A 576,716-nucleotide genomic window follows, 5' to 3' on the forward strand; every position below is an offset into this window, starting at 1 on the left:
TTACAGGGCTAATTTGCCTCTACCGCCATAACTACTGCTGCCTTGCTCCTCTGCCTGTGTCTAATTACAGGGCCAATTTGCCTCTACCGCCATAACTACTGCTGCATTGCTCCTCTGCTGGTGTCTAATTACAGGGCCAATTTGCCAATACCGCCATAACTACTGCTGCCTTGCTCCTCTGCCGGTGTCTAATTACAGGGCCAATTTGCCTCTACTGCCATAAGTACTGCTGCCTTGCTCCTCTGACTGTTCACTGCCTGTGTCTAATTACAGGGTCAATTTGCCTCTACCGCCATAACTACTGCTGCCTTGCTCCTCTGCCGGTGTCTAATTACAGGGCCAATTTGCCTCTACCGCCATAACTACTGCTGCCTTGCTCCTCTGCCGGTGTCTAACTACAGGGCCAATTTGCCACTACCACTTCATAACTACTGCTGGGCAATTACAGGGTCAATTAGTATCTGTTTACTCTACAATACTCCAGGACGCCTTCTTCACTGCCAGATAACTGCCAAATAGACTCCTTTACCTGTGCCAACATGAGTCATAACAAAAAGTATGCCAATGCCAGTGAAAGGAAAGCAGCTTTAGCACTACGACAAAAACAACGCCGTGCTAATGAGACTCCTGAGGAAAAACACCATCGCCTTGAGAAGATTAAGGCTTATAAACGCCGTCGCCTCACACACGAATCCCCTAACTCTAAATCCATAAGATTGGCTGAAGAAGCCTATGCACGCCGTCACCGCCGACAACAGATGGCCTCTTCCTCATCATTATTATTAGACTCACAACAGGATGCTTCCACATCAGCATGTGGAACAATTTACTGCTACACTTCATCCCATATGCCGTTCACTGACATAACTAATCAGCAATCTGTTTCTGCCCTATCAATACCACCATTCAATACCGATGCACAGTATGCCAATGCCAGTGAAAGGAAAGCAGCTTTAGCACTACGACAAAAACAACGCCGTGCTAATGAGACTCCTGAGGAAAAGCAGCATCGACTTGACAAGATTAAGGCTTATAAACGCCGTCGTCTCACACACGAATCCCCTAACTCTAGATCTATTACATTGACTGAAGAAGCCTCTACACGCCATCACCGCCAACAACAGATGGCTTCTTCCTCATCATTATTAGTAGACTCACAACAGGATGCTTCCACATCAGCATGTGGAACAAGTTACTACCACACTTCATCCTATATGCCGTTCACTGACATAACTAATCAGCAATCTGTTTCTGCCCTATCAATACCACCATTCAATACCAACGCACAGTTTCTTCACATACAAGCTGCAGTTAGCCCGCAGAAAGTGCAACCAAGACAAATATATGTTGGTCTCAAAACTAGGCGCACCCCATCGGTTGGACATGCACTTCTACTACAACCTCACATTTTCACTAATGATGAAAATAGTATTACCGAACACAGCTGTGGTGACATGACCCATGTATGTGAGCATTGCGAAGCTTTGCATTTTGTAGCAGAGATACCTTCTGATATCAACTTTACGCTCTGCTGTCAGAAGGGTAAAGTCCATGTACCCATACTACCATATCCTGATGTCTTTACACGTTTGCTGAAAGGGCAAAGTGAATTTAGCAAAAATTTCATGGATAATATTCGAAGTATTAACAGTTCCTTTGCTTTTGCCTCCATGGGTGCAAATTTTTCACCACCTCCTGGATATGGCCCATACTGTTTCCGCATACATGGCCAGATCTATCATAGAACTGGAACACTACATCCCTCAGATGACCAGCAACGCGCATTTGCCCAACTTTACATTCTCGATACCACTACTGCAAACGAACAACGCTTACGATGTAAAGAAAATCAAAAATGTCATCCTACATTGATGAACATTATTGCCCTTCAAATCCAAACTATTAATCCTTTTGTGGAAGCTTATCAAATGTTACGTGATGTGGAAGAACAAGAAAAAATTAAATCTCTACAAAACGGAACTGTCATGCCAAACATCACTATGGCTATTAAACAAGATCGTACTCAAGACCCTCGACGCTACAATAATCCCACTGTCAGTGAAGTAGCAGTCGTGTTTCAAAATGACAATGGTGAGCCACCTTTCAATAGAGACATATTAATTCATTTAAAACCTGATCCCCATAACCCTTTAGCTCCAAAAACACAACAAATTAGTATTCTCCATAGCAATTTGGATGCCCTCCTCTATCCAATATTTTTCCCTTATGGAGACCAAGGATGGCATGATGCACTCAAACAACAAGGCAAAAGTTCGAGGAGGATCACTCAACTCCAATACTATTGCTATATGTTATCTGTCAGAAATTACTTTAATCCACTCCTCAATGGTGGTAAGCTAACACAGCAATATTTAGTAGATGCTTATGTCAAAATCGAAGCTAATCGCCTACATTACATCCGCAAACACCAAAAAGATTTAAAAGTGGAGGATTACTGCCTCCTTCAAGAACATCTACTCAAAAAATCGGTTCAAAAGGGCATCCCTATTGGGAAAACCGTCATTTTACCATCTTCTTTTGAAGGCAGTCCAAGAAACATGCAGCAGCGCTACCAGGATGCTATGGCTATTGTTACAAAGTATGGTCGACCAGATCTATTTATCACCATGACATGTAATCCTAAGTGGAATGAGATTACTACACATTTAGAACCGTGGCAGCGTGTTGAACACAGACCAGACTTGGTTGCACGTGTCTTTAAAATTAAACTGGAATCCCTCTTAAAAGACATTAGCAGTGGATTATTTGGAAACGTCACTGCAATGGTCCATGTCATTGAATTTCAGAAGCGTGGTCTCCCACACGCTCATATTTTAATTATTCTTGACAGCCTGTCTAAATTACGGACTGAGGCGGACATAGACAATATAGTCTGGGCTGAAATACCTGATGAAACAATCTACCCTCAGCTCCATAACATTGTTCTTCAACACATGATTCATGGTCCCTGTGGAGAACACAATCCTAATTCTCCCTGTATGGATCTTGGAAAGTGTAGCAAAGGTTTCCCAAAACAAAACCAACCATATACCTTCAAAGAAAAGGATGGCTATCCCACTTACCGCAGACCCATTGGCAAAACATATGAACACCATTCTAAGACGATTGACAATTCATGGGTAGTTCCATATAACCCATTTTTACTCACCAAATACAAGTGCCATATTAATGTAGAAATATGTGCTTCCATTCAAAGTGTAAAATATTTATTTAAATACGTTTACAAAGGACATGACAAAGCCAACCTTGAAATTTCCCAAAATAACATCCAACATGATGAAACACACCAATTTACGGATACCAGATATGTTAGTGCACCTGAGGCTGCATGGCGGATATTTGCTTTTCCTATGCATAAACAATCTCATGCCATCATTCGCCTAGCCGTACATCTGCCTAATTATCAACCACTCTATTTTCATGAGAATGACTCTGCAGACAACATCCATCAAAACCTCAATTCCAATTCTACACTTATGGCGTATTTCAACCTTAATAAGATCGACCACAATGCACATAACTATTTCTACCGCGAAATTCCAGAACACTACGTTTGGAAGCAAGGCACATGGGAACAAAGAAAATGAGGGGGTCTCACAGTTATTGGAAGAATGTATACTGTTAGTGTGAAAGACCAAGAACGCTATTATTTACGTTTGTTGTTACTGCATGTAAAAGCTGCTACCAGTTTTGACAGCATTAAAACCGTCAATGGAGTTATGCATGAAACCTTTAAGGATGCTGCGTTAGCACTTGGATTATTATTCGATGATAGCATCTGGAGACATACTTTAACAGATGCTTGCATTCTTAACATGCCTTCCCAACTTAGAGACATGTTTGCTTATATCTGTATTTTTGGCCCCCCCAGTAATCCACTTGAATTGTGGAATGAATTTAAGGACCATTTTTTACAAGACTATTGTCATACATACCACAGCAACACTGAAGAGTGTATCGATTGTGAAGGATATGCTATGAAAGATGTCCAAGATGTCCTCATAGTCCATGGAAAAACTTTTGCTGATTATAATTTACCACGCCCAGCAAAAAATATTAAACAACTCCTTAAACAATATGATAAGGATTATGAGTTAAAAAAAGCTGCAGAGATGAAAGAAACTATTAATAAGGAGCAACTTTTTGCCTATGATGTCATTACTGAAGCTTTACAAAATAGCAGTTTAATACCAAAGTGCTTTTTTCTCGATGGACCTGGTGGCAGTGGAAAGACCTACCTATACCATCTACTTACACATCATTTAAGAGGACAAGGAGAAATTGTGTCACCTGCAGCAACTACAGGAATAGCATCTAACTTGATACAAGGAGGCCGAACAATCCACTCTCTATATGGCATACCTATTCTGATCAACGAAACATCTGTTTCCAGGATTAAAAACGATACAAATGCAGGAAAACATTTACAGAGTACAAAACTTTTTATTATTGATGAGTGCACTATGGTCCAAAAACATGCATTGAATGTGATAGATAGACTTCTACGTGACATCATGACAACAAATGTTGCTGAAAAAAATAAAACACCATTTGGAGGTAAAGTTATTGTTCTTGGAGGAGACTTCAGACAATGTCTTCCCGTCATTGCTCATGGAACAAGAATAGACATTGTAGATTCCTGCATTAAATATTTAGAACATTGGCAACATTTTACCAGACTACCGCTAATTAACAACATGCGCTCCACTGATCCTGAATACAGCAATTGGTTGCTTAAACTTGGAAATGGTGAGCTGTCTAATGAACATAACCTTGGAGAGGTTGTCATTGAAATTCCTCCAGACATGCTTTGCACTGGCTCTATAGTAACCGAGATCTTTGGAGACCATATTTGCATTGATGTTAATGACCAACAAAGCCTCAACACTGCTGCATCACATGCTATACTATGTCCGAAAAATGATGACGTTGATTTTCTGAACTGTAAAGTAATGGATCGCATTAGTGGTGATTATACTGTATATACAAGTGATGATTCTGTCGATGCTGATGAGGCAGAGGAATGTGAAAACTACCCAGTTGAATTTTTAAACTCTCTGACACCATCAGGAATGCCATCACATCTCTTAAAACTTAAAATTGGCACCATTGTGATGCTATTAAGAAACCTAAACACCAAGAAAGGTCTCTGCAATGGCACTCGCCTCATTGTCATTGCCTTACTCCGCAACATCATACAGGCTAAAGTGATTACTGGCTCAGCTGAAGGAGACATTGTGTTTATTCCACGCATCGATTTGTGTCCTTCAGAAACAGGGTTACCTTTTAAATTAAAACGTCGACAGTTTCCTCTAAAACCTGCTTTTGCTATGACCATTAACAAATCCCAAGGACAGACCCTCAAGCGAGTTGGAATTTTTTTGCCCGAACCTGTATTTGCCCATGGACAATTGTATGTTGCATTCTCCCGAGTAAAGCAACGCAGCAACGTTAGGGTCAAAGTGGTGGATACACCACTTCAAGGACAATTGCTACCTAATAGCCCAAAAATCTTCGCTAGAAATGTCGTTTACAAAAATATCTTACTTTAAAATATTTAAGTTGGTCCTGGAATTGATAGATATATAGATATATAAATAATAGTTACATTCTAAATAGATATAGATAATAGACTTCTAAGACTTCTATACATAGCTTGATATATGTTATATATATAAATATTTTAAGCAGATAGATATATCTTACACTAATTATCTCTTTCACATATATGTCATAGACATATTTAAATCCATAAAAATATACATAGGTATAGGTATATATAGATTAAAAAAAAAAAGGCAAAAACAAAAAAAATTTAGGCAAACATACGTAGATTTCAACTACATAGCTAACACATACCTACATAACTTAGGTAATAATAATTAATTTTTTATTTATTAATAGAGTACTATTATTTCAATAGCACTTTACATACATCAGTAATACTGTCCTTCTTGAGGCTCACTATGTAAATATCTTATCCACATAAAAACATAGGTGTGATACATCTACAGTATCTACTATAATAAATGCGCTAAGCAGCTTCCGGGTTGTAACAACTTCCGTCCAGTTGTAACTGGTGATGTCACAGCACACCTCTTGCCATGTTAACCCTCAACACACCACTCCTCCTCAACACACACTCCTGTCACCTTTCACTATCTCCACTAACGTCCAGTCGCAGGATTTTAGAATACTCAAGATGGCGTGGCCGCAAGAACATGTCGCCGGCGTGGACAACGTCGGGATTTAGGATGGCGCCGGTGGAAGAAGATGTCGGGGATCGTGGAGCAGCGATGATGACGGTGTGAGTATGAGAGACGGAGTGAGAGAAAGGGTCGTATGTGGAGTGAAAGAGTGAGTGGAGATGGTGAAAGGTGAGAGGAGTGTGTGTTGAGGCGGTGTGGTGTGTTCAGGAGGAGTGTGTGTTGAGGGTTCACATGGCAAGAGATGTGTCACTATCCTCCCGATGCGATAGCATCGGGCCTTTATCTACTATAATAAATGCGCTAAGCAGCTTCCAGGTTGTAACAACTTCCGTCCAGTTGTAACTGGTGACGTCACAGCACACCTCTTGCCATGTTAACCCTCAACACACCACTCCTCAACACACACTCCTCTCACCTTTCACTATCTCCACTAATGTCCACTCGCAGGATTTGAGAATACTCAAGATGGCGTGGCCGCAAGAACATGTCGCCGGCGTGGACAACGTCGGGATCAAGGATGGCGCCGGTGGAAGAAGATGTCAGGGAACGTGGAGCAGCGATGATGACGGTGTGAGTATGAGACACGGAGTGAGAGAAAGGGTCGTATGTGGAGTGAAAGAGTGAGTGGACGTGAGTGGAGATGGTGAAAGGTGAGAGGAGTGTGTGTTGAGGCGGTGTGGTGTGTTCAGGAGGAGTGTGTGTTGAGGGTTAACATGGCAAGAGGTGTGTCACTATCCTCTCGATGCGATAGCATCGGGCCTTAATCTACTATAATAAATGCGCTAAGCAGCTTCCGGGTTGTAACAACTTCCGTCCAGTTGTAACTGGTGACGTCACAGCACACCTCTTGCCATGTTAACCCTCAACACACCACTCCTCAACACACACTCCTCTCACCTTTCACTATCTCCACTAATGTCCACTCGCAGGATTTCAGAATACTCAAGATGGCATGGCCGCAAGAACATGTCGCCGGCGTGGACAATGTCGGGATCCAGGATGGCGCCGGCGGAAGAAGATGTCGGGGATCGTGGAGCAGCGACGATGACAGTGTGAGTATGAGAGACGGAGTGAGAGAAAGGGTCGTATGTGGAGTGAAAGAGTGAGTGGACGTGAGTGGAGATGGTGAAAGGTGAGAGGAGTGTGTGTTGAGGCGGTGTGGTGTGTTGAGGAGGACTGTGTGTTGAGGGTTCACATGGCAAGAGGTGTGTCACTATCCTCCTGATGCGATAGCATCGGGCCTTAATCTACTATAATAAATGCGCTAAGCAGCTTCCGGGTTGTAACAACTTCCGTCCAGTTGTAAACGGTGACGTCACAGCACACCTCTTGCCATGTTAACCCTCAACACACCACTCCTCAACACACACTCCTCTCACCTTTCACTATCTCCACTAATGTCCACTCGCAGGATTTCAGAATACTCAAGATGGCATGGCCGCAAGAACATGTCGCTGGCGTAGACAATGTCGGGATCCAGGATGGCGCCGGCGGAAGAAGATGTCGGGGATCGTGGAGCAGCGACGATGACGGTGTGAGTATGAGAGACGGAGTGAGAGAAAGGGTCGTATGTGGAGTGAAAGAGTGAGTGGACGTGAGTGGAGATGGTGAAAGGTGAGAGGAGTGTGTGTTGAGGCGGTGTGGTGTGTTGAGGACGTGTGTGTGTATTGAGGGTTAACATGGCAAGAGGTGTGTCACTATCCTCTCGATGCGATAGCATCGGGCCTTAATCTACTATAATAAATGCGCTAAGCAGCTTCCGGGTTGTAACAACTTCCGTCCAGTTGTAACTGGTGACGTCACAGCACACCTCTTGCCATGTTAACCCTCAACACACCACTCCTCAACACACACTCCTCTCACCTTTCACTATCTCCACTAATGTCCACTCGCAGGATTTCAGAATACTCAAGATGGCATGGCCGCAAGAACATGTCGCCGGCGTGGACAATGTCGGGATCCAGGATGGCGCCGGCGGAAGAAGATGTCGGGGATCATGGAGCAGCGACGATGACAGTGTGAGTATGAGAGACGGAGTGAGAGAAAGGGTCGTATGTGGAGTGAAAGAGTGAGTGGATGTGAGTGGAGATGGTGAAAGGTGAGAGGAGTGTATGTTGAGGAGGTGTGTGTGTATTGAGGGTTATCATGGCAAGAGGTGTGTCACTATCCTCTCGATGCGATAGCATCGGGCCTTAATCTAGTATTTTATAATTGTATTGGAAGAGGCAGGATGCATTAATTCACCTACAATGTCTAAATAAAATAATACAGTTTACAGAAATTGTAATGAAAAAGAAGTGCAAACAAAATATTTATCAAGTAGGAAGAGATGTCAACAGCTAAGATATATACAAGACAATACAAAACATGCAGTAAATCAACAGAATCATCATACAAGACAATAATAAAATTGTGTTATGGGGCTTTACAGATCACGATATCGCTAGCAATATCGCTAAAGCGTCACCGATTTTGTAACGCAGCAGCGATATTGCTAGCGATATTGCTACATGTGTTACTTACCTCCGACCGGCTCCCCCGCTGGTTATCGCTGATCGAGCGAGATCGGCCTGGTCCATTTCTCATCGTCGGCTTCCTGCTGGCGCCGACGAGCGAGCCATGGATGCGGGCGGAAGACGGACACCCTCGCCGCATCTGAAAGGTAAGAGCGACCGCCGAGCATCGCTGCGTCGCTAGTGAGATCTGCCTGTGTGAAAGCTCACTAGCGACCATTTAGCGATGCACCAGCAATCCTGACTGGGTCGTATCATGGTCGGGATCGCTGGTGCATCGCTAAATGTAAAGGGGCCTTTACACTCATATATAGTCTTCACATTTTCGGGAGCTTTTACCTGCCTACACCCAGATAGACATGAAAGTAGACTTTTTTTATGCAGTAAAATTTGTGCGCCACTCTTTCTTTGCATAACACAAACTCTTATTTCACACCACACAATCCCAATCCTCCCCCCGACATCTATTGGCAGAAAGCCATTATAATCGATTTATCTAGAATTAATAAATGTCTGTGTAGTGAACATGTCCTTAAGTAATCATTCAGGACTGTTGTCCAGTATCTGTCAGAAACTAGCATCGACATTCTCAAAAACTAATTTAAGGCAAAGGGTATAGTCACATGATTGTTTTTTCAACATACTGTCTGATTTTACAGATCATGCTGTGATTAGAGTGGCATCAGTTTTTCCAAGATGTTGAAAAAAAAGTTTTCCACCCTTTCCATTCTTTCAGTCCATGAAAACTGGACTACACTCAGATGTCATCCAATTGCAGCCGTTTTTTTCCATGGACCTATAGACAGGTCCGGGACAAGAGGTAGGCACTCGCCTAGGGTGCTGCATCCTGCTTCCCCAAAGGGGCGCACTTTAGGAAGAAAGACGCTGACATGATTGAATGCCTGCGGCTGCTCAGCTTCTGCAGCCGCAGATATTCAGCACAGTGATGGACAGGGTGCAGGCACACAGGGGAGCAGTGTCAGTCACTGACACTGCTCATCCCCTCTCTCCCCCTGTACTCTTGCTGTCACTCCCTCCCTGCACTCAATTGTATTTGCGTATGTCAAAGCCACGGCATTCAGAGAAGGGGCATAGGAGCTGTAATGATCTTGTCGGAGACTCCAGCAGAATGCCACTTCTGGCAGAAAGAATGAGGGACATATGAGGGTCTGGCTATGGGGGACATATGAGGGTCTGGCTATGGGGGACATATGAGAGTCTGGCTATAGGGGACATATGATGGGCTGTCTGTGCAGTAGGTGACATATGAGTAGCAGGCTGTGGGACATATGAGGAGCTGCTTATGGGGGTATATGAGGAGCTGGCTATGAAGGACATAGAAGGGCTGGTTATGGGGGGATATCAGAGCTGGCTATGGAGAACAAATGAGGAGCTGAGTATAGGGGACAAATGAAGGGCTGGCTATGAGTGACATATGATGGCCTGGCTATGGGGACATATGACAGGCCGACTACATGGTACACATGAGGGGTTGGTAATGAGGGACATAAGAGGGGCTGGCTATATGGGACATATGAGAGGCTGATATTAGTGGCATATGAGATACTGGCTATAAAGGACATATAAGAGGCTGGCTTTTGGGACATATGACAAGCTAGCAATGGGGGATATATGAGGGGCTGGCTATTGGGAACATATGAGAGGCTGGCTTTTGGAGACATATGAGAGCCTGGTTATGGGGGACATATGAGAAGCTGGCTGTGGTAAACATATGAGGGGTTGGCCATAGGGGACATATGACAGGTTATCTATTGGGGACATATGACAGCTGGCTATGGGTGACATATGAGGGGCTGGTTATGGCAGACATACAAGGGGCTGGCTATGGTGGACATATGAGGGGCTGCCTACAGGAGACATATGAAAGACTGGCTTTGAGGGACATGTGAAGAGTTGTCTATTGAGGACATAAGAATGCCTTGAAAGGATTGCTAAGAGAAGGTGATTCAAAAATTTGGAGGATATTCACAAGGAGTGGACTGCTGCTGGAGCCATTGCTTCGAGAGCCACCACACACAGACGTATCCAGGACATAGGCTGCAAGTGTCACATTCCTTGTGTCAAGCCACTCATGACCAATAGACAACACCAGAAGCATCGTATCTCAGCCAAGAAGAAAAAGAACTGGACTGTTGCTCAGTGATCTAAGGTGTTGTTTTCAGATGAAAGTAAATGTTGCATTTCATTTGGAAATCAAGGTCCCAGAGTCTGCAGGAAGAGTGGAGAGACACACAATCCAAGCTGCTTGAGGTCTAGTGTGAAGTTTTCCTCAATCAGTGATTGTTTGGGGAGTCATGTCAGCTGCTGGTGTAGGTCAGCGCAGCCGTCTACCAGGACATTTTAGAGCACTTCATGCTTCCCTCTGCCGACAAGCTTTTTGGAGATGGAAATTTCATTTTCCAACAGGACTTGGCACCTGTCCACACTGCCAAAAGTACCAATACCTGGTTTAAAGACAACAGTATCACTGTGCTTGATTGGCCAGCAAACTTGCCTGACCTAAACTCAATAGATAAGCTATGGGGTATTGTCAAAAGGAAGATGAAAGTCACCAGACCCAACAATGCAGACGTGCTGAAGGCTGCTATTAAAGCATCCTGGGCTTCCATAACACCTCAGCTGTTGCACAGGCTGATCACCTACAAGCCATGCTGAATTGATGCAGTAATTGATGCAAAAGGAGCCCCGAACCAGTATTCAGCGCAGTTACTGATCATACATTTCATTAGGCCAACATTTCTGATTTTAAAATCATTTTTAAAGCTAGTGTTATAAAGTATTCTAATTTACTGAGATTTACTGAGATAATGACTTATCATTGATTGTAAGCCATAATCATTAACATTAACATAAATAAACACTTGAACTAGATCACTCTGTTTGTAATGACTCTACAGTCATGGCCAAAAGTTTTGAGAATGGCACAAATATTAATTTTTTACAAAGTCTACTGCTTCATTTTTCTAATGGCAATTTGCATATACTCCAGAATGTTATAAAGAGTGATCAGCTTAACAGCAATTACTTGCAAAGTCAATATTTGCCTAGAAAATGAACTTTATCCCCCAAAACACATTTCAACATCATTGCAGCCCTGCCTTAAAAGGACCAGCTAACATCGTTTCAGTGATTGCTCCATTAACACAGGTGTGGGTGTTGATGAGGACAGGGCTGGAGATCAATCTGTCATTATTAAGTAAGAATGACACCACTGGACACTTTAAAAGGAGGCTGGTGCTTGGCATCATTGTTTCTCTTCTGTTAACCATGGTTATCTCTAAAGAAACACGTGCAGTCATCATTGCACTGCACAAAAATGGCCTAACAGGGAAGAGTATCGCAGCTAGAAAGATTGCACCTCAGTCAACAATCTATCGCATCATCAAGAACTTCAAGGAGAGAGGTTCCCTTGTTGCCAAAAAGGCTCCAGGGCGCCCAAGAAAGACCAGCAAGCGCCAGGACCGTCTCTTAAAAGTGTTTCAGCAGCGGGATCGGGCTACCAGCAGTGCAGAGCTTGCTCAGGAATGGCAGCAGGCAGGTGTGAGTGCATCTGCACGCACTGTGAGGCGGAGACTCTTGGAGCAAGGCCTGGCCTCAAGGAGGGCAGCAAAGAAGCCACTTCTCTCCAGGAAAAACATCATGGACAGACTGATATTCTGCAAGAGGTACAGGGAGTGGACTGCTGAGGACTGGGGTAAAATCATTTTCTCTGATGAATCCCCTTTTTGATTGTTTGGGACATCTGGAAAACGGCTTATTCGGAGAAGACCAGGTGAGCGCTACCACCAGTCTTGTCTCATGCCAACTGTCAAGCATCCTGAAACCATTCATGTGTGGGGTTGCTTCTCTGCCAAGGGAATGGGCTCTCTCTCAGTCTTGCCTAAAAACACAGCCATGAATAAAGAATGGTACCAGAATGTCCTCCAAGAGCAACTTCTCCCAACCGTCCAAGAGCAGTTTGGCGATCAACAATGCCTTTTTCAACATGATGGAGCACCTTGCCATAAAGCAAAGGTGATAATTAAATGGCTCAGGGAACAAAACATAGAGATTTTGGGACCATGGCCTGGAAACTCCCCAGATCTTAATCCCATTGAGAACTTGTGGTCAATCATCAAGAGACGGGTGGACAAACAAAAATCTTCAAATTCAGACAAATTGATTTTGCAAGAATGGACTGCTATCAGTCAGGATTTGATCCAGAAGTTGATTGAGAGCATGCCAGGGAGAATTGCTGAGGTCCTGAAGAAGAAGGGTCAACACTGCAAATATTGACGTGCTGCATTAACTCATTCTAACTGTCAATATAACCTTTTGCTACTCATAATATGATTGCGAGGTAGCAAATTGGTATATCATAAACTATAAAACATAACCTTTAATGATTCCTTAAAAACCATGCATCAAATCTAGACAAACATGTGCCAAAGTGCAATTGTGTAGTGCTCTATTTAAAACCAAACCGTTATGTACTTTATGAGGTACCATATGGCCCTAGACATTATCGTATTTCTTGTCCAAATATTTATGAACCTGGACTCTCCGACCATATGGGCCTTATACATATATATTCATATGCCAAAGGGCCTTTATGTCATCAGAATTATTACTTGTTAGACATATACTCAGCCCGTATACAAATAGCATAGCGTGTGTACAGCACCGGTCAAATGCATAAACATAAAATCACCTCATCAGCAATTTATATCTATTTATGATACCACTGTAGAAACTGAGACCGCTGTACTTATCTTTGGACGCTTCTATAAATAACGGATGATCAGGTAAGGTCCATCTGAAAACCCCAGAATCATGACCCGATCTCCAGAATTGTCACCCAACGCGTTTCATCAATGTCTGACTCATCAGGGGTATTGTGACATCTTTTTCTGGCGCATAGCTCGCCCATTGTGAGATAGCTGCCTTTTATAAATCGCGGCATACCGCGGCTTATTGCCGTTTCCGGTTGCCCCGTTCAGTACTTCCGGTTTGCGCATGACGCCGGCATCTGCTCAGGCACCTTGCCCCACTTCCTGGGTTTTCCTAAACAGGCGCCGCGCGTCATGTTGGGACAGGAACCGACCCTACCCTGCCCCACTTCCTGGGCGTAACCGGGCCTGTCGGTCTGCATATCAAAATATTGCGTGATTGGTCTAAGCAGTCACCTGACCATCACGTACCATTAGGAGCCGCTCACTTTGTTTTACTACATCAATCTAATAGTGCGGCTTCATTTACTCAATCACAAAATGTTGATTGCGTCCCCCTATCATTATTTATACGGGATCTGAATTATTGAGTCATTTTATGATTGCATAGGCGTTATGAATCAGTACAAAACGCCAACACCCATATTATGGACATTGTCAAGGATTATCTTGTGAATAAAAACAAATTCTTTACACCCCATCGTAGGGAAAGAAACAGAAAAAAGAAAATGAAAAATAATCAGGGTACCATCTGCAAATTATGTATAATGTGGATTTTGTTCAATTATTTTGTTGCATGCATAATAGGGGATACCACCAACCTCCATGTATCTGTAGGAATTATAGAAAGGGTGCCCACTAAATCTGGCCCTAAATGTCCCTAACTGACTGTTCCCTACCTCACGCGGAGGTTGGCACCCTAAATTCCTGCGCAATGGCGCCCCCACTCCTCGTCGGCTCTCCCTGAGCTAAAAAGCCCTATTAAAACTCCCTACAAGAAGGAAGAAAAGGATAGTGTCTCATTAAGTCCTTTGGGATATACAGATTGTAATGAGAAAATCCAATATGCTTCTCTTTGGAGTATACGTTTATCCCAATCACCTCCTCTTGGATTTTGGGGGACCTTTTCTATGCCCATGAAACTGACCGCCTTCACATCACCCTTATGTCTTTGATTGACATGAGTGGCTACCGGTGTATCACGTTTAAGAATTATATCTCTATGGTGTTCACCTACCCTCACCCTCAACTCCCTCTTGGTCTTGCCGATGTATTCAAGGCCACAACTACAGGTGATTTTATATACCACTCCTATTGATCTGCAATTAATGAATTGACCAATACGATAGATCTTTCCTGTGACATTGCTCTGAAATTCTTTACTTTGGTGAATAGAGGTACAATATTTACAGCTACCACATCTGTAACAGCCTTTCGGCTGTGTACCTAACCATGTTGGGCTGTATGAGGTTCTCTGGGTATAATGGCTGCGGACCAACCTATCCCTCAAGGAGCGGCCCCTCCTAAATGTAATTTGTGGATTATCCGAGATCAAGCCTCCAAGATCTTTGTCCATACATAGAATTGGCCAATGTCGGTTCATAATGGTTCTCAGCTCATTTGCCCCATTGGAAAAAGTGGTGATGAACCTTATGATATTGTCTTCATTGGTTTGCTGTTTGGGTATAAGTAGTTCTTTTCTTTCCTTCTCTACCGTAGATTTATAAGCCCCTTTAAGAATGTCATCTGGGTATCCTCGTTCATGAAAACGAGATCTAAGGTCATCTGCTTGTCTCTTAAAGTCTCTCTGATCAGTACAGTTCCTTTTCATGCGTAGGTACTGGCCTTTAGGAATACCTTTTTTCAAGGGGACTGGATGGCTGGATTCCCATCTTAGAAGGGAGTTCGTAGAGGTAGGTTTCCTGTATGTTTCTGTAACTATACGGCCATTTTCTCCCCTCTTAATGACTATGTCCAGGAAGGGTAGTCTATTCACACTAACCTCACATGTGAAGCTAAGACCAATATCATTTATATTAAGATCTTTCACAAAGGTTCTAAAACTGTTCTCATCACCTCTCCAAATAACAAATACGTCGTCGATGTAGCGGAGCCATAGCACTATTTTGTCCTCCGCCACATCAACCTGCTCACCAAAAACGACATTTTCCTCCCACCAGCCCAGGAGCAAATTAGCGTACGATGGCGCACAGGGATTGCCCATCGCAGTGCCCCTGAGCTGATGGAAGAACCTGCCATCAAAAAGAAAAAAATTTTTTTTGAGACAGAATTCCAAGGCTTGCATAACAAACAGGTTATGTCTCTTACATTGGACGCCCCTTGTCTTTAGGAAATAGTCCGCAGCCATCAGACCTTTATCATGGGGAATGGATGAGTACAAGGCTTCTACATCTATTGAACCCAATATCATATCGGTGTCCAATTCGATGTGGTCGAGTTTCAATAAAAGGTCGGTGGTATCCCTTGTATAGGAACTAAGTGATGTAACAAATGGTCTTAGAATTTTGTCTACATATATACCCAGATTTTGGGTTAGACTTCCTATACCCGATATAATCGGTCGGCCTTTCAAGGGCGAAAGGCCTTTATGAATCTTAGGCAGAGCATAGAATGTTGCCACAGTCGGGTGTTGTGGAATCAAAAATTCTCTCTCATTTTTATCAATGAGTTTTTCTTGGAGGGCCCCATTCACCAACTTCTTAAGATCATTCAAGAAAGTGTTAGTGGGGTTATGTTCCATTCTTTCATATCCCATAGATCTATCTAACAATGAGTAGCACATGGTTTTATATTGTGCTACATCCATCAATACTATATTTCCCCCTTTATCTGCGGGCTTCACTATTATAGTATCGTCTCTCTCTAGCTCCAGAAGCCCATCCATCTCAGACTTGGTAAGGTTATGGAATCGTCTTTTTTTCCCATTATCCAATTCCTTGATATCTCTAGATACCAGGTTGGCAAATATGTCAAGGGCCCCTATATCGTTGCTAATAGGTGGCATTTGTTTGCTCTTATTTTTTAATTGTGTGAATGGTCCCTCACCCAAATCGTTGGGATTCATATCCTCCAAATTGAACAAAAATCTCACATCATTAAGTAGGTCTCCCTCTATACCCAATTCAGTGCAGCTTTTTTTATCCATATTAATGAAATGTTTTTTCCACTTAAGTTTACGAATGAAGAGCTGTAAATCCTTAATCGTTTCAAAACATTCAAGATCTGATGTTGGGACAAAAGACATCCCCTTACTGAGAACCGCCATCTGTTCTTTACTTAGGGATTTCGAGGAAAGGTTAATTATATGATTGTCTATACGGGGTTCCTGCCGTTGAACCTGTTTCTTAATGGGTAGCTTGTGTCTAAAAAATGATCCCTCTGTGGGGAACCTCGACCAGATCCTCTCCCCGCACGTAGACTCCCCCTTCCCCTTACTCTCCCTCTTCCAGGTTTGTACCTCGTTTCTGAATCAGAAAACTCAGCCTCTGAAGATGATATATCTGTCTCCTGCGATCTGTTGGTTTTTCCGTAATACACTGAATATGCTTTATTATCCCTGAATTCTTGTAAATCCCGGATAAAATATTTATGCTTCCTTTCTTTCAGATGATATTGAAATTTTTCTATAATGTTTTGTAGACTAGATTCTTTCACCGTAAACTCGGCCTCTGCAGAAAATTTCTTCGTAACCTCTATCTGCTCTCTCAAACGTTCATTAATGTTATTTAACATACACTTCTCCTCCTCAAGGAGTATTTTCATAAGTTTCAATGAGCTATCAGTTGCTTCTTTCTCTAATTTGGCCAATAGTGTTGTATTCTTATATCTATAACCAAAGTTAATTGATATTCTAAGATGGCGGGGAACTATTCCTGCTTTTATATAACTTTCCAAGCTCTGTACCTCCCACCACGAAGTGACCTGTTCTTTATAAACCTTGGTCAACTCTTTAAAAGCAGCACTGAAAGAGGGTATGTACTTTTTCTGTGTAAAGGTACCATCTGAAAATACATCTTTCGCTTCATTGATCCACTGATTGGTGTCTATTCCTGTAACAAGAAATCCTGCCATGTCCAACTATTACAAATATATAGCAGGGGTATCTCAAACCAATGTCAGATATTTAGAGGTAGCAAATTGGTATATCATAAACTATAAAACATAACCTTTAATGATTCCTTAAAAACCATGCATCAAATCTAGACAAACATGTGCCAAAGTGCAATTGTGTAGTGCTCTATTTAAAACCAAACCGTTATGTACTTTATGAGGTACCATATGGCCCTAGACATTATCGTATTTCTTGTCCAAATATTTATGAACCTGGACTCTCCGACCATATGGGCCTTATACATATATATTCATATGCCAAAGGGCCTTTATGTCATCAGAATTATTACTTGTTAGACATATACTCAGCCCGTATACAAATAGCATAGCGTGTGTACAGCACCGGTCAAATGCATAAACATAAAATCACCTCATCAGCAATTTATATCTATTTATGATACCACTGTAGAAACTGAGACCGCTGTACTTATCTTTGGACGCTTCTATAAATAACGGATGATCAGGTAAGGTCCATCTGAAAACCCCAGAATCATGACCCGATCTCCAGAATTGTCACCCAACGCGTTTCATCAATGTCTGACTCATCAGGGGTATTGTGACATCTTTTTCTGGCGCATAGCTCGCCCATTGTGAGATAGCTGCCTTTTATAAATCGCGGCATACCGCGGCTTATTGCCGTTTCCGGTTGCCCCGTTCAGTACTTCCGGTTTGCGCATGACGCCGGCATCTGCTCAGGCACCTTGCCCCACTTCCTGGGTTTTCCTAAACAGGCGCCGCGCGTCATGTTGGGACAGGAACCGACCCTACCCTGCCCCACTTCCTGGGCGTAACCGGGCCTGTCGGTCTGCATATCAAAATATTGCGTGATTGGTCTAAGCAGTCACCTGACCATCACGTACCATTAGGAGCCGCTCACTTTGTTTTACTACATCAATCTAATAGTGCGGCTTCATTTACTCAATCACAAAATGTTGATTGCGTCCCCCTATCATTATTTATACGGGATCTGAATTATTGAGTCATTTTATGATTGCATAGGCGTTATGAATCAGTACAAAACGCCAACACCCATATTATGGACATTGTCAAGGATTATCTTGTGAATAAAAATTTACTCACAAGATAATCCTTGACAATGTCCATAATATGGGTGTTGGCGTTTTGTACTGATTCATAACGCCTATGCAATCATAAAATGACTCAATAATTCAGATCCCGTATAAATAATGATAGGGGGACGCAATCAACATTTTGTGATTGAGTAAATGAAGCCGCACTATTAGATTGATGTAGTAAAACAAAGTGAGCGGCTCCTAATGGTACGTGATGGTCAGGTGACTGCTTAGACCAATCACGCAATATTTTGATATGCAGACCGACAGGCCCGGTTACGCCCAGGAAGTGGGGCAGGGTAGGGTCGGTTCCTGTCCCAACATGACGCGCGGCGCCTGTTTAGGAAAACCCAGGAAGTGGGGCAAGGTGCCTGAGCAGATGCCGGCGTCATGCGCAAACCGGAAGTACTGAACGGGGCAACCGGAAACGGCAATAAGCCGCGGTATGCCGCGATTTATAAAAGGCAGCTATCTCACAATGGGCGAGCTATGCGCCAGAAAAAGATGTCACAATACCCCTGATGAGTCAGACATTGATGAAACGCGTTGGGTGACAATTCTGGAGATCGGGTCATGATTCTGGGGTTTTCAGATGGACCTTACCTGATCATCCGTTATTTATAGAAGCGTCCAAAGATAAGTACAGCGGTCTCAGTTTCTACAGTGGTATCATAAATAGATATAAATTGCTGATGAGGTGATTTTATGTTTATGCATTTGACCGGTGCTGTACACACGCTATGCTATTTGTATACGGGCTGAGTATATGTCTAACAAGTAATAATTCTGATGACATAAAGGCCCTTTGGCATATGAATATATATGTATAAGGCCCATATGGTCGGAGAGTCCAGGTTCATAAATATTTGGACAAGAAATACGATAATGTCTAGGGCCATATGGTACCTCATAAAGTACATAACGGTTTGGTTTTAAATAGAGCACTACACAATTGCACTTTGGCACATGTTTGTCTAGATTTGATGCATGGTTTTTAAGGAATCATTAAAGGTTATGTTTTATAGTTTATGATATACCAATTTGCTACCTCTAAATATCTGACATTGGTTTGAGATACCCCTGCTATATACTCATAATATGATTGCAATTATATTTCTGTATGTGATAAAAACATCTGACAAACACACATAAAAACCAGAGGCCAGCAGATCATGTGAAAATATAATATTTGTGTCATTCTCAAAACTTTTGGCCATGACTGTATGTAATACTAGCTGAAGAGCACGGCGTTGCCTGGGCATAGTAACCAACTGTGGTTAGTTATAACAAATTATAATGATTATATTGCACATAAAAACATTTCACATCATATATTCAACACTACAGATTTGCAACACAAATTAACTAAACGATTACCCAAGTATTGATAGTATTTCATTTTCAACTCATTCAAGAGCCTTTTGATAAACAACATGTTTGGTTTTTCCTTTCGGTGCAAAGATGAACAGATTTTTGGCAGTTCCGACTCTTGAACAGATCACGTAAAGTTGACCATGAGAAAAGCATGGAGATTGCAAATCTATCCCTACTACTTAAATCGATCCCTACTACTTTCAAGGACTGTCCCTGAGCATTGTTAATGGACATTGCAAATAGCAGTTGAACTGGAAACTGGAGGCGTTTAAAATCAAAAACAAATCAGATGGAATGAGTGGAATTCTTGGAATGAAAATGTCCTCTCCTTTGGCACATCCTGTTTCTGAGCTGTGTATCTAACCCTATCCTGTGTGATAATGTCTGCTGAGCTGTGTACCTAATCCTCTCCTGTGTGATACCTTCTGCTGAGCTGTGTATCTAATCCTATTGTGTGTTACTGACTGCTCAGCTGTGTATCTAATCCTATCCTGTGTGATACTGACTGCTGAGCTGTGTATCTAATCCTATCCTGTGTGATACTGACTGCTGAGCCGTGTATCTAATCCTATCCTGTGTGATACTGACTGATGAGCCGTGTATCTAATACTATTCTGTATGTTACTGTGTGCTGAGCTGTGTATCTAATCCTATCCTGTGTGATACTGACTGCTGAGCCGTGTATCTAATCCTATCCTGTGTGATACTGTCTGCTGAGCCATGTATCTATTCCTAGCCTGTGTGATACTGACTGCTGAGCTGTGTATCTAATCCTCTCCTGTGTGATAATGTCTGCTGAGCTATGTACCTAATCCTCTCCTGTGTGATACTTTCTGCTGAGCTGTGTATCTAATCCTATCGTGTGCTACTGACTGCTCATCCATGTATCTAATCCTATCCTGTGTGATACTGACTGCTGAGCAGTGTATCTAATCCTATCCTGTGTGATACCATCTGCTGAGCCATGTATCTAATCCTATCCTGTGTGATACTGACTGCTGAGCTGTATATCTAATCCTATCCTGTGTGATACTGACTGCTGAACTGTGCATCTAATCCTATCCTGTGTGATACTGACTGCTGAGCCATGTATCTAATCCTATCCTGTGTGATACTGACTGCTGAGCTGTATATCTAATCCTATCCTGTGTGATACTGACTGCTGAGCTGTGCATCTAATCCTATTCTGTGTGATACTGTCTGCTGAGCCATGTATCTAATACTATTCTGTGTGATACTGACTGCTGAGCTGTGTATCTAATCCTATCCTGTGTGATACTGTCTGCTGAGCCATGTATCTATTCCTATCCTGTGTGATACTGACTGCTGAGCTGTGTATCTAATCCTCTCCTGTGTGATACTGACTGCTCAGCTGTGTATCTAATCCTATCCTGTGTGATACTGACTGCTGAGCCGTGTATCTAATCCTATCCTGTGTGATACTGTCTGCTGAGCCATGTATCTATTCCTATCCTGTGTGATACTGACTGCTGAGCTGTGTATCTAATCCTCTCCTGTGTGATACTGACTGCTGAGCTGTGTATCTAATCCTCTCCTGTGTGATACTGACTGCTGAGCTGTGTATCTAATCCTATCCTGTGTGATACTGACTGCTGAGCCGTGTATCTAATCCTATCCTGTGTGATACTGTCTGCTGAGCCATGTATCTATTCCTATCCTGTGTGATACTGACTGCTGAGCTGTGTATCTAATCCTCTCCTGTGTGATACTGACTGCTGAGCTGTGTATCTAATCCTCTCCTGTGTGATACTGACTGCTGAGCTGTGTATCTAATCCTATCCTGTGTGATACTGACTGCTGAGCCGTGTATCTAATCCTATCCTGTGTGATACTGTCTGCTGAGCCATGTATCTATTCCTATCCTGTGTGATATTGACTGCTGAGCTGTGTATCTAATCCTCTCCTGTGTGATACTGACTGCTGAGCTGTGTATCTAATCCTCTCCTGTGTGATACTGACTGCTGAGCCGTGTATCTAATCCTATCCTGTGTGATACTGTCTGCTGAGCCATGTATCTATTCCTATCCTGTGTGATACTGACTGCTGAGCCGTGTATCTAATCCTATCCTGTGTGATACTGTCTGCTGAGCCATGTATCTATTCCTATCCTGTGTGATATTGACTGCTGAGCTGTGTATCTAATCCTCTCCTGTGTGATACTGACTGCTGAGCTGTGTATCTAATCCTATCCTGTGTGATACTGACTGCTGAGCCGTGTATCTAATCCTATCCTGTGTGATACTGTCTGCTGAGCCATGTATCTATTCCTAGCCTGTGTGATACTGACTGCTGAGCTGTGTATCTAATCCTCTCCTGTGTGATAATGTCTGCTGAGCTATGTACCTAATCCTCTCCTGTGTGATACTTTCTGCTGAGCTGTGTATCTAATCCTATCGTGTGCTACTGACTGCTCATCCATGTATCTAATCCTATCCTGTGTGATACTGACTGCTGAGCAGTGTATCTAATCCTATCCTGTGTGATACCATCTGCTGAGCCGTGTATCTAACCCTATCCTGTGTGATACTGACTGCTGAGCCGTGTACCTAATCCTATCATGTGTGTATTACTGACTGCTCAGCCGTGTATCTTTTCCTATCCTGTGTGATACTGACTGCTGAGCCGTGTATCTAATCCTCTCCTGTGTGATACTGACTGCTGAGCTGTGTATCTAATCATATCCTGTGTGATACTGACTGCTGAGCCGTGCATCTAATCCTATCCTGTGTGAGGCTGAGTTCACACGTCGCGTTTTTTTCGCGTTTTCATGGCGGTTTTAAAAGCGCGATTTTGCTGTGAAAACGCGAAAAATAAGCATCCCGTGCATTCCTATGGGATTCCGCAATGCTATGCTAATGCTGCGGTTTTCTCCACGGCGGAATCGCTTCGCGGTAAAAAATGCACCATGCTCATAATTTAGCGGAATCGCGGCGATCCCGCACCCATAGGATTGCATTGTTCTGCTTACTTCCCGCTTGTTGCTATGCCCACCATGCGAAAAGTAAGCAAAACATTTGCAGATGGTACCCACTGTCCGGAGGAGAGGAGACTGTCCTCCCGGCTGTGGGTACCATATCCCTGTAAAAAATAGAACTAAAATAAAAAATATTGTTATTCTCACCTTCCGGCGTCCCGTGCAGCCTTCCCGCCTCTCTCCACGCTCCCGGTCCCAGTAATCCTTTGCGAGAATGACCGTGATGACGTCGAGATCTCGCGGGAGCGCGACGTCTTGAGGTCATTCACGCAAAGGATTACTGCGACCGGGAGCGTGGAGAGAGGCGGGAAGGCTGCGCGGGACGCTGGAAGGTGAGAATAACAATACTTTTTATTTTTTAATTATTTTTTACATCCTATCTTTTACTACTGATGCTGCATAGGTAGCCTCAATAGTAAAAAGTTGGTCACACTCGTCAAACACTATGTTTGAAGAATGTGACCAACTTGTCAATCAGTTCTCCAAGCGATGCTCCAGGTTGCTTGGAAAACGCTAGCATTCTGCAAGCTAATTACACTTGCAAATTGCTAGTTTCTCCACAGGAAAATAGTGGGAATTTAAAATGTGATTTTTCTGCGGAATGGAATTCCAGAATTCTCGCGGTAATTTCCGCGAGAGTTCCGCTGCGTGTGCACAGAGCCTGATACTGGTCTCCCCCTGCAGTCTGTGTCAGAGTGTGGTCTGTGTTGGCATGGTAATAAATTGTGTTATTTCCAGCTTTATAGAAGGAACCCCCTATAAATAGAACACCACAACGCAGACGGCGACAACCCTGGCACACGGTGCAAACACGTTTCCTGCAGCGGTGCTCCAGGTGCGCCGAACGTCTGTGGAGAAAATCCAATCTACCCGAAGATTTCATCCATTTTAAGTTTATGCTTAGAACATACAACACTGCCCTTCACCTCTCCAAACAAACCTATTTCAACACCCTCATCACCTCACTGTCCAATAACCCGAAACGTCTCTTTGACACTTTTCATTCTCTACTCAATCCAAGAGTACAGGCCCCAACCACGGAGCTCCGAGCTGACGATCTGGCCAATTACTTCAAAGAAAAAATTGACCAGATCCGACAGGAAATTATCTCCCAATCACCTCATACCATGCACTGTCCTCCCTCCCCCACTGCATCTAACTCACTCTCTGATTTTGAACCAGTCACAGAAGAAGAAGTAAGCAGGCTCCTTGCATCTTCTCGCCCAACTACTTGCACCAGTGACCCATTTCCGTCACAGCTCCTCCAGTCCCTTTCCCCTGCTGTCACCCCTCACCTAACTAAAATATTTAACCTCTCTCTCTCTTCTGGTATTTTTCCCTCCTCATTTAAGCATGCCATCATACATCCACTACTTAAAAAACCATCCCTCGACCAAAACTGTGCCGCTAACTATAGACCTGTCTCTAATCTTCCCTTCATCTCTAAACTCCTGGAACGCCTGGTCCACTCCCGTCTTATCCACTATCTCTCAGAAAACTCTCTTCTTGACCCTCTCCAATCCGGTTTCCGCTCTTTACACTCCACTGAAACTGCCCTCACTAAAGTCTCTAATGATCTGCTAACAGCTAAATCAAATGGTCACTACTCCATGCTAATTCTCTTGGATCTCTCTGCAGCATTCGACACTGTGGATCATCAGCTCCTCCTCACTATGCTCCGTTCCATTGGCCTCAAGGATACCGTTCTCTCCTGGTTCTCCTCCTATCTCTCCGACCGCTCCTTTACTGTATCTTTTGCCAGTTCCTCCTCCTCTCATCTTCCCCTTACTGTTGGGGTCCCCCAAGGATCGGTTCTAGGCCCCCTCCTCTTCTCCTTGTACACTGCCCCTATTGGTCAAACAATCAGTAGATTTGGTTTCCAGTACCATCTCTATGCTGATGACACCCAATTATACGCTTCTTCTCCTGACATCACGCCAGCCTTTCTAGAAAACACCGGCGATTGTCTAAACGCTGTGTCTAATATCATGTCCTCACTATATCTGAAACTGAACCTGTCAAAGACTGAACTCCTGGTGTTTCCTCCCTCTACTAATGTACCTATACCCGACATTGCCATTTCTGTGTGTGGTTCCACTATTACTCCGCAGCAACAGGCCCACTGTCTTGGGGTCATACTTGATTCCGAGCTTTCCTTTGCCCCCCACATTCGATCACTGGCTCGCTCTTGTCATCTGCACCTCAAAAATATTTCTAGAATTCGACCTTTTCTTACCTTTGACTCTGCAAAAACTCTTACTGTTTCTCTTATTCATTCTCGTCTCGACTATTGTAACTCTCTTCTAATCGGTCTCCCTCTTACCAAACTCTCCCCTCTCCAATCTGTCTTGAATGCTGCAGCCAGGATCATATTCCTCACCAATCGTTACACCGATGCCTCTACCTTGTGCCAGTCATTACAGTGGCTACCCATCCACTCCAGAATTCAGTATAAACTTATTACCCTCACTCACAAAGCCCTCCATGGCTCAGCACCACCCTACATCTCCTCCCTTGTTTCAGTATACCACCCTACCCGCGCCCTCCGTTCTGCTGATGACCTGAGGTTAGCATCCTCAATAGTCAGAACCTCCCACTCCCGTCTCCAAGACTTTACACGTGCCGCGCCAATTCTTTGGAATGCACTTCCCAGGTCAATACGATTAGTCCCCAATCCCCACAATTTTAAGCGTGTCCTGAAAACGCATTTATTCAGACTGGCCTACCACCTCAACACATTAACCTAATCTATCCCTGTGTGGCAGAGCCAAAAGTTTTACCATAACCAGGTTCCCCGCATCATTCTCCCACATGCTTTATGCATCCAGTAGCCCTCTGTGTCCGTACTGTCACACACCTAACATTATGGCTGGTCCATACAATCAGGGCAACTGTTACCACCCACCTTTCGTGTCTACCTCTTTCCTCATAGACTGTAAGCTTGCGAACAGGGCCCTCTTTCCTCTTGGTATTTGTTATAATCTACTGTATGTGATTATTGTTATGCTGTAATGTCTATTGTCTGTACAAATCCCCTCTGAAATGTAAAGTGCTGCGGAATATGTCGGCGCTATAAAAATAAAATTTATTATTATTATTATAAGGACGATAACACCATAGAGATAAGAATAATAGACCTCAGTTACCACAACTGTCTACAAAGAAACTGTTGCGGATAGCAACCAATCACAGCTCATTTTTCATCTTTTAAACAGCTCTGGGACAGCGTGGCGAGTTTTGAGTGGCGACTTTTGTGTTTCGACTTTTATGTGGCGAGGTTGGCTTATGTGTGGTGAAATGTGTGCTGAGGGTGGTATATGTGTTGAAACACGTGGTAGTGTGTGACGCATTTTGTGTGTGTTCATATCCCCGTGTGTGGTGAGTATCCCATGTCAGGGTCCCACCTTAGGCCTGTTTCACACTTCAGTTTTTTTGCGTCAGTCAAAATCCGCCAATTTGGGAAAAAAAACGATCCACCAAAAAAGGGGCGGATCTGTTTTTTTCCCCCATAGACTTACATTAGTGGCGAATCTTGGGATCTTGACTGACGGTCATCCGTCACATCCGTTTTTTGACGGATCCGCCAAAATTTTACCCTCTCCCGGGCGGATGAGACGGACTCTGCAACGTTTTTTTTTGTTGACGGTCCGATATTTTTAACTGCGCATGCCAGGAAGCTCTGCTCCGGGAACATTTTTAACCCTGAATGCCGTTCCGGAACGTGAAAAAATCTGACTCTCTCATTCCGCCGTCAAATCAATGGTCCGGTGGCACACGTTGCTATGACAATGGAGCCGGATCCGTTTTCCGCCATTTTCGCGGATTGCAACTGATCTGAAAAATGTAAGTGTGAAACAGGCCTTAGCAACTGTGTGGTATACACTCTTTGGCGCCATCGCTCTCATTCTTTAAGTCCCCCTTGTTCACATCTGACAGCTGTCAATTTGCCTCCAACACTTTTCCTTTCACTTTTTCCCTATTATGTACAAATGACAGTCAGTCTAATTAAAGTCATCACCGGTTAGAGTATGCATCGAATTTTATTGAAGAAACCTCCCAATGATAACAGTATAATCTCCAAAATGAATAAAAACTAAAATTGCACTGTTCCATATTATTAGGCACAGTAGAATTTCTAAACATTTGATCTGTTTTAAAGAACTGAAAATGTTCATTTGTGGAATTTGCAGCATTAGGAGGTCACATTCACCGAGCAAAAATGCTATTTAACTCCAAAACATCCTAACAGGCCAAGTTACATGTTAACATAGGAACCCTTCTTTGATATCACCTTCACAATTCTTGCATCCATTGTGAGTTTTTGGAGAGTTTCTGCTTGTATTTCTTTGCATGAAGTCAGAATAGCCTCCCAGAGCTGCTGTCTTGATGTGAACTGCCTTCCACCCTCATAGATCTTTCGCTTGATGATACTCCAAAGGTTCTCTATAGGGTTGAGGTCAGGGAAAGATGGTGGCCATGCTATGAGTTTATCTCCTTTTATGCCCATAGCAGTCAATGACTCAGAGGTATTCTTTGCAGCATGACATGGTGCAGTGTCATGCATGAAGAAGATTTTGCTCCTGAAGGCACATTTCTGCTTTTTATACCATGGAAGACAGCTGTCAGTCAGAAACTCTATATACTTTGCAGAGGTCATTTTCACACCTTCAGAAACCTTAAAGGGCCCTACCAGCTGTTTCCCCATGATTCCGGCCCAAAACATGACTCCTCCACCTCCTTGCTGACGTCGCAGCCTTGTTGGGACATAGTGGCCATCCACCAACCATCCACTACTCCATCCATCTGGACCATTCAGGGTTGCTCAACACTCATCAGTAAACAAGACTGTTTGAAAATTAGTCTTCATGTATGTCTGGGCCCACTGCAACCATTTCTGCTTGTGAACACTGTTTAGGAGTGGCCGAATAGTAGATTTATGCACCACAGCAAGCCTTTGAAGGATCCTACACCTTGAGGTTCGAGGGACTCCAGAGGCACCAGCAGCTTTAAATATCTGTTTGCTGGTTTGTAATGGCTTTTTAGCAGCTGCTCTCTTAATCCGATGAACTTGCCTGGCCGAAACCTTCCTCATTCTGCCTTTATCAGCACAAACATGTCTGTGCTCAGAATCAACCACAAATCTCTTAACAGTACAGTGATCACGTTTAAGCTTTTGGGAAATATCTAATGTTTTCATCTCATTACCAAGGCATTGCACTATTTGATGCTTTTCAGCAGCAGAGAGATCCGTTATCTTTCCTAAATTCCTTGAAACCTGTGCCCTGCTTAATAATGTGGAACATCATTCTTAAGTAGTTTTCCTTTAATTGGGTTCACCTGGTAAACTAATTATCAAAGGCGTTTGAGATTTATTTCAGTGATCCAAAGAGCCCTGATACACAATACCATCTATGAGTTTATTTGAAAAACAAAAAATTACATCTTCATGACACTTAAATCCAATTTGCATAATAATTTGGAACGCAGTGTATATATATTAGTGTAATGACAAAAAAATTTTTTATGAAACCATGTGCAATGGAGGAACTTTTATGGGTTATTTAAGAATAAGTATTGCTTTTTTTTGTTTTTTAAAAAAAGTTCCCCCTTTCATTCAAATGAAATAAGGCAAAAATTGTTTTTTCCCCCAAAAAAAGGACACGCAATTTTTAATTATTGAAATGATAATAGTAATAACTAAGCAACTTTTATTATTCGTTTGTTAACAAATACGGTATAAAACAGTTAATTATAAGTACAATATGTACAAAAGAAGTGTTTAAAAATTATTTTTTCCTATGAATTTTAGATTCAAAAATTCAATTTTTTTCGATTTCGCATGTAGTTCCTCCATCAGTTTTACAGCACGTTCAGCATTTTGGTTAGATCTGGGAATGTCAATTAATGACTCCTCTACCAACCAGTGCGCCTTCAAACATTTAATTGCCTTCTTGCACTTTGTCTTGGTGAGTGAGGTTAACAGCTCATTGAAGGATGCTTCGTTGTAGTGTTGCGACTGGAACCAGGCATTTGCCCATTCATAGCCGATGAAGTTGCATGCTATACCGAGGACGCGGCGCCACTCTGGTATCAGAAAAAATGCTATAACAGCATATACGGCTCGTGAGTTCCATCTTACCTTGTGCAGGTTTGGGAGTTTCACCCAACTGATTCAAGGCCAACGTGATGTTGTTTTGTAATGACGATATTCCTGACATAGTTCATATAAGAGCTTGAAATCATCTCGCCATCCAGGATTCTCGCCTGTGTTGACATCATCTGTTGCAACTTGGTGGTAATCAATCTGAAGTGAGGCATAGTTTTCTGTTAATTTGTCAATGAAGAAATAACTGCGTTCTGGTTTCTTTGTTGACTCTGGAATAAGGAAATTCATGACGTGCTTCAGTAGGAGGTCGAGTACATGGTGTTGACAGCCAATGTATTGTGGCTTCTGAAAGCCCTTTCTCAAGACATCATCCTGTATCAGCGTTACAATCCCGTTCAAACGGCCAGTATTTACTGCTGCCGTGTCACAGATTATCATGCGAATATTTTCCCAAGCGTCGTATTCATCAATTAGCTGATGTAGTTCCTTGTGAATAGCTGTGGCAGAACCATTCTGACATTTCAGAATACCGAGCTTGATTTCGGTTGTGGTATTGTTCAGCAGAACTACTTGATACTCTTCCCCTTGGATTCTTTTACCATCGAAGTGGAGACAATAGGGATCTTTGCTTTGAAGTTTTTCAAAAATTTTGGTTTTCATTTTCTGTCCTTTTGAGATTGTTCGTCTCCAGACACCCGACTGACTTGGAACCGGTACATCATGACCTTGTTCAGCAATGGTTGCAAGCACTTTATTTGCTTTATGTGTAGAAACGTTGTTTTTCAGTACCAGTAAACTCGCTGTTGTAGTGCTTGCTCTTTTGTATTTCGGTGTGCGTCCTGGAGAAGATGACGCGAAAGAAGAGGTTGGCTTTGGAGTCTCGGGTAAAGATTCAGAGACAGTATCATGTGTGCGTTGCGATTGCGAAGTGCTGGCTTGAGCTTGAAATATTGATAGTCGGATTCGTTTTCTTGGATGAATTGATTCCAAAGGAGCTATTTTGAGCGTCGAAAAACCAACCTTGCCTCCACTCTCAACTTGCCTCAGGTAGAGCTCTTTATCCTCCGAGTTTTTCCATTCTCCATTAACGTTGGTGACATCAAATAACTGAAAAAGTGTTGCAGTGAATTTATCAGAAGGTTTCTTTTTGTTTTTGTCATTTAGATCAATCAGACGATTGAGTTTCTTTCTGATGAGTGCACTGGATAAAAGTGGGAAGTCTAGAGTTTCCCTCCAGAGCAATTCTATATCCATTATCATATTTTTTATTCGATCCAGTCGCCGTTTCTCGCTGTTGAACAGAAAACTGAAGTTTCCAAGAATTTGGCAGTTCGTTGGCATCCGCGAGAGATTGGAGAGCTTTTCAACATATGGAATGCTTGGATCCCTTTTATGTTGAGAATAGGAGGGCAGATTCCTCGTCCAGATAGACCTGTTTGCCTTTACACTGTTGCTGGAATTTCTAGAAGACATGTCTGAATGACCTGTCCTGCACTTCTTGATCGTAAAACTTGAAGCTTTGCACTGAAAATGAAAAGATAATACTAAATTACAAAATATTTTAAAATATTCCAGAATGTTCTAGATGTGAATAAAATACCACTTTTTGTTACAACTTAGAAAGATATTTTCTTTATAGATTAAAATTAAAACACGAAAAATCTTTTTTTTTTAAATTTTGAAATGAAAAAGAGGGGGAACTTTTTTGAATATTTTACAAATCTGATGATACTAATGTCATTTGAATGCAATTGTTCCTCCAATGTAAGGGGTTTCATTTTCGTTTTGCAAAATTTTTAAAATAGTCATCACCCTAATATATATATACAGTGAGGCAAAAAAGTATTTAGTCAGTCAGCAATAGTGCAAGTTCCACCACTTAAAAAGATGAGAGGCGTCTGTAATTTACATCATAGGTAGACCTCAACTATGGGAGACAAACTGAGAAAAAAAAATCCAGAAAATCACATTGTCTGTTTTTTTTCATTTTATTTGCATATTATGGTGGAAAATAAGTATTTGGTCAGAAACAAGCAATCAAGATTTCTGGCTCTCACAGACCTGTAACTTCTTCTTTAAGAGTCTCCTCTTTCCTCCACTCATTACCTGTAGTAATGGCACCTGTTTAAACTTGTTATCAGTATAAAAAGACACCTGTGCACACCCTCAAACAGTCTGACTCCAAACTCCACTATGGTGAAGACCAAAGAGCTGTCAAAGGACACCAGAAACAAAATTGTAGCCCTGCACCAGGCTGGGAAGACTGAATCTGCAATAGCCAACCAGCTTGGAGTGAAGAAATCAACTGTGGGAGCAATAATTAGAAAATGGAAGACATACAAGACCACTGATAATCTCCCTCGATCTGGTGCTCCACGCAAAATCCCACCCCGTGGGGTCAGAATGATCACAAGAACGGTGAGCAAAAATCCCAGAACCACGCGGGGGGACCTAGTGAATGAACTGCAGAGAGCTGGGACCAATGTAACAAGGCCTACCATAAGTAACACACTATGCCACCATGGACTCAGATCCTGCAGTGCCAGACGTGTCCCACTGCTTAAGCCTGTACATGTCCGGGCCCGTCTGAAGTTTGCTAGAGAGCATTTGGATGATCCAGAGGAGTTTTGGGAGAATGTCCTATGGTCTGATGAAACCAAACTGGACCTGTTTGGTAGAAACACAACTTGTCGTGTTTGGAGGAAAAAGAATACTGAGTTGCATCCATCAAACACCATACCTACTGTAAAGCATGGTGGTGGAAACATCATGCTTTGGGGCTGTTTCTCTGCAAAGGGGCCAGGACGACTGATCCGGGTACATGAAAGAATGAATGGGGCCATGTATCGTGAGATTTTGAGTGCAAACCTCCTTCCATCAGCAAGGGCATTGAATATGAAACGTGGCTGGGTCTTTCAACATGACAATGATCCAAAGCACACCGCCAGGGCAACGAAGGAGTGGCTTCGTAAGAAGCATTTCAAGGTCCTGGAGTGGCCTAGCCAGTCTACAGATCTCAACCCTATAGAAAACCTTTGGAGGGAGTTGAAAGTCCGTGTTGCCAAGCGAAAAGCCAAAAACATCACTGCTCTAGAGGAGATCTGCATGGAGGAATGGGCCAACATACCAACAACAGTGTGTGGCAACCTTGTGAAGACTTACAGAAAACGTTTGACCTCTGTCATTGCCAGCAAAGGATATATCACAAAGTATTGAGATGAAATTTTGTTTCTGACCAAATACTTATTTTCCACCATAATATGCAAATAAAATGAAAAAAAACAGACAATGTGATTTTCTGGATTTTTTTTTCTCAGTTTGTCTCCCATAGTTGAGGTCTACCTATGATGTAAATTACAGACACCTCTCATCTTTTTAAGTGGTGGAACTTGCACTATTGCTGACTGACTAAATACTTTTTTGCCCCACTGTATATATATATATATATATATATATATATATATATATATATATACACTCACTGGCCACTTTATTAGGTACACCATGCTAGTAAGGGGTTGGACCCCCTTTTGCCTTCAGAACTGCCTCAATTCTTCGTGGCAGAGATTCAACAAGGTGCTGGAAGCATTCCTCAGAGATTTTGGACCATATTGACATGATGGCATCACACAGTTGGCGCAGATTTGTCGGCTGCACATCCCTGATGCGAATCTCCCGTTCCACCACATCCCAAAGATGCTCTATTGGATTGAGATCTGGTGACTGAGGAGGCCATTTGAGTACAGTAAACTCATTGTCATGTTCAAGAAACCAATCTGAGATGATTCGAGCTTTATGACATGGCGCATTATCCTGCTGAAAGTAGCCATCAGATGTTGGGTACATTGTGGTCATAAAGGGATGGACATGGTCAGCAACAATACTCAGGTAGGCTGTGGCGTTGCAACGATGCTCAATTGGTACCAAGGGGCCCAAAGAGTGCCCAGAAAAAATTCCCCACACCATGACACCACCACCACCAGCCTGAACCGTTGATACAAGGCAGGATGGATCCATGCTTTCATGTTGTTTACGCCAAATTCTGACCCTACCATCCAAATGTCGCAGCAGAAATCGAGACTCATCAGACCAGGCAACGTTTTTCCAATCTTCTACTGTCCAATTTCGATGAGCTTGTGCAAATTGTAGCCTCAGTTTCCTGTTCTTAGCTGAGAGGAGTGGTACCCAGTGTGGTCTTCTGCTGCTGTAGCCCATCTGCCTCAAAGTTCGACGCACTGTGCGTTCAGAGATGCTCTTCTGCCTACCTTGGTTGTAACGGGTGGCAATTTGAGTCACTGTTGCCTTTCTATTAGCTCGAACCAGTCTGCCCATTCTCCTCTGACCTCTGGCATCAACATGGCATTTCCGGCCACAGAACTGCCGCTCACTGGATTTTTTTTCTTTTTCGGACCATTCTCTGTAAACCCTAGAGATGGTTGTGCGTGAAAATCCCAGTAGATCAGCAGTTTCTGAAATTCTCAGACCAGCCCTTCTGGCACCAACAATCATGCCACGTTCAAAGGCACTCAAATCACCTTTCTTCCCCATACTGATGCTCGGTTTGAACTGCAGGAGATTGTCTTGACCATGTCTACATGCCTAAATGCACTGAGTTGCCGCCATGTGATTGGCTGATTAGAAATTAAGTCTTAACACACAGTTGGACAGGTGTACCTAATAAAGTGGCCAGTGAGTGTATATATATATACAGTATATATATATATATATATATATTAAGATGCATTAACGCAGATTCTTGTAATGTCTAGGATAATTTCCACCGCAACTCAAAACACAATGGCCTCCCCAGTAGAAACATCCGAAAGGTTCCAGCATGGACAAAAGACCGGAGCCTCCCAAATGACAGGTCACACGATGGTAAGCACTAATAAATAAATAGATAGATACTAGTGATGAGTTAATACAATTGACACTATTTGTTACTTGCACGAATAATACTGTATTCGGGCTTCGTTACTCGACGAGTAATTTGGTATTCGCCTCAGTATATTCGAGTGACCCGCCCAGCTTAATTGCAGCCAATGAACATGCTGGGCTTACTTGCCAATCACAGTAATGCTGGAACCATCTTTGCTGTGGCATTACTGTGTTTGACTGGCCTTACAGCATCAGAGGGGATATTTAATCGCTGACGGCACCATCTTGCTCACATTACAGCCAGAAACAGCGCAGTGTGAGAGTAGGGAGAGTGAAATCAGCGTATAGGGAGAGTTTTTGATTACAAAAAGCTCTTGTAAGAGCTACTGAGAGTGAAGATTACTTCACTGTTAGGTGTAAATAGTGGAGAGATTTAATATGAGGGAAAGGCAGGCACTTGGGTGTTATCACTACAAGTACATGCTGCAGATCTCTGCTAGTTTGCATTGTGTTGAACAGTGTAGGAACAGACTGTAAGATTAAGCAGAGGTAGGCAGGGTTTCATGCACTACCATAATATCCAAAGCAGCTCTTTTTAGTGCCAAGTAATATTACTTAGTACCAGCATATAATAACCAACTTTTTTTGGAGCTACATAATATTCCTGCGTAACAGCATATATAAAAAAAACTTTTTTACAGCTAAATAATGTTGCTCTGTGCCAGCATATAGTAAACATCATTTTTGGAAGCTAATAGCTAAATGATATTTCTTGCCTATTGCTGAAATAACTAACATTTATCTAGCAGTTGTGCGACTGGTGCAAAACCTGCTGAAGTGCGCAATCCTCATTATTTACCAGTATTTTCCTCGAGTCTACTGTTGGCATGCGTCATAAAGGCGATATAAAAAAACAAAAAAAAATTATATTGGTTAAATAAATAGTGTATCTTTCCTAGCAGTTAAGGGGCCACAAGGGTGGCTGGTGTGGTCAGGACCTTAGATGGGTAAGAAGCTGGATAAGATTTATGAACTGTGATTATGTTGATGACTATCCATGCAAAAAGAAGAGGTCGCACTCATCGAGATTGAAGTTTCACTGATTTATTGACATATCATAAACATGTCAAGTCGGGGGAGTGACATAAGGAGTGCGAAGTAGGCTGACAACGGCCGTTTCGCGCTACTCGAGCGCTTCAACTGGACCCGTTGAAGCGCTCGAGTAGCGCGAAACGGCCGTTGTCAGCCTACCTCGCACTCCTTATGTCACTCCCCCGACTTGACATGTTTATGATATGTCAATAAATCAGTGAAACTTCAATCTCGATGAGTGCGACCTCTTCTTTTTGCATGGATTTCCAGGATTGACTGTTTCCAGGTCTGGCACCCGAGATTCCCAGCTGCTGGGCTTCTGCATACCGCACATCATTTGAAGTCATACGGTAACAGCGGTGCCGTCCGCTTTTTATCTTGAGTTTTGTGATTTAATATTGATGACTAGACATACTCTGTAATTTCAGCCTACTAGAGCATCATTTCATGTTTGTACATGTGACACTCATTTACCCAGCTTTCCCAGGTTACAGTGTTGACCCCCAAACCCATCCCTTGCTTATTTTCATGTCTCCTCCACGTCTATGTATTATGTCTATACATACCATGTCTAATTTGATTTTATGGCAATTTTTCTAATAAACATTATAGGTAAGTTTACTGCATGTGGCTTGCTGCTACTCCTTTTCCTTTGTTGCAAGATATTATTTTTGGAGTACTCCATTTTCTTATTATGATTTTGATTATAGTTTGGGAGAGCTTAACGTGAATATGCTCTTGGCCATATTATGTATATTGTGTTTTTTTATTACAGTTTTAGCCTTTATCTAGCAGTTGTGCGATCTCTGCAAAGCCTGAAGAGATACGCAAACATCACAATTTACCAGTGCCAGCAATGTTCCTTACTATGCTATTGGTGTGTGTTGTATCTATTTTCGCTCTAACTCAAAGTCAGATATGCCAAATCACCAGTGAGGCCGAATTAAGAGATTTCATCCCAGATAACAAGCTCAAAGTAAAGCATGCACACTGGTTGTAAGCAAGTCACTTTTTTGGTTTATTTAAGCAAGAAGCAGAATTTTATACCATTTACAGCAATGTAACTCTATGTCATTCATGTAGCCCCCCTGTTACCCAGGTCATGATGACCTTTATTTACCATGTACCCATAACATGTTCTTGCTGACTCTTGATAACATGGCATATGAGATAAGAAGTATAAAATCCTTGAATCGGAGACTATAAGGCTATAACATTATAAGAACAAATTCTAGCAATAAAAGGAAAAACATTACCCATTCTATATCATGTGTCATAAAGGCGATATAAAAATACTAATTTTCCATTGGTTAAATAAATGGTGTATTTTTATCTAGCAGTTGTGAAACTGATGCAAAGCCTGCAGAGATACGCAAATGTCACAATTTTCCAGTGACAATAACTTCCCTTCAGGTCCCTTTACTTTTAGCGATGCACCAGCGATCCCAACCACGATATGACCCAGTCAGGATCACTGGTGCATCACTAAATGGTCGCTAGTGAGCTGCCAAACAGGCGGTCGCTCTTACCTTTCAGATGCGGTGAGGATGTCCGTCTTCCGCCTGCATCCATGGCTTGCTCGTCGGCACCAGCAGGAAGCCGATGATGAGAAATGAACCAGGCCAATCTCGCGCTATCAGCGATAGCCAGCGGGGGAGCCGGTTGGAGGTAAGTGTCACATGTAGCGATATCACTGCTGCGTCACAAAATCGGTGACGCTTTAGCGATATTGCTCATGATATCGCTATGTGTAAAGCTCCCTTTACTCTGCTGTTCCCCTGTCACAAAGGCAATATATAAAAAACACTAATTTTCAATTGGTAAAATAAATAGCGTATATTTATCTAGCAGTTGTGTTACTGGCACAAAACTTGCAGAGATACGCAAGCATCACAATTTACCAGAGCCAATAATTTTCCTTAATATGCTGTTGGTGTGTGTCATAAAGGTGATATAAAAATACCAATTTTCTATTGGTTAAACAAATACCATATATTTATCCAACAGTTGTGCGACTTCTGCAAAACCTGCATAGATACGCAAAGGTCACAAATTGCCAGTGCCAATAATTTTCCTCACTCTGCTACTGGCATGTGTCATAACGGTGATATAAAAAATTGCAAATTTTCTATTGGTTAATTAAATAGCGTATCTTTATCAAGCAGTTGTGCAACTTCTGCAAAGCCTGTAGAAATAAGCAAACGTTAAAAATTACCAGTGCAAATAATTTTCCTATCTCTGCTGTTGGCATGTGCCATAAAGGCAATATAAAAAATACTAATTTTCTATTCGTTATATAAATATTGTATATTTATCTAGCAGTGGTGCAACTGGCGCAAAACCTGCAGAGGTATGCAAATGTCACAATTTACCAGTGGCAATAATTCTCCTTACTCTGCTTTTGTTGTTTGTCAGAAAGGCGGTACATAAAAATACTAATTTTCTATTGGTTAAATAAATAGCGTATATTTATCTAGCAGTTGAGAAACTGGAGCAAAGCCTGCAGAGATACACAAATGTCACAATTTACCAGTGCCAATAACTCTCTTTACTCTTCTGTTGCTGTGTGTCAGAAAGGTGATATAAAAACACTAATTTTCTATTGTTAAAAAAATAAAGTATATTTATTTAGCAGTTGTGCGACTGGCGCAAAACCTGCAAAGATACACAAACATCACTATTTACCAGTAATTTTCCTTACTCTGCTGTTTCCATGTGTCATAAAGGCGATATAAAAATACTTATTTTCTATTTGGTTAAATAAATAACGTATTTTTATCTAGCAGTTGTGCGACAGGTGCAAAGCCTGCAGAGATACCAAATGTGACTATTTACCTGTAATTTTCATAAGTCTGCTGTTGCCGTGAATAATAAAGCTGATATCTGAAAAAAAATACCCACACGTTGCTAGATATAGGTAATTTATACATAACACCTCTGTGAGCTTAATCCTGAAAAATAAAGCCAGGATTTTTTTTCACAACGCATTCAATATCGGAAATGTTGACATTAACGAACGTGGACATGGATGTGGTGATGCCTAGCAAGCACATCAGTGCAGAGAGGGATGGATCTGTAACAGGAAAACAGGCAAGAATAGGTAGTGGTTTGACCAGAAGGAGAACTCTGTCAACTAGTCCATAGAGGCCCCCACTTGACTGGATAACAGGCCAAGCGTGCGTTGATCCCCTTTATGGCAGTTGTGCTTCAGACAAAACAACTGTAATTTGCAGCATTTGCCATACCAAGCTGAGAAGGGGCAAGAACACTGCCAACCTGAGCCCCACCACCATGCAGAAGCACATGGCAGCCAAACAGCCAAGCACTACAGTAGGTGGGCAGAATGAGGTGGGCAGAATGCCTGGGTACAAAATCTGTGTTACACCGCTCCGCCATACTCACCCGGCCTCCGCTCCCACGCCGCAGCCTCTCTCCATCCGAAGACTGCAGCGGTCACCTGAGATGGGCTTGCGACCGATGCCTTCCCTGCATGCTATGCGCATGCGCCATAGGCCGCGGCCGTGCCTCCCTCCTGCTTTTTATGCTCCGGCTGTGCCCTGACCCGGAAGCACCTTTGGACCAATGGCTGACCAGACGGGGCCATATCAGGCCGCTTCCCCCTGAGGGAGGCGCCTGATCGTTGTGTTTCCTAGCACTCTGGCCTCGCTCCATCGTGTGTACTCTGCTCTTGCAGTTTCGTTCTCGGCTGCTCCCCGCAGCAGCTTCTCAGTCCTGCTACCCGTGTTCCTTGTTGTCTTCCACAGTCCTGCCTCCAGTACTCCTGCCATCCTGCTCCAGTCCAGCCTCCAGTGTTCCTGCCGTCCTACTCCAGTCCTGTCTCCAGTGTTCCTGCCATCCTACTCCAGTCCTACCTCCAGTGCTCCTGCGGTCCTGCTCCAGTCCAGCCTCTAGTGTCCCTGCCGTCCTACTCCAGTCCTGTCTCCAGTGTTCCTGCTGTCCTACTCCAGTCCTGCCTCCAGTACTCCTGCCGTCCTACTCCAGTCCAGCCTCCAGTGTTCCTGCCGTCCTACTCCAGTCCTGCTTTCAGTGTTCCTGCCATCCTACTCCACTCCTGTCTCTAGTGTTCCTACTCCTGTCACTCTTTACTCCAGTCTCAGTCTTACTCCAGTCCATCCTGAGCTGCCCCTCTCGGTACCGGCTACCGTGGTACTCGAACCCCTGGGCCTGCTCCTAACGGTCCCTGTATAGGGGTCGGCTCCACCTGGCAGCTCGCCCGGGGTCCCTTGGTGCCACGGTCCAGAGGGTCCACTCCTGGAGTCTCCTGCTCCAGACAACCCACGCTAACAGTCTGTGTCTGAGGGTGAAACAACTGCCCCTGTCACTATGTTACGGCCTCCCCAATCTGTTGTACAGGAAGCATGCACTGATGCGTGCTGCCCACAAACTGCGGTTACACAGACACAACAGTCAGCAACAACATCCAGTTCTTTGTCCCAGTGAAGCGTTCAGTTTTCCCTGCCTGAGATGTTTCATAGGATGCTGAAATATCCACCCACCCATTGACAGACTCAACCACTAAACACCCACATTGCCAGATTGCTAGCCCTGGAACTGTCACTGTTTTTACTTGTGGGAGTTGAATCTTTCTATGATCTCTTGGCAGTGGCAGTCCCACGGTATTCGATTGCCATCCAACGCTATTTTTCCCAGTGTGCTGTCAATGTGTTACATAAGCAGTCATGTTACACAATATCAGCCATGCTCTGGCCAATGCAGTCACAGGGAAGGTATACTTTACCAGATATAAATTCTTGTGGACAGGGATGCTACATTTCCCTTATGGCACACTGGGTGAACCTGGTGGAATGTGGGACAGAGTCAGAGGCTTGGACATCACGTCTTACCCACACCAAGAATTGCAGTCCCAAATTCCATCAGGGTTTCAGTCTCCTCGTATTATAGTTCCTGTCTCTCCTCCTCACTGAAAGTATCTCCCCCACACTCCCCAGCTGGGAGGTCTGCAGCACTGCTTTGAAAAGCAACAGCACACTCCGCTGAATTTCATCTGTTTAGGTGATAAAGCTCACAAAGCATCCGAGCTGTTGAAGGTGATAAAGGAACACATCGATCTGTGGCTTTCCCTGCTGCACCTCCAACCAGGTCTGATTGTATGCGATAATGGTTGTAACTTGGTGGTGGCTTTAAAGCTCGGGAAGCTGGTAAAAACGTTCCATGCATGGCCCACGTGCTGAACTTGGTTTTACAGCATTTTTTAAAAACATACCATAACTTGCTGGACCTACTTGCCAAAGTAAGGTGTGTCAGCTAGGGATGAGCGAGTAGTGAAGTATTCAGACTCGCTGTACTTGTTACGAGTACCTCCTAATACTCGGGTACTCGTAACGAGTAGCAAGTCCAATGTATGTCTATGGGAAATGCGAGTAATGGGCTGTGTGTGTGTGCTGGGCTGAGCGGGGACTGTGCGAAGACTGTGCTGGGCTGTGTGGGACTGTGCTGGCCTGTGTGAAGACTGTGCCAGGCTGTGCAGGACTGTGCTGGCCTATGCGAAGACTGCGCTGGGCTGTGCGGGACTGTGCTGGCCTGTGCGGGACTGTGCCAGGCTGTGCAGGACTGTGCTGGGCTTTACTGGTACTGTGCGAGGACTATGCGACTATGCTGGGCTGTGTGGGACTGTGCTGGCCTGTGCGGGACTGTGCTGGGCTGTGCATGTACTGTGCAGGACTGTGCTGGGCTTTGCAGGTACTGTGCGGGAACTATGCCGGGCTGTGCGGGACTGTGCTGGCCTGTGCGGGACTGTGCTGTGCTTTGCAGGTACTGTGAGGGGACTATGTCGGGCTGTGTGGGAATGTGCTGGTCTGTGCGGGACTGTGCTGGGCTGTGCAGGTACTGTGTGGTTCTGTGCTGGGCTTTGGAGGTACTGTGCGGAGACTATGCCGGGCTGTGTGGGATTGTGCTGGTCTGTGCGGGGACTGTGTTTGGCTGTGCGGGACTGTGCTGAGCTGTGCAGGTAGTGTGCGGGGACTGTGCTGGGCTGTGTACTTACTGTTTGGGGACTGTGCTGGGCTGTGCGGGGACTGTGCTGGGCTGTGCGGGGACTGTGGGGGCTGTGCCGAATATTGCGAACCGAGTACCACATTACTCGCCGAGTATCGAATCCTAACGGGTATATTCGCTCATCCTTAGTGTCAGCGCATATTTCTGAAAGTCATCTCTGGCTTTCGGTGGACTATCTTTACTTCAGCAGCGCTTTCATTTGCCTAGTCACTGACTGATTTGTGACCTGCCCACACGCTGGAATTTTACCTTTTATAATAATTATAAATAATAATAGATTTATTTCTATAGCGTCATCATATTTTGCAGTTCTTTACATTATAGATGGGACTTGTACAGACAGCACATTACAGAATAGCAAAAAACACATGAAAAACAGATAGCCAGAGGAATGAGGACCCTGCTCGTAAGCTTACAATCTATGACGAAATAGGGAAGACATGAAAGGTAGATGGCAACAATTGCTTTCAATGTTCTGACCAGCCATAATGTAAGAAATCACATGTTCATGTAATGCTGTATGAACTGGTTACCAACGGGTATGCTTTAAAGTACAGTCACAGAGGGCTATTAAATTAATAAAGCGTGTGAGAACAAAATACAAGGATAGTTAGATAAATGTTTTGAGGTGGTAGGCAGTTCATATATTGGCAAGGCTCATTGAGCAGCAGAGAGCAGTGTTTGAATTCCAGTTTCTCAATGCCCGTCAGAGTAACACTCTGCCCTCACACATACAGTCATATGTAAAAGTTTGGGCACCCCTATTAATGTTAACCTTTTTTCTTTATAACAATTTTAGTTTTTGCAACAGGTATTTCAGTTTCATATATCTAATAACTGATGGACTCAGTTATATTTCTGCATTCAAATGAGGTTTATTGTACTAACAGAAAATGTGCAATCTGCATTTAAACAAAATTTGACCGGTGCAAAAGTATGGGCACCCTTATCATTTTCTTGATTTGAACACTCCTAACTACTTTTTACTGACTTCCTGAAGCACTAAATTGGTTTTATAACCTCATTGAGCTTTGAACTTCATAGCCAGGTGTATCAAATCATGAGAAAAGGTATTTAAAGTGGCCACTTGCAAGTAGTTCTCCTATTTGATTCTCCTATGAAGAGTGGCATCATGGGCTCCTCAAAACAACTCTCAAATGATCTGAAAACAAAGATTATTCAACATAGCTTTTCAGGGGAAGGATACAAAAAGTTGTCTCAGAGATTTAACCTGTCAGTTTCCACTGTGAGGAACATAATAAGGAAATGGAAGAACACAGGTACAGTTCTTGTTAAGCCCAGAAGTGGCAGGCCAAGAAAAATATCAGAAAGGCAGAGAAGAAGAATGGTGAGAACAGTCAAGGACAATCCACAGACCACCTCCAAAGACCTGCAGCATCATCTTGCTGCAGATGGTGTCACTGTGCATCGGTCAACAATACAGCGCACTTTGCATAAGGAGAAGCTGTATGAGAGAGTGATGCGAAAGAAGCCGTTTCTGCAAGCACGCCACAAACAGAGGCGCCTGAGGTCTGCAAAAGCACATTTGGACAAGCCAGTTACATTTTGGAAGAAGGTCCTGTGGACTGATGAAACAAAGATTGAGTTGTTTGGTCATACAAAAAGGCATTATGCATGCGCTGTATTGTTGACCGATGCACAGTGACACCATCTGCAGCAAGATGATGCTGCCGGTCTTTGGAGGTGGTCTGTGGATTGTCCTTGACTGTTCTCACCATTCTTCTTCTCTGCCTTTCTGATATTTTTCTTGGCCTGCCACTTCTGGGCTTAACAAGAACTGAACCTGTGTTCTTCCATTTCCTTACTATGTTCCTCACAGTGGAAACTGACAGGTTAAATCTCTGAGACAACTTTTTGTATCCTTCCCCTGAAAAGCTATGTTGAATAATCTTTGTTTTCAGATCATTTGAGAGTTGTTTTGAGGAGCCCATGATGCCACTCTTCATAGGAGAATCAAATAGGAGAACTACTTGCAAGTGGCCACTTTAAATACCTTTTCTCATGATTTGATACACCTGGCTATGAAGTTCAAAGCTCAATGAGGGTACAAAACCAATTTAGTGCTTCAGGAAGTCAGTAAAAAGTAGTTAGGAGTGTTCAAATCAAGAAAATGATAAGGGTGCCCATACTTTTGCACCGGTCAAATTTTGTTTAAATGCAGATTGCACATTTTCTGTTAGTACAATAAACCTCATTTGAATCCAGAAATATAACTGAGTCCATCAGTTATTAGATATATGAAACTGAAATAGCTGTTGCAAAAACCAAAATTGTTATAAAGAAAAAAGGTTAACATTAATAGGGGTGCCCAAACTTTTACATATGACTGTAACAACTATCGAGTGGCTGTGGTCAATGACATTTCTGAGGTTTTTCAAAACTTTGAGTACTGCACCAAGATAGTGAGCGCTGATGATGCTATTGTCAGCGTAACCATCCCACTGCTCTGTCTATTAAAACCTTCGCTGCAGAATCTCAAAGAGAAAGCTTTGAATGCAAAGCTAGTGGCTATGGAGCAAGATTTTACAGTGGCTGATAGTACACAGCCCAGCCCCACACAATATTCTCAAGTCTCATTGAGTGATGATGAGGAACAAGGGGATGAGGTAGAGGATGAGGGGGGAAAGAAGACTTTGGTCTGCGCTACCAAGGGGTCTCTCAATCCCAGCTTCATGCCTGTCCATCATAAATGTCCTGAAGAGTAGGAGGAGGAGGCTATGTGTTGTGAGGAGGAGAGGATAGTTAGTGTTCTTCCTGGTGAGTACACTGAACGTTTAACTATTTGTAGTCTGCCACACATGGCAGAGTTTATGTCCAGATGCCATTCCCAAGACCCTTGCGTGAAACACATTTTGTCCATCATGAAATACTGGCTGTGCACCTTTCTTGACCCATGGTACAAGGTGAAATTTGCTTCTGTGATGTCAAAGTCAGACATGCCTTTTTCAGTGCTTGTATGCCAGAGGGCCTTTGTGGAAAACTTGCTAAAAAGATTACTCTCAGACAATGCTGCTGGCAGAGGTACCCACAAGGATTACAGGGGAGGGCCATGCACACCAGGTGCAACTCTGGGCTGAGGAAATATTCACCAATTGACACATTTTCATGAAACTGTCACATCAGCAAGGGCTATCTCTGGGTGTAACTATGATGAGTAGGGAGAAGTTGACCAAGATAGTGAAGGACTACTTAAATGACCATTTCAGCATCCTTCCTTATTCTTCAGTGCCCTTTAACTATTGGCTGTCCAAGCTCAAATTTGGCCAGACCTCTCCTTCTACACCTTGGAGGTGATGTCATGCCCTGCTGCAAGTGTGTTGTCTGTGCAGGTTTTTATTTTGGCTAGTGCAATCATAGTGGATAGGCGCACATGCCTGTCAACTGAAAATGCAGACAGGCTGACTCTTCTAAAATTGATCAAGGGCTGGATATATGATGACTTTGTAAGCCCTACGGATGACAGCAACGTGATGTAAAAGCAGCCCAAATGTTTTGTTTGGGAAGCTGTCTTACATCCATCTCTTACCATCCAAACACATTTTGTTCATGAAATCACCACCTCCTCCCTCCGCATCCTGTTTCTACAACAAGTACTTAATGGTCATTTATGTATACCCCACGTGGCTAATGTTTTGTTCTTTGTGAAAGCTTGGTATATTGTGTAATGGAAAAACTTGTACTCCCTATCGATTCCCTTGCTGACACTCCAACAGCAGAGTAATGAAGATTATTGCCCCTGCTAAATTGTCATATAAGATTATCTGTACCCGGATTGCGCCAGTTGCACAACTGCAGAATATAGAAACACTATTTTTTAAATCAATAGAAAATTAAGATTTTTTTCAATCACCTTGCTGACATACTCCAAATGCAGAGTAATGAAGATTATTGCCCCTGCTAAATTGTCATGTACGATTCTCTCTACCCAGTTTGCACCAGTCGCACAGCTGTTAGAAAAGTATTAGGTGTTTTAAGTGGAAAATAGCAAAGAACTTCAGCATGTACTTGCAATGATGAGAACACCCAGATGCCTGCCTTTCACCCACCCTCCCTCCCTCCTATTAAATCTCTCTCTACTAAGTCCCCATATAACAAACAGCTAATCTTGAAAATGTTCAGCTTTTAAAAGACTCTTCAGAGAAAAAGAGGACTTGAACTCTATAGCGCCACCTGTTGGTAGTAGCGATCCTACAAGTCACAATCAACCCTTTAAAGAGTCCTGTAATATGACTTAGGATAAAAGCCAAATCAGAATCTCAATTTTCAGACACGGTGTTTCGAGCTATTGGCTCTCGTCAGTGCAAAGTATGAGAACTGATTTGGCTAGGTGAGAGGCTCTGGACTGAGGTCTAAAGGGTCAGGTTTCTCCTTGTGGAGAGTGACATGCCAGCTCTGGCTTGTCAAGGTAAGAAGGCTTATTCACCATGCAATGAGATTCTGATTTGGCTGAGTACGTTGGGTTAAACTACTGTTTGGGCACATGTCGGGGCTTGGAAGGGAGGGACCACTTTTTGATTTTTTGAACACAAAACTTGCTGGAATCAATGGTGGTGCCATGTCGCGTTTGGAGACCCCCTGATGTGCCTACATAGTGGAAACCGCTCAATTCTATCACAACCCTAACCCCAACACACTTCTAACCCTAACCACAACCCTAACCACAACCCTAGCCCCAACACACCCCTAAATCCCAACCCTAACCATAACCCTAACCACAAGCCTAATCCTAATCCCAAAACTAACCCCAACACACCCCTAATGCTAATCTTAACCATAATTCCAACCCTAACCCTAATTCCAACCCCAACCCTAATCCCAACCCTAACCCTAACTCCAACCCTAACCCTAATTCCAACCCTAACCCTTACCCTAATTCTAACCCTAACCCTAATCATAATGGAAAAATAAAAATATATTTTCTTTATTTCATTATTTTTCCCTACCTATGGGGGTGATAAAGGGGGATTTATTTCCTTTTTTATTTTGATCACTGTGATAGGGTTTATCACAGTGATCAAAATGTACCTGGAATGAATGAATCTGCCGGCCGGCAGATTCGCCGGGTGCACTGCTCATGGGCCCGCCTTTTTGGAAGATGGCGGCACCTATAGGGGAAGACGGGGGGACACCGGGAGGTACCGGGGGGACACCGGGAGGTACCGGGACTCGGGAGGTACTGGGGGAGGGGCGGAATCGGAAGGCGGGGGAGCAGAGAGGTGAAGAGGGGAAGAGGGGAGGGGAGCAAATACTGATGGCGGCAGATTGCCGCTGTCAGTCGGTGGTGGGGGCAGATCGCCCCATCAGTCAGTGGGGGGTCAGATTGCAGTCTCCAGCCATAGCCGATGATAGTTCAGCATCAGCCATGGCTGGATTGTAATATTTCACCAAGTTTCATTAGTAAAATATTACAATTGCTCTGATTTGCTGTTTCACTTTCAACAGCCAATCAGAGTGGTCGTAGCCATGGGGGGCAAAGCCACCCCCTCGGGGTTATGTACAAGTCTTCCTGTACCTGCGGGTCGGGTGACCTTTCATTGACCCCGGTCACCCAACCTGCAGGAACGCGATCTCCTCATGACGCCACATAGGCGTCACAGGTCAGATTGGCACCAACTTTCATGATGCCTGCGTGGCGTCAAAGGTCGGGAAGGGGTTAAAGGGATCTCCAGTATGGAAGTTAGGGTAAATCCCTCAGCGCTCTGATTCTCACCCCAGGCTTCTATTAAAGGGATCTCGGGTATGGAAGTCAGGGCAAATCCACTCAGTGCTCTGGTTCTGAAGCCAGGACTCTCTTAAAGGGATCCCTGGTATGGAAGTTAGGACTGTTCCACTCAGCACTCTGGTTCTGATCCCAGGCTGACGGGAAGATGTGGGATATTGGGGGTAGTAGTCCGGTAGCTCTGGCTGATGGGATGATGTGGGATGCGGGCAGCACGGTGGTTCAGTAGATAGTACTACAGTCTTGCAGCGCTGGAGTCCAGGGTTCAAATCCCACCAAGGACAACATCTGCAAGGAGTTTGTATGCTGTCCCTGTGTTTGCGTGGGTTTCCTCCCACATTCCAAAGGCATACTGATAGGGAATTTAGATTGTGAGCCCCATCAGGGACAGCGATGATAATGTGTGCAAACTGTAAAGTGCTGCGGAATATGTTAGCGCTATATAAAGATTACTATTATTATTAGGAATAGTAGTTAGATGGGATATTAGGGGTAGTAGTCCGGTGGTTCTGATGGATGATGAGGGATATTAGTGGTAGTAGTCTGGCGGCTGTGACAGGATGATGTGGGATGTTAGTGGTAGTGTTCTGGTGGCTCTGACTGACGGGATGATGTGGGATATTAGGGGTATTAGTCCGGTGGCCTTGACGGGATGATGTGGTATATTAGGGGTAGTAGTCCGGTGGCTCTGATGGGATGATGTGGAATTATAGTGGAAGTAGTCCAGTAGCTCTGGCTGACATGATGATGTGGGATATTAGGGGTAGTAGTCCAGTAGCTCTGGCTGACAGGATGATGTGGGATATTATAGTGAATGTGGGTATGCGGAGTGGGCGGGGCTATACACTCAGCTTTATATATATATAATCATTATAATTTGTTATAACTAACCGTAGTTATAACAAATTATAATTTGCCGGGCTCTTCAGCTAGTATATTATATTTATAATAAAATATATTTTTTAACATTACATCTTAGACTTTTGCATTCGGTGTTTTTCCTCTGTTTTCCTATCATTTTTTCCGATATTGTCAAAACATTTTAGTCCATTTCTACACATATGGCTGTGACTTAATACCTTTCATTTACAGTTCTTTTGGCCATATAGTGTATGTGTACGGTACCTTTGAGGTATTTTTGTAAACTTCCTCATAGACTGTAAGCTTGTGAGTAGAGCCCTTTCTCCTCATGGTATCTGAGTTGTGTATTCCTCTGTAATGTCTTTTATAGTTTGTATAAGCATCTTCTTTAATGTAAAGTTCTGTGGAATTTGTTGGTGCTATAGAAATAAAAATTATTACTATTATTATTGGTTAGCATACCTAAAGTATATTTTTTTCAGTTGCTCACCATATGTATTTTAGGGAGACTTAAGTTCAAGAGAAGTACCTATAAAATTAAAAAGACATGCACATCTTTGAAAATCAAATGGTTAATTTAAAGTTGGAATATAATTTAAACTACATAGAAACATTTGGCTATGTAAGGAAATGTGAGACTTACATACTGCCAGTGTATGAATGAGAGAGGATGACAAAAGGGTTATAAAGACCATATAGCCCAAATATTTTTTATAGATTTTTTCCCTGAAGTTTGCAAATTTTATGTATTTGCCAGTGAAATGAAGCTTTATGCATACTAACATATTCTGCTATACTGTTATCCATTGCTCCTTCCAAACCTCAGTGACACATTAAACTCTGTGTATGCCGATGCTACTCTGAATTAAACAGATTTACTGAGTTCTTGCTGGTGTCAAAGTTAATGCATTACACTCTTTCTTTATCTTTAAATTATCTGGTCCATTAGCTAAAGAATGTCTGGACTATTAGGAAAGCTATCATTACTAGCCTACTGCTCTTTAGAAAATAATTAAAATCGCCATCTTAACGTCAGGTTTTATTTTGCAACTTCGGACATTGCTTCATTATGTCAGTGAATTAAAACTGGTTACATCCTTTTAGAAATATAGGGCTGTTAAGTTAAATTGGGTAACAAAATAGCTAATAAGATAAAATAATGTAGGCTCACATGGAATAACAATATATCAACTAAGATAAAATAATGTAAACTTGATTACTAATCTGCAGTGTAATTGTGGGAGTTTAGACCATGGGATGCCTCAGGCTCTGCGTAACAGAGTGGCTGTGATGCTACTGAAGTGTTTATTGGTTTTCCACACACAGTGGCTCATCTACAGTTGTGGCCAAAAGTATTAACACCCCTGCAATTCTGTCAGATAATACTCAGTTTCTTCCTGAAAATGATTGCCAACACAAATTCTTTGGTATTATTATCTTCATTTTATTTGTCTTAAATGAAAAAACACAAAAAGAATTGTCCTAAAGCCAAATTGGATATAATTCCACACCAAACATAAAAAAGAGGGTGGACAAAAGTATTGGCACTGTTCGAAAAATCATGTGATGCTTCTCTAATTTGTGTAATTAACAACACCTGTAACTTACCTTTGGCACCTAACAGGTGTTGGCAATAACTAAATCACACTTGCAGCCAGTTGACATGGATTAAAGTTGACTCAACCTCTGTCCTGTGTCCTTGTGTATACCACATTGAGCATGGAGAAAAGAAAGAAGACCAAAGAACTGTCTGAGGACTTGAGAAACCAAATTGTGAGGAAGCATGAGCAATCTCAAGGCTACAAGTCCATCTCCAAAGACCTGAATGTTCCTGTGTCTACCGTGCGCAGTGTCATCAAGAAGCCCATGGCACTGTGGCTAACCTCCCTAGATGTGGACGGAAAAGAAAAATTGACAAGAGATTTCAATGCAAGATTGTGCGGATGTTGGATAAAGAACCTCAAATAACATTCAAACAAGTTCAAGCTGCCCTGCAGTCCAAGGGTACAACAGTGTCAACCCGTACTATCCATCAGCGTCTGAATGAAAAGGGACTGTATGGTGGGAGACCCAGGAAGACCCCACTTCTTACCCTGAGACATAAAAAAGCCAGGCTGGAGTTTGCCAAAACTTACCTGAAAAAGCCTAAAACGTTTTGGAAGAATGTTCTCTGGTCAGATAAGACAAAAATAGAGCTTTTTGGGCAAAGGCATCAACATAGAGCTTACAGGAGAAAAAGAGAGGCATTCAAAGAAAAAAAAACACGGTCCCTACAGTCAAACATGGCAGAGGTTCCCTGATGTTTTGAGGTTGCTTTGCTGCCTCTGGCACTGGACTGCTTGACCGTGTGCATGGCATTATGAAGTCAGAGGACTACCAACAAATTTTGCAGCATAACGTAGGGCCCAGTGTGAGAAAGCTGGGTCTCCCTCAGAGGTCATGGGTCTTCCAGCAGGACAATGACCCAAAACACACTTCAAAAAGCACTAGAAAATGGTTTGAGAGAAAGCACTGGAGACTTCTAAGGTGGCCAGCAATGAGGCCAGACATGAATCCCATAGAACACCTGTGGAGAGATCTAAAAATGGCAGTTTGGAGAAGGCTCCCTTCAAATATCAGGGACCTGGAGCAGTTTACCAAAGAAGAATGGTCTAAAATTCCAGCAGAGCATTGTAAGAAACTCATTGATGGTTACCGGAAGCAGTTGGTCGCAGTTATTTTGGCTAAAGGTTGTGCAACCAAGTATTAGGCTGAGGGTGCCTATACTTTTGCCTGGCCCATTTTTGGAGTTTTGTGTGAAATGATCAATGTTTTGCTTTTTGCTTCATTCTCTTTTGTGTTTTTTCATTTAAGACAAATTAAATGAAGATAATAATACCAAAGAATTTGTGTTTGCAATCATTTTCAGGAAGAAACTGAGTATTATCTGACCGAATTGCAGGGGTGTCAATTAGTGTTGAGCATTCCGATACCGCAAGTATCGGGCATCGGCCGATATTCACTGTATCGGAATTCCGATACTGAGTTCCGATACATTTAGCATATCGAATACCGGAATCGGAAGTTCCCATAATGCTATGAGCCAGTTTGATTTGATTCAGCCAATGACAAAACTCAGAAGTGTGGGCACATCCTGTTAGGCATGTAGGCATGTTAACTAATGGCATGGCTGTGATTGGCTGCTGAAATGATGTCATGATGCACTATAAAAGCCGCCGCAGCCGCTATTTCTGGTTCACTCTGCTTTGAATTCAGTTAGGGACAGGCTGCTGTTCAAGACTGTGAGGGACAGTTAGAGATCATAGTGTGCTTTACCCAGGCTACATAATCCACCACTGTAGCTTTCTTTTGCCTTGCAGCAGTGTTCACAGCTGTCTGCAAGGGCTGTGTGAGTGCAGCTCATGCTGAGTAGTGTGTCCTGCAGCCACGTCTGGTTGTAGAACGCTCAGCGTGTCACTGCCTCATACATATTTTTATTTTTTTGCTGCTCATTTTTCATTCTCCTAATAGTGTGCACTGTGCATCCATCCGTATCCATATACTTTGGTTGCAAACACTATAGGAGTAGACAGCGGAGCCTCTCTGCAGTCTTTCAGTGCTAGTGCCCAGTTTGCTGCACTGTTCACGGCTGTCTGAGAGGTCTCTGTGTGTGAGTGCAGCTCACGCTGAGTAGTGTGTCCTTCAGCTACGTCTGGTTGTAGGCCGCTCAGCGTGCGTCACTGCCTCACACATATTTTTCTTTCATTGCAGCTCATTTTTTATTCTCCTATTAGTGTGCATCCATCCATATCCATATACGGTGGTTGCAAACACTATGGGAGTAGACAGCGGAGCCTCTCTGCAGCCTTTCAGTGCTAGTGCCCACTTAGCTGCACTGTTCACGGCTGTTGGTGAGAGGTCTCTGACTGTGTGTGAGTGCAGCTCACGCTGAGTAGTGAGTCCTGCAGCTACGTCTGGTTGTAGGCCGCTCATTGTGCATCACTGCCTCACACATATTTTTCTTTTATTGCAGCTCATTTTTTATTCTCCTTTTAGTGTGCATCCATCCGTATCCATCTACATTGGTTGGTTGCAAACACTATATAGGAGTAGATAGTGGAGCCTTTTTTCTGGCTTGTGCCCTTCAACTGCAGCCAGATGAGTGTTACCCTATTTTTTGGAGCCTCATCTTTTGCATTGTAGGTTACCTTCCTGTATTGTAATAGCTCCAAAAAGTAAGTGATACTATCGCTTTCAAATCTTTGGTCACATCCTTTTAGTTTTTAAAAAAAAAAACAAAACAAAATAAAGTTCACCAAACACTCCATTTGACAGTTGTGAAGGCCACATTTGCTCCTATTAAAGTGTAGTCCACACACACACTTCATAAAATTAGTGTTTCTTATACCTGTTACCAGCTGTTCAGGAATAAGCACACTAAAGCCCCCCTTTGTACTTTTCTGCCTATCTTTATCAGTCTACCAAGATGAAGAAGGCAGGGTGTAAGACATGTGGGCGTGGGCGTGAAGTTTCAGCAGGGAGAGGACGTGGGGATTCTGCAGGGAGAGGAGGTGGGGATTCTGCAGGGAGAGGACGTGGGGATTCTGTGCCTGCTGCGGGCACCAGTGTGTCAGCATCCCCCAGTTTTAGCAGGCAACAGTCCTTTATGCGCAGCTTTGTAGGACCTTGCCGTACCCCACTGCTGCGGGAGGACCAAATTGAAGGCGTTGTCGGATGGATGGCAGCTAACGCATCGACTTCAATGACTTCCACGTTCTCTCAGGGCCAGAGCACTGAAGAGCAACCATCTGTCTCTTCACCACCTGCCAAAGTGCCCAGGCAGTCAGAGAGCCCATCACAGTCTCTACTTCTGTTCTCTGAATCTGTTAGCTTGGAAAGAGGGGGACAGCCAAGCAGCATTCAAGAATGTGAAGAAGAGGGAGTATGCAGTGATGTGCAACTTCTTTGTCCCTCTGAATCTGAAGAGGCGGGTGGGCCAGTGCCTGTGGTCAGCACACCTCAGTAAGCATCAGATGATGAAGAGACTCAGGTGCCACTTTCTGTTGCGTACGGTGCTGGCGACACAACCCAGGAGAAGCAGATGTTTGAAGAGGGGAGTGTAGATGATGAGGTCCTTGACCCATCAAGGCGTGAGCAACAGGAAGGTGGTGGGAGCAGCTCTGAGGAAGAGATTCCCCGAACGGCCAAAACAGGAGGGAGAGGGAGGGGGAAGACTTGGTTGCCTGTAGCCTCCACTTCGGCACCCGTTAGGAGCATTCCTCTTTCAAAAGCCAAAACGGGCGCTCCCAAGACTTGCAGTGCGTGGTCCTTTTTTGACACAGTTGCAGATGACATTTGCTTTGTCAAATGCAAGCTGTGTCATCAGAAAGTCAAAAGAGGTAAAAATGTCAGCAACCTCAATACCACAAATATGTGGAAACATGTGCGGACCAAGCACGAGGTGGAGTTACACAGACACACTGAAAACGTAGGCCAACGTACAGCACCACCTACCACCTCTTCAGCTCGTGTTGGGGCCTCTTCCTCCAGCTCACACTCAGCTGGTTCGACTTCCTCACAGGATTGCCAAGGAGGAACCTCTGGCACTGTTGTCTGAAGACCACGTGACATTCCACCCACAGCACCATGTTCCCAGTCATCCTCACACTCCCAGGCCACTCTACAGCCATCGGTAGCACAGGCATGGGATAAAAGGCGGCCATACTCGGCAAACCATCCCCGAGCACAGGCTCTGAATGCTGGCATTGACAAACTAATGGCCCTTGAAATGCTCTCATTCACGCTGGTGGAGACTGACACCTTCCGGAACTTCATGGCATTGGCAGTCCCACAATACACCGTGCCCAGCCACTTTTATTTCAGCAGGCAAGCCGTCCCTGCCCTTCAAAAACATGTGGAGGGAAAAATAAAACATGCGCTACTAAAGACCGTCAGTAGCAAGGTACACCTGACCACCGATGCGTGGACCAGTAACCATGGACAGGGACGATACCTTTCCCTCACTGCCCATTGGGTCAATGTTGTGGAGCCGGGTACAGATCTGGAGAGTGGCACTGTACGTGTTCTGCCAACTCCACGGATTGCAGGAATCCAGTCTGTACACATTGACTCCTCTTCCTACTCAAGTTCCTCAGAAACAGCGCTGCAGGATCCTGTTACGACCGATATGAGCACAGCCATGGCCAAACATCAACAGGCCATACTCAAATTAATTTCTTTGGGGAATCGAAGCCACACAGCGCAGGAGCTCTGGAATGCCATCAAGCAGGAGAGCGACATGTGGTTTGTGCCAGCGAATCTCCAGCCGGGCTTGGTAGTGTGTGACAATAGCCGAAATCTGGTGGCAGCTCTGGGCCTAGGCAACCTCACTCACATCCCATGTCTGGCACATGTGCTTAACTTGGTCATGCAGAGCTTTCTGAGGGACTATCCGGATCTTGATGCACTGCTGCACAAGGTCCGCATAGAGTGCGCTCACATGCGGCGTTCCAGCATGGCAAGATCGTGCCTTGCTGCTCTGCAGCGCCGATTACGCCTTCCGGAACATCGCATCATATGTGACCTACCCACCAGGTGGAATTCAACATTACATATGTTGGAGTGGTTGTGTGAGCAGCAGGCAGCAGTCATGGAGTAGCAGCTGCATCAGGCGCAAACAAGTTGCACTGTGCGCCGGTCACACTTCAGCACCACTGAGTGGGCCTCTATGAAGGACATCTGCCTCGTTTTGCGTGCCTTTGATGATTCCACGCGGATGGCGAGTGCAGATGATGCACTAGTCAGCATGATTGTCCCCCTTATCTGCCTGCTTCAAGAAACACTGCAAGCACTAAGGGAGGAGGTTTTGGAAGAGGTGGAGGATGAGGAGTCACAAATGCCATCTGCTTCTGGACAGTCTGCGCTACGTGGTTCCTCACAAAGGCCTAGGCAGGGGATACTTTGTGAGCAGGATGAGGAGGAGTCAATGGAGGAGGAAGACATCTCTCCAGAGGAGGGAGGTACACAATGCTCTAGTCAGTATGTACAGCGAGGGTGGGGTGATGCAGAGCAGGCAGAGATGACGACTCAAGCAGGGGACAGCGTTTCTTTGGTAGTTGGGAGTCTGCAGCACATGGTTGATTTCATGCTGCAGTGCCTGAGAAACGACCGCCGCATCGCCCACATTCTCAACACGACTGATTATTGGGTGTACATCTTCCTAGATCCTCGCTACCAGGACAACTTACAAAGCCTCATATCACCGTTGAACCTGGAGCGTAAACTGCGGGAGTGCCAAAACACACTGGTGCAGTCCATCATGTTCTCCATTCCACCCGACAGCAGTGCTGCTAGTGCTTTACAAAGCAGCTCTGTGCGTCGAGGCAGTGGAGGAAGCTCGGCACAAAGAGGGAGCAGAGGCAGCACCTCAGCACAAGACAAGACCTCTATGGCCCAAATGTGGCAAAGTTTTGTGTGTCCGTCACAAATGTCTACACCATCACAGACGGCTCCAGTCAGCAGGAGGCAACGTTTCCGTCAGATGGTGACAGACTACATGTCTTGCCCTGTCAGTGTACTCCCAGATGGCTCTTCCCCCTTCAAGTTTTGGGTCTCAAAGCTGGATACATGGCCAGAGCTTAGCCAGTATGCATTGGAGGTGCTGGCTTCCCCTGCTGCCAGTGTATTATCGGAACGCGTCTTTAGTGCCGCAGGTGGTATACTAACAGACCGTCGCAAGCGACTATCCTCCGATAACGTTGACTGGCTTACTTTTCTGAAAATGAACAAGGCCTGGATCTCGCCAGAATTTGCCAGTCCTCTACCAGAATAAATAATTGGTTGGCAACAGTATCCAGGTCTCCTGTTGTGTTCATGTTTCTACCACCTGAACTGTAATCCCTGGGCTTCAACACAGCCAGTTGTCGCTCAGAAGTGCCATCTGCACAGAGAAAATCTCTAGCTCTTGTGTTAGTGGTGTTCAGTAACGTCATCTGTTCCCCTGCTGTGTGAACGGCAAAGTCTTCTGCTCCCTCCACAATCGAACTACTACTGATTTTTAACCGTGCTCCACTATGGCCTCTGTGTTATGATGAGTCACCGAAGGAGGAAAAAACAAAATACTAGCTAAGTCCAGAAAAACCAGAGAGGCTGGCAGCTATCGGATTGCAGACGCCTGAACCTATCCACAACAACTAGCAGTAGCCGTGGGGGTTTCCTACGGTGCCCTAGACCCCTCGATCACAGCCGGAGAACTACATAGCCTAAAGACAGAAAGCGGAAAAACTAAACTGCCCCAGAGCAGACCCCAAAGCAATAGGCAGCCCCCAACATATAATGACGGTGAAGCAAGATGAAAACACTAACACAGATAGAAAGATAGGTTGAGCAAATCATGGGGTCCAAGCTAACTAAAATAGGACAGGATAGGAAAGCTGCTGTCTGCCATCCGCAAAAACCCTATCCAAAATGTGCCAACCGACTGATAGGAAAAACTGGCCCTGAAGTCGCTAGGCTTCAAAAGACTAAATCAGCACTCAGGTATATTCTGAAGACAGAGCAAAAGATCAACAGATCAGAGACAAAAATGGAATTCAGCTCACCCCTGGCCGGGGATGGCAGAACTCCCAAAAAACAAGGCAAAACAAAAACAAAACTGAAGTGTACAAAGCAGAGCAGAAAAACTTAACTTTGAGACGCAGGAATCAGACTGGTCTCCAAGAATCCAGCAGGATCACCAGCAAGGCAGAAGGGCGTCAGCTGCCTTATATCCAGTCCTCAATTCCAGCCACCCAGTCATCATCTAGCTGCCCAGGTGTTTGGCAATCAGCCTCACTACCTTCCTTCACCAGAGGAGGGAGTTCATCAGACCTCAAAGGTGAAGGGAAAAATGAACTCACAACACCTCTGGCTCCACTTAACCGTGCTCCACTATGGCCTCTGGCTCCACTGTCTCTAGTATTTCCCCTGGCCTCCAACCCCGCCAGTTGCTGCTGTGAAGTGGTGTCTGCACAATGCATACTTGTTCCTGTGTTACTGGGGCTCAGTAACGTCAGTTGATCCCCAGATGTGTGTCCGGCAAGGTCTCCTGCTCTGTCCACAATCCCATTACCAGTAGTGGGTACTGCTGTTCCCCTGCTGTGTGGACGACAAAGTCTTAGTGCTGCACAAGGTGGCTCTTTTAGTTAAAAACACCTGGGGGGGACAGGTTCCTTTTAAAAAAATGACTCAAGTCTCCAAACATTAATTGCATTGTTGGAAAAAGTGTGCATGATGAAAGAAAATAATGTACCTGCAAAAAAAATCAAGTATAGAAACATTAAAAACATTAGCTGCTTATCGACCATCGAAAAAAAAATGATTGTGAAAATGTATTTTGCTTATCATATATTAGCTGCACATAGAGATTTCCAAATTATCTGACTTTTAGTGTTTGAACTGCTAATAGCTAAAATAGTAATCAACTATGCAGAATTAATTTTTTCATCATGTCATGTACAGCCATAGAGAGCAAGTATTTTAAAGACAAATACTATATAAGTTCACAGACATGAAAATCTAATTCGCCATTTAAATGACCCTGGAAGTAAGGAAAGAATGTTTTTGACAGTACAAGTATTTACATTTTCAATCAATAATAAAAATGAAAAGAGATAAGAGATTAGATGTCCTCCATGCATCTATCAATTTGAATCTAGCTCAGATTATTACAAATGCACAAAAAATTGCTGAACTAGAGAATAGGGTGAATGATTATGAAACTACCATTACATCTTTGGCTCAGCCATTCACCAGTAGTGCCAAGTTTGAGGACCTAGAAAAGTGAGTGAGGAAAAATAATTTTAAATTCATAGGTATACCAGAAAATATTTTTAGAGATAATCTAACAACCTTTCTCATTACTGATCTAATTTAAGTTTTGAACTTCCAATCACTCTGGACTTACTGATGGTTGAGAGAGCCCATCACATAGGTCCTCCTAAGGAACAAGAAGGAGGTTGTCCATGTCATTGCTAGATTCTTAAAACTTGTTAATTAAAGAACAAATCTTGAGAGTGTACCATCAGATGAACTCACTAACAGTTAAAAACAACCATATCCTCAACTTTTTAGACTTTTTTCTTTTGTCACTCAAAAATGTAAAGGCTTTTTATCCATTTGTTGGTACCCTCATGACAACTCTATTAGGCTCCAGCTGTTATATCCAGCCAAACTAAAAATCCAAGACAACAGCCAGACCAACATCTTTGATGATCCATTAGATGCCAGCCACCATTTCAGGTTTTCAAAATGAAGGATGGCTATTATCATTTTAGTGGGAGAGCAGAACTAACTTTCATGACTTTACACTGTTAAGAACTACATAGTCTGATATATTAATCATAGTTACTGGTTATTCTTTATCTAGTCACATGTGATGTTTTTCTGCATTAATTTAATTATGCCCATTCTTCTTTTTCTTAGGTTCTCTATTGTGTGTGGCTCTCCTTCTTTGCAGACTTTAAATAAAGCCCAGGTTTTCTTTGCTCCCTGGGATGAAGTGTATTACCCTTTGCATATTAAACCTTTGCAAAAAAAATAAAAGATGAGTATATCAAACCCCAATACAGCACCACATTATACAACCTCCACTGATCTTAAGTTTAAATTGTGGAATACAGTAGGCCTTAATTCCCCTTTTAAAATGCAGAAAGGTCCTCAAACATGTAACCATATAACATGTATGACCCCTAAACCTTAAGCGTATGACCCCCTAGCATCATCTACCTACAACAGATACACTGGGTGAAAGGGAAAAATTCCACACTGAAAGCCACTTGGTTTGATACTTGGCAAATTATTCCTCAAAAGCTAGCGTTGCTATTAGAGATGAGAAAACGTGTTCGGAAAACATTCGTCAATCTCAAATTCTGGATGAATGTAGCACATTCGTATTCAAGCTTGCTTTCATGGGAATTTTTTCTCAAAGTCGTCAAAAGTAGGTCACAGTTCGATAAATCATTGCAATTCCACTAATGCTTTTGTTATTACTTGAATGAGATAGTGGTGCTGTATGATGAGCACGGAAGGCAGGGGGACAAGTTTCATGAGGGAAGAGGGTGTGTCGAGGTCAGAGGAGCATGTGGAGAGGTTACAGCAGTGGCATGTTTTTTTTCTTCCCTTAATTTTGTGTTGATTCTGCAATCAGGATGCAAAAAACCATCCACAACGTCATGACAAAGGTCTTCTGTGATTGGTTGCTGAAGTTACATGTCCCTGGTCATATAAAAAGCAGACATCTTGTTTTGCTAGTGTCAATTGCTCAGTGTCATAGTGCAGAAAGGTCGCTCCTGCAGGACTAGTGCTTGTGCTGAAAGTTAACTTATCCTGTGTGAAATCGATCTTTCAGCATTGAAGTAAATGCTGCAAAAATTGTGTACCAGTCTACAGAAGCCCCATTAGTAGTGTTGAGCATTCCGATACCGCAAGTATCGGGTATCGGCCGATATTAGCGGTATCGGAATTCCGATACTTAGTTCCGATACTTTTGTCATATCGGATTCCGGAATCGGAATCGGAAGTTCCCATCATGCTATGAGCCTGCTTGCTTTGATTAAGCCAATGGGAATCCTCCGAAGTGTGGGCACATCCTGTTAGGCATGTAGGCATGTTAACTATTGGCATGGCTGTGATTGGCTGCCGAAATGATGTCATGATGCACTATAAAAGCCACCGCAGCCGCCATTTCTGGTCACTCTGCTGTGAATTCAGTTAGGGACAGGCTGCTGTAGAAGACTGTGAGGGACAGTTAGAAATAGCGATTCCACCAAACATCTAGTGCTTTACCCAGGCTACATAAACCACCACTGTAGCCTTCTTTGCCCTAGCAGCAGTGTTCACAGCTGTCTGCAAGGGCTGTGTGAGTGCAGCTCACGCTGTGGAGTGGGTCCTGCAGCCACGTCAGGCTGTAGGCCACCCAGTGTGATCACTGCTGCCTCATACATCTTTTATTTTTTGAGCTGCATTTTTTACATAATTTCAATCTAGTGTGCTTCCATCCGTATCCATATACGTTGGTTGCAAACACTAGTAGTAGACAGCGGAGCCTTTCTGCAGCCTTTCAGTGCTAGTGTCCACTTTGCTGCACTGTTCACGGCTGTCTGAGAGGTCTCTGACTGTGTGTGAGTGCAGCTCACGCTGAGTAGTGTGTCCTGCAGCTACGTCTGGCTGTAGGACGCTCAGCGTGCGTCAGTGCCTCACACATATTTTTATTTGAGTGCAGCTCATTTTTTCTTCTATTAGTGTGCATCCATCCGTCTCCATCTACGGTGGTTGCAAACACTATATAGGAGTACACAGCGGAGCCTTTCTGCAGCCTGTCAGTGCCAGTGCCCACTTAGCTGCACTGTTGACGGCTGTCTGAGAGGCCTCTGACTGTGTGTGAGTGCAGCTCACGCTGAGTAGAGTGTCCTGCAGCTACGTCTGGTTGTAGGACGCTCAACGTGCGTCACTGCCTCACACATATTTGTCTTTGAGTGCAGCTCATTTTTTCTTCTCCTATTAGTGTGCATCCATCCGTATCAATCAACATTGGTTGGTTGCAAACACTATATAGGAGTAGATAGAGGAGCCTTTTTTTCTGGCTTGTGCCCTGCCGGCGCAGCCAGATTAGTATTACCCAATTTTTTTGGAGCCTCATCTTTTGCATTGTAGGTTACCTGCCTGCATTGTAATAGCTCCAAAAAGTTGGTGATACTATCAGTTTCAATTCTTTGTTCACATACTTTGAGTTTGTTTCCAACAAAGAAACCACAAAAAAGTTCACCAAACACTACATTTGGAACTTGTGTAGGCCACATCAGCTCCTATTAAAGTCTTGTCCACACACACACACTTCATAAAATTAGTGTTTCTTGTACCTGTAACCAGCTGTTCAGGAATAAGCACATTAAGGCCCCCCTTTGTACTTTTTTGCCTATCTTAAGCAGTCTTGCAAGATGAAGAAGGCAGGGAGTAAGGCGCGTGGGCGTGGGCGTGGGCGTGGAGTTTCAGCAGGGAGAGGACGTGGGGATTCTGCAGGGAGAGGACGTGGGGATTCTACAGGTAGAGGACGTGGGGATTCTGGGCCTGCTGCGGGCACCAGTGGATCAGCATCCCCCAGTTTTAGCAGGCAACAGTCCTTTATGCGCAGCTTTGTAGGACCTCAACATACCCCACTGCTGCGGGAGGAACAAATTGAAGCCGTTGTCGGATGGATGGCAGCTAACGCATCGACTTCAATTACTTCCACATCCTCTCAGGGTCAGAGCACCGAAGAGCAACCATCTGTCTCTTCACCACCTGCCAAAGTGCCCAGGCAGTCAGAGAGACATGGACAGGAGCCATCACAGTCTCTACTTCTGTTCTCGGAATCTGTTGGCTTGGAAAGAGGGGGCCAGCCAAGCAGCATTCCTGAATGTGAAGAAGAGGGAGTATGCAGTGATGCGCGACTTCTTTGTCCCTCTGAATCTGAAGAGGCGAGTGGGCCAGTGCCTGTGGTCAGCACACCTCAGTACGCATCAGATGATGACGAGACTCAGTTGCCACTTTCTGGTGCGTACGGTGCTGGCGAGACAACCCCGGAGAAGCAGCTGTTTGAAGAGGGGAGGGAAGATGATGAGGTCCTTGACCCATCATGGCGTGAGCAACAGGAAGGTGGTGGGAGCAGCTCGGAGGAAGAGATTCCCCTACCGGCCAAAACAGGAGGCAGAGGGAGGGGGAAGACTTGGTTGCCTGTACCCTCCACTTCGGCACCCGTTAGGAGCATTCCTCCTTCCAAAGGCAAACCGGGCGCTCACAAGAGTTGCAGTGCGTGGTCCTTTTTTGACACAGTTGCAGATGACATTTGCTTTGTCAAATGCAAGCTGTGTCATCAGAGAGTCAAAAGAGGGAGAAATGTCAGCAACCTCAATACCACAAATATGTGGAAACATGTGCGCACCAAGCACGAGTTGGAGTTGCAGAGACACCCTGAAGATGTAGGCCAACGTACAGCACCACCTACCACCTCTTCAGTTCGTGTTGGGCCCTCTTCCTCCAGCTCACACACTGCTGGTTCGGCTTCCTCACAGGATCGCCAAGGAAGAACCTCTGCCACTGTTGTCCGGAGACCCTGTCAGATTACACCCATAGCAGCACGTTCCCATCCATCACAGCCATCGGTAGCACAGGCATGGGATAAAAGGCGCCCTTACTCGGCAAACCATCCCCGAGCACAGTCTCTGAATGCTGGCATTGCCAAACTTCTGGCAGTTGAAATGCTGTCATTCAGGCTGGTGGACACTGACACCTTCCGGGACTTAATGGCATTGGCAGTCCCCCAATACAACGTGCCCAGCCGCTTTTATTTCAGCAGGCGAGCCGTCCCTGCCCTGCAGAAACATGTTGAGGGCAAAATAAAACATGCGCTACTAAACGCCGTTAGTAGCAAGGTCCACCTGACCACCGATGCGTGGACCAGTAACCATGGACAGGGACGATACCTTTCCCTCACTGCCCACTGGGTCAATGTTGTGGAGCCGGGTACGGATCTGGAGAGTGGCGCTGTACGTGTTCTTCCAACGCCACGGATTGCAGGACTCCAGTCTGTACACATAGACTCCTCCTCCTACTCAAGTTCCTCAGAAACAGCAGAGCAGGAGCCTGTTACGACCGATATGAGCACAGCCGTGGCCAAACGTCAACAGGCTGTACTCAAATTAATTTCTTTGGGGAATCGAAGCCACACAGCGCAGGAGCTCTGGAATGCTATCAAGCTGGAGAGCGATGTGTGGTTTGGGCCAGCGAATCTCCAGCCGGGCTTGGTAGTGTGTGACAATGGTCGAAATCTGGTGGCAGCTCTTGGCCTAGGCAACCTCACACACATCCCAGGTCTGGCACATGTTCTTAACTTGGTCGTGCAGAGCTTTCTGAGGGACTATCCGGATCTTGCTGCACTGTTGCACAAGGTCCGCATAGAGTGCGCTCACTTGCGACGTTCCAGCACGGCAAGATCGCGCCTCGCTGCTCTGCAGCGACGATTTGGCCTTCCGGAACATCGCATCATATGTGACCTACCCACCCGGTGGAATTCAACGTTACATATGTTGGAGCGGTTGTGTGAGCAGCAGGCAGCAGTCATGGAGTACCAGCTGCATCAGGCGCAAACAAGTCGCACTGTGCACCGTTCACACTTCAGCACCATTGAGTGAGCCTCTATGAAGGACATCTGCCTCGTTTTGCGTGCCTTCGATGAATCCACGCGGATGGCGAGTGCAGATGATGCACTAGTCAGCATGACTGTCCCCCTTATCTGCCTGCTTCAACAAACACTGCAAGCACTAAGGGATGAGGTTTCAGAAGAGGTGGAGGATGAGGAGTCCCAAATGCCATCTGCTTCTGGACAGTCTGCGCTACGTGTTTCCTCACAAAGGCCTAGGCAGGGGACACTTTGTGAGGAGGATGAGGAGGAGTCGATGGAGGAGGAAGACATCTCTCCAGAGGAGGGAGGTACACAAACCTCTACTCAGTATGTACAGCGAGGGTGGGGTGATGCAGAGCAGGCCGAGGTCACGCCTCAAACAGGGGACAGCGGTTCTTTGGCAGTTGGGAGTCTGCAGCACATGGTTGATTTCATGCTGCAGTGCCTGAGAAACGACCGCCGCATCGCCCACATTCTCGTCTCGGCTGATTATTGGGTGTACACCCTCCTAGATCCTCGCTACCGGGACAGCGTACAAAGGCTCATACCAACGTTGAACCGGGAGCGTAAAATGCGGGAGTACGAAGAGTCACTGGTGCAGTCCATAATGTTTTCCATTCCACCCGACAGCATTGTTGCTAGTGCTTTACAAAGCAGGTCTGTGCGTCGAGGCAGTGGAGGAAACTCTGCACAAAGAGGGAGCAGAGGCAGCGCCGCAGCACAAGGCAAGACCACTATGGCCCAAATGTGGCAAAGTTTTGTGTGTCCACCACAATTGTCTACACCATCAGCGAGGCGTCGAGTCAGCAGGAGGCAACGCTTCCGTCAGATGGTGTCAGACTACATGTCTTGCCCTGTCGCTGTACTCCCAGATGGCTCTTCCCCCTTCAAGTTTTGGGTCTCTAAGCTGGATACATGGCCAGAGCTTAGCCAGTATGCATTGGAGGTGCTGGCTTGCCCTGCTTCCAGTGTATTATCGGAACGTGTCTTTAGTGCCGCAGGTGGTGTACTAACAGACCGTCGCACGCGACTATCTTCCGATAATGTTGACCGGCTGACTTTTCTAAAAATGAACAAGGCCTGGATCTCCAAAGACTTTGCCATTCCTCTTACAGACTAAATTAGTGGTTGGCAACTGTATCCAGGTCTGCTGGTGTGTTCATTTTTCTACCACCTGAACTATAATCCCTGTGCTTCAACACAGCCAGTTGTCGCTCAGATGTGTCGTCTGCACAGAGAAACACACTAGCTCCTGTGTTAGTGGGGTTCAGTAATGCCAGCTGATCCCCTGCTGTGTGGACGGCAAAGTCACCAGCTCCATCAACATTCAAACCACTACTGATTTTTAACCGTGCCCAACTTAGGTCTCTGGCTCCACTGTCTCTACTATTTCCCCTGACCTCCAACCCCGCCATCTACATCTCTGAAGTGGCGTCAGCACAATCTACACTTGTTCCTGTGTTCCTGTGGCTCAGTCCCATCAGTTTATCCCCTGATGTGTGTCCGGCAAGGTCTCCTGCTCTGTCCACATTCCCATAACCAGTAGTGGGAATGAGGACAGAGCTGGCGAACTTGCCGGACAAACATCAGGGGATCAACTGACGGGACTGAGCACCAGTAACACAGGAACAAGTGTAGATTGTGCTGACGCCACTTCAGAGATGTAGCTGGTGGGGTTGGAGGCCAGGGTAAATAGTAGAGACAGTGGAGCCAGAGGCCTAAGTGGAGCATGGTTAGAATCAGTAGTAGTCCACAACCTCCATAAAAACCGCTGCCCATTGGCCTCTGCATGCGGCATGCGTAATCCTGGGCTCCAACAGCGTCAGTTGGTGTTCAGAAGTGTCGTCTCCACAGAGCCAAACACATTCGTTAGAGTGTTAGTGGGTTTCAGCACTGCCAGCTGTTCCCCTGCTGTGGAGATGGCAAGTCTCCTGCTGCCTTCACCTGCCAAAATCCAGTAGGCCCCAGCCTGCTCCTCGCCTAATCCTGGGCTCCAACAGCGTCAGTTGGTGTTCAGAAGTGTCGTCTCCACAGAGCCAAACACATTCGTTAGAGTGTTAGTGGGTTTCAGCACTGCCAGCTGTTCCCCTGCTGTGGAGATGGCAAGTCTCCTGCTGCCTTCACCTGCCAAAATCCAGTAGGCCCCAGCCTGCTCCTCGCCTAATCCTGGGCTCCAACAGCGTCAGTTGGTGTTCAGAAGTGTCGTCTCCACAGAGCCAAACACATTCGTTAGAGTGTTAGTGGGTTTCAGCACTGCCAGCTGTTCCCCTGCTGTGGAGATGGCAAGTCTCCTGCTGCCTTCACCTGCCAAAATCCAGTAGGCCCCAGCCTGCTCCTCGCCTAATCCTGGGCTCCAACAGCGTCAGTTGGTGTTCAGAAGTGTCGTCTCCACAGAGCCAAACACATTCGTTAGAGTGTTAGTGGGGTTCAGCACTGCCAGCTGTTCCCCTGCTGTGGAGATGGCAAGTCTCCTGCTGCCTTCACCTGCCAAAATCCAGTAGGCCCCAGCCTGCTCCTCGCCTAATCCTGGGCTCCAACAGCGTCAGTTGGTGTTCAGAAGTGTCGTCTCCACAGAGCCAAACACATTCGTTAGAGTGTTAGTGGGTTTCAGCACTGCCAGCTGTTCCCCTGCTGTGGAGATGGCAAGTCTCCTGCTGCCTTCACCTGCCAAAATCCAGTAGGCCCCAGCCTGCTCCTGGCCTAATCCTGGGCTCCAACAGCGTCAGTTGGTGTTCAGAAGTGTCGTCTCCACAGAGCCAAACACATTCGTTAGAGTGTTAGTGGGGTTCATCACTGCCAGCTGTTCCCCTGCTGTGGAGATGGCAAGTCTCCTGCTGCCTTCACCTGCCAAAATCCAGTAGGCCCCAGCCTGCTCCTGGCCTAATCCTGGGCTCCAACAGCATCAGTTGGTGTTCAGAAGTGTCGTCTCCACAGAGCCAAACACATTCGTTAGAGTGTTAGTGGGTTTCAGCACTGCCAGCTGTTCCCCTGCTGTGGAGATGGCAAGTCTCCTGCTGCCTTCACCTGCCAAAATCCAGTAGGCCCCAGCCTGCTCCTGGCCTAATCCTGGGCTCCAACAGCGTCAGTTGGTGTTCAGAAGTGTCGTCTCCACAGAGCCAAACACATTCGTTAGAGTGTTAGTGGGGTTCAGCACTGCCAGCTGTTCCCCTGCTGTGGAGATGGCAAGTCTCCTGCTGCCTTCACCTGCCAAAATCCAGTAGGCCCCAGCCTGCTCCTGGCCTAATCCTGGGCTCCAACAGCGTCAGTTGGTGTTCAGAAGTGTCGTCTCCACAGAGCCAAACACATTCGTTAGAGTGTTAGTGGGTTTCAGCACTGCCAGCTGTTCCCCTGCTGTGGAGATGGCAAGTCTCCTGCTGCCTTCACCTGCCAAAATCCAGTAGGCCCCAGCCTGCTCCTCGCCTAATCCTGGGCTCCAACAGCGTCAGTTGGTGTTCAGAAGTGTCGTCTCCACAGAGCCAAACACATTCGTTAAAGTGTTAGTGGGGTTCCGCACTGCCAGCTGTTCCCCTGCTGTGGAGATGGCAAGTCTCCTGCTGCCTTCACCTGCCAAAATCCAGTAGGCCCCAGTCTGCTCCTCGCCTAATCCTGGGCTCCAACAGCGTCAGTTGGTGTTCAGAAGTGTCGTCTCCACAGAGCCAAACACATTCGTTAGAGTGTTAGTGGGGTTCAGCACTGCCAGCTGTTCCCCTGCTGTGGAGATGGCAAGTCTCCTGCTGCCTTCACCTGCCAAAATCCAGTAGGCCCCAGCCTGCTCCTCGCCTAATCCTGGGCTCCAACAGCGTCAGTTGGTGTTCAGAAGTGTCGTCTCCACAGAGCCAAACACATTCGTTAGAGTGTTAGTGGGTTTCAGCACTGCCAGCTGTTCCCCTGCTGTGGAGATGGCAAGTCTCCTGCTGCCTTCACCTGCCAAAATCCAGTAGGCCCCAGCCTGCTCCTCGCCTAATCCTGGGCTCCAACAGCGTCAGTTGGTGTTCAGAAGTGTCGTCTCCACAGAGCCAAACACATTCGTTCAAGTGTTAGTGGGGTTCATCATTGCCAGCTGATCCCCTGCTGTGGAGATGGCAGTCTCTCCTGCTGTCTCCGCATTCCAAAGACAGTAGGCCTCTGCCTACACCCTCCTATTTCCTGGGCTTCAACACAGCCAGTTGTAGTTCGGAAGTGCCATCCACACGGAAAGAGATACTTGCTCCCGTGTCTCTGTGGGGTTCAGTAACGTCAGCTGATCCCCTGCTGTGTGGATGGCAGTCTCTCCTGCTGTCACCTCATTCAAAATACAGTAGGCCTCTGCCTACACCCTCCTATTTCCTGGGCTTCAACACAGCCAGTTTTAGTTCGGAAGTGCCGTCCACACGGAAAGAGATACTTGCTCCCGTGTCTCAGTGGGGTTCAGTAACGTCAGCTGATCCCCTGCTGTGTGGATGGCAGTCTCTCCTGCTGTCACCTCATTCAAAATACAGTAGGCCTCTGCCTACACCCTCCTATTTCCTGGGCTTCAACACAGCCAGTTGTAGTTCGGAAGTGCCGTCCACACGGAAAGAGATACTTGCTCCCGTGTCTCTGTGGGGTTCAGTAACGTCAGCTGATCCCCTGCTGTGTGGATGGCAGTCTCTCCTTCTGTCACCTCATTCAAAATACAGTAGGCCTCTGCCTACACCCTCCTATTTCCTGGGCTTCAACACAGCCAGTTGTAGTTCGGAAGTGCCGTCCACACGGAAAGAGATACTTGCTCCCGTGTCTCTGTGGGGTTCAGTAACGTCAGCTGATCCCCTGCTGTGTGGATGGCAGTCTCTCCTGCTGTCACCTCATTCAAAATACAGTAGGCCTCTGCCTACACCCTCCTATTTCCTGGGCTTCAACACAGCCAGTTGTAGTTCGGAAGTGCCATCCACACGGAAAGAGACACTTGCTCCCGTGTCTCAGTGGGGTTCAGTAACGTCAGCTGATCCCCTGCTGTGTAGATGGCAAAGTCTCCTGCTGCCTACACAGTCGTACCACTACTGATTTTTAACCGTGCTCCAATTAGGCCTGTGGCTCCACTGTCTCTCGTATTTCCCCTGTCCTCCAACCCTGCCAGTTACAGCTCCGAAGTGGCGTCTGCACAATCCACACTTGTTCCTGTGTTACAGGTGTTCAGTCCGGTCAGTTAATCCCCTGATGTGTGTCCGGCAATGTCGCCTGCTCTGTCCACATTCCCATTATGGGAATGTGGACAGAGCAGGCGACATTGCCGGACACACATCAGGGGATTAACTGACCGGACTGAACACCCGTAACACAGGAACAAGTGTGGATTGTGCAGACGCCACTTCGGAGCTGTAACTGGCGGGGTTGGAGGACAGGGGAAATACGAAAATCAGTGAAGCCACAGGCCTAAGTGGAGCTTGGTTCAAATTAGTAGTCTACAACCGATCTTAAAATTTCTTCAATGCAGCCTCAGCCTGCTCCGTGCTTGTCCCTGGGCTTCAACACAGCCAGTTGTTGCTCGGAAGTGCCGTCTTCACAGAGTAAAACACTAGCTCCTGTGTTTGTGGGGTTCGGTAACGTCAGCTGTTCCCCTGCTGTTTCGATGGCAATCTGTCCTGCTGCCTCCCAATTGACAGCACATCAGGCCTCAGCCTGCTAAGTGCTTGTCCTGGGCTCCAACATCGCCAGTTGCTGCTCATAACTGACTTTGGCACGGGTACTCCCTCCTGCCCAGCTTGGTTCCAGCCCTGCCTGCTGTTTCCGGGAAGTGTCAATGTCAGTTTGCCACCCCAAGTTGCCATGTCGTGTTGCGGTTGGGTTAGCCGAGGCTAGGGTGCCAGCAGTTTAGGTGCTTCCTATGTGGACTGCGGGTTCTGGTAAGAAAGGCTTGTTCCATAGTGCCAGTAGGACAAGCACCCCCTGTAGGACTGTGTGATTCGGTAACTGCGGCCAGCTTGCGGCATGCCAACTTTGCTTTTCAGGGGTAACTTCTGATACCCCTCCGGGTTCCAGCACCGTCAGCTGGTTCTCGTCAGAGCCTTTGGCCTAGGTTCCTCCATCTCAGTATCCGAGTTCCGGCAACGTCTGCTGGTCCTTGGTAGTGCTTTGTAGCACAGGTACCTCCTGCTTAGTAACCGGGTTCCAGCACCGTCAGCTGGTCCTCGGTTGTGCCATTGGCTCTTATTCCTTCTGCTGCCCCTCCGGGTGCCAGCACTGTCAGCTGGTCCTCGCTATTTCCATTTGCTCTTGCAGCTTATGCTACCCCTCCAGGTTCCAGCACCGTCAGCTGGTTCTCGTCAGAGCCTTGGCCTAGGTGCCTCCATCTCGGTATCCGAGTTCCGGCAACGTCTGCTGGTCCTTGGTAGTGCTTTGTAGCACAGGGACCTCCTGCTTAGTAACCGGGTTCCAGCACCCGTAAGCTGGTCCTCGGTTGTGCCATTGGCTCTTATTCCTTCTGCTGCCCCTCCGGGTGCCAGCACTGTCAGCTGGTTCAAGAGGACAAAGAACAGGAAGACAACCACCAAGATGCAGAACAACAAGAGAGAGAAGACAAAGAAGCATAAAAAAAACAAAGCAGAACAACATTAAGCATAAGACTAATACTCTGAGCAAATGATATTATCTTATTTATAAGCAGAAGAAGACTAAGCAGTGTATGGGGGTGAGTCCGTTCCTCCTCGTGGTGCCCCTGGAAAAGGCCTGCTGCTGCAGGCCAAACTGAACGCGGACAAATCCTGTTGTAAATCTTTTGTGACAGGCAGAACGGAAGGTGTAAACTTCTAACTTTTCTAGATAACAACTACAGGAATGCCTGACACAAACAAGAATATGATGAAGAAGAATAGGAAGAAGATGAAGAAGTTGAATATGTAGAATAATAATTGTTGAATAAGAAGAATATGAAGAATGTAAGAAAAGGAAGAAGAAGAAGAAGAATGTAAAAAAAGGAAGTAGAAGAATTTAAAAAAGGAAGAAGAAGAAGAATGTAAAAAAAGGAATAAGAAGAAGAATGTAAAAAAAGGAAGAAGAAGAAGAATGTAAAAAAAGGAAGTAGAAGAATGTAAAAAAAGGAAGAAGAAGAAGAAGAATGTAAAAAAAGGAATAAGAAGAAGAAGAAGAAGGTAAAAAAAGGAAGAAGAATAAGAAAGAAGAAGAAAGAAGAAAGAAGAAGAAGACATACATGTCTGGCAAAATATAAATGAGGCTAACATAGTCAATATCTTTGTAACTCCTAACATCTTTAAAAAAAAAAGTTTAATTCCTGCTATTCCATTTGATTGGGCTAAACCTCTATGGCTTTAATGTCTCCTCCACCTCCCACAATACATTCTACATTATTCTTAGTTGTTTTTGTTCATGTAGAATTAACCTACAAGGAAAGAAAGGGTTTTTTTTAATTCCGATATTTTGGCCCCATTGACTTGCATTGGTTCCCGGTATCGGAATCGGCGATACCGATACTTTTTTTTAAGATCAGCCGATCCATTCCGATCCGATATTTTCAAGTATCGGCTGGTATCGCTCAACTCTACCCATTAGCTACTCCAAATCTTTTATGCTAACACTGTGTTTTAGTGGAAAATCAGAAGGCCAGATATTCACGTAAAATTCATTAGGGCTAATATAATGTTGCAGCCTTGAATTCAAATTGTTTGTGCTAAAACTGTGTTTCAGTGGCAAATCAGAAGGCCAGATTTCCACTTAAAAATGGTTAGGTCTAATATAATGTTGCAGCCGCGATTCCCAATTAGCCACTCCAAACCGTTTATGCTAAAACTGTGTTTCAGTGGCAAATCAGAAGGCCAGATTTCCAATTAAAAATTGTTAGGTCTCATATAGTCATGCAGCCACTAGGCGCAATTAGCTACTACAAATCGTTTGTGCTAAAATTGTGTTTCAGTGGCAAATCAGATGGCCAGATTTCCATGTAAAATTTGTTAGGCCTAATATAGTGGTGCAGCTACGAGGCCCAATTAGCGGCTACAAATTGTGCTAAAACTATGTTTCAGTGGCAATTCAGAAGGCCAGATTTCTACTTAAAAATTGTTTTGCCTAATATAGGGGTGCAGCCACTAGGTGCAATAAGCTAATCAAAATAGTTTGTGCTGAAACTGTGTTTCAGTGGCGAATCAAATAGCCAGTGTTCGGTCTCCGACATAATCAATGACTCTTAAGGCCCTTTTACATTTAGCGATGCACCAGCGATCCGACCAGCGATCCGACCCGGTCAGGATCGCTGGTGCATCGCTAAATGATCGCTAGTGAGCTTTCATACAGAAAGATCTCACAGCGATGCAGCAGCGACGCAGCGCACGATACTTACCATTCACACACAGCGATGAAGACGTCCTCCCGCCCGCCTCCACGCGTCGCTCGTCGGCACAGCAGGAAGTCTCAGCAGGAAGCGCCCGACGAGAAATGGAGCCGGACATTCTCGCGCGATCAGCGATGGACAGCGGGGGAGCCGGTCGCTGGTAAGTATCACACATAGCGATATCGCTAGCAATATTGCTATAACGTCACAAAACCAGTGACGTTTTAGCGATATTGCTAGCGATATCGCTTAGTGTAAAACCCCCTTTAACTACCTGTTCTGATAACATATAATGATTGCTGTATGTATATAATGCTCAGTTTACCACACATTTTAATGTTTATTGTTTCCAGCTCCACCTAGTGGCCAAAAGTTATAACTGCATGACATTATGCATTGTATTTCCTGTATTATTTCCCTCCAATTTCTAATGTATCCTGGGTAACTTTGCAAGGTACCATGATCTATCCCAGCCCCCTTTCTCTCTTCAGTCGACCATTTCTTTCTATTCTGCATATTGGAAGCACCTCATCGCTTTACTCCCCTTTTGTCAGCATTGGTGGTATGTAATCACCCTCTCTATATATGATTTCTGTCTTATATTAGCTAGCTTAGTTACACCCCCCCGCTCAGCTAGTAGTTCAGATTGTATGTTATCTATATTGTATGTTTCCATGAACCTAGTACTGATCCTATGTATCTGTTCCTGTTGTAGTTTTACCACATCTATATACCTACGTTCAATAAACCACAGATTCAACTACAGTCTCCCTTATTGGACCCCGGTATAGCAGTTTAGCTGCTTGTTAAGCTATATGAATCCTGTTTACTTAGTGAGGACATGACAGCCAGATTTCCATGTATTAATCATTAGGCTTGCTATAGTGGTGCAGACATGAAGCCCATATTTCCACTTAAAAATCTTTAGGCATACCAATGTTGTTCAGGCACACTAGCTAGGAAAATAAATAGTGATTGTTCATTTAGTGACAGGTGACTGACAGCTGTGGACCTAAGGTTGTGAAACAACTGGATACAAGATGGGAAGGCTAGTTACAACATGAATGGGAAAAAGTGAGGTTGTGGTGGAAGGGGGAATAGGCTTGGTGTTCGATGTGTACATGGTTTAGATATTAATGTGAAAGAGAGCTCAACTGAACAAACGCCATCTCATCCTATCCAAAGACCACTGACAACATCTGTTACTAGCTGGCCTACTCGATTACCTTTCTTTGGCAGCCGCACAGCAGTACACCCTGCAGATGAGGCTCAGAAACAGAATGTGCTCCAGTGGATGGCATGCGCTGCATCAAGTGGCCTCTCCTCTTCCTCCACCTTAACATCACACACAGTACAATCCTCAGAGATGACACCTCAATCACCCTTGTTTCCCTCAGTGACAAATATTTACAAACGCCAAACTGACTGTGGGGAACCTTAGATGGGCCATTCTGAAGAGGTGTTCACACATTGTATTCCATGGGCATCAGAGGTCTGCTCCAAAGAATCACAGAATTCAGAAAGAGCATCTGCACCAATGTTAAAAATGTTTTCATGTGGGATCTGGGGCCGGACAAAGTAGGGTCCAAGTACAATCCAGACCCTTGTCACCAGACGTTAGCCACCAAGGGTGGAGGTGATCCTGATGAGACTCATATACCAGAGGTGCACGCAGACTGTACTTTGGCATCACGGCAGGAAGAGGGGGAGGCTGAATCTCAGGGTGAGGAGTGTGAGAACAAAGAGGAAGATGATGAAGTTGTAGATCCCACTTGGGATGAACCCAGAGGTATGCAGCAGAGTAGCACAGCAGATAAAGTGGAGGAGGATGATGAGGAGGTTACGCTGTGCCTTCCCACACAGACAAGAAGTGACACAACCACGTCAAGCACTGCATCCTCAGCCACAACTCTGGCTCTGACCAGCACTGGTTGCGAGTGCAGTTCACAGGGGCTGCAAGGATTCCCTAGCCTGAATAGTTTTTGAGACCACAAAGGATGACCCAACACATGTTATCTGTCAAATTTACCCAATAAAACTCAGTAGAGGCAAAAATTGCAATAATTTGACAACTACTGCCACCTGAGGAAGACAGATGATTCTGGTGAAATGCATTGTGGATCATGCACTAATAAAAAGAAGATTTTAATTCACCCTCTCCCTTCCTTGCGCTCCGTTTGTGACCAGGTTACAACCCAAAAATTTACCAAAAAAACTCAGTAGAGGCAAAAATTGCAATAATTTGACAACTACTTCCATGAACCGACACATGCGTGATTAACATGCCTTAGTGTGGGAATCTCACTGTGCTAAAATGTGGACTATCATGCCTCACCAACCCCCAGATGTCTTATCAACTTCATTTGCTGCTTCTTCCCCCTCAATCACCATCCCAAGTGTTTATACACAGGTCTCTGACTGCAGTAACTGTAATTGTTTACCCATCATAGTCGGAGAGGGTGAGAGCTGGTCAGTTGTTATGGAAGTAGACATGACTGCTGCTTTTGTGTCGCCTAGCACAACACATCTTTCTCAATCCACCAATACATCTCACCTGTGTTAGGCATCAGATTCCTGACACAGCACAGCAGGAATCCAGAGCCAGATATCCAGCGGTCTCCCATTCTCCGACCGCTCCGGGTGCGGCTCAGACTTGCTCTGACAGCCTGGATGTTGCTGCGACCTCTTGTGCAGCAATGGTAGCGCAACCTGCTCTGCAGGGAACTGCTCCAGAGGCTAAAGGTACTGTCACACTTAGCGATGTACCAGCGATCCCGACCAGCGATATGACGCGGTCAGGATCGCTGGTACATCGCTAAGTGGTCGCTAGTGAGCTGCCGCACAGGCAGATCTCACTAGCGACATCGTTGGGGACGAGGGTCGCTACTTACCTGTCACACCAGGCGATCCTGCGTCCTCCCGCCCGGCTCCACGCGTCGCTCGTCGTCACAGCAGGAAGCGCCGCAGGAAGCAGACGACGAGAAAGAGTCCAGGACGTTCTCGCGCGATCAGCGATTACCAGCGGGGGAGCCGGTCGTAGGTAAGTATCATACACAGCGATATCGCTAGCAATATCACTATAACGTCACTAGTTATAGCGATATTGCTAGCGATATCTCTTAGTGTGACAGGCCCTTAAGTCCTCGTGCCGTGCTACTGGGCATGCCCGCAAGGTGACCTTTCACTGTAGAGCAGGGGTCACATGCTCAGGTCCTGCGTCGGATCTGATTGGTCCTTCCAGGGTACTGGAAGGTCCCGGAAGCGCATGGCTATAAAAAGCCCGCATGGCGGCTCGGCCATGTGCTACTGTAGCATATTATGTTGTGTGTATATGGTGATGGATGCATGGACTGTTTACTGACTTATTAAGAAACCCCTTCCCTCTGATAATACGAATGGTGACAGAGTGTTGGTTAGTGAGCGCCAGATTGTGGCAAGCTACACGCCACTGTGCCTCCTGCACTGCACACTAGCGTCCAATGGTGTCCGGCCTTCTGGCGCCATCGTGCAGCAGCTATAGTTACTGCCGCGCTGCGGTAGCAGCATCCATTGGCGGTTGCGGCTGCAATGCCACTCGCTGGTCATCCTGTGAGGCTAACAGGGCCAGCGTCCTTACATTCTTTATTGCAAGGCAACTCTGTGTCTTAACAGAGCCGCTCTTAGCGTTCGGGTGACGTTAACCCGAGCGCAGTACTTTACCTTTTGGTGCATCTGCCATTGTCCAGCAGCTGTTTTGCCATCTACCACACGGTGGACCCCGGGCGGCGAACGCACCTCCTATTATTTATATCTGGTGTGTTTTGCCGACCCTAACATTTCACTAGTGCCAGGGTCTGGCTGGTAATGACAGACGTGCAGCAGTTGCAGTGCTATATTCGGCAGCTGGAGAGCAGGTTGGCAGCTATTGAGAGCGCCAACTCAGCTGCGAATACTGCACTAGCTGCTGCTCAGACAGTTGCTGAGGCTGTCACACGTGTGCCCGCACTTTTGCCCACGCCGACAATTACTCGCCTCCCGCTTCCCGACAAGTTTTCGGGTGATAGCGCCACCTGTAGGGGATTTGTGAGCCAGTGCTCAATTCAGCTCGAGTTACTGGCCACACGGTTTCCTACAGAGCAGGCTAAGGTGGGCTTTATTGTGTCACTCTTGTCTGGCCGGGCATTACAGTGGGCTTCACCGTTGTGGGAACGTGATGATCCTGTGGTTCAGGGTGCTGCTCAGTTCCTCGCGGCCCTGAAGCAGGTCTTTTTGGGACCACGGATCACACACGGCACCCCTCTTCAACTTCTGTCCCTAACACAGGGGTCACTCTCGGTCAGCCATTTTGCCGTCCGGTTCCGGACAATGGCTTCCAAATTAGAGTGGCCGGACAAAGCATTAGTCCCGGTGTTTTGGAGAGGGTTGGCTGGGCATGTAAAAGATGCTCTAGTTATTAGAGAAGTTCCCACAAGTCTGGAGGAATTGATTGCAGTTTCCACCCGCATTGACCTCCGGTTTACGGAGCGCGGGCTGCAACGTGCACAATCCAAACGAAGGGTTAATTTGGCTCCCACTTTCACCGTGCCGCTGAGATATCCTGCACAGGAGCTCGTACCCTCTGAACCTATGGAGGTGTCTCGCACTGACTCCAAGCCACCACCGGTGCGAAGCTATGTACGTAGCTATCAGTGCCAACAATTTGGTCACTCGGCTAGCACGTGTCCTTTGCGGGCGAAAAAAGGCCTACATCCTGTGGTCATAGGAGGTGGTCAGTCCAACATGAAACCCTTCTCACCCAAACCGGTATTCCGGGGTACCTTAGACAGTGGACCCTTCACCTGGGAGGCAGAGGTTATCGTGGATTCCGGGGCCAAAGGGAATTTTATGTCCTCAACCTTTGCCCAGAAACACGCTATCCCTCAGGTGTTGCTGCCTCAACCACTGACCATCATGGTGGTTAATGGGGCGCATTTGCCCACTCAGGTAACCCATCAGACAGTTCCACTCGGGCTTTCTATCTCTCCCTCCCATCGAGAGATCTTGTCCCATCTCATTTTGCCTGATGGTATTGACCAGGTGCTACTTGGTCTTCCCTGGCTCCGTTGCCACTCTCCTCATATCGAGTGGGCAACAGGGAAAGTACTGGCTTGGAGCAAGGATTGTGTGGGAAGGTGTCTGAAGGGCAGTCTTCAGGTGGCTTCCACTGAAGTGCCTGTGGATCTCTCCGCGCTTCCTAAATCCTACCATCAGTATGCGGACGTCTTCTCCAAAAAATCTGCGGAGACGCTCCTGCCACACCGCCCATATGATTGCCCAATAGACCTCATGCCAGGCACAGAACCTCCTAGGGGTTGTGTGTATCCCCTATCACTCCCCGAAACAGAAGCTATGTCACAATATATCCGGGAGAACCTGGCTAGAGGTTTTATCAGGAAGTCGGTGTCGCCGGCTGGTGCAGGGTTCTTTTTCGTTCAGAAGAAGAGCGGAGAGTTACGTCCCTGCATTGATTACAGAGGTCTCAATGCCATAACAGTAATGAACAAATACCCTCTTCCGCTGATCTCTGAACTGTTTGACAGGTTGCGAGGGGCCCGGATCTTTATGAAACTAGATCTACGGGGGGCATACAACCTGATCTACATTCGCGAGGGAGACAAGTGGAAGACAGCCTTTAATACCAGGGATGGCCACTATAAATATCTGGTTATGCCCTTCGGCCTGTGTAATGCGCCAGCTGTCTTCCAAGATTTCGTCAACATCTTCCGCGACATGCTCTCTACTTCAGTGGTGGTCTATCTGGATGACATACTCATCTTCTCGCCAGAATTGACCACTCACCGGAGAGACGAATGCAGGATCTTCGACCGTCTACGGGCGAACTCTCTATACGCCAAGCTGGAGAAATGTCAGTTTGAGCAGGAGTCCTTGCCATTCCTGGGCTACATCTACAAGCGGTGATGGACTGGCAGGAACCCCATTCACTCAAAGCGGTGCAGCGCTTCTTAGGGTTTGTAACTTATTACCACCAGTTTATACCGCACTTCTCCACATTGGTGGCTCCTTTGGTTGCTCTCACCAAGAAAGGAGCTAATCCTAATGCTTGGTCTGAACAGGTCTCCAAGGCCTTCTTGTCTATCAAATGCCACTTTGCTGGCGCTCCCATCCTACATCGTCCCGATGTGAACAAGCCATTTATACTGGAGGTAGATGCCTCTTCCGTCGGTGCAGGAGCAGTCCTCTTCCAGAAGGATGCTCAAGGTCGGAAGCATCCATGCTTCTTCTTCTCAAAGACCTTCTCACCGGCAGAGAAGAATTACTCCATCGGTGACAGGGAGCTGCTGGCCATGAAGTTGGCCTTTTCTGAGTGGAGACATCTCCTGGAGGGGGCTCGGTTTCCCTTCCAGGTATACATGGACCACAAAAATCTGGTCTATTTGCAGATGGCCCAGCGCCTGAACTCCCGTTAGGCTAGGTGGTCCCTCTTCTTTTCCCGCTTCCGCTTCACCTTGCATTATCTCTCCGGAGAGAAGAACGTCCGTGCGGATGCTCTTTCATGCTCGGTGGTTTCGGCGGAGAGTTTTACGACCATGGCTCCAGTTTCACTCGAGTCAGTGCCACCGGGCAAGACCTTGGTGCCTCCTCAGCTACGGCTGGAGGTCCTCGCCTGGGCACACGCCTCCAGGGTGGGTGGTCATTTTGGTAATAAACGGACCACCGAACTCCTGGCAAGGTCATATTGGTGGCCGCATATGGCTTAAGATGTCAGGGAATATGTGCAAGCATGCGTCTCGTGTGCTCGGAACAGACCCTCTAGACAGAGGCCGGCGGGGCTGTTATATCACTTGCCAGTGGCGGATAGACCATGGGAGATGGTTGGCATGGATTTCATAGTTGGCCTGCCCATGTCTGGTGGCAGTACGGTCATCTGGGTGGTCACCGACCATTTTTCAAAAATGGTGCATCTGGTGCCACTCGCATGCTTGCCTTCTGCTCGTGGTCTTGCCACTTTGTTCATTAAGCACGTATTCCGTTTGCATGGCATGCCGGACAAAATCGTGAGTGACCGAGGGCCCCACTTTGCGTCTCCGTTTTGGAGGAAGCTCTGCAGCTTACTCAGCATCAAGCTAAATTTGTCCTCCGCTTATCATCCCGAGACGAATGACTTGGTTGAGAGAGCCAATCAGACCTTGGTCACCTACTTATGGCATTTTGTCTCTGCCAGGCAGGATGACTGGGCATCCTTGCTACCTTGGGCTGAATTTGCCCTAAATAATGTGGTGGCTGACTCCACTGGTCAGATGCCCTTCCTCCTAAACTACGGCCAACATCCACACGTCCCTGTCCCGATGCCAATGTCCTCCACTGATTCCAGGGTGGAAGACTGGGCAGTGGAGGCTCGGGACATTTGGGATCGCACTCAGGATGCTATCTGTGCGTCTAAGGAAAGGATGAGGGCGTTAGCCGACACGTATCGGTGACCCGCTCTTAGCTTCTCCCCTGGCGACATGGTATGGCTCTCCACCCGAAATATTAAACTACGGGTCGAGTCCCCTAAGTTCGCGCGGTGATATATTGGACCTTTCAAGGTTCTCAAGCGAATTAGCTCGGTGGTCTACCGCCTGGCTCTTCCTTCACATTTAGCCATTTCGGACGTGTTTCATGTGTTCCTCCTCAAACCAGTTCACATGGTCCGGCTTTCTGAGTCATCGGCCGGGTCGTCAGACTTGTCGTCTGACGAGTTTGAGGTTAATGCCATCGTAGGGCGCAGGTTTGTCCGTGGCAAAAAATTTTATTTGGTGGACTGGAAGGGTCATGGGCCCAAGGCTCGGACCTGGGAGCCGGTGGAAAACATCCACGCACCGCTCCTGATTGCGGCTTTTGAGCACAGTGCAGCGGGGGCCTTAGGAGGGGGGTAATGTTAGGCGTCGGATTACTGACACTGCACAGCAGGAATCCAGAGCCAGACATCCAGCGGTCTCCCATTCTCCTCCGATCGCTCCGGGTGCTGCTCAGCAATCACGGCGAGCCAGGCGTGCTGCTCAGACTTGCTCTGACAGACTGGATGTTGCTGCCACCACTGGTGCAGCAATGGTAGCGCAACATGCTCTGCAGGGAACCACTCCAGAGGCTAAGTCCTCGTGCCGTGCTACTGGGCATGCCCGCAAGGTGACCTCTCACTGGAGAGCAGGGGTCACATGCTCAGGTCCTGCGTCAGATCTGATTGGTCCTTCCAGGGTACTGGAAGGTCCCGGAAGCGCATGGCTATAAAAAGCCCGCATGGCGGCTCGGCCATGCGCTAGTGTAGCATATTATGCTGTGTGTGTATGGTGATGGATGCGTGGACTGGTGACTGACTTATTAAGAAACCCCTTCCCTCTGATAATACGAATGGTGACAGAGTGTTGGTTAGTCAGCGCCAGATTGTGGCAAGCTACACGCCACTGTGCCTCCTGCACTGCACACTAGCATCTGATGGTGTCTGACCTTCTGGTGCCATCGTGCAGCAGCTATAGTTACTGCCGCGCTGCGGTAGCAGCATCCATTGGCGGTTGCGGCTGCAACGCCACTCGCTGGTCATCCTGTGAGGCTAACAGGGCCAGCGTCCTTACATTCTTTATTGTAAGGCGAATCTGTGTCTTAACAGAGCCGCTCTTAGCGTTCGGGTGAGCGCAGTGGTGCATCTGCCATTGTCCAGAAGCGGTCTTACCATCTACCGCATGGTGGACCCCGGACGGCGAACGCACCTCCTATTATTTATATCTGGTGCGTTCCGCCGACCCTAACAACCTGCACCTCACTCACAGTCCAACAGTTTTTCCTGTTCTCGTTCTCCACTCTCTCTTAGCACAGCAGGCAGCTCTCAGTCCCGCACTTGTGGTCACGTAAAAGAATGCTTCCTCCTACACATGGCAAAGCTAAGAGCTTGAACTCCACCATCTCCAATCTGTTTGCTATGGAAATGCTATCTTTCCGCCTGGTGGATACAGATGGTTTCCGAAAGTTGATGGCCATCACAGTCCCCCAGTACCAGTTGCCCACTCGCCATTACTTCTCAAAGAAAGCTGAGCAAGAGCTACACCAGCATGTTGCCGACAACATCACCTGTTCCCTGAAAAAAAATCTATATCTGCCAGGGAGCATTTCACCACTGACACCTGGATTATTAAACATGGGCAGGGCGTTACATCTTGCTGAATGGGCACTGGGTGACTTTTGTGGCTGTATGGGCATGCGGTCAAGAGGCTGCTCCACAAGTCTTTGAATATCAAGGTTTGCGTGACAAACTTATGTATCTAACAGTGCCTCAACTGCTTCTTCCTCCTCCACCTACTCTAGGGCCTTCACCTGTGCTCTCAACCACTCCCTTAATCAGACACGCATTCCAACAGTGCAGAGAGAAACTTCCTCACCTCTGTATTGCGCAGCCATAGTTCACCACAATCAGGCAATGTTTTAAATTAATATGCCTTGGAGATCGCAGTCACACAGCTCAAGAGTTGTGGACAGGTATCCAAGCCAAATTAGAGCAATGGCTCTCTCCACTAAACCTGGAGCCAGTAAAGGCCGTGTGTGATAATGATGTGAACATGGTGGCGGCCCTACGCCATGGCAACCTCATAGACGTGCATTGCATGGCTCACGTCCTCAACCTGGTGATACAGTAATTTCTCAGCCACTATTCCAGCCTGGAATGTGCTGCTGCAGAAAGCATGGTTGCTGTGTTCTCACTTCCATCGATTGCACCCCGCAGGGCATTGACTTGCATCGCTACAGAGGTCTTTCAGCCTACCGGTTAATCCTTTAATTAACAATGTAATACAGTAGAATTCCACATTGCACATTTTGCAGCATCGACGAGCCTTAGTGCAGCATGTCCTTTTGCATAGTCTGGGCCAACGCAGTCCGGACATAGTGCAAATCACACTTGCGGAATTGGCACAGATGAAGGACCTCTGCACCCTTCTGCACAGTTTTGATATGGCTACTAAGATGGTTAGTGCTGACAATGCCATCACCAGCATCACTATTTTGGTTATCTACATGCTGGAGCAAACTTTGAATAGTCTGCGTGAGACGGTGATGGTTCCACAGGAAGAGTTGGAAGCAGAAGAGGATGCAAAAGGGATAATAATGTCTCAAATTTCTGGACTATCATCTCACAGGCGGGTGCCATGGGAGGGTGGTTTACAGCGATCATGCGGGGTTCATGGTACCAGACAAACTGTTAGTAAAGATGCAGGAGCTGAGAACAACTTGAGAAGGATGAGGTGATGAATGCGCAACAGTCAGGAGATGAAAAGAATAATGATATGCTCTCTGTTGTCAGTGGTTGGTGGGACGGGACGGAGGAAACAACACTGAATGTTACCCCGCCAACAACACAGCATGAACTTGGACTTCATGGAAGTGCCCGACACATGAGTGCCTTCTTTCTGCACTATCTTCAATATGGTGCTCATAATCTTAGGGTTGGAAATAGAGTGGACTACTGGGTTGCCACTCTGTTAGATCCACGGCACAAGAGTACATTTTGCCAAATGTTTCCTCCCCAGAAGCGGATGTGTGCATGCTGGAGTATCAAAATACACTTGTAGACAATCTTAAGAGTGGTTTTCCCCAAGACAGTAGTGAGGCACACAGTGTTGTAGACGTCCAACCCCGGGAACATCAAGGCGTCATCGCCAAAACATTAGCAGCAGGAGCAGCAGCAGTGTAAGTGGCATAAGCAATTTCTGTGTGTCATTTAACACAGTTTTCAGATCAGCCCGTGCACCAGCAAAAGAGAGTACAAGTCTGTCACATTGTGAACAACTGGAGAGGATTATGCAGGAGTAGCAAATTAATGTCATTAGGGGCGTTTGGACCCGTTTAAATTTTGGTCTTCAAAAATGGAAAAGTAGGCTGAGCTTGCCTGTTGTGCCTTGGAGGGTTTTTCATGCCTGGCAGCCAGTGTTCTCTGAAAACGTGTCTTAATCACTCCTGGTGGTGTCCTGCTGGAAAAGCGCATCCGGATGTCCCCTCAAAGTGTAGACCTCCTAACTTTCATTAAAATGAGCAAGTCATGGATCTCTGATGACTTTTGCACCTCAGTCGCAGATTGGGCAGACTAGGCAATGGTGTAATTTTTAGTGTAATTTATTGATTTACTGTTATTGCAGTCTGTGCCATCATCGTGGTGTCTTCTGTGCCTGCTGTTGCTACTTTTGAAGATATTACAAACGATTTTTTGAAATGTGGAGATTCTAAGTTGAGTCTCCATCTGGTGGGTTGAATGTAGTGGGAGGTGTGTCAGAGGCATTATACTGTTTGTATTCTGTGGAAATTGATGTCACTTTTGTGCTGTGTGACAATTTTTTTTTTAAATTTGGAGACTCCAGTTTGGGTCTCCATCAGGTGGGTTGCCTGTGGTGGAAGGAGTGTCAGATGACATTCATCCACTCAATGCCAACTTTTATTCCCCATTGACTTGCATTGGGGTAGGGTTTCGGGCGAAACTCCGACTTTTTTTGCCCTAGTCGGACCAGTTTCATCTGAAACAAGTTTTGGTTCATCAAACCCGATCCGACCAAAGTCCCTCAACTCTAATGCCACTTTTTCTGATGTGTGCCCCTAATTTTAGCTGTTTATGAAGCTTTTTGTCACCCCTAAAAGTGTTGTCTATGCATTTGGTTTTGTTTTCCATTGAATCTAATGGGATTTGGGTACATTCAGCGAACTGTTCAGCAAATTATCCGGCGAATGGAGGTCTGTTCAGTGAATCCGAACTGAGCTGAACCTTGAAAGTTTCGCTCATCTCTGATTGCTATCTGATTTTGAAAGGGTCTTCCATACAGTTGTGGCCAAAAGTATTGACACCCCTGCAATTCTGTCAGATAATACTCAGTTTCTTCCTGAAAATGATTGCAAACACAAATTCTTTGGTATTATTATCTTCATTTAACCTTCGTCCGGCTGAGTAGGTACAATTGTACCTATTCCGTTTTAAAATTGCAATAACTTTTTTTTGAAAAGCCGTAGAGGGCTGAAATTTCGTGACATCTCTGCAGTTTTGGTCCAGAATATATTGGCCAAATTTCAATAAAATATCTCCACCCGCTTCCGAGATAAGGGGTCGAGATATTTTTGCATCCATAACAAGCTGCATAGGTACAAATGTACCCTCATATATTTTGAATGAAGATAATGCAAGGAAAAAAGAATAATATTTTTTTTAATCATAATGATATTTTATTATTATAAACAAGTAAAAAAAAGTGTTCATTTACATTATAAAAGAAAATGTAAGAAACTTTTTTTATTGATTTTTTTCGCAAGTAATGCATGTTGTCTTTGCTACCGAGTGTTCATCGCAAATGGGTTTCACACAAACCACACAAGACTTTCTAGTCTTACGTTGTTTTTGCCGCAGGTCTCGGCAGACATAGCAACTACCAACAACAGGGGAGGGTCCACGACTACCAAGAGGTATTTGAGGGCCAGCTGCTGCTTGCGATGCTACCAGAATGCATCGTCCAAGAACCATTTCTACTGCACCTTGAAGAAAATGGTTTCTCATCATCATTCAGTTTGTACTACGATCTTCAATTGCAGGCATACACAGCTGATTTGCGAGATCTTTCAGAAACTTTCTTCGTTGATCCTTTGTCCTGAAGCTTGGATTGTGTTCTCTGTAGATGATGTAGGATGCAAACCCAGTGACGTCAATCATATTGTAGAAAAATGCCAGAGGCCAACGTAATGTTCGTCATTTCACAGTGTACTCTCCCAACATTTTATCCATAACATCAACTCCGCCTTTTGTTTTGTTGTAGTATTTTATTATCTCTGGCTTGGCTGCTAGTGTCTCTTCAACTTCTCCCATCATGTGCATAGATGATAGAAGCACGACTGATTTGTTCTTCTTTGGTACATATGAACAGACTGTTGCATCATGATTGTAGGCAAAATTTGTCAAGTTTACAGGCCTTTCTTTGGCAGGCTGCATGTTGCTAGGTAGGAACCTTTTGTTTTTTCTCACTGTACCAACTAGTGTCACATGTTCCAGGAGTTCAATACCTTAGCTAGTTCCATGGCTGTAAAGAAGTTATCGGTGGTGGTGACATTTCTTCCAGAGCCTTTATACGAGCTCACTAGGTCCAATACTGTTCGTTTACTTGTCGAGGACCATCAGTTGGTTTCCCAGTGTAGAGCTGACCTTGTAATGGGTAGGTGTTTGACGAGTCACAAGCCCAGAAAATCTTTATGCCATATTTAGCTGGTTTTGAAGGTATATACTGGGTAAATTTAGTATGGCCTCTAAATGGAAATAATTGCTTGTCGATGGTGATACAATTATATGGCTTGTAGGCTCTCTTCAGATTTCTGTTCAGCATTGTCCAGATGTCCCATATTGGTGCAGCTTTATCTGTTTGCACACGGTCTGCACGTGTATTTTCGTTGTCAAATCTGATAAATCTGAGCATCATCTTGAAGCGGTCATGAGACATGGCTGCACGTATAAGAGGCAGAGCATCAACATTCCACATTTCCTCCAGATTCTCTTTGTTGTCTCTGTGCACACCAGCAGCAATCAGTATGCCCAAAAATGCATGGAGTTCAGTTTCAGTAAATTGCTTGAATGTTTTTTGTGGTGGCCGTTCAGAAGAATCAGGAAAATGTTGTACCAGTTCGTTGTTGTAAGCATCACAAACTCTCTTGGCCTTTCAATTCGTTTCTCGTAATATGATGTCACACATCTCGGGAGTCATGATTGACTTGAATATCTCTTTTGCTGTATACAGGTTGCTGATTGCTGCAGGGCCACCTCTTTGTCGTAGGACATTATGAGATTTTGTTTGTGCATATGGCAGTGGATCACTACACCATTGAGTTTTATCCTTAGCAGTCCAAATGTCGCCTGCACTTTGAGGCACAGACTCATCCTCAACACTTTCGTCTGAGTCGTATTCTTTTTCCTGCTCTATGACCATTTCTTGTTCAATGTTTGAATCGTCTTCAGTAACATCCACTTGTGGTACATAGTTTTCATCATCAGATGCAACATATGGTTCTTCCTCATGCTCAGAATCAGATTCTTCTAGCATTCGCATTATTTCGTCAGACGTAAATCTGTAAATATGAAAAAATGAAAAATAAATAATTTTCCAAAATACTACACAATACTACATTATTGGCTTTTCACAAAATGATACTAACCTGCAAACACGTTTTCTTGGATTATGGCAGAAACTAGATCCAGCATCACTATGACTCATGATGACTTGGTAGATGAATTTTGGCTTCGTAATTTAGTTCAGTAACACGTGGCAAGTAGAATGAAACTCGATTCTAAAGTGCAGATAAAAAAGTAAATTATTTCTAGTGATAATTATTTATAAATGTCATTTATATATTATGTAAACTGTATACGGTTTCAGAATTTTCATTCCATCTTCGACTGTTTTTTCGACCAATAGGAAAATTGTAACAGAGCCACCATCTTTATTTTGTGCTGAATATAAGTAAAACATCGTAAAACAATATGTAGATACTAATTATTATCCATTTTTCGTATAAAAATCATACCTATAGTGATAAGTTTCATACAAAATATATGTAAGCCAAGTCCAGGCTCAAAGACAATTTCTGACTGTTCTGTCCCCACATAAGGCGAATGAAGGTATAACTGGCTGTTAGATGCTGTGAGACTTTCCTACCTCGGTATCCAAGAAATTGAAGACTTCACAAGCCTAGAAATGTGTGTGCTCACAGCAATGAGATGAACAGCAAAATGGCTACTGAGAGGAGGGAGTCAGTAAGAGAAGTAGAAGCCACTCCCAGTTTGAATCAACTTAATTGACAGCAACATAAGTGAGCAGTAACAACACTGGCCAATAGATATCAGCATAACATTTGCAGCTGAATGAACTTTAGTTTCTGAAACCAAGTAAAGGAGAAAGTCTTCCCACAGTGGAGGTATATATGAAGGTACAATTGTACCTCTTCAGCCTGTTAACGTTGTAAAATTATGCAGCCTGACGAAGGTTAATTTGTCTTAAATGAAAAAACACAAAAAGAATTGTCCTAAAGCCAAATTGGATATAATTCCACACCAAACATAAAAAAGAGGGTGAACAAAAGTATTGGCACTGTTCAAAAAAAATCATGTGATGCTTCTCTAATTTGTGTAATTAACAGCACATGTAACTTACCTGTGGCACCTAACAGGTGTTGGCAATTACTAAATCACACTTGCAGCCAGTTGACATGGATTAAAGTTGACTCAACCTCTGTCCTGTGTCCTTGTATGTACCACATTGAGCATGGAGAAAAGAAAGAAGACCAAAGAACTGTCTGAGGACTTGAGAAACCAAATTGTGAGGAAGCATGAGCAATCTCAAGGTTACAAGTCCATCTCCAAAGACCTGAATATTCCTGTGTCTATCATGCACAGTGTCATCAAGATGTTTAAAGCCCATGGCACTGTGGTTAACCTCCCTAGATGTGGACGGAAAAGAAAAATTGACAAGAGATTTCAATGCGAGATTGTGCGGATATTGGATAAAGAACCTCGACTAACATCCAAACAAGTTCAAGCTGCCCTGCAGTCCGAGGGTACAACACTGTCAACCCGTACTATCCGTCAGCATCTGAATGAAAAGGGACTGTATGGTAGGAGACCCAGGAAGACCCCACTTCTTACCCCGAGACATAAAAAAGCCAGGCTGGAGTTTGCCAAAACTTACCTGAAAAAGCCTAAAACGTTTTGGAAGAATGTTCTCTGGTCAGATGAGACAAAAGTAGAGCTTTTTGAACAAAGGCATCAACATAGAGTTTACAGGAGAAAAAAAGAGGCATTCAAAGAAAAGAACACGGTCCCTACAGTCAAACATGGCAGAGGTTCCCTGATGTTTTGGGGTTGCTTTGCTGCCTCTGGCACTGGACTGCTTGACTGTGTGCATGGCATTATGAAGTCAGAAGACTACCAACAAATTTTGCAGCATAATATAGGGCCCAGTGTGAGAAAGCTGGGTCTCCCTCAGAGGTCATGGGTCTTCCAGCAGGACAATGACCCAAAACACACTTCAAAAAGCACTAGAAAATGGTTTGAGAGAAAGCGCTGGAAACTTCTAAGGTGGCCAGCAATGAGCCCAGACCTGAATCCCATAGAACACCTGTGGAGAGATCTAAAAATGGCAGTTTGGAGAAGGCACCCTTCAAATATCATGGACCTGGAGCAGTTTGCCAAAGAAGAATGGTCTAAAATTCCAGCAGAGCATTGTAAGAAACTCATTGATGGTTACCGGAAGCGGTTGGTCGCAGTTATTTTGGCTAAAGGTTGTGCAACCAAGTATTAGGCTGAGGGTGCCAATACTTTTGTCTGGCCCATTTTTGGAGTTTTGTGTGAAATTATCAATTTTTTGCTTTTTGCTTCATTCTCTTTTGTGTTTTTTCATTTAAGACAAATTAAATGAAGATAATAATACCAAAGAATTTGTGTTTGCAATCATTTTCAGGAAGAAGCTGAGTATTATCTGTCAATACTTTTCGCCACAACTGTATGCAATTGAGAACAAATTAGTTGATCCAAATTTTAGATTTATTATATTACCTATGGACTTTGCTGACAACAATTACATGCTATTAAATGCATCTGCCCCTAATCAGCCTGATTCTTCCTTTCTCCCTAATCTTCTATCCATTTTACAACAAAGAAACCCTCAAAACATAATTCTAGGAGATGATTTAAACTCTGTCATTGATCTACAAATAGACAGATTAAATCGTGGTACTCAATCCATGTTGACTACTTTGAAGTTGAATGTATTGTCCCTTTATGATACCTTGTGACTCCGATATAGTGCTACTAGAGAATACACATTTTACTGTGCAGCACATGATTATCTCTTTATCTTGGAAAGTCTATTTGAGTAGTCAGCCAGCACAGAAATACACCACCATTACAATCTCAGACCATGCCCCAATCTCTATCTCTCTCCAATCTCTTCCACGTCCATTAGGATTTAAATTTAAATGTGGCACCAATATACCTTTTCTTATTTAGGTAGAGCAAATTTACTTAAAATGGTAGAATTTCCCAAGCTGCTTTACCTATACCAATCCCTACAAACATTCCTAAAGCCAAAAGAAGTAAAATAAATCAATTATTTGTACTGACCCTCTATTTGGGGGGAGGCAGGGGGAACGTCCTCAAATCACTTTTCAAATGCCAGCTCAGTGGTGACAAACTTTTTAGAGACCAAGTGCCCAAACTGCAACTCAAAACCCACTTATTTATGGCAAAGTTTAAACACAGCAATTTAACCTGAATGCTGAGGTTTTAGTTTAGAAAAAAGAACTCATACAGAAAGCAAGCGGGACAGCAGATAGCAAGAGGGAGCAGCAGAGAGTAGTTGGGGGCAGCAGAGAGCAGTGGGGGGCAACAGATAGCAAGCGGGAGCAGCAGAGAGCAGTTGGGGCAGCAGAGAGAAAGCACAGACAGGAGCTGGGGTAACCGACTGCAAATATAAATTTGCTCCCTATTCTGATATATGATCCCCCCATCCTGGTATATGTCCCTCATCCTGGTATATGCCTTCACTATCTGGTATATGCACCCCATACTTATATAAGTCCCCCATCCTGGTATATGTCCCTCATCCTGGTATATGCCTTCACTATCTGGTATATGCACCCCATACTGATATAAGTCCCCCATCCTGGTATATGCACCCCCTTTGTTGTGGTATATGCTCCCCCATTCCTGTGGTATATGCTCCCCAATACTTTTGGTATATGCTTCCCCCATTCTTGTAGTATATGCTCCCCCTATCCTGTGGTATTTGCTTCCCCCCATCCTTAGGGTATATGCTTTCCCCCATCCTTAGGGTATATGCTCCCCATCCTTGAGGTATATGCTCCCCCAGCCTTGGGATATATGCTCCCCATTCTTGTGGTATATGCTCACACATTCTTGTGGTCTATGCTCTCCCATCCTTGTATATGCTTCCCCATTCCATGTGTATGGCCCACTCCATATATATGTTTCCACATCCTTGTATATGCCACCATTCTTGTATATGCCCATCCTTGTTTATGCGTCAATTATCCTTGAACATGCTCCCTCAATACATATTTATGCCCCATCTTAGTATACGCTCCCCATCTATGTATATGTTCCCCCATCCTTATTTATGCTCCCAAATCCCTATATATGCTCCCATCCTTGTATATGTTCCCCCATCCATGTATATGCTCTACAATTCTTGTATTTGCTCCCCCATTTCCATGTATATGCCCCCCATCCTTGTATATACTCCCCCAATACATGTATATGCCAACCATCCTTGTATATGCTCCCCCAATCCATGTATATGCCCCTATCCTTATATATTCATTCCAATCCTCATATAAAGGCCTTATCCATCTTAATGCCGCCATCCCGGTAACATATGTCCCCATCCTGGTGGTGCCGCTGTTGTTAAACTCACAGAAACAAACACAATAAGCACTCCTACTCCCTTTACTTCCTTTCCCCGGTCACATAGTTTTCTAAAGCCAGCAGCAGACTTCAGGAGATCCAGCTGAAGTAGAGTCTTTTGTTGCATGAGCAAAGGTAGGGTTTTGCGTGCCCTCTCTGGTACACGTGCCAAAGGTTCACCACCTCTATGCTAGCTCAATCTAGGTAGGCTAAATGGTGTCATAAATTTCCCCAACATAAAACTATATAATTTGGTCTCTCTCTTTAGAGTAAATGGAGACTGGCTGCATGTTTTATCTATATTTATAGATCATTCTATTGATAAAAACAGTTTGTCTCTCATACAGTGGCATGTAAAAGTTTGAGATTACTGTTATTTTGAACATTTCTAAAATGCTTAAATTTAAAGATGACACATTTTCTTTGTATTTTACGCAAAAATATATTTATATTTTCATCTTTTACATTTTAAAAAATTACAAAAGGGAAAATGGGCCAATGAAAAAGTTTTGGCACCCTGTATGGTTAGTACCTAGAAGCAATCTCTTTAGAAAGTATTACAGCTTGTAATCACTTTTTGTAGCCAGCCAACAGTCTTTCAGATCTTGTTTAAGGGAATTTCATACATTCTTCCTTGGAAAATTCTTCCAATTTTGTGAGATTCCTGGATCGTCTTGTATGCACTGTTATTTTGAGGTTTAGCCACAGATTTTCAATGATGTTCAGATCAGAGGACTGTGAGGTCCATTGTAAAATCTCCAGCTTGCGCCTTTTGAGATAGTCTGTTGTGGATTTTGGCGTGTTTAGGATTATTATCCATTTGTAGTAGCCATCCTCTTTTTAATTTCAGCTTTTTTTTACAAATGGTGTTTTGATTTCATCAAGAATTTGTTGAAATTTCATTGAATCTATTCTACCCTCTAACTGTGAAATGTTCTCTGTGCTATTGGTTGTAACACCACCCCAAAGAGTGATTTATTTACCCACATGCTTAACCCCTTCCTGACATCCGATGTACTATCCCGTCCACGGTACCCGGCCCCGTATGACCGTGGACGGGATAGTTCGTCTACCGCGATCAGTGGCGCCCACGTGGTGAGCGCCACTGATCGCAGCCGGGTGTCAGCTGATTATCACAGCTGACACCCGGCACAATGTGTCAGGGGCGGTCACGGACTGCCCCCGACACGTTAACTCCTTGCACACCGCGATCAAACATGATCGCGGTGTACCGGGAGTTAAAGGGAAGCATCGGCAGGGAGGGGGCTCCCTCCGTGCTTCCCTGAACCCCCCACGGCAGCGCAATGTGCAGCGCTGCTGTGGGGGGCTCCTTTCCTCCATGCCCCCGGATCCAAGATGGCGACGGGGGCCTTCGGGGGCCTGCAGGAAGCTGGCTTCCTCAGTGCCTGCAAAGCGCAGGCATGAGATCGCTGATCTGTCACAGTGATCTGTGATGTGACAGATCAGCGATCTGTCACAGGACAGTGATGTCCCACCTGGGACTATGTAATAAAGTAAAAAAAAAAATTAAAAAAAGTGTAAAAATAATTTTAAAAAAATCGCCAAATAAATTAGTAAAAAAAAAAAAATATTCCCCAATAAATTCATTTTTTGAAAAAAAAAAAAAACAAACAATAAAAGTACACATATTGGGTATCGCCGCGTCCGTAACGACCCGCCCTATAAAACGGTCCCATTAGTTAACCCCTTTAGCGAACGCCTTAAAAAATTAAAATAAAAAACTAAGCAAAAATAATGATTTATTATCATACCGCCAAACAAAAAGTGTAATAACGCGCGATCAAAAAGACGCATATGAATAACAATGGTACCACTGAAAACGTCATCTTGTCCCACAAAAACGAGCCACCACACAGCATCATCAGCAAAAAAATTAAAAAGTTATAGCTCGCAGAATAAAGCGATGCAAAAATAACTATTTTTTATATAAAATAGTTTTCATTGCATAAAACCGACGAAACATAAAAAAACGACCTAAATGAGGTATCGCTGTAACCGTACTGACCCGAAGAATAAAACCGCTTTATCAATTTTACCGCACACTGAAACGGTGTAAACGCACTCCCCCAAAAGAAATTCATGAAACGCTGGTTTTTGTTCATTCTGCGTCCCAAAAATCGGAATAAAAAGCGATCAAAAAATGTCACGCGCCCGAAAATGGTACCGATAAAAATGTCAACTCGTCCCGCAAAAAATAAGACCTCACATGACTCAGTGGGTCAAAATACGGAAAAATTATAGCTCTCAATATGTGGTGATGCAAAAACTATTTTTACAATAAAAAGTGTCTTTTAGCGTGCGACAGCTGCCAAACATAAAAACCGCCATAAATAGTAAATCAAACCCCCCGTTATCACCCCCTTAGTTAGGTAAAAATAATAAAATAAAAAAAAATGTATTTATTTCCATTTTTCCATTAGGGTTAGGGTTAGGGTTAGGGCTAGGGTTAGGGTTAGGGTTAGGGCTAGGGTTAGGGCTAGGGTTAGGGCTTGGGTTAGGGTTAGGGTTAGGGCTTGGGTTAGGGCTAGGGTTAGGGTTAGGGCTGAGATTAGGGTTAGGGGTGTGTTGGGGTTCGGATTGGAGTTAGAATTGGGGGTTTCCACTGTTTGGGCACATCAGGGGCTCTCCAAATGCAACATTGCGTCTGATCTCAATTCCAGCCAATTCTGAGTTGAAAAAGTCATATGGTGCTCCTTCCCTTCCAAGCTCTGCCATGTGCCCAAACAGTGTTTTACCCCCACATGTAGGGTATCAGCCTACTCAGGACAAATTGCAATACAATTTTTGGGGTCCAATTTCTCCTGTTACCCTTAGGAAAATAACAAAATTGGGGGCAAAAATATCATTTTTGTGGAAAAAAATGATTTTTTTATTTTCACGCCCGAGCGTAATAAACTTCTGTGAAGCACTTGGGGGGGTTCAAAGTGCTCACCACACATCTAGTTAAGTTCTGTGGGGGGTCTAGTGTCCAAAATGGGGTCACTTGTGGGGCGTTTCAATAGTTTAGGTACATCAGGGGCTCTCCAAGTGCACATGACACCCGCAGACTATTCCATCAAAGTCTACATTCCAAAACGTCACTGCTTCCCTTCCGAGCCCCGACATGTGTCCATACAGTAGTTTTCTCCCACATATCGGGTGTCAGCGTACTCATGACAAATTGGACAACAACTTTTGGGGTCCAATTTCTCCTGTTACCCTTGGGAAAATAAAATAATTGGGGACTAATTGATCATGTTTGTGGAAAAAATGCGATTTTTTTATTTTCATGCCCGGGCATTATAAACTTCTGTGAAGCCCTTGGGGGTTCAAAGTGCTCACCACACATCTAGATAAGTTCCTTAGGGGTTCTCGTTTCCAAAATGGGGTCATTTGTGGGTGTTTCCACTGTTTAGGTACATTAGGGGCTCTCCAAAGGCAACATGACACCCGCAGACCATTCCATCAAAGTCTGCATTCCAAAATGTCACTACTTCCCTTCCGAGCCCTGACGTGTGTCCATACAGTAGTTTTCTCCCACATATGTGGTGTCAGCGTACTCAGTACAAATTGGACAACAACTTTTGGGGTCCAATTTCTCCTGTTACCCTTGGGAAAATAAAACAAATGGTGACTAAAAGATCATGTACGAATACGAATTTTTTATTTTTACGCCCGGGCGTTATAAACTTTTGTGAAGCACTGGGGGGTTCAAAGTGCTCACCACACATCTAGATAAGTTCCTTGGGGGTCTAGTTTACAAAATGGTGTCATTTGTGGGGGTTTCCACTGTTTAGGTACATCAGGGGTTTTCCAATCGCGACATGGTGTCCGATCTCAATTCCAGCCAAAAACGTCAAATGGCGCTGCTTCCCTTCCGAGCTCTGCCATGCGCCCAAATAGTGGTTTACCCCAACATGTGGGGTATCAGCGTACTCAGGACAAATTGCACAATAACTTTTAGGGTGCTGTTACCCTTGGAAAAATAAGAATTGAGGGTGAAAAGATCATTTTTGTGGAAAAAAATATGATTTTTTTAATTGTACGGCTTTATGTTATAAACTTCTGTGAAGCCCTTGGGGGTTCAAAGTTCTCACCACACATCTAGATAAGTTCCTTAGGGGGTCTAGTTTCCAAAATGGTGTCATTTGTGGGGGGTTTCCACTGTTTTGGTACATCAGGGGTTTTCCAATCGCGACAAGATGTCCGATCTCAATTCCAGCTAAAAACGTCAAATGGCGCTGCTTCCCTTCCGAGCTCTGCCATGCGCCCAAATAGTGGTTTACCCCCACATGTGGGGTATCAGCGTACTCAGGACAAATTGCACAATAACTTTTAGGGTCCTGTTACCCTTGGGAAAATAAAAATTGGGGTGAAAAGATCATTTTTGTGGAAAAAATATGATTTTTTAATTGTACGGCTTTATGTTATAAACTTCTGTGAAGCCCTTGGGGGTTCAAAGTTCTCACCACACATCTAGATAAGTTCCTTAGGGGGTCTAGTTTCCAAAATGGTGTCATTTGTGGGGGGTTTCCACTGTTTTGGTACATCAGGGGTTTTCCAATCGCGACAAGATGTCCGATCTCAATTCCAGCTAAAAACGTCAAATGGCGTTGCTTCCCTTCCGAGCTCTGCCATGCGCCCAAATAGTGGTTTACCCCAACATGTGGGGTATCAGCTACTCAGGACAAATTGCACAATAACTTTTAGGGTCCTGTTACCCTTGGAAAAATAAAAATTGGGGTGAAAAGATCATTTTTGTGGAAAAAATATGATTTTTTAATTGTACCGCTGTACGTTATAAACTTCTGTAAAGCCCTTGTGGGTTCAAAGTTCTCACCACATATCTAGATAAGTTCCTTGGGGGGTCTAGTTTCCAAAATGGGGTCACTTGTAGGGGGTTTCCACTGTTTAGGTACATCAGGGACTCTCCAAACGTGACATGGCGTCCGATCTGAATTCCAGCCAATTTTGCATTGAAAAAGTCAAATGGCGCTCCTTCCATTCTGAGCTCTGCCATGCGCCGAAACAGTCGTTCCCCCCCACAAATCAGGTATCAGCGTACTCAGGACAAATTGCACAATAACTTTTGCAGTCCAATTTCTCCTGTTACCCTTGGTAAAATAAAAAAAATTGAACCTGAAGTATTTTTTTTGCGAAAAAAAGTTAGATGTTCATTTCTTTTTAAATATTCAAAAAAATTCCTGTGACGCACCTAATGGGTTAATAAACTTCTTGAATGTGGTTTTGAGCACCTTAAGGGGTGCAGTTTTTAGAATGGTGTCACTTTTGGGTATTTTCTGTCATATAGACCCCTCAAAGTGGCTTCAAATGTGATGTGGTCCTAAAAATAAAATGGTGTTGTAAAAATGAGAAATCACTGGTCAACTTTTAACCCTTATAACTTCCTAACAAAAAAAAATTTTGGTTCCAAAATTGTGCTGATGTAAAGTAAACATGTGGGAAATGTTACTTATCAAGTTTTTTGTGTGCCGTATCTCTGTGATTTAAGGGCATAAAAATTCAAAGTTGGAAAATTGCGAAATTTTCAAAATTTTTGCCAAATTTCCGTTTTTTTCACAAATAAACGCAAGTTATTTGAATGAAATTTTACCACTATCATGAAGTGCAATATGTCACGAGAAAACAATGTCAGAATCACCGGGATCCATGGAAGCGTTCCAGAGTTATGACCTCATAAAGGTACAGTGGTCAGAATTGTAAAAATTGGCCTGGTCATGAATGTGCAAACCACCCTTGGGGGTGAAGGGGTTAATAGTTAGTGACTCAGTGAGAAGTTCTTTTCCTGAAATTCTGTTCATTTTTTCTTTCAACATACCTTTCATCATTGTGGCCAAAGACTTCTATTTTAACCTCATCAGTCCACAGGAATTGTTTTCAAAGTCCATTAAACTTGTTTAGATGTTCTTTTGCATACTTCTGACTCTGATTTTTTTGGTGAGTACACAGGAGAAGTCATCTGATGACTCTTTAATGAAGTCCATATTTGTGCAGGTGTCTATGAACAGTAGAACAATGTACCACAACTCCAGAGTCTGCTAAATTTTCAGAAGGTCTTTTGCAGTCAAGCAAGGGCTCTTATTTGCCACTCTAGCAATCCTACAAGTAACTCTCACTGAAATTTTGCTTTGTCTTCCAAATCATATTTTCACCTCCACTGTCCCTGTTAACTGCCATTTATTAATTTAATTTTGAACTGTGGAAAGAGCAACTTGAAAATGCTTTGCTACCTTCTAATAGCCTTCTGCTGCTTTGTAGGCCTTCAACATTTTCATTTTCAGAGTGCTATGAAACTACTTAGAATAACCCATGGTTGCTGTTTTTTGGCACAAGGTTACAGGGGGCTGGGTTTTTATAAATTTTGGAAAATTGCATCACCTGGACTTTCCTAGAGATGATAATAAAGAAGCCATAAGTATAAGGCTGGTTTCACATTTGCGTCTGTGTGCGCAGCGTTTCATCGCAGCAATCAAATGCGTCATGTGTACCTATCTTTAACATGGTGTATGCAACGGCAAGCGTTTGCATCAGTTCGCATGCGTCAGTGTACGCATGTGTCATTTTTCAGTGTGCGGCGTGGTCCGGCGAACGCAACATGTTGCATTTTTGGAAGCGGCAAAAATCTGTCAAATATGCACAGTCATGCGCATGCCGATGAGTGCGTAAAAAACGCATTACTCTCTATAGGAACGCATGTGTACGCAAGGACATATGTAAGCACATGCGTTAAATAAGCCTGCGTGATTTTAATGAGTTGGTCCAGGAAGTGATTCAACCACCTGCAAATTGATAGCTCTATAAAAGGAAGAGTGGACACTGCAAGGCCATAACTCTCTGGACTCTTTGCGATACCACAACACTGGCTATGTAAGTATAGAACCTTTGAAAATGTCTGTCTCTCTCACTGCTGTTTGGACTTTGTACAATTTTTTTTTCTGTTACTTTTAGACATGTCGACTGTCCTGGTGCAGTGGTTGGCTCCTGGTTAGCTCATGGTGCAGTGCTTTTCTCCTGGTTGTCTTCTAGTGCTGCTTTCTGTCATGGTGAGGACAACACTGTCTATGTAAGTATAAAAGTTTTGAAAATCTCTGTCTCTCTCAATGCTTTTTCTGTTCCTTGTAGACTGACCGACTCTCTGGTGTGGTGGGTGTCTCCTGGTGCTGTAGTTGTCTCCTGGTGCTGCTGTCTGTCCCTGGCCTGTGCCAACTGCTGTGCTGATAGACTACTGCCTGTAACGTAAGTATTGGTGTCCATGTTTTTATTGTCTACATTGTTTTTGGATCTTTACAAGTTAAATTTTTCTTCTCTGTTCTTTTCTTTAGTGTTTCACTTGACTGCTGCCTGCTCTTCGAAATGTCCTCAAGTGAAGAACTGACTTCTTCCCAGGGTGGACCCGACAAAGATTATGTAATCACATTTGCTATACTGATTGGTATTTATTGACTGGTAATACTACATATGTGTTAAATAATGTAATTTATTTACAGGTACCTTCCAGTGATGAAGAGCAGGAGCAGTTGAGTGGAAATAATTCTTCCCAGGGTCGTCGGGCTCATGTGTCTCAGGAGGAAAGACGGGGTGTAAGTAGTATTTTCATCAGAGTTGTAATACAATTTTTTTCAGTTTTACTTAAAATTATTTTTTCTATTTTATCTATAGGTTTCACAACGGGAAGAAGCCACACTCGATATAGACAACGAGCAAATTATTCACCTTGTGCAAGAGTGAGTACTGTTGTGGGATACCTGTGACCATCAGCACTCCGACAATGTGGTGATTTGACGTCTCTGGGAAGAAGTGGCAACATCGCTGCTGGCTGATTGGAACCGTGCCATGCCACGTGCCAGAACTGATTTTGGTAAGTATTGTGTGGCGCCCCAGACGGTTCAGTCGCCACAGAGGTATTGCATCTCCTCCTGAGGTGTGGTACCGCACCATCCAGGTAAGGTGGAGACACCTAACCACACTCCAACACCTGCATCCCACACAACACAGCAGTGTAGCAAAGCACCCTTTGGTGGCTCCCTGCTTGGAACACGAAGAGTGCTGGGAGGTGGGTGGAGTTTAGTTGGCACCAAAAGAGCGGGAAGAAGGATTAGTACGGAACGTAAGGAGAGGAGAACTAAGGATTAGGGTTAGAGTTGAACCCTTCCCAAGTTCACAGCGCAAGGCCGGGGTCCGGTCTCCGAAGTTGTATGGATACTAATGGTCCTGCAGCAGACACCGGAGGAATAGAAGTTGTCACCACTTTATTCCCACACAAGACTTGGGGGCACAACAGCAACGTGAGTGAGCCAGGACTAGGTAGCAAGGAGTCCCCGAAGCAGGCTACAGCTGTCTGCCATACAAATAGAGTTCATAGGAACATCTGACAGGAGGAGGAACTGCAGTGTAACTCAGTACTGTGAGTACTTCACTATAGGCGCAAGAAGGGAGACGTTCAGAAAAAGCATATGTTGGCGGAGTGTTGGAAAGGAGTACTTCATCTTGCCTGGAAGTTGGCTGAGCTCCTGACCTGGAGGACACAACACGGATGTGGGCACCTGTACGCACAACAGACTGTGAGTAAAGCTTTGGAACTACATGCCCTGGTGTCCTCCGCTTATTGCTGCGCCAACACACTCAGCACTCCTACATATTCGTGCCGAACACTGCACCATCCACGTTTCTCCCCTATGTCTTCATCTACACTGCCCTGGGACTACTGCCTTACCTGTGGAGGGCCACAGCATCATTTCTGCACCACACCATCTGTCCCAGAGGATCTGTCTGCAGCGTCGGCTTAACATCTTCATTGCCGAACACCACAGGTGGTGTCACAAATCATTTATTCACAAACTTTAATCATCACCCACAAGCTCAACATTCCGATTTTACAATGGACGCCCAGGGCCACAGACCCGGTCACTGCCACTGTGACAACTCCCATTGAAACTAACAGGCCCGGCTCCGAGTACCCCACCAGCCCTGGGAGGGCGATCCAACTTGGCATCACGAACAGGATGACGAAGCCCGGTGCCACCGGGTTCTGTGTGCCTGAGATTTATTGGACTTAAACATTGCTGAGAATGTGCAGAATAACCAAATTAATAGACTGTAAAACGGACTCTCAAAATGGCCACCGGCACGGTGAAGAAGGGCGTGACAACATGGGTGGTCCAAAGAAAAGACCGCGAGCTGTCATTGGCCTCCCCTGCCTGAACTTCTATGCAACTGCAACATGGCCCACCCCCCCGAGGGGTTCAGATACTGGCTTGGTATGGAGGAGTAGGAAGAAGACGCCGCCCTCAGAAGGAGGAGCAAGAGCCAGTAGCAGGAAAAGAGGCCAGGAAGGAGGGAGAATGCCAGAATGCCATGATGGAAGAAGGTGGGAGGCCCGAACAGCGCAAGGAGGTTGAGCTGAACCTCCCCGGCGCATTGGCTGAAGGCTCCGATCCGACTTCCAAAATGGACCGCCAGCAGCAGGAGAACGAGATTGCTCAGCTGACCCACCGTCTGTGGTTGAGACAGGAGGCGCTCTGGATCATGAACTGGCAGCATGCCCAGGAGGGGCCTACACCATCGGTACCTCCATCACCGGTACCCTCGCCATTGGTACCCACCGCTGCTATATCACCAATACCTTCACCCGCGGTACCTGTCGCTGCTGCCCAAGATCTCCCCCAAGCAGCAACTGTGGAACCTACAGCCGCTGCCCTGTCACCAGCGGCGCCTGTCTCCACCTCCATGCTGCAATCACCGCTGAGCGCGGCCTGTCATGAGGAGTCCTCTGGGGGCCTGGAGGCGGAAGCGGAGGAAGTTGAACTTCTGCCTGGACCTGACGCGGCTGCGCAGGTCCCACTGGAGACCCCTGTGGACCAGGAGCCGCCATCTGCTCCACCGCCGCCTCCGACAGCTGGCTGGACTATTCCGGTGGACGCTCCAGCTATAAACCGCCATCCCAAACCTGCACCGGAGCACGAGCATCGCCAAGAGGCCCCAGGTATGTCTGCTGCCTCTGTACCTGGGAAGGCCTTGGGGTGTACAGCTGCTGCAGCGTCCGGACAGGTCGTGCTGGACACAGTCTGGGACCGGGATTCTAAACCCTGGGGGGAAACATCTGAGCCCCTAGCGGTAGTGCCCTTGTCCATGGTGGGTAGAGGTCAGCCCCAAGAGGTGGAGGGGGAAGAGGAGTCCTATTGCCAGCAGATCCTCCTCCAGCTGGCAGCGGACAGAGAGAACGGGAGCAGCAGAGACTGGCAGTGCTAGGCACTGATCTGGACCAGAAGGAGAAGGTCCGTGCTGGTCACTAAGGTCCCCGGGACTCAGCAGGATGGGGTCAGGTCCTGAATGTTAACCACGAGCGGGGGTTTGGCTTCATCGCAGACCCCAAGCGGATCTCTGACCTCTTCTTTAGCAGGAGGGATGTTGAATCTCACCTCCGGAGGGGACACCCTGCTCGAGACCTGCAACTGGGAGAATATATTACTTTCACCCAGTATGAGGGGCTAGGTGGCTGGTACGCCATGAATGTGCGCCGTATACCAGAAGATTTTATTACGGCCTACGAAAAGGAACATGCCTACGTTCCCCCGGCAGGAATACCTCCCACAGTAGTGATTACATCTGCCAAGGTTAGGCAGACAACATCTACTCAAGTCCCACACCATATGGTACAATTTGCTAAACCTGCTGTACCTCAGGCAGCAATTGCCACCACCTCTTATGTCAATCCACAAGCAGGAAGAGGATGTCCTTCAGTTCTCCCCTGGAAGCAGCCCAAGTGACCCGCTTCCACCACTCCAGGAGGGGACCATCACTAAGCAATAGTAACTAACTGTTACCCAGGAGGGTATAGGCACCGTTATGCCTTTTTCATTTTTCTTTTTTTTTTGTTCATCATGTTGTTTTTTTTTCTTTTGATTCAAGTTTGCCCAGTTTCTTTGGCAGCCCTTTATATTTGAACTGTGGAGATCATGGACAATGAGTGATCCAGAACTGTCCTGTAACTAGTTGCACCTCTTAAGGTGCTTCCTCTTGGTTTTACATAGACCTGCTTTAATAGGGACATTTCAAGACATCTTCGCTGGATCAGTGTCTACTTTACATAATTGCACTTAATAATAATGTTTAGCATTTTGATAGAAAAAGTAGATAGTGATAGTGTTCAATAAAGACATTAATGGTAATAGAACAGATTTTATATAGGATATAGTTAGTAGTGAGACCTAGGAATTGGACTAATAGTGAATGTTTTATAGAATTTAGACTCATGCTAATGTTTGAATAAAGATGAAAAATTTGAATAAAGATTTGAAACTGCAGGTGACGAACCAGGCATCAGCGGTTGTCGCCTAGGGTCTAGAAGTAATATTAAAAATGTAAAAGAAATGTGTTAATGATAATACTTGAATTGGTAGTGAGTTTACTGCCAATAGCACTTTAAATTAGGTACTATATTTCGACATAGATAGTTAGATAAATTGTTTGCAACATTCAAGGATCAGCGCCTCCCATATTGGGAAGTTTAGGTTAAGAATTGTTTATTAAGCATTCAAAAAATTTTTGTATGTTCCTATTGTTTTGTCTAACTTTGTTTCACTTGCAGCCCGCGGATGTGCTGTGTTTAACGGGGAGTATGTGGCGCCCCTGAGGGTTCAGTCGCCACAGAGGTACTGCACCTCCTTTTGAGGTGTGGTACCGCACCATCCAGGTAAGGTGGAGACACCTGACCACACTCCAACACCTGCATCCCACACAACACAGAAGTGTACCAAAGCACCCTTTGGTGGCTCCCTGCTTGGAACACGAAGCGTGCTGGGAGGCGGGTGGAGTTTAGTTGGCACCAAAAGAGCGAGAAAAGTTTAGGATTGGGTCAGTCTGACAGAGTCAGAGGAAGAGAGAAGATCCCCTGAGTGGGATGGATATAGGAAGTGCTGCAGCCGACCGCAGTGACCTGGGTCCGCTGGCACAGGAAAGGGACATTGATGGAAAGCCTGACTCTCCGTAAGAAAGAAGGATTAGTACAGAACGTAAGGAGAGGAGGACTAAGGATTAGGGTTAGAGTAGAACCCTTCCCAAGTTCACAGCGCAAGGCCGGTGTCCAGTCCCAAGGTTGTATGGATACTAATGGTCCTGCAGCAGACACCGGAGGAATAGAAATTGTCACCACTTTATTCCCACACATGACTTGGGGGCATAACAGCAATGTGAGTGAGCCGGGACTAGGTAGCAAAGAGTTCCCGAAACAGGCTACAGCTGTCTGCCATAAAAATAGAGTTCATAGGAACATCTGACAGGAGGAACTCCAGTGTAACTCAGTACTGTGAGTACTTCACTATAGACGCAAGAAGGTAGATGTTCAGAAAAGGCATATGTTGGCGGAGTGTTGGAAAAGAGTACTTCATCTTGCCTGGAAGTTGGCTGAGCTCCTGACCTGGAGGACACGACACGGATATGGGTACCTGTGCGCACAACAGACTGTGAGTAAAGCTTTGGAACTACATGCCCTGGTGTCCTCCGCTTATTCCTGCTCCAACACACTCAGCACTGCTACATCTTCGTGCCGAACATTGCACTATCCACGTCTTTCCCCTGTCTCTTCATCTACACTGCCCTGGGACTACTGCCTGACCTGTGGAGTGCCACAACATCATTGCTGCACCACACCATCTGTCCCAGAGGATCTGTCTGCAGCATCGGCTTAACATCTTCATTGCCGAACACCACAGGTGGCGTCACGAATCATTTATTCACAAACTTTAATCATCACCCACAAGCTCGACATTCCGATTTTACAATGGATGCCCAGGGCCACGGACCGGCTCACTGCCACTGTGACAACTCCCATTGAAACCAACGGGCCCGGCTCCGAGTACCCGACCAGTCCTGGGAGGGCGATCCAATTGCAATGTGGTCTGATGCAGCAGTGAACCTGTTAATGTATGTGCATTGTTTTCCAATTAATTTTTTCCCCCTTCACAGTGAAGCAAATCAAAATCCATTGGCGCTTGATGAACGACCGCTTCAACAAGGACATGAGAAATGAGATTTGGGTTCGAAGTGGTTCTGCTCAAAAGTTCCGGAAACACAAGTACCACTGGAATCTTGCCTTTCTTAGGTCTCCTCTTGCTCAGCGAACGTAAGTATATATATTGTGAGGCAGCGATCGGATTCATATGTGTTGCTGTGTGTCCCCCAGGATGCACTCAGAAGTGTATTAGATCTGCTGGAGTGCCTTATGGTCACAGCAGTGTGCCTGTGACTCACAAGGCGGAATAAAAGTAAGTTGAACCTGGTCAAGTTATTTTTGACCAAGGAGCTTATTCAGGAAAACCCTGTATGGGCTTTTATTTTTTGAAACGGGCTGCAGGAAGGTCCGTCCGTTTCCTCCAGCCCAGGTCTTATAAGTAGCCTGTGGCCACAGATTGGAAAAAGGAAAAAAAACCCTGCAGGAAGAGCTTTGGGTGTATCAGTTCTGGCTTGCACAGACACAGAGCAGTGTTCTGCAGAGCGTTCCCTGTGTGAGGCAACCCAGGGCCAAACTGAGCCAAAAGTTCTGGCACCCCTTACATACCTGGGCAGCGCAGTCACTCACGGCAACTGGCCATGGACTGTTTTGTTGCTACCCGGCTGCGATCCAGAGTATACAGCGTGTTGTGCACTGTGTGAGCTTTTTTGGACATTAAACACACTTTTGCTTTTGAACTTGCATAGCGTGCACACCACTGCTTTACATTTGGTTGGAGAATGCGGGCAGTGTGAACTGAGGCATACCCAAAGTGTGCTGCATGTCGTATATTAGGCCTGCAATGCTGCAGCTTAAGTCGACTGATAAGATGGAGGAAATACTGAGGCAGTTGGTCGCCTCGCAGGTGCGACAGCAGAAGCTGCAAGAGGAACAGCAGCAGCAGTTACAGGAGCAGCAGCAGACCAACAATTTAATTCTGCAGCAGATTACGGCTCTACAAGAGGCAGGTTCCCCAGCCACCACATATGGATCAGAAGCCCTCTACAAGGTCCGCTCAGAGCTGAGGAAGATGGCACCTGAGGACGACATGGAGGTTTTCTCACCATTTTTGAATGCACTGCAGAGCTAGAGAGCTTGCCTGTGGCTCAGTGGGCTGAGGTGGTGGCCAACTTATCGACGGGAGATGCACAAAAGGCCTACCTGGACCTCAGTCGGGACGATGGCCTGGATTATTGGAAGCTGAAAGGTGAGATCCTTGACCAACTGGAGGTTAATAGATATGTGAGGGCCCAACGGCATTCCAGTGGTCCTTTTCTGAGACTCGCCCTGCCCGGTCTCAAGCCTATGACTTACTGCAACTGGTTAAAAAATGGCTACAGCCTGAGACTTTATCCCCGATCCAGATGGTAGAGAGGGTGGAGGTCGACCGGCTGGTGAGGGCCCTGCCAGCCGCCATACAGCGTTGGGTGGGGCAAGAGGACCCGTGCACTCTGGACCTGGTGGTAGGACTGGTTGAGCGGTATACAGTCACTCAAGACTATATACGAGACACTGACCCATTTCGGCTGTCACGTAAGGCCCTGTGAGCTCAGGAGCCTGGGAAAAATCTACAACCCTCCACCAAGGCCAATATGGATCAAGCCCGTACTGAGGGGATATCTTGGAAGAAGAGTGTCAACCGCCCCGTGTCCCCTAACGTGGCCCCAAGGTTCCCTCGTGCCCCAGTTCTTAAATGCTGGCGATGCCAAGAGCCTGGACGTGTGATTGCTAACTGCCCCCTAACAACCGAACCCATGGACTGCGGGTATACCCGCTGGGTGTCTATGTATGCCCAGCCAGTCTGCACTGCTACTACAGACCCTGCCAGTACAGAACCTCAGCAGTGCGAGGTACTCATTAATGGGTACCAAGCAGACGCCCTCCTGGACTCCGGGAGTTTGGTGACCCTGGTACATAGGTCTCTGGTTGCCGGGAATAGACCTATTGGATGGAAGGTGGGGCTAGTGTGCATACATGGGGACCTCCAAGAGTACCCGACTGAGGAAGTCATGTTCACCACCCCGTGTGGGGAGATAAAACTTTAAGGTGGTGGGAGTGGTAAAGACTCTTCCATATGGGACTGTATTAGGAAAAGACTTTCCCCTGTTTTGGTTCCTCTGGGAGACAAGGGTTAACCCTCTCAGGGTAAATAGTGTTCCAGATGCAGAACCTGAAGATCCCGAGTCAGGGATACCTGCCATAGGGGTAACCAACATAGGGACAGAGTGTAACCCTGATAGGTTTCACCTAGAGGTATTGGCAGGAGAAGTTGAGGAGAACCCACCGATTCCTGAGCTGGAGGTATCACCTGGTAAGTTCGGGACTGCCCAGCTCCTTGACCCCACTTTGACCCGGGCCAGGGAAAGATAATCGTGGTGAATGGGGTGGCTCAACAAACAGGTGCAGAGAGGGAGTTTCCCCGTATGGAGATCAACCAGGAGTTACTATACAGGGGTGATAAAATCAGGGATGAGGTGGTAGAACAGCTGGTGGTGCCTCAATCCTATCATCGGGAGGTGCTCGACATGGCTCATTCTCACATGCTGGGAGGGCATTTGGGGGCCAAAAAGACACTAGAAAACATATTACAGTGTTTTTTCTGGCCTGGTATCTATGTTGAGGTCAAAAGGTATTGCGACACATGTCCGGAGTGCCAACTAACCTCACCCACCACGAACTACTGGAGTCCATTGGTGCCTCTGCCCATTATAGAGGTACCTTTTGAGCAGATTGTGATGGATCTGATAGAACCATTAGTAAAATCCGCCCAGGGCCACCAGCATATATTAGTAGTCGTAGATTACACTACCCGGTACCCAGAGGCGATTCCCCTCTGCCACACTTCGGCTAAACTAATAGTCCGTGAACGATTCACCATGTTCTGTTGCCTAGGGCTACCCAAGGAGATCCTTACTGATCAAGGTACTCCATTTATGTCTAAGGTGACCAGGGAGCTGTGTAAGCTGCTCCAAATTAAACAGCTATGTAAGTCGGTGTACCATCCACAAACTGACGGGTTGGTGGAGAGGTTTAATAAGACCTTCAAAGCCATGCTAATAAAGGTAGGCGCCAAGGATTGGAGGGATTTGGACATGTTACTGCCCTATCTAATGTTCGCCATTCGTGAGGTACCACAGGCGTCCACGGGGTTCTCCCCATTTGAGCTATTGTATGGCAGGCACCCAAGGAGACTGCTGGATGTAGCCAAAGAGACATGGGAAGAGGAGCCCACTCCACATAAGAGTGTCATCAAGTATGTGACAAATATGCAGGATCGGATAGCGGTCGTGCGGCCCATAGTAAAGGAGCATCTGTTGGCTGCCCAGGCCGCTCAGAGCTGCACGTATAATAAAAGGGCCACGGTCAGGACCTTTAAAGAAGAAGCGGGTGTTGGTACTATTACCCACCCCAGAGAGTAAACTCATTGGCAAGTGACAAGGGCCTTATGAGATATGGGGGAAAGTGGGGGAAGTGAATTATAAGGTGTACCAACCTGGGAAAAGGAACACAACCAACCAGAGAAAGAAGTGTGTATAATGGACGCGATCAACCCCATGGTCATAACCACAATATAACACAAAAATATATAAACAAATGAATAAATTTTATTAACACAAAAAATTCCACACAAAGAGTGACATTGATAAGAATAAAAACAATTAAAAAAGGCCAGGACAAATTGGCCGTGTGTAACACTCCAAAAAAGGTTCTAAAATAAGAACCTAATGCTCCACGCCTCCATGAAGCTAAGGCAAAGGGTTTGTATAGGAAAAAATATACAGTACTCTATACAGCAAAGATATAAAAATAATACACAAGACAATAATTCAATAAAGATGTCAAATATAATAATGATGTTTATCATGTCAAGGCATTATGTCAAGTATAAAATGTCTAATATAATAATATGCATCATGACAAGGCATTATGTGCAAAATCAGCAAATAAAGTGCAGGTCACTAAAAGTGAAAAAATAATTGCTGCAAGTTGAAAGAGATCTGAGAAATATCAATACCATATATGACCCATTGGTCAAGATTTAAAGGGATCAGGGCAGAATGTAAATCCATATATATGGAAGACAGACCAATAAAGGAACATTGAATAATGCTGGTGAATATCCAAATAGAAGCAAAATAACACAATAGATGCCTATCTGCCACAAACCCATAGGAAAAGGAAACCCGAGCAGCTGCACCATGTAAACCTGCTAAAGGCCTGGAAGGACCTAGAATGTTTGGTTACAGAGGCGTCTCCTGTCATAAAAACGGGGTCCCTCTGGCTCTGGCCAAACAGCTGGGTGTGAGGTAAAAGCAAATGACACCCTCACAAAACAGCAGCGACGGGAGGCTCAAGCTTTGGTGCAGCAGAATACGGATGTATTCTTAGAGCTGCCGGGCAAATCTTGGTGATATAGCATGACATTGTCACCGAACCCCAGGTAAGGGTACGGATGAAACCATACCGAGTGCCAGAAGCCAGGAGGCAAGTGATAGCGACTGAAGTGAAGCAAATGCTTCAATTGGGAGTCATTTAAGAGTCCTGGAGTGAGTGGGCTAGCCCCATTGTGTTAATAACTAAACCGGATGGGTCGTTACGCTTCTGTAATGACTTTAGGAAGTTAAATGAGGTGTCAAAATTTGACCTCTACCCAATGCCTCGGGTGGACGAGCTAATTGAAAGACTGGGAAAGGCCCAGTACTTCACCACGCTCGACCTCACCAAAGGGTACTGGCAGGTTCCCCTGACAGAATTGGCTAAAGAAAAGACTGCATTTATCATGCCAGAGGGTCTGTTTCACTATGTTGTCTTACCCTTTTGGTGAGATGGGGCTCCGGCCACAGTCCAGAGGCTGATGGACATAGTGTTAGAACCGCATCGGGAATATGCATCAGCCTATTTAGATGACATAATCATCTTTAGTACCAACTGGGAGACCCACCTGTCACAGGTGCATGCCGTGTTAGAGTTGCTTCGAATCACGGGGTTAACAGCAAACCCAAAGAAATGTGCAATAGGGCTCACGGAAGCTCAGTACTTGGGTGACGTGATCGGTCTCGGAGTGATCAAACCCCAAGTAAACAAGATCAAGGCCATCCATAATTGGCCCAAGCCCTTAAGTACTAAGCAGGTGAGGGCATTCCTTGGCATCATTGGTTACTACCGCTGGTTTATACCCAATTTTGCAGGGGAATCAGCACCCCTAATGGACCTCTTAAAAGGTAAAAGGACAGTGGTGGAATCCTCAGGCAGAGAAAGCATTCCAGTCCCTGAAGTCGGCATTGTGTTGACAGCCGGTCCTCATCAGCCCTGACTTCAAGAAGACCTTTATTGTACAAACCGATGCCTCGAAGGTAGGTCTAGGAGCAGTGCTGTTGCAAGAGGTGAACGGGGATGAGCATCCAGTCACCTACTTCAGCAGGAAACTGACCCCGGCAGAGAAAAATTATAGCATAGTGGAGAAGGAGTGCTTGGCGATTAAATGGGCCTTGAAGTCCCTACTCTATTATTTGCTTGGGCGTCAGTTTCGTTTGGTAACAGACCATTCCCCCCTCATCTGGATGGGAAATGCAAAAGAAAGAAATGCCTGAGTCACCAGATGATTCCTGTCCCTAGAAAACTTCAGTTTTTCAGTGGAACAGTGGAACATAGGGCGAGGAAATCACAGGGAAATGCGGATGTCCTGTCACGGGTCCCCTGTAAGGTGACAAATGTTCAACCCCACAAGTTTGAACAGAAGGAGGGTATGTGAGGCAGTGACTGGAGTAATATGTGAGGGTCGCTATGTGTCCCCCAGGATGCACTCAGAAGCGTATTAGATCTGCTGGAGTGCCTTATGGTCACAGCAGTGTGCCTGTGACTCACAAGGCGGAATAAAAGTAAGTTGAACCTGGTCAAGTTATTTTTGACCAAGGAGTTTATTCAGGAAAACCCTGTATGGGTTTTTATTTTTGAAACGGACTGCAGGAAGGTAGGGGGGTCTGGTCCGTTTCCTCCAGCCCAGGTCCTATAAGTGGCCTGTGGCCACAGATTGAAAAAAGGAAAAAACCCTGCAGGAAGAGCTTTGGATGTGTCACTTCTGGCTTGCACAGACACAGAGCAGTAATCTGCTGAGCGTGCCCTGTGTGAGGCAACACAAGGCCAAACTGAGCCAAAAGCCACCTGCAGGAAGCTGTTAATAAATTTCCTGTAGAAGTTGGCAAAGCCCAAAAATCGCTGCAACCCTTTCAAGTCATGAGGCTGCACCCAATCTGTAACAGCCTGGACCTTCTTAGGATCCATGCGGAACCCCTCCCCTGACACAATCAAACCCAGAAAGAATAATTCTTGCATGAAAAATGAACATTTTTCCAACTTGGCATACAAATGATTCTCCCTCAGTCTCATGAGAACCATCCGCAAATGGTGCAAGTGAGATTGACTGTCCACCGAGTACACTAAAATGTCATCCAAATAGATAACCACATAATGACCAATCAAATCAGAGAAAATTACATTAATAAAATTCTGAAAAACAGCAGGAGCGTTGGTGAGACCAAAGGGCATAACCAAGTTTTCAAACAGCCCTTCTGTCGTCAGGAATGCTGTTTTCCATTCATCCCCTTCCCGGACTCTTATAAGGTTATAAGCCCCACGTAGATCCAGTTTAGAGAACCACTTGGCCCTGGTCAGTTGGTTACATAGCTCAGGAATTAGGGGGAGAGGGTATGTATTTTTCACAGTAATTTTGTTTAATTCCTGAAATTCGAGGCACGGCCGCAAGCCACCATCTTTTTTCTTAACAAAAAAGAAGCCCGCCGCCACAGGTAAAACAGAAGGCCTAATATGACCTTTGCGGAGACTCTCGGTAATGTACTCCTTCATGGCTAGACGTTCGGGCCCGGACAAATTGAACAGGTGAGCCTTGGGTAACTTGGCTCCAGGGACTAGATTAATGGCACAATCAAAGGATCTATGTGGTGGTAGCTCCTCAGCCTCACTTTCAGAAAATACGCCTTCAAAATCTTTCAGGTACTCCGGAATACCTTCCAGACTGACAGACGACACTGACACAGATTTTACTGGGGTGACAAGAGTTGTCAAGTTACAACATAGACCGTTAGCCATACAACCCCACTGAATGACCTCCCCCGTGACCCAGTCAATAGTAGGATTGTGGCGTTGAAGCCAAGGCATACCCAGTACCAGTTCAGCTGGCAGATTATTTAGAACAAAACACCTTCATTTTTCCACGTGCGTGGAACCCACTTTCAGAGAAAAGGTATCAGTCATGAAACAACTTCCCTCCCGGGTGATCGGAGAAGAATCAATTGCCACAATTTTAACAGGCTCTTTTAACCTGACTGTCCCTATCTTATGAAAAGTCACAACTTTGGCATCGATGAGATTAATAGAAGAACCACAGTCAACAAAGGCGGTAGTCACAACCTGACCGCCTGCAAGTTCTAGTTCCACCGGAAGCAGAATTTTAGTAAGCGAGGAAAAAGGTACCTGGGAGTCTGGGCAACTTCATCGATTGTTACCCAGACTCAGTCATTTTCCTGACGGCTTCACTGAAGAAGGGCAAGAAGGACAGTTCCTTCTCCATTGTCCAGAGGATCCACAGTAAAAGCACAGTTGGTTGTTTCTACGGCGTCTCCTCTCTTTTTCCTTCAAGGATGTGGCACCAACCTCCATGGGCTCGGGACTAGATGCAGAGTCTCTCAGGTTGGAGAATAAAGGGGTCTCCTGCAGCATGACCCCCTCTCGCCCGCAGCCTACGGTCCATGCGGACAGCCTGGATCATAGCGTCCTCCAAAGAATCCGGTGGAGGATGAAGGGCCAGGGCATCTTTCAAACATTCGGACAGGCCTCTACAGAACAAACCCCAGAGGGCAGCATCATCCCAGGAGATCTCCGCTGCCCAGCGTCTGAACTCAGAGCAGAACCACTCGGCCGAGTGTTTCCCCTGGCACACACTCATCACCATATCCTCAGCTAGCCTCACACGATCGGGTTCATCATAGATGTGCCCGAGTGCCTCGAAGAATGCATTCACAGACATTCTCTCAGGGGAGGTAGGGGGAAGGGAAAAAGCCCAAGCCGAGGGGAACCCCTTAACAAAAACATAATGACCCCAACCCCCTTACTCTCATCCCCTGAGGAGCGTGGCCTTAGCGAGAAGAAGAGTTTGCACCCCTCCTTAAAAACCTTAAATTTTTTTTATCCTCAGAGAAAAAGTCAGGCAATTTAACAGGTGATTCAGGGGAAGTTAAGGAAACATCTGTGGTACCCTCACCCCGGGCCCCAGAAGGAAAAGAACCCTGCATGGCATCAGCAACCTCCCTCTGAACCTGTTGCTGCAACTGAGCCAGGGTTTGCTGCTCCACAGACAGGTTTTGCATCATTTGAGTGAGGCTATTCACTTGCTCAGAGAGAGCATGCAGCAGATCCATGATTCAAGAAAAAAAGTGCAAATCTCGTTTAAATGTTTGGGTCAGCTATAATGTCAGGAACACCGCACTGCACCTGCTCACTGAGCAAGTACGCGTGTCCTGAGTAAAAAACTGTGCACAAAGATACCTGTGGAATGGGGCAGCAGTGGTGAAGATGCATGCTTCAGGCTCACAGGACCTGAAGCATGTGACTGCTGAGGGCGTGGTCTAAACTCCAGAGAGCTAGGAGATGAGGAAAACTCCTAGAAAGGTAACTACAGGACAATGTTACCAAGGGGCATAGACAGAGACAGAAACCAGATCAAGCCAGGGTCAAAGCACAAGATAGCATGACAGTACCAAAGGGTTAGGCAGAATGGATAGTCAGGACGTAGCAATAGATCAGAAAATCAGAACGGGCAATAGACGGTACAATAGGGACAAACTGTAACGGAGTAACGATAGCCAAGCCAGGAGGTCAGAACCAGGAAAGACAATAATACCAAAACGAGAGACGGAGTACAGAGTGAGGGGACAGACCGGGCCATACACGGGAAGCAAACAAGCAATGCAGAGCACACGCATACCAGGGGGGTCAGACACACAATCAGAGCAACAGTATAGCTGACAGAGAGCCCTGGTAAAGAGTGAGTATAAATACCCATCCCAGATCCAGAAAGAGGCCACGTACACTTAACCCTGTGAGTGCAGGGCAAGAACACTGTCCAAACCATGACACATACAATGTAACAGGTTCCAGTTGTGCAGAACAACACACGCTTTCACAACCTCATCAACCTCATCAATAGTGTCAATTTTTAGATTAATGGATGTGCACAAAATGCACCATTTTGATACAGCATTCCAAATGCACACTCCACAGTTCTTCGAGCCCTTGTCAGTCGGTAGCTGAAAATGACTTGAGTATGGTTTAATGAGTTTGGCACATATTTGGAATGCCTCATCCCCAACAACAACAAAAGGCATTGGCGGTCTATCAGTGTTGGGAAGAGATCGTGGCGGCAGAAAATTAAAATCATTCCCATAAAGTCATTGGCCAATGTCAGAGTTTTTGAAAGTCTGCAAATCATTTCCTCGTCCAAATGAGCCAATGTCCACGGCAACAAATCTACACTTGGCATCCATCCATTAGAACAATGGAAAAGTATTTTTTATAATTGAAGTACTCAGTTCCACTTCCAGCTGATTTCATACTCTTAATGTGTTTGCCGTCCACAGCCCCCACATATTTAGGAAAATTACAAATTTCCTGGAATTTGGAAGCATTTTCAAGCCACAGTTCAGTTATGGGTTGGGGGAGGAATTCTTGCCACAGAATGTCAACTAAAGCATGACAAGTGTCTACAATAATCCCAGAAAGGGTGGATACTCCAATCCACAATTGAAAATGGAGTGATGATAAAGTCTCTCCGGTAGCCAGGAATCTGTAGAACAGAAAATGTGAAAAATGAAATCAGTACATGGCTGTTATAGCAATCTTATTACTGACAGGTGTTTCTTTTTCCAAATTATGTACCTTAGGGTAACCAAAAGACGTTCTTCAGCAGGAATTGATCAACAGAGCTGTGTGTCCTGCTTGGCGATGAATCCTTGGACACATAGCAGCAAGTCATGGAAGCTCTGTTGCGACATCCTCGTGTAGTTAAAAAACTTCTCCAGGTTTTGCTGCAGCTCTGTGTACAAAGAGTGGTAGGCTCCATGGCTCTCTCGGAGTTCAATGATGGGGTGTTGCCAATAGCGTCTACGACGTCTTCTCCATCTTTCTCTTCTTCTTTGATCTTGACAAGCAAAAGCAAAGTCAGCAGACAATTCCAGTTGTAAATCCAGATCTTCTAGGAAGCTGTCCAGGTCAAGATCCATCTTGCAACTAGATACAGCAGCCAAAGACGAGGTTTTCATCAGTGCAGTGTGTCTATGTATATTGAAATACCATGAGACACGCCTACTGGGTGTCTGATGTCAATGAAAAGCTACTGCAAAACATTGGAAATTTATAACACATGCGCAAAAACAATGCAAAAACACATACAAATGCAGCGTTTTTTGGCGTCATGCGTAAGATGATGCGTATAAAAAATCATAGAATCATAGAATAGAATCGTAGAGTTGGAACGGACCTCCTGGGCCATCTGGTCCAACCCCCTGCTCAAAGCAGGATTCGCTAAATCATCCCAATCAGATGTCTGTCCAGCCTCTGTTTGAAGACATCCATTGAAGGAGAACTCACCACTTCTCGTGGCAGCTTGTTCCACTCATTGATCACTCTAACTGTCAAAAAGTTTTTTCTAATATCTAATCTGTGTCTCCTCCCATTCAGTTTCATCCCATTGCTTCTAGTCTTTCCTTGTGCAAATGAGAATAAAGTTGATCCTTCTACAATGTGACAGCCCTTTAGATATTTGTAGACAGCTATTAAGTCTCCTCTCAGTCTTCTCTTTTGCAAACTAAACATTCCCAAATCCTGCAACCTTTCCTCATAAGACAGGGTTTGCAGACCGGTCACCATTCTGGTCGCTCTTTTCTGAACTTGCTCCATTTTGTTGATGTCCTTTTTAAAATGTGGTGCCCAAAACTGGACACAATATTCCAGATGAGGTCTGACCAAAGAGGAGTAGAGGGAAATAATGACTTCACGTGATCTAGACTGTATGCTTCTGTTAATACATCCTAGAATTGCATTTGCCTTTTTTGCTGCTGCATCACACTGTTGACTCATATTCAGTCTGTGGTCTATTAGTATACCCAAGTCTTTTTCACATGTGCTGTTGCTTAGCCCTATTCCTCCCATTCTGTATAGGCTTTTTTCATTTTTATTGCCCAGATGTAGTACTTTGCATTTTTCCCTGTTAAAAACCATTCTGTTAGTTGCTGCCCACTTCTCCAGTTTATTTATATCTTTTTGAATCCTCTCTCTCTCTTCTCTAGTATTAGCTATCCCTCCTAGCTTTGTGTCATCAGCAAATTTAATCAGTTTACCCTCAATTCCTTCATCTAAATCGTTGATAAAGATGTTGAACAATACAGGGCCCAGGACAGAGCCCTGTGGTACCCCACTTGAGACATTCTTCCAACTGGATGTGCAGCCATTTACGACCACTCTTTGGGTCCGATCACTAAGCCAGTTATGAATCCACCTAACAGTTGCCTTGTCCATTCCATTCTTAGTCATTTTTTCAATAAGGATTGTATGAGATACTTTGTCAAATGCTTTGCTGAAGTCAAGATATACTATATCTACAGCATTTCCTTGATCCACCCAATCAGTGATTCCGTCAGAGAAGGAAATTAAGTTAGTCTGACATGACTTATTAGCTACAAACCCATGCTGACTCTGTTTAATCACTTCATTCTTATCCAGGTACTGACATACATGTTGTTTAATAATTTGCTCAAAGATCTTTCCTGGTATAGAAGTCAGACTCACCGGCCTATAGTTGCCTGGGTCCACCTTCTTCCCCTTTTTGAAGATAGGAACAACATTTGCTCTTCTCCAGTCTTCTGGGACTTCTCCTGTTCTCCAAGAATTTTCAAAGATTATGGAGAGGGGTTCAAAAATTTCTTCTGCTATCTCCTTCAGTACTCTGGGGTGTAATTCATCTGGACCTGGATAAACATGCATTTACATGCATTTTTGCATGCGTTTGTAGATGCGGATGAAATGCTGCGGACTCAAACGCTAATGTGAACCTAGCCTTACAGGTTAATTAAGGTCTGAACCCTTGGTCAACATTATCTGAGCACACAAATCCCCAAGGGTGCCCAAACTTAATAATTTTTTAAAATGAAAAAAATGACAATATATATTGTGTGCCTGAAATACAAATGACGTGTCATCTTTAACTGTAGGTCTTTTAGAGATCATTTCATCTTCAACTTGCTTAATTGTTCACAATAATAGTAACTTTGACCAGGGGTACCCAAACTTTTACATGGCATTGTATACATCTCATAATGGCACTTCATATGCCATTTTCTCAACTGCCTTATAATCTCTGAATTAATCCTTTGTTAATCCTGAAGAGCATGGTAGAATACCTGGCAATTTTTGTCCTTACACTCTAACTATTCCACCAACCTCCCCCTAATTGAAAGCCCTAAGATCCAACATGGACAATCTCATTGTACTTTTTACCTATAGTATAAAATGGAATAATTTTCTTGATCATTCTTATTGATGTTTACTTTTTAAGAGCTTAATTCTAAATACCCCAAAATCTCTATTGCATTCTTCCTTAATCTGCAAGCTAAATCATATACATCAACAATTCTAGCCCACCTGAAAAACACTGAATGGAACACACAATTAAGGATATTCTTTTCACAATCTCAGCCCTTAAGGGCCTGTCACACTAAGCGATATCGCTAGCAATATCCCTATAACTTGTGACGTTATAGCAATATTGCTAGCGATATCGCTGTGTGTGATACTTACCTACGACCGCTCCCCCGCTGGTTATCGCTGATCGCGCGAAAACAGGCTGGACTGTTTCTCGTCATCAGCTTCCTGCGGCGCTTCCTGTGGAGAGATGAGCGACAAGCGTGGAGCCGGGCGGGAGGACGCAGGATCGCCTCGTCTGACAGGTAAGTAGCGATCCCCGTCCCCTGCGATGTCGCTGGTGAGATCTGCCTGTGTGGCAGCTCACTAGTGACCACTTAGCGATGTACCAGCGATCCTGACCGCATCATATCACTGGTCGGGATCGCTGGTACATCGCTAAGTGTGACAGTACCTTTAAAAAGCCAAATTTCATAGTATTATCAGCTCTTTAACAAACAAATAGACCATGTCGCCCAGTCTAAATCACAAACCAAATGTTAGAGGGATATACCAGAACTCACTACACCAACAGCAATTGGTTATAGCCATAAGTTTCTTCCTTCAGCGCAACATAAAGAAATACTTCTTAATCTCTCTCATTGGGCTTATATTAACCCCTTACATGGTTACGAATAGGGATTTTCCCTATATCAAATTGCTTCAAGTGTAATGCCTCCTCCCTTTAGGCTGTCCTGTACCTAAAAGAAATGCAGCCTTTTAGGACAAAGATCCATGCTTTTGTATCTAATCACCTTGCTCACATTGCCCCCTTTGGTCCTCTATAGGCCATTTTTGGATATCTGGATGCTGAAACATATCATTGCAATCTTGGTGCAAGGACACTTTTACACATGGTAGAAAGAGCAGGATCCAAAAATTTTACACGTGGTATAACAAATATCACATATTTGACCCACAGAAGCTGCTATTGAAAATCAATATACGTGCTAGCGTATGTACATTTTGCTGTGCTTTACTTATTAAAAAATGACTTCTTAAAATGCTTTCCATTTCCAAAGAAGCCTTCTTTCAGATGTTGAAGGAGATATTTTCATAATTTTCAAGCCATTTATAAAACTTTTTTTGTTTTTGCAAAGCTTGATTAAGGGAATCATTGCTACCTAGAACGTGTATTTGGTGTTATATTCCATCTGTACATAGGTTTGGCTGTGTCTCATTAGTTCCATCTGACAAAAGCTATATATTTCCACTGTTCTGCAGATGCTAGCTTTGGATATCACACGTTGTAACTTGGAAAGCATATTTTAAGTAGGCATAAAGCCAATTGCTGCCTTACTCATGAAACATTTCATGGTGTATCTACCATAGTTAGTCTGACGTTCATAAGCTGCAAGGAAATAGTATATAATTAATACCTGGAATTGCTTTTGGCCTCTGTAATTCTTAAATGAGCTACTTTTTAATGTTACACATGAATAACTAGGACTACAGGGAATTTACTATGCTAGCACTTCTTGATTTTCATAACTAAACCTGTAAGGATGATGTAATGAGAAAACTTCTAATTAGGCTTAAGACTGACATAATTAAACAAGAAGTCTGTGTACTAAAGTTATGTTGAGACTCCTTAAAGTTTGTGTAATATAATTCTTTGTAAACATAATCTCTTTTTACAGGTATTTGCTAAATGTCAATTGTTGCTTTCTTTGTCACTGCTTTTGTCGTCTCCCTAAGGAGCCACTTTCACAGATTTTTACACATTTAATGGAAAAATAGTATTTTTCTGTTAACCCCTTTCTGCCATCAGACGTACTATCCCGTCCATGTGCCCTGGGACTTAATTCCCAGGGACGGGATAGTACGTCATAGCGATCAGCGGCGTCCAAGTGGTGAGCGCCGCTGATCGCGGCCGGGTGTCAGCTGATTATCACAGCTGACACCCGGCACAATGTGTCAGGGGCGGTCATGGACTGCCCCCGACACGTTAACCCCTTGTACACCGCGATCAAACACGATCGCGGTGTACCAGGGGTTAAAGGGAAGCATCGGCAGGTAGGGGGCTCCCTCCGTGCTTCCCTGAGTCCCCCAGGGCAGCGCAATGTGCAGTGCTGCTGCGGGGGGCTCTTTCCCTACAGGCCCCCAGATCCAAGATGGCGACGGGGACCTTTGGGGGCCTGTAGGGAGCTGACTTCCTCACTGCCTGCAAAGCCCAGGCATGATCAAGTCTGCAGCAGTGCCTGTGACAGATCGCTGATCTGTCACAGTGATCTGTGATGTGACAGATCAGCGATCTGTCACAGGACAGTGATGTCCCACCTGGGACAATGTAATAAAGTTAAAAAAAAAATGTGTAAAAATAATTTTTAAAAAATCGCTAAATAAATTAGTAAAAAAAAAAAAATATTCCCCAATAAATTCATTTTTTGAAAATAAAAAAAAAACAGTAAAAGTACACATATTTGGTATCACCGCATCCGTAATGACCCGCCCTATAAAACTGTCCCATTAGTTAAACCCTTTAATGAATCCCTTAAAAAATAAAAATAAAAAACGAAGCAAAAAATAGTGATTTATTATCATACCAACGAACAAAAAGTGCAATAATGCGCGATTGAAAAGACGCACATAAATATCCATGGTACCGCTGAAAACGTCAGTTTGTCCCGCAAAAAACGAGCCACCATACAGCATCATCCGCAAAAAAATTAAAAAGTTATAGCTCGCAGAATAAAGCAATGCAAAAATAATTGTTTTTTATATAAAATAGTTTTCATTGCATAAAACCGACAATACATAAAAAAATGACTTAAATGAGGTATCGCTGTAACCGTACTTACCCGAAGAATAAAACCGCTTTATTAATTTTACCACACGCAGAACGGTGTAAACGCACCCCCCCAAAAGAAATTCATGAAACGCTGGTTTTTGTTCATTCTGCAGAATAAAAAGCGATCAAAAAATGTCACGCGCCCGAAAATGATACCAATAAAAACGTCAACTCGTTCCGCAAAAAATAAGACCTCACATGACTCGGTGGGTCAAAATACGGAAAAATTATAGCTCTCAAAATGTGGTGATGCAAAAACTATTTTTACAATAAAAAGCGTCTTTTAGCGTGTGACAGCTGCCAAACATAAAACCCGCCATAAATAGTAAATCAAACCCCCCGTTATCACCCCCTTAGTTAGGGAAAAATAATAAAACTAAAAGAAAATGTATTTATTTTCATTTTCCCATTAGGGTTAGGGTTAGGGCTAGGGCTAGGGTTAGGGTTAGGGCTAGGGTTAGGGCTAGGGTTAGGGCTGAGATTAGGGTTAGGGGTGTGTTGGGGTTAGGGTTGGAGTTATAATTGGGGGTTTCCACTGTTTGGACACATCAGGTGCTCTCCAAATGCAACATGGCGTCTGATCTCAATTCCAGCCAATTCTGCGTTGAAAAAGTCAAATGGCGCTCCTTCCCTTCCAGTAGTTTTCTCCCACATATGAGGTATCAGTGTACTCAGGATAAATTGCACAACAACTTTTGGGGTCCAATTTCTCCTGTTACTCTTGGGAAAATAAAAAAATTGGGGACTAATTGATCATGTTTGTGGAAAAAATACGATTTTTTTATTTTCATGCCTGGGCATTATAAACTTCTGTGAAGCCCTTTGGGGTTCAAAGTGCTCACCACACATCTAGATAAGTTCCTTAGGGGGTCTAGTTTCCAAAATGGGGTCATTTGTGGGGGGTTTCCACTGTTTAGGTACATTAGGGGAACTCCACACGCACATGACACCCGCAGACCAATCCATCAAAGTCTGTATTCCAAAACGTCACTACTTCCCTTCCGAGCCCCGACGTGTGCCCATACAGTAGTTTTCTCCCACATGTGGGGTATCAGCGTACTCAGGACAAATTGGACAACAACTTTTGGGGTCCAATTTCTCCTTGTACCCTTGGGAAAATAAAAAATTGGTGACTAAAAGATCATGTTTGTGGAAAAAATACGATTTTTTTATTTTCACGCCCGGGCGTTATAAACTTCTGTGAAGCACTGGGGGGTTCAAAGTGCTCACCACACATCTAGATAAATTCCTTGCGGGGTCTAGTTTCCAAAATGGTGTCATTTGTGCGGGGTTTCTACTGTTTTGGTACATCAGGGGCTTTCCAAACGCGACATGGTGTCCGATCTCAATTCCAGACAAAAACGTCAAATGGCGCTGCTTCCCTTCCAAGCTCTGCCATGCGCCCAAATAGTGGTTTACCCCCACATGTGGGGCATCAGCGAACTCAGGACAAATTGCACAATATCTTTTAGGGTCCTGTTACCTTTGGAAAAATAAGAATTGAGGGTGAAAAGATCATTTTTGTGGAAAAAATATGATTTTTTAATTGTACCGCTGTACGTTATAAACTTCTGTGAAGTCCTTGTGGGTTCAAAGTTCTCTCCACATATCTAGATAAGTTCCTTGGGGGGTCTAGTTTCCAAAATGGGGTCACTTGTGGGAGGTTTCCACTGTTTAGGTACATCAGGGGCTCTCCAAGCGTGACATGGTGTCCGATCTGAATTCCAGCCAATTTTGCATTGAAAAAGTGAAACGGCGCTCCTTCCCTTCTGAGGTCTGCCATGCGCCGAAACAGTGGTTCCCCCCACATATCAGGCATCAGCGTACTCAGGACAAATTGCACAATAAATTTTTCAGTCCAATTTCTCCTGTTATCCTTGGTAAAATAAAAAAAATTGAACCTGAAGTATTTTTTTTTGTGAAAAAAGTTAAATGTTCATTTTTTTTAAATATTCAAAAAATTCCTGTGACACACCTAAAGGATTAATAAACTTCTTGAATGTGGTTTTGAGCACCTTAAGGGGTGCAGTTTTAGAATGGTGTCACTTTTGGGTATTTTCTATCCTATAGAACCCTCAAAGTGGCTTCAAATGTGATGTGGTCTGTAAAAATAAAATGGTGTTGCAAAAATGAGAAGTCGCTGGTCTATTTTTAACCCTTATAACTTCCTAACAAAAAAAAATTTTGGTTCCAAAATTGTGCTGATGTAAAGTAAACATGTGGGAAATGTTATTTATTTAGTTTTTTGTGTGCCGTATCTCTGTGATTTAAGGGCATAAAAATTCAAATTTGAAAAATTGCAACATTTTCAAAATGTTTGCCAAATTTCCATTTTTTTCACAAATAAACGCAAGTTATTTGAATGAAATTTTACCACTATCATGAAGTACAATATGTCACGAGAAAACAATGTCAGAATCACAGGGATGCATGGAAGTGTTTCAGAATTCTAACCTCATAAAGGGACAGTGGTCAGAATTGTAAAAATTGGCCCGGTCATGAACGTGCAAACCACCCTTGGGGCTTAAGGGGTTAAAATTGGGGCATCATAACAGTATCTATGTCCATTAAGTCAGTTGGTGCTATTGTAGTCTGTCACATGATGGATCCCTTACAGGTATATTTCAGTTTTTTTCACCTCCAGTGACATACAGAATTATGGACTTTTAGCATGCAGATGTGAATTCAGCCTTGTTTCATAGACTGGTCAATTACTGTTATTTGCATTTCTTTTTAATATTTGTGATTGTACAAAAAGAAATCTTACACATTGTTTCCCAAATTAAAAGTTAATTTAGATTTGCCATTTTATTTATATGTTTCCTGAAGAATCCATTTAAAAATAATGTAACAAATAGAATTTCTCACTGTGATGTGCAGTGATTTGGTGAAGTCATTGACTTTTTCCCATGGTGCTGTGGTCACGCCATTTCAGCCCTGTGGGGACACAACCTCTGTGACCGGAGGTATCCTCGATGATGTCACTGCTAGTCACTGAGGCTGCTCTCGCAGCAGTTCATTCACCAGTGGTTCTCAGCCTGGACAATTGCATCTTGGCACCGCCCAGGTTGAAATCTATTAAATAAAAAATACGGGGTAACTCTGACCAATGTTATTCTATGGGTTACATCTCATATGCGATTTTTTTCTCAGTTGAAATCGTACTGAGAAAAAAATCACAGCATGCTGCGATTTGCTGCGTATCTCGGACGAAACTCGCCAATGCCATTCAATGGATGCGAAAAACAATCGCACAGTACTCGGATCATGCGAATGCTGTCTGATTTTTATGCACCGGTGTCCTTTGAAAAACTGGCAATTCATGTGCTGAATACAGTAAAATCATAGTGAAAGGTTTAGAATAGAATAAATAGAATATATACTGTATATACATAGAATACATAGATATATAGATGTCAGTGAAACACGCACACACACACACATATATATATATATATATATATACAGTACAGACCAAAAGTTTGGACACACCTTCTCATTCAAAGAGTTTTCTTTATTTTCATGACTATGAAAATTGAAGATTCACTCTGAAGGCATCAAAAGTATGAATTAACACATGTGGAATTATATAATTAACAAAAAAGTGTGAAACAACTGAAAATATGTCTTACATTCTAGGTTCTTCAAAGTAGCCACCTTTTGCTTTGATAACTACTTCGCACACTGAATGAGAAGGTGTGTTCAAACTTTTCGTCTGTACTGTATATATATATATATCCAGCCATAGAAAAAAGAAATATCCGGCACTGTCCCTTGGAAAGAAATAACCGCATAGCTACTTGTGACCGCTGACAGTGTAGCACCTGTAACCCTTATGGAACGGATGCTCTATCCATGTAAAGAAAGACATGAAAAATGTGATAAAAAAGCAGCAGGATGGCACTCACCGTTCTCTGAAATAATTCACTTTATTTCATGCTAACAAAGCATAGGCGTGGGCACGGGAAGAATGTAAGAAGACGGACAACAGCCGTTTCGTGCACAATGCACTTCAACGGGTCCTATGCACAGGCTCAAGGAAACACAAATTTATACCACATGTGTAAACAAAAGAAACTCCACCCTTTACCTGAATGTGTCTTCAAATCCCTAAATCAAGACCAAACAAAAAAGGGAAACATCTTAAAAACAAGCATAATTTACATACACCATATAAAATAAAACTGACAGTCATAGCCACTTCAGAGAAATACGGACATATCCACTTTTTCATTTAGACCCAAAGGACCTGTGGCTTTTGTACACAGGATCCATTTAGCCTCTATTTGTAAAAGAAGTTTGCAAGTAAATGGATTTACTTGTTCTCTTACAGAGCCCCTATCCCAATACATAGATTGGCTTCTGCGTCCCCTCCTTAAAGAGATTCCTTCATAACCCTCCGTCAAGAACAATGGATCTGACAGGCGCAGCTCTTCTACTTTCATTTCTCCCTTCTCACCAGATTTTCAGGAAACCCCCTCCCTCTAGATAGTCTCCTGGCTCTAGCTGCTGTGTGAAACCTGATACCACAGTTGGTCTGCAGAGCTTCAGGAAGGAAGCTATAGCTGTGCTGGCTTCTCAGGCTCATTGGTCCCGAACACATCACACTTTATAAGGTTGGTATGTAATGTTTTTAGACATTACTGTTTATTTAGCTTGTTTTATGAATGGATAGAGAAAGGTTTGTGGATATTTCATATAAATAAGGAAGATTTTCGTACAAATGGAAGTGTACTTCTCAGGAGTTTTGAAATTTGTGTATATCAAAGTTATTACTTTTATGTTGAGTAAATGGGTTTGTTTTGCACCTGATAATGTGTAGTCTCTTTTATTACATCCCTATGAAGGTCTCTGATCACTTTTAGATCACTGAAATTGAGAAAATTAGATATTCTAGGCATTTTTCTAGCCTGCGCTTGACAGGCACATTGTTCCATTACGAGTTAGTGCGAATATTGTTCCTGATGGAGGGTTAAAGATTCGAGGGATTTTTTTGACAATCCTAAAAGAAATTGATTGGCAGGATAATTTCCAGATGGCATGTATAGATGTGGAAAATTTATATACCAGAATTCCTCCTGAAGGCAGATTAGACGCAGTCAGACAAGTATTGTTGAGCTCCGATAGGGACCTAGGAACCATCAATTTCATCATAGATGGTCTTGATTTCATTCTTGCTCACAATGCATTCCAATTTGATAAAGTTTGATTTAGGCAAATAGAGGGTACAGCGATGGGTACTCCCGTCGCGTGTACCCTCGCTAACCTTTTTTTGGCAGTTTTGGAGGAGAAGATAGTTTATTCTGTCATCAACCCTTTTTTGAAATACATAAAATTGTTTATTCATTACGTGGATGATATTTTTATCGTGTGGGATGGGTCAAAGGAGGATTTAATTTTATTTGTGGAATTCCTTAACTCTCACAATAATATGAACATGAAGTTTACCTCGCAATTTTGAGGCTCAGATATAGATTTTTTGGATGGTAGACTAAAATTGGTCAATGGAGTAATGCATACAGAAATTTTCCGTAAATCTTCATCCACTAATTCCCTTTTAAATTACAATAGTGCACCCCCCCATTATGTAAAGAACTCTTTGCCTTATGGCCAATTTTTGAGATTAAAGAAATTCAATAGTCATAATGAAGGTTTCCACAGACAAGCGAATGAGTTGCGCAGTAGATTTAAAACAAGAGGGTACCCTGACTCTGTTTTAGATTCCACCCTTCAAAGAGTTAATTGTGAATCAGTCACCACCAGGCAGATCAAAAAAGAAAAAGAGAAACAGTTTGTTTTTAGTTTTACATACATATCTATGGATAGACATATTACGTCAGTCATCAGACAGAATTGGCATCTACTGGAAAGTGACAGGGATCTCACAGATGTGGTTATTAGGGGTCCACTATTCACAAGTAAAAGGGGTACCAATCTTCGAGATTTATTAGTGAGGAATAGATTTCAGAGTGAACAAAATAACTGGTTAGAATCCAGTGCCCCAAAGGGAAATTATAAATGTAAAAACTGTTCTTGGTGTCCATTTAAATTAAGTGGCAAAACTATCAAAATGGGATCTATATTGCATGAGGTCACGGAATTCATTACCTGTAAAACCACTTTTGTAGTATACGCGTTGTTTTGCCCATGTGGTTTTTTCTACATTGGGAAAACAATCCGACCCCTCTGTGTAAGATTCAGGGAGCATTTTAATTCCATTAGCACAGGAAAGGGTGTTCCCAGACTTATAGAACACATAAGAAAAGTGCATGGAGGGAATGCGGAGGTATTACAGTTTACCGGCATTAAAAGTGTGTCTGCACCGCAGCATGGAAGGGACCATAAAAAACTTCTTTTACAAATAGAGGCTAAATGGTTCCTGTGTACAAAAGCCACAGGTTTCCTTTTTTAGTTTGGTCTTGATTTAGGGGTTTGAAGACACATTCAGGTAAAGGGTAGAGTTTCTTTTGTTTACACATGTGGTATAAATTTGTGTTTCCTTGAGCCTGTGCATAGGACCTGTTGAAGTGCATTGTGCACGAAACGGCTGTTGTCCGTCTTCTTACATTCTTCCCGTGCCGACGCCTATGCTTTGTTAACATGAAAAAAAGTGAATTATTTCAGAGAATGGTGAGTGCCATCCTGCTGCTTATTTATCACATATATATATGTATATATAGACTAGCTGAAGAGCCTGGCGCTGCCCAGGCATAGTAACTAGCTACAGTTGTTATAACAAATTATAATGATTATATCGATATATATAAAGCTGAGTGTAGAGCTCCGCCCACTCTGCATAGCCTCATTCACTATAGTATCCCACATCATCCCATCAGCCAGAGCCACCGGACTACTACCCCTAATATTTCACATCATCCCATTAGAGCCACCAGACTACTACCCCTAATATCCAAAAATATCCAACATCATACTGTCAGCCAGGGCCACCAGACAACTGCCACTAATATCCCACATGATCCCGTCACAGATGCTGGACTACTCCCCCTAATATCCCACATCATCCCATCAGCCAGAGCCACCAGACTACTACCACTAATATCCCACATCATCCCGTCAGCCAGAGCCACTGGACTACTCCCACTAATATCCCACATCATCCTGTCAGCCAAAGCTACCGGACTACTACCACTAATATCCCACATCATTCCATCAGCCAGAGCCACCGGACTACTACCCCTAATATCCCACATGATCCCATCAGCCCGAGCCACCGGACTACTACCCCTAATATCCCACATCATCCCTTCAGCCTGGGGTCAGAACCAGAGCGATGAGGGGAATGATCCTAACTTCCATACCGGGGATCCCTTTAAGAGAGCCCTGGGGCCAGAACCAGAGCGCTGAGTGGATTTGTCCTGACTTCCATGCCAATGATCCCTTTAATAGAAGCCTGGGGTGAGAATCAGAGTGCTGAGGGATTTACCCCAACTACCATACCGGGGATATGGACAGGGAGGGGGGGGATTCATTTCTGTCATGTGCTCTCTGCTCCTTTCAGGGGGGCAGACAATGGCTGGGAGGTTATGTTCCTTAAGATGCTAGATTTCTCCCACCATGTCAGTGTCTGCTGAGGTGTTGTCAAGTGGGAAAACTTGCTAATAGCAACCAATCACAGCTCAGCTACTTTTAACCAGCTCTGGTGAAATGAGAGATGCTTAGCGATTGTCTGCAAGGAAAACTGTTGCTCATAGCAACTAATCACAGCTCAGCTTTTTTTGAACAGCTCTGGTAAAATGAAAGATGCTTTGTAATTGGTTGGTGATACACACACACATACATACATACATTCACTTTTATATATAGAGATATTTATATTACATAGATATATAGATAGAAGAAAAGCTGGCAATTCATCTGCCGTATTCTGTAAAATCACTGCAGGAACCAACAGGATAGCAGAGATGGATTACAAACAGTAAATACAAATAAAATATAGATGTCAGTGACAAAAACAATTAGAGCAGTGTGTGTGCAAACTACTAAACATGTATTTAATTAATAAAAGATTATTTTTTCAAAAAGAATGGTGTGGGCTCCAGTGCAATTTCCGTAACCAGCAGGGAAAGCCGACGGCTGGGGGCAGATGCTTATAGCCTGGGAAGGGGGTAATACCTATGGAGCTTCCCAGGCTATTAATATCAGCTCACAGCAGTATAATTATTCTTTACTAGTTATTAAAATGGGGACCCTAAAAAAATGACGTAGGGTTCCACTATAATTAGTAACCTGCAAAGGCAATGCAGACAGCTGTGGACTGATATTAATGGCCTATTAAGGGGCCATGGATACTGCACTCTCCAGGCTAAAAACATCAGCTCTCAGCCACTCCAGAAAATACGCATCACTAAGATGCACTAATTCTGGCACTTAGCCTCGCTCTTCCCATTTGCCCTGTAATGGTGGCAAGTGGGGTGATAGTCGTGGGGGTTGATGTCACCTTTGTATTGTCAGGTGACATCAAGCCCAGAGGTTAGTAATGGAGAGGTGTCAGTAAATTGCCCCCATTATTATGCCCATAGTCACAATGTATGAAAGCACAGACACCCAGAAAAAAAGTCCTTTAATTGAAAGAAAGACATAGACTCCTTTAATAATCTTTATTAAACCATACTTTCGACCTCACCTATTCCCCGATGCCATCATCATCTGCAAAAGAGGTAAAAAAACAAAGAACAATATTCCTCACCTTTTCACAGAGATGATGATAATTATTTTGTCCCACAACGGGTCTAGCTCTGCTACATCATGATTCAACCATGCAGTCTGTCATCCAGTAGACACTGCTAGTCCCTGTCTCAGGGCACCATGAGCATGAGAAAATTCCCCTGCTCGCGGTGCCATCTGAGAGGTCCTGTGAGTTCATGGCCAGGGATGTCACTTCACCTTTCTGACGTCAATGCGCACTCCATGGGAAAATTTCCCATGGTGCTCACACTGATGTCACATAGGTGAAATGAGTTCATTGGCCGTGAGCTCACAAGACCTATCAGATGGCACCTTCCCATGCTATAAACATCTGCCCCAAGCCGTCGGCTTTCCCTCTGCTAGTTAAGAAAATTACACGGGAGACCACACCATTTTTTATGAAAACTAATCTTTTAATAATTAAATACATGTACAGTAAGCTGCAAACACTGTACTAATTTCATTTTTCACTGACATCTATATAGCTTCCTATTCTATTTGTATTTACAATACATGGCAGATGAATTGTCGGCTTTTCTTCTATCCCTAAATTTCAGAAACTTGAACTTGAACTTCTGTGGATTGATCTGCTAATTTATAAAATTGCTTTTTGTTTACAATACCTTGAAAAAGTGTTTGTACACTGTACTTTTCCACAGTTTTTTCTTTTACATCCACAGACTTAAATTGATATTACTGTGATTTATGTGATTACCAACACAAAGCAGCAACTATTTGTTGAGTCTAAATGTAATAATTACAGATGAGCGAATATGTTTGGAAAATTATCACTAAACATAAAATAGACACAAATATGACACATTCAGATTTGTGACCGGTAACATGAGCATTTTTCTTAAAATCGGAAAAAGTCAGTAATATTCAGTAAAAGTGCAGGAAAATAATTGCGTTGCCACTAAAATATTTTAAAGCAGATGATAGATAAATAGAATAAAAACCATCAATTAATATGCCACGTATGGTAAAATCATAGAGTGACAGGTTAGAATAGAATAGATAGAATAGATAAATACACATAGGATAGATAGACATATAGATGTCAGTGACACACATCTATATATATATGTACAGTATGTATTTATATTACATAGATAGATACAAGAAAAGCCATCAATTTTGCAGCCGCGTAGTGTAAAATCACAGCAGAAGCTGAGAGGAGAGAAGAGATGGATTACGTACAGTAAATGCACAAAGAATAAGTAGATACATAGATGACAGTGACAAATACAACTGGTACAGTGTGTGTGAAAATTACTGTACATGTATTTAATTATTTAAAATTTTTCTGAAAAAAAATGGTGTGGGCTCCCACGTAATTTTCATGACCAGCAGAGGGAAAGGCAATGGCTGGGGGCAGATATTTATAGCCTAGAAAGTGGTTAATACCCACGGAGCTGCCCAGGTTATTAATATCAGCTCCCAACTGTATACTCATCCTTTATTGGCTATTAAAATGGGGACCCTAAAAAATGACGTAGGGTCCTCCTATAATTAATAAGCAGCAAAGGCTATGCAGACAGCTATGGGCTGAAATTAATAGCCTAGGAAGGGGCTATGGATACTGCCACAAAGCTAAAGACATCAGCTCTAAGCCCCCCATAAAAGGCGCATCTTTAAGATGAGCCAATTCTTGCTTCTCACTCTTCTCACTTGCCCTGTAGAGTTGGCAAGTCTGGTGATAGTCAGGGGGGTTGATGTCACCTTTGTATAATCAGGTGACATCAACCCTGAGGTTAGTAAGATGACCCCATTACTAACCCCATAGTCACATTGTATGAAAACACAGATACTCAGAAAAAAGTCCTTTAATTGAAAGAATAACAGACTCCTTTAATAATCTTAATTAAACCATACTTACAACCTCACGCATTCCCCCAATGCCCTCATCATCTGTAAAAGTTTTAAAAAAGCAACAATATTCCTCACCTTTCCACAGAGATGCTGCTAATCCATTTGTCCCATGACAGATCTATCTCTGCTACATCTAGGTGTCAGGCTGCATGGTTGCATGATGCGACCATACAGCCTGTCATCTAGCAGAGACACTGAGCAGCTTCTGCTACCGCTGCACAGTATCTTGTGAACTGGTAGGACCTATTTGATGTTACCACGTGTTAGGGCTGGCGGAACGCACCAAATAATAAAATAATAGTAAGGTGCGTTCACAGCCCGGGGTCTACCGTGCAGAGGTGGTAAACTGCTTCTTAGTAATGGCGGATGGATATAGCGGTATCCAAAAGGGCACACACGGGTTAACGTCACCCAGTGTGAACAGAGCGGACTCTGTTATGTCACAGAGCCGCAGTACCGGGGAACATAAATGTCTGAGCCTGTTAAGAGACACAGCACTCGGCAAGAGAGTGCTCAGTAAATGGTCACAGAACTCAGCCCCAATGACACGAGGTCTGAGTCCCTATCAAAAAGCTCCGATATCAGAGGCAAAGGGTACTTGTTCTTAACGGTGATGGCATTAAGTCCCCTGTAATCTATGCATGGATGTAATTCTCCATTCTTCTTCTGCACAAAGAAAATCCCCGCCCCTGCAGGTGACACTGACTTCCTAATAAAGCCACTTGCCAGATTCTCCCTGATGTACTGAGAAATTGCCTCCATCTCCGGGAGAGAGAGTGGATAAACTCGACCCCGAGGAGGCTCAGCACCAGGCAAGAGGTCGATAGGACAGTCATAGGGGCAATGAGGTGGAAGGGTTTCCGCCGCCTTCTTGGAGAACACGTCCGCATAGGGCCAATAGGGTTTGGTGAGGAAGGAGAATTCTGTGGGTACCTCAGTAGTAGCAACCTGAACACACTCCCTTTGACATCTACCAACACAGGATTTACTCCATCCCAGAATTCTCCCTGAGGACCACTCTATAAGATGGGAATGATACCGTAGCCACGGCATCCCTAAGAGGACCTCGTCAATTCAATCGGGAATGACTAGCAGGGAGATGATCTCCTGATGGGAAGGAGACATGGATAAAGTAAAAGAGATGGTCTGATGGGTTATCTGCGATGGTAGTGTCGATCCATTTTTCACCCATAAGGTCACTGGCTTGGCAAGCATAACAATCGGAATTGCGTGCCGTCGGGCGAAGACAGAAGACATAAAGCTGCCCTCTGCCCCGGAATCTATGCAAAGCTCTACCACATGGGTGGATGGACCAATAGAAATTGTCCCTTTAATGGTCAGCTTGGAAGAAGGCGCTATGGCGTTTAGTGAACCAGCTCCCAAGGTCACCAAACACGGATGCTCTCCCAGTCACTGAGGACATCTAGAGGCAAGATGTCCTGACTGCCAGCAGACATGACAGACCATGTGTGCATGAGCGGTCTGGGACTTGGATCCCACTCAAGGCGTCTCCATGGCCTCATGTGGCTCGGACGCCTGGACCGCGGGTCACTCTGTACCACATGATCGTTGCACTCCCAGAGTGGCGTGGCCCACACCAACGCCCTGTCTGACAGGAGGGATATTATGAACCCCACCTTAGCCCGCTCTGAGGGAAAATGTGCAGCCAGGAGCTCCAGGTGTATAGCACACTGGCTCACAAATCCTCTACAAGACTTAGAATGACCAGAAAATTTATCTGGCAGCGGGAGGCAGGATAATGTCGGAACAGATGTGGCACTGGACAACCTAGTCGCCGCCAGGCTAGTGGCCTGAACAGCTACTGCGGTAGCATCCACAGCTGAGGTTGTGCACTCCAGAGCCGCCAAACTGCCCTCCAGCTGCTGGATGTACCACTGCAGTCGCTGTTCATCCGCCATTGCTAGCCAGACCCTGGCGCCAATATAATGTTAGGGCTGGCGGAACGCACCAAGTAATAAAATAATAGTAAGGTGCGTTCGCAGCCCGGGGTCCTCCATGCAGAGGTGGTAAACTGCTGCTTAGTAATGGCGGATGGATATAGCGGTATACCAAAGGGAACATGAGGGTTAACGTCACCCGGTGTGAACAGGAGCGGACTCTGTTATGTCACAGAGCCGCAGTACTGCGGAACATACATGCCTGAGCCTGTTAAAACACTCAGCACTCGGCAAGAGAGTGCTCAGTAAATGGTCACCGAACTCAGCCCCAATAACACGAGGTCTGAATCCCTCTAGACCTACCGAGCGTGCAGCGTCGCACCTGCGGACACCTCTAATGAAGCCTGACCACAATGGAGTGCAGACTATGTGCACCGTGGTGTACAGACAAAGCCTCCGGTGGATGCTGATGCCAGTCTCTGACTCTGCCTCTACCTGGACCTCAACCTGGGCACTAGCTGGCTAGGCTACACAACACATGCGTACCAAGGGTAGGGCTTTCATAATGAGTTATTCACCAGAGACATTAATACATGCATACAACACTTACTCCACATGGTCTAATCTTTTTCTATATTAGCGCATGGCCGAGCGGCCATTCGAACCTTTTATAGCCGCGTCCTTCCGAGACCTTCCTGACCTTCCTGATGGTCCAATCCGACCTGGAGAAGGACCTGAGCATGTGACCTCTGATCTCCAATGAGAGATCGCCCCACGGGCATGCTCAGTGGACCGAAAGGAGGACTTAGTCCCTGGAGTAACTCGCTGCTGACCAGCATGCGTTGCTATAGCTGGACCAGAGGTGGCAGCAGCAACCAAACCTTCAGAGCTGGTCTGAACGGAGCACCTGGATCGACGAGTCTGCTGAACAGCCTCCTCTGTGGCTGGAGAGGAATGGAGACTGCTGAATGCAAGGCTCGGGATTCCTGCTGTGCAGCGACAGGAACCCGATGCCTAACACCACGAGCTTGAGAAAGTTCTCATGCTTCAGGTGCCTTCAGAAAAGTCCTGGGAGTTCACAGCCAATGAACTCCCTTCACCTATCTAATACTAACGCGAGCACCGTTAGAAATCTTCCCACAGCGCTAGCGCTAATGTCAAAACGGTACCGGAGAAGTCAGTGTCTGTGTGTAATACTTGCTGTACACATGTGCCACTTGTGTGCCGTATCAGTGCCACACAGATGGGCGTAAGGGAAAAAGCACAATAGTAAGTGCTGTTCCCCTGCACCGGTTGCTGGAGATGACTCTAATCATTGTCCCCTGCTCTGCCGCTGATCAGGGGAGAATGATGAGAGCTATATTCAAGTGAGAACAACGGCAGGTGGAGGCTTTTGGGACTATTATTCCCATCAGCCTACATCTGTTGGCACTAATAACAGCGAGAGCAGGAATGGCTGAAGGGAGTTTGCGCTATGAAAAAATAAATGAAAAAAAAGGCATGGGTTCCCCTGTATTTTTGTTAACCATCCAGGCAAAACTCACAGCTGGGGGCTAAAACCATCAGCTGTCAGCTTCAGCAAAGTTGGTTATCAAGAATAGAAGGGTTCGCACACCTTATTTTTAATTATTTAATTAAATAATTAAAAAAAATTATGGGCTCCTCCCATTTTTGACAACCAACCTTGTTAAAGCAGACAGCTGAGGGCTGGTATTCTCAGGCTGGTAAGGGGCCAAGGATGTTGTCCCACCCAGCCTAAAAATAGCAGCTCACAGCTGACCATAAAAGGTGCATCTATTAGATGTGCAAATTCTGGTGCTTTGCCTGGCTCTTCCCACTTGCCCTATAGCGGTGGCAAGTGGGGTTCATATTTGTGGGGTTGATTTCACCTTTGTATTGTCAGGCGACATCAAACCCTTGTCTTGGTAATGGAGAAGCTTCTGTAAGACACCTATCCATTACTAATCCTATAGTTATATGGTATAGACACAGCCAGAATAAAAGCCCTTTATTAGAAAAAAGACAACACAGTTTTCCTTTTTTATTTAAAAATAACAAACACAGTCATACTCACCTAACGCCTAATTCCTCTGAAGCCCTCGTTCTTCTGTAAAAAAAATTAAAATAAAAAAAACAATATCCCTCACATGTTTGTAGTTCTGTCCCACGTGGTAATCCATGTCTGGTGGATTAATAGTTTTCATCCTGGACGGTGCCAAGATGTGACCATCTAGGCTGAGAACCACTGGTGACTGAACTGCTGCGAGCGCAGCGTCAATGACCAGAGGAGCCTCAATGACGTCACCGCTAGTCACTGAGGCTGCACTTGCAGCAGTTCAGTCACCAGTGGTTCTCAGCCTGGACGGTCGCATCTTGGCACCATCCAGGTTGAAAACTATTAATCAAGTTTGGCTATATTTTGAGATTAAATCAATAAATAAATCAGTGAATATTGCGAATTTGGCGATCGTGAGCTGAATCGAATATTGAAATATTCACTCATCTCTAGTAATGATACATGGTTTTCTAAAAGTTTTAAAACTATAAATCTGAAAATTGTGATGTTCATTTGTAATCAACTTCCCTGAGCCAGTATTTTGTAGGACCACCTTTTGCTGTAAGGCTGTTGCAAGCTTTTGGGGTGTGTCTCTAGCAGATTTGCACATGTAGAGCCTGAAATTTGTACCCATTTTTCTTTGCAAACTAGCTCAAACTCGGTGAGATTGGATGGAGAGCACCTGTGAACAGCAATTTTCAAATCTTGCCATAGATTCTCAATGGGATTTAGGTCTGAACTGTGACTGGGTCATTCAAACACATGAATATGCTTTGATCAAAACCATATCATTGTATTTAGCTCCATCCATCACTCTATCAAATCTTACCACCTTCCTTGCCCCTGCTGAAGAAAAGTATCCCCACAGCATGATGTTGCCACCACCGTATTTAATGGGGGGATGGTGTTTTCAGAGTGAGTGATGTGCAATATTTTTTTGGCACACACAGTGTTTTGCATTTAACCCAAAAGTTCTGCATTGGTCTCATATTATCTGCACCTTCATCCACATGCTAGCTGTGTCCCCTATATGGCTTTTTGAAAACTGCAAACAGGACTTCTTACAGCTTCCATTAAAAAAAATTGCTTTTTTCTTGCAACTCTTCTATAAAGCTAAATTAGTGGAGTATTTGATTAATATTGTCCTCTGGACAGATTCTGTCACCTGAGCTTGGGATTTCTGCGTCTCCTTCAGAGAGACCATTCATCTTTTGGATGTTTCTATAATTAGTGCTCTCCTTAATTGTAATGTCAGTTTGGGTGGATGAACATGTTTTGGTAGGCTTGCAGTTGTGCCATACTCAATGCATTAGCATTAGATGTTCAATGCCTTAACCCTTCTTTACTCTTCTGTACAACTTTATCCCTGACCTATCTGGTGTGTTCCTTGATTTTCATGATGTTGTTTGATCCTTTAATGTTCTCAAACAAACCTTACAGCCATTCACAGAAAATCTATAGCTATATTAAGAATAAATTACAAACATCTGGACTAAACTTACTTACTTTGTGACTTCTGGTGGCAATTGGTTTCTTAGGATTGTATTTAGAGGTATCAGACTACAAGTGGATGAAACAAATGCACATCACAGTTTTCAGATTTTCATTTTTTTTTAATATTTAGAAAATCATAAATTATTTCCTTTACACTTCACAAACAGTTGATATGTTGTGTTGGTTTGTCATATAAAATCTAATAAAATAAATTTAAGTTTGTTGGTGAAACAAAAAAAACTGTGGAAAAGTTCACGGATATGAAAATCATTTGAAGGCACTGTATGAATAGTTGACAGCCCTGACCAGCAAACTCTGCAGTGGTAAAAGGTTACCATAACAATAAAATATCCTCAAATTCATAAGTTAGTTTTTGTTATAACTAGATATATTTCAATTAATTTTTTGTTGAAAAATAAGCTATTTTTACTCTCCCTTTCATCACAACCATTGAGAATTTAAAGAATTTTTAAAGGCATTGCCTCACTTTCAATTTCAAAGAGCGTATCGCTCCCCTGCCTCCAAGCTTTTTACTTTCAGGGACGTAGAGTCCCCATAATGATTGACAGTTCAGACCGGTAGTATCTGAGTTTCGCTGACCCAATCTGTGCACTCTTCAATGTTACTTGCAGTGGCAGCTTTGCCATTGTTTTATTAGGGGAGCATTGATACTGAAAGTGGTTAAATCCATTCATTTGGCCACCTACAAAGCACTTGCTAGCTCTACAGGAAAGAGCTGGCAAGTGATTTGCTCTATGCCTTTAAGACTGGCCAAGCTTGATAGAATGAAGCAGTGGCCATTTCGTTAGGAAACAAACTGTACATAATAGAACTTAAAATCTCTCTGTTCCTGGGACCAGATGCATTTTTAATAAAATATAAATTGCTTTTTTTTACAAGCACTTTGCAATTTTATCAATTTAAAAAGCTGAGACCACACCTTTAAGCACATTCTTCCCTTTCCCCTGTATAACAAACTACTTTAACATAATTAAGAAAAGCTAAACTAAGGAAATATATGTTTCCATTTGTTACATCATTAAATAGACACCTGCAGATGTAAGTGCACACACTTGGAGTGCAATGATATCAAATCTACAAGTTTATTATCTTGGGTAAATTGTAGCAGATTATTAGAGCTCCAACTGTGTTTCACACTGAAAGCAGATAATTTGTTAAGATGATTTTGCACTAAGTAGTTTTAGAAGACTTCTGTAGGACCTATGGACAATAAATAGATGTGACATTTTCTTCGAGTAACCTACAGAAACTCTGATAGGAAGTTAAGAATGCATACCTTTTACACACAGGCAGCATTTCGCACACTGTTTAAAAAGGAGAACTTGCTCTGTACAAAATATTTACTTTTTTCCTTGAATGTAATGCTTGAACAGTTAAGTATAGAAAATCGAACATCAAGTGCAATATTTAAAAGGTTTTAAGGTCTAATGGGATACAAACAGTAAATGATTACCGTGTTTTTCGCTTTATAAGATGCACCTGATTATAAGACGCACCCAAAAATTTGGTGAAGAAAAAGAGAAAAACATTTTTTGTTATGTTAATTGGAGGTGTGTATTATAATGCGAGTGTCCGTCTTTCAGATCATAGAACATATATGTCCCTCATCCTGGTATCTATATAACCCCCATCCTGGCACATTGCCCCCTTGTGCTGGTACATAGCCCCCCCATCAATAGGACCTGCGGTCACGTGACTCGCAGTGCACACTGGGAGTCACGTGACCACAGGTCCTATTGGTCACATCATGGAAGGTCCTGTAGCTACAAGCTACAATGAACTGCCTCAATGAGCAGCTGCTGCTGCACCCTGCAGGAGAATGATGTCAGCAGACTCAGCACAGACACAGGAAAGCCACGGGGGAGCTGGGAGCAGGAGCAATCATTGGAAGGTGACTATAGTGAAGGGGGGAGAGTGCAGGCACATGTAATATGCACTGCTCCCGTCTACCAACTCGGTGCAGCTTCAGCACCGAGGTGATGGACAGCGGGTGCAATGAATATTACATGAGCCTAATGAGCGGGAGCACAGGACCTCCCGCTATCTCTGCAGCCCACAGCCAGCCCCCCCAGCCCCCTGACACCATGCCAGAGCCGCCCCCCTCCTCTACAGAACACAGATTCGGATTATAAGACACACACCCCACTTTCCCACAAAATTTTGGGGAACAAAAGTGTGTCTTATTATCCGAAAAATACGGTATGTTCTCCCAAATCAACCATTTTAGAAGTGTTCCATTTGTATTGTTCATTGTCAAGGGTATACAGTATTTAAATTTATGGGATACTGTAAGTATTCAAGCATATTTTGTGGTTGCTTCTTACTTCAAATGGATTCTCTAAATTTGATATGGTCATACTTAAATTGTACAACAAGTATTTACAACACAGATCAGAAGGTGACTTGATTTCGTTCTAGCTTCCTGTCAAAATGTGGTCAGCGTGCTACACCACTGATGAACCCAGACAATTGAGAGGATGTTATGGGTTGGATGGCAGACAAAAGCTTCAGTGTGTTGACAAGCAACACCACGAAGTCTTCCACACCATCCAGTCTCAGTAGAAAAAAAAATGTGATCTAGCTCGAGACGGAGGTGGCTGCAACTTTACAAGGCTTTACTGGACAACTTAAAACTTTATTAGTTCTTTAAAAATGTGTCCATAGCAAACACTGAGCACACCAGTGAGGAGGGTCAAGGCGTTTCAACTAATGAGTCTTAGTCATGATCAAGAACTAATATATTTTTAAGTTGTCCAATAAAGCTTTGTAATGTTGCAGCCGCCTCCGTCTCAAGCTGGATCACATTTTTTTTTCTCCTGTTCCTAATTGATGTGGATGCTCACCACAATCCGTGCTGGACGTTGGCAGGCTTGGGGATTTCTTTGCAGACCGGTAAGCTGACTACACTTTTTTTACTTAACCAGTCTCAGTAGCCAAGATGCTGGACCTCTGAATCCTCAACCTGGTCCTCCTTCCCCCCACGATCAAGAGTCACAGGAGACATATGACCCCAAAGCCGGCTACTCTGAGAAACTGTTTACATTCCCTTGTAATTTGTCAGGCCTCTCAATGTGAACCATTAAAGAGGGTTATGAGGAGGTGGAGTGCAGTGATGCCCAAACATTTCAGCACACACAGGCAGGAGAAAGCCACGATAGTGAAAGTCAATTCATATCTGAAGAGGCGGAAAATAGTCATGACCCACAGTTGCCATCAGGTCAGCCTAAAATCGCAACTCAGAAGGAGGATCAGATTGAGGAACTGGAAGTCACGTGGTCGATGATGAGGCCAATTATCCAACCTAGCACAGTGGCACGCCTAGCAAGCACAGCCATGCAGACAAGGATTGGTCCATAGCAGAAAAACAGGCAAAAAGAGGTAATGATTTGACCAGATGAGAACTCGGTCAACTGTTCCACAGAGCCCCTCGCACTTGGCAAGATTACAGGTAAAGGGTGCATTGTTCCACTGTATGTCAATTTTTTTCTGAAATTCCTTCAGACAGCACTGTAATTTGCATCATCTGCTAAACCAAGTTAAGAAGAGGCAATAACATTGCCAACCTGAACAGCACCAGCATACAAAAGCACATGGTAGCCAAGCACCCTAGTAGGTGGGTGGAATGACTGGGTACAAAATCTTTGTCTGATGGTGAAACTACTGACATGTCCCCTGTGTTACGGCCTTCCCAATCGGTTGTCCATGAAGCAGGCACTGATGTCTCCTGCCCACAACTGGCTGTTGCACAGACACAACCGTCAGTAACCACGTCCAGTTCATTGCCCCAGCGCAGTGTTCACTTGTCCCTGCCCCAAACTTTTAACAAAAAGTAGAAATATCAACCCATCCATCCACAGGCCAAAATACTAAACACCCACATAGTCAGATTGGTAGCTCTGGAAATGTTGCCTTTTCAACTTGTGGGAACTGAGTCTTTCTGAGATCTCCTTGGGTGGCAGCCCCATGGTGCTCGATAACCATCCAACAATATTTTTACCTATGTGCCATCAACGCAAATCCTTATGCACTTGTTACACAATATACAATATCAGCCATGCTCTGGCCAACGCAGTCACAGGGAAGGTCTACTTTACCACAGACATGTGGACAAATTCTTGTGGAAAGGGACGCTACATTTCCCTTATGGTACACTGGCTGAACCTGGGGGAGTGTTGGACAGAGTCAGAGGCTGGGACATTACACACGTTACCCACACCCAGAATGGCAGGACCAACTTCCATCAGGGTTTCAGTCTCCTCGTATTACAGTTCCTGTCGCTCCTATGCCTTCTCCTCCTTCTCACTGAAAGTAGCCCACCCATTACTTCCCAGCTTGGAGGTCTGCAGCACTGCCTTGGCAAAGTGGCAGCATGCTTTGCTGAAGCTCATGTGTTTAGGTGATAAAGCTCACAATGTAGTCAAGCTATTGAAGATGATAAAAGAACAGATCAATTAGGGGCTCTCCCTGCTGAACCTCCAGCCAGGTCTGTGTGTGATAATGGGTGTAACTTGGTGGCATCTTTAAAGCTCTACAACTTGGTAAACACATTCTATGCATGGGTCACATGCTGAACTTGGTTGTACATCGTCTTTAAAAAGCATTTCCTGACTTGCCGGACCAACTTACCAAGGTACGTCATGTCAGCACAAATTTCCAAAAGTCATCTCAGGCCTTCGGCGGACTAGATTTGCTGCAGCAGTGCTGTAATTTTCCTCATCACAGACTGATTTGTAACCTGTCCACACGCTATAATTCGACCTTTAATAATAATATTAAAAAATATTAAATTCATTTTTATAGCACCAACATATTCCGCAGCACTTTAGATTTTAGAGGGGACTTGTACAGACAATATAAGACATTACAGAATAGCAATAATCACATAAACAACAGTTACCAAGAGGAATGAGGGCCCTTCTTGCAAGCTTACAATCTATGAGGAAATATGGAAGACACTAAAAGTAGATGGCAACAATTGCTGTCATTGTTCTGACGAGCCATAATGTAAGAAATCGGCTATTCATGTAATGCTGCATGAACCGGTTACCAACCAGTATGTGTAAAAGTACAGTCACAGAGGGCTATTAAATGCATAAAGCATTTGAGAACAAAATACAAGGATTCTGGTTATGAAGAAAATTTTGAATGGACAACACGGATAATTAGATAATTGTGTTGAGGCGGTAGGCGGTTCATATGTTGGCTAGCCTTATTGAGCAGCAGAGAGCAGTGTCTGAATTCCATCTTCTCAATGCCCGTCAGAGTAACAATCAGCCCCCACACATAACAACTGCCGAGTAGGTGTGGATTGATGACATTTCTGAGGTTCTTCAAAACTTTGAGTGCTGCACCAAGATGATGAGCGCTAATGATGCTATTGTGAGTGTAACCATCCCACTGCTCTATTAAAACTATAAATAACAATAGACTATCTATTGTCTATAAAAACGTTCACTGCAGAATCCCAAAGAGGAAGCTTTGAATGCTGAGCAGGTGTCTATGGAACAAGATTTTACAGTGGCTGATACCACACAGACCAGCTGCGCACAATATTCTCAAGCCACATTGGGTGATGACGAGATACAGGAGGAGGAGGAGGCAGAACAGGCATTTTTGATCTGCACTATAGAATGGACTCCCAATCCCAGCTTCATGGCTATCCAGCATAGATGGCCTGAAGAGAAGAAAGAGGAGGAGGCTATGCATCTTGAGGAGAAGATGATGGTTAGTGTTCTTCCTGGTGAGGACACTGAACATTTGACTCTTTGCAGCCTGCCACACATGGCAGAATTCATGTCCAGATGCCTTTCCCAAGACCCTCGCATGAAACACATTTTGTCCAACATGAAATACTGGCTGCACACCTTTCTTGACCCATGGTAAAAGGAGAAATTTGCTTCTCTCATGTCGGAGGCAGAGGTGCCATTTTCATTGGATGAATGCCAGAGGGCTGTTGTGGAACACTTGCTAATAACAGACAACGCTGCTGGCAGAGATACTGGCTTTTTTCACCCACAAGGATTACAGGGGAGGGCCACGCACACCAGGTGCAACTCGGAGGGGGGAATTGTCCACCAACTGAAACATTTTCATGAGACAGTCACAACAGCAAGGGCTATCTGTGGGTATAACAATGACAAGGAGGGAGAAGTCGACCAATATGGTGAAGGGTTACTTAAGTGACCATACCAGTAACAATTTTTATTCTTCACTCCTGTTTAACTATTAGTTGTCTAAGCTGCACATTTGGCCTGTTACTGGAAAATGCAGACAAGCTGACTCTTCTAAAATTGAACAAGGGCTTGATTTCCAGCAACTTTGTAAACCCTATGGATGACAGCAATGTAATTTAAAAGCAGCTCAAATGGTTTGTTTGGGAAGTTGTCTTAACATCCATCCCTTACAATCCAAACCCATTTTCTTCATGAAATCACCTCCTCCTCCTCCTGGTTCTGCAACAATACTTAGGCTAGTTTCACACTTTCTTTTTTTTGCAGCGCGTTTTTCCCGCAAAAAAACGCATTGAAAAAACGCATACAAAAGCATACAACTGCTGCGTTTTTTTCAAGCATTTTTATGAGCATGCATGAAAAAAACGCAGCGTTTTTATGCGTTTGTATGCGTTTTTAGTGCGTTTTTACCGCGTTTGCGTTTTTTCCAACATTAGGTGGCCCCTCACACTAACCCAAACCATGACTTTACTAACCCTAACCCTGACCCTAACCCTAACCCTAACCCTAACCCTGACCCTAACCCTAACCCTAACCCTGACCCTAACCCTTAACCAAACCATACTTAACCCTAACCCAAACCCTAAACCCTAACTAACCCTAACCCTAACCCTAACCCTAACCCTGACCCTAACCCTAACCCTAACCCTGACCCTAACCCTAACCCTAACCCTGACCCTAACCCTTAACCAAACCATACTTAACCCTAACCCAAACCCTAACTAACCCTAACCCTAACCCTAACCCTAACCCTGACCCTAACCCTTAACCAAACCATACTTAACCCTAACCCTGACCCTAACCCTAACCCTGACCCTAACCCTTAACCAAACCATACTTAACCCTAACCCTGACCCTAACCCTAACCCTAACCCTAACCCTGACCCTAACCCTTAACCAAACCATACTTAACCCTAACCCTGACCCTAACCCCAACCCTAACCCTGACCCTGACCCTTAACCAAACCATACTTAACCCTAACCCTGACCCTAACCCCAACCCTAACCCTGACCCTAACCCTAACCCTAAACCCCCTTAACTAACCCTAACTCTAACCCAAACCCCTAAATTCCATGGTTAACAAAAAAAAACGCATGTGCAAAAAAACGCATACATGAGCATGCCAGTGCGCATGTATGCGCATCCATAGGCTATAATGGCCATTTTTAGCACAAAACGTGCGCATATGTGCGCATGCGCTTTTTTGCAGGGCCAAAAAATGCAACATGCTGCGTCTGGAAAATACAAACGCACACCCCAAAAAAACGCAGTGCATGAAAATCGCATACATGCGCTTACCAGCGCGCAGGTATGCGCACCCATGTTAAATATAGGGGAAAAAACGCATGCGCACGTATGCGTTTTTTTCCAGCGCTAAAAAATGCAAATGTGAAACCAGCCTTAGTGGTCATTTATGTATACCCCACGTGGTTAATATTTTGTACTTTGTGAAAACTAGGCACATTTTCCAATGGTGAAACTTGTACTCCCTATCGATTCCCTTGCTGACACATTGCAAAGGAGGAGTAATGAAGATTATCGCCCCTGATAAATTGTCACGTACTATTATCTGCACCCTTATGGTGCCATGCATTTTAAATGGAAAAAAAGCAGAGAGATACAGCATGTAATTACAATGATCTGAACACCCAGGTGCCTGCCTTTCATCTACCCTCCCTCCTATTAAATCTCTCACTACTCAATCCCCACCTAACAAACAAAAACAAGTAATCTTGACAATCTTCAGCCCTTAAAAGAGCTTTTTGGAATGATTAAATGCTCAGTGTACTCTCCTATCACTCTCACTACACTACTTTCACTTTCCCTATGCTCAAACTATGCTTTCCCTATGCTGTTTCCTGCTGCAATATGCGCAAGATGGTGCCAGCAGTCTTTAAATATCCTCTATGATGCTGGAAGGCCAGCCAATCACAGTAATGCCACACCAAAGATGGTGCAGGCATTACTGTGATTGGCAAACCAGCCCAGCATGTTCATTGGCTGCAAATAAAGGGCCAAATATGTTGGATGAGTCACTTGAATATACCAATGTGAATACCTAAATACTCGCCGAGTAACAAATAGCTCGAATACCGTATTGGTGCGAGTAATGAATAGTGCTGAATGTATTCGCTTATCACAATAACATCCTTCTCCAGCTCCATATTTTGAAGGGGTTGATTCTTCTGTCTTTTTTCTTTATTGTCCAGCTTTTCCATCCTTATGTTATCACAGAAGAGATCAAACTATGTATAAGCCATGTCTTTGTCGCCAGTTAATTGTTCCTCAATATCCATTTGAAGATCTTGTCCAGTATCATCTTGTCTGTCATTTGTTTTCATCATTTAAATGATTTTTTTAGTTTTTAAAAGATATAGTCAGATGGGGCCATCAAGTGTTTGCAGGGTAATACCAGACTTGAGGGTAGGTGTATTATGATGCAAAAACAAGACACCTTTGGAAGGCTTCGGTGAAGTTCCAATCTTCATCTGACAAGGTTAATGTTTCTTAACTTAAAAATGGCATCACCTTTTTCACTTAAACTTACCATGAGCCCTTTTGAAAGTTAATAATTGTTTCCATTGCAATAGGATTTATTGTTGTATGCTGGATATAATCAAAGGTCAACTATTTATGAATAACTCCTTGTATTAAGGAACATTTGATTGTCCATGGTTTTTTTCATATCATTTGGGGGAAAGCTATAGATAAAGTTTGAAAAATATAGTTTTGTCCTAAATAATTTAGTGTCTTATATACAGTATAATACAGCATGTAAAAGTTTGGCACCCCTGGTCAAAATTACTGTTATTATAAACAGTTAATCAAGTTGAAGTTTAAATGATATCTAAAAGGACTAAAGATAAAGATGACACATTTCCTTTTTTAACATTTTAAAAATTATAAAAAGGAACAAGGGATGATGCATAAGTTTGTGCATCCTTCGAGATTTGTGTGCTCAGCTATATTTGACAATAGGTTTCAGACCTTAATTAACCTGTTAGGGATATGGTTTGTTCCCTATCATTGTTAGGAAATTCCAGGTGATGCAAATTTCCCATCTTTATAAAAGCCCAACCTCCTCTAGTCTTGTACCAAAAACAACTGTCATGGATTGTTCTAAACAGCTGCCTAGCAATCTGAAAATGAAAATGGAAAAGGCCCACAAAGCAGGAGAAGGCTAAATTAAGTTAGCAAAGCGCTTTCAAGCTGCTGTTTGAAATGTAATTAAGAAATGTCAGCATTAAGAGTGGAGGTAAATAAATGGTCTGGAAGACAAAGCAAAATTTCAGTGAGAGCTCCTTTTAGGATTGATAGAGAGGCAAATCAGAACCCTGCTTGACTGCAAAAGACTTTCAGAAAGATTTAGCAGACTCTGGAGTTGTGGTACACTGTTCTAATGTCCAGAAACCCCTGCACAAATATGGCCTTCATAGAAGAGTCATCAGCTTTGTCCTCAGCATAAAATTCAGCATAATATGTATGCAAAAGAACATGTAAACAACCATGATGTTTTTTGGAAACAAGTCCTGTGGACTAATCAGGTTAAAATAGAACTATTTGGCTACAATGATCAAAGGTTTATGTAGGGAAAAAGGGCACAGAATTTCAGGAAAAGAACATCTCATCAACCAGTAAGCATTGGTCTCGCCTACCATTAATCATGCTTTGGGGTTGTATCACAGCCAACGGCATGGGAAACATTTCACAGGTAGAGGAAAGAATGGATTCAATGAAATTTCAACATTTTCTTGATGCAAGCATAATACCATCTTTAAAAAAAAGCTGAAGTCGAAAATAGGATGGCTTGTTCAAATGGATAATGATTCAAAACACATGTCAAAATCCACAATAGATTGGGGCATGTCCAGATGTTGGCCTGAGCGGTCACATACTTACAGAGCTCCCGCAAGGCTTCCTGCTCTTTTGGCTTGCCGAGCCTGTACCGGCATTTTCTCCACTCTCTTGAAAAGGGAAACGAGGACCTTGGCGGCTACAGGAGCCACTTCAGCCAGCTTTGGATGCTTTCCTCGTACGGGAGCAGAGTGGTGTGTTGTCTCGGGCGCCATCTTACTCAGAGGGAGAGGGGTCTAGATGACATATGGAGGCTGCAGTTCCTGGCACCTTGGATGAAAGGGACTCACAGCCATGCTCGATGGACATGGTCTTCGGAGATGGTAAGGAAGATAATGATGGGGTGATGTCCCATGGCAGCAGCAGGCTAGAGGGGATCAGGGGAAGTTGATGTCCTCTGGACAGTTAACTGCTGAAAATGGCGGTAAGCCACAGGCTGAGGAAGGAGGACATCCCTCCTCCCCTCCCAGCAGAGCCAATCCTTGGTCCCCTTGCTTCCCTCCAGATCCACAAAGACCCTCATGGATCAATGCAGTATTCATGGAGAGGCAGGGGATTGCTTCTTAAAAGGATTCCTCTAAGTTAATAGCTAAAGCCACTCAGGAGGAGGAGTGGAGTGAATATACAGGGGAGACCACTGAGAAAGATGAGGCCCGTATGGGAGATCATTCTCCGCTACCATGGATGAAATTTATTTCACATTTTCTCTCAAAAGACGATTTTAAATAATTGATAGCAAAAGTTAAAGCCGCATGCAGATCTGAAATTGTTTGTATACGTCGTGACCTGCAGCTTTTGTCTGGTCAGATTGATTCTTTGGAGAAAGAACACGACATCACCAGATCTCACTTGGCTGAACAACACAAGAGGTCTAATCTTCAGCAAAAAAACTGTTAAAGAACTTCTGGTTCAATTGGAGGGTCTGGATAACCGGGGCAGGAGATGTGACATCAGACTGAGAGGCATTCCAAAAGCAAAGGAACAAGATAATATCAAAATAATTCTGTAGGATTTATTTAATTCCATCTTTGATGTCCCTACATCAACACCTATTAAATATGATTGCGCTCATAGGGCTTGCAGCCCAAAGGATTGTCACCTTTCCCCTTACTGACAAAACTAAAGGATCTTCGGATTCTGTACTGATCGGGTTTTCCTCTTTGCTTTAACGGCCTGGAGAGAGGGAATATTGGCAACCCTGCGCTCCTTGGAGGATCTCCCAGCTTTTTGTGACTCATTGGGGCTTCAGATCCCTAAGATCGTTGATTGGGATGCTCCTGTTCCTGGAGATCCGCCACATCCACTGACCAGACTTAACCTAATCTGTTGTTAATTATTCTCTTAAATACAGGAGTCAACATATTGAAGTTGCATTTGTCTCCCTAGCAGTTTTAGCCAGTGCAGGCTTATTTTTATAATGTTTTGAAATTGAAAGCTGTTCAAGTTTTTATGTGGATATCACTGCAGAATAGGTTTGTTATTTGCCTGGGGGAGCCCTGGTCTGTCTCGCTGCAAGGACTCTCTTTTTCTTTCCTTCTTTTCGCAGCAGGTTACATTCTGGGCTCTGCCACCCTAGTAATTTTTCCTGGGGCATTGCTGTTTTATGGCATTTGATCTCTTGCTGGGCAAATTTTGATTAACAGAAGTAGCCTTGGGCGAGGTAACTTGTACCTGGAAAATATGATTCTTTTTTTTCTCTTTTCCTTTCAATTGAGTGCAATTGTTAAATTTTTCTTTTGTCTTGTCTTGTTCTTGTGGTTCCTTTGCCCTCATGTCTTCTTCTTACGCATTTGTTTTGATGCAGCTTCTTGTTCAAATAACATGAGACATCCTGAAAAGTATGGCCTGTCACTGCATGCTGGTGGTTGTGGGAGAGGTGGTGGATTCTGGGTCCTCTGAAGTTGTGTGTATCTCATACACACACTATGGCTCATATAATATCACTGAAAGTTAGGGGTCTCAATTCACCCAGAAAAAGGAGGCTCGCTCTTCAGGAAATGAAATCTCGGAGGGCTGATATAGTCTTTTACTAGAGCCTCATTTTGATAAATCCAGTACCTTGAACTTTGCCTTTAATTCCTTCCCTGTGTCCTATTCTGCCTTCAACAATTGCAAGCAGGGTGGAGTGGCAAAATTGATATCTTCGGGCTGCCCATTGCTGGTGAATAAAACACACATTGAGCTGGGGGCAGGTTAGTGGTGTTAGAAGCTTCACTGAGGGGTAGACATGTCATTTTATGTAACCTATACGCTCCAAATACTGGTCGGATCAGATTCTTGCATAGGGTGCTTTAACTGATCCAAAAACTTACTTCACCTGCCTTACTAATTGGAGGTGATCCTAACCCCTTTACTCCCAAGGGTGGTTTGCATGTTAATGCCCGGGCCAATTTTTACAATTCTGACCTCTCTCCCTTTATGAGGTAATTACTCCAGAACGCTTCCATGGATCCCGGTGATTTCTCGTGACATTTTGTACTTCATGTTACTAGTAAAATTTCATTCATATAATTTGCATTTATTTGTGAAAAAACCGGAAATTTTGCAAAAATTTTGAAAATTTCACAATTTTCCAACTTTGAATTTTAATGCCCTTAATCACAGAGATATGGCACACAAAAAACTTAATAAGTAACATATCTCACGTGTTTACTTTACATCAGCACAAATTTGGAACCAATATTTTTTTGTTAGGAAGTTCTAAGGGTTAAAATTTGACCAGCAATATTTCATTTTTATAGCACCATTTTATTTTTAGGGACCACATCACATTTGAAGTCACTTTGAGGGATCTATATGATAGAAAATACCCAAAAGTGACACCATTCTACAAACTGCACCCCTCAAGGTGCTCAATACCACATTCAATAAGTTTATTAACCCTTCAGGTGCTTCACAGGAATTTTTTGAATGTTTTAAAAAAATGAACATTTAACTTTTTTCACAAAAAAAATTACTTCAGGTCCATTTTTTTATTTTATCAAGGGTAACAGGAGATATTGGACGGCAAAAGTTATTGTGCGATCTGTCCTGAGTATACCTGATATGTGGGAGTGGACCACTGTTACGGTGCATGGCAGGGCTCAGAAGGGAATGAGCGCAGTTTGACTTTTTCAACGCAAAATTGGCTGGAATTGAGATCTGGCACCATGTCATGTTTGGAGAGCCCCTGATGTGCCTAAACAGTGGAAACTCCCCACAAGTGACCCAATTTTGGAAACTAGACCCCCCCAAGGAACTTATCTAGATGTGTGGTGAGAACTTTGGCTGGAGTTGAGATCAGACGCCATGTTGCGTTTGGAGAGCCCCTGATGTGCCCAAACAGTGGAAACCCCCCAATTCTAACTCCAACCCTAACCCCAACACACCCCTAACCCTAATCTCAGCCCTAGACGTAAACCTTACCCTAGCCCTAACCCTAGCCCTAACCCTATCCCTAATGGGAAAATGGAAATAAATACATTTTTTATTATATTTCCCTAACTAAGGGGTGATAAAGGGGGATTTGATTTACTATTTATGGCAGGTTTTCATTTTTGGTAGCTGTCGCACGCTAAAAGACGCTTTTTATTGTAAAAATATTTTTTGCATCACCACATTTTGAGAGCTATAATTTTTCAGTATTTTGACCCACAGTTATGTGAGGTCTTATTTTTTGTGGGACGAGTTGATGTTTTTATTGGTACCATTTTCGGGCACGTGAGTTTTTTGATCACTTTTTATTCTGATTTTTGGGATGCAGAATGAACAAAAACCAGCATTTCATGAATTTCTTTTGGGGGGCGCTTACACCGTTCTGCGTGTGGTAAAATTGATAAAGCGGTTTTATTCTTCAGGTCAGTACGATTACAGCGATACCTCATTTATGTCATTTTTTTATGTTTTGGAGCTTTTATACAATAAAACCAATTTTATATAAAAATTAATTATTTTTGCATCGCTTTATTCTGCGAGCGATAACTTTTTTATTTTTTCATTGATGACGCCGCTATGTGGCAGCTTGTTTTTTGCAGGACAACATGATGTTTTTAGCGGTATCATCGTTATTTATATACGTCTTTTTTATTTATTTTGGGATTTTTTAAAATTATTTTTACAAGTGTTTTTTTTTACTTTATTATATTGTCCCAGGGGGGACATCACTGTCTTGTGTCAGATTGTTGATCTGACACTTAGAACAGTGCTGTGTAAGATCAGCGATCTGACAGGCACTGCTGCAGGCTTCCTCATGCCTGCTTTAAGCAGGCAGTGAGGAAGTCGCCTCCCTGCAGGACCCCAAAGGCCCCCGCAGCTATATTGGATCCGGGGACCTGCAGGGAGGAGGACTCTCGGAGCGACGCAGCACATAGCGTTGCTCTGGGGGTCACAGGGAAGCATGGAGGGAGCCCCCTCCCTGCGCGCTTCTCTCCTATGTCCCCGGTGCACTGCAATCATGTTTGATCACAGTGTGCCAGGTGTTAATGTGCCATGGGTGGTTCATGACCACCCTTGACACATAGTGCCGGGTGTCAGGTGTGATAATCAGCTGACACCCAGCCGCGATCAGCTGCGATCCCCCGTGAGCGCCGCTAATCGCGTGTGACGTAATATTCCATCCTTGAGACTTAGGTCCCAGGTCACATGGATCGAATATTACGTCCAATGTAGGAAAGGGGTTAATGTCTCTTTCTCTGAGGTATTCGATAGACAGTCTGTCACCAATAATCCTGTATAAAAAAATGTATTTAGGATGGCGAGGGATTTTAGGAAATTAATCAGGGCTAATTCCCTGTTTGATTTGTGGAGAATTGAACACCCTAACGATTGGGATTTTTCTTTTTACTCTCCCTCTCATCATACCCACACCAGAATTGATTTCTTTTTTGCTAGCATAATAACCCTTAGGATGAAGAAGGTTGAGATGGGTCAAATCACCTGTTCTGATCATGCCCCGGTTGTACTGGACCTCAAATACACTCAACTGTTCATAAGGGCTTGTCATTGGAGGTAGAATGAGTTTCTAATTAAGGGCCCATCTATCTGGAAGACCCTACTTGACCATCTCACCGACTTCTTTCGACTCAATGTGGGCTTAGTTTCCTGTCCTTCAGTTCTGTGGAAAGTCCATAAGTCCATTATGAGGGGTTGTTGCATCAAGGCGGGTTCTAGACTAAAAAGGAATGTTAAAGTTGAATTCATCAAGCTAACCTCTCAACTGGCCAAAAAAGATAGTAAGTTGGCTATTTCGCCCTCATTGAGGGTACTTAGGAAGCTAGTAGGAATAAGAAATAACCTAAAAGATCTTTCTATGTGTAAAGTCAAAAAATTACTTCTGCATACTAAACAAAAGTTTTACAAAAAAGGTAATAAGGCCCACTCACTATTGGCTAGTTTCCTGAAGGAGAGGGCTTTGTCCTCTCATCCCCAGGCATTTAGAGGCGCTGATGGCATGATCCATTACAATCCAACTGAAATCTCAAATTTATTTTTTAATTTCTATTGCAAAATGTATAACCTTCAGGATACTACCCCTTTAAATAGGGCTGAGGTAGCTATTGAGTGGAAAAATTTTCTTTCAAATTTAAACCTTCCAGTTTTACCCCCTGAGGCTTTGTTGTCTCTTGGTCAACCAATATCTCAAGAGGAGTGTCATGATATAGGACATGGTTAATGTCCTGCTCTTTCAGGGTTAACTTTTGCTGGCCTCCCTTTGGATCCAGGAGGGGTATTTATACTCACTCCAGACTAGGATTCCCTGTCAGCTATACTGTTGTTCTGTCTGTGTGTCTGACCCCCTGGTGTGTGTGTATACTGCATTGCTTGATTGCCTCCCGTGTATGACCTGGTCTTGCCACTCACTCTGTTCTCTCTCTCACATTTTGGTACTATTGTCTTTTCTGATTCTGACCTCCTGGCTTGGCTATTGTTACTCCGTTACAGTTTGTCCCTATTGTACCGCACTGCTCGTTCTGGTTTACTGATCCCTTGCTACGTCCTGACTATCCGTTCTGTCTAATCCTTTGGAACTGTCATGCTGCCTTGTGCTATGACCCCGGTCTGATCTGGTTTACATCTCTGTCTATGCCGCTTGGTAACCTTGTCCCGTAGTTACCCTTCTAGGAGTTTTCCTACAGCTCCTGGATCTCTGGAGCTTAGGTCACGCCCCCAGCAGTCACGTGCTTCAGGTCCTGTTGGTCTAAAGCACGCATCTTCATCGCTGCTGCCCTGCTCCACAGGTATCATTGGGCACAGTTTGTTTACCTCAGGGCACGCGCACTGGCTCAGTGAGCAAGTGCAGTGCAGTGTTCCTGACAAGGAGATTGTGGGCATCTTGAAGGATCTTCCATTGGGCAAATCTCCTGGACCGGATGGGTTGACATACTTTTATTACAAAACTTTCCTAGAGGAGCTTTCCCCTTACATCATTAAACTACTTAATTTGTTCCTGGAGGACTCTCCCATACCAGATACGTTATCACACTCTTATTTAGTTCTTATTCCAAAAACTGGTAGAGATCCCTTAGATTGCTCAAATTATTGACCAACTGTATTACTTAATGCCGATCTAAAAATTTTCACACGCATATTGGCCAATAGGCTTAATTACTGGTTACCCCAACTTATCAATGAGGATCAGGTGGAGTTCATCCCTAATCGACAGGGAGGAGATTACACTAGATGGGCAGTAGATTTAATTGAGGCTTCTAATAGAAATAATTCACAGTCGCTCCTTTTGAGTTTAAATGCGGAAAAAGCATTTAACTGCTTAAATTGGTCCTTTATGTTTGAGACTTTAAAGAATTTTGGGTCCCTTCATGACAGCCATTAGTGCATTGTATAGCTCCCCCTCAGCCTCAATTAAATTGCCTTTCCACACTTCTCCTTCACTTATTATCTCAGATGGCACTCGGCAGGGCTGCCCTTTATCGCCCCTACTGTACGTCCTGTGCATAGAAACCCTTGGGGAAATGATACGACAAAACCCTTATTTATTGAGAGTTGAGGTAGAGAATAAAGTATTTCAGATTTCTTTATTTGCAGATAATGTTCTTTTAGCTCTAGCTAAACTACATGTTACACTATCTAATCTTATGAAAGATCTTAAGAAATATGGGGACCTGTTGGGTTATAAATTGAGCACCTCTAAAATGGAAGCTCTGCCACTAAATATCCTTCCTGATGTATTGGACCATTTAAAGTAAAATTTTAAATTTAAATGGAAGTCTGAGGCTATTAGGTATTTAAGGGTTAACCTGTCTTCCTCTTACAGCAATATACATGCATGCAATTTCCATCACTTCTGGGTGAGCTGAGGAGGCTGATGGTTAGGTGGATGGCACTCTCGCTCTCATTAATAAGCCGTATAGCTTCAGTCAAAATGTCTCTTCTTCCTAAGCTGCTTTATTACTTTGAAACTCCACCGGTTAAGGTTCCCATGAGTGAACTTAAGGCCCTTCAAGTGTCCATAATGAGGTTCATTTGTCTCCCATAAGTTGCAAGGGGGTCTTTCAGTCCCGGATTATATATTATTGGATGGCTCTTTTGTGTAGGATCCTTTCATGGACTTCATTGTGAGCTTAAAACAAATGGAAAGAGAAAAATTATGGATGGCTACTATCCATCCGAACTTGTTACTGTGGTCAAATTCATCAACTAAAATAAGTTTCTTTGTTGGGCCTTATGCTGTTCACGAGGGAGGTTTGGACTTCATGTGTGAAAAAGTATACCCTGACTTCCCCTAATTCACCTATGATTTCTTTCATATATCAACCTTTGACACCGAATAGTGTGGACACTGTAATGGTCCACCAGTGAATTTCTGTGGGATTACTCAGGTTTGCGGATTTGATGAACAGGGACATGCTGGAGCTTCTTTAGTGTGATACCATCAAGTCTAAATTTGCGATTTCTAAAAAAGAGTTCTTCATGTACCTGCAAATCAGACATTTTGCGTTTTTGCTTTTTGGTGGTTTGAGGGTGTCTATGCCTACTGATTTTGAGAGAATCTACAAAAGGGGCACGTCAGCCAGAGAATTGATTTCAGATATATACGTGATGCTAAATTATCCTCAGGAAGGCCAACAACTTAAACACCCTTACATGAGTAGATGGGAATCTATCCTAGGGAGAAGTATATCCCCCAGTGTTGGAAGGCCATATGGGTAAAAGCATTCAAGTCCTCTATTTGTACCCTCTACAAGGAAAATCATTATAAAATATTAATGTTCTGGTATCATACCCCTGACTTCCTCCACAGATTCAAACCCCAACTCTCAAATTTGTGTTGGCATTGTGAGTCTGAGGTGAGCATCCAATACCACCATTTTTTGGTCTTGTCCCGAGATAGTGGGTTTTTGGGATGAAGTGAGAATCTTGATATATAGGGTTCTCTATGTGGAGGTGGGGTTTGACCCAACTATCTATTTACTATAACATTTCCCCTAAAAGGAAGGGAAAAAATTCAGCCATATTGTTACTTCATATTCTTACTGCAGCTAGGTATCTGATTGCCCTTAAATGGAATCAATCTCCCCCTTTATCTCAGCAGCCCTTATTGAATAGAATAGCTAACATTTGCAGGATGGAGTATATGATGGGTTTGATGGGAGGGAGAGTGGACAGTTTCGACTCTGTTTCGGCCCCTTGGGATTACTAATGGGCTCAGATAAATGGTTAAGTTTTACCCTGCCTCTTCTTTTATCTTCTGGAATCTGCATCTTTACCCCTTCTTTATCCTTGTTGTGTATGTCTTGTCTTGAGTACTTGTGGGATTCATTCAATATTTTTATTATTGGAAGATTTGTGGTGCTACTTGTCAACACATTGGATCCTTTGTCTGCCATCCAACCCTCAACATCCTCCCACTTGTCTGGGTTCTTTAATAGTGTAGCTCGCTGACCAAATTTTTATAGGAAGCTATAACGAGATATAGTCACCTTCACATCTATCACACGGCCTTGGTGGTCTCCACCACATCCACGTCCCTTAGCATCACCTTTTCTCATTTTGAATGAGTTATGCTTGTAAAAATTGCTGGCTTTATTTTTCACACACACCCTCACAAAGATCTTTCACAAATTCACTGTATCGAGCAATGTGTGGCTATTTTTTTCAGAACTCATCTTTATTATACACGGCAACAGCAGACTGACGTAATTTACAGGAAAAAAGAGGGGGAGAAGCCAGCACTGCTTGTGGTCAGAACGTAATACATAAAGTGTGAAAACACACATTGGTTTTTATCTGTATTCAAAAATGAGACATTTAGCAAAAAATTGTTCAATTGTTTGAGCTACCCCGCCACGTCAAGGCAGTCTCGTATGGGGAGTCCTACTCTACGTTTTTTATGTTCGCTGTGCCATGACGTAATTTACAGGTAGATAGTCACGTTTGCGTATCTCTGCAGGCTTTGCGCAAGTTGCACAACTGCTAGAAAATTATGATTTTTTTTATATTGCCTTTCTGACACACTGCAACAGTTGGGTAATGAAAAATATTGCCACTGGTAAATTGTGACGTTTGCCTATCTCTACTTGCAATGGGCCAGTCGCACAACTGATTGATAAAGACATGATATTTTTTAACCAATAGAAATTTGCTGGGATTTTTTTACATTGCTTTTATGAGACATGCCAACAGCAGACTCAGGGAAATTACTAGTAAATAGTGATGTTTCCGTAGATCGCACAAATGCTAGAGAAATATTAGGTATTTAAGCAATAGATGAGGAATATTATTTAACAATTAGCTATTAAAATGGATGTTACTATATGCTGGTATTAAAGGAATATTATTTTGTGGGAAAAAAATATAGGTTTCTACACAGATATATTATGTAGCTAAAAAAATGGTTTTGTATATGTTGGTACTATCTAAAATTACTTGCCTCTACAAATGGCTGATTTGGATATTTTGGCAGTGGATGAAACCCTCCCTATTTCACCCTAATCCCACAGTCTGTTCCTAATATTAAACTATACAACACAATGGAAAATAGCAGAGATATGCAGCATGTACTTGCAATGATGAGACCACCCAGGTGCCTGCCTTTTACTCTCCCTCCTATTAAATCTCCTCCTATGCTATCAGTTCTTAAAAGAGCTTTTTGGAATGAAGAACACTCCCTATACGCTTCTATCACTCTCCCTACGCTCACACTACACTCTCCCTACGCTTTTTCTGGCTACAATGTGTGCAAGATGGCGTCGTCAGCCTTTAAATATCCCCTATGATGCTGTAAGGCCAGCCAATCACAATAATGCCACGTCAAAGATGACACATGCATTACTGTGATTGGCAAGCCAGCCCAGCATGTTCATTGGCTGCAAATAAAGTGCCAAAAATGCTGGGCGGGTCACTCAAATATACTGAGGTGAATATCTAATTATTTGCAGAGTATCGAATAGCAAGAATAATGTACTATTTGTGTGAGTAATGAATAGTGGCAAATGTATTCGCTCATCACCAATAGATTTATTTTCTTTATCAAGAAAGCTAAGCATAGGCTAATGGAATTTTTAATATTTTACTAAAATAATTTAAAAGTTAATATTCTTATTTTTAAAACAGTAATATGTATTTATAAAATTAGCAAACATCACCCTTATACAGTGCTAGCTGAAGAGTCCGGCGTTGTCTGAGCATAGTAACCAACTGTGGTTAGTTATAAAAAATTATAATGATTATATTGCACATAAAAACATTTCACAACATATATTCAACACTACAGATTTGCAACACAAATTAACTACATGATTACCCAAATATTGATAGTATTTCATTTTCAACTCATTCAAGATTTTTGTTTTTTCCTTTCGGTGCAAAGATGAACAGATTTTTGGCAGTTCCAACTCTTGAACAGACCACGTAAAGTTGACCATGAGAAAAGCATGGTTATTGCAAATCGATCCCTACTACTTTCAAGGGCTGTCCCTGTGCATTGTTAATGGACATTGCAAATAGCAGTTGAACTGGAAACTGGAGGCATTTAAATTCAAAACACAAATCAGATGGAATGAGTGGAATTCTTGGAATGAAAATGTCCTCTCCTTTGGTACATCTTGTTTCTGAGCTGTGTATCTAACCCTATCATGTATGATAATGTCTGCTGAGCTATGTACCTAATCCTCTCCTGTGTGATACTTTCTGCTGAGCTGTGTATCTAATCCTATCGTGTGTTACTGACTGCTCATCCATGTATCTAATCCTATCCTGTGTGATACTGACTGCTGAGCAGTGTATCTAATCCTATTCTGTGTGATACCATCTGCTGAGCCGTGTATCTAATCCTATCCTGTGTGATACTGACTGCTGAGCCGTGTACCTAATCCTATCATGTGTGTATTACTGACTGCTCAGCCGTGTATCTAATCCTATCCTGTGTGATACTAACTGCTGAGCCTTGTATCTAATCCTATCTAGTGTGATACTGACTGCAGAGCCGTGTATCTAATACTATTCTGTGTGATACTGTCTGCTGAGCTGTGTATCTATTCCTATCCTGTGTGATGCTGACTGCTGAGCTGTGTATCTAATCCTAGCCTGTGTGATACTGACTGCTGAGCCATGTGTCTAATCCTCTCCTGTGTGATACTGACTGGTGAGCTGTGTATCTAACCTTATCCTGTGTAGTACTGACTGCTGAGCCATGTATCTAATCCTATCCTGTGTAGTGTTGAGCATTCCGATACTGCAAATATCGGGTATTGGCCGATATTCGCTGTATCGGAATTCCGATACCGAGTACCGATATTTTTTCAATATCGGATACCGGAATCGGAAGTTCCCATAATGCAATGAGCCACTGTTGTGGCTGTGATTGGCTGCTGAAATTATGTCATCATGATGCACGGTCTGTGCGCATCATGATGCACGGTCTGTGCGGGCCTGCCAGGGTCTGTGCTGGCTGCCGGGGATCTGTGCCGGCTGCCGGCGGTCTGTACGGGCCTGCCGGGGATCTGTGCCAGCTGCCGGCGGTCTGTACGGGCCTGCCGGGGGTCTGTGTCGGCTGCCGGGGGGTTTGTGCCGGCTGCCGGTGGTCTGTACGGGCCTGCCGGGGGTCTGTGTGTGTGCAAGCATAGTCCGATGGGACTACAAGTCCCATCGGGCGATGCCTGCTACAATGACAGTGATTGACACATTAGCCAATGATGGGACAGTAGTAGCTAATGTGTTGAATGTAATAAAAAAACATACATACTACATACTACATACATACTTCATATATACTACATTCATATAACATACATACATGCTACATATATACTACATTCATACAGCATACATACATACTACATACATATTTCATATATACTACATTCATATAACATACATACATACTACATACATACTACATATATACTACATTCATACAGCATACATATATACCACATACTACATATATACTACATATATACTACATTCATACAGCATACATACATACATACTACATACATACTACATACATGTAGGACGATGCCTGCACACACACACAGACCCCCGGCAGGCCGATACAGACCCCCGGCAGCCGGTACAGACCTCCGGCAGGCCCGTACAGACTCCCGGCAGCTGGCACAGACCCTCGGGATGCCTCTACAGAATGCCGGCAACCGGCACAGACCCCCCCGGCAGCCGGCACAGACCCCCGGCAGGCCCGTACAGACCCCCGGCAGCCGGCACAGACCCCCGGCAGGCCCGAACAGACCACCGGCAGCCAGCACAGACCCCCGGCAGGCCCGTACAAACTACCGGCAGCCAGTACAGACCCCTGCAGGCCTGTACAGACCCCCTGCAGCTGGCACTGACCCCTGGCAGGCCCGTACAGACCGCCAGCAGCCGGCACAGACCCCCGTTAGGCCCGTACAGACCCCGACAGGCCCGCACAGAGCCCGCACACACACACACGTACAGTGTCTGCCCACGCACCGCCCACACTCTTCCCCCCACCCGAACTTGATGTACAAGGAAAGAAAGGGTTTTTTTAAATCCGATATTTCTGTCCCATTGACTTGAATGGGACTTCCGGTATCGGAATCGGCGATACCTGATACTTTTTGTGTATCGGGCCGATCCAATCCGATCCGATATTTCTGGATATCGGATGGTATCGCTCAACACTAAACCTGTGTGATACTGGGCTCCCCCTGCAGTCTGTATTAGAGGTTGGTCTGTGTTGGCACAGTAATAAATTGTGTTATTTCCAGCTTTACAGAACGACGATAACACCATAGAAATGATAAGAATAATAGGCCAAATTGTTTGGTGAATTGGAACACGCGGGGTTAAAATTTCACCTCACAACATAGCCTATGACGCTTTCGGGGTCCAGACATGTGACTGTGCAAAATTTTGTGGCTGTAGCGGCAACGGTGCAGTTGCCATTCCCGGACATACACACATACAGGGCTGTCACTAGGAATTTCATGACCCCATAATGGCAAAATTTTCGGGGCCCCCTTGAGACTCCACCCAGGCTCCACCCAGCCCCACCTCCACCCCTCAAACTGTCCATAGTCCCACTGCTCTCTCTTGGAAAAACTCCACTTCTCACCTATCACACATTAACAGTTCCCATCACCAGATCTCACGTATAGCCGGCAGCTTTTGCTTTGGACAAAAGATTTTTTTAAGCCACCACCATAACAGGGTTGTGACATCGGCGGCCGTGACCGCCGATTCCCCTTCAGCGGCGGCACCCACCGCAGCGTCTCCTCACCTGCATGGCCACGTGCACACCCGCTCTGCCTTCCGCCCTGCTGCGGTCACACACGCCGGCCTTAGGTCGCGGGCGCGCACCCTCCCGCTCTCTTCCTCTGGTGGTGGGCATCACAGAGGGGCGGGGCTGGAGGACGTACTTCCTGCCTCTAGGATATTTCAGGCGTCCTCTCTATGTGGAGGGCGCCTGGTGATCGTGTGGTAACCCTGCACCTTTCTGGCAGCTACAATTCTCTGTAGTTTACACTTTCCGTTCATTCCTGTCTTCCGTTGGTTCTGCCTCTGTCCCTGTTCCGGTGCCTCCTCTCCCCTGCCTTGCCCTGCTCTGTCCGTGCGTCCCCCAGTGTGCTCCCAGTCTGTCAGCTGTGTTTGTTCCTCTCCGCAAGTCTCTCTGTACCTTCCCTGCTGTTGTTATTGCTTCTCCTTCCCTGCCCAGGTACTACTGCTCTGGTTCCTTAAGTTCTGTCTGTCTCCCTCAGCCTTGCTGTCCTGAGCCGCCCCTCTTGGTCCCGGCTATCACGCCTCTGCCCCCTGTGGTCCTGCCCCTAACGATCCCTGTATAGGGGTCGGTCTTCACCTGGCGTGCTCGCCCCAGGGGCTCCAGATCCACGATCCAGAGGGTCCACTTTCGGACATAACCTGCACCTAATTGTCACAAGGGTAGACACTTTTGGCCGAGCTCTACTCTACTGTAACCTATTAAATATTTGTTAAAATATGCAATACACTTTAGGTATATTTTTACTTATTTTTCAATTTTTAAAATGACCAATAATATCACATACAAGGAACAAATACCGCTACACCATGTCCAGACCACATATTACCACCACATAGTGACCTATAATACCACATACAAGGAACAAATACTGCCCCACCATGACCAGACAACATATTACTACCATAGTGACCAAATAATATCACATACAAGGAACAAATACCACCGCACCATGCCCAGACCACATATTACCACCTCATGGTGACTGAATACTACAATACTGATCATTAATAAAAAAATAATACTATCACCATAAGTGGCATTATACACAGGAGTTCTGTATTTAGTATGCAGTGTCTGTGTACAGGTAATATATTGATCAATGACATTATACACAGGAGCTCTGTATATAATGTACAGGTAGCGCAGTGATCACTAGTGACATTATACATAGGACCTCTGTATATAGTATACAATGTATAGTGTCAGTGTACAGGTAACACACTAACTCACCAGTGACATCTCTAGGTGAAATCCTTCATCCTTGCTTTTCATTCATCCAGCACAGATCGCCATCACATCTTCCAGTCAGGGCTCGTCTCTGCAAGAAATAACACGGTTATCTAGTTCTCCGCTTGCAAAACACATTACTTATTTTTTCCGAACTTCTACATTACACCACATGACGAAAAAAAGGCGACATAGTGTCGCTTGCACAGTAACAGAACCGCCCCCCCATTTAAAACAGTATCCTCAAAAAATTAAATACATCACTGCAATAATAATATCCCTTAATTAGCCCCATGGTAATAATATCCCCCATCCTGACCCCCGTGTGTCTCATTCCTGGCTTTAGCCATATGTTCTCCCATCCCGCCCTCATGAGTATTCATTCTGCACCATATGATCTCCATCATATCCATCCTGCCCCTTGATCCTGTGCGATCTGTCTCCAACCCTGCCCCATTTATCTCCATTCTGCCCAGTGTCTCGCATTCTGCCCCCATGTACAGCATTCTGCCCCCATGTCCAGCATTCTGCCATAGTCTCCAGCATTCTGCCCCAGTCTCCAGCATTCTGCCCCATGTCCAGCATTCTGCCCCAGTCTACAGCATTCTGCCCCAGTCTACATTATTCTGCCCCAGTCTCCAGCATTCTGCCCCATGTCCAGCATTCTGTCCCATGTCCAGCATTCTGCCCCAGTCCAGCATTCTGCCCCATGTTCAGCATTCTGCCCCAGTCCAGCATTCTGCCCCATGTTCAGCATTCTGCCCCAGTCCAGCATTCTGCCCCATGTTCAGCATTCTACCCCAGTCCAGCATTCTGCCCCATGTTCAGCATTCTGCCCCAGTCCAGCATTCTGCTCCAGTCCAGCATTCTGCTCCATGTCCAGCATTCTGCCCCATTCCAGGATTCTGCCCCAGTCCAGCATTCTGCCCCAGTCCAGCATTCTGCCCCCATGTCCAGCATTCTGCCATAGTCTCCAGCATTCTGCCCCAGTCTCCAGCATTCTGCCCCATGTCCAGCATTCTGCCCCAGTCTCCAGCATTCTGCCCCAGTCTACATTATTCTGCCCCAGTCTCCAGCATTCTGCCCCATGTCCAGCATTCTGTCCCATGTCCAGCATTCTGCCCCAGTCCAGCATTCTGCCCCATGTTCAGCATTCTGCCCCAGTCCAGCATTCTGCCCCATGTTCAGCATTCTGCCCCAGTCCAGCATTCTGCCCCATGTTCAGCATTCTACCCCAGTCCAGCATTCTGCCCCATGTTCAGCATTCTGCCCCAGTCCAGCATTCTGCTCCAGTCCAGCATTCTGCTCCATGTCCAGCATTCTGCCCCATTCCAGGATTCTGCCCCAGTCCAGCATTCTGCCCCTGGGCACCCCGGATCGCCGCTGTCAAAAAAAAAGTTCTCCTTACCTGGCCGCACTCCAGCGGCGGGCAAAGCTCCGTCCCTCCACGCGCAGGGTTAAAATTTCACCTCACAACATAGCCTATGACGCTCTCGGGGTCCAGACATGTGACTGTGCAAAATGTTGTGGCTGTAGCTGCGACGATGCAGATGCCAATCCCGGACATACACACATACATACATACACATTCATCTTTATATATTAGATTGCAAGTAAGTTATACACGACAGATGCTGAAGCTACATACATGGAACCTCTGGCATGAGGAAACATATTGTAGTCTGCTAATGATACATATTTCCATTTTGCTAAATTCACTTGTGGTGCCAGCAATGACAGCAGATTTTTAATGTTTTGGCTCATTTCATTTTCTTTTGCAAGTGGTGGGAAGTGTTTGTTGTTTCATGAGTGCGATGAAAGTTCTTGATTTAGTTTTTTTTATTGATTTGCTAGTTCATTTTTGCTAGCTCTTTCATATCACTGAAAACAAGAAAATAAATTGATTTCTAAGATTATTTTTTATTTGACACGTTAGTTGAGAAAAATGACCTGTATTTGCAATATGGCAGAAATGTTATAAATGACCAGAAATCCTATAAAAATATCTTATTACCCCCTTCCCTTTACCCATAATTGTAATCTATTATGCTGATATTGGAGAGTTGAATTGTAAGCATATTGGCTATATGCATTCATTTCCAACTATAGAGCTATAATTTAATAACATGGTTTCAGCTAAATTCCTGTATACTTTATTGGATAGCACAAATTTGGACAGGCTAGAAATTGCCAATGACTGCAATTGAATCATTTTATGTACAACTTGCGCATATAGATTTAAGATCCTATTTTCTGATAAAAGGATATGAACCATTCAAGGGCATAAAATTCATTTTGAACTATGTTTCATTCAGAAATTACATAAAGTGTAACAATGTGTAGTAAAGTGCAAAAGGACCAAGTATCCTGGTAAAGCATCCAAATTCTCGAAAATAAAATAGACTGACTGTGAAATGTTGGACTGTAAACAAGTGAAGGTTTTAACTTTTCTGAATTACCAGTTTCTGGAGTGAAAAAGTAGAGAAAAAAGTTACTATTTTGATATGCATTTTAAGAATATAAATAATATAATGTGAGACCAAACTAGTTTCCTTTATGATAGATTTATATGCATACTCAAATACATTTACATTTCCTAATACAGAGCAATTCTTTTTTTAATTGGCACTTGGCTATAAAGCTCACAGTCTGTCTGCGTTCATTTGCATTGTCTTATTCATTAAACCTGAGACCAATTAGTCTGAACACACTCCCAGCAAAATAAAAATGTTTAGGGCCAATAATAATAAAAAATGTAACTTTACTTTGATCTTCATTAACCCCTTCACAACCACTGGCGTATAGGTACATCAAAGGTCGCTTCTCTCCCTTTGATGCGAGCTTGTACACTGAGCATGCATCTTTTCCCATACATGACAGCTGATCAGATGAGCTGTCATGTGCCCCTAACAATGGCTAGCATATACCGCAGCTGTTAGGCTAATTTCACACTTGCGCCATTTTGCGCAGCGTTTTGAGCGCACATAAAACGCATGCAAAAAACGCTTGTAAACGTTGAGATTTTTCGTCGCATCATCGTGCGCATTACGACAAAAATGTAGTGTTTGTATGCGTTTTCAAGCGTTTTTCCATGCGTTTGCGTTTTTTATGCACATGGGTTGTCTAGGTGTCAAATTTCACAGGAGGAAAATCCTTGAAAAATTCTTGCAACATACTCCACCAATGGGACATCAGTGGGTGTGTGTTATGGGAATTCTTTATATACACCCTGTTTACAGCCGAATTCTTCACATTTGCTTGCGTTTTCTCTTGTCAACATGGATCTGCGCTGGAAGAGTTTTCACTTCAACTTGGATCTGGACATCAGGATGGCTCAGGCTTATGCAGTTGCTTGCCATCATCAAAGGGAGAGAGAGACAGTGAAGACGGCAGTGGCGGGGTTTGTGGATACATCCCATTATTGAACTCCGGAAGAGCCGTGGAGCGTACCACACACTCTACAGTGAGCTCCAGGCAAACCCGGAGAAATGTACTGATTATACCCGGATATCCGAACAAAGCTTCAGTGATTTGCTTGGTCGTGTCCAAGAAGCCATCCGGAGACAGGACACACAGCTCCATCGTGCGATTCCTCCTGAGGAATGGCTCCTGGTCACATTACCGTACGTAATATTGCAAAACCAATGCCTGCATATTTTTCTTTGTTGTGACATCTACTATTCCAAAGCTGGCAGAATTATTGTTCTGCCATGTAGTAAACAAAAGACTGCTGTACTATTTTTATGCCATGTAGTAAAAAAAAGGCTGCAGAATTATTTTTATGCTATGTATTTTTTTTTTTGTGTTTTAAAAATCCATATACAAATATTAATTTTTGTTCTTTCTCGGTTTCCCAGATTCCTGGCTACTGGAGAGAGCCTCTCTTCACTCCACTTCCAGTACTGGATTGGAATATCCACCTTATTGGAAATTGTTGCGGACACCTGCCAGGCTTTGTGGAACGTTCTCTGTCCTGAATTTTTGCCCCTGCCCACTGCCGAAAAGTTGATGGAAATAGCAGAAAAATTTTGGACAGTCTGCAATTTCCCCTACTGTTTGGGAGCAGTTGATGGGAAACACATCCGGATTATCAAACCAAAAAGAACTGGCTCTGAGTACTATAACTATAAAAAGTACTTTTCTACAGTACTCATGGCCATTGTAGATGCAGATTGTATGTTTGTTGTAATTGACATTGGGGCATTTGGCCGTGGGAATGACTCCCAGGCTTTTCAGAACTTTGACATGGGCCGGAGGTTGTATGGCAACCATTTCAATTTCCCCATGCCACGGCCTCTTCCCAACACCGAAGGTCCGCCACAGCCATTTGTAATGGTTGGGGATGAGGCATTCCAGATGTGCCAAAACCTGCTCAAACCCTACTCCAGCCAGGACTTGGACCACACCAAAAAATATTTTAATTACAGGCTGACCAGGGCCAGAAGAACTGTCGAGTGTGCCTTTGGTATACTTGTCTCCAGATGGCGCATTCTCGGCACAGCCATTAATCTGAAACTGGAAAGTGGATGAGGTGGTGAAGGCCTGTGTGGTTCTACATAATTTTGTGATGGCTAAAGAGCACCCGAACTTTGAACTCGATGATGCAGCTCCTAACTAGTGTTGAGCGATACCATCCGATATGGAGAAATATCGGATCAGATTGGATCGGCCGATATCCAAAAAGTATCGGGTATCGCCGATTCCGATCCCGAAATTCCCATTCAAGTCAATGGGACTGAAATATCGGAATTAAAAAAAACCCTTTCTTTCCTTGTAGGTTAAGACTACATGAAGAAAAACAACTAAGAATAATGTAGAATGTATTGGGGGAGGTGGAGGAGACATTAAAGGCATAGAGGTTTAGCCCAATCAAATGGAATAGCAGGAATAATTTTTTTTTTAAGACGTTCAGAGTTACAAAGATATTGACTATGTTAACCTCTTTTATATTTTGTCAGATATGTATGTTTCACTACTTCCATGCTCTTTACCTTCTTTTTTACTTCTCCCACACTTTCTCCTTCCTGTTCCTCAGCAGCAGCAGCATCTTTTTCATCAACTTCTTCTTCACCTTATTCATCTTCTTCTTCTTCACCTTCTTCCTATTATTCTTTTTTTTACATTCTTCATATTCTTCTTATTCAACTATTATTCTTCTTCATATTCTACTTCTTCATCTTCTTCCTATTCTTCTTCATCATATTCTTATTTGTGACAGTCATTCCTGTAGTTGTTATCTATAAAACTTTGAAGATTACACCTTCCGTTCTCCCTGTCACAAAAGTTTTACAACAGGATTTGTCCGCATTCAGTTTGGCCTGCAGCAGCAGGCATTTTCCAGGGGCACCACGAGGAGGAACGGACTCACCCCCATACACTGCTTAGTCTTCTTCTGCTTATAATTTAGATAATATCATTTGCTCTAATTTTTAGTCTTATGCTTAATGTTCTTCTGCTTTTGGTTTTTCTGCTTCTTGGTCTCCTGTCTCTTGTTGTTCTGCATCTTGGTGGTTGTCTTCATGTTCTTTGTCCTCTTGGTCATCTTCTTCAGGGTCATCTTTTTGGTCTTCTTCGGTGTGGTCTTCAGGGTCGTCGTCTTCAGGGTCGTCGTCAGGGAGATCCAGAGAGAGAACCAAAAACCATTTCCACAAGCTTGAACTTGGAAAACTAGCAGAAGGTACAAGAAGGCTGAGGAACTGCTGAGAACCAGCTGACGGTACTGGAACCCGGATGGTTAGCAGAAGGAACAAGAGCAAATGGAACTAGTGAGGACCAGCTGACGGTGCTGGAACCCAGAGGGGCAGCATAAGGAACAAGAGCCAATGGCACAACCGTGGACCAGCTGACGGTGCTGGAACATGGTTACTAAGCAGGAGGTACCTGTGCTAGAAAGCACTACCAAGGACCAGCAGACGTTGCTGGAACTCGGATACCGAGAAGGAGGCACCTAGGCCAAAGGCACTGCCAAGAACCAGCTGACGGTGCTGGAACCCGGATGGGTAGCAGAAGCTGCAAGAGCAAATGGAACTAGCGAGGACCAGGTGATGGTGCTGGAACCCGGAGGGGCAGCAGAAGGAACAAGAGCCAATGGCACAACCGTGGACCAGCAGACGTTGCTGGAACTCGGATACCGAGAAGGAGGCACCTAGGCCAAAGGCACTGCCGAAAACCAGCTGACGGTGCTGGAACCCGGATGGGTAGCAGAGGCTGCAAGAGCAAATGGAACTAGCGAGGACCAGCTGACGGAGCTGGAACCTGGAGGGGCAGCATAAGGAACAAGAGCCAATGGCCCAACCGTGGACCAGCTGACGGTGCTGGAACATGGTTACTAAGCAGGAGGTACCTGTGCTAGAAAACACTACCAAGGACCAGCAGACATTGCTGGAACTCAGATACCGAGAAGGAGGCAGCTAGGCCAAAGACACTGCCGAGAACCTGCTGACGGTGCTGGAACCTGGATGGGTAGAAGAAGGTACCCATGATAAACAAAGTTGCAAGGCCGCGAGTCAGCCGCAGTTACCAAAAACCCACAGTCTTACAGGGGGTGCTTGTCCTATTGACACTACGGAACCAGCCTTTATTACCAGAACCCGCAGCCCACATAGGAAGCACCTAAACTGCAGGCACCATAGGCTCGGCTAACCCGACCGCAACACGACAGGACAACGTATTGGTGGCAAAATGACGTTGACACTCCCCGGAAACAGTAGGCGTGCTGGAACCAGGATGGGCAGGAGGGAGTACCCATGCCACAGACACTTCTGAGCAGCAACTGGCGATGTTAGAGCCTAGGGTCAATCAGGGTGTAGGCTGAGGCCTAATTTCATCAAGTTTAATATCTGTGGTAGACTAATACCGATTTCAAACGTGCTCCAACTAGGCCTCTGGCTCCACTCTGTCTCTAGTATTTCCACTACTATTAGTGGGAATGTGGACAGAGCAGGAGACTTTGCCGGACACACATCAGGGGTTCAACTGATGTAACTGAACCCCAGTAACACAGGAACAAGTGTTGATTGTGCAGACGCCACTTCTGAGCAGCAACTGGCAGGGTTGGAGTGGAGCCAGAGGCCTAGTTAGATCAAGTTTGAAATCAGTAGTAGTGTGAATGTGGAGGCAGCAGAAGACATTGCCGCCCACACAGCAGGGGAGCAGCTGGCGTTACTGAACCCCACTAACACAGGAGCTAGTGTTTTTCTCTGTGCAGACGGCACTTCTGAGCAACAACTGGCTATGTTGAAGCCCAGGGATTACAGTTCAGGTGGTAGAAACATGAACACAACAGGAGACCTGGACACTGTTGCCAACCAATTATTTATTCTGGAAGAGGACTGGCAAATTCTGGCGAGATCCAGGCCTTGTTCATTTTCAGAAAAGTAAGCCGGTCAACGTTATCAGAAGATAGTCGCGTGCGACAGTCTGTTAGTACACCACCTGCGGCACTAAAGACGTTTTCCGATAATACACTGGCAGCAGGGCAAGCCAGCACCTGCAATGCATACTGGCTAAGCTCTGGCCATGTATCCAGCTCAGAGACCCAAAACTTGAAGGGGGAAGAGCCGTCTGGGAGTACACTGACAGGGCAAGACATGTAGTTTGTCACCATCTGACGGAAACGTTGCCTCCTGCTGACTGGAGCCGTCTGTGATGGTGTAGACATTTGTGGCGGGCACACAAAACTTTGCCACATTTGGGCCATACTGGTCTTGCCTTGTGCTGAGGCGCTGCCTCTGCTCTCTCTTTGTGCAGAGCTTCCTCCACTGCCTCGATGCACAGAGCTGCTTTGTAAAGCACTAGCAGCACTGCTCTCGGGTGGAATGGAGAACATGATGGACTGCACCAATGTGTCTTGGTACTCCCGCATTTTACGCTCCCGGTTCAACGGTGTTATGAGGCTTTGTAAGTTGTCCCGGTAGCGAGGATCTAGGAGGGTGTACACCCAATAATCAGCCGTGTTGAGAATGTGGGCGATGCGGCGGTCATTTCTCAGGCACTGCAGCACGAAATCAAGCATGTGCTGCAGACTCCCAACTGCCCAAGAAACGTTGTCCCCTGCTTGAGGCGTCATCTCTGCCTGCTCTGCATCACCCCATCCTCGCTGTACATACTGACTAGAGCATTGTGTACCTCCCTCCTCACAAAGTGTCCCATGCCTAGGCCTTTGTGAGGAACCACGTAGCCCAGGCTGTCAGCAGATGGCATTTGTGACTCCTCATCCTCCACCTGTTCCAAAACCTCCTCCCTTAGTGCTTGCAGTGTTTTTTGAAGCAGGCAGATAAGGGGGACAGTCATGCTGACTAGTGCATCATCTGCACTCGCCATCCACGTGGAATCATCGAAGGCAAAACGAGGCAGATGTCCTTCATAGAGGCCCACTCAGTGGTGCTGAAGTGTGACCAGCGCAAAGTGCGACTTGTTTGCGCCTGATGCAGCTGGTACTCCATTACTGCTGCCTGAAGCTCACGCAACCGCTCCAACATTTGTAATGTTGAATTCCACCTGGTGGGTAGGTCACATATGATGCTATGTTCCGGAAGGCGTAATTGGCGCTGCAGAGCTGCAATGCGCAATCTTGCCGTGCTGGAACGCCACAAGTGAGCGCACTCTATGCGGACCTTGTGCAGCAGTGCATCAAGATCCGGATAGTCCCTCAGAAAGCTGTGCATGACCAAGTTGAGCACATGTGCCAGACATGGGATGTGAGTGAGGTTGCCTAGGCCCAGAGCTGCCACCAGATTTTGGCCATTGTCACACACTACCAAGCCTGGCTGGAGATTCGCTGGCACAAACCACACGTCGCTCTCCTGCTTGATGGCATTCCAGAGCTCCTGCACTGTGTGGCTTCGATTCCCCAAAGAAATTAATTTTAGTACGGCCTGTTGACGTTTGGCCACGGCTGTGCTCATATCGGTCGTAACAGGCTCCTGCAGTGCTGATACTGAGGAACTGGAGTATGAGGAGGAGTCAATGTGTACAGACTGGATTCCTGCAATCCTTGGAGTTGGCAGAACATGTACAGCGCCACTCTCAAGATCTGTATCCGGCTCCACAACATTGACCCTATGGGCAGTAAGGGAAAGGTATCGTCCCTGACCATGGTTACTGGTCCACGCATCGGTGGTCAGGTGGACCTTGCTACTGATGGAGTTTAGTAGAGCATGTATAATTTTTCCCTCCACATGCTTTTGCAGGGCAGGGACGGCTTGCCTGCTGAAATAAAAGCGACTGGGCACGGTGTATTGTGGGACTGCCAAGGCCATGAATTTCTGGAAGGTGTTAGTCTCCACCAGCCTGAATGAGAGCATTTCAAGGGCCAGTAATTTGGCAATGCCAGCATTCAGAGCCTGTGCTCGGGGATGGTTTGCCGAGTATGGCCGCCTTTTCTCCAATGCCTGTGCTACCGATGGCTGTAGAGTGGCCTGGGAGTGTGAGAATGAACGGGAACATGGTGTTGTGGGTGGAATGTCACTGGGTCTCTGGACAACAGTGCCAGAGGTTCTTCCATGGCGATCCTGTGAGGAAGCCGAACCAGCTGTGTGTGAGCTGGAGGAAGAAGCTACAACACGAGCTGAAGAGGTGGTAGGTGGTGCTGTAGGTTGGCCTACGTCTTCAGTGTGTCTCTGTAACTCCACCACGTGCTTGGTCCGCACATGTTTTCACATATTTGTGGTATTGAGGTTGCTGACATTTTTCCTTCATTTGACTTTCTGATGACACAGCTTGCATTTGACAAAGCAAATGTCATCTGCAACTGTGTAAAAAAATGACCAAGCACTGTAAGTTTTGGGAGCGCCCGTTTTGGCTTTTGGAAGAGGAATGCTCCTAACCGGTGCCGAAGTGTAGGCTACAGGCAACCAAGTCTGCCCGCTCCCTCTCCCTCCTGTTTTGGCCGTTCAGGGAATCTCTTCCTCAGAGCTGCTCCCACCACCTTCCTGTTCCTCACGCCATGATGGGTCAAGGACCTCATCATCTACACTCCCCTCTTCAAACACCTGCTTCTCCTGGGTAGTCTCGCCAGCACCGTACGCACCAGAAAGTGGCACCTGAGTCTCGTCATCATCTGATGCGTACTGAGGTGTTCTGACCATAGGCACTGGCCCACCCGCCTCTTCAGATTCAGAGTCACAAAGCAGCTGCGCATCACTGCATACTCCCTCTTCTTCACATTCTTGAATGCTGCTTGGCTGGCCCCCTCTTTCCAAGCCAACAGATTCAGAGAACAGAAGTAGAGACTGTGATGGCTCCTGTCCATGGCTCTCTGACTGCCTGGGCACTTTGGCAGGTGGTGAAGAGACAGATGATTGCGCTTCAGTGCTCTGGCCCTGAGAAGACGTGGAAGTCATTGAAGTCGATGCGCTAGCTGCCATCCATCCGACAACGGCTTCAATTTGTTCCTCCCACAGCAGTGGGGTACGGCGACGTCCTGCAAAGCTGCGCATAAAGGACTATTGCCTGCTAAAACGGGGGATGCTGACTCACTGGTGCCCGCAGCAGGCACAGAATCCCCACGTCCTCTCCCTGCTGAAACTCCACGCCCACGTGCCTTACTCCCTGCCTTCTTCATCTTGGTAGACTGATAAAGATAGGCAGAAAAGTACAAAGGGGGGGCTTAGTGTGCTTATTCCTGAACTGCTGCTAACAGGTATAAAAAACACTAATTTTATAAAGTGTGTGTGGACTACACTTTAATATGAGCTAATGTGGCCTTCACAACTGTCAAATGGAGTGTTTGGTGAACTTTATTTTGCTTTGTTTTTTCAAAAAAACAAAAAGGATGTTACCAAAGATTTGAAAGCGATAGTATCACAAACTTTTTGGAGCTATTACAATGCAGGAAGGTAACCTACAATGCAAATGATGAGGCTCCAAAAAATAGGGTAATACTAATCTGGCTGCAGCTGAAGGGCACAAGCCAGAAAAAAGGCTCCTCTATCTACTCCTATATAGTGTTTGCAACCAACCAACGTATATGGATACGGATGGATGCACACTAATAGGAGAATGAAAAATGAGCTGCAATAAAAGAAAAATGTGTGTGAGGCAGTGACGCATGCTGAGCGGCCTACAACCAGACATAGCTGCAGGACACACTACAGCGTGAGCTGCACTTACACACAGAGACCTCTCAGACAGCCGTGAACAGTGAGAAAACAGGTCACTAGCACTGAGAGGCTGCAGAGAGGCTCCGCTGATCAGCCTACAACCAGACGTGGCTGCAGGACACACTACACAGCCTGAGCTGCACTCACACAGACCTTGCAGACAGCTGTGAACACTGCTGCAAGGCAAAAGAAAGCTACAGTGGTTTATTATGTAACCTGGGTAAAGCACAATATGATTTTGAAAATCGCTATCTCTAACTGTCCCTTAGAGTCTTGAACAGCAGCCTGTCCCTAACTGAATTCACAGCAGAGTGAACCCGAAATGGCGGTGGCTTTTATAGTGCATCATGACATAATTTCAGCAGCCAATCACAGCCATGCCATTAGTTAACATGCCTACATGCCTAACAAGATGTGCCCACACTTCTGAGGATTGTCATTGGCTGAATCAAATCAAACTGGCTCATAGCATTATGGGAACTTCCGATTTCGGTATTGGAACTAAAAGTATTGGAACTCAGTATCGGAATTCCGATACCGTGAATGTCGGCCGATACCTGATACTTGCGGTATTGTAATGCTCAACACTACTCCTAACCCATTGCCTGAATTCACTCAGCACCCTCTCAGGTCATCTGTTGAAGTTCGCCAAATGAGCGACCAATTTGCGGCCTACTTCATCTCAGATGTAGGACGGGTGGAATGGCAAGATCAAATGGTGTAAAAATGTTTTCTTGTGTGTATGTTCATAAAAACCTGTTTTGATACCTGTACCGAGTGCACTCTGTCTTTTCACACTCCAATACAATAATCAAATGGCCAGGTCTACCAGTGACTTCATGATGCTGTGTTTTGTGCATCATGAATTTACTAGCACTCCTGACCAGGTGACTATACACACACAAGTTGTATTTTTCTAAACAAGCATTTCTCACCTACTGTGTCCCCCCATTTCCTTGTAGATTGTAAGCTCGCGAGCAGGGACCTCACTCCTAATGTCACTGTTTGAATTGTCTTAACTTGTATTGAATTTATTGTCTGTACATGTCCCCGCTTAAGTGTAAAGTGCTGCGGAATATGTTGGCGCTATATAAATAAAAATTATTATTATTATTATTATTATTATGACCTTTATCATCTCTACAGTTTGTGGTGAATTTGCAGTGACTGTGGAGATAATACAACTAATATTTGTTTCACCTGGCCTGATGTTCCAAATAGTGATTTGGGGATGCAGTAGCATCCTTCACTCTTTATGACACCTGACCTTATGACTATAAATATTATTTGTAGGCTCACCACTGTGGCTTGAGTTTGAACACAGACTGGAGAGATAATAAAGGTTATGCAACTTCTACAATCCACAGGCCTGGTGTCATGCTGAAGTGAGGATGCCCAAACTAACGCATCCTGAATTCATGATGTTATCACACATGGGCAGGAGAATACACATATGAGATAACCTGCAGCATCGCTACAGTCTGCCTGAAATATATGCAGACTGAAGCGACGCTGCAGGTTAAAACTCATATGGGTATTCACCTGGCCAGGTGTGATAAATAATTATAATATGAGGCCAGGGTTTTGTAGATATGACATGTATTTTCCCCATCATCTCCTCAGTTTATTCAACACACACTGAATAGAGGATGTGGTTAATTGCAAGGTATATCTAGAATCCCCTGGCCTTGTCTCACATTAAGTTAGTTGATGATGGTAAAAACACACCACCCTCAATTAACTTTTTAGGATACCTGACAAGGGAACAATCGATGTGCCTTGCACTCAACACCATCCTCTATTCTGTCTGTGCAATATTAGCATAGTAAAGAGACTGCTGGGGAAAATACAAGTCATATATTAGTGTTTTTGATTACACATATCTCCAAGACTGACACAAGAAACTTGTGTCAGTATTGGAGCTATGTGGTGTCAAAACCGCAAAGTATACAGCGCAGTGTGTGCACGGCGCAGTGTGTATAGGCGGCGAAAGACACATTGATCAAACCTTATTAGGTGAAAGCAGAATTGCACATTTATTTAAAAAAATATATATTTTTTATTGTGAAGGACGTTTGGGGGAAGATTGGGATACTTTGGGGGTGTGGAGAGACGAGGGATGGCTGGAAGCTGAGGAAGGGGTTCTAGAGGAAGGGGCGACAAAAGTAGTGGGGGAAGGGAGATCAGGGATGGAACTGGAGGCAGGGTGAGACACATAGGAGGAGAGGGAGATGGACAAACAAAGTCTTTTGTTTTTTTTGGCTTCTTTGGGGCAGGAGTCTCCTGCCTGGATCGACTTCCATCATGTGACCGCCTTACATTGCTTGACCGCCTTGAGCTGGTGGATCGTGGCCTTGATGAGTAAAAGAGGGAATGTGGGTCACCCCTCTGATGCTCGGTGGTGGTGGTGGCGGTGCTCCTAGAAGGAAAAGAAGTGGTGGCGGTGCTCCTAGAAGGAGAAGTTGTGGCGGTGCTCCTAGAAGGAGGAGAAGTCATGTCGGTGCTCCTAGAAGGAGAAATGGTGGTGGTGCTCCTAGGAGGAGAAGTGGTGGCGGTGCTCTTAGGAAGAGAAGTGGTGCAGGTGCTACTATGAGGAGAAGTGGTGGCGGTGCTCCTACAATGATGAAGAGTGGTGGCGGTGCTCCTAAAATAGTGAGGAGTGGTGGCGGTGCTCCTAGAAGGAGAAGTGGTGGCGGTGCTCCTACAATGATGAGGAGTGGTGGCGGTGCTCCTAGAATGATGAGGAGTGATGTTGGTGCGCCTATATGGAGAAGTGGTCTCGGTGCTCCTAGAATGATGCTGAGTGGTGGTAGTGCTCCTAGATGGAGAAGTGGTGGCGGTGCTCCTAGAATGATGATGAGTGGTGGCGGTGCTCCTAGACGGAGAAGTCGTGGCGATGCTCCGAACAAGAGAATAGGTGGCGGTGGTCCAAGCAGGTTCTGTGGTAGTGATGCTCCAAGATGGTGGACCGGTGGTGGTGGTGGTGCTCCAGACAGGAGCAGCGCTAGCCATGGTGGTGGCAGGGGTGGATTCTCCAGCAGCACTCAGCATTGGTGGGGTGTAGTGGTGTCCGGCTTGGCTTGGAATGCAGGCGGCCGTGCAGTGGTATGCAGCAGAAGTCGGTAGTGAGGTGTAGTGAGTCATTGGTGGCACAGTTGGAAATGACACCACTGACTGCTGCACTTACCGATTCTGCTGCATAGCCTGCAAGTAAGCAGTGTTGCAGGCCTGCAACACATTCAGCTGTTGCTCAGGACTAAGGTGTTCCGCCATGCCCCATTCAATTTTACTGAAAAAATGGTGGGCTGGTCTGTTGAGGTCGGCCTCCAGCCGGTCAAGGCGACTGTCGTCAGAGTGGAAGCAGTGTTCCATGTAGGTAAAACTGCGTTCTATGAGTAAAAAAACGCTTTCCACTCTGTCTGACAGCGCCTTGAGGCTGGCATGAAAGGCCTTGCTCAAGTGCATGAACTCGGGCAAGACAGGCCTGTCCAAGGCCCTCTGCTGCTGTCGGGAAGTACCCACATAACCAATGGCAGAGACCTGGGACAGGGGAACACCTGATTGACCAGCTTCCTGGTCACCAGCTGTCCGTGTTGCTGACCTGCAAGTTGCTTCCTGGCTGTCGGATGGCTGGAACGGGTCCGAGCTCGTCCGATGAAGGACCGATCCAGGGACAGGTTGCAGGGTGCTGCTCCAGGTGCTGTGGAAAGAAAAGAAAAACATTGCTATTATGCATTTAAAAGAAGCATCAGCTGTGGAATAGAAAAGCACAGATTAAAAAAAACAAAAAAAAAATAAAATACTTACGGTCTGGTGGCAAGGACCAATCTTAGGAATGCCAACTTGCGATGGCAACAGTATTTTTTTCTGGTTTTTGCCACTGAACCACTGCGAACCTGTCCCTCAGCACGAACATCAGTGTTGAAGCAGTCCTTCATCGAGTGCCAACATGTGCGCACTTTGTTCACTGTTGGAAAAACAAAGAAAAAACTTTACATAATGCACTGATGGCAACATCTGTATCATCACACACACCTGAGTGAACTTGGCAAACAGTCAATGTGACATCACAAAAGAATAGACAATGCAGTCACTGTTGATCCTGATGACACTCTTGTATTTCCTGCTAGAATATATTCTAGCAGGAAACACAACAGTATCATCAGGAACAAGAGTCAAAGCAGGAACAATACAGCAGTACAATGCACAATGCAGTCACTGTTGATCCTGATGACACTGTTGTGTTTCCTGCTAGAATCTATTCTAGCAGGAAACACAACAGTATCATCAGGAACAAGAGTCAAAGCAGTAACAATACAGCAATACAATACACAATGCAGTCACTGTTGATCCTGATGACACTGTTGTGTTTCCTGCTAGAATATATCTAGCAGGAAACACAACAGTGCCATCAGGAACAAGAGTCAATGCGGCACAATACAGCAATACAATACACAATGCAGTCACTGTTGATACTGATAACACTGTTGTGTTTCCTGCTAGAATATATCTAGCAGGAAACACAACAGTGCCATCAGGAACAAGAGTCAAAGCAGTAACAATACAGCAATACAATACACAATGCAGTCACTGTTGATACTGATAACACTGTTGTGTTTCCTGCTAGAATATATCTAGCAGGAAACACAACAGTGCCATCAGGAACAAGATTCAATGCAGCACAGTACAGCAATACAATACACAATGCAGTCACTGTTGATACTGATAACACTGTTGTGTTTCCTGCTAGAATATATCTAGCAGGAAACACAACAGTGCCATCAGGAACAAGAGTCAAAGCAGTAGCAATACAGCAATACAATACACAATGCAGTCACTGTTGATACTGATAACACTGCTGTTTTTCCTGCTAGAATATATCTAGCAGGAAACACAACAGTGCCATGATTTAGCGAATCCTGCTTTGAGCAGGGGGTTGGACCAGATGGCCCAGGAGGTCCCTTCCAACTCTACGATTCTATGATTCTATGATTCTATGATTCTATGATCAGGAACAAGATTCAATGCGGCACAATACAGCAATACAATACACAATGCAGTCACTGTTGATACTGATAACACTGTTGTGTTTCCTGCTAGAATATATCTAGCAGGAAACACAACATTGCCATCAGGAACACGAGTCAAAGCAGGAACAATACAGCAGTACAATACACAATGCAGTCACTGTTGATCCTGATGACACTGTTGTGTTTCCTGCTAGAACATATCTAGCAGGAAACACAACAGTACCATCAGGAACAAGAGTCAATGCGGCATCACAAAGCATGGAAATACTTACTAAATGCCTTTTTGGAAGTTGGAGAGGCGCTGTCCAAGCCATCCATCAATGCTGCGTCCACCTCATTCCAGAGCTTCCGGGTCACCACAGTGTCCTTGTACTGCTGGTCACGGCTGTCCTACAATGGACCAGGCAGATCAGGTGCTCATTGTCCAGATAGACGTCTTCATCCCATTGTGGAACATAGAAAAAATTATAATCTTGGAAATTTTTTTGAAGGAAAAAGATAGAAAAATAGAAATAAAAGAAGCAAGATAGAAGATGAAAAACAGGACAGAAAAAAAGGAAGAGAAAAAATATTTTTTTTAAAAAAAGGACATTCAAAGACTTTATACTTACATTCCGTCTCCTCGCCGGGACTTAGCTAGGCTGCTCCAGCTGTTCGGCCTCACTTGCCAGGTCCGATGATGATGCCTGTAAAAGAACAAAAATTATTACACATTTGTAGAGGCAGCAGTTATACTTACCCAAAGGCAGCAAGATACTAACCTCACGCTCTGTTTGGGCCAGTTCCTGCTGCGATGGAGAGTATTCTGATCCAGAAGACATGCTGCAATGTAAAAAAATAAACATTAGTACATAATACATTTGAAAGGACAAGCAGACATTAGGTTTAAGAATACTCACATTTTGGCTGCTGCAGCTTGGATCCAAAGTTGGAAGGCTGTCTTGTCTCTTCAAGGCTGTCTGTAGAGTAGTGGTCTGACAGTGCACACACCTTCTTTTATCTAGACTCCTCTCAAACAATGCTGCTTGTGTAGGGGGTGGTTTAAACAAGTGTCTAGACATTGTTTACTCTAAAATCACGTGCGCGCAAAAAGTGCTGACGTGCGAACGTCCATGCGCACGCATACGACCCCATAGACGGTAATGTTATTTTTTTGCGCATTCCTTGTGCACACGTGCGCATGCATTTTTTTAACGAGGTTGGGCGGAACAAGAAATGCAACATGTAGCATCTAGCGCGTCTGGGCGCACAAGTGCAAGATGCGCAGCACACGAAAATGCTGATGAATGCATGCAAGCGCTAGACCCTGCGCCCGCCATGTTAAATATAGGGGACCATTGCGCATGCGCCCAATAGCGCACAATGTGCTGCGTGATAAAACGCTAGTGTGAAACCAGCCTTAACCAGTTAAATGCCTCTGTCAATCACTGACAGCAGCACTTAACACACATCAGCCAGAAGTGCTTCACAAGTCCCGCCCATCCCTGTCACGTGATTGCGAGATGCCTATGGCTGGTCATGACAGCCGGGGGTCTGCAGAAGACCCCTATGTCTGCTATTACGATACTCCTGTGTCATAGTAAGTAGTGATTATGCTTTATGGTAAAATCAGTGGTGTCATTCAAAAGTACAAATAGTCCCACACAAAAGCAATCCCTGGTATGGCTATATTGACAGAAAACTAAAAAAAAGTTATGGCTCTGGAAAGCTGGGGAGTAAAAAACGAAAGAGCAAAAACATAAAATTATGATGTTGTGAAGTGGTTAATATTCACATAAAAATCATCCAAGGGGTAACGTTTCTCCTTGCGGAGACTTACATGTCAAGTCTGCTATGTCAAGGTGAAGAGACTTTTAAATCTTGCATCGCTCCTTTTGGAAATTAAATATGCCAATTTGCATCAAAAGCATGGAACTCAAATCAAGTGGGGGAATTAAATGTTTTTCACACCTAATCATGGCCATCTTTAACATTCGGTCGTACAATAAAGTAAAGAGATACAGTAGATTACATACAATACACCTTGATAGTTTATCGTGGAATCTTTAGTGGAAGGTTGGCAGGAATTAAAGTTACCTTGTCCGGTCCGATAACGCTATTAAACTGCAGTTATAAAGTTCATTTGACATTTATTAGCAAAATGATGGTGACTGGTAGCTGTACTGAAAGTGAGGAGAAAATGAACGTTATTCCTCCATGAAAACCAACGGCTTTCAGTCATACAGTTATGCCCTGGACTATTACAGCCACCGCTCACAGCACTGAGAGCGGCAGCTGTAAGCACATCCAGAAACTGCCTGACAACCAACTCTCCAGTGCATCAGTGTAGAACAGGCTGTTAGTCAGTGCCATGGCATGCTAGCAGACGCTGTGAGTGGTGACTGTTTTTGCTCTGGCAATGCCGGTATGATTGAAAGACAGCAGCTCCTTGGTGGTATTAAGTTAATTTTCTCCCACGTGCTGCACTTTCAGTCATCCAACTTTAAAATGCTCTTAAATGGAATCAGTCAGCAAGTTTTTGCTATGGAATTTAAGACCAGCATAGTGTAGGGGAAAAAGAGCCTGATTCCAGTGATTCATCACTTATTGGGCTTCTTGGTGCAGTTTTGATAGATTCCTTGTTTTCTCTGATGTAACATGTGATGTAACACTGGTCAGGATGCTGAGCTCTGTATAATCCCATTTACATAGCTTATTAGCAGTTTCCATTGAACACTGTACATTATCAGCAAGCTGCCAATCAGAGGTAGGAGCAGAGTTACCCATATAATCTGGACTGCCTGGTACATGAGACCTAGTCCTTTAGGTATAATCTCTTGCTGATAAAACCCTAATTGCATTGAAACTACAGCAAGATACTGAGCAAGTGACACATTCCTGGAATCAGGGTCTCTTTCCCTCATTATGTTGCTCTTATACTACATACCAAAAACCTACTGACAGATTCCCTTTAACCTGCATACAAATCCTATATCTGCAGGTTAACAGAATTGGACATGACAGATTCTCAGTAAAGAGGCTGTCACAAGGTGACTGTCACGGTGTGACACAACCCAACAAATGGTCGGTCAGCTAACGGAACAACACATACAACGGGGGTGGAATAGGAGTGAGAAAGGCCCTACCAATATGGAATGAGGGATGGTCACCACTTGAGCTCCAACCTGAGCCTGTCCCTGAACTCATCTAACGGCCTATGCGGGTTTTTCCCCCACCGCCATCAGGATACCTTATCCTTCGCAGTCATCTAACACAGCCCTGGCTAGTGGTGTAGGGCGCTAGCCTAGCCACTACAGATAATACACACAGGGGATAGTGACAGACAAGTAATGGACGAGGAAAATAAACACTCAACTTTCTTTGCTGCAAAGAACCGCACAGCAGAATAAAGGCACCAGGAAAACGAAATCTGCAGAAGCACAACTGCACCCAGAGAGCTCCTTACTCTGGCTTGGTCACTGTAGATTTCTCTATCACAGTGCATCAGGTGACCTTTTAAAGGCCAATGCGAGTGGTCACCGCCCACATCAGCTGACCCAGCAGCACTGCAAAAAACACCAGATTGCCAGCAGGGAAAAACTGACATGACATTAACCCCCGATGGCCTGAAAGGAAAAACATTTTAACTGAGTGGAACCAGAGCTGCCACAAATCCAAAAATGGATTGTGACAGAGGCTTTTACAGACTATTTTGTTCTAGCCATCTAGAATACCCTAGTACAGTGATGGTGAACCTTTTAGATACCGAATGCTGAAACGGCAACTCATAACCCACTTATTCATCAGAAAGTGCCAATACGGAAATTTAACATCACATCACAGAAGACCTGCAAAATACTCCGCCTTACACAGACACACACACACACTACCCCTCTGCAAAATACATACACATAGCCCCTCTGCAAAATATGTATATATGCAGTGTATATAAACACACACACTGTCCCTCTGTAAAACATATACACACACACTGACCCTCTGCAAAATATGTATACATATACACACACTAACTCTGCAAAATATACACACACACACTGCCCCTCTTTCAAAATATATACAAATTATCACATACACACACACCCCCTCTGAATAAAGCAGCCCCCCATTCCCACCCACAGCCTCTCTCAAAGATAATCTTAATACATTTAATGTCCAGTTCCTGCTAGAGCTCTTACCAGTGCCCACCTGCCTGTTCTGTCTTTGCTCCTCTTCAGCCCCGGCAGCATTGTGATGAGACCAGTAGCATGATGAGTCATCAATCACACTTTTGCACGTTGTACCTGGAGCAAACACCAGCTCCTCTGCGTCGGTCCCTGCACAGCACTGTTTAAATGTATTAACGTCTAAAAGGTGTAAATGCATTTGACCAGTGGAAGGGAGTGGAGTGTGTGCGGTGGCAGGCCTGGCATGCGTGCCCACAGAGAAGGCTCTGCATGCTCCCTGTGTCATGTGTGCCTTAGGTTTGTCATCACTGCCCTAGTGGAACCCTGGTCTTCATTCTTCAACCCCTATACAGGGATGTGGAGCTCTGCAGGGGTCCTTGGAGAGAGAGGCTATTGGAATGGCTGCTGGTTGCTAGAGTTGGCAGGAAATGGTTATAAAGACGGGAGTGTACCAAGAGGCCAAGATCAGGCAGTAGAATAGTCAAAACATTTGCCAAGGTCAGAAACAAGAATCAAGAATAGCTAAGCAGAATCAAAGAAATGGGAATGAGCCATGGAAAAAATAACTTATAACTTGCAATGGAAGCCAGTAAGCTAGGGGTTTATATAAAGTGTAGCCTCACACAATGGAGATAATTGGAAAGCCATCTTCAAGTATGAAACCCAAGCTCCCTGCCTGGATGGCACAATAAGGCCCAGAAAAATAAACAAAGCTGCTGTTTGCCACTCTGCATCGCCCACAATATACAGTAGGTGCAATATATTGGTGACAGAAGCAAAGGGAGAAAGTACTAACATGGATGTTACATATCCGTACATGTACTAATATTACCAATGCAATTACAGTTTAGCATGTGCCATTGCCTCTAAAGGTACTGTCACACTTAGCGATGTACCAGCGATCCCGACCAGCGATATGAAGCGGTCAGGATCGCTGGTACATCGCTAAGTGGTTGCTAGTGAGCTGCCACACAGGCAGATCTCACCAGCGACATAGCAGGGGTCGGAAGTCGCTACTTACCTGTCAGATGAGGCGATCCTGACGTCCTCCCGCCCGCGTCCACGCGTCGCTCGTCATCACTGCAGCAAGCCCAGCAGGAAGCTGACGACGAGAAACAGCCCAGGACGTTCTCGCGCGATCAGCGATAACCAGCGGGGGAGCGGTCGGAGGTAAGTATCACACATAGCAATATCGCTATAACGTCACAAAAACCATTGACGTTATAGCGATATTGCTAGCGATACCAGGCCCTTAAGGCAGCAAATTCGGAATGAAAATATTAGATAGTGGACAATCAGAGGACAATAAAACTCTCCATTACTATATCTACAAACTGTGCCAATATTTACTGTCACAGCAGACTCTCCCTGTCCCACATTGATAGTTCTGCTTCACGTTACTTACCTTATTACTGTATTATTATATGACCTGTTGTGTATAAATATGCGACTTTTCAGATTTTACATACATTCTACAAAACCACGGAGATATGGTCCGAAATATATATAAAAAATAGGTTTTATTAATATAATATGAATAAAGTCACATATAGTTCAGACAAAAGACAAAGCATTTATACAAAGCTCATGAATGGTGGCCAAAGCAACACAATTTGTAGCAGAATGAGAATAGACTGCAATACCCTGAATGAGATAATCCATAACAATCTATCACAAATAGTCCTGGAAAGTGAATAGTGCATAATAGAAAACCATAGTAGGAAAATCAAACGCAATTATTCAGGGAACCACAGTGACATATAAGAAATGTATATATCAGAACCTTGTCATGAGTGTAAAGTTACTGTCGTAGGGATGCTTGTCTTACCCATAAGTTTTTGTAGGATGTATGTCATATTGGAGTGTCCGTAGTTATGTTATGTCCAGTGGAGTGGTTTATTGACCTGTACAGTTAATGGATATGTATCAGTGGATTTTGTTTTTTGGACTCTTCAGATTTTGTCTCATTCTATGCCCAATAAAGAGACCGGAGTAGTCTCGAAAACTTGTTGTTTGCTATAATTTTTTCAGTTAACTATTAAAAGCTACGAACCACCAAGGATTCCCAAATTTGATTATTCTAGAGCATTAGAATGATTAAGGAGTTAAAACTGCTCGCCTTTATTCTTATAGCCTTCATTCTGAACATGACCAATACAACTAATCTCTTTCCATACTGCAGTAAAAATACAGTGGGGGAAATAAGTATTTGATCCCTTGCTGATTTTGTAATTTTCCCACTGACAAAGACATGAACAGTCTATAATTTTAAGGGTAGATTAATTTTAACATTGAGAGATAGAATATCAAAACTAAAATCCAGAAAATAACATTATATAAATTTATTTGCATTTTTCTGTGAGAAATAAGTATTTGATCCCCTACCAACCATTAAGAATTCTGGCTCCTACATACCATTTAGACGCTTCAAATCAACTTGTTACCTGCATTAAAGAAAGCTGTCTTACATAGTCAACTTTATAAAAGACTCCTGTCCACAGACTCAATTAATCAGTTAGACTCTAACCTCTCTACAACATGGGCAAGACCAAAGAGCTTTCTAAGGATGTCAGGGACAAGATTATAGACCGGCACAAAGCTGGAATGGGCTACAAAACCATAAGTAAGATGCTGGGTGAGAAGGAGACAACTGTTGGTGCAATCGTAAGAAAATGAAAGAAATTCAAAATGACTGTCAATCGACATTGATCTGGGGCAAAAAACAAAATCTCACCTTGTGGGGTATTCTTGATCATGAAGAATGTGAGAGATCAACCTAAAACTGCACGGTTGAACTTTAATCTCAAAGCAGCTGGGACCACAATCACTAAGAAAACCATTGGTAACACATTACGCTGTAAAAGTTTAAAATCCTCATTGCCCGTAAGGTCCCCTTCTCAAGAAGGCACATGTGCAGGCCCGTCTGAAGCTTGACAATGAACACCTGGATGATTCTGTGAGCGATTGGGAGAAGGTGCTGTGGCCAGATAAGTCAAAAATTGAGGTCTTTGGCATTAACTCAACTTGCTTTGTTTGGAGGAAGAGAAATGCTGCCTATGACCGAAAGAAAACCATCTCCACTGTCAAGCATGGAGATGGAAACATTATGTTTTGGGATTGTTTCTCTTCTAAGGGCACAGGACTACTTTACTACAACAATGAGAGAATGGATGGACCCATGTACCGTAACATTTTGAGTGACAACCTCCTTCCCTCTTCCAGGACATTAAAAATGAGTCATGGCTGGGTCTTCCAGCAAGATAATGACCCAAAACATACAGCCAAGGCAAAAAAGGAGTGGCTCAAAAGGAAGCACATTAAGGTCAAGGAGTTGCATAGCCAGTCTCCAGACCTTAATCCCATAGAAAACTTATAGAGGGAGTTGAAGCTCCGAATTGCCAAGCGACAGCCTCAAAATCTTAATGATTTAGAGATGATCTATAAAGAGGAGTGGGCCAAAATTCCTCTTGACATGTGCGCAAACCTCATCATCAACTAAAAAAAATTGTCTGACTGCTGTGCTTGCCAACAAGGGGTTTGCCACCAAGTATTAAATCTTGTTTGCCAGAGGGATCAAAAACTTATTTCTCACTGCAAAATGCAAATACATTTATATAATGTATACAATGTGATTTTCTGGATTTTATTTTTGATATTCTATCTCTCAATATTAAAATTAACTTACCCTTAAAATTATAGACTATTCATGCCTTTGTCAGTGGACAAACTTACAAAATCAGCAAAGAATCAAATACTTATTTCCCCCACTGTAATTAACATTTTCACACAAGTCACAATATATGTGACACTTGGTTGGACAGCTAGAAAAAAAACCTTAATATTTTTAGGGATGAAAAACATTTTCCTGGTTAATGACTGGATGATTTGAGGAGGAACCATTCTTTTTTAACTAATTTGCATTAGGTTTTGACTTTTGGTTGCTATGAAAACTCACTAGAAATAAAAGTGCATGCTGCAGTGTGAGAACAGGGTACTTGATGATTTAGAGAGTCCTTGATTAATGATTATAAAAAGTAAATATAACATGCATTTTGGGAGTGAAAGTTAAATCTTTGATCTTTCGTATTTCATTCAAAATAATTACGAATACTCCTCTCACCTTGGTTAGCACTATCCCTATATGGGATTCATAGTCATTACTATTTGTATTATATGTTGTTACTTAATCTGGATGGTGATTGCCACGGTCTACTTATTATTATATTAGTACTTTAGGCATCTGTTTTTCAGATACTAGGGATGTGTGCAACACTGTTGTAATTGTGAGTTGTGATCCTGGGGTTTCTGTCTGATTCCTGGAATGTGTCGTGTTACATGATTCTTTAAACCTTTCACTGTTTTCTAATAAAAATTGATTTTTATTTTATCCACCTGAGTACTCCTTGTCCTCCTTTCCTCACTCTTTATTGAAAATAAGCAGCAATGTGTTATTTAGCTACTTTTTATGTATTGAGATGTACAGTAGGTGTATTGTGAAAATAATGCTGTTTTAATTATGTTATCTCTCTTGGCTTTCTTTACAAGATATTACTACAGAATTGAGTCAATCAATTTAAAGAGTACATTGTTGAGAAATCTCTCTCTGGCTTTACTGAAGGTAGTGGACCTGGTCAGATTGATAGAGGGGTTGCGCGTTCTCTTTCTGGGCTCCCTCTGGTGGTTAATGGAGGTAGTGGAGCTGATCTGATTGACAGAGGCTTGCCACCTGATAATGAGGAAGACGATTGGAGATCTGGAGTTTCTGATTGGGATTTTAGACAGCTGACTCACTTTATCCCTGCTGGTGATTTTCTTCCTGTTCCTTCTGAGGTCTGATGTCTCCTGCTCTTTCCCTGCATGGTTCAGCTAAGTGGTTAATTTGCTATTCTGTTTTCATTTGATCTGGTTTTGTTTATCTCAGCTTTGTGCGGATCAGCCAGCTCCGGCTGGGGCTGTGCTGAATCACTGCCCATATGTTACTGCTTGTGTTTGGAACGGCAGAACGCACTTCATAAAATTAATAATAAAGTGCGTTCGCCGCTCGGGGTCCACCATGCAGTAGGTGATATAACTGTTGCTAAGTGGTGGCAGGAGCAATATGGCGGTAATGCGCACAAGGTTAAACTTCACCCAGGTGCGCAGAGCAATCTCAGTTAAGTCACAAATATGCAAAAATAAACACAAATACAACGACTGAGCCTGTTGAGGTCACAGTACTCAGTAAAAATACACACATGGTATCCGGTCACAGGAGTAGCCTAAGACGGCGGCACTACTTCCATCTAGACCTACCGTGTGTGCGGCGTCGCAGCTGCGGACGCTAAGGAGAGCTGCTACTGCAGCGCGGCATGGACACTGCCGCTGAACGACAAAGCTATGACGCAAGCGCAATGTCAGATGCTAGAAGCTGTGGATGTTGCAGCAGAGGAGTGCTGGCGCTGATTCTAACTCAGTCCCTGACCACATACGTAATATCAGAGGGAAGGGGTTTCATAATGAGTCATTCACCAGAATCATACATCCGTCCTTATACGCACAGCAGCAAGTAAGTCTATATTAGAGCATAGCGGAACAGCCATGAGCGCCTTTTATAGCAGCCGGGACCTTCTGCAAGCCTCCAGATCTCTGAGAAGGACCAATGAGATCTGGAGCGGGACCTGAGCACATGACTCCCGATCTTCAATGGGAGATCATCCCATGAGCATGCTCATTAGGAGGACAGAAAGACTTAGCCTCAGGAGAGATTTGCTGCAAGGCAATCTCCTCTGCAATCTTTTCTGCAGTAGATAAAGGAGACTGCAGAATGTGAGGATCTGGATCCCTGTGGAGTAAATGCAGAAATCCGACTCCTTACAGCTTGTGCCAGTTTGTTTTGTCCCCTGTTATATTGGTCTCTTTTTGCTTTGCTTTCAGAATATACCAGAGTGCTGATATAGTGAGGGCGAAGTTGTGCGACTTCAGTGTTTTTTGTGCATCAGACGTGTTGGGCTTTTTGCATGGTTTTTTGCGTGATTGCAGACAGTGTCTTTCCTTTCCTTTCATGTCTAGTCAGTGTGGGCTCCATCGTTTGCTCAGTCTATTTCTCTGCCTGTGTTTGTGTTTTCATCTTGTCTCACCAACAATATATGTTTGGGGGCTATCTATTCCTTTGGGGTCTGCTCGGGGCAGTTTAGATTTCCCCTTTCTTGCTTTAGGCTTAGTTAGCTCTCCGACTGAGCCGAGGCGTCTAGGATCATCGTAGGTACGCTCCACGGCTACTGCTAGTTGTGTGGACAGGATCAGGGGTCTGCAATCCGCTTAGTTTCCAACTTCTCTGGTTTCCTGTGGCTTAGCCTGGGCCTGCTATCCTCCTCGGTGACCCATTCATAACAGTACCTGTCATATCTCTAAACACTGTTCATCTGGAGATACTGGGTTAATCTGCAGGTAATACCGTGACAATATTTTTTGGCCTATGAAAGTACGGCTCCTGGGAGAAAATTAGCTTTGTTTCAGTCATTATGAGATTCTTTCAAGGCAGAATGACTGCTCAAACCAAGTACAGGCGCTCGGTACATCTTGGCGCGGTCAATCATTTAAATGCAATTTCCCACCTGCTTGCTTACCATCTATATCCACCTTCTCTGGCTCTATGAACCCAGAGCTATCAATAAAAGAAAAGATGGGTGCAGAGAGAAGGAAAACAAGTAGGTGGGAAAATGCACATAAATGATTGGCCCCCGCCATGATGTACCGAGCGCCTGTACCTGGTTTGAATAGTCATTCTGTGCTGACAGAGGCCCTTTAAGGTGTGCACCAAAGTGGCTACAGTCACTAATCTCAGAAATATTAGCTGCTGCTGTGAGCACACCCTGCCACTTTGACAGCTCAACCTGCACAGATACCATGCAGAGCAATCTGTGAATCAAAGAGCCAAGATGTTCTTACAGTCAATGCTCACCATGTAATTAGCAATGCTGTAGCTGCTTCATGCAATCACGTACGACTAAAGGCTGATGGCTCCTGGGAGGAGTAAAGTTCATTTTCTCCCAGTAGTTGTACTCTTGATTTTCAGGAAAGTAGACAGACATCATTATAACACGATTGACCTGCAGATTAGTCCTATATCTGCATGTTAATAGTGTTTGAGGGCATGACAAATTCCCTTTAAGAAGACACTTGAGTCTCCAGTGTGCTTGTTTTTCTCATAAATAAAATGTACACAAAGATATTTTTTTCCTACAGTAAAACACACTCCTTTTCACAGCAGTGCTCACTTGAGAGCAAATTGCTCAAGTTTTTTTTTAGTTTTTAATGCCTTAAACACTCTGTTGCTGGGTATGCTGGAGATGCGAAGACTGGTTGCAGGTTTTCTTGTCTCATGGAGGAGCAGATTGTAAACCAAAATATTGAGGCTTCTAGAACATAGGTAGAAACCTTACCTAGGCAACAGATCAGAACCTTTCACAAGTTCCACGCAAAGCTACTAAAAGTTATGACCCATGTCAGGAAAAGGGGACCTTTGGCCGGCACATGGCTATCACATGTGCAGGGGGGCTTATCTTAGTTATCGCACCACTGCCAAAAATGTGATGAAAAACAGCAAACAAGGCTATTGACCTATCAATTTACCGCAGGGGATTATTTTAGTTATCCCACTGCTCTGCCAACAATATGTCACGAACTGCAGGGATTTATGTACAGTATATCCCACTTTTTGGTTCCACTTTGGAACTGGCAGCTCTCCGGTGCCCCCCTTACCCTCAGGTCAGTCAGGGAACTGCATCTCGGCTATTTGGTCACCGAATGTCACTGTGGACTGGCTATCAGGCACGTTGCAGCGAGGGAATTATAAATGCTCTGGCTGCAGCCAAACAATAGCTTATAAAACCCATTCCGTCACCACCAGCTTACCCACCTTGCCCAGAACACACTTCGCTGCCACCAGCTCCGATTTCTCTATTAATTTCTAAATTAATAAAGGCCGAAGCCAACCCAAATTAGTAGCGGAATTAACTTCAGGCATGTGTAAATTTGTTATAGAGCATGGAATGACAAAACTAATAATTGTATATTTTACTCCAAAAAGGTAGGCAGTGATTACAGAAGGTATAAAAAGATTTCACAATATGAGATTATTAAAGTATGTACAAGGCAATTGCAAAAAAAACAGGGATTAACGGAAAAAAACACTCACATGTTGCTTAGATCATCTCAGGCAGACCAGGCTGGTGGCAGGAGCCAAACATTGCAATGCATTACAGAGTGGCTCTGTATCTGTTTCCCCAGGCAGACTGAGACTGCTGACTGAGTGACAGTAACTTATAGTTCTGGGTCATGACATCACTAAATGGGCTGAGATATCAGTGTCCTCCCCTTTTCTCTGAGTTGCAGTTTTGGCTCTGAAAACTTCTTGGCTCCTTAACTGGCCTGGAGAACCTAGCAGAATAACGCCAGAACCATCACTCATCTTGTCTTGAAATTAGCTTCCTATTGACTTTAAACATGGACTGTCTATTCACCCCGGTTCAGGAGAAATCCATTTCATGGATTCTGCTGGTGCTGGAGTCTGGAAAAACCCAGGCTAAGAAGCTCCGTCAAAGCATGTCCCAGATATGTAATTTTCCGCTTCCTAACATAAACTGGCGTTGCATTATGTCCAAATTGTTAGATTCTAACTTTATGCTATGGGAAATCCACAGCACATGTGGAAAACAAAGAACATTCCTTAGGTAGGGGTGATCACACACTAGAGTATTGGATTACAGGTAGACAGAGGAGAAGAATGTTGTGAGGGAAGGGGGGGTTGACAAAGACCCCAGCATGTCGTTGTGCTGCTCTGATGGATGCAGCTGCTGGCAAGAGGGGGATGGAGGGGGGTTGCTTGTCTCTGTGCAGCTATGAATGCAGCAGAGTTCAGTGTGTGTGGAACGTTCTGGAAAGGTGTGTTAATAAGGGAAACCATAGATCATATTCACATTATCGTGACAACCCAATTATGCTATTTCTATCCAGGTTAAAGGATCACATTGACTTTTATGTTATAAAATATCTAATAGTAAATCTATATAAAAAAATGTTTTTAATCATTTGCATTTTGAGGTTTAGCTAAGAAGATTCATTTTCACACAGCTCACTTAGCCAATTCTTCTAAAGTTATAGTCATACTTTTTCACCTTTTTAAAATACCATAATACATGTAAGTCCATGTAGTGCTTATTGTGAGCCATTACTGTGCCCCTAATTCATAACTTTAAAATAATTTTCTCTCTCTAAGTGCATAGCTTTACACTTAGTAACATTAAATTACAGCTTTCATTGTATTGACCTTCTCTTTGGTCATTAATTGAGTACTCCTTTGAAAAATATAGAAGAATTTTATCTAAAAGTTTCATATATAAATTTTCAATTCAAGTTTACATATACAATTTCATACTTTGTTAACTTATTTTTTTCACATACTTGTATGCATAGGCAGCATTTTATGTAAGAATATTTTATGTGCAGTGATATGATGCAATTTACTTTATTTCTTCCTTAATCTGGAGGATTACTGGCAAAAATATTTTTTTTTACTTTACATAGAAAATTATGTAATTTTGAAACAAATATAGCACGTTATTCATTTTGGTGACAGGGTAAAATTCTTATTGCATTTCCTGAAAATTAATTTGTATAATTCTTTAAAGCACCACTCAACATTTTTTTTCATCTCAGCCCTGGAGTAATACTACTAATTTAAGTTCCCTGTGCCTACTCTTATACTTACCAGCTGTTACCTTTAGGTATTCCCAATGCCAATCCGGTCCCAATACTCCATTTTATTACCGTAAAGTGTGACTGACCGGAAGTCAGTAGTAATGGTCGCAAGCGCTCAATGTAAGTATATGAGAGCCTTGTTCTGGGTTTCATAGACTTACATTGAGTCGTGACAAGCAAACCACTCCAGCAAACTCCTGGTAAAATCTGGCAGGTCATAGATTGCTGGAGACAGATAGGAGAGGTGCTGGGAACAGCTAAAGATGGCGGGTGGGAATTATGAGACAAAGTTCAAGAAACTTTTGGCTGTGTGCTCACAATGAGTTTTTGTTAAGTTTTTGATGCTGTGAATTTGTGCTTTGTCAAAAATGCAGCACCTTCAGATCCAGAAAAGTGGATGGGATTTATAGAAATTTCCTGTCCACTGTGCTTTGTTTTTACTCAGCTTAAACTGAACTGAGGTGCGTTCTTCTAATCTGCAATATGTCAATTTAGTAGTGGAAATTCCACAGGTAAAAAACACACATGCGTTTTTAGGGGTGGAAACGCAACAAAAATGCATGTGATCCACATATGATTAAATGACTATATCAATAGAGTTTTGTAAAAGCCAAATACCAGGAAGTATTAAAAATGCAAAAGCTTCATATCTAACATGATATACATAACAAAAAGAGACAAAAAAACGGAGAGTCAAAAATACAATAAAAATGCATGTAAAACACACTAAAAAACTCAATGAAAAAACTTAAGTAGCCTAAATTAGCTAATAGGTGCAGAAATAGTGCATAAAATATCTTACATTAAAAACTCATCAAATGCTCATTATTATACAGTAAACTTAGAACACCACTCCAGTGCAGCAATACAAAAAAATGCAGGAGTGATACATAAAATTGGCAGTAATCTTGTTTTGCCCAATTTATACAGTTTAACCAGTTTCGATCATTGCGTTATCTTTTCTACTAGTAAAAGTGCCAGTTTCCATTAGGTCTGAGAAATAAGCTCCCTCTGTCAAACACTACTTGCTCCCATGTGCTACGGCAGACACAGCAGCAGCGATCAAAAGCTGTTAACATTCTGTACCAGCTAAATTAACCCTATTATATACAATGGTTAAAAGCAATGTAAGGAGTTTGACAAAGGGAGAGTACACCCTGTATCTACCGGAACCACATCACAAAGTGATTGCTTAAAGCTATTGGTCACTTTAGTAACCAAATGCCTTAATCTTGGGGTCTGCTAGAGATTAAACCTATAAGGCTGCCAATAATACTAGCAGGCTGGATAATGCACTGAACTTCATAAGTAGTGCAGTGTATTATGCAGACACAAGACTGAATGTCAAGTTCTCTTTCAAGATTTATAAATAATGTATAAAGCTATGACATTTAGCAGATTGTCATGCCTTTTACATTTATGACTAGTTTCTGGGCCATCACAGATCAGTGGTACCCAGTGGAGCAGAATTAAAAAGGCAAAGTAATTCTCCATCTCCAAAGTCACTAAGTCTCTCTCTACAGTCGAGCGTAAGCTCTTATGGTCAACAGGTTATTTTTCTTTCTTTCCCACTTTCTCCTGTAGAATGTAAGCTTGTGCATATTTATTTACCGTAAATCAAATCCCTTGGGAAAATGCAGCGAAGCCGGTGAACTTGAATTTCAAAAGATACGCTAATCTCTAGTATTAGGTGTCTAAAAAATACAAACTAATTAAATTAAAGGATTCAATAAAAATTAATAAAAAGTATTTTAGCCTAATTAAAAAAATCCAAAAAGGCACATACAGTGGGAAAAAAAGTATTTAGTCAGTAACCAAATATGAAAATTATCCCACTTAAAAAGAAGAGAGAGGCCTGTAATTGACATCATAGGTAGACCACAACTATGAGAGTCAAAATGAGAAAACAAATCCAGAAAATCACCTTGTCTGATTTGACAAGATTTATTTTTCAAATTATGGTGGAAAATAAGTATTTGGCCATTAACAAACTTCATCTCAATATTTTGTTATATATTCTTTGTTGGCAGTGACCAAGGTCAAACATTTTCTGTAAGTCTTCACAAGGTTGGCACACACTGTTGGTTATATGTTGGCCCATTCCTCCATGCAGATCTCCTCTAGAGCAGTGATGTTTTAGGCCTGTCGCTGGGCAACATGGACTTTCAAATCCCTCCAAATGTTTTCTATGAGTTTGAGATCTGGACACTGCCTAGGCCACTTCATGACCTTCATATGCTTCTTACGAATTCACTCCTTCATTGCCCTGGTGGTGTGCTTGGGATCATTATCATGCTGAAAGACCCATCCATGTTTCATCCTCAATGCCCTTGCTGGTGTAAGGAAATTTGCACTCAAAATCTCATAATAATAATAATAAATTTTATTTTTATAGCGCCGACATATTCCGCAGCACTTTACATTTCAGAGGGGATTTGTACAGACAATAGACATTACAGCATAACAATAATCACATACAGTAGATTATAACAAATACCAAGAGGAAAGAGGACCCTGCTCGCAAGCTTACAGTCTATGAGGAAAGAGGGAGACACGAAAGGTGGGTGGTAACAGTTACCCTGATTGTATGGACCAGTCATAATGTTAAGTGTGTAACAGTACAGACACAGAGGGCTAATGGAGGCATAAAGCATGTGGGAACATGATGCGGGGAACCTGGTTATGGTAAAACTTTTGGCTCTGCCACACAGGGATAGATTAGGTTAATGTGTTGGGGTGGTAGGCCAGTCTGAATAAATGCGTTTTCAGGACACGCTTAAAATTGTGGGGATTGGGGACTAATCGTATTGACCTGGGAAGTGCATTCCAAAGAATCGGCGCGGCACGTGTAAAGTCTTGGAGACGGGAGTGGGAGGTTCTGACTATTGAGGATGCTAATCTCAGGTCATCAGCAGAACGGAGGGCGCGGGTAGGGTGGTATACTGAAACAAGGGAGGAGATGTAGGGTGGTGCTGAGCCATGGAGGGCTTTGTGAGTGAGGGTAATAAGTTTATACTGAATTCTGGAGTGGATGGGTAGCCAGTGTAATGACTGGCACAAGGTAGAGGCATTGGTGTAACGATTGGTGAGGAATATGATCCTGGCTGCAGCATTCAAGACAGATTGGAGGGGGGAGAGTTTGGTAGGAGGGAGACCGATTAGAAGAGAGTTACAATAGTCGAGACGAGAATGAATAAGAGAAACAGTAAGAGTTTTTGCAGAGTCAAAGGTAAGAAAAGGTCGAATTCTAGAAATGTTTTTGAGGTGCAGATGACAAGAGCGAGCCAGTGATCGAATGTGGGGGGCAAAGGAAAGCTCGGAATCAAGTATGACCCCAAGACAGCGGGCCTGTTGCTGGGGAGTAATAGTGGAACCACACACAGAAATGGCAATGTCGGGTATAGGTACATTAGTAGAGGGAGGAAACACCAGGAGTTCAGTCTTTGACAGGTTCAGTTTCAGATATAGTGAGGACATGATATTAGACACAGCAATTAGACAATCGCCGGTGTTTTCTAGAAAGGCTGGCGTGATGTCAGGAAAAGAAGCGTATAATTGGGTGTCATCAGCATAGAGATGGTACTGGAAATCAAATCTACTGATTGTTTGACCAATAGGGGCAGTGTACAAGGAGAAGAGGAGGGGACCTAGAACCGATCCTTGGGGGACCCCAACAGTAAGGGGAAGATGAGAGGAGGAGGAACTGGCAACAGATACAGTAAAGGAGCGGTCGGAGAGATAGGAGGAGAACCAGGAGAGAACGGTATCCTTGAGGCCAATGGAACGGAGCATAGTGAGGAGGAGCTGATGATCCACAGTGTCGAATGCTGCAGAGAGATCCAAGAGAATTAGCATGGAGTAGTGACCATTTGATTTAGCTGTTAGCAGATCATTAGAGACTTTAGTGAGGGCAGTTTCAGTGGAGTGTAAAGAGCGGAAACCGGATTGGAGAGGGTCGAGAAGAGAGTTTTCTGAGAGATAGCGGATAAGACGGGAGTGGACCAGGCGTTCCAGGAGTTTAGAGATGAAGGGAAGATTAGAGACAGGTCTATAGTTAGCGGCACAGTTTTGGTCGAGGGATGGTTTTTTAAGTAGTGGATGTATGATGGCATGCTTAAATGAGAAGGGAAAAATACCAGAAGAGAGAGAGAGGTTAAATATTTTAGTTAGGTGAGGGGTGACAGCAGGGGAAAGGGACTGAAGGAGCTGTGACGGAAATGGGTCACTGGTGCAAGTAGTTGGGCGAGAAGATGCAAGGAGCCTGCTTACTGCTTCTTCTGTGACTGGTTCAAAATCAGAGAGTGAGTTCGATGCAGTGGGGGAGGGAGGACAGTGCATGGTATGAGGTGATTGGGAGATAATTTCCTGTCGGATCTGGTCAATTTTTTCTTTGAAGTAATTGGCCAGATCGTCAGCTCGGAGCTCCGTGGTTGGGGCCTGTACTCTTGGATTGAGTAGAGAATGAAAAGTGTCAAAGAGACGTTTCGGGTTATTGGACAGTGAGGTGATGAGGGTGTTGAAATAGGTTTGTTTGGAGAGGTGAAGGGCAGTGTTGTATGCTCTAAGCATAAACTTAAAATGGATGAAATCTTCGGGTAGATTGGATTTTCTCCACAGACGTTCGGCGCACCTGGAGCACCGCTGCAGGAAACGTGTTTGCACCGTGTGCCAGGGTTGTCGCCGTCTGCGTTGTGGTGTTCTATTTATAGGGGGTGCAAATTCATCCAGGGCACTTTGAAGTGTTTCATTGTAATGCTTCAATGCAGAATCAGGACAGGAGAGGGAGGAGATAGGGGCCAATGAAGACTGCAAGTTCTTCATAAGTTTCTGGGTGTTAATGGCCTGTATGTTTCTATAAATATGGACAGTGGGGGTGACCTGAGCAGCATGGCAGTTCTTGATAGAGAATGAAAGAAGATTGTGGTCAGAGAGCGGGAGAGGGGAGTTTGCAAAATCATCCACTGCACAAAGCCGAGAGAAGACCAAGTCGAGGGAGTTTCCGTCTTCATGCGTTGGAGAATTAGTAAGCTGCGAAAGGCCAAATGAGGAGGTTAGAGATAAAAGGTGAGTAGCAGATGGTGAGAGGGGAAGAGCAATGGGGATGTTGAAATCACCCATGATGAGGGTAGGGATGTCACAGGAGAGAAAATGTGGAAGCCAAGTGGCAAAATGATCCAGGAACTGATGGGAGGGGCCGGGAGGACGATACACCACCGCCACTCGCATGGAGAAGGGGGTGTAGAGTCTGACGGCATGGACCTCAAAAGAAGGGAAGACAAGTGAGGGTACTTGAGGGATAACCTGAAAGGTACATTTTGGTGATTGGAGCAGACCAACGCCTCCACCAGCTCTATTGTCTGATCTTGGGGTATGAGAGAAGTGAAGCCCCCCGTATGAAAGAGCAGCAGCAGCGGTAGTGTCTGACTGCTGGATCCAGGTTTCAGTAAGAGCCAGGAGGTTAAGAGAATTAGAAAGGAAAAAGTCATGAATGAAGGAGAGTTTGTTACACACTGAGCGAGAATTCCAAAGTGCACAATTAAGAGAGACAGATGGCATGCAGGGAATATTAATAAGATTAGAGAGGTTTCTGAGTGTAGCAGTCGGGAGGTTTGACTTTCTATAACATGGGGGACCAGGGTTGGGAGCAATGTCTCCTGCGACTAGGAGAAGGAGGATAGAAAGAGTGAGCAGATGGTTAAGTGATTTGTGAGAGCGTCTCTGATGTTGAATGGTGGGACTGACTGGATCTGTGCAGTTTAACAACGTGAAAAGAGCATGAGTGCTATACATAGGAGAGGAAAGAAGCGAGGGGCCAATGTGGATGGAGTGTAGAGAGTTAATGCCAGGGCGGTGGATGTGTGTGAATGCAGCGGCCAGGATTAAAATTACACAAATGCATATGGTATATATTTGTTGTACTCCAAATGTACAGGGAGTAGATGTATATAAATGTCTTACCTGTCTCCTGCCCTGTCTAACTGCCATGTTATAACTGCCAGTACTTTGATAAACTGTACTTGGATAAAGTGTGCATAAATGCCCCCTGCATAAATGCTATCCCCAAGCTATGTCTGAATATATAGGAGGATAAGACTTAGAACTTTTTTTTTTTTTTTTTTGGGCTCTCTCTTTTCTCGTTAATCAATCACACTAAATTGAGACACCAGGACCCAATAAAATGTTGTGGTCAAATAAACACATGTCCAGCACTATATGGATCATAAAGCACTTTGAAAAGTTTCTTGACCTCACAACATAAGGGGACAAGCAGAGTAAGTTGAAAAAACTATATACCATATAGAATCTATATGTATCTCATGATACATGGCCCCATTCATTCTTTCATGTAAACGGATCAGTCGTCCTGGTCTTTTTGCAGAGAAACAGCCCCAAAGCATGATGTTGCCACCCCCATGTTTTACAGTATGTATAGTGTTCTTTGGATGCAACTTAGCATTCTATCTTCTCCAAATTCAACGAGTTTTGTTTCTACTTTGGTTTCATCATACCATATGAAATTCTCCCAGTACTCTTCTGGATAATCCAAATGCTCTCTATCAAATTTCAGATGGGCCTGGACATGTACTGGTTTAAGCAGGGGGACATGTCTGGCACTGCAGGATCTGAGTCCCTGGTGGCATAGTATGTTACTGATGGTAGCCTTTGTTACGGAGGTCCCAGTTCTACGCAGGTCATTTACTAGGTCCCCCAAAGTGGTTCTGGGATATTTGTTCACCGTTCTTGTGATCATCACAGGGTGAGATCTTGCGTGGAGCCACAGATCGATGGAGATTATCAGTGGTCTTGTTTGTCTTCCATTTTCTTATTATTGCTCCAACAGTTGAATTCATCACACCAAGCTGCTTGCCTATTGCAGATACAGTCTTCTCAGCCTGGTTCAGGGCTACAATTTTGTTTCTGGTGTCCTTCAACAGCTCTTTGGTCTTCACCATAGTAGAATTTGGAGTGTGACTGTTTGAGGTTGTGGACAGGTGTCTTTTATACTGATAACAAGTTCAAACAGGTGACATTACTACAGGTAATGAGTGGAGGACAGAAAAGCCTCTTAAAGAAGTTAAGTTACAGGTCTATGAGAGCCAGAAATCTTGCATGTTTTTAGGTGACATATTACTTATTTTCCACCATAATTTGCAAAATAAATCTTGCCAAATCAGACAAGGTGATTTTCCGGATTTGTATTCTCATTTTCACTCTCATAGTTGTGGTCTACCTATGATGTCAATTACAGGCCTCTCTCTTTTTTTAAATGGGAGAACTTGCACAATTGGTGGCTGACTAAATACTTTTTCCCCACTGTTTCTGGTATCACAGCATCTGTAATGACCAGTAGACTTAAACTTCCCCCATTTATTTATCTTGAAGAGTAAGCAATGATTAAATAAATATGAGAAGATATACAAGAATTGCCTTTTTGTTTATACAATCACACATAAAATGAAATAACAAAAGTTTCATCTAGACCAAAATGGCACCAACTAATTACTCTCACCCACAAAGCTCTCCACAGTTCTGCTCCAACCTACATATCCTCCCTCATTTCTGTCTATCACTGTACCTGTGCCCTCAGTTCTAATATCTTCAACTATCCGAACTTCCCACTTCCATCTCCAAGACTTCTCGCGAACTGTGCCAGTTCTCTGGAATACAATACCTAAGACAGTTTGATTAATTCCCAATACCTACACTTTTAAGCATGCCTTAAAAATGCACTTCTTTAATCACACCACTTATGTAACTATTTCTGTTTTAGCCTTCCAAAATTTTCATGTAAATCTGGTCCCTCATCAGTTTACACAGCCTCCATGCACTTAAGAGCACATTAATAGCCTATTTATTATTTTGATGACAAGATCATACAATTCAAGCACTCTTTGCCATTTACCCTTTGTGTCTCATATTTCCTCATAGATTGTAAGTTTGCAAGCAGGGCCCTCATTCCTCTATTTATTGAATTATGAGTTTACTCTGTTTTGTCATTATTGTCTGCACAAGTACCCTCTGTATTGTAAAGTGCTGTGGAACATGTTGGCATTACAGAAATTATTATTATTATTAGCTTATGGCTCTCAAAATGTGATAGCACAAAAACATTTTTTTTCCAGAATATTTTTCTCTGATGATTTTTTTCATTTTAATTGGGATTGGGATTATTAACTTTCATTGATATTTTACTAAAATAAGTACTACCACACTGTGTGGGATTATACATGTGCATTAATGGACTATAGGATATATTTTCACAATTGGCCTACCATTTGCTGTCTAGCATGGGTCTGATTCGATTTTCTTATTCTCTGAGAGAGTGACTAAGATTGACTATTATGGTCTGGTAGATTATCCAGCACGACCAATCTACTTTCTGTTACATGTAGATCTGTGATTTGATCCTGTACTATGTGTGCCCTTAAATTTTAATGTACACTGCTCAAAAAATAAAGGGAACATTTAAACAATATAATGTAGCTCCAAGTTAATTACACTTCTGTGAAATCAACCTGTCCAGTTATAATGCAACACTGATTGTGAATCAATTTCTCCTGCTAAGAAATTAACAAGGCAACCCCCATAAAGAATGATTCTGCAGGTGATGGCCACAGACCATTTCTCTGTTGTCATCTTTATTGGCTGTTGTTTTGGTCACTTTTGCATTTTGTCATTGGTCTCCCCCCTCACAATCCACAGAAGTATCTCAGGTAGTGCAGCTCATCCAGGATGGCACATAAATGCGAGCTGTAGCAAGAAAGGTAGATGTGTCTGTCAGCACAGTGTCCAGTGCATAGAGCAGATTCCAGGAGAAAGGCCAGTACACCAGGAAACATGGAAACATGGAGGGGGCCGTAGAAGGGCAAAATCCAGCAGCAGAACCACTACCTCCTCCTTTGTGCAAGGAGGAACAGGAGAAGCAGTGAAAGAGCCCTGCAAAATGATCTCCAGCAGGCCTAAAACATCCATGTGTCTGCTCAAACTGTCAGAAACAGATTCCATGAGGGAGGTATGAGGGCCCAATGTCCACAAGTGGGTGTTGTGCTTATAACCCAACACCGTGCAGGGCAATTTTCATTTGTCAGAGAACACTAAGATTGGCAGATTGGACATTGGCGCCCTGTGCTCTTCACAGATGAGAGCAGGTTCACACTGAGCACATGTGACAGACATGACAGAGTCTGGAGACACCTTAGAGAACATTTTGCTGCCTGCAACATCCTCCAGCATGACCAGTTTGACAGTGGGTCAGTAATATTGTGTGAGGCATTTCTTTGGAGGGTGGTACAATTCTCATTTGCAAGCCAGAGGTACATGTGTTGTGGAAAAAAGACGTAGACAAGATCTTGTGCACTGTCTGTACTGTTTTCTCTGTGGACATTTTCTCAAGAATTGCCCAACTTGTCCTCGTGTTAGCAAACCGTCGGGAGACTGCCAGGTGTAGTTTTCTTCCTCTGATAAAATACTGATAAATATTGTGTTATCCTTCAAGATGCAAGCCTGTTCAACATTGGTGTTCATTAACTTTAGGTCTGCTGCTAACCTTTTCGAATCGGGACTGGTTCTGAAGTTAGAGACAGTTAGTTTAGAAAGACCCATTCAAATCTTCACCCTCGACAAGACATCATTAACCTGGAATTTAGTCAAAAGGCTATTGAGTATTTTCTGCAATATAGACCCCTCAAAAATCACTTCAAATATAAAGTGGTCACTAAAAAAATGAGTTTGTAAATTTTGTTTTTTTAAAAAAAAGAAGTCGCTGGTCAATTTTTAATTCTTCTAAGTTCCTAACAAAAAAATATGCTTCAATAGTTATGCTAATGTAAAGTAGACACGTGGAAAATGTTATTTTTGAACTATTCTGTGTGACATAACTGTCCGACTGTTTGACAAATAAGCGCAAGTCATATTGATCAAATGTTAACACTATCATGAAGTAATGTATGTCGCAAAAAAAAAAAATTCAGAATCAGTAGGATCCGCTGAAGTGATTTAGAGTTGTTACCACATAAAGTGTCACTGATCAGAATTGTAAATTTTGGCATGGTCATGAAGGTGAAAACAGATATGGGGATGAAGAGGTTAATAGGTACTGTTACATATAAGAAACATAAAAGCATTTTTACTGTATATCCCAGCGACACAATACTTTTATAAATTAATTTATAAAAACAGAAATATGAAATGAGAGTGGAATGCTGTTTTTTATGTTTACAACTTTTGTTCTTTCCGTTGAATAAGTACTCAATAAAAGCAAACAGGAATAGGGACACTTGGAAAGTATTTCTGTATCTTCCTGAAAATGGATCTTATAAGAATATACACTTCTGTATAACGTATTATACTTAATCACTTTTCAGTCGCTGCTTATCCATTTGCATTTCCCTTGCATTGACTTGTGCATTGTAGGTTATGCATGAGTTCTCTAATGAGTTCCCAGTGGTCCATTACTTAGTATCAGTGTTTCCTATAAGCTCAGCTTTTTGGAAAGGAAAGAGTTAAAACAACATACTAATGAGATCCACATAAGTCAAATTAGAAATATATCTGTCTGCAGAATGTGATGTTTTCATTTTAAGGAAACCAGTCAAATCAGGGATCCATATTTAAGTAAGGTTATGAGTCAAAATTAGCATCCGGATCATGCCAGTGTAATAGCTAGCACATAGTGGTGAATGGAGAAATCATTATAATCACACTATGCCCTGCTCTGCTTTAGACATTGTTCCATGGTTTAGCAGTGAGTAGTCGTAGCTGTTTTACATTCATCACCACTGTTCAGATGATTGCCTTTCTACATAGCACGTTTAAAGACAGAGAAGGACATCAATCAGTGGGCATGATTGGAGAACAACCATGACTGCTCAATGCTGAATCCTCCACCTGATCAACGATACACTCAACCCTCAATCCTGTTCCCCACCCAAATTATTAGGATACAGTATTAGGACTCGCTCACACTAGCGTAAAACTCTGAGTCCTATGCAACATTTTATCAGATAGACATCAGTCCGATGTTATACTATGGGGCAGTGCAGATCTGAGATTTTTTTCTTATCCCTATTCAGCATGAGAAAACAATTGCAGCATGCTGCTGTTGCATGCGATAATAACGGACCATGCACTCCCATAGAAGTCTGTGGGTACATTTAAAATACCAGACTGTACTCAGATGTCATCTGAATGAAGTCTGGCATCCTTGGACACAAACAATGGAGAAAATTGAGAAATTAAATTCGCAATTTTCTGCCACCTGTGCTCCAAGTTTCTCATGTGAGAGAATTGGTTCACAATAAGATGACACTTGGCTCAAATTCTGATTCTTGCAGAGAATAATTGGCTGTGTGAGTGAACCCTAATTGCAATGTTTTCCCCTTTTGCTGCTGAGTGCTGCCTATTGCACTGACATGTTCTTAAAGCTAATTAAAGCCTAGCTTGCTCTTACTTCAAATCCAAGAGAAAAATATATGAGTAAATTTCCCTCTAGTAAATAAATGAATAGCAACAGTGCATGAAAATAATATAAGGTACTTGGTTAACTTATTTTGATAAAAAAGTAAAAATAGTCCCACCATGTCATGGTGACCCTATTCGGGATGCTCCTAACGAATAGTATTGAAAAATTACCATGTGTCTAATGACATTTGTGTGAATAAGGGCTGAGAAGGATTGTGGCCCAAACTAATGGATACCCAGCAGTGGGGAGCTTATTAAACATAATGTCCATCTCAAAGAAAAGGAAGGCCATGCCCCTATCTGCACAGTATGCAGAGACTGAAACAGAAAGTGAAGGCAATGGACTGGAATGTAAGTTGGTGTGCATGCAGCATGTAAGTGCATGTTCAAACTTGCCAGTAAACAGACAAAACCCAAGATAAAAATGAAATGAGCAAATACCCTGCAGTGATTTATTAAATAGCAAATGTGCATGACTTTTTCAGTCTCAGAATCCTGTGCCGATATGGGGTGGCCTCACTTTTCTTTGAGCTGGAGACTCCTTTTGAAAAGCTCCTCAATTCCTTGGTGTCCATTAGTCGGGGCCTAGGTCCTTCTTAGTCCTTATTCATACAAACATCATTAATGTAGACACATGGTAAGGTTTTAATATTTGAGGCTAGGACCGTCCCGAGTAGGGTCACCTTGATGTGGTGGGATGACTTTTACACTTTTTAAAATCAAAAATATGTTAAACAAGTACCTTTTATTATCTTCATGCACTGCTGCTATGTATTTATTTACTGAAGTTACTAGCCCATTTGGTTTTTCTCCTGGGTTTTGCCTGTTAAGTGGTCAGTGTGAACATGGAATTACGTGTTGCAAAGACACCAACTTACATTCCAGTTCATTGCTTTCGCTTCCTGCTCTGATTTTAAAGGGAAACTGTCAGGGTCCCCATGCCCTCCAACGCAGCAGCATTCACCTATGTATGAGTAAATTCCCTGCCTAATCTACCTAAGCTACCTAATGAAGTTTATGGAGAAGGAGGGGAGGATGGTAGAGGAGAAGAATAGGATTGAAAAAGAAAGAGGCAGAGAGATGCGGCTGCAGCTTTCTAATAAGTAGTTGATTCCAGTATAGTTCTCAGTAGAGCAGTATAAAGTCATATAGTCTGGCTTCTGCTTCTGAAAATGTGTAACATACAGACAGAAGAACAGGAATCCCCCATGTCTTTGTGCACTATATATTGGAAAAATCATCTAGTCTCCTCAATATATTCAACGACAACTGAAAATTAGAAAAGTGGTATGCAAAGGGTAAAAAAAATAAAATGGACAAAAAATGTTTTATTCCTCAGTTAAACAAACATCACTAGTTAGTTTGAATTTACAGATATTCTATAAATTGAAGTGTGTTTTAGACTCCTGTATAAGGAGAAATGCAAATAAAATAAGCCTTTAAATACAAGTCAATATTTAAAATATTCTGAATTTGGTTATTAAGGGAAAATGTAGGACAATTACATTTAATGAGTTTGATAAAAAGGATAAAATTCATAGGAATATCACACATTTTAAAAACAATTAGTTAGAATAAGGCATGAAAAGTTTGAAAATCTGTCTAAATTAATGAATAACCAATTAATTAGCTTCAGTGTGAGGGAGTAACAAGATAATTATGAAAAGACTGAAAAAAGTGACAAAAAGTTACCTCCTATTTATGTTCTGATTAGTGTGTAATAACAGGACCTCAAATCAGTGGTCAAAAGAGATTGGTGGACACCTGGATGTTCGGGTCCGACGGGTTCGGCCGAACAGTTGCAAAAAGTACGGGTTCAGGTATTAGAACAGTACCCAGACCCAAAACCGAAACCAGACCCCATTCTCTTGAATGGGGGGCCCGAACATCCATTGTTTGCTACACTGTAATGTGCATGCAAACACCGCTTCTGATCGGTGGTGAAATCATCTCCACCGATCAGAGAGTGGTGGATCCCATTCTATCAAAAGACAACAAGAGCGCTCAGCTCAGCAGTGATCAGAGGTATAAAGTTTACCTCCGGTCACTGGTGTCAGCTGATGTGACTACTGATCCCATCATTCGACACCTGCTACTGCTAATAACAGTGAGAGCAGGAGTGGCAGATGGGAGTATTTATCAGCTGCTGCTGCACTGTAAATAAAAAATTTAAAAAAAACTGGTGTGGGTTCCCCTGTATTTTTGCTAACCAGCCAGACACAACTCACAGCTGAGACTGCAACCAGCAGCTGTCAGCTTCAGCAAGGCTAGCTATCAAGAATAGAGGGGTCCCCACACTCTTTTTTTAATTATTTGAATAAATCATTTTAAAAACGGCCACCAGCTGTCAGCTTCAGCAAGGCTAGCTATCAAGAATTGAGGTGTCCCCACGCTCTTTTTTTAATTATTTAAATATATCATTTTAAAAACGGCATGGGGTCCACCACATTTTTGACAACCAACCTTGCTAAAGCTCACAGCTGGGGGCTAGTATTCTCAGGCTGTTAAGGGGCCATGGATATTGACCTCCCAGCCCACAGCTGCCCAGAAAAGACACATCTAATACTTGCGCCAATTATGTTGCTTTGTCCGGCTCTTCCCACTTGCCTTGTAGCAGTGGAAAGTGGGGTTCATATTTTTGGGGTTGATGTCACCTTTGTGTGGTCTGGTGACATCAAGCCCATGGCTAATTAATGAAGAGGCATCTGTAAGACACCTATCCATTACTAATCAGACAGTGGCATGGTAAGACACAGCAAGAATAAAGTCCTTTATTTGAAATAAGACTAAATAGTTTTCCATGTTTATTTAAATGCCTAATTCCACCGAAGCCCTCGATCTCCTCCATTTTTAATGGATTGCACTCAGCCTGAAGATACAGTTGTGTGAACGAGACCTAAGGGAGAGAGACTTACCCGGTGACTCTGGAGATGGAAAACAACTATTCTGTACAAGCTGTGTTCTACTGGGAACTGCTAATCTATGATGGCTCAGAAACTGTCACTACAGTACAAGTAATCTATAAGGTGTCATAGCTGCTGGGCATTAAGAGGAAGCTCATGCAGCAACTAATAATGATGTTGGCCCTATCTCTGATGCTTTAACATCTCGGGAAATGGTGTCTGTCCAGTTTATTTTTATTTTTTAAACCACTAATCGAGTCCCTCAACCTTCAAATTTGCATTAAACCATTTTATAATATTTGACTCAAACTTGATACTCTGCAGATTGATCCACTCATCTCTAGCTCTCTAGCAGGTTGCATTATATATACCGTATATGATATATATTTATAAATACATGTATATGAGTGTATATATATATATATGTATATGTATTATATATATATATATATATATGTAAAACAGTGGCATGTAAAAGTTTGGGCACCCCTGGTCAAAATTATTATTAATCTCTGAAAGGCTTAAAGTTAAATATGACACATTTCCTTTGTATTTTAGGCAACAAAAATATATTGTTATTTTTTTACATTTTAAAAATTATAAAAAAGTAACTGGGCCAATGCAAATGTTTGGACACACATGGAGAGTTTTTGTGCTCAGGTAATTTTGACCAAGGTTTCAGACCTTAATTAGCCTGTTAGGTTAATAGTTTGTTAAGTATCATTGTTAGGAACAGATGTTGAAAATTTCCTAGCTATATAAAAAAACCCTGCCTCCTCTAACCTTTTGTAAAAAAAAACAGTAGCCATGGGTTCTTCCAAACAGCCACCTAACACTCTGAAAAAGAAAATGGTGGAGGCCCACATACCAGGAGAAGGCTATGAGAAGATAGTAAGGTTGCCCTTACCTCAGTTTGAAATGTAATTGAGAAATGGCAGTTAAAAGGAACAGTGGAGGTCAAGAAAAGGTCTGGAATTTCAGTGAGAGCTGCTCGTAGGATTGCTAGAGAGGCAAATCAGAACCTCCGCTTGACTGGAAAAGACCTTCAGAAAGATTTAGCAGACTCTGGAGTTATGATATATTGTTCTATTGTTCATAGACACTTTCACAAATATGGTCTTGATGGAAGAGTCATCAGAAATAAACTCCTCCTACGTCCTCATCATAAAATTCAGCGTCAGAAGTATGCAAAAGAACATCTAAACAAGCCTGATACATTTTGAAAACAAGTCCTGTGGAAAGATGAGGTTAAAATAGAATCTTTTGGCAACATTGATCAAAGGTATGTAAGGAGAAAAAAGGCATATAATTTTAGGAAAAGAATATCATATCAACCATTAACCCCTTTCTGACATCGGATGCAATAATCTATCCATGCGCCCTGGGCCTATTTGACCAGGGAGGGATTATTACATCTGAGCGATCGCCCGCGCACATGGGGGGTGTACGGGCTATCGCCAGTGGGAGTCAGCTGTTTCTGAAACTTTAACCCCCGAAATGCTCAAACACGGTCGCAGCATTCAAGAAGACAGCAGAGGGCTGATAGCCCCTCTGCCTTTGGATCTGAGAACCCGCAGAGTGACGCGCGGTTCTGATCATTGTCATGGTGACCCAATGTCATCATGTCGACATCCGGATCAACAGACCTAGTAAACTTGCTCATATGCGTATAGCATGATGAGCAAGTTTGTCTGTCAATGCACAGCTGAAAGTTTCCACAGTGTGGGGATGCTGCTTCATCTCAAGTAAAAGTACTACAAAAGACATATATCTATAGAAATGTGCAATTGTGGACAAAAACAGATAGTATCCGCATACAGTATCCCAAACCTCCAAATAGATGGAAAAATTCCCGGACCATGTCCCAAGGAAGTACAAAAAATTCCCACAATAAGAAATTGTGGCCCCCAAGCACAGTGGCCTAAGCTAGACATTAGTAAGGGGCATCGTTATAGTAGAACAGGCCGCAATGAGTAAGCGGCAAAAAACAATGGGGAAGAAAAAGACCCCCAAGGGGCACTTACCAGGAATGGAGGAGAGGGAAAGGGCTGTACCACCCCCGACGCACGTTTCGCGGCGTCTCAGGCCGCTTTCTCAAGAGGGATATGGTAAAAGGTCCATTTAGGACCTTAATATAGCCCCTGACCTCAGTCATGTGACCAAAACTGGCAAATAGAAAGAGCGCAACCAGCGCATGCGCCTGCAGTGATGCAAAGTCCAGAATAGGACCTTAGAATAGCCCCTGACCTCAGTCATGTGATCCTCAACAGGCCAATAGTAAGGGCACAGTCGGCGCATGCGCCCCAGTCACCGCAAGTCCCGCAGAGCGCCACAAGCATCATGCACCGGCGCACACAGACCCAGAGAAAATCCCCGGGGATGTGTGCACCACACATAGAGATGCCGAGCGCAGAGCGGGACCACAGAGAACTGGAGGCGATGCGCACGGCCAAATACCATGAGGCCAAAGCACAAGTTGAAAAGTTCAATGGGGCAAAACAATAATATAAGAGCTTACATGGAAAAATGTATATATATATATATGTCTACACGGATCCTATTATTCCAGCCACCAATTATAGATAGCCCATTATGAGATCCATCTCTAACTATACATATATTGCAATATAAAACGCCACATAAATATGTATATCAAAATACAACCAGATAACATGTACACGATATAAGTATAATATACATGCAATAAATTACATAGTATAGTGTATTGAAATACAGAAACATATCACAAATAAAGATAAATATACATTAAACATTATCAAAAAAAGGGCATCCAATATTGCAATGTAAGCACTGCAGGCACTTGAAGGTGAAAGTCCAGTAATATAAACGGTCACATCACAGATCCACGGACAAGGGAGATAATGTGTGCAGAAAAGTAAGTCTATATGAAAAAAAGGAGAAATTATGTTAAAAACAAAAAATTAAAAACAAAGTTAAAACAAAAAGGCAGCCACAAAAAACCATAAGAAGATATGGAATGTGTAGACAAACAAAAAAGGAGGAAAAAGGAATAAAACTACCGCAATAATGGGACAAGACAATTGCCAATACTATATGGACAAATAGTGGAGGGAGGCAGCAAGAGAAATTTAATATATTGCCAATATTATAAAAAAGAGGCAAAACTAAGATGTTCATTAAGTCCCTTTGGGGTCATGGTATCCAGTTCCACAATCCACCTTGCTTCCATTTGTGCAAGTATTCTCTTGTTGTCACCACCCCTAATGCCCATGTGCAATACATCAATCCCCCTCACCTTCAACATACCAGCATCGCTGTTATGATATAATCAAAAGTGTCGGGGGATAGTTTTTAAGTCAGCCGGATCAGACGCCGAGTTAGCCGCGCCAATGTCCCGCACATGCTCCCGAACTCGTATCCTCAATTCCCTAGTGGTCAAACCAACATAAATTTTCGGACACGGACATGTGGCATAATATATCACGTTAGATGTGCCACATGAAATCCGATTTTTGATTTTAAACTGTCTGATACCACTAGAGGAGGAAAAGGTAGAGCAGCGCAGGACATTGGCGCAGGAAATACAATGTCCACAAGAAAAAGATCCAGTGGTCGGACCACTAGAGCCGAAAAAATTCTTTAGGGTGGGGACATAATGACTCCGCACCAGAATGTCATTGAGATTTTTAGATCGGCGAGGTGTCATAGAAGGAAAATTCCCCAGAGCAGCCCCCAGGGAAGGATCTGTCTCTAAGATGGACCAATGTTTGGGCAAAATATTGCGCATGTTTTGCCACTCATGGTTATATGTTGAGATAAATCTAACGGGCCCATCACCAACACTGCCTCCACCCTTCTGAGCTGAATGTAAAAGACTACTGCGTGTGGTATATCTAGCCCTATTATAGCCGGCTTTAATACATCTCCGGCTATATCCTCTATTGAGAAAACGATTCGTCAGATCACTGGCTTGTTTCTCAAATCGGTCATCGGTGGAACAGATGCGTCGCATACGGAGAAACTGTCCGACCGGGATGGCTCTCACCGTGGCATAATCATGGGCTGACGTGGCGTGTAACAGAGAATTCACAGAAGTGGGCTTCCTGAATACGTCCGTCTGGATGCGCCGGCCAGCATCGACCTCCAGACGGACGTCCAGGAAGTCCAAGCACGCCTCATCACATGAATATGTAAGATGAATATTTTTGGTATTATCATTTAATGTCCTCATGAAATCCCCGAGCTGGTCGACCGTTCCATCCCACAAAAACAGTACATCATCTATATAGCGGTACCAGCACAGCACATGGGACGCGCCCCGTGGGCCCCCGTCGCCAAACACCTCCCTCTCCCAGGCGCCAAGGAAGAGATTGGCGTACGAAGGCGCACAAGCCGCGCCCATGGCCGTGCCCCGCTTCTGCAAATAAAACTGATCCTTGAAAACAAAGAAATTGTGGGTAAGGATGAAGTCGACCAGCTCGAGGATTAGCCCACACAGAGGGCCATCCAGGTCGGAGGTCCCCAAAAACCAGCGAACCGCATCTAATCCCACCGTATGGTCGATACAAGTATAGAGGCTTTCCACGTCAGCAGTCACTAGAAGAGTGGATGGTTCCAAAAGGACGCCGTCAACCCGTGCCAGGACGTCCGTCGTATCTCTGATATAGGATGGCAGTGATTCAACAAGTGATTTCAAATAAAAGTCAATAAATTGACATATAGGTTCACACATGCCACCAATACCCGACATGATAGGGCGCCCTGGGGGGTTGAGGGCGTCCTTGTGGACTTTGGGCAAAAGATAAAATGTGGGGTTCCTGGGAGACCTGACAGTCAAACCATCAAAAACCCGCTTGGTTATGATACCACTCCTAAATGCCCGATCAAGAATAACCTGAAGTTCATGTGAGAAGGTGGCCCTAGGGTCGAATGAAAGTTTCAAATAAGTATCCGCATCTCTCAGTTGACGGAAAGCCTCCCGCTCGTATTTCTGGTTTGGCCAGACCACTATATTCCCCCCCTTGTCAGCCGGTTTAGACTTACTTTTCTGCACACATTATCTCCCTTGTCCGTGGATCTGTGATGTGACCGTTTATATTACTGGACTTTCACCTTCAAGTGCCTGCAGTGCTTACATTGCAATATTGGATGCCCTTTTTTTGATAATGTTTAATGTATATTTATCTTTATTTGTGATATGTTTCTGTATTTCAATACACTATACTATGTAATTTATTGCATGTATATTATACTTATATCGTGTACATGTTATCTGGTTGTATTTTGATATACATATTTATGTGGCGTTTTATATTGCAATATATGTATAGTTAGAGATGGATCTCATAATGGGCTATCTATAATTGGTGGCTGGAATAATAGGATCCGTGTAGACATATATATATATATACATTTTTCCATGTAAGCTCTTATATTATTGTTTTGCCCCATTGAACTTTTCAACTTGTGCTTTGGCCTCATGGTATTTGGCCGTGCGCATCGCCTCCAGTTCTCTGTGGTCCCGCTCTGCGCTCGGCATCTCTATGTGCGGTGCACACATCCCCGGGGATTTTCTCTGGGTCTGTGTGCGCCGGTGCATGATGCTTGTGGCGCTCTGCGGGACTTGCGGTGACTGGGGCGCATGCGCCGACTGTGCCCTTACTATTGGCCTGTGGAGGATCACATGACTGAGGTCAGGGGCTATTCTAAGGTCCTATTCTGGACTTTGCATCACTGCAGGCGCATGCGCTGGTTGCGCTCTTTCTATTTGCCAGTTTTGGTCACATGACTGAGGTCAGGGGCTATATTAAGGTCCTAAATGGACCTTTTACCATATCCCTCTTGAGAAAGCGGCCTGAGACGCCGCGAAACGCGCGTCGGGGGTGGTACAGCCCTTTCCCTCTCCTCCATTCCTGGTAAGTGCCCCTTGGGGGTCTTTTTCTTCCCCATTGTTTTTTGCCGCTTACTCATTGCGGCCTGTTCTACTATAACGATGCCCCTTACTAATGTCTAGCTTAGGCCACTGTGCTTGGGGGCCACAATTTCTTATTGTGGGAATTTTTTGTACTTCCTTGGGACATGGTCCGGGAATTTTTCCATCTATTTGGAGGTTTGGGATACTGTATGCGGATACTATCTGTTTTTGTCCACAATTGCACATTTCTATAGATATATGTCTTTTGTAGTACTTTACTTGAATAAAATTGAATATAATTTTTTATATTGCTTGCTCTATGTTTTCTCCTGATATTCATTCCATTGTTTGAGTTTATGCATCATTTTGGCCTTGGAGGATAGTTCTTTCTTCCCTCCATACGCCATATAACGACTAAAGGGTTTTTGCTTTCATTAATTATTTCTGTGTTTTTCACAGTTATCCCTATTTCCACTATGGATTTTCGTGCTCGTGATCTCACGTGGCGCACGCAACTTAATGACGTGTTTCAGGACAAATCAGATGGGGAATGTGTTGGCTTCAATAAGGATATACAGGAGGTTGCATTGAAATTTAAGGAATTGTTACGTAAGAGAACCCGCATTTGGTGGAACCATGAGTTCCTAGACCAATACATACGAAAAGATCTGATCCCAAGAGGACTCCGGATTCAGGTTTTCCCCTCATTCCCAGTACTGGACGAAACTTTTAAAAACAAATGGGAGAGCCTTACCAATGAATGCTCTAAAGGTTTCATGGTTCTGTTAAAGCAATTGAACCACGATTCCCTTGTCGCCATTGAGGCTGAGATTGATGAATTGCAATCTATTTTACAAAAGGAGATGTCTAACGATGCCTTAAAGAAATTAAATGATCAGATCGATGCTGATCTACAGAAATGGGCGCAGGAGATTCAAACTAATAAGGCAAAGAAATTTAAGAGGGATATACAGGATAAAACCCTATCCAGAGTCTATCGTTGGCAGGATCCCTCTGGACGTTCACGTCCTAAGTTTAGGAACATGTCTCACTCCCGCTCGAGGTCTACATCACAGAGATCTAATACTTCGAACTATGATGATGAGACGGGAAAGAGAGGCTCTGATCAGAACACTACTAATCATATGGCTCTCCCTAAGAGAATTGAGACTCGCCAATCGTTTAAAAATAAGTCAGCCGGATCAAAGGTTCCCCAGACCAGCTCCCGGGGGGATCTACAGGTATTAAGTTTGTCCGCTCATGTACTTACTAGAACACAGTTGGAAGTTCTTGGGAAAGGCCTGACCTTCTCACCCACCAACTCGTTTGATTATTTTACAGCCTTGAAAGACCTCCAACTCTTTTCAAGAAAACTTATTTTGAAAAAACTCCATGCCCGAAGTCACACTCTTGAGGCTCTGAGTGATGTGGAAAGGGCGGCGCTTTCCGATTTGGAGGATTTGCTCTCGGAACAGGGCGGCCCTTGTACAAGTAAGTTTCCCCCTCTGGTTCGGCCCAAGTCCACTAAGTTCCCCCCCTTATCTATTTGTCCTTCTGTTGAGATTTTTACAAAGCTGGTTAGTGATGATTTTAAGAAGTTATCATCGAGACGGAGATTTGACAATCTCACTTATAAGCAACGTGAGGCAATTTCCCAATTACAGTCTTTGGGTGATGTAGTATTCAAACCGGCTGACAAGGGGGGGAATATAGTGGTCTGGCCAAACCAGAAATACGAGCGGGAGGCTTTCCGTCAACTGAGAGATGCGGATACTTATTTGAAACTTTCATTCGACCCTAGGGCCACCTTCTCACATGAACTTCAGGTTATTCTTGATCGGGCATTTAGGAGTGGTATCATAACCAAGCGGGTTTTTGATGGTTTGACTGTCAGGTCTCCCAGGAACCCCACATTTTATCTTTTGCCCAAAGTCCACAAGGACGCCCTCAACCCCCCAGGGCGCCCTATCGTGTCGGGTATTGGTGGCATGTGTGAACCTATATGTCAATTTATTGACTTTTATTTGAAATCACTTGTTGAATCACTGCCATCCTATATCAGAGATACGACGGACGTCCTGGCACGGGTTGACGGCGTCCTTTTGGAACCATCCACTCTTCTAGTGACTGCTGACGTGGAAAGCCTCTATACTTGTATCGACCATACGGTGGGATTAGATGCGGTTCGCTGGTTTTTGGGGACCTCCGACCTGGATGGCCCTCTGTGTGGGCTAATCCTCGAGCTGGTCGACTTCATCCTTACCCACAATTTCTTTGTTTTCAAGGATCAGTTTTATTTGCAGAAGCGGGGCACGGCCATGGGCGCGGCTTGTGCGCCTTCGTACGCCAATCTCTTCCTTGGCGCCTGGGAGAGGGAGGTGTTTGGCGACGGGGGCCCACGGGGCGCGTCCCATGTGCTGTGCTGGTACCGCTATATAGATGATGTACTGTTTTTGTGGGATGGAACGGTCGACCAGCTCGGGGATTTCATGAGGACATTAAATGATAATACCAAAAATATTCATCTTACATATTCATGTGATGAGGCGTGCTTGGACTTCCTGGACGTCCGTCTGGAGGTCGATGCTGGCCGGCGCATCCAGACGGACGTATTCAGGAAGCCCACTTCTGTGAATTCTCTGTTACACGCCACGTCAGCCCATGATTATGCCACGGTGAGAGCCATCCCGGTCGGACAGTTTCTCCGTATGCGACGCATCTGTTCCACCGATGACCGATTTGAGAAACAAGCCAGTGATCTGACGAATCGTTTTCTCAATAGAGGATATAGCCGGAGATGTATTAAAGCCGGCTATAATAGGGCTAGATATACCACACGCAGTAGTCTTTTACATTCAGCTCAGAAGGGTGGAGGCAGTGTTGGTGATGGGCCCGTTAGATTTATCTCAACATATAACCATGAGTGGCAAAACATGCGCAATATTTTGCGCAAACATTGGTCCATCTTAGAGACAGATCCTTCCCTGGGGGCTGCTCTGGGGAATTTTCCTTCTATGACACCTCGCCGATCTAAAAATCTCAATGACATTCTGGTGCGGAGTCATTATGTTCCCACCCTAAAGAATTTTTTCGGCTCTAGTGGTCCGACCACTGGATCTTTTTCTTGTGGACATTGTATTTCCTGCGCCAATGTCCTGCGCTGCTCTACCTTTTCCTCCTCTAGTGGTATCAGACAGTTTAAAATCAAAAATCGGATTTCATGTGGCACATCTAACGTGATATATTATGCCACATGTCCGTGTCCGAAAATTTATGTTGGTTTGACCACTAGGGAATTGAGGATACGAGTTCGGGAGCATGTGCGGGACATTGGCGCGGCTAACTCGGCGTCTGATCCGGCTGACTTAAAAACTATCCCCCGACACTTTTGATTATATCATAACAGCGATGCTGGTATGTTGAAGGTGAGGGGGATTGATGTATTGCACATGGGCATTAGGGGTGGTGACAACAAGAGAATACTTGCACAAATGGAAGCAAGGTGGATTGTGGAACTGGATACCATGACCCCAAAGGGACTTAATGAACATCTTAGTTTTGCCTCTTTTTTATAATATTGGCAATATATTAAATTTCTCTTGCTGCCTCCCTCCACTATTTGTCCATATAGTATTGGCAATTGTCTTGTCCCATTATTGCGGTAGTTTTATTCCTTTTTCCTCCTTTTTTGTTTGTCTACACATTCCATATCTTCTTATGGTTTTTTGTGGCTGCCTTTTTGTTTTAACTTTGTTTTTAATTTTTTGTTTTTAACATAATTTCTCCTTTTTTTCATATAGACTTACTTTTCTGCACACATTATCTCCCTTGTCCGTGGATCTGTGATGTGACCGTTTATATTACTGGACTTTCACCTTCAAGTGCCTGCAGTGCTTACATTGCAATATTGGATGCCCTTTTTTTGATAATGTTTAATGTATATTTATCTTTATTTGTGATATGTTTCTGTATTTCAATACACTATACTATGTAATTTATTGCATGTATATTATACTTATATCGTGTACATGTTATCTGGTTGTATTTTGATATACATATTTATGTGGCGTTTTATATTGCAATATATGTATAGTTAGAGATGGATCTCATAATGGGCTATCTATAATTGGTGGCTGGAATAATAGGATCCGTGTAGACATATATATATATATACATTTTTCCATGTAAGCTCTTATATTATTGTTTTGCCCCATTGAACTTTTCAACTTGTGCTTTGGCCTCATGGTATTTGGCCGTGCGCATCGCCTCCAGTTCTCTGTGGTCCCGCTCTGCGCTCGGCATCTCTATGTGCGGTGCACACATCCCCGGGGATTTTCTCTGGGTCTGTGTGCGCCGGTGCATGATGCTTGTGGCGCTCTGCGGGACTTGCGGTGACTGGGGCGCATGCGCCGACTGTGCCCTTACTATTGGCCTGTTGAGGATCACATGACTGAGGTCAGGGGCTATTCTAAGGTCCTATTCTGGACTTTGCATCACTGCAGGCGCATGCGCTGGTTGCGCTCTTTCTATTTGCCAGTTTTGGTCACATGACTGAGGTCAGGGGCTATATTAAGGTCCTAAATGGACCTTTTACCATATCCCTCTTGAGAAAGCGGCCTGAGACGCCGCGAAACGCGCGTCGGGGGTGGTACAGCCCTTTCCCTCTCCTCCATTCCTGGTAAGTGCCCCTTGGGGGTCTTTTTCTTCCCCATTGTTTTTTGCCGCTTACTCATTGTGGCCTGTTCTACTATAACGATGCCCCTTACTAATGTCTAGCTTAGGCCACTGTGCTTGGGGGCCACAATTTCTTATTGTGGGAATTTTTTGTACTTCCTTGGGACATGGTCCGGGAATTTTTCCATCTATTTGGAGGTTTGGGATACTGTATGCGGATACTATCTGTTTTTGTCCACAATTGCACATTTCTATAGATATATGTCTTTTGTAGTACTTTACTTGAATAAAATTGAATATAATTTTTTATATTGCTTGCTCTATGTTTTCTCCTGATATTCATTCCATTGTTTGAGTTTATGCATCATTTTGGCCTTGGAGGATAGTTCTTTCTTCCCTCCATACGCCATATAATGACTAAAGGGTTTTTGCTTTCATTCATCTCCATGCTGTAGAAGCAATCAGCATGCATAATATGATAGTGCCATGGTGGGACAAAGTAAAAAAGTTAGAAATGATTTTTTTAAAATAATTGTAAAAAAAATAAAAAATAAATGATATTGTATCTCTAAATAAATATTTGAATGAAAAAAATACAAACAATAAAACTATACATATTTGCTATAGCCAAATCCGCAACAACCCGACCTATAAAACTGTCCAACTACTTAACCCCTTTAGTGAAAACCATCAATTTTACCACATCCAGAATGGCCTAAACCCCCCATAAGAAATTCCTAAATTGCTGTTTCTTGTTTTATCTGTCTCACAAAAATCGGAATAAATAGGTACCAATAAAAACGTCAACTCATCCCGCAAAAAACAAGAATTCATATTACTCTGTCAGACGAAATATGGAAAAATTATAGCTCTCAAAATGTGGTGATGAAAAAACTATTTTTTGCGATAAAAAACATCTTCTAGTGTTTGACAGCAGCCAAACATAAAACCCGATAAAAATCTGGTATCGCTGCAATCGCGCCAACCCGAAGAAAAAAGTTGCCTAATCACTTATACCGCTTGAGGAATGACGTTAAAAAAATGAAACCAATTCTTCAACTGCTGTAGATTTTTTCATTCACCCTTCCAAAAATCGCAGTAAGGCTCAGCACACATTTATCCTGTGTTCTGCGTAGAGATCTTACACCGCGGTTTCCATGTAAATCTCTGAAATACATGATTCACATGGAATCTCAGTCGGAAGATTCCCTATAATGAGGCAGATTTAGGCACTGTGGATGCCATCTGACCTGTGATCCGGCGGTGTATTTTTTGGATCTACAAGAATGCGGAGGGCACCATCAAATAATAAGACTAATTAACAGGGATCCAACCACAGTATGTCCAAGTTACATATATATCACAAAAAAGAGCCAAGAAGACATACACCAAAAGCAGGGATCACCATAGAAAAATTATCAATTTTAATACATAGGATACACAAAACACCAGAAAATTGATTAAAAACATTTAAAATAGACAACGGTTATTAAACATAACCTATAAGCCTGGGAGCAGTAGCAAGCCCTACATGGCATCACCCAATTGTATACATATAATGTGTGCACAAGTTCACATAGTAGATATAATATGTATAATACACTCAGCCCTATACAAAAATCTAGATATATAGTATTGTTATATGTATCAATTTAAATACACCAAAAACCAAGTCCTGAGTGCAAGATATTTACGAGTATACATGGGGGGAAAAACAAAGGTGTACGAAACACACAGTGTGTGTAATATGCTCAGCCCTATACAGAAAAAATCTAAATGTATAATATTGATAAATACATCAATTTAGGTACATCAAAAATAATGTCCTGAGTGCAGATGTTTAAGAATGTATGTAGGGGGAGCAGAGATGTAAGAAACACACAGGGAATTGTGGTAGAACACCTCAAGGTAAAGTATTGTGGCATCAAATATTAGTCCAGTATGATAAACTGTAATATGGACCACTAAATTGACCAATGTTCAGTAGATAAAAGTACACTATAAAAGAACACTATAGGTTAAGAAGGCCAAAACGCTTGTCAAACAAGCCAACAATGAATCTCCCTTCCCATATACTTTACCACCCCAGACAGCAGGCTGATGAGATAATGACGGACATGCTCACTGAATACAAATGACCATTATACATGAATAGGTGCGAGATGAGCAATACCTGGTCCTCTCGCACCTATTCATGTATAATGGTCTTTATCCCTCATGATCTCATCACCCTGCTGTCTTTGGTGGTAAAGTATATGGGAAGGGAGATTCACTGTTGGCTTGTTTGACAAGCGTTTTGGCCTTCTTAACCCTATAGTGTTCTTTTATCTACTGAACATTGGCCAATTTAGTGGTCCATATTACAGTTTATCATACTGGACTAATATTTGATGCCACAATACTTTACCTTGAGCTGTTCTACCACAATTCCACTGGCTTTTTAGGATTGCACATAAGTGCCGTCGGCCACAGTTTTGTGCACTTCTGAAAAGAAAGACACCACTGATCAGAGCCCAGATGGATTCCAGAGTAACTCTGCTGCCTCAGTCTAGTGAATAGATTCATCTGGGGTTTCATTTGAATCACGTCACTCGGAGATTTAGATGGAAACCCTAAAGTGCGGATAAATGTGATCCCAAACGCTATTTAAAGTGTTCACAATAAAAGCTTCAACTCAATCCACAATAAAAGCAAGCCCTTATTCAGGTCCATCACCAACAGAAATATAGGAGGCTTCCACGTTACTGGTAGCACAAAGTCTCTGGAAAAGCAAAATGGCTCCTCTACTGCTAAAAGAAATTAAGCAAATTCTCCACTCCCAAATCCAGATGTCCCCTCCCTTCTGAGCCCCACAGTTTACCTAAACTACATATTGCATCCACGTTTGGCATTTCTCACGCGATGAGAGCCTGCCTAACTTGTGGGTGCTTGCCTCCAGAAGCACGGGCTAGCCATAACATACTGGTGACTGCAACGTACTGGTTACTACAGCATACTGGTCACTATAACGGTAGTTTACAATTTTCACTCAGTGAAATTCATTACTGCTTATTTCTGGAAAATACCCATGAAGTCAAATCGTCACTAAACCTGTAAATAAATTCCCGAAGGGGTACATTTTCCCAAATGCGGTCACTTGAGGGGTGATTCTGCTCTTCTAGCAATTAGGGGCTCTGTATATGAAGTCCACAAACTGTTCTAGGAAAATCTGCACTTCAGGAGTTTCTCCAATTCTCTCTGTATGGCAAAGTACTAGAACATACAGTGCAGCCACATATGGGTTATTGCCATGTTCAGTAGAAATTATGTGACAAATTCTGGTGCCATTTTTACCAACTTCTTTTGTGAAAATGTAAAATCTGGGGCTAAAACAAAATTTTGGTGGTAAAAATGTAGTTATTTGCCCAATGGTAGAAAATTCTGTGACACACCCATGGTATCAATATGATCACTGCACCCGTAGATGAATTAATTGAGAGGTATAGTTTGTAAAACGGGGTCAGTAATGGGGTGTTCTGCTGTTCTGGCACCTCATGGGCTCTCCCAGTGGGTCATGACATCTGCAAACTATAACAGTAAAATCTGGCACTCCTTGCCGTCAGAGCTATGCACTGTGCCTGAAAAATATTTTCCAATTAGATTATTATTAGGCTATTGACACACTCTGGAAAAAAATGGACCTCCATTTGTTGTAAAAAAAATTCCTATTAGCCCTTAGAAAAATTAAAGGCTTGGGGCTAAAGCAACATTGTAGTGGTAAAAATATAATTTATTCTTCCTTCACCGCTCAGTAGTATAAAATTCTGTGAGGCACATGTGGTGTCAATATGATCACTGCCCCCAGAGGTGAAATGATTGGGGAGTGTAGTTTGTAAAATAAGTTTACATATAGGGGGTTTCTATTGTTCTGGCACCTCAAACTGGCTCTGCCAATGTGACATGGCACCCTCAAACCATTCCAGCAAAATCTGAACTTCAATATGGCACCTCTTCCCTTCTGTGCCTCAAAATTAGTATTTCCCACACATATGGCGTATCAGCTTACTCAGGAGAAATTGCACAACACATTGTATGGTGCAATTTCTCCCTTTACCCCTCTGAAAATGTAACATTTTGTGCTAAAAACATATTTGTGGGGAAAATTTGAATTGAACATAAATTTCTGTGAAGCACCTGAGGGTTCACTATGCTCACCACACATCTAGATCAGTTCACTGAGGGGTCTAGTTTCCAGCATAGTGTCACTTGTGGGGGATTTTGACTGTTTAGGAACATCAGAGACTCTTCAAACGTGACATGGCATCCGCCAATTGTTCAAGCAAAAGTATTCAAAATGTCAAATGGCGCTTCTTCCCTTCAGAGCTCTGCCGTGCACCCAGTGGTTTTCTCCCTCATATAGGGCATCAGGAGAAATTGCAGAACAAATTTTGGGGTCCATTTTTTGCTGTTACCCTGTCAAAATAAAAAAAATTGGAAATAAAGTTTTTTGCAAAAAAGTTAAATGTTCATGTATTTTTCCATGTTCTAAAAGTTCCTGTGAAGCACATGAAGGGTTAATAAACTTCTTGAATATGGTTTTGAGCACCTTGAGGGATGCAGTGTTTAGAATGGTGTCTCTTTGGGGTATCTTCTTTCATATAGACCCCTCAAAGTGACTTCAAATGTGATGTTGTCCCTAAAAAAACATGAGAAATTGCTGGTCAAATTTTAACCCTTACAACTTCCTAACAAAAAAATTTGGTTCCAGAATTGTGCTGATATAAAGTAGACATTTGGGAAATGTTACTTATTAAGTTTTTTGTGTGACATATCTCTGTGATTTAAGGGCATGAAAATTCAAAGTTGGAAAATTGCAAAATTTTCAAAAATTTTGCCAAATTTCCTTTTTTTGTTTACAAATAAATACAAGTCATATCAAAGAAATTTTATCATTGTCATAGAGTACCATATGTCACAAAAAAACTTCTCAGAATAACCAGGATCCATTGAAGCGTTCCAGAGTTCTTACCTCATAAAGGGACATTGTTCGGAATTGTAAAAATTAGCCTGGTTAACATGCAAACCACCCTCAGGGGTAAAGGGGTTAAGCATGGTGGTGGATCAATCATGCTATGGGATTATGTTGCAGCCAATAGCATTGGGAACTTTTCAGGGAAGAATGGATTCAATGAAATTTCAACAAAGTTTTGATGCAGACATAAAACTATATGTAAAAATAGCTGAATTTGAAAAGAGGATGGCTTCTACAAATGGATAATGATCCTAAACGCATGTCAAAATCCACAATAGACTACCTCAAAAGGTGCAAGATGAAGGTTTTACAATGGCCCTCACAGTCTCCTGACCTGAAAATCATTGAAAATCTGTGGCTAGATTTTAGAATAGCAGTGCATGCAAGATGAACCAGGAATCTTACAGAACTGGAATAATTTTCCATGGAAAAGTGGATAAAAATTCCTCATCCAAGAATTGAAAGACTCTTGGCTGGCTACAAAAAGCATTTACAAGCTGTGAAACTTTCAAAAGGGGGTGCTTCTAGATACTAACCATACAGGGTGCCCAAACATTTGCATCGGCCAATTTTCCTTTTTTGTAATTTTTAAGATGTAAAGATGAATATATCTATCTATTTATCTATCTATCTATCTATCTATCTATCTTGATCTTTTACATCTTAAAAATTATAAAAAAGGAAAATATATACAGTATATATATTTTTGGCCCCAAATACAAAGGATATTTGTCATCTTTAATTTTATGGCTTTTAGAGAACATTTCTTCAACTTGCTTTACTGTTCACAATTAGGGATGAGCGAATAGCTTTGGATAAGTCCTTATCTGAATAGCTATAATGCTTACTGAATAGCTGCATTGAGAACCCAGATACCTGGAGTGCTCCTGATGATCAGCTCTTTGGCGCTGCAGCTGCATGTGTCGCGGCAGTGTGACATTCACAACACATGCATGGACAGCCTGTTTGTAGGGCTGAAGATGAATTTGATGTGACTGTCACACAGCCTCGACACATGCAGCTGCGGTGCCAAACAGCTGATTATTAGCTCCAAGTATTCAGATTACCAATGCAGCTATTCAGGAAACGCTGTATCTATTCGGATAAGGACAGCAGGCATCCACAAATAAAGACAAGGGGCAGCACAGGTGCAAACTACTGATAAAACCAACCACTCCACACCTACCAGAGCATGGAGGGGTTGTTTGCCTAGTAGAAAAAATGCTGCTCCTTGCCTTTATTAGTGGAGGCTTGTTGCATCCTGCTATATGTGCATTTGTCATCAGACAGGGTTTTGGGAAGGCCATATGTTGTGGTATGAGTTTTTTGAATTTTTTCTATGTTAGCTGTTTTGAGGTTAATAAGTGGCTCAAGAATTGGTGTAGGAAGGAGGGGTTTGGGTTCCTGGAGAACTGGGCCGACTTCTCAGTTGGCTACATGTTTTACACTAGGGACGGGCTGCACCTCAATGGGGAGGGTGCAGCTGTGCAGGGGAAGAAAATGGCTAGAAGGTTGGAGGAGTGTTTAAACTAGGGATTGGGGGAGGGTATTCCTTCTATAGGAGGGGAAGAAAGTGCAGATAGAGACCTGGGCACAAATAATGAAATTGGGGGTGAGGGTGGCTTGAGGGTGTTGTTACAAAAGTTAATAATTTAAGAAAGAATAGAGGTACAGAGAGATACATAAAGTGCATGTATACTAATGCCAGAAGCCTCGCCAACAAAATGAAGGAATTAGAATTAATTTTGTTGGAGCATAATTATGACATGGTGGGGATATCTGAGACATGGCTGGATGAGAGCCATGACTGGGCTGTTAATTTACAGAGCTATAGTCTGTTCAGAAATTACTGTATAAATAATCGAGGGGTGGGTGTGTGTCTATATGTAAAACCATCCTTGAAACCCATCCTGCATGATAATATATGTGAATCTAATGAAAATGTAGCGTCCCTGTGGGTAGAGATAAGGGGAGGGGGAAAGAATAAAAAAATATTGATAAGAGTTTGTTATAAGTCTCCAAAATAATGAAAAGAACAGAGAATATCCTCATCAAGCAAATAGATGAAGCAGCAACTCAAGGAGAAGTCATTATTATGGGGGACTTCAACTAGTCTGAAATACATTGAGGAACCGAAATCTGCAGTTCCTGCAAAGGTAATAGGTTTTTAACAACTATGAGAGACAATTACCTTTCACAACTGGTTCAGGACTCAACGAGAGGGGGGCACTGGAAGACCGAATATTATCCAACAGGCCAGACCGCATATCAAATATAAGGGTTGGGGTCACTTGGGTAATAGTGATTACAAAATAATAAGTATTCATGTATCCTTTAATAAGATGTGTAGTAGAGAGGTTACAAGGACACTAAACTTCAGGAAGGCAAATTTCCAACAGATGAGAGATGATATTGGTGCAATTAACTGGGACGATATCCTGAGACATAAAAATACACAAAGAAAATGGGAGACGTTTATTAGCATCCTGAATAGGACCTGTGCACAGTATATACCCTATGGGAATAAAAATGCTAGAAGTAGCAGGAAACCACTACGGCTAAATAGGGGTGCAATAAGTGACAAATAGAAAGCATTTAGAGAATTAAAGTAAGTAGGTAATGATGAGGCATTAAATAAATACAGAAAATTAAATAAATTCTGTAAAAAGCAAATCAAGGCAGCAAAGATTAAGACAGAGAGACTTATTGCCAGTGTAAGTAAAATTTACTCAAAATATTCTCTAGCTACATAAATAGTAAGAAACTAAAAAATGATAGTGTTGGTCCCCTTAAAAAGAGTCTGGGTGAAATGGCAGATGAGGATGAGGAAAAAGCCAATATGCTAAATGACTTTTTTTCAACAGTATTTACACAAAAAATCCCATGACGGATAACATGATCAGTGATAAAATATTTCTCCATTAAATGTCACCTGCTTAACCCAGCAGGAAGTACGGTGGCATCTAAAAATCACTAAAATTTCAAATCCCAGGGCCCGGATGGGATACACCCCCAGGTACTGCAGGAATTAAGTACAGTCATGGATAGACCATTATTTTTAATCTTTAAAGATTCCATAATAACAGGGTCTGTACCACAGGACTGGCATATAGCAAATGTGGAGCCAGTATTAAAAAACGGGACAAAAACTGAACTTGGAAATTATAGGTCAGTAAGCGTAACCTCTACTGTGGGTAAAATCCTGTTTTTTTTTCTAAGAGATAGTATACTAGAGTATTTGATGAAGAATAACCTCATGACCCAATATCAACATGGGTTTACAAGGGATCGTTCCAGTCAGACTAATCTGATAAGCTTTTATGAAGAGGTAAGTTCCAGACTGGACCAAGGAAATGCAGTGGACATGGTGTATATAGACTTTTCAAAAGCTTTTGATACGGTGCCACACGAAAGGTTGATACATGCGAGAGAACAATGAGGATGGGGGAAAATATGTGTAAGCTGGCTCAGGGATAGGAAACAAAGGGTGGTTACTAATGGAGCGCACTCGGACTGGGTCACAGTTCACAGTGGGTTACCACAGGGGTCAGTATTGAGCCCGCTTCTTTTTAACATATTTATTAATGACCTTGTAACGGGCATAGAGAGTAGAATTTCAGTATTTGCAGATTACACTAAACTCTGCAGGGTAATCAATACAGAGCAAGACAATTTTATATTACAGGAGGATTTATGTAAACTAGAAGCTTGGGCTGATAAATGGCAAACGAGCTTTAATGGAGATAAAAGTAAGGTCATGCACTTGGGTAGAACAAACTAGATGTATAATTAGGTGCTTAATTGTAAAACACTGGGAAAAACTGTCTCTGAAAAAGACCTGGGTGTATGGGTGGATGACAAACGCACATTTAGTGGTCAGTGTCAGGCAGCTGCTGCAAAGGCAAATAAAATAATGGGATGCATTAAAAGTGGCATAGATGCTCATGAGGATAACATAATTACTAGTGTGACCACACTTAGAATACTGCGTACAGTTCTGGTCTCCGATGCATAAGAAAGACATAGCTGAACTAGAGCGGGTGCATAGAAGAGCTACCAAGGTTATTAGAGAACTGGGGGGTCTACAATACCAAGACAGGTTATTACACTTGGGGTTATTTAGATTGGAAAAACAAAGGTTAAGGGGTGATCTTATTTTTAATGTATAAATATATGAAGGGACAGTACAAAGACCTTTCTAATGATCTTTTTACTCATAGACCTGAGACAGGGACAAGGTGGCATCCTCTATGTCTGGAGGAAAGATGGTTAAAGCATTATCACAGACACGGATTCTTTACTGCAAGAGCAGAGAGACTATGGAACTCTCTGCCATATGTTGTTGTAATGAGTGATTCCCTACTAAAATATAAGAGGGGACTGGATGCCTTTCTTGAAAAGTATAATGTTACAGGTTATATACACTAGTTTCCTTGATATTGTGTTGATCAAGGGAACTAGTCTGATTGCCGTATGTGGAGTAGGAAAGGAATTTTTTCTCCAGTGTGAAACTTACTGTTTGCCATATGGTTTTTTTTTGCCTTCCTCTTGATTAACATGTTAGGGCATGTTAGGTTAGGATATGGGTTGAACTAGATGGACTTAAAGTCTTCCTTCAACCTTAATAACTATGTTACTGTGTATGTATGTTGACCCATTCCTCCATTCATATCTCCTCTAAAGCAGTGATATTTTGGGACTGTCGATGGGCAACACGGACTTTCAAATCCCTCCCAAGGTTTTCTATGGGGTTGAGATCTGGCTAGGCCACTGGAAGGAGGTTTGCACACAAAAACTCACGATACATCGCCCCATTCATTCTTTCATGCCATGGATCAGTGGTCCTGGTCCCTTTGCAGACAAACAGCTCCAAAGCATGATGTTGCAATCCCCCAGTAGGTGTGGTGTTCTTTGGATGCAACGCAGCATTTTGTCTCCTCCAAACATGACAAATTTTGTTTCTACCAAACAGTTCTACTTTGGTTTCATCAGACCATATGACATTCTCCCAATACTCTTCTGGATAATCAAAAAGCTCTCTAGCAAATTTCAGATGGGCCCAGGCATGTACTGGCTTAAGCAGGGGGACACATCTGGCACTACAGGATCTGAGTCCCTGGTGGCACAGTGTGTTACTGATGGTAGCCTTTGCTACGGTGGTCCCAGCTGTTTTCTCATTCTGACTCTCATAGTTGTGGTCTACCTATGATGTCAATTACAAGCCTCTCTCATCTTTTTAAGTGGGAGAACTTGGGAAATTGGTGGCTGACTAAATACTTTTTCCCCACTGTCTATCTATCTATCTATCTATCTATCTATCTATCTGCTATATATATATATATATATATATATATATACACACACATATATAAACACACAAACGCTACTAGTTACTAGGATCACAGATGTCCGTACTACATGGTCCTGTTTGACAATGGCTTCCTTCTCCTTCTGAAGGTTGCTGACTGTTCTCTATTCCACAATTGTGTTTAGAAGTATGCAGATATATTGAAAATTATGACAGCGTACATGGGGAGCCCCCTGGCTTATTGGTCCCATAGTGACCATATGCTCTTATGCTATTAGGGGTACCCAGTTGGTAGACATTCTGATGATTATTTCTTGTGTGACATATAGATACTTTAAGCACCACAGCTGTTTATTAGTAACTCTACACTTATGTCCATGTCCCTTACTAGAATGTACAGATAGGGCTTTTGTAATAGAGCCAGCTCTCTTTTTTTTTCTTTCAGTAAAAACTTTACATGTACTTATTATTAGCTGTCATAATTTTTAACAATCTTCCTGAATAAAGATATAGCATCAATATATTAAAATGCTTTGTCCATTTGTTCAACCAATTTAATAAAAACAAAGATTAAAATGAAACCTAATTGTACAACCTTTCTACAAATGTCAATGACAATGTATATTTCCCTCAATGATTTAATTACATTTTTTATAATAGGTTTCTGAATGTAAAGGTGAAATAATTAGCATTAAACTGAGAAATTGTAGAAATTTCATCTTCTGGCATATACTTTGATGTTATAGTCTACACTTTTCTATTCAAGTCAGAAAAGGGTGAAGAGAGAACTGAACACATGTCTACGATCAAAAACAAGAAATTCCATCACCTGTCATGATCCAAAATAAATTAGACTTTTCAAAGAGTAGGATAAGATCTTTTATGAATAATTTCAAATATATTACAAATCAGGATACATTAAAGAGTTACAACCTGTGGAAGAATGATCACTTGTCACATATGTTTTATCAAGCAATTTATCTATTAGATGTTTCAAATATTGCAGGACAATAAATGATAAATTAATAGCTATCGATAGACTACTATTGTGCAATCTGTAAATTATGTGATTTGCAATCTATTTTAATATTTAAACAGAACAATTTTTAAATTAATTGAGATCAGTTTAAAGGAAATCTGTCACCTCCAAAAAATGCTAATTACTTGAGATATAATGGTAATCTGTGGATAAATCGCATTTAAATAATGCATTGCAGTTTTATTAGCAGCATTGCTAGAGGGAGAATATAAAACTTTATTCTCCCCGCAGTCACTTGGTTTCAGTCATGGAAGCTGTGTAGGAAACAGTTGTAGCCAACGTTTCCTTATCAATGAGTATGCTGTGCTCCGATTAATCCACTGTCCCTTCACTGAAATCCAGCCCTGAACACACACCCTGCAGCGCAGGCTGTCAATCAATATGCGGGGGATTGATCACAGCGAGCTCACAGTATAGTGAGCGGTGACTAAAGGTACTGTCACACTTAGCGATGTACCAGTGATCCCGACCAGCGATATGACACAGTCAGGATCGCTGGTACATCGCTAAGTGGTCGCTAGTGAGCTGCCACACAGGAAGATCTCACCAGTGACATCGCTGGGGATGGGGGTCGCTACTTACCTGTCACACTAGGCGATCCTGCGTCCTCCCGCCCGGCTCCACGCTCGTCGCTCATCTCTCCACAGGAAGCGCCGCAGGAAGCTGACGACGAGAAACAGTCCTGGACATTCTCGCGCGATCAGCGATAACCAGCGGGGGAGCCGGTCGTAGGTAAGTATCACACACAGCGATATCGCTAGCAATATCGCTATAACGTCACAAGTTATAGCGATATTGCTAGTGATATCGCTTAGTGTGACAGTACCTTAACTGCTCGTGCACCACCCCAATGACTGTAAGCAAGCAACTGCAGGGAGAATCTAGCTTCAGTTTCTCAATGTAGCCATTCTTCAAAAAATCCTGCCAGTCATGGTTCAAATGCTATCTACTTGCATATTACCACTATTTTGATTATGAGTCTATCCATTCAGTCGTGTCTGACTCTTGGATACTCTGAAAAGCAGTTTTCACTATGCTTCAGTGTTTTTCATGGCATCTCCTTTCAATTATCAGATGTTCATTCCCATGTCTTTCTTGATGGCATCCAGCCAATGCTTCTTTGGTCTTTTGATAAAGAAAATAGTAAGTAAAGCTTTGTAATCCATAATTTGCCAATATGTTATATTAATTGGGATATTTCCAGTGTCTAACAGCTTTATAAAATGATGTTTTATTTCAGCTAAAAGAAACCAAGGCTGAGCCTGCAGATATTGTTAAAATATTCTTTAAAACATTGTAATAGAGATAAGTTATTCTAATAGAAATGAGGCACCTCCAAGTCTCAAAAAATTATCTTGCCAGTGATAGAAAAATTGCCCTCATCCCCTATGCCAGCAAAGTGCTTCCAAAGATGATTCAGAAGTGATTGGGCAAAATCCTTGATACACTAATTTTTCTGACTTTCTGTAAGAGCAGAGGAATACATGCTCTCAACACAAATATGCAGTGGATCGTAGAAATGATGAGGGAGTAACAGAAGAAGCTTTTCCTGTTCTTTATTGATTACCACTATACTTGCAGGTAAATAGCATTTTTAGAGATGATAGGAATCATTTAAAACTTTTCAATGGAGCCAATCAAAATCATCATACTGGGTACACACGGTACGTATGTGGTATGGTAGTTTCCTAATATACAGTAGACATGGAAAGTAATCAGACCCCTTTAATTTTTTCACTCTTTGTTTCATTGCAGCCATTTGGTAAATTTAAAAAAAAAAATAATTTTTTTGTCATTAATGCACACTCTGCACCCCATCTTGACTGAAAAAAAAACAGAAATGTATAAATATTTGCAAATTTATTAAAAAAGAAAAACTGAAATATCACATGGTCATAAGTATTCAGATCCTTTGCTCAGTATTGAGTAGAAGCAGCCTTTTGAGCTAGTACAGCCATGAGTCTTCTTGAGAATGATGCAACAAGTTTTTCACACCTGTATTTGGGGATCCTCTGCCATTCTTCCTTGTAGATCCTCTTCAGTTCCGTTAGGTTGGATGGTGAACGTTGGTGGACAGCCATTTTCAAGTCTCTCCAGAGATGCTCAATTGAGTTTAGGACAGGGCTCTGGCTGGGTCAGTCAAGTATGGTCACAGAGTTGTCCTGAAGCCACTCCTTTGGTATTTAAGCTGTGTGATTAGGGTCATTTTCTTGTTGAAAGGTGAACCTTCATCCAAGTCTGAGGTCCAGAGCACTATGGAAGAGGTTTTCATCCAGAATATCTCTGTACTTGGCCACATTCATGTTTCCTTCAATTGCAACCAGTCAACCTGTCCTTGCAGCTGAAAAACACCCCCTTAGCATGATACTTCCACCACCTTGTTTCGCTGTTGGGATTGTATTGGGCAGGTAATGAGCAGTAAAAAAAATAAAGCAAAAAAGGCAGGGATGCTTACCTGCCCAGATCTCCAAACAAATGCACTAACAGGATGCAGTGGACCCATATAGTTAAGATGGCGGCAATACAGGTGCAAGAATACCGATGAGACAACTGCTCACATCATACCAATCCATGGAGGGGGTGATTGCTTGGTATATTATTGCACAATGGAGACTTGTATGCGGCGCTGTTCACACTATGGCAATGCACAGCATCCTGGTTAACAGCCTATTAGTTATGCCCTTCTATTAGATCAGTCAGGCTCCCCAGTGCTATCAAAATGCATCCCATGTGAACAGACACCACAGTTTACAAGACCAAATGGGCCCAACTACACCCCGAAAAATAAAGTTAAAAAAACACATAAAAAATGTGAGGTATTAGTTGATAGGTATTAGTATTGTGAGGTATTAGTTGACATTTTGGCCAAAATACATAAGCTTGTAATCCTCGTCATGGATCCCCATGTTTACGAGACCTAACACTTAACAGCAATAGCACAAAAAGAGGACTTGAAAATCCTCCAAAAATTCAAAAATACAGCAAAAAAGGCAGAGATGCTTTCCTGCCCAGGCCTCTAAACAAAGGCACTTACAGGAGGCAATGGACCCACATAGTTAAGATGCCGGCAACACAGGTGCAAGAATACCGATGAGACAACCGCTCACATCCTACCAAACCATGGGGGGTAGCACAAAAAGAGGACTTGAATATCCTCTGCTGCACCTTCAGTGGTCTTATTGATATAAAACTTCCATTTTGTTGATAAATAGTTAAAAAATATAAAAAAGCACAATTACATGCAGTCAGATCAAACCAATGGACATCTGGAACAACATGTTTCAGCCTAAAAGGCCATAGTCATGGTGAACAATGCAACCGACATTGTGAGAACCACCGGAGCGGGTGCCCTGGAAGCTGCTTTCACCGGCAGGGACAGCGCTCCTTTCTATCAGCCTATCCAGACTGCTACATTTGCTTGAGAAGTCCCTGACCAGGATCATATTATAATTACCTTGGGGACAGTTTTTGCCTGAATATTTACGCACTAGACTACAGATACTGTTCCCCTAATATATTTTCAATTAATTTCATTGACTTCCATGTTTGGAATTGCATTATTACCCACTACTCCATTGCTAAGCAATACAGCGTATTTTGAAGCAGGCACAAGTGCACTTCAAAGGTGGTCTCTCTACACCAAATACAATTAATCTCATTGACTTCTACGTTTGCTATTGCATTATTGCCCACTACTCCATTGCTACGCAAAAACAGCATATATCGAAGCAGACACAAGTGCAATTTAAAGGTGGACTCTCTACATCAACAACCTTTCGGATTGCATTATTTCCCACTACTTCATTGCTAAGCACTACAGCTTGTTTTTAAGAAGGCACAATTGCACTTTAAAGGTGGACTCTCTACACTCACAACCTTATATAGACATGAAAGGGAACTAATAATATTTCTACCTTCAATGAATGATTGTTACTAACCTATGCATTAATAGCTTGACATTGTCATCTGCCTTGTGGAATCTTGACAATAGAACTTATACTGATCCTCATTTTTTGGCTGTATCTTCTAGTTCTTTTTCTCAGTATTGGGATTCCCATGAAACACATCACACCCCACTAGGACTAGAGTTCTAAGCGCAAATATACATTTTTATTTCTTATTTTGTGATAGTGACAAGTGTGTGGCTATTGTCTTTATTCTGTTACTAAGACCCTTGTGCACATTAGGGCTACTGTATATAGTTTCATACCAATTTAATTAAGTATACTTTATATGACTGTCCACAAATTGAGAAAATAGATATCCGGCACTGTTGTGTGGAAAAATACCCTGGATGTCTGCACATATATTTTTCACATTATTAAAAAAAACACCTTAATCCCACGTGGAACGGGTGCTCAATCCCATGTTGAAAAAATAGAACATTTCATTGTCCTATGATAGGACCTGTTGAAGCGTATTGAGCGCGAAACGGCTGTTGTCCGTCTTCCAGCACATTGCTCCCGTGCCTATACCAATGCCTTGTGTATGTGAAATAGAGTGATTTGATTCACATGAACGGTGAGTGCCATCCTATTTTTTCTTTCTCTTTACAATATACTTTATATGAGTTCACCTGTTTGTTTTTAAGGGAGAGGACTAGAAATACACTTCTCACTATTCCTTATCCTGTGCTTGCCAAATAGCAAAAAAAGGGCAAGGACCGCGATGGCCAGCAGGCAACTGAAGAAAGTCCATAAGAAGCATTGATTTTCTAAAGCACACAACCCAGCACCTCTGAATGCAAAAAAAAAATATTTAAAGCATGTCCAAAGAAAGCAAACTACAGGTGCATGATACAGTAGCATGGAAGTTTTTGCCATAGAGAGAACCAAATGGCTTCTCAGGGGAGGCAAATGGACCATGTGCGTCCTTAATAGAAAGGCATTTTGTATTTTACCACTAGATACCAGAATACCACTAGGCATGAATTATAAGAATTACTTTACATTTATTTTTGTTTTTCTTCTCTTTTTTCATAAATTTACATTCATGCATTCTTTTTCTGTTTCTATGCTATTGCTATTATGTTATTAGTACCTTGTTAATGTTTTCTTTACACAATGGATATTGTGTTCCATTCAGCATGTAATCAGTTAACTGTTTGTGGTTTTATATAAGCATGCTACATATGGAGACAGATAGCCCTTGCCACAATTAAGAGCAAGACTGTTCAATACGTCACTTGTTCATTCTACTGTAACCTGTTTATCATTAGAAATGCTTTTACATAATTCTTAAGGGCATGTCACACTAAGAGATATCGCTAGCAATATCGCTATAACTAGTGATGTTATAGCGATATTGCTAGCGATATCGCTGTGTCTGATACTTACCTACGACCGGCTCCCCCGCTGGTTATCGCTGATCGCGCGAGAACGTCCTGGACTGTTTCTCGTCGTCAGCTTCCTGCGGCGCTTCCTGCTGTGAGGACGAGCGACGCGTGGAGCCGGGCGGGAGGACGCAGGATCGCCTGGTGTGACAGGTAAGTAGCGACCCCCGTCCCCAGCGATGTCGCTAGTGAGATCTGCCTGTGTGGCAGCTCACTAGCGACCACTTAGCGATGTACCAGCGATCCTGACCGCTTCATATCGCTGGTCGGGATCGCTGGTACATCGCTAAGTGTGACAGTACCTTTAAATGAAAAAGATTTTTACATTCAGAAGTGCTGGATTACATGCTTAAGGAGATCAGTAGTGTTTATTTTTTTTTTTTAAGTTCACCATTGAGAATAGGGATTGAGGATTTGGGGTTTCCAAATGTTTTCGGCTGATTCATCAAGTGCGACTTTCTAAAAAGTCACAACATTTTTGGGGAAATGTGATTTTATTGAAAGCCTTTAGTTTTAGCAGAACATGTGAATTTTTGCTTTAAAAAGATGCAAAATGCGTAAAAGAGTATGTTTGCTTTTGTTTAAAATTCATGGCATACATATTAAAGAATTTAATGTAAAATTATGCCAATAAATATCTTAAGACAATGAAGAACAAAAAGTGACCCAAAAAATACAATTAGTGAATTGGGCATTATGACTTTACTCCAGGCATGCCATGGTTGCCGTTCTGGTTCACTTCTTGCATGAGCTTGTTATGCTAGCATATGGTATTACGAATGTACAGTTTGAAGTGAAATCACATTTTTTTTCACAATTATAAATAATGCTAGGTTTTGAGATGGCGGAGTGGAAGTATTTTAATTAATGAGTGTTCATTCAACAGTTATGTGGAATTTTGAGGATCAAACAGGGATGTATTCTTAAATTCCCTGATGCTCAGTCTCTTCTCTAATTGTTTCCTGAGTTTAAAGCTTGCAGAAAAGCACATTTTATGCAGTTATTAGTTTTCTGGATGCATTGTATTACTATGCAAAATCAATTTGAAAATTGGATTGTAAATATATTCTCATAAATGTATTTAGGTAAGTAGACAGAGCTTTATTTTCAGTATAACATTCATTTACAGAGACAGTAATTATGATATATTTAGCATTGTCTACGTCTACTAGCGTACAAAACAATTGCTGGCAGACAAGCATTCATTTAGAAATTGCTGTGTTCATGCAAGAATAAAAATCACCACGTAAAGAATATAATAATAACTGTAAACTCTGGATTGCAGTAATAAATTTGTGCAGGAAAAATGCCATGTGTGCTAGCAAGAAGCCAAACTCCAAATAATTGAGAAGCATGTACTTTTCAGTGAAGCAAAATAAATCCTAATTTTTGCTTTTGTCACCTGATATACTCCATATGGCAGCAATTATATATTATACTAGCTTGCTCATTTAGAGAATCAGCTGTTTTTTTTATAATTTTTACCCTCCGGAGATAGACAGACATATGGCTAAATAAGAAAAGTGGACATAATAACATTGGTTAAGTACTATGTGCTTCACTTAACACTGTAATGTCTAGAGTTTATGATATATCTTGGTTTTATAATAGTTTGTTAATACTTCTATGCCAAATAAAGATCTGCTTATTTTCATAGTAACAATGTTAGTTTTCAATAGGAATGCACTGGAACAGATTTTCAATAGTATCTCAAGATTATAATTATTATTTATTATTGTTTATATAGCGCCATTGTATTCCACAGCGCTTTACAGACATTATCATCACTGTCCCTATTGGGACTCACAGTGAAAATTTGCTATCTGTATGTCTTTGGAGCGATTATCATACATATTTCAAAGTACATGAGAAACTGGGTCTGAGCTAAAAAAGTAAATTAATGTGTATGCAAAATGTAAATGCATATGAACATATGACCTTTACACAAAGAAAAACAAAACACAAAACACAAAACAAATATCCTAAAATAAAAAAGTAAAAAATAAATTGCAAAAATTACATAGAGGTAGTAATAATAATAATAAGTGCATTTAGTTAACATAATTTTGATCAAAATAATGTACAAGCCATCCCGCCACGTCACGGCAACCCTTGTGGGACAGTCCTAACTCTTCTATTTAAAACCTTTCCACTTGTCAAGTGACTTAAATGTGAACAAGGACTGAGGGACTGAGCCACCAACCAGTAAAGCATAGGCCCGACAGGATGGCCTATGCCATTACTTGAGGCTCAGTTCCTCTGTCCTTGTTCACATTTACGGATCCGTTAAAGCGTTCCAGAGTTATAACCTCATAAAGTGACAGTGGTAAGAATTGTAAAAATTGGCTTGGTCATTAATTAGCAAATTGGCTCTTTCACCAAGGAGTTAAATGTAACATTAAAGTTGTCCTATGTAGAACTACAGGCAAACGATACTTAAAAAGTTAGGCCAATCTTCAGATGTTATCTTGTATCTAGGATAGCTAATAACTTAGTGATGAGTGGGCATCCAACCACTGTGACTCCCACCGGTCCAGATAATAGGATTCTGAAATGTCTACCTGAATTGAGCAATGTCTAAAGGGATCTTTTGTGTTCGGTTATCTCCAGCAGTCCCATAGAAAATAAACTGTGTCCGAGATCAAGTTGAGGGCCCCAGTGGTTAAGCTCCCATCAATTAGCAGATTTTCACTTATCTTAAGAACAGGAGATAACTTTTAATGTGTAAACAGGATGTACAGAGCTGTTTTACTTTATGGCTTTGACCTTATTAGCTAAATAATTTTATTGTATATTTTGATTTAAATCATGAAATAATTTTACATTTTGATACATTGGACTTTTGCAGATGCGACAATACTGTGAATAAGTTTATTTTATACCAGGTTGCTTACTTAAAAGCAGAATGGCAGTTTATCAGTCAAAATAACTTCCCATGAAAAGCAATCAATAGCATTATATGTTTACCAAATTCTGCCAATGAAAACAGCAACTCATCTAATAAGAAATAAGTCCTAGAGGTCAATGTTGTGAATTCTCTTTCTGGGCTCCCTCTGGTGGTTACTGAAGGTAGTGGAGCTGGTCAGATTGACAGAGGTGTTGCAAGTTCTCTTTCTGGGCTCCCTCTGGTGGCTACTGGAGGTAGTGGAGCTGGTCAGATTGATAGAGGCTTGCCACCTGATAATGATGATGATGATTGGAGATCTGGGATTTCTGACTGGTGTATTTAAGACAACTGCCTTCCTTCAATCCCTGCTGGTGACTTTTTTCCTGTGCCTTCTGAGGTGTGATGTCTCCTGCTCTGTTCCTGCATGGTTCAGCTAAGTGGTTCATTTGCTAATCTTTTTGCATCTGATCTGGTTTTGTCTATCTCTGCTTTGTGCGGGTCAGCTTGCTCCTCCTGGGGCTGTGCTGGATCACCGCCCATATGTTACTGCTTGTGTCAGTTTGTTCTGTCCCCTGTTATATTGGTCTCTTTTTGCTTTGCTTTCAGTATAAACCAGAGTGCTGATATAGTGGGGGAAAAGTCGCGTGACTTAAGTGTTTTTTTGTGCATCAGATGTGTTGGTTTTTTCAGGTTTTTTTGTGTGATTGCAGACAGTGTCTTTCCTTTCCTGTCCTGTCTAGTCAGTTTGGGCCCCATAATTTGCTCAGTCTATTTTTCTGGCTGCGTTTGTGCTTTAATCTTGTCTCACCGACAATATATGTTTGAGGGCTATCTATTCCTTTGGGGTCTGCTCCGGGGCAGTTTAGATTTCACCTTTCTTGTTTTAGGCTGAGTTAGCTCTCCAGCTGTGCCAAGGCATCTAGGGCTTTGTAGGTACGCTCCACGGCTACTGCTAGTTGTGTGGATAGGATCAGAGGTCTGAAATCTGCTTAGTTACCAACCTCTCTGGTTTTCTGTGGCTTAGCCTGCTCCTGCTATCCTCCTCGGTGACCCATTCATAACAGGTCAATAATGGAAAAATAAACACTAAAGTGTCTCCTAAAGCATGACCCAAGTCACATTTTTCAATGGTAATGTGAAATAAGAAAGAAATTGATTTGGTTTATGGAAGAAGGATAGGAAAATGAAAATTTAAAAATGAGACTTGGCTCTGAAGGGATTAAATGATACATAGTTACAAAACTAGTAAGGCTGCTTGTAAGCCTACAACTTATTTATTAGAAACACGGTTAACAAGAGAGAATGAGGTGTTGCATTTTAAGTTAGGAAAACGTATATATCTACAGAGATCCAAGCTTTAGAGAATGGTAGCTCTGCAGACACTGTTTGGGAAAGAATGCAATGAGAGAATAACAGAAAGGACATTATTGTAGGAGTTTACTTTAGGCCATCTTGCCAGAGTGAAGATATGGATGAACTCTTTTTACTTCAAATGTCTCTATTTTCAAAAAAGTACAACATACTGCTCATAGGACATTTTAACTACCCAGATATTTGTTGGGAATCTCAACAGCTATTTTATGGTGCTTACTGAATACATAGTGTTTTTTGCACAAATTACTTTGTGAATTTTGCAGATTTTTCTGAGTTTTCTTTATTGTACATTTACCATAATGATGTCTTTTTGCTCATGTTACATTCATTGCTATCTTATCAGTTTGGGCTCCCTCTGTTGGTTGCTGCTGGTAATGGAGCTGGTCTGGCTGACAGAAGTCAATCACCTGATGAGGATGATTGGAGGTCAGGTGTTACAGACCGGAGAGATTTAAGTGAGCAACCTTCCCTCAGTTGTTGCCCATGATTTGGTTTTCTTCCTGAGCATTTTGGAAGTCTGCTTGCCTCCTGCTTTGTCCTGCATCTTTCAGATTAATATGTGTCTGCTTGAATCTTTTTGCATTTGATCCATTTTTTGCTTTTCTCTGATTTCTGCTTTGCTGGTGTGAGTTCAGCCTTGTTCCCTGCTGGGACCTGTGCTGGACTCTGTTCCATATGCCACAGCTCATGTCAGTCTTTTCAGCATTTCTAATCCCCTGTTACTGTATATCAGTATCTTTTGATTTGTGTCCAGTTCACACCAGAGTTCGGATTTAGTGGGGGAGAGGTCGTGTGGCCTCAGTATTTTTGCATATCAGACGTGTTGGATTTTTTCTTAGGGTTTTTGCATGATTGCAGACAGTATCCTTTCCTGTCCTGTTCTATCTAGACAGTTTGGGCCCCATCATTTGCTTACTCTATTTTCTGCCTGTGTTTTGTGCTTCATCTTGTCTCACCGGCAATATATTCGGGGCTATCTATTCCTTTGGGGTTCTACTCCGGGGTAGAGATGAGTGATTTTCCCTTTTTTAGGGTTGAGTCGGGTTTCATGAAACCCGACTTTCGCAAAAGCCGGGTCGAACGAAATCGGCAGACTAGAGGGAAAAGTCAGAGGCAGACTGAAACACAGAACCCAATGCAAGTCAATGGGGAAGCAAAGTCGGCAGGGAGTGGAGGACAGTAAACACACCTACAGTGCCCATTTCAATGCCAAAAACATCAATTCTTATTACTGAAGCTTGTCAACCTTAATTTACTTCATAATAATAGTTACTAGAGTTGAGCGACTTTGGTCGGATCGGGTTTCGTGAAACCCGAATGAAACAAAATAAGTTTCAGATGAAACTCGTCCGACTAGAGCAAAAAAAGTCGGAGTTTCGTCCGACTTTTATTTCCCATTGACTTGCATTGGGGTCGGGTTTCGGACGAAACTCCGACTTTGTTTTGCTCTAGTCGGATGAGTTTCATCTGAAACTTATTTTGTTTCATTCGGGTTTCACGAAACCCGATCCGACCAAAGTCGCTCAACTCTAATAGTTACGCATTGAAAACTGGGGGTTATTTGGCTAAAGTTGTCGGGGGGTAGGGCTGGCTCCAGGTTTTCGTGTGCCCTGGGCCAAAGAGTGTCAGTGCTCCCCTTTAACACATACCGCAACTCATGATGCTCCGATATGGCACAGAAATATAGGTATAGTACAATGACAAATACTTCACTGCTTACATGACATGACTGATCTATTTTAAATTGTACAATAGCTCAAAAAAAGGACAGTATATTACTCCATACAGTATTATGGCCACCACATTGTGCGCCATACAGAATAATGAGCCCCATATATTTTTCCATACAGAATAATTGGTCACATATAATGTTCCATTCAGTATATGATGGTCCCTATGGACGATGCTCCAGTGTGTTATGGGCCCAAATAATGCTCCATATATAATGGGCCCCATTTCTAATTCTCCAGTGTATAATGTGCCCCATAGATGCTGCTCCAGTGTCTGATCTGCCCCACTTAGAATGCTCCAGTATATGATGGGCCTCATGGATGATGCTCTAGTGTATGATGGGCCCTAATAATGCTCCATATATAATGGGCTCCATTTCTAATTCTCCAGTGTGTAATGGGCCCCATAAATGCTGCTCCAGTGTCTGATGTCCCCCATTTGGAATGCTCCAGTATATGATGGGCCCCATTTTTAATGGACCCAGGCATGGTATGTGAAAAGAGCTCCATGGAGTAATCTGAAGTGTGTGTTGCCGCATCCTTCACTTTTGGTGTGGGTGAAGGACACAAGGACAGGGGTTGCTCCTGACCAGAAGCCTGCACTGACGACTCAGTGCTTGCATTTTTTGAAACTTCAGAAGAGAAGGCGATAGAGCTGGAGGCTGTTTCAGCAATGTAAGCCAAAAACAGTTCCTGTTGCTCCGGCTTTAAAAGCAGTCTACCTACTCCCAGAAAAGGGAGCCTTACAGGCCTTCCGGAGCTACACCATGATGCAGGCTCAACACCTCCTGCCTTAGCTGCTATTGTGTTTTTGGCACTACCAGCAGATGCACCACCACCACCATCAGTACAAGGTGGCTCCCCCATGCCCATGTCCACATCCTCTTCCACCATACTTCCTCATGCTTTGGAAAATGGACCCAAAACACCAGCAGATATATAGTACTGTATCAGAAGTGTACAGCTCTATACAGTCTAGGGATAACAGTAAATCTCTATATATATCATGAGTCATACACAGACGCTCACAGGCTCAGTATGGATTACATAATAAAATAAAAAGTTGAAAAAGGGTACAGTATCACCAGATACAAGGTATATATAGTATAGTATAAACATTCTGAATCTCTGTATACATTTCAGGAGGCAGACACAAACGCTCTCAGGCCCAGTATGGATTACACAAGAATATGAAAAGCTGTAAATGGGTAATGTAACACAAGCGTACAGATGTATACAGTGTTGGGGTAATCTTAAATCTCCAAATATATTTCTGGAGTAACATACACACGTTCACAGGCTCATTATGGATTACACAAGAATCTAAATAGCAAAAATGGTTGCTGTATCAGAAGTGTACAGCTGTATACAGTATTGGCCAAATTTGAAATCTCGGTATATATTTCCAGAGTCACCCTCAGATGCTCACTCAGTCTGGGTTTGACCATAAAAAAAAATGTTGTAAAAAAGGTACTGGATAACAAGATAGCAAGTATATTTATTATAGGGTACAATTGAAATCTCCGTATACATAGTCCCGTAGTCACTCTCAGACGCTTACTCAGTATGGATTTGACCGTAATACTAAATGTCGAACAAAGGTACTGTATAACAAGATACAAGGTGTATCGAGTATAGGGTAAAATTTGGTATCTCCGATTCACCGTATATATAGAAGGCGAAACACACACGCTCATTCACTTTGGATGATACCGTAATAAAAAATTTTGAACAAAGGTATTGTATCAGCACATACCAGGTGTATCCAGTCTAGGGGTAATTGTAAATTTTTGTCTATACTTCCTGAGTCAGACACAGACACTCACTGGCTCAGTATGTATTACACCAGAATTTAAAAACTAGAAAAAGGGAAAGGTATTCGAAGCGTACACCAGTATACAGTGTTGTTGTACTTTTAAACCTTCGTATATATTTCAATCTCAGTAAGCCAGTCCAGACTCACCGCTACTGGAAACTACATGGATACAATTACACACGGAAAGTAGAGTGTTTGCAGAAATTTGGGTATTACTCATTGCGGGAAAACCTCCCAGTAGATGTTGCAGAGGCGATGCAGACCCTAAATTACTGTGTCTGTGGAGACAGCAAAAACGGTTCTTTGTGAAGAAAGGATTGCTTTATCGCAGTAGCGTGGATCACATCACCGTTACTCGTCTCCCTCAATTTGTGATCACAGGGAGAGATGTAGATATGGTCCTCACTGCCTATCATGATGTGTCTGGTCATTTTGGAGTGCAAAAGACAGAAGCCACAGGCCATAGGCAATTCTATTGGATTGGCATGAGAGGAGACATTGAAAAATGGTGGCAGGAATGTCACACGTCTGTGACTATCACAACTGAGAAAGGTGATAATAAAGCACCACTGCATCTGCTTGTAAGTTGACGTCCATTACAAATGGTAGCCATTGATCATCTGAAGGTAGACGCCAGCAGGACAGGCCATAGTTACATCTTAACCATCATAGATCAATACACCAAATTTCTAGTGGCTGTCCCTGTGAAGGATTTAACTTCCCAGACTACACAGTGGTGGAGCACAGAGAGGTAAGTATTGCAACTTGCAAGTGCTATGGCCATACCCAAGCAGGAGGGGCACACTCTTGGGTGACGGTATGGGCACAGGGCCCCTCATAGTACGCTGGTGGGTCTGACGGCGAGTGGACCCCCCACCATCAGAGACACTGTATTGTACTTTGAGGGGCCCTGTGCCAGTGCCGTCAACCATCAGTGGGCCCATCCACCTGTTCAGAGCAATGGCACCTGCCTGGGTGTGCCAGGTGAATGACCCCAGCCCTTTGGGGGGGTAGGCAGCCCAGTTAGGGAGGTTTAAAAAATGGCATATGTTGATGTGTAGGCTGGACATTCAGCAGCTGCAAAGGGCGGAATTGGGCAAGTCTGAGCAAGAGGAGGACAAAGGCGAGACAGATTTCTGGCAACCTACATGTCAGCAGGGGAAGGTGGGACAAAATCCTTTGAAACCCATGCATGGTTCATTTTAATGAAGGTTAGATCATCAACATTTTGGGTAGACAGACGGGTCCTTTTTTCTGTCAGGATTGATCCAGCAGCACTGAAGACTCTTTCAGATAACACACTAGCAGCTGGGCAAGCGAGCTCCTGTAACGCATATTGTGCCAATTCAGGCCAGGTGTCCAGTTTAAAGCCCAATAGTCAAAGGGGAATGACCTGTGAGGGAGAACATTGATATGGGAGGAGAAGTAGTTTGTAACCATAGTTGACAACTGCTGTCTCCTGTCACTTGTAATCGATGCAGTATTAGCAGTCGTGTGAGCGGTACTTAGAAATCATTCCACAACATGGTGATTAAACCTCTGTCTCCAACGCCACTTCTGCTTTGTGCACCTCGAACACCTCTTCCATTGTGCCCACTACGGCTCGTGGGAGAACCAGCACCGCTGCTGTGTGCTGGGAAAGCCTCAAACAAACGGTTTACCAGAGTTGCTTGTTTGTTAGCCAATACTATCTCTAGGTTCTCCTGTGACATGATGTTGTGTAATTTGCCTTTGTAGTGTGGATCGAGGATGCTGTCCAGTCAGTAGTCATCATCCTTCATCATTTTGGCAATGGGGGGTCCCTTTTTAGGATCCACAAGGCATAATCGCACATGTGGGCCAATGTTCCAGGTGTCAATAATGCACTGCCACTGCTGGGTGGAGGAGCACTTTCTGGAAAATCCACATCCCTACAGTCACACACACAGCCTGTATCTGACCTTGGAGTGCCAACATTTTCTCTTGCCCCCTGAGAAGCATCCTCCTGCCCAAAATAATCATCTCCCTCATCCTCCTCCCTCTCCTCTTCCTCTACTTCCTCCACCTCATCCAGGACAGTTCCTTGACCAGACTATGGCTGACTGTCAGCAAGGCTTCCCTCCTCCTCCTCCTGTTCCTCCTCCTCTGCTGCAGATGTCAGATCCTTAATGTGCATCAATCTTTGCATGAGCAGACGCATAAGTGGGATGCTCATGCTTATGATGGCGTCATCTGCGCTTACCAGCCGTGTGCATTCCTCAAAACACTGAAGGACTTTACAGAGGTCTTTCAGCTTTGACCACTGCACACCCGACAATTCCATGTCTTCCCTCAAACTGCCTGCCTGTGTATCCTCCCACAAATGCATTACAGCCTGTCTCTGTTCTCACAGTCTCTAAACCATGTGCAGGGTGGAGTTCCACCTTGTTGCAACGTCTATGATTAGGCGGTGCTTGGGGAGGTGGAGCAATCGCTGCAGCTTCTGCACACGACTGGAGTGTACGGCCGAGCGAAGGATGTGCGAGCACAGTCTTCGCATCTTATGGAGCAGGGATGTTAACTCAGGATAATTATTAAGGAAGCACTGCACCACCAGGTTCAAAGTGTGAGCCAGGCAAGGTATGTGTGTGTGTTTTGCCATGGCTATGGCTGCCACAAAATTATGGCCGTTATCACTGACTACCTTGCCTGGTTCAAGATGTAGACTTCCCAGCCATGACTCAGTTTGTCGCTGCAAGTAGTCGGCCAGTACCTCCGCGGTGTGTCTGTTGTCGCCCAAAGACAGCATCTTTAACACAGCCTGCTGACGCTTACCACTAGCTGTTCGATAGTGGGACACCTCGTGATCAACACTGCCAGCTGCGGATGGAGTGCTCGTGCGACTGCGCTCTTCGGGCGAGCTTTCGCTTATGGAGGAGGAGGGTCGAAAGCCTACAGCCGACTGTTTCATATACCGTGGGCTAAGCAGCACTCTTCCACCGCCGCCGGTCCCCAGTGGAGCCTGCATCCACCACATTAACCCAGTGTCCAGTGATGGACACGTAACGGCCCTGGGCATGCCTACTGGACCATGCATCTGTTGTGAGGAGAACTTTTCCACTCACTGATTGCTTTAGTGCATGGACAATGCAGTCTTTCACATGCAGGTGGAGGGCTGGGATGGCTTTTCGAGAAAATAAGTGTCGACTGGGTAGGTCATAGCGTGGGAATGCATAGGCCATGAGCTTGTGGAAAGCTTCGCTTTCAACCAAACGGTAGAGCATCATCTCTAATGAGATTAGTTTGGCAATGTAGGTGTTCAAACACAGTGTATGCGGATGAGAGGATGAATACTTTCTTGTCCTACTCAGAGTGTCTGGTAGGGTGAGCTGGACTGGAGAGCTGCATATGGGGGAAGTAGTGGTGGACCGGACGGAGTGAGAGGGGGTTGGTGATGGTATTGGTGGTGATGGCCTAGATTCAGTGTTGTGTTGCAAAACCATTGTGATTCCCTGAGTGCTTTGGCCTTGCGACGACACCTCCACATTTAGTGTTGGTGGTGTGCTTAACGGTGGCGGTGGTCTTACAGTGGGGGAAGCGATGGAGCGTTGCTGGCTACCTTCCGTCGGAGAAGGTGCACATGTGCTACCTAAGGTTTTGTAGTCCGTCCACGCTTGCAAGTGCATGTTGGTTAAATGTCTAAGCATGCAACTGGTAATCAAATTTCTGAGTTGTTTACCTCGGCTATTTTTGGACAGCTACGGGCCTGCCAGGTAACCGCTGCTGCGATGTCAATGCCTGCTGTGGATCCTTCTCCTTATCTGAACTATTGCCAGCGCCACCCTCCTCCCCCAATGGATGCCAATCCGGGTCAAGAACTGGGTCATCCATCACCTCTTCTTCAAAGTCATCCGCACCTTCCTCTTTACCTTCCTCTGTGTCACCGTGTAAGGTGGTATAGTATGCGGGAAGGGGCACCTGAGTTTCATCAGGGTGAGATTCTGGCTCAGTAAACTGCAAGGGCAATGTAGTGCTCCTGGTCAATGTACCAGCAGAAACATCTAGCAGTGGCTGTGCATCAGTGCACTCTGTGTCAGATTCATCTTGGACTGGGGAATTCAGGATTTAACTGGATAACCCAGGTATGGTATGTGAAAAGAGCTCCATAGAGTAATCTGAAGTGTGGGTTGCCGCATCCTTAACTTTTGGTGTGGGTGAAGGACATAAGGAAAAGTGTTTTTCCTGACCAGAGCCCTACAGTGACGACTCCGTGCTTGCAGGTTTCGAACATTTAGAAGAGGAGGCAATAGAGCTCATGACTGTTTAGGCAATGTACGCCAAAACCTGTTCCTGATGCTCCGGCTTTTAAAGCGGTTTTCCTTCTGCAAGAAAAGGGAACCTTACAGGCATTCTTGGGCCAGATGATGACGCAGGCTCAACACCTCCTGCCTTAGCTGCTATTGAGCTTTTGCCAGAACCAGCCGATGCACCACCACCATCAGTACCAGCCACTCCCCCTGCCCACGTCCGCGGCCTCTTCCACCATACTTCCTCATGTTTGGGAAAATGTACCAAAAATACCATCAGAGACATGGTACTGTATGAGGAGCGTCCAGCTGTGTAAGGTGTATTAAAAAAATTAAATCTACGTATATATTTTGTTTGTCACAGACACTCTCCCAGTATGTATTTGACTGTAATCCAACAAGCAGATATACGGTACTGTATCAGAAGTGTACAGCTATATAAGTTTTTTGTGTAACTAGCAATCTCCGTATATGCATTTACGGAGTGTCACACACACACGCTGACTCTGTATAGATGTGACTGTAATGCAAACAGCAGATATTCAATACTGTTTGAGAATCAGACAGCTCAATACGGTGTATGCAGAAATGAAAATGTCTGTATATGTATTTACGGAGTGTCACACACACACACGCTGACTCTGTATAGATGTGACTGTAATGCGAACAGCAGATATACAATACTGTTTGAGAATCGGAAAGCTCAATACAGAGTATGGAGAAATGGAAATGTCCGTATATGTATTTACGGAGTGTCACACACACACACGCTGACTCTGTATAGATGTGACTGTAATGCGAACATCAGATATACTATACTGTTTCAGAATCGAACAGCTCAATACGGTGTATGGAGAAATGGAAATGTCCATATATGTATTTACGGAGGGTCACACACACACGCTGACTTTGTATAGATGTGACCGTAATGCGAACGGCAGATATACAATACTTTTTGAGAATCGGAAAATTTTAAATCTCCGTCTATTTTTATACGGAGTGATACATGCTGTCTCTGTATAGTTTTGACCGTAATCAAACAGCAGATATAAAAAACTGTTTGAAAGGCGGACAGCTCTATACGGTGTAGGTCTGGAAAAGTGGAAAATCTCCTCAGTTTGTTTTTCCAGAGTCACACACAGATAGCTTGTATTTGTCCGTGATACCATCTGGTACAAGGTAGTGTGTGAGGAGTGTACACTGCTATACGGTGTGTGAAAAAATGAACGCTCGGTAACTGACCAGAACAAAATAATAAAATTTGGAGTTCTTTGAAAAAAGCAGTTTGAACAGCAGTGTGCACACAGCAATGCAGCTATCAGGTAGCCTTAAAAGGCAGCCTAATCACCACCAGCGCTGCTGCACACAACAAAAATCCTTACCTTTCACTGCACACTAACTGTACAGTGAAAAGCGCTATCAGCAGAAGCTATTTTCTTTCTTCTTCCCTGCCTAACGCTCTCCCTATTCAGAATCTGCAGCAGCACCTCTCCTTATTCTAAGATCGGCAGAAGTAAGATGGCAGTTGGCGGTCACGGCCTTTTATAGCCACTGTGACGCCACACAAAGCCAGCCAATCACTTCAATGCCCTTCTCTAAGATGGTGGTGGCCACTGCCTATGTCATCGCATTGCCCACAGTGTGCGTCCTCCATCATTGGCTGAGAAAAGTCGCTTGAAGCATTCTTTGAAACGCGACTTTTGCGCTCGGGTTGGTGACCTCATGGCCGACCTCACGCTTTCTCTTTCTCTCTTTAGGCTTAGTTAATTCTTTGGCTGTGCCGAGGCATCTAGGGCATCGTAGGTATGTCCCACGGCTAATTCTAGTCGTGTGGTCAGTTTAGGGGTCTGCAATCCGCTAAGTTACCAACCTCTCTGGTTATCTGGATTCCTAGCTTATTCCCCTGCTATCCTCCTCGGTTACCTAATCATAACAGGTGAGGTGGTCAAAATTGATGGTGAGAAAGCTGAACTTTTAAATTCCTAATTTGCCTCTGTGTTCTCTAAGAAGGCAATTATAACATCAATTGATCTTCAGGGTGCTATAGAAGGAGTACAAGTATCCATACTATATATAAACAGAGAGATGGTGAGGGAACACTTAGCTAATTTTAATTAATTTAAATATCCTGGTACAGATGAATTACATCCTAGTGTATTGAAAGAGATGGCGGAGGAAATTGCAGAACCACTAACTGGAATCTTTTTAAAATCCTGGATAACAAAAGATGTCACAGCAAGATCTGAGAAGGGCACATGTCCCTATCTTCAAAAAATGAAAGAAGATGGAGCCAGGAAATGACACGCCAGTGAGCATTACTTCTCTACAATGAAAGATCTTTGAGCAAATTATCACAGCATGTATGTTTGTACTTGGATAAGAATACAGTAATTAACCAGAGCCAGCTTGGGTTTACAGCAAACAAGTCATACCAGACAAATCTAATTTCCTTCTATGATGGAATCACTGACTGGGTGGATCAGAGGAATGCGGTAGATATAGTATTTCTTGACAACATCAAAACATTTGATAAAGAGTCTCATATTATCCTTATTGAAAAAATGACCAAGTATGGGATTGATAAGGCTGCGGTTAGGTGGATTCATAACAGGCTCAGTGATCGTACTAAAACAGTGGTGATAAATGGTTGCACATCCAATTGAAAGAGTGTTTCAATTGGAGTTCCACAAGGCTTTGTCATGGCACCAGTGTTGTTCAACATTTTTAGAAATGACCTAGATAAGGGAACTGAAGGTAAACTAATCAATTTTGCTGACGATGCAAAGTTAGAAGGGATAGCTAACACTAGAAAAGACAAAGGAAAGATTCAGAAGGATCTATAAAACCTTGAAAAATGACAGTGACTAATAGAATGGTATTTAACAGGGAGAAATGCAAGATTCTACATCTGGGCAAGAAAAGCAAATATTGCATCTGTAGAATAGGAAGAATAGAACAAAGCAATAGCACATGTGAAACAGAATTGGGTATACTAATAGATCACAGATGGCACATGAGTGTAATGCAGCAGCAAAATAGGCAGCACAGTTCTAGGATTTATAAAGAGAACCATCTAGGTCACGTGAAGTAATTGTCCCTCTCTACTCCTCCTTGGTCAGGTCTCATCTGGAATACAGTGTCCAGTTCTGGGCACCATATTTTAAAAAAGATATTGAAAAACTGGAGAAAGCTCAGTGAAGAGCTACAGGATGTTAAGCGGACTGCAAAGTACTGTATGTCCTTTGAGAAATGGCTAAAGGATGTGGGAACGTTTAGCTTGCAAAAAAGAAGACTAAGAGGAGACTTAATAGCTGTCTACAAATCTGAAGGAATGTCACAGTGTAAAGGCATCATCCTTATTCTCATTTGCACATGGAAACATGAGAAGCAATGGAATGAAACTGAAAAGGAGAAGGTACAGATTAGATATTAGAAAAAATGTTTTTCAAGTGAGGGAGATCAATGAGGTGGTGAGTTCTCCTCCAATGGAAGTCTTCAAGCAGAGGCTGAACAGTCATCTGTCTGAGATGATTTAGTGAATCCTGCATTTAACTTGGGGATGAACTGGATGACCCTTCCAACTCTAACATTCTATGATTCTTTGATTCAGTGCATACCTGTGTGGAATAAGACTTATTTCCTCCCTCAGAGATAGTTATTATAATTTTACGTAATGTATGATTAAACGTACAAGATATCTGTGCAAAGGAAATGCATAACATTGGCATACAGACAAGAGATTTATTTTATCATAGAATTGTTTACTCAGGGAAGAAAAAATAATTTTTAGTCAAGCTGGAAATTGTTTTGAGAAGCTTGGCAAGTCTGACTTTCTATTTTTGTGACAAATAAATAATAACTACAAGTAAAATTACACATTAAAAAGCATATTATATATCTATTCAAGAAAATGAGTATTGAGGTTTTGTCACTTCTGTAATTTTGCATGCAAGAACATGTGAAAAGAAATAGAAAATTGACAAAAACAAGGATTGTTAATGCCAAATAGCAATAGAGAAAATATAATTTGTTTGTTGCTATTATAAACATTGTAATAAACATTGCTATAAACATGGGTTTTCTTTACTTAAAGGGGTTTTTCTATGTGACTCCAGATCTTTAAAGCCTCACAGCTTGTGCACCACACGTTGTCATGTGTCAGGGCTGCTGCAATGCAGATAGGTACAGGCTCCACTAGATGACAGTAGAGTGGATGCAAAACTGCACCCAAACAGAACAGGCTTGCAATCAATGCAGCAGCCAGGCTACCACAGGTGACAGCAGATAAGTCAGACACGATGAGTCAAGCAACACACTGCAGCGTGGTACCAGCGGAATAAACAAACTCAGGGTCAGAGGCAAGCCGAGAAGGTCAGTAGCAGTCAGGAGCGGATAAGACAAAAGACAGAAGCAGGTCAGGATACAAGCCAAGTCAGAACCGTGAGGTTAATACACTAAAGGGAAACACTGAGTCAAAATGGTAATGGGGGAAAACAGAGACATGGGTTCAGAGAGCAACTGCAGCAGGGCGAATCAGAGCAATCAGAATCACCTACAGCAGTTCTAGGCAAAACTATAACCGACATAGACTGCAAGAAGCAGCGGCAATAAATAGCAAACCGGAACCCAGACTGAACTGATCGCAATGGGACCCAGGATTGATCCTCAGGACCGTAGCCCCTCCAATGGACCAAATACTGCAGGGAATTGTGGACCATGTGCAAATCCACAATCCATTGCTCCTCATACTCCATCTGCCCATCCACAGAAACTGGAGGTAGAGGGGATGGAGACCCAGCAGAGGAAGGTACAAATGACTTCAGGAGAGATTTATGGAACACATTGTGGATCCGCAACAACGGAGGTAGATGTAGATGAAAGGCAACTGGATTGACAACCTCAATAACCTCATAAGTACCTGTAAACCTTGGACCCAGCTGAGCAGAAGGAACTTTCAGCTGAATGTTCTTGGTAGACAACCACACCTTATCTCCCACCAGGAGCATGGGTCTTGTAGATCGCTGCTTACCTGCAAACTTTTTATGTTTGCCCTTAACTTCCCCAATGTTCCTCTGGACCTCCCTCCATACCTCCCTCAGCTGCTGAATTGCCGAATCAGCCCCAGGGCACCTTGATTCCATTCTGGGAAACTCACCAAAATGGGGATGAAAGCCATAATTACAGAAGAACGGAGAGGTGCCCGTGGACTGATTAAAATGATTATTAAAGGCAAACTCAGCCACTGGTAACGAAGAACACCAACCATCCTGGTGGCACGAGTCAAGGCACCGCAAAATTTGTTCAAGAGACTGATTGGTCCTCTCCATCTGACCATTGGTTTCTGGATGATAGGCCAAGGAGAAGGCCAAAGTGATACCTAACCTTTTACAAAAAACCCTCCAGAAATTGGACACAAATTGTACCCCCTATCTGAAACCACATTGAAAGGCACACCATGCAATCGCATAACGTGCTCAACAAACAACCCAGAAAGAGTTTCAGCATTAGGCAGTCCTGCCAAAGGTACAAAATGCGCCTGTTTATTGAATCTATCCACCACCACCCAGACCACAGGTTTGCCATTGGAAGGAGGGTGATCAGTGATAAAGTCTATGGACAAATGAGTCCAAGGTCTATCCGGAATTGGCAATGGCACCAATTCCCTGGCCATCTGGTTATTGAAGCTCTTAGCACGGGCAGAAGTATCACAAGCAAACACAACCATGGCGACATCAGAGGCCATAAAAGATCACCAAAACAGCCGATTAATAGCTTTTTGAGTGACTGAGATCCCAGGATGCCCACTAAGAGCAGAATCGTGGAACTCCTGGAGCACCCTCAATCGGTACTGAAACGGGACAAAGAGCTCGTTGTCGAGCAATGACGGAGGAGCAAGAGACTGTGCCTCATGAATCTCTTGCACCAATTCTGAGGACACAACTGCCATGACCACCCAGTGCTGAAGAATGGAGGAAGGAAGTTCAGGAGGTGATATTAGATCGAAGCTGCAAGAAAAGGCATTCGCCTTGACATTCTTGGAACCAGGCCAAAAGGTGATAGAAAAATTAAAGCATGAAAAAAAGCGACCACCTCACCTGTCTGGGAGTCAAACGCTTGGCCGACTCAATATAAGACAGATTCTTGTGGTCTGTAATCACTGTGATCCGATGAACAGCCCCTTCCAAAAAGTGCCTCCATTCTTCAAAGGCCAACTTGATAGCTAAAAGCTCCTGATTCCCAACATTGTAACTTTTTTCAGCAGGAAGAGAATTTTTTCGGGAAGAAGGCACAGAGCCTCAGGATAGTCAAAGTGGCGGGCCCTTGGGACAACACCGCCCCCACCCCCACCTCCGATGCGTCCACCTCAATGATGAATGGTTTAGATGGATCAGGCTGGACCAAAACAGGTGCAGAAATAAAGCATTTCTTTAATAAAGCAAACACCTCCACCGCCGGAGCTGACCAGTTTTTGATGTCAGCCTCCTTACAAGTCAGATCAGTGATGGGCTTGACCACCTATGAAAATCCCTTAATAAATTTCCTATAATAGTTTGCAAACCCTAGAAAACATTGAAGACTCTTTAAGTCTCTAGATTGCACCCAATTCACAATGGCCTGTACCTTCCCAGGGTCCATACAAAACCCTTTGTCACCCCAGAAAGAACAATATGTAACCTCTGGAGAACCACCAGTAGACCAAGCATGTGAAACTCCAAATACTCCACCATAAAGAGCCCAATAAAATCAGAAAATACATGGTTAATGAAATTTTGAAAAACAGCTGGCGCAAATAACCCTTCAGAAGTGAGAAATGCCATTTTTCACTCATCCCCCTCCTGAATACGGATAAGATTGTATGCCCCCTGAGGTCCAATTTAGAAAACCATTTGGCCTCCTTTAGTTGGTTGTATAAATCTGGGATGAGAGGGAGGGGGTAGGTATTTCACACTGTAATCTTATTCAATTCTCGAAAATCGAGGCACAGGCGAAAACCACCATCTTTCTTTTTTTCAAAAAAGAATCCAGCTGCCACAGGAGAGACAGAGGGACAGATGTGGCCTTTACGTAGGCTTTAGAAATATACTCTATCATAGCGGTTCTCTCTGTGCCAGAGAGATTGCCTTGGGCAATTTAACCCCCCAAAATCAGATTTTTAGTACAATCAAAAGAGAGGTGTGATGGTAAGACCTCAGCCTCCTTTTCTGAAAAAACATCCTCAAAATCCTTCAGGTACTCCGGAATACCTTCCAGATATGGATCACACAAGGAAGGTAGTAAGGCAGCTTTTCCTAAAATTAGGACCCCATTTAACAATGTCCCAAGATTCACAGTCTATCACAGGATTATGTAGCTGTAACCAGGGAAATCACAACACCAGTCCCGCAACAACATGAATAGGAGTCTCCAGCCTGTCTCTAACTTACACTTGGCCACCAAGTTAGAGTCAATAAAGTTCAGGGATGACCCACAGTCCATGAAAGAGGGTGTGAAGCAACTTCCACAAACTATGTTCCACTTCCAATAGTACTTTTGAAAATGAGGATAAAGGTACCTGAGAGTCTGGGTGACCTCCATGACAATCACCCACACTTAGCCACTTGTCGGTCAGTGGGCAGGAGGGGCAGTCCTTTTTCCAATGTCCAGGATCTCCGCAGTAAAAATGCAGCTTTCCTTCACATCGCCATCTCCTCTCCTTCTCCTTGAGGTTGGTGACCCCCACCTCCATAGGTTCAGAGAGTGGCAAAAGAACAGGATTATCAGGGAGTAAGGAAACCTCTTGCTGTATAACACCTCTCTCCCTTAGTCTCCGATCTATACGGATAGTCTCAGTCATAGCCTCCTCCAATGAGCTGGGTGGTGGATGGAGAGCCAGAGCACCCTTCAGGTGATCCGACCGTCCACTCCTGAACTGGCATCTCAGCGCAGAGTCTTCCCAGAACACCTCAGTGGACCATCGACGGAACTCGGAGCAATACCATTCAGCCAAGAGCTTCCCTTGAAAGAGACTCATGATTGTGTCCATTGCCACGCTGACCCAGTCAGGCTGGTCAAAAATAAGTCCTAAGGCCTCAAAGAACTTATCCACAGACATACATTCAGGGGCAGAAGTAGGTATAGAGAAAGCCCACGATTGAGGTCCCCTCCGCAGTTAGGAAATGATTATCCCCACCCACTGACTCTCATCTCCAGAGGATCGGGGTCTAAGAGAAAAAAATAGCTTGCAACTCTCCTTAAATGTACGGAACCTCTCCTTTTCCCCGTAGAAGGTATCTGGGAGCCTGACTGTAAGTTCAGGAGAGAGCAATGATACATTAGTGTTAGAGTACTTACAGACAGACTGGGAATAATATCCCTACAAAGATTTTACCAAGTCAAAAAGTTCCCTTTGCAGGTGGTTATGAGATGAGGCTAAGGCCCTATGTTACACAGACAGATACTGTATCATTTCTGTCTCTAATGTTCTATCAGGAACGTGGGATGCAGCCACGCCCGGGGAGGCAATACAAGGGTTAAACAGTTTTATTTATAGGGGAATGTACTCCACGCAGGGAGTGAGGGATTGTATGGTGATGATAAGGAATGGGGCAGAACTGGGAGAGTGGCAGGGTAGGTCAGGGATGAACGAAAGTCTGTATCAGCCTGTAGTTATCTGGGGTGCAGCTCCTCATGGTTCCATTGGTAGCACTGACAATAGCGGCACATGACGTCTCGGTGAGGTCTGCAACAGGCGGGGATCCAACGGTGGCAAAAGCGGCGTGGAATGTCTCGGTGAAGTCTCTGGGAGGCAAGAAGATTTCCCATGCTCAAATATATCTAGCAAGGTACTGAGTATAGTGTGAGGAACCGCCGGAATGGGGCTTCACTCCGTGGTGTACACAAGTCCTTAGTAGCGAGGATCTGTCCTAGCTGACTGTTTCTCTCTGTGTGTTGCACTCACAGTGCAGTCCCTGCCTTCATTATGGTCATCTCCTAGCGTGGAAAGTAGGAGGGAGCCGACAGTCGGTCATCCACAAATGTTGGACGTGTATGCAGGGGTCTGTCCAGTATGCGGTCACTCTAGGGCAGAGCGTGTACGGTACTCACTATCATGCCGGGTGAGCAAGAAGCTCCATCTCTCTCCTCCTTCCCTCCTGGAGCAGGGGAAGGTCCGCCTCTCTCAGCCTTTCCCCCGGGAAGAGATGATGCAGCCTTTTTAGTTCCAGACCCGGCATACAGGTACCCGCGGTCCGGTAAACCTCCTTACATGTCAAACTATCCATTGATCCACCAAGGTATGGAGATGATCCATAGAAAGCAGAGAAGAGAAAAAAAATACTAGCTGTTTCTGGTCGGTGATAATGTCAAGGCTGCTGCAATGCAGATAGGTGCAGGCTCCAATAGATGAAAGTAGAGTGCACGCAGAACTGCACCCAAACAGAGGAGGCTTGCAATGCAGCATACAAGCTACCACAGGTGGAAGCAGATTAGTCAGACAGGCTGAGTCAAGCAGCACACTGCAGCACGGTACCAAGCAAAATAAAAAAACTCAGAGTCAGGGGCAAGTTGAGAAGGGCAGTAGCGGTCAGGAGCGGATAAGACAAAAGACAGAAGCAGATCAGGATACAAGCCAAGTCAGAACCAGTAGGTCAATACAATAAAGGGGAACACTGAGTCAAAAAGGGAATGGAGGAAAACAGAAACACGGGTTCAGGTGGCAAATGCAGAAGGACAAATCAGAGCAATCAGAGTCAGCTACAGCAGCTCTAGGCAAAACTATAACCGACATAGCTTGCAGGAAGCAGCGGCAATAAATAGCAAACCTGAACCCAGACTGAGAAAGGTTAACCCCTTCATGACCAGACTGGTAGCATTTCAGAGAAAAGAGGGAGACACAAAAGCGCAAATAGCGTCTTATCAAACGTTGCACAGAGTTGCCCACCAAGAGAACTACTCACCTGATGAGAGTGAAGGAAAGACATATATTAATGGCGGCTGCTGCAGATCCACAGGTCAATGCAGGACCTGGTTGAAGCATACACTTAGGTAGGAAGGAAGGATCATTGATGCCCTGCAGCAAGAAGAATGCCAAAAATTGTAGAGATTTCAACGTGGTTTATTCTATGCGTTTCAGGGTTCAGGTGACCCCTTCATCAGGACTAACCACAAATATTGTACAAGAGTCATAGGCATACAGGGTTTAAGTACACATCAGCATTCGAAAACGATGCCGTATGGATCAGATGACACCCGGTGTCAAAGGTCAGGCTCATCAAAAGTTCACATGACAACATCATCAGAGAAAACATCATCAGAGAAATACAAATTAATATCTTACACATTTAACCTTATTTTTGTTTGTAGGATAACGAAATTGAAAAAGAGATAGCATGGAAAGAAAATAAATGGCGAGAAACATGGTCTCACTGAGAAAAAAGGTGGAATTGAACTCACATAGGAGAAATGGAATAAATTCAGAGGTCAATGGGAGCGAGAAAAACATCGCACAGCACTCGCACCATGCCAGTAGCATGAGATGGACTCTACAACCCACACAAGTGGCTCAGGTAGTGCAGCTCATCCAGGATAGCACATCAATGCGAGCTGTGGCAAGAAGTTTTGCTGTGTCTGTCAGCGCAGTGTCCAGAAGCTGGAGGCACTACCAGGAGAAAGGCCAGTACACCAGGAGACGTGCAGGGGGTCGTAGGATATCAACAACCCAGCAGCAGAATGACTAGCACCGCCTTTGTGCAAGGAGGAACAGGAGGAGCACTGCCAGAGCCCCGCAAAATGACCTCCAGCAGGCCACAAATGTGCATGTGTCTGCACAAACGGTTAGAAACTGAGTCCATGAGGATGGTCTGAGGGCCTGACGTCCACAGATGGGGGTTGTGCTCACAGCCCAGCACCGTGCTTGGCATTTTCCACAGAACACCAGGATTGGCAAATTTGTCACTGGCGCCCTGTGCTCTTCACAGATCAAAGCAGGCTCACACTGAGCACATGTGACAGGCGTGACAGAGTCTGGAGATGCCATGGAGAGCGATCTGCCACCTGCCACATCCTTCAGCAAGACCGGTTTGGAAGTGGGTCAGTAATAGTGTGGGGTGGCATTTCTTTGGAGGGCCGCACAGCCCTCCATGTGCTCGCCAGAGGTAGCCTGACTGCCATTAGGTACCAAAATGAGATCAACAGACGTCTTGTGAGACCATATGCTGGTGCGGTTGGCCCTGGGTTCCGCGTAATGCAGGACAATGTCGCCTCATGTGGATGGAGTGTGTCAGCAGTTCCTGCAAGATGAAGGCATTGAAGCTATGGACTGGTCCGCCCATTCCCCAGACCTGAATCCGTTTGAGCACATCTGGAAAATCATGTCTCCCTCCATCCACCAATGTCACGTAACACCACAGACTGTCCAGGAGTTGGCGGATGCTTTAGTCAAGGTTTGGGATGAGATCCTTCAGGAGACCATCCGCTGCCTCATCAGGAGCATGCCCAGGTGTTGTACAGTAGGGAGGTCATACAGGCACGTGGAAGCCACACACAGTACTGAGCCTCATTTTGACTTGTTTTAAGGACATTACATTCCACTTTAATTTTGTGTGTGACTCCAAATCCAGGCCTCCATTGGTTACTAAATTTGATTTCCATTGATGAATTTTGTGTGATTTTGTTGTCAGCACATTCAACTCTGTACAGAACAAAGTATTCAATGAGAATATTTCAGTCATTGAGATCTAGGATGTGTTTTTTGAGTGTTCCCCTTAATTTTTTGAGCAGTGTATATATATATATATATATATATATATATATATATATATATGTTTAGAGGATTGTTTGGTTTTAAAACAATGTGTACAGTTTTGTTTTACAATGCTACTTTAACATGAGTTTTTACATGGAGAAAACTGCTGTATGTAAAAGCTCATGTTAAAATCGCATTGCATATGGATAGCATACACATGTTATATGCATGTCATATGGCTGTTCTGTGGAAAAATCGCATGGAAATCACATTACACTGGCATGACACTTGCATAACAATCATCCGTTTTTTCGGTCCGGAAATCAGACTGTTTTTTTCCTCGCAAATGTGTATGAGCCCTAACTGACACATCTGCAGCTTGCATCACACAGGCAACAAGTGGTGCAATATTGTTTCAATTCATCAGATCTGCAGCTGTTAATGTGTACACAAGGACGCAAAGTTCAGTTTTGCTGTTCTGTGTTAGAATTCCACATCTGTCTCTGGTCCAGACTCTGGTCCCCTTGCCCGGATCAGCTCAACTATGTTATGATCAATGTTGAACTTTGTAAGTGGCCCCACGTACTCCTATGTGATCGCCTGCCTAGACCTATATAAGGCCCACCAAGACATACACTTGTGTCTTGGTATTAATACTCTTAGATTCATCTGTGTCCTGTGTCTGTATCCATCTGCTTTCCAGTGTCCCATCTGCCTGTTGTCCCAAGTGCTTCCAGTACCTGCTCCATATCAATGACTGCCTGCTGGTGTCCAGTTTGCCTGCGGTCCCCCATGTTTCCAGTCCTTGTATCTCGTGTGCCTTATCTTTTCATGTGCCCACCCGGACCAGGGGCTTGGATGATCCACCTCAGCAGAAGAGCTGAAGCAGGATACGAAGACTGTGGATAACAAAGGAGCAGTGATAATAACACCAATGCCGTGAGATACGGATAATGTGCCTGGAGTTCTGGTACAACTGACTGTCAGCCAGCATGAACTTGTCCATGCTGTACAAAACCTCTCAGCCCATATGGATGCATTGCTTCAGACCTTTGCAGTCTCTCTACCAGCACCTCAATACCTGTCACTCCCTAGTTTTCAACACTCTGCTTGGGAAACAACTTCACATTTGCCTATGGTTGCACATTTTAAAGGTGATCTTAAAGCCTGCTAAGGTTTTATTAATCAATGCACCATACATTTTGCATTGTGTCCTCAGAATTTTTGTGACTGGTTTAAAATGGCATACAGTTTAAAGTGGCGTGGCTGAGCCATTGTGGGAATTGGAAGACCCAATGATGCATTCTCTGCTCTCCTTTCTAACTGCATTTTGATGAGTGTTTGATGAACCAGGTCGTGTTCACTCAGGTGTTGAGTCCATGACAAACTGTCTGCTGAATTGGCCTGGAACTACGACACACTCCTGGCTGCGTTTTACGCTGGACTATCTAGTCATGTCAAAGATGATCTTTTATGTAGAAATCTGTTGTCTTCACTTGATGACTTAATGTCCTTTGCTACTCATGTTGACTTACATTTTAAAAAACTATCTAAAGAAAATAATCTGGATTATCGTGTCTCTCCTCCAAAAGCATATTAAAATTTCCTTTCCATGCCGGCCTCACCAGAACCTATGCAAATCGGTCGACTGAGATTGTCACTGGCTGAAAGATCCAATTGACCTTCACAAGGACTACATTTACATGTCTGTTCCAAACAAAAGGCCAAACTTCAGCCCCTAGGCAATGAGGGAGTTACATTTTGGAGTTACATTTTTTTGGTACTGATATGTTATCAGGAAATGTAGAAGACCCAATAAGGACACTGTGTTTACTTTGACATTCCATGTCAGAGTGGCTGTACGATTTTTATGAAAGTTTTAACACAATCTCCACCTACCTATTGCAACACCTCAGTATCTCTCCCGCTGCTGAGATCTCACACTGCTCAGGACAAGTTGCAGCTGTCAGTTAGGCTGGATGGATATGGAATACATTTGAAGTCAAGAGTAGATATGAGCGGATTGTTTAAAACTGGAATTTACTAGATTTCCTCAAAATTTAAATTTGTGATGAATACATTCTTGTAGTCCTCAATATTGGAAAAGTGAATAGAGAAAGACTGAAAGAAAAATACACATCATTTCAATAAGTTCTGTCAGTTAATCTGGAGAAATAAGCTACAGCTCTGTTGTATATATCATCATTACTGCATCCGACTGTACTAGCAACCACTGATCTTCAATGTCTAAGTGGTGTACTAACCATCTCTGTAAGGCTGTTTCACATTAGTGTCTGTTTGAGGAGCGTTTTATCCGCAGCAATCAGCATGTGTCATGTTTCCCTATCTTTAACATGGTGTAAGCTGATGCCTGCGTTTTCATCAGTTCGCATGCATCAGCGTATGCATGCGTTGTTTTTCGGTGTGCGGCGGGGTCCGGCGAATGCATCATGTTGTATTTTTGGAAGCGGCAAAAATCCGGCAAATATGCACAGTCATGAACATGCGGATGATTGTGTCAAATAAATGCATTACTGTCTATGGAAACGCATGCGTACACAAGGACATGCGTACGCTTATGCGTTCTATACGCATGCGTTTCTTTAATGAGTTTGTCAAGGAAGAGATTCATCTATCTGATAATTGAGAGCTCTATAAAAGGAAGTGTGGACACAGCAAGGCCATAACTCTCTGGACTCTGGATGATACCACAACACTGGCTATGTAAGTATACAACCTTAGAAAATGTCTGTCAATCTTACTGCTTTTTTACTTTCTATTCATTTTTTTTCTGTTTAATTTTAGACATGGCCTGGAACAGTGGTTGGCTCATGGTTGGCTCACGGTTGGGTCCTGGTACAGCGGGTTTCTCCAGTTTGTCTCTTGGTGTTGCTTTCTGTCGTGGTGAGGACAACATTGTCTATGTAAGTATAGAAGCTTTGGAAATGTCTGTATCTCTGAATGCTTTTTCTGTTCCTTGTAGACTGGCCAATTCTCTGTGGTGCAGTGGGTGTGTCTCCTGATTCAGTGGTTTTCCTGTGGCTGTCTCCTGGTGCTGTGGTTGGGTTCTGTTGCTGCCATCTGTCCCTGGCCTGTGCTGACTGCTGTGGTGTTGGACTACTGCCTGTAATGTAAATATTGTTGTCCTTTTTTTGGGGGGGTCTACATTGTTTTTTGATCCTTACAAGTTTAATTTTTCTTTTTTTTTTCTGTAGTGTTTCACTTGGCTGCTGCCTACTCTTCAACCATGTCCTCAACTGAAGAACAGACTTCTTCCCAGGGTGGACCAGACAAAGATTATGTAATCACATTCGCTTTACTGATTGGTATGTATTGACTGGCAATACTCCACATGTGTTAAATCATTTAATTTCTTTACAGGTATCTTGCAGTGAGGAAGAGCAGGAGCAATCCAGTGGAGAGGAATCTTCCCAGTGTCATCAAGCTCATGTGTCTCAGGAGGAAAGATGGAGTGTAATTATTTGTTTCATCAGAGTTGTAGTACAATATTTTTAGTTTTACTTAAAATTCTTTTTTTCTATTTTATCTATAGGATTCACAACGGGAAGAAGCCACACTAGACATAGATAATGAACAACTCATCCATCTAGTGGAAGAACGAGAACCGTTGTGGAACACCCGTAACCGTCAGCACTCCGACAATGTGGTCATTCGAGGGCTCTGGAGACAAGTGACAACATCACTGCTGCCTGGTTGGGACTGTGCCATGCCATTTGCCAGAACAGATTTTGGTAAGTATTGCAATGTGGTCTTAAAATGCAGTGAACCTGTGAATGGATGTGCATTCTTTACTAATTATTTTTTTTTCCCCTTCACAGTGAAGCAAATCAAAATCTGTTGGTGCTCGATGAAGGATTGCTTCAACAAGGACAGGAGAGAGCAGATACGGGTTCGAAGTGGTTCTGCTGCATGGTTCAGAAAATACAAATACCATCGGGACCTTGCCTTTCTGAGGCCTGCGTTTGCTCAGCGAACATAAGTATAGATTTTTTTTCTTTTGACTAATGTTTAATTTTTTCCCCCACACAGAACCTAGAGCAGCACAACACAAACTTTATTTTTTTGCTAATGTTTTTCTCTTTTTTTCACAGAACCTGGTGCAGCACCACACAACCTGGAGCCTCCTCGGTTGAAGCGGCCCCTCACCTACCAGCCATTGAACGGATGCAGTCCCAGTCATCCACCAGCGATGGAGCAACCTTGCAGGCTTCACAGGCTGGGGAGGAGGCAGCTGGTCCATCAGGTTTTCCCCACTCCCAGCCCTCTGTCTCTGCTTTTGCTGGGTCTTCTCATCAGTGGTAGAGGACCTGGGAGATGTCTGGCATGCCCGAGTTTCTTCAATTAAGCTCGGTCTTCTAGGATGGGGTTGGGTTGATTGCTGACAGAGTGAAGAGTGGGTTCAAGGAAGTCAACAATCGCCTAGACCACCTGGAAGCCGACCTTAATTGACCGGCACAACATTTTTTTTCTGCAATTGAGCAGAGCGTGTCGGAAAACCTTATGCCTCAACTCAAGCTGTCCGTCATGCAGGCCTGCCAGGTTGCTTTCAGCCACGCATTACAGCAGGAGCAGGCCCAGCAGCAGTCACAATCCTACACTCAACAGGCCAGAGGATACTACCAGCAGCAAATGTACTATCCAGGTCCCAGAGCACCGAACTATCTGCCACCACCACCACCTCCAGGTCACTAAGTGACCACACTGCCAAGTCCTTCAACCCTGCAGCAGGCACCATCCACCATGCTCCAGAGTACAGCACCCCTGCAGGCATCAGGATCTACGATGCTGCCCGATCCACCACCCCTACCCAGTACAGCACCCCTGCCCAGTCCAGCACCCCTGCCCACTTCAGCACTCCTGCCCTGTCCAGCACCCTTGCCCATTACAGCACCCCTAATGTGGCCCAGTCCAGCACCATGCCAAAGCACTGCTACAGAGCCCAGCACTCCCACTCGGCCAAGAAAATCAAATTCCAAAGTCCCATCCTCACCTACCAATTTGTCACTACCCTCCCTTGTGTCTCTGTCTGTTCCTTATGATTCCCATGATTCCACTTTGTCATCTATTCCCAATGTCTCCACTGCCATCCCTGATTCAATCCTTCAATTGGTTGCACCTTCCCCTATAGACCCTTCCCCTGTAACCCCATCCTCATCAACTATCACCCAATCTTCACAGAGCCACACCCCTAAGGTCTTACCCATTACACCCTCATGTAAACCCTGAAGAAAAAATAAATCACCCCAACCATAACCTTTTATTTTTGTTAACAATGTTGGAAATAAAAGTTGTATTTTGTTACCACTATATCGTGTTTTTATTTTTATCTTTCTGCGCTGCCACCGACACAAACACACTTGTTTTTTTAGGTAAAATACAACACAAACACACTTTTTTAGGGAGAGAAAGTAGTTTATATTTAAATCAGGAATCATTAGGGGTAAATTATTACATGTACATGTTAACATCACGGGTACATTAAAACATAAAGGTATGTAATATTTAACCTTACAGGTACATAACAGGTACAAAACATAACAGTTACATTTAACTTAGCGGCTTAAATCATTTCGTCTTGCCAGGCCACACGTCCATTTTCTGAAACAAAGTAAGCTGCAACTTATCCCTCGTCTGGGAAACTTCAACAGAGGATCTCAGAAGGTGAAATTGGTAGTCATGCAATGTAATAGGTTCCTCAGGTTGTAAGCTTGGTTGATCTTTTACCATTATGTAGTTGTGTAGAAGAACATATGCTTTCACAACCTCATCAATAGTGTAAATTTTTAGGTTAATGGATATACACAAAAAAGCAACATTTTGAAACCAGCAATCCAAATGCGCTCTCCATGGTTCTTCGTGCCCTTGTCAGTCTGTAGTTGAAAATTTTTTTGGTGTGATTTAAGTTTCTACTAGAGTATGGTTTAATGAGGTTGGCACACATTTGGAAGGCCTCATCACCAACAACAAAATGCATTGGTGGTCCATCAGTGTTTAGCAGAGGCTGTGGCAGCGGAAAATTAAAATCATTCCCATACAGACGTTGGCCCATGCCTGAGTTTTTGAATGTCTGCAAGTCATTGCCTCGTTCAAAAGAGCCAATGTCCACGGCAACAAATTTACAACTGTAATCTGCAATAGAACTATGGAAAAATATTTTTTTATAATTGAAGTACTCTGTTCCACTTCCAGCTGGTTTCATAATCCTAATGTGTTTGCCGTCCACAGCCCCCACAATTAGGAAAATTGCAAATTTCGAATTTAGCATTTTCAATCTAGAGTTCACTTGTGGGTAGGGGGGAGGAATTATTGCCACAGAATGCCAGCTAAAGGACGACAAGTGTCTGCAATAAACCCAGAAAGGGTGGATACCCCAATCCGGAATTGGAAATGAAATGACAACAATGTCTCTCCAGTAGCCAGGAATCTGCAGAAAAGAAAATGAAAAACAAAAATCAGTACACTACTTAGGGTTAGTGATAGGGAAAGGGTTAGGGATAGGGTTAGGGATAGGGTAGGGTTAGGGTTCAACACTACATACCTCAGGGTGACCAAAAGACGTTCCTCAGCTGGAATTGCTGGCTGGAGATCTGTGTTCTGCCTGGCAATGGATCCTTGTACACGTAGCAGCAACTCATGGTAGCTCTGTTTTGACATCCTCATGTAGTCAAAAAACTTCTCCGGGTTTTGCTGCAGCTCGGTGAACAAGTGGTAGGCTCCACGGCTCTCTCAGAGTTCAAGGATGGGGTGTTGCCAATAGCGACAATGACGTCATCTCATTCTTTCTCTTCTTCTTTGTTCTTGACAAGCAAAGGCAACAGCCAACTTCAATTGTAAATCCAGATCTTCTAAGAAGTTGTCGAGGTCAGGATCCATCTTGCAGGTAGATACAGCAGCCAATCCTCTGTGCAGTGTGTGTATATATATATGCATATATATATATATATATATATATATATATATATATATAAATCTCATGAGACATGCCTACTGGGTGTCTGATGTCAAGGAAAAGCTACTGGAAAAAATTTGAAATTTCTAACGCATGCGCATAAAAAATGCAAACGCATGCAAAAACGCATACACACGCATGTAAACACTGCTTTTTTATGTCATGCGTAAGATAATGCAGATAAAAAATGCTGCGTAGACATGCGTTTTTGCATGCGTTTTGGGATGCGGATGATACGCTGCGGACTCATCCGCAAAAGTGAACCTAGCCTAAAAGGTGTAATAATCCACTTGAAAAATTAAGTTTAATGTCACAGCTGCAGATCATTTTTGGGACGCTTAGAAGCTTGCTAGGCTGTACAAAATGACAGTCAACTTTCTTATGTGGAAGATTGTAGAGGACAAGTTTCTCTTTCTGAAGTGCAAATCGAATTTAAAAGAAATTTCAGGAAATTTTTCTGAAATTTTATAGTCTGCAGATTGTTCCACTTATTTCTAGTCATGAGCAATTTCTTTCTATAGCTGGACTCATAAATTGATCATCTTAATAACAGGATTATATAGCCATTGAGATATTTAAAGTAATTACACCAGACTTATTTGATCCAATATGTGATTAAATAATAATGTATTTGTATTATGAAATCTGGTGACTAATACAGTATGTATTAAGCAATGATTTTCTGATGTTAAATTTCCTTTAAGGCACAAATCACGCCTCAATAGCACAAATTGTTTAAAATTAAACCTCCTGCACAAATGTGATAACAAGAAGGTAACATGTCGTTATTGCAAGGGTTTGTTTCTTAATAGATGAACTATTGTGCAAGTTGCTGAATGTGCTCTATTCAAATGCATCTCCAGAATAAGGGATATTGTGATAGGACAAGACAAGGTGATGAATAGCAAGGAAAGGAAAATGTGTATTTCAGTTTACAAAGTTTTGTCATAGCCCTAAAATAATTGCCTGGATGTAAATTATACAGGTTTATGATGACTTATTTCCTCTTTGTGGTGCACCAAATTTCAAATACAGATAAGTAATAAAATAATGTACTCTCTTTATATTGACTAGCTTTCATTATGCTCTAAAATCATGGTCCCTAAAATTTTACACCTATTTATGGATTGATTTGCCCATTGTACACATAACTTACTATGCAATATTGATAAAGTGATGTATATTTTAGATGCATTGTCACAATCATGTTTTACAGAAATGAAAGTCCCCCTTACTAGAGATGAGCATATCGATCCACAGAGGATTAAGTTCAAGACAAATCTCATGAAATTTGCAGTTTCAAGAGAAAGATGAATTTGAACATATTGAGAATTGACTCATGGTTTGGAAAAAAAGAAAAAATTGGCCAGTACCATTTTGCACACTTCTGAAACATCAGAGAGCAGGTTAATGTCATGTTGCTTTGCCACGTGGTCTACCAATAAAGTCCTGCAGCTATGATATCTTACACATTATCATACCTAATACAGTGGTGGTCAATACCTAGTCCATCAGAGATCAGTGGTTGTCAGTGGAGCACAGTTTATGTGTCAGAGTCAATTATTTCCATCTCTAGAGTCACCGGAAAGTGTAAAATCTTATGGTCAGCAGGGTCCTCTATCTTGCTTGTAAAGTGTAGGCTCTTAAGGTCAGTGGGGTCTTCTCTCTCTCCACAGTAGACTGTAAGCTCTTATCATCAGCAAGGTATTCTATCTTTTCTGTACCCTACATGTAGTTTCTGAGCAATTACAAGCTATTCCTTTTGCTGCATATACATTAAATGGGCGTTTACTTGGGACTAGAAAACAGAAGGGCTTGGGTATTCGGGTTACAAGTAAGCTGAGCAGTAGTACTCAATGTCAAGCAGCAGCTACAAAAGCATTTTAGGGTGTACAACAAGAGAGATAGAATCATGTGATCCCAACTCCATTACCCCTATATAAATCAGTTGTGAGGCCACATCTAGAATATGGGATCCAGTTTTTCTTTACAAACGACTGACACATGACTTATTCTTTCCAAAGACCTGGGGCACTCATTAAGGGTGGAAGACAGGTGATTTCAGCAGCTTAATAGTAAAGGGTTCTTTACAGTTAGAGCAGTCAGACTGTGGAAAACCCTAGCCCATAGGTAGTAATGGCAGACATTATAAATGTGACACCCCAGAGTCTGGTTGTCACAGTGACATTGCCTCCCTCTATGAGGTGAAGTCATGCTTGGAGGCAGAAAGGGACCCCATGCCAGGCAGCATAGATTTAATCACAATTTCCTGCTGCAGGTCAGAAAAGGGAGATGCCTTGTAAATTCTGGCCAGCAGAGGGGGTTGGTGAGTCAGCTAGAAGTCAGCTGAGGGGGTTGTCATGGAAACGAAGCAGCTGTGAGCTGTGAGGAAAAATGACAGTTAAACGTGAGGACGTGAGGTAAAGAGATCTTTCTGGAAAATCCTGTGAGATGAAGACAGGGAGCTGATCTGTGAAGAGGGAAAGGACAAGAGGAGAGACTGAGAGACTCTAGGGAAGCTAAAATACTGCATATAGCAGACCCCTGAGTGAAGCGCTAATAAAGAGAAAAGGGACATCAGAGTCCTAGGCTGACAGGAGCTGTACGCCCTGATAGCCGAATCTGAAAGTACAGGGGATTGTAAATTCCTGTGCACATTGAACACCTGAGGGCACATCAGCGGATAAGGAGCCCGGGGCTAATGGTGAAAAGGACGGTACCCATGGAAAAGACTCACGCTGACAGCCATACAGGTTAGTGAAACCATCACAAATAGAGGGTCACAGCATAGCTATATACAGCGGAGACCCACACACAAAGCGCAGAAAGGAAGGTCCTAAATCCCCAACTGGCAAGGTGGATCCCCTGAATGCCTCCAGGCATGATCATTCCATCACCTGTATGTGGTACTCCGGACTGCAACCTATTACCAGTAAAAGGTAAAGAAACTGCACCTCTCTGTGTCTTTCTCCCATTTATCTGCACCCCAACGTTTACAGCCATTTTTACTATTTATTTAATATCTTTGCCCTGGGACTACAGCACTACCTGTGGAGGGCTACAACATCATAGCTGCGCCCAACATCCATCCCAGAGGAACAACACCGCAGCGCTGGTCACCTCTGACCAGAATACCACAGGTGGCGTCACGTATTTCACCATCTAATAACTTTATTTTCATTTTTACCACATAAATACCACACTACTTTCCCCTATTTTATTACTGGATGCCTCTGGGCCACTGACCGGGTTGCCGCCACCGTGACACCGTCCCCCATTGAAGTCGACAGGCCCAGTACCGAGTACCCCCAGGCCCCGCGGGGCGCTCCAACTGGCATCACGAACATGATTTAGCGAGCCTAGCAAAGTTGGGTACAAGGAGCCTGGCAAAGCTGGGTACTGTGCGCCATAGACTTTGCTAAATTGAGTGCTAAAAACTTTACTGAGCTTTCAAATAGCCGCCATAACTGCGTCACACAGTGCGTGCGAGCAGAGAGGGGCGTGAAGCTAGAGTTTCATTCTATTGTGAGCAAGTGAAAAGCAGGAAGAAAAATGCCCAGCGCGGGTGAAGATTCAGCGGTGGTCGCAGCCGCAGTCCCCATAATGCCACTATCAATGCCATATATACCAGGAGAAGCCTGGTTACCTCAGTACTCAGGGTAGTCGCACACCCTGAGCTATTTTAAAGAAAGACTATGTAGTTTGTTCAAAGTGTACCCCCTGTCAGAGAGCCAAAAGTCAATATCCTCATTGGCCAGTTAATTGGTGCGGCTCAGAGGGAAGTAAAGTCCTGGCCGGACACTGATAAAAGAACTGTCAAAAAATCTTAGCCAGACTGAAAGACACTTTTGATACCCGTACTGCAATACAGATAAAAATGAGATGTTTTGGGTGCAAACAGAGAGTGCAGGACAGTATACAGGACTATGCCCTAAATCTTCAGGAGGCACTACGGGCTGTAAAGCAGGTTGATCCTGAGAGCATGCAAGATGAAGATAGATTATTAACAGAGCAGTTTATAGAGGGACTCCAGTCTAACAACCAAAGGACACAGCTGCGCATAATGGCCCTACAAAATCCTGAATTGGACCTTGCACACTTTAAGGATAGAGCCATCAGAGTGCTGCATGAACCAAACCCTAGCAGACAGAGCCCTCTAAGCATCCTGCAATTACATACCAGCAGGAGACAGCATCCTTTCCAAAGACCTCTATTGAGACTGACAAGCCGTCCCAAGATGATGATTCTGCTGCAGATTTACGTCTCCAAGTCAAGGAACTAACTAAAAGTGTGGCTAAAATTCTTAATAAATATAATTCTGGATTAATTATTCAACGGCTCATATACAAAAAAATCTATCCTTAAAAGACACTTTATTAACCAATCATTAAAAAGTTTTCAAAACTTCAAAAAACAGGCAAACAAAAATAGGCTTATTGCTGATTTTCAAAATCCAGCCACAAACACTAGAGAGTCGTTCCAATGTCAGGTAGAGGGTCACAAACCTATTTGTCCCTATAGGGCCCTATATCTCTCTCCTACCTGACAGCGGAGGTTGGCACCCTCTTGATACGCAAATGGCGCCCCCGCTCCTCGGCGGCTCTCCCTAATCACCCTGTTGACTCCTATCTAAATGACATCAGCTTGGAGTACAACAGATGGCCGGGGACAAAAATATAATAGATAATAACCCCATGCCACAAACCACCAAGACAAAAATATAAGGAATAGTAACTGGAAAAAACTCTAATTTTTGGCAGATTTGTAAACATTTGCTTTGGGAGGAAAAGGGGTCTAAATAACCCTATTTAGGTGTCTCCCTGCCTCACAGCGGAGCTTTTACACCCTACGTTACTCTGGTGCCCCCGCTCCACGTGGGCTGACCCTTACTGACCCCTACACTTCTCACCCGGAAAGAGGAAAGAGGGTGTCAGAACATATGGCCAAGGGAGACAGGGGTAATAACTTAGAATTATCCCTGAAAAAATCCCCCACAAAGACAAAAAATGTTTTAATAATAATAATAGAAAAAAACAAACAAACAAATAAATAAATAAATGTATCTGCAAACTGATGTATACAGTGCAACCAGGCATGACATCTGATGCTCGGAGGGAGCATTCATAATACATCATGGGCCTCCTGATGAACTCCTTTTACGGGAGGGAAACGCGTCGAGGCGATTTTTCATTGGCCATGAGCTAAGTTCTTACATATTTGTCAATTTTGTTGAATTAATACTTGGGGATAGTGCAATTTGAGCCGGGTGATCAATGGCTTATTGTTTTTGGGCATGAAGCAATATGAAAATATGCTGTTATGGGGGATTAGAGGTAATAGCAGCGGTTGGTGATTTGAGAAATGTTTATTAATGCTGTTTAAGAATACTCAGATGGTTGTATATCTGTTTTGATTGATACCTTACCCCCGTTATTTGAAACTGCCTTTGTCAAAGTACTATCACCCCGCCTACTATATACAGTGGGGCAAAAAAGTATTTAGTCAGTCAGCAATAGTGCAAGTTCCACCACTTAAAAAGATGAGAGGCGTCTGTAATTTACATCATAGGTAGACCTCAACTATGGGAGACAAACTGAGAAAAAAAAATCCAGAAAATCACATTGTCTGTTTTTTTTTCATTTTATTTGCATATTATGGTGGAAAATAAGTATTTGGTCAGAAACAAGCAAACAAGATTTCTGGCTCTCACAGACCTGTAACTTCTTCTTTAAGAGTCTCCTCTTTCCTCCACTCATTACCTGTAGTAATGGCACCTGTTTAAACTTGTTATCAGTATAAAAAGACACCTGTGCACACCCTCAAACAGTCTGACTCCAAACTCCACTATGGTGAAGACAAAAGAGCTGTCAAAGGACACCAGAAACAAAATTGTAGCCATGCACCAGGCTGGGAAGACTGAATCTGCAATAGCCAACCAGCTTGGAGTGAAGAAATCAACTGTGGGAGCAATAATTAGAAAATGGAATACATACAAGACCACTGATAATCTCCCTCGATCTGGTGCTCCACGCAAAATCCCACCCCGTGGGGTCAGAATGATCACAAGAACGGTGAGCAAAAATCCCAGAACCACGCGGGGGGACCTAGTGAATGAACTGCAGAGAGCTGGGACCATTGTAACAAGGCCTACCATAAGTAACACACTATGCCACCATGGACTCAGATCCTGCAGTGCCTGACGTGTCCCACTGCTTAAGCCTGTACATGTCCGAGCCAGTCTGAAGTTTGCTAGAGAGCATTTGGATGATCCAGAGGAGTTTTGGGAGAATGTTCTATGGTCTGATGAAACCAAACTGGACCTGTTTGGTAGAAACACAACGTGTCGTGTTTGGAGGAAAAAGAATACTGAGTTGCATCCATCAAACACCATACCTACTGTAAAGCATGGTGGTGGAAACATCATGCTTTGGGGCTGTTTCTCTGCAAAGGGGCCAGGACGACTGATCCGGGTACATGAAAGAATGAATGGGGCCATGTATCGTGAGATTTTGAGTGCAAACCTCCTTCCATCAGCAAGGGCATTGAAGATGAAACGTGGCTGGGTCTTTCAACATGACAATGATCCAAAGCACACCGCCAGGGCAACGAAGGAGTGGCTTCGTAAGAAGCATTTCAAGGTCCTGGAGTGGCCTAGCCAGTCTCCAGATCTCAACCCTATAGAAAACCTTTGGAGGGAGTTGAAAGTCCGTGTTGCCAAGCGAAAAGCCAAAAACATCACTGCTCTAGAGGAGATCTGCATGAGGAATGGGCCAACATACCAACAACAGTGTGTGGCAACCTTGTGAAGACTTACAGAAAACGTTTGACCTCTGTCATTGCCAACAAAGGATATTTCACAAAGTATTGAGATGAAATTTTGTTTCTGACCAAATACTTATTTTCCACCATAATATGCAAATAAAATGAAAACAAAACAGAAAATGTGATTTTCTGGATTTTTTTTTCTCAGTTTGTCTCCCATAGTTGAGGTCTACCTATGATGTAAATTACAGACGCCTCTCATCTTTTTAAGTGGTGGAACTTGCACTATTGCTGACTGACTAAATACTTTTTTGCCCCACTGTATATTGAGGTGATTTTTCAGTGGCCATGAGCTAAGTTCTTACATATTTGTTAATTTGCTGATTTTTTTTTTTTTATTTTTTTTTTGGGACATTGCAATTTTGAGCCTGAGCGATCAATGGCTCATTGTTTTGGGCATGATGCAATATGAAAAATGTGTTGTTGGGGATTAGAGGCAATAGCAGCGTTTTGTGATGTGAGAAATGTACATTAATGCTGCTTAAGAACATTTAAATGATTGTGTATCTGTTCTGATTGATATCTTACCCCCTTTACTTGCAACTGCCTTTGCTAATGCACTATTATCCCATACACTGTATACATCAGTTTGCAGATACATTTATTTATTTATTTATTTATTTATTTTTTCTATTATTATTATTAAAACATTTTTTGTCTTTGTGGGGGATTTTTTCAGGGATAATTCTAAGTTATTACCCCTGTCTCCCTTGGCCATATGTTCTGACACCCTCTTTCCTCTTTCTGGGTGAGAAGTGTAGGGGTCAGTAAGGGTCAGCCCACGTGGAGCGGGGGCACCAGAGTAACGTAGGGTGTAAAAGCTCCGCTGTCAGGCAGGGAGACACCTAAATAGGGTTATTTAGACCCCTTTTCCTCCCAAAGCAAATGTTTACAAATCTGCCAAAAATTAGAGTTTTTTCCAGTTACTATTCCTTATATTTTTGTCTTGGTGGTTTGTGGCATGGGGTTATTATCTATTATATTTTTGTCCCCGGCCATCTGTTGTACTCCAAGCTGATGTCATTTAGATAGGAGTCAACAGGGTGATTAGGGAGAGCCGCCGAGGAGCGGGGGCGCCATTTGCGTATCAAGAGGGTGCCAACCTCCGCTGTCAGGTAGGAGAGAGATATAGGGCCCTATAGGGACAAATAGGTTTGTGACCCTCTACCTGACATTGGAACGACTCTCTAGTGTTTGTGGCTGGATTTTGAAAATCAGCAATAAGCCTATTTTTGTTTGCCTGTTTTTTGAAGTTTTGAAAACTTTTTAATGATTGGTTAATAAAGTATCTTTTAAGGATTGATTTTTTTGTATAAAAGTGTGGCTACGCTCACAAAAACTGTGCAGTCCCTGCAAGTGATTCCAAAGAAGAAGATCCAGCTGGCCTCCAGTCCAGAAGATGTCCCATGCTGACAGCAGAAGAGGATCCCGCCAACCAGAGGGAGAGACAGCGATCGTTATGACGAGGACGGACAGCCTATCTGTCACCGCAGCAACAAGGCAGGACACCTAGCAAATACTGTCATTTAAACAAGCAACGCCTGGGACAAAGGGCCAACCCTCAGGAGTAGTGTTGAGCGTTCCGATACCGCAAGTATCGGGTATCGGCCGATATTCACTGTATCGGAATTCCGATACTGAGTTCCGATACCTTTAGCATATCGAATACCGGAATCGGAAGTTCCCATAATGCTATGAGCCAGTTTGATTTGATTCAGCCAATGACAATCCTCAGAAGTGTGGGCACATCCTGTTAGGCATGTAGGCATGTTAACTAATGGCATGGCTGTGATTGGCTGCTGAAATGAAGTCATGGTGCACTATAAAAGCCGCCGCCATTTCGGGTTCACTCTGCTGTGAATTCAGTTAGGAACAGGCTGCTGTTCAAGACTGTGAGGGACAGTTAGAGATAGCGATTTTCACAATCATCGTGTGCTTTACCCAGGCTACATAATCCACCACTGTAGCTTTCTTTTGCCTTGCAGCAGTGTTCACAGCTGTCTGCAAGGTCTGTGTGAGTGCAGCTCACGCTGAGTAGTGTGTCCTGCAGCCACGTCTGGTTGTAGGCCGCTCAGCGTGTGTCACTGCCTCATACATATTTTTCTTTTTTTGCTGCTCATTTTTCATTCTCCTATTAGTGTGCATCCATCCGTATCCATATACGTTGGTTGGTTGTAAACACTATAGGAGTAGACAGCGGAGCCTCTCTGCAGCCTTTCAGTGCTAGTGCCCAGTTTGCTGCACTGTTCATGGCTGTCGGCGAGGTCTCTGTGTGTGAGTGCAGCTCACGCTGAGTAGTGTGTCCTGCAGCTATATCTGGTTGTAGGCCGCTCAGCGTGTGTCACTGCCTCCCACATATTTTTCTTTTATTGTAGCTCATTTTTCACTCTCCTATTAGCGTACATCCATCCGTAGCCATCTGCATTGGTTGGTTGCAAACACTATATAGGAGTAGATAGAGGAGCCTTTTTTCTGGCTTGTGCCCTTCAGCTGCAGACAGATTAGTTTTACCCTATTTTTTGGAGCCTCATTTTTTGCATTGCAGGTTACCTTCCTGCATTGTAATAGCTCCAAAAAGTTTGTGATACTATCTCTTTCAAATCTTTGGTCACATCACATCCTTTTAGTTTTTTTGAAAAAAACAAAAAACAAAATAAAGTTCACCAAACACTCCATTTGACAGTTGTGTAGGCCACATTAGCTCATATTAAAGTGTAGGCCACACACACAATTCATAAAATTATTGTTTCTTATACCAGTTATCAGCTGTTCAGCAATAAGCACACTAAGCCCCCTTTGTACTTTTCTGCCTATCTTTATCAGTCTACCAAGATGAAGAAGGCAGGGAGTAAGGCACGTGGGCGTGGAGTTTCAGCAGGGAGAGGACGTGGGGATTCTGCAGGGAGAGGACGTGGGGATTCTGTGCCTGCTGCGGGCACCAGTGAGTCAGCATCCCCCAGTTTTAGCAGGCAACAGTCCTTTATGCGCAGCTTTGTAGGACCTCGCCGTACCCCACTGCTGCGGGAGGAACAAATTGAAGCCGTTGTCAGATGGATGGCAGCTAACGCATCGACTTCAATGACTTCCACGTCCTCTCAGGGCCAGAGCACCGAAGAGCAACCATCTGTCTCTTCACCACCTGCCAAAGTGCTCAGGCAGTCAGAGAGCCCTGGACAGGAGCCATCACAGTCTCTACTTCTGTTCTCTGAATCTGTTGGCTTGGAAAGAGGGGGCCAGCCAAGCAGCATTCAAGAATGTGAAGAAGAGGGAGTATGCAGTGATGCACAACTTCTTTGTCCCTCTGAATCTGAAGAGGTGGGTGGGCCAGTGCCTATGGTCAGCACACCTCAGTACGCATCAGATGATGACGAGACTCAGGTGCCACTTTCTGGTGCGTACGGTGCTGGCGAGACTACCCAGGAGAAGCAGGTGTTTGAAGAGGGGAGTGTAGATGATGAGGTCCTTGACCCATCATGGCGTGAGGAACAGGAAGGTGGTGGGAGCAGCTCTGAGGAAGAGATTCCCCGAATGGCCAAAACAGGAAGGAGAGGGAGGGGGCAGAATTGGTTGCCTGTAGCCTCCACTTCGGCACCCGTTAGTAGCATTCCTCTTCCAAAAGCCAAAACGGGCGCTCCCAAGACTTGCAGTGCATGGTCCTTTTTTGACACAGTTGCAGATGACATTTGCTTTGTCAAATGCAAGCTGTGTCATCAGAAAGTCAAAAGAGGGAAAAATGTCAGCAACCTCAATACCACAAATATGTGGAAACATGTGCGGACCAAGCACAAACTGGACTTACACAGACACACTGAAGACGTAGGCCAACGTACAGCACCACCTACCACCTCTTCAGCTCATGTTGGGGCCTCTTCCTCCAGCTCACACACAGCTGGTTCGGCTTCCTCACAGGATCGCCAAGGAAGAACCTCTGGCACTGTTGTCCGGAGACCCAGTGACATTCCACCCACAGCACCATGTTCCCAGTCATCCTCACACTCCCAGGCCACTCTACAGCCATCGGTAGCACAGGCATGGGATAAAAGGCGGCCATACTCGGCAAACCATCCCCGAGCACAGGCTCTGAATGCTGGCATTGCCAAACTACTGGCCCTTGAAATGCTCTCATTCAGGCTGGTGGAGACTGACACCTTCCGGAACTTCATGGCATTGGCAGTCCCACAATACACCGTGCCCAGCCGCTTTTATTTCAGCAGGCAAGCCGTCCCTGCCCTGCAAAAGCATGTGGAGGGAAAAATAAAACATGCGCTACTAAACGCCGTCAGTAGCAAGGTCCACCTGACCACCGATGCGTGGACCAGTAACCATGGACAGGGACGATACCTTTCCCTCACTGCCCATTGGGTCAATGTTGTGGAGCCGGGTACAGATCTGGAGAGTGGCGCTGTACGTGTTCTGCCAACTCCATGGATTGCCGGAATCCAGTCTGTACACATTGACTCCTCCTCCTACTCAAGTTCCTTAGAAACAGCAATGCAGGAGCCTGTTACGACCGATATGAGCACAGCCGTGGCCAAACTTCAACAGGCCGTACTGAAATTAATTTCTTTGGGGAATTGAAGCCACACAGCGCAGGAGCTCTGGAATGCCATCAAGCAGGAGAGCAACGTGTGGTTTCTGCCAGTGAATTTCCAGCCAGGCTTGGTAGTGTGTGACAATGGCCGAAATCTGGTGGCAGCTCTGGGCCTAGGCAACCTCACTCACATCCCATATCTGGCACATGTGCTGAACTTGGTCGTGCAGAGCTTTCTGAGGGACTATCCGGATCTTGATGCACTGCTGCACAAGGTCCGCATAGAGTGCGCTCACTTGCGGCGTTCCAGCATGGCAACATCGCGCCTTGCAGCTCTGCAGTGCCGATTACGCCTTCCGGAACATGGCATCATATGTGACCTACCCACCAGGTGGAATTCAACGCTACATATGTTGGAGCGGTTGTGTGAGCAGCAGGCAGCAGTAATGGAGTACCAGCTGCATCAGGCGCAAACAAGTCACACTGTGCGCCGGTCACACTTCAGCACCACTGACTGGGCCTCTATGAAGGACATCTGCCTCGTTTTGCGTGCCTTCGATGATTCCACGCGGATGGCGAGTAAAGATTATGCACTAGTCAGCATGACTGTTCCCCTTATCTGCCTGCTTCAAACAACACTGCAAGCACTAAGGGAGGAAGTTTTGGAAGAGGTGGAGGATGAGGAGTCACAAATGCCATCGGCTTCTGGACAGTCTGCGCTACGTAGTTCCTCACAAAGGCCTAGGCAGGGGACACTTTGTGAGGAGGAGGATTAGGAGGATTCAATGGTGGAGGAAGACATCTCTCCAGAGGAGGGAGGCACACAATGCTCTAGTCAGTATCTACAGCGAGGGTGGGGTGATGCAGAGCAGGCAGAGATGATGCCTCAAGAAGGGGACAGCATTTCTTTGGCAGTTGGGAGTCTGCAGCACATGGTTGATTTCATGCTGCGATGTTGTGAGTTCATTTTCCCCTTCACCATTGAGGTCTGATGAACTCCCTCTTCTGGTGAAGGAAGATAGTGAGGCTGATTACCAAGCACATGGGCAGGATGATGATGACTGGGTGACGGGAATTACTGACCGGATATAAGGCAGCCGACGCCCTTCTGCTTGCTGGTGATCTCTCTGAGGGATTCTAGGAGACCAGTCTGATTCCTGCTCCTCAAAAGCTAAGTTTTCTGCTCTACTCTTTGCATTTGTGTTTTGGTTTTGTTTTGCACTGTGTTCCTTGATTTCTGCCATTCCCTGCTGGGGTGAGCTGAATTCCTTTTTGCTCTGTCTTCAGAAAATACCTGAGTACTGATATAGTCTTTTTGAAGCCTAGCGTCTTCAGGGCTTTTTTCCCTATCAGCTGTTGGCTCTTGTTTAGATAGGGTTTTGGCGGATTACAGACAGCAGCTTTTCTATCCTGTCCTGTCTAGTTAGCTTGGGCCCCATCATTTGCTCAGCCTATCTTTCTGTCTGTGTGAGTGTTTTTTCATCTTGCTTCACCGTCATTATATGTTGGGGGCTGCCTATTGCTTTGGGGTCTGCTCTGGGGCAGTTTAGATTTCCCTTTCTGTCTTTAGGCTATGTAGTTCTCCGGCTGTGATTGAGGGGTCTAGGGCACCGTAGGAACCCCCCACGGCTACTGCTAGTTGTTGTTGATAGGTTCAGGGGTCAGCAATCCGATAGCTGTCAACTTCTCTGGTTTTCTGGACTTAGCTAGTATTTCTGTTTTTGCCTCGTACGGTGACTCCTTCATAACAGAATCTCCAGCCATACCGCAGATCCTAGGGTACTCAATAGCAGGAAAGAATTGCAAAAAAAAAAAAGTGTGTATATTTTTTCCTCTATATCTCTGAGGTCGTAGGGGGAATTTTTTTTTTCTCTCAATGGAGATAAAGAAATTGTCTGATCGTGAGGAGCAGCTCGCTGCAGAAGTGCGGGGAATTTCCGCCTACCTTGCTCATTCACATGCTGCTGAACCAAAGATCCCTACTCCTGATGTGTTTTTTGGGGATCGGTCTAAATTTTTGAATTTCAAAAATAATTGTAAACTATTTTTTGCCTTGAAGCCTAACTCGTCAGGGAGCTCCGCGCAGCAGGTTAAAATTGTCATCTCTTTGCTGCGTGGCGATCCCCAGGATTGGGCGTTTTCTTTGAAACCAGATGATCCTATTCTGACTAATGTGAACGCATTTTTTCAAGCCTTGGGGTTGTTGTATGACAAACCTAATGCTATTGATCAGGCTGAGAAGACCCTGTTGGCACTGAGCCAGGGTCGAGATTCTGCAGAGTTATACTGTCAAAAATTCCAAAAGTGGGCGGTCCTTACTACCTGGAATGATAATGCCTTGGCAGCTCTCTTTCGGAAGGGTTTGTCAGAAGCCGTAAAAGATACTGTGGTGGGATTTCCTGTTCCCTCTGGTCTTGACTAGAGTTGAGCGATACCAGCCGATACTTGAAAATATCGGATCGGAATGGATCGGCCGATCTTAAAAAAAAGTATCGGTATCGCCGATTCCGATACCGGGAACCAATGCAAGTCAATGGGGCCAAAATATCGGAATTAAAAAAAACCTTTTTTTCCTTGTAGGTTAATTCTACATGAAGAAAAACAACTAAGAATAATGTAGAATATATTGTGGGAGGTGGAGGAGACATTAAAGCCATAGAGGTTTAGCCCAATCAAATGGAATAGCAGGAATTAAACTTTTTTTTTTAAAGACGTTAGGAGTTACAAAGATATTGACTATGTTAGCCTCATTTATATTTTGCCAGACATGTATGTCTTCTTCTTCTTTCTTCTTTCTTCTTCTTATTCCTTTTTTTACCTTCTTCTTCTTCTTCTTATTCCTTTTTTTACATTCTTCTTCTTCTTCTTCCTTTTTTTACATTCTTCTACTTCCTTTTTTTACATTCTTCTTCTTATTCCTTTTTTTACATTCTTCTTCTTCTTCCTTTTTTTAAATTCTTCTACTTCCTTTTTTTACATTCTTCTTCTTCTTCCTTTTCTTACATTCTTCATATTCTTCTTATTCAACAATTATTATTCTACATATTCAACTTCTTCATCTTCTTCCTATTCTTCTTCATCATATTCTTGTTTGTGTCAGGCATTCCTGTAGTTGTTATCTAGAAAAGTTAGAAGTTTACACCTTCCGTTCTGCCTGTCACAAAAGATTTACAACAGGATTTGTCCGCGTTCAGTTTGGCCTGCAGCAGCAGGCCTTTTCCAGGGGCACCACGAGGAGGAACGGACTCACCCCCATACACTGCTTAGTCTTCTTCTGCTTATAAATAAGATAATATCATTTGCTCAGAGTATTAGTCTTATGCTTAATGTTCTTCTGCTTTGTTTTTTTATGCTTCTTTGTCTTCTCTCTCTTGTTGTTCTGCATCTTGGTGGTTGTCTTCCTGTTCTTTGTCCTCTTGAACCAGCTGACGGTACTGGCACCCGTAGGGGCAGCAGAAGGAACAAGAGCCAATGGCACTACCGAGGACCAGCTGACGGTCCTGGAACCCGGTTACTAAGCAGGAGGTACCTGTGCTACAAAGCACTACCAAGGACCAGCAGACGTTACCGGAACTCGGATACCGAGATGGAGGCACCTAGGCCAAAGGCTCTGACGAGAACCAGCTGACGGTGCTGGAACCCGGAGGGGTAGCATAAGCTGCAAGAGCAAATGGAAATAGCGAGGACCAGCTGACAGTGCTGGCACCCGGAGGGGCAGCAGAAGGAATAAGAGCCAATGGCACAACCGAGGACCAGCTGACGGTGCTGGAACCCGGTTACTAAGCAGGAGGTACCTGTGCTACAAAACACTACCAAGGACCAGCAGACGTTGCCGGAACTCGGATACCGAGATGGAGGCACCTAGGCCAAAGGCTCTGACGAGAACCAGCTGATGGTGCTGGAACCCGGAGGGGTAGCAGAAGTTACCCCTGAAAAGCAAAGTTGGCATGCTGCAAGCTGGCCGCAGTTACCGAATCACACAGTCCTACAGGGGGTGCTTGTCCTACTGGCACTACGGAACAAGCCTTTCTTACCAGAACCTGCAGTCCACATAGGAAGCACCTAAACTGCTGGCACCCTAGCCTCGGCTAACCCAACCACAACACGACATGGCAACTTGGGGTGGCAAACTAACATTGACACTTCCCGGAAACAGCAGGCAGGGCTGGAACCAAGCTGGGCAGGAGGGAGTACCCGTGCCAAAGTCAGTTATGAGCAGCAACTGGCGATGTTGGAGCCCAGGGACAAGCACTTAGCAGGCTGAGGCCTGATGTGCTGTCAATTGGGAGGCAGCAGGACAGATTGCCATCAAAACAGCAGGGGAACAGCTGACGTTACTGAACCCCACAAACACAGGAGCTAGTGTTTTACTCTGTGAAGACGGCACTTCCGAGCAACAACTGGCTGTGTTGAAGCCCAGGGACAAGCACGGAGCAGGCTGAGGCTGCATTGAAGAAATTTTAAGATCGGTTGTAGACTTCTACTAATTTTAACCAAGCTCCACTTAGGCCTGTGGCTTCACTGATTTTCGTATTTCCCCTGTCCTCCAACCCCGCCAGTTACAGCTCCGAAGTGGCGTCTGCACAATCCACACTTGTTCCTGTGTTACAGGTGTTCAGTCCGGTCAGTTAATCCCCTGATGTGTGTCCGGCAATGTCGCCTGCTCTGTCCACATTCCCATAACTAGTTATGGGAATGTGGACAGAGCAGGCGACATTGCCGGACACACATCAGGGGATTAACTGACCGGACTGAACACCTGTAACACAGGAACAAGTGTGGATTGTGCAGACGCCACTTCGGAGCTGTAACTGGCAGGGTTGGAGGACAGGGGAAATACGAGAGACAGTGGAGCCACAGGCCTAATTGGAGCACGTTTAAAAATCAGTAGTGGTACGACTGTGTAGGCAGCAGGAGACTTTGCCATCCACACAGCAGGGGATCAGCTGACGTTACTGAACCCCACTGAGACACGGGAGCAAGTGTCTCTTTCCGTGTGGACGGCACTTCCGAGCTACAACTGGCTGTGTTGAAGCCCAGGAAATAGGAGGGTGTAGGCAGAGGCCTACTGTATTTGGAATGTGGAGACAGCAGGAGAGACTGCCATCCACACAGCAGGGGATCAGCTGACGTTACTGAACCCCACTGAGACACGGGAGCAAGTATCTCTTTCCGTGTGGATGGCACTTCCGAGCTACAACTGGCTGTGTTGAAGCCCAGGAAATAGGAGGGTTTAGGCAGAGGCCTACTGTATTTGGAATGTGGTGACAGCAGGAGAGACTGCCATCCACACAGCAGGGGATCAGCTGACGTTACTGAACCCCACTGAGACACGGGAGCAAGTGTCTCTTTCCGTGGGGACGGCACGTCCGAGCTACAACTGGCTGTGTTGAAGCCCAGGAAATAGGAGGGTGTAGGCAGAGGCCTACTGTATTTGGAATGTGGTGACAGCAAGAGAGACTGCCATCCACACAGCAGGGGATCAGCTGACGTTACTGAACCCCACTGAGACACGGGAGCAAGTATCTCTTTCCGTGTGGACGCCACTTCCGAGCTACAACTGGCTGTGTTGAAGCCCAGGAAATAGGAGGGTGTAGGCAGAGGCCTACTGTATTTGGAATGTGGTGACAGCAGGAGAGACTGCCATCCACACAGCAGGGGATCAGCTGACGTTACTGAACCCCACTGAGACACGGGAGCAAGTGTCTCTTTCCGTGTGGACGGCACTTCCGAGCTACAACTGGCTGTGTTGAAGCCCAGGAAATAGGAGGGTGTAGGCAGAGGCCTACTGTATTTGGAATGTGAAGACAGCAGGAGAGACTGCCATCCACACAGCAAGGGATCAGCTGACGTTACTGAACCCCACTGAGACACGGGAGCAAGTGTCTCTTTCCGTGTGGACGGCACTTCCGAGCTACAACTGGCTGTGTTGAAGCCCAGGAAATAGGAGGGTGTAGGCAGAGGCCTACTGTATTTGGAATGTGGTGACAGCAGGAGAGACTGCCATCCACACAGCAGGGGATCAGCTGACGTTACTGAACCCCACTGAGACACGGGAGCAAGTGTCTCTTTCCGTGTGGACGGCACTTCCGAGCTACAACTGGCTGTGTTGAAGCCCAGGAAATAGGAGGGTGTAGGCAGAGGCCTACTGTATTTGGAATGTGGTGACAGCAGGAGAGACTGCCATCCACACAGCAGGGGATCAGCTGACGTTACTGAACCCCACTGAGACACGGGAGCAAGTGTCTCTTTCCGTGTGGACGGCACTTCCGAGCTACAACTGGCTGTGTTGAAGCCCAGGAAATAGGAGGGTGTAGGCAGAGTCCTACTGTCTTTGGAATGCGGAGACAGCAGGAGAGACTGCCATCTCCACAGCAGGGGAACAGCTGGCAGTGCTGAACCCCACTAACACTTGAATGAATGTGTTTGTCTCTGTGGAGATGACACTTCTGAACACCAACTGATGCTGTTGGAGCCCAGGATTAGGCGAGGAGCAGGCTGGGGCCTGTTGCTTTTGGCAGGTGAAGGCAGCAGGAGACTTGCCATCTCCACAGCAGGGGAACAGCTGGCAGTTCTGAACCCCACTAACACTCGAACGAATGTGTTTGGCTCTGTGGAGATGACACTTCTGAACACCAACTGACGCTGTTGGAGCCCAGGATTAGGCGAGGAGCAGGCTGGGGCCTGTTGCTTTTGGCAGGTGAAGGCAGCAGGAGACTTGCCATCTCCACAGCAGGGGAACAGCTGGAAGTTCTGAACCCCACTAACACTCGAACGAATGTGTTTGGCTCTGTGGAGATGACACTTCTGAACACCAACTGACGCAGTTGGAGCCCAGGATCAGGCGTGGAGCAGGCTGGGGCCTACTGGATTTTGGCAGGTGTAGGCAGCAGGAGATTTGCCATCTCCACAGCAGGGGAACAGCTGGCAATGCTGAACCCCACTAACACTCGAACGAATGTGTTTGGCTCTGTGGAGATGACACTTCTGAACACCAACTGACGCTGTTGGAGCCCAGGATCAGTCGTGGAGCAGGCTGGGGCCTACTGGATTTTGGCTGGTGTAGGCAGCAGGAGACTTGCCATCTCCACAGCAGGGGAACAGCTGGCAGTGCTGAACCCCACTAACACTTGAACGAATGTGTTTGGCTCTGTGGAGACGACACTTCTGAACACCAACTGACGCTGTTGGAGCCCAGGATTAGGCGAGGAGCAGGCTGGGGCCTGTTGCTTTTGGCAGGTGAAGGCAGCAGGAGACTTGCCATCTCCACAGCAGGGGAACAGCTGGCAGTGCTGAACCCCACTAACACTCAAACGAATGTGTTTGGCTCTGTGGAGACGACACTTCTGAACACCAACTGATGCTGTTGGAGCCCAGGATTAGGCGTGGAGCAGGCTGGGGCCTACTGGATTTTGGCAGGTGAAGGCAGCAGGAGACTTGCCATCTCCACAGCAGGGGAACAGCTGGCAGTGCTGAACCCCAATAACTCTTGAACGAATGTGTTTGGCTCTGTGGAGACGACACTTCTGAACACCAACTGACGCTGTTGGAGCCCAGGATTAGGCGAGGAGCAGGCTGGGGCCTGTTGCTTTTGGCAGGTGAAGGCAGCAGGAGACTTGCCATCTCCACAGCAGGGGAACAGCTGGCAGTGCTGAACCCCACTAACACTCAAGCGAATGTGTTTGGCTCTGTGGAGACGACACTTCTGAACACCAACTGACGCTGTTGGAGCCCAGGATTAGGCGTGGAGCAGGCTGGGGCCTACTGGATTTTGGCAGGTGAAGGCAGCAGGAGACTTGCCATCTCCACAGCAGGGGAACAGCTGGCAGTGCTGAACCCCACTAACACTTGAACGAATGTGTTTGGCTCTGTGGGGACGACACTTCTGAACACCAACTGACACTGTTGGAGCCCAGGATTATGCATGCCGCATGCAGAGGCCAATGGGCAGCGGTTTTTATGGAGGTTGTTGACTACTACTGATTTTAACCATGCTCCACTTAGGCCTCTGGCTCCACTGTCTCTACTATTTACCCTGGCCTCCAACCCCGCCAGCTACATCTCTGAAGTGGCATCAGCACAATCTACACTTGTTCCTGTGTTACTGGTGCTCAGTCCCGTCAGTTGATCCCCTGATGTTTGTCCGGCAAGTTCGCCAGCTCTGTCCTCATTCCCACTACTGGTTATGGGAATGTGGACAGAGCAGGAGACCTTGCCGGACACACATCAGGGGATAAACTGATGGGACTGAGCCACAGGAACACAGGAACAAGTGTAGATTGTGCTGACGCCACTTCAGAGATGTAGATGGCGGGTTTGGAGGTCAGGGGAAATAGTAGAGACAGTGGAGCCAGAGACCTAAGTTGGGCACGGTTAAAAATCAGTAGTGGTTTGAATGTTGATGGAGCTGGTGACTTTGCCGTCCACACAGCAGGGGATCAGCTGGCGTTACTGAACCCCACTAACACAGGAGCTAGTGTGTTTCTCTGTGCAGACGACACATCTGAGCGACAACTGGCTGTGTTGAAGCACAGGGATTATAGTTCAGGTGGTAGAAAAATGAACACACCAGCAGACCTGGATACAGTTGCCAACCACTAATTTAGTGTGTAAGAGGAATGGCAAAGTCTTTGGAGATCCAGGCCTTGTTCATTTTCAGAAAAGTCAGCCGGTCAACATTATCGGAAGATAGTCGCGTGCGACGGTCTGTTAGTACACCACCTGCGGCACTAAAGACACGTTCCGATAATACACTGGCAGCAGGGCAAGCCAGCAACTCCAATGCATACTGGCTAAGCTCTGGCCATGTATCCAGCTTAGAGACCCAAAACTTGAAGGGGGAAGAGCCATCTGGGAGTACAGTGACAGGGCAAGACATGTAGTCTGACACCATCTGACGGAAGCGTTGCCTCCTGCTGACTTGAGGCGTCGCTGATGGTGTAGACAATTGTGGTGGACACACAAAACTTTGCCACATTTGGGCCATAGTGGTCTTGCCTTGTGCTGCGGCGCTGCCTCTGCTCCCTCTTTGTGCAGAGTTTCCTCCACTGCCTCGACGCACAGAGCTGCTTTGTAAAGCACTAGCAACAATGCTGTCGGGTGGAATGGAAAACATTATGGACTGCACCAGTGACTCTTCGTACTCCTGCAGTTTACGCTCCCGGTTCAACGTTGGTATGAGCCTTTGTACGCTGTCCCGGTAGCGAGGATCTAGGAGGGTGTACACCCAATAATCAGCCGAGACGAGAATGTGGGCGATGCGGCGGTCGTTTCTCAGGCACTGCAGCATGAAATCAACCATGTGCTGCAGACTCCCAACTGCCAAAGAACCGCTGTCCCCTGTTTGAGGCGTGACCTCGGCCTGCTCTGCATCACCCCACCCTCACTGTACATACTGAGTAGAGGTTTGTGTACCTCCCTCCTCTGGAGAGATGTCTTCCTCCTCCATCGACTCCTCCTCATCCTCCTCACAAAGTGTCCCCTGCCTAGGCCTTTGTGAGGAAACACGTAGCACAGACTGTCCAGAAGCAGATGGCATTTGGGACTCCTCATCCTCCACCTCTTCCGAAACCTCATCCCTTAGTGTTTGCAGTGTTTGTTGAAGCAGGCAGATAAGGGGGACAGTCATGCTGACCAGTGCATCATCTGCACTCGCCATCTGCGTGGATTCATCGAAGGCACGCAAAACGAGGCAGATGTCCTTCATAGAGGCCCACTCAATGGTGCTGAAGTGTGAACGGCGCACAGTGCGACTTGTTTGCGCCTGATGCAGCTGGTACTCCATGACTGCTGCCTGCTGCTCACACAACCGCTCCAACATATGTAACGTTGAATTCCACCGGGTGGGTAGGTCACATATGATGCGATGTTCCGGAAGTCCAAATCGTCGCTGCAGAGCAGCGAGGCGCGATCTTGCCGTGCTGGAACGCCGCAAGTGAGCGCACTCTATGCGGACCTTGTGCAACAGTGCATCAAGATCCGGATAGTCCCTCAGAAAGCTCTGCACGACCAAGTTAAGCACATGTGCCAGACATGGGATGTGTGTGAGGTTGCCTAGGCCAAGAGCTGCCACCAGATTTCGGCCATTGTCACACACTACCAAGCCCGGCTGGAGATTCGCTGGCCCAAACCACACATCGCTCTCCAGCTTGATAGCATTCCAGAGCTCCTGCGCTGTGTGGCTTCGATTCCCCAAAGAAATTAATTTGAGTACAGCCTGTTGACGTTTGGCCACGGCTGTGCTCATATCGGTCGTAACAGGCTCCTGCTCTGATGTTTCTGAGGAACTTGAGTAGGAGGAGGAGTCTATGTGTACAGACTGGAGTCCTGCAATCCGTGGCGTTGGAAGAACACGTACAGCGCCACTCTCCAGATCTGTACCCGGCTCCACAACATTGACCCAGTGGGCAGTGAGGGAAAGGTATCGTCCCTGTCCATGGTTACTGTTCCACGCATCGGTGGTCAGGTGGACCTTGCTACTAACGGCGTTTAGTAGCGCATGTTTTATTTTGCCCTCAACACGTTTCTGCAGGGCAGGGACGGCTCGCTTGCTGAAATAAAAGCGGCTGGGCACGTTGTATTGGGGGACTGCCAATGCCATTAAGTCCCGGAAGGTGTCAGTGTCCACCAGCCTGAATGACAGCATTTCAACTGCCAGAAGTTTGGCAATGCCAGCATTCAGAGACTGTGCTCGGGGATGGTTTGCCGAGTAAGGGCGCCTTTTATCCCATGCCTGTGCTACCGATGGCTGTGATGGATGGGAACGTGCTGCTATGGGTGGAATCTGACAGGGTCTCCGGACAACAGTGGCAGAGGTTCTTCCTTGGCGATCCTGTGAGGAAGCCGAACCAGCAGTGTGTGAGCTGGAGGAAGAGGCCCCAACACGAACTGAAGAGGTGGTAGGTGGTGCTGTACGTTGGCCTACGTCTTCAGGGTGTCTCTGCAACTCCAACTCGTGCTTGGTGCGCACATGTTTCCACATATTTGTGGTATTGAGGTTGCTGACATTTCTCCCTCTTTTGACTATCTGATGACACAGCTTGCATTTGACAAAGCAAATGTCATCTGCAACTGTGTCAAAAAGGACCACGCACTGCAAGTCTTGGGAGCGCCCGTTTTGCCTTTGGAATGAGGAATGCTCCTAACGGGTGCCGAAGTGGAGGGTACAGGCAACCAAGTCTTCCCCTCCCTCTGCCTCCTGTTTTGGCCGGTAGGGGAATCTCTTCCTCCGAGCTGCTCCCACCACCTTCCTGTTCCTCACGCCATGATGGGTCAAGGACCTCATCATCTTCCCTCCCCTCTTCAAACAGCTGCTTCTCCGGGGTTGTCTCGCCAGCACCGTACGCACCAGAAAGTGGCAACTGAGTCTCGTCATCATCTGATGCGCACTGAGGTGTGCTGACCATAGGCACTGGCCCACTCGCCTCTTCAGATTCAGAGGGACAAAGAAGTTGCGCATCACTGCATACTCCCTCTTCTTCACATTCAGGAATGCTGCTTGGCTGGCCCCCTCTTTCCAAGCCAACAGATTCTGAGAACAGAAGTAGAGACTGTGATGGCTCCTGTCCATGTCTCTCTGACTGCCTGGGCACTTTGGCAGGTGGTGAAGAGACAGATGGTTGCTCTTCGGTGCTCTGGTCCTGAGACGATGCGGAAGTAATTGAAGTCGATGCGTTAGCTGCCATCCATCCGACAACGGCTTCAATTTGTTCCTCCCGCAGCAGTGGGGTACGTTGAGGTCCTACAAAGCTGCGCATAAAGGACTGTTGCCTGCTAAAACTGGGGGATGCTGATCCACTGGTGCCCGCAGCAGGCCCAGAATCCCCACGTCCTCTACCTGCAGAATCCCCACGTCCTCTCCCTGCAGAATCCCCACGTCCTCTCCCTGCAGAATCCCCACGTCCTCTCCCTGCTGAAACTCCACGCCCACGCCCACGCCCACGCGCCTTACTCCCTGCCTTCTTCATCTTGCCAGACTGCTTAAGATAGGCAGAAAAGTACAACGGGGGGCCTTAGTGTGCTTATTCCTGAACAGCTGGTTACAGGTACAAGAAACACTAATTTTATGAAGTGTGTGTGGACTACACTTTAATAGGAGCTGATGTGGCCTACACAAGTTCCAAATGTAGTGTTTGGTGAACTTTTTTTGTGGTTTCTTTGTTGGAAACAAACTCAAAGTATGTGAACAAAGAATTGAAACTGATAGTATCACCAACTTTTTGGAGCTATTACAATGCAGGCAGGTAACCTACAATGCAAAAGATGAGGCTCCAAAAAAATTGGGTAATACTAATCTGGCTGCGCCGGCAGGGCACAAGCCAGAAAAAAAGGCTCCTCTATCTACTCCTATATAGTGTTTGCAACCAACCGATGTTGATGGATACGGATGGATGCACACTAATAGGAGAAGAAAAAATGAGCTGCACTCAAAGACAAATATGTGTGAGGCAGTGACGCACGTTGAGCGTCCTACAACCAGACGTAGCTGCAGGACACTCTACTCTGCGTGAGCTGCACTCACACACAGTCAGAGACCTCTCAGACAGCCGTGAACAGTGCAGCTAAGTGGGCACTGGCACTGACAGGCTGCAGAAAGGCTCCGCTGTGTACTCCTATATAGTGTTTGCAACCACCGTAGATGGAGACGGATGGATGCACCCTAATAGAAGAAAAAATGAGCTGCAATAAAAGAAAAATGCGTGAGGCAGTGACACGCTGAGCGTCCTACAACCAGACGTAGCTGCAGGACACACTACTCAGCGTGAGCTGCACTCACACACAGTCAGAGACCTCTCAGACAGCCGTGAACAGTGCAGCAAAGTGGACACTAGCACTGAAAGGCTGCAGAAAGGCTCCGCTGTCTACTACTAGTGTTTGCAACCAACGTATATGGATACGGATGGAAGCACACTAGATTGAAATTATGTAAAAAATGCAGCTCAAAAATTAAAAGATGTATGAGGCAGCAGTGATCACACTGGGTGGCCTACAGCCTGACGTGGCTGCAGGACCCACTCCACAGCGTGAGCTGCACTCACACAGCCCTTGCAGACAGCTGTGAACACTGCTGCTAGGGCAAAGAAGGCTACAGTGGTGGTTTATGTAGCCTGGGTAAAGCACTAGATGTTTGGTGGAATCGCTATTTCTAACTGTCCCTCACAGTCTTCTACAGCAGCCTGTCCCTAACTGAATTCACAGCAGAGTGACCAGAAATGGCGGCTGCGGTGGCTTTTATAGTGCATCATGACATCATTTCGGCAGCCAATCACAGCCATGCCAATAGTTAACATGCCTACATGCCTAACAGGATGTGCCCACACTTCGGAGGATTCCCATTGGCTTAATCAAAGCAAGCAGGCTCATAGCATGATGGGAACTTCCGATTCCGATTCCGGAATCCGATATGACAAAAGTATCGGAAGTCAGTATCGGAATTCCGATACCGCTAATATCGGCCGATACCCGATACTTGCGGTATCGGAATGCTCAACACTAGTCTTGACGATTCTATGTCATTAGCCATTCAGGTTGATCGGCGTTTACGTGAACGCAGGACTGCATGAGAGGTGTTTCCACCTGTTGAACAAATGTCTGAACCTATGCAATGTGATAGAGTTTTGTCCAGGGAGCAACGTCAGGAGTTCAGAAGGCGTAATAAGCTGTGTTTTTTTTGTGGAGATGCCTCGCATATTATTTCTGTCTGTCCTAAACGAGAGAAACGTTTTGCACACACTTTTTCTGTGGGTGGTGTTCAACCTAAGTTTCTTCTGGCAATTACTCTGATCTGCTCCCTGTCCATATTTTCCGCCAAGGCTTTTGTGGATTCGGGAGCAGCCCTGAACCTAATGGACTTGGATTTTGCTAAACGTTGTGGATTTCCTATGACACCTCTGCGGACGCCTATCCCTTTGAGGGGGATTGATGCTACTCCTTTGGTGAAAAATAAACCTCAGTTTTGGACCCAGGTGGTAATGCGGGTCGCCCCAGACCATCAAGAAAATTGCAGATTTTTGGTGTTGCATAATTTGCATGATACCATTGTTCTGGGGTTTCCCTGGTTGCAAATTCAGATTCCAGTTTTGGATTGGAAATCTGTGTCTGTGGTGAGTTGGGGTTGTCGGTGTGCCATTAGTGAGGCTCCGGTTTTTTCCACCTCAGTCGCATGATGTTCCTGACTATTTGGTGGATTTTTATGATGTATTTAGTGAGAATGAGTCTGCGTCTTTGCCTCCTCATAGGAGTTATGACTGCAATTGAACTGAGCCCGGGGTGTAAATTTCCCAAGGGTGGGCTCTTCAATTTATCTGTACCCGAGCACGAGGCTATGTGATCCTATATTAAGGAGGCGTTGGAGAAGGGTCATATTAGACCATCCTCTTCACCCTTAGGTGCTGGGTTTTTTTTCGTGGCCAAAAAGGATGGTTCATTAAGGCCTTGTATTCATTATCGTTCCCTCAACAAAATTACTATTAAATATCAGTATCCGTTACCCCTAATTTTGGATCTATTCTCCAGAGTTAAAGGTGCTTGCTGGTTTACCAAGCTTGACCTCAGGGGGGCGTATAATCTTATCCGCATTAAGCATGGGGATGAATGGAAGATGGCGTTTAATACTCCGGAGGGACATTTTGAGTACCTGGTGATGCCTTTTGGGCTCACTAATGCCCCTTATGTCTTCCAGGGCTTCATGAACGATATTTTCCGAGACTTTGTGGATAAATTTTTGATTATCTATCTGGATGATATTTTGATCTTCTCCAAGGATTGGGATTCTCATGTGGAACATGTTCAGACTGTGTTCCGGATCTTGAGGGAGAATTCCCTGTATGTCAAAGGATCGAAATGCCTTTTTGGGGTACAGAGGATTTCTTTTTTGGGATTTATTTTGTCTCCGTCAACTATTGAAATAGACCCAGCCAAGGTACAGGCCATTTATGATTGGGTTCAGCCCACTTTTTTGAAGGCCTTCCAGAAGTTTTTGGGTTTTGCTAATTTTTATCGGAAATTTATAGCAAAATTTTCTAGTATTGCCAAGCCATTGACTGATCTGACTAAGAAGGGTGCTGATGTGTTGAATTGGTGTCCGGAGGCTGTTTCTTCCTTTCAGGAGCTGAAGCGAAGATTCACTTCTGCCCCGGTTTTGCGGCAACCTGATGTCTCACTCCCATTCCAGGTAGAGGTGGACGCTTCTGAGATTGGTGCAGGAGCTGTTTTGTCCCAAAAGGATCCTGTAACATCTAAAATGAATCCCTGTGCTTTCTTTTCCCGAAAGTTCTCTCCATCTGAACGTAACTATGATGTGGGGAATCGGGAACTGTTAGCTATGAAATGGGCATTTGAGGAGTGGAGACATTGGTTGGAGGGAGCTAAACATCAAGTCGTGGTCCTCACTGACCACAAGAATTTGATTTACCTGGAGTCGGCCAAATGCTTGAACCCTAGACAGGCTAGGTGGGCCTTGTTTTTTACACGTTTTGATTTTGTGGTCTCTTTTCTTCCTGGCACTAAGAATGTCAAGGCTGACACTCTCTCTAGGAGCTTCTTTGCTGATTCTCCTGTGGTGACCAAGCCTGCTACCATCTTAGGCGAAGGGGTAGTTCTTTCTGCCATCTCGCCCGATTTGAGACGTGCTCTGGAAGAGTTCCAGGAGGAAAAACCTGAGCATTGTCCCAGTGGAAAGTTGTATGTTCCTGACCAGTGGAAGAAGAGAGTGATGTCTGAAGTTCATTGCTCTGCATTGGCTGGTCATCCAGGTATTTTTGGTACTAGAGATCTGGTGAGTCGGTCTTTTTGGTGACCCGCCTTGTCTCCTGATGTCAGGAATTTTGTGCAGTCCTGTGGGACTTGCTCCCGGTCTAAACCTTGTTCTCGCTCTAGTGGGTTGTTGATGCCTTTGCCGGTTCCCAGGAGGCCATGGACCCATATTTCAATGGATTTCATCTCTGATATGCCTGTCTCTCAGAGAATGACTGTTATTTCGGTGATTTGTGATAGGTTCACTAAGATGGTTCATCTTGTACCACTCCCTAAGTTGCCATCTTCCTCTGAGTTGGTGCCCCTGTTTTTGCAACAGGTGGTTCGCTTGCACGGGATTCCTGAGAACATTGCATCTGACAGAGGAGTTCAGTTTGTGTCTAGATTTTGGAGGACTTTCTGTTCCAAGCTGGGAATTCAGTTGTCCTTCTCCTCTGCTTTTCACCCTCAGACCAATGGGCAGACGGAGAGAACAAACCAGACCTTGGAGTCATATTTGAGAAGTTTTATTTCCGCTGATCAGGATGATTGGGTTTCATTTTTGCCCTTGGCCGAATTTGCTTTAAATAATAGAGCTAGTTCTGCCACTTTGATGCCACCTTTTTTTTGTAACTTTGGGTTTCATCCTCGATTTTCTTTAGGGCAGGTGGAGCCTTCTGCCTGCCCAGGTGTTGACACTGTGGTGGAGAGAATGCACCAGATCTGGGACCAAGTGGTGGATAAGTTATCTCTCTCCCAGGAAAAGGCCCAGCGGTTTTCCAACCGACATAGGACCATTGGTCCCCAGTTTAAGGTGGGTGATATGGTTTGGTTATCATCAAAAAATATCGCTAAGAAGGTGGCTTCTCCTAAGTTTAAGCCTAGATTTATTGGACCTTACAAGATTTTGGAGATTATTAATCCGGTCTCTTTTTGTTTGGCTCTTCTTGTTACATTTAAAATCCATAATGTGTTTCATAAGTCCTTGTTGAAGAGGTTTGTTGAACCAGTAGTTCCTGGGGTGGCACCTCCGGACCCTGTATTGGTTGAAGGTAACATGGAATATGAGGTAGAGAAGATACTGGATTCCCGTCTGGCTAGATGGAGACTCCAGTATTTGGTTAAGTGGAAGGGTTATGGTCAGGAGGATAATTCCTGGGTCTCTGCCTCTGATATTCATGCCAAAAGATTGGTGCGTGCCTTTTATCGGGCTCACCCTGATCGCCCTGGTGGCGTGGATGAGGGTTCGGTGACCACTCCTCAAGGGGGAGGTACTGTTGTGAGTTCATTTTCCCCTTCACCATTGAGGTCTGATGAACTCCCTCTTCTGGTGAAGGAAGGTAGTGAGGCTGATTACCAAGCACCTGGGCAGGATGATGATGACTGGGTGACGGGAATTACTGACTGGATATAAGGCAGCCGACGCCCTTCTGCCTTGCTGGTGATCTCTCTGAGGGATTCTAGGAGCCCAGTCTGATTCCTGCTCCTCAAAAGCTAAGTTTTCTGCTCTACTTTTTGCATTTGTGTTTTGGTTTTGTTTTGCACTGTGTTCCTTGATTTCTGCCATTCCCTGCTGGGGTGAGCTGAATTCCTTTCTGCTCTGTCTTCAGAAAATACCTGAGTACTGATATAGTCTTTTTGGAGCCTAGCGTCTTCAGGGCTTTTTTCCCTATCAGCTGTTGGCCCTTGTTTTGATAGGGTTTTGGCGGATTACAGACAGCAGCTTTTCTATCCTGTCCTGTCTAGTTAGCTTGGGCCCCATCATTTGCTCAGCCTATCTTTCTGTCTGTGTGAGTGTTTTTTCATCTTGCTTCACCGTCATTATATGTTGGGGGCTGCCTATTGCTTTGGGGTCTGCTCTGGGGCAGTTTAGATTTCCCTTTCTGTCTTTAGGCTCTGTAGTTCTCCAGCTGTGATCGAGGGGTCTAGGGCACCGTAGGAACCCCCCACGGCTACTGCTAGTTGTTGTTGATAGGTTCAGGGATCAGCAATCCGATAGCTGCCAACTTCTCTGGTTTTCTGGACTTAGCTAGTATTTCTGTTTTTGCCTCCTACGGTGACTCATTCATAACACTGCGGTGCCTGAGAAACGACCGCCGCATCGCCCACATTCTCAACACAGCTGATTATTGGGTGTACACCCTCCTAAATCATTCGCTACTGGGACAACTTACAAAGCCTCATACCACCATTGAACCGGGAGCGTAAAATGCGGGAGTACCAAGACACACTGGTGCAGTCCATCATGTTCTCCATTCCACCCGCCAGCAGTGCTGCTAGTGCTTTACAAAGTGGCTCTGTGCGTCGAGGCAGTGGAGGAAGCTCTGCACAAAGAGGGAGCAGAGGCAGCGCCTCAGCACAAGGCAAGACCAGTATGGCCCAAATGTGGCAAAGTTTTGTGTCCGCCACAAATGTCTACACCATCACAGACGGCTCCAGTCAGCAGGAGGCAACGTTTCCGTCAGATGGTGACAGACTGCATGTCTTGCCCTGTCAGTGTACTCCCAGACGGCTCTTCCCCCTTCATGTTTTGGGTCTCTAAGCTGGATACGTGGCCAGAACTTAGCCAGTATGCATTGGCGGTGCTGGCTTGCCCTGCTGCCAGTGTATTATCGGAACGAATCTTTAGAGCCGCAGGTGGTGCACTAACAGACCGTCGCACGCGACTATCCTCCGATAATATTGACCGGCTTACTTTTCTGAAAATGAACAAGGCCTGGATCTCACCAGAATTTGCCAGTCCTCTTCCAGAATAAATAATTGGTTGGCAACAGTATCCAGGTCTCCTGTTGTGTTCATGCTTTTACCACCTGAACTGTAATCCCTGGGTTTCAACACAGCCAGTTGTCGCTCAGAAGTGCCGTCTGCACAGAGAAAAACACTAGCTCCTGTGTTAGTGGGGTTCAGTAACGCCAGCTGCTCCCCTGCTGTGTGGACGGCAAAGTTTCCTGCTCCCTCCACATTCAAACTACTACTGATTTTTAACTGTCCTCCACTTAGGCCTCTGGCTGCACTGTCTCTTGTTTTTCCCCTGGCCACCAACCCCGCCAGTTTCTGCTCAGAAGTGGCAGCTGCACAATCCACACTTGTTCCTGTGTTACTGGGGCTCAGTCACGTCAGTTGATCCCCTGATGTGTGTCCAGCAATGTCTCCTGCTCTGTCCACATTCCCATTACTAGTAGTGGGAATGTGGACAGAGAAGGAGACATTGTCGGACACACATCAGGGGATCAACTGACGTGACTGAGCCCCAGTAACACAGGAACAAGTGTTGATTGTGTAGACGCCACTTCAGAGCAGCAACTGGCGGGGTTGGAGGCCAGGGGAAATACTAGAGACAGAGTGGAGCCAGAGGCCTATTTGGAGCACGTTTGAAATCAGTAGTAGTGTGAATGTGGAGGCAGCAGGTGATATTGCCATCCACACAGCAGGGGAGCAGCTGGCATTACTGAACCCCACTAACACTGGAGCATGTGTTTCTCTCTGTGCAGATGGTACTTCCAAGCAACAACTGGCTGTGTTAAAGCCCAGGATCAGTCATGGAGCAGGCTGAGGCCTAATTGCAGCAAGTTTTATAGGTGATGTAGTTTGAATGTAGTGGCAGCAGGAGATATTACCGTCCACACAGCAGGGGAGCAGCTGGCATTACTGAACCCCACTAACACTGGAGCATGTGTTTCTCTCTGTGCAGACGGCACTTCCAAGCAACAACTGGCTGTGTTGAAGCCCAGGATCAGTCCAGGAGCAGGCTGAGGCCTAATTGCAGCAAGATTTAAATAGGTTGTAGACTACAACTGTTTGTAACCTTGCTCCACTTCGGCCTCTGGCTCCACTTGTATTTCCCCTGGCCTCCAACCCCGCCAGTTTCTGCTCTGAAGTGGCATCTGCACAATCCACACTTGTTCCTGTGTTACTGGGGCTCAGTAGTGGGAATGTTGACAGAGCAGGAGACATTGCCGGACACACATCAGGGGAACAGCTGACGTTACTGAACCCCAGTTACACAGGAACAAGTGTTGATTGTGCAGATGCCACTTCTGAGCAGCAACTGGCGGGGTTGGAGGACAGGGGAAATACTAGAGACAGAGAGGAGCCAGAGGCCTAGTTGGAGCACGTTTTTAAATCAGTAGTAGTCTACAACAGATATTAAACTTGATGAAATTAGGTCTCAGCCTACACCCTGATTGACCCTGGGCTCCAACATCGCCAGTTGCTGCTCAGAAGTGTCTTTGGCATGGGTACTCGCTCCTGTCCATTCTGGTTCCAGCACGCCTGCTATTTCCGGGAAGTGTCAACGTCACTTTGCCACCAATACGTTGTCCTGTCGTGTTGCGGTCGGGTTAGCCGAGTCTATGGTGCCTGCAGTTTAGGTGCTTCCTATGTGGGCTGCGGGCTCTGGTAATAAAGGCTGGTTCCTTAGTGCCAATAGGACAAGCACCCCCTGTAGGACTGTGGGTTCGGTACCTGCGGCCGACTCGCGGCCTTGCAACTTTGTTTATCATGGATACCTTCTGCTACCCATCCTAGCTCCAGCACTGTTATGAATGAGTCACCGAAGGAGGAAAAAACAAAAATACAAGCTAAGTCCAGAAAACCGGAGAGGTTGGTAGCTATCGGATTGCAGACCCCTGATCCTATCCACAACAACTAACAGTAGCCGTGGGGGGTTCCTACGATGCCCTAGACCCCTCGATCACAGCCAGAGAACTAAATAGGCCTAAAGAAAGAAAGGGGAAATCTAAACTGCCCCAGAGCAGACCCCAAAGCAATAGGCAGACCCCAACATATAATGACGGTGAAGCAAGATAAAAACACTAACACAGATAGAAAGATAGGTTGAGCAAACGATGGGGCCCAAGCTAACTAAAAAGGACAGGAGAGAAAAGCTGCTGTCTGCAATCTGCAAAAAACCCTACCAAAAAATGTCCCAACCGTCTGATAGGAAAAACAGGCCCTGAAGTCGCTAGGACTTCAAAAATGACTATATCAGCACTCAGGTAAATTCTGAAGACAGAGCAAAGAGACAAACTGATCAGAGACAAAAATGGAACTCAGCATACCCCCGACCGGGGATGGCTGAACTCCAAAAAGCAAGGTAAGCAAAGCAAAACTAATAAGTTCAATAGCAGAGAAAAACTTATCTTTGGGAAGCAGGAATCAGACTGGTGTCCAAGAATCCAGCAGAGAAATCACCAGCGACTCAGAAGGGCGTCGGCTGCCTTATAACCAGTCAGCAGTTCCTGTAACCCAGTCATCATCTACCAGATCAGGTGTTTGGTAATCAGCCTCACTACCTTCCTTCACCAGAAGAGGGAGTTAATTAGACATCGACGGTGAAGGGGAAATTAACTCACAACAGTACCTCCCCCTTAAGGAGGGGTCACCGAACCCTCATCCACGCCACCAGGGCGATCAGGATGGGCCCGATGAAAGGCACGAACCAATCTTTCGGCATGAATATCGGATGCAGGGACCCAAGAATTATCCTCCTGGCCATAACCCTTCCATTTAACCAAATACTGGAGTCTCCGTCTAGCCAGGCGAGAATCCAGTATCTTCTCAACCTCATATTCCATATTACCTTCAAACAATACCGGGTCAGGAGGTGCCACCACAGGTACTGCTGGCTCAACAAACCTCTTTAACAGAGACTTATGAAACACGTTATGAATCTTAAATGTAAAAGGAAGAGCCAATCGAAAAGAGACCGGATTAAGAATCTCCAAAATCTTGTAAGGTCCAATAAATCTAGGTTTAAACTTTGGAGAAGCTACCTTCATAGCGATATTCTTTGATGATAACCAAACCATATCACCCACCTTAAACTGGGGACCAATGGTCCTATGCCGGTTGGAAAACCGCTGGGCCTTTTCCTGGGAAAGAGACAACTTATCCACCACTTGGTCCCAGATCTGGTGCATTCTCTCCACCACAGTGTCAACACCTGGGCAGGCAGAAGGCTCCACCTGCCATGAAGAGAATCGAGGATGAAACCCAAAGTTACAAAAAAAAGGTGACATCAAAGTGGCAGAACTAGCTCTATTATTTAAAGCAAATTCGGCCAAGGGCAAAAATGAAACCCAATCAACCTGATAAGCAGAAATAAAACATCTCAAATACGACTCCAAAGTCTGGTTTGTTCTCTCCGTCTGCCCATTGGTCTGAGGGTGAAACGCAGAGGAGAAGGACAACTGAATTCCCAGCTTGGAACAGAAAGTCCTCCAAAATCTAGACACAAACTGAACTCCTCTGTCAGATACAATGTTCTCAGGAATCCCGTGCAAGCGAACCACCTGTTGCAAAAACAAGGGCACCAACTCTGAGGAAGATGGCAACTTAGGGAGTGGTACAAGATGGACCATCTTAGAGAATCTATAACAAATCACCCAAATAACAGTCATTCTCTGAGAGACAGGCATATCAGAGATAAAATCCATTGAAATATGGGTCCATGGCCTCCTGGGCACCGGCAAAGGCATCAACAACCCGCGAGAGCGAGAACAAGGTTTAGACCGAGAGCAAGTCCCACAGGACTGCACAAAATTCCTGACATCACGAGACAAGGCGGGCCACCAAAAAGACCGACTCACCAAATCTCTAGTACCAAAAATACCTGGATGACCAGCTAATGCAGAGCAATGAACTTCAGACATCACTCTCTTCCTCCACTGGTCAGGAACATACAATTTTCCAATGGGACTACGCTCAGGTTTGTCCTCCTGAAACTCATCCAAAGCACGTCTCAAATCGGGCGAGATGGCAGAAAGAACTACCCCCTCACCTTAGATGGTACAGGCTTGGTCACAACAGGAGAATCAGCAAAGAAACTCCAAGAGAGGGAGTATGCCTTGACATTCTTAGTGCCCGGAAGAAAAGAGACCACAAAATCAAAACGCGTGAAAAACAAGGCCCACCTAGCCTGTCTAGGATTCAAGCGTTTGGCTGACGCCAGGTAAATCAAATTCTTGTGGTCAGTAAGGACCACGAATTGATGTTTAGCTCACTCCAACCAATGTCTCCACTCCTCAAATGCCCATTTCATGGCTAACAGTTCCCGATTCCCCACATCATAGTTACGTTCGGATGGGGAGAACTTTCGGGAAAAGAAAGCACAGGGATTCATTTTAGATGTTACAGGATCCTTTTGGGACCAAACAGCTCCTGCACCAATCTCAGAAGCGTCCACCTCTACCTGGAACGGGAGTAAGACATCAGGTTGCCGCAAAACCGCAGCAGAAGTGAACCTTCGCTTCAGCTCCTGAAAGGAAGAAACAGCCTCCGGAGACCAATTCAGCACATCAGCACCCTTCTTAGTCAAATCAGTCAATGGTTTGGCAATACCAGAAAAATTAGCTATAAATTTACGATAAAAATTAGCAAAACCCAAAAACTTCTGGAGGGCCTTCAAAGAAGTGGGCTGAACCCAATCATAAATGGCCTGTACCTTGACCGGGTCCATTTCAATAGTTGACTGAGACAAAATAAATCCCAAAAATGAAATCCTCTGTCCACCAAAAAGACATTTTGATCCCTTGACATACAGGGAATTCTCCCTCAAAATCCGGAACACAGTCCGAACATGTTCCACATGAGAGTCCCAATCCTTGGAAAAGATCAAAATATCATCCAGATAGATGATCAAAAATTTATCCACCAAGTCTCGGAAAATATCATTCATGAAGCACTGGAAGACATAAGGGGCATTAGTGAGCCCAAAAGGCGTCACCAGGTACTCAAAATGTCCCTCCGGAGTATTAAACGCCGTCTTCCATTCATCCCCATGCTTAATATGAATAAGATTATACGCCCCCCTGAGGTCAAGCTTTGTAAACCAGCAAGCACCTTTAACTCTGGAGAATAGATCAGAAATCAGGGGTAATGGATACTGATATTTAACAGTAATTTTGTTGTGGGAACAATAGTCAATACAAGGCCTTAATGACCCATCTTTCTTAGCCACAAAAAAAACCCCAGCACATAAGGGTGAAGAGGATGGTCTAATATGACCCTTCTCCAACGACTCCTTAATATAGGATCGCATAGCCTCGTGCTCGGGTACAGATAAATTGAAAAGTCGACCCTTGGGAAATTTACACCCAGGGCTCAGCTCAATTGCACAGACATAACTCCTATGAGGAGGCAAAGACGCAGACTCATTCTCACTAAATACATCATAAAAATCAGCCAAATAGTCAGGAACATCGTGCGACTGCGGAGAGGTGGAGAAAACAGGAGCATCACTAAGGGCACACCGACAACCCCAACTCACCACAGGCACAGATTTCCAATCCAAAACTGGAATCTGAATTTGCAACCAGGGAAACCCCAGAACAATGGTATCATGCAAATTATTCAACACCAAAAATCTGCAATTCTCTTGATGGTCTGGGGCGACCCGCATTACCACCTGGGTCCAAAACTGAGGTTTGTTCTTCGCCAAAGGAGTAGCATCAATACCCCTCAAAGGGATAGGCGTCCGCTGAGGTGTCATAGGAAATCCACAACGTTTAGTAAAATCCAAGTCCATCAGGTTCAGAGCTGCACCCGAATCCATAAAAGCCTTAGCGGAAAATGTGGACAGGGAGCAGATCAGAGTATTTGCCAGAAGAAACTTAGGTTGAACACCACCCACAGCAAATGCGTGTGCAAAACGTTTCTCTCATTTAGGGCAGACAGAAATGATATGCGAGGCTTCACCACAGAAGAAACACAGCTTATTACGCCTTCTGAACTCCTGACGCTGCGCCCCAGACAAAACTCTATCACATTGCATAGGTTCAGACATTTGTTCAACAGGTGGCAACACCTCTCATGCAGTTTTGCGTTCACGCAAACGCCGATCAACCTGAATGGCTAATGACATAGAATCGTCAAGACCAGAGGGAACAGGAAATCCCACCATAGTATCTTTTATGGTTTCTGACAAACCCTTCCGAAAGAGAGCTACCAAGGCACCATCATTCCAGATAGTAAGGACCGCCCACTTTCGGAATTTTTGACAGTACAACTCTGCAGAATCCTGACCCTGGCTCAATGCCAACTTGGCCTTTTCAGCCTGATCAATAGCATTAGGTTCATCATACAATAACCCCAAGGCTTGAAAAAATACGTTCACATTAGTAAGAATAGGATCATCAGGTTTCAAAGAAAATGCCCAATCCTGGGGATCGCCGCGCAGCAAAGAGATGACAATTTTAACCTGCTGCGCGGAGCTCCCCGACGAGTTAGGCTTCAAGGCAAAAAATAATTTACAATTATTCTTAAAATTCAAAAATTTAGACCGATCCCCAAAAAACACATCAGGAGTGGATCTTTGGTTCAGCAGTATGTGAATGAGCAAGATAGGCAGAAATTCCTCGCACTTCAGCAATGAGCTGCTCCACACGATCAGACAATTGCTTCATCTCCATTGAGAAAGAAAAAAAATTCCCCCTGCGGCCTCAGAGACATAGAGGAAAAAATATACACAAAAAAAAAAAAATATTCTGACAAACTCTTTTCTTTTTTTTTTACAATTCTTTCCTGCTATTGAGTACCCTAGGATCTGCGGTATGACTGGTGATTCTGTTATGAATGAGTCACCGAAGTTGGAAAAAACAAAAATACAAGCTAAGTCCAGAAAACCGGAGAGGTTGGTAGCTATCGGATTGCAGACCCCTGATCATATCCACAACAACTAGCAGTAGCCGTGGGGGGTTCCTACGATGCCCTAGACCCCTCGATCACAGCCGGAGAACTAAATAGGCCTAAAGAAAGAAAGGGGAAATCTAAACTGCCCCAGAGCAGACCCCAAAGCAATAGGCAAACCCCAACATATAATGATGGTGAAGCAAGATGAAAACAATAACACAGATAGAAAGATAGTTTGAGCAAACGATGGGGCCCAAGCTAACTAAAAAGGACAGGAGAGAAAAGCTGCTGTCTGCAATCCTCAAAAAACCCTACCAAAAAATGTCCCAACCGTCTGATAGGAAAAACAGGCCCTGAAGTCGCTAGGACTTCAATAATGACTATATCAGTACTCAGGTAAATTCTGAAGACAGAGCAAAGAGACAAACTGATCAGAGACAAAAATGGAACTCAGCACACCCCCGACCGGGGATGGCTGAACTCCAAAAAACAAGGTAAGCAAAACTAATAAGTTCAATAGCAGAGCAAAAACTTATCTTTGGGAAGCAGGAATCAGACTGGTGTCCAAGAATCAGCAGAGAAATCACCAGCGACTCAGAAGGGCGTCGGCTGCCTTATATCCAGTCAGCAGTTCCTGTAACCCAGTCATCATCTACCAGATCAGGTGTTTGGTAATCAGCCTCACTACCTTCCTTCACCAGAAGAGGGAGTTCATCAGACATCGACTGTGAAGGGGAAAATGAACTCACAACACAGCACCGTCAGCTGGTTCTCGGCAGTGCCTTTGGCCTAGGTGCCTCCTTCTCGGTATCCAAGATCCAGCAACATCTGCTGGTCCTTGGTAGTGCTTTGTAGCACAGGTACCTCCTGCTTAGAAACCGTGTTCCAGCACCGTCAGCTGGTCCACGGTTGTGCCATTGGCTCTTGTTCCTTCAGCTGCCACTCTGGGTTCCAGCACCATCAGCTGGTTCTCGGTAGTTCCATAGACTATTGTAGCTTCTGCTACTCATCCGGGTTCCAGCACCGTCAGCTGGTTCTCGGCAGTGTCTTTGGCACGTGTACTCCCTCCTGCCCAGCCTGTGTCCAGCATGCCTGCTGTTTCCGGGTAGTGTCAACGTCACTTTGCCACCAATACGTTGTCCTGTCGTGTTGCGGTCGGGTTAGCCGAGCCTATGGTGCCTGCAGTTTAAGTGCTTCCTATGTGGACTGCGGGTTCTGGTAATAAAGGCTGGTTCCGTAGTGCCAATAGGACAAGCACCCCCTGTAGGACTGTGGGTTTCGGTACCTGCGGCCTGCTTGCGGCCTTGCAACTTTGTTTATCATGGGTACCTTCTGCTACCCATCCGGATTCCAGCACCATCAGCTGGTTCTCGGCAGTGCCTTTGGTTGAGGTGCCTCCTTCTCGGTATCCGAGTTCCAGCAACGTCTGCTGGTTCTTGGTAGTGCTTTCTAGCACAGGTACCTCCTGCTTAGTAACCATGTTCCAGCACCGTCAGCTGGTCCACAGTTGTGCCATTGGCTCTTGTTCCTTCTGCTGCCCCTCCGGGTTCCAGCACCATCAGCTGGTCTCAGCAGTTTCTCAGTCTTCTTGTACCTTCTGCTACTTTTCCAAGTTCGAGCTTGTGGAAATGGTTTTTGGTTCTCACTCTGGATCTCCCTGACGACAACCCTGAAGACGACGACCCTGAAGACCGCAACGAAGAAGACCAAAAAGATGACCCTGAAGAAGATGACCAAGAGGACAAAAACATGAAGACAACCACCAAGATGCAGAACAACAAGACAGAAGACCAAGAAGCAGAAAAACCAAAAGCAGAAGAAAATTAATCATAAGACTAAAAATCAGAGCAAATGATATTATCTAAATTATAAGCAGAAGAAGACTAAGCAGTGTATGGGGGTGAGTCCGTTCTTCCTTGTGGTGCCCCTGGAAAATGCCTGCTGCTGCAGGCCAAACTGAACGCGGACAAATCCTGTTGTAAATCTTTTGTGACAGGCAGAACGGAAGGTGTAATCTTCAAACTTTTATAGATAACAACGACAGGAATGCCTGTCACAAATAAAAATATGATGAAGAAGAATAGGAAGAAGATGAAGAAGTAGAATATGAAGAAGAATAATAGTTGAATAAGAAGAATATGAAGAATTTAAAAAAAAGAATAATAGGAAGAAGGTGAAGAAGAAGAAGATGAATAAGGTGAAGAAGTTGATGAAAAAGATGCTGCTGCTGCTGAGGATGATGAAGGAGAAAGTGTGGGAGAAGTAAAAAAGAAGGTGAATAGCATGGAAGTAGTGAAACATACATATCTGATAAAATATAAAAGAGGCTAACATAGTCAATATCTTTGTAACTCCGAACGGCTTTAAAAAAAATAATAATTCCTGCTATTCCATCTGATTGGGCTAAACCTCTATGGCTTTAATGTCTCCTCCACCTCCCCCAATACATTCTACATTATTGTTAGTTGTTTTTCTTCATGTAGAATTAACCTACAAGAAAGAAAGGTTTTTTTTAATTCCGATATTTCTGTCCCATTGACTTGAATGGGACTTCTGGGATCGAAATCGGCGATACCCGATACTTTTTGGATATCGGCCGATCCAATCACATCCAATATTTTTCAATATCGGGTGGTATCGCTCAACACTACTCAGGAGTAAGATGACCAGGCCCACCAAATTGGCGAGACAAGTACGTAGGAGGACGACCAGTCTTGCCTGTTGTGATTGACAGTTTTCCGATGAATGCTTTACTGGACACCGGTTCCCAGGTGACAACAATACCATATGTTCTTTTTAAGCAGTACTGGGCTTATTCAGACATTACTCACCGCCCAGATAAAGACCTTGTCTTTTTTGCCAGCAATGGTCAGCCCTTGCCTCAGATGGGATATAATGAGGTGACCATCAAGATTGGCCCAGTAGAATTGCAATCACAAGGTTTGTTAATAGTTGATATTGACAAAAGAGAATGCCATCCTATGATCACTTTAGGCACTAATGTAATTGAAAATTGTCTTGGAGAAATTATTGTTTTGTTACAGCAGGTAGCCGAGACCGCCAGCTCCTGTCAGCAGCGGATCCTGCAAAAGGAGATCAGAGCCCTGATGCAGACACAACAGGTAGAGCTGTCTGGTGGAGAAGTTGGCAGTGTCAGAGTAAGTGATCCTTTCCCCATTTCAGTACCTCCCAGAAGTGAAATGTTAATTTGGTGTTGGGCAGCAATAGGCCTAAGGGGGTCAAGATTACCAAGCCCGGGTAGAACCCATATACTCTGATAGTAGGCCCACTATCCTGACAGCCAGAGGGGTAGTTGATGTCCGCAAGGGGAGAGTACCAATACGAATCTTAAATTGTGGGGAGAGAGAGGTCCAGTTACCCCGGTATGCCACCCTTGCTAAATTGTTCACTGTCTGTAAGAATGCAATCGAGACACTAGAACCCTTGCTTCCATCTGACAAGGTGGAAGAGAATGGCTCTGAAGGGCAGCAGGAGAAATGGTGTCAGCAGCTACACCTAGGTGCTGACTCCACCCCTTCACACCAAAAGCATTGGGCTTTCCGGGTGGCTCGAGAGTTTGAACGGGTCTTCAGCAAGCATCCTCTAGATTTTGGGCAGGCAAAAGGGGCTCAACATCATATCCCCACCGGAGATCATCCACCAATTAAAGAGAGACACCGGCCTGTACCCCCAGCACACTACCAATGTGCCAAGATCATGTTACGAGAGATGAAGGAGGCTGGGGTAATCAGAGATAGTTGTAGCCCATGGGCAGGTCCAATAGTCCTCATTAAGAAGAAAGATGGTACTATGAGGATGTGTGTAGACTACAGGCGGATTAACAGCATTACACATAAAGACGCGTACCCATTGCCAAGAATTAAGGAATCACTAGCTGCACTGAGAACAGCTAATTATTTCTCTACCTTAGATCTCACCAGTGGGTATTGGCAGGTTCCTGTGGCAGAGGCAGACAAAGAGAAGACAGCGTTTACAACACCAATGGGCCTCTGCGAGTTTAACTACATGCCGTTCGGGCTCAGCAATGCACCTGGAACATTTTAGCGGTTAATGGAATGCTGCCTTGGACATAAAAACTTTGAAACCATTCTGCTGTACCTGGATAACATCATCGTCTTCTCCAAAACCTACGAAGACCATTTGAAGCACCTAGCCGAGGTATTTGAAGCCCTGTCAAACTTTGGCCTAAAAATAAAACCATCCAAATGTCACTTTTTGAAACCCAAGGTGCAGTACCTAGGCCATGTGGTGAGCACGGAAGGTGTGGCACCCGAACCTGACAAAGTCACAGTTTTCCGGGACTGGCAAAGACCCAGCACTATTCATGAAGTGAGGCAATTTGTTGGGATAGTAGGCTACTACCGAAGATTTATCAAGGACTTCACCAAGACAGCAGCACCGCTGCAAGATCTTCTAGTGGGCCAATCCAAGAAGGCGAAGAACAAAAATCTTCCATTCGAGAGGAACAAAAGGATAGAAGAGTCCTTCACCAAGTTGAAATTGGCCCTCACAGGAGATGAGGTCCTGGCCTACCCTGACTATGACCAACCGTTTGTACTTTACACTGATGCCAGCAACGTAGGATTGGGAGCAGTGCTGTCAAAAGTGCAGAAAGGCAGAGAGAGTGATAGCCTATGCCAGCAGGAAGCTTTGCCCCACTGAGAGGAACCCCGACAACTACAGTTCCTTTAAGCTGGAGTTCCTCGCCATAGTCTGGGCAATAAATTGGGTAGTTAGCGTGCACTCTAGTCAAATATAGACGAGGTGTAGGTGCAACGGACCAGTAGGTCCTAATCGCAAGTTAATTTAATTCACCGCACACTCAAACAGACTTTATGCAAATAGGTATTCATTTTATTACATGTGGGAGCCAAACAGGAATATAGCACACAGTGGAAGCGATATAAATAAAAGACGTTTCGGCTCAGCCCGAGCCTTTATCATATTATCGCTTATTCCAATATTGGAGGTTTGTATAGGGTGCAGAAGGAGAGGAGAATCTCTCAAGAAGAAATACCAAGATAAATGGCTGATGTGTGCTGAGAGAAGGAAGCGCTCCCGCGCCTGTCAGAGGTGGCGTCCTGACAGGCCTCTGACAGGCGCGGGAGCGCTTCCTTCTCTCAGCACACATCAGCCATTTATCTTGGTATTTCTTCTTGAGAGATTCTCCTCTCCTTCAACACCCTATACAAACCTCCAATATTGGAATAAGCGATAATATGATAAAGGCTCGGGCTGAGCCGAAATGTCTTTTATTTATATCGCTTCCACTCTGTGCTATATTCCTGTTTGGCTCCCACATGTAATAAAATGAATACCTATTTGCATAAAGTCTGTTTGAGTGTGCGGTGAATTAAATTAACTTATAGTCTGGGCAGTAACAGAGCGCTTCAAGCACTACTTGGCTTCCGCAAAGTTCACAATCTATATGGACAATAATCCACTAACCCACCTTGAAACGGCAAAGCTTGGGGCACTTGAGTAGCGATGGATGGCCCGGCTGTCAAACTACGAGTTCACCATCAAGTACCGAGCAGGACATAAGAACGCTAATGCGGATGTGTTGTCCAGGATGCCCAATTCACCAGACGGGGGAGAAGATCCAAAAGAACTCGAAGAAATTGAGTTACCAGCCTTCCACCATCCAATTGCAGCCCAGCGCTCTCAAGGAGTGAGGAATAAGCACTTTGTTGCATGAGAGGTAACGTTGAATCCATTACCCCATCATGAGTGGGCAAAGACACAATATAGTAATCCAGCTGTTCGCCTAGTAAAGGAGTGGCTGGCACAAGCTGATGCACACCCTGGTCCAGATGATCTACAGGAAGCACAACAGCTATGGAAGGAGAGAGGCAAGCTGTTTATCTACGATGGTAAACTGTGTCGGCGGAACATCAACTCGCGCACACACGAACTGGTCTGGCAGGTGGTAGTCCCAAAGAGGGATGCGACAATGGTCTTAGAGGCGTACCAAAATGGAGCAGGACACTTCAGTTGGAAGAATTTGGAGATCCTACTTCGTGAAAGGTTCTACTGGGTTGGAATGAGGAGTTCCATTGAGAAGTGGTGGCGAGAATGTGGCCCATGCAACATACGCAGAAAAGACCGAAACAGCCAGCAAGCCCCATTACAGCCGATCATCACAAAACTGCTGCTTGAATTGGTAGCCTTGGATTACGTGAAGTTAACTCCGAGTAGGAATGGTTACACCTGTGCTTTGACCATTGTGGACCATTACTCAAGGTTCTTGGTAGTTGTGCCCGTTAAAGACCAAACAGCGAAGATAGCAGCCAAGGCATTCCAGCAGCACTTTTGTCGACCGCACGGATACCCTGAACAAGTGCTCACCGACCAAGGTCCAGCCTTTGAGGGAGAAGTGTTCCAGGAGTTCTGTAACATGTATGGTTGCAAGAAAATCAGAAGGGCGCCGTACCATCCACAGACAAATGGCATGTGTGAGAAGATGAACCAAGTGGTCATTGACTTATTGAAGACCTTACCTCTGGAAGAACAAAACCAGTGGCCAGAGAAGTTGCCAAATCTGATAGATTTATATAATCATATACCGGTAAACTCCACAAATTTCACTCCGGCCTACCTGATGAGAGCAAGACCTGGCAAGTTACCTATTGATTTAGACATGAGAGTCATAACACCTGAGACAACATCACCAGATGCAGACTGGGATACAGAGCGGCAGCAACAATACCGCAAAGTGCCAAAATGTGTGGAGAAAAGTTTGTCCCAAGAAAGACAGAGGCAGGAAAGGAATTACAACCAACATGCCCCTGCAGTTCCCTTGACACCAGGAGAACAAGTACTCAAAAGAAAGAGACATGTTCACAAACTAGAAGACCAGTGGGAAGCAGAGCCATACACCGTGATACCTTCAGACTTTAATAACACCAAAGTATGTATCATCACCAAAGATGGAGGAGAAACCTTCGAAGCAGTCTCAAGAGATCATCTAAAGATGTGCCCTGATCAATTGAAGGACAAGAAAGAAGTCCAAGACACTCCACAACCCATAGTAGAAGTGGAAGAAAAGATTCAAACTATACTTGGAGAATTTCCTCAGATGTGGACACAAGTAAATCAGGCAATAGTAGTACCAGTACTAACCTTTCATCAGCCTACTGCACCAGATGAAGAAGAGACTCTAAATGAAATGGCTCCAGTAACAGATACCACATCTGCAGAGGAATGCGGAAATCTGTCCCCTGCTAACAGCGATTCTGACAATCTCATGGTGAGTCTAGGAGTAGAGAGAAGGCAGTCTAGAATACCTATCTTTCACAAGTCTACTTGTAGCGTAGTGACCAATATACCAACAGTAGACATCAGAGAACAGGTCAGGTCGTCAGAAATACCTATACTGCGTAGATCCACTCGTAGTACTAGAGGTCAGATCCCTGCCCATTACAGAGATCACGTAATGTAAATAAAGTAATAAGAATGTCACAGTGACATTGCCTCACTCTATGAGGTGAAGTCATGCTTGGAGGCAGAAAGGGACCCCATGCCAGGCAGCATAGATTTAATCACAAGTTCCTGCTGCAGGTCAGAAAAGGGAGATGCCTTATAAATTCTGGCCAGCAGAGGGGGTTGGTGAGTCAGCAAGAAGTCAGCTGAGGGGGTTGTCATGGAAATGAAGCAGCTGTGAGCTGTGAGGAAAAATGACAGTTAAACGTGAGGACGTGAGGTAAAGAGATCTTTCTGGAAGATCCTGTGAGATGAAGACAGGGAGCTGATCTGTGAAGAGGGAAAAGACAAGAGCAGAGACTGAGAGACTCTAGGGAAGCTAAAATATTGCATATAGCAGACCCCTGAGTGAAGCGCTAATAAAGAGAATAGGGACATCAGAGTCCTAGGCTGACAGGAGCTGTACGCCCTGATAGCCGAATCTGAAAGTACAGGGGATTGTAAATTCCTGTGCACATTGAACACCTGAGGGCATGTCAGCGGATAAGGAGCCCGGGGCTGATGGTGAAAAGGACGGTACCCATGGAATAGGCTCACACTGACAGCCATACAGGTTAGTGAAACCATCACAAATAGAGGGTCGCAGCATAGCTATATACAGCGGAGACCCACACACAAAGCGAAGAAAGGAAGGTCCTAAATCCCCACCTGGCAAGGTGAATCCCCTGAATGCCTCCAGGCGAGCCGGACTCATTCCATCACCTGTATGTGGTAATCCAGACTGCAACCTATTACCAGTAAAAGGTAAAGAAACTGCACCTCTCTGTGTCTTTCTCTCATTTATCTGCACCCCAACGTTTACAGCCATTTTTACTATTTATTTAACATCTTTGCCCTGGGACTACAGCCCTACCTATGGAGGGGTACAACATCATAGCTGCGCCCAACATCCATCCCAGAGGAACAACACCGCAGCGCTGGTCACCTCTGACCAGAATACCACAGGTGGCGTCGCGTATTTCACCATCTAGTAACTTTATTTTCATTTTTACCACATAAATACCACACAACTTTCCCCCCATTTTATTACTGGACGCCTCTGGGCCACGGACTGGATTGCCGCCGCCATGACACCGTCCTCCATTGAAGTTGACGTGCCCGGTACCGAGTACCCCCAGGCCCCGCGGGGTGCTCCATAAAAGCTTTTAAAAAAGGACTGGATGATTTCCTTGATGCACATAACACTGTGGGTTATAGTTAATTTAGTGACAAAATGTACAATGGTGAGGAAAGGTTTAACTTGATGGCCCTAGGTCTTCTTTCTTATGTAACAAAAAACAGATCCTTAGGAGGGTAGGGAGCATCAAATGAGATAAAATGGATAACTTTTGACCTGATCCCAGGTTTTATTTGTCATGCCGTTTAAGAAACTGTACTAAAGTTTATACTTGGATTTTAAGGTAAATCCACAGCGATGTACACAAATGTGGAATTACAAGAGTCATCTCTAGAGTACCTACTTTTCAGTATGAAGTTAGGGCTGACACTTTCTACAAGTGCACAGCACATTGATCTCCTCAGTATCTCAGATCTCAAAGAGAAGGCAGAATAAGAAATTCCTTACATTGATGAGATCCTCTTAAACAGCATATTCCCAACATGTGTTAAGTTGAAGTGGATGAAGAAAAACACACTGCTATATCAGAGCTACGAAGCATTTGAAGTGTTTGCTAAGTTTGACACTGCTTCCTTCTATTTATTTTCTATCTATCATCCATTTATATATTATACGGTTTAACAATCTGAATCACTATAGATCATATTTATTACAGTTGTTTCAATTGTATTAATGGACTAGCCTGTAGTTTTGCCGATGCGTTGGGCACATTTATGCAAATCATCATTATTGTGTCATACATGCAATACAAAGAAACCTAGCAGCGCAACAAAAAAATAAATGTGAGTTTCAACAGTTCAAAGTCCCGGGTCCACTCAGACATTTATATACAAAGAAATGGAAAATAATGCAGCATTCCAAACTGGAGAAAAGCCTTCCATTGACCTCACAGCACAGATATGCACTTTATATCTTATACTTAACAGAAAGAGTTAATCTAAAGTTAACATAATATGTGTTGCATTTATTAATCATGATGATTGATATAGAAATTAAATAATGAGTATACTGAATATAAATATTTAATATTTAACACAATGAATGTGTTGGATAAAGACCCTTTATGGGTTAAAATGTTGCATTAGAGAGTGAAGTGAATAAAAGGCCAGCAGTATTTCTTCATTTTACATCATTGTTGTATTTTATCCTTTTTTGTCATGCAATACAATAAAGTGTGAACATATCACCCTTAAAAACTATGTTTAGTAGAATAAATATAAAAGTTACACTATAAGAAAACCCAAGTGCACAAAAATTGTGATGGACTAACTAATAATAAAGACGATATATTTGATATCTGACTGTTTGGATGCATCATATTCTTTATACAGTCAAACATAAGTTCCATTAGAGAGCCACTTTATTGTCTCCTCCAACTTACACCAGATCAGAGATACAAGGTCTATGGGCCCCATCACTCATAGCGATCTTGCTAGCGAGATCGCTGCTGAGTCACAAATTTTGGAAAGCCCTGGACATTTCTTTGATCACTGGTCTCCCGCTGGCAAGCACGCATCGCTGCGTGTGACAGGCGGGAGACCAGCGATCACCTGGTAACTAAGGTACAAATCGGGTATCTAAGGGACGTGCGTCACTTATAAACCCGATGGGTATCTTAGTTACCAGCGCAGCGCGGTAACCAGGGAGCTGGTAACTAAGGTGCACATCGGGTATCTAAGGGACGCATGTCCCTTAGATACCCGATGTGTACCTTAGTTACCAGCTCCCTGCATCAGCGCGCTGGTAACTAACGTACACAGCGACGCCGTGCGCTCGGCGTCGCTGGTGCTGATCGCTGGTGAAGCTGTCTGTTTGACAGCTCACCAGCGATCATGTAGTGACTCACCAGCAATCCTGACACGTTGATATCGTTGTCGGGATCGCTGGTGAGTCGTTATGTGTGACGGGGCCCTTAGGGAAGGCAGGGGAAACAAAACAGGCTAGATAATCTCTATTGGAAAAAATCCAAGGTACAAACATGCATGGCCTAGGAAGTTAACAGTTTACAATACAGTAGAGGGATCTCATTGTTGAAAGTTATCAGATAGGAGGTTACAAAAACATTCCTAATGCATTGCTTGTACCATGGAAGACTTTAAAGCTGGTCATCAAAAAGGGGCTTAAGTTTGTCACATCAATGACATTATCTTGTAAGTACTGGTTGTGTATTTTATGTGACGACAATCTTCCATAAGACTGTATCTAGCATATGGTGTGGCGTGGCAAGATGGATGCATTTTTTTTAAAAAGAAACACATCCAACCCCAGCTATATTTTGCCAAAAACTACATCAAGTCTGTCAAAAGAACGCAAAAATTAGTTATGGTTTGATGAGACTGAGGTGGAACTTTTTGGTCATAATTCCAAAAGGTATTTTTGTTGCAAAGCCAATACTGCACATTACCAAAAACATTATACCCACATTGAAGCATTGTGGAGGCAACAAAAAGGTTAATCAATAAAGTATTAGTTTAAGGATGTGCATATTAACATAACCATATTATTTTAGTTTATTTTTAGTTTTCCACCCAAAAATATTTACTTTTAATTTTGTTTTTTTAATTGAATTGTTCAAATAATGGGAGACAGTAAAGGTGGAAAAAGTTCTAATTCTTCTTGGCATAATTTTCTTCCATTATAAATGCGTGGCATTTATCAGGGGAATGTAGAATATTTATATCCATTTAAAAATATTACAATAAGGTGAGTTTTCATGTACATGATGTGTAAGTTGCATTTAGGTTATTTTTCCTTTTTAGAATTTACTATTTTTCAAAAATATGTGTCCCTATAGGCTTTTACACAAACTGCTTTGATTTCTCTGAAGCAACTGGTCTTGAAGATCAGGAATTATATTAATACAAATTATTTACCCAAGAGACTTAACCTGCATTACTAGTTAGGTTTAAATGTATTTTTTAAATGAAAAAAAAAAATAATGCAATACATTTTTGTCTGATTAGACACAAAATGTCTATCTGAATACCATAGGAAATATATGTAGCTAATCAGTATCTTCTGTATTTAGGTTGCCAAAGGTTCATTTTCTCAATGTAGATTATTTGTCTTATTGAGTAAAGTAATTGTTCTTAGAACATTGAAAAAACTCGTATACTTTGACAAATCAAGAATTTTTTTTTAACCTTTTTATAGTACTTATATATAATATTCTCTTAATATGTAAATTATATATGGTACATTCTACCATGTCATTAAGGATATTTTATAATTTCACAATTGAGGATCTTACAACTATAATCACAAAAACAATGCAAATCTTGTCCAATTTGTTGTTTTAAAACTTATTTTTCTACCTGTTATTTTTTGTGGTAATGATTTTCACTGGGGGAATATTCCAGTTTCTCTTACAGCTAAGAGAAGGACTCTTCCATATGTTTGGATCAAAGAGTGCAGAAAACTCAAGCAAATAAGGCAGCGCTCTGTAGTGCCATGCAAATATGAAATATGAAAATTGAATTGCATTACTGCATTAGAAATATGAAAAATTGAGAATGCTTAGTGCATAAATTGTCCAACTCATGTGTACCTAGAAGCTATGTTAAGGTAATTCTCGTTTTCGAGGACCTAAGCTAATGCCAATCCTCTCTTAGACTAAAGTCTTCATCTGTATGGGAACCTAATGTGAATACTCTTTTAGACTGAAATCTATATCTCTATGAAGGGGTAGTAGTGGCCTTGCTATGATTAAAAACGCCTGAGGCTAAGAGGCGGAGTGCTCAGTCAGAAGGCTAATGAATACAAATTTCACACCCAAACATAAACTAAGTGTGAACAGATGCTTACCTAAAGTCTCCAACTCATATACACTCAAACAAATAAGGCAGCACTCTGTAGCGTCGTAGCATGCAAATATGAAAATTGAATTGCATTACTGCATTAGAAATATGAAAAATTGAGAATGCTTAGCGCATAAATTGGCCAATTCATGTGTACCTGGAAGCCACATTAAGGCGATTCTCATTTTCCAGGACCTAACCTAATGCCAATCCTCTCTTAGACTAAAGTCTTCATCTGTATGGGAACCTAATGTGAATCCTCTCTTAGACTGAAATCTATATCTCTTTCATGTTTGCATGCTATGGCGCTACAGAGTGCTGCCTTATATGTTTGAGTGTATATGAGCTGGTAACTCTAGGTAAGCACCTGTTCACACTTAGTTTACATTTTGATATGATGGTCAGTTTTTTTAAATTTAGAGTCCAGAAAAATGACATACAAGTTACAAATTTTGGTGCATGCATAATTTGCATTTGTATATGCAAGTTTTTCAACTTTTTAAGTATTTATGCTGCTGTTGGTTATTTTTTTTTAAAGCAGACAGGGCTTAGAAGAAAGGCTGTGACCTCCCACAGTCCAGAAAGTTTACTATAATTCATAACAGAAATTGACATAAACTATAGTGAAAATCTATGGTGGCCCATGGCATTTCCTCATATCTGTTCTACTTACTCGGAGTGCTGCTAATTAGAGTTGAGCGACTTTGGTCGGATCGGGTTTCGTGAAACCCGAATGAAACAAAATAAGTTTCAGATGAAACTCGTCCGACTAGAGCAAAAAAAGTCGGAGTTTCGTCCGACTTTTATTTCCCATTGACTTGCATTGGGGTCGGGTTTCGGACGAAACTCCGACTTTGTTTTGCTCTAGTCGGACGAGTTTCATCTGAAACTTATTTTGTTTCATTCGGGTTTCACGAAACCCGATCCGACCAAAGTCGCTCAACTCTACTGCTAATCTTCAATTCACATTGCTTCCAGGTATAAAATGATTATTAGGTCATTGTATTTATCTTATCTTTCCATTAAACAGCTATCGCTCTAGTTTTATAGAACTGTTGACCTTTCCTTTTCATGTTCTTCTATATTATATACTTTATACACATAAAAGTACATTTGTCAGCTTGGAAATGCAGAGTAATCTGCCAGTAGCATACTATCAGGCAGAAAAAGCTGAGCAGATTACTATAGAGTTTTGTATACAAATACTCAGTAAGACCTATTTTTTATTCAATTAAATCCCTGCTCTTTCTGTGATTTTAGGGACCAGTGGGTGGTTTTAATCAGTTATTGAAATATATCACCTGATGCATTGTTGCAAAGGGAAAGCTGTCAATCAGGGATTATGACCGCCCACTAGACATGTGCCAAGAAAGAGAAGGGATGTCAGTGCATAAAATTAAAGTTTTACTGAATCTTTTCCCAATAAACTAAATATCAATATGTTAAGCTCCTCCTGCTTTATAGCATGCTACTGGCAGATTGCACTGCACTTCAAAGTTTTCTGATTCCCTTCAAACAGATTACAACAGCCAAGAGTAATCCACTGTACTGTAGACCATCTATGTAATATAATAGCACAATCTCATTATCAAACCATTCAATTAAAATTATAAATATGTTTTTGTTTAATCACCATAATGCCAAATAGGAGATTATGGCTATATATGGCCAATCTGAATGGGAAAATGTACTTTGCGATATGTGATATTTCAAATTAGACTCAGCTTGATATAAGAATCCAGAGCAAGAAATTTGTAATGTTATTTCCTAAAACTCATCAAATAGTAGGAGGTAAATACCTGCTGATAAAAGTGCTTCAAAAAGGCTCATTAGATAAAACAGATTCACATTGCCAGCTAAAGAGATACTTGGTAGTAGAAATAGAAATATGTTCAATTTTCTAAGTTTTTTTTAGATTAAGTGCATTTTCATCATTATTTCATACAAAGTATATAATTTTGGAGCATTAGAAATCCTTTTAAATTATGATTTAAAAATGTCAAGTACTGCCAAAGTCTTCACTGAATTGTCATGATGTTCAGAAGCGCTAATAGATAATGACAAAGAATTAGTTTTCTTCTAAGAGTTATGTCAAAATAGAAATGCAGAACAATTTTCATTTATGGCCTGCTTGCCTACCTTTAGAAATGAATTGGAAAGTTATGACATCTCAGCCATTAAAATATTTACTTATACTTTTTTGGTTCAGTTTATGATTTTGCGGTGCTTACAAAACATTTTCTTTGTGATTCAAATCAAAACCACAAAATGCTAAAAAATAGTGTCCTGTGTCCCTATTAAAAATAAATGCGTCATCAGACAATGGCCTCTTGTTTAAATAAGGATTTATGTTTCATCTATTTTTCTAACATTTTTGGCAATTTGTTTTTCATATCACAATCTCCTTTAACCCCTTCCTGACATCCGACGGTATATCCCGTCCATGGGACCTGGGCCCCTATGCCCATGGACGGGATAGTACGTCGGGGGCGATCAACGGCGCCCACGTGGTGAGCGCCGCTGATCGCGGCCGGGTGTCAGCTGATTATCACAGCTGACACCCGGCACAATGTGTCAGGGGCGGTCATGGACCGCCCCCGACACGTTAACCCCTTGCACACCGCGATCAAACATGATCGCGGTGTACCGGGAGTTAAAGGGAAGCATCGGCAGGGAGGGGGCTCCCTCCGTGCTTCCCTGAGCCCCCCACGGCAGCGCAATGTGCAGCGCTGCTGCGGGGGACTCCTTTCCTCCAGGCCCCCGAATCCAAGATGGCGACGGGGCCTTCGGGGGCCTGAGGAAGCTGGCTTCCTCAGTGCCTGCAAAGCGCAGGCATGAGGAAGCCTTCTGCAGTGCCTGTGTCAGATCGCTGATCTGTCACAGTGATCTGTGATGTGACAGATCAGCGATCTGTCACAGGACAGTGATGTCCCACCTGGGACTATTTAATAAAGTAAAAAAAAAAAAAAAAAAAGTGTTAAAATAATTAAAAAAAAATCGCCAAATAAATTAGAGAAAAAAAAAAATATTCCCCCAATAAATCCATTTTTTGGAAATAATAAAAAAAAAACAATAAAAGTACACATATTAGGTATCGCCGCGTCCGTAACGACTCACCCTATAAAACTGTCCCATTAGTTAACCCCTTTAGCGAACCCCTTAAAAAATAAAAATAAAAAACGAAGCAAAAAATAATGATTTATTATCATACTGCCAAACAAAAAGTGTAATAACGCGCGATCAAAAAGACGCATATAAATATCCATGGTACTGCTGAAAACGTCATCTTGTCCCGCAAAAAACGAGCCACCATACAGCATCATCAGCAAAAAAATAAAAAAGTTATAGCTCGCAGAATAAAGCGATGCAAAAATAATTATTTTTTATATAAAATAGTTTTCATTGCATAAAACCGACAAAAACATAAAAAAATGACCTAAATGAGGTATCGCTGTAACCGTACTGACCCGAAGAATAAAACCGCTTTATCAATTTTACCACACGCGGAACGGTGTAAACGTACCCCCCCAAAAGAAATTCATGAAACGCTGGTTTTTCTTCATTATGCGTCACAAAAATCGGAATAAAAAGCCATCAAAAAATTTCACGTGCCCGAAAATGGTACCAATAAAAACGTCAACTCGTCCTGCAAAAAATAAGACCTCACATGACCCGGTGGGTCAAAATATGGAAAAATTATAGCTCTCAATATGTGGTGATGCAAAAACTATTTTTACAATAAAAAGCGTCATTTAGCGTGCGACAGCTGCCAAAAATAAAAACCGCCATAAATAGTAAATCAAACCCCCCGTTATCACCCCCTAAGTTAGGGAAAAATAATAAAATAAAAAAAATGTGTTTATTTCCATTTTTCCATTAGGGTTAGGGCTAGGGTTAGGGCTAGGGGTGTGTTGGGGTATGGTTAGGGCTAGGGTTAGGGTTAGGGTAGGGTTAGGGTTAGGGCTAGGGTTAGGGTTAGGGCTAGGGTTAGGGCTAGGGTTAGGGCTAGGGGCATGTTGGGGTTCGGGTTGGAGTTAGAATTGGGGGTTTCCACTGTTTGGGCACATCAGGGGCTCTCCAAATGCAACATGGCGTCTGATCTCAATTCCAGCCAATTCTGAGTTGAAAAAGTCAAATGGTGCTCCTTCCCTTCCAAGCTCTGCCATGCGCCCAAACAGTGTTTTACCCCCACATGTAGGGTATCAGCCTACTCAGGACAAATTGCAAAACAATTTTTGGGGTCCAATTTCTCCTGTTACCCTTAGGAAAATAAAAAATTGGGGGCAAAAATATCATTTTTGTGGAAAAAAATGATTTTTTTATTTTCACGTCCGAGTGTTATAAACTTCTGTGAAGCACTTGGGGGTTCAAAGTGCTCACCACACATCTAGATAAGTTCCGTGGGGGGTCTAGTGTCCAAAATGGGGTCACTTGTGGGGAGTTTCAATAGTTTAGGTACATCAGGGGCTCTCCAAACGCACATGACACCCGCAGACCATTCCATCAAAGTCTGCATTCCAAAACGTCACTACTTCCCTTCCGAGCCCCGACGTGTGCCCATACAGTAGTTTTCTCCCACATATGGGGTATGAGCATACTCAGGACAAATTGGACAACAACTTTTGGGGTCCAATTTCTCCTGGTACCCTTGGGAAAATAAAAAAATGGTGACTAAAAATCATGTTAGTGGAAAAAATACGAATTTTTTATTTTCACGCCCGGGCGTTATAAACTTCTGTGAAGCACTGGGGGGTTTTCCAAACGCGACATGGTGTCCGATCTCAATTCCAGCCAAAAACGTCAAATGGCGCTGCTTCCCTTCCGAGCTCTGCCATGCGCCCAAATAGTGGTTTACCCCCACATGTGGGGTATCAGCGTACTCAGGACAAATTGCACAATAACTTTTAGGGTCCTGTTACCCTTGGAAAAATAAGAATTGAGGGTGAAAAGATCATTTTTGTGGAAAAAATATGATTTTTTAATTGTATGGCTTTATGTTATAAACTTCTGTGAAGCCCATGGGGGTTCAAAGTTCTCACCACACATCTAGATAAGTTCCTTAGGGGGTCTAGTTTCCAAAATGCTGTCATTTGTGGGGGGTTTCCACTGTTTTAGTACATCAGGGGTTTTCCAAACGCGACATGGTGTCCGATCTCAATTCCAGCCAAAAACGTCAAATGGCGCTGGTTCCCTTCCGAGCTCTGCCATGCGCCCAAATAGTGGTTTACCCCAACATGTGGGGTATCAGCGTACTCAGGACAAATTGCACAATAACTTTTAGGGTCCTGTTACCCTTGGGAAAATAAAAATTGGGGTGAAAAGATCATTTTTGTGGAAAAAATATGATTTTTTAATTGTACCGCTGTACGTTATAAACTTTTGTAAAGCCCTTGTGGGTTCAAAGTTCTCACCACATATCTAGATAAGTTCCTTGGGGGGTCTAGTTTCCAAAATGGGGTCGCTTGTAGGGGGTTTCCACTGTTTAGGTACATCAGGGACTCTCCAAACGTGACATGGCGTCCAATCTGAATTCCAGCCAATTTTGCATTGAAAAAGTCAAACGGCGCTTCTTCCATTCTGAGCTCTGCCATGCGCCGAAACAGTCATTCCCCCCCACATATCAGGTATCTGCGTACTCAGGACAAATTGCACAATAACTTTTGCAGTCCAATTTCTCCTGTTACCCTTGGTAAAATAAAAAAAATTGAACCTGAATTATTTTTTTTATGAAAAAAAGTTAGATGTTCATTTTTTTTTAAATATTCAAAAAAATTCCTGTGACGCACCTAAAGGGTTAATAAACTTCTTGAATGTGGTTTTGAGCACCTTAAGGGGTGCAGTTTTTAGAATGGTGTCACTTTTGGGTATTTTCTATCATATAGACCCCTCAAAGTGGCTTCAAATGTGATGTGGTCCTAAAAATAAAATGGTGTTGTAAAAATGAGAAATCGCTGGTCAACTTTTAACCCTTATAACTTCCTAACAAAAAAAAATTTTGGTTCCAAAATTGTGCTGATGTAAAGTAAACATGTGGGAAATGTTAGTTATCAAGTTTTTTGTGTGCCGTATCTCTGTGATTTAAGGGCATAAAAATTCAAAGTTGGAAAATTGCGAAATTTTCAAAATTTTTGCCAAATTTCCGTTTTTCTCACAAATAAATGCAAGTTATTTGAATGAAATTTTACCACTAACATGAAGTACAATATGTCACGAGAAAACATTGTCAGAATCACCGGGATCCATGGAAGCGTTCCAGAGTTATGACCTTATAAAGGTACAGTGGTCAGAATTGTAAAAATTGGCCCGGTCATGAACGTGCAAACCACCCTTGGGGGTGAAGGGGTTAAAAAACAAAAGCAGTACCTTGCAATTTTCATAGAGGTCACATGGGCTTTTTTTAAATTCACACTTCCCATCCTTTCATGAATAGTATATAGCAGTTTCCTTATGATCCCAGGTGGGATAACAGTGACAGGTAACACCTACAGGTGCTCGGAACAGACAGGATAATCTGTCACAAAGGTGTTTGGGTCATAACATAAATATATGAGGCAGCAAATCAATGAAAAGTAATAAGTGACCTAACCTGATATAAATTAGGGAGCAGAATCCTGCAGATTGAACAAAGGAAACCACAGTTTTTTTTTACAATATTGAAAGAAAATTATCTTTCACAACTGGTGCAGGAATGAACAAGCACCTCTAGACCTAATTTTAACCAATAAGCCAGGCTACTTATAAAATATGCGGATTGGGGGACACTTGAGTAATAGTGATCACAAAATATTATGTTTTCATGTTTCCTTTATTAAGGTGTATAGTAGAGGGGCTACAAGAACACTAAACTTTAGAAAGGCAAATTTCCTATGGCTGAGATATGATCTTAGTGCCATAAACTGGTACAAAGTCCAGAGAAATAAAAGAACACAAAAGAAAAAGTGGGGCATTTTTATAAGCATCATGAATAGGACCTGTGCACAACATATCCGCTATGAGAGTAAAAAAGCTAGAAATAGGAGAAAACTACTATGGCAAGTTAGAGCTGTAGTAGTGTGAATAGATTGGGCTCTTTCCAAACACCACTTGGGGTAACCACAATTTTGTAATCTGCTACAAACTTTTTTACTCTCACTTATGCATGTAGAGTCATCAGAACTATTGCGTTTAATCCTGATGAGCTCACCAACAGGTAAATTTCTGATGACATGTGGGGGATGACAAGATGTACAGTAGCTGCCAGTATACTGTTTGAAGCAGTTGGTTTTCGGTAAGGAAGTATCAGTACCCTATTTTCCTCAATATTAGCAACAAATGTTACATCTAAAAAATCAATATGTGACTTCTCAGAAAAACCAGTAAATTGGAGATTATAATTGTTGTTTTTTAAATATTCAAGGAAAAACTGGGCATCATCCTCCATATCTTTCAAAACAAAGACCAGATCATCAATATATCTTCCCATCCACACCAGATTTGCTCCGAATGGATTTGAAGATATGTAGATAAAGTTCTCTTCCCAGGTTTCCATTACAATATTAGCGAGTGAAGGGGAAAATTTTGCCCCCATACTCACACCGCTGATCTGCAAAAAATACCTATTGTCAAACATGCAATAATTATGGCTCAAGAGAAAATTTGTTGCTTCAAGTAAAAAATTACATAGAACCTCCGAATACTTGCTATATTTCCTGAGATAGAAAGATAAACATTTAAGAGCTATATTATGGGGAATAGATGGATACAGACCAATTACATCACTTGAAAACCATGTGAAATGAGCCTCCCATTTGAAAGCTTGCATCATAGTAACCACTGCTTTCATGTCTCGTATATAGCTGGGAGTCAATGAAACTAATGGTTGAAGATGTGCATCCACCCACTCACCTAGCATTTCACCCAGTGCACCAATCCCTGCCACTATGGGTCTCATAGGAGGTGGAAATATATTCTTATGAATCTTTGGCAGGGAATGATACACTGGGATGACAGGATGGTCCAAATAGCAGTATTTTTTTAATTTTTTCATTCAAAGCTCCAATTGTTACACCTTCCTGGAGTAAATTTAGAAGTTTACCATTAAATCTCACAGTGGGATTCTCTTTTAATTCCAAATAAACATCCGGATTCTCTAGATCTCTAAGGTTTAGAATATTATACAATTCAGCATTAATCAACACAACTGCCCCACCTTTGTTCGCATTTATGATTAATAAATCCTTATTTTGTGTTAATTGGTCTAACGCTATTTTTTCATGTCTGCTCAGATTACCCTTGGATTTTTTTATATTTTTACTCAATTCATTAAGTTCCAATTCAATAACCTCCTGAAATTTATCCTGGACTGCTGGCCTTGATTTCAGAGGATAAAAATCCACGTTAGATGTCAGGAAATTAACAGACTGATCCCCAGGTTTTTTGTCAGTCATTTCCAAATCATACACATCCTCTGTTCTTCAATCATCAGTAGTTCATCATTTTTCCAGAAAAATTCTATATTCAGATCAGTTTCAGTTATTTCCAGAGTGCTGTTGTCTTTAATGTAGTGACATTTTAAAGTTAAATTCCGTGCAAACCTATTAATGTCCATAATGGTCTGATGCAAATTGAAGTCCTTAGTAGGGGATAAGCTCAATCCCTTTGATAGCAGGGATATCTGGGCTTGGGAAAGCACATAGCAGGAGAGGTTCCAAATTGGGACATTCACCGTCTCCAGTTTTTGCCCCGTGTCTGGTAACCCCCTCCTTCGATGCTTGCGCCCCCCCTCCTCCTCTGTTTTTTTACCTCATTGTAACCATAGCCTCATTGTTTACATTAGGTTTGTCTTTGGAATTATATATTGCAGCACCTGTACTGACTGAAGTATCTGAAGCTTCATCGGACGAATTCACTGATGATTGTTCCGAGGGTGAAAAAGTAACTTTGGGTTGAGCAGAAACAGGATTTTTCTTACTATTTTTACCTTTTCGCGGCCTTCTAAGAATGGGACGAGGGGTTTTATTCCAGTCATAAACCATATTATTTTTATAATCCTCCAAATCTCTTTTAAATTTTCTTTGCTTTCTTTCAGTTATTGTGTTTTCAAGTTTGGTTAGATTTTATCCATTTTTCATTGTAATTTTTTAAAATCCTCATTATTTTGGAAGGATTTAGTCTGATCTTGCAGAGATTTAATCGTGGTTTTAATCAAATTTAATTCTTTTTCTTTTTCTTCAATGCTGAGGTGAATAAGATCGATTGAGCAATTGCTTAAAATTTCCTCCCATTTCAATCTGAACACTTCACAATAATTTGCAGATCCATGTTGTTTAATATTAATATTATAAAGCAATCTGATTTAAGCGGTTTTGAGCAAGGCTATAAAATTTCACAGAAAAAAACATGAAAAAATTTTTTTAGGACACAGCCAGCTCACCGCTTTGAAGAAAACCAGGAATAAGTCCAGCCTGTGGTAGCAGTTCACATGGAAAATAGATTGGGATAAATCCTTGCATGTAAAAGAAATAGTATGGTTTCTCCAGCGATCAGTCCAATGGTGGGGTAAAATATAACTTTTATTTTTCCATTAAAAAGGTTCCATGTTTCTTCAGTAACAATTTTGCATATAGTCAATGAATCATAGAATCATAGAATAATAGAATTGTAGAGTTGGAAGGGACCTCCTGGGCCATCAGGTCCAACCCCCTGGTCAAAGCAGGATTCGCTAAATCATCCCAGACAGATGTCTGTCCAGCCTCTGTTTGAAGACTTCTATTGAAGGAGAACTCACCACCTCTCGTGGCAGCCTGTTCCACTCATTGATCACTCTAACTGTCAAAAACTTTTTTCTAATATCTAATTTGCGTCTCCTCCCATTCAGTTTCATCCCATTTCTTCTAGTCTTTCCTTGTGCAAATGAGAACAAAGATGATCCTTCTACAATGTGACAGCCTTTGTGATATTTGTAGCCAGCTATTAAGTCTCCTCTAAGTCTTCTCTTCTGCTAGCTAAACATTCCCAAATCCTGTAACCTTTCCTCATAAAACAGGGTTTGCAGACCGGTCACCATTCTGGTCGCTCTTTTCTGAATTTGCTCCAGTTTGTTGATGTCTTTTTTAAAATGTGGTGCCCAAAACTGGACACAGTATTCCAGATGAGGTCTGACCAAAGAGGAGTAGAGGACAATAATGACTTCACGTGATCTAGACTGTATGCTTATGTTTATACATCCTAGAATTGCATTTGCCTTTTGTGCTGCTGCATCACACTGTTGACTCATATTCAGTCTTTGATCAATTAGTATACCCAAGTCTTTTTCACATATGCTGTTGCTTAGCCCTATTCCTCCCATTTTGTATATGCCTTTTTCATTTTTATTGCCAAGATGTAGTACTTTGCATTTTTCCCTGTTAAAAAACATTCTGTTAGTTGCTGCCCACTGCTTCAGTTCATTTATATCTTTTTGAATCCTCTCTCTCTTTTCTCTAGTATTAGCTATCCCTCCTAGCTTTGTGTCATCAGCAAATTTAATCAGTTTACCCTCAATTCCTTCATCTAAATCATTGATAAATATGTTGAACAATACAGGGCCCAGGACAGAGCCCTGTGGTACCCCATTTGAGACATTCTTCCAACTGGATGTGCAGCCATTTATGACCACTCTTTGGGTCCGATCACTAAGCCAGTTATGAATCCACCTAACAGTTGCCTTGTCCATTCCATACTTAGCCATTGTTTCAATAAGGATTGTGTGAGATACTTTGTCAAATGCTTTGCTGAAGTCAAGATATACTATATCTACAGCATTTCCCTGATCCACTCAATCAGCAATCAGTGATTCTGTCATAGAAGGAAATTAAGTTAGTCTGACATGACTTATTAGTTACAAACCCATGCTGACTCTGTTTATTCACCTCATTCTTGTCCAGGTACTTACATACATGTTGTTTAATAATTTGTTCAAAGATCTTTCCTGGTATAGAAGTCAAACTCACCGGCCCATAGTTCCCTGGGTCTACCTTCTTCCCCTTTTTGAAGATAGGAGCAACATTTGCTCTTCTCCAGTCTTCTGGGACATCTCCTGTTCTCCAAGAATTTTCAAAGATTATGGAGAGGGGTTCAAAAATTTCTTCTGCTATCTCCTTCAGAACTGTGGGGTGTAATTTTTCTGGACCTGGAGACTTGAATTCATTTAGGTTAACTAAGTGTTTCCTTACTAACTTTCCGTTTATAGATATCCTGGATTCTTCTATTCCCTTAATAGGAGAGTGAAGAACTGTTGATGTTACATTTCCTTTCTGAGAGAAAACAGATGCAAAATAGGAATTTAAAAGTTCAGCCTTCTCAACATCCTGTCTTACCATTTCATCATTTTCATCCTGTAAAAATCCTATAGCATCTTTGACTTTTCTTTTACTTTTGACATATCCCCAAAATCCTTTATTACTGCTTTTGACATCTCTTGCAAGCCTCAATTCATTGTCAGCTTTAGTAATCTGATTTGTGCCCTGCAATTTCTGCAGACAGCATTATATTCTTCTTTAGATATGCCTCTCTCTTTCCATTTTATAAACATTGCTTTCTTCCTTTTTAGCATGTGCTTAAGTTCTGTGTTCATCCATCCTGGTTTCCTTAAACGCTTCCTATTCTTCCCTCTTTTCGGAATTGTTAACGATTGTGCTTTGAGAATTTCATTTTCAAGATTTCCCATCTTTCCTGGACATTTTTGTCCTTAAGGATATCCAGCCATTGGATCCCTCCAATTCTCTTTCTGAATCCCTTAAAATCTGCCTTTCTGAAATCTAACCTTGACATCTGAGTCTTCACAGGTCTTCCTCTTCTAGTTATCCAAAATTCTAAAATAGCGTGGTCGCTTCCTCCTAGGGTCCCAGCCACTTTTACCTCCTCAACCATTTCCTCCCTGTTTATGAGGAATAGATCCAAGGTAGCAGTTCCTCTTGTTTTCTCCCCTACCTTTTGGAAGATAAAGTTGTCAGCAAGAGAGGATAACAATTTCCTTGACCTGTTAGTTTTGCCTGAGAGAGATTCCCAACAAAGGTCAGGATTAGAGTTGAGCGATACCAGCCGATACTTGAAAATATTGGATCGGAATGGATCGGCCGATCTTAAAAAAAAGTATCGGTATCGCCGATTCCGATACCGGGAACCAATGCAAGTCAATGGGGCCAAAATATCGGAATTAAAAAAAACCCTTTCTTTCCTTGTAGGTTAATTCTACATGAAGAAAAACAACTAAGAATAATGTAGAATGTATTGTGGGAGGTGGAGGAGACATTAAAGCCATAGAGGTTTAGCCCAATCAAATGGAATAGCAGGAATTAAACTTTTTTTTTAAAGACGTTAGGAGTTACAAAGATATTGACTGTTAGCCTCATTTATATTTTGCCAGACATGTATGTCTTCTTCTTCTTTCTTCTTTCTTCTTCTTTCTTATTCTTCTTCCTTTTTTTACCTTCTTCTTATTATTATTCCTTTTATTACATTCTTCTTCTTCTTCTTCCTTTTTTTACATTCTTCTACTTCCTTTTTTTACATTCTTCTTCTTATACCTTTTTTTACATTCTTCTTCTTCTTCCTTTTTTTAAATTCTTCTACTTCCTTTTTTTACATTCTTCTTCTTCTTCCTTTTCTTACATTCTTCATATTCTTATTCAACAATTATTATTCTACATATTCAACTTCTTCATCTTCTTCCTATTCTTCTTCATCATATCCTTGTTTGTGTCAGGCATTCCTGTAGTTGTTATCTAGAAAAGTTAGAAGTTTACACCTTCCATTCTGCCTGTCACAAAAGATTTACAACAGGATTTGTCCGCGTTCAGTTTGGCCTGCAGCAGCAGGCCTTTTCCAGGGGCACCACGAGGAGGAATGGACACCATACACTGCTTAGTCTTCTTCTGCTTATAAATAAGATAATATCATTTGCTCAGAGTATTAGTCTTATGCTTAATGTTCTTCTGCTTTGTTTTTTTATGCTTCTTTGTCTTCTCTCTCTTGTTGTTCTGCATCTTGGTGGTTGTCTTCCTGTTCTTTGTCCTCTTGAACCAGCTGACGGTACTGGCGCCCGTAGGGGCAGCAGAAGGAACAAGAGCCAATGGCACTACCGAGGACCAGCTGACGGTGCTGGAACCCGGTTACTAAGCAGGAGGTACCTGTGCTACAAAGCACTACCAAGGACCAGCAGACGTTGCCGGAACTCGGATACCGAGATGGAGGCACCTAGGCCAAAGGCTCTGACGAGAACCAGCTGACGGTGCTGGAACCCGGAGGGGTAGCATAAGCTGCAAGAGCAAATGGAAATAGCGAGGACCAGCTGACAGTGCTGGCACCCGGAGGGGCAGCAGAAGGAATAAGAGCCAATGGCACAACCGAGGACCAGCTGATGGTGCTGGAACCTGGTTACAAAGCATGAGGTACCTGTGCTACAAAGCACTACCAAGGACCAGCAGACGTTGCCGGAACTCGGATACCGAGATGGAGGAACCTAGGCCAAAGGCTCTGACGAGAACCAGCTGACAGTGCTGGAACCCGGAGGGGTAGCATAAGCTGCAAGAGCAAATGGAAATAGCGAGGACCAGCTGACAGTGCTGGCACCCGGAGGGGCAGCAGAAGGAATAAGAGCCAATGGCACAACCGAGGACCAGCTGATGGTGCTGGAACCCGGTTACTAAGCAGGAGGTACCTGTGCTACAAAGCACTACCAAGGACCAGCAGACGTTGCCGGAACTCGGATACCGAGATGGAGGCACCTAGGCCAAAGGCTCTGACGAGAACCAGCTGACGGTGCTGGAACCTGGAGGGGTAGCATAAGCTGCAAGAGCAAATGGAAATAGCGAGGACCAGCTGACAGTGCTGGCACCCGGAGGGGCAGCAGAAGGAATAAGAGCCAATGGCACAACCGAGGACCAGCTGACGGTGCTGGAACCCGGTTACTAAGCAGGAGGTACCTGTGCTACAAAGCACTACCAAGGACCAGCAGACGTTGCCGGAACTCGGATACCGAGATGGAGACACCTAGGCCAAAGGCTCTGACGAGAACCAGCTGACGGTGCTGGAACCCGGAGGGGTAGCATAAGCTGCAAGAGCAAATGGAAATAGCGAGGACCAGCTGACAGTGCTGGCACCCGGAGGGGCAGCAGAAGGAATAAGAGCCAATGGCACAACCGAGGACCAGCTGATGGTGCTGGAACCCGGTTACTAAGCAGGAGGTACCTGTGCTACAAAGCACTACCAAGGACCAGCAGACGTTGCCGGAACTCGGATACCGAGATGGAGGCACCTAGGCCAAAGGCTCTGACGAGAACCAACTGACGGTGCTGGAACCCGGAGGGGCAGCTGAAGTTACCCCTGAAAAGCAAAGTTGGCATGCCGCAAGCTGGCCGCAGTTACCGAATCACACAGTCCTACAGAGGGTGCTTGTCCTACTGGCACTACGGAACAAGCCTTTCTTACCAGAACCCGCAGTCCACATAGGAAGCACCTAAACTGCTGGCACCCTAGCCTCGGCTAACCCAACCGCAACACGACATGGCAAATTGGGGTGGCAAACTGACATTGACACTTCCCGGAAACAGCAGGCAGGGCTGGAACCAAGCTGGGCAGGAGGGATTACCCGTGCCAAAGTCAGTTATGAGCAGCAACTGGCGATGTTGGAGCCCAGGGACAAGCACTTAGCAGGCTGAGGCCTGATGTGCTGTCAATTGGGAGGCAGCAGGACAGATTGCCATCAAAACAGCAGGGGAACAGCTGACGTTACTGAACCCCACAAACACAGGAGCTAGTGTTTTACTCTGTGAAGACGGCACTTCCGAGCAACAACTGGCTGTGTTGAATCCCAGGGACAAGCACGGAGCAGGCTGAGGCTGCATTGAAGAAATTTTAAGATCGGTTGTAGACTTCTACTAATTTTAACCAAGCTCCACTTAGGCCTGTGGCTTCACTGATATTCGTATTTCCCCTGTCCTCCAACCCCACCAGTTACAGCTCCGAAGTGGCGTCTGCACAATCCACACTTGTTCCTGTGTTACAGGTGTTCAGTCCGGTCAGTTAATCCCCTGATGTGTGTCCGGCAATGTCGCCTGCTCTGTCCACATTCCCATAACTAGTTATGTAACTAGTTATGGGAATGTGGACAGAGCAGGTGACATTGCCGGACACACATCAGGGGATTAACTGACCGGACTGAACACCTGTAACACAGGAACAAGTGTGGATTGTGCAGACGCCACTTCGGAGCTGTAACTGGCAGGGTTGGAGGACAGGGGAAATACGAGAGACAGTGGAGCCACAGGCCTAATTGGAGCACGGTTAAAAATCAGTAGTAGTACGACTGTGTAGGCAGCAGGAGACTTTGCCATCCACACGGCAGGGGATCAGCTGACGTTACTGAACCCCACTGAGACACGGGAGCAAGTGTCTCTTTCCGTGTGGACGGCACTTCCGAGCTACAACTGGCTGTGTTGAAGCCCAGGAAATAGGAGGGTGTAGGCAGAGGCCTACTGTATTTGGAATGTGGTGACAGCAGGAGAGACTGCCATCCACACAGCAGGGGATCAGCTGACGTTACTGAACCCCACTAAGACACGGGAGCAAGTGTCTCTTTCCGTGTGGACGGCACTTCCGAGCTACAACTGGCTGTGTTGAAGCCCAGGAAATAGGAGGGTGTAGGCAGAGGCCTACTGTCTTTGGAATGCGGAGACAGCAGGAGAGACTGCCATCTCCACAGCAGGGGAACAGCTGTCAGTGCTGAACCCCACTAACACTTGAACGAATGTGTTTGGCTCTGTGGAGACGACACTTCTGAACACCAACTGACGCTGTTGGAGCCCAGGATTAGGCGAGGAGCAGGCTGGGGCCTGTTGCTTTTGGCAGGTGAAGGCAGCAGGAGACTTGCCATCTCCACAGCAGGGGAACAGCTGGCAGTGCTGAACCCCACTAACACTTGAACGAATGTGTTTGGCTCTGTGGAGATGACACTTCTGAACACCAACTGACGCTGTTGGAGCCCAGGATTAGGCGAAGAGCAGGCTGGGGCCTACTGGATTTTGGCAGGTGTAGGCAGCAGGAGACTTGCCATCTCCACAGCAGGGGAACAGCTGGCAGTGCTGAACCCCACTAACACTTGAACGAATGTGTTTGGCTCTGTGGAGACGACACTTCTGAACACCAACTGACGCTGTTGGAGCCCAGGATTAGGCGAGGAGCAGGCTGGGGCCTACTGGATTTTGGCAGGTGTAGGCAGCAGGAGACTTGCCATCTCCACAGCAGGGGAACAGCTGGCAGTGCTGAACCCCACTAACACTTGAACGAATGTGTTTGGCTCTGTGGAGACGACACTTCTGAACACCAACTGACGCTGTTGGAGCCCAGGATTAGGCGAGGAGCAGGCTGGGGCCTACTGGATTTTGGCAGGTGTAGGCAGCAGGAGACTTGCCATCTCCACAGCAGGGGAACAGCTGGCAGTGCTGAACCCTACTAACACTTGAACGAATGTGTTTGGCTCTGTGGAGATGACACTTCTGAACACCAACTGACGCTGTTGGAGCCCAGGATTAGGCGAGGAGCAGGCTGGGGCCTGTTGCTTTTGGCAGGTGAAGGCAGCAGGAGACTTGCCATCTCCACAGCAGGGGAACAGCTGTCAGTGCTGAACCCCACTAACACTTGAACGAATGTGTTTGGCTCTGTGGAGACGACACTTCTGAACACCAACTGATGCTGTTGGAGCCCAGGATTAGGCGAGGAGCAGGCTGGGGCCTACTGGATTTTGGCAGGTGTAGGCAGCAGGAGACTTGCCATCTCCACAGCAGGGGAACAGCTGGCAGTGCTGAACCCCACTAACACTTGAACGAATGTGTTTGGCTCTGTGGAGATGACACTTCTGAACACCAACTGACGCTGTTGGAGCCCAGGATTAGGTGAGGAGCAGGCTGGGGCCTGTTGCTTTTGGCAGGTGAAGGCAGCAGGAGACTTGCCATCTCCACAGCAGGGGAACAGCTGTCAGTGCTGAACCCCACTAACACTTGAACGAATGTGTTTGGCTCTGTGAAGACGACACTTCTGAACACCAACTGACGCTGTTGGAGCCCAGGATTAGGCGAGGAGCAGGCTGGGGCCTGTTGCTTTTGGCAGGTGAAGGCAGCAGGAGACTTGCCATCTCCACAGCAGGGGAACAGCTGGCAGTGCTGAACCCCACTAACACTTGAACGAATGTGTTTGGCTCTGTGGAGATGACACTTCTGAACACCAACTGACACTGTTGGAGCCCAGGATTACGCATGCCGCATGCAGAGGCCAATGGGCAGCGGTTTTTATGGAGGTTGCTGACTACTACTGATTCTAACCATGCTCCACTTAGGCCTCTGGCTCCACTGTCTCTACTATTTACCCTGGCCTCCAACCCCGCCAGCTACATCTCTGAAGTGGCGTCATCACAATCTACACTTGTTCCTGTGTTACTGGTGCTCAGTCCCGTCAGTTGATCCCTTGATGTTTGTCCGGCAAGTTCGCCAGCTCTGTCCTCATTCCCACTACTGGTTATGGGAATGTGGACAGAGCAGGAGACCTTGCTGGACACACATCAGGGGATAAACTGATGGGACTGAGCCACAGGAACACAGGAACAAGTGTAGATTGTGCTGACGCCACTTCAGAGATGTAGATGGCGGGGTTGGAGGCCAGGGGAAATAGTAGAGACAGTGGAGCCAGAGACCTAAGTTGGGCAAGGTTAAAAATCAGTAGTGGTTTGAATGTTGATGGAGCTGGTGACTTTGCCGTCCACACAGCAGGGGATCAGCTGGCGTTACTGAACCCCACTAACACAGGAGCTAGTGTGTTTCTCTGTGCAGACGACACATCTGAGCGACAACTGGCTGTGTTGAAGCACAGGGATTATAGTTCAGGTGGTAGAAAAATGAACACACCAGCAGACCTGGATACAGTTGCCAACCACTAATTTAGTCTGTAAGAGGAATGGCAAAGTCTTTGGAGATCCAGGCCTTGTTCATTTTCAGAAAAGTCAGCCGGTCAACATTATCGGAAGATAGTCGCGTGCGACGGTCTGTTAGTACACCACCTGCGGCACTAAAGACACGTTCCGATAATACACTGGCAGCAGGGCAAGCCAGCACCTCCAATGCATACTGGCTAAGCTCTGGCCATGTATCCAGCTTAGAGACCCAAAACTTGAAGGGGGAAGAGCCATCTGGGAGTACAGTGACAGGGCAAGACATGTAGTCTGACACCATCTGACGGAAGCGTTGCCTCCTGCTGACTCGAGGCATCGCTGATGGTGTAGACAATTGTGGTGGACACACAAAACTTTGCCACATTTGGGCCATAGTGGTCTTGCCTTGTGCTGCGGCGATGCCTCTGCTCCCTCTTTGTGCAGAGTTTCCTCCACTGCCTCGACGCACAGAGCTGCTTTGTAAAGCACTAGCAACAATGCTGTCGGGTGGAATGGAAAACATTATGGACTGCACCAGTGACTCTTCGTACTCCCGCAGTTTACGCTCCCGGTTCAACGTTGGTATGAGCCTTTGTACGCTGTCCCGGTAGCGAGGATCTAGGAGGGTGTACACCCAGTAATCAGCCGAGACGAGAATGTGGGAGATGCGGCGGTCGTTTCTCAGGCACTGCAGCATGAAATCAACCATGTGCTGCAGACTCCCAACTGCCAAAGAACCGCTGTCCCCTGTTTGAGGCGTGACCTCGGCCTGCTCTGCATCACCCCACCCTCGCTGTACATACTGAGTAGAGGTTTGTGTACCTCCCTCCTCTGGAGAGATGTCTTCCTCCTCCATCGACTCCTCCTCATCCTCCTCACAAAGTGTCCCCTGCCTAGGCCTTTGTGAGGAAACACGTAGCGCAGACTGTCCAGAAGCAGATGGCATTTGGGACCCCTCATCCTCCACCTATTCCGAAACCTCATCCCTTAGTGCTTGCAGTGTTTGTTGAAGCAGGCAGATAAGGGGGACAGTCATGCTGACTAAGTGCATCATCTGCACTCGCCATCCGCGTGGATTCATCGAAGGCACGCAAAACGTGGCAGATGTCCTTCATAGAGGCCCACTCAATGGTGCTGAAGTGTGAACGGCGCACAGTGCGACTTGTTTGCGCCTGATGCAGCTGGTACTCCATGACTGCTGCCTGCTGCTCACACAACCGCTCCAACATATGTAACGTTGAATTCCACTGGGTGGGTAGGTCACATATGATGCGATGTTCCGGAAGTCCAAATCGTCGCTGCAGAGCAGCGAGGCGCGATCTTGCCGTGCTGGAACGCCGCAAGTGAGCGCACTCTATGCGGACCTTGTGCAACAGTGCATCAAGATCCAGATAGTCCCTCAGAAAGCTCTGCACGACCAAGTTAAGCACATGTGCCAGACATGGGATGTGTGTGAGGTTGCCTAGGCCAAGAGCTGCCACCAGATTTCGGCCATTGTCACACACTACCAAGCCCGGCTGGAGATACGCTGGCCCAAACCACACATCGCTCTCCTGCTTGATAGCATTCCAGAGCACCTGCGCTGTGTGGCTTCGATTCCCCAAAGAAATTAATTTGAGTACAGCCTGTTGACGTTTGGCCACGGCTGTGCTCATATCGGTTGTAACAGGCTCCTGCTCTGCTGTTTCTGAGGAACTTGAGTAGGAGGAGGAGTCTATGTGTACAGACTGGAGTCCTGCAATCCGTGGCGTTGGAAGAACACGTACAGCGCCACTCTCCAGATCTGTACCCGGCTCCACAACATTGACCCAGTGGGCAGTGAGGGAAAGGTATCGTCCCTGTCCATGGTTACTGGTCCACGCATCGGTGGTCAGGTGGACCTTGCTACTAACGGCGTTTAGTAGCGCATGTTTTATTTTGCCCTCAACATGTTTCTGCAGGGCAGGGACGGCTCGCCTGCTGAAAAAAAAGCGGCTGGGCACGTTGTATTGGGGGACTGCCAATGCCATTAAGTCCCGGAAGGTGTCAGTGTCCACCAGCCTGAATGACAGCATTTCAACTGCCAGAAGTTTGGCAATGCCAGCATTCAGAGACTGTGCTCGGGGATGGTTTGCCGAGTAAGGGCGCCTTTTATCCCATGCCTGTGCTACCGATGGCTGTGATGGATGGGAACGTGCTGCTATGGGTGGAATCTGACAGGGTCTCCGGACAACAGTGGCAGAGGTTCTTCCTTGGCGATTCTGTGAGGAAGCCGAACCAGCAGTGTGTGAGCTGGAGGAAGAGGCCCCAACACGAACTGAAGAGGTGGTAGGTGGTGCTGTACGTTGGCCTACGTCTTCAGGGTGTCTCTGCAACTCCAACTCGTGCTTGGTGCGCACATGTTTCCACATATTTGTGGTATTGAGGTTGCTGACATTTCTCCCTCTTTTGACTATCTGATGACACAGCTTGCATTTGACAAAGCAAATGTCATCTGCAACTGTGTCAAAAAAGGACCACGCACTGCAAGTCTTGGGAGCGCCCGTTTTGCCTTTGGAATGAGGAATGCTCCTAACGGGTGCCGAAGTGGAGGGTACAGGCAACCAAGTCTTCCCCCTCCCTCTGCCTCCTGTTTTGGCCGGTAGGGGAATCTCTTCCTCCGAGCTGCTCCCACCACCTTCCTGTTCCTCACGCCATGATGGGTCAAGGACCTCATCATCTTCCCTCCCCTCTTCAAACAGCTGCTTCTCCGGGGTTGTCTCGCCAGCACCGTACGCACCAGAAAGTGGCAACTGAGTCTCGTCATCATCTGATGCGTACTGCGGTGTGCTGACCATAGGCACTGGCCCACTCGCCTCTTCAGATTCAGAGGGACAAAGAAGTTGCGCATCACTGCATACTCCCTCTTCTTCACATTCAGGAATGCTGCTTGGCTGGCCCCCTCTTTCCAAGCCAACAGATTCCGAGAACAGAAGTAGAGACTGTGATGGCTCCTGTCCATGTCTCTCTGACTGCCTGGGCACTTTGGCAGGTGGTGAAGAGACAGATGGTTGCTCTTCGGTGCTCTGGTCCTGAGAGGCTGTGGAAGTAATTGAAGTCGATGCGTTAGCTGCCATCCATCCGACAACGGCTTCAATTTGTTCCTCCCGCAGCAGTGGGGTACGTTGAAGTCCTGCAAAGCTGCACATAAAGGACTGTTGCCTGCTAAAACTGGGGGATGCTGATCCACTGGTGCCCGCAGCAGGCCCAGAATCCCCACGTCCTCTACCTGCAGAATCCCCACGTCCTCTCCCTGCAGAATCCCCACGTCCTCTCCCTGCTGAAACTCCACGCCCACGCCCACGCCCACGCGCCTTACTCCCTGCCTTCTTCATCTTGCCAGACTGCTTAAGATAGGCAGAAAAGTACAAAGGGGGGCCTTAGTGTGCTTATTCCTAAACAGCTGGTTACAGGTACAAGAAACACTAATTTTATGAAGTGTGTGTGTGTGTGGACTACACTTTAATAGGAGCTGATGTGGCCTACACAAGTTCCAAATGTAGTGTTTGGTGAACTTTTTTTGTGGTTTCTTTGTTGGAAACAAACTCAAAGTATGTGAACAAAGAATTGAAACTGATAGTATCACCAACTTTTTGGAGCTATTACAATGCAGGCAGGTAACCTACAATGCAAAAGATGAGGCTCCAAAAAAATTGGGTAATACTAATCTGGCTGCGCCGGCAGGGCACAAGCCAGAAAAAAAAGGCTCCTCTATCTACTCCTATATAGTGTTTGCAACCAACCAATGTTGATGGATACGGATGGATGCACACTAATAGGAGAAGAAAAAATGAGCTGCACTCAAAGACAAATATGTGTGAGGCAGTGACGCACGTTGAGCGTCCTACAACCAGACGTAGCTGCAGGACACTCTACTCTGCGTGAGCTGCACTCACACACAGTCAGAGACCTCTCAGACAGCCGTGAACAGTGCAGCTAAGTGGGCACTGGCACTTACAGGCTGCAGAAAGGCTCCGCTGTGTACTCCTATATAGTGTTTGCAACCACCGTAGATGGAGACGGATGGATGCACACTAATAGAAGAAAAAATGAGCTGCAATAAAAGAAAAATGTGTGAGGCAGTGACACGCTGAGCATCCTACAACCAGACGTAGCTGCAGGACACACTACTCAGCGTGAGCTGCACTCACACACAGTCAGAGATCTCTCAGACAGCCGTGAACAGTGCAGCAAAGTGGACACTAGCACTGAAAGGCTGCAGAAAGGCTCCGCTGTCTACTACTAGTGTTTGCAACCAACGTATATGGATACGGATGGAAGCACACTAGATTGAAATTATGTAAAAAATGCAGCTCAAAAATTAAAAGATGTATGAGGCAGCAGTGAGGCACGCTGGGCAGCCTACAACCTGACGTGGCTGCAGGACCCACTCCACAGCGTGAGCTGCACTCACACAGCCCTTGCAGACAGCTGTGAACACTGCTGCTAGGGCAAAGAAGGCTACAGTGGTGGTTTATGTAGCCTGGGTAAAGCACTAGATGTTTGGTGGAATCGCTATTTCTAACTGTCCCTCACAGTCTTCTACAGCAGCCTGTCCCTAACTGAATTCACAGCAGAGTGAACCAGAAATGGCGGCTGCGGTGGCTTTTATAGTGCATCATGACATCATTTCGGCAGCCAATCACAGCCATGCCAATAGTTAACATGCCTACATGCCTAACAGGATGTGCCCACACTTCGGAGGATTCCCATTGGCTTAATCAAAGCAAGCAGGCTCATAGCATGATGGGAACTTCCGATTCCGATTCCGGTATCCGATATGACAAAAGTATCGGAAGTCAGTATCGGAATTCCGATACCGCTAATATCGGCCGATACCCGATACTTGCGGTATCGGAATGCTCAACACTAGTCAGGATAGTTGAAATCTCCCATGACAACTATGTCATATTTTTTGGAGAACTTGGCCATTTGATGCATAAAGAGTTCATCCATATCTTCAGCTTGCATTGGCGGCCTGTAGTAAATGCCTACAATGGTGTCCTTTCCATTGTTCTGTCCTTGTATTCTTACCCAAACAGTTTCCACAGAACTCCCAGTCTCTGAAGCTTCAATATCTGTGCAGATATACGCATTTCTAACATATAATGCGACACCTCCTCCTTGTTTATCAAGTCTGTTTCTAGCAAATAAGTTGTATCCTTCTAGCCTTTTGGATGACATGTTTCAACACTAAATGTGTCTTCCTCCAGGTCCAAGCTTTGCGGTGTTGTTCCATCCCGAAGGACTTCACCAACATGAAAAAAACAAATAATTAAAATCAATATTAAAAACAAATAAAATCAATCAATACCTATTAGATACAGAAATTTATAGAACTGTATATATACAGTGGGGCAAAAAAGTATTTAGTCAGTCAGCAATAGTGCAAGTTCCACCACTTAAAAAGATGAGAGGCGTCTGTAATTTACATCATAGGTAGACCTCAACTATGGGAGACAAACTGAGAAAAAAAAATCCAGAAAATCACATTGTCTGTTTTTTTTTCATTTTATTTGCATATTATGGTGGAAAATAAGTATTTGGTCAGAAACAAGCAAACAAGCAATCAACTTGCACTATTGCTGACTGACTAAATACTTTTTTGCCCCACTGTATATATATATATATGTATATATATATATACTGCAAATGTTGTGAAGGGGTTAAACTCCAAAGAAAGTTAAAAATATGTACTGGATTGAATTTGTCATCCCTACAGATTAGCATGGTTTATGTTACATTATGGATTTATTAAAGTGAAGAAAAAAATCAAAAAAATTTGCAGGATTGAATTTGTCATCCATACAGTTTATCGCACTTTATGTTACTTTACGGTAGTATTAAACTCCAAAAAACATTTAAAAAAATTCTTCATTGAATTTGTCATCCATATAAATTAATGTGCTTTGTTTTAAATTAGGATGGTATTAAACTAAAAAACAACGTTAAAAAATGTACTGGATAGATTTTGTCATCCATACAGGTTAACATGCTTGTTTTCTAGACATAGCAATTCAAAAATGCTTAAGGCATGTGGTAAGGGATGGGGAAGTGGAAGTGCTGATGATCTTGCGCACAGATGCCACAGACGTGGGGCAGGTGCGACTGTGCCTGTTGCTGGGGCACCACAAACATGCCCATCCATGACACATAAATTCCTGTCCCACTTTGCAGGGAGGCACAGGATACCACTTCTGAAGCTACACCAGTGCAAACAGGTGGTCGACTGGAGAGCAGATAATGCATCCAGCATGCTTTCCAGCACCACAACGTCTTCCTTAGAGTCCACTCTCACCAGTCAACAATCTGGATCACTTAAACCTCCTCTTAATCCTCCTTTCTCCCACCATGAGACCAGTGATCTCACACTAGGACTCTTCAAGGAGCTCTTTCAATCATTTGTTGATTGTGATCCTCACCCTGCATATTCCAAGAGGTGCAGGAGGACATGCTCTTTAGTGTTGTACAAAACTTAGAGCAGCTACGGTCACAAGAAGATGACAATGGGGAATGGCAAATTTTGTCTAAGGCTAGTTTCACACTAACGTATGGATGAGCTGCAGATGGCTGCGGGCTTCCTCTGTGAAGCTCTGCCCCCGGCCGCACCTCCTCTGGTCAGCCCCGGCTCTGTCGGCATGCGGCCTGCGTACCCTATCTTTAGCATTAGGTATGCAGGCCATGCCGATGAATGCAGATGCCTCCGCATGCATCTTACTACTAAGAGCCTAACCACCACCAGCATGATCAGGCACATGTCATCTAAGCACCTAAATTGGTGGGCCAAACACCTGGGAGCGTGAATGGTGCCAGTATATAATGCCACTGCCTCTACCCCTGTGCCAGATGCTTGCCAATCTCATGTCAATCGCACTGGGACAGACGCCTCCCTCCTGCACCCATGCTTGCACATTCTGAGGCACCATCATCAGGCACTTCAAAATCCTTGTCCCAGCACAGTGTTCTGCTGTGCTATCCCAGGCCTTGGAATGAAAAATAAACTTCCAAGCCACTGACCCAAAGGCCCAAATGCTAAAGGACACATTTCCAGATTGCTTGCCACAGAAATGTTGGTGTTTAGGTTTGTGGGCATTTATAATTTCTGCCAACTCATGGTGGCAACCGTCCTTCTGTACTCGGTGAGGCATCCCAACCTTGTACCATCAAGTCTCCAGGAACATCTCCCATGCCCTTACCAATGCACTTACTGGGATTGTCCACTTAATAACTGAACCGTGGACAAGTGCTTGTAGCCAGGCATGTCATATTTCCCTGATGGTACACTGGGCGAACATTGTGGGGCTGAGTCCCACCCTGGCATGGCACATATGCTACTGAAATCCAGGATTGCTGGCCCTACTTCTATCAGGGTTTCCGCCATCTCCTACACCAGTTCCTGTGCCCCCTTCAGCTCTTCCTCATACTCCACAACAGTGGGAATCTGGAAATGCTGCAGCACTGCCTCAATGAAGCAGTAACAGGCTAAGCTGAAGCTAATTTGTCTAGGAGACAAACTTCATACAGCTGCAGAGATATTGAAAGGAATAACAGAACAAACAGATATGTGGCTCTTGCTGCTGAACCTACAACCAGGCATGGTTGTGTATAATAATGGACATAACCTGGTGGCAGCTGTGAAACTTTGCAAGCTCACACATGTACCATACAAGGCCCCATGTGCTCTATGTAGTAGTTTAGCAGTTTCTGAAAACCTACCCAGATTTGCCAGAGCTGATCAAGGTACACTGAGTCAGTGCCCATTTCCACAAGTCAGCTACAGCTGCCGCTGCTCTGGCAGTTCTGCAGCTGCACATGCAAGCGACTTCTCACTGATTGGGGTGCGATATGAATGTGTGTTGGAACTCCTCACAGCACATGCTGGCATGGCTTTGTGAGAAGTAGAAGCCAGATGTTGAATACCAGCTCCAGCATGTCCGTCGGTATTAGGGTAAGCCTCTGCACATAACAATTGAAGAGTAGACATGAATGTCTGACATTTGTGCAGTTCTCCAAGACTTTGAGGAGTCCACAAAGAGGGTGAGGTGCGATGATTATATAATTAGAATACAATCCAAATTCTGTGCCTACTTAACCCCTTTCTAACATCAGGCGTAATAGTATGCTGATGTCAGACTCCATCCCTTTGATGTGGTCTCCGGCAGTGAGCCCACATCTTCCCGGCACATGTCAGCTGCTTTGAACAACTGACATGTGCCTGGAACAGCCTCAGGTGGAATCGCAATTCATTTGTGGCTATTAACCCATTAAATTCCGCTGTTAAATTCTGACAGCAGCAGTTAACATGAATGTCTGGCAATCATTCCAGAAATCCACCCATCGGTGACCCCTGTCACGTGATCGATGGTCACCGATGGGTCGGCGTGACAACCAGAGGTCTCCTTGAGACCTCTATTGTTGTCAATTCTGGATTGCTATGAGCTACATCCAGTGGTCAGTGCTCATAGCAAATCAGCAATTCTGCTACAAAAAGGAGATCTGATCATCACCTGTATGTAGCAGAGACAACTAAGTTATGGCATCTTCTAGTCTCCCATGGAGACTATTGAGGCATGTCAAAAGTAAAAAACAGTTTTTAAAAATATTTTAAAAATGTAAAAAATATAAAAGTTCAAATCACCCCGCTTTCGCCCCATTCAAAATAAAACAAAATAAACAAACATATACATATTTGGTATCTCCATGTTCAGAATCACCTGATCTATATAAAAAAAGAACTAACCTGATCACTAAATGGCATAATGAGAACAAAAATCAAAACGCCAGAATTAAGTATTTTTGGTTGCTGTAACATAGTATTAAACTGCAATAACGGGAGATCAAAAGATCATATTTGCACCAATATGGTATCATTAAAAACGTCAGCTCGGCATGCAAAAAAAATAAGCCTTCGCCCAATCTTAGATCATGAAAAATGGAGACGGTACGAGTATCAGAAAATAGTGCAATATTTTTACAAACTTTGGAATTTTTTTTTCACCGCTTAAATAAAAAGAATATAGACATGTTTGGTGTCTGTGAACTTGTAATGACCTGCAGAATAAGTGTCAGGTTAATTTTAGCATTTAGTGAACATGGTGAAAAAATAAAAAAACAACTGTGGAATTGCACTTTTTCGCAATTTCACTGCACTTGGAATTTTTTTTTACCATTTTCAAGTACATAACATGGTAAAATCAATGGTGTCGTTCAAAATTACAACTCGTCCCGCAAAAAACAAGCCCTCACATGGCCATTTTGTCCAAAAATTAAAAAAGCTATGGCTCTGGGAAAAAGGGGAGCAAAAAATGAAAATGCAGAACCAAAAATACCTCTGGTCGTCAAGTCGCTGCTCATAATTAAACATGAAGCTTTGCATGCGAATCAGGTGGAGAAGGAGGAAGAAAAGAGACAAGGATATACTGTAAAGCTCAGCCTCATCTCATGTGCTTAGCACATATTGGGTAACAATGAGGCGGTGAAGGTGGAGGAGGAGGAAGAACAGGGGCTGATCACTAGCACAACAGGCTAGTACTCACACAAGGTTCATCTTATTTCTGCAACATGGATAGGATGAGGAGGGTAATGAGAAGGAAGTAAGGGAAGAGGAGGAAGATGAGATGGAGAGTCGTCATCATGATGGAGACAGCAAAGTGTTGGCTGTAGACACCTTGGTATATATGGCAGACTTTGTGTGTTGTGTGTTGCAGTCTTTCCCTTGACTTTTGCGCTATATTCATCTTGAAAAAAAAGAGTACTGGTTGTTCACCTTGCTAGACCCATGCTACAAGGAGAACTTTGCATCTTCCTACCTGAGGTGGTGAGGGCTATTAAAATGATTCTATACCAGAAGACTACTGTGAAAAATATTCTGAAAAAATTCACATTAGAAAATGCTAACAGCAGGGGACAACCTTCCTTGACCAACCAAGGAGGAGAGACAAGGGAGACACACACCAGGTACATCAAAGGCAGGGGTACACTGTCAAAGGCATGGGCCAATTTCATGGCACCCTCCCAGTGTTGAGTCCCAGGGTATTTTTGACAAGTTGGGAACATTTTTCAAGGATGATCAAGCAATACATGGCCAACCAAACCAGCGTGCCCCCTAATTCCTCTGATACCTTCAACTACTGGGTCTGATAAAAATGAGCAAAGCCTGGATAAGCCTCGACTTTTCAACACCACCAAATGATAGAAGCACAAAAAGTGTTTTTAATATTTAATATTTGAATGAGGCCATTCAGTGGTTGCCTTCAAGGGTATATGTATGACCCTCCTTAATTTTTTTTTTTTTTTATGAGTGTAGAACTACTACAACTACACTTTCCTAAAATTTGAATGAGGCCCTAAAATTGTTTCCTTAAAGAGTCTAGAGTGCCTCTCATTTTAATTTTTTTCTGGCTTTGCACTGTGTGCAGAATCTTTATGGGTGTTGATGTACCACAGCTAGACTTCAAGGGTTTATGGATGACCCTCCTTAGTCCTTACAAATTTTTATGCAAAAGAACATATAATCAAGCCTGATGCATATTGGAAACAATAGAACTCTTTGGCCACAATGATAAAAAGTATCTGTCCAGAAAAAGGGCACAGAACTTCTTGAAAAGAACATCTTGTCAACCATTAAGCATGGGAGTAGTTTAAACATGCTTTGGGGTTGTGTGGTAGCCATCTGCACAGGGAACATTTCATGGGTAAAGGGGGGAAGAATGGTTTCAACAACATTTCAATCAATTCTTGATGCAAACATAACACCATTTGTAAAAAAAAGCTGAAGTTTAAAAGAGGATGGCTTCTTCAAATGGATAATGATCCTAAAAACACGTCAAAATCCATAATATAACGCATTGAAAATCTGTGGCTAGACTTCAAAATAGTGGTGCATGCAAGACGACCCAGAAATCTCACATAACTGTAAGAATTTTACAAGGATCAAAAATGGATGAAAAGCCCTCAAACAAGAATTGAAAGACTTTGCTGGCTACAAAAAGCATTTACAAGCTGTGATCATTTGAAAAGACGGTGATGCTAGGTACTAAAACTGCAGGGTGCCCAAAGATTTGTATTTACCCATTTTAATTTTTCTAATTTAGTTTTAAAAATGTAAAAGATGAAAAATATACATATTTTTGCTTAAAATATAAAGGAAATGTGTCATCTTTAATTTTATCCCTTTTAGAGATCATTTCATCTTTAATTTGTTTAACTGTTCGCAATAACAGTAATTTTGCCCACACTTTTACTTGCCACTGTTTGCACTGAAGTACTGTGATATTTCTTAAACTAAAAGTTTATTTATTTGCCAAATATTAGGAATGAGGGTTCCAAGGAATTCCTTAATTTCCTGATAACCTACTAGTGTAAATTGGTTGCTGATAACATGGCGAACGAGCATTTATTGAAAAATGTGCCATCCCAGGAATGCTCATTCAAAATAATTGACCAATGTAAATTTGCCTTTAGTTTAAGAAATACTTCTGTACATCTGCACCTAGCTACCCATACATAGCATGATGGCAGAATAATGATTTTTAAGTTTGCTTAAAACAAGACAAATGTTACCATGCTTATGCACACAGAACTAGATTTTATTGATCTTTCTGTGTGCATCGGAAATTAAGCTAGTTGTCTAAACAGAATATTAAAAGATCACAGATTGGCAAACATTTAGCTGAATATTGTCATTTGGCCATGCAGGTTGGCCAGCGAAAACTTGTCACAACACCAAAAAACATGCAGGAAGTCAACACTTAACATAGAAAAAAATAATGAACTTATATACTTAGGTGTAGAATAACAGTATACTTTCCTACAGCAGGATATTTTGCTGCAATGTGATATCCTTGTCTTTTTAATAAATGCAATATCTACATATGATCTACGTTAAACTGTTAAAAATTGTTTATTTTTCATTTTGTCACTTTTATATGCTATTTTTTAATACTCAGGGCCACTCCTTTATATTATTCAAAAGTAATTATAACAAATTAAAACTTTGACACTCCCGACTTCATTGCTTTTAATCTTTGGATATAATATTTTTCTTGAGAATGGAAAGATGCTGTATGTCAGATGAGTGTTTTTGAAATTTATAGATATTTTTAGGGTGGTTTTTTCAGCTGAAGGATATTCTATATGAGACCAAATTTCTTAAACTATACAGCTCAAAGAATGAATGAACTCCATGTCTGACTGTAAAACATTGTCTTTCAACTAAAGAGAAAATTACAGTGGAAATATCTCTGTGGCTGCTATTGTTGTTTTTATATGAAATGAAACTTCATAAAACACCAGACTGTTTCTATCTTTCTTGCTGCCAATATCAAGTAGAGTCGAAAAGCTGAAGGAGCCTGTGGATAATAACAAGCGCAGCAGAGGTTATTGAGAAAAAGTTGAATTGCTCAAAACCATAACACAACAGTGACAAATTAAAAGTAATACACTATATGGGATCTATTATACAAAACTTTGGACTTGGAGTTTTCCCTGCAAGAAATTTCTAAGCATTTCCAGAACAATGCTTAAATGTAAATGAATAATATATGAATTTGATCCTTGAGGGGCTAAAATGAATTGTTACATAATGTTCTCCCTATTGCATTTGTAAAAAACATATTTGGACTTTTATCAAATGTATTGCAGAGGAAAAGTGAAGTAGTTGTCTATAGCACTTGATTATGTTGCTAGTCTAATATTTTCAACTTCTTTCATTTAAATCAGTGTTTTTATTTTTACTTTTTTTATAAATTGACACTTTTTAAAACAATATACTGAGCAGTGTAAGATTTCAGCAACAGGAAGAATGGAAACTAATGGTCTTGTCATTCAGACTATATACAGTGGATGAAGTAAGTATTAAATGCTTCACCCATTGTCTATGTAAATATATTTCTAACAGTGCTATTGACATAAAATTATAACCAGATGTGGGTAACAACCCATCCAATCCACACAGGCAAAGAAGTCAAACCATAGATGTCCACAAATTAAGTTATGTGTTATAATGTGAATTGACACAAAGAAAAATTATTGAACACATGAAGATACAGAGGTGTAAAAGAGAAGGAAAGTCATGACATCAGCTGAAATCTATCAGCTGGTTCAACTGATGACCTATAAAAAGGTGTATCATCATGAGTAAAACCAGTGAGCTGTCTCAAGACCTTTGCAACCTTTTTGTTGTAAAACATGCTGATAGAATTGGGTACAGGAGAATTTCTAAACTACTGAAGGTTCCTGTTAGCACTGTTGAGGCCATAATTCGGAAGTGATAAGAACATAATTTCACCATAAACTGGCCATGACTAGGTGCTCCACATTAGATTCCAGACAGAAGAGTGGAAAGAATTATTAGAAGAGTTGTTCAAGAGCCAATGAGCACATGTGGTGAGCTTCAGAAAGACCTGGAATAAACAGGTTTAATTGTTTAAATAAAAAACAAAGTAATGCACTCAACTTCCATGTATGCACGCTCACCAAGGAAAACTCTATTGCTGTAAAAAAAAGCATGTTCAAGCACGTAAAAAAATGTGCTCAAAAACATTCAGACAAGCCCGAGAAATACTGGGAAAATAAAGTCTAGAAAAACCTCAAAAGAGAATAGTTTGGGATTATAGAATCAATGAAAACCAGAGAGCACTGAACAATAACACCTAGAAATTAACTTTTAATTCATTTAGCAAAGTCAATATTAAAGATACACATAAATATAGACAAAAGGGCAAAAACTAGCATGCCCTAATACGCCCTAGTGAAGCCCTTCCTGACAGCGGAGGTTGGCACCCAAGTTGTTGACGATATGGCACCCCCGCTCAACGTCAGCATCCCTAATAATGCCCTAGACCACCCTATGTATACAAAAAGGGGGACACAAAAAAACACATACACACATATGATACCGAAAACCAAAAGTGAAGAGACATTTAGGTCTCATAAAAAATTGCTATAGTGCTGTAAACTTATCTCATAGTTTAAATACCCCAAGCACTGGAATCTTATCTCGAAGTAAGACAAGGGCATAACAATGCAGCTTCATTAAGAATTATCTCGTACTCAAAAAATGCTGACACGCTGCATTAGGCAGACCCATAGGAGAATATCCCTTTAAGCAAATGAAAAAATGTCTACAGTGTAATTAATATATAATAAACAGCACCTATGAAAATTCAAATGTCCCATTCTGCGGATAAGCACATAGAATTGTGAACTCCTAGAACTCCTAGATTGTAAGCTTGCGAGCAGGGTCCTCATTCCTTTTGGTATCTGTTATGAACTATGTGATTATTGTTATGCTGTAATGTCTATTGTCTGCACAAGTCCCCACTGAAATGTAAAATGCTGCGGAATAAGTCGGCGCTATAGAAATAAATTTATTATTATTATTAGAATAGTTCAAACACTGCACATTTAAATGACATAAAGAATGCTCATATATCAAAATAACGCATTCCATATGCGGCAACTGTTGCAACTAGACAAGGGTATTTAATAACCCTATATAGCATGAGGCTAAATCCACCTCAACAATTGATGACAGAAAAATAAAATTTTCACATAGAAAAAATGCACACAATATGCGATATTTCATGCAACAGGATAAAGTTGTTCAAAAGATCTCTATCTCATGAGGCTAACAAAATCACCTCAATTACCATTTATCATAAGGTACCAAAGGTGATATTCATATATCAAAGTAACGCATTCCATATCCGGCAACTGTTGCAGCTGAACAGGGGTATTTAATAACTCTATACAAAATGAGGCTAAATTCACCTCAACAATTGGTGACAAAAAATAATATTCACACAGAAAAAATGCATATATTATGCAATATTTCTTGCAACAGGATAAAGTTGTTCAAAGAAATCTCCATCTCATGAGGCTATCAAAAACAACTCAATGACCATTTGTCATATGGTACCAAAGAAGGTCTGCCAGATATAATGTGCAGAAATATACTTATCAGCCATTGATGAAAGTGAAACCCGACTCGTTTCCCCCTCTAGGTTGGTGAGGGTTCATCAGGGGTCAAAAAGTGGGGTCTCATTACCCCTGGCCGAGAGGACAATGCAGTGTGCGGCTTGCGCCATGCATGTTCAGTGCCATCATTTGAAGATTCAGCGTGAATATAGAATGCCCACTTCCGGTCTCTAGTAATTCATCATGGAGTTCAAATGGAACGCAGACTGAGTTCCAGATACTGGAAGGGTGTAATAGAGGGGAGGGGCAAAGAGTGCTGGATAGCGCTGGTTGATAAGTATCCTACCCAGACGACATCAGGACGCATGCCCACCTAATAGAACTCACAGGAAACACAGCTTGCGTTCCATAGTACCGGACGTATGACAATAAAAAATAAGTACTGGTTGTTTGAGTAGCGCAATTTCTATGCGTCCTGTCACAAATTAAATAGGCAAAATGCTGTTTAATGTGAATGACTATCTCTAAGCATCATGTCACAAAAACGAATTAATACCTATTTTTAAGATCAAGACATATATTAATTAATACAAATGCCTATTGTTAAGTGTTATGCCTGCTTAATATAAGGAAATACAGTATTAATAATATCGACTCATATAACATAGCCCAAAATACATACTAATCCCAATAAAAACATAGAGCAAACTTTATGTATCCTATGAAAGAAAAGATATTGAAAGTAGTGGTGTACTTGTATTAGGTATTGACACAGTCATCATTAACCTCTTCCCGACTCCCACAGTAGATAAACGTTGGCGCTTGCTGGGCTTTGTGCAGCGCCGACGTTTATCTACTGTCGGCGGTTTTGTGGCCCCCGGGACCCCCACATACCTTACAATGCGGGGATCCCGGTGCACAATGCATGCTGGGACCCCCGACGTCATCGAGACCTGATTGGTTCAAGTCCTGATGACGTCAGCGTCACAGCAGCCAATGGGAGCGATCGCTGGGAAAGCTGCTTGTTTCCCGGCGATCTCACTCATTGTAACGCAGCATCTCCTCTGATCTAACACTGACAGATGATCAGAGGTGAAGCAGCGTTACTGTGTGACTAGATCGCTGCCTGGCACAGCTGATCGCTGCCTGGCACAGCTGTGCCAGGCAGCGATCTTGTCACACAGTAACCCTGCTTCACCTCTGATCATCTGTCATTGTGAGATCAGAGGAGAAGTCGCGTTATTATGTGCCAGGCAGCGATCTTGTCACATAGTAACGCTGCTTCACCTCCGATCATCTGTCAGTGTGAGATCAGAGGAGAAGTGGAATTACTATGAGTCAGATCGCAGGGCAGCGATCTTGTCACAAAAATAAAAAAGTAAAGAAAAAAAAAGCAGGTACACAGGTTAGGGCTAGGGCAAGGGCTAGGGTTAGGGTTAGGGTTAGGGCTAGGGTTATGGTTAGGGTTAGGGCTAGCGTTAGGGCTAGGGCTAGGGTTAGGGCTAGGGTTAGGGCTAGGGCTGGGATTAAGGTTATGGGTGTGTTGGTGTTAGGTTTGTGGTTAGGGTTATGGTTAGGGCTGAGATTAGGGTCAGGGGTGTGTTGGGGTTAGGGTTGCAATTAGAATTGGGGGTTTCCACTGTTTAGGTACATCAGGGGCTCTGTAAATGCAATATGACACCCGCAGACCATTCCATCAAAGTCTGCATTTCAGAACGTCACTACTTCCCTTCCGAGCCCCACCGTGTGCCCAAACAGTAGTTTTCTCCCACATATGGGGTACCAGCGTACTCAGGACAAATTGGACAACAACTCTTAGGGTCCAATTTCTCCTGTTACCCTTGTGAAAATAAAAATTGGGGGCTAAAAGATCATTTTTGTGGAAAAAGAATGATTTTTTTATTTTCACGCCTCTACATTATAAACTTTAGTGAAACACTTGGGGTTTCAAAGTGCTCACGACACATCTGGATAAGTTCCTTGGGGGGGTCTAGTTTCCAAAATGGGGTCACTTGTGGGGGGTTTCCACTGTTTAGGTACATCAGGGGCTCTGCAAATGCGACATGACACCCGCAGACCATTCCATCAAAGTCTGCATTTCAGAACGTCACTACTTCCCTTCCGAGCCCCACCGTGTGCCCAAACAGTAGTTTTCTCCCACATATAGGGTACCAGCGTACTCAGGACAAATTGGACAACAACTCTTAGGGTCCAATTTCTCCTGTTACCCTTGTGAAAATAAAAATTGGGGGCTGAAATATCATTTTTGTGGGAAAAAAATGATTTTTTTTATTTTCACGTCTCTACATTATAAACTTTAGTGAAACACTTGGGGGTTCAAAGTGCTCACCACACATCTAGATAAGTCCCTTGGGGGGGTCTAATTTCCAAAATGGGGTCACTTGTGGGGGGTTTCCACTGTTTAGGTACATCAGGGGCTCTCCAAATGCGACATGGCATCCGATCTCAATTCCAGACAATTCTGCATTGAAAAAGTCTAACGGCACTCCTTCCGTTCTGAGCTCTGTCGTGTGCTCAAACAGTGGTTTAGCCCCACATAAGGGGTATTGGCGTATTCGGGAGAAATTGCACAAAAATTTTGTGGTTCATTTTCTCTTTTTACACTTGTGAAAATAAAAAAAATGGTTTTGAAGTAAAATGTTTGTGAAAAAAAGTAAAATGTTTATTTTTTCCTTCCATATTCCATTCACTCATGTGAAGCACCTGAAGGGTTAATAAACTTCTTGAATGTGGTTTTGAGTACATTGAGAGGTGCAGTTTTTAGAATGGTGTCACTTTTGGGTATTTTCTGTCATATTGACCCCCCAAACTCACTTCAAATGTGAGGTGGTCCCTAAAAAAAATGGTGTTGCAAATTTTGTTGTAAAAATGAGAAATCGCTGGTCAACTTTTAACCCTTATAACTTCCTAAAAAAAAAAAATTATGTTTCCAAAATTGTGCAGATGTAAAGTAGACATGTGGTAAATGTTATTTATTAACTATTGTGTGCGATATCACTCTCTGATTTAAGGGCATAAAAATTAAAAGTTTGAAAATTGCAAAATTTTCTAAATTTTTGCCAAACTTTGATTTTTTTAACAAATAAGCGCAGCTCATATCTAAAAAATTTTACCACCATCATGAAGTACAATATGTCATGAGAAAACAGTGTCAGAATCAGTAGGATCCGTTGAAGCGTTCTAGAGTTATGACCTCATAAAGTGACACTGGTCAGAATTGAAAAAATTGGCCCGTCACGAAGGCAAAAACAGGCTCGGGTGCGAAGGGGTTAAGCAGGTTCACAAAAGAGCCATAAAGGTATGCTGGGACTATACGGGACCACATTGATTATAGATAGCAAGTAAAATTTAACTGTTCATTCACGCCTTTCGGGCTCTGTGATTCGAGCCAGAAGATCTAGCGTGTTTCTCGCTGTAGGATCTTCCTATCCCAATCTCCCTGTCTAACTGTGGGCTGAACTCTCTCAATAACGCAGACAGAAATCTATTTATCATCCCCCCATGTACTGAGTTGACATGACGAGCAAGGGGGGTATCCCTATTATGTCTGATGTCCCCCAGGTGTTCCCCTATACGGACACGTAATTCACGCTTGGTTTTTCCCAAACGTAGGATCCCAAGGGGTCAGTTCCTTAGAGTCCAGAGGAACTGCTCAGATTGGTGTGACTTTGAGTCTCAATCAAGAGATCTGTGGAGGAGATTTAGGAACAGGGATTACCCTGTAAAGGTTATTGAACCTGTCTACAGACATGTGAAATAAGTTAGGAGGACATCCCTTCAGGTTCCTAGGGAGAAGAGGACCCAAACAGCATAACCAGGCTGATAGGCACCTTTGACGACCAATCGGGTAAAGTGATGGACATTCTTAAGAAATATTGGTCTATTCCTATAATGGACAGAGACATATGTAACTGTATTACCCCAAGATCATCAGTTACATATAGAAAGGGCAAGTCAATTAAGGACCGGGTGTTGAGGAGCCACCTGGAACCTCAGAAGAAAGAGAGTACATGGTTTCAGAATAGATCAATTGGCACATTTAGATGTGGACACTGCAATTTTTGTAAATTTATGTGTCCATCACAAACATTCTGCAGTGCGTATACCAAGAGGATTTACAATATGAAATGTTTTACAAAATGCAAAACTACAGGAGTTATATATCTTTGTAATTGCTCTTGTCCCCTAGATTATGTTGGAAAAACCAAGTGTGAATTACGTGTCCGTATAGGTGAACACCTGGGGGACATCAGACATAATAGGGATACCCCTCTTGCTCGTCATGTCAACTCAGTACATGGGGGGGATGATAAACAGATTTCTTTCCGCGTTATTGAGAGAGTTCAGCCCACAGTTAGATAGGGAGATTGGGATTGGAAGATCCTACAGCGAGAAACACGCTGGATCTTTTGGCTCGAATCACAGAGCCCGAAAGGCTTGAATGAACAGCTAAATTTTACTTGCTATCTATCATTGTGGTCCCGTATAGTCCCAGCATACTTTTATGCTTTTATGGCTCTTTTGTGAGCCTGCTTAATGATGATTGTGTCAATACCTAATACAAGTACACCACTACTTTCATTATTTTTTCTTTCATAGGATACATAAAGTTTGCTCTATGTTTTTATTGGGATTAGTATGTATTTTGGGCTATGTTATATGAGTCGATATTTTTAATGCTGGAATATTAGACAATCATGCTGAATGTAACATCCTACTGAATTCCCTGTATTTTCTTATATTAAGCAGGTATAACACTTAACAATAGGCATTTTTATTAATTAATATATGTCTTAAACATAAAAATAGGTATTAATTAGGTTTTGTGACAGGACGCATAGAAATTGCCAGGGCCAGCCCGAGAGATTACGGCGCCCTAGGCGAAACTATTTTGTTGCGCCCCTACTATTCTTGGCAGTAGATGAAAACTTGGGATATAAATTTAGGAGCAAAATAAACCACAACAACAATGATTAATTAACTCTCTCCTAACTCTTTAATCTTCTGAGAAGTTGTATAGGACAAATATATACAAAGTAATCAATAACACAAAACAAAAACGACCATAGGTAATTAAAATTTTTGTTTCCTTGCCTTTTTTTTTAAAAGGATGACACTAAGTCACCGAGATTAATTTGTTTAGCAACTTCAGATTCTATCTTAATTGTTGCCAACCCAACCAACCTCTCTTGCGTCATATTTGCCCTTAAATATGTACACTTTTCTTTCCATCCCTAAAACTTTTTGCCTTTTGAAAAGATTTTTTATAATTTTTTCTATTTTTTCTCTGGCGACCCCTTTGGGTCGGCGCCCTAGGCGACCGCCTAGTTCGCCTATATGTTCGGGCCAGCCCTGGAAATTGCGCTGCTCAAACAACCGGTACTTATTTTCTCTTGTCATACGTCCGGTACTATGGAACGCAAGCTGTGCTTCCTGTAAGTTCTATTAGGTGGGCGCACATCCTGACGTCATCTGGGTAGGATACTTATCAACCAGCGCTATCCAGCACTCTTTGCCCCTCCCCTCTATTACACCCTTCTGGTATCTGGAACGCAGTCTGCGTTCCATTTGAACTCCATGATGGATAACTAGAGACCAGAAGTGGGTGTTCTATATTCGCACTGAATCTTCAAATGACGGCGCTGAACGCGCATGGAGCAAGCCGCACACTGCATTGTCCTCTCGGCCAGGGGTAATGAGACCCCACTTTTTGACCCCTGATGAACCCTCACCAACCTAGAGGGGGAAATGCATCAGGTTTCGCTTTCATCAATGGCTGATAAGTATATTTCTGCACATTATATCTGGCAGACCTTCTTTGGTACCATATGACAAAAGGTCATTGAGGTGTTTTTGATAGCCTCATGAGATGGAGATTACTTTGAACAACTTTATCCTGTTCCAAGAAATATCGCATATCATATGTATTTTTTCTATGTGAATATAATTTTTTGTCACCATTTGTTGAGTTGAATTTAGCCTCATTTTGTATAGGGTTATTAAATACCCCTGTTTAGCTGCAACAATTGCTGGATATGGAATGCGTTACTTTGGTATATGAATTTCACCTTTGGTACCTTATGATAAATGGTAATTGAGGTGATTTTGTTAGCCTCATGAGATAGAGATCTTTTGAACAACTTTATCCTGTTGCATGAAATATCGCATATTGTGTGCATTTTTTCCATGTGAAAATTTTATTTTTCTGTCATCAATTGTTGAGGTGGATTTAGCCTCATGCTATATAGGGTTATTAGATACCCTTGTCTAGTTGCAACAGTTGCCGCATATGGAATGTGTTAATTTGATATATGAGCATTCTTTCTGTCATTTAAATGTGCAGTGTTTGAACTATTCTATGTGCTTGTCCCCAGATTGGGACATTTGAATTTTCATAGGAGCTCTTTGTTATATATTACTCTCTCTGTATATGTTTTTGCATTTGCTTAAAGGGGTATTATCCTATGGGTCTGCCTATTGCAGCGTGTCAGCATTTTTTGACTATGAGATAAGTCTTATTGAAGCTGCATTTTTATACCCTTGTCTTACTTCGAGATAAGATTCCAGTGCTTGGGGTATTTATACTACGAGATAAGTTTACAGCACTATAGCACTTTTTTATGAGACCTCAATGTCTCTTCACTTTTGTTTTTCGGTATCATAGGTGTGTGTGTGTTTTTTTGTGTCCCCCTTTTTGTATACATAGAGTGGTCTAGGGCATTATTAGTGATGCCGAAATTGAGCGGGGGCACCATATCGTCAGCATCTAGGGTGCCAACCTCCGCAGTCAGGAAGGGCTTCACTAGGGCGCATTAGGGCATGCTAGTTTTTTGCCCTCTTGTCTATATTTACATGTATCTTTAATATTGACTTTGCTAAATGGGCTTTGATCCCTGACCCCCTAGGAATTCAGTAATTTCCCATTTGTGATGTTTTAATGATTGACTTAAAAGTTAATTTTTAGGGGTTATTGTTCAGTGCTCTCTGAAAATATAGTCTATTCAGTTGAGACCAAAGTTGAACTCTTTTGATAACATAATACACCCCATGTTTGGAAGCTAAAGGGCACTGTATATTACCTCAACTACTCCATACCATCAGTGAAGTTTGGAGGTGGGGATATCATGGTGTGGGACAGTTTTTCAACATACAACATTGGCAGACTTTCTGCAATTGAATGAAGGGCAAATGAAAAAATGTACTGAGACATTCTTGATAAATATCTGCTGATATCTACCAGGATGATGAAGATGAAGTGATGGTGGACATTTCAGCAAGACAATGATCCCAAACACACTGGTTTCAGAATAAGAAAATAAAACTGCTAGAATTGCCCAGCCAATCACCTGACCTAAATCCAATCGAAAATTCATGGAAAGATCTAAAATTCAGTGTTCATGGAAGGAGCCCACTGGACTTTCAGGATTTGAAATGTGATTGTGTAGAAGAATAGGCTAAAATCACACCTAAACAATGCATGCGACTAGATTCTCCGTACAGGAGTTTTTTGAAACTGTCATCACCTACAAAAGCTAAATAAATTTCAGTAATCATTTTCAATATGTTTTCCCTGTGTTATTACTCATTATTACACGTATCTTAATTTATGAATATCTACTGTTTAATCTCTGTGCCTGTGTGGATTGGACGAGATGTTACCAAGATCTGATGAGCATTTCATGTCAATTGCATATTTAGAAATATATTTACTTAGACAATTGGTGACATGTTCAGTACTTATTTCACCCGCTGTAGGTGGACATTTAGAGTAGTTCAGTATTTCCAAAAGGATTATACAGCCATTCTGACATGAATTTTCAAGATTAAGTACAATAGTTTCATAAGGAATAAGAACTATCTAATAATGTATGCACCAGGTTCTATGAAATCTGACTGTAGGAGTTTATATCCTAGACCATAATGGTTACCACAAATTATACATACACTTTTATCTTGTTTATGAGAGAACAATAATTTTCTTTTAAAGAACCTGCGAGGATCTACTTCTTCATAAATCAAATAGATCACAGATTGAAAAAAAACCTGATATTAATTATATCATTGAGTTTTGAATCTGTTTCGATCTATATCACAAAAGAAAATTACCCACTTGCAAAAAAACTGTAGTCTGTCATTAAAAGGATTTGTACAGAACAACGTTTGTTTAGAAAGCAGAAATTTGACATCAGCTATTATTATTCAGTATGTAACAGCACTGACTCACAGTGTTCAACAAATACAATGTACTGGATGCATGAAGATTATAGTTCTCAGGCAGAAAAAGAACAGTTGGATAATAGTTAAAAGGGACCACTTTAACTATAGTAACTGTGCATTTGATCTGTAGTATAAGAATCCTTTTAAGCTCAAGCATTTAAAATAACATACATGCAGTCATACTTTAATAAAGGAGAATCAGTTTTCAGCTCATCAAAATGATTATGAGCATTCTTGATGAATAACTGAGAATGCTATCAAATGCCCACAGAAGGTATAAGAAAGTGGCAAAAGGATTAGATTCTGAGATTTTTGATAAAATTATAGCCTCCAGCAAAATAATTTTAAAAAAAGTTTTATACAAATTGTGTTCAGAATTTGAGAATGTTCTGCTCTGATTTCTGCAGCTATTAAAAACAGCAGGGGTCTCCATTACAAATCCTTCCTGGGAAATAGATTTATAACATTGAAGCTTTTGTGCTTTAAAGGACATTCCATATTCCTAAGACAATATTAAAGAATATATCGATATTTTTATGATAATGATATGACTATAGTACAGATGATAAGAATAAAATATGTATTTCCTTCTTAAATTTCATGTCAAGTCTATCACTTTGTCAGGAAATTAGGTCTGCAGCTGCTGATATTTGTACGTTCTCTTTATAACTGAATGTAAAAAAAATTGCAGAATTGAATACAGTTGAGGATAACATGGCATGTACAGTAAATGTTTGGGCACCGATGGTCAAAATTACTGATCTTATATATATATATATATATATATATATGTGTGTGTGTATATATATATATATATATATATATATATATATATACCGTGTGCAGAATTATTAGGCAAGTTGTATTTGAGAGGATTCTTTTTATTATTGAATAACAACTATGTTATCAATCAACCCAAAAGACTCATAGATATCAAAGCTTAATATTTTTGGAAGTAGGCGTGGGTTTTTTTTTAGATTTGGCTATCTTAGGAGGATATCTGTTTGTGCAGGTAACTACTACAGTGCATAATTATTAGGCAACTTAATAAAAACCAAACACATACCCATCTCACTTGGTTATTTTCACCAGGTAAACCAATAGAGCAACACAAAATTTAGAAATAAACATTTCTGACATTCAAAAACAAGCAAAAAAAAATCAGTGACCAATATAGCCACCTTTCTTTACGATGACACTCAAAAGCCTTCCATCCATAGATTCTGTCAGTTGCTTGATCTGTTTACGATCAACATTGCGTGCCGCAGCCACCACAGCCTCCCAGACATTGTTCGGTGAGGTGTAATGTTTTCACTCTTTGTAGATCTCACATTTTATGAGGGACCACAGGTTCTCTATGGGGTTCAGATCAGGTGAACAAGGGGGCCATGTCATTATTTTTTCTTCTTTTAGACCTTTACTGGCCAGCCACGCTGTGGAGTATTTGGATGCATGTGATGGAGCATTGTGCTGCATGAAAATCATGTTTTTCTTGAACGATACCGACTTCTTCCTGTACCACTGCTTGAAGAACGTGTCTTCCAGACACTGCCAGTAGGTCTGGGAGTTGAGCTTTACTCCGTCCTCAACCCGAAAAGGTCCCACAAGTTCATCTTTGATGATACCAGCCCATACCAGACCCCACCTCCACCTTGCTGGTGTCTGAGTCGGAGTGGAGCTCTCTGCCCTTTACTGATCCAGCCTTGGGCCCATCCATCTGGTCAATCAAGAGTCGCTCTCATTTCATCAGTCCATAAAACCTTAGAAAATTCAGTCTTAAGATATTTCTTGGCCCAATCTTGACGTTTTATCTAATGTTTCTTGTTGAAAAGTGGTCGTTTATCAGCCTTCCTTAGATTGGCCATGTCCCTGAGTATGTCACACCTTGAGATTTTTGATACTCCAGTAACGTTGCAGCTCTGAAATATGGCAAAACTGGTGGCAAATGGTATCTTGGCAGCTTCACGCTTGATTTTCCTGAATTCATGGGCACTTATTTTGCGCCTTTTTTATCAACACGCTTCTTGCGACCCTGTTGGATATTTGCCATGAAATGCTTGATTGTTCGGAGATCACGCTTCAAAAGTTTGGCAATTTCAAGACTGCTGCATCCCTATGCAAGACATCTCACAATTTTTGACTTTTCAGAGTCCATCAAATCTCTCTTCGGACCCATTTTGCCAAAGGAAAGGAAGTTGCCTAATAATTAAGCACACCTTCTATAGGGTGTTGATGCCATTAGACGACACCCCTCCTCATTACAGAGATGCAAATCACCTGATTTACATAATTGGCAGTTGGCTTTCAAGCCTATACAGCTTGGAGTAGGACAACATGTATAAAAAGGATGATGTGATCAAAATACTCTTTTGCCTAATAATTCTGCACCCAGTGTATATATAGATCTCTGACAGCTGCTATTGCGCATGCGCGGACGGTGCCATCTTGGTGGGGGACAGCAAGATGATGCCGCCGACGCCTGCGCAACAGCAGCTATCAGATCTCTATACACACTGATAACTGCTACTGTGCTGGTGCAGCGGGCGCCATTTTCAAAATGACTTTTTTTCCCCTTGCGCAAGTAAATCTGCAAAATTGATTAAGTGTACAGGAACCAGGCAATTATGCTACAGCGCAGGTACCACTGCCGATAGAAGCATTTCTTTTTTCAGTATGTGATGGTATTCATTATGCAAACTAGGGGACGGGTCAGTGAGGGAGCATATCATTAACACAAAACTGAAAATAAAGATTGAGAAACAGCCACAAGATGGATTTCATCAACCAAGGTATCATTTTATTCAGTATAACAGTGCCGACCTGATACTGTGTATAGGTTACTAAGCATGACAGGTTCCCTTTAAAAAGAGAAAACACAGTAGTTTGACAACAAATGGCTTCAATCAACCTCTAACCATGGATGGAAAAAAAGTTTTGATATTATCATTCATGTTCTGTGAAAAAAGGCCAAGAAAGCAAAAGTTCTGCCCAGGTATGTACACTTTTGAGAACAACTGTGTGTATATATATATATTTCTCATTTTTTAAAATTTAAAAATGACAAAGAGGAAAATGGTCTGAAGCAAAAGTTTGCATAGTTTTTTACCTTGTAGCACCGCATTTTCTAAGTATCACTGTTTGTAAACACTATTTGTAGCCAGGCATGAGTCTTTCTATTCCTGTTTGAGGGATTTTCATCCATTTTTTCTTGGAAAATTCTTCAAGTTCTGTGAGATTCCTGGGTCATCTTGCATGCATTGCAATTTTGAGATGTAGACTCAGATTTTTAATGACGTTCGTATAATAGGACTGTGAGGGCCATTGTAAAACCTTCAGCTTGTTCCTTTTGAGATAGTCTATTGTGGATTTTGACGTGTGTTTTGGATCATTATCCATTTGTAGAAGTCATGCTCTATTCAATTTCAGCTTTTTAACAGATGGTGTTATGTTTGCATTAAGAATTTGTTGACATTTCATTGAAACCTTTCTTCCCTCCACCTGTGAAATGTTCCCTGTGCCAAAGGCTGCAATACAACCCCAAAGCATGATTGATCCACCCCCATGCTTAATGGTTGTCGAGATGCTCTATTCCTGAAATTATGTGCCCTTTTTACTCCACCATAACCTTTGACCATTGTAGACAAAGAGTTCTATTTTAACCTCATTGGTCCACAGGACTTGTTTTCAAAATACATCAGGCTTGTTTAGATGTCCTTTTGTATACTTCTGACACATAATTTTAGTGCATCGCAATATTATTATTGCCTAGAAAAACCGGCATTTCCAAAAATTCATAAATCAAAAAAAGGAGCGAAAACGGAAACTATATGCCATAAAATCAATAAAGTTTTAATTATACATCATTAAAATACACAGCAGTACAATACAAAATATAAATGGGAGCAATAAATGCAAAAAGACAGGCCTATACACAGGTATAATGAAGGCTCAAAGGAAAGATTATTGTACACAAGTGTGGATCCTATAGTTCATTTATCAAAGTGCATTATATATCAGTGGTAGCCCAACAGGAATCCACTGGACTTAAGGATCTTAGAAAATTGCGAGGAAAATACATTCCTAAATGCAGTGTATCTGTGATAAATACCGAGGATCATAAAATCTTGTTTTCTTAAGAAGCCAATGTAAGCCCCAATCATATGGAGGCGACAGTATGCATATATTTAATCAAACAATGCGTAATGCAAAATATGAGCAAAAGTGCTAGAGTAAATATAGCTATGACATGCAGCAGAAAATCGTGAATCTCCAGAAAGCAAAAGTATATGCATATAAAAAACCAATCCTAGACTTAGTGTAACATACAAACATGCTGGAGAGTAATGCATAGTGCAATCATAGAAATGCATGAGTTGTTATGGACATGAGGTAGCATTATATAAGGCAGAGCTGGAGAGGAAAGCATTAAAGGCTGCGGCTGCAAGGCAGATACTGTACCTGGATGGCCGTGGCACCCCTGACGCGCGTTTTGCGGTAAAGCTTATTCTTAAGGGAATGTACATAATTTTAGTGTGCGGACACAGCAGAGGTTTTCTTCTGGTGCCTCTTACACGAAGGCCATATTTGTGGAGGTGTCTTTGAACAGTAAAATAATGTAACACAACTCCAGAGTCTGCTACATTTTTCTGAAAGTCTTTTGCAGTCAAGCAAGGGTTATAATTTGCCTGTCTTGCAATCCTACACGCAGCTCTCAATTAAATGTTGCTTGTTCTTCCAAACCTTCTATTGACCTCCACTGTTGCTGTTAACTTTCATTTCTTAATTACATTTCGAATTGAGCAAATGGACAATTTGAAGATCCTTTGCTCTCTTCTTATAGCCTTCTCCTGCTTTGTGAGCCTCCAACATTTTCATTCTCAAACTGCTAGGCAGCTGCTTAGAAGAACTCATGGCTGCTGTTTTTTGGCACAAGGTTAGAGCAGGCAGGCTTTTATATAGTTGGGAAATTTGCATCACCTGGCCATTCCTAACACTGATATTGAATTCACCATAATCAGAAGGAAATGTGTCATCTTTAACTTATGCCTTTTAGAGATCATTTCATCTTGAACTTTAACTAGGGAGTAACCCTTGACTCTGCCCTGTCCTTCAAACCGCACATCCAAGCTCTCTCCACCTCCTGTCGCCTCCAGCTCAAAAATATATTTCCAGAATCCATCCCTTCCTCAACCCTCAATCTACTAAACTACTTGTGCATGCCCTCATCATCTCCTGCCTCGACTATTGCAACATCCTTTTCTGTGGCCTCCCTGCTAACACCCTTGCACCTCTCCAGTCTATTCTCAACCCTGCCACCCAACTAATTCATCTCTCTCCTCGCTACTCCTCCGCTTCTCCCCTCTGCAATTCTCTTCACTGGCTCTCATTCCCTCAGCGTATCCAATTAAAATTACTAATACTGACCTACAAGGCCATTTACAACCTGTCTCCTCCATACATCTCTGAACTAATCTCCTGATACCTTCCCTCACGCAATCTCCGGTCCTCCCAAGACGTCCTTCTCTCCTCCACACTTATTCGCTCCTCACCCAACCGCCTCCAAGACTTCTCCCGAATAGCCCGAAACCTCTGGAATTCCCTGCCCTAACATGTCCTGCTATCAACCACACTTGGATCCTTCAGACAGAACCTGAAAACCCACCTCTTAAGGAAAGCCTACAGCCTGCAATGATCTCCGCTGCCTCATCACCACTACTGGAGCTACCGCCTCACCATCACTGGAGCTGCTGCAACCCCCCAGCCTACTGTCTCCTTTACCACCATCCTGTAGCATGTAAGCTCGAAAGGGCAGGGTCCTCTCTACCCTCTATATCAGTTTGTGATTGTTAGTTTGTTTACTGTAAATGATATCTGTAATTTGTATGTAACCCCTTCTGTTATGATTGGGTCACCGAGGAGGAAAGCAAGACCAAGATAACCCACAAAAAGCCAGAGAGGTTGGTAACTAAGTGGATTGCAGACCCCTGATCTTATCCACACAACTAGCAGTAGCCGTGGAGCGTACCTACGATGATCCTAGATGCCTCGACACAGCCAGAGAGCTAAATAAGCCTAAAGCAAGAAAGGGGAAATCTAAACTGCCCCAGAGCAGACCCCAAAGAAATAGATAGCCCCCAAACATATATTGTCGGTGAGACAAGATGAAAACACAAACGCAGGTAGGAAAATAGACTGAGCAAACGATGGGGCCCACAAAACTGAAATAGAAAAAAACAGATCAAATGTGAACGATAGCAAAAGAACACAGCTGAGCATGCAGGGACTGAGCTGGAAACTAAGATCTCAGGAGGCAGGAAAAAATCACCAGCAGGGATAGAGGGAGTCGGCTGTCTTAAATCCAGTCAGAAACTACAGATCTCCAATCATCCTTCTCATTATTAGGTGGCAAACCTCTGTTAATCAGATCAGCTCCATTACCTCCAGTGACCACCAGAGGGCTAGTAACCAGAGGTAGACCAGAAAGCGAATTCACAACAGTACCCCCCTTTGAGGAGGGGTCACCAAACCCTCATCCATGCCACCAGGCCGATCAGGATGGGCCCGGTGAAAAGCACGAACCAATCTATCGGCATGAATGTCAGAAGCAGAGACCCAAGAATTATCCTCCTGGCCATAACCCTTCCATTTGACCAAGTACTGGAGTCTCCGTCTAGCCAAACGAGAATCCAATATTTTCTCTACCTCATATTCCACATTACCTTTAACCAATACAGGGTCAGGAGACGCCGCCATAGGAACTACTGGCTCCACAAACCTTTTCAACAGAGATTTATGAAACACGTTATGGATCTTAAACATAACTGGAAGAGCCAATCGAAAAGAAACAGGATTAAGAATCCCCAAATTTTATAAGGTCCAATAAATCTTGGCTTGAACTTTGGAGACGCATCCTTCATAGGAATATTCTTTGACGACAACCAAACCACATCACTCACTTTAAACTGGGGACCAATGGTCCTATGCCGGTTAGAAAACCGTTGGGCTTTTTCCTGAGAGAGGGACAACTTATCCACCACTTGGTCCCAAATCTGCTGCATTCTCTCTACCACAGTGTCCACACTTGGGCAGGTTGAAGATTCCACTTGCCCTGAAGAAAATCTAGGATAAAACCCAAAGTTACAGAAAAAGGGCGACATCAAAGTGGCAGAACTAGCTCTATTGTTTAGCGCGAATTCGGCCAAAGGCAAAAATGAGACCCAGTCATCCTGATCAGCAGATATAAATCATCTCAAATAGGACTCCAAAGTCTAGTTTGTTCTCTCAGTCTGCCCATTGGTCTGAGGATGAAATGCAGAGGAGAAAGATAACTGAATTCCCAGTTTGGAACAAAAAGCTCTCCAAAATCTGGAAACAAACTGGACTCCTCTGTCCGACACAATGTTCTCAGGAATCCCGTACAACCGAACCACCTGTTGTAAAAACAAGGGCACCAACTCTGAAGAAGATGGCAACTTTGGGAGTGGTGCAAGATGGAAAATCTTAGAAAACCTATCACAAATCACCCAGATAACAGTCATTCTCTGAGAGACAGGAAGATCAGAAATAAAATCCATTGAGATATGGGTCCATGGCCTCTTGGGCACCGGCAGGGGCATCAACAACCCACTAGAACGAGAACAGGGTTTAGACTGAGAACAAGTCCCACAGGACTGCACAAAATTTCTGACATCACGAGATAAGGCAGGCCACCAGAAAGACCGACTCACCAAATCTCTGGTACAAAAAATACCTGGATGACCAGCCAACGCGGAGCAATGAATTTCAGACATTGCTCTCTTCCTCCACTGGTCAGGAACATACAATTTTCCCATAGGGCAATGTTCAGGTTTGTTCTCCTGAAATTCCTCCAGGGCACATCTCAAATCAGGTGAGATGGCGGAAAGAACAACCTCATTTAGAATGGTAGTAGGCTCGGTCACAATAAGAAAATCTCCAAAGAAACTCCTAGAAAGGGCGTCCGCCTTAACATTCTTAGTGCCCGGAAGAAAGGAGACCACAAAATTAAAACGCGTGAAAAACAAGGCCCACCCAACCTGTCTAGGATTCAAGCGTTTGGCTGATTTAAGATAAATCAAATTCTTGTGGTCGATGAGGACCACAACTTGATGTCTAGCTCCCTCCAACCAATGTCTCCACTCTTCAAATGCCCATTTCATGGCCAACAATTCCCGATTCCCCACGTCATAGTTACGTTCAGATGGGGAGAATTTTTGAGAAAAGAAGGCACAGGAATTCATTTTAGAAGTCACCGGATCTTTTTGGGACAAAGCGGCTCCTGCACCAATCTTAGAAGCATCTACCTCCACCTGAAATGGGAGTGAGACATCAGATTGCCATAGAACGGGAGCAGAAGCGAATCTCCACTTAAGCTCCTGAAATTCCAAGCCTGCCTCTGGAGACCAATTCACCACATGAGCGCCCTTTTTGGTCAGATCAGTCAGTGGTTTGACAATACCAGAAAAATTACTTATAAATTTACGATAGAAATTAGCAAAACCAAAAAACTTCTGGAGAGCCTTCAAAGAAGTGGGCTGAACCCAATCATAAATGGCCTGTACCTTAGCCGGGTCCATTTCTATAGTCGACGGGGACAAAATGAATCCCAAAAATGAAATCCTCTGTACGCCAAAGAGGCACTTCGATCCCTTAACATACAGGGAATTTTCCCTCAAAATCTGGAACACAGTCCGGACATGTTGCACATGAGAATCCCAATCACTGAAAAAGATCAAAATATCATCCAGATAAATGATCAAAAACTTATCCACAAAGTCCCAGAAAATATCGTTCATAAAAGATTGGAAGACAGAAGGGGCATTGGTGAGCCCAAAAGGCATCACCAGGTACTCAAAATGTCCCTCCGGAGTATTAAACGCCATCTTCCATTCATCCCCGTGCTTGATGCGAATAAGATTATACGCCTCCCTGAGGTCAAGTTTGGTAAACCAGCAGGCACTTTTAACTCTGGAAAATAAATCAGAAATCAGGGTTAACGGGTACTGATCTTTAACAGTGATTCTGTTAAGGGAACGATAGTCAATACAAGGCCTTAATGAAATATCTTTCTTGGCCCAAAAAAACCCCAGCACCTAAAGGTGAAGAGGATGGTCTAATATGACCCGTCTCCAACGACTCCTTGATATAAGATCGCATAGCATCATGTTCGGGTACCGATAAGTTGAAAAGCCGACCCTTGGGAAATTTACACCCGGGCATTAACTCAATTGCACAGTTATAACTCCTATGAGGAGGCAAAGACGCAGACTTACTCTCACTAAATACATCAGAAAAATCAGCCAAATAATCAGGAATATTATGAGACTGGGGAGAGGTGGAGAAAACAGGAGTGTCATTAAGAACACACTGACAACCCCAACTCACCACAGACACAGATCTCCAATCCAAAACAGGATTATGAGTTTGCAACCAGGGAAAACCCAGAACAATAGTATCATGCAAATTGTGCAACACAAAAATTTTCTATTTTCTTGGTGGTCCGGGGTGACCCGCATTATCACCTGGGTCCAAAACTGGGGTTTATTCTCCACCAAAGGAGTAGCATCAATACCCCTCAAAGGGATAGGAGTCCGCAGGGGTATCATGGGAAAACCACAATGTTTAGCAAAGTTCAAATCCATCATATTCAAAGCTGCTCCTGAATCTACAAAAGCATTAGCGGAAAATGTAGACAAGGAGCAGATCAGAGTAATTGCCAAAAGGAACTTAGGTTGTACAGTGCCCACATCAAATGTGTGTGCAAAAGGTTTTTCTCATTTAGGGTAGACATAAATATTATGAGAGGCGTCTTCACAGAAAAAACACAGCTTATTATGCGTTCTAAACTCCTGACATTGCACCCTAGACAAAACCCTATCACATTGCATGGGTTCAGGCGTTCGTTCAAAAGGCAGCAATGCCTCTCATGTAGTTTTATGCTCACGTAAACGCCGATCAACTTGAATGGCTAATGACATAGAGTCATCAAGACCAGAGGGAACAGGAAATCCCACCATAACATCTTTTACGGTTTCTGCCAAACCCTTCCAAAGAGATCTTCTAGGGCATCGTCATTCCATGTAGTAAGGACCGCCCACTTTAGGAATTTTTGACAGTATAACGCTGCAGAATCCTGACCCTGGTTCAATGCCAATAAGGTTTTCTTAGGTTGATCAATGGCATTAGGTTCATCATAGAACAACCCCAAGGCTTGAAAAAATGCGTCCACATTAGTCAGAACAGGATCTCCAGGTGTCAGAGAAAAAGTCCAATCCTGGGGATCGCCATGTAGCAAGGAGATGACAATTTTAACCTGCTGCACAGAGCTCCCCGATGAGTTAGGCTTCAAGGCAAGAAATAGTTTACAATTATTCTTAAAATTCAAAATTTAGATCAATCCCCAGAAAACACATCAGGAGTAGGTATTTTTGGTTCAACAGCAGATGATTGAGCGAGATAGGCGGAATTTCCCTGCACTTCAGCAGCGAGCTGCTCAACACAATCAGACAATTGTTTAATCTCCATTAAAGAAAAAAAATCCTCCTACATCCCCAGAGAAAAAGAGGAAAATATATATATATATAAAAAAAAAATTCTGACAAATTTCCTTTTGTTTTTTTGTGGTTTTTTTTACAATTCATTCCTTCCTTTGAGTACCCTAGAGTCTGCGGTTTAGGCTGGTGATTCTGTTATGATTGGGTCACCGAGGAGGAAAGCAAGACCAAGCTAAGCCACAGAAAACCAGAGAGGTTGGTAACTAAGCGGATTGCAGACCCCTGATCCTATCCACACAACTAGCAGTAGCCATGGAGCGCATCTACGATGATCCTAGATGCCTCGACACAGCCAGAAAGCTAAATAAGCCTAAAGCAAGAAAGGGGAAATCTAAACTGCCCCAGAGCAGACCACAACGGAATAGATAGCCCCCAAACATATATTGTCAGTGAGACAAGATGAAAACACAAACGCAGGTAGGAAAATAGACTGAGCAAACAATGGGGCCCACACTAACTAGACAGGACAGGAAAGGAAAGATACTGACTGCAATCACGCAAAAAACCCTGCAAAAAATGTCCAACATGTTTGATAGAAAAATACTGAAGTCGCACGACTTTGCCCACTATATCAGCACTCTGGTATATACTGAAAGCAGAGCAAAAAGAGGCCAATCTAATAAGGGACAAAAACAAACTGGCACAAGCAGTTACATAGGGATGGTGATTCAGCACAGCCCCAGCCGGAGCTGGCTGACCACACAAAACTGAAATAGACAAAACAATATCAGATGTGAACAATAGCAAAAGAACATTAGCTGAGCATGCAGGGACTGAGCTGGAAACTAAGACCTCAGGAGGCAGGAAAAAATCACCTGTAAGGATAGAGGGAGTCGGCTGTCTTAAATCCAGTCAGAAACTCCAGATCTCCAATCGTCCTTCTCATTATCAGGTGGCAAGCCTCTGTTAATCAGATCAGCTCCATTACCTCCAGTGACTACCAGAGGGCTAGTAACCAGAGGTAGACCAGAAAGCAAATTCAGAACACCCTTCTCATGTACAGCACCATGGAACCAATGGTGCTTTATAAATAAATAATAATAATAATAATAATAATAACAATAATAATAACTTAACTGTTCACAATTGCAGTAATTTTGGCAAGGGGTGCCCAAACTTTTAAATGTCACTGTAGTTTGCAGATTTTTTTAAAGAATCACTAGCTGTACAGTTTACTAACTTGACTCACAAACAACATATCTAGATGCAGTAAATTGTACACCGACATATTCTTTTCTTCAACATATTTTTTACATCATGGTATAGTTGTGGGCTTAGATAAAAAAATACTAGATCTGAAGCAGAAAATATTAATGTATGTGTATTATACTGTATTTCTCTCCTTTATTAGGTAATTAATATATTAGTGCACATGACAGCATGGCAAACACTGATTGTTCAGGCCCCCATTCATGTGAATGGAGTCCGGATTGGGGTTTGGGGTACAGCTCTGGTACTTGAATTGAACTTTTTTAACTGTTCTGCTGAACCCGCTGGACCTGAACATCCAGGAGTTCACTTCTCCCTACCAAGGGGCTGCAAAAGGCAGCTAGATGGGGATGAAAACAGGACAATTGTCCTTCAAACAAATTTGAATAGGGAAATTACTTAAAATTGCATATATTGAACTAAAGAAAAAAAATATTAATCTTGAATCAGGACACGTGAAGGAGGAGGTGGGCTTGTCGGTGTAGGTGAAAGAGGCAGGGGAGGAGGAATCCAACCCTGTTTTTGTGAGGATTTTTTAATTTTTGCTAGCAAACTGACATTACAGAAAATAGTATGAAAGAAAATAAATTACAATCTAGAACAAGGAGGAGGAGGTCCAATTGGAGGAGTAGGTTGAGGTAGAAATGAAGGTTGGAAGAGGCATAGGAGGAGAAGGAGGCAACCAACACTGTGATTTTTTTGTTTTGGGGGGTACTCTGAAAACAGGCAGTGTAATAATCTGCATTTCTTTTTTGAGGAGAGCATAAAATAAGGGACATGGCCGTATTGTCACTGGTGGTGGTGTAGCTGCTGTAGGGAGAGAGGGAACATGCTCAATCTGAGTCTGCTACAGGCCCAAATAAAACACCTTCATCTGCTTTATATGGTGCACGCAGGCAACACGATGTTCTGCGCAATTTCATAGGCACGAGTACCGCTGGACAAATCATGAGGCCAGTACAAGTAGAATTGGTCTTAAATTGGTTGACTTAGAGTGCCTTCAGTTCCTTGGCTTTGTCTTCCACCCAGTCTCCTGCTGAATGAGCAGATTTTGCACCTTCGGCCCATGCGCATCTTTCTTCTATCTCACCCCCTTGCAAATCAGGCAAGCAGTCTGAGACCCAAGTCATGCAGCAGTAGCTTCTACTTTTTGAAGTCTCTGCTGGCTCTGGTTCTGTGGGCCATCTACATAGGCCCTGAACCAACAATTGTAAAATATTGAGTGCACTGATATCCAACCACTTTTTCTGTTGGAGTATGAGTACATGTGAGGGGTAGTGCAAACAGTCAGCGGACTGTGGTAACACATAGTTGCATATTACTTAGGTTGAAAAAAGGTCCATCAAGTTCAACCTTTCTCCACCTATTGTTCATTTTGTCACTAAATTAACAATAACCTGCAATGTTATGTGTACTGAGGAAATCATCCATCCCTATTTAAAAAGCTGTTATAGTGCCTGTGATTACTACCTCTTGTGGTAGGGCATTCCACATTCTGACTGCTCTAAGGGTACAGAACCCTTTCCTATTTAGCTGTTGGAATCACCTTTATTCCATCCTTAATAAGTGGCCCCTGTTCCTAAGTATAGTCCTTGTAAAGAATAAGTCATGTGCCAGTTCTTTCTACTTACCACACATACCGTGGGGCAAAAAAGTATTTAGTCAGTCAGCAATAGTGCAAGTTCCACCACTTAAAAAGATGAGAGGCGTCTGTAATTTACATAATAGGTAGACCTCAACTATGGGAGACAAACTGAGAAAAAAAAATCCAGAAAATCACATTGTCTGGTTTTTTTTCATTTTATTTGCATATTATGGTGGAAAATAAGTATTTGGTCAGAAACAAGCAATCAAGATTTCTGGCTCTCACAGACCTGTAACTTCTTCTTTAAGAGTCTCCTCTTTCCTCCACTCATTACCTGTAGTAATGGCACCTGTTTAAACTTGTTATCAGTATAAAAAGACACCTGTGCACACCCTCAAACAGTCTGACTCCAAACTCCACTATGGTGAAGACCAAAGAGCTGTCAAAGGACACCAGAAACAAAATTGTAGCCCTGCACCTGGCTGGGAAGACTGAATCTGCAATAGCCAACCAGCTTGGAGTGAAGAAATCAACTGTGGGAGCAATAATTAGAAAATGGAAGACATACAAGACCACTGATAATCTCCCTCGATCTGGTGCTCCACGCAAAATCCCACCCCGTGGGGTCAGAATGATCACAAGAACGGTGAGCAAAAATCCCAGAACCACGCGGGGGGACCTAGTGAATGAACTGCAGAGAGCTGGGACCAATGTAACAAGGCCTACCATAAGTAACACACTATGCCACCATGGACTCAGATCCTGCAGTGCCAGACGTGTCCCACTGCTTAAGCCTGTACATGTCCGGGCCCATCTGAAGTTTGCTAGAGAGCATTTGGATGATCCAGAGGAGTTTTGGGAGAATGTCCTATGGTCTGATGAAACCAAACTGGAACTGTTTGGTAGAAACACAACTTGTCGTGTTTGGAGGAAAAAGAATACTGAGTTGCATCCATCAAACACCATACCTACTGTAAAGCATGGTGGTGGAAACATCATGCTTTGGGGCTGTTTCTCTGCAAAGGGGCCAGGACGACTGATCCGGGTACATGAAAGAATGAATGGGGCCATGTATCGTGAGATTTTGAGTGCAAACCTCCTTCCATCAGCAAGGGCATTGAAGATGAAACGTGGCTGGGTCTTTCAACATGACAATGATCCAAAGCACACCGCCAGGGCAACGAAGGAGTGGCTTCGTAAGAAGCATTTCAAGGTCCTAGAGTGGCCTAGCCAGTCTCCAGATCTCAACCCTATAGAAAACCTTTGGAGGGAGTTGAAAGTCCATGTTGCCAAGCGAAAAGCCAAAAACATCACTGCTCTAGAGGAGATCTGCATGGAGGAATGGGCCAACATACCAACAACAGTGTGTGGCAACCTTGTGAAGACTTACAGAAAACGTTTGACCTCTGTCATTGCCAACAAAGGATATATCACAAAGTATTGAGATGAAATTTTGTTTCTGACCAAATACTTATTTTCCACCATAATATGCAAATAAAATGTAAAAAAAAACAGACGATGTGATTTTCTGGATTTTTTTTTCTCAGTTTGTCTCCCATAGTTGAGATCTACCTATGATGTAAATTACAGACGCCTCTCATCTTTTTAAGTGGTGGAACTTGCACTATTGCTGACTGACTAAATACTTTTTTTCCCCACTGTATATTTTTAACTGTAAATGAGATCCCCTCTGAGGCTTCTTTTTTCTAAACTATCATTATCGATGCGTGCCAGCACTCATTGTGGCATGTAGGAACGCTGGTATTGTATGCGTTCCACCTTGGAAAAAGATAATCCACAAAGGTATACTAGAAAGGAGTAATCCATTTGAAAATAGTTCAATGGATACATGATTCTCCAATCACAATATTATTTTTAAGAGACATAATGAAAGTAAAGGTACTTTTAAGGTAAGCATATAAAGAGATGATATTTAAAAAAAAAAGAAGCTAGAATAGCAACTTCCGGGGGTATAGAGATGGAAATTAGTGGGGATGTTTGTGGTTACTAGAAGAAGGATACAAGACCCTCTTTATGGTAACAAAGATATCACTACCATGACCAATTCGGATATATACCGGTAGTCAGTTCTTGAAATCTTGCTTGGCCAAAGAAAAGGAAAAAATTAGATAAAACAGCCAAAGAGCATTTGCTCATTCAGACTTTTGGAGGTAACTGTCTAGTCTTTGCATCCATTTGAGATCATATTGTAGTATTTTTTATCCCATTCTCCACCTCTGATGGAAGGGGTGATAACCTCAATCACACAGAAACAGAAAGACCCCAAATCCCCCTGGTGTACTTCACGACTGTGCCTCTATATTGATGTTTCTCTAGCATGGTACCCTATCCGTCTCCTGAGCTCTCTCTTTGTTTTCCCAACATACTTGAGAGGACATGAGCATCTGAAAAGGTATATGACACCCATAGTTTTGCAGTTTGCAAAGTGTCTGTTGTCAGAGATCATACCAGTGGTGACACATCGAAACTGCTTGCCAACCTCCACGAACCTGCAGAAGGAGCAGCTACCACATCTGAAAGTATCCAACTTTCTTTTATCCAGCCAAGTACCCACTTTTTTAGGTGGATGAATTCGCTATGGACTAGTTGATATCGATATCCCACAGACCTTCCTCTCCCATAAGTGATGGCAGGTTCAGTTGGTAAGAAATCACTTATTTCAAAATTGACCTTAAGGATGTACCAATGTCTCCTCATAATTTCCCTTAATTTGTGGGAACAATTGTCAAAATTTCCTATCAGTCTCAAGGGATGCTCATCCTTCTTTTCTCTTGGTTGTAATAGACTTGTCCTGGTTCATGATTCAGCATTTTTGAAGGAATCATTGGGAAAGCCTATGCCAAGGAACCTACTTTGGAATTCCTTAGCTTGCGTGTAAAAACATGACGTGCTGGAACAGTTTTGTTTTACCCTTAATTATTGGCCTTTCAGGATGCCTCTTTTAAGACTGTAAGGGTGGTGACTGCTCCAACCGAGCAAATTGTTTGTGGAGGTTGGCTTTCTATACACATTTATTTGTAGATGGTCATCATAATCCTTTCTGATAGTGACATCATGAAAGCTGAAAGAGGATAGCTCTATCTCTGAGGTAAAGTGGCGACCAATGTTTATGTTCAGTTCTAACATGAAGCTGTTGAAGAAAGGGACATCTTCTGACCACAAAATCAAAATGTCGTCAATGTAACAACCCCAGAAAATAATATAGGAACACCTCTAGGAGGATATGTCCTCCCCCAATAAAATAGTATCCTCTCACCAGCCCAGGAGTAAGTTGGCATAGGTAGGGGCACAGGGGTTGCCCATGTTACTAGATGCAACTAGACCTACTTCTGGCCATGTGCGCTGCTAACTATGGGAAGCGTATAGTACTGAGCATCTGACTTCCGAGATGCCCTGGTCAAGGTGCCAATTTTTTTAATTAATGCCACCTCATCGGAAATGCACCCAATGAAGTTATTTTCATAGGCTTATAAGTATGTTTGGAGCAGGTGTAAACCCAGGCACTCAACCAGAGGGGATTTGACTCAGACGTCCTGCATCATGTGGACCTTATGCCTTGCATCTACATCATCTGATGTCAGATAAGTTTGTTATTATTATTCACACTGTCATCTCACTCCTGTTGAGCCTTGAGAGAGGGGAAACACATCGAGTGTATTGTTTGTTTTCTTGGTCAGTGAACACATGATTGTTTGTTTTGCTATCACAGACTGTTCATCATGGTTCTGCTGGTTTATGCTGAAATCTTTATTAGAAGTTACTCTACCAATGTGTACCTTTGGTGATATAACTTGTTGTTAGGGTTTTGCGGATCACACTAAATGTAAAATATGAGAAAATATGATCGCAACCACCGTGCAGAGATGGTAAACTGCTGCTCGGTAATGGTGGACACTATATCACAATGTACTGACTGAACACCGGCGGGATAACCGCTGACCCGGTGTGTGCAAGAGAGATCTCTGCTACTGCACTGAGTTGCTGAAACAAACGCCGGAGCCTGTTTACCTCACAGGGCTCGGCAGGGTGAGCACTAGTACAAGGTCACAGGACTCTGCCCCAGAGACAGAGGAAAGAGTCACTCTAGACCGCCAGTGCTCGGCGCCGCGGTTGTGGTGCCAGGAAGAGGGTATCAGAAATATAGTGCACCGAGTGCCCACTGCACTGCTCTGATGAACGCCACTAACCACCCAGACTAGGGAGGAAAGCACTAGACTTGCACACGGCACCGCACTTGCAAATGCAGCTGCGGTACTAATGTGCCTAGGACTGATTGGCACAAAATGGTGCTGAGTGAGGTGCTGTGACTGGATAGCAGAGTAGCGCTAGACAATGCCACTAATATGTGCTGACTCTATAGCCTAAACCCTGTAACAAGCAAAACCAGAGGGAGGGAGTCATAAGGAGTCAGTCACCAGTCTCATGCATCCATCATCACACATACCACTGACCATATGAGTCTATATTAGTACATGGCCGAGTGGCCATGCGAGCCTTTTATAGCAGCATCCTTCTGGGCCTTTCCGGAAGGTCCAATCCGAGCTGCTTGAGGACCTGAGCATGTGACCTCCGACCTCCAATGATAGGTCGTCCCACGGGCATGCTCAGTAGGCTGCAAAAAGGACTTAGCCTCCGGAGCTGCTCACTGCTGACTAGTGCGGATTGCTAAAGCTGAACCAGAGGTGGCAGCAGCAACCAACCTGACAGCACTAGCTTGAGCAAGATGTCGGGATCGACGCCTTTGCTGAGCAGCCTACTCTGTGGTCGGAAATGAATGGGAGACTGCAGAAGGCAAGGCTTGGGATTCCTCCTGTGCAGAGGCAGGAACCCGTTGCCTAACACTTGTACCCATCAAATCTGCATATAAGGCACAAAGCACTTTATTTAATCAAGGTACTTAGAGAGATTATAGTGCTGTGCACCATTTATTGTAGCCCTGAGGATAATGGGCATCTGTCCACTAATTACATAAGAGGTTGTTCTCTGATGATGCTGTCATAGGTTACGTACTATGACTATGTAGACTATACTGCACCTTATTTGTGAATATTCTTTTTTGCTGCACTGGGAATCACTGTATACAAGGATACCATGATAGGTCATAACAATACATATACTACCTATCTGTTACCTATTTATAGTCTATATGATTTTGAAGCCAAATCTCTTGTGGCAATTACCATACATCAATTAATCTTGACACACAGCAATTTATTCATCACCCTCTCCCTCTCACTATACCAATTTGCATTTACATTTAATAAGGGACAGAAGGCACAGCCATGGGGCACCACTCTCATCACATTCAGGGCGCCAACCCATGCCGTTAGGCAGTTTTATAATAGGGGCAAGTGTACTATCGATATGTCTACATAGTCAATTTCTCCTAAATAGACAAATGATTGGACCCTAACATCTAAGTTCAATATACATAAAACATTTTAAAACTTTTTTCCACCCTAGTTCCACACTTTCTCTTTTCTCCCTAGCTCTTCAATGGGGCCGATAGGGCTAGCAGGGTCAGCCGCTGATGAGCGGGGGCACCATTGTGCAGGATCTAGGGTGCCAACCTCCACTCGTAGATAGGGTATCTATACTATAGGATATCATAGGGATAAGCACCTCCCTAGGTATCTTTCATAAGTGTCTAATGATATTTTGGTGGTGGTATGTGTGCTATTCACATTATTGAACAATGTTAATTTAAATATTAAAGTTATATTTGTGTATTCAAAAACTGGAATATCTCTGTCTTGGTGATTTCTCTTTTTATACACCCTAAAATCATGTTTGCTTTTGTATCTACTGCTTGATATTGAGTGCTATTTCTCAGCTTACTTCTAGATAGAATACCCAAATCCTTTTCCTGTTCTGTAGTCCCGAGTATACTCCCATTTAATGTATATGCAGCAATAGGATTACTCAATCCTAGGTGCATTACTCTACATTATTTTACATAAACTAATTTGCCAATTGCTTGCCCAGTCAAACACCTTATCATCTCTGATTATGATGAAATACATGTAACAACTGCTGCAGCTTTCATATGCGTGTAGTCCGGCAAGGAGGGCAGGGGTGAGGACTGGGTGGAACATCATGCAGAGGATTATTATTATTTGTTTTAGAGAGCCATTGATTACTTGGTGCTGTACATGTAGATAGATTATAAACAAAATAGAAATTACAATGAAAAAACTAATAGTGACAGCCAGGTACTGAGGGGAGAGAATCCTACACTTGCCGCCTTACATTCTACAGGATTGCATGGTTAAAGAGTAGAAACATTTTTTTTACCTACAGTACTCCCACAGACACAGGTGCAGAGGATAGCTATTTTTTAGACCAACAATTCATACAGGCTCAGTTACAGAGTATAAATATTTTTTAGGCACACTACTCGCCAAGACACAGCTGAGAGTACAGAGAGTCTCTTTGGCACAGTTCACACATACGCTTTTTGCCACAGTACTACAAGAGGCTTTTTGGCACAGTACTCACAGAGGCTTTTAGGCAGGGTTGCAGACGCTTAAAGGTGCAGTTATTTTTTAGGCACAGCAACAACTTGAACAAATGCAGCGGTAGAGTAGAATTTTTTTATTCATACTACTTATGAAAAGACGGATGCAGAGTAGAGGAACTTTTTATAAACACTACCCGTATAGACATAGAGGTAGAATAAAATAATTTTTGGGACCACAAATGGGAAGAGAGTTGAATTTTTTTAGACACACTGCACACAAAAACCCACTGTAGAGCACAATGATTTTTTAGACACACTACTAGCAAAAACACTGCAGAGTAAACTTATTTTTTACCCAAACTACTAGCAAAAAAAGCTGCAAAAGGATTTTACACACACTACTTGTACAGACACAGCGGTACAGTAAAATTATTTGTTTGGCATCGAAATTACAGCAAAACACCTGATGCCAATTTTTTATTTCCCAGACCGCTAAGAAAACACCCACTGGTCGAGAAAAATTATTTCAGTGGCCTATAAATGGAATTGAGATTGATGATGCCAGTAATTTATTTGCAACACTACTAGAAAACACACACCGGTCCACAAAAAATATTTCTTTGGCCTAGTAATGGCAGTGAAATAGCTGATACCAATTGCTTATTTCAGTAACTACTAAAAAAAACACACCGGCGTATAAATGGCAACAAGATGGATGATGCCAGTTATTTGTTTGCAACACCACTACAAAATACACACTGGTTCTGAAAAAATATTTCTTTGGCCTACTAATGGCAGTGAAATGTCTGATACCAATTGTTTATTTCTCTCATTACTAAAAAAATACACACACCAGGCATATAAATGGGAACGAGATGGATGATGCCAGTTATTTATTTGCAACACTAAAAGAAAACACACAGCAGTCGTGAAAAATATTAATTTTACCAAAAAATGGCATCAAGATGGCTTATGCCAGTTATTTATGTGCAACACTAGTAGAAAATTCAAGCAGTCCTGAAAAATATTTTTTTGACCTATAAATTGCAACAAGCTGGCTGATGATTTCTTTGGCATACTAATGGCAATGATATGGCCGATGCCAATTGTTCATTTCCAACCCTCCTAAAAACACAAACCAATCCATAAAAGTTATTTATTTGTCCTATAAATGGCAACATGATGGCTGGTGATTTCAGTTATCTTTTCCCAGACTACTAGAAGAGACACACCGGTCCTAAAAAAATATTTCTTTGACTTACTAATCAGAAGGCTGATACCAATAATTTATTTCTCAAACCACTAGAAAAAACACAGCAGCATAAAGGAACAGTGCTCCCACAGGCGGGGAATGCAGAGTACACACAGCGGCTTAAAGGAGAGTGCTTCCATAGTCGGGGGGTGCAGAGTACTCACATTGGCTACTGGAAGAATGATGTGCAAGAAGGTGCACAGTTTATTTATTGTTCCAGGGGAGAGCATAAGAAAGGGAATGTCCTGCAAACTAAACTTTGAGTATTGGGGAATATGAATTGATTTCATGAGGGGGATAATTTAGTGAAAATAATGAGAGTGAGAATAGAATAAAAGAAATAAAATAGAAGGAGGGTCTTGGGAAAGGATCATAATGGCTATCTATCTGGACTAAATAGAAGGTCATAAAAAGGTGTCAGTCATTTAATTCAGAACTTTTGGGGTGAGAGTATTTAATTTATAGATACAGTAAATCTGTTTACGGTTCAGTTGTTCTATGCTATTGTGGGTTTGTGATGGGGTTTCTTGTATTGGAAAAATTCTGAGTTGAATGTAATCTTTATTATCTATCAGAGTACAGTGATGTAACAGACCGTGTTTGAGGAACCCATTTTGAATTTTAGAACGATGGGAATTGAGGCGTTTATGAAAAGGTTGGGTGGTTCTTCCTACATATAATGTTTTTACAAGGACACATAATCACATAGATTGCAAAACAAGTACTGCAAGATATAGGGTTTTTGATCTGGAAAATTTATCCCATTTGTGGAAGAGAGAATTCCGTCAAACCATCCCATATGGCATGGCAGCATAAACAATTCCTACTGGGGTATTTGTTGATCTTATTCAGATGATGAGTGTTAGTTGCTGGGTGGAAATCTTTTTCCTCAATTCTGCTGGGGGCTAATATCCTTTTCAGCGTGGGGGCCTTCCTGAATGTTAAAAGGGGGTAGTTTGGTAAGGATTTCCCTAGAAGGGGTCATTAAGCAGGATGCGCTAATGATTCTGAAGAATTTTTCTGTCATTTTTGTGTTGATTATTAAAAGTGGTGCTGAAGTTAGATTCAAATTTTTTATTTCCTGATTTTTTGAAAAGAGAATCATAATTAAGGATTTTCTAGTTATTGAAACCATGTTTACTGAGATTTTTTGGATATTTTTCCTGTATAAATCTTTGTTTAATAATAATAATATTGGATTGATGTAGGAAATCAGCTTCCAAGGTGCAATTTTTTTAATCCTTATGAACTTGTTTTGAGGAATTTTTTTTGCCACTTAGAATAATGTCCACATAAAGACTTTAGAGTCTTTAATATAAGGCATAAACTATTGGTGCGAATGAATGAATTTACAAGCGATTGTCATGGATATGTAAAAATACTTGTACGGTGCGTGCCGCAAAAGGGTTAAAGTCTAAAGATTTATTTGCTTGCAAATTTGGTTACAGTCTGAGCATATTAACTGATAGTATGGTGCACCTAAATTTACTATAGACTAAATTGGAATTTTCATATTTTCCGTACACTTCATAATTTACCAACACAAATTAACATTAGGAGCAAAAGGAAGACTAGGAGCATTAGGTGAAATATAGTAAAATCAGAAGTAAATTTTATTAATTATTATACAAAAGGTAAAAAATTCACATAACACAATGCAGTAACAAGAGTACTGAAGCTGCGAGTACGTGAGTATGTGCAGGACATTGGTGTGGCCAAGACCGTGTCTGATCTTTTTGATTTGAAAACAATCCCTCATCACTTTAAGCTACATCATGACTGTGATGCAAAATCACTCGGTGAGGGGGATCAATGCTCTCTACATGGGCATCAGGGGAGGTGATAATAAAACACTCCTTGCACAAGTTGAGAAGCGGTGGATTGTAATTCTGGATACCATGACACCTAAGGGCCTGAATTAATCCCTTAGTTTTGCCCCTTTTTTGTAATGTTGCTTTATCCTTTGCAATCTTTGACTTGCTTGTTCCCATTATTTTGTACCTCAATTTCCTGGATATGTTTTTATTTTTATTTTTATGCTTTTAGTGTTTTTGTCTAATTATGTTGATCCGTATATATCACCAGTGCCTTTCTGACTTTTGGTGTCCCATTATGACCTTTGTCTGGTAACTTTTTCATTGAAATCAGAATAACAGCATGCTATCATTCCAACAGCTATGGATCACAGCCTCATATTTTGAATGGAACATTATACTGTATGTGTGGCATTTGCTTGATATATGTATTTTTAACATGAATTCTATTTGGTTATTGCTGATTTTTTTTACTGTTTGTTATTATTATGGGACAATTTATTTCCCGATGTTCTTTTTATATTTAATCTCAAGCTATTAATAATGTGGCATTTTGGTTTATTCTTGCCATTAACCTTGAATCTGCTGTGGCCACGTGCATCGCGCTGTTGTCCGCAGTGTCGTGTATTCAGTCGGGCGTCTTTATGCCTCGGATGAGAGCCTGGGGATTTTCCTCTTCCCCTCGCATGCACAGTGAAGCATGATGCTGTTCTGCAGTACAGGACTCACTGGTCACAACGCACTTGCGCCCAGTGCGCTACTATGATTGGTCGATTGCAACCATGTGATCAGGTGACCCGGGTTACTTTAAGGTCCTGTTGGAACACATTTGACATCCCCCTGAGAAAGCGGTGTCACCACAAAATGCGCTTTGGGATCTCAATATCCGGTTCTTGGTTGCCCCTCAACTTAACCGGTAAGCTCTGTTACTTTCTACTGCCTCTAGCCATGCCTTTGGCTCTTGCATGCCTCTCTGTGAGGCCTTTGTCTTAGCGTACTTGGTGTTTGATATTCTCTCTACAATAATCACTTGATGTATATAGTTATATTTGGATTTCTTCTCTTTGTTGGGTGACCTGATTTTTCTGCATTACCTTGGTGCTCTTGTTACTGCATTATGTGTTATGTGATTTTTTTTACCTTTTGTATAATGACTAATAAAATTTACTTCTGATTTTACTATATTTCACCTATTGCTCCTAGTCCTCCTTTTGCCCCTATGTTCACTGGAGTTGTTGTTGTTCTCTCGGGTATGGGTTATGATATTTGCCACCACCTTGGCAGTTGATATGTACCTGGGACTTTTGTTAGCACATATTAATATTACAAGAGCATACCAAAAAGGGAATTAAATTTAGTTAAAACAATATCCAAATTATAAGAAATGGAACTTGCTTAATACCAGGAGGTATCTATTTGGAACTTCAGTATTTTCTTGAGTAAGTTTCAATTCCTTAGTGGTGAGCCCCAAGAAATACTGAGATTGTTTTTTGTGAAATAATTAACGTCAATGGGAGTTATACAGTTGGCTGCTTTGGCATTCTGAAATCATACCGTATTATATTTTATTCATTTAATGAACTCCATCTGTGCTGTATTAATGTGATGGCAAGGAGGCAGAGAATAAATGCTCTTAGACAATGACTATAAGTCTGTGGGCATTGATAAAAGAGCATTAATGCATTTGTAATACACTCCACTCAGCTGCTTTTTCCTAATTAATGTTTGTCTTTGCTAGATTTTCCTTTGTAGGAAGGTATCTTCTTGATTCTTCAATTGAACCATTTTGGTTGTTTATTGATTAATTATAAACAGGGCTGAAAATAAAGCTGCTAGAAAGCAGATTGAGAATTCATAGGCAACAGTTGCTAAACAAAAGCAACACAAGGGTATCTGAAATTACAAAGTGAAATAAATACATTTAAATGATGTTCCTATTGTGGAATATATGCTAATTGCTAATTTCATGTTTACAAAATACAATGAGTTTGTACAAAAGACACTTCTCATTGATTCTTTGTCTTTGAAAGTATATTCAGCTTGTTGATAATTGCATATAGTTTGTGATTTTGACAATTTTAATAGTTTTAGGTTGACCGATTTTTCCAAGAATTTCTTCATATTTAAAGACATAATTGAAAACTAGAATAACCATATAGAGATATATTGAAATAGAAGAATTTTCTTTAACACTGTGTAGTTTACACCAGTGTAGTTGCAACAGAGGCTCATTTATGCCACTAAAGTTTATACAGAATATTAGGAATTGATGACATGACCACCATACGTGCCATCCAGCATCAATGTTCGTTCCATAACAGTAAAATTTGTTATGGCTATAAAAGAAAACTAAGCAAACATAATTAAATTATGAATTTTAACTTCAAATATGCAAATAGCTTCTTTACTGTAGAAAGAAAAAAGACTTGAACACTAGCGCCAACTATTGGATGTAGCAATCCTAAAGATTAATATCGACCCTTGCCACATGATTTAGTATAAAGAGCCAAATCAGAAAGTCCATTTGAAGACACTTGTTTCTTGGAGTTTGCCACTCATCACTGAAAAGCTGAAGATCTCATTTGGCTATATGAGAGGCCTCTGAAAGTGGATCCAAAGAGGTACATTTTCCTTTTAAAGTGGTCTAAGACGGCATTCAGAGAGAGATATTTCAAGTCCTACCTATTTCTGAAAAGATTATTTGCATATTTTAATTCTCAAAGGAGCATTTCATGGCCTATAAGTTTCTTTATGCTGGCTTGGCACTCTCTAAAAGGAGAAAATGTTCACTCTCAAAAACCCTGTCAAAGGCAAAATCACATGTCCTTCTTTGCAATGATAAGAAACAAACCACCCAAAACACGTGACTGGAAGTTGTTTCTCTGGTAGAGTTGAGTGAAACGGGTCGGTCAAATTAAAAAATAGCCGACTTTAGCTAAAGTCGGGTTTCACTGATCGAAACCCGACCATAGCGTGAGGTTGGCCATGAGGTCGCCGATCAGAGCGCCAAAGTCGCAATTCAAATAATGCTTCCAGCACCTTTTCTCAGCCAATGCAGGTGGATGCACACTGTGGGCAGCACAATGACATGGGCAGCGGCCACCACCATCTTAGAGAAGGGCATTGAAGTGATTGGCTGGCTTTATGTGGCATCACAGTGGGTATAAAAGGCTATGACCGCCGACCGCCATCTTACTTCTGCCAATCTTTGAATAGGGAGAGGTGCTGCTGCTGATTCTGAACAGGGAGAGTGTTAGGCAGGGAAGAAGAAAAAAAACTGCTTCTGCTGATAGCGCTTTTCACTGTACAGTTAGTGTGCAGTGAAAGGGGAGGATTTTTGTTGTGTGCAGCAGCGCTGGTGGTGATTAGGCTGCCTTTTAAGGCTACCTGCTAGCTGCAATGCTGTGTGCACACTGCTGTTCAAACTGCTTTTTTCAAAGCACTCCAATTTTTATTATTTTGTCCTGGTGAGTTACTGAGCGTTCATTTTTTCACACACAGCATAGCGGTGTACGCTCCTCACACACTACCGTGTACCGGCTGGTAGCTATCTGGGTGAGACTCTGGAAGAAAAAGCCGAGGAGTTTTTTCCATTTTTCCAGACCTACACATTAGAGTGCTGTCTGCTTTTCAAACAGTTTTGTATATCTGTTGTTTGATCACGGTCAAAATTAGACAGAGACAGCGTATGTCAGTCCATATATAAATAGACGGAGAGTGACAATTTTCCATACAGACACCGTATAGCGGTGTACTCTCCTCACACACTACCGTGTACCGCCTTGTATCATGGACAAATAGAAGCTATCTGTGTGTGACTCTGGAAAAAAAAGCCGAGGAGTTTTTCAATTTTTCCAGACCTACACCTTAGAGTGCTGTTTGCTTTTCAAACAGTTTCATATATCTGCTGTTTGATAACGGTCAAAACTAGACAGAGACAGCATGTGTCAGTCCCTATACAAATAGACGGAGATTGACAATTGTCCATACAGACACCGTATAGCGGTGTATGCTCCTCACACACTACCATGTACCGCCTTGTATCATGGACAAATAGAAGCTACCTGTGTGTGACTCTGGAAAAAAAAGCTGAGGAGTTTTTCCATTTTTCCAGACCTACACCTTAGAGTGCTGTCCGCTTTTGAAACAGTTTTGCATATCTGCTGTTTGATCACGGTCAAAACTAGACAGAGACAGCGTATGTCAGTCCATATACAAATAGATGGAGATTGACAATTTTCCATACAGACACCGTATAGAGCTGTCCGATTCTCAAACAGTATTGTATATCTGCCATTCGCATTACAGTCACATCTATACAGAGTCAGCGTGTGTGTGTGACACGCCGTAAATACATATACGGAGATTGTTAGTTACACAAAAAACATATACAGCTGTACACTTCTGTTACAGCTCCGTATATCTGCTTGTTGGATTACGGTCCAATACATACTGTGAGACCACACATAAACACCTGATATCTATACACTCCCTATTGAAGAAACTCACGCGAAAAAACACATATCAGGGAGCCTCTGCCACCAGCAGGTCAGGTATCTTTCCATCAGCTGCTATGTTTACATTGACTCATTGATCTCCTTTGTGACCATTAGGTCCTTTTTGCACATTTGACACTCTCTGTTATATACCTGTGAAGTTTAGTCACTTTATCTATGGCTCTTAATACATCACTGTCACTAGGCATTACACCTGGATTATTTTGTCTCCACCTTGAGATTTAATAGCCCTTGTAAAATTCTACCTAGGGCTCTAGATGAGTGTTGCCACATGGTATAAGAATTTAAAATCATTATGCACTTTGCACTTTTAACATATTTATTATATGACTATCATTATTGAGCCATGTGAACACTGTTTTTTTGTGCAAATTTTTTTGGATGTCTGTTAGGGGAATATATACATCTTATATAGCAGTTCTTTTAAATAGCCCTGTGTCTGGCATTCTATTGACACATACATTCTCTGGGATAATTATTTACCATTTTTTTTACTTTGTTCATGTGCACAGTTGCCCAAGATAAGATAAGGAGTTATTTGTTACCTCCAGTTGCATGAATATTTCTTTGATGTAATTACTAGAGTTGAGCGACTTTTGGTTTTTTAGGGTCGCGTTTCGTTTCGTGAAACCCGACTTTTCCAAAAGTCGGGTCGAGCAAGATCGTCCGATTATAGGGAAAAGTCGGGGTCGTCCTGAAACACGAAACCCAATGTAAGTCAATGGGGAATAAAAGTCGGCAGTGAGAGGAGGACAGGAAACACACCAACAGTGCCCATTTGAATGCCAAAAGCATCAATTCTTCTTACTTAAGCTTGTCAACCTTAATTAACTTCATAATACAAGTTACGCACTGAAAAATGGGGGTTATTTGGCTACAGACTGTGGGGGGGGAGGGCTGGCGCCAGGTTTTCATGTGCCCTGGGCGAAAGAGCGCCCCTTTAACACATACCACAACTCATCATGCTCCGATACGGCAGAGAAATAGCGGTATAGTACAATGAAAAATACCTCACTTTTTACATCTCATGACGAGGCCCATCTATTTCTCCATACAGAATCATTGGTCCCATATAATGTTTGAAACAGTATATGATGAGCTGCACATAATGCTACAGTATATGTTGGTCCCCATGGATGAAGCTCCACTGTCTTATGGGCCCAAATAATGCTCCAAACATAATGGGCCCCATTTCTAATGCTCTAGTGTATAATGGGCCCTGTAAATGCTGCTCCAGTGTCTGATGTCCACCTTTGGAATGTTCCAGTGTATGGTGGGCCCCATCTATCATTCTCCAGAGTATAGTGCTCCCCAAAAATTGCTGTCCCAACATTGAAAAGAATCAAATAAGTCTCCTCGCTAGGGAATCCCTGTACTTGTCTGGACTCCTCGTCGTCCCCATCTTCCTTCTCACTGCACAGTATTTCAACTTTGCAAGTGCTGTGATCCTGGGCAAGCAGGGGGGGCCCACTCGTTGGCGACGGCACTGGCACAGGGCCCCTGATAGTACTGTGGTGTGTCTGATGGCGGGTGGGCCGAACCTGCACTTTCATCTGCAGCTTCCTCTTTGTCACCGTGTAAGATGGAACTGTATATGGGAAGGGTAACCTGAGTTTCATCAGGGTCAGATTCAGGTCGTGTAGCGTGCGAGGGGAATGTAGTGGTCTGAGTCAATGTACCAGCAGATTCATCGAGCAGTGGCTGGGCATCAGTGCACTTGTGTCGCCCCCAGGAGTACGGTCGCCACAGTGGCATTACCTTCTTCCTAGGGAGTGTGATGTCATGCTTGGGAGCAACTAAGGATCTCTCTAGCAGGTTAACTGATTGGGCGGCGTTATTCCCACGAGTCATGACCATCCAAACAGAGTTCATGAAGGCAAAGTGTTTGTTTTACGTGGGCAGTATGGTTGCAAAGCTGAACCTTAAAGGAATGTCCAGAAGGGCACCACCAGGAGTGGAGCCTATGGTTAAATTCGACTCCACCTGGGAAACCTCAACCATGCCAGCTACAGAACAGATGCACACATTGCAAGCTTAATTCCGTTAACAAACGAGACTCCGTCATGCCCCGCGGTCCGAGTCCGGCTTACTAGAGGGACATGTGAGGCTCTGGCACATGAGATTGGCCAATAACTGGTGTGTCATGCCCTTACATGTCCGTGGCTGCATGTGCGCTACACTGAAAAGGCCAGCGTTTGTCGCTTACAGGTGCAGATAACCCGCTGAACAACTTTAGTCATGGGGATCACTGATTACAATTATTACCCGCGAACAATGATTTCCCAGTAAGTGCAGGTCAACCGCAGTTCCGGAATTAGGCCTAACCGTCATTCCTGAAAAAATGAAAAACTTACGTGTGCAAACCACAGGTGCTGTAGCTTGCTTAACAGCTCGCCAGCCGTTCTCATGCCCAGTATGGATTACACGTGATTGCACAAAGGTTAGAAAGGGTACCGTATCCCCGGATAACATGTATGGATAGCGTACACATTCAAAATATATGTCTCAGGAGGCAGGCTCACACGGTGTCAGGCCCAGTATGGATTGCACGTGATTGCACAAAGGTTAGAAAGGGTACCGTATCCCCAGATAACATGTATGGATAGCGTACACATTCAAAATATATGTCTCAGGAGGCAGGCTCAGACGGTGTTAGGCCCAGTATGGATTACACGTGATTGCACAAAGGTTAGAAAGGGTACCGTATCCCCGGATAACATGTATGGATAGCGTACACATTCAAAATATATGTCTCAGGAGGCAGGCTCAGACGGTGTTAGGCCCAGTATGGATTGCACGTGATTGCACAAAGGTTAGAAAGGGTACCGTATCCCCAGATAACATGTATGGATAGCGTACACATTCAAAATATATGTATCAGGAGGCAGGCTCAGACGGTGTTAGGCCCAGTATGGATTGCACGTGATTGCACAAAGGTTAGAAAGGGTACCGTATCCCCGGATAACATGTATGGATAGCGTACACATTCAAAATATATGTCTCAGGAGGCAGGCTCAGACGGTGTTAGGCCCAGTATTGATTTGCACGTGATTGCACAAAGGTTAGAAAGGGTACCGTATCCCCAGATAACATGTATGGATAGCGTACACATTCAAAATATATGTCTCAGGAGGCAGGCTCAGACGGTGTTAGGCCCAGTATGGATTGCACGTGATTGCACAAAGGTTAGAAAGGGTACCGTATCCCCAGATAACATGTATGGATAGCGTACACATTCAAAATATATGTCTCAGGAGGCAGGCTCAGACGGTGTTAGGCCCAGTATGGATTGCACGTGATTGCACAAAGGTTAGAAAGGGTACCGTATCCCCAGATAACATGTATGGATAGCGTACACATTCAAAATATATGTCTCAGGAGGCAGGCTCAGACGGTGTTAGGCCCAGTATGGATTGCACGTGATTGCACAAAGGTTAGAAAGGGTACCGTATCCCCAGATAACATGTATGGATAGCGTACACATTCAAAATATATGTCTCAGGAGGCAGGCTCAGACGGTGTTAGGCCCAGTATGGATTGCACGTGATTGCACAAAGGTTAGAAAGGGTGCCGTATCCCCGGATAACATGTATGGATAGCGTACACATTCAAAATATATGTCTCAGGAGGCAGGCTCAGACGGTGTTAGGCCCAGTATGGATTGCACGTGATTGCACAAAGGTTAGAAAGGGTACCGTATCCCCAGATAACATGTATGGATAGCGTACACATTCAAAATATATGTCTCAGGAGGCAGGCTCAGATGGTGTTAGGCCCAGTATGGATTGCACGTGATTGCACAAAGGTTAGAAAGGGTACCGTATCCCCAGATAACATGTATGGATAGCGTACACATTCAAAATATATGTCTCAGGAGGCAGGCTCAGACGGTGTTAGGCCCAGTATGGATTGCACGTGATTGCACAAAGGTTAGAAAGGGTACCGTATCCCCAGATAACATGTTTGGATAGCGTACACATTCAAAATATATGTCTCAGGAGGCAGGCTCAGACGGTGTTAGGTCCAGTATGGATTGCACGTGATTGCACAAAGGTTAGAAAGGGTACCGTATCCCCAGATAACATGTATGGATAGCGTACACATTCAAAATATATGTCTCAGGAGGCAGGCTCAGACGGTGTTAGGCCCAGTATGGATTGCACGTGATTGCACAAAGGTTAGAAAGGGTACCGTATCCCCGGATAACATGTATGGATAGCGTACACATTCAAAATATATGTCTCAGGAGGCAGGCTCAGACGGTGTTAGGCCCAGTATGGATTGCACGTGATTGCACAAAGGTTAGAAAGGGTACCGTATCCCCGGATAACATGTATGGATAGCGTACACATTCAAAATATATGTCTCAGGAGGCAGGCTCAGACGGTGTTAGGCCCAGTATGGATTGCACGTGATTGCACAAAGGTTAGAAAGGGTACCGTATCCCCAGATAACATGTATGGATAGCGTACACATTCAAAATATATGTCTCAGGAGGCAGGCTCAGACGGTGTTAGGCCCAGTATGGATTGCACGTGATTGCACAAAGGTTAGAAAGGGTACCGTATCCCCAGATAACATGTATGGTTAGCGTACACATTCAAAATATATGTCTCATGAGGCAGGCTCAGACGGTGTTAGGCCCAGTATGGATTGCACGTGATTGTACAAAGGTTAGAAAGGGTACCGTTTCCCCGGATAACATGTATGGATAGCGTACACATTCAAAATATATGTCTATACATCAGGAGGCAGGCTCAGACGGTGTCAGGCACAGTATGGATTTGACGGCCCAGATTACATAGCGGAGGAGCAGGGAGAGGTAAAGATTGCAAATGCTGGGGCCCTGTCCAAGCAAGGGGGGCCCACTCGTGGGCGTCGGTACTGGCACTGGGCCCCTCATAGTACAGCGGTGTGTCTGACGGCGGGTGTGCACCACCACCGTCAGAGACACTTGATTGCACTATGAGGGACCCTGTGCCAGTGCCCGCGCCCAAGAGTCGGCCTACCCACCTGTCCAGGGCAACGGCACTCGCACGGTGTCATGCGCTAGGTGGTGACCCTGGCCATGGGGGGGAGGCAGCACAGTTAGGGAGTTTTAGAAAGTGGCATATGTTGATGTTGGACATTCAGCTGATGCAAAAGGCGAAATAGGTGAAGTACCAGGAAGAGGTGGACCAAAGCAAGCCATTTTTCTGTCACCCTATGTGTCATCAGGGGAAAGTGGGACAAAATCCTTGGAAACCCATGCGTGGTTCATTTTAATGAAGGTTAGATCATCCACATTTTGGGTTGACAGACGGGTCCTTTTTTCTGTCAGGATTGATCCAGCTGCACTGAAGACTCTTTCCGATAGCACACTTGCAGCTGGGCAAGCGAGCTCCTGTAAGGCATATTGGGCCAATTCAGGCCAGGTGTCCAGTTTAGCGGCCCAATAGTCAAAGGGGAATGACCTGTGTGGGAGAACATCGATATGGGAGGAAAAGTAGTTTGTAACCATAGTTGACAACTGCTGTCTACTGTCACTTTCCATCGATGCAGTATTACCAGTTGTGTGAGCGGTATTTGAAAAATCAGTCCACAACATTGTCATGAAACCCCTGTCTCCAACGCCACTTCTGCTGTGTGCACCACGAACACCTCTGCCAAGCTGCCCCCGGCCCGTACGGCTCGTGTGAGAACCATCACTGCTGCTGTGTGCTGGGAATGCCTCAAGCAACCGATTTACCAGAGTTGCTTGTTTATTAGCCAATATTAGGTCAAGGTTCTCCTGTGGCATGATGTTTTGTAATTTGCCTTTATAGCGTGGATCCAGGATGCTGGCCAACCAGTAGTCGTCATTGTTCATCATTTTGGCAATGCGGGGGTCCCTTTTTAGGATCCGCAAGGCATAATCTGACATGTGGGCCAATGTTCCCGGTGTCAATGATGCACTGCGAGTGCTGGGTGGAGGAGCACTTTCTGGCAAATCCACATCTCTCCAGTCACGCACAAACCCTGTACCAGACCTTGCCACGCCAACATTTTCACTTGCCCCACGAGATGCATCCTCCTCCCCTAAGTAATCATCCCCATCATCATCCTCCTCCTCCTCTTCTTCCTCCACCTCGTCCAGGAGAGGTCCCTGAGCAGACAATGGCTGAATGTCATCAAGGATTCCCTCCTCCTCTTCCTGGTCATCAACATTGGCTGCAGACGCCTGCTCCTTAAGGTGCGTCAAAGTTTGCATGAGCAGACGCATAAGTGGGATGCTCATGCTTAGGATGGCGTCGTCTGCGCTTACCAGCCGTGTGCATTCCTCAAAACACTGAAGGACTTTACAAAGGTCTTTCAGCTTCGACCACTGCACACCTGTCAACTCCATGTCTGCTCTCAAAGTGCCTGGCCGTGTATCCTCCCACAAATGCATTATGGCCTGCCTCTGCTCGCACAGCCGCTCCACCATGTGCAGGGTGGAGTTCCACCTTGTTGCAATGTCGATAATGAGGCGGTGGTTGGGAAGGTGGAGCAATCGCTGCAGCTTCTGCATACGAACGGAGTGTACAGGCGACCGGCGGATGTGCGCGCACAGTCTTCGCACCTTCTGGAGCAGGGCTGTTAACTCCGGATAATTTTTGAGGAAGCACTGCACCACCAGGTTCAAGGTGTGAGCCAAGCAAGGTATGTGGCTGAGTTTTGAAAGGGCTATGGCTGCCACAAAATTACGGCCGTTATCACTAACTACCTTGCCTGTCTCAAGATGTGCACTGCCCAGGCATGACTCAGTTTGTCGCTTCAAGTACTCGGCCAGCACCTCGGCGGTGTGTCTGTCGCCCAAACACATCATCTGCAACACAGCCTGCTGACGCTTTCCACTAGCTGCTCGATAGGGGGACACATCGTGTGCAACAGTGGCAGCTGCAGATGGAGTGCTCGTACGACTGCGCTCTGTGGACGAGCTTTCACTTCTGGAGGAGGAGGAGGAGGAGGAGGGTCGAACGCCTACAGCCAACTGTTTCCTATACCGTGGGCTAGGCAGCACTGTCCCACCACCGCTGTCCCCTGTGGACCCTGCATCCACCACATTAACCCAGTGCGCAGTGATGGACACGTAACGGCCCTGGCCATGCCGACTGGACCATGCATCAGTTGTGAGGTGCACCTTTCCGCTCACTGACTGCTTGAGTGCATGGACAATGCGGTCTTTCACATGATGGTGGAGGGCTGGGATGGCTTTGCAAGAAAAGAAGTGGCGACTGGGTAGGTCATAGCGTGGTACTGCATAGGCCATGAGTTCGCGGAAAGCTGTGCTTTCCACCAACCGAAAGGGCATCATCTCAAACGAGATTAGTTTGGCAATGTGGGCGTTCAAACCCAGTGTACGCGGATGAGAGACTGAGTACTTTCTTGACCTACTCATAGTGTCTGGGAGGGTGAGCTGGACTTGAGAGCTGCATATGGTGGAAGTAGCAGTGGACAGGGCAGACTGAGAGAGGGTTGATGATGGTGATGGAGTTGGTGTTCTTTCTGATGGCCTAGAATCAGTCTTTCGTTGATATAACAGTGGGATTCCCTGACTGCTGTGGTCTTGCAACGACACCTCAACATTTGCTGCTGTGCTAACCGGTGGGCTTCCAGTGGGGGAAACAATGTAGCGTTGCTGACTACCTTCGTTGTGATCAGTTGCACATGTGGCACTTGAGGTTTGGTGTTGTGTCCACGCTTGCAAGTGCATGCTGGTTAAATGTCTAAGCATGCAACTGGTATTCAAATTTTTCAGATTTTTCCCTCGGCTAAAGGTCTTTGCGCACTTCTTACAGATAACCTTGGCCTGATCATGAGGATTTTGGTCAAAAAAGTGCCACACTGCACTCTTCCTACTTTGGCAGACATTTTGCGGCCTAGCACGCTGTGATCTTTTGACCCTCTGGACAAGCTGTCCAGCAACTCTTTTGATGTTTGGAACCTGTCTTTGGAGTGCTCCGGGCCTGCCAGATAACAGCTGTTGCGATGTCGATGTCTGCTGTGGATGCTCCTCATCTGAGCTATTGGAAGCAGCACCCTCTTCCCCCAATGGATGCCAATCTGGGTCAACAACTGGGTCATCCATCACCTCCTCTTCTATGTCATGTGCACCTTCCTCTGTGTCACCGTGTATGGTGGTATAGTGTGCGGGAAGGGGCACCTGAGTCTCATCAGAGTCAGAATCTGGCTCTTTACACTGCGAGGACAATGTAGTGCTCTGAGTGAATGTACCAGCAGAATCATCCATCAGCGGCTGTGCATCAGTGCACTCCAAGTCAGATTCATCTTGGCCTGGGTAATTCACCATTTCACTTGATAATCCAGGCATGGTATGTGAAAACAGCTCCATGGAGTAATCAGTAGTATGGCCTGCGTCATCCTTCAATCTTGGTTGGGGTGAAGGACACAAGGAAAGGTGTGGTTCATGAACATGAGCCTCCAATGACGACTCAGTGCTTTTACTTTTTACAACTGAAGAAGAGGAGGCGATAGAGCTGGAGGCTGAGTCAGCAATGTAAGACAAAACTTTTTCCTGATGCTCTGGCTTTAAAAGCGGTTTGCCAACTCCTAGAAAACTAAGCGTTCGAGGCCTTATGTAGCCAGACGATGACGCAGGGTCAGCACCTCCTGCATTCGGTCCTATTTTGATCTTGCCACTACCATCAGATCCACCACCAACACCATCATTACCAGCTGCCAACCCCCGCCCAATTCCACGGCCTCTTCCACCAGCCTTCCTCATTTTTGGTAGAAATGTAGACAAAATCCAACAAACTATATAGTAATGTAAAACAAAGTACAAGGTGTCTATAGGACAGGGGAGATTTTGAATTTCTGCAGACACTTGTGGACACTGGACACTTTTGGATTGTGTGAGGCCCACTGATATCTGAGCGCTATGTGACAGGCTCGATGGCACAGCTGTGACCAAAGTGACTAGAGGATAAGGGAGATTTTGAATCTCTGCACACACTTTTGGACACTGGATGGACACTTTTGGATTGTGTGAGGCCCACTGATATCTGAGCGCTATGTGACAGGCTCGATGGCACAGCTGTGACCAAAGTGACTAGAGGATAAGGGAGATTTTGAATCTCTGCACACACTTTTGGACACTGGACACTTTTGGATTGTGTGAGGCCCACTGATATCTGAGCGCTATGTGACAGGCTCGATGGCACAGCTGTGACCAAAGTGACTAGAGGATAAGGGAGATTTTGAATCTCTGCACACACTTTTGGACACGGATGGACACTTTTGGATTGTGTGAGGCCCACTGATATCTGAGCGCTATGTGACAGGCTCGATGGCACAGCTGTGACCAAAGTGACTAGAGGATAAGGGAGATTTTGAATCTCTGCACACACTTTTGGACACTGGACACTTTTGGATTGTGTGAGGCCCACTGATATCTGAGCGCTATGTGACAGGCTCGATGGCACAGCTGTGACCAAAGTGACTAGAGGATAAGGGAGATTTTGAATCTCTGCACACACTTTTGGACACTGGATGGACACTTTTGGATTGTGTGAGGCCCACTGATATCTGAGCGCTATGTGACAGTCTCGATGGCACAGCTGTGACCAAAGTGACTAGGGGATAAGGGAGATTTTGAATCTCTGCACACACTTTTGGACACTGGACACTTTTGGATTGTGTGAGGCCCACTGATATCTGAGCGCTATGTGACAGGCTCGATGGCACAGCTGTGACCAAAGTGACTAGAGGATAAGGGAGATTTTGAATCTCTGCACACACTTTTGGACACTGGACACTTTTGGATTGTGTGAGGCCCAATGAATATCTGAGCGCTATGTGACAGGCTCGATGGCACAGCTGTGACAAAAGTGACTAGAGGATAAGGGAGATTGGATTACTTTTAAAAAAGCAGTTTGCGGAGCAGTGGGTAAACAGCAATGCAGGAATGTCAGGAAGCCTTAGAAGGCAGCCCAACAACCAACACCACTGATACACCACTATATAGCCTCCCCTTGCACTGCACACACAGTGACTGGTGTGTTGTGCAGGCCAAATCGCTAGCAGCAGAAGCAGTTTTTTGTCTTCTTCCCTGCCTAACGCTCTCCCTACAGAATCAGCAGCAACCTCTCCCTATACTAAGATCGGCAGAAGTAAGATGGCGGTCGGCGTGCACGCCCTTTTATACCCCCTGTGACGCCCACCAAAGCAAGCCAATCACTTGCATGCCCTTCTGAAAGATGGTGGTGACCCGTGCCTATGTCATCACGTTGCCCACAGTGTCCGTGGATCCTGATTGGCTGAAAAAGAGCGCAAAACAAACTTTTGAAACGCGACTTTGGCGCGTAAGTCGCCGACCTCGTGGCCGACCTCATCCTAGGGTCGGGTTTCGTTTCATGAAACCCGACTTTGCCAAAAGTCGGCGACTTTTGAATTTTTTCGACCCGTTTCGCTCAACTCTAGTAATTACATCTCTATCCCATAGTTTTGTCTTTAAGCGATCCTGTTGTTGGCAGTTACCTTTTTTGCATCTATACATCTCTGTTTTGGACTACTATGATCTTTATGAGTACTAATTATATGATGTATCAAATAAAATGTCTGTTTTAATAAAATGTCTTTTTTACTACTGTTAAAACTTCCCTCTGTTTTTGGTTGATTACAAGGTAGTCAGTGATAATGGGCAGAATTGCAAAACTCACACACATACCTTGCCAGGCTCACACTTTGAACCTGGTGGTGCAGTGCTTCCTTAATAATTATCTGGAGTTAACATCCCTGCTCCATAAGATGCGAAGACTGAGCTCGCACATCCGTCACTCAAACGTCCACTCCACTCTTATGCAGAAGCTGCAGCGATTGCTTCACCTCCCCAAGCACCGCCTAATCATAGATGTTGCAAAAAGGTGGAACTCCACTCTGCACATGGTTGAGAGGCTGTGCAAACAGAGGCAAGCTGTAATGCATTTGTGGGAGGATACACGGGCAGGCAGTTTGAGGGAAGACATGGAATTGTCGGGTGTGCAGTGGTCAAAGCTGAAAGACCTCTGTAAAGTCCTTCAGTGTTTTGAGGAATGCAAATGGCTGGTAAGTGCAGACGACGCCATCATAAGCATGAGCATCCCACTTATGCATCTGCCCATGCAAAGTTTGATGCACATTAACGATCAGGCATCTGCAGCGGAGGAAGAGGGAAGCCTTGATGACAGTCAGCCATTTTCTGGTCAGGGAACTGTCCTGGACGAGGTGGAGGAAGAAGAGGAGGAGGAGGAGGATGAGGGGGATGATTATTTTGGGCAGGAGGATGCTTTTCAGGGGGCAAGAGAAAATGTTGGTGTTCCAAGGTCAGGTACAGTGTTTGTGCGTGACTGTAGGGATGTGGATTTGTCAGAAAGTGCTCCTTCACCCACCACTGGCAGTGCATCATTGACACCTGGAACATTGGCCCACATGTGCGATTATGCCTTGCGGATCCTAAAAAGGGACCCCTGCATTGCCAAAATGATGAGGGATGACGACTACTGGCTGGCCAGCATCCTCGATCCACGCTACAAAGGCAAATTACATAACATCATGTCACAGGAGAACCTAGAGATAATATTTGCTAACAAACAAGTAACTCTGGTAAACAGGTTGTTTGAGGCTTTCTCAGCACACAGCAGCGGTGCTGGTTCTCCTGTGAGCCGTAGTGGGGACAATGGAAGAGGTGTTCATGTTGCACACAGCCGAAGTGGCGTTGGAGGCAAGGGTATAATGGCCATGTTGTGGAATGATTTCTCAAGTACCTCTCACACGACTGCTAATACTGCATCGATTAAAAGTGACAGGAAACAGCAGTTGTCGACTATGGTTACAAACGACTTCTCCTCCCATATCTATGTTCTCCCTCACAGGTCATTCCCCGTTGACTATTGGGCCCATAAACTGGACGTCTGGCCTAAATTGGCACAATATGCCTTACAGGAGCTCGCTTGCCCTGCTGCTAGTGTGTTATCTGAAAGAGTCTTCAGTGCTCCTGGATCAATCCTGACAGAAAAAGGACCCGTCTGTCTGTAACGAATGGAATCGGAGGCAGAGATGGTGAAGTTCACATTCGTTTTTATTTTTTAAGTGGAACCTCGGGACCACGGTCTGGGGGGCTCCGAAGGGGTGTGACTAGTGAGCCCCGGGCACCTGTAGTAAAGCCCCTCAGGCAGGGCCAGAATGGAATACCCGGAGGACACAGGTGCTACCTCCAGTTAGACCCCGAACACGTGGCAGCTGTCCCAGCGGGACCAAAAGGGATGACAAAAGTTACAGCAGAGTCCGTAATGCGCTGGGTCCTGGATCCGGTTAGTTGGTAAGGAGTCCGTTCCAGTGACCTTCACACAGTCCTTGGACTCGGATGGCTGCTGGCAGAACGGGATGGCTTAGGCCCAGATGGTTGCTGATATAACCAGGTAACACAGGGTACTGATATGCTGTGGAAACAGAGAGCATTAGACAATGCACAAAGACTGCAGATGCAGTGCAGGTAGGTTAGCATGAGAACCAGATGTAGCAATGATAGATACTCATTGCTCCAGCGCTCTCCCTATGGAGGAGAGGCCAGAGATAGCAGCCAGTGCGCTGCCATTGGTTGATTGCATTTTTTGAATAATGCACGCTGCCCCTTTAAGAAGGCAAGAGAGCAGCCGGGCGTGTCCTAATAGCCTTAGTTACAGATGTCCTCACAGGACGCCAGGAGGAGGAGGTAGGAGGGAGGACAGAATGCTGAGCAGCAGCATGAGAGGCTCGAGGTGAGTGCCCAGAACGGAGAGCAGCGGCAGGCCTGGACGCAGCGCCAGGACTGGGGCCAGGTGTAACAGCGGCAGACCTGGGCGCAGAGCCAGGACGGGGACCGGGTGTAACAGTATCCCCCTCTTTACACTCCCTCTTCTTCAAGCCTGCGTAGAACCATTTAAGGAGGAGAAGAGCCTGGATGTTCTCCCTAGGCTCCCAAGATCTCTCCTCAGGACCAAAACCCTTCCAGTCCACCAGGTAGTAGGTCTTACCACTTACTTTTTTTACGGCCAGGATATGTTTTACCTCAAAAACATCATCCTCCTAGACAGGGTCAGGAGTGGTACCCAGATCCTTAGAGAAGGGACTCAAAACTACTGGTTTGAGGAGAGAAACATGAAAGGAGTTAGGCACACCTAGGGAAGTGGGCAACTTCAGCTAGTACAAGACTGGATTGATCTGTCTCAAGATCTCAAATGGTCCAATGAAGCGGGGACCCAATTTGAAGGATGGCATCTTTAACCAGATGTACTTAGAAGAGACCCATACCTTGTCTCCGGGACGAAAGATAGGCGCATCCAAACGTCCCTTGTCCGCATGCCTTTTCATACGCTGGGAGGCTTTCTCCAGAGCAGTTTTGGTATCCCTCCAAACCTTAGAAAAATCTTCGGAGAAAGTATCGGCAGCTGGAACGCCAGATGATCCAGAGATGGGAAGAGGTATTCCGGGTTGCAATCCGAAGACAATCTGAAAGGGAGACTTTCCAGAAGATTCAATTACTTGATTGTTGTAAGAAAATTCGGCCCAGGACAGTAAGTCTACCCAGTCGTCATGATGATGGGCGTTGACAAAGTCATGCAGGAATCTAGCCAGGATTTGATTTGTCCTCTCCACTTGTCCATTGGACTGGGGATGGTACGCTGAGGAAAAATCCAGTTCAATTCTTACCAGTTTACAAACTGCTCTCCAGAATCTTGAGGTGAACTGGACTCATCTGTCGGACACGATGTGGAGAGGGAAACCATGGAGACGGAAGATGTGCCAGATGAACAGGTCCACCATCTCAGGAGCAGTTGGAAGACCGGGTAGTGGAACGAAGTGAGCCATTTTAGAGAAGCGATCCACCACTACCCACACCACAGAACAGCCAGATGAGATCGGGAGATCTGTGATGAAGTCCATCGCGATATGCTGCCAGGGGGCAGACGGAATTGGAAGAGGCTGAAGCCTACCAGCGGGTAGATGCTTGGCCTTCTTGTTATGAGCACAGGAAGGACAGGCTGTGATGTACTCCAGAATGTCCTTAGCCTGGGCAGGCCACCAGTAGTACCGGGAGATGAGTTGCAGAGTCTTTCTCTGGCCGGCGTGACCAGCCAACTTGGATGAGTGACCCCACCGAAGGACACTAGTACGCTCAGAAGCTGACACGAAAGTCTTCCCGGGAGGCAGCCGGACAAGATCAGTAGAAGCGACTGCGACTAACCTTGAGGGTTCAATGATGTGCTGCGGTTCTTCTTCTTGATCAGGAGGTAGAAAGGCTCTGGAAAGTGCGTCTGCTTTGACATTTTTGTCAGCTGGGAGAAAATGAAGAACAAAGTTAAAACGAGCAAAAAACAAAGCCCAGCGGGCTTGACGAGGATTCAGTCTTTGTGCAGTTTGGAGGTAAGCAAGGTTTTTGTGATCAGTGTATATGACTACCTGATGAAGAGTGCCTTCTAGAAGATGCCTCCACTCCTGCAGAGCCAATTTGATAGCCAACAATTCCCGATCTCCAACAGAATAATTCCTCTCTGCGGAAGAAAAAACCTTGGAAAAAAAAACCACAGGAATGCATTCGCCCGGAGGATGATTTCTGGGTTAGTACAGCTCCCGCACCAACTGAAGAGGCATCGACCTCAAGAAAAAATTGTTCATTGGAGTTAGGACGATGAAGAACAGGTGCAACAGCAAAGGCCTTTTTGAGGGAAACAAAGGCCTCCTCAGCCTCAGGAGGCCAATCCTTCGGATTTGTACCTTTCCGGGTTAGAGCTGAGATGGGCGCCACTCAGGTGGAGAAGTTAGGAATGAATTGCCTGTAGTAGTTGGTGAAGCCCAGGAATCCCTGTATGGCCTTCAACCCAGACGGACGAGGCCACTTGAGTACAGCCAATAACTTCTCTGGATCCATTTTTAATCCTGTGGAGGAATCAATGTAACCGAGGAAAGGGAAAGAGGATTGTTCAAAGAGGCACTTTTCAAACTTGGCGTACAGTCTGTTCTCCCTGAGCCTCTGTAAGACCAGGCGCACTTGTCTGCGATGCGAGACCAAGTCAGTAGAAAAAATCAGAATGTCGTCTAGGTAGACAACAACACAAGTGTAAAGCAGATCCCTGAAAATGTCATTGACAAACTCTTGGAAAACAGCGGGAGCATTGCTTAGACCAAACGGCATTACCAGGTACTCGTAGTGGCCATCACGAGTGTTGAAGGCTGTTTTCCATCCGTCTCCGTCTCTGATTTGGATCAAATTGTAAGCCCCTCTGAGATCCAGCTTGATGAAGATCCTGGCCCCTCGGAGACGGTCAAACAGTTCTGAAATTAGAGGCAAAGGGTACCTGTTTTTTACCATGATCTGGTTCAGTCCTCGGTAGTCGATACAGGGCCGCAGGGATCCGTCCTTTTTCTTCACGAATTAGAAGCCTGCTCCTGCCGGTGACGATGATTTTCGTATAAACCCTCTGGCCAAGTTCTCCTGGATGTAGTCCAACATAGCCTGAGTCTCTGCCTGGGAAAGAGGGTAAACTCTCCCACGGGGAGGAGATGTTCCTGGAAGAAGGTCTATTGGACAGTCATACGACCTGTGGGGAAGAAGTTTTTCAGTCTCCTTTTTCCCGAAGACATCCGAGAAGGACCAGTAAGCGGATGGTAATCCAAGCAGGGTAGCAGGTTGGACGGGAGTGAAGCTGGTTCAATCCGGGTTAAACAACAGTCCAAGCAGGAATATCCCCAACGTAGAATTTCGCCTGTTCTCCAATTAAGGACTGGTTCATGTTTCTGAAACCAAGGCAAACTTAGAAGCAAGGGGTGAGACAAACCAGGGTACACATAAAAACAGATTCTTTCAGAATGCATAAGACCTACCCGGAGTTCCACTGGCTCAGTCTGGAACTGGACGGGTTCGGTCAGAGGCTGGCCATCGACAGCGGTTACCCGCAATGGGTTGGAAAGAGCCTGGACTGGTAAGTGGTAGCGATCCACAAGCGTCTGCTGGATAAAGCTTCCGGCGGCTCCGGAGTACAACAGACAGAGTCCAGAAAATGTTATTGCTCTGCAGGTCACAGAGACTGAGATCTGCAATGAAGGAGAGGAACATTCTCTACCTAGGGTGGCCTCTCATACCGAGCCTAGGCACAGGAGTTTTCCGACTTCTTCGGACAGGAGCGGATCAGGTGTTTGGAACTACCACAGTACAGACAGCTTCCGTTTTTGCTACGCACCTCCTGGCGACGGCTGGCCAGACTTACTCGATCTACCTCCATAGCTTCGGGAGAAGGGGATGAGGTAGACGTCTTGGAAGAATTAGAGTCCAGGTGGTAGGACCTCCTGTCACGCTTAATCTCCATGGAACGCTCCTGAAAACGCAGGTCAATCCGGGTCGCCAAGGAAATCAGGTCATCCAAGATGGTAGGCCTGTCCCGTCCCGCCAGCTCATCCTTAATTTTTCCAGATAGGCCCTCCCAGAAGGTAGCCAGCAAGGCCTCATTGTTCCAAGATAACTCAGACGAGAGGATACAGAACTGAACAGCATACTGAGCCACTGTGAGGGTTCCTTGGCATAAGCAAAGCAGGTCAGAAGCGGTCGACGTGACCCAGCCAGGTTCATCAAAGGTCCTGCGAAAAGTTTCTAGGAAAGATTGAAGATCATTAACCAGCAGGTCTCATCTCTCCCATAACGGATTCAGCCAGACGAGAGCCTCTCCTGCTAGATGTGACATAATGAAGCCCACTTTGGCATGGTCAGAAGCAAACATATGCCCCAATATTTCGAAGTGTAGGGTACACTGATTGAGAAAACCTGACACTGAGTGGGATCACCATGGAAGCGGGTAGGAGCCGCCAGGCGGGGGCCCTTGCTTGACATGACAGCAGGTACCTGGGTGTTGCAAGGTGAATCAGGAGCAGCCAGGTTCTGCAGAGAATCCATGCGGGTGGACAGGTATCGTAGATACGTCGTGATCTTATCCTGTTGATCTCTTAAACGAGTCACCTCTTGGCACAACTCCAACTTTGGAGGCCTCTGGGGTCCAGCGGATTCCACGGCCGGAGCAATCTGTAACGAATGGAAGAGGAGGCAGAGATGGTGAAGTTCACATTCATTTTTATTTTTTAAGTGGAACCTCGGGACAACGGTCCGGGGGGCTCCGAAGGGGCGTGACTTGTATTACGGTATCATCCATTGTGAGTGAGCGTGTGTGGTTTACGCCTTCTATATACAGTATATGGTGAATCAGAGAATTTTTACCCTATACTTGATACAGCATGTATCTTGTTATACAGTACCTTTGTTCGACATTTAGTATTACGGTCAAATCCATACTGAGTAAGCGTCTGAGACTGAAAACGGGACTATGTATACGGAGATTTCAATTGTACCCTATAATATATATACTTGCCATCTTGTTATTCAGTACCTTTTTTGCAACATTTTTTATTATGGTCAAACCCAGACTGAGTGAGCGTCTGAGGTGACTCCAGAAATATATACCAAGATTTCAAATTTGGCCAACACTGTATACAGCTGAACGCTTGTGTTATATTACCCATTTACAGCTTTTCATATTCTTGTGTAATCCATACTGGGCCAGAGAGCATTTGTGTCTGCCTCCTGAAATGTATACGGAGATTCAGAATGTTTACACTATACTATATATACCTTGTATCTGGTGATATTGTACCCTCTTTCACCTTTTTATTTTATTGGGTAATCCATACTAAGCCTGTGAGCGTCTGTGTATGACTCATGAAATATATATGGAGATTTACTGTTATCCCTAGACTGTATAGAGCTGTATGCTTCTGATACAGTACCATATATCTGCTGGTATCTTGGGTCAATTTTCTAAAACATGAGGAAGTATGGTGGAAGAGGATGCGGACGTGGCCGTGGGGGGCCACCTGGTACTGATGGTGGTGGTGGTGCATCTTCTGGTAGTGCCAAAAGCATAATAGCAGCTAAGGCAGGAGGTGTTGCGCCTGCATCATGGTGTAGCTCTGGAAGGCCTGTAAGGCTCAGTTTTCTGGGAGTAGGTAGACTGCTTCTAAAGCCGGAGCATCAGGAACTGTTTTTGGCTTACATTGCTGAAACAGCCTCCAGTTCTATCGCCTCCTCTTCTCAAATTTAAAAAAATGTAAGCACTGAGTCATAAGTGCGGGCTTCTGGTTAGGAGCAACCACTTTCCTTGTGTCCTTCACCCACACCAAAAGTGAATGATGTGGCAGCACACACTTCAGATTACTCCATGGATCTCTTTTCACATACCATGCCTGGGATAATTAAAAATGTGGCCCATCTGACACTGGAGCATCATCCATGAGGCCCATCTTATACTGGAGCATTCTAAATGGGGCAGATCAGACACTGGAGCAGTATCTATGGGGCACATGATACACTGGAGCATTAGAAATGGGGCCCATTATATATGGAGCATTATTAGGGCCCATAAGACACTGGAGCATCATCCATGAGGCCCATCATATACTGGAGCATTCCAAATGGGGGACATCAGACACTGGAGCAGCATTTACGGGGCCCTTTATACACTGGAGCATTAGAAATGGGGCTCAATATATATGGAGCATTATTAGGGCCCATAAGACACTGGAGCATCGTCCATGAGGCCCATCATATACTGGAGCATTCCAAATGGGGCAGATCAGACACTGGAGCAGCATCTATGGGGAACATGATACACTGGAGCATTAGAAAAGGGGCCTATTATACTTGGAGCATTGTTAGTGCCCATAAGACACTGGAGCATCATCCATGAGGCCCATCATATACTGGAGCATTCCAGATTGGGGACATCAGACACTGGAGCAGCATTTACGGGGCCCATTATACACTGGAGCATTAGAAATGGAGCTCATTATATGTTGAGCATTATTTGGGCCCATAACACACTAGAGCATCGTCCATGGGGACCATCACATACTGTAGCATTATGTGGAGCTCATCATATACTGTATGGAACATTATATGTGGCCAATTATTCTGTGTGGAGAAATATATGGGGCTCATTATTCTGTATGGTGCACAATGTGGTAGCCATAATACTGTATGGAGTAATATACTGTCCTTTTTTTCAGCTATTGTACAATTTAAAACAGATCAGTCACGTCATGTAAGCAGTGCAGTATTTGTCATTTTACTATACCTATATTTCTGTGCCGTATCGGAGCATCATGAGTTTTGGTATGTGTTAAAGGGGCGCACTGACACTCTTTGGCCCAGGGCACACGAAAACTTGGAGCCATCTCCACCCCCACACAACTTTAGCCACATAAGGCTAGTTTCACACTTGCTTTTTTTTGCAGCGCGTTTTTCCCGCAAAAAAACGCATTGAAAAAACGCATACAAAAGCATACAACTGCTGCGTTTTTTTCAAGCATTTTTATGAGCATGCATGAAAAAAACGCAGCGTTTTTATGCGTTTGTATGCGTTTTTAGTGCGTTTTTACCGCGTTTGCGTTTTTTCCAACATTAGGTGGCCCCTCACACTAACCCAAACCATGACTTTACTAACCCTAACCCTGACCCTAACCCTAACCCTAACCCTGACCCTAACCCTAACCCTGACCCTAACCCTAACCCTAACCCTGACCCTAACCCTTAACCAAATCATACTTAACCCTAACCCAAACCCTAAACCCTAACTAACCCTAACCCTAACCCTAACCCTGACCCTAACCCTAACCCTAACCCTGACCCTAACCCTAACCCTAACCCTGACCCTAACCCTTAACAAAACCATACTTAACCCTAACCCTGACCCTAACCCTAACCCTGACTATAACCCTAACCCTGACCCTAACCCTAACCCTAACCCTGACCCTAACCCTTAACCAAACCATACTTAACCCTAATCCTGACCCTAACCCTGACCCTAACCCTTAACAAAACCATACTTAACCCTAACCCTGACCCTAACCCTAACCCTAACCCTAACCCTGACCCTAACCCTAACCCTGACCCTAACCCTTAACCAAACCATACTTAACCCTAATCCTGACCCTAACCCTGACCCTAACCCTTAACCAAACCATACTTAACCCTAACCCTGACCCAAACCCCAACCCTAACCCTGACCCTGACCCTAACCCTAACCCTAAACCCCCTTAACTAACCCTAACTCTAACCCAAACCCCTAAATTCCATGGTTAAAAAAAAAAAAACGCATATGCAAAAAAACGCATACATGAGCATGCCAGTGCGCACATATGCGCATCCATAGGCTATAATGGCCATTTTTAGCGCAAAACGTGGGCATATGTGCGCATGCGCTTTTTTGCAGGGCCAAAAAATGCAACATGCTGCGTCTGGAAAATACAAACGCACACCCCAAAAAAACGCAGCGCATGAAAATCGCATACATGCGCTTACAAGCGCGCAGGTATGCGCACCCATGTTAAATATAGGGGAAAAAACGCATGCGCACATATGCGTTTTTTTCCAGCGCTAAAAAACGCAAATGTGAAACCAGCCTAACCTCCAGTTTTCAATGCGTAACTATTATTATGAAGTAAATTAAGGTTGACAAGCTTCAGTAGTAAGAATTAATGTTTTTGGCATTGAAATGGGCACTGTAGGTGTGTTTACTGTCCTCCACTCCCTGCCGACTTTGCTTCCCCATTGACTTACTTTGGGTTTCGTGTTTCAGTCCGCCTCCGACTTTTCCCTATAGTCGGACGATTTCATTCGACCCGACTTTTGAGAAAGTCTGGTTTCATAAAACCCGACTTGACCATAAAAAAGGCAAAGTCGCTCATCTCTAGTCTCTGGTTTAGTTTCTTATTTTAAGTCATGCTTGTTGAAAGGCTCATTAAAGGATCTACAGTTGTGTGAAAAATGATTTCCCCTTCCCAATTTCCTATTCTTTTACACGTTTGTCTCACTGAAATGTTTCAGATCACAAATTTACATAATAGATAATGATAAGTAAACACAAAATGCAGTTTTTAAATTCAGTAAAAAATCTTTATTATCAAGGGAAAAATAAATCCAAACCTACAAGAACTTAATAAAGATCTATCGGAGGGCAATTCTTCTGCCATTAACCTCTGGAGGAGCTTGTCCTAGATGTGTTGATAACATGTGCTGAACATTGAAGGAAGGTGGTGTGTTCCTTGTAGCAGCACTTTTAGTTCTGTTCTCGGTGTCCAGGATGCCATGGAGCAGGGTAGGGCAAGTCTTTTGAAAGGGTTTCTGCTATCACTGGATCAGGTTAAAGCTTTTGACTGGATTGACCATGAGTATCTCTGGTCCTCTCTATTGAGGTATGGCCTACCAGGGGGATGTTTGTGGACTGGCTAAGAACATTATACGGAAGGGCTGAGAGTTTCCCACTTGTGAATTGTTGGGTTGGACAGGCATTTGGTGTTGGCTCCGGCATCTTAGCCCGATGCTTTAGGCATTCATGATTGATCCCTTTGTAAGGAAGGTGGACTGTGAACTGTTGGCAAGCCTGAGGATGAATCAGGTTAGGCAGGTGGGATGCCACACTAAGAGTAGTGGGCTACACTGACGACATGACCATCTTTGTCTCCTCGGAAGAGGAAATGGGGTGAGTGATGTCTGAGCTGGAATGCTATTCTGAGGCATCGGGGTCCAAAATCAACTGGGACAAGTGTGTAAGTCTCTGGATGGGGGGAGGAGACCCTGATTTTGGTCTCTTTGACACCCTTCTAGAGCCCCAGGAGTATGCCAATTTCCTAGGCATTGAATTTGGCCAGGGTTATTACAATGCAAAAAAATTTATGGTAGACTGTAAAGTGCCACCCCGTGAGTGGGCCTATGGAAGGGTTCATCTTTGACCCTTAGGGAAAGGGGGAAAGGGTAAACCTGTGCAAAGGTTTCCTGCTTCCATTGTTAATATACTTGGGCAGTGTGTGCATCTTTCCAGAGCCTCTTTGGAGGCAGGTTTATAGCCTTTTTTCCAGCTGTAATGTCATTTTTGGTGGCCGGAATTGCAACAGGATGTAGTTGAACAAGTAGCTGCTTCAGTATCTGCAAATGTTCTAAACTATTGCATACCTGTCCGTCTGGTACTCTTCTTCCACTACCTAATCCTAGGAAACAAAGGACACACTTGTCCATGAATTTTATTACTGACCTACCAGTATTTGCAGGCAAGATTGTGGTTTTGGTGGTTGTAGACAGGTTTAGCAAAATGGATAATTTTGTTGCATTCCCAGCACTTCCTAATGTCAAGACTCTTGATCAGGTGTTTATGAATGAGATTGTGAAGCTTCACGGGGTTCTCAGTTCTCAGTCTGTATCCAAGTTCTGGAGGGCTCAGGCTCTTAAGATCCACAATGTCTTTCACAGGTCTTTGTTCAAGAAATATGTGAAACCTCTTGAGCCCTCATCCATACCTCTGCCCCAATAATGGTTAATAGAAACCTAGAGTTTCAGATTTCGAGGATTGTAGATTCTCGCCTACAACATCGTTACCTTCAATACTTGGTGCACTGGAAGCGTTATGGCCCAGAGGAAAGGATATGGGTCTCAGCATCATAGTTGAATGCCCCCAGGCTGGTTCGCTCATTTCACATCACTTGTCCTGAGATGCCTGGCTGTGAGTGTCCAGAGGCCACTCATAGAAAGGGGTAAAAAAAAAGTTGTCGGATCACACAGCTGAATAATAAAAAGCAATTCTTCTTTATTTCACACCATCATAAAAACGTGAAGATATATACACAAATAGATAAAAACAGAGTCACATTCTTACGCGTTTCTGGCTATCAGCCCTTAGTCATAGAATGTATCAAAATAACAACTAGAGAAGTAAATTATACAGGTGTGAGTTTCTATGACATCACAGTTAATTAGCAGCTACACCTAACAGAATGCACGCAACAGAGCTCGCATTGCAGAAACTAATTAAACATGAACAAATTTCACATAAAAAAACCAAACATATAGTTTATATATTCATGCAGTATCATATACCATAGCACGTATTCTTTTGTTAACAGACAGTATATTTATTATTATCCTTCATATATATATGAATGTATGCATGAAGTGAACCACTATTAAATTTATTGCATTCATATAATGAGGTATATGCTGTTCCAAGAAAGTCCCCCCCAAAAAATTTCCCTTTTTATGCTTAATAAATATACATGGTGTCTCTGCGATAATTTAATCCCTTTGGTTGCTTTGTAGCTAATTGAATAATCCAAAAAGCTTCACAAAGGAGCAATTTTTTTTGGATATTTCCTCCTCTTTTAGGATCAAAAACTTTTTCAATACCAAAAAAACAAAAACTATCAAGATTTCCATCATGCGTTTCAACAAAATGTTTGGTAGCTCCTGAATAGGATGCATTTTTGTTATTAATATTCTGAATATGTTCCGATATTCTCTTTTTTAGTTTTCTTTTTGTGCACCCAATGTAATTCAGATCACAAAATTCACAATGAATGCAATAAATAACTTGTTGCGTGTTGCAATTAATGAAAGACTGAATGGAAAACCTTGCATTAATCATATGCGTTTTGAATGCGTATTTACACATGTTACGTTTAGTGTTTGCGCATTTGAAAAAAAACCTTAGCGGATAACCATGTTGTATTATTGCAACAAGAGTCTTGTTGGAAGTCACTTTGTGTCAGAACATCTCCCAAGGATTTTCCTCTTTTAGAAACACACCTGAAACCCCCTGCAAGAATCTGATTGAGTATGTTATCCTGATATAAAATAGGAATACGATTTTTGATTATGTTTTTTATCTTGTTAAACTGGAGGCTAAAGGAAGTACTAAATGTTACTGTGTTATTTGTGGATTTAGCATGTAGCTTTTTTTGTGTCAAAGTTTTTTCTCTTGTGACACTCCTGGCTTTTTCAAGCGAACTGTTGATGTTATTTTTCCTATAACCCCTAACATGAAGTCTATTTCTGATAGTAGTGCACTCCTGTGGAAAAAAACTTTCATCAGAGCAAGATCTCCTTGCTCTTATAAATTCCCCATATGGGATTTCTTTGGTGGTGTGAACAGGGTGGCAACTATCAGCTCTTAATAAAGTGTTACCACTAACTGGTTTACAGAAAATAGTACTATGTATGCACTTCCTATCACAATCACCTAAAAGGGTGAGATCCAAAAAATCCATTTTATTGTTTGAAAATGAAAAGGTGAACTGCAAATTGATGGAGTTTTTATTAAGAAATTCCACAAAGAGGGGTATGGTCACCTCATCACCCCTCCATGTGAGTAGGAGATCATCCACATAGCGGCCGTACCACTCAATGCAGCCTGCAAAAACATTTGATTCAGAAAAAATAAAAAACTGCTCCTACCAAGCAACAAACAAAATTGCAAGGGATGGTGAGAATCGCGATCCCATCATGGCTCCAGTTACTTGAAAATAGAATTCAGAAATAAACATAAAGAAATTATACTTTAAAAGATATGCTGTACCTCTGATAATAAATTCCTTCAGTGAATCACTGTAGGAACTATATTTATTGAGATGGTATGTAATTGCTATTATAGCCTGTTCATGAGGAATACATGAGTATAAATTCATTATGTCACAAGACACAAAACAATTAGACTCTGACCATGTTTTTAGTTGATTTAACACTGAAGTACTATTCTTTAAATAGCCAGGTGTGCGGGAAACTAGGGGTTGTAGATGTCTGTCAATCCAAATACTTAAATTTTCGTTAAGTGATCCCATACTCGATATGATTGGACGTAATGGAGGGGGAAAAATTTGTGTGTGCGTTTTCGGGAGACCGTAAAACACTGGGGTAACAAGAAAATCTTTATTCAAAAAAGTTTTATTTTTTTTTATTAATTACCTCAAAATTTTCTCCCTCCATTACTAAAGATTTCAATACATTTTTACAAACACTAGTGGGGTCATTTGCTACTTTCCTATACGTATCACCATCATTAAGAATGTCCATAACAAATTGCTATACAGAGAAGCACCATTACCACAACCGTTCCCGCTTTATCTGATTTTTTTAATCACAATATTTTTATTACTTTTTAATTTAGATAAAGCTTCATGCTCTGATTTAGATAAATTATGTGCTGACATAGGAGAAGCAATAGTACTGATGGATAATTCTTTTAAATCTTTTCCACTAATGTTTTAAAAGTGTCCAATACTGGAGCTCTTGACTTGGTAATAAGTTGTATTTGGAATTCCTTGTTCTACTTGTGACTCACTAATCAAGTCCTCTTTTTCAATTTCATTAAAGAGTGTCTCCAAAGACAATAGGGCATTTTGTTCAGCAAAGGAAAAAAAAATCTCTTTGCTGCCATCTTCTGTCTCAGCTATAATTTGTGAGCTTAAAGGATCATCATGGTCCACCTTTTCCTCTTCTTCAAAAAAAGTCTCTTGACTGTTAAAGCTCTAACAAATTTATTAACATCCAGTAGTGTTTGGAATAAATGAAATCTTTGGTTAGGGACACAATTGAGTCCTTTAGCAAGTAGGCTGTATTCTTCCTTTGACAAAATGAAGGGACTTAACACAATCGCACTGTTCATGTGAGTATTCACACTCAAAAACATTTTTTCTTCTGACGGGTAGAAAATCTTTGCGGCATAGCGGTTTCTCTGCTTTCTCTTTGCCCTCCTCCTCCTTTGGCGTTTTTTGATCCAATAGAGGTTTCGGCTACATTAATGTCTTGATCTGATGTGTCTGTTATATCAAATTCTGAGGAAGAAAAACTTACATTTTTTGATGTGGACAAATTTTTTCCATATTTTTCTCTTTTTAAAATAGACTTAGGACTACGATATTTAGTGGACCTCTTCCATGTGTAAATGTGATCATACTTAAAGTCCATACTGTCTCTCAAAAACTTCTTTTTCTTTATTACCATGATGTTCTGCTCCAGTTTAGCAATGTCATTTTTAAGAGCATTATTCAGACCATCAAAATTCACATCAGAAGCAAATTTAGAGACAGACTCTGTGAGCTGGTATATTTCTTCTTTTAAACTTTTTAATTTGCCTTCTTCCTCTTTGATAATTAAATTCATTAGCTCCAAGGAGCATTTTGAAAGAATCTTATTCCATTCTGTGAGGAACTCATCCAAAAAACAACAGTAGGCATTTTTTTTTTAATTCTGAGCCCTCTTGGAATCATTTGTTTTTCCACATAGGTATTAAGGGTGTTTCTATCCCACCAAGTGCGGAGCTCTCGACTGCTGACTTTTTCCAGCCGCTCCATCAATGCATTCAATTCAACAGATGTAGAGGTATCAAGACTTATATCACCAAAAACCTCTATAAGCTTAGAATGTCTGGATTTCATATTGTCACTTGTTACCACAACCGAACAAAAAAAAGGAAGGGGAGGGTACAATATTAATATAAGCCGCTGTTTTAAATGTTCAAATTGCTAATGTAACTGTGGATTAAATTCTTTAAAGGCATACCATATTCTCAAATATACAGTCCTTTTAGTTGCATACACGGGGCTAATCCAGATCAGAAAATTGCAAACAACAGAAAAAATGCAGGGAAAAACGGAATGCCTCACCGTGTCAATGTGCTTTGTAGCCTAGAATTTGTCAGCAGCAATCTAAAACATTCCGTCTGATCGTCAGATCACAATGAGAGTAAAAAAAAAAAGTTGTCGGATCACAGAGCTGAATAATAAAAAACAATTCTTCTTTATTTCACACTATCATAAAAACGTGTAGATATATCCACAAATAGATAAAAACAGAGTCACATTTTTTGGAACAGCATATACCTCATTATATGAATGCAATAAATTTACTAGTGGTTCACTTCATGCATACATATATATATATATATATATATGAAGGATAATAATAAATATACTGTCTATTAATAAAAGAATATGTGCTATGGTATATGATATTGCATGAATATATAAACTATATGTTTGTTTTTTATGTGAAATTTATTCATGTTGAATTAGTTTCTGCAATGCGAGCTCTGTTGCGTGCATTCTGTTAGGTGTAGCTGCTAATTAACTGTGATGTCATAGAAGCTCACACCTGTATAAATTACTTCTCTAGTTGTTATTTTGATACATTCTATGACTAATCCAAAAACAGGTGAGTTCCAGCAGGATCCACATGAAATCTTGTTCACTTAAAAAATAACTTTTATTGATTATCATAAAAATCTGAACAAATATGATGTTCAATGCAAAAATAGCACTAGCAGCACAACACATGTAGCAGCATAATCCTACGCGTTTCGACTCTAGGTCTTAATCATGGTATAAAGGTATAGGCATTGTTCACATTTAAATAGTATACTTCCCATTCCAATCAGGTGTTATAATCATGACGAGTGTTTCAGGTACAAGAAATAAACCAAATAGCTGCATATGGACACAAATTCATTAAAACAAAAAACTTCTTTTGGCAAAGACACTGATAAAAACATATATTATATCCAAAAAAAATCCCAGAATGATATAAATTCACAATAGGAGAAAATAATTTGAAAAACGTAAGCGTATTTTTTTTCTCTCTCCTCCTTTACTATTGTAAGATCAAATTTTGTCTCTGATTTAAACCATTTGGTATTCTTGTTTCCAGAGTGAATCTCCAGAAAGATTCTCTGTTTAAAAGTTTGCGTTTATGATCACCACCTCTATAGGGACGATAAACTTTCTCAATAGCACAAAATTTTAATCCCCTTACATCTCCCTTGTGAATTCTGGCAAAATGTTTAGAAACCGCTGATGAGGAAAATGCTTGGGAATTGGCAGCATCTGATATATGCCGTCGGATCCTAGTTTTTAGCGCACAAGTGGTGCAGCCAACGTACTGCAATTTGCACAAAACACATTCTACAAGATAAATCACATAATTATCATTACAATTAATGAAATCACGAATGTGGTATACTGTATATTAGAATTGTTCACAGATTGAAATTTGTCAGTCTTATTAACATGATGACACGCAATACATCATTTTGCCCCGCATCCAAAAAACACCTTAATATTTAACCACGTTTTTTCCCCTTAGGCCGGGGTCACACTAACAGACGCAAAATACGGTCCGTAGTTTACAGGCGTAATACGGATGAATGACCCCTAAATAGTGCTCCGTATGTCATCCGTAAGCAAGGTGTGGTCGCGTATTTTGCGTATGTAAGCATCCGTATGTAATCCGTATGACATCCGTATGGCGAGATTTTCTCGCCGGCTTGCAAAATGGACATATAATGCAGCCCTATGACAGGTTTTATAACACAAACAAAAGAATAGATATAGACACATAGAATATATATATATACATGTCATTGAGACACACATATATATATGTCACAGAGTTCTTCATAGCAGAATAGCCGCTAATTCAATTGCCGGCTTTTGTCCAATCAAACCCGACATGAAATGACACATGGTTTAGGCCTCTTTCACACTTCAGTTTTTTGCATCAGTCATAATCTGCCAAAAGGACGGATGGCGGATCCGTTGTAGTACTGATGACAACGGATGCCACCTGTCCGTTTTTTTGACGGATCCGACAAATGAAGAATTTTAAAGGAATCGCAGCCTGGAAAAGGAGAGAGAGAGAGAGAGAAAGAGAATTTTTTTTTTGTCCGGCACCCAGAAAGAATTTCGGGTTAAAACAGTGTCTGGAGGATCCGCCAGAGAAAAAAACGTTGCAAGCTCCGTTTTGAAATCTTTGAGGATGGTGACGGACAGCAACTTTTGGCGGATCCGCAAAAAAACCGGATGCAACGGACGGCAATCCGTCACAATCCGCCAATAATGGAAGTCAATGGGGAAAAAAACGGATCCTCAAAAAAAAATTGCGGATCCGTTTTTTTCAAAACCTGGCGGATTGTGACTGATTGTGAAAAACTGAAGTGTGAAAGAGGCCTTACATACAGTAAACTATTTCATTTCATGTTTTTTTGTATGTCTTTCATTAGTAATTAGATGAGGGTTGATGTGTAAAATTTGGGAGGTGTAGGTGTTAATTTAAGGGGTTAATTCGTTGTAAGAAAAGTGTGGGCTCCCGCAGTAATTTGTCAATGCTGGAGCCCACACATTTTTTTACAACAAATTAACCTCTTAAATTAACACCTACACCTCCCAAATTTTACACATCAACCCTCATCTAATTACTAATGAAAGACATACAAAAAAAAACATGAAATGAAATGGTTTACTGTATGTAAACCATGTGTCATTTCATGTCGGGTTGGGGAATGATTTCACAAAAGCCGGCATTTGAATTAGCGGCTATTCTGCTATGAAGAACTCTGTGAAATATATATATATGTGTCTCAATGACATATATATATGTATGTATGTATTCTATGTGTCTATATCTATTCTTTCGTTTGTGTTATAAAACCTGTCAGTGTGATTTTACTGTATCGCGCACTGAATTGCCGGCTTTTCTAAAGGACACTGGGTGCGTATTTCTCACAAGTCACACATCTGGTCCGTGTGTAATGCGTATTTTTAGCGCACCCATAGACTTGCATTGGTGTACTACGGGCGTAGTACGCTGACAATCGCAGCATGCTGCGATTGGCACGGACCGTAGAATACAGACGAGAAATATACGACTGTTGGGAGCTGCCCCATAGAGAATCATTTGTCCGTGTGTAATGCGTGCTTTTAACGCCTCTCACTCGTCCATATTCCTCTCTAGAGTGACCCCGGCCTTAATTGTGATATGTGCTCTCCAAAAAGACTGGATGATAATAGGGATCCCAAAGTGTGGGCTTTTTAGCTACAAATCTAACATCACTACCCAGAATTTCTTTAAATTTCATATCTTGATTCAATGTTGGATGATATTTTTTAATAATACTCACAATATCATTATACTGGGGACTATATTCTGTTGAAAAAGTTATGCCTGAAAAATGATTTTTATTTTCATTTTTAGATTTATATAGTAAAGTCGTACGGTCAATATAATCTATTCTAACTTTAGCCTTTCTCAAACACCAATCAGGGTATCCTCTATTAGATAATCTTTTGAGAGTATTATTACATTCTTTTTCAAAAATTGTTCCTTCAGAACAATTGCGCTTTATTCTGGTAAGTTCCCCAAATGGTATATTGTATTTGACGTGTGGTGGATGGCATGACTAAGCTGCCAGAATGGTGTTGCTGGCTGTTGGTTTCCTGAAGGGGGCAATATTGATCTTTTTCCTATCACAATTAACCTGTAGTTTTAAATCCAAAAAATTAGTATCCCAATTATCAAAAATTTTTTGTAAATTTGAGGTTAAAATTATTGTGATTTATGTACCCCCCCATAGAAATAGCAGGTCATTTCTAAATCTGCTATACCATTTAATAGATTTACCAAAAGGATTGTCATCATTATAAGGAAAAAGTTCCTCCCATCTAGACATTACCAAATTGGTCAAAACCGGAGAGAATTTTGCCCCCATACTCACACCGTTTCTTTGGAGGAAAAACTGACCATCAAAACTAAAATAATTATGAGTCAGAAGAAAATTAATGGCAGATATCAAAAAATCTTTAGTGGCGGTATTATAGGAACTAAAGGTATCCAAATGATAAGATAAGCTTTCTATAGCAATATGGTGTGGAATTGAAGGATATAGTCCTATAACATCACATGCTAGCCAGCTAAAATTTTCTTCCCATACAAAATCATTGAAAATACCTGCTACGAATTTAGTGTCATTGATAAAACTAGTTGTATCAACTACAAGTGGTTGCAAATGGTGATCGACCCATGCCCCCATTTTCTCTCCCAAAGCACCTATACCAGCAACAATAGGTCTTAACGGTGGTGGAAAAATATTTTTGTGCACTTTGGGGAGGGCATGGTAAATGGGAATTATCACGTTCTCTACATACATATAATCGGCTATTTTTTTGTTTATTGCACCAGTAAATAATGCCTCCTGGATCAAATCATATAAAATTTGGTTATAATACTTTGTGGGATCTTTTGTTAATTCCACATAGTTATCAATATTTTCCAAATCTTTTAGGATACGTTTTTTATATAGACCTGCATTTAGTAGCACAATATTCCCACCCGTATCCTCCTGGAGGACTACAAGGTCAGTATTAGCTCTAATTTTATTAAGAGCATGTCATTCTACCATTGTTAAATTATCATCATGAAATTTTTAAGAACAGTTTTTTTTTGAGTTGGATAAGGTCCTGTTCTATCATTTCCTGGAACTGACCAAAGACTAGTGGACGAGACTGTAATGGATAATAGAATGGATTATTCATCATAAAACTATCGTTCAAATTGAATGTATTTTGACGGAATTCTGATTCAATAATTTTTAAATTCAAAATTGACTTTTGTTCTTCAAAATTTCTTACATGCAAAGGTTCAGTTAATGTACTATTTCCGTTATGAGAACCCTGTCCCACAGATTCCTCCTCTTGATCAAAAAAATGGCATTTTAATATAAGGTTGCGTACCAGTCTATTAACATCCAAAATAGTTTTAAAAATGTCAAATTCATTGGTATGTGAAAAACTTAATCCTTTACTCAATAAAGAAATTTACTGATCCGAGATAATGTAGCTAGATAAGTTCCAAATAGGCAAATTTAGCGGTATCTGCTCTTGCGGGGGGTTGGATAGCGATTTGGGTCGATGTTTTCTGCCCACCTGCTTCCTCCGTTTTTTGCCCCAGTATTCACACTGGGATTACACCCCATTTTTATTTGCGGTAAAAAAAAGCCTTCACTATTGGATCCTACTGAAGAATCCAAAAATTCATCCGTGGTTGTAGCATATGAGGTATCAGAAAATATTTCACCTTTTTTAAAGCTCACTTTATTTGTTTTGTAGCCACGTTTGTAATGCCTTTTTTTTAGGATTGATTGCGGATTTTTTTGCCAGTCATAAACTTGATTAAGGCTATAATCTTCCAAGTTCCTTTTGAATTTTCTTTTCTTTGTGTCCATAATCAAATTTTCTAATTTTGTCATGTTGGATTTCATTTTGTCATTTAATATCTTGAAATCCTGGGACGATGTGTATTTCTCCAATGAATTTTGTAACTTTTTAATGAACTCCTTAATAACGCTCAATTCACCGTCTTCCTACATGAGAATTAATTGTATGAGTTTTGATGAACATTGGCTGAGTATGATATTCCATTCTGTCAAAAATTGATCATTGAAAATGGTGGTGGCTATCTATTAAATGGTATGGCAGATTTATAGATGACCTGCTCTTTGTATGGGGGGGTAGTCGATCAGAGGCAATGGCATTTGTTGATTATATAAATCACAATAATTTTAACCTCAAATTTACATTTTTTTTGATAATTGGGATGTTAATTTTTTGGATTTAAAACTACAGGTTAATTGTGATAGGAAAAAGATCAATATTGCCCCCTTCAGGAAACCCACAGTCAGCAACACCATTCTGGCAGCTTAATGAAGCCATCCACCACACGTCAAATACAAGATACCATTTGGGGAACTTACCAGAAAAAAGCGCAATTATTCTGATGGAACAATCTTTGAAAAAGAATGTAATAATACTCTCAAAAGATTATCTAATAGAGGATACCCTGATTGGTGTTTGAGAAAGGCTAAAGCTAGAATAGATAATATTGACCGTAAGACTTTACTATGTAAATCTAAAAATGAAAATAAAAAACATTTTTCAGGCTTAACTTTTTCAACAGAATATAGTCCCCAGTATAATGATATTGTGAGTATTATTAAAAATATCTTCCAACATTGAATCAAGATATGAAATTAAAAGAAATTCTGGGTAGTGATGTTAGATTTGTAGCTAAAAAAGCCCCCACTTTGGGGTCCCTATTATCACCCAGTCTTTTTGGAGAGCACGTATCACAATTAATGGGAAAAAATCGTGGTTAAATATTCAGGGTTTTTTTGATGCGGGCTAAAACGATGTATTGTGTGTCACCATGTTAAAAAGACTGATAAATTTCAATCTGTGCGCAGTTCTAATATATACCACATTCGTGATTTCATTAATTGTAATGATAATTATGTGATTTATCTTGTAGAATGTGTTTCGTGCAAATTGCAGTACGTTGGCTGCACCACTTGTGCGCTAAAAACTAGGATCCGACGGCATATATCAGATGCTGCCAATTCCCAAGCATTTTCCTCATCAGCGGTTTCTAAACATTTTGCCAGAATTCACAAGGGAGATGTAAGGGGATTAAAATGTTGTGCTATTGAGAAAGTTTATCGCCCCTATAGAGGTGGTGATCATAAACGCAAACTTTTAAACAGAGAATCTTTCTGGATATTCACTCTGGAAACAAGAATACCAAATGGTTTAAATCAGAGACAAGATTTAATCTTACAATACTAAAGGAGGAGAAAAAAAAAATCCGCTTACATTTTTCAAATTATTTTCTCCTATTGTGAATTTATATCATTCTGGGATTTTTCTTGGATGTAATATATGTTTTTATCATTGTCTTTGCCAAAGGAAGTTTTTGTTTTAATGATTTTGTGTCCATATGCAGCTATTTGGTTTATTTCTTGAACCTGAAACACTCGTCATGATTATAACACCTGATTGGAATGGGAAGTATACTATTTAAATGTGAACAATGCCTATACCTTTATACCATGATTAAGACCTAGAGTTGAAACGCGTAGGGTTATGCTGCTACATGTGTTGTGCTGATTGTGCTATTTCGCATTGAACATCATATTTGTTCATATTTTTATGATAATCAATAAAAGTTCATTTTTAAGTGAACAAGATTTCCTGTGGATCCTGCTGGAACTCACCTGTTTTCTGATTATCTCTTCCTAGGCTGCTCAGCCCAGTCCATGCAGGATCAAGCACTTGGAACTACAGCAAATATGGGTGAGCTGATGAACTTTTTCTTTATTGCATGACTAAGGGCTGATAGCCAGAAACGCGTAAGAATGTGACTCTGTTTTTATCTATTTGTGGATATATCTACACATTTTAATGATGGTGTGAAATAAAGAAGAATTGTTTTTTATTATTCAGCTCTGTGATCCGACAGCTTTTTTTTCCCTCAATCCTCGCATTGTGATCCAATGATCAGACGGAATTTTTTGGATCGCTGCTGGCAAATTCAAGGCTACCAAGAACATTGACACGGTGAGGCATTCCATTTTTCCCTGTATTTTTCCATTGAAGGGGGTACTGTCACAAGTGTTTCAGAGGCTGCAGACAATTGCACAGCGTCTGGCTTCAGAAGGTCTCTGTGGTTGGCTTTGCAGATCTATTCCTAGTACTTCTGATTCTTGGACTTACTGGCAACTTCCTCCTGGCTCTAATTGACACACCTGGACCTGGGTGTTTATAGACTTCCTGTCTACTTCTGGGAATCACTGATGATATTTCCATTTCTCCCTGTTGGGGCTTGCAACTATAGACATCGGCTTTCTTCCTCTTTGGTGCTGTTGGAGGAGGTCTGTGTTATCTCTCTGAGTCTACTCAAGATAAATGTTTCCCTCGTTTGTCTATCTCATCTGTCTTTAGTTGTAGTGGGAATTGACTAGTGCATACCTGTTGTGAGTTCATTTTCCCCTTCACTACAGAGGCCCGAGGAACTCCCTCTTCTGGTAAAGAAAGGTAGTGAGCCTGATTCTGCAAACCCTGTCTTATGAGGAAAGGTTGCAGGATTTGGGAATGTTTAGTTTGCAAAAGAGAAGACTGAGAGGAGACTTAATAGCTGTCTACAAATATCTAAAGGGCTGTCACATTGTAGAAGGATCAACTTTATTCTCATTTGCACAAGGAAAGACTAGAAGCAATGGGATGAAACTGAATGGGAGGAGACACAGATTAGATATTAGAAAAAACTTTTTGACAGTTAGAGTGATCAATGAGTGGAACAGGCTGCCACGAGAAGTGGTGAGTTCTCCTTCAATGGAAGTCTTCAAACAGAGGCTGGACAGACATCTGACTGGGATGATTTAGCGAATCCTGCTTTGAGCAGGGGGTTGGACCAGATGGCCCAGGAGGTCCCTTCCAACTCTACGTTTCTATGATTCTATGATTCTATGATTCTATGATTATCAAACACCTGAGCCTAATGATGATGACTGGCTGAGTGGACTTACTGACTGGATATAAGGCTGCCAACGCCCTTCTGCCCTGTGGGTGATTTCTCTGTGGGATCCTTGGAGACCAGTCTGAATTCCTGCTCTTCTAAAGCTAAGTTTTCTGCTCGGCTTTTTGCATTTGTGCTTTGACTTTGTTTTGCTTTGTTTTTCTGGATTTCTGCCATTCCCTGCTGGGGTGAGCTGAATTCCTTTAGCTCTGTCTTCTGAAAATACCTGAGTGCTGATTTAATTTTTGAAGCCTAGCTGCTTCAGGGTCTTTTTCCATATCAGCTTGTTGGCTTATGTCTTTGATAGGGTTTTGGCAGATTGCAGACAGCAACCTTCCTTTCCTGTTCTGTTTAGTTAGCTTGGGCCCCATCGTTTGCTCAGCCTATCTTTCTACAGTCATATGTAAAAGTTTGGGCACCCCTATTAATGTTAACCTTTTTTCTTTATAACAATTTTGGTTTTTGCAACAGGTATTTCAGTTTCATATATCTAATAACTGATGGACTCAGTTATATTTCTGGATTCAAATGAGGTTTATTGTACTAACAGAAAATGTGCAATCTGCATTTAAACAAAATTTGACCGGTGCAAAAGTATGGGCACCCTTATCATTTTCTTGATTTGAACACTCCTAACTACTTTTTACTGACTTCCTGAAGCACTAAATTGGTTTTGTAACCTCATTGAGCTTTGAAATTCATAGCCAGGTGTATCAAATCATGAGAAAAGGTATTTAAAGTGGCCACTTGCAAGTAGCTCTCCTATTTGATTCTCCTATGAAGAGTGGCATCATGGGCTCCTCAAAACAACTCTCAAATGATCTGAAAACAAAGATTATTCAACATAGCTTTTCAGGGGAAGGATACAAAAAGTTGTCTCAGAGATTTAACCAGTCAGTTTCCACTGTGAGGAACATAGTAAGGAAATGGAAGAACACAAGTACAGTTCTTGTTAAGCCCAGAAGTGGCAGGCCAAGAAAAATATCAGAAAGGCAGAGAAGAAGAATGGTGTGAACAGTCAAGGACAATCCACAGACCACCTCCAAAGACCTGCAGCATCATCTTGCTGCAGATGGTGTCACTGTGCATCGGTCAACAATACAGCGCATGCATAACGCCTTTTTGTATGACCAAACAACTCAATCTTTGTTTCATCAGTTCACAGGACCTTCTTCCAAAATGTAACTGGCTTGTCCAAATGTGCTTTTGCATACCTCAGGCGACTCTGTTTGTGGCGTGCTTGCAGAAACGGCTTCTTTCGCATCACTCTCCCATACAGCTTCTCCTTGTGCAAAGTGCGCTGTATTGTTGACCGATGCACAGTGACACCATCTGCAGCAAGATGATGCTGCAGGTCTTTGGAGGTGGTCTGTGGATTGTCCTTGACTGTTCTCACCATTCTTCTAGACCTAGAAGAAGACCTAGTAAGGTCGAAATGCGTAGTCTGCACTCATAAAGCAGCAGTGTGCCCTTTTTTTCTTCTGACCCCCTGTATATATTTGGGTTTCTGCCACATGGAACTATTTTAAAAGATAAAAATAAAATGGATTTTATGGCCAAGTAGGAAGCATCCGCTGGAATTATTTGCTGGTTTTTGTGCCTTTTACTTTGGGGTCTGCTCTGGGGCAGTTTAGATTTCCTTTTCTGTCTTTAGGCTATTTAGCTCTCCGGCTGTGATCGAGGGGTCTAGGGCACCGTAGGAACCCCCCACGGCTACTGCTAGTTGTGTTGATAGTTTCAGGGGTCTGCAATCTGATAGTTGCCAACTTCTCTGGTTTTCTGGACGTAGCTTCTATTTTTGTGTCTGCCTCCTACGGTGACTCAATCATAACACATACCCCGTCCTTCCATAAGCAGGGCTTATTGCCAGGGTCAGGCAGGGATTAGGTTCCTATTCTGCGAAATGTGTAGAACCTATATAGGGATATTTAGGGTAGATAGAGTGATTTTAGATCTGCGTAGGGTTCCCCATTCACCTCTTCCCTAGTGTTGGGGTCCCTTCCCCTCATCTCTTCATGTTGCACTTTGTCTTTCCCACACTGTGAGTGACACATATGGGACTGTACATCAGGCTGTTAGGGAATTAGGCATCAGAATGAAGGCAAAATACATGATCCAGCCTTTATATAGGCTGGGTCATGTGATGCGCCAGCCAAGCACAGCCATGACAATACTTAGCATGGCTGTGATACGTCTGGAAGTTCCCACAGCCTTAGAGCTTGCACTACAGCTTTTCAACAAGCTTTATTAGGCTGTAAAATTAGAATAGTAACAAGGACATCTGTTTGGGCTTTACTGTTTGGGTTCACTCAACCTTATTCGTGAACATTAGAACCTTTTCTTGCCTCATATGATTCTTTGGGCAATCTCATACATATGGTGTTTTCCTCATGACCTCTTGATGACTATACAATTACATGGCTGGTAATTTATTACTGCAGGAAATGAACAAGTAACATTAGAAATACCCAGCAGTAAACTATTTCTTGTGTGTTTAAAAACAAACATGGAAACATTTCCAACTTGATTATATATGACAAATTTGTTCTACTGACACATACTAATAATATCAGAATCAGTGTGGGGATTAGTTACTTGCCAAAAGCAGGACCAGCAGCTGCAGGGTGCCAAACGCTATCATTTTAAGAAAGCCTCTAGCAAAAATTGAAGATGTAGAGAGGAGGTTATAAATATCATCACAGTGAGGACCATGATAACTATAACCTAATCTAATCTTTGACTGCACTCACTGTAAATCGTAAAAGGTATCCATTACTGAGGGAAACTTCCCTTTAATCTTTAGCTGTAGGGCTACATGTTTACTTCGACAGTACCAACTACTTCTTTGTAATGTTATAATAACCTTCTATAAAATATATATTTTTGCATAATTATACTTAATAAAAGTTGAAGTTAAAAGAACCTCAATGACACCTTCTAAATATGTGAGGCACATTCATGAACTTTAACACTAGAACTACCGCATGTTTCATAATACCTATAACTAAGATTAGGGGTAATTTTGACCCCCCATTCAAAAGTACTGACTCTGGAGTAAAAATAACTTTTTTGTTGCCAACAAATTAAAGAACATTTATTTTAACTTTAAGGTAGTATTCGGAAGCTAGCTCTGAGGGGAACAGCGTTTCTAAAACGCGGGACATGGCCGATAGTCTTCTTGCAGCTATCTTCCAAACACTAAAACTTAAACAGGTAATGTCAGAAGTGGCCAAGATATTCCGCTGGGCAGAACGTTACGTTCCGACAATCTCCGCCGTCCATATTCCAGGGGTGGAAAATTGGGCAGCCGACTTTCTGAGTCGCCAGGGCCTAGCGTCCGGCGAATGGTCCCTGCACCCCGCGGTTTTCTCTCAGATATGCGACCGTTGGGGCACCCCGGATGTCGATCTCATGGCATCTCGGATGAACCACAAGGTGCCGCAATTCGTAGCCAGGTCCAGGGACCCCCTAGCCGTTGCATGCGACGCACTGGTGACTCCGTGGTCCCAGTTTCAACTTCCGTATCTGTTCCCGCCTCTGGCATTGATCCCTCGGGTGGTCAAAAAGATAAAATCGGAAGGCGTACCAGTGATTCTAGTTGCTCCAGATTGGCCAAGACGGCCTTGGTACGCGGAACTGGTCAACATGCTCGCGGACGTTCCCTGGAGGCTTCCGGACCGTCCAGACCTTCTCTCGCAAGGCCCCCTTTACCACGAGAATTCTCAGTCTCTGAGTTTGACGGCATGGCCATTGAGACCGCAATTCTAAAGGAATCAGGTCTGTCCAGTCAGGTTATTCAAACTATGATCCGAGCCAGGAAACCAGCCTCTTCCCGCATTTACTATAGGTACTGGAAGGCTTTTTTCCGTTGGTGCGATGATAGAAGAGTCTTCCCAATGTCGTTTTCTATCCCGTCTATCCTAGGGTTTCTTCAAGCTGGGTTAGACGCGGGTCTGTCCCTAAGTACGCTCAAGGGCCAGGTTTCCGCTCTCTCTATCCTCTTCCAAAGAGAGCTAGCTTCTCTACCACAGGTCAAGACCTTTCTCCAAGGGGTTTCCCACGTGGCTCCCCCTCATCATTCGCCAATAGACCCGTCGGATCTCAACCTCGTTCTTAGCGCGCTCCAGAAGGCGCCGTTCGAGCCTCTCCAGGACATTCCTTTGTCCCTTCTCTCTTGGAAGGTCACCTTTTTGATCGCCATTTCCTCCATCAGAAGAGTTTCTGAATTGGCGGCCTTGTCATGTCGTTCCCCTTACCTCATTCTCCATCAGGACAAAGCCGTCCTCAGGCCCGTTCCTTCTTTTCTTCCAAAGGTGGTTTCCGCTTTCCATATCAATGAGGATATCGTCCTTCCTTCTTTTTGTCCGGCTCCATCTCATCCTCTTGAGAAGTCTCTCCACAAACTGGACGTAGTTAGAGCCCTGCGTGTCTATCTTGCCAGGACCTCTTCCTTCCGTCTGTCCGATTCCTTGCTAATCATCTCTGAAGGTCGCCAGAAGGGCCTTCCGGCTTCCAAATCCACGATCGCTCGCTGGATTCGTTCTACCATTCTGGAAGCGTATCGTCTTCAGGAAAAGCGGCCCCCTCCGGGAGTAAGAGCTCATTCCACCCGGGCTGTGGCGGCTTCGTGGGCTGCTCGTCACCAGGCCTCGGCCATGCAAGTTTGCAAGGCTGCAACCTGGTCATCTTTGCACACCTTCACGAGGTTCTACAGGGTTCATACCCAGGCCTCGTCTGATGCTGTGGTTGGTAGGAAGGTTCTGCAGGCGGCGGTGGCTCACCGGCCGACCTGAGCCTTTCTGTTACTTTCGTTCCTTTTTGCTGTTCCCACCCTTGGGACTGCTTTGGGACGTCCCATGGTATTCTGTGTCCCCCAATAAGGCGATAAAGAAAGATGGATTTTTGGTTCTTACCGTAAAATCTCTTTCTTGGAGCCTTCATTGGGGGACACAGCACCCTCCCTGTTTCAGTTGTACCGTGTTGGGTCTTAGAGTCCCCTGTTGGGTTGGTACATATGGTTCGAGTTTTTTCTCGTTGCTTCTCCTACTGCTTTTTCACCAACTGAGGTGCTTGGTGCCTGTCGGTGGGTGTATACTGCCGGGGAGGAGCTAATTTTATTGTTTTTGCATAGTGTCAGCCTCCTAGCAGCAGCAGCATACATAAGATACTTAAGATCAAGTACAGCATGCATTTTCCTTTTACATGGTCATAGCATGCGGTGTCCAACAGTTAACACAAACAGTACTTTCTTCCACTTTCCCAGTGCATTTTCCACAAACTGGTTTGTTACAGCTTGCTCAAGTTTTAGTTGTTTTGTTTTCGTTGCATCTTCCAACTTCACATTTTCGACGCTTGCGGATTTCTTGTCCTTTTGTTTGTGGTTCAGACATTGCTGATGATGGGCCACTTCTGACTCATTTTCAGATAAATTCTGACGACATTTCAAAATTTCATCACTTGTCAGACCCCTCTGCATACTCATGCTTCAAATATACGTCGCAAAAAGGGACTTGTAAGATCACAGAAGTAATAAAATGACACTGTACAAACATGCAGAGTTGTAGCTTCAACTGTAATGTTTGCTACTGAAGTGCAGACAGAAATTGCTACAAGAGACATGGATCAAGCATGTTCAGACAAGTTTAGACAAAACAAAATGTTGAATCATCCCTGATATGCAAAGATACAATTACACTCTACAACTAGGGAGAAGCACTGTGATTTTCTGTACTCTGTAATATTAGGTGACTTGCCTACTACTACTATTTTTATGTATGGGGTCAAATTGACCCCTTCAGTACTAATAGGTATGAATTGTAAAATCCGGGCCCCTGAAAAAGTTACAATTCATTTTTGTGTCCTAAATTATACACTACCATGAATAAATAAAAGTCACAAAAAGTCAGAACTCATTTGTTAAAATTTTAGAAATTAAAGAAAAAAGAAATAGCAAAGGGTCAAAATGACCCCTTCGGTAGTTCTAGTGTTAAACCTTTACTGGATTGCAAAAGGTCATACATATGGTATTTTTTGGTTAAAAATAAAACATATTTAAAAGACTACCTTTCATTTTACCTTGATTTTTATTTCATAAGTCAATCATCATTAAATGAAAATAAGAACATTTGTAATATGTCTTACCTAGTGATGAGTGAATTTGTTCGGAAATCGATCGCCAAACATAAATTCGGCAAGAATATGGCACATTCGGATTTGTGAGTGGAAAGACGAGCAAAATTTTATCAAATCGAAAAAAACAGTTACATTCAGTAAAAAAAGTGCGGGAAAATATTTGCTTTGCCACCAAAGTATTTTCAGCACTTTAGCAATGATAATGGTGGTGTATCATGAGCGTTTGACACGTGTTTGATGAGGGGAGGGGGTTTGCAGAGCTCAGAGGCGCGGCGTTCTTGTAAACAGTAATGTTTCTTTCCTTACTTTATGCATGCACATTGCGGGTAGCCATTCAGGGTGCAGGAAACATCCACAATGTCCTGACACAACAGCTTGTGTTATTGGTTGCTGAAATCACATGTCCCTCTCCATATAAAGAGTGGACATCATGTTTTAGCACTGCTCCTGATGATGACACTGTTAGATGCAAGATTTTAGCTAGTTAGCTTGGTGGTTGTTTGTGAGTCAGATAGTTTAGCTAGCTACTGTTCAATGTGGCTGTGAAATTGACCTTCCAGCATTTTTTTTTGCCATTACTAGGTTTCCATTACACATTGGAAACCCAGTAGCCAGCACTATTTTGAATCTTAATTATAAGGATAAAAATAACAATCATGTTGCAGATAGTGGTGCAATAAGGCGCTCTTGGGTCAGTCTCTTTCATGAGGTCCAATTCAACAGTGTGTTGGTTGCGGGATAACACTCAAGCTTTCCTCCTCCATTCCCTCCTGCCCACCATGTACAACATAGAAGGAATCATTATAATCTTCATCTCCTAACTCCTCTTCCTTCTTGTCCTTTTCATGGTCCATCTCCATTTGTTCCTCCCATGGCAACCGCCTGTGAGATGACAGACCTGAACTTATAGATATTGTTAACTTTAAAGGAATCCTCCTCTTCTTCCTCCTCTTCCCCCGGGACTACCACCACCTCCTCACTTAGACTACTTAAACTGTGCTCCAGCATGTAGATGACAGTAATAGTGATGCTGATGAAGGCATCATCATTGCAAACCATCATAGTGGCCATTAAGAAAACATGCAGAAAGGTGCCGAGGTCCTTCATCTGTGTCCACTACACAAGTGTGAATTGCACCATGTTTGTACTGTGCTTTGCCAGGCTATGAAAAATGTCACACTGCACAAGGTCTCGGCACTGCTGCCAGTCACTGCAACATCTGCAGAGTTAACTGGTAGTCTGAAAGATCTCTATATCAACAATGACAGTGGTTTCTGCAGCAGCGCATCCAGGCTGGGACAGTGGCAGAGGAATTGCTGTACCATCAGGTTGAGGATGAGAGCCATGCAAGGCATGTGTGTAAGGTTTGTCCCAACATAGTGCTTCCACCAGGTTTGTAACATTATAGCACATGGCCTTCCTTGGCTCCAGGTTGAGTGTAGAAAGCCATTGCTCAAACTCGGCATGGATAGCTGTTCACAACTGTTGATCTGTATGACTGCAATCTCCAAGACATATTAATGTAAATACTGCCTGATAACGGTGAGCCCTGGCTGCACAGAATGGAGGTGGGGTTGAGGGTGCAGGTGAAGGCCCTATAGGAGGTGGAGGAAGCAGAAGCACTGGAGGAACTGTTACATACAGAGGTTTGTTCCGCAAGCCCTTGAGATTCCAAGACTTGGTGTCTAGTGACACCTTGGTATCTACTGCTTTAGTTCTCCATCCCCTGACGTATACAAGTTTAGCTCTCCAACCCAAGCTGTCTAGTAGTTTAGTTCTCCAACCCCTGTTGTCTATTAGTTTAGTTCTTCATGTTTTGGTATGTATTTCTTTCCTTTTGCAAACATAGCTGTTTAGTACTTTAGTTTTCCAACCCCTGTTGTATATTTCTTTAGTTCTCCATGTTCTGGTGTTAATTTGTTTCATTCTGCCATCATAGCTGTTTAGTAGATTAGTTCTCCAATCCCTGTTGTCTCTTAGATTAGTTTTCCATGTTACGGTGTGTAGTGGTTTAGTTCTACAACCCTAACTGTTTAGTAGTTTAGTTCTCCAACCTCTGTCTAGTAGTTTATTTATCCATCTTATGGTGTGTAATGGTTTATTTGTCCATCCCCAAACACCCTGCAAGCCTTGGGGATTGCAAGACTTGTGGAGAAGCCCCTTCCCCAACAGCCCCCACAGCCACCAGAGTCACCCAGTGCGCAGTCATCGAGGTGTAACTCCCCTGTCCATGCTTGCCCATCCAGGTGTCATTGTTGAAATGCACCCTGGCAGAGAGAATTTTTCAGGGAACTGGTGATGTTGTCTGCAAATTGTTGCTGTAGTGCAGGCACATCTTTCTTAGAGAAGTAATGGTGACTGGCAACTGGTAATGGGGGACTGCGACAGCCTTCAACTTTCAGAAATTGTCTGTATCCACAAGGCAGAAAAGCTGCATTTCCATGGCCAACAGATTGGAGTGGTCATACAATAATCACAGAAATCACAGGCCATGAGTCATACAGAAACAAGCCCTGTGATCTTTGTAGCAAATAGCTCTCAGCTGGCCCCTATCATTCTGACAATGACATGATTGGGCAACGAATCATCCGAGGAGGCCGTAGGCGATTCACAATAATTAGTTCTCAGAAAATAAATAGTGAGCATATGACATATCCACGTCCAGATAATAACACATGGAAGTATTTTTTGCTTTATAAGATGCACCTGATTATAAGACGCACCCCCAAAAATTTTTTTATGTTAATTGGAGGTGTGTCTTATAATGCCAGTGTCCATCTTTCAAATCATATATATGTCCCTCATCCTGGTATCTATATAACCCCCATCCTGGTACATGGCCCACTTCTGCTGGCATATAGTCCTCCCCATCAAATCCTGGATATGTCCCCCCAGTCATTATTTGCCCCCTGCTGATGCTGATACGCACATGGCTCCCGTCCCTATATTCTCCCCTGCTGGCATGCACACAGCCCCCCGTCCTCATATTTTCCCCTGGTGGCATGCACAGAGCCCCCCCGTCCCTATATTCCCCCCTGCTGGCATGCACATGACCCCCGGTCCCTATATTTTCCCCTGCTGGCATGCACATGGCCCCCCGTCCCTATATTCCCCCCTGCTGGCATGCACATGGCCCCCCGTCCCTATATTCCCCCCTGCTGGCATGGACATGGCTCCCCCATCCCTATACTCCCCCCTGCTGGCATGGGCATGGCTCCCCGTCCCTATATTCCCCCTGCTGGCATGGACATGGGCCCCCCATCCCTATATTCCCCGATGGCATGCACACGGGCCCCCCATCCCTATATTCTCCCCTGCTGGCATGCATACAGCCCCCATCCCTATATTTTCCTCTGGTGGCATGCACATGGGCCCCCGTCCCTATATTCCCCCCTGCTGGCATGCACATGGCCCCCCATCCCTTTATTCCCCCCTGCTGATATGCACACAGCCCCCGTCCCTATATTTTCCCCTGCTGGCATGCACACGGCCCCCCGTCCCTATATTCCCCCCTGCTGGCATGCACATGGCCCCTGTCTCTATATTCCCCCCGCAGGCATGCACACGGCCCCCCCATCCCTATATTCCCCCCTTTCTGGCATGAACACGGCTCCTTCGTCCCTATATTCCCCCTGCTGGCATGGACACGGCTCCCCGTCCCTATATTCCCCCCTGCTGGCATGCACTCCCCCCGTCCCTATATTCTCCCCTGCTGGCATGGACACGGGCCCCCATCCCTATATTCCTTCCTGCTTGCAAGGACATGGGCCCCCGTCCCTATATTTCATCCTGCTGGCATGGACACGGCTCCCCTCTCCCTATACTCCCCACTGCTGGCATGGGCACGGCTCCCCCATCCCTATATTCCCCCTGCTGGCATGGACATGGGACCCCCTTACCTATATTCCCCCCTGCTGACATGGACATGGGACCCCCATCCCTATATTCCCCCCTGATGGCATGCACACGGGCCCCCCGTCCCTATATTCCCCCTTGCTGGCATGGACACGGCCCCCTGTCCCTTATTCCCCCCCTGCTGGCATGGACACAGGCCCCCCATCCCTATATTCCCCCCTGCTGGCAAGCACATGATAAAATAACAAACCTTCCGATCATGGCTCCGTGCTCCCAGCTCCCCTGTGGCTTTTCCTGTGTCTGTGCTGACATCCAGGAGCTGCTCATACAGGCATTTAATTGTAGCTACAGGAACTTCCATCACATGACTGCAATGCAGCACACTGGGAGTCACGTGACCGCAGGTCCTATTGGCACAGACACAGGAAGAGCCAGGGGGGAGCTGGGAGCACACAGCCATCATCAGAAGGTGACTATAGTGACGGGGCAGTGGGGGTGAGTGCAGGCACATGCAATATGCAACATGCAATATGCAACATGCAAGGACACACAGTGCATCACCCAGCTTTGCACATAGACTTGCCTCTGCACCTAGCATTCACATGGTATGTCCATCCACCCAGCTCTCCTGCTCTCCTGCTGTCTGTCTATGAAGGACACACAGTGCATCACCCAGCTTTGCACATAGACTTGCCTCTGCACCTAGCATTCACATGGTATGTCCATCCACCCAGCTCTCCTGCTGTCTGTCTATGAAGGACACACAGTGCATCACCCAGCTTTGCACATAGACTTGCCTCTGCACCTAGCATTCACATGGTATGCCTTTCAGCTAACCCCAGCTTACCCCAGTGTTATTTATGACCTTGTTTACTCTGGCTTGATCATATACATCTGGTCCACTCTTAATTGTCTGACCAAAATGAGCAGAGACCACTCCTCTCTGCTTCACACCTGACTGCACTTAGTTGTACATATATTGCAGAGCACAAGTCTGCATAGACTTCAGTCTGCATTGTGATTGCTATAAGTGTGTGCTAGAAGTGTGAAGATTAATTTAAGAATTAAAACCAGAAGGATGTATACAGACTGTGCCCTGCTACCTGCCACCATCGCACTCTAACAAGCATCTCTATTCTTCCGACAGGTATGTCCATCCACCCAGCTCTCCTGCTCTCCTGCTGTCTGTCTATGAAGGACACACAGTGCATCACCCAGCTTTGCACATAGACTTGCCTCTGCACCTAGCATTCACATGGTATGCCTTTCAGCTAACCCCAGCTTACCCCAGTGTTATTTATGACCTTGTTTACTCTGGCTTGATCATATACATCTGGTCCACTCTTGATTGTCTGACCAAAATGAGCAGAGACCACTCCTCTCTGCTTCACACCTGACTGCACTTAGTTGTACATATATTGCAGAGCACAAGTCTGCATAGACTTCAGTCTGCATTGTGATTGCTATAAGTGTGTGCTAGAAGTGTGAAGATTAATTTAAGAATTAAAACCAGAATTAAACCAGAAGGGAACTGAAGGTAACTGGACACAGTCACTGTAAACAATGTTTCTGTTTGTTTTCACTTTCACCCCAATAATCCTTCACTTTCTGCTAATTCCCCTAATCCCTACTCCTAGTAAGGAACTGTTCATCTCTTCTTCAATCCTCCCCATCCACCTCACCTCCGCCTCAAAACTGTTCCTTAACATACAATCCTCTGTCTCCAAACACAGACAGCCCCCTCATGCCCTCTCCTGCTCCCACCTGCTAACACTTTCTCTGTTCCTTCTCACTGCTGGCGATATCTCCCCAAATCCTGGTCCTCCTCACCACATTCCCACAGTCATTTCTACCTCCCATCCACACTCTATCACAACCTTCCGTAACCTCTCCAACCTTATACCCATTCACCCAGCCCCCGCTTCCCCAGTCCCACTAACAGGAGCTCTGTGGAACGCTCGCTCTGTCTGCAACAAGCTTTCCTACATCCATGATCTTTTTGTTACTACCAAACTCTCCTTCCTCGCCATCACCGAAACCTGGCTCACCCCTTCTGACACAGCCTCTCCTGCTGCACTTTCGTATGGCGGCTTCCACCTTTCTCACACCCCCCGCCCCAGCAGCAAACATGGTGGAGGAGTTGGTTTTCTCCTGTCAGATACCTGCTCCTTCACCCCAATCCCACTGCCACCCTCTGTTACCCTCCCTTCCTTTGAGGTGCACTCTGTGCGCATCTACTCCCCCTCCAACCTCCAACTGGCTGTCATCTACCGCCCCCCAGGGCCAGCCACCACCTTCTTTGACCACTTCACCACCTGGTTACTTCATTTCCTTTCCGCGGACATCCCTACTATCCTCATGGGCGACTTCAACATCCCCATCGACACTTCCCTCTCAGCTGCCACTAAACTTCTATCTCTCACTTCCTCCTTCGGCCTCACTCAATGGTCTTCTACAGCCACCCACAAAGATGGCCACACACTGGACCTTATCTTCACCCGCCTCTGCTCCCTATCTAACCTCTCTAACTCACCTCTTCCTCTCTCTGACCACAACCTGCTCACATTCTCTTCCCTCTTCACTCCATGTCTACAATCCCCACCCCACAAACTTTCACACCCTCGCAGGAATCTTAAACACCTTGACCTACACTCATTCTCTGAATCCCTCCTCCCTCTTACAGATATAAGTTCCTTACACAATGCGGATGACGCTGCCGCTCTATATAACACCACAATAGCTGTAGCTTTGGAATCCGCTGCCCCACTTACACATACCAAAACTCGCAAAATCAACAGACAGCCCTGGCACACCAGCCTGACCAAAGAGCTGAGGCGAGCTTCCAGGGCTGCTGAGCGCAGATGGAAAAGATCCCACTCCAACAAGCACTTCATCGCATTCAAACAGTCCCTCACTACTTTCAAGACCACACTCGCCACAGCTAAACAAACCTACTTCTCATCTCTCATATCCTCCCTGTCTCACAACCCTAAACAGTTATTCAACACCTTCAATTCTCTCCTCCGCCCCCCAGCACCTCCTCCCTCCCCACTCATCTCAGCTGATGACTTTGCCTCATTTTTCAAGCAGAAAATTGATAACATCAGGGACAGTTTTGGTCAACAACCCCCAGAGCCCTTCCTCCCGACTTCCCAGCCCTCCACCTTCAAAACCAACTTCTCCACCATTACAGAAGATCGACTCTCCACTCTACTCTCAAGATCACATCTCACCACCTGTGCACTCGACCCGATCCCATCCCACTTCATCCCAAACCTCACCACAGTCTTCATCCCAACCCTAACCCATCTCTTCAACCTGTCACTAACAACTGGTGTTTTCCCCTCAAGCTTTAAACATGCCTCCATCACACCTATCCTCAAAAAGCCCTCTCTTGACCCATCCTCTGTATCTAGCTATCGCCCTATATCACTTCTCCCATACGCCTCCAAGCTACTGGAACAACACGTCTACCTTGAACTGTCCTCCCATCTCTCTTCTTGCTCCCTCTTCGACCGCTTACAATCTGGCTTCCGGTCACACCACTCCACTGAAACTGCCCTTACTAAGGTCACCAATGACCTCTTAACTGCCAAGAGCAAGCGACACTACTCTGTCCTCCTCCTCCTGGACCTGTCGGCTGCCTTTGACACAGTGGACCATTCCCTATTATTACAGACCCTCTCATCCCTCGGCATCACAGACTTGGCCCTCTCCTGGATCTCATCATACCTAACAGACCGGACATTCAGCGTCTCCCACTCACACACCACCTCCTCACCTCGCCCCCTATCTGTCGGAGTCCCACAAGGTTCAGTCCTGGGGCCCCTGCTGTTCTCTATTTACACCTTTGGCCTGGGACAGCTCATAGAATCTCATGGCTTTCAGTATCATCTTTATGCTGATGACACACAGATCTACATCTCTGGACCAGATATCACCTCCCTACTAACCAGAATGCCTCAATGTCTGTCCACTATTTCATCCTTCTTCTCCACTAGATATCTGAAAGTCAACATGGACAAAACAGAATTCATCATCTTTCCCCCATCTCACGTGACCCCCCCTACGAACCTATCAATTACAGTAAATGACTGCCCACTCTCCCCAGTCCCACAAGCTCGCTGCCTCGGAGTAATCCTTGACGCTGATCTCTCCTTCAAACCACATATCCAAACCCTTTCCACTTCCTGCCGACTTCAACTCAAAAATATTTCACGCATCCGTTCATTCCTCACCCAAGAATCTGCAAAAACCCTAGTCCATGCCCTCATCATCTCTCGCCTTGACTACTGCAACCTCATGCTCTGTGGCCTCCCCTCAAACACTCTCGCACCCCTCCAATCTATTCTAAACTCTGCTGCCCGACTAATCCACCTGTCCCCCCGCTATTCCCCAGCTTCTCCCCTCTGTCAATCCCTTCACTGGCTCCCAATTGCCCAGAGACTCCATTACAAAACCCTAACCATGACATACAAAGCAATCCACAACCTGTCTCCTCCATACATCTGTGACCTCGTCTCCCGGTACTTTCCTGCACGCAACCTCCGATCCTCACAAGATCTCCTTCTTTACTCCCCTCTTATCTCCTCTTCCCACAATCGCATACAAGATTTCTCTCGCGCATCACCCCTACTCTGGAACTCTCTACCACAACATATCAGACTCTCACCTACCATCGAAACCTTCAAAAAGAGCCTGAAGACCCACCTCTTCCGACAAGCCTATAACCTGCAGTAACCACCGATCGACCAAACCGCTGCACGACCAGCTCTACCCTCGCCTACTGTATTATCACCCATCCCTTGAAGATTGTGAGCCCTCGCGGGCAGGGTCCTCTCTCCTCCTGTACCAGTTATGACTTGTATTGTTTAAGATTATTGTACTTGTTTTTATGTATACCCCTCCTCACATGTAAAGCGCCATGGAATAAATGGCGCTATAACAATAAATAATAATAATAATAATAATAATAATAATAATATGTGCTGCTTCCCTGTCCACCAACTCAGCGCAGCTTGAGCACCAAGGTGATAGACAGCGGGTGCAGTGAATATTACATGAGCCTAATGAGCGGGAGCATGTGACCTCCTGCTGTCTCTGCAGCCTGCATCCAGCCCACCCCAGCCTCCTGACACCACTCCAGAGCCGCCCCCCTCCTCTACACAGCACATATTTGGATTATAAGATGCACCCCCCCACTTTCCCCCCAAATTTGGGGGAACAAAAGTGCATCTTATAATCCAAAAAATACGGCATGTGTATATCTCACCGTATGATCACTGCTAGCTCAACAATAACCTTACACTGCTTGCTGCCAACGACAATCCTGTTTTTAGCCCAATAGATAAATACATGCTGATTCGACACCATTTTCTTTTGGGGTTCACACCATCAGGGTGTTCCATTCCCTCTACCTAAGAGTAGCAGTCATAAACCAGCCACCAGGCTCACCCACCCACTTCCTTGATCACTTATGTACATTGCTGCCACACTTCATGTCCTCAGAATTGACAAACCTTATCCTGGGAGACTTCAACAGCCCCACCTCCCCAACTGCATCGCAGCTTCTATCTCTAGCCAATTCTCATGGCCTCTCACAACTTTCATACTCTGATACACACAAAGACAGTAACACCCATGATCTGAACTTTGTCCTGCTCTGTTTAATCGCCTACCTAGATAACTCACCTCTTACCATTTGTCCACCATGAAATTAGGATTACAACTAGTGATGAGCGAGTATACTCGTTGCTCGGGTTTCTCCGAGCATGCTTGGATGACCTCCAAGTATTTGGAAGTGCTCGGAGATTTAGAGTCTGTTGCCACAGCTGCATGATTTGTGGCATGAATATATGCAGGGATTGCCTGTTTGTTAGGGAATTCCCACATGTATTCAGGCTGTCAAGTAGCCGCAAATCATGCAGCTGCGACAATAGAAACTAAATCTCCAGGCACTTCTAAATACTTGGATATCACCCGAGCATGCTCGGGAAAACCCAAGCAACCAGCACACTTGCTCATCACTAATTATAACCACAGCTTAGACATTTTTAGGTGCCCCCTAAAAACACATCTGTTTAGGGCGGCCTGTCATGTGCCCTAATCAAAGTCCTTTTTAGATATATATAGCTTATTCTCTACTTCTCAGAACATAATTCGCCATCAAACTCAACCATACCTAAAATTCTCATGCAGCCTTTGTTTACCCTCATTTCCTCAAGATGGTTGTATCATCATTGTAAATAAGCACCTGTAGTTTTTGTCACCCCCATTGTAGATTGTAAGCTCTGAATAGCAGGGTCATCACTATTTTTACTTTAATTGTTTGATTATCTTAAACTTGGTAACTTTTGACTGTTTTATATGAACTGCTGACATGTAAAGCTATTTGGAATGTGTTTGCGATATATATAAATAAAATAAAGGTTATTACTAGAGTTGAGCGAAACGGGTCGAAAAAATTCAAAAGTCGCCGACTTTTGGCAAAGTCGGGTTTCATGAAACGAAACCCGACCCTAGGATGAGGTCGGCCACGAGGTCGGCGACTTACGCGCCAAAGTCGCGTTTCAAAAGTTTGTTTTGAGCTCTTCTTCAGCCAATCAGGATCCACGGACACTGTGGGCAACGTGATGACATAGGCACGGGTCACCACCATCTTTCAGAAGGGCATGCAAGTGATTGGCTTGCTTTGGTGGGCGTCACAGGGGGTATAAAAGGGCGTGCACGCCGACCGCCATCTTACTTCTGCCGATCTTAGTATAGGGAGAGGTTGCTGCTGATTCTGTAGGGAGAGCGTTAGGCAGGGAAGAAGACAAAAAAACTGCTTCTGCTGCTAGCGATTTGGCCTGCACAACACACAAGTCACTGTGTGTGCAGTGCAAGGGGAGGCTATATTGTGGTGTATCAGTGGTGTTGGTTGTTGGGCTGCCTTTTAAGGCTTCCTGACACGCTGGCATTGCTGTTTACCCACTGCTCCGCAAACTGCTTTTTTAAAATCAATCCAATCTCCCTTATCCTCTCGTCACTTTGGTCACAGGCAGCTGTGCCATCGAGCGTGTCACATAGCGCTCAGATATCAGTGGGCCGCACACAATCCACAAGTGTCCAGTGTCCAAAAGTGTACGCAGAGATTCAAAATCTCCATTATCCTCTCGTCACTTTGGTCACAGGCAGCTGTGCCATCGAGCGTGTCACATAGCGCTCAGATATCAGTGGGCCGCACACAATCCACAAGTGTCCACTGTCCACAAGTGTACGCAGAGATTCAAAATCTCCATTATCCTCTCGTCACTTTGGTCACAGGCAGCTGTGCCATCGAGCGTGTCACATAGCGCTCAGATATCAGTGGGCCGCACACAATCCACAAGTGTCCACTGTCCAAAAGTGAACGAAGAGATTCAAAATCTCCATTATCCTCTCGTCACTTTGGTCACAGGCAGCTGTGCCATCGAGCGTGTCACATAGCGCTCAGATATCAGTGGGCCGCACACAATCCACAAGTGTCCACTGTCCAAAAGTGTACGCAGAGATTCAAAATCTCCATTATCCTCTCGTCACTTTAGTCACAGGCAGCTGTGCCATCGAGCGTGTCACATAGCGCTCAGATATCAGTGGGCCGCACACAATCCACAAGTGTCCAGTGTCCAAAAGTGTACGCAGAGATTCAAAATCTCCATTATCCTCTCATCACTTTGGTCACAGGCAGCTGTGCCATCGAGCGTGTCACATAGCGCTCAGATATCAGTGGGCTGCACACAATCCACAAGTGTCCAGTGTCCAAAAGTGAACGAAGAGATTCAAAATCTCCATTATCCTCTCGTCACTTTGGTCACAGGCAGCTGTGCCATCGAGCGTGTCACATAGCGCTCAGATATCAGTGGGCCGCACACAATCCACAAGTGTCCACTGTCCAAAAGTGTACGCAGAGATTCAAAATCTCCATTATCCTCTCGTCACTTTGGTCACAGGCAGCTGTGCCATCGAGCGTGTCACATAGCGCTCAGATATCAGTGGGCCGCACACAATCCACAAGTGTCCAGTGTCCAAAAGTGTACGCAGAGATTCAAAATCTCCATTATCCTCTCGTCACTTTGGTCACAGGCAGCTGTGCCATCGAGCGTGTCACATAGCGCTCAGATATCAGTGGGCCGCACACAATCCACAAGTGTCCACTGTCCAAAAGTGTACGCAGAGATTCAAAATCTCCATTATCCTCTCGTCACTTTGGTCACAGGCAGCTGTGCCATCGAGCGTGTCACATAGCGCTCAGATATCAGTGGGCCGCACACAATCCACAAGTGTCCACTGTCCACAAGTGTACGCAGAGATTCAAAATCTCCATTATCCTCTCGTCACTTTGGTCACAGGCAGCTGTGCCATCGAGCGTGTCACATAGCGCTCAGATATCAGTGGGCCGCACACAATCCACAAGTGTCCACTGTCCAAAAGTGTACGCAGAGATTCAAAATCTCCATTATCCTCTCGTCACTTTGGTCACAGGCAGCTGTGCCATCGAGCGTGTCACATAGCGCTCAGATATCAGTGGGCCGCACACAATCCACAAGTGTCCACTGTCCACAAGTGTACGCAGAGATTCAAAATCTCCATTATCCTCTCGTCACTTTGGTCACAGGCAGCTGTGCCATCGAGCGTGTCACATAGCGCTCAGATATCAGTGGGCCGCACACAATCCACAAGTGTCCACTGTCCACAAGTGTACGCAGAGATTCAAAATCTCCATTATCCTCTCGTCACTTTGGTCACAGGCAGCTGTGCCATCGAGCGTGTCACATAGCGCTCAGATATCAGTGGGCCGCACACAATCCACAAGTGTCCACTGTCCACAAGTGTACGCAGAGATTCAAAATCTCCATTATCCTCTCGTCACTTTGGTCACAGGCAGCTGTGCCATCGAGCGTGTCACATAGCGCTCAGATATCAGTGGGCCGCACACAATCCACAAGTGTCCACTGTCCAAAAGTGTACGCAGAGATTCAAAATCTCCATTATCCTCTCGTCACTTTGGTCACAGGCAGCTGTGCCATCGAGCGTGTCACATAGCGCTCAGATATCAGTGGGCCGCACACAATCCACAAGTGTCCACTGTCCACAAGTGTACGCAGAGATTCAAAATCTCCATTATCCTCTCGTCACTTTGGTCACAGGCAGCTGTGCCATCGAGCGTGTCACATAGCGCTCAGATATCAGTGGGCCGCACACAATCCACAAGTGTCCACTGTCCAAAAGTGTACGCAGAGATTCAAAATCTCCATTATCCTCTCGTCACTTTGGTCACAGGCAGCTGTGCCATCGAGCGTGTCACATAGCGCTCAGATATCAGTGGGCCGCACACAATCCACAAGTGTCCAGTGTCCAAAAGTGTACGCAGAGATTCAAAATCTCCATTATCCTCTCATCACTTTGGTCACAGGCAGCTGTGCCATCGAGCGTGTCACATAGCGCTCAGATATCAGTGGGCTGCACACAATCCACAAGTGTCCAGTGTCCAAAAGTGAACGAAGAGATTCAAAATCTCCATTATCCTCTCGTCACTTTGGTCACAGGCAGCTGTGCCATCGAGCGTGTCACATAGCGCTCAGATATCAGTGGGCCGCACACAATCCACAAGTGTCCACTGTCCAAAAGTGTACGCAGAGATTCAAAATCTCCATTATCCTCTCGTCACTTTGGTCACAGGCAGCTGTGCCATCGAGCGTGTCACATAGCGCTCAGATATCAGTGGGCCGCACACAATCCACAAGTGTCCAGTGTCCAAAAGTGTACGCAGAGATTCAAAATCTCCATTATCCTCTCGTCACTTTGGTCACAGGCAGCTGTGCCATCGAGCGTGTCACATAGCGCTCAGATATCAGTGGGCCGCACACAATCCACAAGTGTCCACTGTCCAAAAGTGTACGCAGAGATTCAAAATCTCCATTATCCTCTCGTCACTTTGGTCACAGGCAGCTGTGCCATCGAGCGTGTCACATAGCGCTCAGATATCAGTGGGCCGCACACAATCCACAAGTGTCCACTGTCCACAAGTGTACGCAGAGATTCAAAATCTCCATTATCCTCTCGTCACTTTGGTCACAGGCAGCTGTGCCATCGAGCGTGTCACATAGCGCTCAGATATCAGTGGGCCGCACACAATCCACAAGTGTCCACTGTCCAAAAGTGTACGCAGAGATTCAAAATCTCCATTATCCTCTCGTCACTTTGGTCACAGGCAGCTGTGCCATCGAGCGTGTCACATAGCGCTCAGATATCAGTGGGCCGCACACAATCCACAAGTGTCCACTGTCCACAAGTGTACGCAGAGATTCAAAATCTCCATTATCCTCTCGTCACTTTGGTCACAGGCAGCTGTGCCATCGAGCGTGTCACATAGCGCTCAGATATCAGTGGGCCACACACAATCCACAAGTGTCCACTGTCCACAAGTGTACGCAGAGATTCAAAATCTCCATTATCCTCTCGTCACTTTGGTCACAGGCAGCTGTGCCATCGAGCGTGTCACATAGCGCTCAGATATCAGTGGGCCGCACACAATCCACAAGTGTCCACTGTCCACAAGTGTACGCAGAGATTCAAAATCTCCATTATCCTCTCGTCACTTTGGTCACAGGCAGCTGTGCCATCGAGCGTGTCACATAGCGCTCAGATATCAGTGGGCCGCACACAATCCACAAGTGTCCACTGTCCAAAAGTGTACGCAGAGATTCAAAATCTCCATTATCCTCTCGTCACTTTGGTCACAGGCAGCTGTGCCATCGAGCGTGTCACATAGCGCTCAGATATCAGTGGGCCGCACACAATCCACAAGTGTCCACTGTCCACAAGTGTACGCAGAGATTCAAAATCTCCATTATCCTCTCGTCACTTTGGTCACAGGCAGCTGTGCCATCGAGCGTGTCACATAGCGCTCAGATATCAGTGGGCCGCACACAATCCACAAGTGTCCACTGTCCAAAAGTGTACGCAGAGATTCAAAATCTCCATTATCCTCTCGTCACTTTGGTCACAGGCAGCTGTGCCATCGAGCGTGTCACATAGCGCTCAGATATAAGTGGGCCGCACACAATCCACAAGTGTCCACTGTCCACAAGTGTACGCAGAGATTCAAAATCTCCATTATCCTCTCGTCACTTTGGTCACAGGCAGCTGTGCCATCGAGCGTGTCACATAGCGCTCAGATATCAGTGGGCCGCACACAATCCACAAGTGTCCACTGTCCAAAAGTGTACGCAGAGATTCAAAATCTCCATTATCCTCTCGTCACTTTGGTCACAGGCAGCTGTGCCATCGAGCGTGTCACATAGCGCTCAGATATCAATGGGCCGCACACAATCCACAAGTGTCCAGTGTCCAAAAGTGTACGCAGAGATTCAAAATCTCCATTATCCTCTCGTCACTTTGGTCACAGGCAGCTGTGCCATCGAGCGTGTCACATAGCGCTCAGATATCAGTGGGCCGCACACAATCCACAAGTGTCCACTGTCCACAAGTGTACGCAGAGATTCAAAATCTCCATTATCCTCTCGTCACTTTGGTCACAGGCAGCTGTGCCATCGAGCGTGTCACATAGCGCTCAGATATCAGTGGGCCGCACACAGTCCACAAGTGTCCACTGTCCACAAGTGTGTGCAGAAATTCTAAAACTCCCCTGTCCTATAGACACCTTGTACCTTGTTTTACATTACTATATAGTTTGTTGGATTTTGTCTACATTTCTACCAAAAATGAGGAAGGCTGGTGGAAGAGGCCGTGGAATTGGGCGGGGGTTGGCAGCTGGTAATGATGGTGTTGGTGGTGGATCTGATGGTAGTGGCAAGAGCAAAATAGGACCGAATGCAGGAGGTGCTGACCCTGCGTCATCGTCTGGCTACATAAGGCCTCGAACGCTTAGTTTTCTAGGAGTTGGCAAACCGCTTTTAAAGGCAGAGCATCAGGAAAAAGTTTTGTCTTACATTGCTGATTCAGCCTCCAGCTCTATCGCCTCCTCTTCTTCAGTTGTAAAAAGTAAAAGCACTGAGTCGTCATTGGAGGCTCATGTTCATGAACCACACCTTTCCTTGTGTCCTTCACCCCAACCAAGATTGAAGGATGACGCAGGCCATACTACTGATTACTCCATGGAGCTGTTTTCACATACCATGCCTGGATTATCAAGTGAAATGGTGAATTACCCAGGCCAAGATGAATCTGACATGGAGTGCACTGATGCACAGCCGCTGATGGATGATTCTGCTGGTACATTCACTCAGAGCACTACATTGTCCTCGCAGTGTACAGAGCCAGATTCTGACCCTGATGAGACTCAGGTGCCCCTTCCCGCACACTATACCACCATACACGGTGACACAGAGGAAGGTGCACATGACATAGAAGAGGAGGTGATGGATGACCCAGTTGTTGACCCAGATTGGCATCCATTGGGGGAAGAGGGTGCTGCTTCCAATAGCTCAGATGAGGAGCATCCACAGCAGACATCGACATCGCAACAGCTGTTATCTGGCAGGCCCGGAGCACTCCAAAGACAGGTTCCAAACATCAAAAGAGTTGCTGGACAGCTTGTCCAGAGGGTCAAAAGATCACAGCGTGCTAGGCCGCAAAATGTCTGCCAAAGTAGGAAGAGTGCAGTGTGGCACTTTTTTGAACAAAATCCTCATGATCAGGCCAAGGTTATCTGTAAGAAGTGCACAAAGACCTTTAGCCGAGGGAAAAATCTGAAAAATTTGAATACCAGTTGCATGCTTAGACATTTAACCAGCATGCACTTGCAAGCGTGGACACAACACCAAACCTCAAGTGCCACATGTGCAACTGATCACAACGAAGGTAGTCAGCAACGCTACATTGTTTCCCCCACTGTAAGCCCACCGGTTAGCACAGCAGCAAAGGTTGAGGTGTCGTTGCAAGACCACAGCAGTCAGGGAATCCCTCTGTTATATCAACGAAAGACTGATTCTAGGCCATCAGAAAGAACACCAACTCCATCACCATCATCAACCCTCTCTCAGTCCACCCTGTCCACCGCTACTTCCACCATATGCAGCTCTCAAGTCCAGCTCACCCTCCCAGACACTATGAGTAGGTCAAGAAAGTACTCAGTCTCTCATCCGCATACACTGGGTTTGAACGCCCACATTGCCAAACTAATCTCGTTTGAGATGATGCCCTTTCGGTTGGTGGAAAGCACAGCTTTCCGCGAACTCATGGCCTATGCAGTACCACGCTATGACCTACCCAGTCGCCACTTCTTCTCTCGCAAAGCCATCCCAGCCCTCCACCATCATGTGAAAGACCGCATTGTCCATGCACTCAAGCAGTCAGTGAGCGGAAAGGTGCACCTCACAACTGATGCATGGTCCAGTCGGCATGGCCAGGGCCGTTACGTGTCCATCACTGCGCACTGGGTTAATGTGGTGGATGCAGGGTCCACAGGGGACAGCGGTGGTGGGATAGTGCTGCCTAGCCCACGGTATAGGAAACAGTTGGCTGTAGGCGTTCGACCCTCCTCCTCCTCCTCCTCCTCCTCCAGAAGCGACAGCTCATCCACAGAGCGCAGTCGTACGAGCACACCATCTGCAGCTGCCACTGTTGCACACGATGTGTCCCCCTATCGAGCAGCTAGTGGAAAGCGTCAGCAGGCTGTGTTGCAGATGATGTGTTTGGGCGACAGACACACCGCCGAGGTGCTGGCCGAGTACTTGAAGCGACAAACTGAGTCATGGCTGGGCAGTGTACATCTTGAGGCAGGCAAGGTAGTTAGTGATAACGGCCGTAATTTTGTGGCAGCCATAGCCCTTTCAAAACTCAGCCACATACCTTGCTTGGCTCACACCTTGAACCTGGTGGTGCAGTGCTTCCTCAAAAATTATCCGGAGTTAACAGCCCTGCTCCAGAAGGTGCGAAGACTGTGCGCGCACATCCGCCGGTCGCCTGTACACTCCGTTCGTATGCAGAAGCTGCAGCGATTGCTCCACCTTCCCAACCACCGCCTCATTATCGACATTGCAACAAGGTGGAACTCCACCCTGCACATGGTGGAGCGGCTGTGCGAGCAGGGGCAGGCCATAATGCATTTGTGGGAGGATACACGGCCAGGCACTTTGAGAGCAGACATGGAGTTGACAGGCGTGCAGTGGTCGAAGCTGAAAGACCTTTGTAAAGTCCTTCAGTGTTTTGAGGAATGCACACGGCTGGTAAGCGCAGACGACGCCATCCTAAGCATGAGCATCCCACTTATGCGTCTGCTCATGCAAACTTTGACGCACCTTAAGGAGCAGGCGTCTGCAGCCAATGTTGATGAGGAGGAAGAGGAGGAGGGAATCCTTGATGACATTCAGCCATTGTCTGCTCAGGGACCTCTCCTGGACGAGGTGGAGGAAGAAGAGGAGGAGGAGGAGGAGGAGGATGATGGGGATGATTACTTAGGGGAGGAGGATGCATCTCGTGGGGCAAGTGAAAATGTTGGCGTGGCAAGGTCTGGTACAGGGTTTGTGCGTGACTGGAGGGATGTGGATTTGCCAGAAAGTGCTCCTCCACCCAGCACTCGCAGTGCATCATTGACACCGGGAACATTGGCCCACATGTCAGATTATGCCTTGCGGATCCTAAAAAGGGACCCTCGCATTGCCAAAATGATGAACGATGACGACTACTGGTTGGCCAGCATCCTGGATCCACGCTATAAAGGCAAATTACAAAACATCATGCCACAGGAGAACCTTGACCTAATATTGGCTAATAAACAAGCAACTCTGGTAAATCGGTTGCTTGAGGCATTCCCAGCACACAGCAGCGGTGATGGTTCTCACACGAGCCGTACGGGCCGGGGGCAGCTTGGCAGAGGTGTTCGTGGTGCACACAGCAGCAGTGGCGTTGGAGACAGGGGTTTCATGACAATGTTGTGGACTGATTTTTCAAATACCGCTCACACAACTGGTAATACTGCATCGATGGAAAGTGACAGGAGACAGCAGTTGTCAACTATGGTTACAAACTACTTTTCTTCCCATATCGATGTTCTCCCACACAGGTCATTCCCCTTTGACTATTGGGCCGCTAAACTGGACACCTGGCCTGAATTGGCCCAATATGCCTTACAGGAGCTCGCTTGCCCAGCTGCAAGTGTGCTATCGGAAAGAGTCTTCAGTGCAGCTGGATCAATCCTGACAGAAAAAAGGACCCGTCTGTCAACCCAAAATGTGGATGATCTAACCTTCATTAAAATGAACCACGCATGGGTTTCCAAGGATTTTGTCCCACCTTCCCCTGATGACACATAGGGTGACAGAAAAATGGCTTGCTTTGGTCCACCTCTTCCTGGTACTTCACCTATTTTGCCTTTTGCATCAGTTGAATGTCCAACATCAACATATGCCACTTTCTAAAACTCCCTAACTGTGCTGCCTCCCCCCAATGGCCGGGGTCACCACCTAGCGCACGACACCGTGCGAGTGCCGTTGCCCTGGACAGGTGGGTAGGCCGACTCTTGGGCGCGGGCACTGGCACAGGGTCCCTCATAGTGCAATCAAGTGTCTCTGACGGTGGTGGTGCACACCCGCCGTCAGACACACCGCTGTACTATGAGGGGCCCAGTGCCAGTACCGACGCCCACGAGTGGGCCCCCCTTGCTTGGACAGGGCCCCAGCATTTGCAATCTTTACCTCTCCCTGCTCCTCCGCTGTGTAATCTGGGCCGTCAAATCCATACTGTGCCTGACACCGTCTGAGCCTGCCTCCTGAGACATATATTTTGAATGTGTACGCTATCCATACATGTTATCCGGGGATACGGTACCCTTTCTAACCTTTGTGCAATGACGTGCAATCCATACTGGGCCTAACACCATCTGAGCCTGCCTCATGCTGTATAGACATATATTTTGAATGTGTATGCTATCCATACATGTTATCCGGGGATACGGTACCCCTTCTAACCTTTGTGCAATGACGTGCAATCCATACTGGGCCTAACACCATCTGAGCCTGCCTCATGCTGTATAGACATATATTTTGAATGTGTACGCTATCCATACATGTTATCCGGGGATACGGTACCCCTTCTAACCTTTGTGCAATGACGTGCAATCCATACTGGGCCTAACACCGTCTGAGCCTGCCTCATGCTGTATAGACATATATTTTGAATGTGTACGCTATCCATACATGTTATCCGGGGATACGGTACCCCTTCTAACCTTTGTGCAATGACGTGCAATCCATACTGGGCCTAACACCGTCTGAGCCTGCCTCATGCTGTATAGACATATATTTTGAATGTGTACGCTATCCATACATGTTATCCGGGGATACGGTACCCCTTCTAACCTTTGTGCAATGACGTGCAATCCATACTGGGCCTAACACCGTCTGAGCCTGCCTCATGCTGTATAGACATATATTTTGAATGTGTACGCTATCCATACATGTTATCCGGGGATACGGTACCCCTTCTAACCTTTGTGCAATGACGTGCAATCCATACTGGGCCTAACACTGTCTGAGCCTGCCTCATGCTGTATAGACATATATTTTGAATGTGTACGCTATCCATACATGTTATCCGGGGATATGGTACCCCTTCTAACCTTTGTGCAATGACGTGCAATCCATACTGGGCCTAACACCATCTGAGCCTGCCTCATGATGTATAGACATATATTTTGAATGTGTACGCTATCCATACATGTTATCCGGGGATACGGTACCCCTTCTAACCTTTGTGCAATGACGTGCAATCCATACTGGGCCTAACACCGTCTGAGCCTGCCTCATGCTGTATAGACATATATTTTGAATGTGTACGCTATCCATACATGTTATCCGGGGATACGGTACCCCTTCTAACCTTTGTGCAATGACGTGCAATCCATACTGGGCCTAACACCGTCTGAGCCTGCCTCATGCTGTACAGACATATATTTTGAATGTGTACGCTATCCATACATGTTATCCGGGGATACGGTACCCCTTCTAACCTTTGTGCAATGACGTGCAATCCATACTGGGCCTAACACCGTCTGAGCCTGCCTCATGCTGTATAGACATATATTTTGAATGTGTACGCTATCCATACATGTTATCCGGGGATACGGTACCCCTTCTAACCTTTGTGCAATGACGTGCAATCCATACTGGGCCTAACACCGTCTGAGCCTGCCTCATGCTGTATAGACATATATTTTGAATGTGTACGCTATCCATACATGTTATCCAGGGATACGGTACCCTTTCTAACCTTTGTGCAATGACGTGCAATCCATACTGGGCCTAACACCGTCTGAGCCTGCCTCATGCTGTATAGACATATATTTTGAATGTGTACGCTATCCATACATGTTATCCAGGGATACGGTACCCTTTCTAACCTTTGTGCAATCACGTGCAATCCATACTGGGCGTGAGAACGGCTGGCGAACTGTTAAGCAAGCTACAGCACCTGTCCAGACAAGTACAGGGATTCCCTAGCGAGGAGACTTATTTGATTGTTTTCTATGTTAGGACAGCAATTTTTGGGGAGCACTATACTCTGGAGAATGATAGATGGGGCCCACCATACACTGGAACATTCCAAAGGTGGACATCAGACACTGGAGCAGCATTTACAGGGCCCATTATACACTAGAGCAGTAGAAATGGGGCCCATTATGTTTGGAGCATTATTTGGGCCCATAAGACAGTGGAGCTTCATCCATGGGGACCAACATATACTGTAGCATTATGTGGAGCTCATCATATACTGTTTCAAACATTATATGGGACCAATGATTTTGTATGGAGAAATAGATGGGCCTCGTCATGAGATGTAAAAAGTGAGGTATTTTTCATTGTACTATACCGCTATTTCTCTGCCGTATCGGAGCATGATGAGTTGTGGTATGTGTTAAAGGGGCGCTCTTTCGCCCAGGGCACATGAAAACCTGCAGCCAGCCCTCCCCCCCCACAAATTTAGCCAAATAACCCCCATTTTTCAGTGCGTAACTTGTATTATGAAGTTAATTAAGGTTGACAAGCTTAAGTAAGAAGAATTGATGCTTTTGGCATTCAAATGGGCACTGTAGGTGTGTTTCCTGTCCTCCTCTCACTGCCGACTTTTATTCCCCATTGACTTACATTGGGTTTCGTGTTTCGGGACGACCCCGACTTTTCCCTATAATCGGACGATCTTGCTCGACCCGACTTTTGGAAAAGTCGGGTTTCACGAAACGAAACACGACCCTAAAAAAGCAAAAGTCGCTCAACTCTAGTTATTACTATTAGTAGCTTTGCCATGTGTAGGAGGAAAGAATCTTTTATGTGAGCACAACTGCACAAATGGGGGTTTGCTGCTGTTCTGACAAAGTGTGGAATAGAGTGAACACAACAAGCTGCTGGAACATGAGAGAGGTGCAGCTGAAGATGTTACAGTGGCTTGAGAAAGGGTGTGCTTGGTATGTAAGATCAGTCAAAAACAGTAGGCATGTCCAATTCCATATCAGCTGACAGACTCTCAGTCACTCCCACTGTAGAAGGTAAACAAGTGGAGGTTCTTCGGCTGGAGACCTGTGTGACAACACTTGCCACGATGAGGGAGGAGGAAGAATCAGAAGATGGGGTTGATGGGGTGGATGGTGGTTGGCGATACCCGCTTTTCTACATATTAGCACAGTGATATTCACTGATTAACCCATATTGATGGCGCATGTTTCTGTTCATGCATGCAATACTGAAATTATTTCATTTTTTTACTCTACTAGGTCATTTTTAAAAAAGTTGACAGATATCATGATTTTTTAGATTTTTGCTGGTCTGAGAAAAAGACCCAAGATTGGCAACTGCAGAACCATGAATGCTGCTGTCCACTGCCAGAGTTGGGGCTCAGGATGCATTGGTTGTCGTTGTTGCATAACTCTGTGTCTACAAAACCTTCTTGTCTTCCTCTTCCAACTTCTCTGCTGAGCTACTCAGCTGCATGCCTCTGGGTTTACACCAGTTGTGATCTACTACCTCATCATCATCCTCTCTGTTCTCCCACTCCTCACTTTGAGTGTTACCCTCCTCCTCTTTCTGCCTTGACAGCACAGTACAGTCTGCAGGCACCTCAAGTATCTGAGTCTCATTATGAATGGATCACCTTCACCCAACTCAGTTAACATCTGCTGAATAAAGTCACTTATGACCTACTAACCACCAAGTGAAAACAATGCGAGTTTGTCCTCCTCCTTCTCCTTGACCTGGCCTTTGCCTTTGACAAAGTGGACCATTCCTTCTTACTACAGACTTTCTGATCTCTTGACATTACAGACTTTTCCCTTTGCTGGATCTCCTCGTACAGACCTAACAGAACATTCAATGTCTCCCACTCACACACCACCTCCTCATCTTGCCCCTTTTGCGTAGGTGTCCACCAAATGTCAGTTGTAGGACTGGTCACTATGATAAGGGCACGTGCGCACTCCCTCCCACTTAAAGGGACCCCTCACATCAACCTAAGGTATTTCCAGCCTATAGCTAGGTGACATCTTCTATTTAAAGTTGTTAGTTTACCATGCATGCTTGCTGTAATGAATGGAAGCAGATGGAAGCGGAGACACAGATGATGAAGTTCACATTCGTTTTTTATTTTTTAGTGTGGAACCTCGGGACCACGGTCTGGGGGGCTCTGAAGGGGGCATGACTAGTGAGCCTCAGGTACTCGTAGTAAGGTCCCTCAAACAGGACCAGAGTGGAATACCTGGGGGACATGGTGCTAGCTCCAGTTAGACCCCAGACACGTGGCAGCTGTCCCAGTGGGACAAACAGGTAACAGATATAACAGATCTGATGGAGCTGACAGGCGGACACCGGGTATGAGTGAAAAGCTGGCACTGGTGAGGAAGGTCAGGTTCGGGTAGATGATAGGAAGCTGGCTCCAGTAACCTTGACGTAGTCCTCGGGTTCAGATGGCGAGTGGCGGAATGGCATGGCACTTGAATCAATGGATACTGTTGTCATCTGAGATAGATGAATACTGGTCACAGATACTCTGCGGAGATAAACAGTATGAGCAAGTGCAAATGGATTGCTAACACAGTGCAGACAGAATAGGGACTTAACCGGATGTAGCAAGAGTAGATACTCGTTGCTCAGGCACTCTCCCTATGGAGAAGAGGCCAGAAATAGTAATCAGTGAGCTGCCATTGGATAATTGTTATTTTCAAAAAATGCGTGCTCTAGAGGGAAGCACGCGCGCGTCCTAAGCATTCTCCCTGAAGGCCTGTTGGCAGCATGCCAGGAAGTGGGGGAGAGAGAAGCAACAGCAGGACGCCGAGGGATGGACAGAGCATGAGGATCCAGACAGGGATCTCGCTGAAGTACAGGGGCAGGACCAGAACTGGGTGCAGGGCCAGAACCGGGACCGGGTGTAACACTTGCTAGTTGTCAGATTGTCAGTTGTCTGTGCTCTTCTGTCCGTCAGCCCATCCAGATGGCACCTGCAGTGCCCATCTGTGTAACACCCAGTCCAGCCCACACCTGCCAGTGCTTTTCTGTTCCTCAGTCCATCTCTTCTGCAACCGTGCTTCTAGAGTCCCTAAAGTGCCTGCCTGCATTCTTCATCCCTCCTTCCGGCCTTAACAGCTTACCCACTGTAGGATGTTACCTGCCACCTTCTGTAGGTCAGCCATGGAGTAACACCTGGTGTCACCTCCTTGTCCATCCTTGGGTCACAGTTTTCGCCTGCTGCCACTTATTCAAGTTGGGATTTGGTAGGCCACTTAGTTATACCCCTTCTGGCTTTCAGAGGGATATGGCACAGTGGTTCCACCACCTTGACCATTACAGTCTCCATCTGCTGGGTTGGCTGTAGTGGAAGAGGTGTCTGTCCCCACTATGCTAGATCTACTCTATTGCAATTTATGCCACTTTGTTGTTGTCTGCCACTAATTTTTGTTAATGTGTAGTCTTTTGGTTGGGTGCCCTTCATGCGTGTTGTCTGTTGCAGTAGGCCTCCAAGATTGTTAAGCCTCCACTCCCTTGGAGTCAACTACCAGTGTTACTATCCTTAGATTTTTATGACAATAGTACGCTATGAAATTTATATGATATTTGTGCCACCTGAGTGTGGTTGAGCATGAAAGCAGGTTGAGCTGTTGCATGTGGTATCAGGGCTCCCAGCACAGAAGCCTACACTGATCCCTCACCCACCTCATCTTACTGTGATGTTCAATTGAAAGCTATCAATGCTGGCTCAGAACCCAATACCTCATGTCTGGCTGATTGCTGCAGTACCATGCTACAATTTGTACTTTTGGTGAAAGGAGGCAACTTTTCTGATGTCTATCTCTCATTTGATGTGTTTTGGCAGCTTTTCGGGCTGTTATAAGGTGTTGTGCATGCATCTGTCTTTGCCTCCCATTGATTTGAATAGCGTTCGGCTATGTTCTGCAAATTTTCGAAGAATAAATCGGAGCACATTGAAAATTTGGCGCTCAAAATCCAAACCAAACATTGCAATATTCACTCATCTCTAGTCTTATGACAGAAATTAACTTTTTTGCTCCACCAGGACGGATCTATCATTTTCAAAATTCTCAATTCATGGGTGACGTCTAAGGGGTAACTTTTCTCCTTGTTGAGAATGCCATACCGACCCTGGTATACCAATGTAAGAAAGCTTATTCGCCGTGCAATGCTGCTATGGGAAATTAAATATACAAATTGCATCTTCAGAGAGGAACAGGGCTAGAACTCTATAGTGGCCACCTGTTGGAAGCAGGACTGGTATGTCACTCTCCACAAGAAGAAAAGTTATCTCTTATATCTCTGTCCAGATTTTCTGACCTAGCCAAATCAGTTCTCATGCTTGCACTGATGAGGTGCAATACCCCAAAACACCGTGTCTGCAAATTGAGATTTTGCTTTGACTTTTATCCTAAGACATATTCCGATACTCGTTAAAGGCTTGATAGTAACTTGTAGGATCCCTGCTTCCAACAGGTGATATGTTAGAGTTCTAGTTCTTTTATTCTGTGAAGAGGCAATTTGCATATTCAATTCATGGTAAAATCTGAATTCAGCGAAGACAGATTGTTACATTACTCAGATAGAAGATGAAAGTTGGTTCTGATAAGATTCTATATCGAGAGGATTTGATGAAGGGGAGGAAAAGCTAAAGACACAGCTCCTCCCTCCTCCAATCTACATAGAATTTTATCATTAACAACTACCATGTCCGGTATCAGTGATGTAATAATCTGTATTTAGTGAATACTGATTTTATCTGAGAATTAAGAGTTTTGAAAATTAATGATCAGCCCAGGGAGAGAAAGAAGCAGATTTCTCTGATAAGATATATTGCAAAGTTGCTTATTTTTATGTCTACTTTTATTTTATGAAATAAAAATTAAAAAGATGGCTACTCTTTAAATGTTAATTTACAGTTTATGTTTCCAGCTTAAGAAAACTGATTTTAGATTTAGGCAGTTTGATTGTAGCATTTGATATATTTAGTTATTATAAATTAATTTAATGTAAATCTGGTACTGACCACCCATATTATTCATTAGTCTCATTGGTCTAGTACAATATGTACATTTGTCTGCATTATGCACCCTTAAATAATAAATATCATACCTGCTACAAGAGTGCACATGCTGGGGTGTAATGTCGAGTGCATGTTTAAATGAAGAAGACAATATTTATCTGTGTCGAGCGCATGTTTTCAGTATAAAATCCCAATTTCATTTTAAGCTATTACAAGTCTACCTGTTCACTTTCTTCTATATTTTCTTAAAATATTTATCACTTTATTTTCTCACAACACTCTGTAATGGTCTTAGCTGTCAAGAAAATGATGCAGAACCAGAAAACATGGCAATTGCTTCCACAACAGACAATACTTTCAACCTGCCATGATGAAAAGACACTTATAACAATAAACTACTGTATATCCCTATGCGCCATAAGTCTTCCGGTGACCATTCAGCTCCTAACTGCACCCTGCAGTGCTTGTAAATAGCTAAAAGGTGTGAAAATCAAGCTTTATATATGGTATGCTATATGAGCACTATTAACCCTTTAACGACCAGGGGTATTTCAGTTTTTCCATTTTTTGCTCCCCTTCTTCCTAGAGCTATAACTTTTATTTTTCTGTCAAAATGGCCATGTGAGTGCTTGTTTTTTTTGTAGGACAAGTAGTAATTTTGAATGACACCATTTGTTTTAACATATCATGTACTGGAAAACAGGAACAAAATTCCAAGTGCGGTGAAATTGCAAAAAAGTGCAATTCCATGGTTGTTGTTGTTTTTTTTTTAACCATGTTCACTAAATGCTAAAACTGACCTGCCATAATGATTCTCCATTCTCCATTACTATTTCATAGACATCAAACATGTCTAGGTTCTTTTTAGTTTAAGTGGTGGAAAAAAATCCAAAATTTGGTAAAAAAGGCACCATTTTCCAAGACCTACAGCGTCTTCATTTTTCATGATCTTGGGCGGGGTGAGGGATTATTTTTTGCGTGCCGAGCTGACGTTTTCATTGATATCATTTTGGTGTAGATACAACCCGTTGATCGCCCGTTATTGGATTTTATTGCATTGTTGCGTCTACCAAAGAATCGTATTTCCGGGCGTTTTGAACTTTCTTCTTGTTACACCATTTAGCAAAAGGGGTAATTCTTTTTTCATATTGATAGATCGGGTGATACCAAATATGTGTATATTTTATTTTTTTAATTGTTTAGTTTTGAATGGGGCGAAAAGGGGGTGATTTGAACTTTTATATATTTTCTATTTTTTTATATTTTTTAAAAAAATGTTTTTATATTTTTTGCATGCTTAAATAATCTCTATGGGAGGCTAGAAACTGCAGTACTTTGATCGCTTATGCCAGGCGATGATCAGATCATCTGTGTGTAGCAAAAATGCTAACTGCTGCAGACCTCTGGTTGTCATGGAGACCCATTGATAACCCGGGATCATGTGATGGGCAGGATTAGCAACATGCTTCTGGTAAGCGTGAGTTAAATGTAGCTGTCAGAGATTGCCCACGGCATTTAACTAGTTAACAGCCGCGGGAGGATCACAATTTCACTCGCGGCGATTGCGGGCACATGTCAGCTGTATAGATCAGCTGTCATGTGTCCGGAAAGGTGCGAGCTCTGGCGCTGACACATTGCGAGTCCGGCATGGGCGTACTATTACGCGCAATGTTGGAAAGCGGTTAAAAAAAACAAGATTTGCTATTTTATTAAATTAATTAGAATATTGTTCATTCTTTAAATAATGTGGAAATGGTTATATTATTGTCCAGTGCTTGAAAAAGTTGTATATTCAATTTTTTTTATAGACACTAGAACATGCTATGACACTCAGCAGGAAAACACAGGAACCTAATGTCATTGTCGATACTATTTGCTGGAGAGAAGTAAATCAATTTGTTTTGTTTCAAGTTTGTAGTAAAAAGTATTAAATAACTCAACTTGCATGACTAGTTGCAGAGAAACAAATAGAAATAAATGATTGCAGAATCAAAATGTATTTGCTTCAGTCTTATGCTGTAACAAAAAAACATACCTCAGTCATTCTAATGCTTCTATTTTTTTGCATTTAGATTGGCTTGGGTAGCAATAATTTGTTTTTATTCATTAAATAATAAATGTACATTTGTTATGATGGCATACTTAATACTTTGTTGATCTGCTATTTACCCTTACTCATGAGCTGCAATATTTGCCAGTGAAGTGAATGTTTCTAGCTTGAGATCTGATTTTTAAATTATGTGACATATGTTCACAGACTGTACATAACCCATGTGGGCAGTCTTTGTTTTGTTTTTTCATATAATTCACCGTTTGAAAATTGAAGCAGATTTATATTAGCTTTAAAACAAATTATCAAGGCAGCTGTCACAAGTAGTGTTGAGCATTCCGATACCGCAAGTATCAGGTATCGGCCGATATTCACTGTATCGGAATTCCGATACTGAGTTCCGATACTTTTAGCATATCGAATACCAGAATCGGAAGTTCCCATAATGCTATGAGCCAGTTTGAATTGATTCAGCCAATGACAATCCCCAGAAGTGTGGAAACATCCTGTTAGGCATGTAGGCATGTTAACTTATGGCATGGCTGTGATTGGCTGCTGAAATGATGTCATGATGCACTGTAAAAGCCGCCGCCACCATTTCGGGTTCACTCTGCTGTGAATTCAGTTAGGGACAGGCTGCTGTTCAAGACTGTGAGGGAAAGTTAGAGATAGCGATTTTCACAATCATAGTGTGCTTTACCCAGGCTACATAATCCACCACTGTAGCTTTCTTTTGCCTTGCAGCAGTGTTCACAGCTGTCTGCAAGGTCTGTGTGAGTGCAGCTCACGCTGAGCAGTGTGTCCTGCAGCCATGTCTGGTTGTAGGCCGCTCAGCGTGTGTCACTGCCTCATACATATTTTTCTTTTTTGGCTGCTCATTTTTCATTCTCCTATTAGTGTGCATCCATCCATATCCATATACATTGGTTGCAAGCACTATAGGAGTACACAGCGGAGCCTCTCTGCAGCCTTTCAGTGCTAGTGTCCACTTATCTGCACTGTTCACGGCTGTCTGAGAGGTCTCTGTGTGTGAGTGCAGCTCACGCTGTAGTGTGTCCTACAGCTACGTCTGGATGTAGGCCGCTCAGCGGGCGTCACTGCCTCACACATATTTTTCTTTTATTGGAGCTCATTTTTCATTCTCCTATTAGTGTGCATCCATCCGTATCCATCTACATTGGTTGGTTGCAAACACTATACAGGAGTAGATAGAGGAGCCTTTTTTCTGGCTTCTGCCCTTCAGCTGCAGCCAGATTAGTATTACCCTATTTTTTGGAGCCTCATCTTATGCATTGTAGGTTACCTTCCTGCATTGTAATAGCTCCAAATAGTTTGTGATACTATCGCTTTCAAATCTTTGGTCACATCCTTTTAGTTTTTTTGAAAAAAAACAAAACAAAATAAAGTTCACCAAACACTCCATTTGACAGTTGTGTAGGCCATATTAGCTCATATTAAAGTGTAGTCCACACACACACTTCATAAAATTAATGTTTCTTATACCTGTTAGCAGCTGTTCAGGAATAAGCACACTAAGCCCCCCTTTGTACTTTTCTGCCTATCTTTATCAGTCTACCAAGATGAAGAAGGCAGGGAGTAAGGTAGGTGGGCATGGAGTTTCAGCAGGGAGATGACGTGGGGATTCTGCAGGGAGAGGACGTGGGGATTCTGTGCCTGCTGCGGGCACCAGTGAGTCAGCATCCCCCAGTTTTAGTAGGTAACAGTCCTTTATGCGCAGCTTTGTAGGACCTCGCCGTACTCCACTGCTGCGGGAGGAACAAATTGAAGCCATTGTCAGATGGATGGCAGCTAACGCATCGACTTCAATGACTTCCACATCCTCTCAGAGCAACCATCTGTTTCTTCACCACCTGCCAAAGTGCCCAGGCAGTCAGAGAGCCCTGGACAAGAGCCATCACAGTCTCTACTTCTGTTCTCTGAATCTGTTGGCTTGGAAAGAGGGGGCCAGCCAAGCAGCATTCAAGAATGTGAAGAAGAGGGAGTATGCAGTGATGCGCAACTTCTTTGTCCCTCTGAATCTGAAGAGGCGGGTGGGCCAGTGCCTATGGTCAGCACACCTCAGTACGCATCAGATGATGACGAGACTCAGGTGCCACTTTCTGGTGCGTACGGTGCTGGTGAGACAACCCAGGAGAAGCAGGTGTTTAAAGAGGGGAGTGTAGATGATGAGGTTCTTGACCCATCATGGCGTGAGGAACAGGAAGGTGGTGGGAGCAGCTCTGAGGAAGAGATTCCCCGAACGGCCAAAAGAGGAGGGAGAGGGAGGGGGCAGACTTGGTTGCCTATAGCCTCCACTTCGGCACCCGTTAGGAGCATTCCTCCTCCAAAAGCCAAAACGGGCACTCCCAAGACTTGCAGTGCGTGGTCCTTTTTTGACACAGTTGCAGATGACATTTGCTTTGTCAAATGCAAGCTGTGTCATCAGAAAGTCAAAAGAGGGAAAAATGTCAGCAACCTCAATACCACAAATATGTGGAAACATGTGCGGACCAAGCACGAGCTGGAGTTACACAGACACACTGAAGACGTAGGCCAACATACAGCACCACCTACCACCTCTTCAGCTCGTGTTGGGGCCTCTTCCTCCAGCTCACCACACAACTGGTTCGGCTTCCTCACAGGATCACCAAGGAAGAACCTCTGGCACTGTTGTCCGGAGACCCAGTGACATTCCTCCCACAGCACCACGTTCCCAGTCATCCTCACACTCCCAGGCCACTCTACAGCCATCGGTAGCACAGGCATGGGATAAAAGGTGGCCATACTCGGCAAACCATCCCCGAGCACAGGCTCTGAATGCTGGCATTGCCAAACTACTGGCCTTTGAAATGCTCTCATTCAGGCTGGTGGAGACTGACACCTTCCGGAACTTCATGGCATTGGCAGTCCCACAATACACCATGCCCAGCCACTTTTATTTCAGCAGGCAAGCGATCCCTGCCCTGCAAAAGTATGTGGAGGGAAAAATAAAACATGCGCTACTAAACGCCGTCAGTAGCAAGGTCTACCTGACCACCGATGCTTGGACCAGTAATCATGGATAGGGACGATACCTTTTCCTTACTGCCCATTGGGTCAATGTTGAGGAGCCAGGTACAGATCTGGAGAGCGGCGCTGTACGTGTTCTGCCAACTCCACGGATTGCTGGAATCCAGTCTGTACACATTGACTCCTCCTCCTACTCAAGTTCCTCAGAAACAGCGCTGCAGGAGCCTTTTACGACCGATATGAGCACAGCCGTGGCCAAACGTCAACAGGCCGTACTGAAATTATTTTCTTTGGGGAATCGAAGCCACACAGCGCAGGAGCTCTGGAATGCCATCAAGCAGGAGAGCGAAGTGTGGTTTCTGCCAGCGAATCTCCAGCCAGGCTTGGTAGTGTGTGACAATGGACGAAATCTGGTGGCAGCTCTGGGCCTAGGCAACCTCACTCACATCCCATGTCTGGCACATGTGCTGAACTTGGTCGTGCAGAGCTTTCTGAGGGACTATCCGGATCTTGATGCACTGCTGCACAAGGTCCGCAAAGAGTGCGCTCACTTGCGGCGTTCCAGCACGGCAAGATCGTGCCTTGCTGCTCTGCAGTGCCGATTACGCCTTCTGGAACATCGCATCATATGTGACCTACCCACCAGGTGGAATTCAACGTTACATACAGTCATATGTAAAAGTTTGGGCACCCCTATAAATGTTAACCTTTTTTCTTTATAACAATTTTGGTTTTTGCAACAGGTATTTCAGTTTCTTATATCTAATAACTGATGGACTCAGTTATATTTCTGGATTCAAATGAGGTTTATTGTACTAACAGAAAATGTGCAATCTGCATTTAAACAAAATTTGACCGGTGCAAAAGTATGGGCACCCTTATCATTTTCTTGATTTGAACACTCGTAACTACTTTTTACTGACTTCCTGAAGCACTAAATTGGTTTTGTAACCTCATTGAGCTTTGAACTTCATAGCCAGGTGTATCAAATCATGAGAAAAGGTATTTAAAGTGGCCACTTGCAAGTAGTTCTCCTATTTGATTCTCCTATGAAGAGTGGCATCATGGGCTCCTCAAAACAACTCTCAAATGACCTGAAAACAAAGATTATTCAACATAGCTTTTCAGGGGAAGGATACAAAAAGTTGTCTCAGAAATTTAACCTGTCAGTTTCCACTGTGAGGAACATAGTAAGGAAATGGAAGAACACAGGTACAGTTCTTGTTAAGCCCAGAAGTGGCAGGCCAAGAAAAGTATCAGAAAGGCAGAGAAGAAGAATGGTGAGAACAGTCAAGGACAATCCACAGACCACCTCCAAAGACCTGCAGCATCATCTTGCTGCAGATGGTGTCACTGTGCATCGGTCAACAATACAGCGCATGCATAACGCCTTTTTGTATGACCAAACAACTCAATCTTTGTTTCATCAGTTCACAGGACCTTCTTCCAAAATGTAACTGGCTTTTCCAAATGTGCTTTTGCATACCTCAGGCGACTCTGTTTGTGGAGTGCTTGCAGAAACGGCTTCTTTCGCATCACTCTCCCATACAGCTTCTCCTTGTGCAAAGTGTGCTGTATTGTTGACCGATGCACAGTGACACCATCTGCAGCAAGATGATGCTGCAGGTCTTTGGAGGTGGTCTGTGGATTGTCCTTGACTGTTCTCACCATTCTTCTTCTCTGCCTTTCTGATATTTTTCTTGGCCTGCCACTTCTGGGCTTAACAAGAACTGTACCTGTGTTCTTCCATTTCTTTACTATGTTCCTCACAGTGGAAACTGACAGGTTAAATCTCTGAGACAACTTTTTGTATCCTTCCCCTGAAAAGCTATGTTGAATAATCTTTGTTTTCAGATCATTTGAGAGTTGTTTTGAGGAGCCCATGATGCCACTCTTCATAGGAGAATCAAATAGGAGAACTACTTGCAAGTGGCCACTTTAAATACCTTTTCTCATGATTTGATACACCTGGCTATGAAGTTCAAAGCTCAATGAGGTTACAAAACCAATTTAGTGCTTCAGGAAGTCAGTAAAAAGTAGTTAGGAGTGTTCAAATACAGAAAATGATAAGGGTGCCCATACTTTTGCACCGGTCAAATTTTGTTTAAATGCAGATTGCACATTTTCTGTTAGTACAATAAACCTCATTTGAATCCAGAAATATAACTGAGTCCATCAGTTATTAGATATATGAAACTGAAATACCTGTTGCAAAAACCAAAATTGTTATAAAGAAAAAACGTTAACATTAATAGGGGTGCCAAACTTTTACATATGACTGTATGTTGGAGCGGTTGTGTGAGCAGCAGGCAGCAGTAATGGAGTACCAGCTGCATCAGGCGCAAACAAGTCGCACTGTGCGCCGGTCACACTTCAGCACCACTGAATGGGCCTCTATGAAGGACATCTGCCTCGTTTTGCATGCCTCCGATGATTCCACGCGGATGGCGAGTGCAGATGATGCACTATTCAGCATGACTGTCCCCCTTATCTGCCTGCTTCAAAAAACACTGCAAGCACTAAGGGAGAAGGTTTTGGAGAGGTGGAGGATGAGGAGTCACAAATGCCATCTGCTTCTGGACAGTCTGCGCTAAGTGATTCCTCACAAAGGCCTAGGCAGGGGACACTTTGTGAGGAGGATGAGGAGGAGTCAATGGAGGAGGAAGACATCTCTCCAGAGGAGGGAGGTACACAATGCTCTAGTCAGGATGTACAGCGAGGGTGGGGTGATGCAGAGCAGGCAGAGATGACGCCTCAAGCAGGGGACAGCGATTCTTTGGCAGTTGGGAGTCTGCAGCACATGGTTGATTTCATGCTGCAGTGCCTGAGAAACAACCGCCGCATCGCCCACATTCTCAAAACGGCTGATTATTGGGTGTTCATCCTCCTAGATCCTCGCTACCGGGACAACTTACTAAGCCTCATACCACCATTGAACCGGGAGCGTAAAATGCGGGAGTACCAAGACACACTGGTGCAGTCCATCATGTTCTCCATTCCACCCGACAGCAGTGCTGCTAGTGCTTTACAAAGCAGCTCTGTGCGTCGAGGCAGTGGAGGAAGCTCTGCACAAAGAGAGAGCAGAGGCAGCGCCTCAGCACAAGGCAAGACCAGTATGGCCAAAATGTGGCAAAATTTTGTGTGTCCGCCACAAATGTCTACACCATCACAGATGGCTCCAGTCAGCAGGAGGCATCGTTTCCGTCAGCTGGTGAAAGACTACATGTCTTGCCCTGTCAGTGTACTTCCAGACGGCTCTTCCCCCTTCAAGTTTTGGGTCTCTAAGCTGGATGCATGGCCAGAGCTTAGCCAGTATGCATTGGAGGTGCTGGCTTGCCCTGCTGCCAGTGTATTATCGGAACGCGTCTTTAGTGCCGCAGGTGGTGTACTAACAGACCATCGCACGCGACTATCCGATAACGTTGACCGGCTTACTTTTCTGAAAATGAACAAGGCCTGGATCTCACCAGAATTTGCCAGTCCTCTTCCAGAATAAATAATTGGTTGGCAACAGTATCCAGGTCTCCTGTTGTGTTCATGTTTCTACTGTCATGATCCAGTGTGGATCTGATAGATTAAATGGATAAGTGAAATTTTTCCTTTGGCTAGTTGCCAAAGTGATGTGATTGCCCCCGGTGGCCATTAGAATTATTACACGTGGTGTCGTTCATTCTAAGTTGCCCCGGTGGTGGTGAGTGGTAGTGCACTTTAGTTTCTTTGGTTTAGTGCACGTAATTATAAATCAGGTGTGAGGCTCTTTGAAAGAGTTCAGGTGGGTTTGATGACTGTTGGTGATATTGTGTTCGTCATTTGGGAAGCAAGCCTGGGTGAGGAAGGAGCTGAACGTGAGTCCTGCGCAGCCCAGCCAGAGGGGACGAGTGGCAGCTATGTGGTCTGCAAGAAGGGCTGGCATGGCGTGGTGGAGTCACAGTTTATGGTGTCAGCAGGAAGTGCTTGCATGGCTTGGTGGAGTGGTGACTATGGAGAGAGTTGCACTCAGCATGTGGGACTTGGTTGCTGAGAGCTGGACTCAAGTATGCTTGACTTTTTGGGCAGGAGCTGAACTCATCTTTGGGACTCTGTTACTGGACTTCTGCAATTGGTGGTGGACTCTGCTCCAAGGCTGTACTATGGTGAAGGATCCAGTTATGGTGATGGATCCGGGTGGAGGAGAAGATGCACACAGGTGGTGGGCTCTGTTGCTAGGAGCGTACGCAACAGAGCAAAGCTAAGAGGTGTTCCCCCTGTATTGTCATTTATCCTCATGTGTGTTTAGTGCAGTGTTGGGATTAGTTTCCGCACCGACCAATTCCCTAGTGAGGGTTTAGGTTCAGGGCGAGCTAGGGTTTTTAGGTTCCTGTGCATCGCCCAGTGCGGAACCGGAATAGGGAACGTTAGGAGTGCAGGGACACTGGCTCAGGGGAGTACAGGAGGTCTCCACTTCCCTATTCCCTATTGCTGGGCCCACCATTGTTAATATTACCCAGGTTCCCCTTTATTATTTAAATTCGCCTTACTGGAGGCGGAGTTTCCAGACTACTTTATATATACGTGTAATACCTATATAAGCTAGTTGAAGGCGGTGTATCCAGCTGCACGTTTTATTATTTAAATTCGCCCCACTGGAAGCGCTGTATCCAGGGTCACGGGTGTCTTATGGGTTCTCCTTGCGGTACTCGCTCCATACAGACACACATGACCGTGACATCTACCACCTGAACTGTAATCCCTGGGCTTCAACACAGCCAGTTGTCGCTCAGTAGTGCAATCTGCATAGAGAAAAACACTAGCTCCTGTGTTAGTGGGGTTCAGTAACGCCAGCTGCTCCCCTGCTGCATGGACGGCAAAGTCTCCTGCTCCCTCCACAATCAAACTACTACTGATTTTTAACCGTGCTCCACTTAGGCCTCTGGCTCCACTGTCTCTAGTATTTCCCCTGGCCTCCAACCCCGCCAGTTGCTGCTCTGAAGTGGCATCTGCACAACCCACACTTGTTCCTGTTTTACTGGGGCTCAGTCGCGTCAGTTGATCCCCTGATGTGTGTCCGGCAATGTCTCCTGCTCTGTCCACATTCCCATTGCTAGCAGTGGGAATGTGGACAGAGCAGGAGACATTGCCGGACACACATCAGGGGATCAACTGATGTGACTGAGCCCCAGTAACACAGGAACAAGTGTGGATTGTGCAGATGCCACTTCGGAGCAGAAACTGGTGGGGTGGGAGGCCGGGGGAAATACTAGAGACAGTGGAGCCAGAGGACTAAGTGGAGCACGGTTACAATCAGTGGTAGTCTACAACCTATATAAAACTTGCTGCAAGTAAGCCTCTGCCTGCTGCATGATTGTTCCAGGGCTTCAACACAGCAGTTGTAGCTTGGAAGTGCTGCCTGCACAGAGAGAAACACTTGCTCAAGTGTTAGTGGGGTGCAGTAATGCCAGCTGCTCCCCTGCTGTTTGGACGGCAATATCTCCTGCTGCCTCCACATTCAAACAACATCACCTATAAAACTTGCTGTAATTAGGCCTCAGCCTGCTCCATGACTGATCCTGGGCTACAACACAGCCAGATGTTGCTTAGAAGTGCCATCTGCACAGAGAGAAACACATGCTCCAGTGTTAGTGGGGTTCAGTAATGCCAGCTGCTCCCCTGATGTGTGGACAGCAATATCTCCTGCTGTCTCCACTTTCAAACTACATCACGTATAAAACTTGCTGCAGTTAGGCCTCAGCCTGCTCCATGACTGATCCTGGGCTTCAACACAGCCAGTTGTTGCTTGGAAGTGCCGTCTGCACAGACAGAAGCAGATGCTCTAGTGTTAGTAGGGTTGAGTAATGCCAGCTGCTCCCCTGCTGTGTGGATGGCAATATCTCCTGCTGCCTCCACATTCAAACTACATTACCTATAAAACTTGCTGCAATTAGGCCTCAGCCTGCTCCATGACTGATCTTGGGCTTGAACACAGCCAGTTTTTGCTTGGAAATGCCGTCTGCACAGAGAGAAACACATGCTCCAGTGTTAGTGGGGTTCAGTAACGCCCCCTGAGGAAGATCTACACATCGAAACGTGCGTTGGGGTTTTTCCTCCTGCCTTCACGCTTGGAAGCATGACGGGTAACTACATATTAGCAATGTAATTTGGTTGGGTTACCTTTTCCAACTGTTCTGCCCCATATACTCTTCACTAGTGATGGATCTGTAGTCTCCTTTTGTGCCTCAGTATCCGGGGCCCCTCCATATCATTGTAGCACTGTTGGATTTATTTTCCCATGACATTGATTGTAATTGGAGGAACTCCGGTATCTGGGCTTAAGCACTATGCCTGTTATATTTGGGACTATTTTTTGTCTATTCAGACTATTGTGATTGGTGGCAGTATATATATATATATATATATCTATATTACCCCAGATGCACTAAGCGTGACTCCAGGATTCTCATGCCACGTTCTAGGGTTTTGAGGTCACTATTAACTATATAAGTACTTCTTTTTCATATTGTCTGCTCACTTATATACTGTGTTCAGTGTGTCTTTTTGCATATATTGACATTTTTATGTCACTTTTTATGATCAATAAAAAAAATTTGTTTATTCTTTGCTAACTAGCCTAGACTCTATTTTCTCCAGTCTCTCATGATCTATTTGAGTCGTTGTTACTATGCATTTTCTGTACTATTAATGTGGCATTCATGCCATTTATAACTAATTATATATTATGATTTGGAGACTTGTTTTACAAATCCTGTTATGTGTAATGCTTGTGGTGAGGAGGGCCATAAGTATCGGGACTGTAAGGCCAGGATCAGTCCTAGGTCTTACGCTGACGTCTCGGGTGGGGCAGCTGCACCCCCTGCTGCTGTTGTTGACATTCCACAGGTTTCAGACCCGGAACTTATTGAGGAACCTGAAATCATGGATGCACAAGAGGAGGCCCTGCCCCAAACGGAGTCTCCCAGCCCAGAGGTGGCAGTTTTGGAAGCTACTGATGTTGAATGTGAGCTCCCTCTTCAGTCTGATGTCTGTGGGGAGGGGGAGTTGGAGAGTACTCTTGGCAATACCCCCAGTGTATCTTGGTTTGCTACTGAGGAGGAGTTGGCCAGTTGTGGAGATCAAGGTGACTTCACTCTTGCGAGGTCCTCTGAGGATGAGGAGCCTGGAAATTCCTGTAAGAAGCCCAGAACGGATTGGGCAGACCCCGGTGAAGTTGGTTTAAGTCCGGTGAGTGAATGTAGTTACCATCAGAATGTCTTCTCTCGTGACACCAATGCTTTTTTAGGCATTCCCGCAGACGTCAACAGATTAAAGGAGTTGCAGTTCCAGATGGAAGACGAAAACGGCTGAAGAGGAAGTGGCATGTTTGTCATCATGTAAATAACACAGTCATGTTATGGCTCCCCAAGCTGGTTGGGGCATTGCGTCCCTGAATGTTAGGCAAATTAGATCCAAATTCAGGAGGGCAATCATTCTAGATTATATTAAACAGATGAATGCTCACATCTTTTGCCTTCAGGAATGTGGGATTGTGGACGCTCCAAGCGATAAGGACTGGCCTTACGGACAGCATGTATGGTCTGGCTCATGTGTTAATAGGAATGATGGTGTAGGGATATTAATGGGTAACAGGGAGATTAGTTTAGATAGCTACACAGTGGTAGAGGTGGGTAGATGTATAATTGCACATGTTAGCTATAGGGGGTCGCAGGCTAGAATTATTAATGTGTAATGTCCATCAGGACACGACAGGAAAAAGGAGCGTCTGTTTTTTTTGGAAAAATTAAGTTTGTTTCTTCCGGGCAAAATGCCTACAGTTTTAGTTGGAGACTTTAATTGCACCACAGAAGGGAATTGTGACATAACTGGTAAAAAGTTATCCAATCTTATTTCTGATTTTTCCCTTTTAGATGCTGCTGCTCTGAAATTTGGCATCCCACCACCGCCAACGTACCATGCTGATAGGGGTGGTATTGCATCCTGGATAGATAAAATGCAGTTTTCCAAAAATATGTTGTGTATGAATTTTGAACAAAATGATGTACCTTTTTCTGATCATGAGTGTTTGAGAGGTGTGTTTAGTGCGATTGATGACCGTGTGTATGGGGGTGGGGTTTGGAAGCTAAATGTAAGATTGTTAGAAGATGAGGATGTGATGAATGAATTAAAAATAAAGTATAAAGAGTGGAGAGTATGTAAGTGGGATTTTGCGTGTGTACTGGAATGGTGGGACTGGGTTAAGGTGTGTTGCAAAAAATTCTTCAAAAAGTGGGGCTATAAAAAAGCTGCTATTTATCGGAGTAGATTTAATGATTTAAACAGGCGCTTAGACTGGTTAAGGAAGTGTGGAGAAAGTGGTAAGTTGTGTGAACCAATGAAAGAGGGGGTGGTTGTGCTTGTGCATAAGAAAGGTGAGAGAAAGTGTTAAGAGAATTGGAGACCTATAATATTGCTGAACGCAGATTACAAAATCTATAGCAAATTGTTGGCGAATCGTATGCGTGAGGTGATTGGTAGTGTTGTTGATGATGATCAAGTGTGTGCTGTGCCTGGAAGAAATATGAGTGATAACTTATTGTTATTAAGAGATTTGATTGGAGACTGCATGGGAAGGAAACGGAAGTGTATGGTTCTGTCAATTGATTTTGAGAAAGCGTTTGATAGGGTCTCACATGTGTTTTTGTTTAAAGTTCTGGATAGAATGGGATTTCCTCAAATATTTGTGAATGGGATAATGTCTTTGTATGATTGTGTGTCAAGTGAGTTTCGTGTTAATGGGTGGTTGAGTGAGAAAGTGAATATTAAGTCTGGTGCAAGGCAGGGGTGTCCCATGTCCCCTGTCTTGTTTGTATGTGTGATTGAACCTCTGTTGTGCTTGGTGAGACGTAATAAAATGATGCAAGGTTTGTTGGTACCTGGGAGTGGTGAGAAGCATGTGAAAGTTCTTGGATATATGGATGATGTTGTGGCTGTGAGTGAAAGTGTTGCGTCTATGAGTAGGGTTAAGTTGTTTCTGGAGTTTTTCTGTGGTGCATCTGGCTTTAGAGTGAATTGGAATAAATGTAGTTTTAAATGTTTTGGGGATGACAGGGTTAAAATGGAGGGGGTAAAGTGTGAGGAGGGTGCTATCAAAGTGTTGGGAGTATTATTTAATAAGGACTTGGAAGGTAAGGAGAGCTGGGAGGAGTGTGGATTGCGCATAGAACGTAAGTTACATTTTTGGCGACTGAGAGACTTGACCTTGAGTGGTAAGATTTTGGTCATAAAAGTGGTGATTCTTCCGATTTTGCTTTTTATTGCAACAGTTTTTCCACCATCATGTAGGAAAATAAAAAGAGTGGAAAAGTTAGTTTTTAATTTTTTCTGGAGCAGTAAAATAGAGAAACTTAAGAGAGTCTTTTCAAGGCGTGTCACCAAGGTGGCATGGCCTTTCCATACATTGAGATTTTTCTGGGGCTTCAGTATATCAAAACTGTTGTTATTTTGCTGAATAAAGGAAATAAGGGAGCGTATATGGCAAGTTATTCTGCTGGTTGGATGTTATATGGCTTATGGTGGAGAAAGAGGGATGCTAGAGTGCCTGTTGCTTTCAAGTGTCCGGTCTGGTATGAGGTGATTGAGAAGTTTGTGAGGAAGCATGATTTGCTGAGTGTACCGATGAATGATTTTAGAATGGCTAAGAATGTGATGAAAATAATACGTAAGAATTATGTGGAATGTAATATTGTGGGGTTGAGAGGGAATGAAGTTTCGGTTGCATGGAAGAGTTTGGAAACGCATGGGATGTCTAATAGACAAAGGGATATTGTATGGATGTCCTTGCATAATATTTTGCCTGTGCGACAGGTTCAGAAGAGATGAGGTCTGACCAGAACTGATGTGTGCCCGAGGGAAGGATGTGGTGGATGTGAGACTGTGTGGCATACTATGTGGGACTGTGATTACGCATGCAGTGTGTGGAAGTGTGTAGGTGGGTTGTGTAAGGAGTTAGCAGTTGTGAGTTTGAATGACTGGCGTGTTGCGATGTTTGGAATTGGTGCATGTGGTCGTGTGAAAAATAGAATCCTATGGTTAATTATGACTTGTGTGATGCGGAGTTTGTGGGATGTGAGGAATTTAGGAATTTTCAAAGAAAAGCATGTATCTGTGAATAAGTGTGTCGGGCTGATCCTTTCTAGATTATACTTGATTTATAAATTAGACAGCGAAGGCGGTGGTGGTTCGGATGCAGAGGGTGTCTGGAAATTTAAAAAATGGCAGCACATGATCAAATATCAGTGAATTTTAGTGATGTTTATTGATGTTCAGGATGTCTTTTGTGTATACTTTTGGTTTGTTATACTAAAATAAATATGAACCATGATGATGAGAGTTTAAACAACGACGTTTAAGTTGATGAGCTTATATTGAGTTGTTTATAACTAACCTGAATAGTTTTTAAAAAAAAAAAGAAAAGAAACAGCTGTCTGTGGATGGATAGCTGGCCTTGGTATTTCCCTTGTCATATCTGTAAACTTGTAAAGAGCTGGATATTGACTAAAAGAGCCACTTAATATGTTGGTAATGGTGGTTTCCAAAAGGAGCCACCCCTTGGCTGAGTCCTTCCCTGAAGGAAAATCTGGCTAGTCCCGTGTTTGAGACTCTTAAATGAGGCTCCATGGACTTTATTTGCATATTCGTATTTCCCAGGGAGCAATGCACCTAGGATTTCACTGTGATTGAGCGCCTTTGCCGGCTGCCGCAGTGTTTTCTTTGACTGGTCTCCCTGAGGTCAGTGATTGCTTCGTGATGTTGGTCTACTAGGCATTGCTGCCACCCAGCCAGCATCCTGCTCCACACTGATGAGGGGCAACACCCCGAAACAGCTGTCTGTGGATGGATACCTGGCCTTGGTATTTCCCTTGTCATATCTGTAAACTCGTAAAGAGATGGATATTGACTTAAAGGGCCACTTAATATGGTGGTAATGGTGGTTTCCGAAAGAAGCCACTCCTTGGCTGGGTTCTTCCCTGGAGGAAGATCTGGCTAGTCCCATGTTTGAGACTCTTAAATGAGGCTCCATGGACTTTATTTGCATATTTGTATTTCCCAGGGAGCAATGCACCTAGGATTTCACTAGGATTGAGTGCCTTTGCCGGCTGCCGCAGTGTTTTCTTTGACAGCTCACCCTGAGGTCAGTGATTGTTTTGTGAAATGATAGACCCTGACTATTGTGGAAGGCTAAGCTAATAGGCTGAAATTAATTTTGCTCAATATTAATATTATCATATTAACTATGAATACCAGTGTATAATAACATCAATTTTATAACCTGTTACTGAGCAGAATTAAGTATGCCAACCCCCACTTTATGTACTAAAACTGGATAAATTTGTGGTTAACACCTGTGCTGCTATACAAATTCCGGTCCACACAATTAAGGGATAAAAATGATGATTTATTCTTTCAACCCGTTTCAAAGTCAATAGGACTTCTTCAGGACCTATAGCATCTCCTGAAGAAGTACTATTGACTTCGAAACGCATTGAGATAATAAATCATCATTTTTATCCCTTAATTGTGTGGACCGGAATTTGTACAGCAGCACAGGTGTTATCCACACTTTTTTCCAGTTTTAGTAAACTGACTTGGTCACTGGTTTGACTAGTGGATCTGCAGCGGCTTTTAACTCTGATGAGTATCCATACGCAAACGCAAAGATACATCAGGTAAGTGCAAATTGATTGTATACCCTATTACAACCATCGGATAAGACCCTATTTATGCTCTTTTCATCTACAGTATTCCCTATAACCCACACTCTATGTACAATACAGTATGATCCCAAATACAAACCCCTATGTAAAGTATGAGTCCACACATAACCCAATATAGCATATGAACCTACACACAGCACCTATATTCAGTATGAGTCCATACACAGTAACCCTATATACACTATGAGCCCACACACAGTCTTCCTATATGCAATATGAGCCCACTCACAGCTCCTTCCAAAAAAGTATGAGCCTATACACAGCCCCCATACTATGATCCCAACACACAGGCCCCCATATACCAAATGAACTCACACACATTTGCTCTTATTTACAATATGTGACCATACACTGTTAGGTTTGCGGATCACACTAAATATAAATTATGAGAAAATTTGATCGCAACTCGGGGTCCACCATGCAGAGATGGAAAAACAGCAGCTAACGAACAATGGCGCAGCGATGCTGCGGGCAAGCACAGTAAACACACAGAGATAAAGGTCAATCCATGTGAACAGAGTGCAAAGTACCTGCTCGGTTGCTCCACAGAGTGGTACCAAAAGAGAGAGCACTCGAGGCTATACCCTGTTAGACGTCACAGAAGTACACCACGTAAAGACAGTAGTTGGGGTCCCTTCAGCTACCCTCCAGGGAAATGTAGATTGGTGGTTTTGCTCACTCTGACACTCAGCTTTGCTAACGGCACACGCAGCTTAGGACGCCCAGAGTCAAATGCTGAGCCAAGTGAGAGTTCCCACCCTACACTGCCTGCCTAGACACACAATCACTGTTCCAGGAGCGGCACATGCGCAAACCGAGTGGTAACGTATCCACAGATACACATATAGCACAAAGGATCTTAGCATGCCGACGTGCACCCCAAAGACCCTTTTATATGGCCGCTTAAGTCCAGTCAGACAGGACCTTGCTTATGGACCAATCCAGAACTGCCACATCACCTGAGCAGCTGACAACCGACTATCAATGAGAGGTCGCCACCTCATGAGCATGCTCAGAAGAGTGATCTCTGGACTTAGGATGGTCTGTTAGCTGCTGCTTATTGCTGGTTACCATAGCTTTGGCTGGAAGGCCAGCCCTAACCAAGCGAACCACACGGGTCTGAGCAAGACACTGAGACCAACATCTTTGCTGAGCAGCCTCCACTGTGGCTGGAGTAGAATGGGAGACTGCAGAGGCAGACAAGGCTTGGGAACTACCCTGTGCAGCAGGAAAATCCTGTCCCCTAACATTACCCCCCACTAGGCTCCCCCCGGCGACGGTCGTCACGCTAGAAAGCCGCAATAAGCTGGGGGGCACGAATGCGCTCAATCAGCTCCCCGTTCCAATCCTCTGGTCCATAACCCTTCCAGTCCACCAAAATGAATTTTTTGCCACGCACCACCTTGGACCCGACAATGGCATTGACCTCGAAATTGTCCGAGGATGTATCCGAACTCCTGGCAGGAGTCCCGGATGACCAGGTCAAATATACAGGCTTCAACAGAGAGACATGGAAGGTGTCAGCGATGTTCAGATGTGGAAGAAAGCTGAGACGATATACCACAGGATTCACCTGTTCCAGAAACTTGAAAGAACCCATATAGCGGGGAGCAAATTTAGTGGACTCTACATGCAGCCTGATGTTATGAGCAGAGAGCCACACTAAATCGCCAAGGGCAAAAACCGGAGCGGGATGGCGATGCACGTCAGCGGAGACCCTCATCCTCTCCTTAGAAGCCCTAATGGCATCATGCGTGCGATTTCAGATGTCACGTGCCTCCACTGCCCAATCCATCCTCCTGGGATCGGAGGACGAGACAGGCATGGGCACAGGTATACACAGATGCTGACCATAATTAATGAGAAAAGGTGTCTGCCCAGTGGAATCAGAGATGGAGTTACTTAATGCAAACTCCGCCGAGGGCAGCAAGGATGCCCAGTCATCATGCCTGGCAGAAACAAAATGCCGAAGGTGCATGATAAGAGTCTGGCCCCCTCCACCAGTCCATTCGTCTCAGGATGATACGCCGAAGGGAGATTGAGCTCTTTTCTAAGCAGGCAACAAAGCTCCCTCCAGAACTGAGATGCGAATAAGGGAACTCCGATCGCTGACAATCTTGTCAGGCATCCCATGAAGGCGGAAGATGTGTTTTATGAACAGTACCACCAAGGGCGGTGCCGCAGGCACATGTGGAAGAGGGACAAAATGTACCATTTTGGAGAAATGGTCAGTGACCACAAAAATAACCATGCTGTTACGAGGTTTGAGCAAGTCCACAGTAAAATCCATCCCGACCATCTCCAAGGGCCTATCCACCACCGGCAAAGGATATAACAAGCCCGAGGGTCTCTGCAGGGGAGACCGATTCCTAACGCAAGACTGAACATAATCCCTTGCGTCCCTTGCCATCCAAGGCCACCAATAAGTTCTCGCCAACAGCTTGGTGGTCCTTTTGATGCCGAAATTCCCTCCCACCTTGGAGGAGTGAGCCCAAGAAAGGACCTCCAGGCGCAGGTTAGATGGAACATAGGATTTGCCTGGAGGCACCTGCTCCAGAGACACCGGAACCACTGTTCGAAGACTCTCCGAAGGGACAATAAGCTGTGTCTCGTCCCCCTCCTCGGATGACACAACAGAAGGGACATGGCATCGGCACTTAAATTATTCTCCCCGGAGAGAAAGTGAAGTGTGAAGTTAAACCGGGAGAAGAATGGGGACCATCGGGCCTGGCGAGAATTCAGCTGCTGGGCTATGTGCAAACAGAGCAGATTCTTGTGGCTGGTAAACACTTGAAAGGGATACCGGGCTCCCTCTAGGAGATGTCTCCACTCAGAGAAAGCTTACTTAATGGCCAATAACTCCCTGTCCCACATGGAATAGTTCATCTCCACTGGTGTGAAGGTCTTAGAGAAGAAGAAACATGGGTGTTTCCAACTGTAAGCATCCTTCTGATAAAGGACTGCTCCCACACCAATGAAAGAGGCATCCACTAATTTGAAGGGCTTATTCACATTGGGCCGATGAAGCACAGGAGCCCAAGCGAAGTGGAACTTCACTGAAGTAATAGCCTTGGAGACCTCCCCAGACCATTGCTTGGGATTAGCTCCCTTCTTGGTGAGGGCTACCAGAGGAGCTACAAGGGTAGAGAAGTGAGGGATGAACTGGCTATAATAGTTGATAAACCCCATAAAGCACTGCACTGCTCTTCCAGTTCATCACAGACTCTAGTTTGGCAGGATCCATGGCCAACCCCTTGGCCGAGATAATATATCCCAGGAAAGGCAAAGATTCCTGCTCAAAGACACACTTCTCTAGCTTAGAAAAAAGGGAATTGGCGCGCATAAGCTTGAAGACCTTACAGACATCTCTTCTGTGAGTATCAATATCTGGAGAGTAAATAAGTATATCATCCAGATATACTACTATCGAGGTGGTTAATAGCTTCTGAAAGATGTCATTAACAAAGTCTTGGAAGACAGCAGGAGCATTACAGAGACTGAACGGCATTACCAGATTCTAATAATGACCGTCCCAAGTGTTAAATTCATCCCCTTCTTGAATACGTATTAAGTTGTAAGCACCACATAGACCTAATTTGGAAAAGACCCTAGCCCCTTGCAGTCTGTCGAAGAGCTCTGAGATGAGTGACAGAGGGTATTTATTTTTGATGGTAATAACATTTAGCCACCTATAGTCAATGCATGGACGCAGATTCCCGTTCTTCTTCTGAACAAAGAAGACCCCAGCCCTAGCAGGAGACACTAACTTCCTAATAAACCCTCTATTCAAATTCTCCTTGATATATTGGGACATAGCCTCAGTCTCCAGGAGAGATAAAGGGTAGACCCACCCTCGGGGAGGCTCAGAACCCGATAAGAGGTCTATAGGTTCTATATAGTTCTATAAAAAGAAACATATATTACACATATTCCTATATATATATATATATATATATATATATACACAGAGTGGGCCATTTATATGGACAAACCTAAATAAAATGGGAATGGTTGGTGATATCAACTTCCTGTTTGTGGCACATAAAAATAAAGTTGGATCCAAAGTGGCCGAAATCAAAATGGTTACCACCCATCTTGAAAAGTTTCCCCCCTCCCATTCACTAATGCGCCACAAACAGAAAGTTGATATCACCAACCATTCCCATTTTATTTAGGTGTATCCATATAAATGGCCCACTCTATATATACAGTGCCTTGAGAAAATATTCGGCTCCCTGGAACTTTTCAACCTTTTCCCACATATCATGCTTCAAACATAAAGATGCCAAATGTAAATTTTTGGTGAAGAATCAACAACAAGTGGGACACAATTGTGAAAATGAACAAAATGTATTGATTATTTTAAATTTTTGTGGAAATTCAAAAACTGAAAAGTGGGGCATGCAATATTTTTCGGCCCCTTTAACTTAATACTTTGTTGCGACACCTTTTGCTGCGATTACAGCTGCAAGTCGCTTGGGGTATGTCTCTATCAGTTTTGTACATTGAGAGACTGAAATTCTTGCTCATTCTTTCTTGGCAAACAGCTTGAGCTCAGTGAGGTTTGATGGAGATCATTTGTGAACAGCAGTTTTCAGCTTTTTCCACAGATTCTCGATTGGATTCAGGTCTGGACTTTGACTTGGCCATTCTAACACCTGGAAACATTTATTTATGAACCATTCCATTGTAGATTTTGCTTTATGTTTAGGATCATTGTCTTGTTGGACGACAAATCTCCGTCCCAGTCTCAGGTCTTTTGCAGACTCCAACAGGTTTTCTTCAAGAATGGTCCTGTATTTGGCTCCATCCATCTTCCCTTCAATTTTAACCATCTTCCCTGCCCCTGTTGAAGAAAAGCAGGCCCAAACCATGATGCTGCCTCCACCATGTTTAACAGTGGGGATGGTGTGTTCAGGGTGATGAGCTGTGTTGCCTCTACACCACACATATCATTTGGCATTGTTGCCAAAATTTCAATTTTGGTTTCATCTGACCGGAACACCTTCTTCCACATGTTTGGTGTGACTCCCAGGTGGCTTGTTGCAAACTTTAAACAACACTTTTTATAGATATCATCGAGAAATGGCTTTCTTCTTGCCACGCTTCCATAAAGGCCAGATGTGCAGTGTAAGACTGATTGTTTTCTTATGGACAGACTGTCCCACCTCAGCTGTAGATCTCTGCAGTTCATCCAGAGTGATCATGGGCCTCTTGGCTGCATCTCTGATCAGTCTTCTCCTTGTTTGAGATGAAAGCTTAGCGGGACGGCCGGGTCTTGGTAGATTTGCATTGTTATGATACTCCTTCCATTTCAATATGATCGCTTGCACAGTGTTGCTTGGGATGTTTAAAGTTTTGGAAATCATTTTGTATCCAAATCCAGCTTTAAACTTCTCCACAACAGTATCACGGACCTGCCTGTTGTGTTTCTTGGTCTTCATGATGCTCTCTGTGCTTCAAACAGAACCCTGAGACTATCACAAAGCAGGTGCATTTATACGGAGACTTGATTACACAGAGGTGTATTATATTTATCATCATTAGTCATTTAGGACAACATTGGATCATTCAGAGATCCACAATGAACTTCTGGAGTGAATTTGCTGCACTGAAAGTAAAGGGGCCGAATAATATTGCACGCTCCACTTTTCAGTTTTTGAATTTCCACAAAAATTTAAAATAACCAATAAATTTCCTTCAACTTCACAATTCTGTTCCACTTGTTGTTGATTCTTCACTAAAAATTTACATTTGGTATCTTTATGTTTGAAGCATGATATGTGGGAAAAGGTTGAAAAGTTCCAGGGAGCCGAATACTTTCGCAAGGCACTGTATACTGTATAAATAACACATACTCACCTCCCTTCAGTTCCCCTGCTTTGCCCGGTCTTTGCTCTGTTTACTGATGTTCCACACATCAGATGCAATATAGTGACATCATCATGTCTGCTGCACACACCTTGTATGATGAAAGAAGGATCCGGCGGCTCCCTCCTCCACTATTATATTAACCACGGTTTGCAAACAGAGGAAACACAGATTCATAGAATGGTAGAATTGGAAGGGATCTCCATGGTCATCTGGTCCAACCTCCTGCTCAATGCATGATTAACTAAGTAACCTTTTTTCATTATAACAATTTTGGTTTTGCAACAGCTATTTCAGTTTCATATATCTAATAACTGATGGACTCAGTTATATTTCTGGATTCAAATGAGGTTTATTGTACTAACAGAAAATGTGCAATCTGCATTTAAACAAAATTTGACCGGTGCAAAAGTATGGGCACCTCAACATAAAAGTGACATTAATATTTCATAGATCCTCATTTTTCAAAAATAACAGCCTCTAGTCGCTTCCTGTAGCTATTAATGAGTTCCTGGATCCTGGATGAGGGTATTTGTGACATTCCTGTTTACAAAACAATTCCAGTTCAGTTAAGCTTGATGGTCTCCGAGCATGGACAGCCCGCTTCAAATCATCCCACAGATGTTCAATGATATTCAGGTCTGGGGACTGGGATGGCCATTCCAGAACATTGTAATTGTTCCTCTGCATGAATGCCTGAGTAGATTTGGAGCAGTGTTTTGGATCATTGTCTTGCAGAAATATCCATCCCCTGCGTAACTTCAACTTCGTCACTGATTCTTGCACATTATTGTCAAGAATCTGCTGACACTGAGTTGAATCCATGCGACCCTCAACTTTAACAAGATTCCCGGTGCTGGCATTGGCCACACAGCCCCAAAGCATGATGGAACCTCCACCAAATTTTACTGTGGGTAGCCAGTGTTTTTCTTGGAATGCTGTGTTTTTTAGCCTCCATGCATAACGCCTTTTTGTATGCCCGAACAACTCAATCTTTGTTTCATTAGTCCACAGGACCTTCTTCCAAAATGTAACTGGCTTGTCCAAATGTGCTTTTGCATACCTCAGGCGACTCTGTTTGTGGCGTGCTTGCAGAAACGGCTTCTTTCGCATCACTCTCCCATACAGCTTTTCCTTGTGCAAAGTGCACTGTATTGTTGACCAATGCACAGTGACACCATCTGCAGCAAGATGATGCTGCAGGTCTTTGGAGGTGGTCTGTGGATTGTCCTTGACTGTTTTCACCATTCTTCTCTGCTTTTCTGATATTTTTCTTGGCCTGCCACTTCTGGGCTTAACAAGAACTGTTCCTGTGTTCTTCCATTTCTTTACTATGTTCCTCACAGTGGAAACTGACAGGTTAAATCTCTGAGACAACTTTTTGTATCCTTCCCCTGAAAAGCTATGTTGAATAATCTTTGTTTTCAGATCATTTGAGAGTTGTTTTGAGGAGCCCATGATGCCACTCTTCATAGGAGAATCAAATAGGAGAACTACTTGCAAGTGGCCACTTAAATACCTTTTCTCATGATTTGATACACCTGGCTATGAAGTTCAAAGCTCAATGAGGTTACAAAACCAATTTAGTGCTTCAGGAAGTCAGTAAAAAGTAGTTAGGAGTGTTCAAATCAAGAAAATGATAAGGGTGCCCATACTTTTGCACCCGCCAAATTTTGTTTAAATGCAGATTGCACATTTTCTGTTAGTACAATAAATCTCATTTGAATCCAGAAATATAACTGAGTCCATCAGTTATTAGATACCGTATATACTCGAGTATAAGTCGATCCGAGTATAAGTCGACCCCCCAAATTTTGCCTCAAAAACCTGGGAAAACTTATTGACTCGAGTATAAGTCTAGGGTGGGAAATGCTGCACAGTGAGTAATGGTGGCCCAAATACCGTAATGCTGCACAGTGAGAAATGGTGGCCCAAATACCGTAATGCTGCAGAACATATGCCCCCATAAATGCTGCACAGTGAGTAATGGTGGCCCAAATACCGTAATGCTGCAGAACATATGCCCCCAGAAATGCTGCACAGTGAGTAATGGTGGCCCAAATACCGTAATGCTGCACAACAGGTATGCCCCCATAAATGCTGCACAGTGAGTAATGGTGGCCCAAATACCGTAATGCTGCAGAACATATGCCCCCATAAATGCTGCACAGTGAGTAATGGTGGCCCAAATACCGTAATGCTGCACAACAGGTATGCCCCCATAAATGCTGCACAGCGCATGATTTATTGGCCAAGTGATAGGATTACCGGTACCGTAATGCTATCATGTTGCTGCTGCCCCTGCTGGAATTTAAAAAAAAAACCAAACCACTATATACTCAACTCCGTTGCTGACAGCTGCTCCTGAGCATTACCGGCTCTTCAGTGACTCAGGCAGAGGGCGCGTGCTATCCACGTCATCGCGCCCCCTGCACGTCACTGCCGGAGGACGGGAGAGAGCGGCGCGCTGGGTGAGAGAGGCGCACAGCGACTTGTAACGCTGCCGCCGCCGGGACACTGACAGGCTGCAGGGGACCGCAGACACATACCAGGGAACGCGGAGACGACGGGGACCAGGTAAGTTTGAACAGTGACCCGAATATAAGTCGAGGGGGGGTCTTTTTCAGCCCAAAAAGGGGGCTGAAAAACTCGACTTATATTCGAGTATATACGGTATATGAAACTGAAATAGCTGTTGCAAAAGCCAAAATTGTTATAAAGAAAAAAGGTTAACATTAATAGGGGTGCCCAAACTTTAACATATGACTGTATAAGGCTGGCATCCAGTCGGTCACTGAGATGTAATGAACCTGATGTAGCAAACAGGAAGAACATGGCCGTGTGTTCCACAGCATGTCTCTGTGTATTGCAGCACTAAAAACAGTGATTTACTGATTGTGATAGCAGAAAGGCTATCAAAAATATAGCGGTAGTGTGCGGGCAGAGGGCAGGACATGGTTGGGGAGGTGTAATAGTGAATTGGGAGAACTTTGTGGACCGCTGACAGGGGATAGCAGTAACACCATAGGGAGATGTATTATGTGTACATAGGTCTGTGGAGAGATGAAAGACACTGTGGACAGAAGTCTAAAAAGATGGATTTAATTATCAGACAATAACATAAAGAGAAGCGAATACAGGCAGCCAGTGAGCTGCTGAATAGGGCTTTTTTTCTTAATTTTCTTTCCATGCCATGTGATTTCTAGTGAAGTGGTTATAATAGAGAATTCCATATAGAAGGAACAAGCGATATGGTCCGGTCACAATAGCTTAGTATAGGCGACTCTATGGGAGAGGAGAAAGATGTTAGTATAAGGTCCTGGTAAACACACAGGGTATAGAGTGTATACAGCATATACCTTACATAAAGAAACAATTTCAGAGATTATATCAAAGAATGCAAAAAATCATGCTAGCAAATCCTGTGTATTCAGTATATATCTTACGTGAAGAAACATTTTCGCAGATTATGTCATAGAATGCAATAACTCATGCTAACAAATCCTGTGTGTAAATGAAAAAAAAAACACATGATGCATTTCAATGTGTAATCACAAAAAGGCTGATATCTCATATTCCCTATTCAGGCCCTTAGGGCTCATAGTTTCTAGTGTATGGATTCAGAACGCTTCGCGTTTTTTTAAATTTAGAATTCTATTGCCACCACGACGGGGTGGCAGTACCTGCTCGATCACCTGAAACCTTAGTTGGGAGATATTATGACCCATAGTAATGAAGTGGTGGGGGATGGGAAGGAGAAGATTTTTGCATCGTATTGTTGATTGTCCCGTATTGGTTGTGAAGTCTCTCCTACATACTAAAGCCCGCAGGGGCATTTTATCAGATAATTGACATGTGACGAGTCACGTGTGAAAAAATTCTGGATTTTATATTCCTTACTGGAAAAGGGGTGTATAAATTTGTCCACCTTGAGTATGTTATTACAATGAACACAGTGTAGACACGGGAACGTTCCCATTTTAGGTCTCTGAAGAAAAAGCTGTATCGGTGTGGGATCTTTTGGGCCGTTGTCTGCTCTGACATGGGAGTCTTTCAAGTTTGGTGCTCTTTTGAAACACAGGAGAAAGGGTTCTTTGAATTCTGGTACATCCGGATGGGCTGAAGATAACAGATGCCAATTTTTTCGTATCGATTTGTGAATGATGAAAGCGAACGGATGGAAAGTATGTACAAATGGTATGCGGGATAGGGTTTTTTTCCGTGGTTGAACAGGAGAGTCTCTCGACTCCTCTAGCAAAGCAGTAGGGTAGCCTCTCTCTTTGAACTTATTGGTCACTTCATTAAGCCTTTCCTCTCTTCTATTGTCATTTGTGACAATACGACGTCCTCACTGATACTGAGATTTAGGTATTGCCCGTTTAATGGAGGGGGGTGTAGGCTTTGGAAATGGAGTAGGCTGTTACGATCCGTTTCTTTCATGTATAAATCAGTAGACAGTGTTCCATCAGTGCCCTTAGTGACCATGGAATCTAGGAAGTGTGTGTGCCCGGGATCATGTCCCATGGTAAATTGGATACCTGGCCAGGATGAATTCAGAAAGTTAAAGAGCATATGCAGGGACTCCAGGGGGCCACCCCATATGCAGAATATATCATCTATGTAGCGTTTCCACATAATGACGTGATTGTGGAATAGATCGCTCTTATAGATGACACTCTCTTCAAAGTCAGCCATATAGGCATTTGCATAGGGGGGTGCCACATTCGAGCCCATTGCGGTCCCGCATATCTGGAGATAGAAATCATCTTGGAACAAAAAGAAGTTAGAGGTAAGTACCAATTTAAGAAGGTCCACGCACAGTGAAATTTGGTCCCTGTCCATACTAGTAGAGGATAGGAGGCGCAATATTGAATTGATACCCTCTGAGTGGGGAATTGAGGTATAAAGATCATTTACATCTAAAGTCACCAGTAATGCATCCTGTGGGATGGTTGAAAGATGTTGAATTGAGGTAAGAAAGGATCCTGTGTCCAAAATAAATGATTTGGTTTTCTGGATCAAAGGAATGAGTATGTTTTCTAAGTATAGCAAGGGTGACAGAATAGAGTCTATAGATGCTACAATGGGTCTCCCAGGTGGTTTCTCTAGATTCTTATGGACTTTTGGGAGGGTATAGAAGACTGGTGTGATTGGATTTCTATCAGTAAGGAAGTTGCAAGTCTTCTGGTCCAATACCTTAAGTTTAGAATATTTTTGTAAAATGGTATCGATTTCACGACCTATGTCATAGGTTGGATCTTTGTGTAATGGGCGATAAATTGAGTTGTAACTCAATTGTCGCGAGATTTCTGACAAATATAGTGTTTTATCCATAATAACCAGTGCTCCGCCTTTATCGGCTGGTTTTATTACAATAGAATTATCCTCCTGTAGGGATTTAAATGCCTGTCTCTCATCCAATGTGAGGTTAGGTGGATAGAAAAGTGCACTTCTATCTATTTTATTTCTCAATGTTTGAAAAGAGTCCTGTACAAAACTGACAAAGGTCTCCACTGCATGTGAAGCATATTGTGGGTGGAAGTGGCTTCTAGTACGCAAACCCAGACTGTGTGAAGACAAGAGTTTGGGGTTCGTGACTACTGGGGGGTTGTGTCGCTAGTGGGGGTATTGGATAAATGGTCCTTCAGCCTTATCAGGCGGAAGAACCGTTGGAGATCCACTTCTAAATTGATGGTGCGACACCTATATGAGGGGCAAAAGGACAAATCCTTTTGAAGAATGGTGTATTCAGCGGTATTTAATGTCCTGGAAGAAATGTTTATCACCAAATTGTTTGTATCTTCGATCGCGTAATTCGTCCCTGGTCTTGATCCCTTCTTACATTTCTGTCCCCGTCTTGTCTTCTTCTGTGGTTGAATCACCTGCGATGACACAAAAAAGGAACTGAGGTAGATGCAGTTAGTCAGGATACAAATCCAGCTCACCAGATACGGCATTCCAACATCGGAGCACGAGACCGCTGTGTCAAAGCGCACAATCCAAGGCAAATGAGAAAAAACTTTGTCCAGCTCCACGATGTAGTGAAAAATATTCTTTATTCACTCAATAGAAATGAGGTTTAAAAGCCAGTATGAGTTACAAGGCATGCGATCGATCTACGCGTTTCGAGTGGCTAGGCACTCTTAATCATGATACGCAGCTTTGTCCATGGGTAGATCTTATATACTCTATCCGGTCTACACACCGGTTGAATAATTAATTAAAACAAATATAAAACAAATAGAGAGAAAACTAACAATCACAATTACATATAACAATTTGATTCATTAAGATACAATATTATCGCCTTTAGTAGTATTTTATCTTTATTTTATTTCTTAATTTTTATTCATTATTCTCTTGTTATTATCCATGAAAAATGAAGCAAACTTCTGTTCTGTTGTGCTAAAATTAACATTGCACAAAAAAGAAATAAAAATTTAACATGTAATTGAAAACCGCATGCATTTTGAAAAAAATTGTATTTATGTGAATTTTACTGTTGTGAATGGTTGCAACATTGAGATCTGTTATGTTTCTCTTCTATTTCAGAAGTTTGCTTCATTTTTTCATGGATAATAACAAGAGAATAATGAATAAAAATTAAGAAATAAAATAAAGATAAAATACTACTAAAGGCGATAATATTGTATCTTGTATATGAAAAAATGAAGCAAACTTCTGAAATAGAAGAGAAACATAACAGATCTCAATGTTGCAACCATTCACAACAGTAAAATTCACATAAATACAATTTTTTTCAAAATGCATGCGGTTTTCAATTACATGTTAAATTTTTATTTCTTTTTTGTGCAATGTTAATTTTAGCACAACAGAACAGAAGTTTGCTTCATTTTTTCATGGATAATAACAAGAGAATAATGAATAAAAATTAAGAAATAAAATAAAGATAAAATACTACTAAAGGCGATAATATTGTATCTTGTATATGAAAAAATGAAGCAAACTTCTGAAATAGAAGAGAAACATAACAGATCTCAATGTTGCAACCATTCACAACAGTAAAATTCACATAAATACAATTTTTTTCAAAATGCATGCGGTTTTCAATTACATGTTAAATTTTTATTTCTTTTTTGTGCAATGTTAATTTTAGCACAACAGAACAGAAGTTTGCTTCATTTTTTCATGGATAATAACAAGAGAATAATGAATAAAAATTAAGAAATAAAATAAAGATAAAATACTACTAAAGGCGATAATATTGTATCTTAATGAATCAAATTGTTATATGTAATTGTGATTGTTAGTTTTCTCTCTATTTGTTTTATATTTGTTTTAATTAATTATTCAAACGGTGTGTAGACCGGATAGAGTATATAAGATCTACCCATGGACAAAGCTGCGTATCATGATTAAGAGTGCCTAGCCACTCGAAACGCGTAGATCGATCGCATGCCTTGTAACTCATACTGGCTTTTAAACCTCATTTCTATTGAGTGAATAAATAATATTTTTCACTACATCGTGGAGCTGGACAAAGTTTTTTCTCATTTGCCTTGGATTGTGCACTTTGACACAGCGGTCTCGTGCTCCGATGTTGGAATGCCGTATCTGGTGAGCTGGATTTGTATCCTGATTTATTGCTTCAAGTGTCTCCGTGCACCCAGAGGCTTCCTTTCTCTATTTCACAAGAGGTTTTAAAGTAAGTGCTGGCATCATAAAAGACTTTCTTATTTGGCTATTTGACCATGGAAAATGAAGCTAGGCAGAATAAAGCTGCCAAACTGTTTGCTGGGTTTACCGCTGAATCTGCACATATTTCAACAAGCTCGAATGTGGAGCTAGAGGATTTGTTAGCACTTATGCTAAAGGAAAATCGGATATGGTGGAATGTGAGTTCGTTAAGAAATTATAGAGACAAAAACATTATTCCAAGAGGACTTAGAGTTAAAAAAGTCCCTAGTACAGTGTACTCAGATGGGTTTGTACAGGAATGGAATAATATATTATCAGACTGCTCCTTGAAATTGATCTCCCTAATCATAAGAAATGAAGAAATTCTCTTGCAAGATTTACAAAAACAAATTGATATCTTGAAATCAAATGTTCAAGATAAATTATCAAAAGAAGTTTATGAGGAATTTTTGCATAATACTACTATCAAGATTAATAAAACTGAGGAAAAGATTATGGATACTAAAAAACGAAAACTGGAGCGTGATTTATCTGATTATTCCAAAGAGCAGGTGTACGAATGGGGGAGATGGGAAAATGCTAACAAGTCTCCCAGGTCTATACTGCAAAGACCTAAACGACACACCAGTGCTAATCAAACTCCCCGACAAGTGACTTTCAGTTCATCTGATGCTGAAACTTCGAATGGAGCTACATCAGACTCTGATATGGATGTCATGCGACAGTCAAAAAACTCATATTACAAGAGAAACAGATCAAGAAAAAAAGAAGGAGAAAGGGAAGGAAGCATAGGAACATCAAGAATAACGCAAAGATATCATCTGAGGAATCCACGTTAGGTGACTTTGATGTTATTAATCTTTCATCACTGAATCTAACTGCTGATCAACGTGAGTTACTTTCATTTGGACTTTCTTTTGTTCCTAGTTGTAATTTTAATCTTTTCTCCACAATATGTGATGTTAATAGATTTATTAGGAATATCACCTTGAAATTGCATTTTGAAGATAATCCTGATATTATTGTGGAAAATGATGTGAATTTTGAAAATACTTATAGTAATTGTTCCTTTCCAGAACAAATGTCTATTATCAATTTGCAGGCTTTACAAAATGAAAGCGTGCCAAATGTTGATATTGCTGCTTCTTTAGCAAAAGGCATGAGTATTCCTAATCCAAACTATTATCCGGTTAAAGCAAGGAGACCTGTGATGGATAGGTTTCAAAGTGCTGTTGAAAATGACCTTAGATTATTATCTGAAAAAATGCATGGTGTGAATTGTGCCTGCAGTAACTTGAGGCCGTCCCTGAAAAAAGCATTGTTAGAACTGAAGGCAAATGAAAATATTATAATAAAGAATTCAGATAAGGGTGGATCGATTGTCCTTATGAATAGGGATGATTATGTGAACTGGGTTGAAAATATGCTTAATGACCCCATGATTTACAAACGTATTTTAGAGAATCCTTCTCATAATATCAAAGAGCGTATTTTTCAGATTATTGATGAAGGCTTTTGTATGGGTTTTATTACTATGAGAGAGAGGAATTATCTAAAGGTGTTAAATCCAGTTACACCAACGCTTTATGCGTTACCAAAAACCCATAAAAAAAGCTTTCCTCCACCCATGAGACCGATTTTATCAGGGATAGGATCTGTGAGTGAGAAACTAGGGGAATGGTTAGATCTGCTTCTACAACCCTTGGTTCAGAGGGTCCCTGGTTTTATTAGAGACAGTACAGAAGTATTAAACTCAATGGATGGTTTAATCTGGGATTCCAAATTCTCATGGATAACTACTGATGTTGTTTCTCTTTACACATCGATTCCACACACAGTAGCAATTAGCGCATTAAAATTTCATCTACAAAAATATAGTAATTTCTCGTGTGACTTCCAAGATTTCATCTTGGATGTCACTTTTTTGTTGATTTCCAACAATTATTTTATACTCAATGAGAATTACTATATACAAGTGAATGGCGTATCCATGGGAGCCAAATATTCCCCTTCCCTAGCAAATCTCGTTATGAGTTGGTGGGAAGAAATGTATATCTACAATCTTGATAATCCTTACACTTATTGTATACAGTTTTACGGTAGATACATTGATGATATTGTCATCATTTGGAAATCAGATATAATAACAGTACAGAAATTTGATGCGTATATCAATTGCAACTCTCTGAACCTAACATTTCTAACACGACATGAAAAGACCACTACTGATTTTTTGGATTTAAATCTGACTGGCATACCTAATAAATCCGTTATTACTCGTACATATCGCAAGGAGACAGCTGGGAACACAATTCTCCATGCAAAAAGTCATCACCCCAGGCACACAATTAAGGGTATTCCTGTGGGTGAAATGACGCGTGCGAAGAGAAATTGTAGTTGTCCCTCTGATTATAAAAAAGAAGTTTCTGACATTAGACAACGTTTGGGTAGGAGAGGTTATGATCGATGGAGTCTAGACAGGGCTGAAAAGATTGTTTCAAAAAAATCTCATTTTAAAGACTCGCACAAACTGTCCAAAAATTCTGCTAATCCTATAACAATGGTGTTACAATTTAGTAATCAGTTTTCCAATATCAAAAAAATAGTTGAGGATAACTTGGCAATTTTAAAAGAAGATCCAGATATTGAAAAAATAATAAAAAAAGGACTAAGGATAGTTTCCAGAAAAGCACCATCCTTAAAAAACAGTTTATCACCAAGTTTTCTCTGTACACGGAAAGAACATACGGGCAATTGGTTGAAAACGAGAGGTTTTTTTAAATGTGCTGCCAGTCAGTGCAAGATGTGTACCTATACCAAAAGGTGTGATAAATTTGGAGATTTTGATGACAGTAACCTATTTGACATCAAAGATTTCATAAACTGCAACACCAAAAATGTAGTTTATATCATGGAATGTGTTTCATGCCGACTAAAATATGTGGGTAGCACAAAACGCACATTAAAAACTAGGATTAGAGAGCACATTCTCGATATAGAGAATGCTAATATGAATAGAAACATATCGCAGCTCTCCCGACATTTTATTGAGACTCATAGTAAAAAACTGGACTCATTAAAAGTATATGGGATTGAGAAAGTCCACAATCGGATTAGAGGTGGGGACTTAGAACCTGTGCTTAGGAATAGGGAGGCGTGGTGGATGTTCAAATTAAACACTAGTATGCCACGAGGCTTGAATAAAAGAAAAGACACCATGCTCTTTTATTAGACTAGCACTTATTAACCCTTTCCTCTTTGAAACATCTATATTATCATATTTATAATGAATCTTCATGTTCTGATTAAACATATACTAAAATATGTGGAAATATGGCAGTTTTTTTGCTTGGTTTTTCATGGGATATTTTTTGTGCACAGAACTGTATTTTCATGCCGTTTTTCGAATCTGCATGTTTAAAATATAAAAACCAAAATATTCGACATAGTTTTATGTTGTACAGTTACTTAAGAAATACTTCATTTATTTGGGAAAGTCTATGACAATAATCTTTCTATATATGCATAGAACGGTTTTTTTCAGTGCATTAAGTTTTTTTTTTTTGTTTTTTTCTTAGATATAAACTAAAAATTAAATATAATAAAAAAAAGTTTATGATAACGACTTTTCAATAAATGCATCAGAACGGATTTTTATGATTGGTGTATGATGGGGAATAAAAGAATTAAATGTTTTTTGGCTGTGCATATAACCAAAAAAAATCATATACACTGAAAAAAATTCTTTAGAACAGTGTAAATTGGAGTTTTTTATCTCCCCTTTAAATGAACGTATTATGGCTGTGTGCACATTTGGTGCGCTAATTGAAATAATTCCTGAAAAAATCTTTTCAATTTCAAAAATTTTTTTTTTTTTTTTTTTTCAGAAAAATTTATTTTCAAAGTTTTTTTTTTTTTTTTTTTTTTTCCCCCCTTCTTTGTTTACATGTGTATACTAAAAAATGTTCTGTTGTGCTAAAATTAACATTGCACAAAAAAGAAATACAAATTTAACATGTAATTGAAAACCGCATGCATTTTGAAAAAAATTGTATTTATGTGAATTTTACTGTTGTGAATGGTTGCAACATTGAGATCTGTTATGTTTCTCTTCTATTTCAGAAGTTTGCTTCATTTTTTCATGGATAATAACAAGAGAATAATGAATAAAAATTAAGAAATAAAATAAAGCACGGTGGCTCAGTGGTTAGCGCTGCAGCCTTGCAGCGCTGGGGTCCTGGGTTCAAATCCCACCAAGGACAACATCTGCAAGGAGTTTGTATGTTCTCCCCGTGTTTGCATGGGTTTCCTCTGGGCACTCCGGTTTCCTCCCACACTCCATAGACATACTGATAGGGAATTTAGATTGTGAGCCCCATCTGGGACAGTGATGAAATGTGTGCAAACTGTAAAGCGCTGCGGAATATGTTAGCGCTATATAAAAATAAAGATTATTATAAAGATAAAATACTACTAAAGGCGATAATATTGTATCTTAATGAATCAAATTGTTATATGTAATTGTGATTGTTAGTTTTCTCTCTATTTGTTTTATATTTGTTTTAATTAATTATTCAACCGGTGTGTAGACCGGATAGAGTATATAAGATCTACCCATGGACAAAGCTGGTAATCATGATTAAGAGTGCCTAGCCACTCGAAACGCGTAGATCGATCGCATGCCTTGTAACTCATGCTGGCTTTTAAACCTCATTTCTATTGAGTGAATAAAGATTATTTTTCACTACATCGTGGAGCTGGACAAAGTTTTTTCTCATTTGCCTTAGATGCAGTTAGTCCATGTTCCTGTTCGGAACCTGAAGTGGAATAGTCCGAAGAGACTGTGCGAGCTGGCCTGCTGTTGGATGACTTCGAGTTGTCTTGCCATCTGTAGACTTGGCTAGATTTATGGTCCTCCATGTCCCTGGCAAACTTGTTCCGTTTTCCACTTTCGATGTCCCGTTTGTGGCAGTTGATGCGCTCCTGGATCTCGGCATTCAATGAGCTGACTTCCTCCGGTGTACCAGTGGCTGACAGCTGTGTCTCGATGGCTTTGATTCATTCCGCACTGGTGATTATTGCCTTCTGGAGGAATTCCACTGTCAAGGTTATTAAGTCGAGAGAACACTTATTAAGAATTTTCTCAAATTTGGTACAAAAATCAGGTGACTCCCGGAAAAGTGTAGGATGCAGAGGAACCTGAAGGTCTCTAGGGATCCTTTGGACCCTTAGGTACTTGGATAGCGTGTCACAATGGAGTTCAGTGTTGGTAAGGGATCTCAACTCCCGTTCCAGGTCCCACCCACGGATTTCACCTGGAGGAATTTGCAAAAAATCACTAGGGATATTGGATTGTGCGAGGATGCTGGCGGTTTCCTCTGCGTTGTAGGAAAATGTAGCGGTGGTCATGCCCTTATAGTGTGCTAGCAAGTATGGGGAAGTACGTAGAAGGAAAAACACAGTGAGCATAACTTAAGTAATGGTGCTAAAGGTTAGGTTCTCAAACCAAGTAGTTATAAGTTATAAACCCAGCACTCAACTTTAGGATATTCAGAAGAATATTTATTGTAGTACGTAAAAAGAACGTTTCGGTCAAATTTTGACCTTCTTTAGTTACTACAAAATCAATGCATAGACATAGAAAATAAATAAATATAAAAAAACTTAAAAAATAATCCAATTAACCAAAAATGTACAGAAACAAGGTATGTACATAGGATATGGTCAAACATATAGCAACATCATTAAATGCAGTCAAACCTAACCAGAAACCGTGCTTAATCAACCCTAGGACTGATAACAAGATGAGGAAAAAAGAAGGTAAGTATCCCCAAAGGGGTATGTGACGTACCGTACTGTACCAAATACGTGGTAATAGGTAATAAACCTATTGTGAAGATTCATGTGCTCTTAATCTATTAAAAAGAGAATGAACAAGAGAGTGAGTCTCAGTAGTGGCAGGTAAAGGGTGCAGTTTTGGCATGTGAATGCTACTCACTGGGGTGCTCCGTCCCACTGCCTGTTGTAGTATGCTAGAATATATATATGGGGCCATAAATAAGATGAGCAAAAAGATATGCATATACCAGTGTGTGTGATCATATAGGGACGCTAGGTTACCTTATAGAAACCAGTAGATGGGGCAAAATATGCGCGTATGCTGTTCACCGGGGAGATCCGTCCCACAGCCTGCAAATGTGTTAGAGATTATATACAGAGGGCCATTACTAAAATAGCAGAGAAAGAATCTGCATACTGCAATATATAATATATATATATGTGTATTTGGTTACCTTGTGCTAGCCAGTTAATGGGGCAGGACGTACCTCCAGACACAGTATCCACTGTATGTCTGGCTAGGAATAGCATTCACTAGGCTTTGTTAGACTTCTATTACAATTCACCACTGCAAGGATCCAGTGCCCGTCAAATGATTATATAGTAACTCACATGTATATAGCCTTGTGCCACGTCCCTAACCCCGACGCGCGTTTCGTCCTGTTCTTCAGGGAGCGGGCACTGGATCCTTGCGGTGGTGAATTGTAATTGGATTATTCCATTCTTTTAGATGTGGATGGGCTATGGCTTTGCCGGGCTTAACACATTGACTGGAGGTCAAAATAATTATTTAGCCCCGCATTAGTAACATTAAAGGGTCAGTGAAGGTTAATGATTGCATATTGATAACTATGTATTTAGTGGTCTGTAGCCTTTTTTAGTCCTGCCACAGAGGTTATGTCAGCTTGTATTATAATTTTTGTTGTAATTATTAAAAGATTTTCTCCATGTGGAATAATAAAACTAATTTTTTAATTGTTTGAACACTTTGCTAGTTCCTGTTTTATCTTTAACAACATAGAACAGATGGGTTTGATGTCTTTGTTAGACTTCTGTCCACGGTGTCTTTCATCTCTTCGCAGACCTATGCACACATAATACATCTCCCTATGGTGTTACTGCTATCTCCTGTCAGCGGTCCACAAAGTTCTCCCAATTCGCTATTACACCTCCCCAACCATGTCCTGCCCTCTGACCGCACACTACCGCTATATTTTTGATAGCCTTTCTGCTATCACAATCAGTAAATCACTGTTTTTAGTGCTGCAATACACAGAGACATGCTGTGGAACACACTGCCATATTCTTCCTGTTTGCTACATTAGGTTCATTACATCTCAGTGACCGATTGGATGCCAGCCTTATAGTCCCGCCCCCTCCCCCTCTTAAGCCCAGTGAACACTATGCCTAGCCAGACATACAGTGGATACTGTGTCTGGAGGCACGTCCTGCCCCATCTACTGTCTAACACAAGGTAACCAAATACCCCTATATATATATACAGTATATATATATATATATATATATATATATATATATATATATATATATAAATATATATTATATATTGCAGTATGCAGATTCTTTCTTTACTATTTTAGTAACGGCCCTCTGTACATAATCTCTAACACATTTGCAGGCTGTGGGACGGATCTCCCCTGTGAACAGCATACGTGCATATTTTGCCCCATCTACTGGCTTCTATAAGGTAACATATATGTATTCTAGCATTCTACAACAGGCAGTGGGACGGACCACCCCAGTGAGTAGCATTCACATGCCAAAACTGCACCCTTTACCTGCCACTACTGAGACTCACTCTCTTGTTAATTCTCTTTTTAATAGATTAAGAGCACATGAATCTTCACAATAGGTTTATTACCTATTACCACGTATTTGGTACAGTATGGTACGTCAGATACCCCATTGGGGATACTTACCTTCTCTTTTCTTCATCTTGTTTTCAGTCCTAGGGTTGATTGAGCGTGGTTTCTTTTTAGGTTTGACTGCATTTAATGATGTTGCTATATGTTTGACCATATCCTATGTACATACCTTGTTTCTGTTCATTTTTTGCTAATTGGATTATTTTTTATGTTTTTTTATATTTATTTATTTTCTATGTCTGTGCATTTGATTTTGTAGTAACTAAAGAAGATCAAAACTTGACCGAAACGTTCCTCCTAGCTTTGTGTAATTAGCAAATGTAATCAATTTACCCTTAATTCCTTCATCTTAATGATTCATAGACATGTTGAACAGCATAGGACTCAAGACAGAGCTCTATGGTACTCAAATTGAGACATTCTTCCAATTGAATTTACAGCCATTTATGACTATTCTTTGGGCCTGATCACTAAGCAAGTTATAAATCCAGCTAACCTTGCCTTGTCCATTCCATAGTTGGTCATTTTTCCAATAAGGATAGTATTATATACTTTGTTAAATGACTTGCTGAAGTCAATAAATACAATTTCTACTCTGCTTCCCTGATTTATCCAGTCATTGATTATGTCATATGAGTAAATTAAGTTAGTCTGACAAGGCTTATTAGTTAAAAACCCATTCTGGCTCTTGTTAATCACTTAATTCTAATCCAGGTGCTTGAATACATGTTTAATAATTTGGTCAAAGATCTTTCCTGGTATAGAAGTCAGGCTCATAGAACTATATTTCCCTGGTCCTCCTTCTTACCCTTTTTGAACGGATAACATTTGATCTTCTCCAGTCTTCTGTGACTTCTTTTCTCCAAAAATGTCAAAGATTATGGAGAGTGGTTCAATAATTTTCTCTGCTACCTCCTTCATTACCATAGGATGTACTTCATCTGGGCCTGTACAAGTAAATTTATTTATGTTAGCTAAGTATTCCCTCGCTATCTCTCTGTTTATAGATAGTGTGAATTCTTCTATTCCTTCATTAGTCCGGTGAAGATCAGTTGATGTTGCATTTACTTTCTGAGAGAAAACAGATGCAAAATAGGAATTTAAAAGTTTGGTCTTCTCAACATCATTTTTTACCACTTCACCTTTTGCATCCTGTAAAAATCGTACAGCATCTTCGGTGTTTCTCTTTCTTTTGACATACCCTCAAAATCTTTTTTATTGCTTTTGACGCCTCTTGCAGGCTTTAATTTATTATCGGCTTCAGATAATCTGATGCATACCCTGCAGGTTCTGCAGACAGCATTATATTATTCTTTAGATATGCCTCTCTCTTTCCATTTGATGTACATTTTTTTCTTCTTTTTTAGCATGTGTTTAAGTTTTGTGTCCATCCATCCTGGCTTCCTTAAATGCTTCCTATTCTTCCCTGTTTTAGGGATTAATAATGACTGCACTTTGAGAATCAAATTTTGTAAAATTTCCCATCCTTCCTGGACATTTTAGTGCTTAAGGACATTCAGTCATTGGATCCATCCTATCCTCTTTCTGAGACCCTTAAAATCTGTTTTTCTGAAATCCAACCTTGAAGTCCACGTCTTCACAGGTCTCCCTACTCTAGGTATCCAAAATTCTATGATAGCATGATTTCTGTCTCCTAGGGTCCCAGCCAACCTTACTTCCTCAACAATTTCCTCCCTGTTTATAAGGATTAGATACATGGTAGCAGATCACCTTGTTTTCACCTCTACCTTTTGGAAATAAAGTTGTCAGCAAGAGAGAATGAATTTGCTGGACCTGTTTGTTTTGCCTGAAAGAAATTTCCCAAAAATGTCTGGATATTTCAAATTTCCCATAATCAATATGCCATACTGTTTGATAATGTGGCCAACTAATTCAAAAAGAGTTCATCCGTATCTTCGGCTTGCCCAGGTGGCCTGTAATAAACGCCTACAATGGTGTCCTTTCCATTGTTCTCTCCTTGTATTCTTACCCAGTTTCCATAGAGCTCCCAGTCTCTGAAGCTTCAGTCACTGTGGAGAAATACACTCTCTTAGCATACATTGTGACACCTCCTCCTCGTTTAATAAGTTTGTTTCAAGCAAATAAGTTGTATCCTTCTAGTTTCAATTATGCCAATAACGTCATATTCCTTTTCCTGTGCTAGTAGCTCCAATTCTTCTTGTCTGTTGCCTATGTTCTGTGCCTTTGTATAGAAACTTATAAGTTTGTGATCCATTTCTCTGGATCAGAAGACCACCTGAGCTCCCAGTTCTTCAAAGTCACTGCAGATGGTTTCCAGGTCCTTTCTTGTGGTGTCACATGTATTTGCAAGAATGGATAGCCATTTGTTTGTCTGAAGAGTCCTGAAATCCTGTCAGACACATCTTTGATTTTTGCACCTGGAAGACAGCACATTTCTTTTGAGATTATATTCGGTCTGCAGATAGCAACCTCTGTTCCTCTCAACATGGAATCCCCAATGACCACCACTCTCCGTTTCTTCACATTTTTCTTTCTCCATAAAAGAGGACTCTGAGTACTTAGAAGGAGGTTGTTCTTTGTGGGCAAATTTTTATATTGATGTATTTGATCATCCTGCGTGAGTACTGTTGCTCCTGAGCCGTATGGGTGCTGATTGCTTCCCGATTCTCCTGCTTCTCTTGGTCACATGCATCCATTCCTCTGTTACTTCTCTTTCTGTATTCTGAAGAGATATTTCTGCTGATGCAAGATGTAGCTAGAAGTGAAATCTAGACATCAGGCAGGGAGGGTAGTCACATGGTTCGTCCCATGGACCAGTGTTTTCAGCCTTTCAGTAGTCTCGGTCCGCACACCCGACTAAAATATCAGGAGGGTCGGATGTGGCCCGCGAGACTCACTTTGCCTAGATCTGATCTAATGTGTATGGCGAACTTAATAGTTTGTCAATTTGTAAGATCACCCAGGTTACAGATTATATTTTGTGGTGAATGGTGAGTGCTAATAGTGTTACTGAACACTTTAAATTTCACTTTTATAAATTTTCCAGTCATCTGGCAACATGTACATCTTGTCTATTTTAAATGTCTGTATTAAATGTCTGACTGATAATTAATAGTGAGGGGAGAGCATGCTCAGGACTACTCTAGACTCGATCAAGTATCCTGCTGCTTGATGTAATCAGCACTCTGTCAAGCATTCGGGTACTCGCTCTCCATGTTCAATTTTCCACCCTTCATGTTTGGTGCCTGATTTTCAGCCAGTAGACAAGCGATTATCCGGTTGCTCCCTTGTAATGATTGATTCCCCGCCCTGCATGTGTGGCACCTGATTTTCAGCCACTAGACATGCGGGTATTGCCTGCCAATCAAAATAATGCCGTAGCCATGTTGGCTACCTCATTACTGGCTACTGTTGGCTACTAGCATTACTGTGATTAGCCAGCCGCATAGCATCATCAAATCTATATATGACCAGGTGCAGCCAATTTACTCTTATTGTATGTGGCAGAAGCTTAAGGAAAGCTTCAGGAGAAGTGACAGTGTGTTGGACAGCATTTATCTATCTGGTTGTGCAATCTTAAATCATTTTAATCTATAATACTGCAGTTAGCTACATCTAAGAAAGGATTATTATCTACTGTTGTAAGAAGAGTGTGGCTATGTTTTTCACTTGTTTGTATAGAGTCCTGCATTGAGAAACAATCTATGTAGTTTATTTTCTTTGTAATGAATCAGAAAGGTCCATGGTTTGTTGTAGTATTGTTGTAATTTTTGCTCTGTGTTTTTTGTAAGCGTCTACCAAATGTCCAACTGGGTGTCTGTATATAGTGGAGACAGGTCAAAAACTTAGAACAAGACTGAATTCTCATCGCCACACAATAAAAAAATGCTGTTCCCATTCCTTTTGCTCATGCTGTTCTCACTCCTTTTGAGCAATTTTTTCATCCATTTCAGCAGTTTTAATTCACCCCAGACCTCCTGGGAAGCTTCGCCAGGAAAATGCTCGAGATTCCTACCGCCTTCCAATATACTCGTTACTCAAGATGAGCACTCAAGCATGATGAAAAGCTTGATAAGAGTAGCGAGCACCCAAGTATTTTAGCACTACTGTAGCTCATCACTAACAATTAACTGACCTCTAGGTGTTTAAGTCTGGGAAAAAAATATAATAATTAATGGGTTGTGTTTTATTATTGATAAGTGGATTGATGTGTAGCTATATTAAAATATATATTTATATATATATATATATTAGAACTTTCTACTGACTGATAAATCACTATGAGTTACTTAGATTTGCCAGAGTGCAGGATTTACTTAGTCAATATTTTCTAAGAAGACTTTTCTTATACGTTCAATCAACTTTCATCAACTTGTGCTATAGTCAAAGCAGGAATTTTGACATGGCAGAAGGAAAATGTCAATTACTGATTACAGAAATGTTGGTTGTAGTGAGTTAAGTCAATGCACCTTTCACCTACCTTCAAGCATTAAATTCTACCAGGTTGAGTCCAAAAGAGTCAATAGAATTTGCTCTCATAATGCGCTACGTAGAAAAAGACAAAATTGGAACCTGTTGAGAAAGATCTTCAAGCGTTTTATATACCTTATATACCTAACACTGAATACATTTTAAATTATACTTATGAACTTCAAAAGAGATCTGCAACTTGACTGAACATAGAAAGTAGTATTACTACAGTTTTCATCTATTTAGAGAAAAATAAAATCTACTGAGCCCTGAACTCTCAATTACACTTTAAACTAACATGCAAATCAATTTCCAGCAAGAGCATTTTTCACATATTTAGGTTACATGATGTGACAGTGAATGTAAAAAAACAAACTAAATAGCTCTCAGTAAAATAAAAATAATGTTACATGCCTGACAGCATTGTGCCAACAGTGAAGGGTGGTGGAGGATCAATAATGCTACTAGGCTGTTTTTTAGGGGTTGGCTTAGTTCTATTTATTCAAGTCAGTAGCTTAGCTACTGGGGGGGGCAGAAGGGGCCATTGCCCTGGGCCCAGTCACATGCAGGGGCCCACTGGGAGACATGGCAACTTTTGTCATTTGGCCATATCTGACAGGGAAATAGCAGCACAATGCCTGCTCTCTGCAAAGTGGCAGGTTGCAGAGTCTATCTGTGCAGTGTACGGTGCTGCTGTCACACCTGAGGAACTACTTCTTGACCGGCAGCAGCTGCAGTTTCTGCCGTGCAGGCTCTGGTTGTCTCAGCTACACTGGGTCCTAGTGACATCTTTTTGATCACGTGTTATCCCACATTTTGTTCGGTGGTATGATGATAAAATATTGTTTTTTTGCCTTGTTTTTTTAATAGTGTTCATTAAAGGGGTTAACTAGTGAGACAGTTTTATAGGTCGGGTCGTTACGGACGCGGCGATACTAAATATGTGTACTTTTATTATTTAGATTTTTTAATTCAAATATTGATTTAATGATAGAATAAATATTGATTTTTTATTATTATTTTTAAAATATTTTTACAATTATTTATTTTTAAATTTTATTGTATGTTTTACACTGTGTCCCACTATGGGACACTCATTTTGTGCAAGCTGATTACTTATATGGCATGCAGATCTGCATACTATATAAGCTGTCAGCGCTGGATGTAATTTCTCAGTAACCTGAGACTTCCTGACATGCACTGCGCATGACAGGACGTATCTGAGCTCTGGTAACCTGGATGTCATCAAGACGACATTGGGTTACCATGGGAGCGATGGGGACCCCGCAGCCCCTCTGTCTGCTCCCAGAACACTGTGATCATGCGTGATTGCTGTGTGCCGGGGCTTAAAATGCCGGGAGCAGTCCGTGACCGCTGCTGGCACTTAGTGCCGTGTGTCAGCTATGAGAGTCAGCTGACACATGGCCGTGATCAGCCACGCTCCCCCCCATGAGCGCGGCTGATTGCCTGTGAAGTAGTATTCCGTCCATAGGAATTAAGTCCCAGGACACATGGGCAGAACAGTACGTCCAATGTCAAAAAGGGGTTAAAACATTCTCTCTTTCATTATTCTGGCTTTTGGGAAATATTAATAATTATGGTAATCCTAACTGACCTAAAACGGGAAAGGTTTATTCTGATTTTATATCAGATATTGAGAAAAACATGCATGTGTGTTTTTTATATAGTGTATGTAAACTTCTGGTTTCAACTGTAAATGTATATATATATACATATATATATGTTTAAAAAAATTTTTTGGCACGGCCAGCTCACGGCTTTGAAGAAAACCAGGAATAAGTCCAGCCTGTGGTAGCAGTTCGCACGGAAAACGGATTGGGATAAATCCTTGCATGTAAAAGAAATAGTATGGTTTCTCCAGCGATCAGTCCAATGGTGGGGTAAAATATAACTTTTATTTTTCCATTAAAAAGATTCCATGCTTCTTCAGTAACATTTTTGCAAATAGTCAATCCCTTGTGGATGACATGTTTCGACACTAAATGTGTTTTCCTCCAGGTCCAAGTGAGGAATGAATCAAAACCGCATATATAATATGGTGGGAATGATCTAAAAACCATTATGAGAAAGCTGGAATCTGCAAAGAGTAAGGCTGGAGTCACACATAGCGACTCACCAGCGATCCTGACAACGATATTAATGTGTCAGGATCGCTGGTGAATCACTATGTGATCGCTGGTGAGCTGTCAAACAGACAGCTTCACCAGCGATCAGCACAGCGACGCCCAGCGCCTGGCGTCGCTGTGCACGTTAGTAACCAGCACGCTGATGCAAGAAGCTGGTAGCTAACGTACACATCGGGTATCCAAGGGACGTGTGTCCCTAGATACCCGATGTGTATGTTAGTTACCAGCTCCTTGCATCAGCGTGCTGGTAACTAACGTACACATCGGGTATCTGATGGACGCACGTCCCTTGGATAACCGATGTGTACATTAGTTACCAGCAGATCGCTGGTCTCCCGCCTGTCACACGCAGCGATGTGTGGTAGCCAGCGGGAGCCCAGCGACCAAAAAAAGTCCTGGCCTTTCCTGCAGTTATCAGCGATACCGGCAGGGGGGCCAGTCACTGATCGCTGTCACACACAGCGATCTCGCTGTTGTGTCACAAAAATTGACTCAGCAGCGATCTCACTAGCGAGATCGCTATGTCTGACTGGGCCTTAAGGAGCTCAAGCTCTGGTGGGATCACAATTCACTTAGTAACTATGCAGACAAGAACATGATCCCCAGAGGCTTAAGAATAAAAAAAAACTAACAACTGCAAATTATGGAGAAGTGTTCAGATTGAAATGGGAGGAAATTTTAAGCAACTGCTCAATAGATCTTATTCACCTCATCATTGAAGAGGAAGAAAAAGAATTAAATACGATTAAAACCACGATTAAATCTCAGCAAGGTCAGATTAAATCCTTCCAAAATAATGAGGATTTTAAAAAATTACAACGAAAAATGGATAAAAATTTAACTAAACTTGAAAACACAATAACTGAAACAAAACGATTTGGAGGATTATAAAAATAATATAGTTTATGATTGGAATAAAACCCCTTGTCCCATTCTTAGAAGGCTGCGAAAAGATAAAAATAATAAGAAAAATCCTGTTTCTGCTCAACCCAAAGTTACTTTTTCAACCTCGGAACAATCATCAGTGAATTCATCCGATGAAGCTTCAGATACTTCAGTCAGTACAGGTGCTGCAATATATAATTCCAAAGACAAACCTAATGTAAACAATGAGGCTATGGTTACAATGAGGTCAAAAAACGGAGGAGGAGGGGGGGCGCAAGCATCGAAGGAGGGGGTTACCAGACACGGGCAAAAAACGGAGACGGTGAATGTCCCAATTTAGAACCTCTCCAGCTATGTCCTTTCCTTAGCCCAGATATCCCTGCTATCAAAGGGATTGGGCTTCTCCCCTACTAAGGACTTTAATTTGTATCAAACCATTAAACCACTATTTTAATGGAAAAATAAAAGTTATATTTTACCCCACCATTGGACTGATCGCTGGAGAAACCATAATATATATATATTTATATATATGCTTGTGAACTTTATCTGTATCTGATGAAGGTCTATTTGTAAGGACAGAAACATCATATATGATTTCCAAAGCAGATTTAATTTACATCTCCTGTACTTTAGGAGAGCCAAATTTCTTATGAAAATTGAATTTAGGATTGATTGAATCCTATTTGTGCATCCACATATCTGGAGTGTCACATGTCTTTACTGTTACACAATAACCTAAATTATTCATTAATAATTAAGAAATGTTTCTCGTTATATTATTGCTGTTTTTGTCTGTAAACCAAGCATTCTCATTTCAAGTTAATAAGTATAAGAGAAATATTTGATCCACTGAATGGAATATGTGCGTGTCTTGGCACAGAAATTAAAATAAAAATAAATATTCAGTATACCAGTGGAATACTCAATGAGTTGTGTGAAAGCATGTAATTCTAGAAAATCATCTGCAAAATAAGTTAGCGCTATGTGCTTTATGAGAAATAAATAACAATTTAGATAATAATCAAATGTTTCATTTGTTAGAGTTTTACTGTCATATCAAAGGCAACAATCTTTGACTTTCTACTGTATATTATTTGCATATTTTAAGGGTCTTCATCTTTAAAGTCTATTACTATATGTGACATATAGATTCTACAGAAATAGACTCATTGCAAAAAATCAGATCATGGCTCAATTCTGTTTTTACAAAATGCAAAAAAACATTCAATATAGGAGATGCTGATCTAACCATTCCACTTTCTCTGTCCTCCATTTTGCATCATTTATGGAAGAAGTCATGTTTAGGCTTATACTGTACATACTGTAGAAAATGAGGATAGGTTTATTTTCAGCAGATTTTCCTCCCCTTGTTGCACTTTATTTAGCAGTTGTCTGGTATTCATTAAATCATGGTTGGAAAGCCTAATGCAAACTGCAGTGTTTTAGCCAGTCTTTCCTCAGTCTTTGCATTCCAAGTCAAAAACAGGTGTGAACCTTAAAATGATTTTTAGTCCTGATTTTGAATTACAAATGCTATTGAAATTCTGAATAAAAATATTTATAAATAAATTTAACTTACTTTTGGAAACAAAAGATTTTCTTGCTAATTGGAATAAAAAAAGAATTAGGAAACAAAAGAAAACCTTTAATGTGATGTACATGTATAGCATCCATGTCTTATTGACATAGAACCTAGTAAAGAGATAATGTTATTAATAACATGGATTACTAAAAGCAATTTCGAAGCTACATAATAAAATAATTTTCAAATTAAAAGGCGGTTAATAATTTAATAGCGCTGGGCTTTATCTCAATGCATATTGAAAAAAAGTTTAACATAATTGAACTAGACTTCAGAGGAATCCCTAAAAGAATGTTCTCCAGCTTCAATTTTTTCTTTCTTCCGCTCACAAGTAATAATTAACCTTGACATTTAAAAATAAACTTGAAATTCTGTTCTCACATATTGTTAACAGGGAAGCTTAGTTTAATCATCACTGGGACTTATGCAGCTCAGTGCTTATTTGAAGACTAATAGAAGCTCTTTACACTTATTATTCCGTTGCTGATTTGATACTAGCATAAATTCCATAATCTTCATAATGGCAGCAATAAGCCAGATGGAAAGGGCTTAAAATTATTTTTTGGTAACATACAATTGCTGACATAAGGCCCCTTGATAATGATGTTGATTACATCATAAGTTTCTGCTCTTTGTCTATACCAAATAAAGGTTGTGTGTACTCAGCCTATCATTGACTTATTAGATAATCTTAATGGAAAATGTAATATTAAAATAGCTCTGAGAGTAGTGACGCAAACTATTTGAATTATTTGAATTGTAAATAACATTTAATGTTATTCATGTCCTGAATTGGGCTAATTAGATTAAACTACACTATAACAGTTCTTAATGCTGCAGCTGTTTTTATTCTCATGAATGGTCATACGATTAATTCCTTCTGAAACTTATCAATGCATGAAATAATATAAACATTGTTTTTTTTCCTAACCTAGAATTGCTTTGTAGGCTTAAACACAAAAAATCCCACATACTTTTCTGACTTGTTGCTTCCCTAATTTTCAAATGATTTCTCATTATAATATCATTTACTTAAAAAAACAAAATAGGCCAGAATTTTAATCAAAATTAACATGAATAGATCTCATGATACCATAAATGATGCTTGTGTACAAATTAATGATCTATTCTCATTTACTTTTCCTATTTCCCCTCTATTGCAGTTTGAAATATTTCAGTCTTGATTGAACAATTACAATGATTGGACCAATTTTCATTAAAGAGGTTATCCAACCTTTAAAAATTAATGGTCTAATTGATGGAAAAAACCATCAGAATATATGTGGTGAGATGTCAACTCCCAACTGTGGCAATATGGCACTGGTTCAAATAATGCTTTCTCAATAAAGACTCTTCAGAGCTTCAGGATGCTTTGCATTTCCAAACACACAATCATTTTTTGTAGCAGAAATGCAAGTTATTGCAAAGTTGTTCTATTCACTGGAATGAGGCAATGCTTCAAAAATGTATGAGTACAAATGAGTCTAAAAGCACTATAAAAATTGAAGAAGCTGCAGCTTGGGTCCTGAAAGGCAGGGATGGACCCTCACTGATGTAATATTGATGACCAATACAAGGAAAGGTCATAAAAAAAACGAATAACTAATTTAACTTAGATTATAATTAATTATTAACTATAACACGTAAAATCGACTTTTACCTTTCAATAATAATCAACAATGATATAATGGTATATAAGCAAAAACTGAAAGGATGTTTCACCTTAATCTGTGCCCATATCTCTAACACTACAAATGAAAGGCATCTTTTTAATGCAGAAAAGTTTCACCTTTTACTCCTTTCTGACTTCCGACGTACTATCCCATCCACGGTTCCCAGGCCCGTATGACCGGGGACGAGGTAGTACATCACCGTGATCAGCGATGCTCATGGGGGGGGTGCCACTGATCGCGGCCGGGTTCAGCTGATTATCACAGCTGACACCCGGCACTATGTGCCAGGGGTGGTCACGGGCCACCCCCAGCACATTAACCCCCTGGCACACTGTGATCAAACAAGACCGCAGTGTACCGGGGGCATAGCGAAGAATCACGCAGGGAGGGAGCTCTCTGCATGCTTCCCTGAGACCCTCTTAACAGCACGATGTGATCACGCTGTTCTGAGGGCCTCCTCCCTGCAGGACCCTGTATCCAATATGGCCACAGGGGCCTTCGGAGTCATGCAGGGAGGTGGCTTCCTCAGTGCCTGCTGAGAGCAGTTGCTGAGAAAGCCTCCTCAGTGCCTGTCAGATCGCTGATCTGACACAGTGCACTGCAAAGTTGCAAAGTGTCACATAAGCGATCTGAAACTTTACAGTGATGCCCCCCTGGGACAATAAATGCCGTAAAAAAGAAAAAAAATCAAATGTAAAAATAATTTTTTAAATATTCCCAAATAAATTAAAAATCCCTAATAAATTCTTTTTTTTGGAAATAAAAAAACAAAAACAATAAAAGTACACATATTTAGTATCGTCATGTCCGTAGTGACCCGCCCTATAAAACTGTCCCACTAGCTAACTCCTTTAGTGAACCCCTTAGAAAAAAAAAATAAAAAGCAAAGCAAAAACAATGCTTTATCATCATACCGCCGAACAAACAGTGCAATAACGCGCAATCAAAAAGACAGATATAAATAACCATGGTACCGCTGAAAATGTCATCTTGTTCCGCAAAAAATGAGCTGCCATACAGCATCATCAGCTAAAAAATAAAAAAGTTATAGCTCGCAGAATAAAGAATGCAAAAAAAATGATTTTTTATATAAAATTGTTTTTATTGTATAAAAGCGGCAAAACATAAAAAAATATAAATGAGGTATCGCTGCAATCATTCTGACCCGAAGAATAAAACCGCTTTTTCAATTTTACCACACGCAGAATGGTGTAAGCGCCCCCCCAAAAGAAACTCATGAAATGCTGGTTTTTGTTCATTCTGTGTCCCAAATATTGGAATAAAAAGCGATCAAAACATATTACGTGCCGGAAAATGGTACCAATAAAAACGTCAACTCGTTCCGCAAAAAATAAGAGCTCACATGAGTCTGTGGGTCAAAATATGGAAAAATTATAGCTCTCAAAATGTGGTGATGCAAAAACTATTTCTACAGTAAATAGCGTCTTTTAGCGTGTGACAGCTGCCAAACATAAAAACCCACTATACATAGTAAATAAAATCCCTCTTTATCACCTCCTTAGTTAGCGAAAAATAATAAAATACAAAAATTTATTTATTTCCATTTTCCCATTAGGGTTAGGGCTAGGGTGTTAGGAGTGGTGGAAGACACTAAATGAAAAATAAATAAAGTGCCTTCGCCACCTGGGGTCCACCGTGCGGTGGATGGAAAAACTGCTGCTAGAGAGGCAGAGCACAAGGCGGTAATGTGCACAAGGGTTAGACGGCACCCAGTGCACAAAAGCAAGCTCTGTTATACTCACAGAGCTGAAGGCAAATAAGCTCAAAATAAACGCTGAGTCTGTTCAGAGTCAGACACACAGCGATAAAGTGGCGGTATTCGCGGTCACAGGAGTAGCCTCAAACAGCAGGACTACTCCGTCTAGACCTAGTGTCAAATAAGGTGCGAAGCGTCTCAACCGCGGACACAGAGAGAGCTGCAACTGCAGCCCGGCAAAAACTGAGCCGCTGGCAAGGCGCTGCAATAACGCTGGCGCAATGCAGATGCTAAGCTACTGAGCAAGATGGAGCATATGCGTGTTGGCGCTAGCACTGCTACTGGCTGAACCCAAACACTCACACAATCATATTATCAGAGGGAAGGTGTTTCTAAATAAGTCAGTCACCAGTCCAAGCATCCATCATCATACATACAGCAGCAAGTATGAAATACTAGCGCATGGCGGAACAGCCATGTGCACTTTTTATACCAAATGGGACCTTCCGGAAGTCTCCAAGGCTCCAGGAGGAGCCAATAGGATTAGACACAGGACCTGAGCATGTGACTCCCGAACTCCAATGGGAGCTCGTCCCATGAGCATGTTCAGTGGAGGGAACAGAGGACTTAGCCTCTGGAGAGAGTTGCCGCAAGGCACTCTCCTCTGCAATCTCCTCTACCGCAGATGAACCGCAGGAGACTGCAGGGTCTAGATTTCATCATAGGGAAGGAAGAAATCAGACTCCTAATATTACCCCCCTCATAGGGCCCCCTCCTCCCTGAGCCTTCCGAACCATCAACCTGGGCTCAAACTCACCCGAAAGCGAGCTTGATGTCCTGGTAGGTGTTACAGTAAACCGGAACACCTGGAAGGCATCAGTTGAAGTAAAGTCACCAAGTTTCACCAGAGACACTTGGGAGATGGCAGGAGCTGGCGATGCAACTGCATGCCGCTGCGAATCAGCGACCGTCACCACTCTCCGCTTAGGAAGGTTAACCTAGGCACATGAAGTGCAAGCCTGGATAAATTTTTTAATATCCCGATCTCTATGAGGCCTCCAATACGCTCTGGCCAAGAGCTTCGAGATTTGCATATAACCTCGATGTTGAGGCACTTGGGAGGCATGCGCCCATGCGAGAACTTGAGCCCTAAGATTGAAAGGAGGGACAAAAGTCTCGGTGACCGGTTCAGATTCTGAAAAAAGAGGATGAATGAACTCATGGAGATCAACATCCAACACTGCGGAGACACCATCACATGTTTCTTAACGCAGTGATTCTAGAGCAATGCCCCCATCCCTTACGGGAAATATGCAAAAACATGCAAAACACAAGCCGCGGAGACACCATCACACGTTTCTCAATGCAAGCAATGACTAGCCAGGTCTTTCCCCGGGAAGGAACAACCACGGGAAGGGCAGTCTCCAATGAAGGAAACCACCTATGCCAAAACATGGTATCCATCCACAGACAGCTGTTTCGGGGTATTGCCCCTCATCAGTGTGGAGTAGGAAACTGGCTAGTAGGAGCAATGCCTAGTAAAAGACTGTGAAAAATGAGGACGAATGAACTCATGGAGATCAACATCCAACACTGCGGAGACACCATCACATGTTTCTCAACGCAGTGATTCTAGAGCAATGCCCCCATCCCTTACGGGAAATATGCAAAAACATGCAAAACACAAGCCGCGGAGACACCATCACATGTTTCTCAACGCAAGCAATGACTAGCCAGGTCTTTCCCCGGGAAGGAACAACCACGGGAAGGGCAGTCTCCAATGAAGGAAACCACCTATGCCAAAACATGGTATCCATCCACAGACAGCTGTTTTGGGGTATTGCCCCTCATCAGTGTGGAGTAGGAAACTGGCTAGTAGGAGCAATGCCTAGTAAAAGACTGTGAAAAATGAGGATGAATGAACTCATGTTGCTCTCCATGAGTTCATTCATCCTCATTTTTCACAGTCTTTTACTAGGCATTGCTCCTACTAGCCAGTTTCCTACTCCACACTGATGAGGGGCAATACCCCGAAACAGCTGTCTGTGGATGGATACCATGTTTTGGCATAGGTGGTTTCCTTCATTGGAGACTCCCCTTCCCGTGGTTGTTCCTTCCCGGGGAAAGACCTGGCTAGTTATTGCTTGTGTTGAGAAACATGTGATGGTGTCTTCGCGGCTTGTGTTTTGCGCGGTTCAGATTCTGACCTTTGCGGGGAGCTGGCTTCCGGAGAAACCACACATACATGGGGACAACTGCAAATGGATTCCTTATCAGAGTCTGTGTTGAGATCAGTATGAGACACCTCCATGGGCTCAGGGGGTATAACCTCTGGCTCAGACAGCTCAGGAGGTATAAAAAATTTAGGAGCTGAGGCAGCTCTTCGCTTGGAGTGAGCCCTCTCCATACCGCGCTCTGAAAAACGGAGGTCGATATGTGAGGAGACGGAAATTAGCTCTTCCAAACTGGTGGGGATCTTTTTAGTGGAGAGAGCATCCTTCACGTGCTCTCCTAGACCTCGCCAAAAAATGGGGATAAGCGCTCTGTCGGACCATTCCAACTCGGACACCAGTGTCCGAGAACGGATGGCATACTGGCTAACCGAGAGCGACCCCTGAGTAAGGGTGAGCAGCTGCAGAGACGTATCGTGCGTGACCCGAGGACCGAGAAATACTTGCTTGATGGCAGTTAGCAAGTTGGCTGCAGTCTGAATCTCGAGGTCACCACGTTCCCATAGAGGCGTAGCCCACTCCAGAGCCTTGCCCAACAGTAGGGAAATTATGAAGGCCACCTTAGCCCACTCTGCAGGGAATTGCGCAGCCAGCAGATCCAGGTGTATATAGCACTGGCTGATGAAACCCCTGCAGGAGGCGCCATCCCCAGAGAATTTTTTGGGCAACGGGAGGAGGGTAACTGTTGGCACAATGGAGGACATGGACATACGCCCCACGGCATCTGTGAGTGCCTGAACAGCAGCATCTGTGGCCTGCGCAGCTGCGAGAGACCTCTCAAGGGTGGCCAAACGAGCATCGAGCTGTTGCACACACTGCACCAGTTGCTGCTGATCTGCCATCTCTAGCCAGACCCAGGAGCTAGTATTATGTTAGGAGTGGCGGAAGACACTAAATGAAAAATAAATAAAGTGCCTTCGCCACCCGGGGTCCACCGTGCGATGAATGGAAAAACCGCTGCTAGAGAGGCAGAGCACAAGGCGGTAATGTGCACAAGGGTTAGACGGCACCCAGTGCACAAAAGCAAGCTCTGTTATACTCACAGAGCTGAAGGCAAATAAGCTCAAAATAAACGCTGAGTCTGTTCAGAGTCAGACACACAGCGATACAGTGGCGGTATTCGCGGTCACAGGAGTAGCCTCAAACAGCAGGACTACTCCGTCTAGACCTAGTGTCAAATAAGGTGCGAAGCGTCTCAACTGCGGACACAGAGAGAGCTGCAACTGCAGCCCGGCAAAAACTGAGCCGCTGACAAGGCGCTGCAATAACGCTGGCGCAATGCAGATGCTAAGCTACTGAGCAAGATGGAGCATATGCGTGCTGGCGCTAGCGCTGCTACTGGCTGAACCCAAACACTCACACAATCATATTATCAGAGGGAAGGGGTTTCTAAATAAGTCAGTCACCAGTCCAAGCATCCATCATCATACATACAGCAGCAAGTATGAAATACTAGCGCATGGCGGAACAGCCATGCGCACTTTTTATACCAAATGGGACCTTCCGGAAGTCTCCAAGGCTCCAGGAGGAGCCAATAGGATTAGACACAGGACCTGAGCATGTGACTCCCGAACTCCAATGGGAGCTCGTCCCATGAGCATGCTCAGTGGAGGGAACAGAGGACTTAGCCTCTGGAGAGAGTTGCCGCAAGGCACTCTCCTCTGCAATCTCCTCTACCGCAGATGAACCGCAGGAGACTGCAGGGTCTAGATTTCATCATAGGGAAGGAAGAAATCAGACTCCTAATATTACCCCCCCTCATAGGGCCCCCTCCTCCCTGAGCCTTCCGAACCATCAACCTGGGCTCAAACTCACCCGAAAGCGAGCTTGATGTCCTGGTAGGTGTTACAGTAAACCGGAACACCTGGAAGGCATCAGTTGAAGTAAAGTCACCAGGTTTCACCAGAGACACTTGGGAGATGGCAGGAGCTGGCGATGCAACTGCACGCCGCTGCGAATCAGCGACCGTCACCACTCTCCGCTTAGGAAGGTTAACCTAGGCACATGAAGTGCAAGCCTGGATAAATTTTTTAATATCCCGATCTCTATGAGGCCTCCAATACGCTCTGGCCAAGAGCTTCGAGATTTGCATATAACCTCGATGTTGAGGCACTTGGGAGGCATGCGCCCATGCGAGAACTTGAGCCCTAAGATTGAAAGGAGGGACAAAAGTCTCGGTGACCGGTTCAGATTCTGAAAAAAGAGGATGAATGAACTCATGGAGATCAACATCCAACACTGCGGAGACACCATCACATGTTTCTCAACGCAGTGATTCTAGAGCAATGCCCCCATCCCTTACGGGAAATATGCAAAAACATGCAAAACACAAGCCGCGGAGACACCATCACATGTTTCTCAACGCAAGCAATGACTAGCCAGGTCTTTCCCCGGGAAGGAACAACCACGGGAAGGGCAGTCTCCAATGAAGGAAACCACCTATGCCAAAACATGGTATCCATCCACAGACAGCTGTTTCGGGGTATTGCCCCTCATCAGTGTGGAGTAGGAAACTGGCTAGTAGGAGCAATGCCTAGTAAAAGACTGTGAAAAATGAGGATGGCCAAACGAGCATCGAGCTGTTGCACACACTGCACCAGTTGCTGCTGATCTGCCATCTCTAGCCAGACCCAGGAGCTAGTATTATGTTAGGAGTGGCGGAAGACACTAAATGAAAAATAAATAAAGTGCCTTCACCACCCGGGGTCCACCGTGCGGTGAATGGAAAAACCGCTGCTAGAGAGGCAGAGCACAAGGCGGTAATGTGCACAAGGGTTAGACGGCACCCAGTGCACAAAAGCAAGCTCTGTTATACTCACAGAGCTGCAGGAAAATAAGCTCAAAATAAACACTGAGTATGTTCAGAGTCACAGACACACAGCGATACAGTGGCGGTATTCGCGGTCACAGGAGTAGCCTTAAACAGCAGGACTACTCCGTCTAGACCTACCGTCAAATAAGGTGCGAAGCATCGCAACGGTGGATGCAGAGAAAGCTGCAACTGCAGCCCGGCAAAAACTGAGCCGCTGGCAAGGCGCTGCAATAACGCCTAACAGACTCCTAACATAGGGTTAGGGCTAGGGTTAGAGCTAAGGTGTGTAGAGGTTAGGGTTGGAGCTAGAATTGGGGATTTCCACTGTTTAGGAACATCAGGGGCTCTTCAAATGCAACATGGCGTCCGGTCCAATTCTGCATTGGAAAAGCCAAACGGTGCTCCTTCCCTTCCAAGCTCTGCCATGCGCCCAAACAGTGGTTAACCCCCACATATGGAGTATCAGCATACTCAGGACAAATTGCACAACAACTTTTTTGGTTCTATTTTCTCCTGTTACCCTTGAGAAAATAAAAAATTGGGAGCAAATAAATCATTTTTGTAGAAAAAATGATTTTTTAAATTTTTATGGCTCTATGTTATAAACTTCTGTGAAGCACTTGGGGGTTCAAAGTGCTCACCACACATCTAGGTAAGTTCCTTGGGTGGTCTAGTTTCCAAAATGGGATCACTTGTGGGGGGTTTCCACAGTTGAGGCACATCAGGTGCTCTCCAAACGTGACATGACACCCACAGACCTTTTAATCAAAGTCTATATTCCAAAATGTCACTACTTCCCTTCCGAGCCCCGATGTGTGCCAATACAGTAGTTTTCTCCCACATATGTGGTATCACCATACTGAGGACAAATTGGACAACAACTTTTGGGATCCAATTTCTCCTGTTACCCTTGGTAAAATAAAAAAATGGGGACTAAAAGATCTTTTTTGTGGAAAAAATATGATTTTTTTATTTTAACGCACGGGCGTTACAAACTTCAGTGAAGCCCTTGGGGGTTCAAAGTGCTCACCACACATCTAGATAAGTTCCTTGGGGGGTCTAGTTACCAAAATTGTGTCACTTGTGGGGGTTTCCACAGTTTAGGCACATCATGGGCTCTCCAAACGCGACATGGCGCCCTATCTCTAATCCAGCCAATTTTGCATCAAGCGGTGCTCCTTCCCTTCTGAGCTCTGCCATACGCTCAAACAGTGGTTTACCCCCACATATGGGGTATCAGCATACTTAGGACAAATTTCACAACAACTTTTTGGGTCCTGTTTCCCTCGGGAAAATAACAATTGGGGTGAAAAGATCAATTTTGTGGAAAAAATATGATTTTTTAATTTTACGGCTGTACATTATAAACTTATGTGAAGCCCATGGGGGTTCAAAGTTCTCACCACACATCTAGATAAGTTCCTTGGGGGATCTAGTTTCCAAAATGGGGTCACTTGTGGGGAGTTTCCACTGTTTTGGCACATCCAAATGTGAAAAGGCGTCCGATCTCAATTCCAGCCAATTTTGCATTGAAAAAATCAAACGGCGCTCCTTCCCTTTCGAGCTCTGCCATGTGCCGAAACAGAGGTTCCCCCTCACATATCAGGTATCAGCGTACTCAGGTCAAATTGGGGGTGTCTAGTTTCCAAAATGGTGTCATTTGTGAGGGTTGCCACTGTTTTGGCACATCAGGGGCTTTCCAAACGCGACATGGCATCCGATCTCAATTCCAGCCAAAAAAGTCAAACAGTGCTCATTCACTTCCGAGCACTGCCATGCCCCCAAACAGTGGTTCACCCCCACATATCGGGTATCATCGTACTCAGGACAAATTGCAAAATAACGCTTGGGGTCCTGTTTCCCTTGGGAAAATAACAATTGAGGGTGAAAAGATCATTTTTGTGGAAAAAATATGATTTTTTAATTTTACAGCTGTACGTTATAAACTTATGTGAAACCCATGGGGGGTCAAAGTTTTCACCACACATCTAGATAAGTTCCTTGGTGGGTCTAGTTTCCAAAATGGTGTCACTTGTGGGGAGTTTCCACTGTTTAGGCACATCAGGGGCTCTCCAAATGTGAAACGGCGTCCGATCTCAATTCCAGCCAATTTTGCATTGAAAAAGTCAAACGGCGCTCCTTCCCTTTCGAGCTCTGCCATGTGCCGAAACAGAGGTTCCCCCTCACATATCAGGTATCAGCGTACTTAGGTCAAATTGCACAATAACTTTTGCAGTTCAATTTCTCCTGTTACCCTTGGTAAAATAAAAAAATGGACCTGAAATAATTTTTTTGTGAAAGAAAGTTAAATGTTCATTTTTTTAAACATTCAAAATATTCCTGTGAAGCACGTGAAGGGTTAATGAACTTCTTGAATGTGGTTTTGAGTACCGTCAGGGGTGCAGTTTTTAGAATGATATCACTTTTGGGTATTTTCTATCATATAGATCCCTCAAAGTGACTTCAAATGTGATGTGGTCCCTAAAAAAATGGTGTTGTAAAAATGAGAAATCGCTGGTCAACTTTTAACCCTTTATAACTTCCTAACTAAAAAATTTTGGTTCCAAGATTGTGCTGATGTAAAGTAAACATGTAGGAAATGTTACTTATTAAGTTTTTTGTATGCCATATCTCTGTGATTTAAGGGCATAAAAATTCAAATTTGGAAAATTGCAAAATTTTCAAAATTTTTGCCAAATTTCCATTTTTTTCACAAATAAGTGCAAGTTATATGAATAAAATTTTACCACTATCATGAAGTACAATATGTCATGAGAAAAACAATGTCAGAATCACCAGGATGCATGGAAGCATTCCAGAGTTATTACCTCATAAAGGGATAGTGGTCAGAATTGTAAAAATTGGTCCGGTCATTAACGTGCAAACCACCCTTAGGGTTAAAGCGGTTAAAACCTAGTTTCTGAAAATTTCAACACAAGGGTCAATACACATTTCAATAATACTGGAGAAACACAGTGAAATCAATTAAAGACAATAAAAATTATATAACCCCTTCCTGCTGAAGGATGTACATTTACATCTCTATGTAGAATATTTTACCCAGTCAGCCAGCAATTTACCTTATGTACGTTCCAGGGATAGCATAGGAGCATTAGCTACACACGTTTTATATGCACCAAAAACAGTTGTTATTTACATCTAAGCTTCTACTGCATCTGCTAGATCCGATTACAAAAGTTTACTTCCTCTGATGCCGTGATTCTCAGCCAATAGGTAACAAAACAAACACAGGTTGCCCACGGGTTGCTGTAGCAATCAAAGGTCTTTGGTTGTGCCATCATTAAAGGCCTACTGGATACTGCCTGAGGCAATGTGTCATTAGCGGCTTATTAGTATAACACTAAAGGGGGTTTTACACTAAGCGATATCGCTAGCAATATCGCTAAAATGTCACTGATTTTGTGACATTATAGCGATATTGCTAGCGATATCGCTATGTGTGATACCTACCTCCGACCGGCTCCCCCGCTGTCCATCGCTGATCGCGCAAGATCGGGCGGCTCCATTTCTCGTCGTCAGCTTCCTGCTGGACTTCCTGCTGTGTGAGACGAGCGACACGTGGAGGCGGGCGGGAGGACGTCAGGATCGCTGTGTGTGAAAGGTGAGTATCGTGCACTGCGTAGCTGCTGCATCGCTGTGAGATCTTTCTGTGTGAAAGCTCACTAGCAATCATTTAGCGATTCACCAGCGATCCTGACCCGGTTGGATCGCTGGTCGGATCGCTGGTGCATTGCTAAATGTAAAAGGGCCTTAAGGGAAAGGCTACTGCACTGTCCTACACAAGTCATGCAGGTACTAATAAAAACTGAAGATTCATTGATGAGATGCCACCAATCACCAGCATCCAATATACTTGTCACTGTATTATAGAATAAATAGAAATTTTAAAACATGTCTATGAGATTGGAAGTGGCCTACATCTTACTGGAGATCCAGGAGGAGTAGGGGAGATGACAGCACACCTGCTCCTGTGCCAGTGTCACACACAGGAATTGGTTTACATCTGATAGATGCAAATGCAATTGAGAGCAGGAAGGGAGCAATGGCCAGGACGCAGGACAGATAGAGGGGTGAGCAGTGTCAGTGACTGACGTTGGTCACCTCCGTGCCTGCAACCCCCTCGGGTTGGCAAAATTTAGCACCCTAGGCAATTATCTACCCTAACAATCTCTTGTGCCGTCCCTGGGTGTGAAACTACTACACAAAACACTAGATAGTGCTGAAACAGTTTGCATGCATTATATTTGTTATATTTGGACCCGTGGAAGCGATAGAGCAGCGCGAAACGGCCGTTGTCAGCTTGTGAACACTCTTGCCACTCTACTCTGACCTGACATGTAACTACGTGTCAATAAAGGAGCTATATTTCATCCTATCGAGTGCGACCTTTTTCTTCATATGGATTCAATTATATTTGTTATGTTTGTGGACTCTTAGCTCACATTTACAAGGTAAGAGTTTTTTAAATACAGTATCTATAACATTTCTAACTCTTTTTGCTAGAATCCATGAATGAAAACATTTATGCAACATATTAACATTTGAGAGTCCTCAGTGGTTTTCTATCTAATGGCTAAAACGACACAAATATATATTTTTCCTGTATCGATATTTATGCAAAAGCTCTGCTGTCAGTGGATGCATACTTGCTGAGAAATAATTCATATTGTATGAACTTGACTTTCCTATTTTAAAGTATATTACCTAATTTCAACATGTGTGTATAGTTCAGCACACTGGATAAGACAATATTAACCCATATTTTGTATGCCTGATGTGCACTTGTATTTATTCAGTAAACATTTAACATATAAGATGCGCCATGAAGGAGAATAATTAGTGTGTTCCCTGTTCCTGAACTCCTGGAGTGCAACATGGCAACCTCGGTTGACTGCTTATGCTGTTAAAGAGCAGAAAGAAAAACATTTAAGGCATTCTATCTTCCTTAAGCTATGCAATTTCCCCAAAAGAGTAATTTTTACAGTAGTGAATAGAGTTTTTAATACCTTAACCCTTTCTCTGCCAAGGACATGTCTCATATATCAGTAGCCAAGGGCATGAGATACATCATACCTGCTAATGGTCAGAGAATTTCAGCCTTAAAATAAGTCCTGTATCACTTTGATCCATACTGAGATATAGCCTGTTTAATGACTCGTCCTTACTGTAGACAGTGTGAAGGTGGAGAGGAAGGTAGTTAATAGGCTGCAGGAACTGGAGAGAGATGATGCGTGATTTCCTCTTGTCCTTGGGTAAGAGTAGGTGTGTGTCTCACCAGTAAAGTAAAATAAAAGTTTAAAAAACCTTCGGCCAAGTATGAGGTCCAGAGCACTCTGGAAGAGATTTTCATCCATGATACCTCTGTACTTGGCCGCATTCATGTTTCCTTCAATTGCAACTGGTGATCCTGTCCCGGCAGCTGAAAAACACTCCCATAGCATGATGCTTCCACCACCATGCTTTACTGTTAGGATTGTATTGGGCAGGTGATTATCAGTGCCTTGTTTTCTCCACACATACCAATTAGAATTATCACCAAAAACTTTTATCTTTGTCTCACCAGACCACAGAATCTTATTTTTATAATCTGGGAGTCCTTCATCTGTTTTTTTTAGCAAACTCTATGTGGGCTTTCATATGTGTGGCACTCATGAGAGGTGTCTGTCGGTCCACTCTGCCATAAAGGCCTAACTGGTGGAGGGATGCAGTGATAGTTGACTTTGTGGAACTTTCTCCCATCTCCCTGCTGCATTTGTGGAGCTCAGCCACAGTGATCTTGGGGTTCTTATTTACCTCTCTCACCAAGGTTCTTCTCCCATTATTGCTCAGTTTGGCTGGACATTCATGTCTAGGAAGACTTCTGGTGGTCCCAAACTTCTTCCATTTAAGGATTAAGGAGGCCACTGTGCTCTTAGGAACCTTGAGTACTGCAGAGAATCTTCTATAACCTTGGCCAGATCTGTGTCTTGCCACAATTCTGTCTCTGAGCTCCTTGGCCAGTTCCTTTGACCTCATGATTCTTATTTGGTCTGACATGCACTGTGAGCTGTGTGTCTTTACAAATCAAGTCCTGTCAGTTTATCACAAGGAAATGGACAGCATCTGACTTAAATATGAGTGTCTGAGCCAAAAGCCTGAATACTTATGACCATGTAATATTTCAGTTTTTCTTTTTTAATAAATTTGCAAAACTTTCTACATTTCTGTTTTTTTCAGTCAAGATGATGTGCAGAGTGTACATTAATGAGAAAAAAAATAACTTTTTTTGAATTTACCAAATGGCTATAATGAAACAAAGAGTGACAAATTTAAAGGGGTCTGAATACTTTCCGTACCCACTGTACATTGGTACATGAATGCAGTAAGACAGAATGTGGCACTCACCATTCCATAAAAGTCAATTTTATTAAACAGAAGCAAAACACCGACACAGTGGAGAATGGAATACATATTGGACTATGCATGTTCCATTCACTCCTGCATCCATGTTTTAATTTTTTTTTAATTAAAATTACTTTTAAGTGACGGTGAGTGCCACCTTCTATTTTCCCACATTTTTATAAACTGCTTTGTTTTGGTGTTGCACCTCTGATCCCGGTTGATCGGAAGTTTCATACAAGCCATTTGGGAATTCAGAGCGTTTACATGTTGTCAGGTTCTCTCACTTGAAGTATATTGGTACATGCCACATTTGAATTTTTCAGGGTAAAATTTTGATTTTTGGTCTCTCCAGTTGTGAAGAATTTACGACTATACGTAAAATGTAAACATATACTTGATGAGTGAGTTTGAATTCTATACTTGTTGAACTTTTGTTTTAAAGAGTAGCAGGGTATCTAATATTCTGTTAGGGTCACACTTAGCAACTAGTATACATTTTTATAATTTTTTTTAAATTGAGTGTAATTTTAACAATGTACTATTTGTTAACTTTCAGAAACTACAATATATTGATATTGTGGGCTAATATCAACTTGTTATTTAGTAATTTAGGCTTTATTTGTGCTCATCAACATTGAAAACAATTGTCCTGATAATAGGTGTGAGAAACCCCTAGCGGCAAAAGGGTTAATAAAGAGGAAAGCACAAATATGTTATTTTACTGAACAGTTGCTGAATTTAGAAGAAGGCTGTTCTTTAAAAGTGTACTTTGCAGACTTGCAGTTACCCTGCATGTTAGACGCTATATTGTAACATCTCTAGCATCTGTTAATGGTTTGGTTTTATTGCAATGATTGCCTTTCAGGATACCATTTCAGACTATTTTGAGTTTTCGAGCTCAAGGCCAGAAACTGCTTCCAAGTTTTTGCAGTTGACTTTTGTCTCTTCTTTTCTGAAATTACGTACTGATGATAGTAGTAAAAATGGAATAGTTGAACATCTTATCATGCAATCAATAACAATCAAGAAAAGTTTTTTTCTGAAGACATACTCTACAATGAAGAACAGAAGAGTAAAATGAAATGTCCCCAATCCCTTTAATTTTGATTTCTTTTCAATTGTAAGATGCAATAGGGCATGTTAAATATGCCTCATCTAATTTGGCTTGATTTAAATTAGATTTACTTGGCTAAGTAGCTGCCACAGAGTTAGTTTTCTGGATTTGATAGCTTCCATAAAAACATCATTGATTTACATATGCATCCATAGCTGCAGCTTTCAAAAAGCAAAATAAAACACTTTATGTGAATGTTCAACTTGGAATTACATCATGATTTTCAAGAAACTAACCAAAATATATCTGCATTTTGCATAATACTCCACCACTGCATCTACTGTAATTGTTTTAATTTATGTTACTGTCGCAGAAATATCGAGGGCTTGAGCCTATAGCGTTATATTTTTTTAATATATGGTATGTGAAATTTACATCCCCATAAAGGCCTTTTAATTGAATAGCATTAAAATGTAGAAGTAAAGCTCTAGCAAGATAAACTGGCAGCTAATTTGTTTATATAACCACAGCATGCTAATGACCAGATGTGATCTCTCAGTTTTGTAAATGAGAATAAATTGAGATTGGTCTGAAGTGTAGGTACATTTTAATTTTACAGAGCTAATGTGTATTGATATTTATAATAAACTCAGCCCTTGTGGTGCAGAGAAATTTTGCTGGAGCAAAGAAAAAGAGTGTCACTTTAATTACATCATTTTTTGTAACAAAATGTGTCTTTTAAAACTTCCAGATTTTATGCTTTAAGGAGCGATCTTACAAGCTATTTTCTCTCTGTCAGTGTAAATTTGTTTTGTCTGAATATTTTTGATAATACATCAATTGGATATAAGCCCTGCAGCAGTCCAAAAATTACACAGTCATTAAAGATAAAAATGGAACAACAAAACATTTAAATAGAGAATAAAATATGGATTTACTTTTTAAATCATTAGCTTAGAATTTAGCATTTGAAGCACTGACTCATGGCCATGGCATGCATGAACAATGAGCAAATTGGTTTTATAGTAGGGTTCAGCCACTCTCCCCTTCTTACCTACTCACTCATCATAGCCCCAAATATATTCAGAGTCTAGATCATGTGAAGTAATTATCCCCCTCTACTCTTCTTTGGTCAGACCTCATCTGGATTACTGTGTCCAGTTCTTTGCAAGACATTATAACAAAGACATTGAAAAACTGGAGTAAGTTAAGAGAAGAGCTACTGGGATGGTGAGCAGACTGCAAAGTATGTCCAAGAGGAACATTTGCACATGGAAACAAGAGAAGCAATGGAATGAAACTGAAAGGGAGAAGATACAGATAAGATATTAGAAAAAACATTTTGATCATGAGGGTGATCAATGAGTGGCACAGGCTATCACAAGAGGCGCTGAGATCTCATCTCCCAAGATCTTGGTGCCGAGATCTCCATCTGCACATGCACAGTCCCCGGCAGCCATTTTCCCAGCGTCTACCGCATAGGAAACCAGGGAACTGCAGGGGCTCTGGCCTTTCACAAAATGTCGGCAGAGCCCCCGTAGCACCGGAAACCTGCAGCACATGACACCCGGAGCACTGTGCACCCACAGCGGCGTGCCGCATATCTGAGCACCCCCTCATCCCAGCTTGTGGCCTGCAGCAACACTCAACTCTTTCCTCCTCCAACCGCGACCCTGGGATCATGCTCCACTGCGGCTAGGAAGGTATATTCACATTATATGACACACCCCATTTTCCCCCAAAATTTGGGGAAAAAAGTTTGTCTTATAAGCCCAAAAATACGGTACTGTTTTTGCACAGGGCCCTTTTCTATCTCTGCCCATCACTTCTCTTGTGCAAATGAATTTCTCAAGAATCTCTAAAACTTTTCATTATGCTTTGTAATATAGATGGTGGGATATTCAAAGTATTTGTGATTTTACATCAAGGAACATTTTTTCTTAAATTGTTCCACAATTTCCAGACACAGTTGTTCACAAATTGGTGAACCCTTTGAATATTTTTGTTTCTGAATGACTCTGCCTCTTTAACATGAACTTTTTATGCACACTCATGTGACTTAGTTGGAAATTGACCCTCCAGCTTATTTTTTATTAGAGCGACTTCTACTTACAATTTCATCCTTAACACTGTCCCAACTTATTTGAGATTAGTTGCTACCATCAATTTCTCTAATATACAGTGGCATGTCAAAGTTTGGGCACCCCTGGTCAAAATTACCAATGCCAATAAAAAGCAATATTCCCCATCTGTCTGATGATAAGCCATTTATCCCACACCATTATCAATCTCTGCTTCAACTGGATTTTGAGCTGAACAGTAGCATGATGCGACCATTTAGCCTGAAATCCATGAGACACTGAGCTGAGCGTCAGAGCACAGTGTGATTAACATCGCAAACTCAACTTCTCCAGTGATGCTCTAGGAGTGCTGAATGCCTATGGAGAAAAACCCACACACCAGAAGACTTCATCCACTTCAAATTTATGTTAAGAACCTATAACACTGCCCTTCACCTCGCCAAACAGACTTACTTTACCACCCTGATCTCACTAGCCAACAACCCCAAGAAACTTTTTGACACTTTTCACTCCCTCCTCAGGCCAAAAGCACAAGCCCCTATCACAGACATTTGTGCTGATGACCTGGCCCCCCACTTTACAGAAAAAATATATAATATCCATCTGGAAATCTGCTCCCAACCACCAAGAGCTGTGACTCCCATCCCTTCCTGCATCTCCCCTGGCTCACTTTCCACATTTGACCCCATCACAGAAGAAGACGTCTGCAGACTCCTCTCTTCCTCTCATCCGATTACATGCACTACCAACCCCATTCCCCCACATCTCTTCCAGTCTCTCTCTCCTGTCGTCACAACTCACCTAACTGCAATTTTTAATCTCTCCCTCTCCTCGGGCATTTTCCCATCCTCCTTTAAACACGCCATCGTTACTCTATTACTAAAGAAACCCACTCTCGACCAATCCTGCACAACCAACTACAGACCAGTCTCCAATCTCCCCTTCATCTCTAAACTTTTGTAATGCCTAGTTTACTCCCGCCTTACCCGTTACCGCGCCACTCACTCACTTCTAGACCCTTCACAGTCCAGCTTCTGCCCCCTACATTCAACTAAAACTGCACTCATCAGAGTGGCCAATGACCTTCTGACAGCAAAACATAACGGTGACCACTCTCTGCTCATTCTTCTTGACCTATCTGTAGCTTTCGACACTGTTGACCACCATCTCCTACTCTCACTCTCTAGGCTCCAGTCACTAGGCATTAAGGACACTGCTCTCTCCTGGTTCTCTTCCTATGTTTCTAACCGCTCCTTCAGTGTTTTGTTCTCTGGCTCCACGTCATCTCTTCTTCCTCTCGCTGTCGGGGTACCTCAGGGCTCAGTCCATGGCCCCCTTCTCTTCTCTCTGTACACGGCCCCAATTGGACAGACCATTAGCAGATTTGGCTTTCAGTACCATCTTTATGCTGATGACAAACAACTATACACATCATCCCCAGACCTTACCCCCCCGCTGTACTACAGAATGCCAGTGACTGTCTGTCCATAGCCTCCAACATCTTGTCCGCTCTCTATCTGAAACTCACCTTCTCCAAAAACTGTACTTCTGCTCCCGCCATCTACTAACCTCCGTAAATCTGACATTTCCCTCTCCGTGGGTGGCACCACAATAACACCCCGGCAGCAGGTGCGCTGTCTGGGTGTTATGTTTGACACCAATCTCTCCTTCACATCCATTTTCGGGAACATGATATTTTTTGATTGCTTTCTATTCTGATTTTTGGGAGGCAAAATAAACAAAAACAAGCAATTCAGGAATTATTTTTTTTGGAGTTTTTTATGTCATTCCACGTGTTTTAAAATTGGTAAGACAGCTTTATTCTTCAGGTCAGTACGATTAGAGTGAGACCAGTTTGATATAGTTTTTTTATGTTATGGTGATTTTACACAATTATATAGGGATAGAGTACACGTCACTCCGTTGTATTCAAAGTGCACGGAAAAGGATACCACTCCTCAAAATGTATAGTATAAGGCCTCTTTCACACTTCCGTTTTTGACAATCAGTCAAGATCCGCCAATTTTGAAAAAAAACGGATCTGCCATTTTTCTTTGCGGATCCGTTTTTTTCCCCATTAATTTCATTATTGGCGGATCCTGACTGATTGCCGTCCGTTGCATCCGTTTTTGTGAGGATCCGCCACAATGTTAGTGTCCGTCAACATCCTCAAAGATTTCCAAGCGGAGCTTGTAACGTTTTTTTGCCCAGCGGATCCTCCAGACACTGAATTAACCCCAAATTGTGTCTGGATGCCGGACAAAAAAAATCTCTCTCTCTCTCTCGTACCTAGAGGTATGGAGATATGCATGAGCATGGAATATCCATGAAAGGCAGCCACGATAAGTAGCAATATTCTCTGTAGAAATGAATAATAGTATTAGTAAAAGAACAATCAGAAAAATGAAATAAAAGTGAAATAAAAAACTGAAAAAAATGAGAAAAAAATGAAATAAATAAAAAAAGAGAAAAAAATGAAAAAATAAAAACACTGAAAAAATGACGATAAATCATTGTTTCTTGCCATGCTTCTTAAGTACCGTATTTTTCGTTTTATAAGACGCTCCGCATTATAAGACGCACCACAAATTTTGAGGAGAAAAATAGGAAAAAACGTTTTTTTAATAAAATGGTGGTGCCTCTTATAATCCAGGTGTCTTATTGCTTACCGGGGTGGTGGCTGCGGTGAAGTGGGGTCCCAGGGTCGCTGCTGAAGGAGGCAGGAGTGGGGTGATACTGCAGGCTGCAGGAAGGGATGAGAGGGTGCTCCGATGTGCAGCACGCTGTCAGGGGGGCTCATGCTGCTACCAGGGGGGCTCATGCTGCTACCTGGGGGGCTCACACTGCTGCCAGGGGGGCTGTACTGCTGCCAAGGGGGTCTGTGCTGCTGCCAGGGGGGTCTGTGCTGCTGCCAGGGGGGCTCATGCTGCTACCAGGGGCACTCATGCTGCTACCAGGGGGGCTCATGCTGCTGCCAGGGGGGCTGTACTGCTGCCAGGGGGGGCTTGTGCTGCTACCAGGGGGGCTCATGCTGCTACCAGGGGGGCTTGCGCTGCTGCCAGGGGGGCTGTACTGCTGCCAGGGGGGGCTCATGCTGCTACCAGGGGGGCTTGCGCTGCTGCCAGGGGGGCTGTACAGCTGCCAGGGGGGTCTGTGCAGCAGCCCGGGGCTCTGCCCACATTTACCGGGTGTCCATCGGCACTGTGGGTGTCTCTGGGTGCCCGCCGTGTCTCCACATGCCCAGCGGTGTCTCCGGTTCCAATCCCGGGGCTCTGGCGACATTTTGTGACAGGCCAGAGCCCCGGGGCTCCCTCTCGGTTCCCTCTGTTTTGGGCTCCGGCAATATGGCGGCGGCCGCCGGGGGCGGCGCATGCGCTGATGGTGATCTCGGGACTGAGATCTTGAGAAATGAGATATCAGCGCCCCGGGATTGGAATAGGAGACACTGCTGGGCACGTGGAGACATGGCTGGGCACCCGGAGACACCCACAGCACCGACGGACAGCCGGACACCCCTGCGGCCTACACCCAGTAATATATATCCTCTTTGTAAGACGCACTCCCATTTTCCCCCCAAGTTTGGGGGAAAAAAAGTGCGTCTTACAAAGCAGAAAATATGGTATGTTTTTATGGTATTCACTAAAAGGGTTAACTAGTGAACCAGTTTTATAGGTCGGGTCATTCTGGAATATTTATTTATGAGTACAATAGATATAATTTTTATATTTATTTTTTCTTTTTCTAATATATATTTTTACAATTTTTTTTCACTTTTTTAAAACTTTTTTTTAACTTGTTTGCATTCCACTATGGGACTTCCATTTTTTGCTGGAGCATACCTAAGCTATGCAATCTGTCAGCAGTGCACTGACAGGCAAACTTGCTTCATCATGCTCTGAGAATGACCAAGCAACTTTCTAGCTCTGATGACCAGAATGTCGTCATGACAACATTGGTTCACCATGGCAATGATCGGGACTCTACAAGGACGTAGCGATGTCTCCGATCCAAGGAAAGAGGGTCTTTCTTCCCACTGCCTGCTCCCAAAATGCTGTGATCAAGTTTTATAGCAGCATTTAGGGGGTAAGGGCTCATGCTAACTGGCGATGAAATCGGACGAATTTAATCCGATAAAAAAAAGTATTGAATTCGAACCAATGCTGCTCTATGATGGTGTCTTCATGTGCGTTTTTTTTTTCAGCTCGGATCGGATCAAGATCGGGTTGGAAACAAATCGCAGCATGATGCGATTGTAATCGCAAATTGGATCGCATCGGATCACATCCTGCAATAGAAGTCAATGGGTGCGATAAAAAATCGCACAGCACTCGCATGGTGATTTTTATGCACCCGTGTCCTTTGAAACACTGGCAATCCATAAGCGGCTATACAGTAAATTCACACTGACAGGTTATAATAGAAAATATAAAACACATATATACACATAGAATAGGTGTATAAAAAAAATATATATTTATACTGTATATATATATATATGTCAGTGATACACATATTTCATATAGAGATACATAGTAGAATAGCCGGTAATTCATTTGTCGGCTTTTGTAAAATCATTACAGAAGGACAGGAGACATGGTTTACATGCAGTAAATTGTTGCAGAGCAGTTAGATTTATATATGACAGTGACTAATAGTGTTAGTAGTATATGTGTGTAAAATTTGGGAGCTGTATGTATTTAATAAAAGAATGTATACATGGGAAAAAAATTGTGTGGGCTCCCGTGCAATTTTCTGCGCCAGAAAAGGAAAGCCAGTGACTGAGGTCAGATATGAATAGCTTAGGAAGGAACCATGGTTATTGCCCCCCAGCTAAAAACATCTGCCCCCAGACACCCCAGAAAAGGCCCATCTGTAAGTTGCAACAATTCTGGCACTTAGCCTCTCTTATCCCACTGCCCTGTAGCAGTGGCATATGGGGTAATAAGGGGTTAATGTCACCTTTGTATTGAAAGGAGACATTAAACCTGGTTAGCAATGGACAGGTGTCAATAAGACACCTCTCCATTACTAATCCTGAAGTTTGTAAATGGTTAAATAAACGCACACATGCAGAATGAAGTATTTTAATGAAATAAAAGAACACACAGTTTTACCATCTTTATTCTTCTGCAAAATGCAAATGAATCCCTCTATCTTCTGTAAAAAATAAAAAATAAAAAGCAACATTATACCATACCTCTCCAGCGTACAGTCAGTACCATGGCATAAATCCATATATGGGGGTTAAATAGTTTACAACCAGGAACCGTGCTAATGCTACTGCCCCAGCTGTAAACCACAGAGGAATTAATGAGAAGCTGCCTGAGCAGCCTCCCAGCCTCTCCTGCAGTGAACTCTGCAGTGTGGGAAAGTGACACTTCATTTTCCCACGCTGCCGAGTTCATTGCAGGTCAGGCTGGGAGGCTGCGCAGCATCAGTGATTTCAACGCAGCCTCCCAGCCTGACCTGCGATGAACTCGTCAGTGTGGGAAAATGAACTGTCACTTTCCCGCACTGCAGAGTTCACCGTGGGTCAGGCTGGGAGGCTGCACAGGCAGCTTCTCATTCATTCCTCTGTGGCTTACAGCCAGGGTGGTAGCATTAGCACCGCTCCCGGTTGTAAATTATTTGCATTACACTCGTCCGACTCTCCTGTATCGAAATGGGACCGATTTTTAAATCGCTAGTGTGTCTCTTCCCTTAAAGTGCCATTCCTGGCACTGATTACCTGGTGTCATTTGTCAGAATCAGCTGACACCCGGTGGCATTCACACGCTCACAGTGTCTGTGCACGCAAAATCATCTGGATGTATCCAAACGTCCAAGGTCAGTAAATACCAGGCGACCTAGACGTGTGAATATGACTAAGGTCAGAAAGGAGTTAATTGTGGAAAATAAACTATCAACACTTCCATTTTTGCATGATGCTTAATTTCAGCATACCTCTGAAGATCTTCCTAAAATAGTCTCATGTACAAACATACATACACACTCACACACAAAAATATGTATATACTATATATATATATATATATATATATATATATATATACAGCATTTGTATGTGTATTCTGGGTGTTAATATTGTGATTTTATTCCTATGGGAATTTAGCGATGATATTTTTAATATTTTAGCAAGCAACATCTGTTCACTATACTTTAGATTCTGTGAAATATCTAACACATGCAACCAGCATTTAATGAATTAGTACTAAGGGTTACAAGTACTTCTCTATATTTTTACAAAGGTGTAATTTCTTTAATGGTGTGATTTTATTTTTAGGGAAATATCGCTAGAAGTTATATTTTAATATTTCACAAGAACAAGCAACAGATGTTACGCAAAGGTTAATATATATATATATATATATATATATATATATATTATATTATATGTATATACAGATTTGTTCACCTATATTTTTTTAATGTGTCTAAGGGCTTCAGTTAATTATCAGACACAAATTTAGTACAATATCGTTATTTCTATATATCTCTTTAATGTGGTAGTTATGTGGATAGCAGAATGCCAGTGGTGCCCAATCCATGTATCAACTGACAAGTTCCTTTTACAGTGGAACCTGTCATGTACACAAATCCTATTTATTTGCATCAATAATGTTAATCTATAAGTTAATAGGGTTAAGACCATTGATTGCTGCCTTAAGGTACTGTCACACTTAGCGATGCACCAGCGATCTCGACCAGCGGTATGACGCGGTCAGGATCGCAGGTGGATCGCTAAGTGGTCGCTAGTGAGCTGCCACACAGGCAGATCTCACCAGCGACATAGCAGAGTCCGGGGGTCGTTACTTACCTGTCACACTAGGCGATCCTGACGTCCTCCCGCCTGCATCCACGTTTGTCGCGTATCTCTCCACGGAAAGCCCAGCAGGAAGCTGACGACGAGAAATGGTCCAGGACGTTCTCGCGCGATCAGCGATAAGCAGCGGGGGAGTGGTCGGAGGTAAGTATCAGACATAGCGATATCGCTAGCAATATCGCTAAAACGTCACAAAAACCAGTGACGTTATAGCGATATTGCTAGTGATATCGCTTAGTGTGACAGGCCCTTTATGGTAGATACAAAGTCTTTTAGATGTTAACATTGCTTTTGAAACAAAAGATACTTCACCATAACCAGCAGTGTTTTCATTGTAGTTTCTTTTCTGAAATCATGACATCTCCTCAGATTTATTTTGCAGCAGGGTTTTAGCCCTTTTACCCCAGAGGGTGGTTTGCATGTCAATGACCGGGCCAATTTTTTACAATTCTGACCACTGTCCCTTTATGAGGTTGCAAATCTGGAATGTTTCAACGGATCTTTGCGATTCTTAGATATTTTTTTCGTGACCTATTGTACTCCACATTAGTCATAAAATTTATTCGCTATAACTTGCGCTTATTCGTGTAAAAACAGAAATTTGACGAAAAATTTGGAAGATTTTGCAATTTTCAAACTGTGAAATTTTATGCCCTTAAAACAGAAAAATAGTTAATAAATAGTGATGAGCGAGCATGTTTGGCACTACTCGGTACTCACCTGAATATCGCTGTACTCACGGTACTCGGTGAGCACTGAGCATTTCCAGGATTATTTGGCAGGAGCTCGAGTCTCTGTCCTGCAAGTTTGGCACTCTTAAAAGCACCAATCAACATGCAGGAATTGTCTGCCACACACTGTAATGCCACAGCCATCTTTGTTGTGGTATTACAGTGATTGTCTGGTCACACAGCGTCATCGGGTCTATATCAGAACATCAGAACTGACGCCACCCGGCTTGGCCTGGTCGCCTCCGGAATCAGACAGTGTAGGGAGAGCTACTGCTGAGATAGGGAGACATTTGTGCTTTTATTAGTTAGTGTGGGTATACCATCATTGAATCCACATATCCAGCTAAATCAACAGTCCTTCTAAGACTAATTACGGGGTATATAGATTGCAGTGCTATGTAGGCAGGGAGTGTATGTGACTAAATATTCATCAGTGCAAGCATGCAGGCACTATTTGTGGGTATATAGATAAAATTGCATACATCAAGAGGGTCCTTTCCATTGCTGTCTGCTGCTGCTGCCTATTACATATATTGACCATATACTGTATATAGTCCAAGGTATCAGTGAGCAGGAATAATCTTTTTGGCATCTTAATACTGATTATTTTATTCCAAAGCAATCCAGGGCTTCCTTTTTTCCCTCCATTTGCTGGTTGACACAGCAGAATACAGCCAGAGCCTTTTCATAGTACAGCATGAAAATCCACCTATTTTAAACAAGGTTGCCCATGCCAGCCATCACATCTGAGTGCACAGAAATTTCTGACATTTTTGTGGTACTGTTAAATTTTTTTGGAGTGTCTTATAGAATTTCTTGACACCATTTTGCTGCCCAAAAAATACTTGGCTGCCAAAAAAATATTTAGCTACAGGGCAGATATTTTACACCGTGTTTTGTCTGCCACATGGATCACATATCATTGCGCTCAAAATTGTGACATTTCAGGCCTCCATAGAATTTTTTTGTTTTGTTGTATCTTATCTTAGCCTACATGTTGACACAATTTAACTGGGCAAAAAATAAAAAATACAGTCCACATATTAAACAGTCTGTTATCTCCGTCAGACGCTTGATCTGTCTGTGTGCTACAAATTGTGGTATTTCAGGCCTACATTCTACTGTTTTTGCTGTGTCTTACCCTAGTTATTGACACCAGTTTGATAACCAAAAATACATTTTTACCTACAGTCCAAATATTTTAAAGTGCTGTTTTCCAGCACATGGATCACATACAAGTACGCTACCAATTCAGAAATTTGCAGTGAACGTGGAAAATATTGAGGTCCATTTAAAAAGGGCAAAGCGCATGGCAAGGGACGAGGAAGTGGACGTAATGGTGATTGTGCTTCCAGATGCTGAGGTCATGTGCAAGCTGAAATTGTGCCACAACAAACACTCACATCTTCTTGCCTGGCCTTCATGACCCAATTACTATGGGCCTGCTGCAGGACATCACTATTGAAACCAGAGCACTGTGAAAATGTTGTTGGTTGGTTAGCGGATTATGCTTACGGTCAGATTGCCATCACCACCACTACCACCCTGTCTTCCACACGGTCAATTCTGAGTAGGTGTGAGTCTGGACCGCATGTTCCTCACCATGATCCTCCTTCCTCCTACCATGCTAAGTGCCTGGAGACAACTGATCCCACACTTGGACACTCCAAAGAGCTGTTCACTTTTCCATTTAGAGATTCGGGCCTCCTTCCCGGTCCACTTGAAGTGGGGCAATATGAGATCGCATGTAGCGATGCCCAAATATTTGAGCAGTCATGGTCACACAAAGGTGGCGGTGAGAATGTGTCACAAAAGGTGGACGATGATGAGAAACAATTGCCAACAAGTCAGGAGGAGGACCAGGTTGTAGAAGTGGAAGCCGAGGTGCTTGATGATAATAGTAACTGACCCAACCTGACAGGAGGACATGTAGAGTGAGGACAGCAGCACACAGGGGAGGGAGGCATATCACCCCAACAGGCAGGAAGAAGCAGTCTTGTGGCCACAGACAGAAGGCGGGCAACTGTTACTCGTAACACTAACACAACAGAATTTGACAGTACAACTGTTAGGTCATCATGAGTCTGGTTGTTTTCAAAGACTCTGCTGATAACACCAAACAGGCCATTTGCACCACCTGCCATGCCCGCATCAGCAGAGGTAGCAAAACTAACAGCCTGACCACCATCAGCATGATCTGGCACATAGCAGCAAAGCATCTGATTTTGTGGGCCGAACCTCAGGCTCCAGGAACAGTGTCTGTGGGTGAAAACACTGCTTGCTCCACTGTTGTGCGCACAAGTCAATCCCCTGCCACGGTGCATGCAGACATGCCTCCTGCCCTGCACTTGTCGTTGCCCTCACTCAACTACCACCATTATCAGGCACGTCCACGTCCTTGTCCCAGCGCAGCCTTCAGTTGTCCATACCCCAGTCATTAGAATGCAAGCGTAAATATGCAGCCAATGCCCCACAGACTGTTAGGGCTGGCGGAACGCACCAAATTATAAAATAATAGTAGGTGCGTTCGCAGCCCGGGGTCCACCGTGCAGAGGTGGTACACTGCTGCTAGGTAATGGCGGAAGAATAGAGCGGCATAAAAACAGTCACACGAGGGTTACGTCACCCAATGTGAACAGGTGCGAACTCTGTTAATGCACAGAGTCGCACAACCGCCGAACATAGATGCCGGAGCCTGTTAAGCTCACAGAGCCCAGCCAAAACAGCGCACAGTGTACGGCCACAGAACTCTACCCCAAGGACACGGGGTTAGAGTCCTGCTACCGCGAGAGCCGCTATAGACGCTGGCTATGAAGTGGAGCACGTGCACTAAGGCGTGCCGAGTCCCTGGTGAGGACTGATGCCTGACTCAACCTCTGTCCTACCTACACCTAAGCCTGGGTGCTAGCAGGCTTTGCTGCACAACACATGCGTACCAAGGGTAGGGATTTCTTAATGAGTCATTCACCAGAGACATTCATACGTGCACACATCACTCACTCCACATAGTCTGTAAATACAGTCTTATCCTAGCGCATGGCCGAGCGGCCATGCGGACCTTTTATAGTTGCGAGCATCTGGGACCTTCCTGGCTTCTCGGATGGGCCAATCCGAACAGGAGCAGGACCTGAGCATGTGACCTTCGATCTCCAATGGGAGATCACTCCACGGGCATGCTCAGTGGCCCGACATGGGGACTTAGTCCCTGGAGAATCTCGCTGCTGAGCAGCATATATTGCCATAGATATGCCAGAGGTGGCAGCAGCAAACAAACCCACGGAGCTGGTCTGGGCAGAGCGCCTGGACCGACGAGTTTGCTGAGCAACCTCCTCTGCGACTGGAGAGGAATGAGAGACCGCTGGGAGTAAGGCTCGGGATTCTCGCTGTGCAGCGACAGAAATCCGACATCTAACACAGACCACAGTCCTAAATTCACACATCTCTCATCTGATTGCGGTCGAAATGTTGCCTTTTAGGCTTGTGGAGATGGAAGCTTTCCACAACCTGATGGCGTTGGCTGTCTCAAGGTACTCCGTCCCCAGCCACCACTATTTCTCCTGGTGTGCCATCCCGGCATTACTCAAGCATGTGTCCCTCAACATTACCCGTGCCCTGTTACAATGCTATTACTGGGAAAGTCCACCTAACTATGGGAACACCTGCACAAGTGCTTGTGGGCTGGGTTGCTACATCTCACTGATGGCACACTGGGTTAACATAGTGGAAGCCAGGACCCAGACGGACCTTGGAATGGAACACATCCTCCCGACGCTGAGGATTGTGGGCCCTATGTCAATCAGGGTTGGTCCCACAGACTACAGCTCCTGCACCTCATCCTAATCCCCCTCTTCAGCCTCCATCTCCGAAATGAGCACATCAGTCACAAGCTGGAAGCACTGCAGAACTGCCTCAGCCAAGCATCAATAGTCTGTACTGAAGTTAATATGCTTAGGTGACAAAACGCACAATGTCGAAGAGTTGTGGACAGCTCTGAAACAGCAGGCAGATGTGTGGTTGATAAATATATGTATATACCAATGGCGCTAAAGCGTACACCCACAGAACACAAAGCAGCAAGTAATAAGACAACACACCACTCAAGTTGTCTCCATAAAATAATAATAATAAATAAACCTGATAGAAACTTGCGCTAATAAAAGTGTCTTGGTTAAATAAAGATATCTTATGAAGAAATCTATTACCTTTACTGAAGCTAAAAACTGGCAAGGCAGGGAAAAAGGTCTTCAGAATGCAGGGTGGATTTCCAGGTCCTTTCCCAATGATACTCCCCGACACAGGTATATAAAAAGTTACTGGAGCTAAAGGGTGCTACCTCCTAGCATGCCGCCGTCCCGGCCGGTGACTGGCGCGCAGCTGGAGGTGTATATCGGCAGGCTGTAAGAGTACCAGTCGCCGCTTGCAAAAGCAGGCCTGCAAGGTCCGAAAAAGCTGAAGGACCTTGCGTGACGTCACAGTCACGTGATAGATCACGTGACAGGCAAGAAAGCCCTATGGGGCGCTGATGGGGCCAGAAAGCAATGGCAAATCCTACGCGTTGCGGAATTCACTGATTCCTTCTTCAGGGATGGCCCCCTAGAGCAAGAGGAACCCTTATATAGCCTCCAGTATATAGCAATGGAGCATTATACTATGCATTAAAAGCAAATAGCTCAATCTCGCTATTTAAACCGTTTGGGATCAGAGTATTCAATTCAAAAATCCATTTACTTTCCACCCTGGACATCTGATGGATAAAATTACCTTTCCTGATACTTCTTTTAACTATTTGAATCCCAGTCACTTTAGTGTCCCTTAGGGAGCTCCCATGATGTGTAAGATAATGATTAGAGAGGGGGTGACCTGTGAATTTCTTACAAATATTCCGTAAATGTTCCCCAATTCTGACATTTAAGGGACGTATCGTTCGACCTATATATAATTTATCACATGGACATGTGATACAATATATCACCCCCTTCGTGTCACAGGTGATAAAATCACGAATCTGAATCTCCATGGATTTATTTATAATAGAGAATTGTTTCTTACTGCCTAATTTTCTGCAAGATACACATTTTTGGCAGGGAAAAAAACCTTTTAATTGCTGTTGTGAATGAAAATTGGGGCCTTTTTTAGATATTGAAATAGAAGGGGCTACCAGGTTACCTAAATTATTTGCCCTTCTAAAGACAAACCTAGGGCGGGCTGGTAGAACTTCCCCTATGATTTTATCATTCTTCAAAATACCCCAGTGTTTACAAATTTACAATTTTTCTGAGAATTTGACTATTTGAATTATACTGGGTGATAATAGGAATCTCGTCTATACTAATATTTTCTTTTTTTTTTTATTTTATGTCTGAGGAATTGTTCCCTTGGTATATGTCCAATATATTCCCTGGTTGCTAGCAGGGATTGGGTATCATAACCTTTTTGACAAAATTTTTTGATTAGAGTTTCAGCGTCAGTTAAATAGTCCTGTGACTTGGAACAATTTCTATGAGCCCGTATGAATTGGCTCTTTGGAATATTAAGAAGCCAACTTGGGAGATGACAGCTTTCTAGCGAAATATAATTGTTTGAATTAGTGGGTTTGTGAAATAGTTGTGTCTGAATGGTGTTGTCCTCAATAAAGATTTTTAAGTCTAAAAAGTTAATCTCCGTGAGACTAGTAGTTGCGGTAAATTTTAAAAAATAACAATTTTTATTCAATTCATCAATAAAATCTGTTAAAAGAGTAGGCCCACCAGACCAAATAAAAATAATATCATCTATGAAGCGGTGCCAGAGTACCAGATTTGCGCGCAGCCTGCCCTCGGGAAAGATGGTTTCATGTTCCCACTTGCCAACATACAAATTTGCATAACTGGGCGCGAATCTGGTACCCATAGCGGTCCCCCACTTCTGGGAGTAGTAGTTCGCTCCATAGTAAAAATAGTTGTGGGTGAGTATAAAATAAATACAATCGACAATAAAAGCAATCTGGTCGCTGGGAAAGCTTTTAGCCTCTGACATAAAGAATTCCGCAGATTTGCAACCCTTTTCATGTTCAATAACTGTGTAAAGGGAAGTTATATCTAAAGTCCCTAAGATGAAATGATCTTTCCATTCTATAGTATTTAAAACCTGTAAAACATGAGTAGTGTCCTTCAAATAGGCTGGAAGGGCAGGGACTAATTGCTGTAAATGGTAGTCCACAAACTTAGAAAGATTAGCTGTCAGGCCGCCAATAGCCGATATTATTGGTCGGCCCGGGGGTTTGATCAAACTCTTATGTATCTTTGGGATGTAATAAAAATATGGTATCCTAGGGTGAGTGGTGTTGATAAAGTCAAATTCCTCTTTCTTTATATACCCCTTATCGAAACCACATTTGATGAGGACCTGCATTTCTGCAAGGTACCTTTCTGAAGGGTCACTGTCCAATAATTCATAGGTACGTGAATCCGATAGTATCCTCAAAGACTCTTCCTCATAGTCAGAAGTGTTCAAAATTACTATGCTGCCCCCTTTGTCAGCCGGTCTTAGTGTAATTGCATGATTTGTCTGAAGCCGTTTAATAGCTGAACGTTCACTGCTAGATAAATTATACTTAAATTTTCTGCATCTTTTATCAGATATACTCCTAATATCCTGTATCACGTTATTCTGAAATGCCTCAAAGGCTTCTGAGTATTCTTGAATCGGATTGAAATTGGATTTCTTCTTTAGACCGGTATGCTGATAAGGGTCTATAATTTCAAACAGATTTGTGACGTCGCTAGAAGTCACTCTTTATTTCATATAGAATTTTTTTATGGCTAATCTCCTCATAAAAGTTTTGATACCAATAAACGCCTGGAACTTGTTAAAACCCACACTGGGTGCAAATTTGAGGCCTTTACTCAGTAATCTTTTCTCATTATCCTTTAAACTGTAGTCACTAAGATTAAACATTTTTTGTTCTGAATGGCTCACTTGATCCTCTGGTATTTGTTGTTTATTCTTTTTTTTTGGTAAATTTCCCGCCCCTACATCCCCTCTGCTGTATTTTTTTGGATCCACCTGAAAAAACGGCAAATGGCTTTGTTTAGTTTTAGGTTTATTTTTTGTAAGAAGAGGACCCTCATTGAGGGCTAGGGGTAATTGATTGGGATTGTTATTAGAAGTAGAAGAATGGTTAACTGTACTTGCAAGAGGAGTGGTTGACACCGCTGAACCTACAGACAGGCATGGTCTTGTGTGACAATGGCCAGAACCTGGTGGCAGCTCTGAGGCGAGCTCACACACATTCCACGCCTGGCCCATATGCTTATACTCGTTGTTCAACAGTTTTTCAAAAGCTACCCGGATTTGCAGGATCTGCTTGTCAAAGTACGCCGCCTGTGTGCCTATTTTAGAAAGTCAGCTCCAGTTTCTGCCACCCTTGCCGTGCTTCAGCAGCATTTGCAGCTTCTGGCTTACCGACTGGTGTGTGATGTCCCAACATGTTGGAACTCAAAACTGCACATGTTGGAAAGGATTTGTGAGTAGAAGAGGGCAGTTGTTGACTACTAGCATCTACAAGGCTGTCAGTATTCAGTTCAGAATCCATACAAAAGACCTCAGGAGTGGACATAGATATCAGACCTATGTACCATCCTACAAATCGTTGAGGAGTCCACCAAGATGGTGAGCGGCAATGACACCATAACTAGCGTCACCATCCTTCTCTGTCTTCTGAAATGCTCTCTGCTCACAATCAAAGAGGTGGCATTGCAGGCTGTGCATGATGAGATGGAGCAAGGAAGCAAACAGGGTGATTACACGCAGCCAAGCCTCACGTCGAAGAGGAGGAGGAGGAAGAACAGGAGCTACTTTCATGCACAATAAATGGTACTACAAGCACAACTGTCATACCGTCTGTTCAGTGTGGATGGCCTGAGGATGGAGGAGGAGAGCATGGACAGTCGTCCTCTTGGTGAGGACACAGAAGTCTTGCCTGTTAGCAGTCTGCCATGCATGGCTGAATTTTTGTTGTGCTGCCTTTCCCGTGACCCTCATATTGTCAAAATTTTGGCTGACAATAATTACTGGTTGATGACACTTCTATACCCATGCTACAAGGAGAGCTATCAATTAATTCTTCCAGAGGCAGACAGGGGTGCTAAAATGGTGCTGTACCAGAAGGCTCTTGTTATGGAGTTATTAAAAAAAATTCTCTTCTGAAAACGCTGGCGGCAGATGTCACATTTTGTTGGACAACCAAGGAGTACAGGCGAGAGAGACATAACTCCAATCCAGTGCAACACTGTTAAAGTTCTGGGAGAGTTTTCTCAGACCCTTCCATCGCAGTGACCATGATGCGTGGCACACTGTCACAAGGAGTGCAATGTTTTGGAAGACGGTGAGGGAGCACCTTGCTGACAGTACCAACGACTGCCAAGATTCCTCTGTGCCTTTTAATTATTGGGTCTCAAAGCTGGATACGTGGCATGAACTGGCTCTCTACACCTTGGAGGTTCTGGCCTGTCCTGCCACTAGTGTTTTGTGACAGCGTGATTTTAGTGCTGCTGGTGAACTTATAACTGATAAGAACATCTGCCTGTCAACTGAAAATGCGGACAGGCTGACTCTTATAAAAATGAACAAGGTCTAGATTGGAGCAGAATTCTGTACACCACCGCATGAGAACAGTGAAATCTAACCTCAAATCCAGTGTCTGTTTTTGTGAGGTACAGTATACTCCCATGCACCTCTTCACACCCACACATGGGGTTACACTTCCTGATTTTGGACATTTTCTGTTATTCTCCTCCTCCTCATCCTAATCATCCACCACCACTAGATCACCATGGTGACTGTGGTCCATGATGCAACAGCCACTAGAAATTTTTGCAAGGGTGTTTATGATGCCTGTTCCAAAAATCTTTACACTCTATGTTGAGGGGTGTCCCCTCCAGGGCAAAATGCTTTTCAGCCTATACACTTAGTGTATGGGCATTAAAAGAATATGCGACCCGCTCCTGTAAACTGGGAAAAGAGTTTTAGTAGGCCATCCTCCACGTCTCTTTCGACACCATCACCAGATCACCAGGGTAATCATGGCCTGTGAAGCAAAAGCCACTATAATTTTTTGCCAGGTGGTTTATGATGGCCGTTAAAAATATTTACACAGTAGGTTGATGTGTACCCCCTGAGGGAAATGTTTGTAAGCTCATACACTTAGTGTGTGGGCATTACAAGTATAGGAGACCTGCCAAAAACCCCACATACTCCCGTCACCTTCAATTAAATATATCTTATAACACATGATATAGTTGACATATCGCTATATAACTATCATTCTTGCCAGTTATTGTGTAAGCTCTCCGCCATTTTTGTCAATTGTTACACAATGTCACGGAAGTGTCCATATTTGTTCATTTCCTCTTCTGTCTTGCTATAAAAGATCAAGCCCCCACCTTAATAAAGGATGAGATTAACTTGATAGACAAGCAACCTGTGTCTCTCGTTTTATTTCTCCACTCCTAGGCAAGAGAAGCTCTACCTGAGCTCCACCAGAGGTTGGTGACTAGAGAAAAAATCCCAACGCTGACAGCTTGGAGGCCCCAGTGAGATTGCATTACCCTTTAACTATCAATTTGGACTAAAAAAGATTGCCTTGCTTCTGTCGGAGGGAGAGGAGAAAGAGGACACCCGGGTAAGTGAGCATTTTTGCTCGCATCCTTTCTTGTCTCCCTCAGACAAGGTAGGTAGGTCAGTCTGTCTGGATTTTTGAATGGGAATCCCCTCGGGAAATAAAATTTAGGTTTATTTCTATCTCTTTGCTTTAAATCTATTTTGTTTTTGTGTTTTTGTTTATTGTTGCATATTTGTATTTGTTTATATGTCTAAAAATACTAACCATCCTAACATCTTAATTTTTTTTTGTTTGCTTAATTGTTTAATTGTTGTTGCAAAGCAAAGACCGGGTATAGACTAAAAGTGCTGCTAAAAATTTTCTTTGATAGTCTTAAAAGATTGCTGACTGCTGAAATTGTGTGCCTGGTGTGTCTGGATTACTGAAACAATTGTATGAGAGTGGTATGTTGTATGTAGTATGTAGGACTGAAAATAGAAGGTAATGTTGTGTTACACATGTTCCACCTTTCTCACTTTGATTGCTATTTTGGTTTTTCTTTGGCTGGTGGATTATGTCATCACATGTTTTTGTTGTTTTGCTAGTTGCTAGGTTGTAAAAGGATAAGAATTAGTTGATTGTTTGGTGTGACTCTGCAAGAAATAATATTGAAGAAGTATTACCCAGGGAGATTTGATAAATGTCCTGTGCTCAGTGTGTTCAAAGTATAATTATAAAAAGTTTGCAGACAAATTCGACCCCACGTTACTGGCAGTCTGAGGAAAAAATCACTGGAGGTGTTGGTTGGTGGGCAGCTATAACGTGGCGTGGACCTGTGAGAGTGTATCTTCTGGCTATAAACATTCATTTTAGAGTACCTCGAGATATCTTTGCGGCTGGATGTGAGTTAACGGAGGTATTGCAAAGAGTTGGAATTGAAGGAGGTGGTTATTGTCCAGTAGCATTAAGACACTTTGAGATGGATACTCAGAGTATAAATCTGTGAAACATACGTATTACATGCCGTGTGAAAACTGTTTGTGCTCGGTTACTATAGTTGAAAAAAGAGTGAGAAGATTAAGGTCTGATTGGTTTTTGGAAAGAATACATTTGACTCCAGTTGTTCCCCATCAGTATAGAAGAGGAAACAAATTGTATAGTGTTCTCTTGTCACCTGGTACCACACCCACATGCATTATTGAAAAGTTGGTCATACATCTTAGAGACTAGATGGTATATGCCAAGGTGGCAAGATATAGTCTCGCATGAATATTATTTTGATTTCTCTGGAACAGACTCAGGAATAGACTTGGAATGCTCGGAGTCTAGCGAGAATTCAGATTCTGATGTATGAGGAATATATAGCGCTTGCTTTTGGAATAGTATTGTTTGTAGTGATATATAGTTACTGTGCCTGTTCTACAAGGTGTGTAGTAGAATCAGGACAGAACAGAGAGTAAAAGTTCAGCTTGTTACTCTGGAAGCAGAGATTGCTGGGCATCATAACCGTCCTGTGGGATCCTGCTATTATACGTATCAGAGCTGAAGATAGGAGTAGCTACCTTTGACAGCTTCTGATAGCTTTCTGTTATGGGTATTAAATTTACCAGGCCAGGACGAAAAATGAATCCAAGGTATAAAATGAAGGACCTGGTGCACTTGGAGCAAGGGCAAAAAGCGGTGAAAAATGCTACAAAATTTTTAGAGCCAGCAGGAATGCCGAAGAATGGGTGTTTGGATGTTGAAAGATGGAAGCAATTTAGCAGAGAACATGAGAAATGGATTGAGAAAAATGGCTATGAGGAGCAGGTGGCTGCATGGATGAGAACAGCTGAGCAGCATGATCCATATTTTAATACAGATAATGATGATGACGAGGGGGAGTTAGCCCAAAGAAGGAGAGAGAGATTGCAGGCAACGCAGGCACGAGGGGCCCCTCCTTTACAGCAACAGTCTGTGTTAGCCGCTCCCTCCACCCCTTTGAGTGAGAGTGGGGAAATCGCTTTAAGCGACTCAAATATTACCAGTAGTTGCAGTCCTACAAAAGACAGAATCACCAGTGGGAAAGAGATAGAATCTATGTCCACTGAGGCAGTAGCTTCAACTCCAACAGATAGTTTTGTGCCTTATTTTTCTTCACCATCATTCTTGTCTCCACCAGACCTACACATGTCAGGACCCCATTCAGTTCAGGTACCAGTGATTTATCAGATACCAGGAACCCCATACATTCAGCATGTGGGGGAGAGAATGATTCCTTAGGCATCTCCAATGCCGATGCGTTTGACCCCCCTTACCTATGAGTCTTCTCCTCCTACATACTCGGCTACAAGTCAATACCCTGCGCTTCCTAAAGGGTCCCCAGATAGTTTTTCTACCCCAATAAGGAGTTCTGGACAGGGAGGACTGGAGGCTGCAGGGGGAAGTGAGGATGATTTTAATTTACAGATGACACCCAGGCCCTCCCAGAGTAGCCCCCAGGTAGCGAAGCTGAAGTTAACCAGGAGAAATAATGAGTGGAGATGTGAGGAAAGTCACCAGCAGAGTGAGGATAATCAGGGTTATTCGAATAGAGCTATGAGATCTGTTACTTGGATCTGTAATAAATGCAGCAACCCGCAGGAGAAGGGAAAGACAGAATGTGATTTTTGCAGAAGGGCTGAGAGACATGCTACAGTCAGCAGCTTCCCTGTGATAACTCAAACTATGAGCAGACCTCCGGAGGATGGGGAGAATGAGGCAAAGGTTGATACCACCATTTGGTACAAGCCATGGAGTAGATCTGAGCAGTGGGCCATGGCAAATAGCTTCCCTGATCCCTATAAGAATCCATTAGGATTCTATAGAGCAGTGGAAGGGGTAGCTGATAATTATGATGCAGCCTGGAATGATTTGTAAACATTGTGCCAAATATCTGCTGGAGTGCCTCTGCTTGAGAAAATAAAGGCAGTCCCTGCAGATACTAACATAATTCAGGAAGTTCCAGACGATAAGAAAACCAGAAAATCAGGGAGACAGTTCATAGCAAGGTTACATGTGGTAGCCAAGAAGCTAATAGAAGAGTTGACTTCAGGGTTACCTGAAGTATTTCAGGAACCAGATGAACCTATTGACAAGTTCCATGCCAGGTGTGCAGCGGTGTTCACAGACCATGACTATGATCTGAAAAATCCTAGAATTGCATATATAGGAAGGAGAGAAGTCCGGCTTTCAGGATCGCGCTGTTCCAGTCCAAAGTTCACAAGGAGTTAATCCAAGGACCAAGCAGTGATTATAACTTTCTTTTTATTCCATAAACTCTACGCGTTTCTTGTACACACTGTACACTTCCTCAGGAGCAAAGTTACACTGGCATCACATTCCATTCTCCTTATATACTAACTCCCCCAGGAAGTGAGGTAGGTGCTCATTGCACTTAAAAAAATTCACACATAACTATCAACATTCACAAATCTCTTATATAACCGCACTTATATTTTCCTTTCAGTATTAACCCTTCATTCAACATATTATACTTTTAAGTGCGGTTATATAAGAGATTTGTGAATGTTGTTCTGCTAATTGATATGATGTACCAAGAATTTTAGATTTTTATTGAGTATAATCATAATTTTATTATAATGTTTTACATTTTTTCTAGTGTGAAGTTTTACATATGTGTGTTTTTATAGAAGTGTGTTTTATAGATGAATTTTAGTGATTTTTGTGATTTTACATTATGTTGATAGTTATGTGTGAATTTTTTTAAGTGCAATGAGCACCTACCTCACTTCCTGGGGGAGTTAGTATATAAGGAGAATGGAATGTGATGCCAGTGTAACTTTGCTCCTGAGGAAGTGTACAGTGTGTACACGAAACGCGTAGAGTTTATGGAATAAAAAGAAAGTTATAATCACTGCTTGGTCCTTGGATTAACTCCTTGTGAACTTTGGACTGGAACAGCGCGATCCTGAAAGCCGGACTTCTCTCCTTCCTATATATGCAATTCTAGTGACCGGCTGATTGCTGCAGTTCATCGGATCCTACCCATTTGTGCTTATGGTTGTTGTGTTCCACACAACTGAACCAGGTGAGTGGATCCATATCTGTGAAACGTTTATATCATTGGATAAGACCCTATTGTGCGCTTCTGTCTCCCCCCTTTTTTTACTGAAAAATCCTAGGGAAGCTAGGTTTCTCAAAAACATGTTTCTAACTGGATTAAGAGATGAGCTGAGAGCTGAAGTAATGAAAGTAAGACCTGAATGTGTATTTGCCACAGTGGAAAATTCTCTTCCCGTGTTTCGGGGAATAGAAGACCAAATTAATAAACGAAAAGCAAAAAAACAGCAGAAACCCGTGCCTGTCATGGTAAATATACCTTCTGATGCCTTCCATAATGCTGTCAGAACTGCGGTACAAGCATCAGGCATACATAACAGAGCTACGGGAGGATACAGAAGGAGAGATGGGGTAATAGACCCCAAGGAGTGCAGACAGAAAGGGCTTTGCTACGGATGTGGCCAGAGAGGGCACATCAAAAGGAATTGTCTCAAGAGTAGAACAACCACACCAGAGCAGACTCGTGTTTCACTGGTAGCAATTGACGAGGCAGGAAATTTGTCAGACTAGGAATTTGGCAGCCCCCAAGGTAATTCTGTAATAGTGGTTCCCCCTCCGGATGGTCCAATGGCCAACACACAATTACAACTTCCCAATGGGAAGCAATTGAAATGTTTAATTGATACGGGGGCAAGCCGTACTATTATAAGAAAACAAGACATGCCACAACAATTTATGACAGGAAAAACGGTACAGGGATTAGGAGCAGGAGGAAGAAGTTCATCCCTTGTATGAAACAGAACCCATGAATGTGCGAATAGCTCAGACTACTGACTTATGTGCCCAATTGTTAGTTTCAGAGAAATGTCCACTGAATTTGATAAGGGCTGATATTTTGAGTACTGTCAATGCAATCATTAAATTTGGGAAAAAGGGGATTACTGTTTCAGGCCCTTTATCGGAAGAAGCCCTATATACCGTGATGTCCATAATGCAGTTAGAAGAACAGGAAAAACAACAGGTTAAGCAAGATGAGGACATACTGCAAATGCTCAAGCAGATACCAGCTGCACTATGGGTAAAAGATAAAACAGATGTTGGTTTGTTGAAAATAACACCTGTTTCTATTAAGTTGAAACCAGGAGCTGTACCAGTACGTATCCGACAATATCCATTGAGTAAAGAAGAAAACTGAGGCTATTTCAACACCGGTATCCACCTATCTGAAAGCAGGTATACTAAAGGAGAAAAAATCCCTTTTTAATACAGCTCTTTTTCCGATAAAAAAGAAGCAGACTGTGGCAGGGCAACCTGCAGCGTACCGGATGGTACATGATTTAAGGGAAATTAACAAACTAATGATAGTGGACACACCCATAGTGCCAAATACTCATACTTTGTTGAATCAGATTCCAAGTAATGCAAAATGTTTTACTGTCATTGACCTCAGCAATGCCTTTTTCTCGGTGAAGAGAGCCAACTGCTGTTTGCTTTTACACATGCTGGCAAACAGTATTGTTGGACACGGTTGCCTCAAGGGGGAGCTACTTCCCCTTCTGTGTTCTCTGAAGCAATGGCTAGAATCCTTCTTTCCTGGCACCCTGAAAAGGAAGGTGTGCAGCTGTTACAGTACGTGGATAATTTACTTCTTTGCACCCCAGATAGACAGGTGTGTCTAAAGGAAACTGCTTCATTACTGATATTTTTGTATCATGAAGGATAAAAGGTGTCAAAGGACAAATTACAGGTAGCAAAAGAGAAAGTCATTTTTTTGGGACACTGCATTTCACCTCAATTGAAGCACATAACACCAAAAAGTAAAAAGGCCATAAGCCAAGCCATTGAGCCTACTTCAAATACTACACTTAGAACATTCTTGGGGTTGATTGGTTATTGCAGAGAATGGGTTCCTGCTGCATCACAAATGATGCAACCTCTCTTTGATGTACTATCTGCATGCAATAAGGGGCAGCCATACCAGCTGACCCCGGGAACCAAAGAGGGGTTCAGAAACCTAAAGGAGGCCATTGTCTCTGCACCCGCCCTTGGAATTCCAAACTATGAATTGCCTTTCCGTTTGTACTGTCATGAATTGGGGGGGACATGCTAAAGGGGTGCTTACACAACAACATGGAGGGAAGTGGGTCGCCCTCCCAGGGCTGTGGGGTACTCGGTACCGGGCTGGTGTCGAGGGGATGTGTCACAGCAGCGGTGACCCGGTCCGTGGCCCTGGGCACCAAAGCAATGGGGGATATAGTTAATGGTAGAATAGTTCGTGATGCCACCCGTGGTGTTTGGCAAGTATGGTGTTAGGCCAACGCTGCATGCAGATCCGCTGGGACTGATGGTAGGGTGCAGCGAAGATGTAAAAGCTCCCCACAGGTGGAGCTGTAGTCCCAGGGCAGTGCAGATGAAACCAGCACGGGGATGTAGCAGTGCTGGAAGCATAGGGAACAGACAAGACACAGCGGTTGCAGTTTCTGTACCTTTACTGAGTATAAGCAGTCCAGGGTCCTGATTACAGATGGTGTTGGAGCAGGTTAGCCTGGAAGCAGACAAGGATTCTCTCTCAGCAGAAGGGCTGTACAGTCTCCTTCCTAGCGCCTTGTGGTGTGAAGCTCCCCAGTAATTAGTTACTTTGGAATGCCTCTCTTCAGATGATCCTAGAACTGTACTTGTATGACAGACAGCTGTAGCCTCTCTCGGGGACTCCTCTCCTGAGTCCTGGCTCTCTATTCAATTGCTGTTGTGTTCCAAGTCTATGATGGGAGTAGGGCATTTACAGCCTCCTACTCCTCTGGTATCTGTGGCAGGATCATTAGTATCCATACCACCGTGGAGACCAGGCTCCAGTTCGTGCGCTCTCAAGCTGAGGGAGCTCGCCCTCTGCAGCTCAACCTCTCAGCTTCATTCCACACGTCTGCACACTTCACCCTCCGCAGACTATCTGACCTTTCTTCCTCCTGGCCCTCAGAGGACACTCCTCTCCAGAATTCTGATTCAGAGTTCCCCCTGCTGGCCCGGAGTGGAACTGTGTTGCATGCATTAGGTTAACTGCTGGAGAGACCCATCACTGCTTCCAAGCCTGGCATTTACCCTCCCTTGGAGGGCAAAGCCAGTGTGGCGACCATACCCCTGGGGGCACCAAATTCCCCCCTAGTGAAAGTCAGCACTCCTGGGCTGAACAAGAAACATGAAAACAAAACATATATAACATATAAACAACAATAATTGTACAAGATTTGAAAAAGGTAAAAATGTACAAAAACCAAGTGTTCAATAATGGTCCTATGATGACAAGTCCATCATCAATGTCCATGGTCCATTCCTGGGCAAATGGTAAAAGTTTTTGACCACACACAAGTCCTGTGGTTCAGTGTCCATAAAACAAACTGGTAACTCAAAGGGAACTCTTACAGGTTACCTGTAGGCACAAAACTTGAAAAACAGTTACATATTTACATTCAATTTCAATATTCACATTTACTGTACTATATGCGGAACCTAACTGGTAGTATTCCCTGTGTGGTGCGAGTGGATCTGCATAACCCTAGTGTAGGCAAACTAGGTAGCATTCTCCTACCGACTCTTAGATTCATCAGGGGTATAACAGGTTCACCACTGGCAGGGCGAGGGTTCTCTGGCTCCACTGCTGGTGTGGCAACTGCTGCCTGATTTTCCTGATTCTCAGGATTTTCTTGAGTCCGTCTTCCGGTGCTACCACTTAGGGGAATAACAACACTGGCACCACTATTGCATCATTAACTCTAGTCCAATTCGCAGGGAACTCTCCCAGCACTGTGCTGACATCTTCTTCCACGATGGGCTGGATGTTATCTGTTTCTTCTTTTCTTTCTTTCAACTGGTCAGGACACAACTTCAAATGATCTCTGGATACTGCTGAGGTCTCTCCTCCATCTTTACTAACAAGGCATACCTTAGTATTATCAAAGTTCGAGGGCAGAATGGTATAAGGTTCAGCTTCCTACTGATCATCCAATTTGTGCAATCTTCTCTTTCTTTTCAAGACCTGCTCTCCAGGCAACAAAAGAGCGGCAGGTGCATTTTGATTGTAAAGCTTCTCCTGCTTCTGCCTTGCCTGGGCCAGACTCTTCTCCACACACTCTTGAACCCTCCTGTACTGTTGCTGCCTCTCCGTTTCCCAATCAGCATCTGGTGACGTCACTTCTGGGGTCAGGACTCCCATGTCAAAGTCCATAGGCAGCTTACCAGGTCTTGCTCTCATTAAGTAGGCTGGGGTACAGTTGGTGGAGTTCACTGGAATATGGTTGTAAAGATTTACCAGGTCGGGCAACTTCTCTGGCCACAGATTCCTCCCCTCCAAGGGTAAAGTCTTCAGGAGGTCAATCACCACCTGGTTCATCTTCTCGCACATGCCATTGGTCTGTGGGTGATACGGTGTTGTCCGCATCTTCTTACAACCATACAGGTTACAGAATTCTTGGAACACTTCTGCCTCGAAAGCTGGACCTTGATCTGTCAGCACTCTTTCAGGATACCCATGTGGTCTACAGAAGTGCTGTTGGAATGCTCTGGCCGCTGTCCTGGCCGTTAGATTTTTGACGGGCACAACCACCAGGAATCTTGAATAGTGGTCCACTATGGTAAGGGCATAGAGGTAGCCTGACCGGCTTGGAACCAGCTTCACATGGTCCAGGGTTACCAACTCCAGGGGCTGTTTTGTGATGATTGGCTGTAAGGGAGCTCTCTGGCTGTCTCGATCCTTTCTGCGCAGGCTACACTGTCCACACTCCCAGCACCACCTCTCAATGGCCTTCCGCATGCCAGTCCAGTAGAACCTCTCTCGGAGCAATGTTTCCAACTTCTTCCATCCAAAGTGTCCAGCTCCAATGTGGTATGCTCCTAGGACCATTGATGCATCTCTCTTTGGGACCACCACCTGCCAGACCAGCTCATGTGTGCGGGCATTGATACTCCTCCGACACAGCTTCCCTTCATAAATGAACAGCCGACCTCTTTCCTTCCACAACTGATGAGTTTCTTCAGGAGCATTCAACTCTGGGTGTGAGTCACCTTGTGTCAGCAGCTCTTTCACCAGGCGGAATGCAGGGTCTTTATCTTGCTCTTCTGCCCAGTCATGATGGGGCAACGGATTCAGAGTGACTTCCTTCAAGTCAGGCCCCCTGTTTCTCACTCCTTGAGCACTTTGGGCCACCAGTGGCCGGTGGAAGGGAGGCAATTCTACCTCTTCCAGAGCCTCAGGGTCTTCTCCTGCATCTGGCAGATTAGGCATTCTGGATAGAGCATCAGCATTGGCAATCTTGTGCCCCGCCCGGTACTTGATGGTAAACTCATAATTGGATAACCGAGCCATCCATCGCTGCTCCAGTGCTCCTAGCTTGGCAGTGTCCAAGTGGGTCAACGGGTTGTTGTCCATGAAAATTGTAAATTTGGCCGAAGCTAGGTAATGCTTGAACCTTTCGGTGATAGCCCAGACTATGGCAAGGAACTCCAGCTTGAAAGAACTGTAATTATCAGGGTTTCTCTCAGTGGGACGCAGCTTCCTGTTGGCGTAGGAGATCACTCTCTCTTTTACATTCTGTACCGGCGACAGTACTGCTCCTAATCCCACGTTGCTGGCATCCGTGTACAGCACAAAGGGTTTGTCATAATCTGGGTAGGCCAGAACTTCGTCACCTGTGAGAGCCATCTTCAATCTGGTGAAAGACCTCTCCAACTCTTCAGTCCATTCAAATGTGGAATTCTTCTGCTTGCCTTTCTTGGACTGCCCCACTAAAAGGTTTTGCATCGGGTAGCTATCTCAGTAAAGCCTTTGATGAATCTCTGGTAGTAGCCTACCAGTCCAAGGAATTGGCGTACCTCATGGAGGTTGCTGGGCTTCATCCAGTCCCGGATGACCGTGACCTTGTCAGGATCTGGTGCCACACCTTCGGCACTGACCACATGAGCAAGGTACTGTACCTTAGGCTTCAGGAGGTGGCATTTTGAAGGCTTCACTTTCAGGCCAAAATTGGACAAAGCTTCAAACACTTCGGCCAGGTGTTCCAGATGCTCTTCATAGGTCTTGGAGAAAACGATTACATCATCCAAGTACAACAGGACTGTTTCAAAGTTCATGTGTCCCAGGCAACACTCCATCAGCCGCTGAAATGTTCTTGGAGCAGTGCAGAGTCCAAATGGCATATAATTGAACTCACAGAGACCCATTGGATTGGTAAATGCAGTTTTCTCCTTGTCTGCCTCTGTCACCGGAACCTGACAATACCCACTGGTGAGATCCAAGGTGGAAAAGTAGTTAGCAGTTTTAAGTGCAGGTAATGACTCTTCAATTCTAGGCAATGGGTAGGCATCTTTATGTGTGATACTGTTAATTTTCCTGTAATCAACACACATTCTCATGGTACCATCCTTTTTCTTTACAAAAACTATGGGAGCTGCCCATGGGCTACAACTGTCCCTGATAAACCCAGCTTCCTTCATCTCTTTCAGCATACTCTTAGCACATTGGTACTGTGTTGGGGGTATAGGTCTGTTCCTCTCCTTTATGGGTGGATGGTCTCCAGTGGGGATATGATGTTGAACCCCTTTTGCCTGTCCAAAATCTAGTGAGTGTTTGCTGAATACCCGCTCATACTCTTGTGTCACTCTGTAGACCCCATTTCTCTGGTATGAAGGTGTAGAGTCAGTTCCCACCTGCAGTTGCTGGCACCACTCTTCTAGCTGCTTTCCAGAACCGTTGTTCTCCACCTGGTTGGATGAGACCAAGGGCTCTGCTGCCTGCAATGAGTTGCTATTAACAGTGAGCAGCTTGGCAACTGTGGCGTACCGAGGTATTGTGGCTTCCTCCTCCCCACAATTCAAAAGGCGTACAGGTACTCTCCCTTTTTGTACATCAACCACCCCTCTGGCTGTCAGGACAGTGGGCCTGCTTTCAGAGTATACCGGTTCCACCAATGCCTGGTAATCCCTCCCTCAAAGGCCTATAGCTGCCCTACACCATATCAACATTTCACTCCTGGGGGTATTACAATGGGAAAAGCATGACTCACTCTGACGCTGCCAATCTCTCCACCAGAGAGTTCTACCTGTTGCCTTTGCATCAGGGCTCGGATCTCCTTCTGCAGGACTCGTTCTCCGGAACCAGCAGTCTCAGCCACCTGTTGCAACAAGGCAATAACCTCGGACAGATAGTTTTCAATTACATTTGCACCAAGAGTCATCATGGGATTGCATTCACGTCGGTCAATATCAATGACTATTAAACCTTGAGACTTTAACTCTACCCGCCCCACCTTAACAGTAATTTCCTTGCACCCAATCTGCGGCAAGGTATGACCGTTACTAGCAACTACTGTTAGTTCATCAGTTGGGCCCCGGGTAAGCTTGTAATCAGCCCAATATCTCTTGCACAGAATGTACGGCATAGTTGTCACCTGAGAGCCAGTGTCCAGCAAAGTGTTCATGGGGATGCCGTCAATCACCACAGGAAGGATTGGTCTTCCTCCCACATACTTGGCTCTCCAGTTCCTTGGGCCTGCTGAACCTACTTCTGGGGGTTGGCCCTTTGCCCCAGGGGTTGCTCGTTTAAAGGACAGTACCTGGCCAGATGACCTGCCTTGTAGCAGTGCCGACAGATAGGACGTCCGTCCTGGTCATAGCGATCATTGTTCCTTCCTCGAAGTGGCGGGGTTCTCCTCCTCCAGAGCCACGGGACATCCTCTGGACTGGAAGCAAGCTGGACCTTTTCTTTGGAGGAATCCTGCAGGGACTGCACGGTTCTGGTGAGTGCAGCCATTCCCTTGGTCAGCTCCTGGACCTGAAGATGCAGCTCCTCTGTTGGATCTTTATCCAGGGTCTGGGCATCAGCCTCCACAGGGATGGAAGGAAAGGATGTAGCTTCCTGATGGTAGTTGATGGATGCCTAGGGGGCACTGGACGGCTGTCAGAGGATTCCTGCAGTACCCGGATAGCCCTGTCCTTAAACTCAGCAAAGTTCAAATCAGGGTTTTGCAGGGTAAAGATGCGTAACTGTCCTCTGTGGGTACTGGACAGGAGTCCTTCAATGAACTGCTCCTTTAACAATTTGTCTTCTTATTTCACACGATCAGAGTCAACTTGCTTAACTGCTGGCAGCGCCTCCTGCAGGTTGAGGGCATAGTCCCTGATAGTGTCCTGCGCCCCCTGTTTACATCCAGAGAACCTCATCTTGATTTCAGCTGCAGTTCGGGTGTCAAAGGTGCTTCTCAGCTTGGTCAGGACCTTTGCAACAGTCTCTTTATCAGTGTCCTGCCAGGCTTTCACTTCTCTCAGGGCTGCACCCGTTAGCTGTCCAATCAGGATATTCACTTTCTGGTCTTCAGACAGAGGGTAAACTTTAGTTAAGCTGCACAGTCTTTCTTTAAACTCACTCAGGGTTTGTGACTCACCCAAGTACTGCGGTAGCCAAGCCACTCCCGGTAAGTAGGGTATGGACAGCGGCATTATGGGGACCAGTGCGGCAGGCGCTCCTCCTGGCGGTACCGTAGGGTTGGCAGTGGCGCCTGACGCGGCATTACCATTTGGTGCGGACATCTTCTCCCCCCCTAGTTAACATTAGCCAGGGCCGGGGGTATTGTGAGCTCACCGGTGGCCGCTTCGTAGGCCCGATGCTCCGGACTGTAGCCCTCAGCTCCTCCCCCTCTAGCGCTCTGCGGCAGGCTCCGCCCACGAAGGCCACCCCTCTTTCTTCCCGCGCGCGCCAAGCAGCGCGGCAATGGCAGTTTCTGGCACCAAATTCACACAGTTCACAATCACAGTCTATGGCACACAGGACCCGAGGATACTGGGCTCCGTAATCCTGTTCGTGACGCCAAATTGGGTCGCCCTCCCAGGGCTGTGGGGTACTCGGTACCGGGCTGGTGTCGAGGGGATGTGTCACAGCAGCGGTGACCCGGTCCGTGGCCCTGGGCGCCCAAGTAATGGGGGATGTAGTTAATGGTAGAATAGTTCGTTCGTGACGCCACCCGTGGTGTTTGGCAAGTATGGTGTTAGGCCAACGCTGCATGCAGATCCACTGGGACTGATGGTAGGGTGCAGCAAAGATGTAAAAGCTCCCCACAGGTGGAGCTGTAGTCCCAGGGCAGTGTAGATGAAACCAGCACAGGGATGTAGCAGTGCTGGAAGCATAGGAAACAGACAAGACACAGTGGTTGCAGTTTCTGTACCTTTACTGAGTATATGCAGTCCAGGGTCCTGATTACAGATGGTGTTGGAGCAGGTTAGCCTGGAAGCAGATCAGGATTCTCTCTCAGCAGAAGGGCTGTGCAGTCTCCTTACTAGCGCCTTGTGGTGTGAAGCACCCCAGTACTTAGTTACTCTGGAATGCCTCTCTTCAGATGTTCCTAGAACTATACTTGTATGACAGACAGCTGTAGGCTCTCTCAGGGACTCCTCTTCTGAGTCCTCTATTCAATTGCTGTTGTGTCCCAAGTCTATGATGTGAGTAGGGCATTTACAGCCTCCTACTACTCTGGTATCTGTGGCAGGATCGTTAGTATCTGTACCACCGTGGAGACCAGGCTCCAGTTTGTGCGCTCTCAAGCTGAGGGAGCTCGCCTTCTGCAGCTCAACCTCTCAGCTTCGTTCCACACGTCTGCACACTTCACCCTCCGCAGACTATCTGACCTTTCTTCCTCCTGGCCCTCAGAGGACACTCCTCTCCAGAATCCTGGTTCAGAGTTCCCCCTGCTGGCCCGGAGTGGAACTGTGTTGCATGCATTAGGTTAACTGCTGGAGAGACCCATCACTGCTTCCAAGCCTGGCATTTACCCTCCCCTGGAGGAAGGCAAAGCCAGTGTGGCGACCATACCCCTGGGGGCACCACAGAAGCATCGCCCCCTAGGATACTATTTAGCCAAACTTGACACAGTAGCACAAGGGGCACCAACATGCATCAGAGCAGTTGCTGCTTGTGCAATGCTGAAGGAAAAAGTTGCAGACTTGGTGCTAGACAATCTCTTGGAAATTCTAGTGCCACATTCTGTTCTGGAGCTGTTGCTCCAGGCAAGGACAAAACATTTGTCCATGAACAGGTTGACAAAGTACGAAGTGGCTTTACTTACACCTCCAGATGTGACTATAAAAATGTGTACAGTTTTAAACCCCGCTACTTTGCTACCAGACACTGATGATTCAGAAATAATTGAAGCTCAGCATGATTGCTTTGAGCTCATGGAGGCAGAGGCGCAACCACTTGCCAACGTGCAAGAGACACCAATTTCCAATGCAGACCTAGAGATGTATGTAGACGGGTCACGGTTTTACCAAGATGGTGTACCTCACACAGGGTATGCAATTGTTGATCAGCATAAGGTTGTAAGGAGTGAAGCACTGCCAGCTGAAATGTCTGCACAGGAGGCTGAATTGAAAGCACTCGCTGAGGCGTGTGTAATCGCTGAACATTTGACAGCAAATATCTTCACAGATAGCCGCTATGCATTTGGCATCTGCCTTGATTATGGTCCCATATGGAAGAGCAGAAAGTTTGTTGGTTCCTCTGGTAAGCCCACTAAAAATGCAGAATTGGTGGCCCAGCATCTCAGATCATTGGAGCTGCCAAAAAAAGTTGCTATAATGAAAGTGCAAGCTCACACTAAAGAGCGCACTAAGGAGGCCGAAGGTAGTAACCGAGCTGATATTGCAGCCAAGGCTGCTGCTTTGTTCCCTCTTCCCGCAGGAACATACACTGTACAGGTGTCGGGGGAGGTGGACCTTCAATTACTCCAGAGCCTGCAAGAACAGGCCTCTGCACCAGAAAAGGAAGAATGGCAAAGGCACGCAGGTGCGAAGGAAGAAGATGGATTGTGGAGAGCAGACGGGAAGTATTGCTTGCCAGGGCATTGTTCCCTATGGTGTGCTCCCTCTCCCACGGACTAACACACCAATCTAAGGATGGAATGGTAAGCCAGGTAAAAGCAAGTTGGGTCGCACCAGGGTTCCATTATGCTGCTGCAAAATTCGTACAGGGATGTGTAATCTGTGCATGCCATAATGTGGGAAAAACAGTGAAGGTGCCACCAAAGGGCACCCCAAGGCCATTGTACCCTTTTCAGCGACTGCAGATTGATTTCATTCAGCTTCCAAGAGTAGGCAACTATGAATACGTGCTGGTATGTGTGGATCTTTTTTTCCAACTGGCCAGAGGCATGGCCCTGTGCTCATGCAAATGCACGCACTGTGGTTAAAAAGCTACTTTCAGAAGTTGTTTGCAGGATTGGAGTGCCAGAGGTAATTGAAAGTGACCGAGGTAGTCATTTCACTTCACAGGTGTGCCAAGGAATCACCCAAGCCTTGGGGATGGAACAATCATTTCACACTCCCTATCATCCTCAGAGCAGTGGCAGGGTGGAAAGGAAAAATGGTACACTGAAATTGAAAATTCAAAAAGCAATGGCAGAAACAGGTAAACCATGGACTGAGTGTCTTCCCATTGCATTGTACACTGTTAGGGTGACCCCCAACAGAAAGACAAGTTTAAGTCCATATGAGGTATTGTTTGGGAGCCCTCCCAAGACAGGATTGTACTTTCCCCAGCAGATGCAGGCCTCTCATTCAAATATGACGGCCTATGTGGGTGCATTGCAACTGGTTTTGCGTGTTTTCAGTTCCCTTCCAGATCCGTCCTGCTTGTCAGGTTCGCATGATCTTAAGCCTGGAGATTGGGTGGTGACGCGAAAGCACCTGAGGAAAAGTCTGGATCCTCACTTTGAAGGACCCTACCAAGTCCAGCTGATCACACCTACATCTGTTAAGCTGGAAGGAAAGGCCACCTGGATTCACACGTCTCACTGCAAGAAATTCCACAAGAATTAAAAGAATGGAATTTGGGAAGTACTATCCATTCTTGCTTTTCACTGCGATATTATCTATTCAATGTAAAAAAAGATAATGATGTCTTTGAACCGTGGGATAATGACGTGTCAAAACAGTGGGCTAATAAATTTGTCCAGTACCATAGTTAAATTGCCCAGGTCCGAAATTTATCCAACTGTTGGATTTGTTCACATGTCCCCATTGCTGCAAAACCTATGCCATATTTTGTAACTCCACTGACAGAGGAGGAGCTGTTCAGAGGGAGGTGTTGGGAAATGCGGGCACTCAATCTGGCTGAGCAGCAGAGTCAAACTTCTGCTGCCTTGCCTATCACAGGTTGGACAAAGCAGCCATGGTTCCAAATAAATCTTACCAGAAAACAGGAACTTGTAAATAAGCGACCGATCAATTTGTTTGAATTTAAGGAATATGATGGAAATTGGGGAAATAAGGCTACTGATAAAAATTATATAGGGAAGGTGCCCGATCAGGAGCTAAAACTTAGTTTTGCAGTAAAAACTCCCTTTTCTCTGGGAGATAAGCAAATTTGTAGTGACCAAGTGTGTTTAGAACAATTCCTACATGATACTAATTGGACAAGAAATAATTTCTTCCTTTACGGTAATACAACACAATGTACAGCAAGAGAAGCGGTTCATGTAGATGAAGAAACCAGAGAAGGTCAGTATGGAGATGGGGCAGCTGAGATGTCCATAAGCATTAATACAGATCCAGAATGTCAGCCATTACGATATTATAGGGCAGTCACTACAGATTTAGACGATTCTTGGTGTCTTTATACTGCCACTACCCGGTTGGTTTCAATAGCAATAGCTTTCCTTAATGAATTCCAGTTTGAATTACCAAAGGGAGCTTATATAGTCTGTGGAAGTAATGCATATAGGTGGATTCCTAAAGGAGCTGAAGGTGCATGTACACTGGCTAGGTTAGAGCCAGCCACCTGGGTATGGAATGAGAATGATTTCCCTTATAAAAATGTCCCTGGTCACATGATAGCAAAGAGTAGTGCACCCTCTCCTCAGCCACCCAAACATTTAATGCACACCCCATGGTATCTTAAAACTGTGATGGTTCTCACTGGTCCCTTGGGAGTGATGTTCGGAACTCTAAGAAATGCTCAGATGATAGAAGAATTGGGTGATATTTTTGATAATATAACTGAGTATTTATTTGACGCCATCAATGTAGAATCTGCTTATATGAGACAGCTCATTGTTATAACTAACCAACACTCTATGGTGCTCGACTATCTTACAGCATCTCAAGGGGGATTCTGTAAGGTAGTGGGACCTGCCTGCTGCCACTATATAGATCCATCCGGACTGATAAGAGTCACTCATGACATAGAACAAGCTAAGCTGATAAAGGAAGGAATACGGAAGGTTAATTCTCTGGAGGACCTGCCCCTCCCTGAATGGCTTGCATTGTTGAATCCTTTGAATCTATTTAAAGGGATAGGCGTATGGATATCAGGAATAATTCATTTTCTAATTCAAGCAGTTTTTGTGATATTGGTTATGGCAGTAATGATAAGATCATTTGTTTTACTCATCAAGAAAATTCTTGGCTCTAATTGTAAATGTTTTGCAGGTAAACGTAGTGCCAAAATTGATGCTAATTCAGAGATCAAGCAAACTCAAGTAATGACTACCTTCATAACCACTGTTCAGCGTGAATGTATGTTCTGCAACAAGCAAACTTCAGTGGACCTGGCTGATTGTATGCATTGTGGAAAACCACTGGTTTGAGCAAAGACAAAGGCTCTACAAAGAACTACAACGATGAAGATTACATGCATTACGGACTTTAAATGATTAACACTTACTAATGAATAAAGATATAAAAATATATATACTAATATATCAAAATATATGTTACAATGTATTACAGTAATTATGAATTTACTATATCTTATTAACACGCTACACACAAAACAGACATAAACTCCCCTCAATAAAATCTGTATACCTCTGATATAGGGCAATAAGTAAGAGAGAAGTAGGGAAAGGAGGTCTGATTTACAGGTATAATCTGAATGGATACACAGCAGGACTGGTATCCCATGATATACATAGGACAAGTCGTGTATTTTGTGAAGTAGGGTTATCTTGCAGGCCTCAGATAAAGGCAAGGAAAGATAGAGGCAGGTAGACCCCCTCAGTAGACAGATAATAAAAAGAGGGGAGTTGTTAAAGAAATGGTTAATCTTAGTTCTCTAAAATCTAGAAAAATAACTGAAAAACAACTTGTAACCCATGGCACCATTTTAATTGTTATCATCTGTCTACGTGGTTAGATAATTCTGCCAGTGGTCAGTTCCAAATTCCCCTCTCATTCCCTTGAATAATGTCTAAAAATGTCAAGGCCAAATATCTATCTGGCCAAAAAGCAAAAAGTACTAACAGGATATGGTTCCATGAATTGTTAAATTGACATAAGGGAAATGCCAAAAACCCCACATACTCCTGTCACCTTCAATTAAATATATCTTATAACACATGATATAGTTGACATATCGTTATATAACTGTCATTCTTGCCAATTATTGTGTAAGCTCTCCGCCATTTTTGTAAATTGTTACACAATGTCACAGAAGTGTCCATATTTGTTCATTTCCTCTTCTGTCTTGCTATAAAAGATCAAGCCCCACCTTAATAAAGGATGAGATTAACTTGATAGACAAGCAACCTGTGTCTCTCGTTTTATTTCTCCACTCCTAGGTTCCTAGGCAAGAGAAGCTCTACCTGAGCTCCACCCGAGGTTGGTGACTAGAGAAAAAATCCTGACGCTGACACTGTAAACTGGGAAAACATTTTGCGGAGGCCATCCTCCATATTTCTTCCTTGGGAGATTGGAGTGTGGGCACATTTTGGGCAGACCTTGTACTCACTTCATGGGCAAACTTTAGGTGACTTAAAAAAATCAGAATAATGGGAACTTTGGTTACATGTGGCCATCCAGTAGCTTGAATCAAAGACTTATTAGGGTGCGTGTAACTTTGGTGCAGGGAAGGCCTTCCATTCAATGCATAAGCAAACAGTATGGGAGTACCAAATGAATACTGGGAACTATGATTGCATGCAGGGCCGGACTGGGACTAAAATTCAGCCCTGGCATTTGAAGTTACACAGGCCCACTAGTCACCTGGTCACTATATAATATACAGTGGGGCAAAAAAGTATTTAGTCAGTCAGCAATAGTGCAAGTTCCACCACTTAAAAAGATGAGAGGCGTCTGTAATTTACATCATAGGTAGACCTCAACTATGGGAGACAAACTGAGAAAAAAAAATCCAGAAAATCACATTGTCTGTTTTTTTTTCATTGTATTTGCATATTATGGTGGAAAATAAGTATTTGGTCAGAAACAAGCAATCAAGATTTCTGGCTCTCACAGACCTGTAACTTCTTCTTTAAGAGTCTCCTCTTTCCTCCACTCATTACCTGTAGTAATGGCACCTGTTTAAACTTGTTATCAGTATAAAAAGACACCTGTGCACACCCTCAAACAGTCTGACTCCAAACTCCACTATGGTGAAGACCAAAGAGCTGTCAAAGGACACCAGAAACAAAATTGTAGCCCTGCACCAGGCTGGAAAGACTGAATCTGCAATAGCCAACCAGCTTGGAGTGAAGAAATCAACTGTGGGAGCAATAATTAGAAAATGGAAGACATACAAGACCACTGATAATCTCCCTCGATCTGGTGCTCCACGCAAAATCCCACCCCGTGGGGTCAGAATGATCACAAGAACGGTGAGCAAAAATCCCAGAACCACGCGGGGGGACCTAGTGAATGAACTGCAGAGAGCTGGGACCAATGTAACAAGGCCTACCATAAGTAACACACTACACCACCATGGACTCAGATCCTGCAGTGCCAGACGTGTCCCACTGCTTAAGCCTGTACATGTCCGGGCCCGTCTGAAGTTTGCTAGAGAGCATTTGGATGATCCAGAGGAGTTTTGGGAGAATGTCCTATGGTCTGATGAAACCAAACTGGAACTGTTTGGTAGAAACACAACTTGTCGTGTTTGGAGGAAAAAGAATACTGAGTTGCATCCATCAAACACCATACCTACTGTAAAGCATGGTGGTGGAAACATCATGCTTTGGGGCTGTTTCTCTGCAAAGGGGCCAGGACGACTGATCCGGGTACATGAAAGAATGAATGGGGCCATGTATCGTGAGATTTTGAGTGCAAACCTCCTTCCATCAGCAAGGGCATTGAAGATGAAACGTGGCTGGGTCTTTCAACATGACAATGATCCAAAGCACACCACCAGGGCAACGAAGGAGTGGCTTCGTAAGAAGCATTTCAAGGTCCTGGAGTGGCCTAGCCAGTCTCCAGATCTCAACCCTATAGAAAACCTTTGGAGGGAGTTGAAAGTCCGTGTTGCCAAGTGAAAAGCCAAAAACATCACTGCTCTAGAGGAGATCTGCATGGAGGAATGGGCCAACATACCAACAACAGTGTGTGGCAACCTTGTGAAGACTTACAGAAAACGTTTGACCTCTGTCATTGCCAACAAAGGATATATCACAAAGTATTGAGATGAAATTTTGTTTCTGACCAAATACTTATTTTCCACCATAATATGCAAATAAAATGAAAAAAACAGACAATGTGATTTTCTGGATTTTTTTTCTCAGTTTGTCTCCCATAGTTGAGGTCTACCTATGATGTAAATTACAGACGCCTCTCATCTTTTTAAGTGGTGGAACTTGCACTATTGCTGACTGACTAAATACTTTTTTGCCCCACTGTGTTTGTACACTTGTAGGTTACAAGAAGTGAGAGGAGATTAACACGACTATATAACATATAGTCACAGCTGTGCCCAGTATTTCAGCTCAGTCCTATTTATTGCTTTTAGTTGCAGTACTCCTCCCAAAGCTCTGTCCCCTTTTGTACGCACTGTGACAGAATTCCTAGCAGAACTGCTATCCATTGGGCAACCAGACCCCCTGGTCATAGCCGCCCCTATCATACCTCCCAACTTTTGAAGAAGGGAAAGAGGGACAAAGACTGTGGCGCGTGCTGCAAATTTTAGGCCACCCATGTCCATGCCCAACCACACCCATTTAGCACTGCTGATCACACTGACTGGTACTGAGGGCACAGTGGCTGGCATTATGGGCACATTTGCTGGTACTGTGGGCACACTGACTGGTACTAAGGAAGAGAGAAAACAGAGAGAAAAAAGAAAACAGAGAGAGAGAAAGAAAGAAAGGAGAGCGAGAGAGAAAGAAAGAACAGAGAGATAAAGAAAGAGGGGAAAGAAAGAACAGAGAGAGAGAGAAAGAAGTAAAGAAAGAAAGAAAGAACAGAGAGCAAGAAATAGAGGAAAGAAAAAGAAAGAAAGAGGGGAAAGAAATAACAGAGAGAGAGAAAGAAAATGAGGGAAAGACAGAACAAAGAATGAGAAAGAAAGAAACAGAGAGAAAGAAATAAAGAAAGATTCTATAAAGATACTATAGCAGCCCGGCTCCCATTGTAGTGCCCAGCTGAGCCTCCTGGTTCAGGACATATCATGATCCGCTCACATGGCCGGCATCCCCTATTCCAAGGCAATCCTGCTGTTTGCGCTGTCGGAGGACATGGTGATGGATCTGAAGTATTCCTATTTCCGTCACAATCTCCTCATGAAATTATCTAATTTCCGGTCAGCTTCCGGCACATCGTTTCCGGTGGAACGTAATGTGCGAGTTTTAAAATGCTCATCGGGGCTCCGCCATGTACTCCTGTGTCCGTGGGAAAAGCCCGCTTTGTATGCCTCGTACACACTTGGCTCCGCTCCGTACATCCTGTAAACATATGGCTCCACTCCATACACACATGGCTCTGCTCCGCATATTCCATACACACGCGGCTCCGCTCCATACACCAAGTACACACACGGCTCTGCTCCGTACACCTCGTACACGTGCGGCTCTGAACACTCCGTACACACGTGGCTCCACTCCGTACACCTCGTACAAGCACGGCTCTACACTCCTTGCACACACGTGGCTCCGCTCCGTACACCTCATACACACACGGCTCAACTCTGTACACCTCGTACACGTGCGGTTCTGCACACCCCGTACACACGTGGCTCCGCTCCATACACCTCATACATGTGGCTCCGCTCCATACACCTCATACACACATGGCTCCGCTCCGCACACCTCATACACACATGGCTCCACTCCGTACACCTCATACACACGCGGCTCTGCTCTGTTCACCTCGTACACACGCGGCTCTGCTCTGTACATCTTGTACACACACGGCTCCACTCCATACACTTCATAAACATGGCTCCACTCCATACACCTTGTACACACACAGCTCTGCTACATCCACCCCGTAGACCCCTCCTGACCCCACACAGAAACTTACTCGCATCCAGCAGTTGCAACCAGCTCTGCAGAGTCCTGTATACACACACGGAGGCTCCTGATCATCTGACCCCTGACTCCTTCCCTTCTGTGACCTCATCACAGGTCCTGTAGTTGCTCCTCTCCTGCAGCTGTAGCGTCTTCACTCCGCATATCATGTGACCCCTGACTCCTCCCCTCCTGTGACCTCATCACAGGTCCTGTGTGCACAGAGCAGCCAATTGCAGCCTGAGAACAGAGCTGCCTATGGGGGGGTCAGAAGTGCCGTGTAGCGTCTCATCCCGTCATTGCAGGAGGGGGACCCCGCATTTGCGTGCAGTGCCCTGGAAGTGGATCAAGCAGCCCACTACAGGCACAGGCCCTTCTGGCATTTGACAGAAGTGCCCGATGCTCAGTCCGGCCAGGTTGCATGTGGCCATCCAGTATGTGGCTTCAAAAGCTTATTGATGTGCATTCAATGCATAAGCAAACAGTATGGGAGTACCAAACGGATGCTGGGAACTATGGTTGCATGTGGTCATCCTTGATGTCTGTTCAATGGGTTATTGGGGTGTATCCAAATTTTTTTCAGTCAGCCCTGCCACTCACTGCATACGCAATAACAGTATAAGAGACCCAATGCTTAATAATGGGAATAACAAAGCATAGCCGGCTGATGGCTCTCTAAGAATAGTAAGGGCTGACTGCTGGCCCTCTAAAAATACACTTTGTGACTTTCAGAGTCCCTCCTTCATAGATGAAACAGGATGTGTCTGATGATGTGTCACACACCACATGGCCAAAGAAGGTTGTAAACTGTTAAAATTATCTTTCCCAGTGAATGCATTTGCCTTGACTGAAAACAATGGTAAAGTTGAAAAACGCATCAAAAACGCTACGTGTGAACAAAGCCGAAGTTGTTGCTGGAAATTTTTGTGTTGGGTTAATTATTTTGCTTTATATAGAAGTAATTACCCTGGAAAAATATTTCCCAGGAAAATCCATTTTGGTTTCGTTTTTATACGTTTTAGTGTGCGCTTATAAAAATGGCGTAAAACTCTGACAACATTGTTCACAGCCGTGACCTGGGAGTCAGAAATGCTTCCAGGGGAATTCCCCATGATGTTCCCATGTAATTTGAGCACTGTTTCCATCATTTTCAGATGTTTTTAGACTTTAGAAGGACCCCCAGGGGGGATTGGTAAAAATGCTTGGTTTTCCCATAGATTAACATTGGACTCATTGCTCGGGTCGAGTATCAGAGTATTCCAATTTGCTTGACCCGAGCAACGAGCACCCGAGCATTTTAGTGCTCGCTCATCACTATTAATAAATAACATTTCCCACATGTTTACTTTACATCAGCACAATTTTGGAAACAATTTTTTTTGTTAGGTAGTTATAAGGGTTAAAAGTTACCCAGTAATTTCTCATTTTTACAACAAAATTTACCAAATCTTTTTTTAGGGACCACCTCACATTTGAATTCACTTTGAGGGGCCTATATGGCAGAAAATACCCAAAAGTGACAACATTCCAAAAATTGCACTCATCAATGTACTCAAAACAACATTCAAGAAGTTTATTAACCCTTCAGGTGCTTCACAGGAGCTGAAGCAACGTGGAAGGAAAAAATGAACATTTAACTTTTTAGTCACAAAAATGATATCTAGCAACTTTTTTTTATTTTCACAAGGTTAAATGGAGAAAATAGACAGATAAAGTTGTTGTACAATTTCTTTTGAGTATGCTGATACCCCATATATAGGGGAAAACCACTGTTTGGGTGCTCGGAAGGGAAGGAGCGTCGTTTGACTTTTTCAAACCAAAATTGGCTGGAATTGAGATCGGACGCCAAGTCGCGTTTGGTGAGCTCCTGATGTTTGTAAACAGTGGAACCCCCCACAAGTCACCCCATTTTGGATCTAGACCCCCAAGGAACTTAGCTGGATGTGTGATGAGTGTTGTGCACTTTGATCTCCAAGTGTTTCACTAAAAGTTATAACGCCCGGGCATGAAAATAAAAAATCATATTTTTTCCACAAACATGATATTTTAGTCCCCAATTTTTTATTTTCACAAGGGCAACAGGAGAAATTGGACCCCAAAAGTTGTTGTCCAATTTTTCCTGAGTATGCTGATATCCCATATGCGGGGGGAACCACTGTTTGGGCGCACGCCAGAGCTCGGAAGGGAAGGAGTGCCGTTTGACTTTTTAAAACCAAAATTGACTGGATTTGAGATTGGATGCCGTGTCGCTTTTGGAAAGCCCTGATGTGCCAAAATAGTGGAAACACCCCACAGGTTATCCCATTTTGGAAACTAGACCCCACAAGAATTTTATCTAGATGTGTGGTGATCACATTTACCTCCCCAAGTGTTTCACTAAAGTTTATAACGCCCGGGTGTGAAAATAAAAAATCATATTTTTTCCACAAACATGATCTCTTAGTCACCAAGTCCGTGTTTTCTTCTTCCTGGAGGATCTGTCTGTAAGGGGTGTAGATGCTGGGTGTATTTATAGTCCTGTTTTTTTAGTGGTGGCAGCGATATAGTAATGGCACTCATATCGTTGTGTGGGGGAGTGATGACAGCAAGGGTTGGCATTCCACGTCACTGGTCCAGGCCTCCCATCCTACGAGTTAGGATAAGGGGGTGGAGTCAGCAACCCTGTGGGCTCGTTGCCACGGAGACACACTTCCTGACATCAGAGGGGAGCTCTCAACACCATGCTTTAAATTAGTCCTTCTTTACAGTTTCTAACTAAATGGTATTACACTCAGGGGGTGGAGCCACCGCACTGAAATGCTCTGTCCTGCGGAGACACTGTGCCTCCACTGTGTACAGACAGGAGGGAACCTGGAAATGACATACAGGTATATACTATATACAGGGGGACATGACATACAGGTGTATACTATATACAGGGGAGATGACATACAGGTATATAATATATACAGGGAGCAATGACATACAGGTATATACTGTGAACAGGGGGAGATGACATACAGGTATATACTATATACAGGAGGAGATGACATGCAGTCATATGCTATATACAGGGGAGATGACATACAGGCATATACTGTATAGGAGAAGATGACATACAGGCATATACTATATACAGGGGAGATGACATACAGGTATATACTATATATAGGGGAGATGGCATACTGGTATATACTATATACAGAAGGAGATGACATACAGGTATAGACTATATACAGGAGGAGATGACATACAGGTATATATTATATACAGGGGAGATGACATACAGGTATATACTATATACAGGGGAGATGATAAACAATTATATACTATGTACAAGAGATGACACGCATATATATGCTATATACAGGGGAGATGACGTAGCGGTATATACTATATACAGAGGAGATGACATACAGGTATATACTATATACAGGAGGAGATGACATGCAGTCATATGCTATATACAGGGGAGATGACATACAGGTATATACTATATACAGGAGGAGATGACATACAGGCATATACTATATACAGGGGAGATGACATACAGGTATATACTATATATAGGGGAGATGACATACAGGTATATACTATATACAGAAGGAGATGACATACAGGTATATACTATATACAGGAGGAGATGACATACAGGTATATATTATATACAGGGGAGATGACATACAGGTATATACTATATACAGGGGAGATGATAAACAATTATATTATACTATGTACAGGAGATGACACGCATATATATGCTATATACAGGGGAGATGACATACAGGTATATGTTATATACAGAGGAGATGACACACAGGTATACACTATATACAGGGGAGATGACATACAGGTATATACTATAAACAGGAGGCGATGACATACAGGTATATACTATATACAGGAGGAGATGACACACAGGTGTACACTATATACAGGAGGAGATGACACACAGGTATACACTATATACAGGAGGAGATGACATAAAGGTATATACTAAACACAGGGGAGATGACATACAGGTATATACTATATACAGGAAGAGATGATACACAGGTATATACTATATACAGGAGGAATGACTAACAGAAATACACTATATACAGGAGAAGATGACATACAGTGACAATTTATGTGCAATATAGCCAACCACAGTTAATTATTATGCCCGGGCAATGCCAGGCTCTTCAGCTAGTAATAAATAAAAACCACTAATAAATACATATTTTTATGTAAAAAAATAAACAAACAAAAATACACATGCTTGGTTTTGACGAGTACAGAAAAATCCAAGCTATATAAGTGTCACACAAGTTAACCCCTTCAGTGAACAATAAAAAGTTAGAGCTCTCAGAAAAGAGCAATACAAAAATAATTATTTTTTCTACAAAAGTTTTTATTGTGTAAAAATGCCAAAACATAAAAAAGATATAAATGTGGCATCGCTGTAATCGTACTGACCCAAAGAATAAAACTGCCTTATCAATTTTACCACACGCAGAATGGAAGAAAAAAAACACCAATTCCTGAATTGTTGGTTTTTGTTCATTCTGCCTCCACAATAATCGGAATAGAAAGCAATAAAAAAGTCATGTGCCCGAAAATGGTACCAATAAGGAAGTCAGCTTGTCCCACAAAAAAAACAAGCCCTCCCATGACTCTGTGGGCCGAAATATGGAAAAATTATAGCTCTCAAAATATGGCAATGCAAAAACTTCTTCTTACAAAAAGTGTGTGACAGAAGCTAAATATGAAACTAGGATATTAATTTTTTATCTCTGTATTCACACTGACCCAAAGTATAAAATCACCTAATCCCTTATACTGCACAAGGAACGGCGTAAAAGTAAACCAATGCTTCACCTTTTGTGGATTTGTTCATTCTGCCTCCCAAAGATCGCAGAAAGGCTCGGTGCACATTTATCTTGCACATTACGTTGAGCGCTTGCATCCGGGTTTCCATGTAAATCTCTGAAATACATGATTCAGACAGAATCACCGGTGAAATTTTTCCTAATGAGGAAGATGGAGGCACTGTGAACGCAATAGGATGTGTGATCTGGCGCTGTCAGTCATTTTCAGCGTGCATAAAAAAGTCCACCATAGTTTTGTGCACCTCTAAAAGGAAGGACAACGCTGAACAGAGGCCAGTCAGAGTCCAGAGTAACTATGCTGCCTCACTATAGTGAATGGATCTCTCAGGGGTTTCATTTGTCATGTAACTCAGAGATTTAGATGGAAACCCCAAAGTATGTGCTCAGCATAAAGCGCAGGATAAATTTGATCATAAATGTTATGAAAAATGTTCCCACTAAAAGCTTCAATTCAATCCACAAAAAAGTCCCTACTCAGGTCTGTCATTTGTTAACTGAAATATTGAGGGCTTTCACGTTACTGGTAGCACAAAGGCTCTGGAAAAGTCAAAAGAAATTCTGCAAATTCTGCACTCCGAAATCCAAATGCCCCCTCCCTTCTGAGCCCCCGTGTGAATAAACCACCTTTAGCATTCACATTTGGAAGAGGTATAATTTCCAAAATGGGGCCACTTGAGGGGGATTCTGCTATCTAACACATAGGGGGCTCTGTATATGGAGTCCGCAAACTATTTGCGGAAAATCTGCGCTCCATGAGGCAAATAGCGCTCCATTCTTACTGAGACTCTCCTTATGGCTAAGCAGCACTGTACAGCCACATATGGTGTATTTCTATATTCAGCAAAAACTGTGGGACACATTCTGGTGCCAATTTTACCCACGTCTTGTGTGAAAATGTTAAATCTTGGGCTAAAACAAAATTTTTGTGGTAAATATGTAATTATTTTTTCTTCACTGCCCAAAGCTACAAAAATCTGTGACACACCCTTCGTAGCAATATGATCATTACACCCCTAAAATAATTCATTGAGAGGTGTAGTTTGTAAAATGGGGGCACTAATGGGGCGTTCTACTGTTCTGACACCTCAGGGACTCTCCCAGTGAGTCATGGCACCCTCAAACCATAATAGTAAAATCTGCACTATAATATGGCGTTCCTCAGGAGAAATTTCAAAAGAAATTCTGAGGTCAATTTTCTCCTGTTACCCTTGGGAAAAAAATTTGGGGCTAAAATAAAATTTTGGGGAGAAAAATGTGTTTTTTCAAATTTTCTTAGCTCTGTTATAAACTTTTGTAACGCACCTGGTGGTTCAAGGTGCTCACCACATATCTAAATAAATTCCATGAGGGGTCTAGTTTCCAAAATGGTATCACTTGTGGGGGGTTTGCACTGTTTGGGCACATCACTGGCCCTCCAAATGTGGCATGGCTCTTGATGCCAACCAATTTTGTGTTCAAAAAGTCACACCTTTCTTCTTCCCTTCCAGGTCCTGCTGTGCGCCCAAACAGTGGTCTTCCTTCACACATGGTGTACCAGCAAACTCAGGATAAATTGCACAACAATTTTTAATGGTCCATTTTCTCCTGCTAACCTTTGCTAAAATAAAAAATTAGTGCTAAAATATGATTTTTGAGGAAAAAATGTGATTTTTAATTTTCACGGCTCAATGTTATAAACTTCTGTGAAGCCCCTGGGGGGTTCAAGGTGCTCACCATGCAGCTAAATACATTCCTTAAGGGGTCTAGTTTCCAAAATGGTTTAACTTGTAGGGGTTTTCCACTGTTTAGGCACATCAGGGGCTCTCTAAATGCATCATGGCATCTGATTTCAATTCCAGCCAATTCAGCATTGAAAAAGTTAAATGGTGCTCCTTCCCTTCCCAGCTCTGCCATGCACCCAAACATTGTGTACCCCCACATATGGGGTATCAGCATACTCCGGACAAATTGCACAACAACTTTTGGGGTCCAATTTCTCCTGTTACCCTTAGGAAAATAAAAAATTGGGGACAAAAAGATCATTTTTGTGGAAAAAATATGATATTTTTATTTTCACAGCTTTACGTTATAAACTTCTGTGAAGCACTTGAAGGTTCAAAGTGCTCACCACACATCTAGATAATTTCCTTGGGGGGGTCAAGTTTTCCAAAATGGGGTCACTTATGGTGGGTTTCTACTGTGTAGGTACATTAGGGGAATCTCCAAATGTGACATGGCGTCCACTCTCGATTCCATCCCATTTTATGTTCAAAATCTGAAATGGTGGTCTTTCCCTTCTGAGCCCTGCCGTGCGCCTAATGAGTGGTCTTCCTCCACAATAGGGGTATTGATGTACTCAGGAGAAATTGGACAACAAATATTATCGTTCGTTTTTTCCTGATATCCTTGATAAAATAAAAAATTGTGTCCGAAGTAAAATTTTTGTGAAAAAACTTAAATGTTCATTTTTTCTTTCCACGTTACTTCAATTCTTGTGAAGCACCTGAAGGGTTAATAAACTTTTTGAATGCGGTTTTGAACACCTTGAGGGGTGAATTTTTTAGAATGTTGTCACTTTTGGGTATTTTCTGTCATATAGGCCCCCAAAGTGATTTCAAATGTGAGGTGGTTCCTAATATAGGTTTTGTAAATTTTGTTGAAAAAATGAGAAATCGCTGGTCAAATTTTAACCCTTATGTTTCAAAAATTGTGCTGATGTAAAGTAGACATGTGGGAGATGTTATTTATTAACTATTTGGTGTCACATAATGCTCTAATTTAGGGGCATAAAATTTAAAAGTTTGAAAATTGTGAAATGTTCAAAATTTTTGCCAAGTTTACATTTTTTCACAAATAAACACTAGAAATTTTGAAGAAATGTAACTACTGCTAGAAAGTACAATATGTCATGAAAAAAAACAGTCTCAGAATCAGTGGGATATGTTGAAGCATTCCAGAGTTATAACCACATAAAGTGTCAGTGGTCAGATTTCAAAATGAAGACCTGGTCATTAACCTACAAAGTGGCTTGGTCTTTAATTAGCTAATGCCCTGCAGCTATGCAGCTATGACATCTAGTCGATTATCATAACTTTTACATTAGTCATTACCTGAACCGTCATAGATCAACAGTTTCAAGTAGAGAACAGTTTGTACGGCAAAGTCATTTTTCATCTCCAGAATCACCGGATAAATCTCTCTCTTTTGGAGTGAGAAAACTGATATGGTCAGGGAAGTCCTCCCCTCGCATGTAGAGTGTAAGCTGTCATGGAAAGCAGGTTCCTCTCTCTCGTCTGTAGAGTATATGCTTGCAAAGCAAAGCGTAAGCTGTTGTGATAGGCATGTTTCACTTTCATTCTCTCTCTTTTTCTCTTTCCTCTCCCCCATGTGTAATTTCCAAGCAATCATTAGCTTTACATCATTGCGATGTGGTCAAATTTATTATCTGCAATTTAAATATTTTGGAAAATTCAGTGAATTTCACTCATCTCTAGTTATCACCACTATTCCAAATAATACCAGTGATTTGTGCAAAAAACATGAGTGATATAAATTCATATTTTAAAATGCAATGATTATAGTCACTTTCTCAGCCTATAGCTAGGTTTACACCAGAATCAAGAGATCAATGAATAACAGCAGCTTACAGCCTTCCAAGTAAGGCAGTTAGCTATATAGTTGATCATATTTGAGAGCCCCACTTTCTACATATACAAGTACACTCACTGGCCACTTTATTAGGTACACCATGCTAGTAACGGGTTGGACCCCCTTTTGCCTTCAGAACTGCCTCAATTCTTCGTGGCAGAGATTCAACAAGGTGCTGGAAGCATTCCTCAGAGATTTTGGACCATATTGACATGATGGCATCACACAGTTGGCGCAGATTTGTCGGCTGCACATCCCTGATGCGAATCTCCCGTTCCACCACATCCCAAAGATGCTCTATTGGATTGAGATCTGGTGACTGAGGAGGCCATTTGAGTACAGTGAACTCATTGTCATGTTCAAGAAACCAATCTGAGATGATTCGAGCTTTATGACATGGCGCATTATCCTGCTGAAAGTAGCCATCAGATGTTGGGTACATTGTGGTCATAAAGGGATGGACATGGTCAGCAACAATACTCAGGTAGGCTGTGGCGTTGCAACGATGCTCAATTGGTACCAAGGGGCCCAAAGAGTGCCAAGAAAAAATTCCCCACACCATGACACCACCACCACCAGCCTGAACCGTTGATACAAGGCAGGATGGATCCATGCTTTCATGTTGTTTACGCCAAATTCTGACCCTACCATCCGAATGTCGCAGCAGAAATCGAGACTCATCAGACCAGGCAACGTTTTTCCAATCTTCTTCTGTCCAATTTCGATGAGCTTGTGCAAATTGTAGCCTCAGTTTCCTGTTCTTAGCTGAGAGGAGTGGTACCCGGTGTGGTCTTCTGCTGCTGTAGCCCATCTGCCTCAAAGTTCGACGCACTGTGCGTTCAGAGATGCTCTTCTGCCTACCTTGGTTGTAACGGGTGGCAATTTGAGTCACTGTTGCCTTTCTATCAGCTCGAACCAGTCTGCCCATTCTCCTCTGACCTCTGGCATCAACAAGGCATTTCCGGCCACAGAACTGCTGCTCACTGGATTTTTTTTCTTTTTCGGACCATTCTCTGTAAACCCTAGAGATGGTTGTGCGTGAAAATCCCAGTAGATCAGCAGTTTCTGAAATACTCAGACCAGCCCTTCTGGCACCAACAATCATGCCACGTTCAAAGGCACTCAAATCACCTTTCTTCCCCATACTGATGCTCGGTTTGAACTGCAGGAGATTGTCTTGATCATGTCTACATGCCTAAATGCACTGAGTTGCCGCCATGTGATTGGCTGATTAGAAATTAAGTCTTAACACACAGTTGGACAGGTGTACCTAATAAAGTGGCCAGTGAGTGTATATATCCATACAAGCTTAGGGTATAAAACTATTCAATAATAATAATAATCTTTATTTATACAGCGCCAACTTATTCCACAGCGCTTTACAGTTGAACAGTTTCAAACACAACAGTCATAAGTAACAACGTTAACAATACAATAATTAAAGCGAAATAAGACGACCCTGCTCGTGGGAGCTTACAATCTACAATGAGGTGGGGGAGATACAAAGCACAGGTTTGTATTTACAATGATGTATTTACAATGATGGTCCAGCCATCTTCAGGGGGTGGGGGTTAGATGGAGATAGTGAATGGGCTACACACACAAACATAAAATGACTTTGATTACTGAATGTGATAGGCCGCTCTGAACAAATGTGTTTTGAGCGAGCGCCTAAAACTATGCAAATTGTGGATGGTCCTAATATCTTGGGGTAGAGCATTCCAGAAGATTGGCGCAGCACGGGAGAAGTCTTGGAGTCGGGAGTGGGAGGTACGGATTAGGGCAGAGGTTAGTCGAAAGTCATTTGCAGAGTGCAGCGGTCGGTTAGGCCGATAGACAGAAATGAGGGAGGAGATGTAAGGGGGTGCCGCACTGTGGAGAGCTTTGTGGGTGACAACAAGTACTTTGAATTGTACCATGTGATGAATTGGCAGCCAGTGTAATGACTGGCGAAGAGCGGATGCGTCTGAGTAACGATTAGCCAGATGGACAACCCTGGCTGCTGCATTAAGGATAGACTGGAGAGGGGAGAGTTGAGTGAGAGGGAGGCCAATTAATAGAGCATTACAGTAGTCCAGGCGGGAGTGGATCATGGCGACAGTGAGAGTTTTTGTTGTTTCCATGGTGAGAAAAGGGCGGATTCTAGAGATGTTCTTTAGGTGTAAGCGGCACGAGCGGGCAAGAGATTGTATATGGGAGGTGAAGGAGAGATCGGAGTCAAACATAACACCAAGAAAGCGGGCCTGCTGTCGGGGTGTTATTATGGTGCCACCCACAGAGAGGGAAATGTCAGATTTAGGGAGGTTAGTAGATGGCGGGAGCAGAAGAAGTTCAGTTTTGGAGAGGTTGAGTTTCAGTTAGAGAGCAGACATGATGTTGGAGACTGCAGACAGACAGTCAGTGGCGTTCTGTAGTACAGCGGAGGTAAGGTCAGGGGATGATGTGTACAGTTGTGTGTCATCAGCATAAAGATGGTACTGAAAGCCAAATCTGCTGATGGTCTGTCCAATTGGGGCCGTGTAGAGAGAGAAGAGAAGGGGGCCAAGGACTGAGCCCTGAGGTACCCCAACAGTGAGAGGAAGAGGAGATGAAGTGGAGCCAGAAAACAGAACACTGAAGGAGCGGTCGGAAAGATAGGAGGAGAACCAGGAAAGAGCAGTGTCCTTAATGCCTAGTGACTGGAGCCTAGAGAGTAGGAGAGGATGGTCAACAGTGTCGAAAGCTGCAGAAAGGTCGAGAAGAATGAGCAGAGAGTGGTCACCATTACGTTTTGCTGTCAGAAGGTCATTGGTCACTTTGATGAGTGCAGTTTCTGTCAAATGTAGGGGGCGGAAACCGGACTGTGAAGGGTCTAGGAGGGAGTGAGTGGAGAGGTAACGGGTAAGGCGGGAGTATATCAGGCGCTTCAAGAGTTTAGAGATGAAGGGGAGATTGGAGACTGGTCTGTAGTTGTTTGTGCAGGATGGGTCGAGGGTGGGTTTCTTTAGTAATGGAGTAATGATAGAGTGTTTGAAGGAGGAGGGGAAAATGCCAGAGGAGAGGGAGAGATTAAAGATTGTAGTTAGGTGAGTTGTGACGACTGGAGAGAGAGACTGGAGGAGATGTGAGGGAATGGGGTCGGTTGTGCATGTAGTCGGACGAGAAGAGGAGAGGAGCCTGGAGACTTCTTCTGTGATGGGATCGAATGTGGAGAGTGAGCCAGGGGAAATGCAGGGAGGGATGGAAGTCACTGAACTTGGTGATTGGGAGCGGATTTCCTGACGGATATTGTCTATTTTCTCTATAAAGTGGGAGGCCAGGTCATCAGCGCAAATGTCTGTGATAGGGGCTTGTGCTTTTGGCCTGAGGAGGGAGTGAAAGGTGTCAAAAAGTTTCTTGGGGTTGTTGGATAGTGAGGAGATCAGGGTGGTGAAGTAGGTCTGTTTGGCGAGGTAAAGGGCAGAGTTATATGTCCTTAACATATATTTGAAGTGTATGAAGTCTTCTGGTTTGCGTGTTTTCCTCCATAAGCGTTCAGCACACCTAGAGCATCGCTGGAGAAATCGGGTTTGCGATGTGAGCCAGGGCTGTTTCACTCTGTGTTTGGGGGTTCTGAGGGTGAGGGGAGCTACTTGGTCAAGGGTGCTTCTAAGAGTGTCATTGAAGTGATGTACAGCCAGATCAGGACAGGACAAAGAAGAGATTGGGGACAATGATGAGTGTAGGGAGTCTGAAAGTGTATGAGGGTTAATGGCTTGTAGATTTCTGACTGAATGGTAGGTAGGAGGGTGCTGGGGTGAGCGAGGATTTGTGAGTGTAAAGGAGAGAATGTTGTGGTCAGAGAGGGGAAGCGGTGAGTTATCTAGGTAGGAGATTGAGCAGAGCCAGGCGAAAACCAGGTCCAGGGTGTTACCGTCTTTGTGTGTTTCAGAGGTTGAGAGCTGAGAGAGGCCTAGAGAAGTGGTTAGTGATAGAAGCTGGGATGCAGATGTGGAAGTGGGGCTGTTAATGGGGATGTTGAAGTCTCCCAGGATAAGGGTTGGTAGTTCTGAGGACATGAAGTGCGGGAGCCAGGCAGAGAAATGGTCCAGGAAGTGGGTGGGTGAGCCTGGGGGCCGGTATATGACCGCTACTCTGAGGGAGAGGGGCCGAAAGAGCCTGATGGTGTGGACTTCAAAAGAAGGGAATGAGAGTGATGGAACTGGGGGGATGACCTGGAAAGTGCATTGTGGGGACAGGAGTAGAGTTGAGCGAAACGGGTCGAACAAGTTCAAAAGTCCCCGACTTTTGGCAAAGTCGGGTTTCATGAAACGAAACCCGACCCTAGGATGAGGTCAGCCACGAGGTCTGCGACTTACGCGCCAAAGTCACGTTTCAAAAGTTTGTTTAGTGCTCTTTTTCAGCCAATTAGGATACACGGACACTGTGGGCAACGTGATGACATAGGCAGGGGTCGCCACCATCTTTCAGAAGGGCATGCAAGTGATTAGCTTGCTTTGGTGGGCGTCACAGGGGTTATAAAAGGGCGTGCACGCCGACCGCCATCTTACTTCTGCCGATCTTAGCATAGGGAGAGGTTGCTGATTCTGTAGGGAGAGCGTTAGGCAGGGAAGAAGACAAAAAAACTGCTTCTGCTGCTAGCGATTTTGCCTGTGCAACACACCAGTCACTGTGTGTGCAGTGCAAGGGGAGGCTATATTGTGGTGGATCAGCGGTGTTGGTTGTTAGGCTGCCTTCTAAGGCTTCCTGACAGCTGCATTGCTGTTTCCCCACTGCTCTGCAAACTGCTTTTTTAAAAGCAATCCCAATTTTTTTTTGTCCTGCTAAGGTACTGAGCGTGCATTTATTCACACCATACAGCGGTGTACGCTCCTCACACAGTACCGTGTAACGGCTGTGATCACAGCCACAGTGAAGCTATCTGTGTGTCACTGTGGAGGACTTGTTCCGTTCTTACAGACCTACACTCTAGGGAGATTCCTATTCTGCCCAATTCTACAATTCACTTTTTTCACACCTGTGCCATCGAGCCTGTGACATAGCGCTCTGATATTCAGTGGGCCTCACACAATCCAAAAGTGTCCAGTGTCCACAAGTGTCTGCAGAAATTCAAAATCTCCCTTATCCTGTAGTCACTTTTTTCACACCTGCTGCATCGAGCCTGTGACATAGCGCTCTGATATTCAGTGGGCCTCACACAATCCAAGTGTCCAGTGTCTGCAGAAATTCAAAATCTCCCTTATCCTGTAGTCACTTTTTTCACACCTGCTGCATCGAGCCTGTGACATAGCGCTCAGATATTCATTGGGCCTCACACAATCCAAAAGTGTCCAGTGTCTGCAGAAATTCAAAATCTCCCTTATCCTGTAGTCACTTTTTTCACACCTGCTCCATCGAGCCTGTGACATAGCGCTCTGATATTCATTGGGCCTCACACAATCCAAAAGTGTCCAGTGTCCACAAGTGTCTGCAGAAATTCAAAATCTCCCTTATCCTGCAGTCACTTTTTTCACACCTGTGCCATCGAGCCTGTGACATAGCACTGTGATATTCAGTGGGCCTCACACAATCCAAGTGTCCAGTGTCCACAAGTGTCTGCAGAAATTCAAAATCTCCCTTATCCTGTAGTCACTTTTTTCACACCTGCTGCATCGAGCCTGTGACATAGCGCTGTGATATTCAGTGGGCCTCACACAATCCAAGTGTCCAGTGTCCACAAGTGTCTGCAGAAATTCAAAATCTCCCTTATCCTGTAGTCACTTTTTTCACACCTGCTATATCGAGCCTGTGACATAGCGCTGTGATATTCAGTGGGCCTCACACAATCCAAGTGTCCAGTGTCCACAAGTGTCTGCAGAAATTCAAAATCTCCCTTATCCTGTAGTCACTTTTTTCACACCTGTGCCATCGAGCCTGTGACATAGCACTGTGATATTCAGTGGGCCTCACACAATCCAAGTGTCCAGTGTCCACAAGTGTCTACAGAAATTCAAAATCTCCCTTATCCTGTAGTCACTTTTTTCACACCTGCTATATCGAGCCTGTGACATAGCGCTGTGATATTCAGTGGGCCTCACACAATCCAAGTGTCCAGTGACCACAAGTGTCTGCAGAAATTCAAAATCTCCCTTATCCCGTAGTCACTTTTTTCACACCTGCTGCATCGAGCCTGTGACATAGCGCTCTGATATTCATTGGGCCTCACACAATCCAAAAGTGTCCAGTGTCTGCAGAAATTCAAAATCTCCCTTATCCTGTAGTCACTTTTTTCACACCTGCTGCATCGAGCCTGTGACATAGCGCTCTGATATTCATTGGGCCTCACACAATCCAAAAGTGTCCAGTGTCCACAAGTGTCTGCAGAAATTCAAAATCTCCCTTATCCTGTAGTCACTTTTTTCACACCTGTGCCATTGAGCCTGTGACATAGCGCTGTGATATTCAGTGGGCCTCACACAATCCAAGTGTCCAGTGTCCACAAGTGTCTGCAGAAATTCAAAATCTCCCTTATCCTGTAGTCACTTTTTTCACACCTGCTGCATCGAGCCTGTGACATAGCGCTGTGATATTCAGTGGGCCTCACACAATCCAAAAGTGTCCAGTGTCCACTAGTGTGTGCAGAAAATCTAAATCTCCCTTATCCTGTAGTCACTTTTTTTACACCTGCTGCATCGAGCCTGTGACATAGCGCTGTGATATTCAGTGGGCCTCACACAATGCAAAAGTGTCCAGTGTCCACTAGTGTGTGCAGAAAATCTAAATCTCCCCTGTCCTATAGACACCTTGTACCTTGTTTTACATTACTATATAGTTTGTTGGATTTTGTCTACATTTCTACCAAAAATGAGGAAGGCTGGTGGAAGAGGCCGTGGAATTGGGCGGGGGTTGGCAGCTGGTAATGATGGTGTTGGTGGTGGATCTGATGGTAGTGGCAAAAGCAAAATAGGACCGAATGCAGGAGGTGTTGAGCCTGCGTCATCGTCTGGCTCCATAAGGCTTCGAAGGCTTAGTTTTCTAGGAGTTGGCAAACCGCTTTTAACGCCAGAGCATCAGGAAAAAGTTTTGTCTTACATTGCTGACTCAGCCTCCAGCTCTATCGCCTCCTCTTCTGAAGTTGTAAAAAGTAAAAGCACTGAGTCGTCATTGGAGGCTCATGTTCATGAACCACACCTTTCCTTGTGTCCTTCACCACAACCAAGATTGAAGGATGACGCAGGCCATACTACTGATTACTCCATGGAGCTGTTTTCACATACCATGCCTGGATTATCAAGTGAAATGGTGAATTACCTAGGCCAAGATGAATCTGACATGGAGTGCACTGATGCACAGCCGCTGATAGATGATTCTGCTGGTACATTCACTCAGAGCACTACATTGTCCTCGCAGTGTACAGAGCCAGATTCTGACCCTGATGAGACTCAGGTGCCCCTTCCCGCACACTATACCACCATACACGGTGACACAGAGGAAGGTGCACAATACCATTGAAGAGGAGGTGATGGATGACCCAGTTGTTGACCCAGATTGGCATCCATTGGGGGAAGAGGGTGCTGCTTCCAATAGCTCAGATGAGGAGCATCCACAGCAGACATCAACATCGCAACAGCTGTTATCTGGCAGGCCCGGAGCACTCCAAAGACAGGTTCCAAAAATCAAAAGAGTTGCTGGACAGCTTGTCCAGAGGGTCAAAACATCACAGCGTGCTAGGCCGCAAAATGTCTGCCAAAGTAGGAAGAGTGCAGTGTGGCACTTTTTTGAACAAAATCCTCATGATCAGGCCAAGGTTATCTGTAAGAAGTGCGCAAAGACCTTTAGCCGATGGAAAAATCTGAAAAATTTGAATACCAGTTGCATGCATAGACATTTAACCAGCATGCACTTGCAAGCGTGGACACAACACCAAACCTCAAGTGCCACATGTGCAACTGATCACAAAGAAGGTAGTCAGCAACGCTACATTGCTTCCCCCACTGTAAGCCCACCGGTTAGCACAGCAGCAAATGTTGAGGTGTCGTTGCAAGGCCACAGCAGTCAGGGAATCCCACTGTTATATCAACGAAATACTGAATCTAGGCCATCAGAAAGAACACCAACTCCATCACCATCATCAACCCTCTCTGAGTCCACCCTGTCCACCGCTACTTCTACCATATGCAGCTCTCAAGTCCAGCTCACCCTCCCAGACATTATGAGTAGGTCAAGAAAGTACTCAGTCTCTCATCCGCGTACACTGGGTTTGAACGCCCACATTGCCAAACTAATCTCGTTTGAGATGATGCCCTATCGGTTGGTGGAAAGCGCAGCTTTCCGCAAACTCATGGCCTATGCAGTACCACGCTATGACCTACCCAGTCGCCACTTCTTCTCTCGCAAAGCCATCCCAGCCCTCCACCATCATGTGAAAGACCGCATTGTCCATGCACTCAAGCAGTCAGTGAGTGGAAAGGTGCACCTCACAACTGATGCATGGTCCAGTCGGCATGGCCAGGGCCGTTACGTGTCCATCACAGCACACTGGGTTAATGTGGTGGATGCAGGGTCCACAGGGGACAGCGGTGGTGGGACAGTGCTGCCTAGCCCACGGTATAGTGATGATTCTGTCACACTAAGGTGCGACCCGTCTTAATTGTCTGTGGCCGAATTGTAGCTTTGGCACAAGGTATACGTATACTCGAGAAAAGAATACACAAGACAAGAGGGTATCGTGTCAGTATGATTCTTCTCTGTCTTTAATCAAACGTGTACAGCTTTTATAACAGAATTTGAGCTACATCATCAGTTACATCATGGACATGTTTCCAGTTACTATTTGCTTTTCCCAGGTCGCTACACAATTATTATGTACATTTCTGGGTTACCGTTTACTGCTCCCATATTGCTGAACAATACTTATATACACAAGTATTGTTTTCTAGCTTGGCTTACCCTGGTCCACCCAGTTTATTCAATATTTGATGAAGCTTAGGTGAGTGATACCATACAGAAACAACTCTAAGAAAATATAAGAAAATCAGAAGTATCTTAAAGCAACATGATCCCAATATCCAGCAAAGCGTCCATATAGTGATACAGTTTTGATTCTTGTATATATTCATGTGCCATATATTCTTCCCTTAACAATAGGAAACAGTTGGCTGTAGGCGTTCCACCCTCCTCCTCCTCCAGAAGCAAAAGCTCGTCCACAGAGCGCAGTCGTACGAGCACTCCATCTGCAGCTGCCACTGTTGCACACGAGGTGTCCCCCTATCGAGCAGCTAGTGGAAAGCGTCAGCAGGCTGTGTTGCAGATGATGTGTTTGGGCGACAGATACACCGCCGAGGTGCTGGCCGAGTACTTGAAGCAACAAACTGAGTCATGGCTGGGCAGTGTACATCTTGAGGCAGGCAAGGTAGTTAGTGATAACGGCCGTAATTTTGTGGCAGCCATAGCCCTTTCAAAACTCAGCCACATACCTTGCTTGGCTCACACCTTAAACCTGGTGGTGCAGTGCTTCCATAAAAATTATCCGGAGTTAACAGCCCTGCTCCATAAGGTGTGAAGACTGTGCGCGCACATCCGCCGGTCGCCTGTACACTCTGTTCGTATGCAGAAGCTGCAGCGATTGCTCCACCTTCCCAACCACGGCCACATTATCGACATTGCAACAAGGTGGAACTCCACCCTGCACATGGTGGAGCGGCTGTGCGAGCAGAGGCAGGCCATAATGCATTTGTGGGAGGATACACGGCCAGGCACTTTGAGAGCAGACATGGAGTTGACAGGTGTACAGTGGTCGAAGCTGAAAGACCTCTGTAAAGTCCTTCAGTGTTTTGAGGAATGGACACGGCTGGTAAGCGCAGACGACGCCATCCTAAGCATGAGCTTCCCACTTATGCGTCTGCTCATGCAAACTTTGACGCACCTTAAGGAGCAGGCGTCTGCAGCCAATGTTGATGAGGAGGAAGAGGTGGAGGGAATCCTTGATGACATTCAGCCATTGTCTGCTCAGGGACCTCTCCTGGACGAGTTGGAGGAAGAAGAGGAGGAGGATGATGATGGGGATGATTACTTAGGGGATGAGGATGCATCTCGTGGGGCAAGTGAAAATGTTGGTGTGGCAAGTTCTGGTACAGGGTTTGTGCGTGACTGGAGGGATGTGGATGTGCCAGAAAGTGCTCCTCCAACCAGCACTCGCAGTGCATCATTGACACCGGGAACATTGGCCCACATATCAGATTATGCCTTGCGGATCCTAAAAAGGGACCCCCGCATTGCCAAAATGATGAACGATGACGACTACTGGTTGGCCAGCATCCTGGATCCACGCTATAAAGGCAAATTACAAAACATCATGCCACAGGAGAACCTTGACCTAATATTGGCTAATAAACAAGCAACTCTGGTAAATCGGTTGCTTGAGGCATTCCCAGCACACAGCAGCGGTGATGGTTCTCACACGAGCCGTACGGGCCGGGGGCAGCTTGGCAGAGGTGTTCATGGTGCACACAGCAGAAGTGGCGTTGGAGACAGGGGTTTCATGACAATGTTGTGGACTGATTTTTCAAGTACCGCTCACACAACTGGTAATACAGCATCGATGGAAAGTGACAGGAGACAGCAGTTGTCAACTATGGTTACAAACTACTTTTCCTCCCATATCGATGTTCTCCCACACAGGTCATTCCCCTTTGACTATTGGGCTGCTAAACTGGACACCTGGCCTGAATTGGCCCAATATGCCTTACAGGAGCTCGCTTGCCCAGCTGCAAGTGTGCTATCGGAAAGAGTCTTCAGTGCAGCTGGATCAATCCTGACAGAAAAAAGGACCTGTCTGTCAACCCAAAATGTGGATGATCTAACCTTCATTAAAATGAACCATGCATGGGTTTCCAAGGATTTTGTCCCACCTTCCCCTGATGACACATAGGGTGACAGAAAAATGGCTTGCTTTGGTCCAGCTCTTCCTGGGACTTGACCTATTTCACCTTTTGCATCAGCTGAATGTCCAACATCAGCATATGCCACTTTCTAAAACTCCCTAACTGTGCTGCCTCCCCCCCATGGCCGGGGTCACCACCTAGCGCATGACACCGTGCGAGTGCCGTTGCCCTGGACAGGTGGGTAGGCCGACTCTTGGGCGCGGGCACTGGCACAGGGTCCCTCATAGTGCAATCAAGTGTCTCTGACGGTGGTGGTGCACACCCGCCGTCAGACACACCGCCGTACTATGAGGGGCCCAGTGCCAGTACCGACGCCCACGAGTGGGACCCCCTTGCTTGGGCAGGGCCCCAGCATTTGCAATCTTTACCTCTCCCTGCTCCTCCGCTGTGTAGTCTGGGCCGTCAAATCCATACTGTGCCTGACACCGTCTGAGCCTGCCTCCTGGTGTATTGACATATATTTTGAATGTGTACGCTATCCATACATGTTATCCGGGGATACGGTACCCTTTCTCACCTTTGTGCAATCACGTGCAATCCATACTGGGCCTAACACCGTCTGAGCCTGCCTCCTGATGTATAGACATATATTTTGAATGTGTACGCTATCCATACATGTTATCCGGGGATACGGTACCCTTTCTCACCTTTGTGCAATCACGTGCAAGCCATACTGGGCCTAACACCGTCTGAGCCTGCCTCCTGATCTATAGACATATCTTTTGAATGTGTACGCTATCCATACACGTTATCCGGGGATACGGTACCCTTTCTCACCTTTGTGCAATCACGTGCAATCCATACTGGGCCTAACACCGTCTGAGCCTGCCTGCTGATGTATAGACATATCTTTTGAATGTGTACGCTATCCATACATGTTATCCGGGGATACGGTACCCTTTCTCACCTTTGTGCAATCACGTGCAAGCCATACTGGGCCTAACACCGTCTGAGCCTGCCTCCTGATGTATAGACATATCTTTTGAATGTGTATGCTATCCATACATGTTATCCGGGGATACGGTACCCTTTCTCACCTTTGTGCAATCACTTGCAAGCCATACTGGGCCTTACACCGTCTGCGCCTGCCTCCTGATGTATAGACATATCTTTTGAATGTGTACGCTATCCATACATGTTATTCGGGGATACGGTACCCTTTCTCACCTTTGTGCAATCACGTGCAATCCATACTGGGCCTAACACCGTCTGAGCCTGCCTCCTGATGTATAGACATATATTTTGAATGTGTACGCTATCCATACATGTTATCCGGGGATACGGTACTCTTTCTCACCTTTGTGCAATCACGTGCAAGCCATACTGTGCCTGACACCGTCTGAGCCTGCCTCCTGATGCATAGACTTATCTTTTGAATGTGTACGCTATCCATACATGTTATCCGGGGATACGGTACCCTTTCTCACCTTTGTGCAATCACTTGCAAGCCATACTTGGCCTAACACCGTCTGAGCCTACCTCCTGATGTATAGACATATATTTTGAATGTGTACGCTATCCATACATGTTATCCGGGGATACGGTACCCTTTCTCACCTTTGTGCAATCACGTGCAAGCCATACTGGGCCTAACACCGTCTGAGCCTGCCTCCTGATGTATAGACATATATTTTGAATGTGTACGCTATCCATACATGTTATCCGGGGATACGGTACCCTTTCTCACCTTTGTGCAATCACGTGCAAGCCATACTGGGCCTTACACCGTCTGAGCCTGTGAGCCTGCCTCCTGATGTATAGACATATCTTTTGAATGTGTACGCTATCCATACATGTTATCCGGGGATACGGTACCCTTTCTCACCTTTGTGCAATCACGTGCAATCCATACTGGGCCTAACACCGTCTGAGCCTGCCTCCTGATGTATAAACATATATTTTGAATGTGTACGCTATCCATACATGTTATCCGGGGATACGGTACCCTTTCTCACCTTTGTGCAATCACGTGCAAGCCATACTGGGCCTAACACCATCTGAGCCTGCCTCATGATATATAGACATATATTTTGAATGTGTACGCTATCCATACATGTTATCCGGGGATACGTTACCCTTTCTCACCTTTGTGCAATCACGTGTAACCCATACTGGGAGTGAGAACAGCTGGCGAGCTTTTAAGCAAGCTACAGCACCTGTGGTTTGCACAGGTAAGTTTTTCATTTTTTTCAGGAATGACGGTTAGGCCTAATTCCGGAACTGCGGTTGACCTGCACTTACTGGGAAATCATCGTTCACGAGTAATAATTGTAATCAGTGATCCCCATCACTAACGTTGTTCAGCGGGTTATCTGCACCTGTAAGCGACAAACGCTGGCCTTTTCAGTGTAGCGCACATGCAGCCACGGACATGTAAGGGCATGACACACCAGTTATTGGCCAATCTCATGTGCCAGAGCCTCACGTGTCCCTCTAGTAAGCCAGACTTGGACCGCGGGGCATGACGGAGTCTCGTTCGTTAACGGAATTAAGCTTGCAATGTGTGCATCTGTTCTGTAGCTGGCATGGTTGAGGTTGCCCGTGTTGATTCAAATTACGCCGTAGGCTCCACTCCTGGTGGTGCCCTTCTGGACATTCCTTTAAGGTTCAGCTTTGCAACCATACTGCCCACGTAAAACAAACACTTTGCCTTCATGAACGCTGTTTGGAGGGTCATGACTCGTGGGAATAACGCCGCCCAATCAGTTAACCTGCTAGAGAGATCCTTCGTTGCTCCCAAGCATGACATCACACTCCCTAGGAGGAAGGTAATGCCACTGTGGCGACCATACTCCTGGGGGCGACACAAGTGCACTGATGCCCAGCCACTGCGCGATGAATCTGCTGGTACATTGACCCAGACCACTACATTCCCCTCGCACGCTACCCGGCCCGAATCTGACCCTGATGAAACTCAGGTTACCCTTCCCATATACAGTTCCATCTTACACGGTGACAAAGAGGAAGCTGCAGATGAAAGTGCAGGTTCGGCCCACCCGCCATCAGACACACCACCGTACTATCAGGGGCCCTGTGCCAGTGTCATCGCCAACGAGTGGGCCCCCCCTGCTTGCTCAGGATCACAGCACTTGCAAGGTTGAAATACTGTGCAGTGAGATGGAAGATGGGGACGACGAGGAGTCCAGACTAGTACAGGGATTCCCTAGCGAGGAGACTTATTTGATTGTTTTCAATGTTGGGACAGCAATTTTTGGGGAGCACTATACTCTGGAGAATGATAGATGGGGCCCACCATACACTGGAACATTCCAAAGGTGGACATCAGACAGCATTTACAGGGCCCATTATACACTAGAGCATTAGAAATGGGGCCCATTATGTTTGGAGCATTATTTGGGCCCATAAGACAGTGGAGCTTCATCCATGGGGACCAACATATACTGTAGCATTATGTGGAGCTCATCATATACTGTTTCAAACATTATATGGGACCAATGATTCTGTATGGAGAAATAGATGGGCCTCGTCATGAGATGTAAAAAGTGAATTATTTTTCATTGTACTATACCTCTATTTCTCTGCCGCATCGGAGCATGATGAGTTGTGGTATTATGTGTTAAAGGGGCGCTCTTTCGCCCAGGGCACATGAAAACCTGGAGCCAGCCCTACCCCCCACAACTTTAGCCAAATAACCCCCATTTTTCAGTGCGTAACTTGTATTATGAAGTTAATTAAGGTTGACCAGCTTAAGTAAGAAGAATTGATGCTTTTGGCATTCAAATGAGCACTGTAGGTGTGTTTCCTGTCCTCCTCTCACTGCCAACTTTTATTCCCCATTGACTTACATTGGGTTTCGTGTTTCGGGACGACCCCGACTTTTCCCTATAATCGGCCGATCTTGCTCGACCCGACTTTTGGAAAAGTCGGGTTTCACGAAACGAAACTCGACCATAAAAAAACAAAAGTCACTCAACTCTAGACAGGAGTATGCCGACTCCACCACCAGGTCTGTTTGTCGGTCTCGGGGAATGGGAGAATAGTAAGCCACCATGGGAAATGGCAGCAGGAGAGACAGTGTCAGAATCCTGAATCCAGGTTTCCGTGAGGGCCAACAGATTCAGAGAGTTTTTCAGAAAGTAATTGTGTAGGAAAGGAAGCTTGTTGCATACAGACCGTGGATTCCAAAGGACACAATTAAAAGAAGGAGATGAAGGACTGCAAATAATATTAGTAAGATTATTAAGGTTTCGATGTGAGGTAGGGTAGGGGTTGAGGTTGGGGGATGGTGGACCGGGGTTGGGGGAGATGTCCCCTGAAATTAGTAGGAGCAGGAAGATAAAGAGCAAGTAGTTTGTGGAATTGTATGAAGATTGTTTGTGCAGTGTGTTTGGGCAAGATGGGCTGAGGTTTTTCAAGAAGGTGAGAAGTGCATGGGAGCTGTACATGGGAGAAGGAAAGAGAGAGGAGCTGATGTATATGAGTCGTGATGGAGGGGGGATTGGTCGGTGAAAGTGGATTGCAAGAGAACATAGGAGGATAGGAATAAAGCACATGGATAAAAGGGAGAGCAGAGTGTGGGTTACCTGACTTCAGCCCTGACTAACTGCCATGTAATAACTGCTGTATCCCGACGCTTATCTTCGTGACGCTTTTGCTTCTGTGATGCGTGCACTCCTAAGGATGGTTCTAAATTTATAGTCCAGACTGCAGGGTCAGAAGAGATGCATTGTGGGAACTGGTTGAGGATAATTTGGCAGCTGGGGTCAGTACACCAGGGTTTTTTTTTTTTCGGATTATCAAAGACAGTCAGCCTGGCAACATCTATTTTAACACCTCCACCAGATAAGATCTACACTGATCCCAGTCATGGAAATGCAACAGTGAGTTTTAAGTACAATGCACCAAATGATTTATAGCAATGAATTAGCAGACACATTAAAATATGTTTCTAGATGGTAAAGCAGCAGATGACACAGCAGACAGCAAGCAGAGGTGGGAATTTTTACCATTAGAGTCTATTGCAGCAGATGAGACAGCAATCAGAGGTGGGAAGTTGTACCATTTGAATATGTTGCAGAAGACAGCAAGCAGAGGGAATTTTTACCATTAGAGTCTATTGCGGCAGATGAGACAGCAATCAGAGGTGGGAAGTTGTACCATTTGAATATGTTGCAGAAGACAGCAAGCAGAGGGAATTTTTACCTGTATGAAGAGAGAAGATGGATTTTAGTTCTGTGCCATGTAATAACTGCTGTATCCCGACGCTTATCTTCGTGACGCTTTGCTTTTGTGATGCGTGCACCCCCACATGCGTGCACCCATATCACATTTCTACAGGACCTGCTCCTGAAACATCTTCTGTTTCTAGCCACAGTTATGTTTATTCTGCAAGTGGCACTGGTGATAGAAGAGACATTGGAATGTGAAGCTCTGGATGATGCAGGCTCTTTCCATTTAGATTTGTGTGGTGGAGTGCAGTCTGACAGTATGGGTGTGTGTGCTTTTCAGCTGGAGTTATCAGCTCCCTGCTCCAGCCAATTGGAGAGCATAGCACCATACTTAAGCCTCCATATTACTGCTAGAAGCTGCCAGGTATAGTCTTGTGCTCCTCTGGTTTAGTCCTGCCTATTTAGTACCTTGTTGTTGTCATTTTGCCCTGTTTTGACATTGGTTTGTTTACTTATGGATTCCGATTTTTACCTTTCCTGCCCTCTTGGTTCTGGTCTGTCTACCTGACCACTCCTACCAGTCAGCACCAGCGAACAGCAGCATATTCCCTGGCACTAGCCCACGGGCACTTGGTTAAGTCTAGATTCATGGGGATAAATGTTGAAGGGCAGGGTAAACCCTGAGATCTGTTAAGTGATATGGCTTCCCCTAAGCCTGACCATGCTAGCTATTTTAGAGCTGCCAGGTAACCATTGACAACTTTACACTATCATAGTAAGAAAAGAGACTGCATATGCC

This window comes from Dendrobates tinctorius, unplaced genomic scaffold (assembly GCF_039654945.1).
Source record: "Dendrobates tinctorius isolate UK_male_01 unplaced genomic scaffold, ASM3965494v1 ptg000025l, whole genome shotgun sequence".
Taxonomy (NCBI): Eukaryota; Metazoa; Chordata; class Amphibia; order Anura; family Dendrobatidae; genus Dendrobates; species Dendrobates tinctorius.